General features: G+C 39.8%; 21 protein-coding genes and 5 long non-coding RNA genes across 28 annotated transcripts; 21 read left to right on the forward strand and 5 right to left on the reverse strand.

Moving 5' to 3' along the window:
* Positions 1-23496: 23496 nt before the first annotated feature.
* On the reverse strand, positions 23497-28702 carry LOC136179727 (macrophage mannose receptor 1-like). Its single transcript, XM_065957303.1, has 5 exons — positions 28477-28702; positions 27486-27696; positions 25873-26214; positions 25589-25683; positions 23497-24152 (listed from the first exon to the last, which is right to left on the reverse strand). Exons 1-5 carry the CDS (start codon positions 28534-28536, stop codon positions 23994-23996), a joined length of 867 nt encoding a protein of 288 aa, XP_065813375.1. The 5' UTR covers positions 28537-28702; the 3' UTR covers positions 23497-23993.
* A 9333-nt stretch (positions 28703-38035) lies between these two features.
* On the forward strand, positions 38036-48712 carry hmg20a (high mobility group 20A). Its single transcript, XM_020660946.3, has 9 exons — positions 38036-38155; positions 40219-40308; positions 40452-40661; positions 41721-41853; positions 42744-42781; positions 44423-44498; positions 44827-45042; positions 47791-47923; positions 48184-48712. Exons 2-9 carry the CDS (start codon positions 40243-40245, stop codon positions 48185-48187), a joined length of 876 nt encoding a protein of 291 aa, XP_020516602.1. The 5' UTR covers positions 38036-38155; positions 40219-40242; the 3' UTR covers positions 48188-48712.
* Positions 48713-54483: 5771 nt separating this feature from the next.
* peak1 (pseudopodium-enriched atypical kinase 1) lies at positions 54484-153968 on the forward strand. Its single transcript, XM_020660472.3, has 7 exons — positions 54484-54683; positions 73087-73190; positions 107664-107740; positions 129716-133255; positions 138966-139216; positions 145052-145872; positions 149691-153968. Exons 4-7 carry the CDS (start codon positions 129846-129848, stop codon positions 151071-151073), a joined length of 5865 nt encoding a protein of 1954 aa, XP_020516128.2. The 5' UTR covers positions 54484-54683; positions 73087-73190; positions 107664-107740; positions 129716-129845; the 3' UTR covers positions 151074-153968.
* Positions 153969-159134: 5166 nt separating this feature from the next.
* On the forward strand, positions 159135-185422 carry syt12 (synaptotagmin XII). The gene is made up of 8 exons (XM_020660947.3): positions 159135-159692; positions 173697-173757; positions 174465-174658; positions 174782-175186; positions 181120-181335; positions 181654-181774; positions 182161-182294; positions 183441-185422. Exons 2-8 carry the CDS (start codon positions 173712-173714, stop codon positions 183612-183614), a joined length of 1290 nt encoding a protein of 429 aa, XP_020516603.3. The 5' UTR covers positions 159135-159692; positions 173697-173711; the 3' UTR covers positions 183615-185422.
* A 502-nt stretch (positions 185423-185924) lies between these two features.
* On the forward strand, positions 185925-196414 carry cat (catalase). The gene is made up of 13 exons (XM_020660768.3): positions 185925-186109; positions 187245-187416; positions 188430-188540; positions 189129-189259; positions 189470-189574; positions 189710-189835; positions 189916-190107; positions 190777-190929; positions 191255-191393; positions 191972-192102; positions 192612-192719; positions 193689-193772; positions 195001-196414. Exons 1-13 carry the CDS (start codon positions 186044-186046, stop codon positions 195064-195066), a joined length of 1584 nt encoding a protein of 527 aa, XP_020516424.2. The 5' UTR covers positions 185925-186043; the 3' UTR covers positions 195067-196414.
* Positions 196415-197214: 800 nt separating this feature from the next.
* Positions 197215-198016, forward strand: LOC110005440 (dispanin subfamily A member 2b-like). Its single transcript, XM_020660796.3, has 2 exons — positions 197215-197424; positions 197867-198016. Exons 1-2 carry the CDS (start codon positions 197215-197217, stop codon positions 198014-198016), a joined length of 360 nt encoding a protein of 119 aa, XP_020516452.1.
* A 3772-nt stretch (positions 198017-201788) lies between these two features.
* On the forward strand, positions 201789-248073 carry LOC109975891 (catalase-like). The gene is made up of 7 exons (XM_065956980.1): positions 201789-201808; positions 241274-241426; positions 241752-241890; positions 242469-242599; positions 243065-243172; positions 245397-245480; positions 246658-248073. Exons 2-7 carry the CDS (start codon positions 241337-241339, stop codon positions 246721-246723), a joined length of 618 nt encoding a protein of 205 aa, XP_065813052.1. The 5' UTR covers positions 201789-201808; positions 241274-241336; the 3' UTR covers positions 246724-248073.
* On the forward strand, positions 210380-221757 carry LOC109979511 (catalase-like). The gene is made up of 7 exons (XM_065956555.1): positions 210380-210460; positions 215257-215469; positions 215795-215933; positions 216511-216641; positions 217107-217214; positions 219517-219600; positions 220744-221757. Exons 1-7 carry the CDS (start codon positions 210380-210382, stop codon positions 220807-220809), a joined length of 822 nt encoding a protein of 273 aa, XP_065812627.1. The 3' UTR covers positions 220810-221757.
* On the reverse strand, positions 232655-236955 carry LOC136179706 (uncharacterized). Its single transcript, XR_010666677.1, has 3 exons — positions 234147-236955; positions 233839-234017; positions 232655-233312 (listed from the first exon to the last, which is right to left on the reverse strand). It is a non-coding gene; the product is annotated as an uncharacterized lncRNA (long non-coding RNA).
* A 985-nt stretch (positions 248074-249058) lies between the features above and the next one.
* LOC109976710 (dispanin subfamily A member 2b-like) lies at positions 249059-249862 on the forward strand. Its single transcript, XM_029275946.2, has 2 exons — positions 249059-249277; positions 249722-249862. Exons 1-2 carry the CDS (start codon positions 249059-249061, stop codon positions 249860-249862), a joined length of 360 nt encoding a protein of 119 aa, XP_029131779.2.
* A 4284-nt stretch (positions 249863-254146) lies between these two features.
* On the forward strand, positions 254147-263788 carry LOC109975094 (catalase-like). The gene is made up of 8 exons (XM_065956637.1): positions 254147-254154; positions 254549-254579; positions 258149-258301; positions 258627-258765; positions 259344-259465; positions 259938-260045; positions 262285-262368; positions 263556-263788. The coding sequence occupies exons 1-8, from the start codon at positions 254147-254149 to the stop codon at positions 263619-263621; spliced, it is 711 nt and encodes a 236-aa protein (XP_065812709.1). The 3' UTR covers positions 263622-263788.
* A 5275-nt stretch (positions 263789-269063) lies between these two features.
* On the forward strand, positions 269064-278643 carry LOC110004912 (catalase-like). Its single transcript, XM_065956556.1, has 8 exons — positions 269064-269080; positions 270271-270301; positions 271839-271991; positions 272316-272454; positions 273033-273163; positions 273685-273792; positions 276014-276097; positions 277230-278643. The coding sequence occupies exons 1-8, from the start codon at positions 269064-269066 to the stop codon at positions 277293-277295; spliced, it is 729 nt and encodes a 242-aa protein (XP_065812628.1). The 3' UTR covers positions 277296-278643.
* A 632-nt stretch (positions 278644-279275) lies between these two features.
* LOC109975892 (uncharacterized) lies at positions 279276-280948 on the forward strand. Its single transcript, XR_010666678.1, has 2 exons — positions 279276-279837; positions 280281-280948. It is a non-coding gene; the product is annotated as an uncharacterized lncRNA (long non-coding RNA).
* Positions 280949-281617: 669 nt separating this feature from the next.
* LOC136179707 (uncharacterized) lies at positions 281618-284364 on the reverse strand. Its single transcript, XR_010666679.1, has 2 exons — positions 284229-284364; positions 281618-283438 (listed from the first exon to the last, which is right to left on the reverse strand). It is a non-coding gene; the product is annotated as an uncharacterized lncRNA (long non-coding RNA).
* LOC109975893 (catalase-like) lies at positions 284265-292207 on the forward strand. The gene is made up of 7 exons (XM_065956982.1): positions 284265-284734; positions 286570-286722; positions 287048-287186; positions 287765-287895; positions 288405-288512; positions 289482-289565; positions 290795-292207. Exons 2-7 carry the CDS (start codon positions 286633-286635, stop codon positions 290858-290860), a joined length of 618 nt encoding a protein of 205 aa, XP_065813054.1. The 5' UTR covers positions 284265-284734; positions 286570-286632; the 3' UTR covers positions 290861-292207.
* Positions 292208-297798: 5591 nt separating this feature from the next.
* Positions 297799-330776, forward strand: LOC109979187 (catalase-like). The gene is made up of 8 exons (XM_065956981.1): positions 297799-297823; positions 302838-302990; positions 303316-303454; positions 304033-304163; positions 323616-323723; positions 326028-326111; positions 327265-329693; positions 330136-330776. Exons 2-7 carry the CDS (start codon positions 302901-302903, stop codon positions 327328-327330), a joined length of 618 nt encoding a protein of 205 aa, XP_065813053.1. The 5' UTR covers positions 297799-297823; positions 302838-302900; the 3' UTR covers positions 327331-329693; positions 330136-330776.
* Positions 329484-345190, forward strand: LOC110004866 (catalase-like). Its single transcript, XM_065956638.1, has 8 exons — positions 329484-329693; positions 334062-334085; positions 338264-338416; positions 338742-338880; positions 339459-339589; positions 340110-340217; positions 342522-342605; positions 343783-345190. Exons 1-8 carry the CDS (start codon positions 329484-329486, stop codon positions 343846-343848), a joined length of 915 nt encoding a protein of 304 aa, XP_065812710.1. The 3' UTR covers positions 343849-345190.
* A 5420-nt stretch (positions 345191-350610) lies between these two features.
* On the forward strand, positions 350611-361452 carry LOC110004941 (catalase-like). Its single transcript, XM_065956983.1, has 7 exons — positions 350611-350634; positions 354599-354751; positions 355077-355215; positions 355794-355924; positions 356446-356553; positions 358775-358858; positions 360037-361452. Exons 2-7 carry the CDS (start codon positions 354662-354664, stop codon positions 360100-360102), a joined length of 618 nt encoding a protein of 205 aa, XP_065813055.1. The 5' UTR covers positions 350611-350634; positions 354599-354661; the 3' UTR covers positions 360103-361452.
* Positions 361453-362618: 1166 nt separating this feature from the next.
* Positions 362619-385826, reverse strand: LOC136179708 (uncharacterized). The gene is made up of 3 exons (XR_010666680.1): positions 385688-385826; positions 383272-384898; positions 362619-364404 (listed from the first exon to the last, which is right to left on the reverse strand). It is a non-coding gene; the product is annotated as an uncharacterized lncRNA (long non-coding RNA).
* Positions 365641-376386, forward strand: LOC109976711 (catalase-like). The gene is made up of 7 exons (XM_065956557.1): positions 365641-365657; positions 366847-366877; positions 373421-373573; positions 373899-374037; positions 374616-374746; positions 375268-375375; positions 376372-376386. The coding sequence occupies exons 1-7, from the start codon at positions 365641-365643 to the stop codon at positions 376384-376386; spliced, it is 594 nt and encodes a 197-aa protein (XP_065812629.1).
* On the forward strand, positions 377498-379433 carry LOC136179709 (uncharacterized). Its single transcript, XR_010666681.1, has 2 exons — positions 377498-377762; positions 378924-379433. It is a non-coding gene; the product is annotated as an uncharacterized lncRNA (long non-coding RNA).
* A 4072-nt stretch (positions 385827-389898) lies between the features above and the next one.
* On the forward strand, positions 389899-396440 carry LOC114917157 (catalase-like). Its single transcript, XM_065956639.1, has 6 exons — positions 389899-389904; positions 390069-390207; positions 390786-390916; positions 391382-391489; positions 393781-393864; positions 395038-396440. Exons 1-6 carry the CDS (start codon positions 389899-389901, stop codon positions 395101-395103), a joined length of 534 nt encoding a protein of 177 aa, XP_065812711.1. The 3' UTR covers positions 395104-396440.
* A 3714-nt stretch (positions 396441-400154) lies between these two features.
* Positions 400155-403352, reverse strand: LOC110005550 (mannose-binding protein C). 2 transcript variants are annotated; one of them, XM_020660896.3, is made up of 5 exons: positions 403205-403352; positions 402744-402924; positions 402495-402563; positions 401226-401291; positions 400155-401131 (listed from the first exon to the last, which is right to left on the reverse strand). In XM_020660896.3, exons 2-5 carry the CDS (start codon positions 402913-402915, stop codon positions 400755-400757), a joined length of 684 nt encoding a protein of 227 aa, XP_020516552.1. In that variant the 5' UTR covers positions 402916-402924; positions 403205-403352; the 3' UTR covers positions 400155-400754. The 2 variants fall into 2 exon arrangements, with proteins under 2 accessions (XP_020516552.1, XP_029138576.1); XM_029282743.2 differs by lacking the exon at positions 403205-403352 and having other exon boundaries at positions 402744-403198.
* Positions 403353-403642: 290 nt separating this feature from the next.
* On the forward strand, positions 403643-406587 carry LOC110005539 (mannose-binding protein C). Of its 2 annotated transcripts, none has more exons than XM_020660888.3 (5): positions 403643-403754; positions 404084-404249; positions 404499-404567; positions 405505-405570; positions 405821-406587. In XM_020660888.3, the coding sequence occupies exons 1-5, from the start codon at positions 403686-403688 to the stop codon at positions 406201-406203; spliced, it is 753 nt and encodes a 250-aa protein (XP_020516544.2). In that variant the 5' UTR covers positions 403643-403685; the 3' UTR covers positions 406204-406587. The 2 variants fall into 2 exon arrangements, with proteins under 2 accessions (XP_020516544.2, XP_029138563.2); XM_029282730.2 differs by having other exon boundaries at positions 403702-403754; positions 404081-404249.
* Positions 406588-407733: 1146 nt separating this feature from the next.
* LOC110004762 (interferon-induced transmembrane protein 5) lies at positions 407734-411962 on the forward strand. The gene is made up of 2 exons (XM_020660263.3): positions 407734-409523; positions 410923-411962. Exons 1-2 carry the CDS (start codon positions 409317-409319, stop codon positions 411142-411144), a joined length of 429 nt encoding a protein of 142 aa, XP_020515919.2. The 5' UTR covers positions 407734-409316; the 3' UTR covers positions 411145-411962.
* Positions 411963-416578: 4616 nt separating this feature from the next.
* On the forward strand, positions 416579-426413 carry LOC110005662 (uncharacterized oxidoreductase YjmC). Its single transcript, XM_020660949.3, has 11 exons — positions 416579-416737; positions 420289-420437; positions 421078-421266; positions 421826-421887; positions 422066-422119; positions 422208-422306; positions 422706-422841; positions 423483-423601; positions 424292-424387; positions 424479-424589; positions 425440-426413. The coding sequence occupies exons 1-11, from the start codon at positions 416730-416732 to the stop codon at positions 425503-425505; spliced, it is 1089 nt and encodes a 362-aa protein (XP_020516605.2). The 5' UTR covers positions 416579-416729; the 3' UTR covers positions 425506-426413.
* Positions 426414-535983: the final 109570 nt, after the last annotated feature.

Here is a 535983-nt window from a genome sequence, read left to right on the forward strand (position 1 = left end):
TCCAGAGGTTGGGGGCTGAGGCACTGAAGGCTCTGTCACCAAAAGATCGCAGTTTGGTGTGGGGGGGGGGGGGGTGGAGAGCAGGCCTGTGGCTGAGGACCGCAGCTGTTGGGACGGGGTGTAGGGATGGAGGAGGTCGGTGAGGTACGGTGGTGCTAGACCATGGAGAGATTTGTAGGTGAGTTGGAGGAGTTTATATTGAATGCGGGACTTGATCAGGAGCCAGTGGAGGTGAATGAGGGTGGGGGTAATGTGCAGGGCTTGGTGCGTGTAAGGACCCTGGCAGCGGAGTTCTGGACATATTGGAGTCTGTTCAGGGCAGTGTTTGGTAGCCCGAACAGAACCCCATTGCAGTAGTCCAGGCGTGAAGAGATGAAGGCGTGAATGAGGGTCTCTGCGACGGGGTCGGGGAGTGAGGGCCGGAGTCAAGAGATGTTTTTGAGGTGGAAGAAGGCGGAATTTGGTGATGGACTTGATGTGGGATTTATAAGAGAGGGTGGAGTCCAGGATGACGCCTATGGTTGCAGACCTCGGGTGAAGGGTGGATGGAGCAGTCGTCCACAGTGAGGAGGAGATCTCCAACCTTCCTGAGCAGGGCCTTGGGGGCCACAACCATGAGCTCAGTCTTGCTCACTATGTATCATTAAGCATAGTGAAAATCAACATAACTATTTCAAAACCTCATTCACAAAGAGCTTATGTTGCATCTCTTTTTATCATTTCTCAGGACTGTGTCGTCGTGGCAGCACACATATGCCAATCGAAATTCATCCCCCCATCATTGTGTATTGCAACCGTCCGACTTGCTGCTCAAAGCATCCTGGGATTTCTAGCCAGGCTAATGGAACAACAGCGCCACTTTTTAACATTTTTTCTCCCTCATTATTTCAAAATCATCCACAAAAAGAAAACTGTGACATGCTGTTTGGAAAATTGATTTTGTGGAGTGTTGATTTATTTTAATAGAAACTTAACATCAACACAATAAGTGACCGATGGAAGTGGGCGGCTCAACTCTAGGCGAACTGCTGGCTTTCAGTGGGCACACAAAGTATGTAAAGCTTGATTTAAATTGCACTTTTTATAGAAAAACAACATTAAGACATAGGCTTTTTTTTTAAAACGATAGACACAATCGTGCCTCTTCATAACTTTCCACAGACAATTTTTCTCACATTTATACAGAGCTTATAAACTACGAAAGCTTATTTTGTTCTGGACTCTCCATTCCTTTCAAATTCATTATGAATGTAAAATAGGTTGATGGGATTCTGATTTTCAAAGGTTGCTAATTATTAACTTACATTCATAAGATAAGATAAGGTAAAATAAACTTTTATTGACCCTCTATTGGGGGAAATGTGGTTGTTACAACAGCTCAGAAAAGAATCAACAAAAGATAAAAACAAACATATTTACAATAATTAAATAAAAGAGGAAATATATGGTAGTAATTAAATAATTCTAGAAATATACACTATGTACCCTTTCACCTGTGGAAAAAGTTATTTTCAAAACACAGCATGTAGCATATTGATTATGATGATCACTATGATAAAGTCAGTTAAACATTTCACACACAAAATAGTTTAAAGATGACATTTCACTCTATGGAAAAAGTATATGAGACTGTTCATCCAGTTATTGCAGGGATTGAATTAAGATGAAGCATTATCCTCAACCTCTTTTTTCATTGTGCTTTAAAATGCCAAGGCAAACCATTTGCTGTCAGGCCTCCACTAGCAGCTTTCTAACCTGCCAACACAAATGGCACAAAGTACCCTGGACAGCTCCAGGATCAGCACCATGGACAGCGGTCCTGAAAACATTTCAACTGCAAAATATAGTTGTTTTTTTAATGTCGTACTTTTATAATCATTATGGGCCACAGAATGTTTTTCTGTTGTGAACGATTTTTGCATAAACGCCCTGTTTACCAAAACTTCCAACACAGACATTTTTAAAGGGGCTCCAAGTATATACCAGTTGTAATCAACAGCTGACAGGATATTTCTGTGGACCCAAGCTGTTTCCTGCTGATGCGTTTCCAAGGAAAGCTCTATAAAGACTTTCTATATGTGCTAATATAAAGCACAAAGAGGGTTTGGAGCTTAATTTATTCAAATTTTGAAATAAACATGTTCATTTGCAGCATAATTCTGTCCCGCAGTCAACAGTTTCTGAAAATAATCCCATGCAGCAGGCAAGAGAATCATGCCTTAGGAAGGACACAGAGCTGCAAAATCACTGCAAACGGTATCTGCATGTTCGATTACCTTCTGTTCATCTCTGTGTGTTTCTATTTATTTATATTCCCCAGCACCGTTATTACTTTTTGCATTTGATGTCCCATTGTTTATAATGAGGATTCTCACATATTAACTGATCAGAGTGAACATTTTATGCGTGTGTGTGTGTGTGTGTGTGTGTGTGTGTGTGTGTGTGTGTGTGTGTGTGTGTGTGTGTGTGTGTGTGTGTGTGTGTGTGTGCACTTGCATGGCTGAGCGCGTGCTGTATCTTTCGAGAGATTCATTAACTTAGCTCAACTCATTAACTCCTGAATGGGTTTGCTTTATCAGGAGAGCTGTGCTCGTGATCCGTTCCATATATTGTATCCACACGCACTGATCCTTATGGAGCAACTCAACTAAAAGAATATCTAATTAAATAATCAGGTTTGCATTTCTAGACGTATTTGATGCCAAGTCATGCACACTGTTGGCGCTGGAAGGAGAGGATCTTGAGCACAGCAATAAAGAAAATATATGTGACGGTTTTCTTTTCATCTCCATTGCCTCTCTCTTTCTCTCTTTCTCTGTTTTTTAAAGTTGCTGTTTAAATGAAAATTACTTAAAGACCCAAACAAAGGCCCTCCACTCCCTGGGTCATTGTAAGAAATATGGACACTACACAGAATATCTACAGAGGCACATGTTGTGCTCCTATCACCTCTAATTATGCTGGAAAGAATTCAGTTCTCTGTCTCGTTGTCGCTGCTGTTTGTGTCACACCAGATGGAAAGCTAGAGCTTCCTTCTTTTTTTTTTTTGGGGGGGATTTGACCATAAAGAGAGGCTGTTCCTTCTTGTTGTGATTCACCCAGGCTGTAAAAATGTCTACATGATGTCCACTGTTGAAACCATTAAACAAGCAAAGATATCAGGGTTGCATGTTGTTTGTGAAAGATCTTCACTGCAAGGGCAGAAAGGGAATTATGGGGGTTCCTTTTGAATGTTCAGAGGTAGGAAGGTCTTTGAATATTTTATGTAAATCTCGATATGGAATTAATCTTTATTATTATAGGGCTAGAGAACTGTTTTTAAGTTGTTGGCCTTTTGACTTTATTCAATAGAACTGTGGGCTTGATATGCACCAAAGTGCTAGGTCACAGGAATTTGAAACCTGCAGCGGATGCATAGAGGACTCTGTGGAGCGCCTGTATAAACAACTAAGCTTAACCAGCACCCTGGAACTTTTTTTACATTTCTCGTTGGCAGTTGCGCTCAATGTTCGTCTTGTATGTGGTATTTAGATTGCTTTCAGACAACCCGTTTCAGATTAATCTAAGGTTTTATTATTTGATTTAATTTTTAGCAGTGATTGTTTGTCTTTACATGTGGCTGAAATAAAAACGTGAGACATGACGAAGAGCTGAATTTATAACATTAAACCAAAGACTAATAAAAAAGTACACTTAGCCACTGAGATATTTCTCAGTGGGTTGTGAATGCCCCTTTGTAAAACCTTGAGTTTGCAATTTTTGGAGTGACCACGTTTAGACAAGGGGGCGGATACACCGCAGACTGTATAAAACATGGCAGTAGTCTTAGAGACATTGCTTTAGGAAAAGTTGTTATAATGCCCAACAATGGTGGTTACCATATTGGAAATGCTCTTTTAACCTTTATTTCCATCAATCTATAAACAGGCAAAGAGGTGGAGACTAGATTGGCCTTGAGCCTCCTGGCAAACAGTTACAACTCATCCAACAGTCAGTATAATCAGCCACATCTCCAATTATGAAAACATTTGAATAGCTCATATGCTTCAAGAGATCGTTTTGTGTTTATTTCTGCTGTAAAAATTGCCATTTCTACATTGGAGTTGATGGGTATTGATTGGCTTTTGAATCCAGCCTCAAGTAGACACTTGAGAAACTAAGTTTAATTTTAATAGATTTCTATATTAACTTTGGTGTACCAAAGATACAAACACAAATTCCTTGAATGTGTAAAACTTCTTGGAAATTAAGTCTGATTCTGAATTAAATGAGTTGGGTCTTTTTTTTAAACAAACTGGCTTTTTTGTGCAACCACTGGAAGCTTTCTCTCCTGGCAATGCTGGTTTTTGAATTGACTTTATATAACAACAAAGAAACTGGCAGCACTGATTGTTACAAAAAAAATGTTTGCAATTGGGATCGCTATCTGACTTAGGTTGTATTAGCTTTCAACGGTTGTGAACACAAATACATTTTATCTTGGCTGGTATCCTCAACATGACAAACATTGTGTCTACTTTGGAAAATGAAAAAAGAAGTGCTGTGATTTAAACATATTTAGTAAATGACGAAAGCAGAGGAATTTGCTTCGAAGGAAAAGAGCAATCTGATTATGGTGGGAATGTGGACTCAGATCTAAATGTCAGGTCTAAAAGCTCATCCAGACACAATCCAGATAAGAGATGCATGAGGCGTACACACTGGTCACCCTGACAGCCACAACAATGGTCTGAGGCGATCAAACATGTGAGCAGGTGAACCACTGTAATTGCCTTGTGAGTAAGCCTGCCTGGGTATTGGAAACGTTGACTAGCACTCAGTAACCTTCAGGAGAAATCACTCACTCAGTGCTACAACAGGCTGACATTCAGACGCACCCTGTTGCTGCACAAATCTCATTACCACAGTTGGATTAGCTTTCTGTCTTCATATTATTGGATGTGAAAGTGTGTGGTGTTTTCTAATTTTGTCTCATGAAGCTGAATCCAGTTTTTTTTGTTTTAAGAAGAGAATCTTTATGAGTCAATGCTTCCATCCAAACTTAGGATAGCAAAGGTGTATTGGACTAGCATTACCTTAAGCATATCTTAGCTGCCCTTACTTCAACATTTATATCAGACAGTGTTATCTAAATTGTTGAATACGTACGTACGCTTTCATTCAACCAACAAAATGTCAATGCTGGACATGTTCGAGTGACGTTTTGAAAGCCTTAAAATGTGAGTCTCAAGTTTGATTTGATTTGTTTTTTGCAGAGTTATTTCCTCCTCTCTGTGTTTTCTTGTTTGTCCTGTATGTGTGTGTGTGTGTGAGTGTGTGTGTGTGTGTGTGTGTGTGTGTGTGTGTGTGTGTGTGTGTGTGTGTTTGTTTACCTGGAGCAGGGTGTGGATCATCACACCTTGCCATCAATCAAGCCTGCAAACCAGCTGCTCATCTGCAGTTCAACTACATTCACTCTCCATAGTATAAATACCGGTTCAGTTTTCCACTCAACAACAGAATGGGCTGTTTTGTAATCATTCTTCAAAAATTCAGGTGCGTTGTATTAATCTTGTCATTTCCTTTGTCCTGATTTCCAGGCTACAAGACTTCAATATTACAACACCCAGTTCCAAGACCTCACCTCTGCAACACTGCCCCTGACCCTGAAGACTGGAGAAACTGAAAAACCAGACTCCAGAGCCGTGCTTTTCATACCTCGGACCTCCCAGCAGTATCCAAATAACAGACATACGATAAATAACTGCTCAACTCCACTCCCAAACTGTTTGCATCCTTACTGTGGGTTTGTCTGCATTCTTTATAATAGTTTTAGGATATTTATATGGGGAAAACAATTGTTTAGTATTACAACTCTTTTGATGGAACTGAACCTCAGAGATGGAGAAGGACCAAAAAAACAACCTCAAGGCCAGTCCTCTTATTTCAGTTTAGGTCATGGGAGTCGTAAATGAAGCCATTTCTATTGGCACTATTAAGAGGAGTTAACGGTTTGCTATGGACTTGTACACTTAACATTTTCAAAAATGAAATGATTAAATTATCTGAAAAAGGTATGGATGGGTTAAAGCAGAAACATCACTTGTTTTGGATTTGAGGAAAATCACAGTGTTTCAGTTAAAGCAAGTACTTAGTTTGGTTTAAAAAAAAACGTCTTCATTTAGTTCATGGTGCTTGTGATTATCGTTCAGAGAAACCAACATTGACCGCCAGGGGAAAACTGAAAAAGCAAACAACTTTGTCCTGTGGAAGAGACGCATCTTGTGTTGACCCATTCGTCACCCGAACTCTCCCTGTGTGAACTTAGTCATGACTCTAAAATAAAAAAATAATAACCCTGCATTGTCCTTTTTAGATCATTAGTCTTCGTACTGTGACAGCGAGAGGTCAAATACATAAAGACACATTTCTTTTTGAGACATTTTCTCGGAAGGACACTCTTTTGATAAGTAAAGTATGAAGTTGAAACTGACTCTTTCAGATATGATTTATACATGATTGAGTGGTTTAATTTGGGAAAATCTGGTTAATTACACGGCAACATCCTGATGATGAAACACCTAGAAAGTTTTTATTACACTTCTAATTCTAATTGATGCATTTTTAATCATTCTTGGCCTACTGCTGTGTTACATGTTAATCTTATATAGGCTTTTCTATGCAAGAAACCTTTAAGACTCACTTTACTGTTGCATTATTATTTAACATTATTTCTACACCATGTTGTGCGCTACCGCATTGTTAATAATAACCTTTTATTGCTGAAAAAAGCACACTCTACTGATTGGGGAATGTCGGTACGGCTCCTAAAGGACCGTCTTGATCTTAACATCTGCCCTGGAGTGCAGATGTGAAACCAAGACCACTAACCACAGGGCCAAAGCTCCCTGCTCTGTCGACAAAACAAGGCAGCATTGGCCGATAGTGGGGGCAATAAATTATTTATGCCCTCATGCATGACTGTTATGTATATAACAGTCGAGGACAGGAGAGAACTCGATATAACCCTCCCAACATAAATAAAAGTGCCTCCGGCAGAAATACAACACTGGGGAAGGGTCCGTGTGCGGCGCTCCTCTCATCTGCATAAGTATCACAGATCTCCTCTCATCGTTCTGTGTGGAAAAGCATGCTGTCGCTGGAAGCCATGCCCACAGATGAGGTGTAACATTAACGCATGAGGAGGCCTATGTCAGTCCCATGTGATCCCGTATCATGCCGGGAGAGGAGACTCTTGATTGCTACACAAAGTGCAAGAAACAACACAAAGACACAGAGGTGCCTTTGAGTCTTGTGAATGTAGATGATCTGGATTAGGAGTGAACTTAAAAGTGGTAATTATTTCTCTTTGTAAAACAAGTGGCCCCTTAAACTCAGATCAGATGCTCATGGCTCTCTGCGGGTCATGCTTATTCTATCACATCTGAAGATTTGGATTTCCAGAGGCTACTTGTGAGGAGCGTTGTATTCACTCATCATTGTCTGTATAAAAAGATGAACGACACACCTCCACCTACTACTGTTGTACAAACATGAAGCCAAAATACCCCTGTGATGGGTGCTTGTATTGTGCTGGTGATGTCATTTGGAGCCAGACTTGCACAGTATAGGCTCTCCCCCCTCGATTTTGAAATCCACAGTCCACAGCAGAACAGATGATTGCGTGGGTTTGAAGCAGACATTCACAGTAATGGAAGGCTCAATGATTCTTGTGTTAGTGTTACGTTTCCTGTACTCTGCTAATCACGTGCACACAGCGCTAAAGGATCCGCAGCCCATTCCGAATACCCACAGTTCTATGCAGTGCATACTTTTCAGTAGGGAGTTTCAGTATACTGAACTTTCGTAGTCATTTAGTATGCATTTTTTGGGTCTACCTCAGTTTACTAAACATTTCAGTATGGATACTAACTTCCGGGTTTCATGCAGTATGGATCGGATGCATCCTTTCAGGAAATTAATTGTATTTTACCACCCACAGTGCTGTGCGAAATTAAACGTAAATCGTCACTTCACGTGCGCTTACAAATCAAAACAAACAAGCGTGGATTAATTGAATACATTTTGAATCTAGGGTTAAAGTCCCTAATGACCTTTCCCCCACTATTTAAATAATTATTTCACTATTTAAATGCATCTTTATTGGTTTATTTGACCTTACATTTCTGTATATTACTGTCTTTCATTTGTACTTTCCTTTATTTACTGTATGTTATTTTTGCTTCACTTTCAGGAAGCTGTAATGTCGGCCATTTTTTTATACAATCTACATCAATCATTTTAAATGACAAAACACAAAAAAGTTGTCTTGATACACTTCATAAAAAAGATCAGTTACCATACTTTTTTTAGTTTTGACAAAGCCAACATTAATCCATCATGAGCCAGAACTTTGGAAGAAAAACTTCCTCTAAACAGACAGAAAGCTCAGGGCCCAACCAGACTCATTGGTCAACAGCCATCTGCTTAAAGAAAATGTGATAGAGAAGGCCGGAAAGGAGAGGTAATATATCTTACAACAAAATGCATTAATGTTCAATTGTATGACAAGCGTGAGATAAAAGGAAGTTGCAGACCAGGACAATGATAACAATAAAATTTTAACAGGAAAAGGCCAGCATAAGCCTGGCTGTCCGCTTTATCAATGAATAATGTATGATACAAATGTACACTTCGGGGCCTTAGTATATATTTAGATTAAATGTATAAATGTTTCAGGAATGAGAATGAATTGGAGAAATACTACAGACATAAGTAACCGAAGTAATTGCCTTGAACATAAAAGAACCCTGTTGCTAAGCACCGTGTGTTGAATATTAAAGGTAAATATAGCAGAGTTATGGCAGTCTACCTTCATCAAGCGGCATTTCTACAAGACATAATTAAGGTATTTTGAAAGGTTTAAAACAGAACTAAATGATGAGAATACACCATGCAATTTGATTAAATGAAGGAGAGACTCAGGACAAAAAAGCACTAACAAGGGGTCAGCCAAGTTCAAAATTATTTATAGTTGTTCTGAATGGCTTCTCTCCAAGGCAGGGCAAAAAGTGAGGGACAGGATACGGAAAGCATACAACTGGGTCACACAAATAAAAACTCTCCTTGAAGGCATTTATGGGGTTGCGCTTGTTTATACAGGATGTTCTGTGCTTGTGTAATAAATTTGAAAACCGAATGAGAATTTTAAATCCGGCTTACTTTTTCAACTTTGTGAAAACCAGGCAATCGCTGCTGCCTGAAGTGTGTGTGCTTGATGGTTTTTTTTTTTGTTTGTTTTGCACACTTGCTGATATAGTCCCAAGCAGCTCCAGCTCTGATTCTGACATTGGTGTAGTTTCAGAAGCCGTTAGGTGGAGGGAAAGAATGAATTGGTTGGCTCATATGTTAAAGGGGAAATGAAAGGTGGATGGATTTAACTTCCACAATGGTCTGTGATCCAAATCTATTTTTTCCCTTGATTACTCTAAGAGTGCAATATGTTCTGCCTTAGACTGAACAAACCTAAAGGTTGAATAAAACATCCTTTTTGACCTCTTAGATTGACCTGAACACAATCTTCAAATGATCATTATGTCCTTTGAGTGGTATTCAATCTCTAACAAACCCTTTATTTGTCTGTGAGTTTAATATCTTCTTTAGAAGTGTCAATATTCATTTTCAGATGGACCTGGTGCCAATCTGTTCAGCACACAGTGTTTCAGCTCCCTGTTTGGTCTAAAGTGGTGGGAACAGATGATGACAGTTGGGTGCATTACACCGTGGGATGACTTTGGAAAAAGAGAGACAAAAAGTGACAAGACAACAGCTGACTCTAACATTTGTCCTCCGCAAATGTTAGACTCCCTCGCTGAAGCAAACAAGTCACTTTATTTCAACCTGTAATTGAAGCTCCAGTTATTGGTCAAACATTCACATTTAAATCCAGCTTGATAAACCCCCAGTCCCCAAAAGTTTCAAGAGGAGAATGAAGAGAGACGATGGATTGAGAGGAAGCAAAATCAATCAAATCCCAAATCATGATAACAAAAGCTGGAGGGTATCCCAACACAGAATCCAACGGACAAAGATCAATCGGGGTGAATATTCAAAAGTATTCAAAAGATTGAGATGGCAACTTAGTCAAATGTTGACGATTCGGCTCAGTTGGCAGAGTAAAACAGAGCCAATGAAAAAAGAATATAGGATGTTCAAAGTTGTGATGCTGGTAGTGGAGAAGACCAATGGATGCCAGAAACTCAGTCTCTTTGGGAGAATTTGGGTTCATGACAGAATCATACATTGTGTTAAGTTTTTAAAAAAAATACCTTTATACTCTGTCAACTTATTTGTTTAGTATAGTTTGCCACTAGCACATGGTCAAAGGTGGGATGTAACAAAGTATAAAGCATAAATACAATAAAAAAAGAAAACTCAACTGCGGACATGAGGGGCTGAGTGTCCATGTTCATGACCAACAAGCCAACATTGCTGATGACATGCACCATCCAACTGACGAGCAAATACTGTAGGAAAAGAGTCATTGTTGTTTTTCAGTGTGTTGCACATGTTTATAATATTGAATTGTGTACTTGAATTATTTATTTGTATTTGTCTGCAAAATGTGATGTGAGTTCTGCAGAAAATAGATTTTTCTAATTTTTCATATCATTTTTACTTTAATCACTTTAGGCTGTACTTTTTCGCTGTTATGGAATTAAATAAATTGAATGCATTATTTATTTACCATAGCCTTATTCAACACAAGTGTCTGTCATTTTACTAAAGCAATGGATGTAAATACCTCATTTAACTTCATCTTAACACTGAAATCCTTGTGTTTTCATTTTGGAATGAGTAACATGATTCATATAAAATTCACATTAACACTATGTAAAGGGGTTTCTGACCCAAATGAAGCAAACAAGAAAAATGGATTGTTGGTTAATGTCCTTTACTTAAACAGGCAGGTCAGTCCTCTGGCTAAGAGCAGATTGAGTCTCTGCACAGGACTGGAGGCTTGGGTTGGGTGAGCCAAACTGGGAGATAAATGAGTGTGGCAAGGTGGTGGCACAAACACACTCATGCAACAATATGGGCAACACTACCATAGAGGAACACAGGTTCCAAATCCAGGTGAGCACTCAGGTGGAGCCAACAACCAGCGTGGAGTGAGAAGATGTTAAGTCTGGTCCAAGCTAAAACTCTATGAGCCAGCAGGTAAGTGTCCACAGGGTGCTCCAACAGAGACAATTGTGGCATCACTGAGAGTCTCTGAGCCTCAGAAATCCCCAGGTAACAAAAAAAACAGGATAACTCACTTAGTAGTGAACGTTGAAATTTGAAGGTTGTGTTGGTGTCTGGGGTTACAACAAGACGTACAGGGTCGGTAACATGGAATCAGTCACATTTATACTTGCACAAAACTCCAGAAAACGTCCTGAATCAATATTTGTGTGTGGGGGTGTCTAACTATTGTATACCTATTTGTGTTACTTGTTTTGCCAACTTGCTAGGCATGCATGTGTCAATGTTTGTTCATTTGATTCCTTGTTTTGATTTTGAGTTGATCTGTGTTTTGGGCCTTACAGATGCATTTGATATTATAATCCTTACAATAGTGATTAATTGAAACACAGGGTTTAATTCTATTCTCTATTGGTCATTTTCTTGCAGTGTAAGTGTTTTTGTACTTTATTTGTATTGATACCAGCTTCTCTGTTTACTGTAAACTCTCCTGCGACTATATCAGAGTATGGAGTTACAACTAATGCGAAGTAAACATTTCCTGCTGCCACTGCTTTACATTTAAAACATTCAAGTCAAAGTAGAGCTGCAGGCAACAGGCTGCACACCTCCATCCTCTCAGCATGGCAAACATTTCCTGTTACTGGTATTATGCTTTGCTTCTGTGTTGAACACAAGCCGCGCTGTGCACAGTGTGAAATGCGATTGCAGTGGCAATTATATTGACTGGCTTCTTTATTTTTGCAATGTGAATTTCTGTTGTTGCGCTATGAACAGATATATCAGTTGGTCCTCTGTTGTATTTTATCAAAGTAGCTGCTGGAGGAGTGTTTGCCACAATATTAAACTAATTCTTCTGTAACCTAGGTAACCAAAGATTTTTCAAAATAAACATGTCTCAAAATGAAAGAACTTTCTATTGTGTCAATTTTGGCAGCCACTGTAGATATGGCTGTACTTCTATTATCTGATTCTGCACTCTTTGTGTCTAACATTCTGTAAAAAGAAAATACTGCTGATTGTATCAAGGTGTATCATGGTTAAATAAAATATGTGTACAAAATATGTGTGTAAAAAAGGGAAGTAAACATGTTATTAGTGGAAATTGTTACAGTGGCAAAGTCTTGAGCCCCATTCACATATGCACTGCACTCTTGGAAAGGCCAAATTTGTCGGGGTGAGCGTCATGTTTGAACACAAACGGCAGAAAGTACCTGACTTTACCTGGACCAGATGACCAGTAGGAACTTTGTGTACGTGATGAAGCTGCCTCATACTATTTTCTGTTAATAAGTCTAATTACACCTAGCATTAAAGGCAAAAACTGTCATCATAGTGTCATCCATCTTGGATATGTTGTAAACACATGCGTGAAAGGGCAACCGGGGAAAATGTTAAGGGCAGGATGTGGCAAAGTTTTCACACAACAAAAATTATAGTACTTGTGTAAAAGGGGTTTTAGAGTCCCTGAAACCAACACTAAAAATCCAATCTTAGCCCAAAAGTGCTGAGATACAAGACATCAGATAACTGATTGATGATGCATCTTCGTTTATGGAGGATAACTCTGACATTGTGAAACAAGTGAAGCGGATAGATTTACCAACAATCTTTTTTATAAAAACAAGAAATATCAGTTGTGCACTAATATGTTCTTCACACAAACCTTATGGCGCTTGTGTCGGCTGGAATGTAAAAATTATTAAACCTTTACTGGATTAAGGATTTTACCTTACTTACCTGAATATAATGTATATATTGTTCTTGTTATTGTCTGTTAGTCTGTCCTTACTGTGCTGTTCTTTCTGTTTTTTATTTTTTTTTAAATGTACAGTGTCTTGGAGTTTGGAAAAGCACGTATAAATAAAATGTATTATTATTATTATTAAAGCATATGGACAAAACTGAAAAGTTTAGTCCAGTAAATATTGGTTTCAGCTGTTGATTTATGTTTGCTACCTATAATCACCAAGTGGTTACCTGCTGCTGTTAAAAGAGCAGTAAGTTCCAGAGCTGACAACATGCACAAGCACTGTTGTTTGTTTATTGACATATTTTGAGTCATTCTTCCTGTCTCTAGAGTGCCTGGTGATGAGAAATATCTGTACGGAACAAAAATTCTAAAGTCAAACCATCTAGATTAACGTCAGTGTCATCCCTGCAAGGTCGGGTTTTGATGTTAGTTTATAATCTTTCACCAATGAGTGTACAAACATTGGGGTCATTTAGAGAAAAAAAAAACAGTTGCTTTCTACAGGGACAGCAGACATGAGCAATATGGAAACCATTCAAGGAATCTTACATAAAAACACAAACTCCCGGATGGGCGGCTGGGACGAGCACAGGGCAGGCCGGGTGTCACATTTCAGCTGGACACAAGCAGTTTTTGCTGTCGGGTATAGAGTGGGGCGAATGAGCTCAACAAATTCTTGTGCCACATTAAATGTCGCTTCTCGCCTTTGCCAGGGTGACCTCTGTGGCCAATTATAGGGGAGGCTAATGCTTTGGCTGACATATCTATTTGAATGGATGAGATGTTTTTCTCATTCGCTGACACAGGAGATCACACGCCTATTATCATCACAATGGCCGTATACACAAGCTTATGTAAATGGCTTCTCACGCAGTAGTGACTGTCAGGCCTGTCGCATATTAGCTTTGTGTTTGGAAGAATGGCGAGTGTGGAGAGAATAGGAGGGATAAATTCAGGGTTGCTCAGATATCACTGTCTGAGCTGTGAGGGCTTCGCACCCACAGATAACAAAGCCTTTTTTCCAGTTGTGTATCATATTATTTAATTAGTTCGTTTGAACTGATTTAGAGGGTGCATTGACTTGCTAGGGGCAATATAGCTCTCTAGGGCATTTGCTTTGACAGCGAAGTCACCAATTAAGTTGACATTTGTCACCAGAGTATCAAGAGATTTTAAGACCCTGAACTGATAATAAACTTCTGAAGAGCTAATACAATAATTCTACCTTGATCAAATCTATTTGCAAAGTCCAAAAGGCTGGCTGCCAACATATTACAAATGTCTTACATAAAGCAAGAGGCTGTCCTCCAGGCTTGCCCGTCCACTTTCAGCAGGCTGAGAGCACCTTGTGGAATGAAGTAGGGCAAGCATGAGGGCCTGAGGCAGAGAAAAGAAATGGAAAACAGCAGCCTGGCTGCATATTGGACGGGGCAAATAATACAGCCAGACTAGCGCTGACTCTCAAAGGAAACAACCCTTAATTAGGCCCCTCATGTTCATCTATGCCAGCACCTGAAGAAAAGGCAGGGAGGAAAAAGGCTCCAGTGGGGTTTTGGGGTGCTGGCAGAGATGTTATCTGTTGTACCATTCTGTGACTCCATTTCTGTTGGCTGGCAATATCCTCTGCTGCCTGCTTCATTGTTTACCCCCTGGATGAAGTGGACTTCCTCATCAGTCCCTAATTAGTCGCATGCATGGTGAAGGACTACATAGTCAGGAATGTTTGCGTGAGTGCGAGCACTGTGGGGTTGTTTTGTGTGTGTGTGTTTGTACTCAGGCAGTGAGCTGCTGTCAGTAGTCATCCCATCTGGGGGAAAAGTCAACTGATTTGCCTTCTGCTCTCCCATGTTTGATCCCACTGCTTGCTCAGCCGTGAGCTTGTTTAGTAACCTTTGACATGCAGATGATGGGACCATATTGATGAGCATGCACGCATGACAGGTGTTTACAGAATCTGGATGTAAACATCGCACCCAAACACACATACACCCTCATATTGTTTGTGGTGAAGGCTGCATATAATCAGAACACAGCATCTTCAGTTCATATCCGTCCAAACCTTTCTCTCCAGGCCACCACTTTGATTAGAGAGCAATCTAAGAGCATGTGGAGAGAGAGGGGGGGGGGGGGGGAGCGTAAAATGGGAGGCAGATGAGGGATGTCAAAATACTGACTGCTATGCTTGTACATACACACTGAGGCATCTGTCTTTCCGTCTTTCTGTTTGCCCTTAAAGAACCCTCGGTGTCCAAAGTGCACAAGTCCGGTCGTATTTGCCACCTTTCATTCTGTCAAGTGGCAGCCCCTCTTTTTTAATGACCCTCACGCTGTGCCACCACTTCTTTGAAAAGTTCAATCCGGCTCCCCTCACGCACTGTCGGCTCGTCTCTGGCTGTGATAATTGAAGCCCCTCATCTTTCGAGATAGGACTAATTTGCTGTCTTTGTGCCATTTGTTCTCCTTCCTTTTAAGGACATTATTCGCTCCACCTGTCATACTTCAGGACTCCTTGATGTCCTACAGACCGTGCTGCCCTTCATCTGGACAGCTCTGACAGTAACGTGCTGTCACTACTGTCAGCTACTGTCCTCTGCTGGTCTCATCAGGTATTGCATCAGTTTTAACATCTACAGAATGCAGTCCTTCTATGAGCATGAGTTTTAATGGAATATTGGATTTAGCAGTAATGGTTTGGTTTTTATTTGGTTCTAATCTCTAATGTTGCCTTCGTAAGATGTGGTCCTACTTTATTAGTGAATATTTTATAAGTAAACACAAAAAAGCAATAATTTGGAAGAACATCCTCAAGAGGCCAAAAGCATGTGATGAAGTCGATGTAATTTGCACACAGTGTGCTGCTGCTTATCATTCTGAATTGGCTCGTTTCTCTTCATATTGTCATACTCAGCAATATTCACCATACTCCCACATCGGCCATTTTCCTCCGTGTGGGAAGCTGAAACTGTGAAAATGTCAATGCTTCTCCATTTATCAGCAACTGGAAAGATAGTGGATAGTGAAAACCCAGAGGGACACGGGTGTATATTTCAAGGCAAAATAACGTATTTGATACGTACTTATGACAACAGTTAATGTTAGCATTTTAGCACTTCATAGCAAACAACTGTTAGATGTATTCATGAGAGCAACCCATCCAGGTACTTTGCCCAAACGATGCCGGCCACGCCCCTTTCTGGGTGAAATAATTCCATCTGAATGAATGGCGGTTGATGGAAAAGTTGGGCGAGCCGAAAGTGACGTTCGACTGTCCTTATGAATTGCACAAGAAAAATACAAGGACATTTTTGGTTCACAAAAATGACTAGCTAGCTGACTGTTAATATTTACGTAACCTAGGAATTGGTTGATTGCTAATGTTAGGTTTTCTAGATTAGCTGTTTTTCCCTATGGCAAGTGAATTTGTTGTATATCTGAAAATATGGCCGATTGTAGTTATGAGTTATGAGTGAAATGGCCACAATGCGGATATGTTGAATAGCCCAGGAACTTAAATAAAGAGGCATGGCTTGTGTCACCTCCAGATCTTGAACTCTGTATACTTAAGACTACAATTGAACATTGAAAAATTCACTCATTGAAAACCACATTGGTAAAATTGTTCACTCCAAGTTTGAAAATCCACTACGATAATTTTAGTATTGCCTGACAACGTTTTTGAAGACCCATGTCTTGTAGTTTTTTTGATAATTTTTGAGAATGTGCTGCAACAGTGTAGTCACTTGAGCACCTCCTGAGAAAGTTTGTGACCATATACCATCTTTAAACTCAAAGAAAACACACACATACACACACACTTGTCCTCACAACTTGGCAGGCCTGCCCAGAGACCTGGCCAGGGAATGCAGGCCAGAGAACGACTGTGCTTCTCTGTGTCAGCAATGGCCCCCCAGAACAGAGGTGTAGGATGAAGGAGGGGCTGCTTCTACCCTTTGCTTGAGTGCTACTAATAAGAACAGGAAGCCCAGATAAAGGGCTCTCTTTCATGCTGTACTCACAGCCATAATGAGGCCTGGCATCTGATGGATTACCCAGACTTATTTTGCAAAGGCTGCCTCATTTTTCCAGTTGCCCTCCGCTACACTCAGCTCTCCCCGTTGGTTAAACAAAGGCTGGTCTTTTTAGTGGCTTAATGCTTTCATAGAACCGCCATCAGGTGTGTCTGGACTTTGTATCTTCAGCTCATTAATTGTTCAGTGATAAGGCTGACACGATATTCTTAGAGCGACAGAAAAACCTGCAAATTCTTGGTGGTACTGGACATAACAGCCCTCTATAGTCAAAATAATGGTTAGCAAATCTTGTCATGTAAAGAAAAGGCTTTTCCATGAGAGATGTTTTAAACTGCCGCTTACCAAAGATGAGGAAAGAGATCTGGAGCCTTGAGGCCTTTATCCAACACAGACAATTGTTATTAACTTAAGAGGGCCCCCTCCATTCTTGCTACTGTTCAAACAGCAATCTGTGACCTGATGTAACCTCTCGTTAAGCATTGCTTTTTATCACTATTTCTGGAAAGATGAAACAGATTCCTGAGGCTTTGTAACCGACATTCCCATGAAATTTTCCCAGCACAGATCATCTGTTCTGAAGTCATCACAATGTTTCTTTCAAAGGCATAATGTCCAACAACACAATCTTCTAATGTCAACTTTCCATTTCCTAGTCAACAATCACTGCATTATAACAAAGAAAATGATGTTCATTTTTAGGCTTACCTTTCAATGTTTTTATGGTTTGTCAAAAGCAGGTGGGGTCGATTTGAGCTCTTTTGTCGAACCTTCCTGACATTGTTAAATATAGCTATGTTTGGCTATGTATGGTTTCAAGCCTGGATTTTTTCTTTGGGATACAGAACCTTCTTTTCCAGTCTGATACTCTAAGAGTTTTATTATATCCTGAGTGGCAACATACTTGCATTCATTGGGAGGATAACTGATTTTTGTCAGCTATTATGGGGAATATGAGTGTTGAACCCAACGTTAAGTCCTGGTCACCTTGTAAGTTGACATCAACATTTTTTGGTAGCAGTTGATCATTGCATTTACACAACAAGTGATTACAGAGCAACATTTTGGAACACGGGAATCCAATATTCATTCTGATATTCATTCTTATTTTAGCTCTGCTTTTGGTCTATAGCAATCTTTTGGTCTTCCAGCTCTTACTCCACTTTGTTCCCCTGGTAGCTAATTGTGTCAGACTTCCTTTTAGTGCTGAGAAGTGCTACTTAGCAAGAGCATCTTTCTGCTTAGTTTTAGCAAAACAGTTGACGGTAAAACCCTGGATAGCTAAGGGTAGCTGCAGATAGGTGAACATTCTCTGTTGGTTCATCTTTACAAGAATCCATTCACACTTCAGTATCGCGATCATTTATTTGTTGGACACTTCTACACAGAGAACCACCAGACTTCCACTGTATTACTTTGGGGTCTACATGAGTGTTAATACAGAATTCAAGAAACACATATTCAGAGGAAATAATATGATGTGCTGCTACATGGTGCAAAAAAAGAAGAGTGCTTACAACATGAGTCATCGTCATTACTAATTCACTTTAAAAGAAGGATTTAAAAAAGAAACAGTCATCCTCAAAGGAAATATTTGATGAATGAAAAAAAAAAAAGCCTGTGAAGGACTGCTCACCTCCGAAAGTCCTCTCTGATCAGCAGGAAGTGAAAAACCAAGGACAGACCAGCTGGGTCCTTGGACTTCTTTGGCAAACCATGTCTGTTGCACGTGTTAGCCCGCGAACGCATCTTTTTTGCATTTGTGTGTGTGGGCTTATTGAAGTCGACTCTGTGTTCTCTCCCTGGTGCTTCCTGGTCCTCTGCCAAAGCTAGAGCCCTGTAACAGGAGATAAAGCTCGTCTGTTATGAAGACAGGAGGAAATGGAGCTTGGCTCTTTTGAGAGGGCCACTCACAACTGTATTTACATCATTTTTGAGGGGAGCACGGCCACGTTCAAACTCGTGTGCACTCATCAGTGAAGTGTCGCGTCTGCACAGTGGTTTGTTTAGCGAGATCTCCCTATAGGCGTAAACAGAAAAGAGGGGCTGTCTTATAATTGCGGGGGGTAATTTATCGCCTGACTTGCTAATTAAATTGCGTTTTCCAACCAGCCTGCGTAACACAACGACTGCACAAAGCCAGGACTCGAGCGAGGCGTGGAGTGGAAGGACATTGCCGCAGGCGAGAGGAGACAGGGGGGAAGGAAAAAGAGAGAAGGGGTTAAGGGGGAAACAGGGTTGAGAAAGAGAGGAAAGGCAAGCCTGGCAGCGAGGTCAAACAAAGGAACGACAGGGAAAAAAGTGAGAGAAATGTTAAAGGGAGACCAAAACACATGCCCTACTGAATAACATCACTGAACCTACTGTTGTGCTGCCATGAGTTACAAAAGTGGTGGGTGTTCTCATGCACATGTAAGCTCCAATTATAGTTAAACATGGTTGGGAAAAAAAGGCACAGCAATGGGACATGTATTAAATCACTTTCTTACAAAGAAAAATGTAGTCTATTAAGACTTGCTTCAGGCAAGATATTTCTCTCTGCATTTATGGCTCTTGATAGTTTTCTGATTGCACAAATAAGTTATCTTTGAAACACACACGAGAGTAAAGTAACGTCACTGCAGTGTTTGTTCCAGAGTTAGCGATGCTGGTGCTGAACCTTGTGAACTACACTACTGTACACTTGTGTGCGTGTGCAGGGGTCAGTCTGTGTCGGTGCATTCGTTGCACTTCAAACAGTGTCACATGTATTTCAGTGTGTTTGTTGTGTGACCAGGTCAGGCAGTAAAAGGACACATCTTGCCGTCCCATGCCCATCACGTACATTAAAGGACATGATGGACAACTATTCCCCCAAGCCACAAGTATGTTTGCTTTTGGTGCGGGAGTACAAATGCATATAGCACAGCCAAGTGCAGATGCATGTACAACTGAAGTAGCTGCTGAAATCCCAACACATACAAGTCCCATCAGTTTCAAGGGAGAGGAGCGAGTGAGGACATCCTCATACACTTATTTTTGCGCGACTTCCATCACGCGGCGTGGAAAATTCCTTTGATGTGATTGCACGCCATCGTGGAATCAGGAACATACTCGACTGTCACACTTCAGGTTATGTTGTTGTTCAATGACAGGCGCACACAAATACACACTAATGAAAAAACACACTGTAAATGTAATCATGTATTTGATGCAACACGACATCCATGACTGGAATTTGTCACAGACACAATGAACAGCTTGTTGCTTCACAAACAACAAATGTGTTTCTCTAAGAATCTCTAAGATTTATTCAACTAAAACGGTTTCACGCTCGTCCATTTCTAAAAGAGGCTTGTGTGATTTACATGCAACACAATTATCAAAGGTTACTCATTGAATTTTAACAGTGGTATTATGTTCACTTATATTCTGCTCGTATTCATTTTATGGAAACAAAACCATTGTGACATGGCTTTTGTCAGCTCTTGATTTGTATGTATATCTCCAGCTCATCTCTTTTGTAACACAACATGGTGATCTAGAACAAAATGGAAGAGGGTCTTTCAAGAAACAATGTTATTAACACTACACTGCCTAGGTCCACACAGTGTGTTCATGTTGGGATTAAAGATAGAAACGTAGATATCTTTTTCTATCATTATTACTTACTTAAAAAAAAAACATTGAATTAAGTTGTCAAATTTACACCATTGAGGACCTGTTGTTGATTTGGGCATATAAAAATGACCATGGCCTCATCACATACAACCTATTATCTTGATGGGCCCCACTAAGGACAGTATGAGAATGTTTTCCATCTTTAAAATAAGATGTCTTATCCATACTGTATTTTATCACTTAGTTTCTCAGTGACGACGTTTTTATTCCCAGGTCTGTAGATATTCTAAAGTTTTCATTTATCCCCAAAAATGTTAATTGTTAAAATAAAGCAGGCTAGCTTTGAAGGGGAATTGCTCTGTATAACATAATTTTGTTTGTTATAGGTAAGCTATCTTAAAGCTGCTGGGAAAACTGATGTACAGTATGTAGGATCTCAGTGATACAGGTAATGGTAATTGAAGGCGTTGAAACTGATTGATCTATTTAGGTAATGTTATTTGTTCATCAAACCAAATCTACTGCCCTGTGCTTAAAATGACAGGTGTAGGAACAAAGCTAGCTTGATAGAAAGAAGTTGCCAGACATTAGTCCCTCAAAGAATGCTTGTAGGTTAAGCAATATACTAGCTGCAAATATACGTTAGGTTGATGTAGCAGGCTGTTAAGCAAACTAGATAAAGGTTTATTACCAAGTTGAGAAGGTGTAACCCCTTCTTCACCGTTAAATGTAATACTGGAGAAGCACCCTGCAAACCACTCAGTGCTTAACAATGTCTTAATCTGTCTCTTAATCTTAAAACGTCTCTTAATGGTCATCCGATTCAAAAGAATAATAAAACTGCAAGTGAAATTATATATTTTTTATAGGAAATATTTAGATGTTCTCAACTACAACAAAATGTCCACTACCAAGATAAGGATCAAATTCAAATTTTGACTTCCCTTATTTGAGGTTGTGTCTTGGTGACATGGCACATATTCCAAATTTGTTCCAAACTTCGTATACAGCATTACCAGCAATGACGTATGGCACACAATAAAAGAGGAGAACAAGGGAGGTGGTGATTAGGGGGGTGTTAGAGGTGCCAAGCAAGTTATTTTGCCCATGGCCAAAAAAGGGTGTTATTACGGCCATGGATCACTGAACGTCAATGTTATCATTTTCTGTTTGTTTGTCGTTCCAGTTACGTTGCTGCACTCATGGTCCCTCTATTGAGTCATTTATTGAAATGTGCATTAGTAAATTTTCTATCTTCCAAATTAGGCTACCTGATTGAAAAAATACAGCTTTGCAAAAGTAAAAGAATATTTTCCTTTCTACTCGATTTGTTTTCTTGTTGTTTGACCACAACCCAATGCAAATCACCGAATAAAACGCTTCATAAACCCTTTCAATAAGACCTATGACCATCTTCTGCAAAGTCAATACAGTGTGCATGGGAATGGAGTGCATTCATCAGTGCTTGTTGCCATCGCCTCGTGGTTCTTTCAGTAAGATTTTCTTACTTATTGATTCTCTTTTGTCCATTACCTGCTGGGCGCTGAAACCTAAATGATAAACGTGACATGGATGGGGACACCGTCATTGTGTATGAATTTAGATAAGACATTTAAATCTCAGTGCTGAGGGATCATACATCAAGTTATTATCCATTGTCACCTCCTCTCCCCTCTGTAGCCCTGTACAAAGGGCAGTCTTGTCGCTTGTGAGCAATCATTTGAAAATGGGTTTCCCGTACATTAAAGGTCTCATGTGGCTTATTTGATCTGCTTCTATTGTGACTGTCTGTGAAAGCATGTGCTGACGGAAAAATATCAGTTTTACAGTCTGTTAAGAGGCTGAACATGCTGTGATTGTTTCTATAAAATAGTGATTAGAATTGACCTCTGTTAATCATCAGAGCTGCAAGAAAATTCAACATGTATCATCTTCATATCTCAGATATCTTCTGTTTGTATTTTTAAGGCCTTGTATCTCATTAAATTTGACCTAAAAAACAAACAACACTTTTTCAAGTCTTGGCATTGCTTCTGAATTCTAAGGAGCTAACCATTACATTTCTTCACAACTGTTGTATAAAAAGAGCTCTTCCTAAGCAAAATCTCTATTAAACTTATGCACCCATTTCAAATGCTAATTTTATTCCTAGGGTGATTAGCAGGGCGTCTGCCTTTACTGAAGCTCCAGATTTAAATATTTTTGATTTATTGTCCTGTCCAGTGAACACAGAACAAGATGCAAATACAAGATCTTCAAAATATAATAATGGTGCATCATGCAGGTCCGTGAATAACAAAAAAAATTACATTTCAATCAATAGCGTTTTCACATTAAAGGTCAGATAACAGCAAGTAGTTGCAGACCCATATTGAGTACAGGTGATTGGTGCAACTTGTTATGAGTCTTGAGAAGGATTCACACAGGGTCGTCAACAGGCTGCTGGAAGGCCTTGATGAAGAAGATAAATGGTGTTTTCACCATTCAAATGATGCAAAACTGCTTAACATGTCACCAAACTATTTAGTAGTGAGCTGCTTGTACAAACAAAGACACATTTTTCACCATGGCTGTACCCTGACTTTTGTCTGCCAGCTCCCTAGTAAACATATCCTCATGAAGTCAGGGTGAGCTGTTGTGTGAACACAGCAGGTAAAGGTTTGGAAATTTCAAACAGGCAAGCTGGAGGGTGTAGCCGCTTTACATCATATCACGCCACAAGAGCAACCAGTGTTTCAGACATTCACATAACAAAACAACTTCACTGCTGTTGTGGATATTTCCAATTTATGAGCAGCCCTATTTTCAGCTTTGAGACTTTATTAATTTAACAATGACAAGACTTCATTGGACTTTATTATTATTTATTTCATACACTTTATAAAGACATCAAAGCTCTTCTGAATCAGAAAGAGGAAGGCTGGTGCTATTACTATACACACATGTTGGATAAAATGTCTTAACTATGCTTAAAATAATTTAAAATCCTTTTTTCTAATTATATGGATTTTCTACATTTTTCACATCATGAAAGCAAATCTCTAAATGGTATTTTTTTGTAATACCCCAAGTCTTATCTTAAATTAAAGCATTATATAGTATCTTGATTTATGTCAACTAATCTTATAGTATATAATATCATTCAGTCTTAACTCAGCACAAAATATTGAATCAATAAAATGTCAGAAAAAAGTGAACAATGCCTGTTACAGTTTCCACAACCAAAGCAGATACAATTAAATCAAGTTTATGGAAATACAAAACAAAGCCAGAATAATTCATATTCCCTTTTCTGATTTAAATAAAATTCAGCAATGCAGTGTCAAGTTATCAAGTCATTACTGGAGCTTTTTTCCAAACCATAATGCGAGGAGGACTTTTTTCCTTCAAGAAAACAAAGTACCCTTACATAGAGGCTCATCCTCCTTCTCGTTGGTCTTCTCCTTTTCCATCTTGTCCTTTTGGAAGACATTCCCATCAGGCTGCTTCCTCCAGCTCAATTGTATGTTTTCAGGCAGCCCCTTGTCCTTCAGCTTCTGTTTGACCTGGGATACAAAAAAAAGCCCACCAACAACATAAACAATATTCAGAGATGCACTGTTATAATTTTAGATTCTTCATTACTTACCTTATCATTATGTGGAAGCTCTATTTAAGCAGCATTATGCTTGACTGTGTAGGTTCAGGCCTACAAAGTGTTTTTTCCTTAGAGGGTGTCGACCTGTTGAGTACTTTTCTTTATTTCTATTTTTTCTGCAAATCAATTATGCTACACAGTATCAGTATTTTTTATGCACACTGTGGCACTAAGCCTTCTGCCAAATGTTGGCTTTTGCTGTTTAGATCTGCTTTGGAAATTAAGCAAAAAATTGCAAAATTGACTAAAATATACAGAAACATGGCAGGCACAAGTTAAGTTTGAGCATTTGAAAGAAAAACTTTAATTTTTAATTTTTAAAAGGTCCAAAGGTTTTGAAAAATGGAGAAAGGTTAGAAGACAGAAAGGTTTACAAACCAATGCAGAGCTGGCTAAACACTGAAGCTTCAGTGTCTGTGACATGGTAACCAGTGCGCGCCTCGACTCTAGGGAGGAGGGGTCGATGGGGGAAAGCTCTCTTCAGTGTTTTGAACTGGGACTGCAGTACCTATTTTAAACGCTAGGTGTCAGAGTTACATATATGTGTGTGTGTGTGTGTGTGTGTGTGTGTGTGTGTGTGTGTGTGTGTGTGTGTTTTTACTCACATATGGTAAAAAATAATAATATGGAATTGGATCTGTTTGTTGTTTTTGTGCAGGTTAACCTGAATTATTTAGATGAGTCATTTATTAACAATAATTATGTTAAGGAATCAGGTAAATCATTATTTTAGTGGTTTTAGGATATGTTCTGAAGGAGCAAAATGTTTGCTACTAATACTGTCATCAGCTATCAACATGAAGTTAAGACAGTCTGGTCAATCACATACAACTCCTGTGACTCAGGATATGTGACCATCTGAGGAGTAGATGGGTAAAGCATTATTACAAGCCTGTGACAGCTGCAGATTCAGTGTTATTTTGTTTTTGTTTTTCTAGAGTATTTGACCTACTGATGGTTGTCACTATGAATAGAATTTCAACAAATATAACACCAAAAAGCATCTAAAATAAACTTTCTAACCGACCATCAAACAACACAGCCTGCCGTGTCTTTAGTTACACTTCCTAAACAATTCTCTAGTTGTGTCATTCATAAAATAATTGTAGTGTATTCAAAAAAACAACCTCTAAAGAATGATTTAACTCCATGTTTTTGTTTTGCTGTATTCATCATTTCAAATCCCTCTGTTTGTTTCCTAGCTCTCCAGGCTGTTTCCTGTGCTGCTTGTCATTTGAATTTATCTTCAGGGGACAAATTCAAATTTGATTTTCATTTTAAATTTGCTTTTGAGAGTCATTTGGTTGTTTTTGCATAAAATCAGAAAGGTCATCCATGTTTTACCTGCTCTAAGATGTCGTCCAAGGTAGCAGAGTCGTTTAGATCCAGAGAGGGGTTCTTCTTCTGCACACTCAGTCTGAACACTTGTTGTGTTATCCCTGTTAAAAAAAAACACATAATCACCTAATCCTGTAATTTCATTGGTTTCAATGGTAAAGTTATATCCTCTCTTATATATTTCATGCACTCAGTCAACAAGCCATAGTGAAACAATTAAATTCAAATGATTAACACCAGCTTAATCGGAACCCAATCTGAAGCCATCTGAATCATTAGACATCACTCACCCGAAGTGTAACAGATGTATGATCTCTCCCAGTGACAGGGCCAGTCCTCCCATCTCCCGCCTGCTTTAAAGTTTGCTGCAACACAAGACTCCTCTGACAAAAACCTATTAGGTTCTCCCCAGTTCCAGTAAGGAAATGTTAAGTCACTCCCGTCCGACCACTTCCAGGACTCTCTGGAAAGGCCGAGCCAGGCACTCTGTAGAAAAGGTATCAGACGCTTTATCTTCTGGTTCTCTTCCATGTTTCTCACACTGGCCAGGTCGGTGTAGAATTCTCTGCAGTAGCCCTGGGCATCAGTCCATGTCAGCGAGGTGGAGATGAGGACAAATGTCACATTAGTCCCTGAAAAAAGACCAGTGAGATATCAAAATGTAGAGCTGATGAGCAATACTGATTCTGTGGCAGTACTTATGCCATTATTAATCCACTCCTGGTGAATGATTTAAACATTTTTTAAAGACATAATCAGTTAAATAAATGTTATAGAAATACAGAAACATGTCTACAAATCTGTGAACATGCAAGGTTTTTGTTTTTTATGAATTAAAATACTTAACCAAACAATTTCTAAAACACAAGATCCAGCTACGGCCTGGACTAGAAAATAAATAAAGCCAACACCAATGTGTCAAAAACAACAGTTCCTCTTGTGTCCACTTGAAGCTGTCTCCTGCAGTGAGTCAATCAACAATATGTTTACAGCCTGGTTAAAAAAACAAACAGTGATGGGCTCTATAGCTCATTCATTATCTATTCATAACAACTGTACAGGCTTATACATCTTACCTGTTCAAATTATGATAAGGCTTTAAAGTATGAATAATTAGGGGCGTGGCCTCTTTGAGTGGCAGGTGGATGCGTCTATAGTATCTGCTAGTTGTCACTTCAGCTTACTGAACAACAGATACTGAACTAACTAATAACCTCTGGGCTTTGTTTGGGCTGTTGGAGCCTTTCGGAGATTTGTTCATGTAAATATCAACTGTTGATAATGCTAACCGCCCACCCTTACTGAAAGACTGTTCAACAAGTCTGAGCCCCAGTCAAAGTCGGATAATATTTTAGTTAAATGTTAGCACTAACTAGCAGTTATATGTGTTTGTCATTAATGTATTTGTGGCAGCCAGTTGAAATATACCAGTTCTGGCAGCAACCACTGATTTTGGGTTCAAACAGGCTGAAAGGTCAAATTAGCAGATAGAAGCAGCAAAGACTTTAACAGTCCTGGTTTTATAGTGTTTGTGAAATACTTTCAACTTTCTTTCCAGGGGAGGATGTCAAACTAGCGAGAATGTAAGTCTCTGTGGAGAAGTGCCCCTCGGAGCATTGATCCAGTCTTTAAAAAGGCTCATTCAAGCTCTTTGAGGGGACCTTTTTTGCACCATTTTCGGACTGAGAAAGTGCTGTAAGATAAACCTGAATTCATGGTCAGGCTGAGGGTAAACTCTAGTGTTTCATAGTTAACAACATGTAATTAAATCGGCAGTTTAAATATGTTTTGTAGTTGCTTGCTGGTGTTGTCTAGAATTCCATGTGATTTAAATGGTTAAAATGCCGATAAGAAGTTAAAAATAAATCAAACTGATGTGTTCATACGTTTCTTTTATCCTCACCTGTGACATTACTGCAGACTGGCTTGAATTGTTTTGAACAGCTTTCATCATTCCATTTGCCATACGTATTCATGGCTGCGCACAGTTTTCCACTGTTTGGTTTTAAATTAGCCCACCTTCTGAACTCGGTCTCTCCGAGTCCGTAGAAATCTGGGTCTGAAAGTGACCACCTCCAGCTGTCCACGTCGTCGTACAGACCTATCCAGGCTCGCTGAAAGCAACATCTGATTGTTATATTCAAAGACTTAACACCTAAATTATCTTGAAAAGCAACTCAATAATATATTTTCAATCCTCATTGATATTCATTATTCTTGTAAGTCTGACACTCTAAAAACTCCCATCCATGTCCAGATGGGTGGCCAAGGGTGGCATGGGCTCCCCTAGAAATAAGATTGGCCATCCTAGGTACCACACCAAAATTCCTAAACTTTTATTGGCTTTTTGGCCGTTTTTTTCCCAAAGGCTGCTAGTATTTTTCTTTACATATCAATATCTATTTAATGAGACAGGTGCTAGAGAAAGTAATGCACTCTGTCTTGTTTCCAATTAACTAACTGGTAATGTATTTTAATTAATGTTATAGCATTTAATTAATGAATTTTTGCAAGTTAGACTGTGCAGGAGTTTGCATGCAAATCTAAATTCCGACTTTAACATGCATGTTCTTTTTGTGTCATTAAAAATTAAGATAATGTATCCATTAACTTGTGTTATAGATGTGATTGGTGAAGTTAGAAAGGGAAGGAATATTTGATATTAATTTGTGTGTGTTTCTACCGCACATCACTCTTCAGGCCGCCCCTGCAAAAGTCAGTGCCCAAGTTGGGCCACCCCAGTCAAAGAAGTCTGGACACACCCCTGAGTACAAGTTCCTCAAAATACCAAGTCATCTACTTGCTTTACAGCACTACGGGTATAACTTAAATCTGAGAGTCACTACATTTTTTTGGTTCAAATGCATGGAAATAAGAGAAATAATACAACTTACAGATGGCCATAAAAGGTTCCACATCCTCCCATGATCTGCCATGCTCTTCAGGGTGTTCATGTTCTCTACGCTGTCTATGGCGGCCAGGTCTGTGTGTTTTGCTCTGCAGTAGTCAACGGCTCCAGAATTGTTCTTGTGGTCATAATAAAAAAAGTACTGGCGTTTCACATGGGATGAGACAGCACACAGTCCTGTAATGACATTGCAGGGGTCTTAATCCCTTGTATTGACCCCATGTATAGACTTATTCAAATGAATCATCAATACCCCTAGGCTGGCAATCTGATGGACGCTAAACCGCCGCAGAGTGTCAGAACTAGCACTGTGAAATAACCCTCAAACCAAACACGCACTGTGATTGTACATATTATTTAAACGTATCAATCTATGCACACTAAAAACTGTAAAGACTCTCTACCTCATGTAAATTAACTCATCTCTACCATAATTACACGTTTTATTATCATGTTAATTTCAATATTTTTGCACTACTCACCACTGCATGATTCTCTTATTTTGTGTGTGTGTGTGTGTGTGTGTGTGTGTGTGTGTGTGTGTGTGTGTGTGTGTGTGTGTGAGCAGCAAATAAATCTGATTCTAATATTTAGTTTCCATTAGTTTGTACTTTAGCTTTAATGTCACTAAAGTACACCATTATTGTACCCAGGTAATTACACAAATGTACTGTAAAAAGAATATCAACATGTAAAAAAAAACATAAAATCATTTTTAAAATACTCGCCTAATGAAGCAATGATGAGCAGAAGAAGTGTGTCCATCTTTGTCCGACCTCTGTTTGTTCCCATGTGAGACTTCAGACTCACAGCTGTTGAACTTGCTTCTTATGTGTCACATAAACAGCATACAGAACCTCATCATTTGATCTCATGTGACTTGATGAGACAAAAATGATTTGAATATTTGCATATTAGGCAAATCGCTTTTTAAAAAACATGTCTGATATAATTTTACTGGACAGCAGCACCAGACAGTGACCACAATTTGTTTGTACTCTAGTCAGGGCTTTTCCTGGTTCAGAATGGGCCTTTGGGGGGTGACTATACGCGCTGTAGTAAACGTTCGACCCGCGTATAACAGTATAGTCTACGAGTCTGTGATACCTTATTTGACAGAAATCTGTGCATTTCCTGTTATTTCTGACCATTTTATAAATAATATTATCATTATGCTTAAGTTACTGAAACTCCAATTAAATGTGGTAAAGATTTTTTTTATCGCAACAGTGAAACAGGGGAGGAGAGGGATTTTGAGGGAAAGGGGTGTAATGAGATTGGGAGAGGGGAGGTCACATCCTGTCAGTGCATTTCACCCTCTTTCTATGATGGCTGCTCTTTTCCTTTACATTGTGTTTTCGTTTTACATACACATTTGTTTAAGTACATTTATTTGAGTTACTTAGGTATTATGTGAAATAATCACAGATTTAAGTCACAGATAATTTGGATCATTTGATCAGATCAGGAAATTGAGAAATTATAAAAATATATCTGCTGGCTATAACGCAGCGCTGTTTGACAATCTGTGTGGAGAAGTTCACAGACTACAGCTGGCTGAAGTTACGATTATTAAGTTATTGATTGTTGATAAAAGCAGACACGTTGGAAGTGGACGGAGAAAAGTTGAACGTGCGTTCCAGAGTCTGACTCGGTCCATAACCGTGTTCCGTTGCACAGTTGCACAACAAGTAAACAGGTGCGGCCGGTGGTTGGCGTTCCGGTGTGTGTGCGTTTGCAGCAATGTACATCATACGCAGTTAAGTGTAGTTTTAACATGACTGTTGGGAAAAATATTTACCGCCATGAAGTGTATTGCTCTTTAAAATTAACTCGCCAAACGCACAATCAACCTGCATTTAGCGTTTGTGGGTGTCAGCGGAGCGTCCGGAACCAGTCAAAAGAAACAAACAGTCAATCAGCTGACTATCCAGTCATATCAATCATATTAACAAGTTTCTTCTACAATGGTTGAACATTTTCATGCTTGAAATTGTTTAAAATAATGAATTCCAAGATGCAGGAATGAAACAAAAACATATACCAGTCGAAAACGTTTCAGCTGCTGGCTTTGAGATTAGTTCAGTCATTTCAATATCAGTGTGCGTCTCAGCGGCTTTAGACCTGCCAGACACAACAGATAAAACAAATGAGCCTCCAGCTAACACTCGTGCTGTTTGTGCAAATTGTGTGCTGTCCCTTTAGAGAATAAACAATGAATACAATGAACCTTTCATTAAAGTCCTTTCACACAGGGCTACAGAGAATTTGCACCTGTTGGAATTTACAACAGGCTGTCTCCTTGTTGCCGCTGATGTGTAAAATGTGAAAAGCATAGATTGAACCCATTCCTTCATTAAGATATATTTCACTAGCAAGGACCATGCCACAACCAAATATGTTTTAGATATTTAATGATAGATCGTATGAATTTGCAACAGATGAAGATATGCTAAGGTAATGATTATGATGGAGGAGGATGTTGTCAGTTGGCTGATCTGGAAGGTTGGACGGACTGCAGGCAGAGCGAGACTCAGGATGGGGGTTCCGTCTCAAGCGTAATTGTGCCCAAGCTGATCACGTCCCAGACTGTGCCTAGAATTAGACAAAAGAGATGGATGAGGAAGGAGGTTGAGTGGATGAGAGGAAGGGAAGGGAGGGTGGGTCGTTGAAGAACTGAGACAAACTGTGTGGAGTGGGATGGCTCAGTATAAGTAGGCTTGTCAGGTGATTGGAGGTGTGGCTTGGGTGTAGTCCTGCTCCCGAACCTGAGTTAATACATTAACTCCATTAAAGAAGGATGACCTTCTGTGTCGTTTTGACTAGGACTGTCCCATTCTCAAGCTTTGTGTCCCAAGTCCCGACAAATACCTTTAAAACCCTAATATGTCCCGGTTTTGAGCAGTCCCTGTCCCGGTTTTAACCAATTGAAATACTGAAACGGTACACCATGCTTGCAACACTGATTTGTCTGTATATATGTCAATGTCATTGCCAAGGATGTTGTTGTTTTACCCAACAGGAAAACTGCACTAATACACTGCGAGTCAAAGCTCAATTGCCTACTGATTTGTCTGTGCATGTTTCAATCAGCTCAGGGTTGCAGTTGTTGCTTCGATAGCCTAGCTTATCATACTAACAGCCCGACCAGCTGTGTAACGACAGGAAGCGAGCCATCATACCGAATATAAATCAGCATTTTCCAAAGAGCTCCAGGAGAGTCACAGTTTCCTTCAAAAAGTACCTGGCAATGAATATGCTCCATGCACATAAGACAAGTGTCCATTTTCAGTCGCCCACAGTTGACGTATAATTAGACATATTTTTCAAAAATGTTAAAGCACTCCTCAAACAGTATTCCAAAAAGAAAAGATGTTACCTTTTACTCCTTGGGAAATGTGGTACTCTAGCTGTGTTTTTCCATTCATGAAATTGGTTCTCGTCCTTTAAAAGAATGTTCATGATCTGATCTGGTATATCAGCCAGCATTCATACGGAATGTAAACATCAAATCTGGAGTTATTGTTCATCTGAGTGAAAAGAAACTTTTCTTTCATTTTTTCTTAAACCTATACAAGCTGAAAGAGGGATAAAACTATCCCAATGAAACAAATCAGCGACGACAATAATGATGGTTTAAAGCTCTTTTAGCATCACCCATTGTGGTCTTGATTACATTTGACATTTTTTGGGGGGGGGGGGGTCTGGACCTATCTCAGGGTATTTTCACTGATTAGCTTCAACCAAAGAACAGGTGCTAATCACTGAAATCACCTGCTGGGTTTGATTGGTGTGAAATCTTGCCCTCTCTGCTGCCTAACGCTTCCCATCCCTCACCCTCTCCACAGCTTTTGTAAAAGACGAGAAAACTTTTCCTACTGTTACCCACATCCATCCATTCTTCTTTATCCCCATTCTCATTATCCACACCGTACCCCTTTGATTCCTCAGGTTGGTTACCTTAGAATAATTTGAAAGTTGCATAGCAACAAGGTGATGTAACAGACCCTGCGCCCTTTGAGCACTCGTCCTCTGTGGCATTGGCAACACTCACAGCTGTGCCTTGTGTTTGTGCACGAGAACAAACAGGCACTCGAGCTACCTGATATCCTGCCTGATCACCATCATACACTGAACCTTTACCAGTTATGCTGATGAGGTCATTAACTAAGCTAATGAATGTATTATGTACCATATGATGGCATGCTTGTTTTCAAACAACACAAGCTGGTATTAATATTAATATCCTTTCTTTAAGCACAGGGGCATGGAGGAGCTGCAGTAAATGTATTTTCATCAATATCCTAATGTATGCAGCAAGATTCTGAAAAATCTAAGCCAATTATGGACTCTACAGGGATTTGCTGCAGTGCAGGTATGACCTTTCTCACTTGATGTTTGTGTTACTTAATGAACATGCCACCTGTGCGTCTACATACAACAACCCATGCATGCATATCAAATTTGTGATATTATATATGCAAATTTATCCGGTCTTAGACTCACATATGCTTGTTGGAGCTTGATGTTTTCTTTCCAATGTACAGTGTGTTAACTGTTTTATAATCCAATGAGGCTATTTTTTAGGATGAAAAATTAACTCATCATTAAAGGGATACTTTATCCATTTGCATTAAGCTTTGTATCATTAGAAACCTGGTAGTATATTTGAATGGCCGTGCATCCCACCCTCATTTTCCCCCTGAGATGGGAAATCTTTGTATTTCTAAGTCTGAAAAGGAGCTTCCGATGACGCAAAAATCGTAATTTTGGGTCATCGGAAGCTTGTTGCAGTTAGGTGAAACAACAATGCTAGTTCCTCATATTTTATTTAGTTACAGACCAATCACAGATCAGAGGGTCGAAAGAATCGAAACTTATAGTCCGCCATATTGCTTGGAAGCTATGCTAACAGCAACAAAGAGACATTTAAAATGCTTATAAGGTGAAGGACTGTCTAAGAAGAAAGACAATAAAAAGGACAGTGTAATTCAAGGAAACTGAATTGAAAGGGATTCAAAATGAGGTTTAAATGAATTTAATAGAAATAAAGAACCCCCAAATACATTAACAATTTAACAGCAACAATGCAGTTACAGCTTAGAATAGATAGCTTTAATTGAATAAAGGGAAACAGCAGTGCAATAAAAAAGCAAACACAATGTTAAACCAAGTGTATTACTGGTGGATATGTGGCATTCAATGGAAATACTTAAATGAAGTACAAGCAGGGGCGTGTCCAGATGGGTGACCAAGGGTGGCATGGGCCCCCCTAGAAATCTGACTGGCCATAACAAAAATCCTAAACTGTCACTGCCTTTTTGCCCTGTCATCAATCACCATCAATGTTTTGTTTGTACTATTAGAGATTTTGTCTCCACTATCACTGGAGACATATTAGAAGCTGATGATGTGCCGGTTTCTGCCGATAAAACTGCCATTGAAGTTGTTGGGGTTTTTTTATGCAATTATCAAGGACTTTTTTTTACACTAAGGACACTGTCGTAGGGCACTCACAGCAGCTAAAACCTGTGTATTGTGTTTGAATCAGTGAAAATAAACAGTGCTATGCTCTCAATTTTCAGTGTAAATCATACTAATTTACTCTATAGCATCTTTGTCAGTGATCTAAACCACTGCTTCACTCACTTGACTGTCTATTCTCAGCCTTACTGGCACATCTTGTGGCATTACCACCCTTGATGTCCTGAGGCATGTGGACAGTTTGATGCCTGCAGTTTTGCCACTTCCCAGGCCACCCAAGCTGACTGGCAAGGACATATGGTTGACCCGCAGAGGGCCAGTGGCTGCAAAAGCTTTCCTCTGCACTAAACTTCTCAGGCTGACACCAGATGATTCGACACGGCGTGACAGGTGGAGAACGGTACAGGGGACAGCTGGATGCTGTGCCCCACAGGCCTGCAGGGATCTAAAAAGACTCCAGTCCAAAGCTGACTGACCCTGGCTTCCAAGGCTTTGTTGTTTGCTGTGACACTACCTACTAGCCTCCATCCACTGACCGATAATACTGAATGGTTTGACCAACAAACAAAAAAAGCTACAAACCGAGCCAGCCTTGCTTCTGCTGGGAGTTGAACAGTTGGCCTGCATCATTTCTGTGAGCCAATTAGTGACAAACCAGATTCCACAAGCAAAGCTACCTCTCATTAATTCATGACTGTTGGAGTGCTGGAATATGAGGTGTCTGCTGGTAGGGATTACCATATTATTGGCAGATGCTTTTTGTGCTCGCTTCAGCTAAAATTAACCACAGCTAATTGATGTACCTGTTGTTGTAATTGTTAGCAAATTACCTCAGGAAAGATGTGTACAGCTTTATAGAAAACCTTGAGAAAAACAACTTTGAGTTGCATTACAGTAAGTGTGTCATATTAATCTTTTAAAAAGTTAAACGGTATGTCTTCAATTCAGTTTCGAGCAGAATTCCTTCCAGCAAACATCAAAACCAAATGTCAAGCTTTGGTGTGAGTCCACCGGACTCGTTATTTTTTCTTTCATGTTCAGTGATGTCTTGCAGGGAGAATTGCATTGTAGAAAAACCAAAGATGTCAGGTTTTTTTTCCCACTGACAGCCGCCTCTGAATGCAACACAGCTACAAGACATTTGAAAAAGGGCCTTTATACTGAGCTTTTAATCCGATGGGAAAAACATACTTTTTTACCTGTACAGTATCACCTCCAGCACAGACAGGTACAGTATAATGAATGCAGGTTCAGAGGAATTCTTGGGGAATTATTTGAAAAGCAGAAATGTAGGACATCTGGGCGCCAGGGAGAAGCGGACAAAACAGCTTATGTGAAGAGTAGTGTTTGGATATTTGGCAGATGTTTACTTTTTAGGGCAAATCATTACAAATCTATACTGTGCCACCAAAAATTACTCAAAACTTTCCAAAAAGATAAAGGCTATGACTGAATTTTATGTAAATGTCTATTAAACTATTACAAAACATTTCAAATACATATTACAAAACATTTCAAATACATAGCATTTGATGGAAATGTCTGACCATAACAACATCCAACTCTTCCAACAATATCAAACAATATGGATTATTATTTCCCTTGCTGTAAATACTTAGGAGGCAGAGAGAAAACTGGAGGTTAAAGGTCCCATATTATGCTTTTTCTGGTTTTATATGCTCTTTAGTGTGTTTTCCAATTGCCCTGTGCATGTTTAGGCACATCTATGTGCAAAAATTCAAACCTACCTCCTCCTGTTAGCTGTAGCATTAGCTGCAAGTAACGCTCGGTTCTAGCCCCCCTCAATAAAATTGTGTCAGTCCGACGTCATTGTCAGTGTGAGATCACTGATCTAAGTCCATTGGCTCGTTGTGGCAAGCCCAGCAGCTCATGTTGCAGGCCCGTTAACTTCTGTGGCACGCCCACGATATGCCGTAGCCTGCAGTAGCACAGTAGTGCTAAGGTGCTAATGTTTATGCTCCCCTCGGACGGAGCCAGTGGCTGCATTCCCAATATGGTAAAAGAGGCGGGACATTTCCGAGAACCGCGCTGAGCGACTGACCAATAACGACAGAGCGGATCGGCAGACCAATCAGAGCAGACTTGGCCCACGTGGGGTCTAACAGTGTGGGCTCAGCAGAGCGTAGCTGACAGACTCAGAGCGTAGAGGGAGCAAGGAGGAGCAGTACATGAAAACAGACACTTTTTTCGGTATTGTGAACATACAAAAGTAGGTACATAGATTAAATATACAAACCCCAAAAAGGGCATAATATGGGCTCTTTAAGAATTTAGTTACATAAACAGAGACATCTTCAGACCTGAAATGTTGATACTGAAAGGTTTTCTTTCTATGTGCCTTTTTTAGAGAAAATGTGTTGGACCATTAATCCCCACACTGTGGTACGAGTACTTCTGGTGGTACGCAGGATCCCTCTTGTGGTACTCTGGGAGTCTCAGATTTTTTTTTTGATAAAGCTGTACAAATCTAATGGTTGACAAGCTAAGCTGTGATGACAAGCGGAGGAAGCAAATATGACATTTGAAATGTTTTACATTTATGGCTCCAAATGAGAAATATTAGAAAGAAAAGTGCGGCGGACACGTCGAGCAGCACAGCAGGAACTGAAGTCGGTGAACGCAGCATAAGTGCAAGTTAGGCTTTAAGAATTGGAAAATCTGAGGACAATCAGGGTTCAATGTCCTGATTTTGTCTGTGACTTTTTCTCTAAACTCTCCATGTACCAGACCTGTGTGTAATGAGCCTGAGAATTGGGTCGGATTAACTCTGGATAATTACGATGAGATTGCAATCAAAGTTTCAATTAGACTGCAGCTACAGTTAGGTTACTCCCACCAGAGTGTTGATTTGCAATCTGTTAATTTGGAATTAAAGTATTAGTCTTCTCACACGCTCTCACTGTCTGTCTCTAAAGTTAGACAAGTTCTTCAGGGCTGGGAGCTTCATTATTAATCTGGTGTTTCCCGTCACCAAAAGGACAGTAATGTGATAGTGAATTTTCTGTTTGGACAGACCATATTAGCCAACAGAGACAAGGCTGTAGAGAGGGACACTTTCCAAAGGCATTAAAGCAGAGTTTGTGCATTTTTCTCATAAGAATAAAATTATTTACCAATGTTTTGGGGATACTCAGAGCAATATGAGGATCTGATTGCTTGCAGAAGTTGATTGTACCCCTGGGTTTCCAGCAGCACTATTGCTGTTGTGTATGTGTGTGTGTGTGTGTGTGTGTGTGTGTGTGTGTGTGTGTGTGTGTGTGTGTGTGTGTGTGTGTGTGTGTGTGTGTGTGTGTGTGTGGAACTTGCAGAACTTAAACACTCACTCTAAAGTTACAAAGAGAGGAGGACAGGGAAATAAGAAGTGATGACAGAATTACAAGTTGAAACAGCTAAGGAATTAAAGAATGCCTTACAAACTACAAAGAACCCTGAAAGCTTACCAGCTCTGCTTATTGCATTGTTGTGCCTGAGTGACCTACAAAAGTCAAAGCTGATGAAATATTTCCTCATCCATTCTTTCACAGCGTGGTGCTTAACCTTCTATGTCTGATAATTAAAGCAGGAAATGTCTCAAGAGGGTTATTGTAAAAAAAAAATCCAAATGAATGTAGGTATTGTTATACCTAACATGAACAGTAGGGGGAATCAGCACCCTTAAAGACACTGGTATAAACACACACGAAGAAAACAGTGACTAAGATGGGTCACAGAATCAGATGATGTAGATCGTGTCAATAGTACTGGGCATTCAATTACTGCTTTCTTTGTATTGGTTTCTCAGTAGTTTTGAAAGAACATACTGTGTTGTTTGCTTCTATACTATTCTGCATGTAGTTTGAATACAATATCGGCTAAATATATCCAGTTACAATCAATAAATAATATTTAATTTTGTATAATGAATATTTGTGATTTTTGTTTTTGAATACTTTCATCACTGTTCATACGTGACAAAAAAAAAAAAAAAAAAAAAAAGCAAAACACGACTCCAATAATATATTTAAAGAAATAACAGGCGGTATTAGACTTGTTTTTGCACGGAAAGGCATAGCATTGCGTGTCTATGTGGTGTGATTCTATGACTGGCCGCTGCATTGTTTTGATTGGGGAAATATCCTTTTGGATAGGCAGATAAAAGCAACGGATTACGTTTGTCGAAGGTTAGTTTACACCGGACTGTTGCATGTTGCTTACCTTTAACACGTTATTTACTTATTTATGATCAGACATATCTTACTAAGTAGATACATTTAAAGAAGAAGGTCTCGCTGGAAACGTCTTCTAGCTAACATCCAGTTGAGTGCTAACGTTAGCCGAGCGGTCTGATGCTACCTTTGTTTCTGATCATGATAAAAAAATAAATATGACCTTTTGTTATTTTGTTTTAGTTATCGTTCGTCGACAAACACATCAGCCACTTAATGGTCGTAACAGCAATAGATGGATATGCTGGGAAAAAAACACACAACAGCATCCTGTTGGGAGTGCAATTAGCATATCATCCACAAAAGCTGTGGTTCACCTGATGGCCGAGCCCATTTAACACCTTTCGTCAACATCTCTGTTTAGCAGGACTATCATTCACACTCCACGTTTGCACAACTTGATGATATGCAAACACTTAACGTTGTGAACCAATAGGCTTTGTGTCATCAACACAGCTTGACGGTGACACGCTTTCTTCACTGTGCACACACAGAAGCATCATGTAATATCGTGTTAACAATGTAAAGACAATGCTAAGTCATGTCACTGTTGTGCTATTGTGCTGTATGTTACATTTAGACATTTGTTTGCGTTGCACATGTTGGAATTAGCTGCACCGTTTCTATGTTGGCCTTATGTGTCATTTAGCGTTGCTAGTTTTCTTACACATTGGCCATTTAGTATCCAACATGCATAAATAAACAGGACATCTCAAAGTGTTTCAGATTTTACACCTGGGTCACACTTCATGAAACGTTTATACTGTGGTAGAATAGAAGGAAAATAAACCTTCATATCATGGATTTACCTACTGTGTGCTTTTATCCAGCAGGGGGCGCTACCGCATAGGTTTTAATTTTTTCAGCTTCGGGTAGAAGAACACTAAGAATACAGCACTTTTCTTTTTTTAAATGCTTTTTGATGATGTCTTATGTGACGTTCACAGCCCAGCTTCAGCATCTTTAAAGTCCTATCTGCAAGTGAAGTACTTTCACACAGTTGATGACACTTGAGGGGGGGGGGGGCTCCTCATGTTTGACTAAGTGTTAGGAGAAAGTGAGTCCATGCACTGTCCAGGATGACAACTCCTTGCTTGCTCTAACTGTTTGCAGTTGGGGCGGGGCGGGGGATTTTCCCTGCATACCCTCTTGTCGGTTTTTTGGTTGTTGACTGGTTTATTCCTCCGACTTTTCCCACAGTGTTTAGTGTCAGGGGGGGCTGAAGCCACATCCAGGATACAGAGGCTCACTTCCCACACAGTAATTCAGAGGAGGTCAGAGTTGACACAAAATGACATTGTTCCTATTTTTAGAGTTTAACCTGGATTATGTCCTCCCCCCCCCCCCCCCCCCCCACAAGAACTCTTAACCACCATATGTTTTTGTAAAATGTTCTCTCAATTAATGAAGACATTTTTCCCCCCCCACAAATATATTTGTTTTATTGTTTTAAGAGTCAAAACTATTGCAAGAATGTAACACTTGTAAACTTTTTTTTGTTTTGCTAACAGTGAAGTGTGGACCTAAAAGGCTCTTCATAGAAGAGATCAGAAGTTCAGCAAGAGGACAAATTATTTATTGAAGAGTTTTTTTGTTTGTTTTTTTAGCATGTAGGCGTTTTCTTATCTCTAATAATGAGGCAGTACCACAGCATGACTTCTTCCTGTTGAAAATAGGCAACATTTGCGTCTCCGTGGCCGGGGGTTGTTCGATTTTTTTTTTTTTTCACTTCCTTTCTCAAAAGGTGATTGATCGCAGTAACATTTCTATTAGAGGAAATGTGGTTGGCCAAGAGGAGGTTAGGGCCAAGACAGGGAGGAGTTTAGACAGGAAAAAAAGGAAAATAAAGTTGCAGAAAGAATATCTGGTGTTTATTTTCTGGCCTCGGCTGTGTACCTTGTGATAATGCTCCATGCCTTAGTCGGAGCCGGTCTCCAAATGCTCATATAGGCAGCACCCAGCTAGGTTTGTTGCTTTTACTGTTTCCTGTTCTAACATCTCCCCCTGTTTCCCTCTAGATCTCACAGGTTGTCGAAGAAGACATGGATGAGCAGACTGGCTCTCCTGCAGCAAACACTGACAACAACGGCCAGAGGAACGGAGATGAGGTCAATCTTCAGCAAACTGATATCAAATAACACCTTTTTCAGTTTTTCCTATTCAAACCCCCAAAAGAATATCCTGTCAGTGTGCATAATGAAGGATGGCTACCTAACTCTTCAAAACTCATCTGTTTTTGTTCTCTTTGCAGAAGCCCCGACGTGGTAGCTGGACCAAGGGGAGGAAGAGGAAGAAGCCGATGAAGGACAGCAACGCACCCAAAGCCCCGCTTACAGGCTACGTTCGCTTCATGAACGACAGACGGGAGCAGCTACGCGCAGAGCGTCCAGACGTGCCCTTCCCGGAGATTACCAGGATGCTGGGCAACGAGTGGAGCAAGCTGCCCCCCGACGAGAAGCAGGTCAGTGAGGAAGGTCCAGACAAGTAAGAGTCCAGCATTGTGTTTCCTTAGCACTAAGTGTTGCTATGCATTGCAAGTGTTCATATTCAATGATCCAGGTTTTATAGCATTAGACAAAAAAAGGCTAGCAACGGAGAGGCAGGCAGCAACATCTGTTTTGGTTCTTGATTAAGAAGGTGAAGTATTTTGATTTGTAATTTTTTTTTCAGTAATTGCACCAAAGGTGTCCCAAAGGACTGGACTAAAATATTCATCTGCAACATGCCAACACTTAAGACTATCCCTAGCCAGATTTTAACACTCCCTCAAACCAGCAGAGACTTAGAGCTAATTTTATATTGAGCCCGACAGGAGAGTAGGAACAAAAGCCTGCAGAGTCAGTTACCTCTTCTTCATTTGTTTAAGTTAACATGAACTTGCTTAAGATGCAAGAATAGCAGAAAGATGTAAACATGTATCAAACTGCTGGCTTGTAGTGATTGAAAGAACCGAATATATTTAAATAATGAGCATAATCATAACCTTATTCCACTTATATGCATCCCAGTGTCATATGTCTGTCTGAAAGGAATCACATGTGCAGTATCATGATGTTAAAATCTTGTTTTTTGACTTTACATTAAATGCCAGCATGAAGGTTTGACATGTCATTTGTTATTCAGCCTTACATGTCATGCTTAAGTTCTAGGCTATGCGTGAAAAGCTCACTAAATGAATGCCAGCCTCGCTAGTCAGAATAACTAGTGAGCTAGACAAATTATGAATATTTTTTCTTAATTTAAACAAGTCAAATGTTGAGTGTAAGATGTAATTTGCTTCAATGTAGGCTAATAATTTTGGAAATTAGCGATCATTGTCTTTAGAAAGTAACTAATCATGGTTCTAATCCTGATTAGGAATGATTACTCCCAATACTTCAACCCACTTCATCCTGATTTGACCAAATTTCATTTCCCCCCTTATTTGTTGCCTGAGTCCTCACAGCTCTTCTCACCCCTCTCTCTCTCTCTCTCTCTCTCTCTCTCTCTCTCTCTCTCTCTCTCCTTCTTCTCCCTGAAGCGATATTTGGACGAGGCAGAGAAAGATAAGGAGCGCTACATGCGGGAGCTGGAGAAGTACCAGAAGACGGAGGCCTACAAACACTTCACCAGGAAGGTCCAGGAGAAGCAGAAGGGCAAGCGGCACAGAGGAGGTGAGATATGGTTAAAAATAAAAGGAACAGGATGGACAACCTCTGCAACCAGCTACTTTAGCTGTTGGGCCTGTATTAGGCAAGGCAGACATTTTTTACTTGTTTGTTAGCAAATATCTAAACAGAGAGGTTGAACACCTTACAAGCATGGAAGTCCTAAAGAACTGGACTTTCTGGAAAAATTGTTTATTTTTTTACCACAAAGATGCCAACGAGCACACCACCAGAGCACACCCTGATCTAGAATATCTGGTTCATGACTTAAAGCAGAAGAAATTGGTCTTGTTGAGACTTTAATTTTCATTGAGTCTTAAAGGAAATCAGCTGCAACGCATAAAGGACATTATACAGCATCTTAGAAACTGGCTGCTCTTTCACCTTCAAAGGTTTGCAAATTCTGAATTCATCATTTACATAAACTCCATCATGCGGTGTAGGATCTCAGAACTCATTATTTGCTTTGCTCAGTCAATGGAACTGTGACAAGGAAATTGGATACTTGAAAAATTGAAGTTGTAGTAGTAGTTGAGGTTATGAGTTCACCTTGAGGCCAAGGAGCTGTTACCGTGCCAACTCGACACATGGTCTCTGTTATATGTTCCTATTGTGTTACAGTGGCGAAATCTCTGTTTAAATATGAAAAATGTTGACGACATAAACGGCTCTGCCTCTGAAAAAATGATCAGAGAAACATGAAACTGCTGTCCTGAAGTGGATATTTGCCACATTTAAGCTGATTCACTGTAAGGAGTGCTGACATCAGATGTGTTTTTATGTTTCTTTTCTGTGATTCATTCTATCACTTCATGATGTAGCAAAAGGCACGCTGCATCAGGGAGAGACATGAATCATCTGCTGTGCTCATTTTTTATTCTTTCCTTCCTTTCCAGATGTTGGGCACCAGGTAGCAAACGAGGCTCTGCACGAGGTCAGTAACGCTTCCCTGCCCGACCACACTTAAAATCACTTTGCTCAAGAAGTCAATATCACGTTTACAAGATGTCCTATCTTTGTACCAGAGTTCCTGACAGTCACAAAAAGGCCTTTTCACACACCTGAAATGTCTTTATATTTCTGGTTTAGGAGCATGTGTTTATGCAAATAGCTGAATTTGTTCATCATGACTGACTTTACCCAGAACTTTTCTGCCAGGCCCCTTAGTTAAAGGTCTTCTTGACTTTTCGCCTAACTTGTGTGTATTACGTTTTCTAATCCTATGTTTGTAATGTAGAGACGTCCTTAAACAGGCTGTATCGATATTGACCCAGAAACAGTCACCATTACGGTGGACTTTTTTATTTATTTGTGAAAGCATGTCCGACAGGAATGGTCTTTTCACAAATGCACAAAACTCCTGAGTGCATGTGTTAGGGCTTTCACACTTGCAGGAATCTCCTGACAAACTCCTGATATAACCAGGAGGAGCTGTATGTGTTAACACAAACAAACACATTTTTCCGCTCTGACTTACACCTAGAGTTTCTCCTGCCAGACTCCTAGTATTTTTTTCCGCAGCAAGTCTGAGTGAGCTGATGTGAGAATGCAGCAGGATATTATCTGGAGAATTCACCTCGGGCCAATAGGAGGGGGGAGCGACATTTTTATACTGTTACTGCTGCACGGTGCATAGAATGTTTACATGTGATCGCTACGATCTCCATGCACTATTAAAATGAATTATTTCATTCAACGGCTGCATTACGTTTTCTGTTCTTCAGTATGTTGTTCTTGTTACATATATGTTAGGACAAATATTCTCACTATAGCGTCGGATAGCGGACTGTGTTGTTCTGTCTGCCAGAACATATGTGAACAGCCAGGTCGGGAGAATATCCGGAGCACTCTTCATAAAGTTAACTAGATATTTTCAGGAGTGCAGATGTGAAAACGTCTTTATTGCATTCATGTAAGTTTGTGCAGCCGTGGTCAGAACACCTTAAATCTGTTGAGTTTTTGCCCTCCCTCAGCTCTACACTAGTGCTTACTGTTGCATCAGTAAAGCTGGTTTAATCCTCTTTGCTGCTGCGTTTGGGTTTGTGATCCAAACACTTCGGCTTTTGCCAAGTGTGTAATTCATGCTTATTAAATTCTGCATGTAATTAAGAGGTTTCCTTTGTACGTTAGTCTTGAAGCTGAATGGCTGTGGCCAAGGTGACTTTGTTGGAGTCAGCGATCCTGTAGCGGCGTCAGTGTTTCCAGTCTAGCTTTTCAAAGGCGAGGAAATCATCATAAAGAAATGAGGGCGGATCTTTCAGAGGAAGGAAGTAAACAATTATAACCTGCGTTGTGAGATGTGCTGCTGTGGTGAATATTTATTTATTGCAAACCTTTTCTCCGCCTTTGATTTCAGTTTATTTTCAGTTTCACTGTTGATGAAATTACTTTTCCTTCCTCATTTCTTAAACTGTATCACTGTATTTCCCCCATGGCCAGGTATGAAATCAATTAACCACCCACCCTCAGCCCGACTAGATAAATGACCACCTCTCGCTGTCAGTGTGTGTGGCCAAATGTTTCCCCGGCTCAGCTTATCTCCTGCTGCCTCCTAACTGTTTCTTGCATCCAACAGAAAGATGCAGAAGGGAAGGACAGAACTGTGTTTGACATACCAATCTTCACCGAGGAGTTTCTCAACCACAGCAAAGGTAAAAAGCTCGACCACAGCCAGCTGTCTTCTTGAGAAAAACTTTGTAGTTGGTGTGCTGAGACTTTTTTTTGAAACCTCCATTTGTTTAAGTGTTTCTAAACACATTTCTCTGCTACCTCAAGAGAACTTAGTGCTCCGATGTCCTAGAATAGTTTAAGAGTCTCCAGAACTCAGAACCTTTAAAAAAAAAAAAAAAAAAAACACCTCTTTAGCGAATAAATAATTGATTATGGCACCAACTGCTGCCGTTGGCTGTTTCTTTCTTCTCTCTGTCCATGCACTATTGTCTCAGTCTCTCTTTCTTGTGTTCCTGTTTTCGTCTCTAGCACGTGAGGCTGAGATGAGGCAGCTGCGTAAGACCAACATGGAGTACGAGGAGCGGAACGCAGCGCTGCAGAAACACGTGGAGAGCATGCGCGGGGCGGTGGATAGGCTGGAGGGGGACGTGATGCAAGAGAGGGGACGCAACGGACTCCTCCATCAGCACCTGGAGACCCTGCGCCAGGCGCTCGCCTCCAGCTTCTCCTCCGTACCCCTGCCAGGTGAGAATGAATATATGGTTCTTCACTTGTAATTCTACTCCCAAAGACCTCACAAAATGTCCATTAAACAAGCAAATTAGCCTTGAAATCTTGTTCTCCTCTGTGAATTTTGTAAGGCCGGTTTCACCCGTTGATATACTAATACTGATTGTTCCACTGGTGCTCATTTTACCTCATAGAATTATCTTGAGCTTGTTTTAGATAAATTATTCAACTCTTGTCTCATCAAGCCTGGCGCACACTAAATATTAGATTTTACAAACCTTAACAATTGTTGAAAATGCGAGATAACTAACTCATGATGACAGATTGAACTGTTTTGGAGAGCAAAGATATGACCAACCAAAACAGCGTGGGGGCATTCCTGACTTGAGGCTGCTCAGAACAGATTATCACCTCAGATTATTTTGTTGTGTGAGCGGTATAAAGATCCAATATTAACTTCCCCGATCTGCTCAGAGAGCATCAGGGCCGCTCCGATTAGTATCACACATGTTTGATGTTTAGGATTTAATACCTTGACGATTACGTCATGAAAGGATCTGAAGGAAGTCAATAACTGTGAGACACAAGGGAGGATAGTAGTAATGTCCTGTCATAAATCATCAACAACAAGGCGATGAAAAAGGGCAATAGGAGTTAGTTAAAACATCTACTGTCAGATACACCCACCTCCAGATCATTAAGAAGACCTTTAAAGTAATCCAAGGAAACCAGCTCCTGAAGATCTAAAGTATCTTGCTCCCGATTCCAAGAAGAGGGCGCAGCATACTTGAACGCCTTATTTCCTAATTCTGTACGTCTACATGAGGTCACGTAAGATCGTCTTAATAAAATCCTCTAGTATGTGAGGTGCCATTATTTTCATATCATGTACTGTGTGCATGCTTCAGATTATAGAGAAGAGTATCTGTTAAGATTCTTCCTATGTGCGGGGATGCTAACCGATTTCAAAATCAGTTAGGATTTTAAATCTGACCTGTAGTCTGAGCCAAACTTTACAGCACAGGAAAATCTGGCAAGATAATCTTTAGAAACATCAAAAAATCAGGACTTAGTTTAGGATTGTAGGGAGGGGAGAATCAGGCCCAAAAACCGGCCTGATTATCTTGTAGCATGTACCCAGCTTCAGCTACGACAAGATAGACTTAGAAACTTTTGGAAGAGTCAAAAAAATAAGTCCTCTCTTTTTGTAATCATCATTGTGCTGTAGAGAGAATAGAAATGCTCTCCTGTCAGTTCTTAAAGTCTGTAATTTAACTCTCAGAGTTCAAGTTGGCTCTTATTGATCGTTGCACATTACAAACTGCTGTTGACTTGATATCCCATAGCAGTAATCCATCCCCAGACACCAACACTGTAGTAGGATATTAGCTCCACAGTCACAGTTTACCTCATTGAGACATAAATAATAATGTAGGAGTGTTCGTGCTCCCACTGTGTGTTTACTGTGCTTTGAACTCCAGCGTCTCTCCTCCTGCAGAGATACACCCTTCAACCCTCGCTGTTCTTTGTAAGACTCCCCATGTAAGGCGGTGAATCCTTCTTAATTGATATCTATTCAATATTCAAATTTAAGGAATGCTGTCGTCTTTGTTCACACTTGTTTTATGCACACACACCAAAAAAATCAAACCCATGCTGAGCTGACACCCACACGTTCTCTCTTGCAATTTTCTCCACGCCTGTTTGAATTCCGTGCTCACACAGCAGAAACTCCGACTCTGCGAGCTGCACAAATATATATATTTATACATAGATATACACAGCAGCACTGGAATGATTTTGTAAGAGCTTGACAATGAAACGTGATTGCAAAATCCACTTAGACCGGGGCCTCGGGGGAGCTCTGTTGCACATTCTTCTTTAGGAGAGAAAGTGTCCAGAAACATCAAAGCATGTGAGCACATTTAACCCTGATTTGATCGGTGCTTCAATTTTCATTCAAACTCACTCTATGTTGGTTCATTACAACCTGAGATATATTTTTCTGTTTTGTATGCTATCTTTGAGTCTTGAAATGTAGCCTTGCTGCTTGTGTTGACAATGTCTTGACGCACACTTGAACTATGACAAAGCAGAAATATCCTGTCAGGCTGATGATAGCTGTTTCCTTCTGCCTGTTGGACCCAGTGACCCAGTCTGGGGACATCCTTTGATGCCGCTCGCAGCAAAAAAAAAACAACAGCATGACAAGTAGTGGCTTGTGCTGTTGTGCCTTTCTTGATTGGGGTTGTCATCTAGTGATTTCTGCCCTTCAGTGGTCAAAAACCTAGAAACCTCTTGGTTCATGTCACGACGTCGATGTTAAGACTTTTGTAGACTATGTGAGAAGTAGTTAAAATAACAACAACTTTACACCATGCTATTATTATTTGCTGAATGGTTAAAGAGGCATATAACGTTCATGATAATCTATTTAAAGCTCTAGTGAGGAACTTTTTTTTTTCGATTTTGGCGCCTCCTGTGGGAAAAAGGTGGCATGTCTTAATAATGTCCTGCTTTCTTTTAACAATCAAATGTATTCTTTGAAGTGCTGTAAATCCTCAGGCCTGACACCTACTTTGCTTTTACATGCATTAAAAGATAGAATATGCAAATACTAAATCTTATTGGCCTTATTGGCTTTAGTTGGTCATGAAGTGGCTTCACGATTGTTATCAGTCATTTTCACAAGTGGTTAAAAACTCCTCACAGGGGCTTTAAGAAACACTCCAGAGCTAACAGCACGTTACTTATGTCATCCAGGTAGTGGAGAGACGCCCTCACTTGACACCATCGACTCCTACATGAAGAAGCTCCACAGCATCATTGTCAGCAGCCCCCAGGACAACGAGAATCTCATCAACACTGTGAGGGACGTGGTCAACCGTTTGGACAGGTAAGGGCTCATTTCTTTGGATGCAGGACCATTTATCACATATTTAATTATCAATGATGGCAACTACCAATCACAAGTTAACAGGGCCTTAAAGGAGGCCTTAATGTGTCTTCATCACTCTGACTCACATTTTCAACATTTAAAGAAAAATCTATCCAACTTATTGACAACTTCACCCTAAGGTCTTTTCATTCAAGAGCATGTTTAAATGATCCATCAGTGGACTAACTATGGGTGTTTTTTTCTGTTCTTTCACCTAGATAATTGGACCAGGTCCAGCTGATTTGATGGATTGAGATTCACAGTGACGCTCAGTGGAGGTTGCTTCTTGGCGGCGAGTCTTTGTGTCGATCTGTCGTCCAAAATTGATTTTAAATGATCTTTTATCACTCTTCTAAACTGCCGTAGGTGAAGGTGATGTAGCGTATGTTATTTATTATTTTTTTTACATCTTTTTAAACACTTGATTAAAAAATAGCCGTAGTTTGTTTTATAAAAAAAAACAAAAAAAAAAACACAATGATGAGATGACATGAAACTGTTCCTGTCACTCCTCGCTCCTGTTCTGTCTTCAACGTCCATTTTTAGCAAATGCTTCCACAGCGACATCCGAAACATAATCAAACAAGTTCACACAAGTGTGTCAGTAGGGTTTGTATTTACCATATCCAAGAGAGATTGTTTCTGTTTTTTCATGCTCTGTTGAAGAAAAAAAACATGTGCCATTTCTTTTCTTTTTTTTCTGTGTGGAAAAAGTGTTTGTGTTTTCAATAAACGTATTTACTTCAAGCTGTCAGTTTGTTTCGCTTGGGTTCATGGGGAATATGTTTGCACTGAAAAGAAAATCAAAGTTTGATACCCTGGGAACCAGATCCTTTTATTTCCTTATTTCATCTAATTTAGAAAGCCTTTCAAAGTAAGATTAGTTTACATTAGAGAAGCTGTTTAGTGCTTTAATGAACTCCTGTGGAGGGCGTGTCTTAACTTTGCCATTTGTCACACTAATAGGAACTGTTAACTTAAACAGCCCAGCTTTAAAGGCGGTCCACTTTAATAAGTTGAGGTTTGTGGCTAATCTGTTGTAATACTTCACTCTTTGTAGCTGTGCTCAGTCTAAGCTCATTCACTAATGGTAGATGTGGAGTTAATACACTTTGGATTGGTTAAGTTCATTGAGCCACTCTGCTGTAATTTACAGAAATGTGGAGAAAGAGACATAATTAACTTTGCGGCTCATTCAGAGCCTCTGAGCTGCACACAGCTTTGAGAAACAATAACCTACTGTATTATGTTTGAAGACGGTCCCACTCATGGTCTTGTTAGTCCGGAGGAGACTGAATAAGAAACAGAAGTTCTGAAGAAGTCTCTTTTTCAATCAGATTTATGTTGAGATCGGTATGGAGAGTTGAACATGGGAGCAAACTATAATGGTGCTAGCATAGCAGTGTATTACCCTATGAGCCTTTCCTGTTTCCATTCACTGATGCCTGTTTCCTCTCTGCCAGCTGAGCCTTCCTGTCCACAATGGTCCCCCGCATGTGTCGGTTATGCATCCAAAAATGTCACTAACAGATGTTCTGTTCCCACAGGACAGTGTGTCGGTTTGTTTAAGCCTTAGATAAGTTACACAGCAATTGCTGAGTTATGATACTGATTAGTTTGCTAAAGATGTAACATGCTAAAGTCCAGCTCTTCAAAGCCATGTGATGCAATGAAGAGAAGACTTAACAGCTCACTTTGAAAGTTTGACATTTTACAACACAAAATCAGATTAAATAATAGTTTTTTGGGGGGGTTAGTAATTTTATTATATTGCAACAGGAACACGAGCAATAGATTTGCTCATCTAAGAGAGTTTGTCCAAAATGCATTTTACATCAGTATGTCTTTGAAGCTAACTTAGCCACAGAGATGCTTTGAGCTAAATGCTAACTAAAATTACCGTAAAATACATGTTCATGGTGACAAAAGAAACACGATGATGTTAAATGGTTAATGGACTTGAGCTAGTCTGACTACTCAAAGTGCTTTTACACTGCAGGTCACACCTATCCATTCACACACTGATGGCAGAGGCTGCTATGTCGTGACCATCAGAAGTAACTAATCTCATTCACACATTTATATGACTCTGACGAAGCAGCGGGGGCAACTTAGGGGACATTAGACATGTGGCTGGAGTGGCTGGGGATCGAGCCCCCCACCTTCCGGTTGAGAGACGACCGACTCTACCAACTGAGCCACAGATGCACCCCAGTGTTGTTTTGCAGAAATCCTATTTACTGTGTTTGCTTGTTCAAAATTTGGTTGAAGTGTTTTAGCTTGTTGATATTTGTTGGTAGTTTGTAACACAGTATCAACAATTCACATTATTTAGCTGATCGTGTTGCTAGATCAATAATAATAATTAAGAGGTCACCACAGTTATTTAACTTTATCCAGATGCATTTCATGCTCATCCATCCTTAAGTTGTTGAGACATTTCAATCAAAATCCAAACATGTAACTTCGGAAAATGGAAACATCAGGGAACACCCAAGTTTGTACGATTCATCTTCTGGCAAGAATGTATGTGCATTACTACGTGTTTATCAAGTTGATGTTGAGCCATTTTAAATGAAGAGTGCAAACTTTGACCTACAGGTTTTAAGAGAAGAAGAAAGGATCACAAAGCCGTTTGTTTATCCTCTTGGACACTATTGGATACCATGCAAATTTGCTTAAATGTTCAAGCAATAATTATTAAGGCACCATAAAACACAGAAATAAAAAACCTTCACATGGAGTTGACAAAATGGTTTCCTCAGTTGACCATGAATGTCTGTACACAATTTCAGTCAAGTCATCCAAAGAGCTGATTTAGTCCGGACCCATGTTGTTGACCTATGCACATTTCCATCCCCAGAGCCATGCTGCTGGCGTTACTAAAAATAAAATATATGAAGAAACTCGAGCTCTCCAGTTTGTTGGATTAACTTTGAGACATAAAACACATCCGGCTGAGCTCCTGTGACCAGAGAGACACTCGTACCTTATTAGGGTTGTTTACCTTTGAACTTCTGGGATCATCTTTCACATGCTCAGTGCTCGAGGTGTGCAGGAGGCACCACAGCTCATTTGTATAACGAGCTTAGGAAGAGCTTTCTTTTGCTTTGATGTTGGCCCTAACCAATAAAAACAACAGAAAAAAAGGGGCAAACGCATGAACAGTCGTGGGCTCATGCCTTGTTATTACAGTTTACCTTCGGTTTAAGTTCAAACATTGACCTCTCTCAACCGATTCCAAGCAACCAATCTGTCTCCTGAAATCTGTTTTCAGACTCCACTAATTTGTTGGATTGAAAAAGCAGACTGACTTGGCTCCATTCCTTTAACTTGCCCACTACTTGCCACACCGTCATCACACCCAGTCTTTGTCTTCACAAAGACAGGCTTGTTGGAATAAAATCGGCCTCTTCTTCCTCAGTATGGCCATGTCTGCGTCCTCGTCTGGCTTCTTGCCGGTGGCGCGTCGGGGTTGACATTAGGAGCGAGGAGCCAGGTCCAGCAGAGAGCCACAGATCCTGGACCATGAGGAGGGGAGGGAGTGACTCAGAGCAGAGCGGATGAGTCAGGCGTCATGTGCTGAATTGGCACTCAGTGGTCCCAATGTCCCGAATGGTTTCTGTTAGCACCATTATAGTCAATATGAGCTATCTTCTCTTTAGTGTACTGAGGCAAAGCAGTTGGCAGTGAGGCTTTGCCTTGATTATGCTTTCCAAATAGCAATCATGGAAATCTTTTTTTTTTACCATCCACAGCAAAATGCATGTTATCTAACATGGTTTCTAACAGCACAAAATACTTCCAATCAATAACGTATTCAGTTCAATGAATCGTTGCTGAAGGCCACTACTGACCTCAGTATCTGGGGTCAGAGGTGACTGTGACTTCTTCATGTCGTTTTTTTCAAGGTATACCCATATTATATTATTCAAGCCCTGTCTGGATGATTTCAAGTAATTCATACTACATCAAGGGGAAGTTATAGCCTGCCTTCCAGACAGGCCTTAAGGAGAAACAGAGATTCAGTGCAATTGTTTTTGAGATTCTTTGTTGTATTTCCAAACAGAGCATTAAGGTCTGACATTGCAGTCAGCTGCAGAACAGCTTCTCTGCAGATGTTGTCTTGGTTTTCTTCAATGGATGACTTAAGATATACTGAACACCCCAAACGCTTAAGTGCATGCTGTAATGGATTTCTATGAAAGCAAAGGGATTTGACTAGAAACACAATCAGAGTAAAGTAAATGTTCTGTAATATGCAGTAACGATGTGACGCACAGAATAGTGAGGTCTGTGAGCTTCTTCTTCATCAATAATGATGAGAACTAACATTCATTGTTTGCTGACAAACCTATTCCTTAATTTCACATGGGACAATATTCCTTTAGTCAACACCATTGCTGAGTGTTAGTCAGCCCAGACTTCACTGATTCTGCACCATCTGGCCCTGACTCATGCTGCCCTGCCACTCACTCACCCTCTCAAACTTGGGTAACAGAAGTCCACCTAAGAAGTGCACCAGTTTTTTGTTGTTGTAATAAAGTGTGCTCTTGTAATAAAAGCATAAAAAGTAGTGGCAAATTTGTGTGGTGTTATATCATGAATTAGCTTACATCAACACCCTTTTCAAAACAGTTCTCCACAACACTTCAGGCTCAAATTTCAGAACACTTCTGCCTGAGTTTCTGAACTGTTTATTTTATAAAGGGCTGCCACATTTTTGTTTATAAAATCTTTTTCCTTCATGGCAGTCATAGAGGAAAAACTTGACATATTGCATGCACTCCACGAAAGGAAAGTATTGCTTCATGCATTATGCTTATTTACTAACTCGTTACTACCACACTTAAGGAACTTGGGTACTTTAGGAAACCCACTGAATACATATAGTATCACAAAATGCTTGTTTGTGATTATTCCAGGAAATCTAAAGGCATGCCTGAAAAAACTATGATGACAATTTATCCACATGAAAAAGGTCTATTTGATCAGCATTTTGTTGTAAATTGTTGTGTGCAAGTGTTTTACTTTTTTTAACTTCTTTTTTCATCTTACAAGTGAAGTTAGGTTTTACCTTCTCTAACTTTGTCTACTAATCCCTTCTTATCGCAACCACTCCCAAGTCAACCATAGCACTCCCATGCAGGTGAGGGATGCAGGCAATTATAGCATATTCAGAGAGAAAGCTCAGAACTTTACGATAATGCCCCTCTGACTCATATTTATTCAGCTGGAGAAAGGGGGAATATTTCTCTTAAAAAGGTTGAAAGAGGAAAAAGCGAGTCATCCTTCCTCTTCCTTAGATCCATCATCCGCTCCCATCTCCCCACAGCCCTGGAAAATCCTTGGCCTGAGTGCCCGGGACTGGTGCAGGGAGGAGGAGGAGGAGGAGGAGGAGGAGGAAACAATGCTTGGAATGTGTAAAAAAACTTGAGTCATTCCCACACGTCAACCTCCGCCTCAGCTCCTCCTCCTGCTCTTCTTCCTTAATGCACGGTGCCTTCAGGTTCTCCTCATAAGCTCTTTTATCAAAGTCTTAGAGCTGAACTGTCACATGTCTAAACAGAATATTGTTGCTGTTGCATGGACTTTCAATCTTGTAAAATACTCCAGACAAGCACATGTTAAAGCTTGCAGAAAGAGGGTGCAATCCAAATGGTCTTACATCATATTAAATGTTTGATGCATAACATGCAAGTATTGTAACCTAAATATCTTCAACATGAAGGTAAAACGTAATTGTATAGTTTCCCTACCACTTCTCCTTTTTTCCAAGTCAATAGCTTTTCAAAATTAGAAGAATATTTTTTTCCAACAGCACATGAAGGCATCAGGAGAGCAGGGGATTTCCTGTCCTGAATTCATTATCCCTTATGAGAGGAATCATGTCATTAAAAGACAAACTCGCTGCTCTCAACGCTTTTCAATAACGACATGCACACACTCACTGTGGCTTTGTGCTGCACATCTGGTAGCCTCCTCCTGATGCCAGCTGTGTATTCCATACAAACATGGTTTACAGTAATGAGATTGATTTGGTTTTTTGGAATGGGGACTCATCATCAAATGATTAGGCCTACTGAAATAAAACATGTATTTCAGTAATAGCACATGTGACCTATGAAAAGATTAAAAGCTAAATAAAGCAGATTTTCTTCAATGCATTAATAAAACAAGACATTTAAAGTGTGTTGCTTTTAAAATTGTAGTTTCAGAAAACCAAAGTCAACTTTCTCGCTACAAAGATTCCTTATTAATAATTTACCGGTATCATCAAAAAATGTTAAAGGTGGCATTTTTTGTCATGTAATCTCCTCTTGTAGAAAGTTCGGTAAGATAAAGTTTTTAGTGCAAACTTCTTCTAAATTCCTGGTAATATTTCTGTGAATTTGTACAGACTGCTTTGAGCGCCTTGTAAATTGCGCGTTCACGCGGTTCCTCTGGCCTGCCCAGTCTCCCAGTGCGCGCGTTCCCGCCGAAGGCTTGTGGAAAAAACTGCAGCGGCTGTTACCGGAGCCACGCAGAGAGAGAGAAAGAGAGAGAGAGAGAGAGAGAGGGGAGCTGAGTGCGAAAAATCACTGTGCTCTGGCAAGAGTTAGAGCCGTACACACTTGGATTTTCGTTATTCCTTCCGAGGACGACCTTGTTCAAGACCGGGATTCACGGCAGCCAAGAAGTGGTAGTGTCGACGGGGAGATTCTCGGCGTCTCAAAAGGTATGGAAAAGTTAGCTAAGGGGTTCCTTTTTCCCCCAAATTTAAAGTGTCTCAGCCACAAGTCTCGTCAGTTTCCTTCGGCTGCCAACTTCCAGTTAGTACAGCAGGGGAATGTCGTGTCTTTACGGGTTAGGCTAACCAGCTCTTTTTCCTAGTCAACGTTACCGCTTAATGTAAAATGTACGCAGTTACCGTTCACTGATGCGGAGACAGCGGGGAAGTTTGCTAGCAGTTCTTTCGTTTTAACCGAATTGCTTTAAAAGCTAATTCTTTACCATCTGCGCGTTGACTTCATATCGTTGCAACGTAACTAGCCGCCGCTGCTGTCATAACTTGAGTGAGGGCTAACGTTTACTGGGCGACTGCTCGGCTTGGTTGAGACTTTCGGTACTGCTTGTGTTTTGTTTGGCTCGAAAAGTTAGTTTAGCGTACACCTGGGCTTGAAAAGTAGCTTTTCCTAGAGTCAACTTCTCAATGTTTACAACACGGCATACTTTACCTGCTGGAGCGCAAAGCAGGGGGTCCACGAGACCACCGGCGGAACCAGTAGGAGCCGGTTTCACTTTAGATATATTAAACCACCTTTAATTGCACATGTAATAAAGGTAATAAACAGAGACAAGTAGGACGAGATGACGGCTTTTAACTGATGCCAGCACTGTTACCCTCCTACCTGCAGTACAGACATTTACTGCTGTGCCATAGTCATATACAACAACAATAAAGTTATTAAAAAGGGATTTCTTTCATCACACGGTCACCACACGGGACTCTTTGATGTAACAGTGCCCTTTAGAGCATTGCAGATTTAAGCAATACATAACAAAATCCCCTATTTGTTGTTAAACTATTAGGGAGTTAGTGTAACACCCCCCCCCCTCACACACTCTCAATTTTAACAGGTGTATTGGATATTTTTTATTTTTCTTGTTTTCTATCAAATCCACTGCTTCCTCGCATTAGGCTTAGCTGTGAGAGATACTTTCTTGACGAAAAAGGATCACCTATGTTTTCCTGCAAACAAGCAATTCACACAAAGCATGGTATGTTTTAGTTTACAACATACATGAGCTGTGGCTGTCTATGTAACACCAGGAATTCATACCAGTAATCATTTAATCAGATTTGCATATTCGTCTCTCTCAGCCTCTGTAAATCAAAAGGAGACTTAAATTATAGCCTGAGGCACTATAATGCTGGCACATATAATTTTCAATAACAAATTCCTCCTCTGGATTAATGCCTGTACCCATGGTCTAATAATGGACTGAGCGCTTCAGCTCTCACAAGTGATGAAGGGCATTTATACTTTGAATACTGGATTGTTAATGAGCAAATTTTAGGTTGTCGGATGAGAGTTGACTTTTTTTTTCTTAAAGGTCATAACTTCACCTGTCAACATCTGTGCTCTCAGGTGTGTGCTGAGCTGTCGACTACATGCTTGATCTGACAGTGAGCTGCAAAAGGTTCAGGAATAAATGTGTCAGTTTAATGATCAGGCTTTGTGTCATTTAAAATGTTGTTTTGACAGTCATTATTCAGATGTCGTAACCAGGCTGCATTTGGGATTAGAATTGAAATGAATGCTGTAAGGAGCAAAATAGAAAAAAGGTTGATCTCTGTGGAGATGTTTTAGACATGTCTTTAGAAAAAAATGTTCAGCCTATAGTCCCATGACCCACTTGTTTTTTTGTCATAGTTTGAAGAAAGCACCAAATTCCTACATTTATAAACCTTGGACTGAATTATTTTCTGCTCATTTTGACATTCTATACAACATCATGTGTGAGTCAGGCTCAGATCTAAAGGTGCATTGGCTGTGAAAGTCCCTTGAAAATAGCACGTGCGTAAGAGGATTGATACAATATACATTTCATTGGAAAGTCCTCTTTATAATGCTAAAAATAAAAAAACGGTAATCTAAGTTGTATTTCTCCTTAAAGTCTCTTATCATTTACTCCTCTGGAGCAATTAATGAGCGTTCTTTGTATGTGAACAAGGTGTTGGTGAAAGTGAAACATTCTACAGTTTCAGTGTCACAAGTTCAGGCCAGTGAAAGTTGAAGCAAGTTAAAAACCAAACCTCAACCCATTCAATACAGAAGCAGGGCTTTAGATAAATGAGGTCTTCTTTGTATGTTCACGTGAGACCATAGGTGTCAGTTCTTGTTTTTACTCGCTCTGTTCTTTTATTTTGATTACCGCACAGGAGTTGACAATGTAAACAAAGGCAGGCGTCTGACATTGTTACTTCTTCACCTGTTTTTAAGCAGACGGGGAGGCGGATTTGCCGAGATGTCAGATTTTTCTAACGATAAATGCCCTGCGGATGTCTCTACCCAAAGAATGTGGGACAAATATTTGTTGAATTGTTTCCTACGTTTCTGAATCGGGAACATACCTGACATTCTTTTTTTGGGGGGGGGGGCAGGAAGAGTTTGTGTTGACGTTGATCTTTCTATATCTTCAGGGCTACAAGAAGTTCAGTGTCTTTGAATGGTGGAGATAAAGGCTGACAGTTGTTGGTTGTACGCCTAAATAAACAGACTATTTGTTGACATTTGTTTTTGCATGGCATCTGCTCAACACTCTGAAGTATTGTTTGTGGGTCTTAATCATTAAGTTGTGGTGTTGTGACATAAAAGCCTTCTTTGCATCACAATTGACGACTCACTCAGCTTGAGGCATATCGTGAAATCGAGTTGCAGTGGCTTGTATAAAAAAAAAGAAATCTGAATCATTACATTGGTTGGTTTGTGTTTTCCAGCAGTATCAATGACCCAGAGCTAATATGAAAATGAGGCTAGTCAGTATTTGTCCATCAAATAGATAGCCATGCTGGTTTAGGAAACAGATCCTAGACCCTGTTATTGATAGAGAATAAATATAAATCTTTGGCTTTTGAATGATTAAGCAGAAGCTCAATGTGCATTTGTCTCATTCAAACAAAAACAAACAAAATGTTCAAGAACTCAACGATGCTTAACAAGTGTGAACATTTTTATTTCATAACAAATCATCTTGAAAGCTTTGAACATTTCAGACACATTTTCTTGTATTGAAACAAAGCATGTTGCTGGTTGATTTTGAGATAATAAGCTCTGGATGTAATGAGATTCAGCTCACATTATGATACGATTTGCCATGTTTGGTTCACAAACGCTATTTTGTTCACAATTTTTGTAGGTTGTTAGTAACCCAGTAACAAACCCAGTTTATTTTGCGCATATGTGTGTGACAAGCATTTCTCTCAATAACACAGTGTAAACCCAAATTTTCCTCAAGGTTTTATAAAGTATGTAAAAATACAAATAAACATAATTTTTCTATTTTGAATCGTCCCTATGTGGACAGATTTTCACCTGTCTAGTTATAATGACCACTTTTAAGACTAGTGTGCACTCCACAATCATGCTTTGAATGATTATTTCTTCATAGACCAACTCTTGAATTTCAACGAACATGTTTCTTTTGTCCCGAGGCATAAAAGTATTTGGGGACTCTGAATTATGTATGAGTGAACACTTAAGTCATTTCAAAGATGAAAAATTATTCAGTCCTTCCAACTGTAATTGCTCCAAACCTCACCTGAATGCCAATGTTTTTTAATTGTGATTGTGAGAAGAAAAAGTTTTGATGTTTGCAATTACTATGTGTTACCCAAGAACTACAGATGGAAATTATGCACTGTCCCTATTTTAAATCTAAATAAAATAAACTTATAAACAATTCCAAACAATTTTGCTGACAAATATCAACCTCACACACTTGTTTGGAGGAGGTAAAGTGACATAAATAATGGGTAATTTCTTGGTTGACAGAATGCGTGTGTATGTGGGGGCTCAGAAACAGGTCTGTGAATGAAGTTTCATTTGACACCATGACCTTTAACCTCTCCCCCTTGACCTGAGCTGGAGCTTGAGCTAGGTAACAGGTGTGACCCAGAGGTTAAGGAGCGAACACACACACAGACACACGCACACACAATCGCACACACACACATGGTGGGGGCTAAATGTAATAGAACAATATTCTTACACAAATCTTGCAAAGCTTTTATAAATATTTTTACAGTGACTTTTTTTTAACAAACATTTGACTCCGGCCTATGACTTACCAATAACATTTTTGTTTGAACTGTCTCTTTGTTATACCATTTAAAATACTGTCTTATAATTCAGATTGATGCTTGTCAGAAGTGTCTTTGCAAAAGCCTTGAATTCATCGTCACTCCAGGACAGCTTTTCTTTACCTATACGCTTGGTCTGAGTTAGAATTCACCCTTGGAAATTGTAAGCTCAGTAATTTAAAATAGTTAATTTTTAATCTATTAGGTGTCAAATTCACATTTTAGTTTTTAATACTCTTGGTGAGGGTAGAGCACTATTTTTCAATATCCTCTCTCAGTTACGCATGAATAAATGATCAATATGAGCCGAACTGACCTGAAAATGATGCCCTCTTTAAATGCTTGTTTTTTTTTAATAAACCCACATTTTCAAGTTTTTGCGTAATTCACCAGCTTAAGCTTGACTCTGAAAATACAGGTCTTCAACTCCACTCCCCCTTCTTTTTTTTCTTTCCAAATGTCACACTCTTTGTGATAAACAACATTGTTCTTGTCTCACCCCATCCCAACTTTTCCATGTATTCACCCCTTAAACAAAACACTCCAGGTTTTAGAAGGTCAGTGGAGCCTGATAAAGTGCAGTTTGGGCTGGAAGCCATGTCTACTAACTTTGGCTCTGCCTAGATTCAAGGCAGAGCTGGAGCCCAGTTTTGTTTTGGATCTGTGGTCTTGATATAATTCATGTTGGCAGCTCCCGGTTGTTGCTTATGTCTAGTACATTTTGAAGCTATCAGGCAAAAACATTGCACCTTCCAAAAGTCAGTGTAATGTCATCTGAATCATCCAGGTAAGGAGATGCCAAAACAAATTAAAGTGAGAGAGTAAAGTCACTCAGATAAAGGCTGATTCATTTCTTAGTTCAACAAGTTGACTTTATGAAAGGTACGTCATAATAAAGCGATTTTAGATGAATTAAAAGCTTTACTGTGTAGTTGAAGTGCATTCCTTTATGAAATCACACATTACTGATTTGGTTTGCTTTTGTTTTATCATCAGAAAAAAATTAAATCTTCTCAATTGAAGATAGAAATCACAATTTTCCGACAATTACTTCCAACTTGCTGCATGTGACATGACAAATACCAGGTGGCATTAATGTTATAAGTCATCACTGTATCAGTTTTCTGTCTTCTATTCCTTGTTGTAAGATGTTGGATCATAAAGGAGCAAACCACAGTGACAGTGTGATATCACAGCTAGGAGGCAGATCTACTCCTGTCCTGTATTTGATCTGTAAGCTAGTCACTGTCATCACTGTCTCCCCAGCATTCTTGTCTGCTGTGCTCTTGCTTGTTATCTCTGTGGGGACATGTCACACACATGTTCTAGTTGTGTGGTTAAACATGTGTTAGTCTGAAGCAGCAAAGTGGTATCAGAGCTTTCTGCAAAGATTTGTTTCTGTAATTGTCATGTTCCCTAACTAGCAGTTTGATATGTAACTAATGCATTCAAAAAATAGATATGTTCATGTTAAGATTTACGTGTTAGGTTTTCAGGATTAGACTTTTGTCACCTGAATATTCAGGATTTTTTATGCTGAATATTTTTTTTTCTAAGATTTTATTTTTGGGCTTTTCGTGCCTTTAATGCAGAGAGAGGACAGTGGATAGAGTCGGAAACCAGGGAGAGAGAGCGGGCAGTGATGGTGGAGGCGAACCCGGGCTTACCGCTCGAGACGAGAGTCTCAATACATGGGACGCGCGCCCTAACCATTGCGCCACCAGTGTGCCCCTATGCTGAATATTTTAAGAGGCTTCTCATCCTTACAACATTGACTTTGGTTTTGATATCACTGTTGACGTTTGTTTACTGTTGCAAGAGAGCGTACACATTTGAAACAGTTTGAAATACTTCTGTCTGACCTTTTTAAGGAATGTTGATTTTTTAAACATCTGTGATTATCTGTGAAACTCAAGGCTATGGCTTTGCTCATAGGCTATCAGCAAGAATGTTGACCTTGAAAATGCAACTCTAATGAGTTATTACCCGAGTTGAGGCTACACCACTGCATATGAAAACTGTTGAATTACTTAACCAATGAACCAATCAGCCTCTAATTAGGGTACTTTTATCTAGCCTTTTAGTTATTTAAAAAGTAGATGTACCCTGATAGCAAATATATATTGCAGTTTTAATTAATATGTTGAATTGCCTTAGTCCTCTGTGCTGGCTGCTTTACATACATATGAGGACAATTAGCTTAAATTGTGACCCGAATGACTTGACTCTGCCGGAAAGCTGTGGGCTGCTGCGCACCCTTTGTTAAACTTTGTCCTTTCACCAAAGCGTGTGATTAAAAGTATGTCCCCTCCTTACAGGGCAGACAGAGTTCAGCTATTCAACATTTTCCAAACTGTCTTAATGGGCTAAAGCTGTAGAACTAGTGATTTAATGGTGTCAGTTCTCTTCCTTTTGAACTGAATAGTTGGCGTAGGATAGTCTGCTCCTAATATCCTCATCCTCCTGTGGTGGTCCATAAAACAAAGTCTGATCCAGAGCCAGTCGTGATGTAAGGCCTTTTCATTGTTGACATCTTCCAGATCTCTCACCTGTCCCCTACTTGTAAAAAGCACCAATATGTATCATTAATGTCTGTTTAATGGCTGAGTGATGTGGGTCATGTCAGACATTGCATTGCTTTTGACCCTCAATGGAAGCTTAACGAATAGCTTGGTAGAATGCAGAATAAATTATCTATCATCAAGTCACGTTGTAAAACCACTTAGAGGGGTTCAGTTTGAATATTTTTGTCAAAGTTCTCATAATAGAAACACTGATAAGAGCCTTCACAAATTTGCTTTCTTTGTGCACAGCATTCCCACAATGTACACTCTGGTCTCTAGTAGACTCGGTGACCCTGAAACCGAAGGCTTCATTTGGAGATTCTTTCAAGGGTCCGCTCCAGCTGCATGCGTTCCAAGCATGATATGATCTGTTATTTCTCAGGCTCCCTCTTTCTAACACAGCAGAAGACAAAGTGATAAGTGAAACTAATAAGTGATGCTGTGGCTGTAGCCCATCATCAGATTAAAAACACAAAATACAAATAACTTATTGCACTTCCATTGGTTAAAGAAGAACCAATCAAAGCTGTTACTGGGACATTAACAAGTTGTCAGAAGGAATTTTAGAAAATCTGTCATGAAATTAAGTAGTGTTGTTGAATAAATCTTTGCTGACAAATGACTAAATGACATGTAGCCGTAGCACCGTAGAAGAAGAAAATACAAAAAAAGAAAACACTAGCTAGATTGAGCAGACACAAACAAATGCCTAGCATTGCTTGATTGTAATGATTAAGGCTGTGTTCACACTTGACTTCATTTTTTAACTGCCTGCACCTTTTTTACATACAAGCCTATGGAAAAAGAATGACGCCTTTTTAAAAAGCTGACACCTTTTTACGGGTTCGTGCACCCTCATCTGTCAACACCCACCGGCTGCGTTCTCAGTCGACAGCATGGAGAGCACAGCTGGACAGCTGGAGTACGGAGACAAAGGAATTTTCGCGGTAATGTTACAGATTCACTCACGACAGCACGAGATAATACAATGTTCGTGGTATAAAACTCAATACAAACCTTATAAACATGTAAACAAACACACACGGCCGTTTTTCTGAACCTTCAAAACAGAGAGTTTTATTCTGAAAATAAACCGGATGTTTTAATGTTGTTTCGGTGTCTGACTTCCCGTCCCGTTTGTTCTTTTTTGTGCTAAATTGATGAGTTGTGCCCCGGTCGGCTCCGGCACGGTTGCACCGTAGGCTGGATCCTGTTAAGGTTACAGAACACTCGCGCATAAGCGCTCAAAAGGTGCTGAAAGCAGCGCTTTTTTCTGAAAAAATAAGTCCTGTGTGAACACGGCCTAAGGCCTCATTGTCTTCATCATCAGCAGCATCAAAATCTTCCAATAAACATAGACGACATCATCAATCAAATACATGTTGAAATAGTGCCTGAATGAAATATTCTTTCCCAGTGTGTTGCAATCCCAGCTCCAAATACCTCTCTCAGTCGGAGAACTAACACAGCATAGATGCTGCCGGAGGCTGCAATGAGAGATGGCCAATAAAGATCTAACAATATGTGGTGGGAGATCAAATCCCAGGCTGAATCCGGTTTCCAATTTCATTTAGAAGTAAAAATGTCTTTAGGCTCAGTCCCACAGTTCTGCATTTTTTGCTGATTAAATCTGGCTGTGTGATTGATATGGGGTAAAGCAAATAACTCTGAGATACAAATAAAAGTCACTGGTGACACTGTAAAGAAAGGGACACAGTCACATGCAATGAGACCACCAAGCAGTATTTTCAATACCACCATGATGCCTCTTTAGAGCTGCTGCAAGACTACATAAATACAGTTTTCCAGTATTTCATATAGAAGAGTGTTGGCACCAGTCTGACCTTTTGGCTGCTGTTATAAGGTATTCTCTCAGAATTATAATCTGCGTGTCAAAATCCTGACTGGTTTACACTTAACACCAGACAAATGTCCCCACACATAATCTCCTGACAAAACCCGCCTCTCTTTACAATCTTTAGTATGTTTTTGAGAGAAAAAAAAAATATTTGTGCTTCAGTTGTTTTTGTTTTCAATTTTGGATTAAGCTTCAAGCCGTGCAAAAGGGAAAAAAAACTGTGTGACCTGATCCCTAACTTTTTACTGCCTAGATCCTGTGTTGTAGTCCATATATGGAATGATAATCCTCCCTCTCAGGATCTGTGGTGATCTATCTACACAAGTATTTGTTTGAGTTAGACAAAGCCTTCATGTGACTGGCTGTTGCCCTGGCTGGACCAAAACAATTCTGTCTTACCCTGATTTGTTGAGAGCCCAGTGGGGTACTTGCATTTGGCCAAGTTTTGACCTCACTTACTCTGCTGGACTCAGCCTGCATCTTAAAATAACACGCTACGTGTTGTGCTGAAATCTCTTGGACATAGCTAGCTGCAGCTGGACTTGTTTACAGAGGTGAACCTGGGTTCTGCTTGCCGTCAGAGATTACAGTAGTGGATGGGGGCCACTTGAATGCCTGAATACTATCTGGTACATCAATCTGAAACTTTCCAGAATGAAGTATGGTAGGTTTTTTGGAGTCGGGTTGTGTACATTTGTGTTTCTCATTTATCAGACTGTCAGTTCTGCCTGCAAATGGATTTTGGAACTGGGTTTTCAATAGTTGTGTGAATAGTCTACTTTGTACAGGGTCTAAATATTCCATACAGCTCTTAATTTGCATCTCAACAAAGCTCAGAGAAATAGAGAAGACTCATTAATTACAGATGAGATGGATGGGGGTGGCGGATGTTGCCCTTTTTTGTGCAAATCTACACTTATTAATGGATCTTCCTGAAACTGGAAATGTAAAAAACAAAAACTTTCTTCACAGTTCTGAATGCTAAAGTAGGCCATTGTGACTCACTTATTTCCATCCATAAAGAAAATCTTCCCGTCTTATCTTCTGTTATTACAATAAGACCCTATGTCTTTTTTTTATGACATCCTCTAATCTTTTTTTTTTTTTTTTTTTTTACTAATTCTATGATGGACTGGGATAACAGATAGGGACAACTTAGATATCTCTGTACCTCAGCTTTGGCTGATGTGAGCTATTGAGAAGAACCTTGTTTTAAGTGTTGTTTTGAGCCTTTGCTAGCTGACAGAAATATATGCTTCCAGTGTGGCTTAGCTTTTTATTTCCAGATCACAATGCATGGACCATCAAGCACAATGTAATGACATGAATCCAATTTCTACTTTACATTAACTGTAGGCCAATGACAGCCATCCTAAAACATTGTCAGGAAGAGTAATCCTTCATTTGTATTTAGACAATACACTAATTAGGTCATCAGAAGCAATAGCAGAAGAGGAAGCGTTGCCAATATCTCAGTTTAATGAGAATTTTAATTAGTATCATTATATATGAAGAAACATATTTATTTTTGTATAAGACGCAAAACTAAAGCTGGATCAGCTCCTGACACAAGGGTTTTACACATGTCAAATGTTGATACCTACTTTCTGAACGCAACACAAGGCTGATGTGTTGTTCATGATCAGACCAAATTCCGGTTTAACAAAGTGCGTTTACACTGTTTAATTTACTTTGTGATGTTGGAGGAGAGTTTTCAGTTTTCCTTGTCACTTCATTTAACAAAAAGCGTATAACTTGCAGTGATGATATTCTTTATTGTTACACTGCGATAAGAGCAGCTCTCTTGTGCATTTAAGAAACAAACGTGGGAATTAAATAGTATTTTATCATCACAACAAACACTCATGCTGTCTGCATGTCAGAGCGGCTCGGGGACGCACTGACACACACCAACATACACTGATGTAAATACATACACAGGAACGCCAGCCATCACAAACACATGTTTACTTTGAGTGCAACGGAAGTGGAAACCAGTCCATTATCTGTTCTGACCAAGTTTTTATGGTTGGGAATGTATGATTAAAACATCAGAACAGAACATTACAACATTTAGAACAGGCCCTGCACTAGTTCATATCAAAACAGGGACATATTGGGAAAATTGAATTAGTCGAAGGAAAGGAACAATCCTTCCAAACAGCATGTGTCATTTGGTATTCCAAGCTGGAGTGGTGAAGACATTATGCAACATTCAAAGTGCAAAAATGCATCCCAGCATTCACTGCCTCCCTTCTTGTAAACAAACATTTGCTGTCTGACCTTGCATGACAGAGCAAGACTCTTTGCTGCAAATAATCCTGTTGGTGCTGCTCAAATTAATTTTGCAGACTCACCAAATTTTCAAGTCAGCCAGCTGAATGAGGGTACATCTCAAATTACCTGTTTAACCCTTCTAGTAAGATGCTGCCTCATATACACACATTAATACACATTTGAATCCTCCACACTGTGATTTTATTAGCAATATTAGTGCATGACATGTTTGATTCCCCCCCCCCACCCCCCCAGGTTGTGAAAGTGTTTGTTGTTTTGTGCGTGACATGATCTGTATCACATGAAGATCAAAATGGCAAGAAAACAAACAGTCTCATTCCTTCAGACTGGCCCACACCCGGGGCCCATACCACAGCTATATCAGGCTGGCAGGCTGACGAGGGGCTCGTTTGTAGGGGATGAGACAAATGTGACGTGTCTGTCTGAGAATGGTGTCAAAGAGAGCATGTAGCCCTTGGAGGAAAGAAGGAACGGAAGTCTATATTCAGACATGCAAGTTTGAGGATTTGGTGTTTAATCTGACTGCTTGCATGTGAAACTTCTGTTTGCGTGAGTGTGTCATTGTGATAGCAAGTTGGTGTCCTGCCCAGATATTGGCATTTAGCCACCAGATCTGGGCCATGGAAGGAGGAAGAGGAGGAGTTGGACGTGCTATGATCCAGAGGACTGTTGACTGACAGGAACAGTGGCTGTGCACAAACTAGCCAATGATCTTGAGGCTGGAAAACAAGACCACAGCAAAACAAGCTCCAGTATTCAGATCATTTTGTAAGTCTGGACTCAGTTGTTGGACATTGAATTGCATGAACTAAATGAAAATGAGATATTTAAAAATACGGATTGCCTTCTCTGACAGTGATATTGCATGTTAAGGAGGAGTTTCATCAAGTCTGAAATGTTGAAAGTGTGTTTATTGTCTTTGCAGAAGAAGAAAGGGTTGTAGATGGATATACTTATATTTATTCTGGCATGCATATTTCTCCCCAGTGCCAGCACTTCTTCCCCCTGGGCGAGTGCTCGAGTATGATAACACCTGATCCGATGCATGATGGGGACTTGGTGTAAATCAGAATAAACCCTTTCTGTTTGTTTCTTTTAGTGGCAGAAAAAGCAGGGTGAGTTAGGGCCAATATGAAAGACCATACAGTTTGTTACAATGTGAAATGTCCCTGCTTGTGCTATCATCTCTGCTTAATGTGCCAGTGAAATTGTGGAATGGCTCATTCTCTTGTAAAGTGTAAACAATACTTATCTAGTGGAAGAGGCAGTTTTTTTTTACTCCGTGTCATAAAGAACTGCTCTTTGGCTAGCTTTTTTTTTTTTTTTTTTCGGACAAACATACCTGTCTCATTTGGACAAGTGTTTAAACTGGCCAGCATTCGTAATCCTGTCCTGAATGTAGGATCACACTCATCTCAGAATTTTGTCATTCAAAATCAGATTTTGCTTCAACAAAATGCCTCATATATTTGTTTGTTTGGTTTTAGTTTAGTGCCACACTCCTGTATCAGACTATGTGACTCTCATGGTTTCACTGCAAACAAAGGTTTCTCAGATTTGTCTATGTGTCATGGCTGTTGACAGCAGGAGGAGACGTGTGCAGGTGATTTCGGCTTTCACGCAGAACTTGACAGTTAATTTTCAGATTTTTTCTTACAGTTTACAGCTTGTCATGCATTTGGTTCTTAATGATGGTGCAAAAGACAGATTTAGAGATTAAACAGGCAAAATGTTTGTTAACCCTGGTTGGTCTCTCTGCTGATGATTCAAACTATCTTTTTATGGGCAGCCCTTCAGGGGTGTAAAGAACACATCAGAAATGTTTAACATACTAATATTTTCATTCATCAAACAATCGTGTTGTTAACCAGATCTAAAATCATTTAATAGATATATTCAAATAGATGAATATGTTTTAAAGTTATTGTCGGACACAAATTATTTTCTCCAAGCGCTGTTAACTTAATGTAATTAATCATTTAATATGAATGTAAATATAAAATATTTACACAAATGTTTGACCTTCCCTTACAAGAAAGTTGCTCATATAAATCGTTAGAATAAAACATTTTTTTTAGGAGTTCGAAATTTGCTGATTATGTTGATTTCTCGCACACTCTACTTTGATATAACTCGTGCTTAACCCACATCTTATCTTTTCCTTTTGTGTTTTAATTAGAAGCTATCTATTTTGAACATGTGCTCATGAGTCCCTCTTTACATCTCAGCTAGTTAAGCAAGAGAAGTTAATTTACTTGTACTGTGTAAGCAAGAATTAGTCCTGTGTGAAAGCATGACAGAAAGGAGGACATGTATAATTATCTGGCTGACTTCATCCAGGGTTTTAATTAAGCAGTTTTGTCACAGTTGTTTAATTAAACAGCAAAGGACATAAACTGCTTGTTTTGTCCATAGGTTTAGTCATGTGTGGTAAATGTTTGTCGTTATATTTTGGCCCCAACAGTAGTTCAGCACTACCTCAAAATAAATTGAATTACTCGTTTTACAATTATTATTATTCACATTATTTCTTGTGAAGAAAAGGTACACCAATTGTAGGTGAAGATTTATCATTTGTTGCATCTTTCACGATCCTTTCTTATGTTATGAAGTGTACTGCCCCTGATAAACATTGACAATGGTTATGGTATCTACTGGTTGGCATTCAGCCAGAAGTAAATTGGCAGGTAGTTGGCATTACATAATACAAACGCTCAGAGCAAAAAGGAAAGTGAAACATACCTTGATGTTTAATGAAGAAGTGGGCTGCTCTGTTGGGATTCAGCATTCCTATGCGATACATTTTTAATGGATTGCATTTTGGTTTTCATCCATACTGTTTTGATTTCTGAATGTTAGGTTGACACCTGTAACACTTTTTATTTTTTTTATTTAGTATACAGACACCTATCAGCATAAAGCCATTATTCCTTTACATGCTTTAGAGCAAGTCCATGGGATTCCCATTATTTTTATGGTATCTAATAAACATATAGGACCTCTTCATCTTTGTGATCGTCAGTCAATGCTTCGTGGGAAATAGAAATTATACACCCACAGTTGTCAAGCTGCTGAATAGAAGTTGTAAACATGGGAGCATAAAACCAGGAGCCCAGACAGTAGGGAAGTATATAAAACACAAAGTGGATTCAAAATCTCATGCACCTTTTGTTAGGTGCTTGTACAACACCATAGCAGTGTTAGTTTTGTGTATATGTGTATAATGATTATCCTTGGATTCAAATCCAAACCCAAATCTTTGTAAAACCTGACATCCCCTGAAAATAGGACACTTTTTAGTAGCAGAATCCCACAACTATCAACTGTTTAAGGTGAGTCAAGAACAAACTAACCATTTCCTTCAGTCGTCACACTTTGGTTGATAGCTTTATTGTCATGTCATAAAGAGAAAACAATGAATCATTATAATTTCACCACTTCCTGTAGTCCCCCTGAAACAGAACTTCGAGGGTATCTAATGGCTGTGTTTGAAGTAGTTCCTGCGGAAACAGGATAGAACCAATCACAAGATAGAAGGTGGGACATAACGTTGGATGAATTTGGTTGGATCGGTAGCTTTGACAAAGATTTTTGATTGGTCGAAAAATTTGCCCCTGAATGCAGGGCGAGTCATCAGATATCTGAAATGTTTCACAGGAAGAGAAAATATTGTTTTTTTAATGTAAAAACTCTCAGACAATGCTTTTGAACAATATTTTACAGGTAATGACAGATAACAGAACATTAAACACAGGAACACTATAGATTAAAATGGGGAAAATTTATTTTTCATTTTATTGAGACTTTGAAACAACATAAATCATAACTTTCTAGCTACCAGCAGATCAAAGTTTATATTAGCATTCTTAGCTATCAATATGCTAAAAACTTGTCTGAATGCTTACATTGCTTGATAAGGCAGAAAGGGTATCAATTCAAATCCAACATGATTTTAAATAGAAATTGGTTGAATTTGCTTTCAATAGCTGTCACTAGCTTCTGAATATGCTGCCTTGTGCAGAAGATAAAGATCAAACACTTAAGTTTAAAAAAATGTTTTCAGCTGCTATGATTGTCAAGGAAGAAGAAACACTAGGAATAGGGTGGTTGTCTTGAATGAATAGCTTGACTACAGCCTTGAGTTGGATTTTATTCTACACATTCATACATACTCCATATGCTGACTACATCACTCCTCAGGGTAGCAATAAAACTTCAACAGCTTGCCCCTTGTAGAAGTTAATTGGCTTCCCTGGGGAGTGTGAGTCTGATCCTGAGTGATGTCTTTAAGCCACCCTATTGAGACACAAGGTCTCATGGCTTGATGCAAGTGGCGATGGTTTAAATGGTGGGTGCATGTTTTCTTTATTTTTTTTTGAAACCATTACTGTAGGTTTTTTCCCTGTCAACTGGAGTTTCTGGAGCTTGATGAATTTGACGATCTGTAATTAGTGCCAACCATAAACAACTGGATTCCCACTGAGCTCTGCCACGGGTGGCTGCCCTCACCACGACAATCTGGAGTTTCCCTTTTGTCCTCTGATGTTTCTGATGTAGAGCCAGCTGCCTGCCCTGGGAGTTGAGCAGTGGGACTGCAGTATGGATGAAGTGGAAGAGAAAGATGGAAAAGAAAAAAACTAACTTGTATCCAGGAGAGGTCAGAGCCCTTTCCTGTCATTCTACAGAATCATTTTCAAATATAGAAAGTGATGCTATCGAAATGCAATTTGAATCCTTGCCTCCTGGAACAGCTCAGATGCTTTTTCTGCCCTGGCTCTGAGATGCACAATAATAATGACATCATGGTTCATGTACCTCATGGTCGCTCTTCATTCCAGTCACTTGTCTAGTCGTTTGGATTACATGCAGATTCTAACACAAACATTATATCCACTCACTTGTCAGAGGCTACCCAGGGTGCAATTTTATTGAGATGCTTGAATCATGACATAATAATTTTCTATGTAGTCAGACTGGCTGGCTTATGTTGGGTTATGTTGGAATAGACATCTTTGAGTAGTTGTTGATTGTCTTTTTTGGCACTTTTTTGGGATGGTGAGCCAGTTTATATGAATCAAATTGGATAAATACAACTAATAGACACTGAAGACACTTTCTAAGCCCATATCCTTATCTGGAATGGCCAACTTTCCAGGCTGGTTTAAAGGTCATGGTGAACTCTTGGTTGTTGTTGTCTTGGGAACAGGGTCTGGGCCTGAAGACATGCTCCATGGACCATTGCAAACAGTCGTCTGCCCCTCCTTTTGCCCCGGCCAACTAATTCAGCACACACAACCAATGCAGGCACATGGCTCTGAGGAGGAAACATCTGTGCGTTGCATGCAGACACCACAAGGAAGGAGTGCACTGTTCCTGTCTGTCAGTGTTATTTGAATTCCGAGCAGATGCTGCATTCTGCCTGACGCAAAAGCTAAAAAAAAATGTTATCTTGTAAAACTGTTTTTGTCCCTAAAACTTTTTACATAAAGAAGTAAATCATTTTTTAAACAATTCCGTTTTTTAAAAGCCATTTTTTTACCATCTTTTTAACTGTACTCTCTTTTAGCTTTGTGCATTTGCTGTGATCCCTCTGGCATAAACACAAATATATGAGCTGACATAATATCCATGTCTTTGAAACTTTCTCTTGCGCTTCACATTTCCTGCCAAGAGCAACAATGTCATATGTGGTTTGAGGGCCGATGTCATGCATGCAAAGTCTTTGATTCAGGTTGTGTTGAGCTTGGCATGTTTCCCTCCCATTGGGACCTCTTAGTCTTACTTTGAGTCAAAGATGAAAGACTCAAGGCATCTTTATATTTAAGATCTTTCACTCTTGACTGAAGTATCACAGCAGGTTGACTCACACACTTGGTTGTGGTCTCATAGTTATCATTTCCAAAGCTTAATCAATGAAACTTGTGCTTTAAAAACAGCAGATTGTAAATCAATTATGCCTGTGGATTCATTAGCAGTGCAGTAGTACTTTTTGGATGCAATAAAACACTTTGCATCACAGTTGCAGTAGTGATGTGCTCAGCTCTATATCAGTCCAGATTGCCATTGCTTAACTCTCATTAAGGGACCTACGGAGCTGTTTAGCTATAAGCCTTGTTGGAAATACTGTAGAGCAATGTCAATTAGATTCAGAGGAAGGAAGTGGTCATGGACAAAATGAGAATTTAATATACAAGCCCTGGGGAGAATTGGCCAGACTCTTCTCTTATTTTGCATCTCTTTTTAAGTCAGGACACTGCAGTTGATACTTGATCATGTTCTTACTCTGATGGGAATGTATGCTTTGTTTAGCTCCTGTTATGTCTTCTACTTAATCATTGTCAGTCTCAGTGTGTGTGCTTGGTCTTTGCCTACAAGCTACTAGTGCTAAAACTCATACAAATGCAAAATTATTTATATTGCAGCAAGCTTTATTGATTTTTGCAGAACATTTTAAATGTGTATACATTCACAGAATGAATGGGTACATGCATCCAAATATGGCCATGTTCACAACTCTCACACCCGCATATGTTCACACAAACATTCACCCCCTGCCTTTCCTCTACCCGCTGGCAGTCAATATTAGTGTTGGATTACACCTTAAAGCTTGAGTCATGTTTAGAAAGTGGACCCTCTTAAAACAAAAAAATAAAAAGGCTTTCAGTGTAAACAGACTCCCAACCTCTAAACCCTTGGCTCTTAATAGTTTAGAGCCACAACACTAACGATTCCTTATATAGTTTGGTTTCTTGCCTGAGCACACTGTCGTATAGAGAGGGCAAAAGCAGAATGCCATGCCTGCAGGGATGAATTTAGGGCAAGGGAGTGGTTATGACTAATTTCTGTTGACTCATGGCTCTAATGAGAATTGGGACGTGACAGTGTGGCAGAGTTTGAACTGGTTCATTAGTCTGTTGACATTATTAATGCACACAGAGTGGCTTTTTCGATTTATGATGTGAAAGTTTATTAAGATTATCCCACATCAAGTGGGAACAGGTTCTTTTTTGTAGTCACAGCTTGAAGTTGCTGCAGACAATCATTTATTTTTAACTTTGTCTTACTTCTGCACCAATTCTTAGAAACTTTAAACGTGATGTTTTCTGTTTAAATTGGGGATTTCTCTCTTTTGTTCCACTTTTATCACTCGGTCAAAGTTTTTGGTCAAAAACATTTGCTTTTTTCTGTTGATTAGTGACAGGTGCTTGTTGTTGAGTTGTTTATCATTTTAATTTGCTTGTTATAGCAACCTCCTGGTAATTAACCTGCCAATCTTTTGCCACTGCTCAAACATATGACAATGTTGTGTGCTCGTTTATATGCAGAACATGTTTTTTTGTTATTCACTGCTATAAAAAGTTCATAGGCCAATAGGTCAGTGAATAACTTAATTGAAGTGTGAATACAGGAAACAATTGTAATTTCTAAATTAATCAAATCAGTTAATTCTGATTAACTTGTATCTTTGACTTCTCATGAACACTGACACCAGGAGCAGTTGTTTGTGAAATTAAGCTGACATCTAACCTCTCGTCTCTTGTTCTATTGTCCACAGGGAAATTTGCCCAAGCCCTCGGATGACCAGTGTTTGAATCATCAAGTTCTGGTGCTTTCACACCTATAAAACTCAAGACAAGAGGGGGCAGCATATCCTGGCTGGTAAGCAGAGTCCACATTTCTGTTCTCTTTTATGACATTTTTTTTTTAGGACTGCACAGTTCACCATATTAAAATAGCTGTTTCCATTTGGAGATCTATATCTACATGAAAATTGTTCTATTCAATTTGAATTTGCTATATGATCCATTTTTTTTAACTTACATCCAAAAAAATGAGACTTATGTGTTGAGGGATTTTTCCCCTTTCTTCTTCTTTAAGAACTTGGCTGGGTTGGGTGGTGTTCCTGTCCCTAATGTGGGCCAGTAAAAGCCACTGATACATGAGTTACATTGGATTGTACAAATGATTTTCTTCCCCACAGGGTAACATAACACTTATACATCAAAAGAATAAAATCACCTGCAACATCACCACAATGAGGCAAAGAAAAAGCCACTGGCTCACTGCTTTTAATGCATTATTCATTCTTAACTTGACTTTAGTCATTTCTGAAGTAGACTCAGGGTTAGTCATCCCTGCACAGGGAAGACCGAGTGGTCATATTCTGTCTCTTGATTGCTGCCCTTGCTGCCTAGGCTAATGTTTGTTAGTTATTTGTATAAGTGCCTGCCCAGCTATAAATATTTCTTTTTATAACCAGTATTCTCATGCTTTGGCACAGAAGGAATACTACAAAGCAGTCAAATTTGTCAAAGTACTCAGCAACCCCACCCTGTTAATACTTTGTGGGTTGGATGTATCTTAGAGTAGGTTTATCCAAAACATGTTTGTGTATGATTAGTACCCAAGACCAAGGGGAAACAAAGGTCATAAACATGTCAAGGTTTTTTTCCCAGCATTCCTGTTTCCCACAGTGATGTTAATTTTTTTTAGTTATATTTAACTAACGTTCAAATGATTCACTAGGAATGCTATGTCTGTTCTATGATACACTCATCGTGTCTTGCTGGGAAATGATTTCATCCCTCCTGACTTCATGAAAAGGGTATTTCAAAAGTGTAGCTTCATGCCACCTTCAGAGCTCAGCAGCTATTTTTGGCCATGTTTTGTTTTTTGTTCTGTTTTGATGTTTATTACCTTGTGTACTCTCAAATGTGAGACTGCATAGTTGTGCTGTCCCAGCAAGTCCCGCTGTATTTAACATGGTTGTCATTGCAGTTCTATTTAATATTCAACCCACATATTTCTATTTCTTTCTCTCTTCCCCCTGACACATTTAATCTGTTACTTGTGTGCAGTTGTGTCTTGCAAACATTTTGTGCTGTTTTTGCTATAGTTGTCCACAGTTTGAACTGGGTATATGTGTACTGTGAGGAAGTTTAATCAGCAATATGTCTTTAGCATAATTGGACTGGCCAACCCTGGCCGAGGCCAGACCGGCCACAACAGAATGCTCTGTGTTCAAAGGCTCTGACCAACAGACTCCGCACCATCCCGTTTTAGATAGGGTGAGGGGGGATCTTTAGGGGATGTGATTTGAGAGAGTTCTTTCTTGACATAATTATCTTTTAAATGCTGATTCACTGATAGTGGAGTCATTAGCTTGAATGTGCTCATGAGGGTGCAAGAATGCGACATCCATATCTCCTGATTTCCTTAGGGGCACTCTTAATTATTGGGATGGGTGGGGGGGCATCTCAGGGAAAAATTAGCAGTAAATATATGATGCAACAGTGGTAAAGTCAGAGCTTTATTACTTCTCTCAAAGTCAAAACTTGGAAACAACAATGTTAATGTTAATATTTATTCTATTTCATGGAATAGTAGAAAAAGTAACATCCCGTATTTCAATTGTAAAAAGTTACTGAATTATTTATGATGCTGATATGTTATGTTAATGTCATCTGTATCTGCTTGAGGAGTTGTTAATGTTTACTTGCCGATGGCTTCCCTAAAGAGTTCAAGTGTAGTGGTTCAGTCCCCTTATAGTGTCCGACCACTCTAAAAGCCCATGTGTATTAACTCTCTGTATATAAGTATAGATCCATCAAGATTACACATTGTTGACTTGTGGAAGCTCTTTAAGTTACTCTCTTTATTGACTGCTGCATTTCCCCGCAGTGATTGTCCTTGATAAATAGATTAGGATGTTCCCTGTGCTCTATACCTCTTACCACTTATACAGTGCTCACTAAAAGTGTCCTTGCTATCTTGCTCCAACAGTAAACAATGTAAAGTTTTCCCATTAGGACCCCATAGATAAGGTTTAAATCAATTAGGCTACAGAATGTATCTAACTTCCAGGAATTGCAGTGTGAAAGTGGGGAATGATGAACCTTGGGTGCTCGTCCGTCATTCAAGCCCATCATGTCAATGGAGCCAAGGTCAGAGAAGATCAATAACTGAGTGTGTGTCGGGCACATGTATTCCCATCACACTCCTGCTCCAACGCACCCCCTCTCAATACCAGACTTTCCCTGAAGGCCCCACTAAGTGGACTGTGGAAACCAGCAGCTGTCGGAGTTCTCATCAGAGAGAGAGAGAGAGAGAGAGTGAGTGAATTTCACTGAGGGAGTCACGGAAGTCTGAAATATCAATATCAAATGATCCATGGGTCAGCTCTCCACTGCATTTCTTTAACCATTAGTTAGAGGGAACCTCAGAGACATTGAGTCACACATCACAACTCATGAGCTCATTGGATTGACCCATTTTTATTACTAATGTATAATTGCTCTATTCTTTATGTTTTACATATCTAACGTTATCAGGTGTAAGGAAATATTAAATTAAAATTTTAACAAATCTAATCTGTATAATCCAAAAAAGAACAACAACAATCACTCAAACTCACAAAGGCATGTTTCACAACTGTTCCTTGTATAGATGTATACACATTTTTAAAATAGAAGATGCAGGCTGAAGACCCTAAATAAGAAACAAAAGACAACTTTTTACATAAAAGCAGTGACTTTAGTATGTTTAAAGTAAGAATATGCAACTTTTTGATCCAGTAGATGTCGGCATTGAGCACCAGCATGAAACCAACATAACTCGCGCTACATTGTTGTGTTAGCATGCTAATGCCAGCGCTCTTTATTTTGCTCGTATCTTCACAGTGCATGTAAATTTACACAAAATGACCGTAATCTAAAAACGCTTACGTGACATTCAAATCAGCAGTGATTAACTAAAACATACATGCAAACTCCTGCATACTGTCCCCTGTAAAAATGCACAAATATGTTGCACAAAGTATTACACAAGAACGTTCCATCGTATTCCTGAAATGTATACTGCCCTCTCTCTCTCTATTGTGGATACTTTTTGTTTGAAATATTACTTAAGATCCTAAGTTATACGATAGCTTTGGTACTTTTTGATAGCATTGATCATTCAAATAATGGAGATGGTATTATTTTCATACTTGTGCTATATTGAGAAGTATTGGATTATATTTTGACAACCTCAGTTCACTTGGCACATATTAGATTTAACTGTTAAACATTTGAATGTCATTTGATAACATCAAGAGCTTATCGTTTAAAAAATATTTCCTCGGGCCTACACCCCAAAAACCCTGACCACATGTTAAATGATTGTCTTGCTTTCCCTTGCCATCACCTGCTAATGGAACAAAGGTGAAGAGGTGAAATGAAATCAGTTTGACATCCTAGCCTAGTTTTGGTCGACTTGGGAAGCCTTTTTCAAAATGATTTTGAGAGGGGTGGGTGGCAGTCTCCCCTAAATTCCACCAAGCTGTGACCTCCGTTCCCTCCACGCTGCTTGCTATAGTTATCCCAGGCCTGTTTCTGCTTAGTTATGGCAGGAATGTGCCATAGCATGAGAAGAGGTCATCGTTCCTCATGACCTGCCATGGCTCTTCCCGAGTCCTTAGTCAACGCTGCCAAGATATGGACATGCTTTCCCACGCATGCAGCTACCCTCCCATTCATCAAAGAAGAACGTTGATATTTATTATGCAGGGAGCTTTGCTTTTCACAGGCTATTTAGAGGAAGTATCTGTTTTGTATTTTTCTTTGAAGCTCTTCTTACCCATACAGTCTGCTTTCTAAATAAATCCATTCTCAAGTTTATGTTGTCATAAGTTGAAGAATGGCTTCGCTTTGAATCAGCCTCAAATTCCCAGTGTCCAAGTTGTGTTATTGAATATGATTTTTTAAGATTTTGTTTTCCTTTGCAATGCCAGTGTAATGATTTGATGGACTGTTATATCTGTCAGTCTGTCCACCAATCTTGACATAACTACTTAATGACTTGCCATGAAACTTTAATGTTTTGATGTTCCCCCACAGGATGAAACCTTTAGACTTTGGTAAAAACCTGAATTTCTTATACCACCAACTTGAGATTGGCATTTGAGTGTTAAACAGCTTTAGAAATATCAGACAGATGGGGATTGCCATGCAATTTCAACAAATTGGTACCAAGAAGATACATCATTACGTCGTTGGTGATCCGCTGACTATTATTCTGTTGCAACCATGAGGTAATACCGGTACCGATAACAAAGTTCCTGACACACAATGAGCAGGGGATCCACAGATTTTTCCTCCAGTGCCTCAATGAAGTTAACATTTGATTTCTTATTGCCAATAACTATTAGGGGATTCATTATAAAAACCTTAGTCCAATACTTCACTTTTTGGCTGAACCTACACAGTGACCACAAGTGCTATAAAATATCATTGTTAGTATGCAAGTATGCTGATGAGAGCATTAAGCTTCATAAAGCCTTACAAGTCTATGCATAACTGTACACTCTTAAACCATATTTTATGAGTTTCTTTGTGGCTCTCAGACCCCTACAGAGGCTGCTCCTACAAGATGTGAATCATCCATCCACAGTGTATTGCACTGTAACCACAAAAACCTCATTTAAGCTTCTTTCCCACATGCATCTTAACCCATAAATGCGCTGGCAAGTTTCTGTGTCTCCCATCAAGTGGGATTAGGAGCTGGAGTCGATTTTCTTTTTGAGATGCTCTGAGTAATTATCCAGCTCATGACATTCATATTTGCCCTGCTAAGAACGAAAGCAACAACACTCGTCTTAGAAGCATGTGAAGGTCAATGCCATTTTTGCATGTGTGACTATGGTGGTCTTTTTGAAGTAGGGATATCAGTTTTTATAGTTTAATAATTACCTTGAGATTACACTGCACAAGACATTTTGTGATTTTACTAATTTCATGTTACCTTGGTAACTGTATGTTTCTGTTTCCTGACTTAAGTTTGGAGCTGGTCAATTATCATTAGTTGCTTATGCACTCTTCCAGTAGAATTAATGGTGGCTGCTATTGATTGGTTGAATATGGGCTGCTGAAAGGGCCCATTTCTCTGACCACAAGACCATTTTTCAGAAAATATTCTTTAGATAATTTTGCAGTGTTTTCGTCACATGGAGAGCAGATAAATTAAATTAAAACTAACAGTGATACTAATGCATTATCGACAATGCTTGCATTGCTGTATTTGCCAAACTTGAAAGAGCACTCAAGGGCAAGGGTAGAGTGGGAAGTCCCTACTTTTGAAAATAGATCTAGTTTCTTCATATGCTGTCACTTAATCTGTGCGTTAGATTTATTGGCCACCAGTCTGCCCAAAGACTTTCAACTTGATCTGCGACAAGCCCTTTAGTCTGACCACCTATTGTTTCACTGTTTAGTCAACCTTGTCGTGCTAGTCTCTTCAAACAAGCTGAAGTTTCAGCTGTTTCAGCCTCTGCCCCCTGGATGTTTTCTGCTTTGAAGATCAAATGATAAATGGGATTTCATGCTTTGTAGTTGATATTAAAGTAAAAATTGGAACATTTCTAAAACAAGTATCAGTGTTTTCTTAATGAGATGCCTCAGGCTATCTTACTGAATTACACAGAGCTCGGCAGTGTAGTAATGGTTCCTTCTTTCAAGTCATCTGACCTTTAAAACATAACTTGTTTTAAGTCTGTACAGCCAACATGGGGTCTAATAGATACACAGTTGATCACTGCATGAGTATCATTTATTTTTTTATTTTTAAAAGTCTGAAAAATGGTTGTCCAAATCGGACCTCAGCTTTCCCTGGTTTGCACTGTTCAGTAGTGTTCCAAAATGACTCCACCTGCAGAGTTGAATCCAACAGATTCAAGATCTCGGTCTTATACGCCTGGACCCTTTGAGACGCATATTGTTATTACCTTTGGCAAAATTACGGCAGACTACCACTGAGAAACTTTGAAGTATTCGATGGAAAAGAAGAGTTAAAGTTCTGTAAAAGTTCTGTAAAAGTTGTTGAACAGACAGATCAGCAGGGCCTTACTTTTATTACAGATCATGTGTGCACACAGGCACCCACACGCAGACTGATTGACGTCACTCTGTATTGGAGTTGATGTGCAAGGCTAGATAAAGAAGTGATAAAACGTTGCCTGCAAGGGATTTATCATCCTGTCAATTTTAAAGGGATTTAGCTGCCATTAGAATCACAGTATATCTGAAAGTAGAACCTAAACATGTATTATGCGTCAGCAGGTTTATTGACAACCTAGGAGTTACTCCACTGAATGCAACTGCTGGAAATGCATGATTATGCTTCATTGGAGGGAAGAAGGTTTGAGGGAGCGCTAAAAAATGCTTCATATTAACTACTTTGCCTCCTAGAAAAGAACTGCTATGTTCTTCAGTATTTTTTAGAAGGTAGGTCAAGGAAAAATGGTTTCCTGCCCTCCGAGTCTAAGATTTATTACATAACCCATCCGTGACAATCTTATTAAGCCTTTATCATTTGGAAAGACTGGCTCAGAACAGTGCAACTTCTGACCATTGTCATCTGGGTGGATGTTATGGGTGAGGAGAGTTGAGTTTCTCTGCTCAGTATAATGTTATCGTGCCTTGTTGTGACTCCTCCACACCCGGCCGGACCCTCTTCCTCCCACCCTCTATAGCATGTTTTGTCAGCTGTGTTTACATGCCAGCTCTCTGAAACTTGAAGGGTGGAGTGAATGCCTTCCTCTGTACCAGACCTCTGACATCTGTCTGGATTTAACATCATTCATATTTTTCTATTGGTGTTACATGACACATAATTGCTAGGTCAGAGTCTGTGTACATATTGCAAACCCTTTCATGTTAAAGAAAAATATAGTTTTCATTTTACTTCTCCTGCTTATAGTGCTTATGTCAAATAAACTTCTTACCTTTAGAAGTAGCTGAATACTATACATACTATTAACTTTAAAATTGAGACCAATATTACCAGGATAAATGCCTTCCTGACTGTTTAACACTAGCTTAGAGAATTTAGGTTAACTTGCATGGTAAATGTAAATTGTTTAATCACAATCTTTGTAGTTTCACCTTTTGCAGGACTTAAATCTAAAATAGCAACTTAAATAGTTTTTTGTCGAGCCAATCAAATTTGAAAGATGTACCTCGTTATTTCAGACGTTTTTCTTGACATTAATATATTGACCTGCACAGTATACAATGACTGTTTTCAGTTCATGAAATAAGTTTGGTTGGTAAAGGAAGGTCGGAACTGCACTCAAGGGTATACTTTTAACTTTGACCTTCCACTTCCCCTAAGAACATATTTCCTTTATGGAAAATAATGCAAACCAATCAGTCATTTAGCTGGAAAGAAAGCATATATACCACATACATTATTGATGAGCACTATGAAAATCGAGCTCTGAGCTAATAGGCAATCTTTCATCTGTGGTATACAGAACATTAGGTACCCCGGATCATTGAGAGTCCAATCCCTGACCCTCTCTCAACACTCCTACTCTGTTATTGATCATTTGCGCTCTAATTCAGCCCATTTCATTCAGAATAATATGCAATATAGATGCTTCTAGTGCACAAGACCAAATGCCTGGGAATAAGAGATCAAGGCAATAAGGTTTTGGAATTACCCCAAGTAGATATCAGCAAAGTCGCCTTCTTTCTTTCAATTTTGTTTCAACCATATAGTCCCCATACACAATGATAGACTGATGACAAACACGTTTACATAATAAATACCATTCAATTCAACATAAACCAAGTTATTTTTATGTGTTCTGTTCCTTTTTATTGTTTTTTTTTATTTGCAATTCAAGCAATCATTGCAGTTAATTAAAGGGGAAAAGATGCAACAATCAATTTGGCATTTTCTTTGGTTTGGACTCAGCTTCACATGCACTGTGATTTGTTCAAGAATGAGAATTGACTAGATTGTTAAAGGCCTGGTCTCAACCATATATTGATTACCAGCACTGAAGTAACTGAGGATATCTCTGGAGTATTAAGTGAATTAATGGCAACGCATGAGTTAAGTCTTTTATGAAATTGTTTAATCATATTATTGTTAAGGTATCAAGTTAAACACAGTACCTGATCAGTATTACCGTAAGTACAGCAAAAACACAAGTTATTTCTTTTCAGCAATCATATTTTCATACTGCAGTGAAGTTCAAGCAATCATGACAAGACTGGCTTTAAATAGCGTTAAAAAATGAGTGTGCCTCTGACAAAGGCAGAAACCAGATGGGGACCTGAACTGCTAATGCCATTCAGATGTTAACACTGAAGCTATGTCACTGAGGAAAAATGAGAAATGATTAAGACAGCATGATTACCCAGGAAGCTTTTAAGGGGACATGTACTTTCTTTCTATTCTTGTACAATGAGGACAACCCTCTACAATCAAGTTATTGTTTTTACTTACCTGTCACTCAAAAGAAGATTCTCTGTTGCCAGTATTTCTTTCATAACTTCATCGCAGCTCAGTAAGTTTGTGTCTTTTCCAACTATCACAAAGTAGTGAGCCGTTGCAGCATTTAGTGGAAATAATATGCATGTTATTGAATGCAGTAGATCTTGTCCAGTTAAGAGAATAGCCAGAGGCAGACTAAAGTATCTAAATGGAATGTATTTTTAACTTGTGTCAGTTTGTGACGATAAAAACAAAGAAAAAGGCTACAGCACTTTGTCACATATCCCCAATAAACCTTGAGATAACGCCTGAATCAAAGAACGCTTTTGTTTCTGGAGGGATGAGGACTTGTCTTTGAAAATGTTATATAAACTACCATGTTGAGACTCCGAATTTAAAGCAAAGATTCGGATTGTTTCTTCCAGTGTTTCAAGGTAATTACTTTATATCCACGGATTGATAGTCTGTCTTTTTTCTTTGGAAACTTTTCATGTCACCTCCTGCCAGAAGGCTCACTGAGCCAGATCTGTCTTCAGAAGCCAAACGGCTGAAGTGAAATTAGATTTTAGGGAACTCGGCAGGGGATGTGAAAAAAGTAGAAACTATTTTAAGCAGGGTAGAGTGGGACAGGGTCAAAAAATGACCAGAAATATAACATCTTTTTCAATATCCCGTCAAGGTGAGAAAGAGACTCAGTGCAAAGTAAGATGAATCTCTAATGAAGAATAATATCCAGTGTGGGAGTTTCTCATTGTGCTGCAGCTGTGCAGGAAAGTGCAAATATGTTTTTAGACTAACTAAGACATAATGTAATTAGAACAAGACAAATTATGACAGTAATAAGCACTTATAAAAAAATAAAAAACAGGTTTACAGTTTGTTCAATAGATGCTACTGTTTTACTTGTATACATCTTATACTGCAGTCTTCTTTATGGATAATTATAACCATGTCAAACACATGACTCCTGTGGAAAAACAACAACAACAGATAATATGACTGACTGACATCGCCATCCTTTTATTGTGTGACTTCTTGAAATGGCAGTTCATATATCACCATTGCCCTTTGTTCATCTTTTTCCAGAGATACAGACTATTGCATCTTACTACTTACTGTGATATTTTTCCCCTCCTCATGGAAGTTAAATCTGTTCAAGGATCATTAGCTGAAATTCTGTGCTGCAGGGTGCAGCAGCAGCAGCAGCCTCGTTGGCAGCCTTGTTTCTTCATCTAGTGTCACACAAAATCATTAGGTTGTTATATAACATTGCTTGCCATGAGGTTTTTTTGTATACAAGCACTGAACATTTAGTCTAAACCTTAACATACCTATGTCTTAAAACCTGACGATCCCTAAAACCACTCCTAGAATCTAATGTATTCCCTGTTTAAAAAGTCAAATTCACATTCCAAAAGAGGTTGGATTCATGTAACATGGCAGACTGCACTTTCGAAAGCTCATCATGATGTTTGAAAGAGTGAAATACACAGCAGTCCAGAGCTACATTGTTATAAATCCCCGAACGCTGTCAGGTTGCAACGTGATACAACTCTTAAAGCCTTCATCGCCTCATTCATGGTCGTGGCTGTGTTGTGGCGTCCTGTTGGTGCATGTCTCTCACAAGCTCAGCTGTTGGTGGAATGCAAGGCTGGTAGAGTTTGAATATTTCTTGGCCGGCTGGCACAGATGTGTGAGCATCACAATGCATCTCTTCAGGCCCGAGCAAAGCCACTAAACATTCCTACGAAATCTTTCACAGGTTATCTGAAAACAAAAACAGAACGTACGCAGAGCAATAGGTTGCGGTTACAGTTGGAAATGCTTCAGGTTCATACAGGGAGGATTCACACAATAATTGTAAATTTGAATCTTTGGTTTTTTTTATCTCATGAGTCAATTTGAATCTTTGTGTGATGATGACATTTGAAACAGTTTTCCATTCAAAATAACTCTTGATTCAATTATGAGCAAGAGGACCCATTTGGTGCCTTTACTTCAGTGCAAACAATGGAGTTGTATACTTTGCCAACAGATTAGCAAATAAGACAAACTTGAAAATGGTGGGTTCAGTTTTAGGTGAACTGTTTTGATGTTTTGAAAAACATAAAAAATGGTGTGTGAGAATGTGTGCAATGCATGACTTGTAATTGATTGATAGACAATCTTAAATGAACTATAACTGAGCTTTTTGTTTCAGTAGAAAACTCTGACCTCTGACATTTGTATAACTTAGACTAACATAACACTCTTTAGCTACAGAATGATTTTTAGTTTCATTAAATATATTATCTGAAAATGCAGTTGATTTTTGGGGATTCATTGGTTATGGTAGTGGGTGAGCATTGATTGTCATACTCGCCCATAATTCCCTTTTCTGGAGTGTGGTGCTTTGCTCCCATAGTGTTAGTCTGTAGGTGGTAGAGAAACTTGAAGGTATCTCTGTTTTTGCCCTTAAGCTGTTCCTAAAACTAATGAGTGTTGAAACATTATCTTTTCATCAAAGACTTGCCTGTTATTTTAGTGTAGAAATGTGAATTCTTAGATCTCTAGATCCTCTTACAGACCTGAGGCAAACACATACAGTATGCAAGAGAATCTGGCAACATCTCCTTTTGCAAACTCGCTTTTAGTGAGACCTAAAACTCTAAAACCTGTTTAAATTTTCCTCACTGCCCTTTGGAATTCTATTCATATTGCTGCTCGGATCAATGATCCTGCTTTCATGGTGATCCACAGCGTAGCTACCAGTGACTCCCCTCATTATTTGGTATCCAGTTTATATTCTGAATAATACTTCAAAGGGCTAATTTGGGCCTAGCATCCTAAAAATAGAACTCTGTGACACAAGGCTGTTCAACTCAGCAGGAACGCTTTCGCTCACTGTTCTAATGACTTCATTTCTATGCATCGGGAGCGGCGCTGATGGATTTTGAAGTCTCGCTGCGTTTTTTGATGACTCAGTCATCACATCCATAATACTTATCATGATGGTCTAAGAATGCAGCTTGAAGACAGCTCTGTGACTTTGGCTTGCTTTAAGCAGTCTTCAGAAAGTGACAGTGAATATAAAATGCAGTCTCATTTTACCTCATTACCTGTCTTTCTATCCACTTATTGAATAACTTTCCATTGCTGTTCTAATGTAGTGACAGCTTTCTGACATACTGCCTGCTCAGAATTCATGTTGATGACACAGATTGTACAGGAATCTCTCTTTAAAAATCAAAACTGTAGACTTATCACTATTTGGTCAAATGTTTTTTTGTGAATGAAAAGTTAGGACCTGACTGAAACATGTAGATCACATGGCGTGTGACACCACTTCAAACACGTGCACGGTTCCGATTTTTTCCATAAAAACTGCAGGACATATTGATATGTTTAAAGCATAATTCTTTAGTGCTGTCCTTTTTTCCAGGATTGACCCATACAACATCTACTGGAAGTCAGTGAGTACGATGACACAGACCACCACCTTAGAATCATCCTCAGGGATGAGGATTGTTAATATTTTTCGCTATTGATACTATTGTCAAGACTCCTTAACAATCCGAGTCTTTATCAATACCACCATCGATCATTTTCCATTATTTGGTGGAGGAAGAGATTATTTATTTTGAACAGAACTTGTATATCTATTCTATATTGCTTGGAAAACAAACAACTTTGTATAACAAACAACTGTTTATTGATTTTTTTTTGTTTTTTTTTGTTGCCAAAACCAAACTTATTTTTCCTGACCTTACATTTGAACATTTCTTGCAGGCATTTTATTTTGTCTAATAGCCTTTTTACTGACCCGACTTTGAGTACATTATAATCTTACCTTATGTCATGTCATTTAGTTAGTTAACTTGCTTTTTCCTCTTGATTTCATAATGGATTTCAACATGGGATGACTATTTTGAACTAACTGGACTTGCTTACACAGTTAGGGTGCACTTACTGTGACTGCTTTGAGTGGAGGATGACAGTCCTTCAGCAGCAGCAGTCTATATTCTGTGTCTGAAGGTTACTGGCAGGTGCAGCCAGAGTTGACTGTTGAGTTTTTTCAACCCAAATAAAGTCAAAGGTTCTTCTTTTTGGTTTATTTTGATTCACAATGTGCTCGTTGGCTGGCAGTTTAATTTTGTTCAAAATCTTGCATATTTTGTGCATCGTGAGATTGTGAAAAATTGGCAAGAACAAGCCATTATGTTACATGCAAAGAAATAGAGGGCACAAAGCCTAAGGTACTCTGTGTCTTTCTGCCAAGTCATTCTATCTTACATTTTTTGCATAAGAAATGTGGTAAAGATTTCAATGATAAATGCCTTATTCTAATTCTTGTTTCAGTAATATAACCCTCTCCATCAAAGGCTGGTACAGCCTGGTATTATTTCATCCTCTTGTTTATAATAATTGGAGCACCATACTTTACATTAAGGTTTTTAAATTTCCCTCAACTTGGAAGTCTTACTTCCAGCAATCTATTGTGGAGCAAACAGATGGGAGAGACAGTTGCTTCTTTCCCTTGTGGTCACTTCTTTGTATTCTTCCAGTGTCTTACATCTTTACTTCTGCCTCTTTGTCTTTACCTCTTTTCATTTCCCTCTTGTCTCTCTCTTTCTTTCTTTCTTAGAGGGTCCTTCACAGGTTCTTATCACGTAGTTAGTCTTAGAAAGACCCTCAGAGACCTCCTGCAATCAGATTGGAGCAGGAAGCCAACACCAGCAGGCTTTGCAGAGGGGATAATTCTGTACTTCACAATCATGATCCTCTTCTCTCTTTCCTGCTCATCTCGTTCAACTGTTAATGACAGGAACTATAATTCTTGTTTTTAGAATGTTATTAAAGTGTATCTATGGTGAGGAATCAAATCTTGTGAATACAGTTCCAGTCCAGATTTCTTTAAAATGTTTACAGTTGTAGAAAACAGAGTGCTCAGCTAATGTGCAGAAATTAGATTTTCTGTGGTGGGAGGAAAACCGTCACATAATGGCAGTTATATTTTAAACACAAGGCGGATGTGGTGCATAGATTACAAGTTAGGAATGAGCTTCTAAAAGCAAGTATATGTAGACTTAATGTCCACCAAATGGTATATGTTCATAGTCTGTTGTTTTAACTATTTTTGTGCTCTAAGTATATATCTCTGCTATATGCTTGTCATGCCTCATTCTCTGGCCTACTTAAATCGTTTTTATACTTTGGGTGGCTTGTTTACCCAGTTTTAATTTTGAGATCTTTATTACGGGGCAGCTCAGACTCAGTTGGTAGAGTTGGTCATCTCCTAAACGGAAGGTCAGGGTTTCGATCCCCAGCTCCTGCTGGTACATGTTTGTTGTGTCCTTGTGCAAGACATTTATTTCAAATTTTTTCTCCCGCTGCTTCGTCTGCGTTCTATGAATGGGGATTAGTTACTTCTGATGGTCACATACATAGAAACCACCACCATCAGTGTGTGAATGGTTAGGTGTGACATGCGGTGTAAAAGCGCTTTGAGTAGTCAGAAGACTAGAAAAGAACTATACAATGTCAAGTCCATTAACCCTTTACCATTATGTTGATGAATATACTGTGTCGTTAATGTTGGTGTAAGTTCAACATTTTTGCATATTCACTCCCGGGTCTGTTTAAAATCACTCCTACAAATAATGTCATTATGAATAAAGACTCTAACAATAAAACTTCCAGTTTGTATTTATGTAATATTTAAATTGTAAGTCTGATATCATATACAGTATATTTCATATACTGTTGGTTATGCAAAGTAGAATGTGTTTGAAAAGGACACCAGTGGATTACTGTGCATCATAATGTATAGTGATGTAAAACATAATGTAGCAGCATTGACTTGTAGCTGATTAGTAACTGACAGGCTGCTGGCCTGGTGACAATTTGAAGGCTTGTTAAATCAGCCCTTACAAGCTGTTAACAGATTACAGAGCAAATCTGGATCTGTATGCAGGAATCAGAACTGGAGCGTGGCAACGACTGATAATACTGATTTCTCATGCTTGTGTTCTGTGTGTAGAATTCATTACAAGGTTCTGTAAAAGACTTGGTGATTTTTCCTTTACAACTCTAAGACTCTGTTGACATTCAGCATTTGTGATGCCAGATATTTTTGCAATATATTTGCATTTTTTTTGTGAGTCATTTCGTTATTGTAATATTAAATCTCTTTGTAAATGAATAGGAGCATCACATTAGCCGCTTGTAACCAAACTGATTAAGCATGTTGATCCTGTATGTACATGACTGTTTGTTTCTTAGTGGAGATGATCAGGCTGGACAATGAATAACTAAAATACAATGCAGACAACTGTGAGATGTGAACTTTATCACATCTTTGAAAGTCTTAATGTTTCCCAAAAACATGGGATTTCTAATGTTCTGCATCTATCAGTGGCTTTGTTTGTCTAAGAGTCAGCTTAGTGACAAATCGCTGCCTGAGGAAGTTTTCTCCATATTGAATAACTAACCGACAGACTCGATTTCACACTTTGGTAAATTTGTGACCGTGTGATTTTCAAAGGGATTTACAAATGTGTTGATGTCGGCTAACACTTTATTAAAAAAAAAGTAACCACACCCTCTATTATATTAATATAAATGAGTAGAAATGGGTCTCGCTGACATCCACAGTGCCTAATACCAAGCGATTCACAACAAAATAAAAAAAGGTCTTCCTATTGTCACATGAATTGATGGTTACACTTTGTATGTCACTTGTTCCAAAGGTAACTGTTGCTTTGTGCTCTCTCTCTCTTTAGCTAGTCACTTGTGTTTCTCACTGCATTGTCTTGTCCTGTTCCTTTGTTTGTGTGTGTAATCATCCTTATATGCCTAAAATGGATTGGGCAATAAAAAAATGCCTATTCATTTTGTCATTTTGCTGTTTATCTTCAGAGTTAGGGGAAGTTGTTGCAAATGTTTCTGAAATTACAAACCTCCACAAAGACATGCTTTTTGATATTTCTTTCCCCAACAACCCTGCTGTTAAGTTGTTTAATTTATGGTTATTCAAATGCCTATTGTAGCTTATAATGTGGAAAGGAGCATAGATAGGTGGAAACATGCATAATATCACATGTAAACTATTCTTACTCTTTCTCTTCCCCCTTGATCTCTTTGAACTTGCTCTGGACCCTTCAGAGTTCCCTGATTTCCTCCACTGGTTGGTTGATTGGGTTCTCATGGGGCTGCCATATTAGATAATGGGCTTGAGAGCCTTTCCACATGTAAGCATGCACTGTAATGACTCAGTTTTTTATGGTCACAGACAGATATTGCACCATTTCATCACTTGTGACTTTATGTTCTCGACACGGGTTAGGCTATCAAATATCATTCCCGCCTGAATATTTTATGACATGACGCCTTCCTCTTGCTTGTATGTGTCAAATCTAATCTGTCATGTCTGCTCTCTATTGCTGGCCTTTGTCCTTTATCGCAGATGTAATGGCTTTTTGTCACTATTACTGTTTAATCACGCTAAACTGCCGTGTGACATTTAAAATCATTGCTATGCTCTGGAGATGTAAAAGACACAGGGCCTTGTGTAGCCTTATATTACCTTGTAATTTATGTATGGTGGCGAAAAACTGGAAATGTGATACAAAATCCATCTCAAGCTCAGTGGGGGAAAAAAAGAACATTTATCCCATATGCATCTCATCAGCAGGGTTTTTCCTGCATAGAGGATTCTTTGGCACCCCCCAAAGAGGTTTTACCCAGCGCCAAAGGAAAATCACCAGCGCCAAAAGAAACAAAAAGACGATTCAAATTGCAAATCAAATCCTCTCTGAATGTCTGTTAAAAATATCAATACATCAAACGACTGTTGAACAAGCAGAACATAAACTTAAATACGACGTCTTTGACTTCGAGCAGTCACCTCCCCTCTCATCTGTTTACACGTGCGGCTTGCGCTGGATAGCCAGCTGATTGACTGTTCGTGTCTTTTGACTGGTTCCGGACGCTCCGCTGACACCCACAAGCGCTAAATGCAGGTTGATTGTCCGTTTCTAATTAATTAATTAATTAATTAATTAATTAATGAATTTCAAAGAGCAATACACTTCATGGCGGTAAATATTTATCCCAACAGTCATGTTAAAACTACACTTAACCGCGTATGATGTAGCTGCGGCTACTTGTCCCTGCTCCTCTGCTGTCTGCAGACATCGCTGGGGCACGCTGAGACGCGACACACCAACATGCATTGCTGCAAACGCACGCGCACCGGAACGCCAACCACTGGCCGCACCTGTTTACTTGTAGTGCAACACAAGAAAAATGATAAAGTAGAACAGTAGCAAGATAAATCCCACCTAAGGAGATGCTGTATAGCTTAGGTTTATCTAAGGTGCTAACACTAGCAAGCAGACCCCGAAAAATAAAAGTCCCAGTCCGGCTCTGCGGATCAAATACCAAATTGAACCTTATCGGACCATCAGCAATTCCGATTGTAGTTTATCAGTCAAGATTTGAATCTGATGATCTTGAAGAGATTTAGCTCAAAACCGTTTCACATCACTTGGACAAATTTTGTCTGCACAGCCTGTAGCTACCATCTACATCTCTTCATCATCTTTGTTTGCTTTTGGTCCAGTTCTAATTTTGGCTTTCCATTCAGTCTGAAGAAAACACTACAAAGTATGCTTAGGCGACCTGAGGGACGATGTGTCAGATTTCTGTTAAAGTTAAGGACATTAATAATAACAACACATCAAGTTATACGAAGTTGCTTGTGTGTATTGTTATTTCAGAGTTTCCTGATTTTGAACAGACCTTCCTGAAATTCACAATGAAGTCAGGGTGTGCTTTATGGTTCACTTACAGTTTGAGGTCGCCTCTGTGATTATTGCAACCTATACTTAAAAAATAGTGTTGATTGAAACTTTGGAGCAAAGGGGATTGAACTCCTTACATGAGTGATTTTACAGTACTGTAGGGGTTTTTCTCATCTCCTTAAAGAGTGTTCAAGCACACCTCTGAAACCCCTCTCAGATACTGTCATGTCCTGCTTGACACGGGAATAAAGGCACAGTCTACATTTTATTCAAAGACTGTCACTCAAGCACTCTACTCTATCTTCTCTTGTGTTCTTATCCTGGAATGCATTTAATCAGTCTCCTCTTGGTTTTACACACAAGTCATCCACTGAGTGGCCTGCATCTTGTCAGTTTGTCACTCTGATGTACTGTATGTGAGCACAAGACTGTGGGCTCGCATGTCGACAACCTTTTAGCTTGATTGCTTGACCCTTAAGCACATAAGAATCCAAGCTCACTACTTACAGGGGATACATAGTGTACATCCCATTTAGTGCCTGTTTTTGCCTGACGAGCAACACAATGTCCAACCTGGTGGAGCACACGGCCACATTTCTGCTTGGGTTATTTTAACCATTGTACACTGTTCTTCTACAGCTTATATAGCTGCACATTCATTGAGGATAATCTAAGAGCGGGTAGTAGTGAACAGTAAGGCATGGAATGAGCTAGATTAAAATATGGCTTGAGAAAATCCTTTAAAAGAATGTACGACTGATATTTCGGTTTTTTTTGTCTTTCTCATTGATAGTTTAAGTTTTCGTCATTTTTATATAGCCTATCTTCAGTAATGTTTCTGTTTTCACTTTAATAATTTGATGAATTTGGCACAGCTAGGGGATATGTCTTGAACATAGACGTAATCATCCGCAAGCTTCTAATTGCTTCAAATGCACTAAAGCGAAAAATGAATTTTATTAAGTAAAGGCTCAAGCAGCAACACTAGCAGAAAACGATTCACCCCAGAATAATTTAAACTGTTTCGCTATTCAATCAGTCTTAACTGCCGAGCTCAGATACTCCAGCGCTGCATAAAGAGAGGGCAAAAACAATTCAGTGCATTGCTATTATCACTTTTGGTCACCCGGCTCCCCAAGCTCAACCTCACTGACGCAGAAGCCCTTTCATATGCTTTGATCTTGTGAATAATTATTTTCCATGCAGCTGAAGAAGGAGGGCAGATTGAAAAAGCAATAGAATGCTTTGCACTGATAGTGGCTTGAGAGAGACTGGGGGAGGGGGAGACTTCAAATATTTCTAGTGAGGGAGTTTCAAGAACCCTGTGTTGTCCTCAGATATTTCAACTAAATATGAACAAGCAAAGATTGGCCTTCAGGCTTCATTTTAAACTGTCTTTATCAACCAAAGGAAAAAACAACCTGCCCTCAATAGAAAAAAGTTTAATTCAAAATCTGTTTCCCTCTCCCCACAATAAACTTTTGAATTAAAAAAACAGATGTTACTCATGTTATGTTAGAATTCATCATTATTTCCCTCTATTGCTTTAAAGAAATAATCATTCTTAGTGTCTTATCTCATCCCCACCATCCTCTGCTGTTGGAAATGGTTCCCCGCCTGGACCGGCTCCTTATCTAGAGTCGCTCTGAATGGGCTCAGAACGGAACTGGAATCAACATCCCCGCTGGTCTGCTGGCAAGGTCAAAAAAAGGAAAGAGATGGCTGGGGGCGAAAGCGAGCCAAGAAGCTCTACTGTTTCTTCATCCCCCTCTCTCCACTGGGGTTGGAGATAGATTACCATGACATTCTTACATTTCTCCATAGAAACTGTAACTGGCACCCGCCACTTGTTATGTAATTTCTACTTGGGTCGTGATCAGAATTTACAAATCCTGGTTGTTTTATCAGAAAGGAAGCTTTTTATGCTGTAATTGCTTGGAGAAACAGTGTAGAGTATTGCTACTATTGCATAACTTAATTAACCCTACAATGAGGACTTACAAGTGGTTAAGAAACACTCATTTAATTTAACCGACAGAAGCAAACCAGACTATCAGCAGGAAGATCTGCTTGTGAACAGGCCATTGTTAATGCCATAACCCTGATACCAGTTCAAATTACAGTGAAGCGGTTAACAGAGCCGAAGAGCATAATTTTCCCTAACTATGACAAGCTGTGAATTAAATTTTATGTTGCTTGTAAAAAAACTCCAAAACACATATACGGTAGCATCAGAAAATAAAATGAGTAAATAAAAAATCTAAATTGTCAGTGATAGAGAAGAGTAGGTAACCCATTCACAGTCAGTGGACACATTGACACAGGGGCATCCACAGTCATAGCTTTCTTCTGCTGATAGGTATATGTTTGTATTATTTTTAAAATACATTCAGAGATGTGACTGTGCACATCCATAGAAGTCAGCGGATGCACAAAATATGTTAATACTCAGAATACCGTTGGACAGGGTGGCAAAACATCATGCAACATGGCTGCCTTCAGTAGGGGAAATGACGAAATGGGAGTGAAACAGACAAATATCTGCTTTAATTAAGGACATTTGGACTCAATAGAGAAGTTGGTTTAACCAGGTTAGCTTTTTACAGTAAACTAGCATGGTGCAACCCTAGCAACCCCCCTTACTCCTGCCTACTTTGACGTCTTGTCCATAATCTCATTATCATTATCATTGCTACTGAGCCCATTAAAAATCTGGGAATATTAGTCATTCTAGCTTTACCAACAAAACTACCAAGCAGTCGATTCTATAAACTGTAGAATAAGCACAGAGCACAAAGTATAAAAAGTATGGAATTTTCAGCTTAGCCAGGATAAATATCTGGATCCCCAAATCCCATCAAATCATAACTCTGAAATGGGCTATGGTGTAGGTTTTGGAGCAAAGCTATAGTCTTTTTGGAAAGCCTTTAATCCCTTTGGTTCACTTATAAACCCCGCTCCACCTCCTCTTTCCTTCTCATTTCATGAGTCATTGAAATCAATGCTAGATAGCCATCATTTTTATTCTACATAATGAAGTTGAATTGACTTGTATGAGTCGCACCAAGTAAAAGGGAAAAGGTGTATTCAGGTTCTATATTAATTCCAATTGATGAAGAAGAATTGGTCATGGCCTAAATCCCTCACTTTATCGCTGCAGAGTCAACATGGAAAAGGAAGTCATTAAAGTGACATAGCTGCGATCTCCTGAGTCCTACCATGGGCAGGTTGGACAGCTGAGTGTGAAGGACAAAGGGATTGATGATCCTGTTATGCTGCCTGTCACGAACAGTTGAGAAAATAAAAAATGGGAGTGAGGAATAGTCCCCCTTATAGGCAGAGGGATTCATGAGGCTGAAAGAGTGGGAGATGTGCCAACATATGTGTGAGGCTGGTGATGAAAAACAGCTGTTAGGGGAGGATACAGTGGTGTTTGTGTGTGCGTGTGCGTGAATGCACACATGACAGCAATATTTATGCAAGGAGTAGCGCCTCACATACAAACACGCAGCACACACATATACTGATGAAAGGGGGTAAGCCTTAATGGCAGGTTGGTCATACATAATGGTGTCTAACCACAGGCATTTTTTCTTGGAAGCTGACTGGCATTACGTGTGGTCACAGAGTGTTCGCAACAGTTGACTCATGGGATTTAAAGTCACTGAAGATTCAGAGCACATAGGAATACCTGGCCTGATAACTTGGAAATCATTCTAGATTAAACATTTAAATCTTCATTTTATTAAATCTTTATGTTGCAAGATATGTTTTCCCACCTGCTTTGTAACAGAGGGATAAAGAGAGAGGTAAGACAATGTTAAGGCATTGTAAGAGATTCTGCCTTCTAATAGGTTCAAATAAATCCATATTTTTTATACATTTGATCAATCTTTAGGAGTTTTAATTTACTCCCTAAAATTGCAATTAAGTGGAAATGTCTTTTGTGTCCTTTCAAAATATCAGCATGCATGTAATCAAAACAGGAAATAAAGTAACCTGGGAGTAAAAAGGCAAAATAAAAGCATTACAAATATCAGGCTTGAATATAAACTGGGTTAGTTACACGCTTTCAAAAAATTGTGACAAAATAAAAAAAAATCTTGTATCCTGAACCTAGCATCATGACTAGTATTGTATAGTTGGTGAATTGTTCCATACGTTATAGCACATTTTTTCTTTATGTGCTTACAGAACCATAATTAGATATATTTTTTACTGCAGAATTGTTTTCTCTTTTTTTTGTGTGCTCTAACCAAAAATTGAGAGAAAACAAATCACCTCTTTCAGGTGAGTTGGTTCATTTATTTTTAGCACATTTGGTTTGAGCTAGAGTCCTTCTTCATCTCCCTTCTTTAAAGGCAGTTTTCTGGCTACTAGCAAATCATACAGGTCTGCTGACTTGCTTACTAGAGCAGTATTAACCCAATATAAGCAGATTTCACTGTGATTTAATAATGAATACATAGCACAAAGTTGCTGAAATAACTACATCATGATGTAGATTTTAGATAACAAAGAAATGTTTCATATGGTTAGAGGAAAAGCAAAAAGCTTAGCTTAGAAAATGCTCTTCGGTATTTTTTAAAAGAAAATCGATTTACAATTTCTAAAAGTATCTCAGGATGTCAGGAACATTTGAATGCCATTAGACTTTTACTTGACACAGCATTTTGCAAATGACTTGCTCAAGTATTATGTATGAATTCAAGAATGATGCAAATTTGGAAGGCTTTCTATTCAAACACTTAGTGCAAAAGTTTTACTTGCTTTTGGTCTTAACAAAAACCCTTGCAAGCCGATGTGTTGAAGTTGTTATCTACAGGACAGCAGTCCCACATTTTGCTGTATGAAGAAAATAGGATTCTTCCTCGAGCAAAACACAATATAATCACGGTGTCCCACTGTCACGTGGAGTGATCAGATCAGTAATATTTTCATGGAGCTCTGCTTATCTGATCTCTGAGATAGAGGAGCATCAGCGACCGCAAAGGCTTCCAGTTTTAATTTTATCCATCTCCTAGGAATCTCCTGCTTATGTCAGCTTTCTTCTTTTTTGGGGGAGGACATTCAGATGGCTAATTACTGGCAACCCTCTGGCTTTACTTCATCCCATCCCCCTTTCTTTACTTTTATCCCCCTGGCTTCCCTTCCTTTGCCTACATTTCCTTCTCCTTCCTCTTCCTCATTCTCTGCACCATCCCTCCAGAGATCATCCTCACTGACAAACTAATGGTCTAAGAAATAGCATACGGTGGTTTGCTGTTTTCCCTGTTTCAGTTTTCATTTTCACTCCTATTCTCATGGTTATAGCATATTCCTGTCATGATGAAGTGCATACAACAAAGTGCATTTTTCATGATAACCTAGTTCTCACACACATTGAAGCCCTGTAGTTAAAAAATCTCACAGTTGAGCTGCATGCTTGTTTTTAAATAAACTACCTCGTTGCCCTTTTCTCTCTTTACAACCAATACCCTTGTGGCTCCTTGGACATTTTCCACCCCAGTGTGCCCTGCTTTAACTCCAACTGGACCCTGGCCCTTTATTGTTGAAGACATATGGTCCAGATGTCAGCACAGATGATGGGGCCACATAGGCCTCACAACATTATCTGCCAACTGCACAGACATCTGCATGCATAGTACCTCTGTGGTCAATAGGAAATGGCCTCTTTAAGCTAATTTAGTACCGCTGTGCTACTGAGACTAAACACTGGAAAAAGCTGGTGGTCATCAACTGCCTCAGCCCTCATCATTTCAAATGCTTCATAAAATGTGAGAATGCTGCAGGGAGAATGCTTCTGATTTGTTTAAGTTGTAAATCCGTCACTCATAATGCACAACTTATGATAACACACCATGCAAGTCTATAAAGAGTGAGTAACTAGGCAGCCCAGGAAAGTAAGCGTTTCAGATGTGGAAACTCTGATGGGATTTGTTTAAGTTGGGCTGTTTTAGACAGGCTCTGGAGCCGCACACATGAAAAAAATCACCATCCTCTTGAAGATGTTTGACTTGGCAGGAATTGTTCAAGTAATTACAACTGATTGCCTTGGCATAGATGTCACTCAAACTGTTAAAATAAAGTTGATATTGAGGTTTTTGCTGTATTGAATTTACTTATGCTGTATCCTCTTAAGAGACTGTCTTTTGCTGCAATTCCTGCAATGTTTGTTTTATTACAAAATTATTTGTAAGTACATCTTGTACCACTAAGCGTTCCTTTCTATACAACTATTTCATCTTTGCTTTGCAAACTTGGTAGACTTAGTTTTATTAGTAACTTGTAGATTGAAACTTGTCGACTGATTATTCACACCAGAGCTGTTCCTCTCAAACCAGAGCAAGTGTTTGCAGAATCACATTTTCATGACCTCGAAATTACATTTCCAAAAGTCTGTTTTTTCTCACAGGCACACAGAGTTAGTGGGTCATGAACTTTGAAGAAATGGCCAGGGACAGTGACGTCAGTGTACTAGATGTTTGGCTACAGCAAGGAAATAAGTTGATGTTCGACTCTTAACCTATTTCTCAGGGAGTTTTCAACCTGTTATGAAACGGTCTCAATTGAAAACTGCTGGCTGTATTTGACTTATAAGAGCAAACTAGACCATCGTCTCAATAGAATGAATATTCCTGTGCAATGAATGTGACCAGAAAGAGCCTTTGTCTACATTTTCCTAGCAATGAATCACACCTACCAGTAGGTCAGCCAGTTAGAGAGAAACGGGAGCAGATCAGAGAGCATTTCACAGACACGAGAGAGGATCAGCAAAGAGATGTAATGCTTTGTCCCAAGGGGCTGACAAACCAACACAAAATAAAACTTCCTCGTAGCTGCTTTATAAAACAATATGCTATCTTAGTCCAACATAAGTTGTGTAACTGTATCTCAGACAGGAGGCTATCCTCAGCAGAGGATGTAGCTATTAATTAAATTTTGGCACGCCATGGTTGAGGAAGCACAGGGGTCAATTGTAATCGTTTGAAATTACTGCATTCCATTTCGATGACATAGGTTTGGGGTCCCGGCGTTGTGCATGCTGGTTCTAAAGGTCTGACTTACTGAGACATTTAATGAAACAGAACTCCTGTAAACAACATTAGTTTCACTTTGCATTTTCCTCAAAAAGCTGATGCTCAAGGGAGATTTACATTCAAATAAAGTAGCATAGTATATGGTCAGTTAAAAAGACAGAATGAAGAGGAAGAAAGGAGAAAAGATGGTCAAGTATGGTGGTTAATCATATCCTGGAAATAGAAAATAAAGGCTGATATACAGTCAGGCATCAGCCAGTATCTTCACTATTCATATTGATGATCACGTTTATTCATACATTAGTTGTATTTTATATTATAACAAAGCCCTAATATAGGAGCATTCAGAGACACACGGCTGTAGAGAGAGTTTCTGTATGCGGGAGAACACATGTTCAAATACAGCTTTACAAATCCACAGGAAAAAAAAAATCTTCCCCTTCTGGCCTCTGGTTCACTTCACTTAATCTTTTTTCTCTGACAGTACTTTTTTTTTTTTTTTAAATGAGAGGGGGATCACTTTCTCTGTCTAGACTTTGAAAAAAAGAAAGAGCATTAGTCCTTTAAAACATCTCGTAAAATTGTCCAAAGTAGACCGGACGTTACGTTTGCTAAGGACCATATCTAAGAGAGGCTGACAGCTGCTCGACCCCGGCACTGCCTGCAAAGTATACCATTAAGAGGCTTCATGAAACTGATAGGTCTCTCTGGGAATTCAGTCCTTTTGGGGGAATTTCAGCCCAGCCTCATTCTCTCGTTTCTTCTCTCTTTCGTTCTCTTGATGTACATGATTACAGTTCTTAATGGGGCCTGGGTGACGTGACTGTTGTATTGAGCTGGTCAAACTTTGCTACTGCTTAACAGAATGGGAGGCAGGGTCTATGTCTTTTTCTGTCACTCATCCAATTTTCTCACTCGCCATTTAGGTTTTTCCTCTTCCTTTCTCCCGCTCTCTACTTGAGATGTAAAATGCCAAGTTGATTGGATTTGTACCCTTTTGTACTTGACCTAGCTCCTTTCTCCCTAGCACCCTCTGTCTCTCCGCCTCTTTTCTATGATGTTTTAGCTCCCTCATCATGAACCACTCTCCCCCCTCCTACCTCACAGAGCACTCAAGCTCTTCCTCCCTCCCTCCCTCTCGGTCTCTCATTCATGCACCAGCTCCACATCGACTACGTTTGTCATGTGGCTCTCACTCCCATACGTCTGCCGGGCCACTCATCGGATACAAGCCACTGCTTTGTAAGTAGCTAGCCACGTTTGTTTTTTCTGTTTTTTTTTTTTTTTTAACCCGTCACCTCCCTCCTCTTCCAGTTTCTCAAAGCTCCAACAACTGTTGCTGTCTGCTCAGTATGGCAGAGACTTGCTAGCATGCTGACCGGCTCAGAGACACAGATGGAGAGGATGATCACACAGGACTTAAGAGATCCACAGAAAAAAAAAGGTTGGCATAGGGGACAGATTAGATGAAGTGAGAAGCCGAGGAGAGGGAGTCACAAGCCGATCTATCCATCATTATTATCTTCTCTTGTCTCGGGTGTCAAGTGTTGGGAGAGGGGACTTTCAGCACTGACGGGACACCCTCTCATTAAGCAGGATGTGGACACGCTTACATTGAAATGAGAACTTGTAGAGCAGATTAACTGCTGCTTTCTTAGTGTAAATTCAGTGTTTGGGACGCTAATGGAGGAGTGTCATTCTTCTGAAAGACTTGTTCACAAACTACCTTTCATCTGTTTTTACGCAACCTTTTTCGAGTCCATGTTTATATTTTCTTGTTCTGTTTTGTTCCATTCTTTACATGGTAATGTAGCAATGCATGTGAGTATGGAATATGTGTGCTTGCTGAGTTGAAATTTCAGCATATATATATATATATATATATATATATATCTATATCTTTACAGGATTGTAATGATGTAAAAGCATGTAGACAATGAAATTTGAGAAAGACTGATTTGGTATCTCTTCTCTTATTTGCTCAAATGCGATACCAGCAAAGTTATACCAACTTGATTTATGGTTTAGCTATGACAATTTTTTCTATATGTACATGGGATAATCCCACCCCTCTTCCAACACATTTCTTTCCAAACATGAAAGACACAATAAACCCACATGTGCGTGTTAGCTAATACTTTAAGGTCTGAACAGAGAGAGTGTGATTTGATCAGTTAGTTTTGTTGTTGTTTTTTGTCCAGTTAGTGTATATCTGAATAGTGACTCAATTCCGTCTTCTTTCAGTCCATCTTCCAAATAAAAGAACAATTAGATTCTGGCAAAATCTACAGAAAAAAAAAAATGTTATCATTTTGAGAATTTAGACTTTCTCAAAGGTAGATGATCTCAGGACCCCTGTCTGAAGGGTTGATTGTCTGAAATGTGATTGATTTGTGATGGCCAGCAGGGGGCAACTACACTGGTGACTATTTTTTTTTTTATTGTAATGAAATTAATGAGTTAATGACTGCTGAAGTTAATTAATCACTTCAGTAATCACTTTTTGGTCTTAATCACTAGTTTCAAGTCTTTAAAACAACATGGTGTTCTTGTTTAAAATTCATCATGGTCTCATTTAATATAGAAAAAAATAGAGTTTATTAGAGTAAAATAGACAAGATTTGGTTTCGAGTTGGGCTACTTCGGATCCCAGAAAAAACAAGACGGTTAAGTGCGAAAATGTTAATCACCATGCTTCAGAAGGATAATCAATACACAAGTGTCACATCAGAATCCACCTATACAGTCAATGATTGTGACCAAGAGCTGAAGCAGTTAAGGTTGGCCTCATGTTACCTCTGTGTCCTTTTACGCAGCCTTGCACCTTCTTTTAATCTGATGTCACACCCGTTAGGGAACAAATTGCCCACAAAGCACATGGGGTGGAAGCTAACAATATCCAAAGTTTTTTAATCTTACAAGTGACTCTGCAAATTGGTCAATTATAGTGTCTCAAAAGTATGCTAACATGTTTTCCGGCAGCTGTCAGTGCTACCTGTGCTACCTGTCCCTTAAGTAAAGAGTAACAATGGAGGTTGTCACTCTCCAGCAGCAGCCGCAGACAGTAGTTTGGAAATTGGAGTTTGAAGGTTGTTTTGGAGACAAGGACAAGGCAGTGCAGAATGACAGGAAGCAATGATAAAGATGAGATGGAGAACCAAGCATGACAACAGTTCTGATGACTGGGAGGGCTTTTTATTTGCATATTATTCATGGAGTTGAAATACGATGGTTCTGGGTGTTTAGTGTAAATCACAGCTTGTAGTGAAAATGTTTTTGTTTTTGCGTTGTTGACTCTGCCGCTAAGCTGAGGATTTGAAGTGGTGATTTGTCTGTGGTTTTCCACTGAGCCCTCTTGTTGTGTAAAAACTTCCTGTGTGTCTCTGTACAGTCGACCACAGACTTACACTACATCCAACACACCATATTTGAGAAAAACACAAGTCTTACATTAAGACAGACTTGCATTGCAGTCCCTTACATTTATCAGAGTATGGCGGTCAAAACAGTGAGAAAAGTATAATTTCTTTGGTATGTGTTCTCTTCTACAAAAATAGCTATTTTACAAAATTACAGAAAAGTTAAGTAGATACTTTATAGAGTAACCTCCGACCAACACATGCAATCTTTGTCAAAGCCTTGTGATTGTGGCCACTTTGTATGTTATGCTTGACAGCCGTTCATGTGATTGTTGGATTCAAGAGTCCTTGTATCTTAATCTTGATTTGAAGTCGGTGTCATAAAGTTTAAATTGTTTGTACGAAGTATAGTTTGAAGCAACAGAAATTCTCATTTTGATTCTGGTGTGTGTCTGGTTCCTGTTTCTTTCATTTTTTTTTTTTATGAATGTCCTGCAAGGGCTTCAGAGGTTCCAGTGTAAAACAATTAGCTCGACCTCTCTGCGGCAAGTGTTAATGACAGTGAGTCAGCAAATTATTCCTTCTGAAAGAGGTTAAGACCAAGCAAAGTGAAGATGGTTAAGCAGTAAGGTAAAAAGCCCCTCTAAAATAACTGTTAGAGTGGCAGAAAATCTGTGCTAATTATTGTCATAGTGAACGGTGTAAAAAAAAAATGTGCAGGAATTAAAAGAAATATGGCCCACACATAATAATAAATATAACTTTATTTATATAGCAGCTTTAAGAAACAGTGGTTTAAACAGCAATAATGGTAACCCCAAAGGGACCAGAGCAGCATATCAACCCATGTCAAATAAAATCCAACCAACATAAACGACCCAAACTTAATTAGAACCCAGGAGACAAAGAGGACCTGAGACGTGAGATGCCTCAGACGAAACAAAATCTTAAACCAATGGAAGTTGATAATTCCTCTACCAACAAAAGTTCAGCATCTCTTTCATCATGTTGATGTTGATAGAGACTTGTCTTGCCTTTTTATTAAATCATTTGACCAGAACTTACTCCCATGCTTTCCACCCAGTAGTGACACCACAAAGAAACTAATACTTTGAATTTCTGTCATGAAAAATCAAGAGGAAACTTGAGTCACCCACATAGTCTGTGAATATTCCAACAGAACTTTTAACAAACAACAGCCATTGCTGCAAACACTGCATTTATTTTGAAGCCACCCCTAGTCATGCTTTGAAAAAAAAAAAGCCCTCAGACAGTCAATTAAAAGCCTGTTTACCGCCGAGTGTGCCGGTCGAAAATTCAAACTGTTATTACAACGTGGAGGCAGCAACAGACACTCACAGTGTGCACCTCTCGGAGCAGACAAACCAATAGTAAAGTAGAGCTGTGAGTCCTGTGGTGGGGAATTTACAGGTAGCAGATGGACTACTGGAACCAGCTGTTGTTTACTAGGTAGGAGGGAGGGATTGTGGTAAATTGAGTTCACAGAGGCAGGGACATGCGTGCGACGACACCTGCACATGCCACACTTTAATTTTCAGTCTGTTGAAATGAGCAAACAAACAGTGCTGGACTGATACTGTACTTGCCCCTGATGAATGCCACAGCACAAGAGTGGTGGTTAGAAAATAGTTTGATTATACTGCACGGTGGCTGGTTTCATAGTATAATTCTTGGCAGAGGACAGAATAAAAACCACCACATATTCAGTTACTGTTATACTGTTTTCTCTGTGTCTTTCCATTGAGCCACTTAGTTGGGAACTGCTCCAGCTGACCTGCTTAGATCAACTGGAGGTGGTTTTATTGGGCAGTTCTACCAGTGTGTGGGATGTCAGTGCTGGGTAGATCGAGTGTTACTCCACAGTACTTTCATAACACTGCAAAATCACCGGAGCAGTGTGTGTAAATGAGACAGTCCTCGGCTTAAAAATGCTCTTCTTCCTTCTGACCTTTTCTTTCATAAAAATCATATAAAAGCTGTCAGGGGTTGTGCCTTTTGATCCTTCAGTTGTTCTATGCGGCACTTAACACACAAGGTCGCTATTACAGTACCTGGGTACTTATCCAGGACCTCAATTTATCCTGTAGATAAAAGACTTAAATCTCCAGCCCTTCAATGTTAAAAAAAGATCAACATTTAACACACAACTGATTTAAGCTTCTCTGCTGCATTCATATGCAACACTTTGCAACAGACATTCGAAATTCACACACTTCTTCCTGTGGGTCAATTTACAACTATGGTTTTGAGCTATACTCCGCCTTTGAATGTAACTTTTTTATTGTATTGTCACCATAATGTATTCTGTTTGTGCATATTTATTATGTTTTGTTGTACTCTCGACACTTGACTTCATTTTGCTCAATTTAACACAGCGTTTTAAGGCAGGATTAGGAGTAGTCCGTTCGTGTGTTCCCTGAAGGGACAGCGGAGCGTCTACCAGCATTAACCCACATGTTACCCCTCTCTGGATTTTCTTTCTGAGATGTGATTCTGGAAAAGTGTCCCAGGCTCATCTCCTCGTCGTTAATTGCATTCAATTGAACAACAACTTTCTTTCGTTTATCAAAAAAAAGTTTGAAATAAACACAAGATGCCTATGCCCTAATGAAAGGTTAAGTGCTCAGTGAAGACACCCCTTGCTCCAGTAATGCCCCCATATCCTATTGATAAGTTACATAACCTACCCTTCGTCCATTAGTTGCCAATGCAACCAAGACAGCATTCAGCCACCTTCACCAGACCTGGGCTCCCTACAAGCTCCAGGTAATGACAATGCTGGTACTTCCTACCCTACCACATGGCCCCTCTTGGCCCCCACAAGTCAACCCTGTAGGCCGAAGAGCAGCAAGAGTTAAGATAAATACTTGTTAAAACATGTAGGTGGTGCCATCGTGACTACACATATTGTGAACAACCCCCCCCCCCTGTTTTTGTTACTGTTTGTAAATGCTTGGAATTAGTGTGTATTTTATATCTTCTACAGAGGTAGCCCTGGCTCGTAGAAGAAGCAGACATAGGTGATAACTCTGATAAATCTAGTTGATAATTGAGTCATAATTGTTGCCTTTTGTTTACTTTCTCTCCAAAGTACTTGTGTTGATGCCCTTGAATGGACTCTGTTGTAGCAAAAGGACTGTATTCACATCTCAGCAATTTACTTGATGAGATAAATTGGATCGAAATAATGGCCAGAATAAAAATAGAACATCCAGCTTGGGCCCGAGAGTTGGCAGAACTGTTCATTAGTTGTCATCAAAGCTGTGGGGGCTGGATGATAATGCACTGCGTAGAAATGAAGGTTACATAAGACACTGTGGGGGGTGGGGAGGGTGGGATCATCACATAAATTTGTTCCATTATAATCCAATGCAATTGTGTTACCATGATTGTCAAACAATTGTGTGCATTCATACTCAGAGTTAAGTGGAAACCTGCACTCAACTGATGCTCTTAGATAAAATAAGCCCAAAACAAATGCATCAACATAACCATAAAAAGCACACACACACACTCACATAACCACACACACTATACAAATTGAAGCTTAATTAGTCATTTTAAAATCGAGTGTCAAACAACCAATTTCAGTAATATCTAAAGATATGTCCATACTGTAAATCACAACATGTGAAGAGTGGAACATAACACACAAATGAGCAGCAACATTTCACAACCAAATTGCATTTATAATAAGGCTTATTAACTCATCTCCAACCATTTTTTTTTTCAGTGCAGAACTTTCAAGGTTTTTCTCTCCTAATTCCTATTTCAACAGAGCTTTTTTTTTTTTTTTTTTTTTTGCATTCTGATGCAATACATAAGCTCATAAAACAATTGAAGGCTCCTGAGACGACTGTGGTTATTTTTACCTACTGACTAGATGCTTCATCTACAGATAAATCAAAGCAAAAAAAATTATAAGATACAATCTCTACACATAGGGGGTGGAGGGTTTCTGTTACTTTCCTCACTTTGGCAGCAACACTTTGGAGCCACCTATCTCTGAATACAAGACCTCTGAGAGAGATCTGAAGGAGCACAACGATGTCAGATTACGTGAATGGGTCGAGCCAATTCCATTGCACTGACAGAAAATATGTCCTCTCCCTTCACAGTTGGCATTAAATCCACCAACTGGATTAGGAGAACTGTTAGTGTTGAAGTTATTTTTAGCACACAGGATACCAGAAGAAGATAGATGATTGCATGCTGCTCAGTAGAGCATGCTGTTTATATTTAAGAATGTCGAACATGGCACATAGTTGCCAGAGAATTAAGCCTTTGGAAAAAGGGTAAGGCCCCCTTTTACATGGCTGTAGAATGACCAGCAACAACTTTTTAACATTGAGTATTTAGTATGATTTGTCTGGACATCAAATTTAAATTAGAAAATTCATAAAATGTCAACATTTCCACTTACACTCAGTTTTCAAAGAAGCTGTCTTTTTCTACAGAAATTTGCCACCAATTTGCCAACTTTGCTTGTTTATTTTGTCAACAACACAAACTAAATACTCGTTTGTAGAATAACTACAGTGCAGAGTGATTACTGACAGAATCCATTGTGTTCACACTAGCCGTTTTCACATATGCACTCTGAATAATATCTAGATATTTACAGGAGGACTTTTCCGGAGATTCTCCCGAACTAGCCGTTCACATATGCTCCTCACAGCGGGGGACTATCCCTGTCAGAGGGGAGGGGGGGGCGGGGGATTTCCTGAGGTAAGATGTGACGTAAATAAACAACGCGGAAATAGCGGCCGAAGCAACAGAGTCCGCTACACAACGCTATAATGAGAATATTTTCCTTTATATCAATGCTATGTGTAGTCCAATGGAATGACAACATCCACAAAAGAGAGGAGAACAACATACTGACGAACAGAAAACATCATGCAGCCTTTTAATTACGTGCACGGAGATTGTAGTGATCACGTTCAGACATCAGCTCAACTCTGACTTTCTGCGGAAGAAATACTAGGGGTCTGGCCGGAGAAACTCCGGGTAAAGTCTGCGTGAAAAATGCGGCTGTTTGCGTTCACATATAGCCTAAAGCCCCTCCGGGTAGCCAAATCTCCGGAGTTTTTCAAGAGATTTTTGTTTGTGTGAAAATGGTTCTTGTTTACCTTGATGAAATTGCATACAAATAACCCCAGGCTGATACAGAGTAATCCCTCAAACATCAGTGTGGTCGACTTTTATTCAGTGATATGCCTGTGTGTGCGAAAGACATCGGATTATTGGAGTTCATTAATCCTGTGTGTTAAAGCCTCCTTTCCAATTTGTTAAATCAATTTCTGTTGAACTGATATTGTCATGTTTGAAGTGCTTCACCAAAATGCTTTTTTTAGATAATAAGCTTCAATCATCTCTGGACTAATACATAGTTTAAGTATCCACACTAACTTCCTTTCACTTCTGTGTGAAACCTGCACTAAAGTTGCCGGAGTTTCTGGTAATTCATTAGACACAACGTGGTACTACGTGGTTGAAAATTATAGAATTCTGTTTTTTATTTATGATCAATAGTATTGCAAAGTGCTGAAGCATTAAAATAACTACAGTTCTTCAGTCATATTTTAACCAACAGAGAGAGCTTGTGAGATTGAGATAGGGCAGTAAGACTCATGTGTGCCTCGGTAAAAAAAACCACCTAGGGTTAGTGCAAGATGAAATAACTCGCCTTGTGTTGTGTTTTTGGTTCTCCCGCACAGAGAAGATGAATACAAATTTCCTTGGGTGCTAAATGTACCACTAAATCAGATTTTTGTTTAATGATGCTGCCTTCTCCATTTCTGCGCCTACCCTCTGGAAGTCACTCCCAAAAAGCATCAGAGACTTCCTCTCACTCTTCGCCTTCAAGAAATCCCTAAAAACTAACCTCTTCAACGTTGCCTACAACCAGAAACAAACTCTGTTCTCATCCTCCTTCTCTGCTTTCTTGCCCTTCTCGTGGATGATTTCATCTTTCTTTTGTGTTCTTTTTTGTGTTGCTTTGTTGTTCTTAGTTAAGCATCTTTGAGTATGCAGAATTTATGCCAAATTATTATTTATCTGTATTATTCATAATTTCAAACAAATATACTTGCAGAAGTTCACCCTGAAAAATAACACTGAAGGATAATGTACATGATGCATATCAATGCCTACATAATAATACACACTTATTAATTAACACTAAACAAACTATATTTAATCCCAAATGAAACATTTAAGACATTGTTATCTTCTCTCTTCTCACTCACAAATAACTTTATTTATAAACTAGTATTTAAAATCAGTTGGTTGTCCTTGTGAGGATCAGAGAAGCACCAACCTCAGGGCCACTTCACTCCTGAATGGATATTGACCTCCAGGATACCTAAGCATCTCTACTTGAAAGATGAATTTTCCTTTGTTTTTAATGTTCCAATAAATCTAATATCTGTTCTGTAAAGCTATGCCAGAAAAATGACTTGCTTTGAAAATGAGCCATAATGTTTAGAGACGTGCCTCAGGCAAACACACAAAATGTGTTTTCTTTTTCTTCTTCTCTCCCTCTTCTATTTTACTTTCTCCCTTTTTGTTCCATCACCCTCCCAACTGTTTTTTCCCTCTCAAACTTTCTTACATTATGTTAATGATTTTTAATGTCTCTCTCTGCTTGTTTCTGTCTTTGTTTAGGTGCCTGAAGTAGGTGCTCTGTACTTCACCAAGTGGGACTCCATGGCTGCTAGCACTGCTGCTTGATCCATAGCACTGTAAGTCCACTTCAGTTTTATATGTGTGTGTTGGTCCATCTGTGGTTTTTTTTTATCAGGTCCTCATTGGCTTCTTTTAGTTGTTTTGTCTGTGAGTTAAGTATGCCGACTGACACTGACGATATACCTAACCTTGTAGTAGCTTCCTCTTTATTTCCGGGTACTGTTTTGAATAGTGAAGATACACTTTTCTTAGTCTTAAAGTTGATGTCAAGAAGAGAGTCTGCTTAGTCCCCATGGACCAGAGTCGTGCTGTGATTAGTCTCTCTCTCTCGTGTCATGCTCATTATTCTGCTGATTCTTCTCTCTGCACAGCTCTTGCACAGTCTGGCATTTATTTGGCATTATGGGCTTTTTCTCCAAAACAACGGCTGCATGCATGAAGCAAATGTTCTAAACCTAATGTCTAACAGGGTGTTATTTTTATTCCTGCTCAAAACGACTTAGACAGTCAGTCAATATTTGAGATAATATATATAACAGATTTATACGAGCTGGTTTCATATGGTTTCAACAGATTCTCGATTTGCATTGCACACAATGTTGAAAGAGCTGGATGACCAGAATGCAATGCAGCTGATGCTTTGCAAGGGAACACTTTGAAAATATTGAAAACGTTATATTCTGTGTGAGTATTGGTCTGTTTGCTAATTTATATTTTTGATTTAAAGCAAGGGCTCTGCTCACAATAATGATGGTGTTTTAATAAAGTAAAATCTGGCCCTTTTAGTCATCGTTTTGTTCAGATGGGGAGGGGCCGAGGGGGCGTGGACTTTTTTAAAGACGGTGCAAAGTAAAGTTTAGAGGTCACTCCCCTGTGGAAAAAATCAAACTTGAAACAACCTTACATGGTGTTAAACGATTCTACATAGTGGAATAGGCCTGAGATAAAATTGTAAAACTGAGCGTCAAAATGTGTTTTGGTTCTTTTTGCCCTCAACATACGTCTCCCAGAAACTGCTCAGCGAGATGCTCAACTTGACTCATCAGCTAGTCCCTAATGATTTTCAGTTTGCGCTACAGATGGTTTATCACTGCCTGCTGACGGCTCTTTTAGAGAACAAAAAGCTAGTGATAGCAGTGATACAAAACCAAACAGTCAAGTTCTGCGCAATAAAGCCAAAAAAAAGTGAGCCAAAAGACACCCACATTTTTGCAGACTCCTCCTGACTTCGTTAAGACGTTTAAGATGTTTATTCACTATTACGACCCCTTTATCACAACGCTCATAGTCATTGGATCAACTTTTAGTTAAATAAAAAAACACATTGAAAATGCAGCTTTGAAGCTGCATCATTCAGTCATTATCTGATTGAACGGTGAATTTTAATCCAGATGTTTTTTTCTTGTCTTCAGGATTTAGTTATTAGCATACCGTTTCTAACATTGTCTTGCAGTCACAGTTTTGCTAATGATCTCTGTTTGCAAATGCCTCAGTGCCAGCTGGGTAAAAGACAGCTATCTGTATTGTAGTGTGTGTGTGTGTGTGTGTGTGTGTGTGTGTGTGTGTGTGTGTGTGTGTGTGTGTGTGTGTGTGTGTGTGTGTGTGTGTGTGTGTGTGTGTGTGTGTGTGTGTGTGTGTGTGTGTGTGTGTGTGTGTGTGTGTGTGTGTGTGTGTGTGTGTGTGTGTGCTGCATCGAAAACCATTACCATTATCGATCTTAAAACTGGCATATAACTCAGCTATAACTGAGCTGTGTCTCTCCCTGGTACTGTAGTTGTGAGTGATGGCTGGTCTCAGTCATGAGCGGTATCAACTGTTGTTAATGCTTATTGGTGTTTAAAAGTCCAGGCCCTGAATATATGACCATCACACTTTTCTCAGATGTATTTCAAGGGGGGAAAAACATCATGTATTTGGACCAATAAGGTAATACAACAATGCATATTTGCTACGGTAACACTGCATGTCTTCAGACAGAGTACCTTTAATTATACATTTGTATTTATTTAATCAGTCTTGCTGAAACTCCAGCTTCCCTCACACATCCATTGTCCTCAAATTGCGAATGAAAGTAAAAAAAAAAAAAGAAGCTAAATCTATCATCTATAAAAAGTACTGTTACTTTGGATAAACTTAGCAAAGATGTTATTTTATCCAATAACTTTCCTAATATTACATAATTTAACTCTGAGTAAGTATCATAGTAGTTTCCAGATGGCCCATATTTATTTTTAAAAATTACAACTTTGCATGTGCACCTCTGAGGAGTCTTTTGTGTGTGTGTGTGTGTGTGTGTGTGTGTGTGTGTGTGTGTGTGTGTGTGTGTGTGTGTGTGTGTGTGAGTAATGACAACAGATACTTTATGTGCTGTACTTGACCTTTCACAGACTCCTATCTTCCCTTTAGTTTAGTCTGGCACACTTGATGCTTTTTGACACACTGAATTTAGACCTTGAAGATCCACATACACATAAGCTGAACTTTAATGGAAAAAATTTGCTGTATAAATCTGAGCACTTCATATGGAAGGATCTCTAGGGTGGAGATGACTGCTGGGGGGAGGGGGGGGAGTCTTTACCATAGTTACAAGGCTATTGTGGCTCTTGCAGTTTGGCCTTTTTCGGGAGCATTTTCAAACAAACTGCAATTTCTCATAAATATTGAGGAGAGAAGCTTAAATTTGATGATTCTCAAATTCTTCAAGTGCCAGTTGATTGCATGTGTCCACATTGATATTAATGCTGAACTTACATTTTTCCATCTTTCCAACGTGTCAAAAAAACACAACATTTAGTAAGCAGCAAACAGTTTCTGGCAGCAAAACTCCCCCTCACTACCACAATGTTTGAAAGTCTTATTTTTGAAATGTCTCTCTTTTAATGAGACCCGTCAGGTTCGATTTCACACACGTACCAACTCTGATGGGGTTTCGGTGCTGGTGTGAGAGAGTGAGGAGGATTAAATGCTTGTTCTGGGAAAGGCAGAGCTGCTGTAGTGATTTTGAGCTTCTGTGCAAAGGCATACATGGACTCTCTGTTTCAAAGCGTTTGATCCACAGGTAGCTGCTGGCCTTGCTCTCTCTGTGCATTTCCCCTAGAAGCGTCTTAGTGTAGGACGGCATTAGCGCTCTCCCACTGCCTCTACATTCTGCAGCATTCTTCCATTTCTGATGCCGCGTTTCCGGTTTGCGTTGCACTTGGCAGTTAAGAGCAGGGAGGTGTTGTGTTCAGTGTAATTGGATGACGTGGCATCGCTTTCCAGGCTCTTGGTGCCAGCGGTCGTTTTTGGCCCACGCCTCTTATCACCTTCTTCAGTGCAACATATATTAGCTGAAGCTGAAATGTGCCCATCCAAAACAATTGGCTATAAAACACTGTAAACACAAACCAATGGTCAGGGCTTTGTTGTTGTTTTTCTTTTGACTACTATAAAACATTTGTGCTTGCTGCCAGAAGGGAGGCCTCTTCTTATGTCACCTGTCTTAAAATGTATTTCAAGTGCTGAAGCAGGTCGAGCCCAAATACATGTTATTGTTCTTCCACAAGTCAAGTGCAAAGTATATACCGGTATTTCTTTTCTTTAATCATTGTTCAATTGTGTTCCTATACTGTCAATATTTACATTCCTTTTAAATGTGGCTTAATATATTAAACTCTTGTTTGATATCAAAGTCCAGAGACTCATTACAAAACACATCCGCAAAAATTTGAGCGAAAATAAATACCAAAAGTTGTTCAGGAACTTTAATCTTTTTTAATAAACTCAAACTCATTGAAAAGAAGATGATTGCAGTATCCCCTTTACCTTCCAGCATTCAGTTCTTTCATCCAAGCCTGTCACATTTTGGGATAAAACTCCAGATTTCATAGAACACAAAAAGACAGCTGTGAATGTTTTTCAAACTGGAGCCAGATTTTTGGATTAGCACAACCATTCTCCAGAGAGCACTGTTATCAGGCAGAGAAACAGACAAAGCTTCAGTTAGATCATTAGTGAAATAAACCAGTCCTCTCATTACCGTCAGCCTAAAACACTCCAACACAGTCGTGAGAAAAGAGGAGACGAATTTTACACTCTTGCAAACCCGGTTTCTTTTCATTGTTGGTAATTGGGAACTGTTATCAAATCTGTTCCCCTGGTTTCATATCTCCACTCCAGCAGGGTGTAGCAGAGAGAGGCGGCTGTTATTCCAAGAAAGTAGGACGACTTTCTCCGGCTGCTTCAGCTTTTGTCTTGGGGCTGTTTCTTCCTTCAGTGGCTTCCTATATATTCTGCCTATATATTCTGTTTGTCGTGCTCGTGTTCTAGGAATACTCATAAACGGCTGGATATGCTTGTGTGGAATGTTAAAGAGTTGAGATTTTAAAGAGTAATCGTTCTTTGTCAAAATTAGAGAGCAGAATTGTGTCTGAATTACATCTTTAATTGTATGTGAGCTCTTGAAATATCCTGACCCCGTTCTAAAACTGTAATCTGTTAAAATATGACAGCTTTATTTTATTTTTTTGTATTGATCTTTTTAAACAGGGACCACACATTGCATAGCAACTGTTTTGAAAACCAGAACGTACACAAAAAAGGGATTCCGGATTTAAAAAAATCAACAAAACTTAATAAAACAATTTCCCTTTTTTTTTTTTTTTTTTTTTTAAGTCTCTGGTCCTCAGTGATAAAGGAATAGAATCAGGGAGGGTTGTTAGTCGTGGGGGACAAAACCTTCATGAGCTCTCCACAGTCATCACCAACCCAGGCTCCATCACCAACCCAGGCTAATCAGCGTGTCAGTTTTACACCAGAGAGTGAGAGCGAGTGAAACGGAGAGTGAATGAGCATATGCAAGTGTGTGAAAAGAGATAGTGTGTAAGTGACGGTGTGGCAGAGTGGGTGAGAGACGGGAGACGAGAGAAAACTGCAAGAGAGGGAAAAACAAATCTCACCATGACATGCTTGTTATTTATAGCCCCACAGTCGGATTGTGCTTGAAAATAGAACGGCTACAGAGCTGCATTTGTGAGCGAGTAATGCAAGGTTTGAATGTATAAGATGTACATATATACGTACATGATATGTATTTACTTGAGTTGAATGTGTCCAAATATCCTCCTTTCCCATGAATGAAACATTAACACAGCTCTGACTGAGCATGTTCCATTTTTACCTTTTTACCATCACAACTTCTTGTTGCTCCCCTTGCAAAATTCTGCAGCACCTCAACAGATTTACTGAACAGCAGTATTGTTACTGAAGATCGCCTGATGAGATACACTAGCTTTATGCACGTGTTTGCCGATTTCTCCTGCAAGAAAATCTGAAGCTTGAAGTCTTAGTCTTCTCCTGATGCTGACGTTTTCATTGCTTTGATTCTCACTTCTTTAATCCCTCGTCTGCTGAATTGCTGCTCTTCTTCAACCACAAACACATAATCTTGATATTTAACTTCAGTATGGAAACTTGCTTTTACAGCAACTAATACTGATAATGTCATTATCAAAAATACATTCACATTTTTTTTTTTTTTTTACCAAAGTCATTATTGCATTATTTTAGGAGTCATGCCTAGATTATATATTTTAAAGTTGAGCAGAAAAAACTATCGAAAGAACCCCCTGCAGTTCTCCAAAGTACCCCTGAGGGTACTGCTGTTTGAGAAACACTAAGTTATTAAACATTCCTGTAGAAGAGAAGTGCATGTTTGACCATGCAGGGCAAGCAGAAGCGCCTGTGGGTTTCCCGCCGAGCAGACTCCAGATCTGTTTTACCAACCTCCTCTTGACTGTTTTCTTTGTGGTTTATATTAAACCTTCTTTTTGTGCTCTCTATAGTTACGCCACCACTGGGGATTTCTACAGTATAACTTGTGTTTCTAAAGGGAAAACATACCATAACATGGAATTTGCACATGACTTTGGACAGATGAGATGTTTTTCCTTATTTCAAATGGCTTTCTGAAAGCAAAACAGAGCAGGGCCAAGTCTCTAATCTGTGATCATATCAGGTTGCACTTTTGAGACCTGCTCCAGTGACAAGGACTCTGTGAACACTGAGGCAGCACATGTTGTGATTTTCCCAGAAAACCAGGAACACGTTGTTTCTGTTCTGAATTTATATGATCAGGTAGAAGTTATGTACATTTAAATGAGTGAGCAGTCCGGTAGCTTTACTTTTTGTACCTAATTTTCTGACATCACTCACATATTTCTTCACTGCTTAACAGTTGTTTAATGACTTTGCTGCATCGAAAACCATTACCATTATCTATCTTAAAACTGGCATATAACTCAGCTATAACTGAGCTGTGTCTCTCCCTGGTACTGTAGTTGTGAGTGATGGCTGGTCTCAGTCATGAGCGGTATCAACTGTTGTTAATGCTTATTGGTGTTTAAAAGTCCAGGCCCTGAATATATGACCATCACACTTTTCTCAGATGTATTTCAAGGGGGGAAAGACATCATGTATTTGGACCAATAAGGTAATACAACACTGCATATTTGCTACGGTAACACTGCATGTCTTCAGACAGAGTACCTTTAATTATACATTTGTATTGATTTAATCAGTCTTGCTGAAACTCCAGCTTCCCTCACACATCCATTGTCCTCAAATTGCGAATGAAAGTAAAAAAAAGAAAAGAAAAAAAAGCTAAATCTATCATCTATAAAAAGTACTGTTACTTTGGATAAACTTAGCAAAGGTGTTATTTTATCCAATAACTTTCCTAATATTACATAATTTAATTCTGAGTAAGTATCATAGTAGTTTCCAGATGGCCCATATTTATTTTTAAAAATTACAACTTTGCATGTGCATCTCTGAGGAGTCTTTTGTGTGTGTGTGTGTGTGTGTGTGTGTGTGTGTGTGTGTGTTTGTGTGTGTGTGTGTGTGTGTGTGTGTGTGTGTGTGTGTGTGTGTGTGTGGCTGTGTGTGGCTGTGTGTGGCTGTGTGTGGCTGTGTGTGTGTGTGTGGCTGTGTCGGCTCTGCAGCTTTGCTGGTGTTTGTCTGCAGGCCAGCAGGTCGGTCTCCTCTGAGACCTGCACTGGCTCTTTCCCAGGCTAGTCTGCAATGACTCTCAGTTTGCACAATACCAAACACTGCGCTGGAATGTTGTTGCCTTTTTTTCTTTTCTTTTTCTTTATACACTTCTTTCCCTCATTACTAAGTTTATCTCTTGTGGTTCCTGCCATGCCCTGTCTCTCTCTTTACCTTTGTCACTTGAATACCTGAGTTATACTTCTCACCCCAACTGACCCACTTGGTGCTTTGACCCAACTTCTGTTCATAGTGTAATTAATGCATTTATTCAAATGTAAACCCATCTCATATGCATTGGGCATGTTGAGTAGCTGCATACTTAGCCTTCAGGCTGCAGAGAAGTTCATAACCTCAAAAGCCTCAACACAGTGGGTTTTACTGAGAGCAGTCACTCTAACAGGGACATGTCAGATTTGTGTTTACTAAGCTTAAAGGTAAAAGAAAAAGACATGAGCAAAATTAGATGTCCTACTGAAACAGTTGTTTGAATCACAAATATTTTGCTTTTATGGTAGAAATGGAAACCTAATATGTGCAGCTTACTTATAACTCAAAGTATCAAAAGTTCAAATTTATGATTCACAGCAGCTCTATTTAAACTAAGCTGTATTCCACTGATATGTTGGATTGCTCAAAAAAACAACAATTTCAGACTGACTGCTGGGACTGTGAAGTGCTAATGAGTGAACCTTAATACTGCAGTGAGGACATTGTTTTGACAGTATCATCTGTTTTATTCATTGGCTGTTCCAAGTCAAATCTTGCAGTGAATCAGCCATGAGAGGTAAGCTTATAATGAGGTCGTTTGGCTGTCACATCACTCGTTTGCTGTCTGTCAACAGCACCACTGAAAGGGCTCGTACAGTCCATGTTTTTAGCTTGTTTACTTAAGGAAGACTTGATGCTAAAAGGACCTTAAGAGGAGGGACTGAAAAAGTTGTGGTCAAAATGTGTGCACAGATTGCAAGCGACTGAATTCACCCACTCCATGTCCTTATTGATTTCATTTGGCAAAGAAAATGCTAGTAATAGCAGAAAGAGGAGTTTTGGATGTGCAATTGCAAGTTTTCTTTCTGCAATCTGTAAACTAAAAAGTACTTTTTGAGCAGCAAAATGTTTCACTTTACGGAAGAATCCCTACATTTCATCTAAAGGTTTAGCTGACACAAGGTAAAACCTCTGACAAGTCCAAGAACTGTCTGTTATCCAAAAACAAGATTAACAAATGATGTTTCCCTGGACAGGAACTATTGCAGGTACAAGCTCATCATCTGTAAGCAAAGACTTGTGCGTTCCCTGTTGATGTCATCCAAAAGGGTGGATTACAGGCTTGCATATCACTCATGACAATCTCTAATCTCCTCCTTCTCCCAAGTACAGGAATGTCAAGAACAGGATTTAGAAATGCAGTTTATCTTCATACATACCATCAGTTATTCTGTCATATTTCTATGGTTCACTGTCAGTGAACTTACTTCATTTATATTTACAGCAATATACAAAAGAAGAAACTAACACAATAGCTGCCATAATCTGAGCACACACAGTCCTCTACCCTCTATTGACACACACACACACACACACACACACACACACACACACACACACACACACACACACACACACACTAACCCTAACCCTAACACAGAGGCAGCCATCTAAGCACTTAGTTCATCACAGTAGATTCAGTCCATTACGCTCAGTCCTTCCTGTGTTTCATAAATATGGATGAGCCCTTGATGCACCATGAACACTGTAAAGGCCTAGCCACAGTGGGATATTTCTCCAGCATTTTTAAGACCTTCCTATGGATCATTAGATGATAAGTAGTTCCTGAATATTACTGTGTAATGCTAAGTAATCAACGTCAGTAGCTGAAGGTGAGAGGCGTACAGACTTTATGAAGCGACTAAAGATTTGGGGGCGGGGGATGTAGAAGCGAGTTGCGAGTACATAACGGACAAGAATCTTGCAAATATCGCAAGGTACCGATGAACTACATAAATAGCACAACCAACATGATGCAGCAAATAAGAGTGGAGAAGCTGGAAACACCAATACCATAATAATAACATAGGCTAGGAAGTAGATTTGAGAAGCCGCTCGCCCATAAAAGTGCAAGATCCACAGAGGTCAGTATGTGTGGTGATGGTTTTAAGACTTTGGGCTGATGATTGACATGTCCATTGGAATTACCCAACTTCATAAAAACTCGAATGAAGACTTGAATCAAGTGATATAAAGTTTGTTGTTGAGAAAATCCAGTGTCTTTCGAAAGCCTTTTGGGCATCAATGCCAGAAACACAGACTGCACCTCTGTTAATTGTTCTATATGTATTTATTAAAAGCCAATGTTTTTTGGTTCTGGCAGTTACTTTTTCTTTTTTTTTTTAGATTTCTTTATTGTAGGGATAAGGTAGGGCAGTGGATAGAGATGGAAATAAGGGAGAGAGAGAGTGGGGATTGACATTTTGGAAAGGAGCCACATGTCGGATTAAAACCAGGGTCGCCTGATTGGAGGACAACAGCCTTTGTACCCCACGCACTAACCACTATGCTACCAGCGCCCAGGTAGTTACCGTTATAAAAGTGGGTCCCCTTGTATTGACACGCAAGTGGTGACATATATACGTTTTAAAATCAAGATTGATCTTTTCCCTCCCATCTCTAGTTTAAGTGTGGTAAGATTTGTACCTAATTGATTCATTAATGATTTCAACTATACACCAGGTTTTTTTTACTTTAGGTAAAGCAAAAGTACATCAAGTCAGACATTGGCTTTACAGACCTTTCCACAGTGTTCTTATAGCTGGCTGTGAGAGTGTGACAGAGCTGAAATGATGTGGATAAACTCAGTGCCTCCTCTCACCTCCTTCCTCCTGTCTGGCTTCTTTGGTGGTCTGTGTGTTGTCAGCTCAGTGACTTGTTTAGATTGTGAAAGTAACTCTCGGTGGAAACTCTGTAGATTACATAGCCTGTCACTCACTACTACACATTTCTGGGTACATAACTCTGTTGTTGGAGCTTTGTTTTACTCCTCCGTCTCAGACTAGTGTTTGTTCTCTTCCAGACTATTTTTCTCTTCACAGCATTTTGTGAAGATCAAGTTAGCTTTAATGGTTTGATTTAAACATCAGTATGTAACTATGTTAGTGAACTCAAACACATGAATCTTTTCAGCGTACACATCTTAATTGCTAACTTGGTTTGCCATTCATCTGCTCTGTGGAGCTTTTATCTTTTTGAACGTCTCCCTGTGAGAATCCATCTTTATTCCACAGGCCTTGGTTCAATCAATACTTTTAAATACTGGCATCTCTCTCATACAGATCCAAAAACAAGCCCAGCTGACTTTAATTGAGCATGCCACTATGGAGCTCCTCAGTTTGCCAAAACCTAGAGGTTCGTGTTTGAAGAGTGTGTGTTTAACTCAGTTATCACAGCCAAAAAAGATTTATTTTCAGACATTCTCAATGACTTTCAATACGCTAACATCCTGATGTTGCATCAGAAATGGTCGATCTGAGTGCCTTTCAAAAACCAAACATTTATATAATCTTCTTGTAGACAGACCTGACAGTGCAGAAAATCAGACTTTAAAATCTGCTTCATGATGTTTTTTCTTCTGCTTTCATTCATCCAATTATTTTGATACATCCCTACAAAAAGATATTTACTTAGTGTTCAACACACTAGTACCTGTCAAAAAAACGCTTGGCACCAATTTTATATAACAGGTCAAAAATGTTGTCAACCCTCAAACAGCTGCAGGTCACAGTAAACTTTATCCAGACTCAGTTCATGAATTTGTTTTTCCTTTGCTTTTGGACTGATCACAGCATTCATGTTCCAACTAGTACAATTCATTTTTATTTATAAAAGCTCAGATACATTTCTACATCTCTGTCTAAATAAAGAAACAGTTTATTCGAGAGAACTTCTCATGTATCCTTTAAAGACAGTTTTTCTGTCCATTGAATTCCTACTCTCATAAATGAGGGAACACGCATTACGTCAGATGGAAGTACGTTTAGTACTTTACACATCAGTACGTTTAGTTGAGCAGCTAATGAAAGTCATACGCGCAGAAAAGCTCTTTTAAACTGGAGTGACATGCAGTGAAATCATTTTGGCTGAGTCTATGGACGGAAGCAGACATTTGGTAGAAATTGAGAATTTTGTGTAACAAGTCAGCTGTGACAGAGCAGCTTTGCTACTGAAATTAAAAGCTGGTTGGCATGTGCCAACAGTCATCTCTTTATATACACACTCGAGCACACACACACACACACACACACACACACACACACATCATGGCTCAGGGAGCTTTAGAAGAACCTGCCATTGTCACACAGGTAGTGTCGCTTCACATTACTTGCCCTGTACTGCGCTCTGACTTTCAACCAGAGATGGTTTAAGCTGAAAGAGACTTGTTACGCATCATCAGCACCCATGACTAAGTGAGGAGATTAGTCACTGGCACCACTAACTGTATTCTAAGGTGGGAATGTTTGAATAGCTGGGGGAGATGTTTGAAGGTCATTACTTTAAATCCCCGGATGAGCAGAGAGAATCTGAGGGAAGGAGGTGCAGCCCGCACTTAATTAACTGCAGTCAGACTGTCCTTCAGCAAGGTGCTGCTCAGAACCTTTAACTGTTTTGAGTGAGTTATCCCAACTGACCCTGTTTATGATGCCCCCTGCAATGACTGTGAAAATGATTTATCGATACTTAAGGCTTTTAAGGGATTTAGCAGTGATTAAAAATAGAGCCAAAAATTAATTTAATAATTAATAATTTTCAGTCTGCAGAAACATTTGTGTTGGTGTAGAAGAATTCAAATATTATTATTTTTTTTAATAAGTTTACTTCCATGAATTTATTTTATTTTCATTAAATTCACCCAACAAACCCTTTACCAAAAGCAGCTTACTTTGTTTTCCCGTCTCACTCACACACACAAACATTTGGGAGCAGTTCTGGTTTCAGTGTCCATGCTGGCTCATGACACGTAAACATGAGGCCAGAAGAGGATGAGGATGAAGCCAACAACCTACGCTAAGATTGCTAAAATTTCTAAGCTTGCCAATGTATATTTGAAGCCAACTTTTTAGTTTAATTTTTTTATGAACATAAAATGTGAAATTTTTATTTGAAAATGTTTTTGTTTCTCAAAATAAATTCCATGCTAACAGTAAAGTATTTTAGAACGAAGACATTGGAAAAAAAAAAAGAAGTTTCATCCATAACAAAGTACACACTGGTGTAAGAAAACTTTCAGGAAAGGTTTCTTTAAGCTTCACCTTTTAGTCAGGAAAAAGAGCAAGATGCAAAATTACACTTGGGTACTAATTCATGATGCAAAGGTTAGCCGATAAATATCAGGTCCCTATAGCCATAATTCAAATGATGTTTTAATCATGATTTAAAAAGTGACTGCAGCATCACAGAGAATGTAGCTCTTGCTCCACTTTGCTCTTACTTAACAAAAAATCATCTTGAAGGCTTTTGATGTAACACTGCAAGAATAAGTGATGGAGCTTTCTCCTTTAAAGAACGTTTGGTGAAAGACACTGTTGCATTAACAAAGCAACAGCCCACAACTTTCTCCTACCGCCCAGTCCTCTGCCTACAGCTCCGTTCAGCTCCTGTCTCATATCTGCTCTGCTCTCGTCTGTCCCACTGCTACAGCTGTCTTATCAGTTGAGCCCTCTACCATAAAGCAGCTGAAAATCCCATCTCCCCCTCTCCTCATGGCATCAGCTTTCTGCCTCAGTTATTCCTCTATTATGTACTCAGCAAGCTCTTACTCCGTCTTCATAAACGTGCTCCGGGTGGGTAATGAGCTCCTGTCCTCATCATACTGACTTTTCTCAGGGGAAAAACATTGCCTCTCTGTGGAGAGGTGGGTGTGGTAGAACTGGATCAGAAAACTCAACGGGAGATTTCTTTGTTTGGTCTTGATGCTTTGCTTCTTTATATCTCAAAGTCGTATTCTCTTTATCTTTCAGTAGTCATCATTTTCTTCTGCATCTTTTTTTCGATCTTTCACAGCCTGTTCCTTATTCACACAATGTATCTCTCAGCAACCCGGAACCATGAGCTGAATAGTTCTTATGTGCAAATATTGTCCTTAAAAAGGTTCCCATGCTTTGTATACAGATGAGATGTGTCACCTAAGTATACCTTTAATTGTCGAAGGTGACACCTGCTATCTTTTGTGAAATCTGATTTTTTTTTTTCTGAGGATTACAGACAACAACAAAAAAACAGGAAATAATAAAAAGAAACCATGTGTGATTTCCTGTACAGTCACATTATTCTATCTGTTGACTATCTATTCTCTCCCAGGGCGTTGAAATTGAAGTTATTGGTGATTTTGTGGGAATTGTTGTACTTTATACTTCCAAAGTTACAAAACAAAGCTATAATGGCCATCCAAGAACATGACTTTTTTTTTTATTGTTTTTAAAAAGGTGGCAGACAAAAACACATATAACGACATCATCATTGTTTGCCCTTCTCTCCATCCTGCCAGTCTGACTCAAGATCAATTTAACCCGGTGGAAAGGGGGACACAGATGAGGTCTGGGTGCTGATGCTCTCCTCTGGCTGTGATTTACCGGTTGCAAAACGCACAGTGACATCCTTGCAGTCTGATTCTGACAGACTCCAAATGCTTTGTCTCCATCATAGTGAGCATTTCTCTGGTATGTCAGTTCACTGAGCTAAACCTGATGGGGGAGGTGAGGAGGAAGGCCTCTGGTGTATAGGACCCTTATGAAAGATGAAAGCATGTTTTAAGTATGGAAGGTGAAAATATGCTTTTGATATTCAGAAACTTCTCTTTGTGTAACAGTGTGTAACTATTGCAATGGAGGCACTTGATGCTTTATTGTCTTGTATGTCAATATAAGCTGCTGAATATTCAATGAGAAATGTGATTTGCTGAAGTAAATTCTCAGTAAGCACTTATTTTTCATTGTCATTGCCAGATTCAGATTTCAACATTATTCAAGTGCTGACCTGCTGATTCAGATTGTCTTTATTTAAAAACTGTAACTGACAGATTATTAAACATATTTGAAAATTGAAAATTCACTTTTATGTTCATAAAACTCTGACTAGGCTATCTAATACAAAACTGCACCAGTTTACAATGACCATCTCTCATTCTCATATAAAGTAAAACCTGCTTCAGCCTCTTCATCTGCATTCTCCCTAACTCCTGAAGGATCCATGAATTATCCATTAACTTATTATGCTAACTAATTGGCAAATATTTTATTATGCCATTTCATACAGTCTCTTACCTGTCTGCCTCTCTCTTTCTATCTGCTTTGGTGAAAGGTATTTATGGATACAAAAACTTTTGACCATGTTTTGTATCCATTGTTTTGGGAAACTGTATTTTGTTTTTATGTGAAAGCTTCTTTGCCTCTGCTGATTGTCCTCACTGCCGACATGTTCGCTTTCATGCCATGTGTAAATTTGAGATCGGCACAGAATTGGGTGTATGTGTGTGTACGGGTGAGAGGGCTGACCAATCACCAATCACAGCCCATCATGCTGAAAATCGTCTGATTCCGGTCACCAGAAATTTGATTGGTGCACCTCTTAATGAAATGCCAAACATTGGCATTGTATTTTGTCTTTGCTGGAGTCTGTCCGGGTTAAAATGTTAAAAACCAAGCGCTGTCTTCCCCTTCTGTTCTCCTATTGCACAGTGATTTCATACACCTTACAGCTAAGATAAGGGCTGGTTCAGTGCACACTAAAACTTGTTCTTGAACTATTTCTTCTTCTTATTTAAAAGTGGCACACTGAAGGAAATGTTTTATGCAAAAGTTTCTAGCTTTCAGTAAATGCAGTTGTATCCCACAACTTGCACAGGAGGAGTTATTCTTATCTCAGTACAAGTCTATGGCTCACTCAGTGGTCCCATGGAGCTTGTGTCTTGGTGGTTGTAGCAGGAGGTGTGTGATATCTGGCACTATTTCAGACAGTAGTTGTTGCTTTCAGACCAGAAGCAGATGGTCACATATTGAGGACTGCTGCTGAATCTCATCTGGACACCTTTCTTTGCCCCAGCGAGTGCAGTCACACACAAAACAAACAGCAACAAACTCACTCTGGAACTTTCCATCATTTTTCACTGTCTTTGTTTTTAACAAGGGAGAGCTTTGTTGTTTTGTGCTTTGTTTGTCGTGTGTGTGGAGGTGTTGTTGATTTCAGTTTGTTGTAATTGAGAGAAAACCACAAGTCACACAGCTGGATTTTCTGCATTTTAGAGGGAATATGATATTGACTCGACATGCAGGCGTGACTCTTTGTCCATGCATGTGTGTTTTTTTGTGTGTGAACGCTCGGCATGCCGTGGTTATCTTCACACAGCTGTGAGATTGCTTTGTATCTTTCTGGGGCCTTTCCCTCAAATCAAACTCTCAGACAGCACAGATGGGAACTCTCATTCAACTGAAAACAAAGAAAAATAAATTGTAGGGTGGACACTACAATATCCCAAGTTGAAGGTGTCATTTGAAAGGAACTGAATGTAGAGGGGGAAAGCACCATTTGGCTGAATGAAAATCAATGATGATGAGTAAATGTCATGTTTGACATGATGATTGATATTGAAATGAATTGTTAGCTGCAACCTTAATTAAATTATGTAATTTTCTTCCACATAAGGAAATGTCTCATAGGAGCAGTCGGCTTAAAAACATGTAACATGTAATGACATCACTGTGTTGTTTTACCCCGATTCCAGTTTCACAATGTCAGGTGAGCTGTGTAAGGGGGTGGCAGGTTATTAATGTTTATTGTATTTGAACTTTGTAAACACACATGGTATTAGATGACATCCGGAGCACCTACAGGCTTTTAAGCAGCAACCAATCAGGTGTCCTATAAACATGAGAGATTGCACCACAGCCAACATATTTATAAGAATGTATCCACATCTCTCTCTCTCTCTCTCTCTCTCTCTCTCTCTCTCTCTCTGCAGAGCAAGTGCAGAATAATTGCCAATGCGAATGTATCCTGGACCACATTCATTTATCCACATTATCCAAAGAATGTTTCTGTTTGCATCTCTTTTATCCAGTCACACACACTCTAAAAACCAATCACATCAACTTCTAGGTTGTGTTAAGATGTTTGCCTAACCATCACTAGCATTTTAATTGTAATACTTACTGTTATATAATTTGGGCTAATTCATTATTTACTTGATTTTTCATATTTTATGTATTTGTGGTTGTTTTCCAACTCTGGTTAGGTTTTTATTTAGAGGAAACTCATGGATGCTCTATCTGGGCAGCCCTTGTGGACAAGCAGCCTTCCATTGTCCATAGTAGAGGGTTTTCTGGTCAGGGCTTTTCAATTAACTTCTTCGTTCACTTTGTTTGAGTGTTTCTTTAAGCTGGGGATCATTCCTCCATGTACTATATGAAGCAAAATGGGACTGAGGGAAGGCAGATTTACATATCTCAGAGGACAGAGCAAAAGTGAGAAAAAAAGTCTGAAGAAAAACAGCCTGAATCAAAACTGAGTGGGAAGGAACAAGGAGACGGAGCAAGGAGAGAGTGGGAAATTTAGAGCCAGAGGGAAAAACACAAACAACAAAGAAAATGTTTGAAGGAAGGAGAGTAGAGTGGGACGAAACCGAGATGAGGAGAGGAGAGGAGAGGAGAGGAGAGGAGAGGAGAGGAGAGGAGAGGAGAGGAGAGGAGAGGAGAGGAGAGGAGAGGAGTCTCTGCAATGAGGCATCTGTAAACTGACCATTCAGCTTTTACATCTATACCTGCTCCAGAGAGAAAACTTAGTGTATCTGCAAAAAGGTTCTTGCCTTCACCAGTTACACACAGACAGTGCATCAATGCAGTTTTTATCATACAAACCCATATATACTTGGAAACATACTTTTTCTGTTTGCATGCTATAATCCATGATACTGCTTTTGAAAAATGTGTTGTCACGCCAGGAGAGAGACAGCTAATGTCTCTCAATTGATCACTCCAATAATTCATCCACTCTAAATCTTGGATAGTGTGTGCAGTAAGTGCCTCATAATGAGGTTTTCATTTAATTTGTTAAGTAAGAATTAGATTTGAAGATTTGAGATTAAAGGGGGTTGTGTCTCTCTTTCCCAAACACAATTAGCAGCAAAGACCAAAACTGTAGCTTAAAGAATGCATTTGGCAAAAAAAATTTATGATTGAAAAACTTTTCAACTCTTTTGTTGGTATGTTAATCATCGACTTTGTTGGATATGTTCAACCACCAGGATGTATTTTCCCAAGGCAACGACAACCACCGAAAACGTTTGGATTCAACTGTTAGATTTGTACAGTACTGGCAGCTCCTTGCTGAATTTCTATGATTATGATTTTCCAGAAAGATCCAAAAAAATCTTTCTGTATATCTCATCAGTGTGCCTCATTGAAACTGGCAGGATAATTAAACTGTTCTCGTCCCCTACAGGCAAATTGAATCTTTTAAATGGGCAATAAAATGCTTAGATCAAAAAGTTTATACATTAGAAAAACACAAGCGGAAACATGTGAATTACAATTTGCAAAACAATTGCAGAGGGACACAGCATTACTCTGTGTGAACAAATTCTATAGACATTAGCTATATGCTATACAGTAAAAGGCTGTAGGATTGGCTTGTTCCCAAACTCACACACTGTGCTGATCCATAACAGAGGAGCAAGTCTCCTGTCCCTTTCTTCAATCACACAGAGGACCAACCTGAGACCAAATTTGCATCTTAAAACAAGTCCTGTCACAACTCTTTCTGCTACAAAAATCAGAATATATTAGAAACATTAAGTTAATTTGCCTGACACATAGATGTCTCTTCTTCATGCACATTGTTGTCTTTCATCATTCTGAGCACACATTAACCTCGTCTTACAAACCCCACTTCTACCTTTGACGGAGAGCTGTGATCTCTCAGCTCAGAGCCACATTTCACATTTTATATGAACTACATCGATGCTTTGGCCTCATCAAACATGCATGATCAGGAACACAGTGGTAAACATAAACAAGACGGAAAGGAATAACTAAGCAGACAGCAATGAGAATGTTTTTTTCTTTTTCTTAAAGAGATAATATGCAATATGTCATCATGGTTGAGTCCAGTGTTGGAAGTACTTTGCTATAACTCTTCATGAGATAGGTACAGTAAGGAACAGGCAGAAATCTGGAGGAAGAGAGAAAATATGTGCAACTACTGCACCCTGTTTTTCCAATAATTGCCTGGCTTGCTTCTTAGTGCTGCTTCATATCTCTACAATCAAAGATGCTGCACCACTACTGACACACACACACACACACACACACACACACGCACAATGACTGGATCAATTACACACCATTAATATAATAGAACAATCCAAAACACCTAAGAATGAAAAAAAAAACAACATTATAGTATTGTGCGAGTGTGTTAGCTGACACATTTTCTTTATGCAACACATCCTGTGTGTTGTACTGATTTCCTGTATTGTTATTCATCACTTTTCAGTGGTGTTGTGTAATATCTATTACATAATGAAAATAAAACAAAAATAGCAGGCAATTATCTGAAACACTTGTGTTGCAATGAGTATAACTACACAGAGAATCTTCATCATGTGCAAACAGAAATGACAAAGACGATTACATAAGAGAATTGTTTGTTTCAGGCTTCCCCCCTCCTCTTTGTGGTGTCATATTTTAATGAAGTGTCCCACATTGTGAGCTGTGTGACCTCAAAACACTGGACTGCATGGTTCATAAAAGGATTGTCAGGCAGATGGGATTGTAGGTGTCCCCAAGGTTTAACCGTCATCCCACATTAAATGTTGTTGGGTCTCGTCAGTAACAAGATGGCACTTTTTTTTTCTTTTTTTTTTTGTTGCCTCTAGCCTAACAAGTAACCAAAATACAAGTTAGGATTGCTGGAGCAGTTTAAAATCTGCCATGACTGTGCAGGGAAGAAAAATTAAATCAAAACAACAACAGAATATTAATGTGGGCTGAGAAAGAAATGAGAAAACTTTTTTTTATTTTTTTTAAAGGTTTGGGCTCTCTATGCTATTATTCAGAGACAGGACAGTTGATAGAGTCAGAATTCTGGGAGAGGGAGTGAGTGTGGAATGGCAAGCAGGGGAAGGAGCCACAGGCCGGATTCAAACCCCAGGCTGCCCGCTTGGAAGACTGTGGCCTCCGTACATGGGTTACCACAAGTTTTGTTTGTAAAAAGATCTATGTGATTTATATTTGTTTATTGTTTTTTATTATTACAAATGTGATCATAACACCACAGCATTAAAAGCAGAATCACTTGAATTCACTCTGGGGGCTGCTTTTCATTCTTCTATCTATGTATCTGAATTTGTGAACGTAAACACAATGAGGACGCTTAACTTGATTTTTATTGGAAACTTTTCACTCTTCCACCCTTCCCACTGTCTGTCTGGGAGGAAGTTAGTTAAAATGAGATTCTGTCTCATGCAGATGCCATAAAAGAAAGTCATCTTTTTCCCAATGTGTAAATCAATTATTGAAATATTCATGTTACTGCCTCTTATGGATGCCTTTCTCTGCTTTCTCTTATTTTAGCTCATGTGGAAAACACTTTAGTAACAGCTGCATTACAGCTGTGCAAAACAAAGTCTTAAATTTGTCTTGTTGTGTTTCAAAGCGGTTAGGGGACATTATGCTTGAATTGTAAATGGGAAAGTATTTTGCTTCATCTAGGGAGTGTCCTTTATGGAGAAAGAAGTCCATAAAGTGTTGAAAATCTACCTCATTATGTTTCCGCACTCACTTGTCACATCACTGACGGTTTTTGATAAATATTGTGTGAATTACAGTCCGAGTTTCCCGTGAGGATGTGGCGTGCATGTTGTAGTAGGATAAATCTTCCACCACCCATCATGACTTGGTCAGCAAATTTTGATTCAACAGTTCCTGCTTTATTGTTTCTGGCCCTGGGCAGGTACAGGGTGTTGTCATGGTAACATCCTTCTGTACAGGATCTGACACCCCTGACCTTGTTAGATGGATGAGAAGACTGATTTACCCGTCCCTGTTGATATCAGCCCAACCATGAGTCATGCCTCTACCTTTTTTTGATGAAACGCAGGGTTGGGTCACCCATAAAAAGACAACATTATTCCACAAACCTTTGCTCACAGCAGCATTTAATCCTAACAGAAGTGCAGAAACTGTTGCCTAGTTTTTTTTGTGTGTTTGGCTACTAAGTAATTAATTGTACACTTTTTTGTTGTCATAATTTGTTAATTTTTATTTATCCTCATCCTAAGTCTGAGTCGGCTCAGAAGTACATTTTATCCATTTCCACGATCAGGGTTTTAGGATGTTTCCTCACACTTTTATGTTTTAGTCTGATAAAATTATACCACCATTGAAAGACCTTCACACAACAGGCTTCAGTTGTAGTAATAATGTGATCACTGTAAAAGGTTATGTAACATTCAGATTCCTGTGTGATGTAAAACACAAGTCCATGCATCGAGCAATCCTCCACTTGTTATCCTTTGATCTGATGTGAATTTGGTTTTTAACAGCTTACCATGAGAAAGGTGACTGGTCAGACTGGATAACAGATTTAAACACTAATGGATTACCACCTACACTAGATTCATGACAGAGTTAACAAATGTTCCACAAAAGGTTTAATCCCCTGTTTCCCATCGATGATGAAGCAACTGGAACACCAAATAACTGTTGAACCCAGCCGTACTTTTTTGTCAGAGGGCTCCTGGTGTGTGTGATATATTGGGAAAGAACTTCTGCACTGTGTAATTAAAAAAACTAGAAGATGTTTTCCCTTTGCCACTTAAGTTACTGGGCGAGGCGGGAAAACAGGATGTGTCTTAATATGTACGTGCTGGAGCTGATAACCTGAAGCCATGCTTGTGCTGAAGTTTTAAAGGTTAAATGACAGTCTTTGTTTTCTTTCTTCGTTGAATTATGTGATTGTTTTTGCAAATTATTTCTGTAATGTGCTGGTCGGTTCACCAAAACAAGAGAGAGCACATGAAATATGAAACTTGCTTTTAAAACAAGTTATTGCCTACATATAGTACAGTAGAGTGAATGTTTAGTTCTTCTTTCGCAATGTACTTGTGTATTTGTATACATTCACAAAAGAGTGTGCAAATTGTAGCCGCTTAAGGATATCCCTTTGTCTGGCATTACACTTTTTGCTTAGCCCATATGCATAGTTGATAAATACCACATCTATTTTAGTGCAATGCAAAACCAAAACTACCAAAAAGGTGTTGCTATTTTTGTACTTTAGGACTTGACTTTGAATTTGTGGGCCTGAAAAACTGCTTTCATGCCATTTGTCAGACTTCAGTGCGTGTGAACTCAGATGAAGCACTTTTGATTTCCATTTTCCATGTAAGTGATCTAGACCCAAGGATTTGGGACACTGAGGTTTTGATTCAATGATAATATCAGTACCTTTATCTCACCTAAGCCTGGTTTAAACAGTCAACAACAACAACACAGAACAGCAATTCAGAAATAAGCTCTCCTAATCCTCTTCACTTCTGCCCCTCTGATTCCCAAGCCTTAAATGTCCAGCTGAGGGTGAGGAGTAAACAGTTGACTGCCCACTAGGAAAGATTGCTGCTGAGTAGAGAAAGTTTGCCACCTAATGGAGATATTTTAGCACTACCCTTCTATTTTATTTTCTCTCTTAAACAGCTTGTGTCTCCCAGTTTCTGCTCCAATGTATCAGTTATACTTTAGTACTGTGTACTGTCATCAAGTTATTTCGCAACTAAATCATTTTCTGTCAGGGAAAGCATTTTGTTCCTGCATGGGCATAACTTTCATGCTACTATACAGTTTGCGTTGCTGAAGGTTTTGTTTATATCAATACATAAATCAAGTAAATGTTTTGATTGAAATGATTTTTTTTTTTTTTTTTAAGTTTAATTTACCCTTTTCTCCTCTTCTCTTTTTCAGGTCCAGTTTCCCGAAGATTAGAGGCTTGTAGTGTTCGTCACCGTTACACTACAGTTGGTTCCTGTAGCTGGCTTCATGGAGGGGTTTCCTGTCCACTGATTTAACAGGCTGCCTTACTGGACCAGCGGCCATGTCCGCCTGCAGCACCTTTACCGAGCACGTGTGGAAGCCAGGCGAGTGCAAGAACTGTTTTAAACCAAAAAGTCTGCACTGTCTGGCTCAGAGTAGTGGAAGAAAGCCTCCGTCTGAGCAGAGGCCTCAAACAACTCAGCAACAGAATCCACCCCCTGGAGGTGCAAGAGCCAACCCTAACCTTACCAACAACTCCCAGAGGGTTAGCACTGGGTCTGCACGCTCAGGACACTTTCGTCCACCTGTGGCTAAAAAGCCAACTATTGCTGTTAAACCCACTATGATGTTGCCCTGCTCCTCCGCAGGACTGGATTCAGATGGCAACTTACAACGACCACCAAATACGATAGAACCAGGCAAAACATCAGCTTTTACAGTCTGGAATCGCAATGGACTGAATCGTAAGAGACCAGGGGGGCCCAGCAACAACAATGAAGGAGAGGATGGCAGTGAAGAGATTGAGGGTTATGGGCAACTAAGCCCCAGGACCCCTACTGGAAATAACAACAGCAGTGGACTGACAGATGTCTTGAAAGAGATTGCTGGGTTAGGCCCTAGCCTTAGCCCCACACCCTTTTCTGGTTCAAAGGACTTGTTTTGGGGACGAATCAGTAGTTCATACCAACGGTCCTTGGAAAGAGGCCTTCCACCCTCAAGCTGTCTGGCAATGGGAAGTGATAGTATAGGTAGTGGTGGCACTGCTCAAAAACGGGTATCCCTAAGCGATAGCACCGAGATCATCAGCAAAGAGGGTGGTCGCTTTTGCTACCCAGAGTTTTCCAGTGAAGGCGAAGATGATGAAGAAGATGAGGATGAAGAGACCGAACGGGATGATGATGATGATGATGATGATGATGATGATGATGAACATGAGAGCTGGGATGAAAGTGATGAAGAGTTACTTGCCATGGAGATACGTATGCGAGGCCAACCTCGATTTGCACATTTTCGTGCTGCTACATTGTCACCGGTTCCATTTGCTGCTGGGAAAAAGTGGAATACTGTGCCGCTTCGCAATCGCTCACTACAGCGGATTTGTGCAGTGGACTATGATGATAGTTATGATGAAATCTTGAATGGATACCCCTCCATGGACTCTAATGGAGCACTTCTTCCCTATGGGCCCCATGACATGCAAGGCAGTGGCTTCATATCAAATTCAGAGTCTACAACATCTCCAGAATCCTCTTCATCTCTACCTGAAGATTCCAGAACAACTTCAAGCAGTGGGAGCAGTGCCCCATGTGCTTTTCGAAATGGCTTACATTCACCAATATCTTCTAAGACATCAGTCCCCTGCACTTCCCCTCCAAACAAGGAGCCTGTCCACAGAGCACTGAGTCCGCTCAAGGTGACTGAAACACACAAAGCTGTCCTTGCCATTAGATTGGAGGATCAAGATGGCAGAGAAGGGATGCCAATGCCCCAGGCTCTCCCAGGTCAACCAGTCACTATCAGTTTTAGTCCCACAGAGGAACAAGCTAAACCATACCGTGTTGTGAATTTGGAAAAATCACTGATCTGTAAGCCTTACACTGTAGTGGATGTGTCGGCTTCCATGGCCAGCAAAGAGGAACCAATCCCAGACTCCACTGCAAAACCCAAAAACCTGTCAATGCCTTCAAGCCCTACATCATTCTGTAGCACTCCTTTAATTCAACCCCTTTCTCCAACCTCCCCTGTTTCTTTAGCCTCCCCTGTGTCTCCATCCTCCACTGTAATGCCAACATCACCAACATCTGTGGCTCTTCCAATTAACTCCCGAAAAAAATCTGGTAACATACGCTACCAGGAAGTGTGGACTTCAAGCACAAGCCCTCGCCAAAAGATTCCTAAAGTGGAACTAGGGGTTGGGAGTAATCATGGACCCACCTTCCCTACTCAACACTGCAGTCACAAGTCAGCTCCCACTTCTCCCATTGCTGGGCTGTCTTCCTCCCGAACCGTACCTGTGAAATCCCCCAACTTGTCGGAGATCAAGTTTAACAGTTTCAATAATGCAGGCATGCCGCCTTTTCCTATTATTATTCGAGATGAGCCTGCCTATGCCCGGAGCTCCAAAAATGCAGTTAAAGTACCTATTGTTATCAATCCAAGTGCTTATGACAACCTGGCTGTTTACAAGAGCTTCTTGGGACTCAGTGGGGAACTACCACAACAAAAAGGTGTCGGTAGTAGGGTCACCAGCCATACTTATGAAGAGATTGGATCCTCTGAGAGTGTTCAGTCCTCCTCAACAGAGAAAACAATGTCTGGTAAAGGCACATCAGAGAGAGCCTCTTATGATGAGATAAAAGCTTTACCTGAAATAGTGCTAAAAGCCCCAAATGTACAGCCTAGAACCACTACAGACTCTAGCACTGTGACCAGCACTGTGATGAGCTCCACAGTTGGGGCTCTCTCTCCTACTACAACAACAAATTCCCATGCCATTACTGCAAACCTTCCCAAAACCAGCCCCGCTGCCAATGCTGTTACACGCACTTGCAAGACAAGTGAAGACGCTTCTAGCAGTAACAATAATTCTGATTTAGCTTTGCCCTCTGGGACAGTGGGAAGCCATAGAGAGGAAGCCAGTGCTGTGCTTTTGCAGATTGTGGCCTCCATCCAGCCCCCTCTTTCTCCTCCAGATACACCTTCAGCACAATCCAAAACCCTTAGTTCTGAGGAGCTTTATGCTCTTCCACCTGATGCTATGAAGGAGACCCTCACCAGACCCAAATCTATCTTTTCTGCAACTGACGGCTCGAAGCCAAAGAAAGAAACACCTTCTAAAGTTTTGTCTAAATCTCAAAGCGCCTCTGCGGCTGTCCCACTCTCAAGCCCGCGTTCAGAACCCAATGCCCCCTTCCCCCCTCCTAGGTCAACGTCTTCCCCCTACCATGCTACCAACATCCTCCAGAAACATTTTGGCAACTGGACCAAGAGTTCTGCCTCCAGTTCTCCTGTACGGCCGAATGAAGGAGAAGTAAGTCCAGGTGGAGAGGGGAGACGTATGTCATCAGATAACTCTAAACCCAAACGCTGGATCTCCTTCAAGAGCTTTTTTCGTCGACGGAAAGATGAGGATGAGCAGAGAGAGAGGACAGAGAAAGAGAAGGAGAAAGGGAAGTTGGTCGGGCTCGACGGAACAGTAATTCACATGCTTCCACCACCACCGGTCCAACATCATCACTGGTTCACCGAGGCCAAACCAGAGGATCCCACCCAGAAACCAACTATCATCTTCACCTACAAACCGGAAAGTGGCAGCAGCCCTGGTGATGGAGAAGGAGAACTACGAGTAGAGGAGTGCAAAGAAAGCAGAGAACTCACACCGGATGAGAGCAAAGAACCCAGACGTCTGAGCCCAGGGCAGACCCCATCCACACACCCCCCCGGATGTGATATCATCAGCAGTGACTTCAGGTACGTGTCCCAGATTTGCTGAGTTTTTATTCCATTTTCAATGTAAAAAAAATTTCAACACTTTTCAAATAAACAAAAGTTAAAATATTCACGATCTTATTGATGAGACAAGTCAAGAAGACAAAATACAACAAACACATGTCATGATTTCTTAACAGAATAAAGCATCAACCTCTGTATTTTATATTGCTTTTACACACATACTCTTTTTATATCCTTTTGACTTAAAGTCCTGAAGTGGATTTTTTTAATAAGCCTACATAATTTGCACCTTCTTTCTACATCTCCTCTTGCTGATGCGATGCTTATTTTACACGCAATGCTGCATTACTATGAACCACGAGCATTCATGCGACCCACTTTGAATTAAGACTCTAAACCTTTGCCTTCTGCTCCTTGAAATCTCCAGGGATGCTTCTCCAACTATCATACACATTACTAATCACAGATTCTAGAGGTGTTTGATCTTAATTTGGCATGTCTGCTAGCCCACTTGCCCAGCCGTCTGAGTAGGCTGTACAGTCTATGTGGTCTCTTTGCTAATGTCATCTATTACTTGAACAGCAGGCTCTGTCTCAGCAGTCCTCCCTTCAGGAGGGGACCCCAATGTGTTACAAGTCATCCAACAGCAGTACATCCAACTTTTACTCCATTAATTACGCCTCAGATGGCCTATTCCTGCCTCAGTCTCAAACACACACACACACACACACACGGCAGTGTAGTATCCCTGCATATTAATTTCATTATTTGTCATTTCAAGGCTATTGCCCTTTCTGTTGAATTTCTTGCTGCAAGTTTCCTGCAGAGTGAGTAAAAGTGGCAGGCAGAGATAACCTAGATGTGACTTATACTCTGTATTTTCTGCATTTAATCATAAGCACATCGGTGCTGAATGTGACTTCTTTTCTAACAAACCTAAGTGCCCAGTAGTGCTTTATGATGGTAATCATTTAGATGGATGTTGCAGTGGCCAAACAAAAGCTAATTCTTCAGGAAAGCCATGTACTGAAGGTGCTGTTACTCATGTGGGCTACAAATCTTTACCTAGCTAGATAAATATATAAGCTGAAAACATTCCTGTTCCTTTAGTAAGCCACTCAAATAACTATTAGCCATAGCTCCTAAAATCTGTTTGCTTAGCATCTCATCTCCCATACAGTTGACCTTTAGTGCACCTTTTTTATTTATTTATTTTTCACACCTGATCTATTAGACTTCCATCTTACCCTCTCCTTTCTCATCTTGTTGTATCCCTCCCACCATTTATATCATCTGGATTGGTTTGAAAGCTCTTGGCTTTACACAATCACATCCACTTTGTCAGGTAACTTTTTTCTCCTCTTCAACTCCTTCCACCATTCGAGCCTGAAGCGCTAAGATTTCTTGACTATTTTTCTCCTTCATCCTGTCAAGAGCTTGGCCTCATTCTGTCTCTTTTCTAGTTTCCCTGCTTATTTTCACCTCCTCAAGTTTCAGCTCTAGTCATCTTCTCTTTCTTTCAGACGTTCCCGCTCTCCATTCTCTTGGTAACTAGCTAACTTGGTAAAGTAATCAACTAGGCTCTGTTTTTTTTATAAATTCAGGATGTTTTTGCTTAAATTGAGTATATAATGGTTTACTATTTATATCATGGTTTGTTACTCAAACTTTTTCTGATACTTACAGGTCTAAAGACAGAGAGAAGTTGGTGTCCTCACCTTATTCACCCAGATAATGGATTACTCATATTAACAAAGTAGAGTTTTATCTACATCCTCTAATCTAAACTGATTAGGTTGATTCAAATCACAATATAGCTTTACAATATGTTTACTATTCAGAGCTGATTTCAGCAATTAGAATGAGCTGAGGCAATATTCCTCTTACTAAATGTTTCTCCATCGAGCAATGAATCAGGAACATATCCATTTAAAAATGTAAACACTTGTGGAAGTTTCATATTAAAAAAGATAACCTTATTCATTGTTTAAGCTGTTACTAAAATATTGTCAGTAGTTTTAGGAAACTACAGTAAATAACTAATCAGCCTATGAGGAATCCTACTTTCCACTGACCAAGTTTCATAGGTCACAATTAGACACTAAAAAGCATTTGATCTTTGGTCTTCCCTGCCTTATTGTCCTTCCACCCGTCTCTCACAAACATCCTTTTGTGGCCCTGCTCTTACCTGAGAGATTGTCAATAAGTAACTAGTTAAGTCCCTCAATGAATTGGCAGTAGTTCACAGTGTTACTCCACTGTCTATGTACTGCTTATCTCCTATCTCGTATTGAAATGTGTGCTGTTGGTGTGTGCATGAATGCCTGACAGACAGTACTATAATAATGAATGTGTAACAGCTAGGAAGCCTTATTTACTAAATTAACTAGTCTGATTGTTATTGTCATTACAACAGTCGTGAACACTGTAGATCAGTGGTAGTGTCTTAAACCACAAGGTCGCAGGTTAGATCCCCAGCTCCTGCAGCCACATGTCCGATGTGTCCAGAGTTATGGAGATACAAGTTATTTAAAAAATATATAAATATATTTTATATATTTTTTTCTATTGCTGGCAGATGGGAGTTTTTGTATGAAGCCTAACACATTTTCTTCAATTGTCTTTTGCAGTAAGTGAGGTTACTTTCATGTTACAAAAGGCTTCTTAGAAACCTAAATCGTCCTTGGGTAAACAGACTTGTGGGTCAGTGGTTACACGTAAAGTAACCTGCCACTCAGGTCATTCTACCTACCTTTTGTTTTGATCGGCAGGTGAGGAGTTAACCCTGCAGGCTTTTCTTTAAAACTGGAAGCAGTTTTATTGGCTAACAGTGGGCGTGCTCTCCAGCGCCTGGCAAACACACATTAACCTTAGACAGGTAAGAACACTCAAAAGAGTGAGGTAGACGGGGAAAGAATTTACGCAGCAAAAGACTTTGATTCTCCACAACTGTTCAGCCTGGATTTCCTGCTCTACCTAGAATGTGAATTCACCTTTACTTTGTGTTCAAGCTTTCCAGATGGGAAGCTGTGTGAGCAATAACAGTGGGTAAGAACTGAAATCATTTTCTGCCATTTGCTTCAGTATATACCTGTGACCTCCAGGCCATTTAAAGTCTTACTGATGAAGAATGGAGGAGATGTTTGTTTAGGTGTAGTTATTGGTTTTTGGTTCACAGCTTGCTCATTGCATACAGCAGAGTTTTTTGAGAAACAGTGAAATGCAATTGAGCAGCTTCATGCTGTTAGAACAAGTCAGGTCCTGACATTGAAACATGTGACAGCCATAAAGGTATTTATTGTGTCAAGGGCCGTTCAAGGAGTGAATGTACACTGATATTTTGTTCATACGGGATTAAGTGCTGGAGATAATCTACTTTTTGATTTGGTGCCATTTTAGGCAGTTTTAGATAACAGTTAATTTATTGATAGTGTGGTTTTCTGTTTGAGTGTTAGTGTTAATTATGTGTCAGATGAAGTATGGTGTTTCCAAAATAAAGGAGGAAACATAGTGAAAATGCACTAGTCAGAATGTCAGTATTATTTCTTTTGTCAGCATTTCATTCTTAAACATTGTTATGTGTGCTTTATTAGTGTGACTTCATGCCTTTAGATTTCACAATGTACTTCCTCTTTGTTCTGTAATTGACTTGAAACAACAATGTTTCTTGTTTTAATCAACTGTCAACTCCAAGTGCTAAAGTAATGCACTGAGGCGACTCCAAGGCTATTGATGAGCTCTCTTTTAAAGAGACACGTTTAAAGAGGGTCTCTGCTCTACAAAGACGGATCATAAACATGTCAGATCTGATGCTCGGCTCAGACACGCTGCCCCAGGGCAGAGACAGACATGAGCTGCTCTGTTTTCTTTAAGAACTCTTTTTCTTTCAAGTCTTGATTTATAGTTCGATGATCTTACACTGGAAATAGAAACCATTTCAGATAAATATTCCAGAGGTACCTTTGCTATGTACAAAGTTTGGATTTATATTTTTCATTTTAAAATCTTATAGTCTTCTTTTGGATTCAAATATAGATTTCTATTGTGAAATGTTGTTAATATTCTTTCTGCATCACCATTTCAACACCTCATATTTTTTATCTAGACATATACCTCTCATGGTGTATTCATTCTGATTATGTAAATGGCTGCAAGAAACTTTCCATCTTGTTAGTGCTTCATGGATTTCTGCTTATTATACTGTTGATCTAGAATGAAAGAGCTACAGACATGCAGTAGATGGACACAGATCTCAATCAGCTGTTTCACAACAGGGACTTTTACCAGTAATCACATAAGTTAGTGATATTAGCAACATGTGTAATCAGAATTACTGTCAAAGGAAGTGACACACAAGTATTAAATTCAGTATAATACAAACATCACTGTCAACCTGCCCCACCCACAACAACACCTGCGGCTATATGAAACCATCCCTGTGAACTTTTTATGGCCTCTTTTATTTTACTTTGAGTTCATTTTCAAGAACTGGAAAGATAAATAGATAAGAATATTTAAAGGCAAAATGGCAGAATTGTAAACACTATTTATTAATCGTTATTAATAATTTAAAAGCCTTTGAAAAATGTTAACTAGATTTCCTTCCTGAAATAACATTTGCAAATAGTCTTTTAAAGCATTTTAAAAGCTGCATTGTGAACCTCTGTAATTACTTGTAAGCAATCCTCTTCCCTTGAGCCTTTGCTGGCACATCACTGGCCCTACATGCAGCTCAAGTGGTGAAAATCTTCACACGGTAACTCTAAATACAGACTGGTTTTCAACAGACATGTCAGAACATATTTATTTCTGCTCTACATTGCAATAAAAGTACGATGAGTTCAAGACCTCATGGCCAGTTGTGATCATGTCACTTCCTTAGTGAGACACATACAGTATGTGGCAGATTGCCTCTACAACTCACCACATCTCTGGCAGCAATGAGCCACAGTGTTTGACAAGTCTGTTCATAGCTTCCCCGGGGCTTTCACACTGTGATTGGAGTCACTGTGCAATCTCAAGTCTGCAGTGTTAACACACTCTGAGTAACTGTTAGATATGACCCAGATTTCTAGTGCCCACAACTCATTTCAGGCCCCTGTCATTTCCTAATGAAGTTTATGACATCCAGTCGTAATATAGAGCATTGTACATTCATCAACTCTTAGTCCTTTTGAGCAGCAGTGTTTCAACACAGACATAAAACTCATTAAAACACTAAGAGGACTGGCATCAGTCAATCTCCATAATGCTCTAATTCATCCCGATGAGGGAGGGAACAAAGGTGAGCTGATGGAGAGATTTAGACTGAATTGAATTATTGACAAAACTTACCAGAAAGGATACGTTTCTGTATGTTATTGACACCCTGTGATAAAATCTACCTGTCATCCACATAATGAACAACCACCAATTGAAGCTCTGTTCAATAGCAACTCGTTTATCTGTCTTTGCAATAGACCTCACCATTAGTTTACTGCTCTGTTGTGACTTGTTTTGCAGAATTTGGCCTTGGCATCAACAGATTAAAGAGCCAACTGAAAAAAGTGGAGAGTTTTCAAAGGCAGAAAAGAGACGAGCAATTTAAACAGACTGTTAATGGAGAAATCCCTCGACATTTTCATTACTAATTAAGGCACTCCTCTCTCTCTCTCTCTCTCTCTCTCTCTCTCTCTCTCTCTCTCTCTCTCTCTCTTTCTCTCTCTCTCTCTCTCTCTCTCATCTGCAGCCAGGTACCAGTCAGTGCTAGCCATGCCAGGGTTCGAGAGCTGCCCGGTGCTGCCTCCCTTCCTGCCAAAGTGAATCTGGGCCTGGTGCTTGGGGAGGGCGAGGAGGGCCATGCGAACCAGGGTACGACACCGGCCTCAGCCAGCGAAGGCAGTGCCAGCCTCGGAGAGCCAGAGGAAGAGGATGGGAATAACTCCCATCACTCCCACTCTACCGCTTCCAGCCAATGCAGTGCCACGTACAGCAACCTGGGTAAGAAAGAGACACGTGCAAGAGCGTTTCTTTGTTTTCCTTTGGTGTGTTTTTGTGCTCAAGGCCACTTGAATATGGCTTCAAAAATGTACCTTAAAATTACTTTACTGTACTGTGTATCAAAGTACAGTTACCAGAAAGTCTCCTACACTATAGTACACTATGACCTCCACTACCTTATACATGAACTGGTCTTTAGAGATTTTCATATCACCCAATTAAAAGTAGCGGTGCGAAATCAGATGGCTAAATAAAAATTTATAAATATAGCTCTACATGGCTAACAACTCCACCATGTCGGGCTGCAAATTGTATTTTTTGCATCCATTTTATTGAATCTATTAGAGTAAAATCCGGTGAATAAAAGGTTTTCCCTCTAAATAGTGCACTGGGTCTTATTCACCAGTGTGACCAATATACCAGAATGAAATGCAGACAAACATGTTGTCATTATCATGAGTGCAGCCGCCATGATCACCTACTTAACGCAACCTGGTCCAATTGAAAATTCCTCCCCTTTCATTGTGTATTGCAAACTGATTGCACACTGTGCTGGGATACATAACGGCACAGACCTAGCTGGCCGCGCTACTTTTTAACATATTTCCCCCCTCACAAGTTCATAATCATGCATTCTGTGGGTCTAAGCTTCACAACTTTCACTGTAGGATAAGATCTCAACTACCGTATTGTAGCTAGTAGGAGTGCAAACTCCACAAAGTGAAAACAGGTGGTACTAAAAGAGCCACACAGCTGCACAGAAACTGCATGTTGTTTACTTTGCTGAACAATAGAATCGCCCCGCTGGAAAACCACCCAAAAACAGACTGCATCTTAAATACCTGTGGAACTAATATTCAGAATTTTACGGTATTTAAAACTAAACATGTATTTAAATTGAGTTTATTGATGTATCATCTGCCTGTAAAAAGAATACAGTACTGAATGTCATAGATGAACATTTCCAGTCTGACTGTTTTTAGATTTCACTTTTCCCTAACATCAGCACACCTTCACATGTGACAACAAGGTATAATTTATTCTCTGCTAAAAACAGCCAGACCTTTATTCTCAACACATCCTGTCCCCCACAGCCCACAACTTGGAATCTAGAATAACTTAATAACATGTTATTTCAGCAAGAGGTAGAAACCTTTGCCTTGAGGTGGTTTGTTCTCTTATATGTGGAGCTACTTCTGTCGCTGTTGGGCTGTGACCATTTCTCATCAGGACCATTTGCTCTGGAAGATTCATTGGATTTCAGAATAATATAATGATCACTCGCTTACATTAATCAACAGAGGAACCGTCTTCTAAATTCTGTTTGTATTGTTCTGTCTCATTACCTTTGCTGCCTTTGGAAAACCATATTTGAGATGTTGAGAGGAGCAGAGCCACGTTAATGGACAAATTACAAGAACATGTACCACACAACTGACCGCAGTGTTGCTATAAATGATCATAAAAGCTTTTATCTTCTTAATGTATCTGACACTAATTATGACCCTTTGTCTCTGGTCTCTAAATGGTCCAAATGTTCTGACACTGCTTTGTGCAAGTCAGGTTTGCAAAAAGGCATGAAGATCTTTGGAACCTATTAATAAATATTTCAAGCCTTGACGCATTCTCTCACACGACTCCTCTGCACAATTCTAATCTTTTGTAATAAATAAAAACAGCTTCTTATTAGAACAAAATCTGTTTTTCCAGCATAAATACCTGGTCCAGGTATACCTGGAGAAGCTATTTAGAAAGTAGAATCATGCACATTTGTGTTGTGATTGTACATTCCTGTTTTTGTTATCTATTTCCTGCTGACTTTAAATCATTGGAAGGTGGAGAATGATGTATTTATAACGGATATAATGTCTTATGTACCGGTATTTCAAATTGAAGAATTCCTTCACAGGAGCTTTAATTCCTGAAGAGGTTTTCCCAGCAGAGAGAGTATCTAATGAATAACAAACAGGCCTAAATACCCTCTCTCTGGTTAATAACACCACTACAGACTGCAACATCACTCTTCTAGACTTATAATGCTCCTCTGTTGGCAGTAGAGTTTTTCAGCAGCTCAGGTTTACATGTTTGGTGATGATGGAAGGATGAGCACATCAGTGAGAGCAGAAAGTGAGAGGCAAGCACATCTGTCAAACATAGCTGGCCACTTAAAACATGAAGCCCTGTGTGTGTGGTGGGGGGGGGGGGGGGGGGTGAATCTCACTCTGGTACAGTGGAAAGGTTGACATCGTGGGTTTGTGGAGCAGATGCAGCAGTGTGTTAACACATTATAACAGGTGTGTAGGTGGGTTAAGGATTCATCAGAGGCAGCGTTGTTTTAGGTTTGGAAGTCATTCTTAAACTAACAAGGTTGTTTTCAGGTTTATTGGCTTACTATATCCTGTTTATAGTTGATTTTGAAGCTGAGGATGCACACTGGCTCTGTACACACTGAGCTTTAACCCATTTTGAATGGGTTAAAGCTCCCTTAATGACGCATGAGGAGCTTCCTGCATTTTTTTTGTTCCATACTAACAATGATGTAAGGCCGGAGAGTATATTGGTGTCTACGTCATGTTTCTTTGGGGGAATGTTTTGGTCTTAATGTTTAATATCACAGCCGCTGAGCGTGTTGTCTACTTATTGTCTTCTCTGTATCTTGTCTACTCTACATGTTGGAGTTACACAAATAGAACTGCTCTGCCTCGGCTCTCTCTGCTGTCCACTTTCAGCTCCAGTATTACTCCCTGTTCTCACATTATAAACGAGAATCCTGTTCACTTAGCAAGCATAAGTGTTTCTCTCTCTCTCTCGCTCTCTCTCACTGGCTGTATATACAGTTAACACACACACACACTTGTGTGTTAATCAGAACATCAGCATGCAGTAGGAGGCAGAACACTCCCTGCCTCACTCACTGAAAAATCTCCAGTATTGGTGGAGCGTTGAGTCTGCCTGTTGGCACCAGCAGCTCCGTGCAGACTCTCAGAGATGGAAGCACAGCAAAGCATTTCTCTCTGCCTCCCTGCGCAGCTGCTGCACTGCGTTTACCTGAAAACTTTGAGGCATTAGTGGAATTGAGGTAGGCTCTTTTTTCCTTATTTTTCCTCACATCTCTCAATATTTGTCTCTTTCATCACATTGTCCCTTGTTTACCTCTCCTGCTCACCTTCTCACCTCTTAGTATTTTTCTTTCTTTGTTTATTCCCTCACTTTTTCCCACCCACACCTCTGCTCTCGCTTCATTCCTCTCCTCTGTTTCTCTTTATTCTACCCACCTCCTCCATCGCCTCCTCTTTTTACAGTTAGTTTGGGTGCAGCACGAGGACTGAACTGTAATCACTCATCTTTGGCCACAAGTTTCTTCATCTTCTTTCAAACAAATTCTGTGATACACTACACTATGAAGTTGTGAAAGATAGCCTTGATGTTGTTTTATTTAATACATATCGAGGGTATCAAATAATACATTTTATTTCTGTCACTTTTTAATTGAATTTGAAAGAGTTAAAGCTGAATAATCTTCCATCTAAGAGAAGACACCGACTCTTCTCGTGTGTTGTGTAATGTGACAGTGTTCATGTGTTGATACTCGGATTTGGATTAAGGAAAAAAATAGCAGAAAACAAGTAGTTGTATAAGAAACATGAGGTTTTTTGGTTTAAAGGAGATTAGAGGGGGCGTCGGTAGCATAGTGGCTATAGTCTATAGTCCTCCAAGCGGGTGGCCCGGGTTTGATTCCGACCTCTGGCTCCTTTCCGGTCATGTCATTCCCCATCTCTCTCACTCTACAATAAAGAAAAGCCCAAAAATAGCTCTTAAAAAAAGGAGATGAGAGAGATGTGTGCCTGTTAATTAAATCACACACAAATTAAAATATGTAATCTTGAAAAACAGATAATTTTACACTTTTTTTCGATAACAGTTATCTGCAACTTTTTTTTTTATCTGTCAAAAGAAGATGGAAGATGTCAACTTTTCCAGCGTCTCCCTGTATTTTACGCAGTCCTCAGATTCAATATTTCATAGGTTTATAATCGTGTAGAATTTGAAATGAAAATCAGACTGATTCGGTGTTATGTAATCAAGTTAAATCACAGCCACATTGCTGCAACAGAAGCTCCCTGCGACTGGACGAGCGAGACGCTTGTTTTCCTGGATGGATTACTGCAGATTGGAGGAGGAACACATTAAATACAGCCGTTCCAGGGAGGATTATGGAGACTCATTTACTTTATCCAGACTGCTCTTTCTTAAGGCTGCTTCTGCTTTCCTAAGACGACGGCAGCGTGACACACGCATAAGGGGTTACTCTTAATGTGTACCTAGAATTTGTAAGAAGAAGCATTTGAACTGTGCAAAGAGAAACGGTTTGGTTAAGCAGATGGATTTACCACAGGGAGGAATTGGAGAAAGAAGGCAAAAGGGCATCTTTTAACACTCAGGAGCCTCTCATTGGTATCCTCAAAGAAATTGGGGTGTTCCCTAATGAGTTAAAAGCTGTGTGGTAGGGAATGTCTTTGACCTTGTTCACCCACTTAAATACATTTCTAAGACTGTTTCATTCCCACTGTGTGAGCTACAAGACACCTTTGCTCCTTTCATGTTATCAGACACGTGTTTGTGTCCCGTCTGCCTCTGTGGTCCTCAACTCCAGAGAACATCCAGGGAGTCCAATCAACCCCTCTGTCATTCAATTCCCTCCCATCGCCATCCCAGGAAAATAAGGTCACTTGGAGCTGCTGATAATAGTGCTCTCCATGCTGCCTCTTAAAGCCTCGCCGCAGAAGAGGGTTGCAGATTGAGCCGGGCAGCTGGATGGTTAAGGGGAAAACTTGTGCCCAGCTGTCCTGCTTTCTGGATTGAATTCTCCTCAGGGCCACCAGCTCCTGCACGTGCTGCAGCACTCAACCTCGTGTCGGCCTCTCGACTTTATGAGATGGAGCGAGCCAGTGGGCGGCTGGAAATGACATGCGGGAGTCTCAAGAAGCCTTAATGATGCTGTTGATGAAAGATTGGTGGAAAGATTTCTGATTTATGCTCCTACATCTTCTGATTCGTCTTTTATTTCCTCAGATAACTATATTTAATTTAGTGCTTTCTTTTACAAATTCCTTTTTATCTGACTATTGTAATCAGTCTTGAAAGCTTTAATACAAGCTTTAATTAAATGAAGTACTTTTTAAGCACTCAATTTCACTTAATTTCTCTGTTCTTGATATGTTTTTTGCAATGCTTTTTCCTTCCACATCAAATCAATCAAAGAATAAAACCCAAAAATAAAATGCTAAACAGTCCTCTTGGCAGCAACAAGTGGCTAGTCCTCAGTGAACTCACCAACTTCAGGTGTGTGCTTTGTTTCATTTTCTGTTCATAAATTAAGGAGAGTGCTGGCTCCTCTGACAACAATGCATCAGCCAGTATGTCTTCCTTCTAAGTATTGATTCCAGTCCTGAATGGTCGGTTTTTGTCTTGACCAGAGAAGTATGCAGTTTTAAGGCACCCCCACACAGCCGTTTCTCACACCCTTTGGTTTGCCAGGCAACAACAAAACATAGGCTGTTGCAGCGATGGAAGCGGGCAAGCGAACTGGTTCAGCTATAACTAATTCTACCTGACCTAAAAAGCCTCTTCATTCTTCTAATAAGCTCCACGACCAGAAACATGGTGAAACTAGGATAATTATTGGAGATCCTTTTGAAAAATTTAGAAATCTTGGTAGCTTTCTAACTTTCATGTGTGTATCAATCTGTTCGTCAGAACACAATATGTTTAAGTGGGTAAAGCAGTTCAATTTGAATGATTCTAATCGATGCTGTGTTATCTTTCTTTCTCCAGGTCAATCAAGAGCCAACATGATCCCGCTCAAACAGCCGCGGAACATCAAAGCATCCAACGACACACTGGCCTCCATCGACCTTGACGGCCTCACTGAGCAGCCTCCCCCGAAAGCAACACCACCACCACTGCCTAAAAAAAATGTGCCTCGCTCCAATACTGAACCTAGCCTGGTGGGTAGAGAACCAGTCCCGGGAGCCATGCGACCTCGGGCTGAGGCTAAACCTGGGGGCACCAACCTGAGTGTAGCTAACCCTCTGTACGACTTGGACTGGGAGACGGCTAGTCAGAGTTCCTCTCTGAGCTCAGAGGCTCACCGAGCCCACGACCATGAGAGTGGGGACTCCCTAGAGAGACCATCAGCCACCACAGCTGCCAGCAAGGGCCGCCCAACTAACAGCCTGTCTTCTCTGGTTTCACAACCTGCATCCACTACATCCAGTGCCACCACTGGCAGAGAGAGGAGGGTCTTTCCAAGCACAGAGTCTTTGGCTGGACGGGGTCGAACAACAGGTCGAGGAGCTGCTGCTGCTGCAGGAGGAGGAGGCTCCAAAGCCCAGAGACCTGCTCTGTACAGGGGGTTAGACAGCTGGGATGAGGTGGTGGGAAGGATCCGGGGACTTCACACTGACACACTGCGGAAGCTCGCAACAAAGTGCGAAGACCGTTTCATGGCAGGTCAGAAGGATCACTTAAGATTCGGCACTGACAGCTGGTCCCACTTCAGGCTGACCACTGGGAAACCCTGCTGTGAGGCGGGTGATGCTGTTTACTACACTGCCTCCTACGCCAAGGACCCACTGGTGAACTACGCCATCAAGGTGAGAGATGTGTTGGTTTGTTTATAGTTCACTTTGTTCTGACAAGTTTCAACATTTGAACATGCAGCCGCCACAGGCCTGTAATGATTGCCATCCATTAATTTTATCCAGACTAATGAGATGATTGGGTGGTTCATCCACCCGTCTGTCTTCCTACCTGTGCATGTGAATCCCTGGTTACCCTAAGATCAATTGTGGAAGAAGTTCTAAACCTACTGTAATTCACAAATTTCCATTGATGGTGAAGGAAGGGACTCTTAATTCTTACTCAACAAAAGCAAAAAGGTAGACGCCACAGTTTGTGTTACCCAAGTGAAAGTAAGCCTCAATAAGATAAGCCATTATTGCAATATGACATTGTAGATGATTGATGAAGGTCTGTGGTTAGTTTGTAGCCCATTTACAGAACCAGAGCTGTTATTTATTTTCAGTTCAGACAGAATGGACAGTTCCTGGATTGTGAGTTATTTGCTGAATTCTGCAAAAGATAATTATCAAATTAGAATTGCCAACCTAGTTTTTAAACTTAAAACTTGCGGCCTCTACCAAAGGGTCCCTGAAAGTAATTAAAGTCCATAACGATAGGACATTTACCAAGTTCAACCATCTTCCATATAAGGCTCGCATATCCAATCAAAGTTTTTCACCCACATTCAGCTGCTCACTTTATGCCTGACTACAGGGAGCAGCTGTATGTGGGCACAGGTTGTACTGTGTGCCTGAACAAAAAGCATCTTTCAAGTTTAATTCATTAGTTTGTGTTTGTGTGTTTTGAGATGGAATTTTAGATACATTTGTCTGAGTGTAGTAGCTGCTGTCCTTGAAGAAGATCTTTAAATTATTGTATTTTGTTTGTTCATGTTGAGGAATCTCCTCCCACTCTCTTAGCCGAGGTGAAGAGAGGTGCGCGGAAGTATTAGCACTTAAACTTTGAGCCTTGAGGGCATGACTTTGTGCAATAAAACCTGTGTGTGCATGTTTTTTGTTTTGCTTCTCATACATCATTATGTGAGGCTTCTTGCCCTTGTGTATGTGTGCGGTAGAGAGTTGGTATGCAAAGGCTTAGAGGAGAGAGTTGGTGGTTAGGGGCAGAGCTTTGTGGACCACTTCTGAAGTTAATCACAAAGAAGGTATGGATGAAGATTGCATTATTCACAGGATATGAAAGTGTCAGCACTTCAAAGCTTTGCCTTCACATTAGCAACGGGCTCAAGAGAAAGTCTGTGTTTTTTTATCATTTCATCCATAAATAAAACAACCAGGAGCAGAAGAGCACACACAGGCTCCAACATCCCAATTAAACTTTCCTCAACCCCCCACTTAAAAGTTGTTCTGCTGCTCCTCTTAACCCCGTAAGTGTAGTTGACGCTCCTGCAAATGAGATTTTTCACACTGTGATGTTTTTAATGCAGTGCTAATTATTCATAATCCAACTTTAGCATGTATGTGTGAAGTCTTGACTCTCAGGGGGAATTCAAATGAGAGAGCTGGTGTGCCTTAACACTTTTAAGTGCCTCTCTTTGATATCAGCATTAGGGAAACTAGGGAACATTGACATTTGCTTGTTAACCTGAAGCTTTGTGTCACAACCAGCAATGTAGCTTACACAGTGTGGCTTGTAAAAGTGACACCTAAAATAAGGAAGTGCAGTAGGCAGTTGAAGTTTAAGACCCAACATGTCTAAACAAACATTCAGTGAACATTCCTGAGGAGTAACAGAATGTAGATTTCTTCAATGCCACATCACAATCTAATAACCTCTACATAAACTGTAAATCATGGAGCTGTAAATAAAAATAATGGAACAAGAGGGTTGTCAAGTCCAAAAGCCAGGTGTGGAGAGGTGCCAGTTCACTTCCTGAACACTGCCAAGGTGTCCCTGAGCAAGGCATCAAACCCCAATATGCTTGGGGTGCCTCTATGTGTGCAGTTCCCTCACTCTGAGATCTCTCCATTAAAGCCTGTCCATAGGATCCTGTTTGTGTGTGTGATTTAGCTTAAGCATGTTTGTAATAACAGAGAGTGGGGGGGAGGATATCGAAGGGGGAAGTATTTACAGTAGAGGAAGTTCTTAAATAGATTTTCTGGTCTATAAAGTATAACTCATAAACTTCCACCATTTCTACAAGAAAAAACATAAAGTGTTTTTCAACCAAAAACATCACAGTAATATGATGTGATTTTTTCCCCCCCATTTGTTTTTATTTAAGTGAAAGTTTCGTCTGCAGGGTGCGACTTCATCCTTTAGTTGGCCTCTTTTCTCTTAACCGTGATCAAAGTGTAGAAACAGCGAGTGCTGAAGAGGCTGTCGCTGTGGGTTAGCAGACAAACTCAGTGCTGTCTCTGACTGCAGAGAGTCCTGCTCTCCTCCTCTGTTGTCTAAAATCTTTGACGCCTTGAGCTGCAAAATATTTTCGAGAAACCGAATGACACCTAAGAGTTCAGAAAAAATCTTTGATCGTAGAGATATTGTATTGATTCTCTGCCTAAACTGTGTGTTTTATTTTAGATGTAGCACAATGTGGCTCTCTCCCACGGTAGTCAACAGGTTTGAGTTTATATACAGTTTTAAACTAAAATTAATTTCCCTCTCCAAACATCAAACAATGGATCGCCTAAAGGAATAACAGAAGTTTGGTCTTGGCTGAGAAATGTCAAAATGAACAAAGGCACTTACATCAGTTCTCATTATTTAAAAGTTTCCACCATTATAAAGAATAAAACTGTTGTTAAGTAACATTTTATTTTTGTCCAAAAATCCCTTGAAAAGATGAGAACAATCTGTTAATAGGCCATTATCTTTCATCAGAAGTACTTCTGTGATGTTGGATGCTGTGTCTGACCTTTCTTGTAACTCTCTTAAACAGATGATACTTGACATTCACAAGCACTTCACATCATGATTAGCTTTAGCTGTGCAGGTTTGAGCATCTCTTTAAAGCTGTTTTTCATCATTACATAACGACCTTTCTGTCATTTTTCATCTGAGCAATCAAGTGCAACATTAAGACTGTTCTCAGGAGAGACTGTTTGGCCCCCTTTTTTTTAAGTGCATATCCAAAGTTCTGATAGTGTCCCTAACTTTAGACTGTCCATCAGCACCTCTGGTTTCACTTCCCTGTCACAAACCCACACAACCCATCACCCCAACTTAAGATAAGGAGAAACTTGAGAAAGGAGAACTTGAGTAAAAGTGCTCTTCTTGGCGACTACTTTGGTAAACTTTTAGTGCTCCAATGATGATTTCTTGCAAAAGGTCAGTGTTAAGGTGACTCACTCAGATAAAGCACAGTATCCTAATTCATAAGGCACATGACAGCCTTCAGTAAATGTGGCTTGTTAGTTGTTTATCTCCAGCATCGGCCAGCTTAGAGGGGATTTTTGTGTACAGGCCTACGTGTGTGTATCCGTCCACAGCAATAAAATAAGATGAATAAATCCTGTGTCTCGTTATCTTCCCTTCCCTATTGACTGTAAGGGAGCCTTGAGGGACGTTGGAGCAGGATTCACTTTTTGTTCAAGAGGGGACAAGAAGGTAGACTTTGCTGTTCACCACCCAAAGTGCCTCCAGAAACACATGACAGAGATGTGAACTCTACTGAGTGCACTTTTTCACTTTGAAATAGTTACTTTGCAACAATGGAGCCCCTATACCATGTATAAAACTTATGATACACACATAATTCTTTTTTCTTTTGATGTTTTTTTTTAACCAAAACAAAAACATTAAGTATCACTAGCCTTCAGCTGTCTGTTAGCTCAATATCAGACCTCACATTGATGTTAACATTCTCTTTCTTCTCTCTGTTTTTCTCCAGATCTGTCGCAGCAAAGTGAAGGAGACCCAGCAGCAGTTTTTCCACAGCCTCGCAGTGAGGCAGAGCCTGGCGGTGAACTTCAACATCCAACAAGACTGTGGACATTTTCTGGCTGATGTCCCCACCCGCCTTCTGCCCTGGGAAGAGGAAGAAGAAGATGAAGAGGAGGAGGACGACGAGGAAGAGGAGAAGGAAGATGTGAGCGGGCTGAAGGAGAAAGAGATTAAGACCGAAACAAAGACGGCAGACTCCAAAGCTCCAAATGGTAAATTAGATGAAACACAAACAGAAAGTCACATGAATACTGCCGGCCGTTTGAAGAGCAGGGTGGTTGTCATCACACGTGAGGTGCCCTTTCAAACTGTGGCTGATTTTGTCCGAGAAGGCGTCCAGAGACACACTCATAACCCTGAGCTGTATGAGCGTCAGGTGTGTCTCCTGCTGCTGCAGCTGTGCTCCGGCCTAGAGCACATGAAACCTTATCATGTTACCCATTGCGACTTGCGCCTGGAAAATCTGCTAATGGTCCACTGCCAACCTGGCATCCCCTGGAATCTAGACGTTCTCGAGCCGAACAACAACAGCAACAGCAGCAGCAACAGTTCTGGTGCAACGTCTGCCAGTGCTGCTGCTGCAGCTGCCAACGCCACCTGCCCCGCCCGCCTTATCATCAGCAACTTCTCCCAAGCAAAGCAGAAGAGCACTCTCATGGCCGCCGACCCTGGTACGCTGCGAGATCAATCACGTCTTGCACCTGAAATTGTCACAGCGACTCAGTACCGCAAGTGTGACGAGTTCCAGACTGGAATTCTCATCTATGAGATGCTGCACAGGCCCAACCCCTTCGAGGAGACACCGGAGCTAAAGGAGAGGGAGTACACGTGGGCGGACCTGCCCCCACTTCCGGTCAGATCTCTCTACTCACAGGGTTTGCAGCAGCTGGCAAGGTTACTTCTCACTGTCAACCCCTCTGAAAGGATCCGCATGTCCGAGGCCCGGGCCTGCCTGCAGTGCCTGCTGTGGGGCCCGCGGGAGGACTTGTTTCAGGCGCTTGGCTGCAGCAGCACGGGCCCCATGTCCGGGGCCACTGCCAGCCAGCGAGAGGCCACCCTCCAGAACTGGCTGGACCTGAAGCGGACTCTGATGATGATCAAATTTGCAGAGCGCTCTCTGGACTCGGCTTGCGGCGTGAGTCTGGAGGACTGGCTTTGCTGCCAGTACCTGGCGTTCGCCACCACAGACACCCTAAGCAGGGTGGTGCACATCCTGCAGCAGCCCCAGCCTCATCCGAAGTCCCAGAACCAGAGCCAGCCAGCACACACAGCACAGAACCAAACACATCAAGCACACACCATCCACCTGACTCAGTCACAGCCACTCTGAGATCCTTTGACCAGCTGTTACCATGGCAACAGATCCAACTTCCCCAATGTGGTCCCTCTGCTCACGCTAATGTGTGATTTAAGCTAATAGTCAGCTTTGTTGTTGCAGCAGCTCCAATCCTCAGCTAAAGCTAAACAGCTAGTTGTTTAAAATCTGTGTTTTCTTCATGGACAAATCAAAGCATGGAGTGAGAGACGGTGCTCCCATCAGACAGGAAGGGCTTCATGTTTAGGGTAAGTGTTAGCACCATTTACAACAGCAGGATGCTTAGGAGTCAAGGTAGGGGAAGTGGCTGTCTGACATTGTTCTAAAACCCAGTCCTGGACAGTTTTTAATGTTATATTCTAGAAAAGAAAAGTCATAATGGCTCCTCCCCCTGACTTTCTTTAGCTGATCACATCTCTCATAGGTTATTACACTCCACTAGATTTAACAGATTGATGAGGGAATTTCAACATTTCTACGCTTTATCGCTGCCAAGTTCTTCCAAGACCACAGAAATGTGATCGCTTATATGATATTTAATTCGTATGGCAGCTGTCTCCTGGTTTTATTTGAGGTAGCGTCAAACAGAATAAATTTGAGCTTTCAAACATTTCATCAGACTTCTGACGACACACCACAGTTAGATTCCCTCAAATATCTCTGTTTCTGGAGAGACATCTTAAGGAAGCATAAGAAATGCAGGTTTTGCTCACATTAACTGCATTAATAATTATAACGTTATATTTTAAAAAACTTTCCATTCTTGGAACAACAAATATTTGAAATCCTCAAAGAACAGAAAAAGATAAAAGATGGCTGTCTGAAATGAAGGGGTTGATAGATGTGTCCTCCTCAGAACGAATTCTTACCAGGGTGAGGTTTAATTTCGACTGATGCAAAGTGGAATACTTTTAGCACTGAAGCCAAAGATCCGTTATATATTTGCATTATAAAGTTCAGAGATACTTCAACATTATTAAACAGAGATATTTATTTCAGTTTGTAATGAGATGCAGCCAGACTTGATTACAGTATCTAGGTTTACTCTACACCCCTCCAAAACCAGTCTAAAGGTATGTTTGAACATAACTTACACTCCTGTCTCCTGGGAGCATTTAGCAGGTTTTAGAGACTTTGGAGTTCAAATGGGACACAACTGCCACCGCCTTTGGTTTGGTTTCTTGTCGGAGTACGTGCAATTAATGTCTTTTGTTGTTGTTGTTGTTGTTGTTTTCTTTGGAGGTAACAGCGTGCGAACACTTTTCAGACATCATGAAGTCTTGTCCTACACTTCTCTTCAATTCATTTTCTGGCACATAAACTGATGCATTTCAGTTGAAACCTGCAACTTAGGAAACAAAGTTAAAGAACTACAGTGGAAAGGAGACGGATGTTTCGGAGACTGCAAAAAGCTTCTTTTTTTTTTTTTTTATTGTGTTGTTTTTGTCAAGTTGTTTTGGAACGGTTCTGCGTTACGGACGACATTTGCACATTTAGTGGAAACTCCTCGATGGAGGTCTGAGGACATGATGATGCAGGAGAGACTGAGAAAAGTTCCTGTGAATCGGAGGATCTGGATTTGTTTTGATTTGCAGCGTGTGGAATGTAAATGTTTGCCTGGACTGAAAACAGTTTTTTTGGACCTGCCGTCGTCTGCTCCAGAAACACAACCACCCTTTCAATAGAACCACTTTGTTTCACATCTCCACAGAAGAGAAACTTATTACTCAACCACTGAGAGTAATTCCTCCTGCCTCGTTTCCCGTCCGCTTTGTTGTTATTATCTAGCCAATCGGACAGCTTGCTGCTGGACTCACAACATATATGATTCTTCAGTAAAAGGAGGTCTGCGATATTGATCAGCAGCCTTCAAGTCTGTGATCGATGCTAGTAAAACAAGTTCAGAAGTTCAGTTTTCCCTCAAAAAACAACAAAGCCAAGCTTAAGGGTTTCTTAGTGATTGAGATGCTAAAACATCTTTAAAACACAAACATCTTTAACTTTGATCCAAACAACTCTAGCTGTACTTACTTACTTGCATAATGTTTCCTAGCCTGCATTCAGGTGTGCAATTACTTCAAATGGACACTAAAAAAAAAATAATCCTAAAGTTTACCTTCTTTGCTCTGTATACTGTATCACATCTTCTCTTCATATCTGATTACTGGAGCAGTTCCGTTTTCCACTCGGGATATAGTTCTTTTGGGATCAGGATCCTGTCCCTGCCGGTATACAGAACCAGAACTGAATGGTCCATTGAGCGAAATAAAGCAGGTGTGAGTGTGTTGCTGCATTTTACAGGTTTTGTTTTTCTGAGGAATGTGTGTGGACAGCACTGGTGGCTGTCCTTGTGTCTAAAGATTTAAGCCTTTATATAGTATATATAGTATAAATATATATAACCTTTATCTATTTTAACCCACACACACTATTTTGTCACGTACGGAGCACCTCTATTTCTGTCACTAGAGTCTAAATGTCATTTATTCATTTCTGAAGCTTAACTTTCTTCTACCTGCTCATAATCGAGAAGACAAAGGTGTGTGAGTAGTTATCACTGACCTTAACAAAGAATAAATATAGAATGATGTACAGTATTTTTACCCCTCTTGTAAAGTGATCTGTTTAGGAGATGAACCACTTCGAGAAGAGGCAGAAGGATGACTTTGAGCGCTCCATTGATGTCCAACATTCATCAGCTGTACGGCCCACAGCCAATATGGTCTATTATTTTCTCTCTCTTTGCTCTGATTTCTTCGTTGCATTGTTTATTGCCACTGAACAGAAAAACAGAAGCTCTCCGAGGCTCTCTATTAATGTGTACAGTATGTCTCCTGGCCTGCCGCCGTTTATTGTTGATGGAGTTAACCAACGGTAACAGAACAATAAATATATGTTTTTATAAATACACTTCTTGCCATCGTCTTATTGCTGTTATGATACGCTTGATTGTTTCCCTCCAGTAGAGAAAAAGAAGAATGAATCGATGCTGGACAGACTGTAAAACAAAGGAGCTTAGATGAAACGGTGAAAAGATGGAACTACTGTTACTCTAAAGTAAACCGTGTATTTCACACTCCTTATGTACAACCACAATTCCCAAAAAAAACCTTCTTGGAGTCCCAATTTGTCACTCTTAAAGCATCATGAAGTGTAAAATATAACTATGGATCATGTTTCAACATGTTGTTTTTGAACTGTTTTTTTCACTGAATTAAATCCAGTAAATTTAGTGAAACAATTTTTTCTACTCCTTTTCAAACTGAGCTTGCAATGCAGCGTCACTGAACCAAACTCAAGCCTCGGGCTGATAATGAACCTTTAAATTATTTACAGTGACCATGCTAAAACTGGGAACATATTCATCATTTCAGGAGGTTTGAACATCAACCAAATCCCTGTGACTGTTTTAATCTTTAAAGTCTGCAATCTTCAATCGTTCTTTTTTCTCTTTGTAAGTTTTGCAAGCCCTACAGTATGTTTCTTTGCTGATGTTTCTCAGGGTGTTTGATAGTAGTGGAGATAAAAAGATCCCTTCAATTTCTCTCAGAGTGAAGAGTTATTATAAGATATTGATTGAAGTCTAATGTTGCTTTAAGAATCAATCACAGAGATTTTTTCACAATATTAGATTGAAGGATTTAAAGACTCTCTCTGAATTAATTAAATTGCCTTCTGTCAACTTCTCCCAGCTCACTATTCACGAGCATCCTAAAGTAAATGGTATGAACCTCTTCTGAATGATCCATGTGAAGAAAATCGCTATTTATAAAACATTTCCCTGAATAATTCTCTACAATACTCTTCCTCTCGTAATTAAAAATGTCCTTGTTTCTGTCTTCTGTCTTTAAGAGAAAGTTACTGCATGAACTAACCAGGGGAAAAATTAAAATTTTGTAACATCTGTGAGTCATACACAGATAGCTAACATCAATACAGGAGTACCACCACCAGATGGAGACATTTCAAAAGGAAAAGTTAACCTAGTATGCATTATCCTCCTGCTGTGAAGCCACTTAAGCTGATTTTTATAGGCTTTGCTTTGACTTCAATTTATGCCAAATTTTCTTCAGTGTGACTAAAAGCTGAGAAAATATGCTGTGGGAATTTTGCAGGATGAACAGAAGGAAAAAATGTTCTTTAGAGGGTCTTACAAGGATTTGCCACTGATGAAACTGTCATACAGCTAAAGCAAAATTGGCAAGAGGATCCCGTCTAGACTGAGATTACTCTCTTATATTACATGATGTTTTTACTCATCATTTTGGCAACTGAATGTGCAGAAAGATTAAATTATTTCAATCCATCCTCATGTGTCATATTGTAAATGAAACTACATCAGATGTTTGTTTTTCAATTTATTCCATGTGATAAGTCCTTCAGGGTTCAGTTTACATCACATAGCACGAGTGCGGTTCCCTTTTAAAAGTGAAAAACAATTAGGACAGCACTCCAAATTTATATTTTTAATTGCCACAGGAGCGTTTCAAGCAGACGCTCTTCTTCAGCGTGTAACAGGCAATTTTCCTTGGAATTGTTTTCTTGTTTGAACATTTTTGGGGATTCAGCACCCAGTTGTTTTACATCAAAAGGGAGTTGATGTTTTCTCTATCATTATCCCTCTTAAAGGTAACAGAGGTTTGTTTGATGTGACTGCACTGCTGACGGTTTGTAACTGATCATCATGTTCTGATTGGTTGTCGGTCTTCAACCAGCATATGATGCCAACGCTGCAAACAAGAACATGGCCACCAAACAAGTCACAAAGATCCTCCATAGACAGGATTAGAGGTAAAAGCATAACATATCAAAGAATTACCAGAGCGCATCATATGCTGCAGTCTTCCTCTTAATCGCTTAATAAACCAGATATGAACATGTGTTTACGTCATGAAATATGTTTTTTCTACTCAATGAAAACTTATAACAATGAGCATTTACAGTTTAGCTGTGGCTCTCTTTCAGGACCTGCTGGAATTCTCTCTGCATTGGTTTGAAATCCGTTGCATTAAGCTGTGGTATAAGTACTCCATGCAGGCAATAACAATCCTATTCATCAGTCTGGATGCAGAGGGATGCTCCAGTGGGTTTATTACCTGTAATGTGAGTCATTGTTTAATCAATAATATGGTAGAGTGAAGTCAGAGAGAAGGCCACATTTGGTGTCAGGGCACATCACAACATACATACCAGGGGAGTGTAGGGGGTCCTCGGCGAGCAACAGGAAATAATAAAGAGCATTTGTCACTTTATTTAAAGTAAGACAGTAGATCTGCCCCATGAGAAATGCAAAGAAAGCAATATATCAGGAATCTACTGAAGGAGAATATCAATACTGAAAGCATAAAAACCACATTTTTTTTCTTTCTTGCAGGTTGTATTGCAGGTTCTTCTCTTTGAGGTTACAAAAGGAGGTAAATGCTGGACGGAATATAATTGAACCATCAATCAATCAATTTTAATTTGTTTAGTGTCAACTCATAACAAGTGTTATCTCGAGACACTTTACAAAAAGCAGGTAAAAGACCTTACTCTTTGTCTGTTAACATTACAAAAGAGCAGGTAAAAAGACCATACTCATTGTTATATTACAAAGACCCGGCCTATCCATCAACAAAACAATGGCGAGGTGAAGATAGTGTCTGCCTCAGACATAAAAAGTAATGCAATTTGAGGCCACCAAGCGACTCATGAGCATTGTTAGTGCTGCTTTGCCACCTTTAGAAAAATAAGTGTTTACAGGGCTGTACACACGATCTACTTCCTTGCATCGTGCGACAGGGTAGTGTTGTCTCACATGCAACACTTTTGACTTGCTCACAATGTTTGGCAGCTTTTTCTTCTTTTTTTATAGCCGACAAATGTCCTTAGAACAGATACATGTTTTAGACTCTATTATGGGACGTGTTGGCTTATGTACTGGATCAGATGTAAACAGGTTGGAAGGGATTAATTAAGATGAAGTCGATGTATTTGTTTTGTTTGTATTGATGTATTGTGTCTTGTGTTGTGGGCTCTGTGTTTGTATTGGTTGTACATCTTACCTCTTGGAGTGTTTGGGGAATGGTTCATGTCAATGGTGCTGCTGTGTTGTTGGCTAAATGACATGCTGGAACATTTGATTGACTCTCAGCTAATGTGTCAGAATAAGTTAATGTGGGATGGGTGTTGTATATGACCTGACATTTAAATAAAATCATTCATTCATTAATTTATGGCCAATATGTTGTCATGATTAGCTGTAGTTTCTTACTCACTTCCAGCTTGGCGTATCCTGTTGAATTTACTATCATTAAGTGGGTGAAAGACTCCACAGATGTCATATTGCAGGCTTGATACATGCACGTTAAGTATTGTCAGCATGGAGTTTGATATTAGAAACTATCTAAGCAAACTGAAAAGCTTTGTAAACATACATAAAGAGATTTATCCTTGAGCAGCTGTTAAGTGCTAACATTGAGCAATCAAATGGCAGAAATCCACTTCTGCACTTCCTGTTTAACTACAGTGACTTTCATTGAGTTAGCACTCTTACTCCAACAATGGTTATTTAAAAGTCAAAGCTCTATTTAAGTGTCAAAGGTTGCATTCTAGAGGACACACTTCTGTTTTTTTTTGTCTCAAAGTTGCTGCATGGTTATAAGGTTGTGACAGTTTTTTTCTGTCCAAAAATAATATCATATTTGCACCCTACATCGGACTACATCAAGTTTTCTCCACTCGAAAATATGTGTTATCGTGGACTTAATCATGTTTTCTCCACTGGAGGGGTTCAGTTGAGGTCACTGCATTTCATTTTTGTCCACTGGAAGTGCACGTTAGTGGTTAAGTGATTGTGTTTTCTCCACTGCAGGGCACCCTAGAGGGCACTGTATTATACTTCTATCCATGTATGGCATGGTAGATGGCACTAAATTGTGTTTTCTCCACTCAAAAAAACCAAAACACAATTTAACACTTAATCACTTTTCCTCACTGCAGTGACACCAAGCATGATATTTTCTGCACTGGAAGGTAATCCTTTATGGCACTGCATAACACTTTCTTCACTGATAGAGCACTGCTTTGTATTTTTTTTCTATTTCTTCTACATTGGGCCACTAGAAGGGGAAAATCATTGTGTTTTATTTACCATTGGAGCATGCGAGAGAAACATTTTTTATTGCAACTCAAGGAAACTTTCCACCATGAGTGAAAACTGTACTCAGCTAGGCAGCATAAGACGCCAAATAAAGGAAAAACTATTTTCATGAAATGTTTAAAACACGTCACAGACATTAGCCAGTTAAGATAAAGTGATGTAAAAATTGGTTCCAGCTTCCTTTATTAAATATTGATTATACATTTTAAATAATGGCTTTAATAATGGCCGATAAAACATTCGTTTACAGAGCAGTTATCATTATGAGAATGTTACCAAAGTTGTGAAATTAACTTCAGCCCACAACTTTATTTGATTGTACTGATCTAGAAAGTAATTTAGGAGTAATTTATGTAACCTTTCATTTGATGCCATATAGGAAATGTCAGGATGAATAAAGGTAAGTGTTTCTCTAACAGAGGTGTCATCACTTCACCCTGCCCACCTCCAGCAGACAGTTATGTAATTTCACACTGAATCATCCCCATGAGCTGAGATGATGGTAAAGAAGGGAGGAGGAGGAGGATAAAGAGGAGGAGGTGAGGTTTGTTCTTGGGACAGAAATCAGTCAGTTTGGGGGGTCAGGAGGGATTTGTGGGCGTCAGGCTGAGGATGGATGATGAGGAAGACTTGAAAAGTTTGCATGTCCCTGAAGTACACTGACACATCTTCCCATTCACAGTCTCCCCCCTGAGCATCCGTTGCATAACACCAGTCTCTCTCTCTCTCTCTCGCTCTCTCTCTCTCTCTCTCTGTGTGTGTGTGTGTGTGTGTGTGTGTGTGTGTGTGTGTGTGTGTGTGTGTGAGAGAGAGAGAGAGAGAGTGTGTGTGTGTGTGCGCGTGTGCGTGCGTGTGTGTGTGTGTGTGTGTGTGTGTGTGTGTGTGTGTGTGTGTGTGTGTGTATGTGAGAGAGAGAGAGAGAGAGAGAGAGTGTGTGTGTGCAGCAGGCAGGTCCTCCTCAGTGCTGCTGTGGAGCCTCGCAGGAGGAGGCGGTGGTCTTGTTATTGAGCGGCCCGGCGGTGGAAGTTTCACTGCAGGGGTGGGACTTTCTTTCTGCAGTCGGTGGAAGAAGGTTCATCTGCGGCTCTTACAGAAATGCCTCCTGCAGCAGGTTTCCAGACTCCAGCGAACAGCAGCACACAGAGACGGACACCTCCGAGTGCAACATAACCCACCCCCCCTCCTCCTATTGCTCTTCTTCTTCTTCTTCTTCTTCTTCACCCCTCTGCTCCTCATCCTCCTTCAGCTGGCCGCGTCTCAGAGCTTTCGGATGATTTGAATCGGGAGGAGTGTGAACGCCGTTGCTCTCCCCTCCTACACCCTCCCCTCCCGCCTCCCCCCCTCTCCCCCCCACCCCCGGTTACACAGACTGGACCGGCACCGGTGTCATTGGATGGAGAGAGGCGCCTGAAGAAGGGAGAGCGGTGGAGTTGCTCTACCCCCCACCCTCTCCTCCTCTTTCTTCCCTATACTGCACCAAAAGAAAAGTCCGGGTAAGAAATGCGTGCACACTCAGGCCATTTGGCCCCATTCGACCACCTGCGCTCCTGCACTCCTCTGTGCACAACACACAGCATACATCATGGCGAGACTCGGGACTTGCATGCGTCTTTTTTTCCCCCCCCTCTGCTTCTTTGTTTACAATGAGGGGATTATTTTAAAGCGTGTGAGGGTTTAGTGCGCTTGTGAATGCATCCCAGCAGGCGGGATGGCAGCCTGCTCTGGCACGGCATTTCCGCGACTCTGCTCTTTTCACTCAGTCGACCCAAATATTGATTCCCATTGCAAGCGGACTCGGAGTAGAAGCAGGTTATTGGCTGAGGTAGTGAGTCGATGCGCACGGCAGCCCTGAGCGGCTGCAGGGGTTAAAGGAGGGATAACAAATGGCACCCCGAGCAGCAGGAGCTGTCCGTTCAGTAACACACTGCTGAAGTGGAGTGCAACCCAAAACTGTAGCCTTGTGAAAAAAAACAAACAACTTATTGCAGGTTTGAGGAGCAGCATTCGGCATTTGTTGTACAGTGCAGAATAGTTAGTTAGAGTTTTTCAGTTTTTGTATGTTATATGCTTCACATGAGTTGTCTAAGGGCTGACAAGGCAAATCTTTGATTCCTTGGATTACATAACAGTTGATTTGATATGACTGTAATCTTCAATTTGCTTTCCAAAGTTTTGGTATTAATACCAAACTGATAGCATATTTATTTCCCCTGATACCTTCGTCTCACTATTTCACAGATTCAATTGGATCCAAACACAAATCTCTTTGAAAGACGTTCGCCTAAATGAAATTCAGTCATAAAGTGCAGTATGTTACGGAAGTTGAAAGAAGATTGAGATTATGAGCATGAAGTGTCATCTGTTGTCACTTGTGACAAAGTTCTTTAACTGCTCAGACAGTGCAAGTAGTCTGGAGCTTTTCTACTGTCACTGTCAATTTCGAAAAAAACAAAACAACGGGCTTTATGATCTCTTAAATCCACTTCAGGGTTTGTAACATCTAACTCAACAACTGATGGTTGCAGTTCTTTGTCATAGTGCTCTTACCGTTTTAGAAAATCATTGAAAGCATAACTTTCGCTCATGAAATAGTGGGCACTTTCAAGGCTTCAGGTGACTAAAATGTATTCAAATGAAAAAAATCTAAAAGATAACTTCACTCTTTGGTTGATTCCAACTCTCTTTCATGACGTCAAACAGTCACAAGATAGAGCAGCCTGGTCTCAGCCTCTCACTGAGAAGAGAATTAGGATGAGACAAATGTTTTTGATGTCCCTTTTAGCTCGTGTAAATACTTTTCAGTTATGTACGTTATAAGATCTGAGAGGAACTGATTGCTACTTCACGCTTCTTTGCCCCAATCCAGTCTTTGAATCTATCACTGGTTGTGCGTTACTTTTGGAGCTACAGCTGCTGTCTTATGTATTTTTACTGACATTGACAGATTGTCCCTCTGTTATTTCATGGCTCTACGGTCTTATGTTCCCCTCAGTCCACCCAAAATGTCATTTTTCTTTCTTGACTTCCTTTCTGTGCTCCTTCTTAAAACAGATGGAAAGCTTTTTGCATCAGTTAAAATGTAAAAGACACATTGGATTATTGGAAGACTCTTTTTTTTGGGGGGGGGGGAGGGGGCACATTTATGTTTCAAAAAGAGCCTTTACTAAAAACTCAGACACTGGAAATAAAGAGATTCAATCTTGTTAACATGATCTCACACTCGGAGTCCTCTCCAGCACTTGGAGTGTGTTCCCCGCAGCGCTGTAATAGTGCTGGAGGTTTGTGTGAAGAGGCTTTTCAGTAGAAGTGAAATAGGCTTCAATGTGTGTGTGTGCGGCCTGTGTGTGTGCGTGTGTATGTGTGTGTGTGTCACTTGGACTTTTGCCTCGGCAGGCTGAAATACGACCTGCTCAGAATTCAATCCCTGCACCAGCACTCGCAATCATCTCAGCCATTCGTTTAACTCCAACTCTCTTTCTCGCTCCCTGTCATGGGCTTTCCCCTGCTCCTGAACACACACACACACAAACACACACACACACCACCTTCCCCTCTTTGTGTCCCCGCTGAACTCCTCAGTAGAAAAGTGTTATTACATTAAGAAAACGGAGAGCACTTAGAGGAACACTGGACGACATGGTCTTCGCTATGCTGGCTAACACTTTAACGTATCACAGCTAATATTTCCAGCACAGATTGTGTAATGGATTGACTCATTTTATGATGAATGCAGGTGGTCCGTTCAGTTTGCTGCCAAATGTAGCTACAGCTCACTTATCTTGGGAGATGCCTCGAAATGCAGCAGGATGGAGAGAGAATCATAAAACTAAGTATCACAAAATGAATCAAGTTTATGAGATTGAGACCCAGAGAAGTTATCAGGCATTAAACTGTATCGACAACTTATAAAAGTGGTTGGCGTATTCAGGCGTATTTAAAGACACAGATTGATATTTTGGAACAAGATGCTTATTTTCTTTCTTGATAGCTATAGATTGAAGGGTTTGCTGTAAAGTCATGTCATGTGATATTGTAGCCAGATTTGGTTAGTTTATCTTAGCATAATGACTGGAAGAGGGGGAAACTAGCGTAGCTTTCCTAAAGGTATAACAACAAAGCTGATTCATTGACTTGTTATGTCTTGTTGGTTTAATACACACAATAATTTGCAACTTTTGCCGACATTTTCTTTTAATGCACAAGACTTCACCTCGTCTACATGGAGCTAACAGATAATAGTGGAGTGGTTATTGAGCTCTGGAGGTGTTGGTAGAGACATTTTGTCCTTTTTGTATTGTCATAAACTAGCTCGTGGGTAATGGCAAAAGACGAGAGGAGTCCGAATTTTACCAAAGAAAATGGAAAAATGTATTTGAAAACGAGTTATATAAGTTAATAATAGGAGATATGGGGTGTGTTAAATCTGTGTTGTAGAGTGCACTAACATAAGAACTTGGCGTATTCAGGCGTATTTAAAGACACAGATTGATATTTTGGATTCAATCTGTGTTGATATAACTTATAGAGTGCACTAACATAAGAACTAAAGCAACAATGGTGCAAAAGTCAGCCAGGCTTAGGAAGAGAGAGCGAGAGAGGCACAGGAAGTTTGGCTTTTATATCCAGGGTGGAGCAATGGGCCCAGGTGCTTCAGGTCTAGCAGGATATAACATCTCCATGGCAACTCAAATACAAAAAGACAAGACATGCACATGATCACACACATACAGTACATGCACACCCTCTAAGCAGGGGACGACAGTACGCATCAGGCTAGTTGCTTTATGCTACCATATGTTAGCCAGCTGCTGTCTACCGTTATATTGTAGCAAATTTCATAGCAGAGACACAAGAAGAAACAGGGGACACAACTATTTTGAAATGCAACTATTTAGTGTAGCTAGTTCCATGAAATGCAACAGTCTCTTTGGTTATGATCAGAACTAAAGAACAGATTTACATTCAGTGCATAAAACATCCTCAGAATACAGACTTTGACAACAGAAACAACAGGTTAATAGGTTTTATAAAATAAAAAACACATCTAGTCCAGCACAAAGCATTGTGGGAAACAGGTCGTGATATCCATATAAAATCTTATTTACCATACGGGCATTAGTGATGCTGATCCTCTTATCAAACTCTCTGCAAGGTATTTATAAGACGTGCATTCCCAAAATACCAGTTTCAATGCTCACCCTGAGTGGATGAATCACAGATTCTTTACATGGATATTATCTTCTACCAGCAGCAGGGCAACACAGAAACCCAAAAGTCCCAAAAGCCTTGAACAATGTAAATGTAAAAACATAGCTGCAGTCTCCATCAAGCGTATGTCCATTTGAACAAGAAAGGGAGAGAAATTTAACTCAAAGTGTGAGCTCAGGTTTACAACTCAAAGTATGATTAAACCTAAAAAGAAGCTGTGATGCTGATGAGTGAGTTACCATCCAGATACCTTTTGGATGTGACTGCAGTTGATTAATAGTTAATCAATAAAGTAGTTGGTTTCAAATCGATGCTCCGCCCCACTTTGGAGAATTAAGGATTTCATCCACTTTCCCATTCCTGAGACTGAATGAACCCTTTTCTAGCTTAGTAAAGGGGTCTTAAGGATATTTTTGCAGATCTCTCTCTCTGTCCTGTGTTAGTGTAAGTGTGAAGTTGTTGATCTAATGAGTAGTAGATGTAATAAGGGGGGGTTTGGGTGGTGGAGGAGGAAATAATCAAACAAGATGTACCTCTGGAGTAAGATTTAAAAAATGTGAAGTAATGAAAAACCAGCGACATGGAAAAGGTGCGTGCAGTTGTAAGAAAAAAAGAACGAAATCAGCACCTTTTTTTAATTACCCTGAAGACTGTGGTTGAATTGGGGTGCAGCCACATGTGAGTCTAGTTTAGTTCACACAGTTTAGCTCCCTCTCTATATTAGCCTTTTCAGTGTGGTTCAGAGTGAGCTCACTAGGCTTTCATAGTAATCTCATCACAAACCGGCGGAGAGTATTTCTCATTCTTTGGAAGAGACAAAGAGAGAAAATATTTAACCATCAGGTCTCTGAAGACAAATCAAATTCCAGTTAAGACAGTTGTTTGAATAGCTCTTGTGTGAACAATCAACCAGAGACAGAGCGCAAACATTTCTCCGCTTGCCGTTCCACTCAAAGTCATCTCTTCCATTTGTTCCATTTGGAGATAAACTGGCATTAACTTTTACAAAGTAGAGACATGTTTCTTCTCTGTTACAAAGTTAGGCCTCAAAGATTGATTGAAACCAAGCGACGACCTCCGCTCTTGAAAAATGAAGTTGATGTGGAAGTGCAAAATCCTGCAGATCGTAGAGAGTCCACTTGAGGCTGCCTCCAGGAGCTCCGGGAGTCACATAAACACCATAGCCCAAAAAAAGCAGTTTCTACAGCAGAAATTAACATGTTTACAGTCTGGTACAAAAAATGAAAGCATGGCGGCTGCTGCCGATGATCCTCCTGAGCCCCCTGCTGTAACAGAATGCTGACGTCACTCAGGCTTTGTCCATTTATATTTACACTCTATGATTGAAACTGAGCTTAAAATGACAATCCAAGATATTTATGTAGGTATTCATAATCTGCATCAAAATATGTGATTGGTAGTTCAAATGTTTCAGACATCAAGGTAGGAACGTACCTTCTGTAGCTGGAGTTAAAACGGTATCTTTAGACACATTATTGTCGTGTTATAAACGAATGTAGTTCCACCTCTCTGGTCCAGACTGAAGATATTAGATTAACTGTCAACAAGTCTTTAAAAATTCATGACCTTGCTGACTTGTTCATTTGCAGACTTAGCTTTAGACCAAACAAGAGGCAGACTTTTTTGGGGGGGATTTGAATGAAATGTTTTAAAACAGTCGCCTTGATTGCCTTTAAATGTTATGTGTACATTAATTTCCCCCTTGAGGATGATTTCATAAACTTGAATGATGACTTAATGTCTCATCAAGCACCATCATCTTCTAAACATTTCAATTTGTCTGCTTACTGAGGCTGCTAATGTTTCATCAGAATGAGTGAGTGAGACATGGCGACTTGTGGGTTCTCACTCACATCCACAGTTATACTTATTTAAAGCAAAGTATATTTTCCAGTCTTTTTTTTTAATGCAGAGTTTTGGTTCATATTTTTGTATCATATTCATGATTGTTGAGACAGCTATTTTGTCTCTCGTATTCCTGTTTTTTTATTTTTTTATTTAAATCTACAATGTAAAGCACATTGGGCTTACCTGTAATGAAATGTGCTTCATAAATAAACTTCTATTCTATTCTTTGTAAAAAGCTTTTTTTTCTTATTATATATCGTTTTTAAATGTACAGTTACTCTTATAGTTCACACTCCTCTTGTAATAATCTCACAGTCTTAATTAGTATGATTGCTTCCTCTAAATCCCGAGGACCTGAGTACCGGGTTTTGTTCCTTACTATGTACCACAGGCTCTGGAATGACAATTGACCTCCCGGAAGCCTTGATTTTGTGCAATATTTAAGGACAAGGTACAGATAACTTTGTCATCAGCCTCAGCTGTGCATGGTGTTTAGTGATTTTTAACCCATTCATCTAAACACACTTACATTGTTTTGGATCTTATTTTCTCATTCACCATGCACCTACTCTCTATCTATTGATATCCGTGTAAAGGGATATACATTTAACTGAACTGCAAAATAAAAATACAACTTTTGAACACTCGCCAAGTCCTTTTTTGCACCAATTACAATGTCTTTTTCTTTTTTTTTTGGTACAATACGATATGTTTTCATCGTGATGTAAAGTGCCAGATCAGTGTCCATTAAATACTACATTTAACAATGCATTGTGGGATACTATAAGTCAGCTTTACAGGGTATAATAATTCTCACTCAGAATCTGTACAGCACTACAAAATGGCAAACTCACTATGAAATGGACACCTAGTGAGTACTGAGTGGTTTTGGACACACACTACATCGTAAACATTATAGCCCATATTTCATTAGCCTGTTAGCATTGAGCATGCTAGCATATGTAATGTAAAGTCTTGATTTTTTTTTTTTTTCATCGTTTGCAGAGACTTCCTGTTTCCATATTCCAGCCCTTTGGAAGTGAAGTAGCCTCCCCGAGGAGAGTTAGAGTTCAGGGCCTGTTGTTCTAACTCTGACTGATTGATCTGATTGGCTGCAGCGTGCAGATTCTTTCTGCCTCGGCCGGCGCCTCCTTTGACATTTCAAACTGATGCTACTTTTACTTAAACCATGCACCAAATGAGCTGTCAAAACCAGAGAGTCAAAGTGTATGTGGCATGTAAACGGGCGTTCGTGAGGAGACATAAGACAGATGGAAAGAGAGAGAAAGGAGAGGGGGGGGGGAGATAAATTGCGTTGCTGCCTGCACACAGGCTGTTGTGCTGCGTTGCATCTGGAGAGGGAGTTAATTTGATTATGAGTCATTGGGAGAGATTAAAGGCAAAGTTGATTGATCAGTTATTGGGAGAGCGAGCGAGACTGAGTCAGAGGAGAGCAGCTGACAGGCCTGTGATCCCCCCCATCTTCTTCATCCAGCTGCTCTCTATTTCTTATTTATTTTTCAACAATGACTCTCCCTGCTTTTTCCTTCAACAATTCTTTCTATTATCTCATCTTGTCTTGCTTCTCTTAGAAAAAACACCTCTCCTTTCTGCTTCTCTTCCATCTCTTCATTAATTCTCTTCGTGTGTGGACATAAATCAGCATGTCTGCTCTTATTGATCAGACCCATTTTAACATGCAGCTCCAACAGAAGGGATCTCTTGTTTTCTTTCTTGCTGAATGCAAACAAGGGCAGCTGTGGCAAACGTACATCCAGTGTGTAGACACCCCCGCTCTTTGCACATGTGTGTTGGGTTTGCTCTTTTGTGCTTGAGCTGCTTTAGCTGTTGCATGATGACACATAGAGGTCTTATGGAGAGATAGAGATAGCAAGCTGGTCAGCTGATGTCATGCTTCTAAATGGTTCATTTATTATCTATTTTAATGTTCTAGACTCTGTAACTTTTACAGATCAACTTGTTTGTCAAATTTCACGATTGGAATCTGCTCACTTTATGCCGTTCCACACTTTTACCTTTTACCCAGATGTTTAAGTTGAATGTATTGTCTGTGCTTTTATTAAGTATTATGTGACTCCCCCTGCAACTACATTCTACCTACAGGTAATAATAAGGGAACCTGAACACTCGACGCGGCCTGGCAGTGTCTGTCTCCTCCCTCTGTAGTCACTTTGGTTTTTGTTGGCAGCGTTGCATAAGACCACAGAGATACCAAAGACAGAAAAAGCTTTTAACCCTCAGACACAAGGGGTTAGACTCTTATCTCAGATGAGTAAAAGGGTCAAATACAAAAAACAAACACCATTTTAGCCCAGCCGGAGTGGCGGTGACTAAAAATGCACTGATAGTATCACATGTCAAAATGAAAAAAACACCTTTGCACATTCGCTTCACAAGACAGATGCATAGGAGAGCAATGTGTCCATCAAAAACTGCACACTGTCTAACTTGCAAACAAACATTTATTGGCAACGAATCGGTATTAGACCTTCATCAGGCAGAAAAAATAAATAAATGATGATGGTCTATTACCGAAACGTTGCAAATAAATGTTTGTTTGCAAGTTAGACAGTGTGCAGGAGTTTATCTTTAAGTACCATCATTATGTGAAAGCAGTTGGAGGATTATAATCCAATGTTTGTTTTTGTAAATCATCACTTTTAACTAATTTTTTATAAATATTTATTGTTCATTAGCACACATAGATATGCTCAAGATACTTGATATTGGCAGCAAGCTCCATACTTAGAAAAAATGAAAAAAACAAATCAATAAAAGAATCACAATCTAAAGTCACCAGTCAATCAGTAAATCTCCACATGTCGTTGTTGTTGTTCTTTGCTATCACTAAGCCAAAGAAAAGAGACATTTTCTTACTCATGGACAAAAGAGAAGTAATCCAGTAATGACTTTGGGTGAAACAGGTTCCCAACATTTTCCAAAAACCTCAGGTAAACAGTGTTTCTTTACAGGATGGAGACATTTTACCACAGTGATGAGGTAAATATGTGATATAATAAAATAAAAATAAAAAACTGAAACTATGTGATTGTAGACACACGTCTTTACAGAGAGGGGACATATCAGTGAAGAAAGTACCTGTATGCATTTCCTTCCCTGCAGCATGCTGTTATTCTCCTCCTCTGACCCTGTCAGCACTAAAACACATTTTAAAAATCTTTATAGAGATAATCTAATAATCTCATATAGAGACTTCAGGATAAATTAGAGTCTGTTTCATAAGCAGGTAAAAACTTCTCACAGGGGTTTTAAACACAGAGAGGGAGAGAGGGGGGGGAATGGCATGCGGGAAAGAAGCCGCAGGTCAGCTTGAACCAAAAGCCCTCGCTCGAAGGACAGTATAGTATAGCCAGTATAGCCTTCGTATATGTGGTGCAACCTAACAGATAGGCCATTATTAATGTGTTACCAAGGTCTTAATCACAACGTACAGTACAGAAAGTTCTTGTACTTACATTAAGATTACATTTCTGAGTTTAAAGGCTTCATAGGCGAACAAGGTTAAAAACACGAGGTGGAAAGAAAAACTGTTCAAAGCCTCCATCTGCCAACTCCACGCATGAGTTGTTTTATCTCGTTTTTTCAGCCGCCTGAAGTAATCACAGAGCATTCTTTACAGAGATCAGAGGGTTGTTTCTAGTATTCAGTTCTGTTTTAATGACTGAGATACTGTGTCTGTGAAAGGAAAATATTGTTGGAGGGGATTCGATAAAGCAGTCTGGCTCAAACGCAATTCATCCTCATGTAATATGAAGGCAGGGATTTAGAGGAGACGACACATGGGAGCGTCTGACGTACAAACAAAAACACACAGTCTCACAGTCAAAACTGTTTTTTTTGGGAGAATTGATTTTTTTCCAGCAGTTTAGGGAAAGTAGTTTGACATAAAAACTTGACTATGTGACCCATAAAGCATTGGAAAGATATGTCAGTGTTCACAGGCATGCATGACTTTTCCTTGAGCTGTTTTTCCTTGAAAGCTTCCCTACAGCTCTGAAAACAGTATTTCACAAATTCCACGAGCGCTTTCCTGTGGTATTATTCAAATGCCACTTTACAGCTCATCATCGCTGCCTGTTTTCGTAAGCTGACAGTGTGAGAAGAGATTCACTTCACGCATATCTTGGTAATTAAAAATGTCCTCTGCACGACTGCTCCTCTGTGTGCGCTGGAGGAAGACAGTCTCTTTAGGCTTTATGAGGAATGTTATCAGACAGAATCCCCGCAGCAACCGTGAGATAAATCTCGAGAAGTGAGACAGCCGTGATCATGCAGGCATGAAGACGACACATCAGAGGAGAGGCTTTTTATGCAAATGTTCACCTTTCCTTTCACGGCACTGTGCTAATGAGCCCTCAGATGAAGGGAAATCTGAAAGAAAGATGAAAATAGACGTGATATAATTCACAGTCATGTGTTGATATCGTGGAAATAAGTCATCTGGTAAGGCAAATAGAAGCGCTCTTCTTTCTTTACTTCTATGGACGTCAGTTTCACTATCAGCAGCCGCAGGTCATTCTAAAACAAACAAGGACTTCTAAGGAAGTTCACATTATGTTTCGTCCCCTTAATGCTGCTCTCTTGTTGTCTTGTTTTCCATTCTCTCTCTGTCTCGGAGCAGACAAACTATGCTCCACCTCCTCACTCTGTCCTCCTTATCACTCCACTGGAGACACTTGTTTTCAGATTTTATGCGGCAGATGGTGACAGATAAAATGGGAAAGAGACAGAATAACAAGCAGTAAAGGTCACGGGCGTGATTGTGTTCTGTGTTGAAGGCAGCATGCAGGGGATCTTATAAGACTGCAAAATAGTACACTAGTCTGCACACATATGCACATGTGTCATATGTATTGATGTGATGTATTTTCCTTACTCATCTTTGCATGAATTATCATGTTATCATTTTCCATTTATACCCCCTGATCGGTTAGTCTGTGCCACCTATATGACAAATAATACCGTCCCTCGGTGGGATGTCATTTCTGCTTGAACGTAATTTCAAACTTTAAAATAAACTGTTGACTTATATATTCTAAGATTTATCTTGGGTTTTTAAATGACTTTTTTGTAGAGATAGGACAGTGGATAGAGTCAGATATCAGGGACAGAGAGAGTGGGGGATGACATGCGGGAAAGGAGCCAGAACACCCACTTTGAGGACTGCAGCCTCTGTACATGAGGTGCACGCCCTAACCACTCGGCCACCTACGGCCCAGACTAAAAACAGGTTGAGAACAATTGAAATAGTTGTTGGGCTGTAGAGCAGAACACATGTATCTTTTCACGTTGCATGTTCTGTCCTTCAGAAATACGGTGGGGAAAAAAACAAAAATTGCTAGACAAGACGTTTCATTTTGTGGTTGTTTTGGCGACGTCAGTATAGACAAAGCAGTATATCTTATGTCATTGCTGATCCTGTCCTGTAACAGCATGAGTATCACCCTGCTTTATGTTAAAGGTCAAAGTCTTTGGATAGAAAATACAAATAAAGGCTGTTTTTTGCAGTAAGCTTTAAATCACTTCATCTCTCTATTTCCCCGCTGATGGTCTTTTTTACAGGTCACAGAGACTTCAGTATAAATCTCAGTTAGTCTCATATCCAGCTGAAAACTTCGAACAGGAGCTCTAGATACACATTTGGAAGAAAATGCCAGTTTTTAGAGAAAGTAATATTTGAGATCTTTTGACAGGGCGGTGGATTTATTTCAGACTACAAATTGGGTAACACTTGACTAGCGGATACTCAGTCATTGAATCAATTTATTTTGTATAGCGACAGTTCATAGCTAATGTTATCTTAAGACACTTCACATCCATCATTGGATGCATTGGAGCAAACCACTTGGCATCATTTGGCAAGGAAGAACGTCCTTTGTAGAAACCTTGAGCAGAACCCGACTCAAACAAACGTCACCTTTCAATCATCTAATTCCTCCCAATAACTGTCGCTGGATTCAAATGAATAAACTTTACAAAGCTGCAGGTGAACGTGTGATTATGGGTCTTTATACAAAAAGAATCTTTTTCAGTCAACGTAGACATCATTGTTTTATCCTTCCGCCTTAGGCCCAGTGAGGCTACCAGAGCTCCCACGCTGCCTCATTGTTATTTACGAAATCCGTCTGATACAGTGTTATCCGGTCTCTCTTACTTCATCTCCCCCCCCCCACCCTCCCCCGAAGATGCCTCTGGACCTCTTCTACACTCATTTGTCACCTCAAGATGAGTTGATCTGAGCGATGCCGGGCTGAGTTAGAGGGAATAGTGGAGGAGGGGGAGGAGGAGGAGGAGGAGGAGGGAGGTGCTCGGTGCTCCCCTCTCTGCCAGAGATTCCCCATGCTTTGCTAATGGCACATCAGCAGCTGTCAGTGGGCCCTGCACTGCGTCAGCTACTTTAATTGGCTGCATGTCCGTGGTCTGCAAAGCGCTCAGCAGAATTGAGTCAACCCCCCAAACCCACCCCCCTTCCAGTCTTTTTCTATATCATTAGTGTAATGCTCCCGTTTCCCCCGAGCCGCTGAGATATGGGGAGATTCCAACAAGGAGGGGAGGAGGAGGAGGAAGAGGAGGAGAGGAATGAGTCACGCGTCAGCAACCACCTTTTATTTTTTGCAGTTTGCGTAGGAAGATAAGGTCGCAGAAAAATATTGTTTTATTTTGTTTCTTGAAAAACAGCCCCCGCTGCTATTTTTAAGACGGAACCATGAAAATGGTATTGATTTCCTTTTGTAAACTAAAGAAAGCTAATAACTGCATGCTGCCACAGTAAATATCCAATCAGAGAGTTAACCCAGAGGCCTTGTACTGAAAGCTGTGACTCTGAGCAGGTCTAAGGAAGTGATTATATTCAGTGTTTTTCACATTACAAAATAATATGTGTAGTACATCTCATCTGGGCTTTGTAACTGTAGACAGTTGAATTATAATCGTTGAATTTTTCTTTTTGCAAAGATACTGTAGGCCACAGAATCCAAAGTGTGTTTTTCACAGTCCTTGCTGTTAAATCACAGTTCATGTTGTAAGACAATCCAACACTTAAGACGATAAAGTGACTCTTAAACAGGTGGTATGTTACTGACGGGGTGTACTTATCAGAAAAACAGCAACACTTAAATGACAGCACCACTGACAGACCATCTGCTGTGGTTATGTGAATGACTTTTGTCTTTGAAGTAAAGGTGAAGCTGGTCGAGGTAAAGGTGGAAGTAGCGTGATGTCCCAGCACAACCAAAGCCTTTTTAAAGAAGTAAGTTGTGGTAAATGATGAGTTTAAAAACCGTCAGGCTCTGACACAAGACATGATACTCACCCTGTGTATAACGAATATAAGTTACTTTCTTTACGTCTCTTTACTGTTTTTTTTGCTACTGCTGCTACAGTTTTGAAGAAAATGAAATGAAGCTTGAGGGAACTGTGTGAACTTGCCTCAAGTGATGTCACCTGAGTCAGACTTAAGGTTTGTGCTTTGGTTTAAAAAATAAATAAAAAAATTGTGTTGATGATCAAAATCAACTATTGTATCCCTGGTACTCATGCTTGCTTGAAAGTTAAACACTTAAGGATAGATTACCAGCATAATATAAATGATTCTAGGACCAGTGAGTTGCATTGTGGGTAAAGCAGGTACCAGGTATTGAGGAGGAGGAAGAATGCTTGAATGCAAAGGATGCATATTAAGTCTATCTTCATCAGTTTTTATTGCATGAAGCAACCGTGAGGTATTTTGTGTTGAATTTGGCGCCCCCTGGAGACAAACTAGAACCTCTTAAATTTGTCAGATTTTGCCCTGTACAGGTGGAGGTAGTTTTTTTTCTCGTCCTGCATTTTGGACTTTTTAACAGTCCAACGAATCTCTTGTTGTGCATAATTACTGTGAAAAATGTGAAAACCAATGATGTCTCCGACGTGCTGTTAACTTTCTTATCTGACATCTACCCCCTTGCAGTGGTTACAGGCATTCAAATTTAGAATATAGAAATAATCAATCTTATCGCAGATGGTATCATTTGCTTCTATAGGTCATAAAAAGGGATCTCAATTCATTCCAATCAGTTTTCATGGCCAGGGGCTTTAGTCTGATTATGTAATGAAGTGTAATGTCCTGGCATGGTTTTGATGCAAAATTGCTGGAGCACTCTTTTAATTCTATTTCCAACATCTCTGATTGATGCGTGTTCCTCTCTACTTTAAGAAGTGCCTGTCAGAGTTTTTTTTAGTTGGTATGAAAACCTGCAGAGCTGGCTCTTTGTGTGAAGTTTGCTCTAAGACTGGCAACATCTTTGTGTGTCCGATTTTTCTCTGTCATGTTCTCTGACGTAGAGAGACAGAAGTAGAAAGAAGCCACTTAAACAGATCATTGTTTTCCTTTTCTTCAGGCTGGCTGCATCACCATGTCCTCGGATCAAAGTGGGGATATACCAGGATACCATCTGAGTGGTGAGTGGACAAGAATATTCCTGATCTGATGTTTTTTTTCTGCATGGGTTTCCTTGTTTGAATGAATGCTTGACAGCTGTGATTTAACCACTTTGTTGTAAATGTTTGTGACGATGTGAGTCAAACCAGGCTGTTTGTAGATTTTCATTGAGTGATGTACGTTTTTGTGTCCGTTCTCAGGTTTCCTTTGACAGCTTTAGACACCTTTATACACAAGCTTTACAACATCTACGCCTCATTCTGCTGCTGACGGCCATCAGTGTAACAAAAAAAAAAAAAACACCTGCCCTTTAATTGGCTTATTTCTTGTGTTAAAAAAAAAGCAGCGATAAAACTGTCAATATCCTTCCTCGGATGCAATTCATCTTCAGAAAGCCAGCTGGACTCAGGCTTGTAATCCTTCTCTGACATTTTATTCCAAGTGGCATTTCAATTTCAATTTGACAGTCACGTATTGCCAGAGTGTGTCCCTAACTATTATCTGATTCATATCAAACTTAATGCATCACACAGTCTCCTAAAGCCGTCTCAGTGCTCAGCGTTAAATGACAAGGCCTGAATCTGTGGCTCTGTTCTTCTTCCACCCGTGATCAAACTCATCAGACATACAACACGGACTGTTATGAGGCCAGACTTTATGCTACCTTTGATGAACTGGAACTTTAGATGGATTTAAGCACCTTTCATTTCTTGGGTTTCTGTCTCAGTGGTGCGTAACCCGCCCGGCTGGGAGGTTGGGATCTACCTGGTTGGCTTCTTTGTCCTGCTCGGCGTGGCCGGGCTCAACATCTGGAAGTTGTGGAAATCTGGAACCTTCCCTGCACCGTCCCCCTTCCCCAACTTTGACTATCGATATCTTCAAGAAAAATATGGAAACTCCTTCTCAGAAGTCAGACAAAAGGTAAAAAAAAAAAATTACCATACATTACTCACTGACTTTTAAGTTGCAAAAAGTTTGTTATGGTACAAACATTTTTTGGTTCATTAAAATGTTTTCGACCTCATGCCTGTGTCCTCCCCTAAGCGAGTGGCTGCCAACAACCACCGGCGGACCTCCACCACGTCCAGCCGCAAACCCAGCCTGGCTCTGGGCGACACCCCAGACGGTTTCAGGGACCTGGGTCACCTGGAGCTGATGAGCAGGGAGCTGGATCCGACCGGCATGGCCCAGATCAACCGGTCCATGTCCACCGACTCACTCAGCTCCATCTCCTCCATCGCCAACAACTTTGGCCATGACGTCACGGTCGGCCAGCTGGAGGTGACGCTCGAGTTTGAGCCGTCCAGGCAGCCGGGCCAGGGGACGGGACTGCTCCACATCTCTCTGCACCAGGGCAAAGACCTGCTGGAGAGGGAGGAGGGGGACTTCCCCGGCTGCTTCATCAGAGTCTCCCTGGGGCCAGAGGAGCTCAATGTGGGAGTCACAAGGGTAAGGAACCTGGAACCTGGAACCTTAAGACAATTTTTACACCATTATAACCCCACCAGATTTTCTATTTTTGCTTATTGTTATATTTAGATGTAAAAGACAGTTCACTCATTTGTTACTTCTTAATCTTGAGTTCAATCACCTCATAATTGACTAGCTTCTCTGGAACTTTCAGTCACATCTCATGGACTGATGATAAGGTTTGTAGACTGCTTGTTCAGATGCCAAACCTTTTGAGTTGCTGGTTGTCACATTATAGCGAGAAAGTTCTGGGTTTCAACCTTTAGTTAAAATACACCCAGGGCCTTTTTGGGGTTTCTATGTACTTAAGCTTCTTCAGTGGATAAGACAGGCAAAGGGTTTAAATGGTGACTATAAGTTGAGGATGTACCTCATCTTTCACCCAATGTCAGCTGGAATTTTCCGCAATAGGGGTGTTGCACCTGGTGGACAACGCTGTGTTTCTGTAAATGGTAAAGTTATTAGTATTGGGTTACGGGTGAGTTATGGATTGGATGTGGAGTTCACTTGTTTCATTATTACAAGTAGGTAAGTGCCCTGTTTACTTGATCCGTGCATGTTGCAGGAGGACACAGATGGTGACACGATGCAGATTCTTACCAACTGTGTCCAATGTTCCTCTTATATACAGTTGGTGGAAACACACCAGTTAATGCAGCAATGCACAAGGAAATGTTGTAAAAGAAGGCTAATAGCAACTAAACGTAGCAGTAATAAAATTCATGTCATCAAATATGGAAACATTGAGTAAAAACAGATCATGCAGATTTGAATTATTTGGTTTTAGAGACTGATTCCAGTGTGCAACCATACTCATAGTTATTGTTAATTTACCGTGAATACTTTTAAATACAATTAATAACCCAGGTTTTTATTTACTTCAATCTATGAAACTACTCCGCTTTTATTTGGGAAAGGCGTCAATATTAGACAAGCCTTTCAATATTTTCAAACAAAACGTACACATTGTAGCATTATTCTGTCTTTCCTGGATAGATGTTGAAGTTCAAATTTACTTTCTCTCCTTATTTATGATCCACAAGCTCTTTCAACACTCAATATAGTAGGGGCGTCTCATTGAGACCTGCTTTTGTTTGTCAAAACGTGCAGCAACACTTGGATAGAAAATGGGATCAGGCCTTAAGTTGGGATGGGCTTTTATTTGGAGTTTTACGGTAAAACAGAGTATCTTTATAGCCCTTCAAACATATGTTCCTTAAAGATGATCAGTTCCTCGTTAGCTGCCTTTATGGTATCAAAGAGGACGGAGGACTTTGAGTATAACTGCCACTAGACTAGTGAATATGTAGCAGAGATTTTAGTCTGAGGGAAAAAAAATGAAAGGCATATCCTCTCAGAAGGTAAATTAGCAGCTAAACTGTGATGACTCAACCTATGTGAAAGGCTGAACATAAAAGACTCTCCGATCCTTTTAAAGTTGCAGTTAGTCTGTAGCGTCTGAAGCTTTCCCGCTCAGGGGGCAGCTTTGGCTTGCTTGAACTGTGTTGAAGGTTTTAACCCTGGCTGAATTTTAGACAGAGACAGTGATACGTCCTCCGGGGTGATGGGTTTGATCCTGCAGCCTGACAGACCAATCCTTTCCTGTCAGTGAGGAGAGCCTGTTTCATTTGCTTGATTGTCGAGCCCTTTGAGAGCTGGCAGAAGTCAGGCAGGTGGATTTCACATCCTTCACGGTCATCAGGAGAGGATCTTATCGACTTCTCTCAGTGTGAAATCTAGTTTACCATGTATCCCTGCATTCTCGGTTACAATGATGATGATAAGTGGCATCGGGCATATCTTACAGTAAAGCTTACCGTGATGAGCAGTGATTACTTCAGAGTTCACTTAGTTAAGTATGGATAATGATACTCTAGTTGAAAATATATCAAAGATATGTTTGACATTTCAAACCATTACAGCCACCTATACTTCACACTATACTGCTTTATTTTGTCTCGGTATAAAATACTTCTGCAAATGAGTTAAGGGACATAATGAAACATTCAGTTCTTGTAATGTAAAAAAAAATGTAACGTTTTCCAGATAATTTTTTTCTCATTATTTGACTGTTTTTTACTCTTATTTTTATGGATTAATACACTGAAAATGTTTTATATAACAAATCACAGTATCAGATTTAACATGAATGATATACAGTTCCTGTTTACATATCCTATTTCTGATCAGAAAATGATACAATAAAAGGATGGAAGATAAAGGATAAAGATGAAATACAATCACTCCTTAAGACTGACTTATTTCTTCTCAATCTGCATTCGAATTTGAACATAACTTATTTGGTGCTTGTTTGTGTATTTTGCTCTTTGAATCTTTTGTTAAGGATTTTATTTAAGGTATTTTGAAACATGATCAATAATATTGAAGTAACTGTCTCATAACTGTGACGGACTTCAAACTATGAGATAAAAAAAAAAATACCCATCATAAAACACAAAGAAAACAATTTGACTTTCAGTTATGCATGATTTTATTGAGCATGAATGTGCTTTTCTTCTGTTAATTCCTCCCTTGAACAATTTCATAAAAAGCTTAAATGTAACGCGAAGGTGCTTTTTCTAACAGTAAAAGAAAAGTGTTTACATTCCTCCATCTGCTGCACCTGCCGCTCTCCTTCTGCTCCGAGCTCCACTGCCAGAACAAAAAAAAAAATCCTCTGATCCCTGCGTATGAGTCATCAGCACCGCTCCCCCTTGTGACTGTGGATTTGTACAGTTTGTTCAGGCGGACGAGGGATGACACTCAGACTCACCAGGGCTCCCCTCAATGGAGCATGTTGTATTAATGCATTCTGGGCTGTAATAATAATGGAGGCAGCCCCTTTATTGACTTCCTCTTTAATGTCAAGTAGTGGTGAGGACCAGAGCAAATGCTGACATCAGCTCCACTCACCCTGGCTTCTCTCTCTCTCTCTCTCTCTTTTTTTATTTTTTGCTTGCTGTCGCTCATTTTCTTACCTAGTATTTCTCTGTTGTTGCTGCATTTTTGCTCGTCCATCACTCACTTTTTCTTCCCCTTTATTTCTTTTTCTCCTCACTGCTTCTGTTTTGCTTGTAATAATGTGTTTCACACCCCTCTATCATTCTCTCTCTCTCTCTCTCTCTCTGTCTACATGCCTCTCTCTCAGCCTTTATTGCCTCATTTTCACCACACACATCACCTTTGTTATCCCCCAAGCAATAATCCTGACAGTGCAGGCAGACGGTCTCACATAGAGGAAGTCTGTGAGTGCATGTCTGCGTGTTTTCTGGGCTCTGGATGCTTTATACCTCTCTGTCCATGTTGACACAGCAGCAGCAGGACCTTCTCTACATTCTGTAGGTGTAAGATGTGTGATTGTGACGCTGTTCTGTTGCATGATATGAGGCACGATCCAAGGTCGCATCTCAACTCTGCACTCTGGCTGAACAGTTATTTGTCACACAGGGAGCTGTTGAGTTCAGCTTCTCTCAAATACACCTCACGCTGACCCTGCACAACACATGCTGTTGTTTAAGTCTATGAAACTGTTTTTGCTATTGGTTTCAGAGATATCCCTCATTGTATTTCACACCTTAAGAACCAACGGTGGTGTGAAAAAAGGGATATTATTAAATCCCTTCTGTTCTGTTCATGAACGAGTTGCCTGGTTACTTCCCTCTGCTTTATCAAGCCTTGTGTTTCCACAGTCTCTGAAATCAGCCGTATAAGCCATGAAGAAAATGTTTGTTATTTGGTCTGTGGTCGCTGTGACTCTTCCTTTGATGGAGAGTAGTTGTGCTGTTTTCTGCTGGCCAGGCCAAACTGCCTTCAGTCAGTGTTTTTTTTCTTTTTAAAAGCTGTGTTGGCTGCCAAGAAAAGAATTTCAGAGTAATCTGAATCACTTTGAGGCTGGTCAGAGAGGATCACACTAAAATGTTGTTGCAGATCTTTTCTTTGGGTGTTTCATTTTTGAATGAAAACATTCAAAGAAAAAAACAATTGAAGGTGTGTTTTAGGGAAATTGAGTATACACTATCTATGTATGCTTTTATTGTAGTGTAGGTTTGCAATGATGCAGACATTAAACATTATTTTTCAAGCTTGGCGCAGATGACTGTTCATCATGAGCCTGGTTTTGCCCAAGATTTCTGCCCATAAATGGATTTTTTTTCTTGCCACTTAAAATGTTGCTTAGTGCTGCGCACATGATGGATCAACATTCTGGGTCTTCGTAATATAGCATTAAGTAAGGTTGTTTACCTGCTTTTTCTGTAATGTAACAATGAGTAAGGTATTTTACCTGCTCTTTTGTAATGTAACAATGAGTCAGGTATTTTACCTCCTCTTTTGTAATGTAACAATGAGTCAGGTCTCAAGTGTCTTGAGATAATGTTTTTTTAAGAATTGGTGCTATACAAATAAAGATTGATTGAAGAATCATACTTCCTCATTAAAATGAGGTATTTTTTATCTACAGAACATCTACTGTGCTGTGTTGTTGTAATTCCTGATTCACAATTGTCTCTATATTTTATTATAGCAGGAGGCAGAAATGTTTTACAGGAGTGAAACAAATCTCACACACCGAAAGTAGTGGAGAGTTTTTCCCCCTTTGAGAGAAGTTAGCTGATCTTATATAGAGGGACTGAAGCATGTGCCATGTCTGTACCCTTATGATAAGAGGGGCTCATAGACTGTTGATATTAATGAAAGAAGCCTGAGTGACGTCACCCGTCTGTTACTGCGGGGGGGTTTTGAAGCCTCTTGGTGGCAGTCCCTATGCTGGAAATGCTATCTTTACAAAACTTTCAGTAAACCTTTTTAAACAGGCTAAGAGCTGGAGCTGAGTTTTAAGCCCCTTGACAAACCGCTTCATCGTGCCCATGTGTAACTGCATTTTTTTGCACTTCTGCATTTTTTTTTTTAACACCGGGGTTTGCCGCTTGGAGGAGACCCTGGAACTTTCTACACAGGGCGGGTGTTGTCAGCTACACCCTGTTGCGCTCTGACGTGTTAACATGACCAGGCAAAACTGAACTTAGTAAACCAGTGCAGTCTGATGTCTCATCACGACTAAGCAAAGATGAACTAAACTAAATCCACTCAACAATGCATATACATTCATCAGAACACAATATTGCTTTGACATATTATGCAACGCCATGAATAAACATGGTGTCAAAACTTCTGTATAACACTTATGATAAACTGACACAACATGCTGCACCTCCATGTAGCCGCTTTCTTCCATAGAGCTTGGACTCTGAGGTTTCAGGGAGCTGTTGTCAGTTGGTTGCAAATTTGCAGCTTAACTGCTCGATGTCAATATACTGTTAGTAGTAGTAATAGTTATTGGGATTATACTTTGTTGTCTTAACACAAAAATAAAAAGTAGACACAGAAACAAAGCCCGTAAATGAGAGATTTTCACAAAATAGAAAAAGCGTCATCTCTAAATGAATGCATGTCACTTTTAGATTCACACACAAACTGAACTGGGTCAACGATTTCAGGCTCATCCCATCCTAATACAGGAGATTCCATTTGTGGTGCTGAACTTTGAAAGTTGTTCTCAAAGAACGTCAGATCTTTTCAGAAACAATGTTCATATCACTTTTCATTTTCCAGAGCAGTTTTGGGTGCTAGTTCTTTATTTAAGAGAAGTTAAACTCCACATGTATAATAGACAAACCTCAGAGACTTGAAACTTAACACATTGGAAAAAGAAACCTATACCCTATAAAACATGGCTAGAAAAGCAGTACTAAAGTGTGGTTTGTGTTTATATTACCTCTCTGTTCATTGGAGCCATGAACTTACTTTAACTGTAATGACCTCAAATGACCAGTGTTGAATTATCTTTCAGTAAGTATTTTAGGAAAACAAGTAGCCTAATACTGAAATTTTACAAACTTTTCTGCTATTCACAGGTCCAAACGAACGCATTCACCGTGATCTTTGATGAGCGCTACTCCATCCCCGTGGACCTGTCCATGCTGGAGGAGTACAACCTGCGTTTCGCCGCTTTTGGTATTGATGCCGATGAGAGAAACATCAGCGCCGGTGTCGCAGATCTCAAGCTGTCAGACCTGGACCTGACCATCAGAACGTTCAACGCCTGGCTCTACCTTCAGGACGTCAATAAGGTGAGGTACAAGATGTAATGTGAGAGAACGCATTGTGGTGTTTGAGGACCCCTGTTGGACAAATAGCACAACTACAAACCATATGAAATATATTAAAGATATATAATGTAGTCAGATTTTATCAAACTATTGAGACTAGTGGTTCGTAATGCCACTTTATACATATCCACACTAAATAACTTAAAGCTGCATATCAGAAAAACAAACTTCCAAAAGGTGTTTTGCACATAGTTCTTATTAAGTTTTACAAGGTATGTCACATTCAGTAATCATGCTTCATGGGACAACTTCATTGATGAGATGGATTTACCATTCCAGGCTGTGGATGCAGTCGGCGAGATCCTGTTGTCTCTGAGTTATTTGCCGACTGCAGAGCGCCTCACGGTGGTGGTGGCAAAGTGTAAGAGCCTGGTGTGGACCAACAGTAAGAACACTGCAGGTCAGTGACATTCGTTTGTTTGCTTTTTGTGTGTTTGTCTTTTTCAAATATGAAACACTCTGCCTGTCTCTGTGGGAACCTGTAATCCCTCTACAATTTATCAAAATCACAAATACAAAGGCAGGACAGAAATCTATTACCATAGTCTAAATGTGAACTCGTGTCCTCATATGGACCTGTTCTTCATGTTAAATGTCCAGATGAATGTCACACCAATGTTTTACTGTAAAAAGGTCAAAGAAACACTGTTATTATCATGCACAGAGGTGATAGCGTGAACAGGACAGTGCTTCTATTTCTTCACACTTTATTGCATGCGCTACAAACTGTGTGTGTGTGTGTGCCTGCATGGATGTGGTTCTAATCGCATTTCTGTGCATTATCAGATCCGTTCGTCAAAGTTTATCTCCTGCAAGACGGGAGGAAGATCAGCAAGAAGAAGACGTCCACCAAAAGAGACGACACAAACCCCATCTTCAACGAGGCCATGATCTTCTCTGTGCCGTCCATAGTTCTGCAGGTGACACTTTAGACTGTGACCCACACTGGTCTCTGCATGATGAAATCACAAGATTATACTTCATTCAATCCATTCAGGTCAGGGTAAAAGATAAGAACTATAAAATGTGATAACAAAAAAGATTGAACAATAAACTAGTGTTGCCATCAGTAAATCCCAACACAACAGTACATGAGATTATAAAGCCAGAAGAGAACAGATGTGCAAAGCTGTGGACTATATGGAATTAAATGTTTTGCGTAGATATAACTTACAATACAAAGTCTTTCTCTGCCCAGTCTCCCTGCACGGTTTCCTTCTTGTTATAAAGGAAAATATTGGATTCAATTTCTTGAACATTAAAAAAAAAAAAAAAATCAATAAGATTTAATTGTTAATAGGGGATAAATTAGCAAATTGAGATACAATATAACTATGTAAACACAAAATGAGTATGGATATGGAAGTGTAAGCATGACTGACAGTCATTATGCTAACATGCTCGAAATTTATAATGCTGACAAGTTGATTTTTGTACGTGTAATGTTTTTGTTCTTTATCTTAGTTTAGCGTGTTCGCATTTTTGGTCATAATTGTTTGACTTTATCCGAAACGAAACGTGTATTTTTGCATATCATTCCTGTTGACATTTCGCTACAAGACACACATTTAAACTGTATGGTGACTCAGCAGGATACTTGATGACGTTTACATTTCACAACATCTTATCAGTAGTCTTCAGAAATGAAACAAGCACATGCAACAGACAGATCCCAGGACTAAAATTGTCAAACCTAGATTAATGCTGCCCAGCAACTTAAAATATTAACAAATACACAACTGCGACCACATCATTACAATCTTACTGTCGTTCAAAGGTTAAAAAAATTGCCTTTCAAATGAATAGATGAATCTATAACACCTCTTGAAAATCCAAACATGTAATTTCCCTGACACCTCTGGCTTTTTGCAAAATTAGCCAAACTGTAATTCAATTAAATGTAAGTAAAAAGATTAAAATGTCAAATAGAGTTAAAAATGACAAATGTTGTTTCTACACGTTTAATTTGACTAATCCCGTAGAGATTAGGATAAAGTCATGCTGTGAAGAAGAGGCTGAGTCATGCTCACACAGCAGGTTGTGTAACTGTGCTGTGCTGTTTGCAGGAGCTCTCCCTGAGGGTGACGGTAGCCGAGGCAACAGACGACGGCCGGGGTGAGAACCTGGGTCATGTTATCATTGGGCCCGAGGCCAGCGGCATGGGGATCACCCACTGGAACCAGATGCTCGCCACTCTGAGGAAACCTGTGTCCATGTGGCACCCTCTGCGCAGGATCTAGTCCTCTCCAACCGTATACACATATGACCTGAGTCAAGTAAAACGATCCCCTCTTCACCTAACTTTCAGCTCTGCTCCTTCTGTGGTGCCACGCTCTGATCTCATCGTAGACAAGTTAGAGTTTAGGGCTCACAGGACGAATCCTTTTTGTGTTCTGACAGTGAGATGCAAAATAAAGTAAACCTCTATCTTCATGTACGGAGAGGAAATTAAAAAAAAAGTGTTTGACATTAAAAATATATTTTCAATAATCTCTCAATTAATAGTTTCTTTAAATTTGATCTAAAGTCTTAAGTACTTCGCTTCCTTCTGGCTTGGATGCTTGGATTATGGGCAGTGGTGGCATTTGGGAGGGAGCAGAGCATATCCCAAAATTCCGAGATTATACACTGAAATACATTTTCAAATTGTGTCTTTACCTTGTCCTCCTGTGTTGAGAACCAGGCTGAAATGAAAAATATATAGATAGCTTCCCCTTGAAAAGGTCTTGATCAGAAATGTCCCTTTGTACTTTGAGGTGAGTTTTAATTCCCAAAGAGGAGCCCACCCTTTGCAGGCTTGACCCCCCCCCCCCCCCCCCCCCTCCCCCCCCTCCCCCTCCCCCTGCATGGTGCCTACTCTGGTTGTAGCCTGTTATAACTCTCTAAAGAACGACTGACTGGATGGAGGTTTGAAGTCACTTCTCTTTCAGGAAAACTCTTCTTCTTTTGTCTTTTCAAACAGGTCGTTGATTGCGCCTACTCGACTGATTTCCTAGCTCTGTTGGATCTGCTTGTGCGATTAGTTAACAGCAGGATCGAGGAAGTGTAGAGGTTTTGATCCGTTCAGTATTTATTGTGCTTTTGAGAAAAAAAAAATCCAGGTACTCTTATCCAGGTGAATTAATTGTAATTTGTAGCAGTTGTTACAGGGTGGCCAAATCAGATGTAACTATCATATAAGCATTGTATAACGTTGTTCTATTTTTACCATGGTTAATGCAATACAAGTTGCATAAGCATATTTGACAGTGTAAATAATTCTTCTCCTTGCAAATTATGTTTTTCATATATTACACTTAATCAAACGTTAAATTCCAACTTCATTTATACACTATATTACCACAATTCTTGTTGCTGATCGATGGATTATTACAAAAACACCTCTGGGAATTTAGCATATATGTAAAGAATACAAACCCTTTCAAATGGGGTTACACTTATTTTATGTTAAAGGAAACACCTTGACATTCTGAATTGATCTATAGTTGTGTTTTACCAGGAGCTTGTCACATTTGTTCTTTTAAGGGTCCTGCAGACTTAATTATATTGAGTTTTTTTTTGCGGTTTAAAGGAAGATAATGTGACAGGGGCCTCGTAAATATCAAAATGTCAAGGTGGCTTTTTCATCCGTCTGAGATATTCTCTGCAACACTGTGCAATAGTGCTGTTTTGTTGTAACTTTTGAATGTGAATTATCATGTGAAATACTTGCTCTAACTCTAAAAGCATCATCAGCCTTACGCATTGTTGTGGTTTTTATTTCAAGCCGAGCCTTTTTGACATCAGGTTCTTACTGCATTTGTCACCTCACTTTGAAAAGTCAATCTGAACAACAACACACCTGCTGTCACACTATAGACAATGTTTCCTACTGTGCCAAATAACAAAGCAATATTTTCATTTACAATCAACATCTGCGTTCAGTTCATCCAAGCTGTAGCTATACATTTCACCATGCATGAAGTTATTTAGCACTTGATGTGAATGTGCCTCAAGAATACAGTGTATTGTGTGAATGCTGTTTGAAATAAAAGCAATTCAACAGTAACAGTCTGTGAAGAGAGTTTAACTTGTGACACAATGTGGCCAGTTCTTCATTCTGGATGCCAAAAAGAGGTAAAAGGGAACTGCATACAATTCTGTGAAACAGCACCAGAGAGATGAACAATTATTTAGATACTTAAAGGTAAAAAAACAAACAACAAAATACAGTTGGTAAAAAGTGTGTAAATGATAAAAAAAAGTTGCTGACCAGGGACTCTCAAACTCCAGGAACCATATGCCATATGCAGTAACTAAAAACGACTTATTTTGTGCCAGAAAAGGGATAAAAAGCTGCAGGCCAAATATAATTTTTCTTTTCTTTATCAGCTACAGTTACTACAAAGTATGTAGTAACACATTTTACTTCCTTTATTGCTCGGTAATACGCATAGACTGTAAATATTACCGTAATACGTAAGCACAGCATTAAAGTCAGGCCCAGTCTTCTCCTCTCAACCAATAGGAAAAGAGGGGCACAGAAGGGGGCGGTGCCATTGAGCAAAGTCCAGGAAGACATTTCAAGGCTCTGGGATAAAACAGAAAACGCTTTCGTCCACAACATCCTCTGGAGAGTTTGTTTCTTTTTTTTTGTCGCCTGAACGTCTGCAAGTGCTAACCTGTCGAGATGGCTGACAGCAGGGATAAAGCTACCGACCAAATGAAGCTCTGGAAGGAGAGCAGAGGCGTGCAGGTCTGTGAACACGCTGCATTTTACATCAAGTGTGTTGTTGTTGTTGTTGTTTTTTTTGCGCAGCTAAAATTGGGTGAGAGGTCGTTTAAGGTAACCACCAGCTAACGTTAGTGATCAAACACCTAAAGCTAGGTAGCTTGTGGGACGAGCTATCATTGCATTTGAAGATGCATTTTTCATGTTGTGCCGTAAAGTGTTTGGAGATATTGTCGTCATTGTCTGCAGGTTTTATGTTAGCAGTCACATGCTAATGTTACATGCTAAAGTGCCCACTGTTGGGTAACCAACCAACCATTTCAGCCACACACTACACAGCTTTAATGCCCATAAAGAAACAGTGCAAAGATAAGAAGTAGGCCGTCGTCCAGAGGCTGCTGAACTTCAACCTGGTGAGTTATATAACCAGAGCAGAGCAAACAGCCTTCATCACCTTGGTTTTTTTTTTTTGTTTTTTTTTTACAAACCACGACCTGCATAATAGCTGCTCATTTTCATGTAAATGACACACAGCTGTGGACATACTGAAACGGGATTTGTCCAATTAGATAATGTTGTTCATTTGATGGACCCACTTTTGACCTCAACGCAGTTATCAGGACTGTGTCAGCTGCAGAAATATGTAGTTTAGTTTATTTGAATCAGGGACAGTGTTCAAAGTGACATCAGTCTCAGGAGAGAAGAGATACTTTGCACCACATTTAGTTAACAAGCTACTTTGCATCCGTTGTCCCTAGGCAGAAATGTGAATAAAGCTTTTATTTCAACATGACCAAAGTTACAGTTTACTCCTTTTTTTTAAAATGCAATTTGAATTGTTTCAGTGACAAGTTTAATTTCGGCGCGATGTGCAAACGAATCAGCAACTTGCGTCAAGATGGGTTTCAAAATATGGGCTACTTCTGGCTTCTCAGATGACATTGTTTCTGTGTATTCTTTTAGATAGGATTTGTTTTTTTTTTGTTTCACACTAAACAAGATCTTTTAAGTTGCACCTTTTTGGGCCCCTAACCCTTTCAATGGTCAATCTGTACTTAGCCGCAGTTCAAAGTTAAGAAAGTGAAACATTTTGAAGCGCTTCATTTAAAAAGGTTGCGTAACAATGTGTTTGTCCCCATTTGGATTCCGTTGTCAACAGAGGCCGGACACACTGACCACAGGGGCGGGCCATCCGATCGGAGACAAGCTCAACGAGCAGACTGCAGGACCCAGGGGCCCTCTGCTGGTTCAGGATGTGGTCTTCACAGATGAGATGGCCCACTTTGACCGAGAACGAATCCCGGAGAGAGTGGTGCATGCCAAAGGGGCGGGTTAGTGTTGGGAAGTAATCAGTCATACCTTCTGTGTTGTCTGTATCAGGTTGATGTTACACAATGAAGCTGGGGCTGTTTTTTTCTTCCTCCCCTCTAAAAACAGAGAGTTGGGTATCCTTTGTGTCCTTGTTCAACTTCCTCCTTCTGCAAACATTGTGTCTTTACTTGAACATGATCTGTAAACATAAACTAGAATACACAGTCAGTTTAGATTGTGTGATGCTGGTGTGTTAAATACTATTACTAGGTTTGTCTGTAGAACATGCACAGTCAGGTTACCATAGTTTAATACCAAAACAATACTTTTACAATAACGTACGTCAAGGACCAGTCGAAGCTAATAATGTGAAATGTTTCATTGTGCAAATGTACAAGACCTGTACATGTTGTGTTCATACATAGGTTTGGTTACAGTGCATGAACTAGTTTTAGCTAGCTATATGAAAATGCTAGCATGCACCATAATGCAATTGAGTCATAATTTATTGCAATTTTTGGATTTTTCCAAATATTTTGCTTTGTAGTTCATTTACAATCTAGCGATCAATTTTTGAGACAAACATCAATTTAATTGAGGGTCCACTTTTAAGCTTTCATTCAACTATAAACACATGACATAGTTAAGATTATTTCCAAGTTAATATGATTAGAGGGAATATCGTAGTTATTTTCATCATAATATTCAACATTTATAGCATTTAAAACAGTCTTTGTTAAATAATAGCGCACTGACATCAAAAGTAAATGTAACTGAAGGTTTCTGGATTATCTTCAGACGGACGTTAATCTCTGCGAGCTTTTCAGATCAAGGCCTGAGACTTTGGATAGATATTAAACAATTCATGTTGGGTTTTGTTCTGTCTGGAAAGAGCTGCGTTCTTTGAAGTGCATGGTGAAATACCAATGAACCAGACTAAGCAGTCATCTACAAATCGTTTGTGCTAGGCATGTTTGAGCTTGTATGTGAACTAAACAAAGCCCTCTCTTATTGTTCTTTCCTGATAACACAGGGGCGTTTGGCTACTTTGAGGTGACTCATGACATCAGTCGCTACACCAAGGCTAAAGTGTTTGAACATGTTGGCAAGACAACACCTATTGCAATCCGCTTCTCCACTGTGGGTGAGATTAACTTTGTAAAATGTCAAGTAACAGCAGGGCTCTTTACAGATTCCCCATTGAAATAGTGAAAATATATTTGAGGGACGATGGGATGAAATTGTTTTTTTTCTCCGTTCTCCAAACATCCATTTCTATTGTCACGTTACCTGATCCTCAAGTCTGCTGGAAACAAAGATCCGCCTTATAATGATAGAGATAAAAATAATCCAGACATTTTGAATTGTGGTATTTCTAAAAGCTGTGATTTGCAAACATGCAAATCGTTGGTTTCTTATCCTTTTATAAGCATGCATATATTATTTGTGAATGAAAAAAAAATCTCCTTTCATGTATGTGAGGTTTGGAGAGAATCACAATGTTTGGTTATAATATTATGTGATTACAGTATATGTACTTTACAAGACTGTTTAGAGGTATGATTTTTAAATCTTAAAAGTTTTGTATCACCTGTAAAGGTTTTTGAAGCGCGCAGGAGTTCTTCTCCTTTCAGCACTGCTGTTACATTCTTCAACACATCTACACCTGAGATGTTTGGGTGTTCTAGTAAGATAGAAATACTTTTGAACTCATATTGGGGTCATTTTACAGCTGGTGAGTCAGGATCAGCAGACACGGTGCGAGACCCCCGAGGCTTTGCTGTCAAGTTTTACACTGAGGAGGGCAACTGGGACCTGACTGGCAACAACACCCCCATTTTCTTCATCAGGGACGCCCTGCTGGTGAGTGGAGGATGTCAATGTAATAGATTCTTCTTTAAAGCATGCAACAACAAAAAACACAGCAGTTTAAAGTATTCCTTCAACAACAACAACAAAAAAACATTCTTTTTATACTGCAGCCAAAACACGATCAGAGCGACATTTATTGAGATTATTGTCAACACGAATTAGTGAAAATCTCACCACACTTGCATTCTTTATATTGTGCAGTTCCCGTCCTTCATCCACTCCCAGAAGCGCAATCCTCAGACTCACATGAAAGACCCCGACATGGTGTGGGACTTCTGGAGCCTGAGGCCTGAGAGTCTGCATCAGGTTCGTAAAGTAGGCTGGCGGTGTACCATACCGCTTGTTCTACTTCATATACTACTTCAAACAAAGTCATGGTTTTTGTGGATGACGTCAAAGTTGGCCTGTCTCGTGTCTCCCCCCCCCCCCCCCCCCCCGCAGGTGACTTTCTTGTTCAGTGATCGAGGTTTGCCTGATGGCTACCGTCACATGAACGGCTACGGCTCTCACACCTTCAAACTGGTGAACGCTAATGGAGAGGGCTTCTACTGCAAGTTCCACTTCAAGGTTTGTTTGAGTCTTTAGTTCTATCTTACCCCCTCCTGGGATTTTGGCATTTCTCAGATGTCCTATGTTCGGTTTGTCAGACTGATCAAGGAATAAAGAATCTGCCAGTGGAGGAGGCAGAGCGCCTGGCCTCAACCAACCCAGATTATGCCATTGGAGACTTGTTCAACGCCATTGCCAATGGAAACTACCCATCCTGGACTTTTCACATCCAGGTCATGACCTTTGAGGAGGCAGAGAAGTTCCAGTTTAACCCCTTCGATCTTACCAAGGTACCACGTCTTTCTACAGCAGTTGTACCAAAAGGCTAAGATGCACTCACAGTCTGAGCTGTTGTAGGAGACTTCAAGTATCTGTTTGTGGATAGCATTGTTCGTTATTAAACATAGTATGACTAAGAGGAATAATGATTTTAAGGGTTATGAAATTATTAATCTGCTTATTGCTCTAAGTTAATACAGTTATCCCCTCAGGAGGAGACAAATAACTAATCAATAAAAAATGTAATGTTGATAAAAACACTTTTACCTGATTAAGTCTAAAATGAAAGAGAAGCTCCACAAATGAAGGACACACTTTAGAAAAGTTTCTATTGCTCTGTTGCATATTCCTGCTAAAGATGTCAGAAATTACAAAAAGTTCAAGGCACACACTGTTCAGACATCAAGATGTCCATGAGCAATATGTCTTAGTGTTTCTGCCTCCCTTTTTGTTAGCATTTTAAACATCTGATAACTGAAATCAGTGTTTGTGTCAAAGTAACAGTGGCTCTGTATCCTATGTCTAGTTTTAAATGTTTACATGAATTTGAGCTGAAGTGCTCATCAATAGTAAAGTCTATGAATACAAAAACTTCTCTGTGCGTGTTGTACCCATCCTACAGTCGGATGGTAGTGGTACCATCTTTTCTTCTTCTAATGGAGCTACTGTATCTCATTCAGGTTTGGTCTCACAAAGAGTACCCTCTGATCCCTGTGGGCAAACTGGTGCTCAATAGGAACCCAATGAACTACTTTGCTGAGGTGGAGCAACTCGCCTTCGATCCCAGCAACATGCCACCAGGCATCGAGGCCAGCCCAGACAAGATGCTGCAGGTAAACACAACTTTCTTTCTTTTCATTTGTTATTCTTGACACATTTTCCAGTAATACTGAATCTAAAAAAAGTTATTTCAGCTAAACTGTTCCTGTAACTTCAAATAATAACTGTCTCTATGGTGTCCTGTTTAAGTGCATGTTCAGGCATCTTAATGAGGGTATTTGGTGACCCCCAAGACTTTATTGTCTCCCAGCAGGTCTTAGTCTGGACCCTAATCTTTTGAATAAATGACCAACGAGAAATCTTGTTTTGTTTTTTTAAAGACAGACCCTTCAGTTAAGCGATGCCCTGTTGATGTTCATCTCCTTTATCTTTGTCTAGGGCCGTCTCTTCTCCTACCCAGACACGCATCGACACCGGCTGGGAGCTAACTACCTGCAGCTCCCTGTCAACTGTCCATTCAGGACCCGTGTGACCAACTACCAGCGCGATGGTCCGATGTGCATGTTTGACAACCAAGGTGAGTCATAGTCCAACCTGTGTGTGACGCAATAACAGAGACAGACTCAAAGGCTTTACTGTTGAAGCTTTGTATGTAGCACAAAAAATAAATCTTGTATAATCTACCTAATCTATCTTTTAGTCTGTATATATCAAAGGAGCATTGTAGTATTTGCAGCGATTGGGTTACTCACAGTGTGTCCAGGAAAGATGAGCCACCTTGTCTGAGACAAAGCACACCACGACAAACATCAAACCTGAGTGATGAAGTTAGAGTGAATTCAGTCTATAAAACACATCAGTTTAATACATTTGATCTCCCACTCACATCCAGTCATACAAATATTTAGTTTTCTGAACAGACTTGGTAAAATACAACAGGGCAAGACCAAGAGTTGCCCAACAGATGTCGCCATTGAGACTGTATGAAATGCAATAGGACTCATACTAATAGGAGGGTGTTTAAGAAGAATTGTAAGTTGCTCATCTAATTCAAACTGAGTTTAAAACTAACCTCAGTCATCCATGCACACAGTCAATAAAGTTCTTTATTCTATTCAGATTTTAACATAGCAGTTTGTTCTGTCCGGTTTCTAGGTGGAGCCCCAAACTACTATCCCAACAGCTTCAGTGCTCCTGACACCCAGCCTCAGTTTGTGGAGTCCAAGTTCAAGGTGTCTCCAGATGTGAGCCGTTACAACAGTGCAGATGAGGACAATGTCACACAGGTGAAGAAAACATCCCGATATTACAAGCACGTTTTCTTGGGCAATGCTTTCAGTTGTCAGGATTTCCGGTTTACACAACTGACTGGTGCCATTTCACCACAGGGTGGTTCTTTTTCTTTCCTAATTTCCTGTGCGCTTCCTGCCCTGTACCAAACAAACAGACACAGCTAACCGCTTCAGAGCCCAACATAATAAATCAGTGTTATGTCTAACAGGTTCCTCCTCTTTCACAAGTCACCATGGACATAAGTCAATATGGTTTTCAAATAAAGACTGAAATGAAAATCAAGAATAATGAATCATTGTAGAGCAAAACAAGTGAACTAATCTACACATGAACTGTATGTGTGTTACTACTCTAAGGTAACCAGGATCGTGACAAGGCTAGAGATGATTGGCTTTATTTTAGAAGCTATCCTGTCTGTATGAAGTGGACTGAAATGGATATCATTTTGATTCAATCTACTCTTACCAGGTTTTTAATGTGTGTTTTCAAATTTGAATTGCAGGTTCGGACCTTCTACACCGAGGTGTTGAATGAGGAGGAGCGGGAGAGGCTTTGCAGTAACATGGCTGGTGCCCTGAAAGGAGCCCAGCTCTTCATCCAAAAGCGCATGGTGAGTCCTCACTGCATTATTATCCACACAGTCTCTGTCACCTGGACATGCTTGATGCTGTCATGCTTGGTTATTAAACTGGTGAATGCACTGACTTGTTTTTTTAACAAGTTGTCAGGGAGAAGTGATTTGTACTGATCCTGACTTCTACTATGATTGCAGAATGATATGAATGAGTCTGAGGGCTTCTTAATGGTTGATTTGCTAACTTTTACATAAAGACTTTTAAGTCATCTTTTTTGTGCACACATTTTCTCAGTGATGTCAGATACCATGGATTATTCAGGTTCATTAAGAATCTGAAGGCCCTTACTCATCACTGCACCTGGCACTATATGCTTGTGTCAGCTTCCCTGCATTGTCATGTTGACTAAATCACTGGCATTTCCTGGTTTATGAGCTATTTCTTAACTTTCTTCCTTCTTATGTATGTCATTTTGTTCATTTGAATAATGCTGGAAGCTACACTCCTCACCCTGTTTTTCATATCTGTCTCCAAAGTGCCTCTTTACATGAGAATACAGGAGTTATAGGTAGGCTGCCCTATTTGGCTTAGGGCGCACTCACACGAGCAAAGTTGTCCCGTACTGTGCTTAAGCACGGTTGCCCCCCCTCCCCATTACCCCGCTGGCCTGCTCTCACACTGCTCCAGGACTAACCGGGCCCGAGCACGGCTACCTCTTGCACATAAGGTCGTAATACAACACATGCATGGCTTTACTTAATAATGAAGCGTGCTCAGGGTACAAGACAGGCTTAATTTTAATTAATTAATATTTATAATAATAAACATGAATAAATAAATAAATAATTAAATAAGTCAAATCACAATAAGGTATTCTATCTTCCAAAAGAATCATCATATCTGGACCGTTTGACAAAAGACATTTGATCAGACTCTGATTGTTAGAAGTATAAAGAACATCTTTTTCAGGGCCTGAATATCATATTATCTGTTTTCTCCTGCAGGTTGAGAACTTGAAGGCTGTCCATCCAGACTATGGAAACCGGGTTCAGAATCTTCTCAACAAGTTCAATGATGAGGCCCAGAAGGTAAATAGTAACTGTCTGATTGATTCTTGGCGAGTAGTTTTGATATGTTTATAAAACTTGAAGCAAACATTCAGGCAGGAATCTGAATGACTGAGGGGATTCCCTGGGCGCTGTTTCTTAAGTGTCATCATGACTTTGACATTTTGGACTTCCCAGAGGAAGACTAAAACTTTTGGAAGTGTCCTGACTATTGTTTTCAGCTATTCTAGCAGGTCCACATTTAAATTTAATGGTTTTCCTCAACAGCTGTTCAGTGGGGAGCAAATGTTTGCATATGAATGGATTTTTTTACTTCATTTTATCAGAGCAGTTGATGAATTATTTACTGTCGGCATAGAAAATTAAAACATTGCATAGAAAAAAAAAAGGTTTCTGACATGAATGATCTACCCTAGCTTAAAATATCAAGGCAACTATCGTAGGGCTGCTTGATTATGGCAAAAATCATAATCACGATAAATAAATAAAAAATAATGATAATAAAAAAAAAAAATATATATATATATATATATATATATATATATATATATAAAATTTGTGATTCTGATTCAGTGTTAAGGCCAGCAGAGAAGGCCTTACTGTCACTGACTGCCATCCTCTGACAAGGACTGACATGGGGCGGCTGTGGCTCAGATGTAGAGTTGGCCGTCTCTCAACTGGAAGGTTGAGGGTTCGATCCCCAGCTCCTGCAGAAACATCTCTGATGTGTCCTTGGGCAGGACACTTAACCCTTAATTGCTCCTGCTGCTTCGTGTGTGGTGTATGAATGTGTGTGAATGGGATTAGGTACTTCTGATGATCACTTGACATAGCAGCCTCTGACATCAGTGTGTGAATGTGTGGGTGTGACATGTAGTGTAAAAGCACTTTGTGTAGTCAGAAGACTAGAAAAAAGTGCTATACAAGTCAATTTACCATTTTCAGTCTTCAGTATTTGAGCTCATATTGTATACAGATGTTTATAGATCAAGGATAACATTCAGCCTGCTCACGAGGACAAGGATGTTAAACAGAAATGAAAGTTATTCCATGACAGACATTGGGCACATTAATTGTCGGAACATTTGGATATACTGTATATATTTTTTTGTGTGTCTGGTGGCAACATTTCGTAATGCAGATTTATTAATGTTGTCGTAAACAGTTGTCTGCAGATAACGTTTTCTGCATCTGTGTGTACAGTTGTACCAACTCTCTCTCTCTCTCTCTTTCACTTCCACTCTCTTAGAACACACCCGTGCATGTCTACAGCCGTCCAGGAGTCTCGGCCGTCGCCGCATCCTCCAAGATGTAATGCCTTAAATTTCCAGAAGGGGCAGCACCCTCATGTATCACAGAGCAAATGCACTTCTTGATTAACAACTGCTACTAAGAGTAACGAGATTGGACTAAACAATTAGTATAATGACGAGACTGAAACACCGACTTGTAATGTGAGGGTTGTGTTTTTTTTTGTTTTTTTTCATTCAGTCCATCCAAACAGTTGATTTTCCTCAAAATCCTCAAAGCTTTCAATATTCAGCAGATTCTTTATCTCTGTCATTTGTCTTGATTGAACACTAATTTAAAAAACAGATGAAGTTGTTTAGTTGTTATTTTCTTTACAGACTGAAACAAAGACCACTATGGCAACTAATGTTAACTAGATCGAGTACAGCATGACGAAATGGAGGGCTTGCCTTTGACCAAATATGGCCTCAATGCTAATGTTTGTTTGTTTTTAAATATAGGTGTGATTGGAGTTTCAAGTTCAACCTCAGCTTCTTCCATGTACCAGGATGAGTGATTATTTCTTAGGTTATGTTTGTATGTTGGATTGATTCATCTCTCTCCAAAAAAAAATCCAAATCAGCTATTCTGTTAGTCTTCTTTTAACATTCACATGTGATTCAATGTGTGACATATTCAGCATTAATCTCCGATCAGGTTGTAAAATACATTGATTTTTTTATGTAGTGTTGGCACTACTTCTTTGCAAGAAGCAGTATTTTTGTTTTTCACTGCAGGCAATCATAAGCGTTGGCTTGTTTTCCTCACGATTGACTGAACCTCAAAAATCATTGCGTTCTTCATGAGAAGAACTTTCAAACTGAAATGATTTTTCAGTTTGATCTGGAGGTGTTTGTGGGCGCGTGCATGTCAGTAATGCAGTTTACAAAAAGGACACAATTACTTTCACTTCATCAAAAAGTCAATAGTGCCTTTTTGTACTAAATACAAATATAAATAAATTAACCTGAAACTCAAAAATCATTGATTAACTTCTCTTTAGTGGAAAAGAGAAACTTTGTTGATTTATATCGTGGTCTATCAGTTAACGTAGGGTTAATGTGGCTAAGTAGCATTAAAAAAACAGCAACTACATCCTCATCCGAATCAAAAAACACGACCACTAATTCCCTCCTATTCTGGTTTTCTTTCAGACTGACTAGAAATGTAGTTTAGGGCTTTCATGTTTGTCCATTCTATGCAGAGAAAAAGAGCCTCGACTAAATGCACAGTTTATTGTGTCACTGTGTAATATACACTGTATGACCTGTTGTGTGTTTGCTAACTCTTCAAAGTGTAAAAAATATATTTTATATGAATGTTTAAGATCAGATTTGTATTTAGTGCCTGTATTAAATCGAAGCTTAACAGCAGCTTTCATGTCTCGTTCTTTTGTTTGAAGACATCTTTGTTTTCTTCAACGCTGTATGAGAAGAGAAAACTAAAATGCCAGTTAATCTCATCTAGCTCATCTATAGTAAGTTACCATTTCAGTTTTTAAAGTTGCTTAGAGTTCTCTCAATGCCAACCAAAACACAAATTAATAAACCATAAGACCTTATTTAGTTCTGATATTTAAGGGATTACGGAGTTGACGTGTTATGGTTGAGACACCTGATAGCATCACTTAATGAATTTCTAAAAAAAATAGAAAGCTTAACGATACTTAAATGTCATCCCCCTTTACACCCGTTGTATCAGTAGGTTTTGTAGTTTTAAGATTTTGTATGATTTTGACACATTTTTAAATAGTTTAAAGTTTTCAATTTTTGTCTTGGACAAGGGTGTTTTCTGTCAAAGGGCAGGTTTAGAATTAAAAAGAAAAGAAATCAGAACCAAAATTAGGTATTTCAAATTGGTTTATATAAAAATCTCTAAAAAATAGATTTTCATAATAAGTGTATTTGTAAGTGATAATTTTAATCTTGTTTTCCTGGGACATGATTTTTCCCAATTCTCAAGAATGGGTGTTATTCAAAGTTTAAGAAGAAGCTAATCTTGCATACCCATTGTGGTCAGGTTGGTTTTACCTCATTGGCTGGTATCAGGTAGAAAAGCAGCCTGTGCTGTGCTTACCCTCAAAGGAGCACACCAACACTCACAGCGACACGATCATAGTGTGTGTACACCCTCCTGCAGCCTGCACTCCAAACCTACAGATAAGACGACTGAGATGAATCCTGAAGATCCTCTACTGCAGGGAAGAGGATATGAAGGATATCCAGGACAGCCTAGATATCCAGGACAGCCTTTAGTGGTTCAGTCCACCACTGTGAACATCGTCACTGAGCCCCCCGAAGACTACATCATCTGGTCCTTCTTCTCCTTCGTCTACTCGAACCCCTTCTGCCTCGGACTGGTGGCTCTCATCTACTCCATCAAGGTCAGTTTAAAAACATCAGTTAAGACTCACTGATGAACAAAATAACTCGGTCTTTGACATTGAAAAAGCATAAAATGTTCATGAACAATACCAGGAGAAGAATTTTCCTGTGGTTTTTGCAGAAAACTTGAGTGAAGTTCTTAAATTTCAAAAACATGTAAAAGTATTGTTAAAAGCTTCGCTTTGTTTGAAGGGTCTTTTTGGAGATTTTTTCAATTTGAAATTCCAAACTATCAGTGAGTAAGAAAAAAAAGACTCATCATTGAAAGGATGACAGGTTTGAGATGAAGACCATTTTCGCTTCATTATACAATCATTCAATCATCCGTAAATATTTGCATTATCTTGACAAAGATGTAAAAAATAAACGTGTTCAACTTTGTTTTTTTCTTGAAGATAAACAATTTACTGAACATAATGAGAGGTGCTTCTGTCATTTCAGTCCAGAGATCGGAAGATGGTTGGTGATCTGGAGGGGGCTCGACATTATGGAGGAACCGCCCGCACCTTCAACATTATATCTTCTATTCTGATTGGCATAGGGGTCCTAATCTCCATTACTTTGATCATTGTGATCATTGTGAACAGATAATCTTCATTCTCATTATGGTTATGGTTATTATGGAAACTGATGGAAAATGAACTGTAAAATCATTTTGGTTGACTGAAACTAAAACTACAAAAAAACTATAACTTGCCTACCTTTTAACCACTTATGAACCAATACGCAGTCTGCGATCCTCTGGCAGAGCCCTACCGGCTGTTCCAGGCTAAAAACTAAAGGGGACAGGGCCTTTGCTGTCAGAGCCCCCAGACTTTGGAACAGCCTGCCAGAGGAGATCAGACTTGCAGAGTCAGTCCCTTGTTTTACATCTCTACTCAAGACATTCTTTTATAAAAATGCTTTTACTCTGTGATATCGTTAATTGTTTTTATTTTTCATTTTATTAGTCTGATTTTGTTGTCTGCTTGTTTACGCTCTGCCTGTTGCTTTAATTGTCTCTGCTTTTATTTTCTGTTGCAAAGCACTTTGCTACTTGTATAGAAAAGTGCTATACAAATAAAGTATTATTATTATTATTACCTGAATCTGTATCGTGTGTTTACAAAACTAAATAAAAATTACATTATAGACAAAGTGTCCTTTGTCTTTGTGTTTGACACGAGCATACTGACTGATATGCCGTTTATGTTTTGTCTCAGGCGTGTCTGGATGAGCATGTTCATGCAGAAGTTAAAACGGTTTTCCATATTTTTTTTTAAGATATATTATATCCTTTAGACTCTAAAGGATATGTCAAAGTCAAAGTCCTATTGGGTCGGGGGCCGGATTTGTCCAAATGAGACCTCAAGTGGGCCGGACTCATTTTGCCGACATCACTATAACTCAACACATGGATATATAGGCTAATGTATGATTGTATAGAAAACTTTAACATTAACATTAAGCAGAGGGGTTAACTCTGTCATTGCAAACTGCATGTTGGCACATGGAAATATTTAAATGTACCACATTACAGAAGAAAACATCAATAATTATGTTTTGATTGAGATTATTATATTATGTTTAAATATTGCTATTCAAGGTTATAGACACTTTGACACCTTATTCTACCTGCCCTGGGCTCAGTGCATTAGAGAGAGAGAGAGAGAGAGAGAGAGAGAGAGAGAGAGAGAGACTTTAGATCAGTGTGTGTCAGGCCACAGCACAGTTTGCACTCGTTAAGGTTCATTACAGATAAAACCTGCTCACGTGAATTGTTGTCACAAACAAACAGAGTGTCTTTGATGCATCTTCGGGTCTTTAAGTATGAGGCATTATAAAATGATAACATGTTTCCAAACAAACTGACTTGAATTGATCCTTCAGCATTGCGCACTGCAGTCTGATCAGCTCCGTGTGGAGTGCACGTTCTTCAACTAAGTAGACTCAGTTAAACGACTTTTCATGAGTCTGGCAGTCCGTTCTTCTACGTGTCCGCAATATCGTGATCTAACTCTGTCACTGACTTTTTATGCTCCATGAATCTCTGCCATCTCCGTGCGCAATTCAAGGAAGAATTTTAGCGCTGCTCCATGATTAAACCAGCGGACCTCTGTATGATCGGGCAGCCTGTGCGTGATATCGTCTTTGTATAAGAATGAAATGTTCAGTAATAGTTACATATTTACGGTCTGATGAAAGCTGGTGATAAAGGCGCAACAGCAGGCTACTGCATTTAGAAGTGATTTCGCACTGAAACTTTTAGGTGATCAACACAACACGTTCACCTCTGGGTGCAGGGGCGGACTGGCCATCTGTGTGTTCTGGAGAATCACAGAACGGCCGGTACTCCAGGATGGCCGGCGGCCGCCACGCAGTCATCACCAGTTTTTTTTTTTCCTGCTAATTTACTGTTTCACACTCCAGTCCGGTAGGTGGAAACAATGCGTCTTAAAGTTGGATGCCAGCCGGCAGCTGCCTGTGCCCACCAGCTATAATCTAAAAGAGGTAGAAGTAGTTGTAGAAGCTAGTGATGTGAAAAGCAGTTATTTTCAGTGTACTGAATCATTAGAATCAGTTCAGTAAAGTGATTCGTTCAAAAGATTCGTTCACCGAATCGTTCAGTACTTCTCTGCAGCTCTGTCTGAGAATCAGAATTTCATAAGCTGAAATACGACCGAACGTTTAGTTCTGCTCGCGATCGTACTGAGAACAGCAGGTGGTGAATAATAAACTAATGAGCTGAGAATTTAGTTGGATAAAGTTACAGTTTGCAAACTGAAAGCTGCTAAAACAATCACATTTATTTTCCCCGACCATTCTGTTCAGTACGTTCAGTACACAAATCACTCACTGACTGACTGACTGAGAGGAAGAGAGTGACTCGGAGGCGGTGCTCTCGTTCAGTTCGTTCAGTGAACGTGAACAAGCGAGACTGCGAGTCACCAGCCTCAGTCACACACACACACACACACACAATGTACTGACTGAAACACGATTGTTAGTGGATGTTAAAAAAGTCTCCCGACCGACTCCGTCCTGTTGGTTCAGTCAGTATGTATCACGGACATGAAAGGGAGAGGGAGGGCGGGCTTTGAGCGACTCTTACGGTCTAGAGAGAGATACGAGACGGGAGAGAGGAGAGCGCAACTGAAGTTGAGAAATGAACGACTCTTTTCAGTAAGTGATTCAGTTCAGTTCGTTCACCTAGAAGATTCGTTCTTTTTGAACGAATCGTTCATGACCGACACATCACTAGTAGCAGCGAAGACGATCTTTGGTAGTAGTAGTGAAGCACAAAAATATGGATAATGTCGGTAAAAAAACACAAAGAAAAGGGTGGGGCTGAGAAGGCGAGGGAAAAAAAATGCGACATTTAGAAAGTGAAGCCGCTAAATGTCGCAAGCTCACTGAAATGTTCAGCAGCATAGCCGGCAGCAGCACTGAGGCACAAGTTGACGTTAGCAGCAGCATCCAAGAAGTTAGCAGCATGAGTGAAGAAGAGAGAGTTGAGGCGAGCCGGACAGTTGTGCAGCCTCAGCATGGTAGGGTCACATGTGATGATGAGGGACAGAGAGATGAGCTGGTGGAAGTTCAGGGCTGGAACTTGACATGAGAGAGGGAGAAAGAGAGTTACTTGCTGGTTGATGTTAGCAAATGTTATTCAGGTGTTGCTACATTTTTATCTATACCCAGTTTGTGTTGCTCAGTACAATGCAAAAAATTAAATGAAATAAAATAAAGTGAAATAATGATTATAGTAGTTAAAACAGCTCCACTTTAAACATTTTAGGTGTAAAATGCCACATGCAGTAATATTAAGAAATAGGCTACATACTGTATATATAAAAAAAAACTGTTGTGCTTTTACTTTTTAAAGTTTTGGTAACGTTACAGTTTTCTGATAATACTTACAAACTTTGAAGACTTTGAATACAGAAGTTACATTTGTAGTGATGTATTTTCATTATTATTTGTGCAGTAAGTTAATTACTGCATAATTTAATTAAGATTATTGAGTAATAAAGTAATCATAAGATTGCGTGGAATAGATGATGTTATAATCAACACCAGTGCTATTGCTGTAATTTGGATGGTATAGTGTAATGAGTCATGATTCAAGTATTGTGACACCTGCCCATTGTAAACTTATATAATCTCTGTCCTGGTTACATCAGACACTTCAGTATGCCTATCACAAATAAAAAAAGAAGACAAAAAAACAGTAGAATCCATATAACGTATACTAGTTTGTTATATGGATTCGACTGTTTTTCTAAAAAGTCACAAAAAAACAGTTTTAAAAGATGTCTAAAAAAATTGAAAAAAAGTCACAAAGAAAGTCACAAAAAACTCTCAGAAAAGTGAAGTTGTGAGTTTAACCCCTTCGATCTTACCAAGGTACCACATCTTTCTGAGCATGGCTCAGGGTGGCGCTGCCCTGCGGCGACACGGACACCAGTGAGCTGTTGTAGAAGTTTGTATTTTGTATGTGATCATTTTGGACTACCGTTCTGTGAGAATGGATGAATGAAGACCAAAAGGAGAATGAACATGCCGTGCTTTTGGACTCTTTTAGTGGCAATCACGATCCTCGTTGAACTTTTTAACAGCTGCCGAGCAACCGGAGTAAATCCGGTGATACAATACACACGAGAGCTGCTACTGTCTCTTCGCAATGATGCAAATCCACAGAGATTGATGACAGAAGACCTGCCTCAGGAGATACGATCATCACACCGACAGAGAGCGAGAAAAAGAGGCCGGAGAGGAGGCGTCCGACAGCGGCTGAGAAGGAGAGGAAGCCGGCCGCCACTACCATCTATGATCCTGTGCAATGCCAGATCGCTGAGAAACAAATTGGACGAACTCCGACTACTGTCAAAAGCCTGCTTTGAATACCGTGAGTCCTGCATAATGACTATTACTGAAACGTGGCTAACATCAGATGTACCAGAGCCTTTGGTCGAAATTGAAGGTTTCAGCCATATCCGCGCTGACAGAACTGAGGACTCCGGGAAGAGCAAAGGAGGCGGGCTCTGAGTGTATGTCAATGACAAGTGGTGCAGGCAGTACACAGTTCAGGGAACTGTCTGCAACAAGGACGTTGAACTACTGTGTGTTAGCCTAAGACCTTTCTACCTGCCCCGGGAGTTTGGAAATATTCTGATATGTTCAGTTTATGTTCCCCTGACGGTAACGCATCCAGGGCAGCTTCTGAAGTGGCGGACTGTGTACAAGAGCAGCTTCAACGCACACCAAACGCCCCCATCTTTATTATGGGAGATTTTAAACACTGTAATCTGAACACTGGACTTTTATATATATTGAACAATATATAAAATGCGACACCAGGAAGAGAAAAACATTGGACAAATGTTATGGAAATATCAAGGGTGCATATTCAGCTTCCGCAAAACCCCCTTTGGCAAATTCTGACCACAACACTATCCATCTGATCCCCACTTACAAAACAGCTCTTAAGAGCAGCAAGCCTCTTGTTAAATCTGTCAATGTATGGACTAAAGAGAGTATTGACACATTGAAAGGCTGCTTCTTATGCACAGAATGGGACACTTTTTCTGAGGAGAATGATGTAGACCAGGGGTGCCCAAACAGTCGATCGCGATCGACAGGTAGATCGCTGACTGATTCTCAGTCGATCGCGAGATGTTTAGTCAATATAAAATACAATTGTAAAATAGAAAAGTGATTTCAATTTCATCTCATTGCACTGTTTCCCACACACGATACCTGTGTGGGGAGCCCAAGTATACTTCCGACCTGTTTGTATTTAATTTTTCATTTATTCATGAAATTGCTGCGTGCACGAGAGAGCGAGCGAGAGAGAGAGAGAGAGAGAGAGAGCGCGCAAGAGAGAGAGTGCAGGCATGCGCAAGGACGTGCAGGTAAAACCGGGGGGGGTAAATGTTTTACCAAAAAGTCATATATAGAAACTATGCAACGAGTATTAAGCGCATTTGATGAAGCTGCAGCTACTTTTCTCTGCTCCTCTCTGCTGTCATGACTGTGAGCATCGCGGGGCACGAGACACACCAACATACAGCGCAAAACGTAATATTAAAATGTAGCCTACCCTAAAATAAGAGTTTAAAAAAATTGCATTATTTTTTACAGAACTCTCATTTATTATTTTCTGTTTGTTGTGTGAGTATTAAATGCGTTTGTAGGCTGTTGGTAAAGGCTATGGCTCACTATGTGGACTGGTAGATCTCGGCAGACTGGTAACTTTAAAAGTAGATCTTGGTTCAAAAAAGGTTGGGTACCCCTGCATTAGTGCATAACTCAACATTGTTCAGTTAAGTATAACACGTAAAGCTCACTTTTTCAGTTCATTCCCCGTCCACGAATCCCTCGAATTCTTCTTCTTCAGTGTCCGAATTGAACAGTTGGGCGAGTACGGCATCCAACATGCCCGGCTCCCTCTCGTCATTATCCGAGTCAGTGTCGCTGAGCGCCGTGTACAACCAGTATGGATCAACCAATTAACCAATTGATCCATATATAAGGCGCTCCGGATTATAAGGCGCACTGTTGTTTTTTGAGAAAATTAAAGGCTTTTAAGTGCGCCTTATAGTGCGGAAAATACGGTACATGAATTTGAGCTGAAGTGCTCATCAATAGTAAAGTCTATGAATACAAAAACTTCTCTGTGCGTGTTGTACCCATCCTACAGTCGGATGGTAGTGGTACCATCTTTTCTTCTTCTAATGGAGCTACTGTATCTCATTCAGGTTTGGTCTTGAAGTGTCTGATGTAACCAGGACAGAGATAATATAAGTTTACAATGGGTGCGTCTGGAGATAGTATCTGAAGGAGATTTAGGAGTCCCCTTAGGTGGAATGTTTAAACTGAGGTGTTGTATAGGAGTATTGCCATATATGGTTGTGTAACTTGATGTTTTTATGACCCATGACGGGAAAACAGATGTTTAGATGCATATAAGCAATTGTCTCTGTGTGTTCGACAGAGATCATTATTGGCTTCTTGATCCTCCTGGTCAGACGTGACCAGTGATTCTGTTTCTTGCTTAAATGAAATTATACTCTTTGAAAGCAAGTCAGTCTCAACGGCGAATTTCTTCATCATCAAACATATCAACAACAAGGAAATCCACATCATTTTTGGCGTCACGGAACAGGATCAGTTGGGGCCTTCTGCAGGGGACCACAGCTTGTTTATTATTTCCATCACTTCGTAAGTGTTTCTTTCTTTTTTGCTGCACATATTGCGGAGCTGTTTCTGTCGTCTATCGGCAATTTTGGCCGCACTGTCAAAGAACTGAAGTGCAATGATGTGTTGATGTTGGAGTAATTCTCCGTCTAAATTGGGGTTTATTGAGTTAAAAAGTATATAAATAAAGGGGAATAAAATAAAGAAGAGATAAATAAGAGAAGAAGAGATGAAAAAAGTTGAAAGGTAATGATAGCATAAGCGCAACTAGTAACGAGACCAGTTAGCTAAATAACCATGCAAGTTTAACAAGGACAGGGCCCGTATCCTCTTAACAGTAAGTCATGTGTAAATTAGACACTGAAGTGAAAGTTGGCTTTAAGAAGTAGTCAAATTTGAGTAAAAATAAAACAAAGGGGATCCCTGGCCAGGGTATTTGAATAGATGATAAACGTATAATGTAGGTAAATAAAAGAGAAGAAATAAAAGAGAAGAAATAAAGATGAGAAGTGTAAAGATGAGAAGTAAAAAGATGAAAAGTGAAGATAAGGAATAAAGATAAGAGTTTTGAGAAAAGTGGGAAAAAGCGCTAAGTAAAGGAAAAAGTGTGCATTGAAGCATGCAGTGTGAAGTAGTTTGTTAAAAGACAATTTGTTAAAAGTTTGGCCAAAGTAAAAGATTGGATAGAGGAAAATTATAAATGAGTCGACTTCAAAATCTGAACTGAAATGTGTGTGCGCTCGCTGAGGCGCAGCTGTTCTTGGAATGTGTGTGCGTTCAAGCTCTATACAGCCTGAAGTGTTTGTGTGGCTGCTGAAAGGCTCTGTCTCTGTCTGTGTCTTGTCTCTTGTGTTGTGATTTGGATGGTTTTGAGAGGTCTGTGTGGTGTGGAGATGTGTATTTGATCCGGAAATGTTCTTGTATATGTGTGATTGATAAATAGAATAGATGTATTATTAAATAGGCATATATAGCAGGTGATTGGTTAAAAGGCGATTTAGTAACTTATAAGAGGGGACATTTTTGCTTCATCAGTGTTAAAACTCTATGAGCCCTTTGTCTAAGGGGACGTTTATATATCCGATTTGATAAAAAATATGAGCCTTTGTTTCAGAGGACTTTTACTTATCTGATCTTCATCAGTGTTAAAAACCTATGAGCCCTTTGTTTCAGGGGACTTTATATATTCAATTTGATAAAAATCTATGAGCCCCTCAGAGGATGTTTGTTTAATCTGATAAATACACATGAGCCTAATAAAGGACGTTTATACATAGCATAAGTGTATATAGTATCTGTTTTTAACAGAAGTGGAGAGACCAGCGAGGATAGTCTGTACCCATTCAGGTAGCAAGTTTCGAGAAAAGAACAGAAAAATTCCTGATAAAGTTTAGAACTGCCGGCTGATTGGAGTGTGAACTTCTCTTTCTGTTTGTTTGAGCGTATGTGTGTGACCACATTATGCTGCGAATTTTGTCTGTTCAAAAAGAACATATAGTTTGGTTTAAAATAGGTGAAGAAGTTGGTTTTGACTATTAGAGAATACATTTTTCTATTTGGCTGTTGACTGGGAGGATACTGTGCTGATTTCTGTGTGTGCGTAGACTCTGTGCACAGGGGTGGAGCAGTGATCTTAAAAGTGTGTGTGTTCTGTGCTAGTATATTACCACCCTCTAGGAAATCAACACATTCTGTTTCATTTAATGTCCAATAACTAAGTTTAGCTGAAACATCATATAACAAGACAAAGTTACAAAAGATAATTAGACACTAACTTTATGAACATCCATTGTGAGTAACCGAGTTAGCTCTAGAAATCAGATTCAAAACGGTTCTTTGTGATGCCATTATTTTGCTTTTCTTATTGCCTTACGCCTCAGTCTCTTTATTTCCGGTCTTCACATAAAATGTGCTTTTATTTAGAAAAACTGCAAAGGGGACTTCTGCTACATTGTAAAGTTATGGGAGTAAATACATACAGCTAAAATAACAACCAAGAGGAGAAAATGTTACACTTATGCTGTTTTGTGAGGTGGATTTATCTTAAAAACCTCTGTTTGGGTGACTTACTCTCTTTCAGAAGGATGCTACATGCAGCATGTTTCCATGTGTGAGCTCTGAGCTCTGACTCAGTGATGAGTGACAGGAGGATTAAATGCAAATGTAACCTTACTGTGCTTCAACTGTAATCAAATAGATATGATTGGCTTAGTTGTCACTTAATAAATCTTACTTGACCGATAAGTTTCCTTTTAATGACTCCACTAGTAAAAAGTGTACATTTTAGTGAAAGTAGGGGTGTCACAGCACCCACGGGTGAGATGTGCCTGTCTGTGCATTAAATGCACTAGGTTTGGACCATAGGGTTTGGAGACGATGTTAACCCTTTGACAGCCAGGTTAGACTGGAAGCCCTTGCTAAAATTAGGAGGCGGGTCCAAGAGGCGTTGCCTCACATAGAAAGCCAATTAGATTACTCCTTTTGAAGAGGAGTGGAGAGAGAGCCCTTCCTCCTCCTTCTTCTCTCTGTGGGACATAGAGGGAAGGAAAACACACCCCCAGTAGGGAGACAGCCTTTGCAATAAAAAAAAAAATATATATATAGATAAAGATTACAGATAATGTGTGCATATTTCACTGAATTGTTATTGCATTGTCTATATGGATTCAGAGTGATTAAACTTTTGTTTTGTTTTCTTTCTGTTTTCTCTGTTTCTCTCTACTATGCTGTGTGAGAGCTAAAGGGAAGACAGACAGATGGATTGTGTCTGAACTGGATCAGTCCAAAAAGGCAGATGAGGATACCTGGGGGTACTTCACAAGCACTGGAAGCTTGCGGATGACAGCATGTAGGGATCCTGAATCCAGCTTGATCAAGGCCAGTGCGGTTTTATCCACAAACTCTTTCAACAAACACCTGAACTTTTCTATCTGTGTATACTCATTTTTTATAGTCAACATCTTTGATACATGCTTAGTCTGTTTTCGCATAGAGGTTTACATTGTTTCTTCTATGTATCACATTACAATTATATAGGAGGAAGTCTTGGCAACAGACTGACTAATTGAAGCATTTGGTCAATAATGGAGTATTTTTGATTTGATTGATCATTTATGGAAAAGTTGATTTGATTCAAATGCAGTTGAGTGCTGTGAATGCTGGTTTCATTGTCTGAGTATGGTCTAGCTTGACCTGGGCTATTTTGAGATGGAACATTGACATTATTTCCATAATTTTAAAGATAAATAAGTGTGATAAGTTGCATTAGGTGATAAAGAAGTGCTTTTGCTTTTATAGTAAGAAGGCTTTGGTCTCCTTTGGGGTTGGCAAATTCATTCACTTTAAAGTGTGGTAACAGTACTTTCTAAATAGTTTGACTTACAATACGAGGAACTAAGAGGGTCATTGTAATGTCAAAGATGGACACCAAAATTACAATATCAATCACTCCTGTTGATGTAGTACAGAAGACTAATCCTCTTGTTAAAGATATTCCAAAAATATCAGAAAAATGGAGTAAGCGTTGGCCTGACATTGACCAGCCTTGGCCAGTAGAGGGGACTTTGAACCCGGATGTGATCAAAACAATACAGGTACTTGTGTCTATATACAAGGTAAAGCAGAAGAAGGGGAAAAAGGGAAAAAGGCGTATGGAGAAAAGACAAACTGAGCTTGGAGTTTTGCAGTTGTTTGAAAATGAAGGACAGAAACTGTTAGAAGCTGCAAATGAAAAAAGAGGCCGCGGTATGCAAGAAATACAGAAAAATGATAAGGCAGTGGGTAAGTTAATGGAGAAGGTTAACACACCCTTCTCACATACTGCCTTAGTAAAGAAGCCCCCGCCTTATGAGAAGGAAGTGAAGTTTACTGATGTTTACCCCCAGCTCCCAGTGATTATACAGAAGGGCAACTATCACATCACAGACGAGGATGAACAAATAATCGAGAAGGGAAAGGCTACAACGACCATAGAAATGTACCCAAGCTCCGACAGCAAAAACAAAAAGACCCGTTTGAGAAGTTGGAGCGGTCAGCAGTTCAGACGACTGGACATAGAGGATGACAGTGAGAGTGATTCGGATGAAGCTGTTGGTGGATATGACCCAGCAGTAAGACGGATGTTGGCTAAAGCGGAGAAAAAAGGAGACAAGCCAATAAGAAGAGTGGATCCAGGAAAGGACGACACAGATGTGAGCAATGATGATGAAGACTCAGAGAGAGAAGGTCCTTCATATCTTCACCCATTAGCAGCCGGTTTAGGGGTGGAAGATGATGGATGCAGCGCTTTAAGAGAGGTGGAGAGAACTATAGATAGATGCCTTGTGAAAATGAATGAATCTACCTGTCCAGCAACCCAGCATGTCTTGGAAAGGCAACTAGAGGAACTGAAAAAAACACGGAAGAAAATACAGAAGAAGTCTCAAAGGTCTGACACTTTGGGGTATGAATTACGTCCAAGAAAAGAAAAGAGATTCAATAAAATGTGTCCAGTAATTGTGCGAGGTCAAAATTTAGAGTATAAACCTTGGCAAAGTACAGACATGTCAAACATACTTGAAAAGTTACCCACTCTTCAAGATGGAGCGCATCCTTGGATTTCGAAGTTGGAAGAGGTTTTGGTGGGAACACAGCCTGCCATGGGAGACATTAAGAGACTCTTGGCTAGCCTCATTGGGGTCCCAGCGATGGAGGAAATCCTGCAGGCGGCAGGCCTTAATAGATATGTGGCAACTGCAGTATATGATCCGGAATTGTTGGCTGCCAGTAGAGGTCGGATGTGGAGAGCATTGAGAGATACATTTCCAACCAACGTACACCCTGATAATATTCTCATTGAACCATTGGGCCCACAGGAAAACCCAAGAGCTTATGTGTCAAGGGCTCATCAAGTGTGGAGAAATGTCACAGGAAATGACCCAGATTTGAATCAAATGGAGCAATCAATTTTGAGAGCTAAGATACAGAAGGGATTGCCCCTACCAGTGCGGAGCAAGCTGGCGGAGGTGGTTGGTCTTGGAAGCATGGCAAAAGGTGTGTATACAGATCACATAGCACATCAAGTTGATCTGTATCGGAAAAAAGAGCATGACCAGAAGGAACAGGACCAGGAAACTCTTAGAAAGCTTAACCAATTACAGCTGGTGGATAATAAGAAGAAGGAGAAGAAACAAGCTGTGGTTATGCAGAGTCAGCCTCAATCAACTCAATTACCACCACAACCGCAGCATGACCAGATCCAGTATCAGCCACCCCAGCCGTTATCCATGATCCCCAATGCTCCTTTTCCGCAACCAGGGTTTGGCCAACCACAGATATGGAGAGGAAGAGGTCAAGGAAGTTTAGGAAGAGGCAGAGGAGGAAATTTCCAACAGTCTTCAGGAGTGTGTCATAATTGTGGACAGCTAAGCCACTTTGCTTGTGAATGTTACAGAACAGAGGAGATTTCAGAGGAGTATGGTGAATGTTGAGGTTGGAGAGGACTTTTCTGTTGTTTACAGGAAAGGTCAAGGAGTTAGATTTATGTTGAAGGAATTGTAAGGTAGAATAGTGAAGGTTCAGGAAGTAGAGAGATAAGTGAATGCTCAGTGAAGGAAATTGTTAGACCTGCTGGGTCTGATGATCCAGGAGGCACATGGTTTAGCCCATGTTGCAAGGGGGGAGGTTAGGAGAAAGATCACGAAAGAACATGGTTTTTGGGCACCGTACTTGCTTGAACAGATTGATTATGTCATAGGCAGGTGTACTATCTGTCTAAAAAATAACGTTCGTAGGGGTGTGATGGTTCCTCCCGGTTACATTCCAACGCCAACAGGTCCTATGCGTGAGTTAGTTGTGGATTTTGTTGACATGATACGACCGGTAGGAGGTAAAAGATACATGTTAGTTGTTGTGGATAGATTTTCAAGGTGGCCCGAGGCCTGTCCAACTAAGCGGAAAGATGCTCAGTCTGTTGCCAAGTTTTTGAGTTCGTGGATAAAACAGTAAGACTAATTCTGCAAAAATTGGGAATTAAACAACGTTTAGGAGCTGTTTATCATCCGCAAAGCCAAGGTGTTTGTGAAAAAATGAATGGTGTGTTAAAAAACCGCATTGTTAAAATCTGCCAACACACAGGTTTGAATTGGGTGGAAGCGCTTCCACTGGCGTTAATGGTGTGTCGTTCAAGTGGGCTCCGTGATTTGCGCATGACACCCCATGAGTTGGCAATGGGCAGACGGATGCCGACACCTTGTTTGCGTACAAGTGGCAAGGGTCCAAGTTTAGCCCTTTTAGAAGATGAAATGCGAGTGTATGTTAATTACATGGCTGCTTTACATAAGAGAATATACACATATGTCTCTGACAGGCAAAAACGAGAGGAGGTGCAAGAGAGACTCGATGAGCAAAAGACAAATGCAGTGCAACCTGGAGACAAGGTATTCGTGAAGGTGTTTAGGAGGAAGTGGTTTAATGAACGCCGCGAAGGACCATTTGAAGTAGTCCGCAGTACGGGAACTGCGGTCCAGGTTAAAGGGTCTCCTACCTGGTATCATTTATCACATTGTGTTAAAGCGCCAACAGAAGAGGTTCCACGATCACAGAACCGAGATGTTGAAAGCGCAAGAGAGCCAACAGAAGCTGCAGAAGCAGCAGAGGTTCATGCAGACCCCCAAGGTCACGATCCGGAAGAAGGGATTGACCATGTTGGGGCTATGCATGATGATTTTGATTACACTTTTGATGATGTCAGGGATGACTTGTCAGTCCATGAGCAAGAAAGACGATTTGGTGACATTGATTTACAACATGTCCCAGAAACAACAGAGTCTATTTCTCAAGAGCATGAGTCAAAGACTCCAGAGGGCTGTGATGCCTCTACAGGAAAATTCACAGACCCAGTTGGACCAAGGAGTCCAAGGCCAACCCGAAGAAAGGTTAGACCAAAACGTTACGAGGACTAGAGTAGAAGTGATTTTGGGAAAGTCAGTTCAGCTCCCATGTCAGTGTACAAAGGAAAATAATGGGAAAGGGAAATTCCGAGTCAAGTGGGAAGATAGCCATGGTAAGGTTATTGATTTATTGGGGACATCACCACTAGAAAAGTATGTGTTGCTTAATGATCGAAGAAGGTCAAAGATTGAGGGAGACTGTAGTCTTTATTTACGTAGATCTCAGATTGAAGATCAAGGTGACTATAAGTGTACATATTATGACCCAAAATTAGTAAATATGGGAGAGCATAGTGTCCAATTGGGGTTAGGTTACAGAAACAGTATTGTGACTTTAGTGGTACTAAATGAAACTAGAATTGCAAAACCCCTGGTTGTTGAAGTAGGAAAACTGTCAACTACCATATCAACTCTCCCGCTGATTGAGAAAATAAAGCAGACATCCACCTTTTCAAAACTGAAGGTTACTGACGTCACAGAGATATTGCGTCTAAATACAGCTGAGCCTCAGATGATTTCTACAACTCAAATTCCTGTAAACATTGTGATTAAAGCTACGTTAGGGAATTCAGCACGCCTTCCATGTAAATGTGGAAAATGGAATAATGATGATAATAATCCCCCTAATTTGGAAAAATGCTCGTGGTGAAGAAATAGTGCTAACAGGACCTGAAATTAATAGTGTGCCTCGTGATCAAAGAAAGTATATTTTGTATAATCACATAAGGTTGTTTAGGGTTGAAGACGACTGTACACTTGTCCTAATCAATGTAACAAGGGAAGATCAGGGAGAATATACATGCACTTATTTGGATCCAGAGTTTAAATTTGTACCATATCACAATTATTGGGTAAAAGGGTATAGAACTCGTAAGATAATGCTTGTGGTAGAAGGCCTAGATCCTATTGAAGTAGTTACGGTGGCTAAAGAGGGTCAAAAGCAACTAGTCACTCCAAGGGTGACTGATGAACAGATGATGTCTACTACTGTAGCTCAGAGAATAACTAGTAGTATTAACGTATCAACTTTGGTTACTACTCTAGCTGCGAGTAATTTTACAAGTGAGGTTGTAAAGATGGGATTTACTATCAACGAAACAATGATGAGTTCTTCGGTGTCTACAAAGTCTGTAGGTATGATGTTGACATCTGTTGCTACATCTACATTAGTTAAGGCAGCTGAAACAATTCAGATGACTATGTCGAATCTGATTGGTGATTTTGTAGATGCTGACGGAACATCAGAAGTCATGACTAAACATCTTCATGCATTAGAGAAGCGTGAAACCCAATGGAAAGCTTATGGGTTTGATTCCTCGGTGTTGCAAATTGCAGACCCGTGGGCAAGTAGAAATATGTGGTACCAACAGTTGACTCACTCTGTTAGATTGGCTAGTAATTTGAGTGGTCCATGTGTTGTGAGAGTTCCAGCACCAGGCACATGGCCTTCAATTCTAGAGACGGTACCAGAACCTTTAACTTCTAAATGTCAAAATAATGCGCTATCGTGGTTGGTATTTAAGCAACAAGCACCATATGATTATTGGATGGCCGTGTCGGTGCATCTATTTACACCTCAACGGAATTGTGCTTGGTTGAAGAACTTATCATATATAAATCTCCTTTATCAGTATGAAGATATTACAGGGTAATTTTACCATAGGAACATTTAAAGACATCTGGTGGATTTGTGGTGATAAGGCATACTTATTTTTACCTTATGGTTGGATTGGATGTTGTTATATGGCACAGTTGAAACTTCCGTATGATGTTTTTGTTATTCAGAAGGGACAAGGGTCTGATGAGGATAACTCTACGACACTCTCTAGCAGTAGAAAGAAAAGAGATTTGGCACAATTTCACAACTTGGAGTCTTATCATTGGAGGATAAGTTTGGGAGAGAAATGGGGAATAGGATTGTTTCCATGGTATGGTGTTACATACTTAGCTGATCATATTGATAATATTACATATACCCTGCAAGGTTTTGCAAACGAGACCATAAAAGGTTTTGAATATTTGTCAAATACTCAGAGCAGTCATCGATTGACGTTGCTGAAACATGACATGGCTCTTGATTACATTTTGGCCAAACAAGGTGGCCTCTGTGTAGCTTTGAATCTAACTGGAGAAGCCTGTTACACTTTGATTCCTGATGCTACTGACAATATGACTAGTGTCATAGATGCTTTGAAACTAATTAGGGATTCATTTGGTCCATCAGAAAGAGCGGGATGGTCTGCGAATACTTGGTTACAAGACCAATTAGGACCAGTAGGAGCTATAGTGGTTCAGATTTTGGTGGCTACCCTTCTATCACTGTGTGTGATGTTTTGTTTTTGTACGCTGTTGTTGACCTTTGCTAAGGCTATGATATTGAGATGGGTAGGAGTTGTGATGCCAGGAGAAAACATTCAGATGCCGCTACTGAGTGGTAATGACCTAAGTGAAGGTGAGGAGGTCATAGAGATTGGAGAGAAATATCCATTTTTGAATATCTGAATTCAACATTGACTCACTATTATTTTGAACTGGAAGTGAATTGATAAAAGGGGGGAATTGAATATTTTAATCATGTATATTAATCATGTATATGTTAATCATGTAGTGGAATAATGTGAAAGTATGATACAAAAATGAATATCTTTGATGGTTTTGTATGTACAAAGATACTGGTTGTTGATTTTTCTTCCCAGGATGATATTTGGGAGACCAATGTGAGGGTGGCTGATTGTCCAGAGATTCTTCCAGATTAATGGAGTTGAAACAACCAAACTTAAGAAAATGGAGGATGGAAATGGACAACGGAAACCTGAATGAAGACATCATGATGAGGGGTTTCGATTGAAAAATCATTGAAGGTTTATTACAATGTAACTTGTATTGTTGATAAATATTTTTGTATGTTTTACTTTATAGTAGATATTTTTAGCAAGACATATTTTTCTGGAACTGTATGAGATGCATATATTGGGACCTCAGGTGTTTTCTTTCTTTATCGATCCTTAGGGAAAGTGGTGTTAGGTAGGGAGAGGTCCATTGGAAGGTGCGATGGGTCGACCAGCCTGACTTTGGACAATTTTTAGATTTTATTTCTGAGGTTTTAAATGTGTGCATTTATATATCATCCTGAAAAGTTTTCATAACCCTTTTTCTTTTTAATTGGTTTGGAGTACTATAGGTGGTTGCCTGGGGCAAAGGAACCGTGAGAGAGTTTTCCTGTCTAGATTGTTTGATGGATAATAAAGAAAGATAGCTGCCTGATGGGTTTTTCGCTCTCACACTCCACAAATAAAATTTTACTATATTACTAAGGTTAAGCATGAACAGAAGTGATTCGTATGAGGCTAATTAACATCATAATTGTATAATTTATCTCGTTTGCGAGACTATAGTCTCGCTAGGGGGGACTATGAAGTGTCTGATGTAACCAGGACAGAGATAATATAAGTTTACAATGGGTGCGTCTGGAGATAGTATCTGAAGGAGATTTAGGAGTCCCCTTAGGTGGAATGTTTAAACTGAGGTGTTGTATAGGAGTATTGCCATATATGGTTGTGTAACTTGATGTTTTTATGACCCATGACGGGAAAACAGATGTTTAGATGCATATAAGCAATTGTCTCTGTGTGTTCGACAGAGATCATTATTGGCTTCTTGATCCTCCTGGTCAGACGTGACCAGTGATTCTGTTTCTTGCTTAAATAAAATTATACTCTTTGAAAGCAAGTCAGTCTCAACGGCGAATTTCTTCATCATCAAACATATCAACAACAAGGAAATCCACATCAGTCTCACAAAGAGTACCCTCTGATCCCTGTGGGCAAACAGGTGCTCAATAGGAACCCAATGAACTACTTTGCTGAGGTGGAGCAACTCGCCTTCAATCCCAGCAACATGCCACCAGGTATCGAGGCCAGCCCAGACAAGATGCTGCAGGTAAACACAACTTTCTTTCTTTTCATTTGTTATTCTTGACACATTTTCCAGTAATACTGAATCTAAAAAAAGTTTTTTCAGCTAAACTGTTCCTGTAACTTCAAATAATAACTGTCTCTATGGTGTCCTGTTTAAGTGCATGTTCAGGCATCTTAATGAGGGTATTGGGTGACCCCCAAGACTTTATTGTCTCCCAGCAGGTCTTAGTCTGGACCCTAATCTTTTGAATAAATGACCAACGAGAAATCTTGTTTTGTTTTTTTAAAGACAGACCCTTCAGTTAAGCGATGCCCTGTTGATGTTCATCTCCTTTATCTTTGTCTAGGGCCGTCTCTTCTCCTACCCAGACACGCATCGACACCGGCTGGGAGCTAACAACCTGCAGCTCCCTGTCAACTGTCCATTCAGGAGCCGTGTGACCAACTACCAGCGCGATGGTCCGATGTGCATGTTTGACAACCAAGGTGAGTCATAGTCCAACCTGTGTGTGACGCAATAACAGAGACAGACTCAAAGGCTTTACTGTTGAAGCTTTGTATGTAGTGCAAAAAATAAATCTTGTATAATCTACCTAATCTATCTTTAGTCTGTATATATCAAAGGAGCATTGTAGTATTTGCAGCGATTGGGTTACTCACAGTGTGTCCAGGAAAGATGAGCCACCATGTCTGAGACAAAGCACACTACGACAAACATCAAACCTGAGTGATGAAGTTAGAGTGAATTCAGTCTATAAAACACATCAGTTTAATACATTTGATCTCCCACTAACATCCAGACATACAAATTTTTAGTTTTTTGAAAAGACTTGGTAAAATACAACAGGGCAAGACCAAGAGTTGCCCAACAGATGTCGCCATTGAGACTGTATGAAATGCAATAGGACTCATACTAATAGGAGGGTGTTTAAGAAGAATTGTAAGTTGCTCATCTAATTCAAACTGAGTTTAAAACTAACCACAGCCATCCATGCACACAGTCAATAAAGTTCTTTATTCTGTTCAGATTTTAACATAGCAGTTTGTTCTGTCCGGCTTCTAGGTGGAGCCCCAAACTACTATCCCAACAGCTTCAGTGCTCCTGACACCCAGCCTCAGTTTGTGGAGTCCAAGTTCAAGGTGTCTCCAGATGTGAGCCGTTACAACAGTAGAGATGAGGACAATGTCGCACAGGTGAAGAAAACATCCCGATATAACAAGCACCAGCCGGTTTACACAAACCGATTTCACCACCAGGATGGTTCTTCTTCTCTGCTAATTTCCTGTGCGCTTCCTGCCCTGTACCAAACAGACACAGCTAACAGCTTCAGAGCCCAACATAATAAGTCAGTGTTATGTCTAACAGGTTCCTCCTCTTTCACAAGTCACCATGGACATAAGTCAATATGGTTTTCAAATAAAGACTGAAATGAAAATCAATAATAATGAATCATTGTAGAGCAAAACAAGTGAACTAATCTACACATGAACTGTATGTGTGTTACTACTCTAAGGTAACCAGGATCGTGACAAGGCTAGAGATGATTGGCTTTATTTTGAAGCTATCCTGTCTGTATGAAGTGGACTGAAATGGATATCATTTTGATTCAATCTACTCTTACCAGGTATTTAATGTGTGTTTTCAAATTTGAATTGCAGGTTCGGACCTTCTACACCGAGGTGTTGAATGAGGAGGAGCGGGAGAGGCTTTGCAGTAACATGGCTGGTGCCCTGAAAGGAGCCCAGCTCTTCATCCAAAAGCGCATGGTGAGTCCTCACTGCATTATTATCCACACAGTCTCTGTCACCTGGACATGCTTGATGCTGTCATGCTTCTACTAAGAGTTGTCCAAACATAATACTTCCACTGTTTAAATCAAATGACATGTTCTTTAACATGTTTATTGCCCCGTAGCAGGAAACATTTAAAAAATAAAATACTGATGGCTTTATGAACGAGCGTGCTAAAACCACAGGATGTGGCTCTCTGGAAACCAAACACTGTGCTCATGAAGCTTGGTGTCTGTATCTGGGTTTAGGCAGAGGCGATTAAATTGAAATCTCCCAATTCATGCACCAGGCAGTTCTAAAGTGTTCTTCAAACAATCAAAGAAAATGTGATCATGTATACAGTGTGAAATGAAACAGAACAGAAATGTTACTTAAATCTTGCTCAAAGGGAACAGTTACTAAAGAAGACTTAAGAGGTCCGGTTAGTAGTTTATTTTGGGATTAAGCATTTATTGTTTAAAAAAAGGCATAAGATTTGGACGAGTTTATAATGGTAACTTTAGTTGTTTTCCTATTACCTTGGACGACATAGGTCGTCATGGTTATTAAACTGGTAAATGCACTGACTTGTTTTTTTAACAAGTTGTCAGGGAACAGTGATTTGTACTGATCCTGACTTCTACTATGATTGCAGAATGATATGAATGAGTCTGAGGGCTTCTTAATGGTTGATTTGCTAACTTTTACATAAAGACTTTGAAGTCATCTTTTTTGTGCATACATTTTCTCAGTGATGTCAGATACCATGGATTATTCAGGTTCATTAAGAATCTGAAGGCCCTTACTCATCACTGCACCTGGCACTATATGCTTGTGTCAGCTTCCCTGCATTGTCATGTTGACTAAATCACTGGCATTTCCTGGTTTATGAGCTATTTCTTAACTTTCTTCCTTCTTATGTACGTCATTTTGTTCATTTGAATAATGCTGGAAGCTACACTCCTCACCCTGTTTTTCATATCTGTCTCCAAAGTGCCTCTTTACATGAGAATACAGGAGTTATAGGTAGGCTGCCCTATTTGGCTTAGGGCGCACTCACACTAGCAAAGTTGTCCCGTACTGTGCTTAAGCACGGTTGCCCCCCCTCCCCATTACCCCGCTGGCCTGCTCTCACACTGCTCCAGGACTAACCGGGCCCGAGCACGGCTACCTCTTGCACATAAGGTCGTAATACAACACATGCATGGCTTTACTTAATAATGAAGCGTGCTCAGTTTACAAGACAGGCTTACTCGAGGAAATAAATAAAGACACATGGTCGATTCTGCGTCCATACATCGGGGAACTTTAGCGGTGAAGCGTGCTTGGGCACGGCACAGATTGCCTAGTGTGAGTGCGCCCTTAGAATCTGCTACAGGAGGATTTGGATGTGGGGGACCTTGTTCCTTCAGACCTTTGAAAAAGGAGTTTGAAGGCGTTGGAGGAAGTTGCATCAGGTTATAGACACTTTGAAATGGCTAAATTCAATAGCTAATCAACTTGAATCACATTTTTATGTTTGAAATGTCTTTATTGAGCATTTCAAAACTGTATTTGTCGTACTTTCATATTTATAAATATACTTCTATGTTGTACTGTTTAAGCTCTTGTGCTTTACTTCCTGTTTGAAAGAGAAATCCTGCCTTTATTTTCGAAGAAAACCGTGAGAAAAGGAAGTGTTTGATGTGACACAGTGGACATTAAATGTAAATCGTTAACTGTAGTGACTTATCTATGGTACGCTGAAAGGGACATAGAACTGCACACAATTAATGCTATTAAACTAATATAAGCGTTCATTTGGGATCTTAATGTCATCGTGTTTAATGTGGAAGTGCTCAACAACAATGTAACAATGATGTTATATTAAGGGGTGAAATAACAGAACTAGCAATTGACCTGATTTAATTTCCGTCATGCGTCACCCACCCTCAACTGTCAACAGGTGACCACAACACTGTGGCTTCTGGTCACACTGTGGAAATCTTTCACAGAGAAGAACACGCTCTCTGTTTTACTGTGGTCAGGTCTGGTTTCATGTTTCCAAGCAAGATTGCAACTCTAAACCTTTGAGAAACCAAAATTGATCACTGCATCTGCCATCTTCCTCTCAGTGTTTATTAATAAACATAAATAAATAATTGAGTAAGTCAAATCACAATAAGGTATTCTATCTTCCAAAAGAATCATCATATCTGGACCGTTTGACAAAAGACATTTGATCAGACTCTGATTGTTAGAAGTATAAAGAACATCTTTTTCAGGGCCTTAATATCATATTATCTGTTTTCTCCTGCAGATTGAGAACTTGAAGGCTGTCCATCCAGACTATGGAAACCGGGTTCAGAATCTTCTCAACAAGTTCAATAATGAGGCCCAGCAGGTAAATAGTAACTGTCTGATTGATTCTTGGCGAGTAGTTTTGATATGTTTATAAAACTTGAAGCAAACATTCAGGCAGGAATCTGAATGACTGAGGGGATTCCCTGGGCGCTGTTTCTTTAGTGTCATCATGACTTTGACATTTTGGAAGTGTCCTGACTATTGTTTTCAGCTATTCTAGCAGGTCCACATTTAAATTTCATGGTTTTCCTCAACAGCTGTTCTGTGGGGAGCAAATGTTTGCATATGAATGGATTTCTTTACTTCATTTTATCAGAGCAGTTGATGAATTATTTACTGTCTGCATACAAAAAAAAAATTTCATAGAAAATAAAAAAGTTTCTGACATGAATGATCTACCCTAGCTTAAAATATCAAGGCAACTATCGTAGGGCTGCTTGATTATGGCAAAAATCATAATCACGATAAATAAATAAAATAAAAAATTACATATAAAAGTTTGTGATTCTGATTCAGTGTTAAGGCCAGCAGAGAAGGCCTTACTGGCACTGACTGCCAACCTCTGACAAGGGCTGACATGAGGCGGCTCAGATGTAGAGTCGGCCGTCTCTCAACTGGAAGGTTGAGGGTTCGATCCCCAGCTCCTGCAGCAACATGTCTGATGTGTCCTTGGGCAGGAATGAATTGCTCCCGCTGCTTCGTGTGTGGCGTATGAATGTGTGTGAATGGGATTAGGTACTTCTGATGGACACTTGACATAGCAGCCTCTGACATCAGTGTGTGAATGTGTGGGTGTGACATACAGTGTAAAAGCACTTTGTGTAGTCAGAAGACTAGAAAAAAGCGCTATACAAGTGAATTTACCATTTTCAGTCTTCAGTATTTGAGCTCATATTGTATACAGATGTTTATAGATCAAGGATAACATTCAGCCTGCTCACGAGGACAAGGATGTTAAACAGAAATGAAAGTTATTCCATGACAGACATTGGGCACATTAATTGTCGGAACATTTGGATATACTGTATATATTTTTTTGTGTGTCTGGTGGCAACATTTCATAATGCAGATTTATTAATGTTGTCGTAAACAGTTGTCTGCAGGTAACGTTTTCTAAGATGTGCATCTGGTATACAGTTGTACCAACTCTCTCTCTCTCTCTCTTTCACTTCCACTCTCTTAGAACACACCCGTGCATGTCTACAGCCGTCCAGGAGTCTCGGCCGTCGCCGCATTCTCCAAGATGTGATGCCTTAAATTTCCAGAAGGGGCAGCACCCTCATGTATCGCAGAGCAAATGCACTTCTTGATTAACAACTGCTACTAAGAGTAACGAGATTGGACTAAACAATTAGTATAATGACGAGACTGAAACACCGACTTGTAATGTGAGGGTTGTGTTTTTTTTTTTTTTTTCATTCAGTCCATCCAAACAGTTGATTTTCCTCAAAATCCTCAAAGCTTTCAATATTCAGCAGATTCTTTATCTCTGTCATTTGTCTTGATTGAACACTAATTTCAAAAACAGATGAAGTTGTTTAGTTGTTATTTTTTTTACAGACTGAAACAAAGACCACTATGGCAACTAATGTTAACTAGATCGAGTACAGTATGACGAAATGGAGGGCTTGCCTTTGACCAAATATGGCCTCAATACTAATGTTTGTTTGTTTGTTTTTAAATATAGGTGTGATTGGAGTTTCAAGTTCAACCTCAGCTTCTTCCATGTACCAGGATGAGTGATTATTTCTTAGCTTATGTTTGTATGTTGGATTGATTCATCTCTCTCCAAAAAAAGATCCAAATCAGCTATTCTGTTAGTCTTCTTTTAACATTCACATGTGATTCAATGTGTGACATATTCAGCATTAATCTCCGATCAGGTTGTAAAATACATTGATTTTTTTATGTAGTGTTGGCACATGCCAACTGCAAGAAGCAGTATTTTTATTTTTCACTGCAGGCAATCATAAGCGTTGGCTTGTTTTCCTCACGATTGACTGAACCTCAAAAATCATTGCATTCTTCATGAGAAGAACTTTCAAACTGAAATGATTTTTCAGTTTGATCTGGGGGTGTTTGTGGGCGGATGCATATCCTGTCAGTAATGCAGTTTACAAAAAGGACACAATTACTTTCACTTCATCAAAAAGTCAATAGTGCCTTTTTGTACTAAATACAAATATAAATAAATTAACCTGAAACTCAAAAATCATTGATTAACTTCTCTTTAGTGGAAAAGAGAAACTTTGTTGATTTATATCGTGGTCTATCAGTTAACGTAGGGTTAATGTGGCTAAGTAGCATTAAAAAAACAGCAACTACATCCTCATCCGAATCAAAAAACACAACCACTAATTCCCTCCTATTCTGGTTTTCTTTCAGACTGACTAGAAATGTAGTTTAGGGCTTTCATGTTTGTCCATTCTATGCAGAGAAAAAGACCCTCGACTAAATGCACAGTTTATTGTGTCACTGTGTAATATACACTGTATGACCTGTTGTGTGTTTGCTAACTCTTCAAAGTGTAAAAAATATATTTTATATGAATATTTAAAATCAGATTTTGTATTTAGTGCCTGTATTAAATCAAAGCTTAATAGCACCTTTCATGTCTCATTCTTTTGTTTGAAGACATCTTTGTTTTCTTCAACGCTGTATGAGAAGAGAAAACTAAAATGCCAGTTATCTCATCTAGCTCATCTATAGTAAGTTGCCATTTCAGTTTTTAAAGTTGCTTAGAGTTCCCTCAATGCCAACCAAAACACAGATTAATAAACCATAAGACCTTATTTAGTTGAGGAATGAAGACAGGGGTCCTTTGGTTATAGCTCACCTCTTTTTATGCCTGATTATTTTGTGTTTTTGTAAAAGTCTGACGGAGTTCACAAAAAACTGGGACACTTTTTAACGGGTCAAAATGATCATAAAAAATACATTTTAAAATGTAGATGACTATAATAGTCTTTTGTTTTTACACCCGTTGTATCAGTAGGTTTTGTAGTTTTAAGATTTTGTATGATTTTGACACATTTTTAAATAGTTTATAAATGTGTGTCTTGGACAAGGGTGCTTTCTGTCAAAGGTCAGGTTTAGACTTAAAAAGAAAATAAATCAGAACCAAAATTAGGTATTTCAAATTGGTTTCATATATAAAAATCTCTAAAAAAGAGATTTTCATAATAAGTGTATTTGTAAGTGATATTTTTAATCTTGTTTGCCAGGGACATGATTTTTCCCAATTCTCAAGAATGGGTGTTATTCAAAGTTTAAGAAGAAGCTAATCTTGCATACCCATTGTGGTCAGGTTGGTTTTAGCTCATTCGCTGGTATCAGGTAGAAAAGCAGCCTGTGCTGTGCTTACCCTCAAAGGAGCACACCAACACTCACAGCGACACGATCATAGTGTGTGTACACCCTCCTGCAGCCTGCACTCCAAACCTACAGATAAGACGACTGAGATGAATCCTGAAGGTGTTCCACTGCAGGGGAGGGGATATGAAGGATATCCAGGATATCCAGGACAGCCTGGATATCCAGGACAGCCTACAGTGGTTCATCCCACCACTGTGAACATCGTCACTGAGCCCCCCAAAGACCACATCATCTGGTCCCTCTGCTGCTTCGTCTACTCAAACCCCTTCTACCTCGGACTGTTGGCTCTCATCTACTCCATCAAGGTCAGTTTAAAAACATCAGTTAAGACTCGCTGATGAACAAAATAACTCGGTCTTTGACATTGAAAAAGCATAAAATGTTCATGAACAATACCAGGAGAAGAAGTTTCTTCTCCTGGTTTTTGCAGAAAACTTGAGTGAAGTTCTTAAATTTCAAAAACATGTAAAAGTATTGTTAAAAGCTTCGCTTTATTTGAAGGGTCTTTTTGGAGATTTTTTCAATTTGAAATTCCAATCTATCAGTGAGTAAGAAAAAAAAGACTCATCATTGAAAGGATGACAGGTTTGAGATGAAGACCATTTTCGCTTCATTATACAATCATTCAATCATCCGTAAATATTTACATTATCTTGACAAAGATGTAAAAAATAAACATGTTCAACTTCGTTTTTTTCTTGAAGATAAACAATTTACTGAACATAATGAGAGGTGCTTCTGTCGTTTCAGTCCAGAGATCGGAAGATGGTTGGTGATCTGGAGGGGGCTCGACAGTATGGAAGAACCGCCTGCACCTTCAACATTGTATCTTCTATTTTGATTGGCACAGGGGTCCTAATCTCCATTATTGTGTTCATTATGGAAAATCTGAAAAAATGAATATAATCGTTATGGTTATGGTTATTATAGAAACTGATAGAAAATGAACTGTAAAATCATTTTGGTTAACTGAAACTAAAATAAAAACAAGGCTTTGCAAAATAAAAACTATAACTTGCCTACCTTTTAACCACTTATGAACCAATATGCAGTCTGCGATCCTCTGGCAGAGCCCTACCGGCTGTTCCAGGCTAAAAACTAAAGGGGACAGGGCCTTTGCTGTCAGAGCCCCCAGACTTTGGGACAGCCTGCCAGAGGAGATCAGACTTGCAGATTCAGTCCCTTGTTTTATGTCTCTACTCAAGACATTCTTTTATAAAAATGCTTTTACTCTGTGATATCGTTAATTGTTTTTATTTTTCATTTTATTAGTCTGATTTCGTTGTCTGCTTGTTTACGCTCTGCCTGTTGCTTTAATTGTCTCTGCTTTTATTTTCTGTTGCAAAGCACTTTGCTACTTGTATAGAAAAGTGCTATACAAATAAAGTATTATTATTATTATTACCTGAATCTGTATCGTGTGTTTACAAAACTAAATAAAAATTACATTATAGACAAAGTGTCCTTTGTCTTTGTGTTTGACACGAGCATACTGACTGATATGCCGTTTATGTTTTGTCTCAGGCGTGTCTGGATGAGCATGTTCATGCAGAAGTTAAAACGGTTTTCCATATTTTTTTTTTAAGATATATTATATCCTTTAGACTCTAAAGGATATGTCAAAGTCAAAGTCCTATTGGGTCGGGGGCCGGATTTGTCCAAATGAGACCTCAAGTGGGCCGGACTCATTTTGCCGACATCACTATAACTCAACACATGGATATATAGGCTAATGTATGATTGTATAGAAAACTTTAACATTAACATTAAGCAGAGGGGTTAACTCTGTCATTGCAAACTGCATGTTGGCACATGGAAATATTTAAATGTACCACATTACAGAAGAAAACATCAATAATTATGTTTTGATTGAGATTATTATATTATGTTTAAATATTGCTGTTCAAGGTTATAGACACTTTGACACCTTATTCTACCTGCCCTGGTCTCAGTGCATTAGAGAGAGAGAGAGAGAGAGAGAGAGAGAGAGAGAGAGAGAGAACAGACAGAGACTTTAGATCTGTGTGTGTCAGGCCACAGCACAGTTTGCACTCGTTAAGGTTCATTACAGATAAAACCTGCTCACGTGAATAAGTTGTCACAAACAAACAGAGTGTCTTTGATGCATCTTCGGGTCTTTAAGTATGAGGCATTATAAAATGATAACATGTTTCCAAACGAACTGACTTGTGTGGAGTGTACGTTCTTCAACTAAGTAGACTCAGTTAAACGACTTTTCATGAGTCTGGCAGTCCGTTCTTCTACGTGTCCGCAATATCGTGATCTAACTATGTCACTGACTTTTTATGCTCCATGAATCTCTGCCATCTCCGTGCGCAATTCAAGGAAGAATTTTAGCGCTGCTCCATGATTAAACCAGCGGACCTCTGTATGATCGGGCAGCCTGTGCGTGATATCGTCTTTGTATAAGAATGAAATGTTCAGTAATAGTTACATATTTACGGTCTGATGAAAGCTGGTGATAAAGGCGCAGCAGCAGGCTACTGCATTTAGAAGTGATTTCGCACTGAAACTTTTAGGTGATCAACACAACACGTTCACCTCTGGGTGCAGGGGCGGACTGGCCATCTGTGTGTTCTGGAGAATCACAGAACGGCCGGTACTCCAGGATGGCCGGCGGCCGCCACGCAGTCATCACCAGTTTTTTTTTTTCCTGCTAATTTACTGTTTCACACTCCAGTCCGGTAGGTGGAAACAATGCGTCTTTAAGTTGGATGCCAGCCGGCAGCTGCCTGTGCCCACCAGCTATAATCTAAAAGAAGTAGTATATAAATGCCGATCAGTAAAAAGTCCACGATTCAGACTGATGTCCACAACAAGCTTTAATCGTCACAGAAGATACATCATGGAGACACCGTGAAAACTAGAACAGACAAGACAGTTTTTAGCCTTCAGCTAAAATCACTTCATATGTCAAAAGTAAATTAAACATTACAATGTAAAACAATATTTACCGTGTTCGCCTGCTGACCAACGGTTAGAAATGAAAAGGAACGGGATAGAAAAGTTCTCGGCAGAACCCGCGATTTCTCTCTCTCTCTCGCTGCTGCACATAGTCTAGCTTTCCGGTCATGTGTCACTATGGCAACCTATTCAACTTAAACAGCGCCAGTTACACTCCCACCAAATTACCTTTGATTATTACAAATGCATATGTTAACACATGTCAAATCTTTCATGGAAAATCAATGGTAATTTCAAACCACTTAAAGATCACTTGTGAAAACCTTGAACTGTGTGGTATAACAAATATTAACAAGTCTTCACTCAAACTGACTTGAAATATACCTTAACTCTCAGCTGATTCCTTTTTTTTTTCTTGATAAACAGGTCAAATAGTTACCTTCCTATATGAACGTGGGAAGTCTATAGCTTTAATGGCTGGCTATATCTTAGTGTAAGGCACATTTTATCTGCTTTCTACGAGTATAACTAACTTCTGAATGGGTCTTTCTACGATAGACGGCTTGCATAGGCGTTTACCACCTTTTCCCAACTTTCGCTCTCCCATCTTTAATGTTGCTCTTCGTACCAGTCCGTCATCATCTTCATGAACTCCAAGAACCCTGGCAAGTTTCCATTCATTACGATGGATCTCCTCTTCTTTGACAATAACAATGTCACCTACTTGCACATTTTGTCTTTGAACATGCCACTTTTGTCTCAGATTGATGTTTGCAAGATACTCTTTTCTCCATCTGCTCCAAAACTGCTCAGACAGATATTGCACTCTTCTCCAGCGCTTTCTAGCATACAAGTCCTCTTTGATGAATTCACGTGGGGGTGGCAGTGGGACAGAGGATTTCATCGTCAGTAGATGGTTAGGAGTCAACGGCTCTAGACTTTTGGGGTCGTTGATACTGTCCACTGTAAGTGGGCGGCTGTTCACAATGGACATAGCTTCATAGAAGTAGGTCCTTAAGGAAGCATCATCCAACCTTCCAGCACTGCAAGCAAGAACTGAACTGAGTACACTTCGTACTGTCCTGATCTGCCGCTCCCATAGTCCTCCGACATGGCTTGCGCTTGGAGCATTCATGCAGAAATCACACTGCCTGTCTGCCAGATAGGTAGCGATTTTGTCTTAGTCCATTTCTTTCAGAGCTTTTTCCATTTCGTTTCTTGCTCCAACAAAGTTGGTTCCCTGGTCCGATCTTATGTGTCTAACAGCTCCACGGATGGCTATGAAACAACGCAAGGCATTGATGAATGCGTCTGTCGTCATGTCTTCCAACATCTCTATGTGAACTGCTCTGGAGCATAGACACGTGAAAAGGAGACCATACCTTTTTTGCACTTTGCGACCTTGTTTTGTTTGAAAGGGGCCAAAACAGTCCATACCGCAGTATGTAAATGGAGGCGAGGGATCAACTCGATCAGAAGGCAGGTCTGCCATTTGTTGTTCCTTTGGTGGTCTGCGAGCTCTTCTGCAGTGGACACACTGTCTTATGTACTGGGCTACTGCCTTACTGCCTCCAACAATCCAGTAGCCATTGGCCCTCAGCTCATTCAAGGTTTGTCCTCTGCCTTGATGTTGTGTCTTTTCATGACAGTGTGCTAGGATAAGGCGTGTGACAGCACTGTCTCTTGGAAGGAGTATCGGATGTCTGACATCAAAAGGCGCAGTTGCATTTTTTAAGACGTCCTCCTACATCATCCTTGAGGTGTGGGTTGAGCTGGTAGAGTTTGTGGTTACAAGGTAACTTTCCTGTTTTCTTGCTCAGTATTTGTAACTCCTCTTTGAATGCATTCTGCTGAGCAAGCTTGATAAGAGTGAGTGAAGCTCTTCTTTTTTCCTCCACATTTAAGGGTTCTTTTTCCTTCATTTTCTTTACTAGTCTTTGAATCTGAGCAATTGCATTTACAGCATTGGTCCATTTTGAGAACCGTGACAGTCGCTCTTGGAAGTCAAAGTGCTCTGTAGCTTCAGTACTTAGTACTTGGGTTGCCTTAACCTCAGGATCTCCCACCAGCAGCTCTGAAGTTCCTTGGTTTGCCACTACTTCTCTCTCCCATAGGCACTTTGGTCCTGTGAGCCAGCTTGAGTTGACTAGCTCTGCCACTTTGAGGCCCGTTGAAGCGTGATCGGCCGGGTTTTCTTTTGTGTCAACATAGAACCACTGTCCTGGATCAGTGGTTTCTCGAATTGTTTGTACTCTGTTTGAGACGAAGACGTGAAACCATCTAGCTTCGTTATTGATATAACCGAGAACAACTTGTGAGTCCGTCCAAAAGTACTCTGTGTCAATCTTGAGCTCGAGCTCCTGCCTTAGCACATTGCTCACAGCTGCTGAGATCACTGCAGCAGTCAACTCTAATCTTGGTATGGTAACCACCTTTGTGGGCGCGACTCTTGATTTGCCCATGATTAGGGAGCAGTGCACCTTATCTTCACCAACCAATCTGATGTATGAGCACTGACCGTAGCCTTGACAGCTCGCATCTGAGAAGTGATGCAGTTCGACTTTCAGGACCTGTCCAAAGTTATTGGGTGTGAAGCATCTTGGGATCTGAATCTTTTCAAGATTTTTCAAATCATTTACCCAACTCTCCCACCTTGGCTCCAACTCTCTTGGTAACGGTTCATCCCAAGTCATGCCTTTCTGACACATCTCTTGAAGGACCCTCTTTCCTGTTAGGATGAATGGAGCCATGAATGGTGCCAGGAGAAGGTGCCATTCTCAGCATTCCACCTCACACCTAAAACTCTTTGCATTGGAAGGTCGTCATGAACAAGATCCACATTCTTCACCTCTGCAGCACGTTCAGTCACACAGATGGACTCTAGAACCTCTCGGTTGTTGGAGATGAATTTGTGAAGGTGTAGCTTTCCTTTAGCACACACAGCTTGGGTGTCTTTCACCAGCTCTATTGCTGCCTTAGCCGACTCCACACTTATGAGGCCATCATCTACGTAAAAATGCTTCCTGATGAAGCTAGCTGCAGAAGGATACTCATCTTCATTCTGGCTGGCAAGATATTTCAAGCCATAATTGGCGCAGCCTGGAGATGATGATGCGCCGAAGAGGTGCACTTTCATGCGATATTGTCTTGGTTCGGAATCAGTGTCTCCATTTGCTGACATGGAACCTGTGGAACATTTTTTCCACATCACACGTGACTGCAATGGGATGCTTGCGGAAACGACAGAGCACTCCTGTAAGCCCATTTGTCAGATCAGGCCCTGTTAGCAAATGGCCATTCAGGGAAGTGCCTTCATACTTTGTAGAGCAGTCAAAAACTACCCTGATCTTTTCTGGCTTCTTGGGGTGGTACACCCCTTGGTGCGGAATGTACCATGCACTTCCTCGTTCTGGATGCTTGTCTGCTCTCTCTGCATCGCCATCTTTAAAGACACCTTCCATAAACTTCACAGTCGTCCTTGAGCTTAGGATCTCTATCAAGCTTTCTTTGCAAGGGCTTTAACCTGATTAAAGCAAGCTTCTTGTTGTCAGGGAGGTGAGGGCGAACCTTAAAGGGCAGGGGCATCTCAAGGTGACCACACTCGTTCTCGTGGATTCTCCCCTTTAAGATCTGCAAAAACTGGATATCCTCCTGAGATATTGTGGAAGTTCTCTGACAGATACTCTATGACACAGACCAGTAACATCTTTGGAGTTAACTCTGTTTGGTGTGCTACCCACAATGCTCCAACCGAGGTCGGTCTTTATTCCGTAGGGCTCATAGTCACCTCCTGTAATGACCTTTCGTGGTGCAAGTGCTCTGGGGCAGTCATAGCCAATCAGAAGTCCTACTCCACAATCCATCAGCGTGGGCATTTCATGAGCTATGACCTGGAGATGTTTCCACTTCTTAGCTGTCGTGCAGGTAGGGATGTGTGCACGTTCAAGAGGGATGAAATCTCTGGTATAAGAAGGAGGAAGGTTGATAAAGCTCTCTGAGTTCAAACCTTTAACTTGAAGGCCACTAACTCTCTGACTCTTCACAAGTGAGTCCTTTGCCATCATAGTGGAAAGCTTCAGTTTCACTGGCTCAGTAGATGCATTTAACTTTTCACACACCTCTTTGTCAATAAATGTATGGCTGCTCTGACTGTCTAATAAGGCATACACCAAAATTTCAGAATCTGGGGCACTAGGTGCTGAAATCCAGACTGGAACAATCATAGATGTGCTCCCACCTTCATCTCCAGTCACACAGCACGATAATGACAATGTACTTTCTCCCGCTTGTGAGACACTTTGGGTAGGAGACTTGACTGCAGGAAGACGATCCTCATGCAGTGGAGTTGGATGGTGCCTTTAGCATATGCCACACATAGCTTTGTTTCTGCAGTCTTTAGAGTTGTGTCCTTTTCTCAGGCACGCAAAGCACAGCTTATTTTCTTGAACAAACTTCCTTTTCTCTTCTACAGATTTTTCCATAAGCCTCTGGAACTGAGTGATTTTCTCCACAACACATACATTTTATTTGGTTTGAATTGTTAGCTGATGGACTCCATTTCTCTCGTTTGTATGAATCTTTCAACTTGTTGTCGTCAATATCCATGGATTTGGTTGTGGGACTTGCATCTGAGGCTTCGTGGCAAAGGTGTTTGCTTTTGGACGTTTTATCTCCCTGAATACCTTTTCTTCAGATGGCTTTAATGCATACAAAGATGACACGGGATTGCACGCGATGCGTGCTTCCTTTGAGACGAAGGAAGCAAACTCTTTAAAGCTTGGGTAGTCTTTGGCATGATCCAGCTGTTCAGTGACATATCGATTCCATCTGGACGTTATCCAATCAGGAAGTTTGACTAACATCTTCTGGTTCTCTTTGCAGTCGTTCAGCACCTGAAGACCTTTAACATGAGGCATAGCATCACTGCATGTTTGGAGAAAATCACTGAACTCCCTTAGCTTGACATACTCTTTTGGAGCAATCCTTGGCCATTTGTTTAGCTTCTCTCTGTAGGCCCGCTGCACTACGAAGGAGTGACCATATCTGGCATTAAGCTTCCCCCATGCTTGTTGATAAGCTTCTTCGTCTTTTCTGTAGAAGCTGCCCTCCAGAACCGACCTTGCCTCTCCACTTATCGACTTTTGTAGGTAGAACAACCTATCAGCAGAATTTGAGCATCGTCTCTCTATGAGAGCCTTAAAGCTTGTGCTCCATTCTGTGAAATTAATTGGGTCACCAGAGAAGATAGATGGTTCTGGAACTGGTTGTCGAGTCAGTGCCATGGATTCCTGTAACGTCTGCAATAAGGTTGCTTCATTTTTTGTAACTTGTCCTTCCTGCTGTCCTGTGTAAGGATCAAGTGGACCAGGATCCCTTACTTCACTGCATGGAGAGCTGCATCTCTCACTCTTTACCTTTAACTCCTCATCATTGTACACTTTGAGCCTTGCTTCAATTACCTCAATGTCTCTCTGATTTTCTAGTTGTTTTAGCTGTTGGCGTTGTGCATCATTAGCAGCCTCCATTTCAATTTCAGCTTTCTTTGCCGCTAACTGTGCAGCTGTTTCTGCTCTCTTAGCTGGTATGCTTGGAGTCTCTGCGGAAAAGTTGGAGGTGCTGCTGCGTGCAGTGCTTTTGGAGATTGTTGATCCATATATAGACTTAGCATATTCATTGTCGAGCAGCATGCGTAATCTTGCCTTTTCGGCATCTGCATCAAAATCTTCTCCTTCTTCACTTAGGCGTACTCTCATTAACCCAAGAAGATCTGATGACACAGCCGTGCATGCGTCTATTTTTCTCCGAATTTCTTGGCTTGGTGTCATGTCAAGTCTAATGCTGTCATATAGTTCTTTCATTTCAGTCTCAAGTTTTTCAACTGCATCCATCATGTTGTACAAGTCACTGTCCGAGCACTCACACTTTAATTTTGAGCGAACTTCTCTGGCTTGAGTCTTCCATTTATCATACGCTGACCTGAACTTCTTTTCTGTTTTAGCTGATTCTTGCTGTTTTAGCTCGAGCATTTTAGGTGTTAAACGTCTTTCACGGGAAGATTTTCTGGTTTTATCTGCTTTTGTTTTGGATGACCCAGGCTCCCTAGGCACTGTCTCAGTCATATCAGTTTTAGGATGCTTATCTTTTTTGACACTCTGTGACTTCTCTGTTTCTTCTGAATCAGTATCAGAATCTAAAACTCTTTGCTCTTCAATAAGGGAATCTTTCTGCTCAGCTAACTCAACACACTGAGATAAATCTTTTTGAACTGACATTTTGCTTTAGCTCTTTAAAGGAAAAACAAGTTAATTTGTAATAATAATTGCAGCGTTTGACAATGAAACAAAACTCTCAAGTTAACATAAAATAAACCTTAACTTGTTAACTCGTCACAGAAGTGTATGAAATAGATGACAAATCTGAGCTTTAACTTTAGCAAGATCTAGTGATTTTAAATCTTGTTAACCTTGTAACAATTGGCTGATGAATTAAACATTTATCATCACATGCATTTATTTACCCCTTATTTAAAGCAGTCTCTCATTTATATGTTTCTGCTCCTTTAACTTTAAGAGGAGCAAATGTCACTTTCCTTTTACCTTAGTTGTGGAACCTTCCATCAATTACTGAAGGCAGGATTTCACTTTAGCACAGTCTGACCTGATGAAGCACACTTTAAGCTTTAAGCTGTATGCTAGCAGAGAAGTCCATTACGGGGGACGATTCACCGCCGATGGATGGAATTGGGCCACGTTTTCACTATAACTGCCGGTTAGTAAAAAGTCCACGATTCAGACTGATGTCCACAACAAGCTTTAATCTTCACAGAAGATACATCATGGAGACACCGTGAAAACTAGAACAGACAAGACAGTTTTTAAAATCACTTCATATGTCAAAGGTAAATTAAACATTACAATGTAAAACAATATTTACCGTGTTCGCTTGCTGACCAACGGTTAGAAATGAAAAGGAACGGGATAGAAAAGTTCTCGGCAGAACCCGCGATTTTTCTCTCTCTCTCGCTGCTGCACGTAGTCTAGCTTTCCGGTCATGTGTTGCTATGGCAACCTATTCAACTTAAACAGCGCCAGCTACATAGTAGTAGCAGCGAAGACTATCTTTGGTAGTAGTAGTGAAGCACAAAAATATGGATAATGTCGGTAAAAAAACACAAAGAAAAGGGTGGGGCTGAGAAGGCGAGGGAAAAAAAATGCGACATTTAGAAAGTGAAGCCGCTAAATGTCGCAAGCTCACTGAAGCACTGAAGCTGAGCACAGCCGGCAGCAGCACTGAGGCACAAGTTGACATTAGCAGCAGCATCCAAGAAGTTAGTAGCATGAGTGAAGAAGAGAGAGTTGAGGCGAGCCGGACAGTTGTGCAGCCTCAGCATGGTAGGGTCACATGTGATGATGAGGGACAGAGAGATGAGCTGGTGGAAGTTCAGGGCTGGAACTTGACATGAGAGAGGGAGAAAGAGAGTTACTTGCTGGTTGATGTTAGCAAATGTTATTCAGGTGTTGCTACATTTTTATCTATACCCAGTTTGTGTTGCTCAGTACAATGCAAAAAATGTAATGAAATAAAATAAAGTGAAATAATGATTATAGTAGTTAAAACAGCTCCACTTTAAACATTTTAGGTGTAAAATGCCACATGCAGTAATATTAAGAAATAGGCTATATACTGTATATATGAAAAAAAACTTGTGCTTTTACTTTTTAAAGTTTTAGTAACGTTACAGTTTTCTGATAATACTTACAAACTTTGAAGACTTTGAATACAGAAGTTACATTTGTAGTGATGTATTTTCATTATTATTTGTGCAGTAAGTTAATTACTGCATAATTTAATTAAGATTATTGAGTAATAAAGTAATCATAAGATTGCGTGGAATAGATGATGTTATAATCAACATCAGTGCTATTGCTGTAATTTGGATGGTATAGTGTAATGAGTCATGATTCAAGTATTGTGACACCTGTGCCAGGCGTTGATGACTTTCCGCGCATCGATTGTTGTGGGCCGGCCGAGTAAAAGTCCAGGGCTGTCTTGTAGTCCCAGTCCGTCCCTGGCTGCTTGGGAGGCATGTGGCAACAACTCCTCTCCCAGTTTTTTTTGGACATCCTCCTGCTGCCAAACAATTGGGTGTTCCTTTGCCTGTGAAGCAAAGCATAGGTCACAAAATGTCATTATTGTTAAAATTCACTGTCAACTTTAAAATAAAAATAAAAAGCTCACAAAAAAGGACTGGATTGTGTAATACATGTTTTTTTTTATTTAACTCACCTGGGATTCTGTCTGCATTTCATGCATGTACAGCTCTTGTTATGCCAACCTTTCACAGCTCAGCAGTAAGGTTAGATGTACAGTATCTAGTCACGTTGTCATCCATGTTGAGGACTTCCTGATCCAGCAGCTGTATGAGGGCCTCCTTCACTGGGTAATTTACCCGGTTATTTACCTCTACCCACATTCGCTCTACCGTATGATTCTGTAGACAAGAAAAGGGTAGATTTTTTTTATGAACTGAAAGGTAGATAATATAAAACCAATAGTCAATTCAAAGAATCCCCACTAAATTTAGTCTGCAAAATCAACATGGTGAAAGGAAACAGGATTATATCAGATGTAAAAAGTTTACAGACAGTATGAAGAGGTTTGATTAGGAGTCCAAGGAGCAGGACCATTGATGCATATGTACCTACAAGCATCCGGTTAAAGTGATATTTCGGTTTGCACAAAGTTGGGTCCTATCAGGTGATATGCTATAGATATTCAACTCACCACAGTGGTTTTTCGCCAGATCTCCTCATAGTTGTACCTCGGAGTACCCCTTGAGGTACACGGACCCCCATTTGAGAAACAATGGGTCAGTATTGATGTGGATTTCCTTTTTGTTGATATGTTTGATGATGAAGAAATTCGCCGTTGAGACTGACTTGCTTTCAAAGAGTATAATTTTTTTTAAGCAAGAAACAGAATCACTGGTCACGTCTGACCAGGAGGATCAAGAAGCCAATAATGATCTCTCCCGAACACACAGAGACAATTGCTTATATGCATCTAAACATCCGCTTTTCGTCATAAAAACATCAAGTAACACAACCATATATGGCAATACTCCTACACAACACCTCAATTTAAACATTCCACTTGAGGGGACTCCTAAATCTCCTTCAGATACTATCTCCAGACACGCCCATTGTAAACTTATATTATCTCCTTCCTGGTTACATCAGACACTTCAGTATGTGTAACGGATCTGGTCAGGGGAGTGAAGAGAACCAGACTTTGACTGTTTTCCAGCTTTTATTTCCCTCAGCAATGCAAAACGGCACTGTCTGAGCTCAAAACAAATTTATATTACATAGAAATATATTACAATCATCATTTCAATATTTTAACTATATGTAAATATTTATAACCAAAGCTGCTACAAATGGCTGAAAAACTTCGGTTTTACAGTGTATATTAACAATAAATCTCATTAAAAATACATGAGAAACAGTATACCAAATGGTAAAACAGTGACACCTAGTGGACAAAATAAACAAGATAAGATTGTGTGATACTTGTTTTTTTTTATTTAACTCACCTGGGATTCTGTGTGCATTCCATGCATGTACAGCTCTTGTTATGCTAATCTTTCGCAGCTCAGCAGTAAGGTTAGATGTACAGTATATAATAGATAATATAAAACCAATACTCAATTCAAAGAATCCCCACTAAATTTAGTCTGCAAAATCAACATGGTGACAGGAAACAGGATTATATCAGATGTAAAAAGTTTACAGACAGTTTGAAGAGGTTTGATTAGGAGTCCAAGGAGCAGGACCATTGATGCATATGTACCTACAAGCATCTGGTTAAAGTGATATTTCGGTTTGCACAAAGTTGGGTCCTATCAGGTGATATGCTATAGATATTCAACTCACCACAGTGGTTTTTCGCCAGATCTCCTCATAGTTGTACCTCAGAGTACCCCTTGGGGTACACGGACCCCCATTTGAGAAACAATGGGTCAGTATTGATGTGGATTTCCTTGTTGTTGATATGTTTGATGATGAAGAAATTCGCCGTTGAGACTGACTTGCTTTCAAAGAGTATAATTTTTTTTAAGCAAGAAACAGAATCACTGGTCACGTCTGACCAGGAGGATCAAGAAGCCAATAATGATCTTTCCCGAACACACAGAGACAATTGCTTATATGCATCTAAACCTCCGCTTTTCGTCATAAAAACATCAAGTAACACAACCATATATGGCAATACTCCTACACAACACCTCAATTTAAACATTCCACTTGAGGGGACTCCTAAATCTCCTTCAGATACTATCTCCAGACACGCCCATTGTAAACTTATATTATCTCTGTCCTGGTTACATCAGACACTTCAGTATGTGTAACGGATCTGGTCAGGGGAGTGAAGAGAACCAGACTTTGACTGTTTTCCAGCTTTTATTTCCCTCAGCAATGCAAAACGGCACTGTCTGAGCTCAAAACAAATTTATATTACATAGAAATATATTACAATCATCATTTCAATATTTTAACTATATGTAAATATTTATAACCAAAGCTGCTACAAATGGCTTAAAAACTTCGGTTTTACAGTGTATATTAACAATAAATCTCATTAAAAAAACATGAGAAACAGTATACCAAATGGTAAAACAGTGACACCTAGTGGACAAAATAAACAACAACATGCGGCTGTAAAACAAAACAGAAAGTATGAAAATACAAGGAAAAACATACCTGCAGAAGACAAAAGAACATTCAATGTGCCTTCTGGACATTTGTTTTCTGCACCTCTGCTCCTACACATGCAAAATAAATATTATTTTAACTGAGAATATCTGCGGCACTACGTCAATCACGTGACACAGGCGCTGTAGGATATTACACAATTCGCGCCAAAACCGCTACAAATTAAACAGTCTCCAAAGTGATATAAAACTCTCAAAACCTAAACAAAATGACTGATTAACATCGTATTACTATCATTTTATAAAATAAACTGAACATTACAACTTAAATCACTTATTTTCCACAGTAAATAAGGTAATGATGCAGCAACGTTTTTACATACAACTTACCCTCAGCAATGCAAAACGGCACTGTGAGGGACAGATGGAAGGAGCTACGGTAACCCAGGAGGTACAGAAGCCGCAAAGTGCCAAAAAGGTAATACTCAAAGGAAACATAAATTTGATAAAATAACAGTAAATATACATAACTCGTTAAGATAAAATACACAAATACTTAACAGAAATAAATTATAAATGAAATCTCAAGTATAAATTGTAAACTGTACTCAAAAATAAAGTGCATTTTAACTCCGTTACATATGCCTATCACAAATAAAAAAAGAAGACAAAAAAAACAGTAGAATCCATATAAAGTATAATAGTTTGTTATATGGATTCGACTGTTTTTCTAAAAAGTCACAAAAAACAGTTTTAAAAAATGTCTAAAAAAATTTAAAAAAGAAACCCCTTCGATCTTACCATGGTACCACATCTTTCTGAGCATGGCTCAGGGTGGCGCTAACACGGACACAGAAACAAATTGGACGAACTCCGACTACTGTCAAAAGCCTGCTTTGAATACCGTGAGTCCTGCATCATGACTATTACTGAAATGTGGCTAACATCAGATGTACCAGAGCCTTTGGTCGAAATTGAAGGTTTCAGCCATATCCGCGCTGACAGAACTGAGGACTCCGGGAAGAGCAAAGGAGGCGGGCTCTGAGTGTATGTCAATGACAAGTGGTGCAGGCAGTACACAGTTCAGGGAACTGTCTGCAACAAGGACGTTGAACTACTGTGTGTTAGCCTAAGACCTTTCTACCTGCCCCGGGAGTTTGGAAATATTCTGATATGTTCAGTTTATGTTCCCCTGACGGTAACGCATCCAGGGCAGCTTCTGAAGTGGCGGACTGTGTACAAGAGCAGCTTCAACGCACACCAAACGCCCCCATCTTTATTATGGGAGATTTTAAACACTGTAATCTGAACACTGCACTCCCAGGTTTTGAACAATATATAAAATGCGACACCAGGAAGAGAAAAACATTGGACAAATGTTATGGAAATATCAAGGGTGCATATTCAGCTTCCGCAAATTCTGACCACAACAATATCCATCTGATCGCTGCTTACAAAACAGCTCTTAAGAGCAGCAAGCCTCTTGTTAAATCTGCCAATGTATGGACTAAAGAGAGTATTGACACATTGAAAGGCTGTTTCTTATGCACAGAATGGGACACTTTTTCTGAGGAGAATGATGTAGACTGTGTTACAGAAGTCACCACAGACTATATTCATTTCTGCATTGATTCTGTGATCCTTAAAAAGACAATAAAAGTTTACCCTAACAGTAAACCTTACATCACAAAGGAGGTAAGAGACTGTATCAACGGGAAAAAACTTCATGCATTCAAGAATAAGGACCATCTACAACTAAGAGCAGTACAATCAGACTTAAACCAAAGACTGAGAGAGGCAAAACAACAACACAGGGCAACACTGGAGGATAATCTACAAAACATGAACAACAGGAAATTATGGGACTCTGTGAAAACTATGACCAACATGAAATCCACTAAAAAATCTTTATATGCTGGGGATGAATTATCCACAGCAAATGAACTGAACATTTTCTTCAAAAGGTTTGATAAACAAGATTTCTCAGCAGAGTGTAATAGTGTTTTGGAGAACATTCCCACTGTTGGGGCAGATAGGATTTTAATCGACCCTGAGGATGTGGAAAATGTTTTTAAAAGTGTCACTGTCAACAAGGCCACAGGGCCAGACGGCATTTCTGCTTTCTTATTAAAGATGTGTGCAGAGGAACTAACACCTGCTTGGTGCCCCATCTTTCAGAGGTCAGTAGATACAAACACTGTACCAGCAATGTGGAAAAAGGCAGTCATCACACCTATCCCAAAAATTCCATGTCCTTAAGACTGTAATGATTTTAGACCAGTGGCTTTAACTCCTGTTGTAATGAAATGTATGGAAAAACTTATGGTGAGCAGGCTGAAGGCGGAGGTAGGCCCACAGCTAGACCCATACCAATTTGCATACAGACAGCATAGAGGTACTGATGACGCTATCAATAGCTTAGTGCACATGGTCACTAAACATCTGGAGAATCCCAAGGCCTATGCTAGATTACTGTTTGTTGATTTTAGTTCAGCGTTTAACACCTTGCAGCCTCACATTCTACTGAACACACTAAATCAGCTTAGGGTCATGATCCATTCATCATTAAATGGTATCATTCATTTCTCACTAACCGCACCCAGCAAGTCAGAGTGAGCAGAACTGTGTCAGAGCTCACAACCATCAGCACCGGAGTGCCCCAGGGGTGTGTTAGCTCACAAGTGCTGTTCACTCTCTACACAAATCAGTGTACCAGCAACAGTGGAAACGTACATGTTGTTACATTTTCCGATGACACGGCCATCCTGGGCCTTCTGCAAACAGACTCGGACATTCACACATATACATCAACAACCAACAACTTTGTGCAGTGGTGTGACGAACACCATCTCCTCCTCAACACAAAAAAAACAAATGAGATGGTGTTCGACCCTCGGTCTCTTGGCGACCACTCACCAGTGGTCATCCATGATCACACCATAACACAAGTAGAGTCCTACAAATATCTTGGCATCCACATAGACAATAAACTAGTGTGGAAGTCCCAGGTGGAAGCTGTCTGCTCCAGAGTGCAGCAGAGGCTTCACTTTCTGAGAAGACTCAGGACCTTTGGTGTGTCCCGGGAAGTGCAGCTTCTCTTCTACCATGCAGTAGTAGAGAGCCTCCTACGATATGGTATCTCTGCATGGTTTGGAAATTTGATCGTTCAGTCAAAGGCCCAAATCAACAGACTCACAAAGACAGCCATGAAAATCATGGGAGTTCATCAGCACCCCAGCCTCCAAGACATCTTTCAACAAACCATAATCAGACAGGCACAAAAAATAATCTCAGACCCATCTCATGTTCTTCACCCTGAGTACCAGCTCCTCCCCTCAGGCCGACGATACAGAGTACCCCGAGGGAGGAACAACCATTTCAGAAATACCTTTGTTCCCTTGTCCATCAAAGCCCTCAACAGTACCTAAGCTGTAATGTGTGTGTATACGTGTGCATGTATGAGGTGGTGAGTGTGTGTGAAGATGTGTAGATGTACCTGCACTGTTATCACTTTTCATAACTATTACATATTTATGGTTTTAGTAATTCACTCGTATGGCATTTTATGATTATTTAACTGACATGTTTTACCGACGAATGAATGTATTTTGTTATTTTTTGCTACTGCATCAGAGCTCTGTGAAGTCCAAGACAAATTTCCCACTGGGACAATAAAGTTAATCTTAATCTTTCTACAGCAGTTGTACCTAAAGGCTAAAATGCACTCACAACCTAAGCTGTTGTAGGAGACTTCAAGTGTCTGTTTGTGGATAGCAATCTGTATATTATTAGTATAGCATGCTCACTGCATCTTAATCTGTATATTATAATCCTAAGAACACACTTATTTTGTAGCGTTACTTATTTATAGCATTTATTTATATTTATAGCATCCCATTAATCCAGCCATCCAGATTTACCTAATAATTCACTTTTTTTGTCTACATCTGTAAATTTTTTGCAATTACTGTACATAGCACAGACTCTTGCACTCAATTACTGTACATAGCACAGACTCTTGCACTTTCTGCTTATTTGCACTTCTGGTGAGATGCCAAACCTCATTTCGTTACTCTATACTTGTATATGTGTAATGACAATAAAGTTGAATCTCATCTCATCTCATATCATTGTTCGTTATTAAGCATAGTATGACTAAGAGGAATAATGATTTTAAGGGTTATGAAATTATTAACCTGCTTACTGCTCTAAGTTAATACAGTTATCCCCTCAGGAGGAGACAAATAACTAATCAATAAAAAATGTAATGTTGATAAAAACACTTTTACCTGATTAAGTCTAAAATGAAAGAGAAGCTCCACAAATGAAGGACACACTTTAGAAAAGTTTCTATTGCTCTGTTGCATATTCCTGCTAAAGATGTCAGAAATCACAAAAAGTTCAAGGCACACACTGTTCAGACATCAAGATGTCCACGAGCAATATGTCTTAGTGTTTCTGCCTCCCTTTTTGTTAGCATTTTAAACATCTGATAACTGAAATCAGTGTTTGTGTCAAAGTAACAGTGGCTCTGTATCCTATGTCTAGTTTTAAATGTTTACATGAATTTGAGCTGAAGTGCTCATCAATAGTAAAGTCTATGAATACAAAAACTTCTCTGTGCGTGTTGTACCCATCCTACAGTCGGATGGTAGTGGTACCATCTTTTCTTCTTCTAATGGAGCTACTGTATCTCATTCAGGTTTGGTCTCACAAAGAGTACCCTCTGATCCCTGTGGGCAAACTGGTGCTCAATAGGAACCCAATGAACTACTTTGCTGAGGTGGAGCAACTCGCCTTCGATCCCAGCAACATGCCACCAGGCATCGAGGCCAGCCCAGACAAGATGCTGCAGGTAAACACAACTTTCTTTCTTTTCATTTGTTATTCTTGACACATTTTCCAGTAATACTGAATCTAAAAAAAGTTATTTCAGCTAAACTGTTCCTGTAACTTCAAATAATAACTGTCTCTATGGTGTCCTGTTTAAGTGCATGTTCAGGCATCTTAATGAGGGCATTTGGTGACCCCCAAGACTTTATTGTCTCCCAGCAGGTCTTAGTCTGGACCCTAATCTTTTGAATAAATGACCAACGAGAAATCTTGTTTTGTTTTTTTAAAGACAGACCCTTCAGTTAAGCGATGCCCTGTTGATGTTCATCTCCTTTATCTTTGTCTAGGGCCGTCTCTTCTCCTACCCAGACACGCATCGACACCGGCTGGGAGCTAACTACCTGCAGCTCCCTGTCAACTGTCCATTCAGGAGCCGTGTGACCAACTACCAGCGCGATGGTCCGATGTGCATGTTTGACAACCAAGGTGAGTCATAGTCCAACCTGTGTGTGACGCAATAACAGAGACAGACTCAAAGGCTTTACCGTTGAAGCTTTGTATGTAGCGCAAAAAATAAATCTTGTATAATCTACCTAATCTATCTTTTAGTCTGTATATATCAAAGGAGCATTGTAGTATTTGCAGCGATTGGGTTACTCACAGTGTGTCCAGGAAAGATGAGCCACCTGATCTGAGACAAAGCACACCACGACAAACATCAAACCTGAGTGATGAAGTTAGAGTGAATTCAGTCTATAAAACACATCAGTTTAATACATTTGATCTCCCACTCACATCCAGTCATACAAATATTTAGTTTTCTGAAAAGACTTGGTAAAATACAACAGTGCAAGACCAAGAGTTGCCCAACAGATGTCGCCATTGAGACTGTATGAAATGCAATAGGACTCATACTAATAGGAGGGTGTTTAAGAAGAATTGTAAGTTGCTCATCTAATTCAAACTGAGTTTAAAACTAACCTCAGTCATCCATGCACACAGTCAATAAAGTTCTTTATTCTGTTCAGATTTTAACATAGCAGTTTGTTCTGTCCGGCTTCTAGGTGGAGCCCCAAACTACTATCCCAACAGCTTCAGTGCTCCTGACACCCAGCCTCAGTTTGTGGAGTCCAAGTTCAAGGTGTCTCCAGATGTGAGCCGTTACAACAGTGCAGATGAGGACAATGTCGCACAGGTGAAGAAAACATCCCGATATTACAAGCACCAGCCGGTTTACACAAACCGATTTCACCACCAGGATGGTTCTTCTTCTCTCCTAATTTCCTGTGCGCTTCCTGCCCTGTACCAAACAGACACAGCTAACAGCTTCAGAGCCCAACATAATAAATCAGTGTTATGTCTAACAGGTTCCTCCTCTTCCACAAGTCACCATGGACATAAGTCAATATGGTTTTCAAATAAAGACTGAAATGAAAATCAATAATAATGAATCATTGTAGAACAAAACAAGTGAACTAATCTACACATGAACTGTATGTGTGTTACTACTCTAAGGTAACCAGGATCGTGACAAGGCTAGAGATGATTGGCTTTATTTTGAAGCTATCCTGTCTGTATGAAGTGGACTGAAATGGATATCATTTTGATTCAATCTACTCTTACCAGGTATTTAATGTGTGTTTTCAAATTTGAATTGCAGGTTCGGACCTTCTACACCGAGGTGTTGAATGAGGAGGAGCGGGAGAGGCTTTGCAGTAACATGGCTGGTGCCCTGAAAGGAGCCCAGCTCTTCATCCAAAAGCGCATGGTGAGTCCTCACTGCATTTTTATCCACACAGTCTCTGTCACCTGGACATGCTTGATGCTGTCATGCTTCTACTAAGAGTTGTCCAAACATAATACTTCCACTGTTTAAATCAAATGACATGTTCTTTAACATGTTTATTGCCCCGTAGCAGGAAACATTTAAAAAATAAAATACTGATGGCTTTATGAACGAGCGTGCTTAAACCACAGGATGTAGCTCTCTGGAAACCAAACACTGTGCTCATGAAGCTTGGTGTCTGTATGTGGGTTTAGGCAGAGGCGATGAAATTAAAATCTCACAATTCATGCACCAGGCAGTTCTAAAGTGTTCTTCAAACAATCAAAGAAAATGTGATCATGTATACAGTGTGAAATGAAACAGAACAGAAATGTTACTTAAATCTTGCTCAAAGGGAACAGTTACTAAAGAAGACTTAAGAGGTCCGGTTAGTAGTTTATTTTGGGATTAAGCATTTATTGTTTAAAAAAAGGAGTAAGATTTGGACGAGTTTATAATGGTAACTTTAGTTGTTTTCCTATTACCTTGGACGACATAGGTCGTCATGGTTATTAAACTGGTGAATGCACTGACTTGTTTTTTTAACAAGTTGTCAGGGAACAGTGATTTGTACTGATCCTGACTTCTACTATGATTGCAGAATGATATGAATGAGTCTGAGGGCTTCTTAATGGTTGATTTGCTAACTTTTACAGAAAGACTTTTCAGTCATCTTTTTTTTGTGCATACATTTTCTCAGTGATGTCAGATACAAATGGATTATTCAGGTTCATTAAGAATCTGAAGGCCCTTACTCATCACTGCACCTGGCACTATATGCTTGTGTCAGCTTCCCTGCATTGTCATGTTGACTAAATCACTGGCATTTCCTGGTTTATGAGCTATTTCTGAACTTTCTTCCTTCTTATGTATGTCATTTTGTTCATTTGAATAATGCTGGAAGCTACACTCCTCACCCTGTTTTTCATATCTGTCTCCAAAGTGCCGCTTTACATGAGAATACAGGAGTTATAGGTAGGCTGCCCTATTTGGCTTAGGGCGCACTCACACTAGCAAAGTTGTCCCGTACTGTGCTTAAGCACGGTTGCCCCCCCTCCCCATTACCCCGCTGGCCTGCTCTCACACTGCTCCAGGACTAACCGGGCCCGAGCACGGCTACCTCTTGCACATAAGGTCGTAATACAACACATGCATGGCTTTACTTAATAATGAAGCGTGCTCAGTTTACAAGACAGGATTACTCAAGGAAATAAACAAAGACACATGGTCGATTCTGCGTCCATACATCGGGGAACTTTAGCGGTGAAGCGTGCTTGGGCACGGCACAGATTGCCTAGTGTGAGTGCGCCCTTAGAATCTGCTACAGGAGGATTTGGATGTGGGGGACCTTGTCCCTTTAGACCTTTGAAAAAGGAGTTTGAAGGCGTTGGAGGAAGTTGCATCAGGTTATAGACACTTTGAAATGGCTAAATTCAATAGCTAATCAACTTGAATCACATTTTTATGTTTGAAATGTCTTTATTTAGCATTTCAAAACCGTATTTGTCATACTTTCATTTTTATAAATATACTTTTATGTTGTACTGTTTAAGCTCTTGTGCTTTACTTCCTGTTTGAAAGTGAAATCCTGCCTTTAATTTAGAAGAAAACCGTAACAAAAGGAAGTGTTTGATGTGACACAGTGGACATTAAATGTGAATCGTTAACTGTAGTGACTTATCTATGGTACGCTGAAAGAGACATAAAACTGCAAACAAATTAATGCTATTAAACCAATATAAGCGTTCATTTTGACCTCGCAATTGACCTGGTTTCATTTCCGTCATGCGTCACCCACCCTCAACTGTCAACAAGTGACCACAAAACTGTGACTTCTGGTCATACTGTGGAAATCTTTCACAGAGAAGAACACGCTCTCTGTTTTACTGTGGTCAGGTCTGGTTCATGTTTCCAAGCAAGATTGCAACTCTAAAACTTTGAGAAACCAAAATTGATCACTGCATCTGCCATCTTCCTCTCAGTGTTTTTTAATAAACATAAATAAATAATTGAGTAAGTCAAATCACAATAAGGTATTCTATCTTCCAAAAGAATCATCATATCTGGACTGTTTGACAAAAGACATTTGATCAGACTCTGATTGTTAGAAGTAGAAAGAAAATCTTTTTCAGGGCCTTAATATCATATTATCTGTTTTCTCCTGCAGGTTGAGAACTTGAAGGCTGTCCATCCAGACTATGGAAACCGGGTTCAGAATCTTCTCAACAAGTTCAATGATGAGGCCCAGCAGGTAAATAGTAACTGTCTGATTGATTCTTGGCAAGTAGTTTTGATATGTTTATAAAACTTGAAGCAAACATTCAGGCAGGAATCTGAATGACTGAGGGGATTCACTGGGCGCTGTTTCTTTAGTGTCACGACTTTGACATTTTAGACTTCCCAGAGGAAGACTAAAACTTTTAGAAGTGTCCTGACTATTGTTTTCAGCTATTCTAGCAGGTCCACATTTAAATTTCATGGTTTTCCTTAACAGCTGTTCTGTGGGGAGCAAATGTTTGCATATGAATGGATTTCTTTACTTCATTTTATCAGAGCAGTTGATGAATTATTTACTGTCTGCATACAAAAAAAAAATTTCATAGAAAAAAAAAAGTTTCTGACATGAATGATCTACCCTAGCTTAAAATATCAAGGCAACTATCGTAGGGCTGCTTGATTATGGCAAAAATCATAATCACGATAAATAAAATAAAATAAAAAAATATATATAAATTTGTGATTCTGATTCAGTGTTAAGGCCAGCAGAGAAGGCCTTACTGGCACTGACTGTCAACCTCTGACAAGGGCTGACATGGGGCGGCTGTGGCTCAGATGTAGAGTCGGCCGTCTCTCAACTGGAAGGTTGAGGGTTCAATCCCCAGCTCCTGCAGCAACATGTCTGATGTGTCCTTGGGCAGGAATGAATTGCTCCCGCTGCTTCGTGTGCGGTGTATGAATGTGTGTGAATGGGATTAGGTACTTCTGATGGACACTTGACATAGCAGCCTCTGACATCAGTGTGTGAATGTGTGGGTGTGACATGCAGTGTAAAAGCACTTTGTGTAGTCAGAAGACTAGAAAAAAGCGCTATACAAGTGAATTTACCATTTTCAGTGTTCAGTATTTGAGCTCATATTGTATACAGATGTTTATAGATCAAGGATAACATTCAGCCTGCTCACGAGGACAAGGATGTTAAACAGAAATGAAAGTTATTCCATGACAGACATTGGGCACATTAATTGTCGGAACATTTGGATATACTGTATATATTTTTTTGTGTGTCTGGTGGCAACATTTCATAATGCAGATTTATTAATGTTGTCGTAAACAGTTGTCTGCAGGTAACGTTTTCTAAGATGTGCATCTGGTATACAGTTGTACCAACTCTCTCTCTCTCTCTCTCTCTTTCACTTCCACTCTCTTAGAACACACCCGTGCATGTCTACAGCCGTCCAGGAGTCTCGGCCGTCGCCGCATCCTCCAAGATGTGATGCCTTAAATTTCCAGAAGGGGCAGCACCCTCATGTATCGCAGAGCAAATGCACTTCTTGATTAACAACTGCTACTAAGAGTAACGAGATTGGACTAAACAATTAGTATAATGACGAGACTGAAACACCGACTTGTAATGTGAGGGTTGTGTTTTTTCGTTTTTTTTTCATTCAGTCCATCCAAACAGTTGATTTTCCTCAAAATCCTCAAAGCTTTCAATATTCAGCAGATTCTTTATCTCTGTCATTTGTCTTGATTGAACACTAATTTAAAAAACAGATGAAGTTGTTTAGTTGTTATTTTTTTACAGACTGAAACAAAGACCACTATGGTAACTAATGTTAACTAGATCGAGTACAGCATGCCGAAATGGAGGGCTTGCCTTTGACCAAATATGGCCTCAATGCTAATGTTTGTTTATTTGTTTTTAAATATAGGTGTGATTGGAGTTTCAAGTTCAACCTCAGCTTCTTCCATGTACCAGGATGAGTGATTATTTCTTAGGTTATGTTTGTATGTTGGATTGATTCATCTCTCTCCAAAAAAAAATCCAAATCAGCTATTCTGTTAGTCTTCTTTTAACATTCACATGTGATTCAATGTGTGACATATTCAGCATTAATCTCCGATCAGGTTGTAAAATACATTGATTTTTTTATGTAGTGTTGGCACATGCCAACTGCAAGAAGCAGTATTTTTATTTTTCACTGCAGGCAATCATAAGCGTTGGCTTGTTTTCCTCACGATTGACTGAACCTCAAAAATCATTGCGTTCTTCATGAGAAGAACTTTCAAACTGAAATGATTTTTCAGTTTGATCTGGAGGTGTTTGTGGGCGCGTGCATGTCAGTAATGCAGTTCACAAAAAGGACACAATTACTTTCACTTCATCAAAAAGTCAATAGTGCCTTTTTGTACTAAATACAAATATAAATAAATTAACCTGAAACTCAAAAATCATTGATTAACTTCTCTTTAGTGGAAAAGAGAAACTTTGTTGATTTATATCGTGGTCTATCAGTTAACGTAGGGTTAGTGTGGCTAAGTAGCATTAAAAAAACAGAGACTACATCCTCATCCTAATCAAAAAACACAACCACTAATTCCCTCCTATTCTGGTTTTCTTTCAGACTGACTAGAAATGTAGTTTAGGGCTTTCATGTTTGTCCATTCTATGCAGAGAAAAAGACCCTCGACTAAATGCACAGTTTATTGTGTCACTGTGTAATATACACTGTATGACCTGTTGTGTGTTTGCTAACTCTTCAAAGTGTAAAAAATATATTTTATATGAATGTTTATGATCAGATTTGTATTTAGTGCCTGTATTAAATCGAAGCTTAACAGCAGCTTTCATGTCTCGTTCTTTTGTTTGAAGACATCTTTGTTTTCTTCAACGCTGTATGAGAAGAGGAAACTAAAATGCCAGTTATCTCATCTAGCTCATCTATAATAAGTTGCCATTTCAGTTTTTAAAGTTGCTTAGAGTTCTCTCAATGCCAACCAAAACACAGATTAATAAACCATAAGACCTTATTTAGTTCTGATATTTAAGGGATTACGGAGTTGACGTGTTATGGTTGAGACACCTGATAGCGCCATTTAAGAAATTTCTAAAAAAAAATAGAAAGCTTAACGATATTTAAATGTCATCCCCCCTTTTTGAAATCAGGAATGAAGACAGGGGTCCTTTGGTTATAGCTCACCTCTTTTTATGCCTGATTATTTTGTGTTTTTGTAAAAGTATGACGGAGTTCACAAAAAACTGGGACACATTTTAACGACTCAAAATGTTCACAGAAAAATACATTTTAAAATGTAGATGACTATAATAGTCTTTTTTTACACCCGTTGTATCAGTAGGTTTTGTAGTTTTAAGATTTTGTATGATTTTGACACATTTTTAAATAATTTAAAGTTTTAAATGTGTGTCTTGGACAAGGGTGCTTTCTGTCAAAGGTCAGGTTTAGACTTAAAAAGAAAATAAATCAGAACCAAAATTAGGTATTTCAAATTGGTTTCATATCTAAAAATCTTTAAAAAAGAGATTTTCATAATAAGTGTATTTGTAAGTGATATTTTTAATCTTGTTTGCCTGGGACATGATTTTTCCCAATTCTCAAGAATGGGTGTTATTCAAATTTAAGAAGAAGCTAATCTTGCATACCCATTGTGGTCAGGTTGGTTTTGCCTCATTGGCTGGTATCAGGTAGAAAAGCAGCCTGTGCTGTGCTTACCCTCAAAGGAGCACACCAACACTCACAGCGACACGATCATAGTGTGTGTACACCCTCCTGCAGCCTGCACTCCAAACCTACAGATAAGACGACTGAGATGAATCCTGAAGGTGTTCCACTGCAGGGGAGGGGATATGAAGGCTATCCAGGATATCCAGGACAGCCTAGATATCCAGGACAGCCTACAGTGGTTCAGTCCACCATTGTGAACATCGTCACTGAGCCCCCCAAAGACCACATCATCTGGTCCCTCTGCTGCTTCGTCTACTCGAACCCCTTCTGCCTCGGACTGGTGGCTCTCATCTACTCCATCAAGGTCAGTTTAAAAACATCAGTTAAGACTCGCTGATGAACAAAATAACTCGGTCTTTGACATTCAAAAATCATAAAATGTTCATGAACAATACCAGGAGAAGAATTTTCCTGTGGTTTTTGCAGAAAACTTGAGTGAAGTTCTTAAATTTCAAAAATATGTAAAAGTATTGTTAAAAGCTTCGCTTTGTTTGAAGGGTCTTTTTGGAGATTTTTTCAATTTGAAATTCCAAACTATCAGTGAGTAAGAAAAAAAAGACTCATCATTGAAAGGATGACAGGTTTGAGATGAAGACCATTTTCGCTTCATTATACAATCATTCAATCATCCGTAAATATTTGCATTATCTTGACAAAGATGTAAAAAATAAACGTGTTCAACTTTGTTTTTTTCTTAAAAAGATAAATAATTTCCTGAACATAATGAGAAGTGCTTCTGTCGTTTCAGTCCAGAGATCGGAAGATGGTTGGTGATCTGGAGGGGGCTCGACATTATGGAGGAACCGCCCGCACCTTCAACATTGTATCTTCTATTTTGATTGGCATAGTGATCCTTAGCTTCATTATTGTCATCAATGTGGGCAGATAATCCTCATTCTCATTATGGTTATGGTTATTATGGAAACTGATGGAAAATGAACTGTAAAATCATTTTGGTTAACTGAAACTAAAATAAAAACAAGGCTTTGCAAAATAAAAACTATAACTTGCCTACCTTTTAACCACTTATGAACCAATACGCAGTCTGCGATCCTCTGGCAGAGCCCTACCGGCTGTTCCAGGCTAAAAACTAAAGGGGACAGGGCCTTTGCTGTCAGAGCCCCCAGACTTTGGAACAGCCTGCCAGAGGAGATCAGACTTGCAGAGTCAGTCCCTTGTTTTACATCTCTACTCAAGACATTCTTTTATAAAAATGCTTTTACTCTGTGATATCGTTAATTGTTTTTATTTTTCATTTTATTAGTCTGATTTCGTTGTCTGCTTGTTTACGCTCTGCCTGTTGCTTTAATTGTCTCTGCTTTTATTTTCTGTTGCAAAGCACTTTGCTACTTGTATAGAAAAGTGCTATACAAATAAAGTATTATTATTATTATTACCTGAATCTGTATCGTGTGTTTACAAAACTAAATAAAAATTACATTATAGACAAAGTGTCCTTTGTCTTTGTGTTTGACACGAGCATACTGACTGATATGCCGTTTATGTTTTGTCTCAGGCGTGTCTGGATGAGCATGTTCATGCAGAAGTTAAAACGGTTTTCCATATTTTTTTTTAAGATATATTATATTCTTTAGACTCTAAAGGATATGTCAAAGTCAAAGTCCTATTGGGTCGGGGGCCGGATTTGTCCAAATGAGACCTCAAGTGGGCCGGACTCATTTTGCCGACATCACTATAACTCAACACATGGATATATAGGCTAATGTATGATTGTATAGAAAACTTTAACATTAACATTAAGCAGAGGGGTTAACTCTGTCATTGCAAACTGCATGTTGGCACATGGAAATATTTAAATGTACCACATTACAGAAGAAAACATCAGTAATTATGTTTTGATTGAGATTATTATATTATGTTTAAATATTGCTATTCAAGGTTATAGACACTTTGACACCTTATTCTACCTGCCCTGGGCTCAGTGCATTAGAGAGAGAGAGAGAGAGAGAGAGACAGATAGAGACTTTAGATGTGTCAGGCCACAGCACAGTTTGCACTCGTTAAGGTTCATTACAGATAAAACCTGCTCACGTGAATAAGTTGTCACAAACAAACAGAGTGTCTTTGATGCATCTTCGGGTCTTTAAGTATGAGGCATTATAAAATGATAACATGTTTCCAAACGAACTGACTTGAATTGATCCTTCAGCTTTGCGCACTGCAGTCTGATCAGCTCCGTGTGGAGTGCACGTTCTTCAACTAAGTAGACTCAGTTAAACGACTTTTCATATGAGTCTGGCAGTCCGTTCTTCTACGTGTCCGCAATATCGTGATCTAACTCTGTCACTGACTTTTTATGCTCCATGAATCTCTGCCATCTCCGTGCGCAATTCAAGGAAGAATTTTAGCGCTGCTCCATGGTTAAACCAGCGGACCTCTGTATGATCGGGCAGCCTGGTCGTGATATCGTCTTTGTATAAGAATGAAATGTTCAGTAATAGTTACATATTTACGGTCTGATGAAAGCTGGTGATAAAGGCGCAGCAGCAGGCTACTGCATTTAGAAGTGATTTCGCACTGAAACTTTTAGGTGATCAACACAACACGTTCACCTCTGGGTGCAGGGGCGGACTGGCCATCTGTGTGTTCTGGAGAATCACAGAACGGCCGGTACTCCAGGATGGCCGGCGGCCGCCACGCAGTCATCACCAGTTTTTTTTTTTCCTGCTAATTTACTGTTTCACACTCCAGTCCGGTAGGTGGAAACAATGCGTCTTAAAGTTGGATGCCAGCCGGCAGCTGCCTGTGCCCACCAGCTATAATCTAAAAGAGGTAGAAGTAGTAGTAGTAGCAGCTAGTGATGTGAAAAGCAGTTCTTTTCAGTGTACTGAATCATTAGAATCAGTTCAGTAAAGTGATTCGTTCAAAAGATTCGTTCACCGAATCGTTCAGTACTTCTCTGCAGCTCTGTCTGAGAATCAGAATTTAATAAGCTGAAATACGACCGAACGTTTAGTTCTGCTCGCGATCGTACTGAGAACAGCAGGTGGTGAATAATAAACTAATGAGCTGAGAATTTAGTTGGATAAAGTTACAGTTTGCAAACTGAAAGCTGCTAAAACAATCACATTTATTTTCCCCGACCATTCTGTTCAGTACGTTCAGTACACAAATCACTCACTGACTGACTGACTGAGAGGAAGAGAGTGACTCGGAGGCGGCGGTTTCGTTCAGTTCCTTCACTGACTGAGAGCTCCGCTCCTCCTCTCAGTTCGTTCAGTGATTCACGTCGGAGCTCTCGTTCAGTTCGTTCAGTGAACGTGAACGAGCGAGACTGCGAGTCACCAGCCTCAGTCACACACACACACACACACACACACACACAATGTACTGACTGAAACACGATTGTTAGTGGATGTTAAAAAAGTCTCCCGACCGACTCCGTCCTGTTGGTTCAGTCAGTATGTATCACGGACATGAAAGGGAGAGGGAGGGCGGGCTTTGAGCGACTCTCTTACGGTCTAGAGAGAGATACGAGACGGGAGAGAGGAGAGCGCAACTGAAGTTGAGAAATGAACGACTCTTTTCAGTAAGTGATTCAGTTCAGTTCATTCACCTAGAAGATTCGTTCTTTTTGAACGAATCGTTCATGACCGACACATCACTAGTAGCAGCGAAGACGATCTTTGGTAGTAGTAGTGAAGCACACAAATATGGATAACGTTTGTCAAAAAAACACAAAGAAAAGGGTGGGGCTGAGAAGGCGAGGGAAAAAAAATGCGACATTTAGAAAGTGAAGCCGCTAAATGTCGCAAGCTCACTGAAATGTTCAGCAGCACAGCCGGCAGCAGCACTGAGGCACAAGTTGACGTTAGCAGCAGCATCCAAGAAGTTAGCAGCATGAGTGAAGAAGAGAGAGTTGAGGCGAGCCGGACAGTTGTGCAGCCTCAGCATGGTAGGGTCACATGTGATGATGAGGGACAGAGAGATGAGCTGGTGGAAGTTCAGGGCTGGAACTTGACATGAGAGAGGGAGAAAGAGAGTTACTTGCTGGTTGATGTTAGCAAATGTTATTCAGGTGTTGCTACATTTTTATCTATACCCAGTTTGTGTTGCTCAGTACAATGCAAAAAATTAAATGAAATAAAATAAAGTGAAATAATGATTATAGTAGTTAAAACAGCTCCACTTTAAACATTTTAGGTGTAAAATGCCACATGCAGTAATATTAAGAAATAGGCTATATACTGTATATATGAAAAAAAACTTGTGCTTTTACTTTTTAAAGTTTTGGTAACGTTACAGTTTTCTGATAATACTTACAAACTTTGAAGACTTTGAATACAGAAGTTACATTTGTAGTGATGTATTTTCATTATTATTTGTGCAGTAAGTTAATTACTGCATAATTTAATTAAGATTATTGAGTAATAAAGTAATCATAAGATTGCATGGAATAGATGATGTTATAATCAACATCAGTGCTATTGCTGTAATTTGGATGGTATAGTGTAATGAGTCATGATTCAAGTATTGTGACACCTGTGCCAGGCGTTGATGACTTTCCGCGCATCGATTGCTGTGGGCCGGCCGAGTAAAAGTCCAGGGCTGTTTTGTAGTCCCAGTCCGTCCCTGGCTGCTTGGGAGGCATGTGGCAACAACTCCTCTCCCAGTTTTTTTTGGACATCCTCCTGCTGCCAAACAATTGGGTGTTCCTTTGCCTGTGAAGCAAAGCATAGGTCACAAAATGTCATTATTGTTAAAATTCACTGTCAACTTTAAAATAAAAATAAAAAGCTCACAAAAAAGGACTGGATTGTGTAATACATGTTTTTTTTTATTTAACTCACCTGGGATTCTGTCTGCATTTCATGCATGTACAGCTCTTGTTATGCCAACCTTTCACAGCTCAGCAGTAAGGTTAGATGTACAGTATCTAGTCACGTTGTCATCCATGTTGAGGACTTCCTGATCCAGCAGCTGTATGAGGGCCTCCTTCACTGGGTAATTTACCCGGTTATTTACCTCTACCCACATTCGCTCTACCGTATGATTCTGTAGACAAGAAAAGGGTAGATTTTTTTTATGCACTGAAAGGTAGATAATATAAAACCAATAGTCAATTCAAAGAATCCCCACTAAATTTAGTCTGCAAAATCAACATGGTGAGAGGAAACAGGATTATATCAGATGTAAAAAGTTTACAGACAGTATGAAGAGGTTTGATTAGGAGTCCAAGGAGCAGGACCATTAATGCATATGTACCTACAAGCATCTGGTTAAAGTGATATTTCGGTTTGCACAAAGTTGGGTCCTATCAGGTGATATGCTATAGATATTCAACTCACCACAGTGGTTTTTCGCCAGATCTCCTCGTAGTTGTACCTCAGAGTACCCCTTGGGGTACACGGACCCCCATTTGAGAAACAATGGGTCGGAATGCCTATCAAAAATAAAAAACACAAAAACAGTAGAATCCATCTAAACGTATAATAGTTTGTTATATGGATTCGACTGTTTTTCTAAAAAGTCACAAAAAACAGTTTTAAAAAATGTCAATTTTTTTTTTTAAAAGTCACAAAGAAAGTCACAAAAAACTCGCAGAAAAGTGAAGTTGTGAGTTTAACCCCTTCGATCTTACCAAGGTACCAGATCTTTCTGAGCATGGCTCAGGGTGGCGCTGCCCTGCGGCGACACGGACACCAGTGAGCTGTTGTAGAAGTTTGTATTTTGTATGTGATCATTTTGGACTACCGTTCTGTGAGAATGGATGAATGAAGACCAAAAGGAGAATGAACATGCCGTGCTTTTGGACTCTTTTAGTGGCAATCACGATCCTCGTTGAACTTTTTAACAGCTGCCGAGCAACCGGAGTAAATCCGGTGATACAATACACACGAGAGCTGCTACTGTCTCTTCGCAATGATGCAAATCCACAGAGATTGATGACAGAAGACCTGCCTCAGGAGATACGATCATCACACCGACAGAGAGCGAGAAAAAGAGGCCGGAGAGGAGGCGTCCGACAGCGGCTGAGAAGGAGAGGAAGCCGGCCGCCACTACCATCTATGATCCTGTGCAATGCCAGATCGCTGAGAAACAAATTGGACGAACTCCGACTACTGTCAAAAGCCTGCTTTGAATACCGTGAGTCCTGCATAATGACTATTACTGAAACGTGGCTAACATCAGATGTACCAGAGCCTTTGGTCGAAATTGAAGGTTTCAGCCATATCTGCGCTGACAGAACTGAGGACTCCGGGAAGAGCAAAGGAGGCGGGCTCTGAGTGTATGTCAATGACAAGTGGTGCAGGCAGTACACAGTTCAGGGAACTGTCTGCAACAAGGACGTTGAACTACTGTGTGTTAGCCTAAGACCTTTCTACCTGCCCCGGGAGTTTGGAAATATTCTGATATGTTCAGTTTATGTTCCCCTGACGGTAACGCATCCAGGGCAGCTTCTCAAGTGGCGGACTGTGTACAAGAGCAGCTTCAACGCACACCAAACGCATTGATTCTGTGATCCCTAAAAAGACAATAAAAGTTTACCCTAACAGTAAACCTTACATCACAAAGGAGGTAAGAGACTGTATCAACGGGAAAAAACTTGCATTCAAGAATAAGGACCATCTACAACTAAGAGCTGTACAATCAGACTTAAACCAAAGACTGAGAGAGGCAAAACAACAACACAGGGCAACACTGGAGGATAATCTACAAAACATGAACAACAGGAAATTATGGGACTCTGTGAAAACTATGACCAACATGAAATCCACTAGAAAATCTTTATATGCTGGGGATGAATTATCCACAGCAAATGAACTGAACATTTTCTTCAAAAGGTTTGATAACCAAGATTTCTCAGCAGAGTGTAGTAATGTTTTGGAGAACATTCCCACTGTCGGGGCAGATAGGATTTTAATTGACCCCGAGGATGTGGAAAATGTTTTTAAAAGTGTCACTGTCAACAAGGCCACAGGGCCAGACGGCATTTCTGCTTTCTTATTAAAGATGTGTGCAGAGGAACTAACACCTGCTTGGTGCCCCATCTTTCAGAGGTCAGTAGATACAAACACTGTACCAGCAATGTGGAAAAAGGCAGTCATCACACCTATCCCAAAAATTCCATGTCCTTAAGACTGTAATGATTTTAGACCAGTGGCTTTAACTCCTGTTGTAATGAAATGTATGGAAAAACTTATGGTGAGCAGGCTGAAGTCGGAGGTAGGCCCACAGCTAGACCCATACCAATTTGCATACAGACAGCATAGAGGTACTGATGACGCTATCAATAGCTTAGTGCACATGGTCACTAAACATCTGGAGAATCCCAAGACCTATGCTAGATTACTGTTTGTTGATTTTAGTTCAGCGTTTAACACCTTGCAGCCTCACATTCTACTTAACACACTAAATCAGCTTAGGGTCAATCCATTCATCATTAAATGGTATCATTCATTTCTCACTAACCGCACCCAGCAAGTCAGAGTGAGCAGAACTGTGTCAGAGCTCACAACCATCAGCACCGGAGCGCCCCAGGGGTGTGTTAGCTCACCAGTGCTGTTCACTCTCTACACAAATCAGTGTACCAGCAACAGTGGAAACGTACATGTTGTTAAATTTTCCGATGACACGGCCATCCTGGGCCTTCTGCAAACAGACTCGGACATTCACACATATACATCAACAACCAGCAACTTTGTGCAGTGGTGTGACGAACACCATCTCCTCCTCAACACAAAAAAAACAAATGAGATGGTGTTCGACCCTCGGTCTCTTGGCGACCACTCACCAGTGGTCATCCATGATCACACCATAACACAAGTAGAGTCCTACAAATATCTTGGCATCCACATAGACAATAAACTAGTGTGGAAGTCCCAGGTGGAAGCTGTCTGCTCCAGAGTGCAGCAGAGGCTTCACTTTCTGAGAAGACTCAGGACCTTTGGTGTGTCCCGGGAAGTGCAGCTTCTCTTCTACCATGCAGTAGTAGAGAGCCTCCTACGATATGGTATCTCTGCATGGTTTGGAAATTTGATCGTTCAGTCAAAGGCCCAAATCAACAGACTCACAAAGACAGCCATGAAAATCATGGGAGTTCATCAGCACCCCAGCCTCCAAGACATCTTTCAACAAACCATAATCAGACAGGCACAAAAAATAATCTCAGACCCATCTCATGTTCTTCACCCTGAGTACCAGCTCCTCCCCTCAGGCCGACGATACAGAGTACCCCGAGGGAGGAACAACCATTTCAGAAATACCTTTGTTCCCTTGTCCATCAAAGCCCTCAACAGTACCTAAGCTGTAATGTGTGTGTATACGTGTGCATGTATGAGGTGGTGAAGATGTGTAGATGCACCTGCACTGTTATCACTTTTCATAACTATTACATATTTATGGTTTTAGTAATTCACTCGTATGGCATTTTATGATTATTTAACTGACATGTTTTACCGACGAATGAATGTATTTTGTTATTTTTTGTTACTGCATCAGAGCTCTGTGAAGTCCAAGACAAATTTCCCACTGGGACAATGAAGTTAATCTTAATCTTTCTACAGCAGTTGTACCAAAAGGCTAAAATGCACTCACAACCTAAGCTGTTGTAGGAGACTTCAAGTGTCTGTTTGTGGATAGCATTGTTCGTTATTAAACATAGTATGACTAAGAGGAATAATTTTAAGGGTTATGAAATTATTAATCTGCTTACTGCTCTAAGTTAATACAGTTATCCCCTCAGGAGGAGACAAATAACTAATCAATAAAAAATGTAATGTTGATAAAAACACTTTTACCTGATTAAGTCTAAAATGAAAGAGAAGCTCCACAAATGAAGGACACACTTTAGAAAAGTTTCTATTGCTCTGTTGCATATTCCTGCTAAAGATGTCAGCAATTACAAAAAGTTCAAGGCACACACTGTTCAGACATCAAGATGTCCATGAGCAATATGTCTTAGTGTTTCTGCCTCCCTTTTTGTTAGCATTTTAAACATCTGATAACTGAAATCAGTGTTTGTGTCAAAGTAACAGTGGCTCTGTATCCTATGTCTAGTTTTAAATGTTTACATGAATTTGAGCTGAAGTGCTCATCAATAGTAAAGTCTATGAATACAAAAACTTCTCTGTGCGTGTTGTACCCATCCTACAGTCGGATGGTAGTGGTACCATCTTTTCTTCTTCTAATGGAGCTACTGTATCTCATTCAGGTTTGGTCTCACAAAGAGTACCCTCTGATCCCTGTGGGCAAACTGGTGCTCAATAGGAACCCAATGAACTACTTTGCTGAGGTGGAGCAACTCGCCTTCGATCCCAGCAACATGCCACCAGGCATCGAGGCCAGCCCAGACAAGATGCTGCAGGTAAACACAACTTTCTTTCTTTTCATTTGTTATTCTTGACACATTTTCCAGTAATACTGAATCTAAAAAAAGTTATTTCAGCTAAACTGTTCCTGTAACTTAAAATAATAACTGTCTCTATGGTGTCCTGTTTAAGTGTATGTTCAGGCATCTTAATGAGGGTATTTGGTGACCCCCAAGACTTTATTGTCTCCCAGCAGGTCTTAGTCTGGACCCTAATCTTTTGAATAAATGACCAACGAGAAATCTTGTTTTGTTTTTTTAAAGACAGACCCTTCAGTTAAGCGATGCCCTGTTGATGTTCATCTCCTTTATCTTTGTCTAGGGCCGTCTCTTCTCCTACCCAGACACGCATCGACACCGGCTGGGAGCTAACTACCTGCAGCTCCCTGTCAACTGTCCATTCAGGACCCGTGTGACCAACTACCAGCGCGATGGTCCGATGTGCATGTTTGACAACCAAGGTGAGTCATAGTCCAACCTGTGTGTGACGCAATAACAGAGACAGACTCAAAGGCTTTACCGTTGAAGCTTTGTATGTAGCACAAAAAATAAATCTTGTATAATCTACCTAATCTATCTTTTAGTCTGTATATATCAAAGGAGCATTGTAGTATTTGCAGCGATTGGGTTACTCACATTGTGTCCAGGAAAGATGAGCCACCTTGTCTGAGACAAAGCACACCACGACAAACATCAAACCTGAGTGATGAAGTTAGAGTGAATTCAGTCTATAAAACACATCAGTTTAATACATTTGATCTCCCACTCACATCCAGTCATACAAATATTTAGTTTTCTGAAAAGACTTGGTAAAATACAACAGGGCAAGACCAAGAGTTGCCCAACAGATGTCGCCATTGAGACTGTATGAAATGCAATAGGACTCATACTAATAGGAGGGTGTTTAAGAAGAACTGTAAGTTGCTCATCTAATTCAAACTGAGTTTAAAACTAACCACAGTCATCCATGCACACAGTCAATAAAGTTCTTTATTCTGTTCAGATTTTAACATAGCAGTTTGTTCTGTCCGGCTTCTAGGTGGAGCCCCAAACTACTATCCCAACAGCTTCAGTGCTCCTGACACCCAGCCTCAGTTTGTGGAGTCCAAGTTCAAGGTGTCTCCAGATGTGAGCCGTTACAACAGTAGAGATGAGGACAATGTCGCAGGTGAAGAAAACATCCCGATATTACAAGCACCAGCCGGTTTACACAAACCGATTTCACCACCAGGATGGTTCTTCTTCTCTCCTAATTTCCTGTGCGCTTCCTGCCCTGTATCAAATAGACACAGCTAACAGCTTCAGAGCCCAACATAATAAGTCAGTGTTATGTCTAACAGGTTCCTCCTCTTTCACAAGTCACCATGGACATAAGTCAATATGGTTTTCAAATAAAGACTGAAATGAAAATCAATAATAATGAATCATTGTAGAGCAAAACAAGTGAACTAATCTACACATGAACTGTATGTGTGTTACTACTCTAAGGTAACCAGGATCGTGACAAGGCTAGAGATGATTGGCTTTATTTTGAAGCTATCCTGTCTGTATGAAGTGGACTGAAATGGATATCATTTTGATTCAATCTACTCTTACCAGGTATTTAATGTGTGTTTTCAAATTTGAATTGCAGGTTCGGACCTTCTACACCGAGGTGTTAAATGAGGAGGAGCGGGAGAGGCTTTGCAGTAACATGGCTGGTGCCCTGAAAGGAGCCCAGCTCTTCATCCAAAAGCGCATGGTGAGTCCTCACTGCATTATTATCCACACAGTCTCTGTCACCTGGACATGCTTGATGCTGTCATGCTTCTACTAAGAGTTGTCCAAACATAATACTTCCACTGTTTAAATCAAAGGACATGTTCTTTAACATGTTTATTGCCCCGTAGCAGGAAACATTTAAAAAATAAAATACTGATGGCTTTATGAACGAGCGTGCTAAAACCACAGGATGTGGCTCTCTGGAAACCAAACACTGTGCTCATGAAGCTTGGTGTCTGTATGTGGGTTTAGGCAGAGGCAATTAAATTGAAATCTCCCAATTCATGCACCAGGCAGTTCTAAAGTGTTCTTCAAACAATCAAAGAAAATGTGATCATGTATACAGTGTGAAATGAAACAGAACAGAAATGTTACTTAAATCTTGCTCAAAGGGAACAGTTACTAAAGAAGACTTAAGAGGTCCGGTTAGTAGTTTATTTTGGGATTAAGCATTTATTGTTTAAAAAAAGGCGTAAGATTTGGACGAGTTTATAATGGTAACTTTAGTTGTTTTCCTATTACCTTGGACGACATAGGTCGTCATGGTTATTAAACTGGTGAATGCACTGACTTGTTTTTTTAACAAGTTGTCAGGGAACAGTGATTTGTACTGATCCTGACTTCTACTATGATTGCAGAATGATATGAATGAGTCTGTTTTCACTTATAAATTCCAGGGCTTCTTAATGGTTGATTTGCTAACTTTTACATAAAGACTTTTAAGTCATCTTTTTTGTGCATACATTTTCTCAGTGATGTCAGATACCATGGATTATTCAGGTTCATTAAGAATCTGAAGGCCCTTGCTCATCACTGCACCTGGCACTATATGCTTGTGTCAGCTTCCCTGCATTGTCATGTTGACTAAATCACTGGCATTTCCTGGTTTATGAGCTATTTCTTAACTTTCTTCCTTCTTATGTATGTCATTTTGTTCATTTGAATAATGCTGGAAGCTACACTCCTCACCCTGTTTTTCATATCTGTCTCCAAAGTGCCTCTTTACATGAGAATACAGGAGTTATAGGTAGGCTGCCCTATTTGGCTTAGGGCGCACTCACACTAGCAAAGTTGTCCCGTACTGTGCTTAAGCACGGTTGCCCCCCCTCCCCATTACCCCGCTGGCCTGCTCTCACACTGCTCCAGGACTAACCGGGCCCGAGCACGGCTACCTCTTGCACATAAGGTCGTAATACAACAAATGCATGGCTTTACTTAATAATGAAGCGTGCTCAGTTTACAAGACAGGCTTACTCGAGGAAATAAATAAAGACACATGGTCGATTCTGCGTCCATACATCGGGGAACTTTAGCGGTGAAGCGTGCTTGGGCACGGCACAGATTGCCTAGTGTGAGTGCGCCCTTAGAATCTGCTACAGGAGGATTTGGATGTGGGGGACCTTGTTCCTTCAGACCTTTGAAAAAGGAGTTTGAAGGCGTTGGAGGAAGTTGCATCAGGTTATAGACACTTTGAAATGGCTAAATACAATAGCTAATCAACTTGAATCACATTTTTATGTTTGAAATGTCTTTATTGAGCATTTCAAAACCGTATTCGTCATACTTTCATTTTTATAAATATACTTTTATGTTGTTCTGTTTAAGCTCTTGTGCTGTACTTCCTATTTGAAAGAGAAATCCTGCTTTTATTTTAGAAGAAAACCGTAACAAAAGGAAGTGTTTGATGTGACACAGTGGACATTAAATGTGAATCGTTAACTGTAGTGACTTATCTATGGTACGCTGAAAGGGACATAAAACTGCAAACAAATTAATGCTATTAAACCAATATAAGCGTTCATTTTGATCTCGCAATTGACCTGGTTTCATTTCCGTCATGCGTCACCCACCCTCAACTGTCAACAGGTGACCACAACACTGTGGCTTCTGGTCATACTGTGGAAATATTTCACAGAGAAGAACACGCTCTCTGTTTTACTGTGGTCAGGTCTGGTTCATGTTTCCAAGCAAGATTGCAACTCTAAAACTTTGAGAAACCAAAACTGATCACTGCACTTGCCATCTTCCTCTCAGTGTTTTTTAATAAACATAAATAAATAATTGAGTAAGTCAAATCACAATAAGGTATTCTATCTTCCAAAAGAATCATCATATCTGGACCGTTTGACAAAAGACATTTGATCAGACTCTGATTGTTAGAAGTATAAAGAACATCTTTTTCAGGGCCTTAATATCATATTATCTGTTTTCTCCTGCAGGTTGAGAACTTGAAGGCTGTCCATCCAGACTATGGAAACCGGGTTCAGAATCTTCTCAACAAGTTCAATGATGAGGCCCAGCAGGTAAATAGTAACTGTCTGATTGATTCTTGGCGAGTAGTTTTGATATGTTTATAAAACTTGAAGCAAACATTCAGGCAGGAATCTGAATGACTGAGGGGATTCCCTGGGCGCTGTTTCTTAAGTGTCAACATGACTTTGACATTTTGGACTTCCCAGAGGAAGACTAAAACTTTTGGAAGTGTCCTGACTATTGTTTTCAGCTATTCCAGCAGGTCCACATTTAAATTTCATGGTTTTCCTCAACAGCTGTTCTGTGGGGAGCAAATGTTTGCATATGAATGGATTTTTTTTACTTCATTTTATCAGAGCAGTTGATGAATTATTTACTGTCTGCATACAAAAAAAAAAATTCATAGAAAAAAAAAGGTTTCTGACATGAATGATCTACCCTAGCTTAAAATATCAAGGCAACTATCGTAGGGCTGCTTGATTATGGCAAAAATCATAATCACGATAAATAAATGAAATAAAAAAATACATATATAAGTTTGTGATTCTGATTCAGTGTTAAGGCCAGCAGAGAAGGCTTTACTGTCACTGACTGCCAACCTCTGACAAGGACTGACATGGGGCGGCTGTGGCTCAGATGTAGAGTCGGCCGTCTCTCAACTGGAAGGTTGAGGGTTCAATCCCCAGCTCCTGCAGCAACATCTCTGATGTGTCCTTGGGCAGGACACTTAACCCTGAATTGCTCCTGCTGCTTCGTGTGCAGCGTATGAATGTGTGTGAATGGGATTAGGTACTTCTGATGGATACTTGACATAGCAGCCTGTGACATCAGTGTGTGAATGTGTGGGTGTGACATGCAGTGTAAAAGCACTTTGTGTAGTCAGAAGACTAGAAAAAAGCGCTATACAAGTGAATTTACCATTTTCAGTCTTCAGTATTTGAGCTCATATTGTATACAGATGTTTATAGATCAAGGATAACATTCAGCCTGCTCACGAGGACAAGGATGTTAAACAGAAATGAAAGTTATTCCATGACAGACATTGGGCACATTAATTGTCGGAACATTTGGATATACTGTATATATTTTTTTGTGTGTCTGGTGGCAACATTTCATAATGCAGATTTATTAATGTTGTCGTAAACAGTTGTCTGCAGGTAACGTTTTCTAAGATGTGCATCTGGTATACAGTTGTACCAACTCTCTCTCTTGCTCTCTTTCACTTCCACTCTCTTAGAACACACCCGTGCATGTCTACAGCCGTCCAGGAGTCTCGGCTGTCGCCGCATCCTCCAAGATGTGATGCCTTAAATTTCCAGAAGGGGCAGCACCCTCATGTATCGCAGAGCAAATGCACTTCTTGATTAACAACTGCTACTAAGAGTAACGAGATTGGACTAAACAATTAGTAGAATGACGAGACTGAAACACCGACTTGTAATGTGAGGGTTGTGTTTTTTTTTTGTTTTTTTTCCTCAAAATCCTCAAAGCTTTCAATATTCAGCAGATTCTTTATCTCTGTCATTTGTCTTGATTGAACACTAATTTAAAAAACAGATGAAGTTGTTTAGTTGTTATTTTCTTTACAGACTGAAACAAAGACCACTATGGTAACTAATGTTAACTAGATCGAGTACAGCATGACGAAATGGAGGGCTTGCCTTTGACCAAATATGGCCTCAATGCTAATGTTTGTTTGTTTGTTTTTAAATATAGGTGTGATTGGAGTTTCAAGTTCAACCTCAGCTTCTTCCATGTACCAGGATGAGTGATTATTTCTTAGGTTATGTTTGTATGTTGGATTGATTCATCTCTCTCCAAAAATAAATCCAAATCAGCTATTCTGTTAGTCTTCTTTTAACATTCACATGTGATTCAATGTGTGACATATTCAGCATTAATCTCCGATCAGGTTGTAAAATACATTGATTTTTTTATGTAGTGTTGGCACTACTTCTTTGCAAGACGCAGTATTTTTGTTTTTCACTGCAGGCAATCATAAGCGTTGGCTTGTTTTCCTCACGATTGACTGAACCTCAAAAATCATTGCGTTCTTCATGAGAAGAACTTTCAAACTGAAATGATTTTTCAGTTTGATCTGGAGGTGTTTGTGGGCGCGTGCATGTCAGTAATGCAGTTCACAAAAAGGACACAATTACTTTCACTTCATCAAAAAGTCAATAGTGCCTTTTTGTACTAAATACAAATATAAATAAATTAACCTGAAACTCAAAAATCATTGATTAACTTCTCTTTAGTGGAAAAGAGAAACTTTGTTGATTTATATCGTGGTCTATCAGTTAACGTAGGGTTAATGTGGCTAAGTAGCATTAAAAAAACAGAGACTACATCCTCATCCGAATCAAAAAACACAACCACTAATTCCCTCCTATTCTGGTTTTCTTTCAGACTGACTAGAAATGTAGTTTAGGGCTTTCATGTTTGTCCATTCTATGCAGAGAAAAAGAGCCTCGACTAAATGCAGTTTATTGTGTCACTGTGTAATATACACTGTATGACCTGTTGTGTGTTTGCTAACTCTTCAAAGTGTAAAAAATATATTTTATATGAATGTTTAAGATCAGATTTGTATTTAGTGCCTGTATTAAATCGAAGCTTAACAGCAGCTTTCATGTCTCGTTCTTTTGTTTGAAGACATCTTTGTTTTCTTCAACGCTGTATGAGAAGAGGAAACTAAAATGCCAGTTATCTCATCTAGCTCATCTATAGTAAGTTGCCATTTCAGTTTTTAAAGTTGCTTAGAGTTCTCTCAATGCCAACCAAAACACAGATTAATAAACCATAAGACCTTATTTAGTTCTGATATTTAAGGGATTACGGAGTTGACGTGTTATGGTTGAGACACCTGATAGCATCACTTAATGAATTTCTAAAAAAAATAGAAAGCTTAACGATACTTAAATGTCATCCCCCCTTTTCCCTTCAGGAATGAAGACAGGGGTCCTTTGGTTATAGCTCACCTCTTTTTATGCCTGATTATTTTGTGTTTTTGTAAAAGTCTGACGGAGTTCACAAAAAACTGGGACACTTTTTAACGGGTCAAAATGATCATAAAAAATACATTTTAAAATGTAGATGACTATAATAGTCTTTTGTTTTTACACCCGTTGTATCAGTAGGTTACATTGTGGTCAGGTTGGTTTTACCTCATTGGCTGGTATCAGGTAGAAAAGCAGCCTGTGCTGTGCTTACCCTCAAAGGAGCACACCAACACTCACAGCGACACGATCATAGTGTGTGTACACCCTCCTGCAGCCTGCACTCCAAACCTACAGATAAGACGACTGAGATGAATCCTGAAGGTGTTCCACTGCAGGGATATCCAGGACAGCCTAGATATCCAGGACAGCCTGGATATCCAGGACAGCCTGGATATCCAGGACAGCCTTTAGTGGTTCAGTCCACCACTGTGAACATCATCACTGAGCCCCCCAAAGACTACATCATCTGGTCCTTCTTCTCCTTCGTCTACTCGAACCCCTTCTGCCTCGGACTGGTGGCTCTCATCTACTCCATCAAGGTCAGTTTAAAAACATCAGTTAAGACTCACTGATGAACAAAATAACTCGGTCTTTGACATTGAAAAAGCGTAAAATGTTCATGAACAATACCAGGAGAAGAATTTTCCTGTGGTTTTTGCAGAAAACTTGAGTGAAGTTCTTAAATTTCAAAAACATGTAAAAGTATTGTTAAAAGCTTCGCTTTATTTGAAGGGTCTTTTTGGATATTTTTTCAATTTGAAATTCCAAACTATCAGTGAGTAAGAAAAAAAAGACTCATCATTGAAAGGATGACAGGTTTGAGATGAAGACCATTTTCGCTTCATTATACAATCATTCAATCATCCGTAAATATTTACATTATCTTGACAAAGATGTAAAAAATAAACGTGTTCAACTTTGTTTTTTTTCTTGAAGATAAACAATTTACTGAACATAATGAGAAGTGCTTCTGTCGTTTCAGTCCAGAGATCGGAAGATGGTTGGTGATCTGGAGGGGGCTCGACATCATGGAGGAACCGCCCGCACCTTCAACATTATATCTTCTGTTTTGTTTGGCATAGGGGTCCTAATCTCCATTATTATGTTCATTGTGATCATGGTGAGACTTCAGGAAAATTCATATAATCATTATGATTATGGTTATTATAGAAACGGATAGAAAATGAACTGTAAAATCATTTTGGTTAACTGAAACTAAAATAAAAACAAGGCTTTGCAAAATAAAAACTATAACTTGCCTACCTTTTAACCACTTATGAACCAATACGCAGTCTGCGATCCTCTGGCAGAGCCCTACCGGCTGTTCCAGGCTAAAAACTAAAGGGGACAGGGCCTTTGCTGTCAGAGCCCCCAGACTTTGGAACAGCCTGCCAGAGGAGATCAGACTTGCAGAGTCAGTCCCTTGTTTTACATCTCTACTCAAGACATTCTTTTATAAAAATGCTTTTACTCTGTGATATCGTTAATTGTTTTTATTTTTCATTTTATTAGTCTGATTTTGTTGTCTGCTTGTTTACGCTCTGCCTGTTGCTTTAATTGTCTCTGCTTTTATTTTCTGTTGCAAAGCACTTTGCTAATTGTATAGAAAAGTGCTATACAAATAAAGTATTATTATTATTATTACCTGAATCTGTATCGTGTGTTTACAAAACTAAATAAAAATTACATTATAGACAAAGTGTCCTTTGTCTTTGTGTTTGACACGAGCATACTGACTGATATGCCGTTTATGTTTTGTCTCAGGCGTGTCTGGATGAGCATGTTCATGCAGAAGGTAAAACGGTTTTCCATATTTTTTTTTAAGATATATTATATTCTTTAGACTCTAAAGGATATGTCAAAGTCAAAGTCCTATTGGGTCGGGGGCCGGATTTGTCCAAATGAGACCTCAAGTGGGCCGGACTAATTTTGCCGACATCACTATAACTCAACACATGGATATATAGGCTAATGTATGATTGTATAGAAAACTTTAACATTAACATTAAGCAGAGGGGTTAACTCTGTCATTGCAAACTGCATGTTGGCACATGGAAATATTTAAATGTACCACATTACAGAAGAAAACATCAGTAATTATGTTTTGATTGAGATTATTATATTATGTTTAAATATTGCTATTCAAGGTTATAGACACTTTGACACCTTATTCTACCTGCCCTGGGCTCAGTGCATTAGAGAGAGAGAGAGAGAGAGAGAGAGAGAGGGAGAGAGAGAGAGAGAGCGAGAGAGAGAGAGACGGAGACTTTAGATCTGTGTGTGTCAGGCCACAGCACAGTTTGCACTCGTTAAGGTTCATTACAGATAAAACCTGCTCACGTGAATAAGTTGTCACAAACAAACAGAGTGTCTTTGATGCATCTTCGGGTCTTTAAGTATGAGGCATTATAAAATGATAACATGTTTCCAAACAAACTGACTTGAATTGATCCTTCAGCATTGCGCACTGCAGTCTGATCAGCTCCGTGTGGAGTGCACATTCTTCAACTAAGTAGACTCAGTTAAACGACTTTTCATATGAGTCTGGCAGTCCGTTCTTCTACGTGTCCGCAATATCGTGATCTAACTCTGTCACTGACTTTTTATGCTCCATGAATCTCTGCCATCTCCGTGCGCAATTCAAGGAAGAATTTTAGCGCTGCTCCATGGTTAAACCAGCGGACCTCTGTATGATCGGGCAGCCTGTGCGTGATATCGTCTTTGTATAAGAATGAAATGTTCAGTAATAGTTACATATTTACGGTCTGATGAAAGCTGGTGATAAAGGCGCAACAGCAGGCTACTGCATTTAGAAGTGATTTCGCACTGAAACTTTTAGGTGATCAACACAACACGTTCACCTCTGGGTGCAGGGGCGGACTGGCCATCTGTGTGTTCTGGAGAATCACAGAACGGCCGGTACTCCAGGATGGCCGGCGGCCGCCACGCAGTCATCACCAGTTTTTTTTTTTTTCCTGCTAATTTACTGTTTCACACTCCAGTCCGGTAGGTGGAAACAATGCGTCTTAAAGTTGGATGCCAGCCGGCAGCTGCCTGTGCCCACCAGCTATAATCTAAAAGAAGAAGTAGTAGTAGAAGCTAGTGATGTGAAAAGCAGTTCTTTTCAGTGTACTGAATCATTAGAATCAGTTCAGTAAAGTGATTCGTTCAAAAGATTCGTTCACCGAATCGTTCAGTACTTCTCTGCAGCTCTGTCTGAGAATCAGAATTTAATAAGCTGAAATACGACCGAACGTTTAGTTCTGCTCGCGATCGTACTGAGAACAGCAGGTGGTGAATAATAAACTAATGAGCTGAGAATTTAGTTGGATAAAGTTACAGTTTGCAAACTGAAAGCTGCTAAAACAATCACATTTATTTTCCCCGACCGTTCTGTTCAGTACGTTCAGTACACAAATCACTCACTGACTGACTGACTGAGAGGAAGAGAGTGACTCGGAGGCGGTGCTCTCGTTCAGTTCGTTCAGTGAACGTGAACGAGCGAGACTGCGAGTCACCAGCCTCAGTCACACACACACACACACACACACACACAATGTACTGACTGAAACACGATTGTTAGTGGATGTTAAAAAAGTCTCCCGACCGACTCCGTCCTGTTGGTTCAGTCAGTATGTATCACGGACATGAAAGGGAGAGGGAGGGCGGGCTTTGAGCGACTCTCTTACGGTCTAGAGAGAGATACGAGACGGGAGAGAGGAGAGCGCAACTGAAGTTGAGAAATGAACGACTCTTTTCAGTAAGTGATTCAGTTCAGTTCGTTCACCTAGAAGATTCGTTCTTTTTGAACGAATCGTTCATGACCGACACATCACTAGTAGCAGCGAAGACGATCTTTGGTAGTAGTAGTGAAGCACAAAAATATGGATAACGTTTGTCAAAAAAACACAAAGAAAAGGGTGGGGCTGAGAAGGCGAGGGAAAAAAAATGCGACATTTAGAAAGTGAAGCCGCTAAATGTCGCAAGCTCACTGAAATGTTCAGCAGCACAGCCGGCAGCAGCACTGAGGCACAAGTTGACGTTAGCAGCAGCATCCAAGAAGTTAGCAGCATGAGTGAAGAAGAGAGAGTTGAGGCGAGCCGGACAGTTGTGCAGCCTCAGCATGGTAGGGTCACATGTGATGATGAGGGACAGAGAGATGAGCTGGTGGAAGTTCAGGGCTGGAACTTGACATGAGAGAGGGAGAAAGAGAGTTACTTGCTGGTTGATGTTAGCAAATGTTATTCAGGTGTTGCTACATTTTTATCTATACCCAGTTTGTGTTGCTCAGTACAATGCAAAAAATTAAATGAAATAAAATAAAGTGAAATAATGATTATAGTAGTTAAAACAGCTCCACTTTAAACATTTTAGGTGTAAAATGCCCCATGCAGTAATATTAAGAAATAGGCTACATACTGTATATATAAAAATAACTGTTGTGCTTTTACTTTTTAAAGTTTTGGTAACGTTACAGTTTTCTGATAATACTTACAAACTTTGAAGACTTTGAATACAGAAGTTACATTTGTAGTGATGTATTTTCATTATTATTTGTGCAGTAAGTTAATTACTGCATAATTTAATTAAGATTATTGAGTAATAAAGTAATCATAAGATTGCGTGGAATAGATGATGTTATAATCAACACCAGTGCTATTGCTGTAATTTGGATGGTATAGTGTAATGAGTCATGATTCAAGTATTGTGACACCTGCCCATTGTAAACTTATATTATCTCTGTCCTGGTTACATCAGACACTTCAGTATGCCTATCACAAATAAAAAAAGAAGACAAAAAAACAGTAGAATCCATATAACGTATAATAGTTTGTTATATGGATTCGACTGTTTTTCTAAAAAGTCACAAAAAAACAGTTTTAAAAGATGTCTAAAAAAATTGAAAAAAAGTCACAAAGAAAGTCACAAAAAACTCGCAGAAAAGTGAAGTTGTGAGTTTAACCCCTTCGATCTTACCAAGGTACCAGATCTTTCTGAGCATGGCTCAGGGTGGCGCTGCCCTGCGGCGACACGGACACCAGTGAGCTGTTGTAGAAGTTTGTATTTTGTATGTGATCATTTTGGACTACCGTTCTGTGAGAATGGATGAATGAAGACCAAAAGGAGAATGAACATGCCGTGCTTTTGGACTCTTTTAGTGGCAATCACGATCCTCGTTGAACTTTTTAACAGCTGCCGAGCAACCGGAGTAAATCCGGTGATACAATACACACGAGAGCTGCTACTGTCTCTTCGCAATGATGCAAATCCACAGAGATTGATGACAGAAGACCTGCCTCAGGAGATACGATCATCACACCGACAGAGAGCGAGAAAAAGAGGCCGGAGAGGAGGCGTCCGACAGCGGCTGAGAAGGAGAGGAAGCCGGCCGCCACTACCATCTATGATCCTGTGCAATGCCAGATCGCTGAGAAACAAATTGGACGAACTCCGACTACTGTCAAAAGCCTGCTTTGAATACCGTGAGTCCTGCATAATGACTATTACTGAAACGTGGCTAACATCAGATGTACCAGAGCCTTTGGTCGAAATTGAAGGTTTCAGCCATATCCGCGCTGACAGAACTGAGGACTCCAGGAAGAGCAAAGGAGGCGGGCTCTGAGTGTATGTCAATGACAAGTGGTGCAGGCAGTACACAGTTCAGGGAACTGTCTGCAACAAGGACGTTGAACTACTGTGAGTTAGCCTAAGACCTTTCTACCTGCCCCGGGAGTTTGGAAATATTCTGACATGTTCAGTTTATGTTCCCCTGACGGTAACGCATCCAGGGCAGCTTCTCAAGTGGCGGACTGTGTACAAGAGCAGCTTCAACGCACACCAAACGCCCCCATCTTTATTATAGGAGATTTTAAACACTGTAATCTGAACACTGCACTCCCAGGTTTTGAACAATATATAAAATGCGACACCAGGAAGAGAAAGACATTGGACAAATGTTATGGAAATATCAAGGGTGCATATTCAGCTTCCGCAAAACCCCCTTTGGCAAATTCTGACCACAACACTATCCATCTGATCCCCACTTACAAAACAGCTCTTAAGAGCAGTAAGCCTCTTGTTAAATCTGCCAATGTATGGACTAAAGAGAGTATTGACACATTGAAAGGCTGCTTCTTATGCACAGAATGGGACACTTTTTCTGAGGAGAATGATGTAGACTGTAACTGTGTTACAGATGTCAGAAATTACAAAAAGTTCAAGGCACACACTGTTCAGACATCAAGATGTCCATGAGCAATATGTCTTAGTGTTTCTGCCTCCCTTTTTGTTAGCATTTTAAACATCTGATAACTGAAATCAGTGTTTATGCCAAAGTAACAGTGGCTCTGTATCCTATGTCTAGTTTTAAATGTTTACATGAATTTGAGCTGAAGTGCTCATCAATAGTAAAGTCTATGAATACAAAAACTTCTCTGTGCGTGTTGTACCCATCCTACAGTCGGATGGTAGTGGTACCATCTTTTCTTCTTCTAATGGAGCTACTGTATCTCATTCAGGTTTGGTCTCACAAAGAGTACCCTCTGATCCCTGTGGGCAAACTGGTGCTCAATAGGAACCCAATGAACTACTTTGCTGAGGTGGAGCAACTCGCCTTCGATCCCAGCAACATGCCACCAGGCATCGAGGCCAGCCCAGACAAGATGCTGCAGGTAAACACAACTTTCTTTCTTTTCATTTGTTATTCTTGACACATTTTCCAGTAATACTGAATCTAAAAAAAGTTATTTCAGCTAAACTGTTCCTGTAACTTCAAATAATAACTGTCTCTATGGTGTCCTGTTTAAGTGCATGTTCAGGCATCTTAATGAGGGCATTTGGTGACCCCCAAGACTTTAGTGTCTCCCAGCAGGTCTTAGTCTGGACCCTAATCTTTTGAATAGATGACCAACGAGAAATCTTGTTTTTTTTTTTAAAGACAGACCCTTCAGTTAAGTGATGCCCTGTTGATGTTCATCTCCTTTATCTTTGTCTAGGGCCGTCTCTTCTCCTACCCAGACACGCATCGACACCGGCTGGGAGCTAACAACCTGCAGCTCCCTGTCAACTGTCCATTCAGGACCCGTGTGACCAACTACCAGCGCGATGGTCCGATGTGCATGTTTGACAACCAAGGTGAGTCATAGTCCAACCTGTGTGTGACGCAATAACAGAGACAGACTCAAAGGCTTTACCGTTGAAGCTTTGTATGTAGCACAAAAAATAAATCTTGTATAATCTACCTAATCTATCTTTTAGTCTGTATATATCAAAGGAGCATTGTAGTATTTGCAGCGATTGGGTTACTCACAGTGTGTCCAGGAAAGATGAGCCACCATGTCTGAGACAAAGCACACCACGACAAACATCAAACCTGAGTGATGAAGTTCGAATTAATTCAGTCTATAAAACACATCAGTTTAATACATTTGATCTCCCACTCACATCCAGTCATACAAATATTTAGTTTTTTGAAAAGACTTGGTAAAATACAACAGGGCAAGACCAAGAGTTGCCCAACAGATGTCGCCATTGAGACTGTATGAAATGCAATAGGACTCATACTAATAGGAGGGTGTTTAAGAAGAATTGTAAGTTGCTCATCTAATTCAAACTGAGTTTAAAACTAACCACAGTCATCCATGCACACAGTCAATAAAGTTCTTTATTCTGTTCAGATTTTAACATAGCAGTTTGTTCTGTCCGGCTTCTAGGTGGAGCCCCAAACTACTATCCCAACAGCTTCAGTGCTCCTGACATCCAGCCTCAGTTTGTGGAGTCCAAGTTCAAGGTGTCTCCAGATGTGAGCCGTTACAACAGTGCAGATGAGGACAATGTCGCACAGGTGAAGAAAACATCCCGATATTACAAGCACGTTTTCTTGGGCAATGCTTTCAGTTGTCAAGATTCCCGGTTTACACAACCGACACCAGTCGGTTTACACAAACTGATTTCACCACCAGGATGGTTCTTCTTCTCTCCTAATTTCCTGTGCGCTTCCTGCCCTGTACCAAACAGACACAGCTAACAGCTTCAGAGCCCAACATAATAAATCAGTGTTATGTCTAACAGGTTCCTCCTCTTCCACAAGTCACCATGGACATAAGTCTATATGGTTTTCAAATAAAGACTGAAATGAAAATCAATAATAATGAATCATTGTAGAGCAAAACAAGTGAACTAATCTACACATGAACTGTATGTGTGTTACTACTCTAAGGTAACCAGGATCGTGACAAGGCTAGAGATGATTGGCTTTTTTTTAGAAGCTATCCTGTCTGTATGAAGTGGACTGAAATGGATATCATTTTGATTCAATCTACTCTTACCAGGTTTTTAATGTGTGTTTTCAAATTTGAATTGCAGGTTCGGACCTTCTACACCGAGGTGTTAAATGAGGAGGAGCGGGAGAGGCTTTGCAGTAACATGGCTGGTGCCCTGAAAGGAGCCCAGCTCTTCATCCAAAAGCGCATGGTGAGTCCTCACTGCATTATTATCCACACAGTCTCTGTCACCTGGACATGCTTGATGCTGTCATGCTTCTACTAAGAGTTGTCCAAACATAATACTTCCACTGTTTAAATCAAATGACATGTTCTTTAACATGTTTATTGCCCCGTAGCAGGAAACATTTAAAAAATAAAATACTGATGGCTTTATGAACGAGCGTGCTAAAACCACAGGATGTGGCTCTCTGGAAACCAAACACTGTGCTCATGAAGCTTGGTGTCTGTATGTGGGTTTAGGCAGAGGCGATGAAATTGAAATCTCACAATTCATGCACCAGGCAGTTCTAAAGTGTTCTTCAAACAATCAAAGAAAATGTGATCATGTATACAGTGTGAAATGAAACAGAACAGAAATGTTACTTAAATCTCGCTCAAAGGGAACAGTTACTGAAGAAGACTTAAGAGGTCCGGTTAGTAGTTTATTTTGGGATTAAGCATTTATTGTTTTAAAAAGGAGTAAGATTTGGACGAGTTTATAATGGTAACTTTAGTTGTTTTCCTATTACCTTGGACGACATAGGTCGTCATGGTTATTAAACTGGTAAATGCACTGACTTGTTTTTTTAACAAGTTGTCAGGGAACAGTGATTTGTACTGATCCTGACTTCTACTATGATTGCAGAATGATATGAATGAGTCTGAGGGCTTCTTAATGGTTGATTTGCTAACTTTTACATAAAGACTTTTAAGTCATCTTTTTTGTGCATACATTTTCTCAGTGATGTCAGATACCATGGATTATTCAGGTTCATTAAGAATCTGAAGGCCCTTACTCATCACTGCACCTGGCACTATATGCTTGTGTCAGCTTCCCTGCATTGTCATGTTGACTAAATCACTGGCATTTCCTGGTTTATGAGCTATTTCTTAACTTTCTTCCTTCTTATGTATGTCATTTTGTTCATTTGAATAATGCTGGAAGCTACACTCCTCACCCTGTTTTTCATATCTGTCTCCAAAGTGCCTCTTTACATGAGAATACAGGAGTTATAGGTAGGCTGCCCTATTTGGCTTAGGGCGCACTCACACGAGCAAAGTTGTCCCGTACTGTGCTTAAGCACGGTTGCCCCCCCTCCCCATTACCCCGCTGGCCTGCTCTCACACTGCTCCAGGACTAACCGGGCCTGAGCACGGCTACCTCTTGCACATAAGGTCGTAATACAACACATGCATGGCTTTACTTAATAATGAAGCGTGCTCAGTTTACAAGACAGGCTTACTCGAGGAAATAAATAAAGACACATGGTCGATTCTGCGTCCATACATCGGGGAACTTTAGCGGTGAAGCGTGCTTGGGCACGGCACAGATTGCCTAGTGTGAGTGCGCCCTTAGAATCTGCTACAGGAGGATTTGGATGTGGGGGACCTTGTCCCTTCAGACCTTTGAAAAAGGAGTTTGAAGGCGTTGGAGGAAGTTGCATCAGGTTATAGACACTTTGAAATGGCTAAATACAATAGCTAATCAACTTGAATCACATTTTTATGTTTGAAATGTCTTTATTGAGCATTTCAAAACCGTATTTGTCATACTTTCATTTTTATAAATATACTTTTATGTTGTTCTGTTTAAGCTCTTGTGCTTTACTTCCTGTTTGAAAGAGAAATCCTGCTTTTATTTTAGAAGAAAACCGTAACAAAAGGAAGTGTTTGATGTGACACAGTGGACATTAAATGTGAATCGTTAACTGTAGTGACTTATCTATGGTACGCTGAAAGGGACATAAAACTGCAAACAAATTAATGCTATTAAACCAATATAAGCGTTCATTTTGATCTCACAATTGACCTGGTTTCATTTCCGTCATGCGTCACCCACCCTCAACTGCCAACAGGTGACCACAACACTGTGGCTTCTGGTCATACTGTGGAAATATTTCACAGAGAAGAGCACGCTCTCTGTTTCACCGTGGTCAGGTCTGGTTTCATGTTTCCAAGCAAGATTGCAACTCTAAAACTTTGAGAAACCAAAACTGATCACTGCACTTGCCATCTTCCTCTCAGTGTTTTTTAATAAACATAAATAAATAATTGAGTAAGTCAAATCACAATAAGGTATTCTATCTTCCAAAAGAATCATCATATCTGGACCGTTTGACAAAAGACATTTGATCAGACTCTGATTGTTAGAAGTATAAAGAACATCTTTTTCAGGGCCTTAATATCATATTATCTGTTTTCTCTTGCAGGTTGAGAACTTGAAGGCTGTCCATCCAGACTATGGAAACCGGGTTCAGAATCTTCTCAACAAGTTCAATAATGAGGCCCAGCAGGTAAATAGTACCTGTCTGATTGATTCTTGGCGAGTAGTTTTGATATGTTTATAAAACTTGAAGCAAACATTCAGGCAGGAATCTGAATGACTGAGGGGATTCCCTGGGCGCTGTTTCTTTAGTGTCATCATGACTTTGACATTTTGGACTTCCCAGAGGAAGACTAAAACTTTTGGAAGTGTCCTGACTATTGTTTTCAGCTATTCCAGCAGGTCCACATTTAAATTTCATGGTTTTCCTCAACAGCTGTTCTGTGGGGAGCAAATGTTTGCATATGAATGGATTTTTTTTACTTCATTTTATCAGAACAGTTGATGAATTATTTACTGTCTGCATACAAAAAAAAATTCATCAAGGCAACTATCATAGGGCTGCTTGATTATGGCAAAAATCATAATCACGATAAATAAATAAAATAAAAAAATATATATATATAAATTTGTGATTCTGATTCAGTGTTAAGGCCAGCAGAGAAGGCTTTACTGTCACTGACTGCCAACCTCTGACAAGGACTGACATGGGGCGGCTCAGATGTAGAGTTGGCCGTTTCTTAACTGGAAGGTTGAGGGTTCGATCCCCAGCTCCTGCAGCAACATGTCTGATGTGTCCTTGGGCAGGACACTTAACCCTGAATTGCTCCCGCTGCTTCGTGTGCGGCGTATGAATGTGTGTGAATGGGATTAGGTACTTCTGATGGTCACTTGACATAGCAGCCTCTGACATCAGTGTGTGAATGTGTGGGTGTGACATGCAGTGTAAAAGCACTTTGTGTAGTCAGAAGACTAGAAAAAAGCGCTATACAAGTGAATTTACCATTTTCAGTCTTCAGTATTTGAGCTCATATTGTATACAGATGTTTATAGATCAAGGATAACATTCAGCCTGCTCACGAGGACAAGGATGTTAAACAGAAATGAAAGTTATTCCATGACAGACATTGGGCACATTAATTGTCGGAACATTTGGATATACTGTATATATTTTTTTGTGTGTCTGGTGGCAACATTTCATAAAGCAGATTTATTAATGTTGTCGTAAACAGTTGTCTGCAGGTAACGTTTTCTAAGATGTGCATCTGGTATACAGTTGTACCAACTCTCTCTCTCTCTCTCTTTCACTTCCACTCTCTTAGAACACACCCGTGCATGTCTACAGCCGACCAGGAGTCTCGGCCGTCGCCGCATCCTCCAAGATGTGATGCCTTAAGTTTCCAGAAGGGGCAGCACCCTCATGTATCGCAGAGCAAATGCACTTCTTGATTAACAACTGCTACTAAGAGTAACGAGATTGGACTAAACAATTAATATAATGACAAGACTGAAACACCGACTTGTAATGTGAGGGTTGTGTTTTTTTTTTGTTTTTTTTCATTCAGTCCATCCAAACAGTTGATTTTCCTCAAAATCCTCAAAGCTTTCAATATTCAGCAGATTCTTTATCTCTGTCATTTGTCTTGATTGAACACTAATTTCAAAAACAGATGAAGTTGTTTTGTTGTTGTTTTTTTTACAGACTGAAACAAAGACCACTATGGCAACTAATGTTAACTAGATCGAGTACAGCATGACGAAATGGAGGGCTTGCCTTTGACCAAATATGGCCTCAATGCTAATGTTTGTTTGTTTTTAAATATAGGTGTGATTGGAGTTTCAAGTTTAACCTCAGCTTCTTCCATGTACCAGGATGAGTGATTATTTCTTAGGTTATGTTTGTATGTTGGATTGATTCAAATCTCTCCAAAAAAAATCCAAATCAGCTATTCTGTTAGTCTTCTTTTAACATTCACATGTGATTCAATGTGTGACATATTCAGCATTAATCTCCGATCAGGTTGTAAAATACATTGATTTTTTTATGTAGTGTTGGCACTACTTCTTTGCAAGAAGCAGTATTTTTGTTTTTCACTGCAGGCAATCATAAGCGTTGGCTTGTTTTCCTCACGATTGACTGAACCTCAAAAATCATTGCGTTCTTCATGAGAAGAACTTTCAAACTGAAATGATTTTTCAGTTTGATCTGGGGGTGTTTGTGGGCGCATGCATGTCAGTAATGCAGTTCACAAAAAGGACACAATTACTTTCACTTCATCAAAAAGTCAATAGTGCCTTTTTGTACTAAATACAAATATAAATAAATTAACCTGAAACTCAAAAATCATTGATTAACTTCTCTTTAGTGGAAAAGAGAAACTTTGTTGATTTATATCGTGGTCTATCAGTTAACGTAGGGTTAATGTGGCTAAGTAGCATTAAAAAAACAGAGACTACATCCTCATCCGAATCAAAAAACACAACCACTAATTCCCTCCTATTCTGGTTTTCTTTCAGACTGACTAGAAATGTAGTTTAGGGCTTTCATGTTTGTCCATTCTATGCAGAGAAAAAGAGCCTCGACTAAATGCACAGTTTATTGTGTCACTGTGTAATATACACTGTATGACCTGTTGTGTGTTTGCTAACTCTTCAAAGTGTAAAAAATATATTTTATATGAATGTTTAAGATCAGATTTGTATTTAGTGCCTGTATTAAATCGAAGCTTAACAGCAGCTTTCATGTCTCGTTCTTTTGTTTGAAGACATCTTTGTTTTCTTCAACGCTGTATGAGAAGAGAAAACTAAAATGCCAGTTAATCTCATCTAGCTCATCTATAGTAAGTTGCCATTTCAGTTTTTAAAGTTGCTTAGAGTTCTCTCAATGCCAACCAAAACACAGATTAATAAACCATAAGACCTTATTTAGTTCTGATATTTAAGGGATTACGGAGTTGACGTGTTATGGTTGAGACACCTGATAGCATCACTTAATGAATTTCTAAAAAAAATAGAAAGCTTAACGATATTTAAATGTCATCTCCCCTTTTCCCTTCAGGAATGAAGACAGGGGTCCTTTGGTTATAGCTCACTTCTTTTTATGCCTGATTATTTTGTGTTTTTGTAAAAGGCTGACGGAGTTTACAAAAAACTGGGACACTTTTTAACGGGTGAAAATGTTCATAAAAAATACATTTTAAAATGTAGATGACTATAATAATCTTTTTTTTTTACACCCGTTGTATCAGTAGGTTTTGTAGTTTTAAGATTTTGTATGATTTTGACACATTTTTAAATAGTTGAAAGTTTTAAATGTGTGTCTTGGACAAGGGTGCTTTCTGTCAAAGGTCAGGTTTAGACTTAAAAAGAAAATAAATCAGAACCAAAATTAGGTATTTCAAATTGGTTTCATATATAAAAATCTTTAAAAAAGATTTTCATAATAAGTGTATTTGTAAGTGATATTTTTAATCTTGTTTGCCTGGGACATGATTTTTCCCAATTCTCAATAATGGGTGTTATTCAAATTTAAGAAGAAGCTAATCTTGCATACCCATTGTGGTCAGGTTGGTTTTGCCTCATTGGCTGGTATCAGGTAGAAAAGCAGCCTGTGCTGTGCTTACCCTCAAAGGAGCACACCAACACTCACAGCGACACGATCATAGTGTGTGTACACCCTCCTGCAGCCTGTACTCCAAACCTACAGATAAGACGACTGAGATGAATCCTGAAGGTGTTCCACTGCAGGGAAGAGGATATGAAGGATATCCAGGACAGCCTAGATATCCAGGACAGCCTACAGTGGTTCAGTCCACCACTGTGAACATCGTCACTGAGCCCCCCAAAGACTACATCATCTGGTCCTTCTTCTCCTTCGTCTACTCGAACCCCTTCTGCCTTGGACTGGTGGCTCTCATCTACTCCATCAAGGTCAGTTTAAAAACATCAGTTAAGACTCACTGATGAACAAAATAACTCGGTCTTTGACATTGAAAAAGCGTAAAATGTTCATGAACAATACCAGGAGAAGAATTTTCCTGTGGTTTTTGCAGAAAACTTGAGTGAAGTTCTTAAATTTCAAAAACATGTAAAAGTATTGTTAAAAGCTTTGCTTTATTTGAAGGGTCTTTTTGGATATTTTTTCAATTTGAAATTCCAAACTATCAGTGAGTAAGAAAAAAAAGACTCATCATTGAAAGGATGACAGGTTTGAGATGAAGACCATTTTCGCTTCATTATACAATCATTCAATCACCCGTAAATATTTACATTATCTTGACAAAGATGTAAAAAATAAACGTGTTCAACTTTGTTTTTTTTCTTGAAGATAAACAATTTACTGAACATAATGAGAGGTGCTTCTGTCATTTCAGTCCAGAGATCGGAAGATGGTTGGTGATCTGGAGGGGGCTCGACATTATGGAGGAACCGCCCGCACCTTCAACATTATATCATCTGTTTTGTTTGGCATAGGGATCCTAATCTCCATTATTTTGATCATTGTGAACATTGTGAGACTTCAGGCAATTTTATATAATCTTTATGGTTATGTTTATTATAGAAACGGATAGAAAATGAACTGTAAAATCATTTTGGTTAACTGAAACTAAAATAAAAACAAGGCTTTGCAAAATAAAAACTATAACTTGCCTACCTTTTAACCACTTATGAACCAATACGCAGTCTGCGATCCTCTGGCAGAGCCCTACCGGCTGTTCCAGGCTAAAAACTAAAGGGGACAGGGCCTTTGCTGTCAGAGCCCCCAGACTTTGGAACAGCCTGCCAGAGGAGATCAGACTTGCAGAGTCAGTCCCTTGTTTTACATCTCTACTCAAGACATTCTTTTATAAAAATGCTTTTACTCTGTGATATCGTTAATTGTTTTTATTTTTCATTTTATTAGTCTGATTTTGTTGTCTGCTTGTTTACGCTCTGCCTGTTGCTTTAATTGTCTCTGCTTTTATTTTCTGTTGCAAAGCACTTTGCTACTTGTATAGAAAAGTGCTATACAAATAAAGTGTTATTATTATTATCACCTGAATCTGTTTTGTGTATTTCCAAAACTAAATAAAAATTACATTATAGACAAAGTGTCCTTTGTCTTTGTGTTTGACACGAGCATACTGACTGATATGCCGTTTATGTTTTGTCTCAGGCGTGTCTGGATGAGCATGTTCATGCAGAAGTTAAAACGGTTTTCCATATTTTTTTTAAGATATATTATATTCTTTAGACTCTAAAGGATATGTCAAAGTCAAAGTCCTATTGGGTCGGGGGCCGGATTTGTCCAAATGAGACCTCAAGTGGGCCGGACTCATTTTGCCGACATCACTATAACTCAACACATGGATATATAGGCTAATGTATGATTGTATATAAAACTTTAACATTAACATTAAGCAGAGGGGTTAACTCTGTCATTGCAAACTGCATGTTGGCACATGGGAATATTTAAATGTACCACATTACAGAAGAAAACATCAATAATTATGTTTTGATTGAGATTATTATATTATGTTTAAATATTGCTGTTCAAGGTTATAGACACTTTGACACCTTATTCTACCTGCCCTGGGCTCAGTGCATTAGAGAGAGAGAGAGAGACAGATAGAGACTTTAGATGTGTCAGGCCACAGCACAGTTTGCACTCGTTAAGGGTCATTACAGATAAAACCTGCTCACGTGAATAAGTTGTCACAAACAAACAGAGTGTCTTTGATGCATCTTCGGGTCTTTAAGTATGAGGCATTATAAAATGATAACATGTTTCCAAACGAACTGACTTGAATTGATCCTTCAGCTTTGCGCAGTGCAGTCTGATCAGCTCCGTGTGGAGTGCACGTTCTTCAACTAAGTAGACTCAGTTAAACGACTTTTCATGAGTCTGGCAGTCCGTTCTTCTACGTGTCCGCAATATCGTGATCTAACTCTGTCACTGACTTTTTATGCTCCATGAATCTCTGCCATCTCCGTGCGCAATTCAAGGAAGAATTTTAGCGCTGCTCCATGATTAAACCAGCGGACCTCTGTATGATCGGGCAGCCTGTGCGTGATATCGTCTTTGTATAAGAATGAAATGTTCAGTAATAGTTACATATTTACGGTCTGATGAAAGCTGGTGATAAAGGCGCAACAGCAGGCTACTGCATTTAGAAGTGATTTCGCACTGAAACTTTTAGGTGATCAACACAACACGTTCACCTCTGGGTGCAGGGGCGGACTGGCCATCTGTGTGTTCTGGAGAATCACAGAACGGCCGGTACTCCAGGATGGCCGGCGGCCGCCACGCAGTCATCACCAGTTTTTTTTTTTTTCCTGCTAATTTACTGTTTCACACTCCAGTCCGGTAGGTGGAAACAATGCGTCATAAAGCTGGATGCCAGCCGGCAGCTGCCTGTGCCCACCAGCTATAATCTAAAAGAGGTAGAAGTAGTAGTAGAAGCTAGTGATGTGAAAAGCAGTTCTTTTCAGTGTACTGAATCATTAGAATCAGTTCAGTAAAGTGATTCGTTCAAAAGATTCGTTCACCGAATCGTTCAGTACTTCTCTGCAGCTCTGTCTGAGAATCAGAATTTAATAAGCTGAAATACGACCGAACGTTTAGTTCTGCTCGCGATCGTACTGAGAACAGCAGGTGGTGAATAATAAACTAATGAGCTGAGAATTTAGTTGGATAAAGTTACAGTTTGCAAACTGAAAGCTGCTAAAACAATCACATTTATTTTCCCCGACCGTTCTGTTCAGTACGTTCAGTACACAAATCACTCACTGACTGACTGACTGAGAGGAAGAGAGTGACTCGGAGGCGGTGCTCTCGTTCAGTTCGTTCAGTGAACGTGAACGAGCGAGACTGCGAGTCACCAGCCTCAGTCACACACACACACACACACACACACACACACAATGTACTGACTGAAACACAATTGTTAGTGGATGTTAAAAAAGTCTCCCGACCGACTCCGTCCTGTTGGTTCAGTCAGTATGTATCACGGACATGAAAGGGAGAGGGAGGGCGGGCTTTGAGCGACTCTCTTACGTTCTAAAGAGATACGACACGGGAGAGAGGAGAGCGCAACTGAAGTTGAGAAATGAACGACTCTTTTCAGTAAGTGATTCAGTTCAGTTCGTTCACCTAGAAGATTCGTTCTTTTTGAACGAATCGTTCATGACCGACACATCACTAGTAGCAGCGAAGACTATCTTTGGTAGTAGTAGTGAAGCACAAAAATATGGATAATGTCGGTAAAAAAACACAAAGAAAAGGGTGGGGCTGAGAAGGCGAGGGAAAAAAAATGCGACATTTAGAAAGTGAAGCCGCTAAATGTCGCAAGCTCACTGAAATGTTCAGCAGCACAGCCGGCAGCAGCACTGAGGCACAAGTTGACGTTAGCAGCAGCATCCAAGAAGTTAGCAGCATGAGTGAAGAAGAGAGAGTTGAGGCGAGCCGGACAGTTGTGCAGCCTCAGCATGGTAGGGTCACATGTGATGATGAGGGACAGAGAGATGAGCTGGTGGAAGTTCAGGGCTGGAACTTGACATGAGAGAGGGAGAAAGAGAGTTACTTGCTGGTTGATGTTAGCAAATGTTATTCAGGTGTTGCTACATTTTTATCTATACCCAGTTTGTGTTGCTCAGTACAATGCAAAAAATTAAATGAAATAAAATAAAGTGAAATAATGATTATAGTAGTTAAAACAGCTCCACTTTAAACATTTTAGGTGTAAAATGCCACATGCAGTAATATTAAGAAATAGGCTACATACTGTATATATAAAAAAAACTGTTGTGCTTTTACTTTTTAAAGTTTTGGTAACGTTACAGTTTTCTGATAATACTTACAAACTTTGAAGACTTTGAATACAGAAGTTACATTTGTAGTGATGTATTTTCATTATTATTTGTGCAGTAAGTTAATTACTGCATAATTTAATTAAGATTATTGAGTAATAAAGTAATCATAAGATTGCGTGGAATAGATGATGTTATAATCAACACCAGTGCTATTGCTGTAATTTGGATGGTATAGTGTAATGAGTCATGATTCAAGTATTGTGACACCTGCCCATTGTAAACTTATATTATCTCTGTCCTGGTTACATCAGACACTTCAGTATGCCTATCACAAATAAAAAAAGAAGACAAAAAAACAGTAGAATCCATATAACGTATAATAGTTTGTTATATGGATTCGACTGTTTTTCTAAAAAGTCACAAAAAAACAGTTTTAAAAGATGTCTAAAAAAATTGAAAAAAAGTCACAAAGAAAGTCACAAAAAACTCGCAGAAAAGTGAAGTTGTGAGTTTAACCCCTTCGATCTTACCAAGGTACCAGATCTTTCTGAGCATGGCTCAGGGTGGCGCTGCCCTGCGGCGACACGGACACCAGTGAGCTGTTGTAGAAGTTTGTATTTTGTATGTGATCATTTTGGACTACCGTTCTGTGAGAATGGATGAATGAAGACCAAAAGGAGAATGAACATGCCGTGCTTTTGGACTCTTTTAGTGGCAATCACGATCCTCGTTGAACTTTTTAACAGCTGCCGAGCAACCGGAGTAAATCCGGTGATACAATACACACGAGAGCTGCTACTGTCTCTTCGCAATGATGCAAATCCACAGAGATTGATGACAGAAGACCTGCCTCAGGAGATACGATCATCACACCGACAGAGAGCGAGAAAAAGAGGCCGGAGAGGAGGCGTCCGACAGCGGCTGAGAAGGAGAGGAAGCCGGCCGCCACTACCATCTATGATCCTGTGCAATGCCAGATCGCTGAGAAACAAATTGGACGAACTCCGACTACTGTCAAAAGCCTGCTTTGAATACCGTGAGTCCTGCATAATGACTATTACTGAAACGTGGCTAACATCAGATGTACCAGAGCCTTTGGTCGAAATTGAAGGTTTCAGCCATATCCGCGCTGACAGAACTGAGGACTCCAGGAAGAGCAAAGGAGGCGGGCTCTGAGTGTATGTCAATGACAAGTGGTGCAGGCAGTACACAGTTCAGTGAACTGTCTGCAACAAGGACGTTGAACTACTGTGTGTTAGCCTAAGACCTTTCTACCTGCCCCGGGAGTTTGGAAATATTCTGATATGTTCAGTTTATGTTCCCCTGACGGTAACGCATCCAGGGCAGCTTCTGAAGTGGCGGACTGTGTACAAGAGCAGCTTCAACGCACATCAAACGCCCCCATCTTTATTATGGGAGATTTTAAACACTGTAATCTGAACACTGCACTTTTATATATATTGAACAATATATAAAATGCGACACCAGGAAGAGAAAAACATTGGACAAATGTTATGGAAATATCAAGGGTGCATATTCAGCTTCCGCAACACCCCCTTTGGCAAATTCTGACCACAACACTATCCATCTGATCCCCACTTACAAAACAGCTCTTAAGAGCAGCAAGCCTCTTGTTAAATCTGTCAATGTATGGACTAAAGAGAGTATTGACACATTGAAAGGCTGCTTCTTATGCACAGAATGGGACACTTTTTCTGAGGAGAATGATGTAGACCAGGGGTGCCCAAACAGTCGATCGCGATCGACAGGTAGATCGCTGACTGATTCTCAGTCGATCGCGAGATGTTTAGTCAATATAAAATACAATTGTAAAATAGAAAAGTGATTTCAATTTCATCTCATTGCACTGTTTCCCACACACGATACCTGTGTGGGGAGCCCAAGTATACTTCCGACCTGTTTGTATTTAATTTTTCATTTATTCATGAAATTGCTGCGTGCACGAGAGAGCGAGCGAGAGAGAGAGAGAGAGAGAGAGCGCGCAAGAGAGAGAGAGTGCAGGCATGCGCAAGGACGTGCAGGTAAAACCGGGGGGGTAAATGTTTTACCAAAAAGTCATATATAGAAACTATGCAACGAGTATTAAGCGCATTTGATGAAGCTGCAGCTACTTTTCTCTGTTCCTCTCTGCTGTCATGACTGTGAGCATCGCGGGGCACGAGACACACCAACATACAGCGCAAAACGTAATATTAAAATGTAGCCTACCCTAAAATAAGAGTTTAAAAAAATTGCATTATTTTTTACAGAACTCTCATTTATTATTTTCTGTTTGTTGTGTGAGTATTAAATGCGTTTGTAGGCTGTTGGTAAAGGCTATGGCTCACTATGTGGACTGGTAGATCTCGGCAGACTGGTAACTTTAAAAGTAGATCTTGGTTCAAAAAAGGTTGGGTACCCCTGCATTAGTGCATAACTCAACATTGTTCAGTTAAGTATAACACGTAAAGCTCACTTTTTCAGTTCATTCCCCGTCCACGAATCCCTCGAATTCTTCTTCTTCAGTGTCCGAATTGAACAGTTGGGCGAGTACGGCATCCAACATGCCCGGCTCCCTCTCGTCATTATCCGAGTCAGTGTCGCTGAGCGCCGTGTACAACCAGTATGGATCAACCAATTAACCAATTGATCCATATATAAGGCGCTCCGGATTATAAGGCGCACTGTTGTTTTTTGAGAAAATTAAAGGCTTTTAAGTGCGCCTTATAGTGCGGAAAATACGGTACATGAATTTGAGCTGAAAAGTCTATGAATACAAAAACTTCTCTGTGCGTGTTGTACCCATCCTACAGTCGGATGGTAGTGGTACCATCTTTTCTTCTTCTAATGGAGCTACTGTATCTCATTCAGGTTTGGTCTCACAAAGAGTACCCTCTGATCCCTGTGGGCAAACTGGTGCTCAATAGGAACCCAATGGACTACTTTGCTGAGGTGGAGCAACTCGCCTTCGATCCCAGCAACATGCCACCAGGTATCGAGGCCAGCCCAGACAAGATGCTGCAGGTAAACACAAGTTTCTTTCTTTTCATTTGTTATTCTTGACACATTTTCCAGTAATACTGAATCTAAAAAAAGTTATTTCAGCTAAACTGTTCCTGTAACTTCAAATAATAACTGTCTCTATGGTGTCCTGTTTAAGTGCATGTTCAGGCATCTTAATGAGGGTATTGGGTGACCCCCAAGACTTTATTGTCTCCCAGCAGGTCTTAGTCTGGACCCTAATCTTTTGAATAAATGACCAACGAGAAATCTTGTTTTGTTTTTTTAAAGACAGACCCTTCAGTTAAGCGATGCCCTGTTGATGTTCATCTCCTTTATCTTTGTCTAGGGCCGTCTCTTCTCCTACCCAGACACGCATCGACACCGGCTGGGAGCTAACAACCTGCAGCTCCCTGTCAACTGTCCATTCAGGAGCCGTGTGACCAACTACCAGCGCGATGGTCCGATGTGCATGTTTGACAACCAAGGTGAGTCATAGTCCAACCTGTGTGTGACGCAATAACAGAGACAGACTCAAAGGCTTTACTGTTGAAGCTTTGTATGTAGCGCAAAAAATAAATCTTGTATAATCTACCTAATCTATCTTTTAGTCTGTATATATCAAAGGAGCATTGTAGTATTTGCAGCGATTGGGTTACTCACAGTGTGTCCAGGAAAGATGAGCCACCATGTCTGAGACAAAGCACACTACGACAAACATCAAACCTGAGTGATGAAGTTAGAGTGAATTCAGTCTATAAAACACATCAGTTTAATACATTTGATCTCCCACTAACATCCAGTCATACAAATATTTAGTTTTTTGAAAAGACTTGGTAAAATACAACAGGGCAAGACCAAGAGTTGCCCAACAGATGTCGCCATTGAGACTGTATGAAATGCAATAGGACTCATACTAATAGGAGGGTGTTTAAGAAGAATTGTAAGTTGCTCATCTAATTCAAACTGAGTTTAAAACTAACCACAGTCATCCATGCACACAGTCAATAAAGTTCTTTATTCTGTTCAGATTTTAACATAGCAGTTTGTTCTGTCCGGCTTCTAGGTGGAGCCCCAAACTACTATCCCAACAGCTTCAGTGCTCCTGACATCCAGCCTCAGTTTGTGGAGTCCAAGTTCAAGGTGTCTCCAGATGTGAGCCGTTACAACAGTGCAGATGAGGACAATGTCACACAGGTGAAGAAAACATCCCGATATTACAAGCACGTTTTCTTGGGCAATGCTTTCAGTTGTCAGGATTTCCGGTTTACACAACTGACTGGTGCCATTTCACCACAGGGTGGTTCTTTTTCTTTCCTAATTTCCTGTGCGCTTCCTGCCCTGTACCAAACAAACAGACACAGCTAACCGCTTCATAGCCCAACATAATAAATCAGTGTTATGTCTAACAGGTTCCTCCTCTTTCACAAGTCACCATGGACATAAGTCAATATGGTTTTCAAATAAAGACTGAAATGAAAATCAATAATAATGAATCATTGTAGAGCAAAACAAGTGAACTAATCTACACATGAACTGTATGTGTGTTACTACTCTAAGGTAACCAGGATCGTGACAAGGCTAGAGATGATTGGCTTTATTTTAGAAGCTATCCTGTCTGTATGAAGTGGACTGAAATGGATATCATTTTGATTCAATCTACTCTTACCAGGTTTTTAATGTGTGTTTTCAAATTTGAATTGCAGGTTTGGACCTTCTACACCGAGGTGTTGAATGAGGAGGAGCGGGAGAGGCTTTGCAGTAACATGGCTGGTGCCCTGAAAAGAGCCCAGCTCTTCATCCAAAAGCGCATGGTGAGTCCTCACTGCATTTTTATCCACACAGTCTCTGTCACCTGGACATGCTTGATGCTGTCATGCTTGGTTATTAAACTGGTGAATGCACTGACTTGTTTTTTTAACAAGTTGTCAGGGAGAAGTGATTTGTACTGATCCTGACTTCTACTATGATTGCAGAATGATATGAATGAGTCTGAGGGCTTCTTAATGGTTGATTTGCTAACTTTTACATAAAGACTTTTAAGTCATCTTTTTTGTGCATACATTTTCTCAGTGATGTCAGATACCATGGATTATTCAGGTTCATTAAGAATCTGAAGGCCCTTACTCATCACTGCACCTGGCACTATATGCTTGTGTCAGCTTCCCTGCATTGTCATGTTGACTAAATCACTGGCATTTCCTGGTTTATGAGCTATTTCTTAACTTTCTTCCTTCTTATGTATGTCATTTTGTTCATTTGAATAATACTGGAAGCTACACTCCTCACCCTGATTTTCATATCTGTCTCCAAAGTGCCTCTTTACATGAGAATACAGGAGTTATAGGTAGGCTGCCCTATTTGGCTTAGGGCGCACTCACACGAGCAAAGTTGTCCCGTACTGTGCTTAAGCACGGTTGCCCCCCCTCCCCATTACCCCGCTGGCCTGCTCTCACACTGCTCCAGGACTAACCGGGCCCGAGCACGGCTACCTCTTGCACATAAGGTCGTAATACAACACATGCATGGCTTTACTTAATAATGAAGCGTGCTTAGGGTACAAGACAGGCTTAATTTTAATTAATTAATATTTATAATAATAAACATGAATAAATAAATAAATAATTAAATAAGTCAAATCACAATAAGGTATTCTATCTTCCAAAAGAATCATCATATCTGGACCGTTTGACAAAAGACATTTGATCAGACTCTGATTGTTAGAAGTATAAAGAACATCTTTTTCAGGGCCTTAATATCATATTATCTGTTTTCTCTTGCAGGTTGAGAACTTGAAGGCTGTCCATCCAGATTATGGAAACCGGGTTCAGAATCTTCTCAACAAGTTCAATAATGAGGCCCAGCAGGTAAATAGTAACTGTCTGATTGATTCTTGGCGAGTAGTTTTGATATGTTTATAAAACTTGAAGCAAACATTCAGGCAGGAATCTGAATGACTGAGGGGATTCCCTGGGCGCTGTTTCTTAAGTGTCATCATGACTTTGACATTTTGGACTTTCCAGAGGAAGACTAAAACTTTTGGAAGTGTCCTGACTATTGTTTTCAGCTATTTCAGCAGGTCCACATTTAAATTTAATGGTTTTCCTCAACAGCTGTTCAGTGGGGAGCAAATGTTTGCATATGAATGGATTTTTTTACTTCATTTTATCAGAGCAGTTGATGAATTATTTACTGTCGGCATAGAAAATTAAAACATTGCATAGAAAAAAAAAAGGTTTCTGACATGAATGATCTACCCTAGCTTAAAATATCAAGGCAACTATCGTAGGGCTGCTTGATTATGGCAAAAATCATAATCACGATAAATAAAAAAAAAATAATAATAATGAAATAAAAATAAAATAAATATATATATATATATATATATAAAATTTGTGATTCTGATTCAGTGTTAAGGCCAGCAGAGAAGGCCTTACTGTCACTGACTGCCAACCTCTGACAAGGGCTGACATGGGGCGGCTCAGATGTAGAGTTGGCCGTCTCTCAACTGGAAGGTTGAGGGTTCGATCCCCAGCTCCTGCAGAAACATGTCTGATGTGTCCTTGGGCAGGAATGAATTGCTCCTGCTGCTTCGTGTGCGGTGTATGAATGTGTGTGAATGGGATTAGGTAGTTCTGATGATCACTTGACATAGCAGCCTCTGACATCAGTGTGTGAATGTGTGGGTGTGACATGCAGTGTAAAAGCACTTTGTGTAGTCAGAAGACTAGAAAAAAGCGCTATACAAGTCAATTTACCATTTTCAGTCTTCAGTATTTGAGCTCATATTGTATACAGATGTTTATAGATCAAGGATAACATTCAGCCTGCTCACGAGGACAAGGATGTTAAACAGAAATGAAAGTTATTCCATGACAGACATTGGGCACATTAATTGTCAGAACATTTGGATATACTGTATATATTTTTTTGTGTGTCTGGTGGCAACATTTCGTAATGCAGATTTATTAGTGTTGAGTCGTAAACAGCTGTCTGCAGGTAACGTTTTCTAAGATGTGCATCTGGTATACAGTTGTAAAAAAGCTTAATACCAACTCTCTCTCTCGCTCTCTCTCTTTCACTTCCACTCTCTTAGAACACACCCGTGCATGTCTACAGCCGTCCAGGAGTCTCGGCCGTCGCCGCATCCTCCAAGATGTGATGCCTTAAATTTCCAGAAGGGGCAGCACCCTCATGTATCGCAGAGCAAATGCACTTCTTGATTAACAACTGCTACTAAGAGTAACGAGATTGGACTAAACAATTAGTAGAATGACGAGACTGAAACACCGACTTGTAATGTGAGGGTTGTGTTTTTTTTTTGTTTTTTTTCATTCAGTCCATCCAAACAGTTGATTTTCCTCAAAATCCTCAAAGCTTTCAATATTCAGCAGATTCTTTATCTCTGTCATTTGTCTTGATTGAACACTAATTTCAAAAACAGATGAAGTTGTTTAGTTGTTATTTTTTACAGACTGAAACAAAGACCACTATGGTAACTAATGTTAACTAGATCGAGTACAGCATGACGAAATGGAGGGCTTGCCTTTGACCAAATATGGCCTCAATGCTAATGTTTGTTTGTTTTTAAATATAGGTGTGATTGGAGTTTCAAGTTCAACCTCAGCTTCTTCCATGTACCAGGATGAGTGATTATTTCTTAGGTTATGTTTGTATGTTGGATTGATTCATCTCTCTCCAAAAAAAAATCCAAATCAGCTATTCTGTTAGTCTTCTTTTAACATTCACATGTGATTCAATGTGTGACATATTCAGCATTAATCTCCGATCAGGTTGTAAAATACATTGATTTTTTTATGTAGTGTTGGCACATGCCAACTGCAAGAAGCAGTATTTTTATTTTTCACTGCAGGCAATCATAAGCGTTGGCTTGTTTTCCTCACGATTGACTGAACCTCAAAAATCATTGCATTCTTCATGAGAAGAACTTTCAAACTGAAATGATTTTTCAGTTTGATCTGGAGGTGTTTGTGGGCGCGTGCATGTCAGTAATGCAGTTCACAAAAAGGACACAATTACTTTCACTTCATCAAAAAGTCAATAGTGCCTTTTTGTACTAAATACAAATATAAATAAATTAACCTGAAACTCAAAAATCATTGATTAACTTCTCTTTAGTGGAAAAGAGAAACTTTGTTGATTTATATCGTGGTCTATCAGTTAACGTAGGGTTAATGTGGCTAAGTAGCATTAAAAAAACAGAGACTACATCCTCATCCGAATCAAAAAACACAACCACTAATTCCCTCCTATTCTGGTTTTCTTTCAGACTGACTAGAAATGTAGTTTAGGGCTTTCATGTTTGTCCATTCTATGCAGAGAAAAAGACCCTCGACTAAATGCACAGTTTATTGTGTCACTGTGTAATATACACTGTATGACCTGTTGTGTGTTTGCTAACTCTTCAAAGTGTAAAAAATATATTTTATATGAATGTTTAAAATCAGATTTGTATTTAGTGCCTGTATTAAATCGAAGCTTAACAGCAGCTTTCATGTCTCGTTCTTTTGTTTGAAGACATCTTTGTTTTCTTCAACGCTGTATGAGAAGAGAAAACTAAAATGCCAGTTATCTCATCTAGCTCATCTATAGTAAGTTGCCATTTCAGTTTTTAAAGTTGCTTAGAGTTCTCTCAATGCCAACCAAAACACAGATTAATAAACCATAAGACCTTATTTAGTTCTGATATTTAAGGGATTATGGAGTTGACGTGTTATGGTTGAGACACCTGATAGCATCATTTAATGAATTTCTAAAAAAAATAGAAAGCTTAACGATATTTAAATGTCATCCCCCCTTTTCCCTTCAGGAATGAAGACAGGGGTCCTTTGGTTATAGCTCACCTCTTTTTATGCCTGATTATTTTGTGTTTTTGTAAAAGGCTGACGGAGTTTACAAAAAACTGGGACACATTTTAACAACTCAAAATGTTCACAAAAAAAAAACATTTTAAAATGTAGATGACTATAATAATCTTATTTTTTTACACCCGTTGTATCAGTAGGTTTTGTAGTTTTAAGATTTTGTATGATTTTGACACATTTTTAAATAGTTTAAAGTTTTAAATGTGTGTCTTGGACAAGGGTGCTTTCTGTCAAAGGGCAGGTTTAGACTTAAAAAGAAAATAAATCAGAACCAAAATTAGGTATTTCAAATTGGTTTCATATATAAAAATCTTTTTAAAAGATTTTCATAAGTGTATTTGTAAGTGATATTTTTAATCTTGTTTGCCTGGGACATGATTTTTCCCAATTCTCAAGAATGGGTGTTATTCAAATTTAAGAAGAAGCTAATCTTGCATACCCATTGTGGTCAGGTTGGTTTTACCTCATTGGCTGGTATCAGGTAGAAAAGCAGCCTGTGCTGTGCTTACCCTCAAAGGAGCACACCAACACTCACAGCGACACGATCATAGTGTGTGTACACCCTCCTGCAGCCTGCACTCCAAACCTACAGATAAGATGACTGAGATGAATCCTGAAGGTGTTCCACTGCAGGGAAGAGGATATGAAGGATATCCAGGATATCCAGGATATCCAGGACAGCCTGGATATCCAGGACAGCCTACAGTGCTTCAGTCCACCACTGTGAACATCGTCACTGAGCCCCCCAAAGACCACATCATCTGGTCCCTCTTCTCCTTCGTCTACTCGAACCATTTCTGCCTTGGACTGGTGGCTCTCATCTACTCCATCAAGGTCAGTTTAAAAACATCAGTTAAGACTCACTGATGAACAAAATAACTCGGTCTTTGACATTGAAAAAGCATAAAATGTTCATGAACAATACCAGGAGAAGAATTTTCCTGTGGTTTTTGCAGAAAACTTGAGTGAAGTTCTTAAATTTCAAAAACATGTAAAAGTATTGTTAAAAGCTTCACTTTATTTGAAGGGTCTTTTTGGATATTTTTTCAATTTGAAATTCCAAACTATCAGTGAGTAAGAAAAAAAAGACTCATCATTGAAAGGATGACAGGTTTGAGATGAAGACCATTTTCGCTTCATTATACAATCATTCAATCACCCGTAAATATTTGCATTATCTTGACAAAGATGTAAAAAATAAACGTGTTCAACTTTGTTTTTTTTCTTGAAGATAAACAATTTACTGAACATAATGAGAAGTGCTTCTGTCGTTTCAGTCCAGAGATCGCAAGATGGTTGGTGATCTGGAGGGGGCTCGACATTATGGAGGAACCGCCCGCACCTTCAACATTATATCTTCTGTTTTGTTTGGCATAGGGGTCCTAATCGCCATTATTATATTCTTTGTGATCATTGTGAGACTTCAGGCAATTTTATATAATCATTATGATTATGGTTATTATAGAAACGGATAGAAAATGAACTGTAAAATCATTTTGGTTAACTGAAACTAAAATAAAAACAAGGCTTTGCAAAATAAAAACTATAACTTGCCTACCTTTTAACCACTTATGAACCAATACGCAGTCTGCGATCCTCTGGCAGAGCCCTACCGGCTGTTCCAGGCTAAAAACTAAAGGGGACAGGGCCTTTGCTGTCAGAGCCCCCAGACTTTGGAACAGCCTGCCAGAGGAGATCAGACTTGCAGAGTCAGTCCCTTGTTTTACATCTCTACTCAAGACATTCTTTTATAAAAATGCTTTTACTCTGTGATATCGTTAATTGTTTTTATTTTTCATTTTATTAGTCTGATTTCGTTGTCTGCTTGTTTACGCTCTGCCTGTTGCTTTAATTGTCTCTGCTTTTATTTTCTGTTGCAAAGCACTTTGCTACTTGTATAGAAAAGTGCTATACAAATAAAGTATTATTATTATTATTACCTGAATCTGTATCGTGTGTTTACAAAACTAAATAAAAATTACATTATAGACAAAGTGTCCTTTGTCTTTGTGTTTGACACGAGCATACTGACTGATATGCCGTTTATGTTTTGTCTCAGGCGTGTCTGGATGAGCATGTTCATGCAGAAGTTAAAACGGTTTTCCATATTTTTTTTAAGATATATATTATATTCTTTAGACTCTAAAGGATATGTCAAAGTCAAAGTCCTATTGGGTCGGGGGCCGGATTTGTCCAAATGAGACCTCAAGTGGGCCGGACTCATTTTGCCGACATCACTATAACTCAACACATGGATATATAGGCTAATGTATGATTGTATAGAAAACTTTAACATTAACATTAAGCAGAGGGGTTAACTCTGTCATTGCAAACTGCATGTTGGCACATGGAAATATTTAAATGTACCACATTACAGAAGAAAACATCAGTAATTATGTTTTGATTGAGATTATTATATTATGTTTAAATATTGCTATTCAAGGTTATAGACACTTTGACACCTTATTCTACCTGCCCTGGGCTCAGTGCATTAGAGAGAGAGAGAGAGAGAGAGAGAGAGAGAGAGAGAGAGAGAGACTTTAGATCTGTGTGTGTCAGGCCACAGCACAGTTTGCACTCGTTAAGGTTCATTACAGATAAAACCTGCTCACGTGAATAAGTTGTCACAAACAAACAGAGTGTCTTTGATGCATCTTCGGGTCTTTAAGTATGAGGCATTATAAAATGATAACATGTTTCCAAACGAACTGACTTGAATTGATCCTTCAGCTTTGCGCACTGCAGTCTGATCAGCTCCGTGTGGAGTGCACGTTCTTCAACTAAGTAGACTCAGTTAAACGACTTTTCATATGAGTCTGGCAGTCCGTTCTTCTACGTGTCCGCAATATCGTGATCTAACTCTGTCACTGACTTTTTATGCTCCATGAATCTCTGCCATCTCCGTGCGCAATTCAAGGAAGAATTTTAGCGCTGCTCCATGGTTAAACCAGCGGACCTCTGTATGATCGGGCAGCCTGTGCGTGATATCGTCTTTGTATAAGAATGAAATGTTCAGTAATAGTTACATATTTACGGTCTGATGAAAGCTGGTGATAAAGGCGCAACAGCAGGCTACTGCATTTAGAAGTGATTTCGCACTGAAACTTTTAGGTGATCAACACAACACGTTCACCTCTGGGTGCAGGGGCGGACTGGCCATCTGTGTGTTCTGGAGAATCACAGAACGGCCGGTACTCCAGGATGGCCGGCGGCCGCCACGCAGTCATCACCAGTTTTTTTTTTTTCCTGCTAATTTACTGTTTCACACTCCAGTCCGGTAGGTGGAAACAATGCGTCTTAAAGTTGGATGCCAGCCGGCAGCTGCCTGTGCCCACCAGCTATAATCTAAAAGAGGTAGAAGTAGTAGTAGTAGAAGCTAGTGATGTGAAAAGCAGTTCTTTTCAGTGTACTGAATCATTAGAATCAGTTCAGTAAAGTGATTCGTTCAAAAGATTCGTTCACCGAATCGTTCAGTACTTCTCTGCAGCTCTGTCTGAGAATCAGAATTTAATAAGCTGAAATACGACCGAACGTTTAGTTCTGCTCGCGATCGTACTGAGAACAGCAGGTGGTGAATAATAAACTAATGAGCTGAGAATTTAGTTGGATAAAGTTACAGTTTGCAAACTGAAAGCTGCTAAAACAATCACATTTATTTTCCCCGACCGTTCTGTTCAGTACATTCAGTACACAAATCACTCACTGACTGACTGACTGAGAGGAAGAGAGTGACTCGGAGGCGGTGCTCTCGTTCAGTTCGTTCAGTGAACGTGAACAAGCGAGACTGCGAGTCACCAGCCTCAGTCACACACACACACAATGTACTGACTGAAACACGATTGTTAGTGGATGTTAAAAAAGTCTCCCGACCGACTCCGTCCTGTTGGTTCAGTCAGTATGTGTCATGGACATGAAAGGGAGAGGGAGGGCGGGCTTTGAGCGACTCTTATGGCCTAGAGAGAGATACGACACGGGAGAGAGGAGAGCGCAACTGAAGTTGAGAAATGAACGACTCTTTTCAGTAAGTGATTCAGTTCAGTTCGTTCACCTAGAAGATTCGTTCTTTTTGAACGAATCGTTCATGACCGACACATCAATAGTAGCAGCGAAGACGATCTTTGGTAGTAGTAGTGAAGCACAAAAATATGGATAACGTTTGTAAAAAAAACAAAGAAAAGGGTGGGGCTGAGAAGGCGAGGGAAAAAAAATGCGACATTTAGAAAGTGAAGCCGCTAAATGTCGCAAGCTCACTGAAATGTTCAGCAGCATAGCCGGCAGCAGCACTGAGGCACAAGTTGACGTTAGCAGCAGCATCCAAGAAGTTAGCAGCATGAGTGAAGAAGAGAGAGTTGAGGCGAGCCGGACAGTTGTGCAGCCTCAGCATGGTAGGGTCACATGTGATGATGAGGGACAGAGAGATGAGCTGGTGGAAGTTCAGGGCTGGAACTTGACATGAGAGAGGGAGAAAGAGAGTTACTTGCTGGTTGATGTTAGCAAATGTTATTCAGGTGTTGCTACATTTTTATCTATACCCAGTTTGTGTTGCTCAGTACAATGCAAAAAATTAAATGAAATAAAATAAAGTGAAATAATGATTATAGTAGTTAAAACAGCTCCACTTTAAACATTTTAGGTGTAAAATGCCCCATGCAGTAATATTAAGAAATAGGCTATATACTGTATATATAAAAAAAACTGTTGTGCTTTTACTTTTTAAAGTTTTGGTAACGTTACAGTTTTCTGATAATACTTACAAACTTTGAAGACTTTGAATACAGAAGTTACATTTGTAGTGGTGTATTTTCATTATTATTTGTGCAGTAAGTTAATTACTGCATAATTTAATTAAGATTATTGAGTAATAAAGTAATCATAAGATTGCGTGGACTAGATGATGTTATAATCAACACCAGTGCTATTGCTGTAATTTGGATGGTATAGTGTAATGAGTCATGATTCAAGTATTGTGACACCTGCCCATTGTAAACTTATATTATCTCTGTCCTGGTTACATCAGACACTTCAGTATGCCTATCACAAATAAAAAAAGAAGACAAAAAAACAGTAGAATCCATATAACGTATAATAGTTTGTTATATGTATTCGACTGTTTTTCTAAAAAGTCACAAAAAAACAATTTTAAAAGATGTCTAAAAAAATTGAAAAAAAGTCACAAAGAAAGTCACAAAAAACTCGCAGAAAAGTGAAGTTGTGAGTTTAACCCCTTCGATCTTACCAAGGTACCACATCTTTCTGAGCATGGCTCAGGGTGGCGCTGCCCTGCGGCGACACGGACACCAGTGAGCTGTTGTAGAAGTTTGTATTTTGTATGTGATCATTTTGGACTACCGTTCTGTGAGAATGGATGAATGAAGACCAAAAGGAGAATGAACATGCCGTGCTTTTGGACTCTTTTAGTGGCAATCACGATCCTCGTTGAACTTTTTAACAGCTGCCGAGCAACCGGAGTAAATCCGGTGATACAATACACACGAGAGCTGCTACTGTCTCTTCGCAATGATGCAAATCCACAGAGATTGATGACAGAAGACCTGCCTCAGGAGATACGATCATCACACCGACAGAGAGCGAGAAAAAGAGGCCGGAGAGGAGGCGTCCGACAGCGGCTGAGAAGGAGAGGAAGCCGACCGCCACTACCATCTATGATCCTGTGCAATGCCAGATCGCTGAGAAACAAATTGGACGAACTCCGACTACTGTCAAAAGCCTGCTTTGAATACCGTGAGTCCTGCATAATGACTATTACTGAAACGTGGCTAACATCAGATGTACCAGAGCCTTTGGTCGAAATTGAAGGTTTCAGCCATATCCGCGCTGACAGAACTGAGGACTCCGGGAAGAGCAAAGGAGGCGGGCTCTGAGTGTATGTCAATGACAAGTGGTGCAGGCAGTACACAGTTCAGGGAACTGTCTGCAACAAGGACGTTGAACTACTGTGTGTTAGCCTAAGACCTTTCTACCTGCCCCGGGAGTTTGGAAATATTCTGATATGTTCAGTTTATGTTCCCCTGACGGTAACGCATCCAGGGCAGCTTCTGAAGTGGCGGACTGTGTACAAGAGCAGCTTCAACGCACACCAAACGCCCCCATCTTTATTATGGGAGATTTTAAACACTGTAATCTGAACACTGCACTTTTATATATATTGAACAATATATAAAATGCGACACCAGGAAGAGAAAAACATTGGACAAATGTTATGGAAATATCAAGGGTGCATATTCAGCTTCCGCAAAACCCCCTTTGGCAAATTCTGACCACAACACTATCCATCTGATCCACACTTACAAAACAGCTCTTAAGAGCAGTAAGCCTCTTGTTAAATCTGCCAATGTATGGACTAAAGAGAGTATTGACACATTGAAAGGCTGCTTCTTATGCACAGAATGGGACACTTTTTCTGAGGAGAATGATGTAGACCAGGGGTGCCCAACCTTTTTTGAACCAAGATCTACTTTTAAAGTTGCCAGTCTGCCGAGATCTACCAGTCCACATAGTGAGCCGTAGCCTTTACCGACAGCCTACAAACGCATTTAATACTCAAACAACAAACATAAAATAATATCAGATATAATAAATGAGAGTTCCGTAAAAAATAATGCAATATCGACATACTTTTTTTTTTGTAAAACTCTTGTTTTAGGGTAGGCTACATTTTAATATTACGTTTGTATTTATATCACATATGTTTTTCCCTTAATTTTGTTTACAACAAACAACTTTAATCTGTGTGGAGATGTTCACAGACTACAGCAGGCTGCTGTGAGATGATGTTGCTTTTGTTAAATTAGCTGCAGACACGGTGAGAGTGAACGGAGTAAAGTCCATCCGACCGTTTGACCGGGTCACGTGTGTTCCCGCCTCGGTCCGTAAAGATCACGGATCAACTGTGTGCTGTAGCACTAAAAGTAAAAAGTAAAAAAGTTCGCGGGGTGGCTGGCGCTCCAGTGCAAGTGTGTGTGTGTGTGTGTGTGTGTGTGCGTTTGCGCTGTATGTTGGTGTGTCTCGTGCCCCGCGATGCTCACAGTCATGACAGCAGAGAGGAGCAGAGAAAAGTAGCTGCAGCTTCATCAAATGCGCTTAATACTCGTAGCATAGTTTCTATATATGACTTTTTTGGTAAAACATTTACCTCCCCGGTTTTACCTGCACGTCCTTGCGCATGCCTGCACTCTCTCTCTTGCGCGCGCTCTCTCTCTCTCGCTCCCCCGCTCGCTCTCTCGCTCGCTCTCTCGTGCACGCAGCAAATTCATGAATAAATGAAAAATTAAATACAAACAGGTCGGAAGTATACTTAGGCTCCCAACACAGGTATCGTGTGTGGGAAACAGTGCAATGAGATGAAATTGAAATCACTTTTCTATTTTACAATTGTATTTTATATTGACTAAACATCTCGCGATCGACTGAGAATCAGTCAGCGATCTACCTGTCGATCGCGATTGACTGTTTGGGCACCCCTGATAGACTGTGTTACAGAAGTCACCACAGACTACATTAATTTCTGCATTGATTCTGTGATCCTAAAAAGACAATAAAAGTTTACCCTAGCAGTAAACCTTACATCACAAAGGAGGTAAGAGACTGTATCAACGGGAAAAAACTTGCATTCAAGAATAAGGACCATCTACAACTAAGAGCAGTACAATCAGACTTAAACCAAAGACTGAGAGAGGCAAAACAACAACACAGGGCAACACTGGAGGACAATCTACAAAACATGAAAAACAGGAAATTATGGGACTCTGTGAAAACTATGACCAACATGAAATCCACTAAAAAATCTTTATATGCTGGGGATGAATTATCCACAGCAAATGAACTGAACATTTTCTTCAAAAGGTTTGATAAACAAGATTTCTCAGCAGAGTGTAGTAGTGTTTTGGAGAACATTCCCACTGCCGGGGCAGATTTTCAATTCGATTTTAATCGACCCCGAGGATGTGGAAAATGGTTTTAAAAGTGTCACTGTCAACAAGGCCACAGGGCCAGATGGCATTTCTGCTTTCTTATTAAAGATGTGTGCAGAGGAACTAACACCTGCTTGGTGCCCCATCTTTCAGAGGTCAGTAGATACAAACACTGTACCAGCAATGTGGAAAAAGGCAGTCATCACACCTATCCCAAAAATTCCATGTCCTTAAGACTGTAATGATTTTAGACCAGTGGCTTTAACTCCTGTTGTAATGAAATGTATGGAAAAACTTATGGTGAGCAGGCTGAAGGCGGAGGTAGGCCCACAGCTAGACCCATACCAATTTGCATACAGACAGCATAGAGGTACTGATGACGCTCTCAATAGCTTAGTGCACATGGTCACCAAACATCTGGAGAATCCCAAGGCCTATGCTAGATTACTGTTTGTTGATTTTAGTTCAGCGTTTAACACCTTGCAGCCTCACATTCTACTTAACACACTAAATCAGCTTAGGGTCATGATCCATTCATCATTAAATGGTATCATTCATTTCTCACTAACCGCACCCAGCAAGTCAGAGTGAGCAGAACTGTGTCAGAGCTCACAACCATCAGCACCGGAGCGCCCCAGGGGTGTGTTAGCTCACGAGTGCTGTTCACTCTCTACACAAATCAGTGTACCAGCAACAGTGGAAACGTACATGTTGTTAAATTTTCCGATGACACGGCCATCCTGGGCCTTCTGCAAACAGACTCGGACATTCACACATATACATCAACAACCAGCAACTTTGTGCAGTGGTGTGACGAACACCATCTCCTCCTCAACACAAAAAAAACAAATGAGATGGTGTTCGACCCTCGGTCTCTTGGCGACCACTCACCAGTGGTCATCCATGATCACACCATAACACAAGTAGAGTCCTACAAATATCTTGGCATCCACATAGACAATAAACTAGTGTGGAAGTCCCAGGTGGAAGCTGTCTGCTCCAGAGTGCAGCAGAGGCTTCACTTTCTGAGAAGACTCAGGACCTTTGGTGTGTCCCGGGAAGTGCAGCTTCTCTTCTACCATGCAGCAGTAGAGAGCCTCCTACGATATGGTATCTCTGCATGGTTTGGAAATTTGATCGTTCAGTCAAAGGCCCAAATCAACAGACTCACAAAGACAGCCATGAAAATCATGGGAGTTCATCAGCACCCCAGCCTCCAAGACATCTTTCAACAAACCATAATCAGACAGGCACAAAAAATAATCTCAGACCCATCTCATGTTCTTCACCCTGAGTACCATCTCCTCCCCTCAGGCCGACGATACAGAGTACTCCGAGGGAGGAACAACCATTTCAGAAATACCTTTGTTCCCTTGTCCATCAAAGCCCTCAACAGTACCTAAGCTGTAATGTGTGTGTATACGTGTGCATGTATGAGGTGGTGAGTGTGTGTGAAGATGTGTAGATGTACCTGCACTGTTATCACTTTTCATAACTATTACATATTTATGGTTTTAGTAATTCACTCGTATGGCATTTTATGATTATTTAACTGACATGTTTTACCAACGAATGAATGTATTTTGTTATTTTTTGCTACTGCATCAGAGCTCTGTGAAGTCCAAGACAAATTTCCCACTGGGACAATAAAGTTAATCTTAATCTTTCTACAGCAGTTGTACCTAAAGGCTAAAATGCACTCACAACCTAAGCTGTTGTAGGAGACTTCAAGTGTCTGTTTGTGGATAGCATTGTTCGTTATTAAGCATAGTATGACTAAGAGGAATAATGATTTTAAGGGTTATGAAATTATTAATCTGCTTACTGCTCTAAGTTAATACAGTTATCCCCTCAGGAGGAGACAAATAACTAATCAATAAAAAATGTAATGTTGATAAAAACACTTTTACCTGATTAAGTCTAAAATGAAAGAGAAGCTCCACAAATGAAGGACACACTTTAGAAAAGTTTCTATTGCTCTGTTGCATATTCCTGCTAAAGATGTCAGCAATTACAAAAAGTTCAAGGCACACACTGTTCAGACATCAAGATGTCCATGAGCAATATGTCTTAGTGTTTCTGCCTCCCTTTTTGTTAGCATTTTAAACATCTGATAACTGAAATCAGTGTTTGTGTCAAAGTAACAGTGGCTCTGTATCCTATGTCTAGTTTTAAATGTTTACATGAATTTGAGCTGAAGTCCTCATCAATAGTAAAGTCTATGAATTCAAAAACTTCTCTGTGCGTGTTGTACCCATCCTACAGTCGGATGGTAGTGGTACCATCTTTTCTTCTTCTAATGGAGCTACTGTATCTCATTCAGGTTTGGTCTCACAAAGAGTACCCTCTGATCCCTGTGGGCAAACTGGTGCTCAATAGGAACCCAATGAACTACTTTGCTGAGGTGGAGCAACTCGCCTTCGATCCCAGCAACATGCCACCAGGCATCGAGGCCAGCCCAGACAAGATGCTGCAGGTAAACACAACTTTCTTTCTTTTCATTTGTTATTCTTGACACATTTTCCAGTAATACTGAATCTAAAAAAAGTTATTTCAGCTAAACTGTTCCTGTAACTTCAAATAATAACTGTCTCTATGGTGTCCTGTTTAAGTGCATGTTCAGGCATCTTAATGAGGGCATTTGGTGACCCCCAAGACTTTATTGTCTCCCAGCAGGTCTTAGTCTGGACCCTAATCTTTTGAATAAATGACCAACGAGAAATCTTGTTTTGTTTTTTTAAAGACAGACCCTTCAGTTAAGTGATGCCCTGTTGATGTTCATCTCCTTTATCTTTGTCTAGGGCCGTCTCTTCTCCTACCCAGACACGCATCGACACCGGCTGGGAGCTAACTACCTGCAGCTCCCTGTCAACTGTCCATTCAGGACCCGTGTGACCAACTACCAGCGCGATGGTCCGATGTGCATGTTTGACAACCAAGGTGAGTCATAGTCCAACCTGTGTGTGACGCAATAACAGAGACAGACTCAAAGGCTTTACTGTTGAAGCTTTGTATGTAGCGCAAAAAATAAATCTTGTATAATCTACCTAATCTATCTTTTAGTCTGTATATATCAAAGGAGCATTGTAGTATTTGCAGCGATTGGGTTACTCACAGTGTGTCCAGGAAAGATGAGCCACCTTGTCTGAGACAAAGCACACCACGACAAACATCAAACCCGAGTGATGAAGTTAGAGTGAATTCAGTCTATAAAACACATCAGTTTAATACATTTGATCTCCCACTCACATCCAGTCATACAAATATTTAGTTTTCTGAAAAGACTTGGTAAAATACAACAGGGCAAGACCAAGAGTTGCCCAACAGATGTCGCCATTGAGACTGTATGAAATGCAATAGGACTCATACTAATAGGAGGGTGTTTAAGAAGAATTGTAAGTTGCTCATCTAATTCAAACTGAGTTTAAAACTAACCACAGTCATCCATGCACACAGTCAATAAAGTTCTTTATTCTGTTCAGATTTTAACATAGCAGTTTGTTCTGTCTGGCTTCTAGGTGGAGCCCCAAACTACTATCCCAACAGCTTCAGTGCTCCTGACATCCAGCCTCAGTTTGTGGAGTCCAAGTTCAAGGTGTCTCCAGATGTGGGCCGTTACAACAGTGCAGATGAGGACAATGTCACACAGGTGGAGAAAACATCCTGATATTACAAGCACCAGCCGGTTTACACAAACTGATTTCACCACCAGGATGGTTCTTCTTCTCTCCTAATTTCCTTTGCGCTTCCTGCCCTGTACCAAACAGACACAGCTAACAGCTTCAGAGCCCAACATAATAAGTCAGTGTTATGTCTAACAGGTTCCTCCTCTTCCACAAGTCACCATGGACATAAGTCAATATGGTTTTCAAATAAAGACTGAAATGAAAATCAATAATAATGAATCATTGTAGAGCAAAACAAGTGAACTAATCTACACATGAACTGTATGTGTGTTACTACTCTAAGGTAACCAGGATCGTGACAAGGCTAGAGATGATTGGCTTTATTTTGAAGCTATCCTGTCTGTATGAAGTGGACTGAAATGGATATCATTTTGATTCAATCTACTCTTACCAGGTTTTTAATGTGTGTTTTCAAATTTGAATTGCAGGTTCGGACCTTCTACACCGAGGTGTTAAATGAGGAGGAGCGGGAGAGGCTTTGCAGTAACATGGCTGGTGCCCTGAAAAGAGCCCAGCTCTTCATCCAAAAGCGCATGGTGAGTCCTCACTGCATTATTATCCACACAGTCTCTGTCACCTGGACATGCTTGATGCTGTCATGCTTCTACTAAGAGTTGTTCAAATATAATACTTCCACTGTTTAAATCAAATGACATGTTCTTTAACATGTTTATTGCCCCGTAGCAGGAAACATTTAAAAAATAAAATACTGATGGCTTTATGAACGAGCGTGCTTAAACCACAGGATGTGGCTCTCTGGAAACCAAACACTGTGCTCATGAAGCTTGGTGTCTGTATGTGGGTTTAGGCAGAGGCGATGAAATTAAAATCTCACAATTCATGCACCAGGCAGTTCTAAAGTGTTCTTCAAACAATCAAAGAAAATGTGATCATGTATACAGTGTGAAATGAAACAGAACAGAAATGTTACTTAAATCTTGCTCAAAGGGAACAGTTACTAAAGAAGACTTAAGAGGTCCGGTTAGTAGTTTATTTTGGGATTAAGCATTTATTGTTTAAAAAAAGGCGTAAGATTTGGACGAGTTTATAATGGTAACTTTAGTTGTTTTCCTATTACCTTGGACGACATAGGTCGTCATGGTTATTAAACTGGTGAATGCACTGACTTGTTTTTTTAACAAGTTGTCAGGGAACAGTGATTTGTACTGATCCTGACTTCTACAATGATTGCATAATGATATGAATGAGTCTGAGGGCTTCTTAATGGTTGATTTGCTAACTTTTACATAAAGACTTTTAAGTCATCTTTTTTTTGTTCATACATTTTCTCAGTGATGTCAGATACCATGGATTATTCAGGTTCATTAAGAATCTGAAGGCCCTTACTCATCACTGCACCTGGCACTATATGCTTGTGTCAGCTTCCCTGCATTGTCATGTTGACTAAATCACTGGCATTTCCTGGTTTATGAGCTATTTCTTAACTTTCTTCCTTCTTATGTATGTCATTTTGTTCATTTGAATAATGCTGGAAGCTACACTCCTCACCCTGTTTTTCATATCTGTCTCCAAAGTGCCTCTTTACATGAGAATACAGGAGTTATAGGTAGGCTGCCCTATTTGGCTTAGGGCGCACTCACACGAGCAAAGTTGTCCCGTACTGTGCTTAAGCACGGTTGCCCCCCCTCCCCATTACCCCGCTGGCCTGCTCTCACACTGCTCCAGGACTAACCGGGCCCGAGCACGGCTACCTCTTGCACATAAGGTCGTAATACAACACATGCATGGCTTTACTTAATAATGAAGCGTGCTCAGTTTACAAGACAGGCTTACTCGAGGAAATAAATAAAGACACATGGTCGATTCTGCGTCCATACATCGGGGAACTTTAGCGGTGAAGCGTGCTTGGGCACGGCACAGATTGCCTAGTGTGAGTGCGCCCTTAGAATCTGCTACAGGAGGATTTGGATGTGGGGGACCTTGTCCCTTCAGACCTTTGAAAAAGGAGTTTGAAGGCGTTGGAGGAAGTTGCATCAGGTTATAGACACTTTGAAATGGCTAAATTCAATAGCTAATCAACTTGAATCACATTTTTATGTTTGAAATGTCTTTATTTAGCGATTCAAAACCGTATTTGTCATACTTTCATTTTTATAAATAGACTTTTATGTTGTACTGTTTAAGCTCTTGTGCTGTACTTCCTGTTTGAAAGAGAAATCCTGCTTTTATTTGAGAAGAAAACCGTAACAAAAGGAAGTGTTTGATGTGACACAGTGGACATTAAATGTGAATCGTTAACTGTAGTGACTTATCTATGGTACGCTGAAAGGGACATAAAACTGCAAACAAATTAATGCTATTAAACCAATATAAGCGTTCATTTTGACCTCGCAATTGACCTGGTTTCATTTCCGGGCGTCACCCATCCTCAACTGTCAACAAGTGACCACAAAACTGTGGCTTCTGGTCACACTGTGGAAATCTTTCACAGAGAAGAACACGCTCTCTGTTTTACTGTGGTCAGGTCTGGTTTCATGTTTCCAAGCAAGATTGCAACTCTAAAACTTTGAGAAACCAAAACTGATCACTGCATCTGCCATCTTCCTCTCAGTGTTTTTTAATAAACATAAATAAATAATTGAGTAAGTCAAATCACAATAAGGTATTCTATCTTCCAAAAGAATCATCATATCTGGACTGTTTGACAAAAGACATTTGATCAGACTCTGATTGTTAAAAGTATAAAGAAAATCTTTTCAGGGCCTTAATATCATATTATCTGTTTTCTCCTGCAGGTTGAGAACTTGAAGGCTGTCCATCCAGATTATGGAAACCGGGTTCAGAATCTTCTCAACAAGTTCAATAATGAGGCCCAGCAGGTAAATAGTACCTGTCTGATTGATTCTTGGCGAGTAGTTTTGATATGTTTATAAAACTTGAAGCAAACATTCAGGCAGGAATCTGAATGACTGAGGGGATTCCCTGGGCGCTGTTTCTTTAGTGTCATCATGACTTTGACATTTTGGAAGTGTCCTGACTATTGTTTTCAGCTATTCCAGCAGGTCCACATTTAAATTTCATGGTTTTCCTCAACAGCTGTTCTGTGGGGAGCAAATGTTTGCATATGAATGGATTTCTTTACTTCATTTTATCAGAGCAGTTGATGAATTATTTACTGTCTGCATACAAAAAAAAAGAATTGCGTAGAAAGTTTCTGACATGAATGATCTACCCTAGCTTAAAATATCAAGGCAACTATCGTAGGGCTGCTTGATTATGGCAAAAATCATAATCACGATAAAAAAAAAATATATAGATATATATATATATGAATTTGTGATTCTATATATATATATATATATATATATGAATTTGTGATTCTGATTCAGTGTTAAGGCCAGCAGAGAAGGCCTTACTGGCACTGACTGCCAACCTCTGACAAGGGCTGACATGAGGCGGCTCAGATGTAGAGTCGGCCGTCTCTCAACTGGAAGGTTGAGGGTTCAATCCCCAGCTCCTGCAGAAACATGTCTGATGTGTCCTTGGGCAGGAATGAATTGCTCCCGCTGCTTCATGTGTGGCGTATGAATGTGTGTGAATGGGATTAGGTACTTCTGATGGACACTTGACATAGCAGCCTCTGACATCAGTGTGTGAATGTGTGGGTGTGACATGCAGTGTAAAAGCACTTTGTGTAGTCAGAAGACTAGAAAAAAGCATTATACAAGTGAATTTACCATTTTCAGTCTTCAGTATTTGAGCTCATATTGTATACAGATGTTTATAGATCAAGGATAACATTCAGCCTGCTCACGAGGACAAGGATGTTAAACAGAAATGAAAGTTATTCCATGACAGACATTGGGCACATTAATTGTCAGAACATTTGGATATACTGTATATATTTTTTTGTGTGTCTGGTGGCAACATTTCGTAATGCAGATTTATTAATGTTGTCGTAAACAGCTGTCTGCAGATAACGTTTTCTAAGATGTGCATCTGGTATACAGTTGTAAAAAAGCTTAATACCAACTCTCTCTCTCTCTCTCTCTCTCTTTCACTTCCACTCTCTTAGAACACACCCGTGCATGTCTACAGCCGTCCAGGAGTCTCGGCCGTCGCCGCATCCTCCAAGATGTGATGCCTTAAGTTTCCAGAAGGGGCAGCACCCTCATGTATCGCAGAGCAAATGCACTTCTTGATTAACAACTGCTACTAAGAGTAACGAGATTGGACTAAACAATTAGTATAATGACGAGACTGAAACACCGACTTGTAATGTGAGGGTTGTGTTTTTTTTTTGTTTTTTTTCATTCAGTCCATCCAAACAGTTGATTTTCCTCAAAATCCTCAAAGCTTTCAATATTCAGCAGATTCTTTATCTCTGTCATTTGTCTTGATTGAACACTAATTTCAAAAACAGATGAAGTTGTTTAGTTGTTATTTTTTTACAGACTGAAACAAAGACCACTATGGCAACTAATGTTAACTAGATCGAGTACTGCATGCCGAAATGGAGGGCTTGCCTTTGACCAAATATGGCCTCAATGCTAATGTTTGTTTGTTTGTTTTTAAATATAGGTGTGATTGGAGTTTCAAGTTCAACCTCAGCTTCTTCCATGTACCAGGATGAGTGATTATTTCTTAGGTTATGTTTGTATGTTGGATTGATTCATCTCTCTCCCAAAAAAATCCAAATCAGCTATTCTGTTAGTCTTCTTTTAACATTCACATGTGATTCAATGTGTGACATATTCAGCATTAATCTCCGATCAGGTTGTAAAATACATTGATTTTTTTATGTAGTGTTGGCACATGCCAACTGCAAGAAGCAGTATTTTTGTTTTTCACTGCAGGCAATCATAAGCGTTGGCTTGTTTTCCTCATGATTGACTGAACCTCAAAAATCATTGCGTTCTTCATGAGAAGAACTTTCAAACTGAAATGATTTTTCAGTTTGATCTGGGGGTGTTTGTGGGCTGATGCATATCCTGTCAGTAATGCAGTTCACAAAAAGGTCACAATTACTTTCACTTCATCAAAAAGTCGATAGTGCCTTTTTGTACTAAATACAAATATAAATAAATTAACCTGAAACTCAAAAATCATTGATTAACTTCTCTTTAGTGGAAAAAATAAACTTTGTTGATTTATATCGTGGTCTATCAGTTAACGTAGGGTTAATGTGGCTAAGTAGCATTAAAAAAACAGAGACTACATCCTCATCCGAATCAAAAAACACGACCACTAATTCCCTCCTATTCTGGTTTTCTTTCAGACTGACTAGAAATGTAAAGTGTAAAAAATATATTTTATATGAATGTTTATGATCAGATTTGTATTTAGTGCCTGTATTAAATCGAAGTTTAACAGCAGCTTTCATGTCTCGTTCTTTTGTTTGAAGACATCTTTGTTTTCTTCAATGCTGTATGAGAAGAGGAAACTAAAATGCCAGTTAATCTCATCTAGCTTAGATGCTTAGAGTTCTCTCAATGCCAACCAAAACACAAATTAATAAACCATAAGACCTTATTTAGTTCTGATATTTAAGGGATTACGGAGTTGACTGTTATGGTTGAGACACCTGATAGCATCACTAGAAAGCTTAACGATGCTTAAATGTCATCCCCCCTTTTTGAAATCAGGAATGAAGACGGGGTCCTTTGGTTATAGCTCACCTCTTTTTATGCCTGATTATTTTGTGTTTTTGTAAAAGTCTGACGGAGTTCACAAAAAACTGGGACACTTTTTAACGGGTCAAAATGATCATAAAAAATACATTTTAAAATGTAGATGACTATAATAGTCTTTTTTTTTTACACCCGTTGTATCAGTAGGTTTTGTAGTTTTAAGACTTTGTATGATTTTGACACATTTTTAAATAGTTTAAAGTTTTAAATGTGTGTCTTGGACAAGGGTGCTTTCTGTCAAAGGGCAGGTTTAGACTTAAAAAGAAAATAAATCAGAACCAAAATTAGGTATTTCAAATTGGTTTCATATATAAAAATCTCTAAAAAAGAGATTTTCATAATAAGTGTATTTGTAAGTGATATTTTTAATCTTGTTTGCCTGGGACAGGATTTTTCCCAATTCTCAAGAATGGGTGTTATTCAAAGTTTAAGAAGAAGCTAATCTTGCATACCCATTGTGGTCAGGTTGATTTTACCTCATTGGCTGGTATCAGGTAGAAAAGCAGCCTGTGCTGTGCTTACCCTCAAAGGAGCACACCAACACTCACAGCGACACGATCATAGTGTGTGTACACCCTCCTGCAGCCTGCACTCCAAACCTACAGATAAGACGACTGAGATGAATCCTGAAGGTGTTCCACTGCAGGGGAGAGGATATGAAGGATATCCAGGATATCCAGGACAGCCTGGATATCCAGGACAACCTACAGTGGTTCAGTCCACCACTGTGAACATCGTCACTGAGCCCCCCAAAGACCACATCATCTGGTCCCTCTGCTGCTTCGTCTACTTAAACCCTTTCTGCCTCGGACTGGTGGCTCTCATCTACTCCATCAAGGTCAGTTTAAAAACATCAGTTAAGACTCACTGATGAACAAAATAACTCGGTCTTTGACATTGAAAAAGCATAAAATGTTCATGAACAATACCAGGAGAAGAATTTTCCTGTGGTTTTTGCAGAAAACTTGAGTGAAGTTCTTAAATTTCAAAAACATGTAAAAGTATTGTTAAAAGCTTCGCTTTATTTGAAGGGTCTTTTTGGAGATTTTTTCAATTTGAAATTCCAAACTATCAGTGAGTAAGAAAAAAAAGACTCATCATTGAAAGAATGACAGGTTTGAGATGAAGACCATTTTCGCTTCATTATACAATCATTCAATCACCCGTAAATATTTGCATTATCTTGACAAAGATGTAAAAAATAAACGTGTTCAACTTTGTTTTTTTTCTTGAAGATAAACAATTTACTGAACATAATGAGAGGTGCTTCTGTCGTTTCAGTCCAGAGATCGGAAGATGGTTGGTGATCTGGAGGGGGCTCGACATCATGGAGGAACCGCCCGCACCTTCAACATTATATCTTCTGTTTTGTTTGGCATAGGAATCTCTACCTTCATTATTGTCATCATTGTGGTCATTGTGAGAATTCAGGAAAATTCATATAATCGTTATGGTTATGGTTATTATAGAAACTGACAGAAAATGAACTGTAAAATCATTTTGGTTTACTGAAACTAAAATAAAAACAAGGCTTTGCAAAATAAAAACTATAACTTGCCTACCTTTTAACCACTTATGAACCAATACGCAGTCTGCGATCCTCTGGCAGAGCCCTACCGGCTGTTCCAGGCTAAAAACTAAAGGGGACAGGGCCTTTGCTGTCAGAGCCCCCAGACTTTGGAACAGCCTGCCAGAGGAGATCAGACTTGCAGAGTCAGTCCCTTGTTTTACATCTCTACTCAAGACATTCTTTTATAAAAATGCTTTTACTCTGTGATATCGTTAATTGTTTTTATTTTTCATTTTATTAGTCTGATTTTGTTGTCTGCTTGTTTACGCTCTGCCTGTTGCTTTAATTGTCTCTGCTTTTATTTTCTGTTGCAAAGCACTTTGCTACTTGTATAGAAAAGTGCTATACAAATAAAGTATTATTATTATTATTACCTGAATCTGTATCGTGTGTTTACAAAACTAAATAAAAATTACATTATAGACAAAGTGTCCTTTGTCTTTGTGTTTGACACGAGCATACTGACTGATATGCCGTTTATGTTTTGTCTCAGGCGTGTCTGGATGAGCATGTTCATGCAGAAGTTAAAACGGTTTTCCTTATTTTTTTTTAAGATATATTATAGTCTTTAGACTCTAAAGGATATGTCAAAGTCAAAGTCCTATTGGGTCGGGGGCCGGATTTGTCCAAATGAGACCTCAAGTGGGCCGGACTCATTTTGCCGACATCACTATAACTCAACACATGGATATATAGGCTAATGTATGATTGTATAGAAAACTTTAACATTAACATTAAGCAGAGGGGTTAACTCTGTCATTGCAAACTGCATGTTGGCACATGGAAATATTTAAATGTATCACATTACAGAAGAAAACATCAGTAATTATGTTTTGATTGAGATTATTATATTATGTTTAAATATTGCTGTTCAAGGTTATAGACACTTTGACACCTTATTCTACCTGCCCTGGGCTCAGTGCATTAGAGAGAGAGAGAGAGAGAGAGAGAGAGAGAGAGAGAGAGAGAGAGAGAGAGAGAGACTTTAGATCTGTGTGTGTCAGGCCACAGCACAGTTTGCACTCGTTAAGGTTCATTATAGATAAAACCTGCTCACGTGAATAAGTTGTCACAAACAAACAGAGTGTCTTTGATGCATCTTCGGGTCTTTAAGTATGAGGCATTATAAAATGATAACATGTTTCCAAACGAACTGACTTGAATTGATCCTTCAGCATTGCGCACTGCAGTCTGATCAGCTCCGTGTGGAGTGCACGTTCTTCAACTAAGTAGACTCAGTTAAACGACTTTTCATGAGTCTGGCAGTCCGTTCTTCTACGTGTCCGCAATATCGTGATCTAACTCTGTCACTGACTTTTTATGCTCCATGAATCTCTGCCATCTCCGTGCGCAATTCAAGGAAGAATTTTAGCGCTGCTCCATGGTTAAACCAGCGGACCTCTGTATGATCGGGCAGCCTGTGCGTGATATCGTCTTTGTATAAGAATGAAATGTTCAGTAATAGTTACATATTTACGGTCTGATGAAAGCTGGTGATAAAGGCGCAACAGCAGGCTACTGCATTTAGAAGTGATTTCGCACTGAAACTTTTAGGTGATCAACACAACACGTTCACCTCTGGGTGCAGGGGCGGACTGGCCATCTGTGTGTTCTGGAGAATCACAGAACGGCCGGTACTCCAGGATGGCCGGCGGCCGCCACGCAGTCATCACCAGTTTTTTTTTTTCCTGCTAATTTACTGTTTCACACTCCAGTCCGGTAGGTGGAAACAATGCGTCTTAAAGTTGGATGCCAGCCGGCAGCTGCCTGTGCCCACCAGCTATAATCTAAAAGAGGTAGAAGTAGTAGTAGAAGCTAGTGATGTGAAAAGCAGTTCTTTTCAGTGTACTGAATCATTAGAATCAGTTCAGTAAAGTGATTCGTTCAAAAGATTCGTTCACCGAATCGTTCAGTACTTCTCTGCAGCTCTGTCTGAGAATCAGAATTTAATAAGCTGAAATACGACCGAATGTTTAGTTCTGCTCGCGATCGTACTGAGAACAGCCGGTGGTGAATAATAAACTAATGAGCTGAGAATTTAGTTGGATAAAGTTACAGTTTGCAAACTGAAAGCTGCTAAAACAATCACATTTATTTTCCCCGACCATTCTGTTCAGTACGTTCAGTACACAAATCACTCACTGACTGACTGAGAGGAAGAGAGAGACTCGGAGGCGCAGTAAGTGATTCAGTTCAGTTCGTTCACCCAGAAGATTCGTTCGTTTTGAACGAATCGTTCATGACGACACATCACTAGTAGCAGCGAAGACGATCTTTGGTAGTAGTAGTGAAGAACAAAAATATGGATAACGTTTGTAAAAAAAACACAAAGAAAAGGGTGGGGCTGAGAAGGCGAGGGAAAAAAAATGCGACATTTAGAAAGTGAAGCCGCTAAATGTCGCAAGCTCACTGAAATGTTCAGCAGCACAGCCGGCAGCAGCACTGAGGCACAAGTTGACGTTAGCAGCAGCATCCAAGAAGTTAGCAGCATGAGTGAAGAAGAGAGAGTTGAGGCGAGCCGGACAGTTGTGCAGCCTCAGCATGGTAGGGTCACATGTGATGATGAGGGACAGAGAGATGAGCTGGTGGAAGTTCAGGGCTGGAACTTGACATGAGAGAGGGAGAAAGAGAGTTACTTGCTGGTTGATGTTAGCAAATGTTATTCAGGTGTTGCTACATTTTTATCTATACCCAGTTTGTGTTGCTCAGTACAATGCAAAAAAAATAAATGAAATAAAATAAAGTGAAATAATGATTATAGTAGTTAAAACAGCTCCACTTTAAACATTTTAGGTGTAAAATGCCCCATGCAGTAATATTAAGAAATAGGCTATATACTGTATATATATAAAAAAAACTGTTGTGCTTTTACTTTTTAAAGTTTTGGTAACGTTACAGTTTTCTGATAATACTTACAAACTTTAAAGACTTTGAATACAGAAGTTACATTTGTAGTGATGTATTTTCATTATTATTTGTGCAGTAAGTTAATTACTGCATAATTTAATTCAGATTATTGAGTAATAAAGTAATCATAAGATTGCGTGGAATAGATTATGTTATAATCAACATCAGTGCTATTGCTGTAATTTGGATGGTATAGTGTAATGAGTCATGATTCAAGTATTGTGACACCTGTGCCAGGCGTTGATGACTTTCCGCGTATCGATTGTTGTGGGCCGGCCGAGTAAAAGTCCAGGGCTGTTTTGTAGTCCCAGTCCGTCCCTGGCTGCTTGGGAGGCATGTGGCAACAACTCCTCTCCCAGTTTTTTTTGGACATCCTCCTGCTGCCAAACAATTGGGTTTTCCTTTGCCTGTGAAGCAAAGCATAGGTCACAAAATGTCATTATTGTTATTAAATTCACTGTCAACTTTAAAATAAAAATAAAAAGCTCACAAAAAAGGACTGGATTGTGTGATACTTGTTTTTTTTTATTTAACTCACCTGGGATTCTGTGTGCATTCCATGCATGTACAGCTCTTGTTATGCCAACCTTTCACAGCTCAGCAGTAAGGTTAGATGTACAGTATATAATAGATAATATAAAACCAATACTCAATTAAAAGAATCCCCACTAAATTTAGTCTGCAAAATCAACATGGTGAGAGGAAACAGGATTATATCAGATGTAAAAAGTTTACAGACAGTATGAAGAGGTTTGATTAGGAGTCCAAGGAGCAGGACCATTGATGCATATGTACCTACAAGCATCCGGTTAAAGTGATATTTCGGTTTGCACAAAGTTGGGTCCTATCAGGTGATATGCTATAGATATTCAACTCACCACAGTGGTTTTTCGCCAGATCTCCTCGTAGTTGTACCTCAGAGTACCCCTTGGGGTACACGGACCCCCATTTGAGAAACAATGGGTCAGTATTGATGTGGATTTCCTTGTTGTTGATATGTTTGATGATGAAGAAATTCGCCGTTGAGACTGACTTGCTTTCAAAGAGTATAATTTTTTTTAAGCAAGAAACAGAATCACTGCTCACGTCTGACCAGGAGGATCAAGAAGCCAATAATGATCTCTCCCGAACACACAGAGACAATTGCTTATATGCATCTAAACATCCGCTTTTCGTCACACAGTAAGTAACACAACCATATATGGCAATACTCCTACACAACACCTCAATTTAAACATTCCACTTGAGGGGACTCCTAAATCTCCTTCAGATACTATCTCCAGACGCGCCCATTGTAAACTTATATTATCTCCTTCCTGGTTACATCAGACACTTCAGTATGTGTAACGGATCTGGTCAGGGGAGTGAAGAGAACCAGACTTTGACTGTTTTCCAGCTTTTATTTCCCTCAGCAATGCAAAACGGCACTGTCTGAGCTCAAAACAAATTTATATTATATAGAAATATATTACAATCATCATTTCAATATTTTAACTATATGTAAATATTTATAACCAAAGCTGCTACAAATGGCTGAAAAACTTCGGTTTTACAGTGTATATTAACAATAAATCTCATTAAAAAAACATGAGAAACAGTATACCAAATGGTAAAACAGTGACACCTAGTGGACAAAATAAACAACAACATGCGGCTGTAAAACAAAACAGAAAGTATGAAAATACAAGGAAAAACATACCTGCAGAAGACAAAAGAACATTCAATGTGCCTTCTGGACATTTGTTTTCTGCACCTCTGCTCCTACACATGCAAAATAAATATTATTTTAACTGAGAATATCTGCGGCACTACGTCAATCACGTGACACAGGCGCTGTAGGATATTACACAATTCTCGCCAAAACCGCTACAAATTAAACAGTCTCCAAAGTGATATAAAACTCTCAAAACCTAAACAAAATGACTGATTAACATCGTATTACTATCAGTTTATAAAATAAACTGAACATTACAACTTAAATCACTTATTTTCCACAGTAAATAAGGTAATGATGCAGCAACGTTTCTACATACAACTTACCCTCAGCAATGCAAAACGGCACTGTGAGGGACAGATGGAAGGAGCTACGGTAACCCAGGAGGTACAGAAGCCGCAAAGTGCCAAAAAGGTAATACTCAAAGGAAACATAAATTTGATAAAATAACAGTAAATATACATAACTCGTTAAGGTAAAATTCACAAATACATAACAGAAATAATTTATAAATGAAATCTCAAGTATAAATTGTAAACTGTACTCAAAAATAAAGTGCATTTTAACTCCGTTACATATGCCTATCACAAATAAAAAAAGAAGACAAAAAAAACAGTAGAATCCATATAAAGTATAATAGTTTGTTATATGGATTCGACTGTTTTTCTAAAAAGTCACAAAAAACAGTTTTAAAAAATGTCTAAAAAAATTTAAAAAAGTCACAAAGAAAGTCACAAAAAACTCGCAGAAAAGTGAAGTTGTGAGTTTAACCCCTTCGATCTTACCAAGGTACCACATCTTTCTGAGCATGGCTCAGGGTGGCGCTGACCTGCGGCGACACGGACACCAGTGAGCTGTTGTAGAAGTTTGTATTTTGTATGTGATCATTTTGGACTACCGTTCTGTGAGAATGGATGAATGAAGACCAAAAGGAGAATGAACATGCCGTGCTTTTGGACTCTTTTAGTGGCAATCACGATCCTCGTTGAACTTTTTAACAGCTGCCGAGCAACCGGAGTAAATCCGGTGATACAATACACACGAGAGCTGCTACTGTCTCTTCGCAATGATGCAAATCCACAGAGATTGATGACAGAAGACCTGCCTCAGGAGATACGATCATCACACCGACAGAGAGCGAGAAAAAGAGTCCGGAGAGGAGGCGTCCGACAGCGGCTGAGAAGGAGAGGAAGCCGGCCGCCACTACCATCTATGATCCTGTGCAATGCCAGATCGCTGAGAAACAAATTGGACGAACTCCGACTACTGTCAAAAGCCTGCTTTGAATACCGTGAGTCCTGCATAATGACTATTACTGAAACGTGGCTAACATCAGATGTACCAGAGCCTTTGGTCGAAATTGAAGGTTTCAGCCATATCCGCGCTGACAGAACTGAGGACTCCGGGAAGAGCAAAGGAGGCGGGCTCTGAGTGTATGTCAATGACAAGTGGTGCAGGCAGTACACAGTTCAGGGAACTGTCTGCAACAAGGACGTTGAACTACTGTGTGTTAGCCTAAGACCTTTCTACCTGCCCCGTGAGTTTGGAAATATTCTGATATGTTCAGTTTATGTTCCCCTGACGGTAACGCATCCAGGGCAGCTTCTGAAGTGGCGGACTGTGTACAAGAGCAGCTTCAACGCACACCAAACGCCCCCATCTTTATTATAGGAGATTTTAAACACTGTAATCTGAACACTGCACTCCCAGGTTTTGAACAATATATAAAATGCGACACCAGGAAGAGAAAAACATTGGACAAATGTTATGGAAATATCAAGGGTGAATATTCAGCTTCCGCAAAACCCCCTTTGGCAAATTCTGACCACAACACTATCCATCTGATCCCCACTTACAAAACAGCTCTTAAGAGCAGCAAGCCTCTTGTTAAATCTGCCAATGTATGGACTAAAGAGAGTATTGACGCATTGAAAGGCTGCTTCTTATGCACAGAATGGGACACTTTTTCTGAGGAGAATGATGTAGACCAGGGGTGCCCAACCTTTTTTGAACCAAGATCTACTTTTAAAGTTGCCAGTCTGCCGAGATCTACCAGTCCACATAGTGAGCCATAGCCTTTACCGACAGCCTACAAACGCATTTAATACTCAAACAACAAACATAAAATAATATCAGATATAATAAATGAGAGTTCCGTAAAAAATAATGCAATATCGACATACTTTTTTTTTTGTAAAACTCTTGTTTTAGGGTAGGCTACATTTTAATATTACGTTTGTATTTATATCACATATGTTTTCCCCTTAATTTAGTTTACAACAAACAACTTTAATCTGTGTGGAGATGTTCACAGACTACAGCAGGCTGCTGTGAGATGATGTTGCTTTTGTTAAATTAGCTGCAGACACGGTGAGAGTGAACGGAGTAAAGTCCATCCGACCGTTTGACCGGGTCACGTGTGTTCCCGCCTCGGTCCGTAAAGATCACGGATCAACTGTGTGCTGTAGCACTAAAAGTAAAAAGTAAAAAAGTTCGCGGGGTGGCTGGCGCTCCAGTGCAAGTGTGTGTGTGTGTGTGTGTGCGTTTGCGCTGTATGTTGGTGTGTCTCGTGCCCCGCGATGCTCACAGTCATGACAGCAGAGAGGAGCAGAGAAAAGTAGCTGCAGCTTCATCAAATGCGCTTAATACTCGTAGCATAGTTTCTATATATGACTTTTTGGTAAAACATTTACCCCCCCGGTTTTACCTGCACGTCCTTGCGCATGCCTGCACTCTCTCTCTTGCGCGCGCTCTCTCTCGCTCTCTCTCTCTCTCGCTCCCCCGCTCGCTCTCTCGTGCACGCAGCAATTTCATGAATAAATGAAAAATTAAATACAAACAGGTCGGAAGTATACTTGGGCTCCCAACACAGGTATCGTGTGTGGGAAACAGTGCAATGAGATGAAATTGAAATCACTTTTCTATTTTACAATTGTATTTTATATTGACTAAACATCTCGCGATCGACTGAGAATCAGTCAGCGATCTACCTGTCGATCGCGATCGACTGTTTGGGGACCCCTGATAGACTGTGTTACAGAAGTCACCACAGACTACATTAATTTCTGCATTGATTCTGTGATCCCTAAAAAGACAATAAAAGTTTACCCTAACAGTAAACCTTACATCACAAAGGAGGTAAGAGACTGTATCAACGGGAAAAAACTTGCATTCAAGAATAAGGACCATCTACAACTAAGAGCAGTACAATCAGACTTAAACCAAAGACTGAGAGAGGCAAAACAACAACACAGGGCAACACTGGAGGATAATCTACAAAACATGAACAGCAGGAAATTATGGGACTCTGTGAAAACTATGACCAACATGAAATCCACTAAAAAATCTTTATATGCTGGGGATGAATTATCCACAGCAAATGAACTGAACATTTTCTTCAAAAGGTTTGATAACCTTTTGATAAAGATTTCTCAGCAGAGTGTAATAGTGTTTTGGAGAACATTCCCACTGTCGGGGCAGATAGGATTTTAATCGACCCCGAGGATGTGGAAAATGTTTTTAAAAGTGTCACTGTCAACAAGGCCACAGGGCCAGACGGCATTTCTGCTTTCTTATTAAAGATGTGTGCAGAGGAACTAACACCTGCTTGGTGCCCCATCTTTCAGAGGTCAGTAGATACAAACACTGTACCAGCAATGTGGAAAAAGGCAGTCATCACACCTATCCCAAAAATTCCATGTCCTTAAGACTGTAATGATTTTAGACCAGTGGCTTTAACTCCTGTTGTAATGAAATGTATGGAAAAACTTATGGTGAGCAGGCTGAAGTCGGAGGTAGGCCCACAGCTAGACCCATACCAATTTGCATACAGACAGCATAGAGGTACTGATGACGCTATCAATAGCTTAGTGCACATGGTCACTAAACATCTGGAGAATCCCAAGGCCTATGCTAGATTACTGTTTGTTGATTTTAGTTCAGCGTTTAACACCTTGCAGCCTCACATTCTACTTAACACACTAAATCAGCTTAGGGTCAATCCATTCATCATTAAATGGTATCATTCATTTCTCACTAACCGCACCCAGCAAGTCAGAGTGAGCAGAACTGTGTCAGAGCTCACAACCATCAGCACCGGAGCGCCCCAGGGGTGTGTTAGCTCACAAGTGCTGTTCACTCTCTACACAAATCAGTGTACCAGCAACAGTGGAAACGTACATGTTGTTAAATTTTCCGATGACACGGCCATCCTGGGCCTTCTGCAAACAGACTCGGACATTCACACATATACATCAACAACCAGCAACTTTGTGCAGTGGTGTGACGAACACCATCTCCTCCTCAACACAAAAAAAACAAATGAGATGGTGTTCGACCCTCGGTCTCTTGGCGACCACTCACCAGTGGTCATCCATGATCACACCATAACACAAGTAGAGTCCTACAAATATCTTGGCATCCACATAGACAATAAACTAGTGTGGAAGTCCCAGGTGGAAGCTGTCTGCTCCAGAGTGCAGCAGAGGCTTCACTTTCTGAGAAGACTCAGGACCTTTGGTGTGTCCCGGGAAGTGCAGCTTCTCTTCTACCATGCAGTAGTAGAGAGCCTCCTACGATATGGTATCTCTGCATGGTTTGGAAATTTGATCGTTCAGTCAAAGGCCCAAATCAACAGACTCACAAAGACAGCCATGAAAATCATGGGAGTTCATCAGCACCCCAGCCTCCAAGACATCTTTCAACAAACCATAATCAGACAGGCACAAAAAATAATCTCAGACCCATCTCATGTTCTTCACCCTGAGTACCAGCTCCTCCCCTCAGGCCGACGATACAGAGTACCCCGAGGGAGGAACAACCATTTCAGAAATACCTTTGTTCCCTTGTCCATCAAAGCCCTCAACAGTACCTAAGCTGTAATGTGTGTGTATACGTGTGCATGTATGAGGTGGTGAGTGTGTGTGAAGATGTGTAGATGTACCTGCACTGTTATCACTTTTCATAACTATTACATATTTATGGTTTTAGTAATTCACTCGTATGGCATTTTATGATTATTTAACTGACATGTTTTACCGACGAATGAATGTATTTTGTTATTTTTTGCTACTGCATCAGAGCTCTGTGAAGTCCAATACAAATTTCCCACTGGGACAATAAAGTTAATCTTAATCTTTCTACAGCAGTTGTACCTAAAGGCTAAAATGCACTCACAACCTAAGCTGTTGTAGGAGACTTCAAGTGTCTGTTTGTGGATAGCAATCTGTATATTATTAGTATAGCATGCTCACTGCATCTTAATCTGTATATTATAATCCTAAGAACACACTTATTTTGTAGCATTACTTATTTATAGCATTTATTTATATTTATAGCATCCCATTAATCCAGCCATCCAGATTTACCTAATAATTCACTTTTTTTGTCTACATCTGTAAATTTTGCAATTACTGTACATAGCACAGACTCTTGCACTCAATTACTGTACATAGCACAGACTCTTGCACTCAATTACTGTACATAGCACAGACTCTTGCACTTTCTGCTTATTTGCACTTCTGGTGAGATGCCAAACCTCATTTCGTTACTCTATACTTGTACATGTGTAATGACAATAAAGTTGAATCTCATTTCATCTCATCTCATTGTTCGTTATTAAGCATAGTATGACTAAGAGGAATAATGATTTTAAGGGTTATGAAATTATTAACCTGCTTACTGCTCTAAGTTAATACAGTTATCCCCTCAGGAGGAGACAAATAACTAATCAATAAAAAATGTAATGTTGATAAAAACACTTTTACCTGATTAAGTCTAAAATGAAAGAGAAGCTCCACAAATGAAGGACACACTTTAGAAAAGTTTCTATTGCTCTGTTGCATATTCCTGCTAAAGATGTCAGAAATCACAAAAAGTTCAAGGCACACACTGTTCAGACATCAAGATGTCCACGAGCAATATGTCTTAGTGTTTCTGCCTCCCTTTTTGTTAGCATTTTAAACATCTGATAACTGAAATCAGTGTTTGTGTCAAAGTAACAGTGGCTCTGTATCCTATGTCTAGTTTTAGATGTTTACATGAATTTGAGCTGAAGTGCTCATCAATAGTATCCCAGCAGGTCTTAGTCTGGACCCTAATCTTTTGAATAAATGGCCAACGAGAAATCTTGTTTTGCTTTTTTAAAGACAGACCCTTCAGTTAAGCGATGCCCCGTTGATGTTCATCTCCTTTATCTTTGTCTAGGGCCGTCTCTTCTCCTACCCAGACACGCATCGACACCGGCTGGGAGCTAACTACCTGCAGCTCCCTGTCAACTGTCCATTCAGGACCCGTGTGACCAACTACCAGCGCGATGGTCCGATGTGCATGTTTGACAACCAAGGTGAGTCATAGTCCAACCTGTGTGTGACGCAATAACAGAGACAGACTCAAAGGCTTTACTGTTGAAGCTTTGTATGTAGCGCAAAAAATAAATCTTGTATAATCTACCTAATCTATCTTTTAGTCTGTATATATCAAAGGAGCATTGTAGTATTTGCAGCGATTGGGTTACTCACAGTGTGTCCAGGAAAGATGAGCCACCATGTCTGAGACAAAGCACACCACGACAAACATCAAACCTGAGTGATGAAGTTAGAGTGAATTCAGTCTATAAAACACATCAGTTTAATACATTTGATCTCCCACTCACATCCAGTCATACAAATATTTAGTTTTCTGAAAAGACTTGGTAAAATACAACAGGGCAAGACCAAGAGTTGCCCAACAGATGTCGCCATTGAGACTGTATGAAATGCAATAGGACTCATACTAATGGGAGGGTGTTTAAGAAGAATTGTAAGTTGCTCATCTAATTCAAAATGAGTTTAAAACTAACCACAGTCATCCATGCACACAGTCAATAAAGTTCTTTATTCTGTTCAGATTTTAACATAGCAGTTTGTTCTGTCCGGCTTCTAGGTGGAGCCCCAAACTACTATCCCAACAGCTTCAGTGCTCCTGACATCCAGCCTCAGTTTGTGGAGTCCAAGTTCAAGGTGTCTCCAGATGTGAGCCGTTACAACAGTGCAGATGAGGACAATGTCGCACAGGTGAAGAAAACATCCCGATATTATAAGCACGTTTTCTTGGGCAATGCTTTCAGTCGTCAAGATTCCCGGTTTACACAACCGACACCAGTCGGTTTACACAAACTGATTTCACCACCAGGATGGTTCTTCTTCTCTCCTAATTTCCTGTGCGCTTCCTGCCCTGTACCAAACAGACACAGCTAACAGCTTCAGAGCCCAACATAATAAATCAGTGTTATGTCTAACAGGTTCCTCCTCTTCCACAAGTCACCATGGACATAAGTCAATATGGTTTTCAAATAAAGACTGAAATGAAAATCAATAATAATGAATCATTGTAGAGCAAAACAAGTGAACTAATCTACACATGAACTGTATGTGTGTTACTACTCTAAGGTAACCAGGATCGTGACAAGGCTAGAGATGATTGGCTTTTTTTTAGAAGCTATCCTGTCTGTATGAAGTGGACTGAAATGGATATCATTTTGATTCAATCTACTCTTACCAGGTTTTTAATGTGTGTTTTCAAATTTGAATTGCAGGTTCGGACCTTCTACACCGAGGTGTTGAATGAGGAGGAGCGGGAGAGGCTTTGCAGTAACATGGCTGGTGCCCTGAAAGGAGCCCAGCTCTTCATCCAAAAGCGCATGGTGAGTCCTCACTGCATTATTATCCACACAGTCTCTGTCACCTGGACATGCTTGATGCTGTCATGCTTCTACTAAGAGTTGTCCAAACATAATACTTCCACTGTTTAAATCAAATGACATGTTCTTTAACATGTTTATTGCCCCGTAGCAGGAAACATTTAAAAAATAAAATACTGATGGCTTTATGAACGAGCGTGCTAACACCACAGGATGTGGCTCTCTGGAAACCAAACACTGTGCTCATGAAGCTTGGTGTCTGTATGTGGGTTTAGGCAGAGGCGATGAAATTGAAATCTCACAATTCATGCACCAGGCAGTTCTAAAGTGTTCTTCAAACAATCAAAGAAAATGTGATCATGTATACAATGTGAAATGAAACAGAACAGAAATGTTACTTAAATCTCGCTCAAAGGGAACAGTTACTGAAGAAGACTTAAGAGGTCCGGTTAGTAGTTTATTTTGGGATTAAGCATTTATTGTTTAACAAAAGGAGTAAGATTTGGACCAGTTTATAATGGTAACTTTAGTTGTTTTCCTATTACCTTGGACGACATAGGTCGTCATGGTTATTAAACTGGTGAATGCACTGACTTGTTTTTTTAACAAGTTGTCAGGGAACAGTGATTTGTACTGATCCTGACTTCTACTATGATTGCAGAATGATATGAATGAGTCTGAGGGCTTCTTAATGGTTGATTTGCTAACTTTTACATAAAGACTTTGAAGTCATCTTTTTTGTGCATACATTTTCTCAGTGATGTCAGATACCATGGATTATTCAGGTTCATTAAGAATCTGAAGGCCCTTACTCATCACTGCACCTGGCACTATATGCTTGTGTCAGCTTCCCTGCATTGTCATGTTGACTAAATCACTGGCATTTCCTGGTTTATGAGCTATTTCTTAACTTTCTTCCTTCTCATGTATGTCATTTTGTTCATTTGAATAATGCTGGAAGCTACACTCCTCACCCTGTTTTTCATATCTGTCTCCAAAGTGCCTCTTTACATGAGAATACAGGAGTTATAGGTAGGCTGCCCTATTTGGCTTAGGGCGCACTCACACGAGCAAAGTTGTCCCGTACTGTGCTTAAGCACGGTTGCCCCCCCTCCCCATTACCCCGCTGGCCTGCTCTCACACTGCTCCAGGACTAACCGGGCCTGAGCACGGCTACCTCTTGCACATAAGGTCGTAATACAACACGTGCATGGCTTTACTTAATAATGAAGCGTGCTCAGTTTACAAGACAGGCTTACTCGAGGAAATAAATAAAGACACATGGTCGATTCTGCGTCCATACATCGGGGAACTTTAGCGGTGAAGCGTGCTTGGGCACGGCACAGATTGCCTAGTGTGAGTGCGCCCTTAGAATCTGCTACAGGAGGATTTGGATGTGGGGGACCTTGTCCCTTCAGACCTTTGAAAAAGGAGTTTGAAGGCGTTGGAGGAAGTTGCATCAGGTTATAGACACTTTGAAATGGCTAAATACAATAGCTAATCAACTTGAATCACATTTTTATGTTTGAAATGTCTTTATTGAGCATTTCAAAACCGTATTTGTCATACTTTCATTTTTATAAATAGACTTTCATGTTGTACTATTTAAGCTCTTGTGCTTTACTTCCTGTTTGAAAGAGAAATCCTGCCTTTATTTTAGAAGAAAACCGTAACAAAAGGAAGTGTTTGATGTGACACAGTGGACATTAAATGTGAATCGTTAACTGTAGTGACTTATCTATGGTACACTGAAAGGGACATAAAACTGCAAACAAATTAATGCTATTAAACTAATATAAGCGTTCATTTGGGATCTTAATGTCATCGTGTTTAACGTGGAAAGTGCTCAACAACAATGTAACAATGATGTTATATTAAGGGGTGAAATAACAGAACTAGCAATTGACCTGGTTTCATTTCCGTCATGCGTCACCCACCCTCAACTGCCAACAGGTGACCACAACACTGTGGCTTCTGGTCATACTGTGGAAATATTTCACAGAGAAGAGCACGCTCTCTGTTTCACCGTGGTCAGGTCTGGTTTCATGTTTCCAAGCAAGATTGCAACTCTAAAACTTTGAGAAACCAAAACTGACCACTGCACTTGCCATCTTCCTCTCAGTGTTTTTTAATAAACATAAATAAATAATTGAGTAAGTCAAATCACAATAAGGTATTCTATCTTCCAAAAGAATCATCATATCTGGACCGTTTGACAAAAGACATTTGATCAGACTCTGATTGTTAGAAGTATAAAGAACATCTTTTTCAGGGCCTTAATATCATATTATCTGTTTTCTCTTGCAGGTTGAGAACTTGAAGGCTGTCCATCCAGACTATGGAAACCGGGTTCAGAATCTTCTCAACAAGTTCAATAATGAGGCCCAGCAGGTAAATAGTACCTGTCTGATTGATTCTTGGCGAGTAGTTTTGATATGTTTATAAAACTTGAAGCAAACATTCAGGCAGGAATCTGAATGACTGAGGGGATTCCCTGGGCACTGTTTCTTTAGTGTCATCATGACTTTGACATTTTGGAAGTGTCCTGACTATTGTTTTCAGCTATTCCAGCAGGTCCACATTTAAATTTCATGGTTTTCCTCAACAGCTGTCCTGTGGGGAGCAAATGTTTGCATATGAATGGATTTTTTTTATTTCATTTTATCAGAGCAGTTGATGAATTATTTACTGTCTGCATACAAAAAAGAAATTTCATAGAAAAAAAAAAAGTTTCTGACATGAATGATCTACCCTAGCTTAAAATATCAAGGCAACTATCGTAGGGCTGCTTGATTATGGCAAAAATCATAATCACGATAAATAAATGAAATAAAAAAATACATATATAAGTTTGTGATTCTGATTCAGTGTTAAGGCCAGCAGAGAAGGCCTTACTGTCACTGACTGCCAACCTCTGACAAGGACTGACATGGGGCGGCTCAGATGTAGAGTCGGCCGTCTCTCAACTGGAAGGTTGAGGGTTCGATCCCCAGCTCCTGCAGCAACATGTCTGATGTGTCCTTGGGCAGGACACTTAACCCTGAATTGCTCCTGCTGCTTCGTGTGCAGCGTATAAATGTGTGTGAATGGGATTAGGTACTTCTGATGGACACTTGACATAGCAGCCTCTGACATCAGTGTGTGAATGTGTGGGTGTGACATGCAGTGTAAAAGCACTTTGTGTAGTCAGAAGACTAGAAAAAAGCGCTATACAAGTCAATTTACCATTTTCAGTCTTCAGTATTTGAGCTCATATTGTATACAGATGTTTATAGATCAAGGATAACATTCAGCCTGCTCACGAGGACAAGGATGTTAAACAGAAATGAAAGTTATTCCATGACAGACATTGGGCACATTAATTGTCGGAACATTTGGATATACTGTATATATTTTTTTGTGTGTCTGGTGGCAACATTTCATAATGCAGATTTATTAATGTTGTCGTAAACAGTTGTCTGCAGGTAACGTTTTCTAAGATGTGCATCTGGTATACAGTTGTACCAACTCTCTCTCTTTCTCTCTTTCACTTCCACTCTCTTAGAACACACCCGTGCATGTCTACAGCCGTCCAGGAGTCTCGGCCGTCGCCGCATCCTCCAAGATGTAATGCCTTAAATTTCCAGAAGGGGCAGCACCCTCATGTATCGCAGAGCAAATGCACTTCTTGATTAACAACTGCTACTAAGAGTAACGAGATTGGACTAAACAATTAGTAGAATGACGAGACTGAAACACCGACTTGTAATGTGAGGGTTGTGTTTTTTCGTTTTTTTTTCATTCAGTCCATCCAAACAGTTGATTTTCCTCAAAATCCTCAAAGCTTTCAATATTCAGCAGATTCTTTATCTCTGTCATTTGTCTTGATTGAACACTAATTTAAAAAACAGATGAAGTTGTTTAGTTGTTATTTTCTTTACAGACTGAAACAAAGACCACTATGGCAACTAATGTTAACTAGATCGAGTACAGCATGACGAAATGGAGGGCTTGCCTTTGACCAAATATGGCCTCAATGCTAATGTTTGTTTGTTTGTTTTTAAATATAGGTGTGATTGGAGTTTCAAGTTCAACCTCAGCTTCTTCCATGTACCAGGATGAGTGATTATTTCTTAGGTTATGTTTGTATGTTGGATTGATTCATCTCTCTCCAAAAATAAATCCAAATCAGCTATTCTGTTAGTCTTCTTTTAACATTCACATGTGATTCAATGTGTGACATATTCAGCATTAATCTCCGATCAGGTTGTAAAATACATTGATTTTTTTATGTAGTGTTGGCACTACTTCTTTGCAAGAAGCAGTATTTTTGTTTTTCACTGCAGGCAATCATAAGCGTTGGCTTGTTTTCCTCACGATTGACTGAACCTCAAAAATCATTGCATTCTTCATGAGAAGAACTTTCAAACTGAAATGATTTTTCAGTTTGATCTGGAGGTGTTTGTGGGCGCATGCATGTCAGTAATGCAGTTTACAAAAAGGACACAATTACTTTCACTTCATCAAAAAGTCGATAGTGCCTTTTTGTACTAAATACAAATATAAATAAATTAACCTGAAACTCAAAAATCATTGATTAACTTCTCTTTAGTGGAGAAGAGAAACTTTGTTGATTTATATCGTGGTCTATCAGTTAACGTAGGGTTAATGTGGCTAAGTAGCATTAAAAAAACAGCAACTACATCCTCATCCGAATCAAAAAACACGACCACTAATTCCCTCCTATTCTGGTTTTCTTTCAGACTGACTAGAAATGTAGTTTAGGGCTTTCATGTTTGTCCATTCTATGCAGAGAAAAAGACCCTCGACTAAATGCACAGTTTATTGTGTCACTGTGTAATATACACTGTATGACCTGTTGTGTGTTTGCTAACTCTTCAAAGTGTAAAAAATATATTTTATATGAATGTTTATGATCAGATTTGTATTTAGTGCCTGTATTAAATCGAAGTTTAACAGCAGCTTTCATGTCTCGTTCTTTTGTTTGAAGACATCTTTGTTTTCTTCAACGCTGTATGAGAAGAGAAAACTAAAATGCCAGTTATCTCATCTAGCTCATCTATAGTAAGTTGCCATTTCAGTTTTTAAAGTTGCTTAGAGTTCTCTCAATGCCAACCAAAACACAGATTAATAAACCATAAGACCTTATTTAGTTCTGATATTTAAGGGATTACGGAGTTGACGTGTTATGGTTGAGACACCTGATAGCATCACTTAATGAATTTCTAAAAAAAATAGAAAGCTTAACGATACTTAAATGTCATCCCCCTTTACACCCGTTGTATCAGTAGGTTTTGTAGTTTTAAGATTTTGTATGATTTTGACACATTTTTAAATAGTTTAAAGTTTTCAATTTTTGTCTTGGACAAGGGTGTTTTCTGTCAAAGGGCAGGTTTAGACTTAAAAAGAAAAGAAATCAGAACCAAAATTAGGTATTTCAAATTGGTTTCATATATAAAAATCTCTAAAAAATAGATTTTCATAATAAGTGTATTTGTAAGTGATAATTTTAATCTTGTTTTCCTGGGACAGGATTTTTCCCAATTCTCAAGAATGGGTGTTATTCAAAGTTTAAGAAGAAGCTAATCTTGCATACCCATTGTGGTCAGGTTGGTTTTACCTCATTGGCTGGTATCAGGTAGAAAAGCAGCCTGTGCTGTGCTTACCCTCAAAGCAGCACACCAACACTCACAGCGACACGATCATAGTGTGTGTACACCCTCCTGCAGCCTGCACTCCAAACCTACAGATAAGACGACTGAGATGAATCCTGAAGGTGTTCCACTGCAGGGGAGGGGATCTGAAGGATATTCAGGACAGCCTAGATATCCAGGACAGCCTACAGTGGTTCAGTCCACCATTGTGAACATCGTCACTGAGCCCCCCAAAGACCACATCATCTGGTCCCTCTGCTGCTTCATCTACTCAAACCCCTTCTGCCTCGGACTGTTGGCTCTCATCTACTCCATCAAGGTCAGTTTAAAAACATCAGTTAAGACTCACTGATGAACAAAATAACTCAGTCTTTGACATTGAAAAAGCGTAAAATGTTCATGAACAATACCAGGAGAAGAATTTTCCTGTGGTTTTTGCAGAAAACTTGAGTGAAGTTCTTAAATTTCAAAAACATGTAAACGTATTGTTAAAAGCTTCGCTTTATTTGAAGGGTCTTTTTGGATATTTTTTCAATTTGAAATTCCAAACTATCAGTGAGTAAGAAAAAAAAGACTCATCATTGAAAGGATGACAGGTTTGAGATGAAGACCATTTTCGCTTCATTATACAATCATTCAATCATGTGTAAATATTTACATTATCTTGACAAAGATGTAAAAAATAAACGTGTTCAACTTTGTTTTTTTCTTGAAGATAAACAATTTACTGAACATAATGAGAAGTGCTTCTGTCGTTTCAGTCCAGAGATCGGAAGATGGTTGGTGATCTGGAGGGGGCTCGACATTATGGAGGAACCGCCCGCACCTTCAACATTATATCTTCTATTTTGATTGGCACAGGGGTCCTAATCTCCATTACTTTGATCATTGTGATCATTGTGAACAGATAATCTTCATTCTCATTATGGTTATGGTTATTATGGAAACTGATGGAAAATGAACTGTAAAATCATTTTGGTTGACTGAAACTAAAACTACAAAAAAACTATAACTTGCCTACCTTTTAACCACTTATGAACCAATACGCAGTCTGCGATCCTCTGGCAGAGCCCTACCGGCTGTTCCAGGCTACAAACTAAAGGGGACAGGGCCTTTGCTGTCAGAGCCCCCAGACTTTGGAACAGCCTGCCAGAGGAGATCAGACTTGTAGATTCAGTCCCTTGTTTTACATCTCTACTCAAGACATTCTTTTATAAAAATGCTTTTACTCTGTGATATCGTTAATTGTTTTTATTTTTCATTTTATTAGTCTGATTTCGTTGTCTGCTTGTTTACGCTCTGCCTGTTGCTTTAATTGTCTCTGCTTTTATTTTCTGTTGCAAAGCACTTTGCTACTTGTATAGAAAAGTGCTATACAAATAAAGTATTATTATTATTATTACCTGAATCTGTTTTGTGTATTTCCAAAACTAAATAAAAATTACATTATAGACAAAGTGTCCTTTGTCTTTGTGTTTGACACGAGCATACTGACTGATATGCCGTTTATGTTTTGTCTCAGGCGTGTCTGGATGAGCATGTTCATGCAGAAGTTAAAACGGTTTTCCATATTTTTTTTAAGATATATTATATTCTTTAGACTCTAAAGGATATGTCAAAGTCAAAGTCCTATTGGGTCGGGGGCCGGATTTGTCCAAATGAGACCTCAAGTGGGCCGGACTCATTTTGCCGACATCACTATAACTCAACACATGGATATATAGGCTAATGTATGATTGTATAGAAAACTTTAACATTAACATTAAGCAGAGGGGTTAACTCTGTCATTGCAAACTGCATGTTGGCACATGGAAATATTTAAATGTACCACATTACAGAAGAAAACATCAGTAATTATGTTTTGATTGAGATTATTATCTTATGTTTAAATATTGCTGTTCAAGGTTATAGACACTTTGACACCTTATTCTACCTGCCCTGGGCTCAGTGCATTAGAGAGAGAGAGAGAGAGAGAGAGAGAGAGAGAGAGAGAGAGACTTTAGATCTGTGTGTGTCAGGCCACAGCACAGTTTGCACTCGTTAAGGTTCATTACAGATAAAACCTGCTCACGTGAATAAGTTGTCACAAACAAACAGAGTGTCTTTGATGCATCTTCGGGTCTTTAAGTATGAGGCATTATAAAATGATAACATGTTTCCAAACGAACTGACTTGAATTGATCCTTCAGCATTGCGCACTGCAGTCTGATCAGCTCCGTGTGGAGTGCACGTTCTTCAACTAAGTAGACTCAGTTAAACGACTTTTCATGAGTCTGGCAGTCCGTTCTTCTACGTGTCCGCAATATCGTGATCTAACTATGTCACTGACTTTTTATGCTCCATGAATCTCTGCCATCTCCGTGCGCAATTCAAGGAAGAATTTTAGCGCTGCTCCATGGTTAAACCAGCGGACCTCTGTATGATCGGGCAGCCTGTGCGTGATATCGTCTTTGTATAAGAATGAAATGTTCAGTAATAGTTACATATTTACGGTCTGATGAAAGCTGGTGATAAAGGCGCAACAGCAGGCTACTGCATTTAGAAGTGATTTCGCACTGAAACTTTTAGGTGATCAACACAACACGTTCACCTCTGGGTGCAGGGGCGGACTGGCCATCTGTGTGTTCTGGAGAATCACAGAACGGCCGGTACTCCAGGATGGCCGGCGGCCGCCACGCAGTCATCACCAGTTTTTTTTTTTTTCCTGCTAATTTACTGTTTCACACTCCAGTCCGGTAGGTGGAAACAATGCGTCTTAAAGCTGGATGCCAGCCGGCAGCTGCCTGTGCCCACCAGCTGTAATCTAAAAGAGGTAGAAGTAGTAGTAGAAGCTAGTGATGTGAAAAGCAGTTCTTTTCAGTGTACTGAATCATTAGAATCAGTTCAGTAAAGTGATTCGTTCAAAAGATTCGTTCACCGAATCGTTCACCGAATCGTTCAGTACTTCTCTGCAGCTCTGTCTGAGAATCAGAATTTAATAAGCTGAAATACGACCGAACGTTTAGTTCTGCTCGCGATCGTACTGAGAACAGCAGGTGGTGAATAATAAACTTATGAGCTGAGAATTTAGTTGGATAAAGTTACAGTTTGCAAACTGAAAGCTGCTAAAACAATCACATTTATTTTCCCCGACCATTCTGTTCAGTACGTTCAGTACACAAATCACTCACTGACTGACTGACTGAGAGGAAGAGAGTGACTCGGAGGCGGTGCTCTCGTTCAGTTCGTTCAGTGAACGTGAACAAGCGAGACTGCGAGTCACCAGCCTCAGTCACACACACACACAATGTACTGACTGAAACACGATTGTTAGTGGATGTTAAAAAAGTCTCCCGACCGACTCCGTCCTGTTGGTTCAGTCAGTATGTGTCACGGACATGAAAAGGAGAGGGAGGGCGGGCTTTGAGCGACTCTCTTACGGTCTAGAGAGAGATACGAGACGGGAGAGAGGAGAACGCAACTGAAGTTGAGAAATGAACGACTCTTTTCAGTAAGTGATTCAGTTCAGTTCGTTCACCTAGAAGATTCGTTCTTTTTGAACGAATCGTTCATGTCCGACACATCACTAGTAGCAGCGAAGACGATCTTTGGTAGTAGTAGTGAAGCACAAAAATATGGATAACGTTTGTAAAAAAAAACAAAGAAAAGGGTGGGGCTGAGAAGGCGAGGGAAAAAAAATGCGACATTTAGAAAGTGAAGCCGCTAAATGTCGCAAGCTCACTGAAATGTTCAGCAGCATAGCCGGCAGCAGCACTGAGGCACAAGTTGACGTTAGCAGCAGCATCCAAGAAGTTAGCAGCATGAGTGAAGAAGAGAGAGTTGAGGCGAGCCGGACAGTTGTGCAGCCTCAGCATGGTAGGGTCACATGTGATGATGAGGGACAGAGAGATGAGCTGGTGGAAGTTCAGGGCTGGAACTTGACATGAGAGAGGGAGAAAGAGAGTTACTTGCTGGTTGATGTTAGCAAATGTTATTCAGGTGTTGCTACATTTTTATCTATACCCAGTTTGTGTTGCTCAGTACAATGCAAAAAATTAAATGAAATAAAATAAAGTGAAATAATGATTATAGTAGTTAAAACAGCTCCACTTTAAACATTTTAGGTGTAAAATGCCCCATGCAGTAATATTAAGAAATAGGCTACATACTGTATATATAAAAAAAACTGTTGTGCTTTTACTTTTTAAAGTTTTGGTAACGTTACAGTTTTCTGATAATACTTACAAACTTTGAAGACTTTGAATACAGAAGTTACATTTGTAGTGATGTATTTTCATTATTATTTGTGCAGTAAGTTAATTACTGCATAATTTAATTAAGATTATTGAGTAATAAAGTAATCATAAGATTGCGTGGAATAGATGATGTTATAATCAACACCAGTGCTATTGCTGTAATTTGGATGGTATAGTGTAATGAGTCATGATTCAAGTATTGTGACACCTGCCCATTGTAAACTTATATTATCTCTGTCCTGGTTACATCAGACACTTCAGTATGCCTATCACAAATAAAAAAAGAAGACAAAAAAACAGTAGAATCCATATAACGTATAATAGTTTGTTATATGGATTCGACTGTTTTTCTAAAAAGTCACAAAAAAACAGTTTTAAAAGATGTCTAAAAAAATTGAAAAAAAAGTCACAAAGAAAGTCACAAAAAACTCGCAGAAAAGTGAAGTTGTGAGTTTAACCCCTTCGATCTTACCAAGGTACCACATCTTTCTGAGCATGGCTCAGGGTGGCGCTGCCCTGCGGCGACACGGACACCAGTGAGCTGTTGTAGAAGTTTGTATTTTGTATGTGATCATTTTGGACTACCGTTCTGTGAGAATGGATGAATGAAGACCAAAAGGAGAATGAACATGCCGTGCTTTTGGACTCTTTTAGTGGCAATCACGATCCTCGTTGAACTTTTTAACAGCTGCCGAGCAACCGGAGTAAATCCGGTGATACAATACACACGAGAGCTGCTACTGTCTCTTCGCAATGATGCAAATCCACAGAGATTGATGACAGAAGACCTGCCTCAGGAGATACGATCATCACACCGACAGAGAGCGAGAAAAAGAGGCCGGAGAGGAGGCGTCCGACAGCGGCTGAGAAGGAGAGGAAGCCGGCCGCCACTACCATCTATGATCCTGTGCAATGCCAGATCGCTGAGAAACAAATTGGACGAACTCCGACTACTGTCAAAAGCCTGCTTTGAATACCGTGAGTCCTGCATAATGACTATTACTGAAACGTGGCTAACATCAGATGTACCAGAGCCTTTGGTCGAAATTGAAGGTTTCAGCCATATCCGCGCTGACAGAACTGAGGACTCCGGGAAGAGCAAAGGAGGCGGGCTCTGAGTGTATGTCAATGACAAGTGGTGCAGGCAGTACACAGTTCAGGGAACTGTCTGCAACAAGGACGTTGAACTACTGTGTGTTAGCCTAAGACCTTTCTACCTGCCCCGGGAGTTTGGAAATATTCTGACATGTTCAGTTTATGTTCCCCTGACGGTAACGCATCCAGGACAGCTTCTGAAGTGGCGGACTGTGTACAAGAGCAGCTTCAACGCACACCAAACGCCCCCATCTTTATTATGGGAGATTTTAAACACTGTAATCTGAACACTGCACTTTTATATATATTGAACAATATATAAAATGCGACACCAGGAAGAGAAAAACATTGGACAAATGTTATGGAACTATCAAGGGTGCATATTCAGCTTCCGCAAAACCCCCTTTGGCAAATTCTGACCACAACACTATCCATCTGATCCACACTTACAAAACAGTCCTTAAGAGCAGTAAGCCTCTTGTTAAATCTGCCAATGTATGGACTAAAGAGAGTATTGACACATTGAAAGGCTGCTTCTTATGCACAGAATGGGACACTTTTTCTGAGGAGAATGATGTAGACCAGGGGTGCCCAAACAGTCGATCGCGATCGACAGGTAGATCGCTGACTGATTCTCAGTCGATCGAGATGTTTAGTCAATATAAAATACAATTGTAAAATAGAAAAGTGATTTCAATTTCATCTCATTGCACTGTTTCCCACACACGATACCTGTGTGGGGAGCCCAAGTATACTTCCGACCTGTTTGTATTTAATTTTTCATTTATTCATGAAATTGCTGCGTGCACGAGAGAGCGAGCGGGGGAGCGAGAGAGAGAGAGCATAATCAGACAGGCACAAAAAATAATCTCAGACCCATCTCATGTTCTTCACCCTGAGTACCAGCTCCTCCCCTCAGGCCGACGATACAGAGTACCCTGAGGGAGGAACAACCATTTCAGAAATACCTTTGTTCCCTTGTCCATCAAAGCCCTCAACAGTACCTAAGCTGTAATGTGTGTGTATACGTGTGCATGTATGAGGTGGTGAGTGTGTGTGAAGATGTGTAGATGTACCTGCACTGTTATCACTTTTCATAACTATTACATATTTATGGTTTTAGTAATTCACTCGTATGGCATTTTGTGATTATTTAACTGACATGTTTTACCGACGAATGAATGTATTTTGTTATTTTTTGCTACTGCATCAGAGCTCTGTGAAGTCCAAGACAAATTTCCCACTGGGACAATAAAGTTAATCTTAATCTTTCTACAGCAGTTGTACCTAAAGGCTAAAATGCACTCACAACCTAAGCTGTTGTAGGAGACTTCAAGTGTCTGTTTGTGGATAGCATTGTTCGTTATTAAACATAGTATGACTAAGAGGAATAATGATTTTAAGGGTTATGAAATTATTAATCTGCTTATTGCTCTAAGTTAATACAGTTATCCCCTCAGGAGGAGACAAATAACTAATCAATAAAAAATGTAATGTTGATAAAAACACTTTTACCTGATTAAGTCTAAAATGAAAGAGAAACTCCACAAATGAAGGACACACTTTAGAAAAGTTTCTATTCCTCTGTTGCATATTCCTGCTAAAGATGTCAGAAATCACAAAAAGTTCAAGGCACACACTGTTCAGACATCAAGATGTCCATGAGCAATATGTCTTAGTGTTTCTGCCTCCCTTTTTGTTAGCATTTTAAACATCTGATAACTGAAATCAGTGTTTGTGTCAAAGTAACAGTGGCTCTGTATCCTATGTCTAGTTTTAAATGTTTACCGTATTTTCCGCACTATAAGGCGCACCGGATTATAAGGCGCACCTTCAATGAATGGCCTATTTTAGAACTGTTTTCATATATAGGGCGCACCGGATTATAAGGCGCATAGAATAGAACGTGTTTACAACTGAACAAGGCTGGGAGATATTGTGAATATATAAATATAAATACGTATAAAACGTAACGTATAAAACTACAAAAACAAAAGTACATAAGACGATTTCCCCAAATAATAAATTATTTCTTTGACGTTTCTCTTAACTCTCAAAACGTAGTTTTATACGTAGTGCATTCACAATAACTCAACGTTGTTCAAACGTTAATGTGCATATTCACAATATCTCCCAGCCTTGTTCAGTTGTAAACACGTAAAAGAAACACAGTCTGATACCGCTAATTCAAACGTTAGTGCAGGGGTGCCCAAACAGTCGATCGCGATCGACAGGTAGATCGCTGACTGATTCTCAGTCGATCCCGAGATGTTTTGTCAATATAAAATACAATTGTAAAATAGAAAAGTGATTTCAATTTCATCTCATTGCACTGTTTCCCACACACGATACCTGTGTTGGGAGCCCAAGTATACTTCCGACCTGTGTTTATTTAATTTTTCATTTAGTCATGAAATTGCTGCGTGCATGAGAGAGCGAGCGAGAGAGCGAGAGAGAGAGAGAGCGCAAGAGAGAGAGTGCAGGTAAAACCGGGGGGTAAATGTTTTACCAAAAAGTCATATATAGAAACTATGCTACGAGTATTAAGCGCATTTGATGAAGCTGCAGCTACTTTTCTCTGTTCCTCTCTGCTGTCATGACTGTGAGCATCGCGGGGGACGAGACACACCAACAAACAGCGCAAACGCACACGCACACGCACACGCACGCACGCACACACACACACACACACACACACACACACACACACACACACGCACACACGCACACACACACGCACACACACACACACACACACACACACACACACACACACACACACACACACTTGCATTGGAGCGCCAGCCACCACGCGAACCTTTTTACTTTTTACTTTTAGTGCTACAGCACACAGTTGATCCGTGATCTTTACGGACCGAGGTGGGAACACACGTGACCCGGTCAAACAGTCGGTTGGACTTTACTCCGTTCACTCTCACCGTGTCTGCAGCTAATTTAACAAAAGCAAAATCATCTCACAGCAGCCTGCTGTAGTCTGTAGTCTGCATTATTTTTTACAGAACTCTCATTTATTATTTTCTGTTTGTTGTGTGAGTATTAAATGCGTTTGTAGGCTGTTGGTAAAGGCTATGGCTCACTATGTGGACTGGTAGATCTCGGCAGACTGGTAACTTTAAAAGTAGATCTTGGTTCAAAAAAGGTTGGGCACCCCTGCGTTAGTGCATAACTCAACATTGTTCAGTTATGTATAACACGTAAAGCTCACTTTTTCAGTTCATTCCCCGTCCACGAATCCCTCGAATTCTTCTTCTTCAGTGTCCGAATTGAACAGTTGGGCGAGTACGGCATCCAACATGCCCGGCTCCCTCTCGTCATTATCCGAGTCAGTGTCGCTGAGCGCCGTGTACAACCAGTATGGATCAACCAATTAACCAATTGATCCATATATAAGGCGCTCCGGATTATAAGGCGCACTGTCGTGCGCCTTATAAAGTCTATGAATACAAAAACTTCTCTGTGCGTGTTGTACCCATCCTACAGTCGGATGGTAGTGGTACCATCTTTTCTTCTTCTAATGGAGCTACTGTATCTCATTCAGGTTTGGTCTCACAAAGAGTACCCTCTGATCCCTGTGGGCAAACTGGTGCTCAATAGGAACCCAATGAACTACTTTGCTGAGGTGGAGCAACTCGCCTTCGATCCCAGCAACATGCCACCAGGCATCGAGGCCAGCCCAGACAAGATGCTGCAGGTAAACACAACTTTCTTTCTTTTCATTTGTTATTCTTGACACATTTTCCAGTAATACTGAATCTAAAAAAAGTTATTTCAGCTAAACTGTTCCTGTAACTTCAAATAATAACTGTCTCTATGGTGTCCTGTTTAAGTGCATGTTCAGGCATCTTAATGAGGGTATTGGGTGACCCCCAAGACTTTATTGTCTCCCAGCAGGTCTTAGTCTGGACCCTAATCTTTTGAATAAATGACCAACGAGAAATCTTGTTTTGTTTTTTTAAAGACAGACCCTTCAGTTAAGCGATGCCCTGTTGATGTTCATCTCCTTTATCTTTGTCTAGGGCCGTCTCTTCTCCTACCCAGACACGCATCGACACCGGCTGGGAGCTAACAACCTGCAGCTCCCTGTCAACTGTCCATTCAGGAGCCGTGTGACCAACTACCAGCGCGATGGTCCGATGTGCATGTTTGACAACCAAGGTGAGTCATAGTCCAACCTGTGTGTGACGCAATAACAGAGACAGACTCAAAGGCTTTACTGTTGAAGCTTTGTATGTAGCGCAAAAAATAAATCTTGTATAATCTACCTAATCTATCTTTTAGTCTGTATATATCAAAGGAGCATTGTAGTATTTGCAGCAATTGGGTTACTCAGAGTGTGTCCAGGAAAGATGAGCCACCTTATCTGAGACAAAGCACACCACGACAAACATCAAACCTGAGTGATGAATTTAGAGTTAATTCAGTCTATAAAACACATCAGTTTAATACATTTGATCTCCCACTCACATCCAGACATACAAATTTTTAGTTTTTTGAAAAGACTTGGTAAAATACAACAGGGCAAGACCAAGAGTTGCCCAACAGATGTCGCCATTGAGACTGTATGAAATGCAATAGGACTCATACTAATAGGAGGGTGTTTAAGAAGAATTGTAAGTTGCTCATCTAATTCAAACTGAGTTTAAAACTAACCACAGTCATCCATGCACACAGTCAATAAAGTTCTTTATTCTGTTCAGATTTTAACATAGCAGTTTGTTCTGTCCGGCTTCTAGGTGGAGCCCCAAACTACTATCCCAACAGCTTCAGTGCTCCTGACACCCAGCCTCAGTTTGTGGAGTCCAAGTTCAAGGTGTCTCCAGATGTGGGCCGTTACAACAGTGCAGATGAGGACAATGTCACACAGGTGAAGAAAACATCCCGATATTAAAAGCATGTTTTCTTGGGCAATGCTTTCAGTCGTCAACATTCCCGGTTGTGTAAACCAACACCAGTCGGTTTACACAAACTGATTTCACCACCAGGATGGTTCTTCTTCTCTCCTAATTTCCTGTGCGCTTCCTGCCCTGTACCAAACAGACACAGCTAACAGCTTCAGAGCCCAACATAATAAATCAGTGTTATGTCTAACAGGTTCCTCCTCTTCCACAAGTCACCATGGACATAAGTCAATATGGTTTTCAAATAAAGACTGAAATGAAAATCAAGAATAATGAATCATTGTAGAGCAAAACAAGTGAACTAATCTACACATGAACTGTATGTGTGTTACTACTCTAAGGTAACCAGGATCGTGACAAGGCTAGAGATGATTGGCTTTATTTTGAAGCTATCCTGTCTGTATGAAGTGGACTGAAATGGATATCATTTTGATTCAATCTACTCTTACCAGGTATTTAATGTGTGTTTTCAAATTTGAATTGCAGGTTCGGACCTTCTACACCGAGGTGTTGAATGAGGAGGAGCGGGAGAGGCTTTGCAGTAACATGGCTGGTGCCCTGAAAAGAGCCCAGCTCTTCATCCAAAAGCGCATGGTGAGTCCTCACTGCATTATTATCCACACAGTCTCTGTCACCTGGACATGCTTGATGCTGTCATGCTTCTACTAAGAGTTGTTTAAATATAATACTTCCACTGTTTAAATGAAATGACATGTTCTTTAACATGTTTATTGCCCCGTAGCAGGAAACATTTAAAAAATAAAATACTGATGGCTTTATGAACGAGCGTGCTTAAACCACAGGATGTGGCTCTCTGGAAACCAAACACTGTGCTCATGAAGCTTGGTGTCTGTATGTGGGTTTAGGCAGAGGCGATTAAATTGAAATCTCCCAATTCATGCACCAGGCAGTTCTAAAGTGTTCTTCAAACAATCAAAGAAAATGTGATCATGTATACAGTGTGAAATGAAACAGAACAGAAATGTTACTTAAATCTTGCTCAAAGGGAACAGTTACTAAAGAAGACTTAAGAGGTCCGGTTAGTAGTTTATTTTGGGATTAAGCATTTATTGTTTAAAAAATGGCGTAAGATTTGGACCAGTTTATAATGGTAACTTTAGTTGTTTTCCTATTACCTTGGACGACATAGGTCGTCATGGTTATTAAACTGGTAAATGCACTGACTTGTTTTTTTAACAAGTTGTCAGGGAACAGTGATTTGTACTGATCCTGACTTCTACTATGATTGCAGAATGATATGAATGAGTCTGAGGGCTTCTTAATGGTTGATTTGCTAACTTTTACATAAAGACTTTTAAGTCATCTCTTTTGTGCATACATTTTCTCAGTGATGTCAGATACCATGGATTATTCAGGTTCATTAAGAATCTGAAGGCCCTTACTCATCACTGCACCTGGCACTATATGCTTGTGTCAGCTTCCCTGCATTGTCATGTTGACGAAATCACTGGCATTTCCTGGTTTATGAGCTATTTCTTAACTTTCTTCCTTCTTATGTATGTCATTTTGTTCATTTAAATAATACTGGAAGCTACACTCCTCACCCTGTTTTTCATATCTGTCTCCAAAGTGCCTCTTTACATGAGAATACAGGAGTTATAGGTAGGCTGCCCTATTTGGCTTAGGGCGCACTCACACTAGCAAAGTTGTCCCGTACTGTGCTTAAGCACGGTTGCCCCCCCTCCCCATTACCCCGCTGGCCTGCTCTCACACTGCTCCAGGACTAACCGGGCCCGAGCATGGCTACCTCTTGCACATAAGGTCGTAATACAACACGTGCATGGCTTTACTTAATAATGAAGCATGCTCAGTTTACAAGACAGGCTTACTCGAGGAAATAAATAAAGACACATGGTCGATTCTGCGTCCATACATCGGGGAACTTTAGCGGTGAAGCGTGCTTGGGCACGGCACAGATTGCCTAGTGTGAGTGCGCCCTTAGAATCTGCTACAGGAGGATTTGGATGTGGGGGACCTTGTTCCTTCAGACCTTTGAAAAAGGAGTTTGAAGGCGTTGGAGGAAGTTGCATCAGGTTATAGACACTTTGAAATGGCTAAATTCAATAGCTAATCAACTTGAATCACATTTTTATGTTTGAAATGTCTTTATTGAGCATTTCAAAACTGTATTTGTCGTACTTTCATTTTTATAAATATACTTTTATGTTGTACTGTTTAAGCTCTTGTGCTTTACTTCCTGTTTGAAAGAGAAATCCTGCCTTTATTTTAGAAGAAAACCGTAACAAAAGGAAGTGTTTGATGTGACACAGTGGACATTAAATGTGAATCGTTAACTGTGGTGACTTATCTATGGTACACTGAAAGGGACATAAAACTGCAAAGAAATTAATGCTATTAAACTAATATAAGCGTTCATTTGGGATCTTAATGTCATCGTGTTTAACGTGGAAAGTGCTCAACAACAATGTAACAATGATGTTATATTAAGGGGTGAAATAACAGAACTAGCAATTGACCTGGTTTCATTTCCGTCATGTGTCACCCACCCTCAACTGTCAACAGGTGACCACAACACTGTGGCTCCTGGTCATACTGTGGAAATCTTTCACAGAGAAGAACACGCTCTCTGTTTTACTGTGGTCAGGTCTGGTTTCATGTTTCCAAGCAAGATTGCAACTCTAAACTTTTGAGAAACCAAAACTGATCACTGCATCGGCCATCTTCCTCTCAGTGTTTATTAATAAACATAAATAAATAATTGAGTAAGTCAAATCACAATAAGGTATTCTATCTTCCAAAAGAATCATCATATCTGGACCGTTTGACAAAAGACATTTGATCAGACTCTGATTGTTAGAAGTATAAAGAACATCTTTTTCAGGGCCTTAATATCATATTATCTGTTTTCTCCTGCAGGTTGAGAACTTGAAGGCTGTCCATCCAGACAATGGAAACCGGGTTCAGAATCTTCTCAACAAGTTCAATGATGAGGCCCAGCAGGTAAATAGTAACTGTCTGATTGATTCTTGGCGAGTAGTTTTGATATGTTTATAAAACTTGAAGCAAACATTCAGGCAGGAATCTGAATGACTGAGGGGATTCCCTGGGCGCTGTTTCTTTAGTGTCATCATGACTTTGACATTTTGGACTTCACAGAGGAAGACTAAAACTTTTGGAAGTGTCCTGACTATTGTTTTCAGCTATTCTAGCAGGTCCACATTTAAATTTCATGGTTTTCCTCAACAGCTGTTCTGTGGGGAGCAAATGTTTGCATATGAATGGATTTTTTTTTTACTTCATTTTATCAGAGCAGTTGATGAATTATTTACTGTCTGCATACAAAAAAAAAATTTCATAGAAAAAAAAAAAGTTTCTGACATGAATGATCTACCCTAGCTTAAAATATCAAGGCAACTATCGTAGGGCTGCTTGATTATGGCAAAAATCATAATCACGATAAATAAATGAAATAAAAAAATATATATATAAATTTGTGATTCTGATTCAGTGTTAAGGCCAGCAGAGAAGGCCTTACTGGCACTGACTGCCAACCTCTGACAAGGGCTGACATGGGGCGGCTCAGATGTAGAGTCGGCCGTCTCTCAACTGGAAGGTTGAGGGTTCGATCCCCAGCTCCTGCAGTAACATGTCTGATGTGTCCTTGGGCAGGAATGAATTGCTCCCGCTGCTTCGTGTGTGGCGTATGAATGTGTGTGAATGGGATTAGGTACTTCTGATGGACACTTGACATAGCAGCCTGTGACATCAGTGTGTGAATGTGTGGGTGTGACATGCAGTGTAAAAGCACTTTGAGTAGTCAGAAGACTAGAAAAAAGCGCTATACAAGTGAATTTACCATTTTCAGTCTTCAGTATTTGAGCTCATATTGGATACAGATGTTTATAGATCAAGGATAACATTCAGCCTGCTCACGAGGACAAGGATGTTAAACAGAATTGAAAGTTATTCCATGACAGACATTGGGCACATTAATTGTCGGAACATTTGGATATACTGTATATATTTTTTTGTGTGTCTGGTGGCAACATTTCGTAATGCAGATTTATTAATGTTGATTCGTAAACAGCTGTCTGCAGATAACGTTTTCTAAGATGTGCATCTGGTATACAGTTGTACCAACTCTCTCTCTCGCTCTCTTTCACTTCCACTCTCTTAGAACACACCCGTGCATGTCTACAGCCGTCCAGGAGTCTCGGCCGTCGCCGCATTCTCCAAGATGTGATGCCTTAAATTTCCAGAAGGGGCAGCACCCTCATGTATCGCAGAGCAAATGCACTTCTTGATTAACAACTGCTACTAAGAGTAACGAGATTGGACTAAAAAATTAGTATAATGACGAGACTGAAACACCGACTTGTAATGTGAGGGTTGTGTTTTTTTTTTTTTTTCATTCAGTCCATCCAAACAGTTGATTTTCCTCAAAATCCTCAAAGCTTTCAATATTCAGCAGATTCTTTATCTCTGTCATTTGTCTTGATTGAACACTAATTTAAAAAACAGATGAAATTGTTTAGTTGTTATTTTCTTTACAGACTGAAACAAAGACCACTATGGCAACTAATGTTAACTAGATCGAGTACAGCATGACGAAATGGAGGGCTTGCCTTTGACCAAATATGGCCTCAATGCTAATGTTTGTTTGTTTTTAAATATAGGTGTGATTGAAGTTTCAAGTTCAACCTCAGCTTCTTCCATGTACCAGGATGAGTGATTATTTCTTAGGTTATGTTTGTATGTTGGATTGATTTATCTTTCTCCAAAAAAAAATCCAAATCAGCTATTCTGTTAGTCTTCTTTTAACATTCACATGTGATTCAATGTGTGACATATTCAGCATTAATCTCCGATCAGGTTGTAAAATACATTGATTTTTTTATGTAGTGTTGGCACTACTTCTTTGCAAGAAGCAGTATTTTTGTTTTTCACTGCAGGCAATCATAAGCGTTGGCTTGTTTTCCTCACGATTGACTGAACCTCAAAAATCATTGCGTTCTTCATGAGAAGAACTTTCAAACTGAAATGATTTTTCAGTTTGATCTGGGGGTGTTTGTGGGCGCGTGCATGTCAGTAATGCATTTTACAAAAAGGACACAATTACTTTCACTTCATCAAAAAGTCAATAGTGCCTTTTTGTACTAAATACAAATATAAATAAATTAACCTGAAACTCAAAAATCATTGATTAACTTCTCTTTAGTGGAAAAGAGAAACTTTGTTGATTTATATCGTGGTCTATCAGTTAACGTAGGGTTAGTGTGGCTAAGTAGCATTAAAAAAACAGAGACTACATCCTCATCCGAATCAAAAAACACAACCACTAATTCCCTCCTATTCTGGTTTTCTTTTAGACTGACTAGAAATGTAGTTTAGGGCTTTCATGTTTGTCCATTCTATGCAGAGAAAAAGACCCTCGACTAAATGCAGTTTATTGTGTCACTGTGTAATATACACTGTATGACCTGTTGTGTGTTTGCTAACTCTTCAAAGTGTAAAAAATATATTTTATATGAATGTTTAAAATCAGATTTGTATTTAGTGCCTCTCATTCTTTTGTTTGAAGACATCTTTGTTTTCTTCAACGCTGTATGAGAAGAGGAAACTAAAATGCCAGTTATCTCATCTAGCTCATCTATAGTAAGTTGCCATTTCAGTTTTTAAAGTTGCTTAGAGTTCTCTCAATGCCAACCAAAACACAGATTAATAAACCATAAAACCTTATGTAGTTGAGGAATGAAGACAGGGGTCCTTTGGTTATAGCTCACCTCTTTTTATGCCTTATTATTTTGTGTTTTTGTAAAAGTATGACGGAGTTCACAAAATGTTCATAAAAAATACATTTTAAAATGTAGATGACTATAATAGTCTTTTTTTTTTTTACACCCGTTGTATCAGTAGGTTTTGTAGTTTTAAGATTTTGTATGATTTTGACACAGTTTTAAATAGTTTAAAGTTTTAAATGTGTGTCTTGGACAAGGGTGCTTTCTGTCATAGGGCAGGTTTAGACTTAAAAAGAAAATAAATCAGAACCAAAATTAGGTATTTCAAATTGGTTTCATATATAAAAATCTCTAAAAAATAGATTTTCATAATAAGTGTATTTGTAAGTGATATTTTTAATCTTGTTTGTCTGGGACATGATTTTTCCCAATTCTCAAGAATGGGTGTTATTCAAAGTTTAAGAAGAAGCTAATCTTGCATACCCATTGTGGTCAGGTTGGTTTTGCCTCATTGGCTGGTATCAGGTGGAAAAGCAGCCTGTGCTGTGCTTACCCTCAAAGGAGCACACCAACACTCACAGCGACACGATCATAGTGTGTGTACACCCTCCTGCAGCCTGTACTCCAAACCTACAGATAAGACGACTGAGATGAATCCTGAAGGTGTTCCACTGCAGGGGAGAGGATATGAAGGATATCCAGGATATCCAGGACAGCCTGGATATCCAGGACAGCCTGGATATCCAGGACAGCCTACAGTGGTTCAGTCCACCATTGTGAACATCGTCACTGAGCCCCCCAAAGACCACATCATCTGGTCCCTCTGCTGCTTCATCTACTCAAACCCTTTCTGCCTCGGACTGTTGGCTCTCATCTACTCCATCAAGGTCAGTTTAAAAACATCAGTTAAGACTCACTGATGAACAAAATAACTCAGTCTTTGACATTGAAAAAGCGTAAAATGTTCATGAACAATACCAGGAGAAGAATTTTCCTGTGGTTTTTGCAGAAAACTTGAGTGAAGTTCTTAAATTTCAAAAACATGTAAAAGTATTGTTAAAAGCTTCGCTTTATTTGAAGGGTCTTTTTGGAGATTTTTTCAATTTGAAATTCCAAACTATCAGTGAGTAAGAAAAAAAAGACTCATCATTGAAAGGATGACAGGTTTGAGATGAAGACCATTTTTGCTTCATTATACAATCATTCAATCACCCGTAAATATTTGCATTATCTTGACAAAGACGTAAAAAATAAACGTGTTCAACTTTGTTTTTTTCTTGAAGATAAACAATTTACTGAACATAATGAGAGGTGCTTCTGTCATTTCAGTCCAGAGATCGGAAGATGGTTGGTGATCTGGAGGGGGCTCGACATCATGGAGGAACCGCCTTCTACATCAACATTTTCTCTTCTGTTTTGTTTGGCATAGGAATCTCTACCTTCATTATTGTCATCATTGTGATCATTGTGAGAAATCAGGAAAATTCATATAATCGTTATGGTTATGGTTATTATAGAAACTGATAGAAAATGAACTGTAAAATCATTTTGGTTAACTGAAACTAAAATAAAAACAAGGCTTTGCAAAATAAAAACTATAACTTGCCTACCTTTTAACCACTTATGAACCAATACGCAGTCTGCGATCCTCTGGCAGAGCCCTACCGGCTGTTCCAGGCTAAAAACTAAAGGGGACAGGGCCTTTGCTGTCAGAGCCCCCAGACTTTGGAACAGCCTGCCAGAGGAGATCAGACTTGCAGAGTCAGTCCCTTGTTTTACATCTCTACTCAAGACATTCTTTTATAAAAATGCTTTTACTCTGTGATATCGTTAATTGTTTTTATTTTTCATTTTATTAGTCTGATTTTGTTGTCTGCTTGTTTACGCTCTGCCTGTTGCTTTAATTGTCTCTGCTTTTATTTTCTGTTGCAAAGCACTTTGCTACTTGTATAGAAAAGTGCTATACAAATAAAGTATTATTATTATTATTACCTGAATCTGTATCGTGTGTTTACAAAACTAAGTAAAAATTACATTATAGACAAAGTGTCCTTTGTCTTTGTGTTTGACACGAGCATACTGACTGATATGCCGTTTATGTTTTGTCTCAGGCGTGTCTGGATGAGCATGTTCATGCAGAAGTTAAAACGGTTTTCCATATTTTTTTAAGATATATTATATTCTTTAGACTCTAAAGGATATGTCAAAGTCAAAGTCCTATTGGGTCGGGGGCCGGATTTGTCCAAATGAGACCTCAAGTGGGCCGGACTAATTTTGCCGACATCACTATAACTCAACACATGGATATATAGGCTAATGTATGATTGTATAGAAAACTTTAACATTAACATTAAGCAGAGGGGTTAACTCTGTCATTGCAAACTGCATGTTGGCACATGGAAATATTTAAATGTACCACATTACAGAAGAAAACATCAATAATTATGTTTTGATTGAGATTATTATATTATGTTTAAATATTGCTATTCAAGGTTATAGACCCTTTGACACCTTATTCTACCTGCCCTGGGCTCAGTGCATTAGAGAGAGAGAGAGAGAGAGAGAGAGACAGATAGAGACTTTAGACCTGTGTGTGTCAGGCCACAGCACAGTTTGCACTCGTTAAGGTTCATTACAGATAAAACCTGCTCACGTGAATAAGTTGTCACAAACAAACAGAGTGTCTTTGATGCATCTTCGGGTCTTTAAGTATGAGGCATTATAAAATGATAACATGTTTCCAAACAAACTGACTTGAATTGATCCTTCAGCTTTGCGCACTGCAGTCTGATCAGCTCCGTGTGGAGTGCACGTTCTTCAACTAAGTAGACTCAGTTAAACGACTTTTCATGAGTCTGGCAGTCCGTTCTTCTACGTGTCCGCAATATCGTGATCTAACTATGTCACTGACTTTTTATGCTCCATGAATCTCTGCCATCTCCGTGCGCAATTCAAGGAAGAATTTTAGCGCTGCTCCATGGTTAAACCAGCGGACCTCTGTATGATCGGGCAGCCTGTGCGTGATATCGTCTTTGTATAAGAATGAAATGTTCAGTAATAGTTACATATTTACGGTCTGATGAAAGCTGGTGATAAAGGCGCAGCAGCAGGCTACTGCATTTAGAAGTGATTTCGCACTGAAACTTTTAGGTGATCAACACAACACGTTCACCTCTGGGTGCAGGGGCGGACTGGCCATCTGTGTGTTCTGGAGAATCACAGAACGGCCGGTACTCCAGGATGGCCGGCGGCCGCCACGCAGTCATCACCAGTTTTTTTTTTTCCTGCTAATTTACTGTTTCACACTCCAGTCCGGTAGGTGGAAACAATGCGTCTTAAAGTTGGATGCCAGCCGGCAGCTGCCTGTGCCCACCAGCTATAATCTAAAAGAGGTAGAAGTAGTAGTAGCAGCTAGTGATGTGAAAAGCAGTTCTTTTCAGTGTACTGAATCATTAGAATCAGTTCAGTAAAGTGATTAGTTCAAAAGATTCGTTCACCGAATCGTTCAGTACTTCTCTGCAGCTCTGTCTGTGAATCAGAATTTAATAAGCTGAAATACGACCGAACGTTTAGTTCTGCTCGCGATCGTACTGAGAACAGCAGGTGGTGAATAATAAACTAATGAGCTGAGAATTTAGTTGGATAAAGTTACAGTTTGCAAACTGAAAGCTGCTAAAACAATCACATTTATTTTCCCCGACCGTTCTGTTCAGTACGTTCAGTACACAAATCACTCACTGACTGACTGACTGAGAGGAAGAGAGTGACTCGGAGGCGGTGCTCTCGTTCAGTTCGTTCAGTGAACGTGAACAAGCGAGACTGCGAGTCACCAGCCTCAGTCACACACACACACACACACACACACAATGTACTGACTGAAACACGATTGTTAGTGGATGTTAAAAAAGTCTCCCGACCGACTCCGTCCTGTTGGTTCAGTCAGTATGTATCACGGACATGAAAGGGAGAGGGAGGGCGGGTTTTGAGCGACTCTCTTACTGTCTAGAGAGAGATACGACACGGGAGAGAGGAGAGCGCAACTGAAGTTGAGAAATGAACGACTCTTTTCAGTAAGTGATTCAGTTCAGTTCGTTCACCTAGAAGATTCGTTCTTTTTGAACGAATCGTTCATGACCGACACATCACTAGTAGCAGCGAAGACGATCTTTGGTAGTAGTAGTGAAGCACAAAAATATGGATAACGTTTGTAAAAAAACACAAAGAAAAGGGTGGGGCTGAGAAGGCGAGGGAAAAAAAATGCGACATTTAGAAAGTGAAGCCGCTAAATGTCGCAAGCTCACTGAAATGTTCAGCAGCACAGCCGGCAGCAGCACTGAGGCACAAGTTGACGTTAGCAGCAGCATCCAAGAAGTTAGCAGCATGAGTGAAGAAGAGAGAGTTGAGGCGAGCCGGACAGTTGTGCAGCCTCAGCATGGTAGGGTCACATGTGATGATGAGGGACAGAGAGATGAGCTGGTGGAAGTTCAGGGCTGGAACTTGACATGAGAGAGGGAGAAAGAGAGTTACTTGCTGGTTGATGTTAGCAAATGTTATTCAGGTGTTGCTACATTTTTATCTATACCCAGTTTGTGTTGCTCAGTACAATGCAAAAAATTAAATGAAATAAAATAAAGTGAAATAATGATTATAGTAGTTAAAACAGCTCCACTTTAAACATTTTAGGTGTAAAATGCCACATGCAGTAATATTAAGAAATAGGCTACATACTGTATATATAAAAAAAACTGTTGTGCTTTTACTTTTTAAAGTTTTGGTAACGTTACAGTTTTCTGATAATACTTACAAACTTTGAAGACTTTGAATACAGAAGTTACATTTGTAGTGATGTATTTTCATTATTATTTGTGCAGTAAGTTAATTACTGCATAATTTAATTAAGATTATTGAGTAATAAAGTAATCATAAGATTGCGTGGAATAGATGATGTTATAATCAACACCAGTGCTATTGCTGTAATTTGGATGGTATAGTGTAATGAGTCATGATTCAAGTATTGTGACACCTGCCCATTGTAAACTTATATTATCTCTGTCCTGGTTACATCAGACACTTCAGTATGCCTATCACAAATAAAAAAAGAAGACAAAAAAACAGTAGAATCCATCTAAACGTATAATAGTTTGTTATATGGATTCGACTGTTTTTCTAAAAAGTCACAAAAAAACAGTTTTAAAAGATGTCTAAAAAAATTGAAAAAAAGTCACAAAGAAAGTCACAAAAAACTCGCAGAAAAGTGAAGTTGTGAGTTTAACCCCTTCGATCTTACCAAGGTACCAGATCTTTCTGAGCATGGCTCAGGGTGGCGCTGCCCTGCGGCGACACGGACACCAGTGAGCTGTTGTAGAAGTTTGTATTTTGTATGTGATCATTTTGGACTACCGTTCTGTGAGAATGGATGAATGAAGACCAAAAGGAGAATGAACATGCCGTGCTTTTGGACTCTTTTAGTGGCAATCACGATCCTCGTTGAACTTTTTAACAGCTGCCGAGCAACCGGAGTAAATCCGGTGATACAATACACACGAGAGCTGCTACTGTCTCTTCGCAATGATGCAAATCCACAGAGATTGATGACAGAAGACCTGCCTCAGGAGATACGATCATCACACCGACAGAGAGCGAGAAAAAGAGGCCTGAGAGGAGGTGTCCGACAGCGGCTGAGAAGGAGAGGAAGCCGGCCGCCACTACCATCTATGATCCTGTGCAATGCCAGATCGCTGAGAAACAAATTGGACGAACTCCGACTACTGTCAAAAGCCTGCTTTGAATACCGTGAGTCCTGCATAATGACTATTACTGAAACGTGGCTAACATCAGATGTACCAGAGCCTTTGGTCGAAATTGAAGGTTTCAGCCATATCCGCGCTGACAGAACTGAGGACTCCGGGAAGAGCAAAGGAGGCGGGCTCTGAGTGTATGTCAATGACAAGTGGTGCAGGCAGTACACAGTTCAGGGAACTGTCTGCAACAAGGACGTTGAACTACTGTGTGTTAGCCTAAGACCTTTCTACCTGCCCCGGGAGTTTGGAAATATTCTGATATGTTCAGTTTATGTTCCCCTGACGGTAACGCATCCAGGGCAGCTTCTGAAGTGGCGGACTGTGTACAAGAGCAGCTTCAACGCACACCAAACGCCCCCATCTTTATTATGGGAGATTTTAAACACTGTAATCTGAACACTGCACTCCCAGGTTTTGAACAATATATAAAATGCGACACCAGGAAGAGAAAAACATTAGACAAATGTTATGGAAATATCAAGGGTGCATATTCAGCTTCCGCAAATTCTGACCACAACACTATCCATCTGATCCCCACTTACAAAACAGCCCTTAAGAGCAGCAAGCCTCTTGTTAAATCTGTCAATGTATGGACTAAAGAGAGTATTGACACATTGAAAGGCTGCTTCTTATGCACAGAATGGGACACTTTTTCTGAGGAGAATGATGTAGACCAGGGGTACCCAACCTTTTTTGAACCAAGATCTACTTTTAAAGTTGCCAGTCTGCCGAGATCTACCAGTCCACATAGTGAGCCATAGCCTTTACCGACAGCCTACAAATGCATTTAATACTCAAACAACAAACAGAAAATAATATCAGATATAATAAATGAGAGTTCCGTAAAAAATAATGCAATATCGACATACTTTTTTTTTTGTAAAACTCTTGTTTTAGGGTAGGCTACATTTTAATATTACGTTTGTATTTATATCACATATGTTTTCCCCTTAATTTAGTTTACAACAAACAACTTTAATCTGTGTGGAGATGTTCACAGACTACAGCAGGCTGCTGTGAGATGATGTTGCTTTTGTTAAATTAGCTGCAGACACGGTGAGAGTGAACGGAGTAAAGTCCATCCGACCGTTTGACCGGGTCACGTGTGTTCCCGCCTCGGTCCGTAAAGATCACGGATCAACTGTGTGCTGTAGCACTAAAAGTAAAAAGTAAAAAAGTTCGCGGGGTGGCTGGCGCTCCAGTGCAAGTGTGTGTGTGTGTGTGTGTGTGTGTGCGTTTGCGCTGTATGTTGGTGTGTCTCGTGCCCCGCGATGCTCACAGTCATGACAGCAGAGAGGAGCAGAGAAAAGTAGCTGCAGCTACATCAAATGCGTTTAATACTCGTAGCATAGTTTCTATATATGACTTTTTTGGTAAAACATTTACCCCCCCCGGTTTTACCTGCACGTCCTTGCGCATGCCTGCACTCTCTCTCTCTCTTGCGCGCTCTCTCTCTCTCGCTCCCCCGCTCGCTCTCTCGCTCGCTCTCTCGTGCACGCAGCAAATTCATGAATAAATGAAAAATTAAATACAAACAGGTCGGAAGTATACTTGGCTCCCCACACAGGTATCGTGTGTGGGAAACAGTGCAATGAGATGAAATTGAAATCACTTTTCTATTTTACAATTGTATTTTATATTGACTAAACATCTCGCGATCGACTGAGAATCAGTCAGCGATCTACCTGTCGATCGCGATCGACTGTTTGGGCACCCCTGATAGACTGTGTTACAGAAGTCACCACAGACTACATTAATTTCTGCATTGATTCTGTGATCCCTAAAAAGACAATAAAAGTTTACCCTAACAGTAAACCTTACATCACAAAGGAGGTAAGAGACTGTATCAACGGGAAAAAACTTGCATTCAAGAATAAGGACTATCTACAACTAAGAGCAGTACAATCAGACTTAAACCAAAGACTGAGAGAGGCAAAACAACAACACAGGGCAACACTGGAGGATAATCTACAAAACATGAACAACAGGAAATTATGGGACTCTGTGAAAACTATGACCAACATGAAATCCACTAAAAAATCTTTATATGCTGGGGATGAATTATCCACAGCAAATGAACTGAACATTTTCTTCAAAAGGTTTGATAAACAAGATTTCTCAGCAGAGTGTAGTAGTGTTTTGGAGAACATTCCCACTGCCGTGGGATGTGGAAAATGTTTTTACAGGTGTCACTGTCAACAAGGCCACAGGGCCAGATGGCATTTCTGCTTTCTTATTAAAGATGTGTGCAGAGGAACTAACACCTGCTTGGTGCCCCATCTTTCAGAGGTCAGTAGATACAAACACTGTACCAGCAATGTGGAAAAAGGCAGTCATCACACCTATCCCAAAAATTCCGTGTCCTTAAGACTGTAATGATTTTAGACCAGTGGCTTTAACTCCTGTTGTAATGAAATGTATGGAAAAACTTATGGTGAGCAGGCTGAAGTCGGAGGTAGGCCCACAGCTAGACCCATACCAATTTGCATACAGACAGCATAGAGGTACTGATGACGCTATCAATAGCTTAGTGCACATGGTCACTAAACATCTGGAGAATCCCAAGGCCTATGCTAGATTACTGTTTGTTGATTTTAGTTCAGCGTTTAACACCTTGCAGCCTCACATTCTACTTAACACATTAAATCAGCTTAGGGTCAATCCATTCATCATTAAATGGTATCATTCATTTCTCACTAACCGCACCCAGCAAGTCAGAGTGAGCAGAACTGTGTCAGAGCTCACAACCATCAGCACCGGAGCGCCCCAGGGGTGTGTTAGCTCACGAGTGCTGTTCACTCTCTACACAAATCAGTGTACCAGCAACAGTGGAAACGTACATGTTGTTAAATTTTCCGATGACACGGCCATCCTGGGCCTTCTGCAAACAGACTCGGACATTCACACATATACATCAACAACCAGCAACTTTGTGCAGTAGTGTGACGAACACCATCTCCTCCTCAACACAAAAAAAACAAATGAGATGGTGTTCGACCCTCGGTCTCTTGGCGACCACTCACCAGTGGTCATCCATGATCACACCATAACACAAGTAGAGTCCTACAAATATCTTGGCATCCACATAGACAAGAAAAGTTTCTATTGCTCTGTTGCATATTCCTGCTAAAGATGTCATCAATTACAAAAAGTTCAAGGCACACACTGTTCAGACATCAAGATGTCCATGAGCAATATGTCTTAGTGTTTCTGCCTCCCTTTTTGTTAGCATTTTAAACATCTGATAACTGAAATCAGTGTTTGTGTCAAAGTAACAGTGGCTCTGTATCCTATGTCTAGTTTTAAATGTTTACATGAATTTGAGCTGAAGTGCTCATCAATAGTAAAGTCTATGAATACAAAAACTTCTCTGTGCGTGTTGTACCCATCCTACAGTCGGATGGTAGTGGTACCATCTTTTCTTCTTTTAATGGAGCTACTGTATCTCATTCAGGTTTGGTCTCACAAAGAGTACCCTCTGATCCCTGTGGGCAAACTGGTGCTCAATAGGAACCCAATGAACTACTTTGCTGAGGTGGAGCAACTCGCCTTCGATCCCAGCAACATGCCACCAGGCATCGAGGCCAGCCCAGACAAGATGCTGCAGGTAAACACAACTTTCTTTCTTTTCTTTTGTTATTCTTGACACATTTTCCAGTAATACTGAATCTAAAAAAAGTTATTTCAGCTAAACTGTTCCTGTAACTTCAAATAATAACTGTCTCTATGGTGTCCTGTTTAAGTGCATGTTCAGGCATCTTAATGAGGGTATTTGGTGACCCCCAAGACTTTATTGTCTCCCAGCAGGTCTTAGTCTGGACCCTAATCTTTTGAATAAATGACCAACGAGAAATCTTGTTTTGTTTTTTTAAAGACAGACCCTTCAGTTAAGCGATGCCCTGTTGATGTTCATCTCCTTTATCTTTGTCTAGGGCCGTCTCTTCTCCTACCCAGACACGCATCGACACCGGCTGGGAGCTAACTACCTGCAGCTCCCTGTCAACTGTCCATTCAGGACCCGTGTGACCAACTACCAGCGCGATGGTCCGATGTGCATGTTTGACAACCAAGGTGAGTCATAGTCCAACCTGTGTGTGACGCAATAACAGAGACAGACTCAAAGGCTTTACTGTTGAAGCTTTGTATGTAGCACAAAAAATAAATCTTGTATAATCTACCTAATCTATCTTTTAGTCTGTATATATCAAAGGAGCATTGTAGTATTTGCAGCGATTGGGTTACTCACAGTGTGTCCAGGAAAGATGAGCCACCATGTCTGAGACAAAGCACACCACGACAAACATCAAACCTGAGTGATGAAGTTAGAGTGAATTCAGTCTATAAAACACATCAGTTTAATACATTTGATCTCCCACTCACATCCAGTCATACAAATATTTAGTTTTCTGAAAAGACTTGGTAAAATACAACAGGGCAAGACCAAGAGTTGCCCAACAGATGTCGCCATTGAGACTGTATGAAATGCAATAGGACTCATACTAATGGGAGGGTGTTTAAGAAGAATTGTAAGTTGCTCATCTAATTCAAACTGAGTTTAAAACTAACCACAGTCATCCATGCACACAGTCAATAAAGTTCTTTATTCTGTTCAGATTTTAACATAGCAGTTTGTTCTGTCCGGCTTCTAGGTGGAGCCCCAAACTACTATCCCAACAGCTTCAGTGCTCCTGACATCCAGCCTCAGTTTGTGGAGTCCAAGTTCAAGGTGTCTCCAGATGTGAGCCGTTACAACAGTGCAGATGAGGACAATGTCGCACAGGTGAAGAAAACATCCCGATATTACAAGCACGTTTTCTTGGGCAATGCTTTCAGTCGTCAAGATTCCCGGTTTACACAACCGACACCAGTCGGTTTACACAAACTGATTTCACCACCAGGATGGTTCTTCTTCTCTCCTAATTTCCTGTGCGCTTCCTGCCCTGTACCAAACAGACACAGCTAACAGCTTCAGAGCCCAACATAATAAGTCAGTGTTATGTCTAACAGGTTCCTCCTCTTCCACAAGTCACCATGGACATAAGTCAATATGGTTTTCAAATAAAGACTGAAATGAAAATCAAGAATAATGAATCATTGTAGAGCAAAACAAGTGAACTAATCTACACATGAACTGTATGTGTGTTACTACTCTAAGGTAACCAGGATCGTGACAAGGCTAGAGATGATTGGCTTTTTTTTAGAAGCTATCCTGTCTGTATGAAGTGGACTGAAATGGATATCATTTTGATTCAATCTACTCTTACCAGGTTTTTAATGTGTGTTTTCAAATTTGAATTGCAGGTTCGGACCTTCTACACCGAGGTGTTAAATGAGGAGGAGCGGGAGAGGCTTTGCAGTAACATGGCTGGTGCCCTGAAAGGAGCCCAGCTCTTCATCCAAAAGCGCATGGTGAGTCCTCACTGCATTATTATCCACACAGTCTCTGTCACCTGGACATGCTTGATGCTGTCATGCTTCTACTAAGAGTTGTCCAAACATAATACTTCCACTGTTTAAATCAAATGACATGTTCTTTAACATGTTTATTGCCCCGTAGCAGGAAACATTTAAAAAATAAAATACTGATGGCTTTATGAACGAGCGTGCTAACACCACAGGATGTGGCTCTCTGGAAACCTAACACTGTGCTCATGAAGCTTGGTGTCTGTATGTGGGTTTAGGCAGAGGCGATGAAATTGAAATCTCACAATTCATGCACCAGGCAGTTCTAAAGTGTTCTTCAAACAATCAAAGAAAATGTGATCATGTATACAGTGTGAAATGAAACAGAACAGAAATGTTACTTAAATCTTGCTCAAAGGGAACAGTTACTGAAGAAGACTTAAGAGGTCCGGTTAGTAGTTTATTTTGGGATTAAGCATTTATTGTTTAACAAAAGGAGTAAGATTTGGACGAGTTTATAATGGTAACTTTAGTTGTTTTCCTATTACCTTGGACGACATAGGTCGTCATGGTTATTAAACTGGTGAATGCACTGACTTGTTTTTTTAACAAGTTGTCAGGGAACAGTGATTTGTACTGATCCTGACTTCTACTATGATTGCAGAATGATATGAATGAGTCTGAGGGCTTCTTAATGGTTGATTTGCTAACTTTTACATAAAGACTTTTAAGTCATCTTTTTTGTGCATACATTTTCTCAGTGATGTCAGATACCATGGATTATTCAGGTTCATTAAGAATCTGAAGGCCCTTACTCATCACTGCACCTGGCACTATATGCTTGTGTCAGCTTCCCTGCATTGTCATGTTGACTAAATCACTGGCATTTCCTGGTTTATGAGCTATTTCTTAACTTTCTTCCTTCTTATGTATGTCATTTTGTTCATTTGAATAATGCTGGAAGCTACACTCCTCACCCTGTTTTTCATATCTGTCTCCAAAGTGCCTCTTTACATGAGAATACAGGAGTTATAGGTAGGCTGCCCTATTTGGCTTAGGGCGCACTCACACGAGCAAAGTTGTCCCGTACTGTGCTTAAGCACGGTTGCCCCCCCTCCCCATTACCCCGCTGGCCTGCTCTCACACTGCTCCAGGACTAACCGGGCCTGAGCACGGCTACCTCTTGCACATAAGGTCGTAATACAACACGTGCATGGCTTTACTTAATAATGAAGCGTGCTCAGTTTACAAGACAGGCTTACTCGAGGAAATAAATAAAGACACATGGTCGATTCTGCGTCCATACATCAGAGAACTTTAGTGGTGAAGCGTGCTTGGACACGGCACAGATTGCCTAGTGTGAGTGCGCCCTTAGAATCTGCTACAGGAGGATTTGGATGTGGGGGACCTTGTTCCTTCAGACCTTTGAAAAAGGAGTTTGAAGGCGTTGGAGGAAGTTGCATCAGGTTATAGACACTTTGAAATGGCTAAATACAATAGCTAATCAACTTGAATCACATTTTTATGTTTGAAATGTCTTTTTTGAGCATTTCAAAACTGTATTTGTCATCCTTTCATTTTTATAATATACTTTTATGTTGTTCTGTTTAAGCTCTTGTGCTTTACTTCCTGTTTGAAAGAGAAATCCTGCTTTTATTTTAGAAGAAAACCGTAACAAAAGGAAGTGTTTGATGTGACACAGTGGACATTAAATGTGAATCGTTAACTGTAGTGACTTATCTATGGTACGCTGAAAGGGACATAAAACTGCAAACAAATTAATGCTATTAAACCAATATAAGCGTTCATTTTGATCTCACAATTGACCTGGTTTCATTTCCGTCATGCGTCACCCACCCTCAACTGTCAACAAGTGACCACAACACTGTGGCTTCTGGTCATACTGTGGAAATATTTCACAGAGAAGAGCACGCTCTCTGTTTCACCGTGGTCAGGTCTGGTTTCATGTTTCCAAGCAAGATTGCAACTCTAAAACTTTGAGAAACCAAAACTGATCACTGCACTTGCCATCTTCCTCTCAGTGTTTTTTAATAAACATAAATAAATAATTGAGTAAGTCAAATCACAATAAGGTATTCTATCTTCCAAAAGAATCATCATATCTGGACTGTTTGACAAAAGACATTTGATCAGACTCTGATTGTTAGAAGTATAAAGAACATTTTTTTCAGGGCCTTAATATCATATTATCTGTTTTCTCCTGCAGGTTGAGAACTTGAAGGCTGTCCATCCAGACTATGGAAACCGGGTTCAGAATCTTCTCAACAAGTTCAATGATGAGGCCCAGCAGGTAAATAGTACCTGTCTGATTGATTCTTGGCGAGTAGTTTTGATATGTTTATAAAACTTGAAGCAAACATTCAGGCAGGAATCTGAATGACTGAGGGGATTCCCTGGGCACTGTTTCTTTAGTGTCACGACTTTGACATTTTGGACTTCACAGAGGAAGACTAAAACTTTTGGAAGTGTCCTGACTATTGTTTTCAGCTATTCCAGCAGGTCCACATTTAAATTTCATGGTTTTCCTCAACAGCTGTTCTGTGGGGAGCAAATGTTTGCATATGAATGGATTTTTTTTATTTCATTTTATCAGAGCAGTTGATGAATTATTTACTGTCTGCATACAAAAAAAAAATTTCATAGAAAAAAAAAAAGTTTCTGACATGAATGATCTACCCTAGCTTAAAATATCAAGGCAACTATCGTAGGGCTGCTTGATTATGGCAAAAATCATAATCACGATAAATAAATGAAATAAAAAAATACATATATAAGTTTGTGATTCTGATTCAGTGTTAAGGCCAGCAGAGAAGGCCTTACTGTCACTGACTGCCAACCTCTGACAAGGACTGACATGGGGCGGCTCAGATGTAGAGTCGGCTGTCTCTCAACTGGAAGGTTGAGGGTTCGATCCCCAGCTCCTGCAGCAATATCTCTGATGTGTCCTTGGGCAGGACACTTAACCCTGAATTGCTCCTGCTGCTTCGTGTGCAGCGTATGAATTTGTGTGAATGGGATTAGGTACTTCTGATGGACACTTGACATAGCAGCCTCTGACATCAGTGTGTGAATGTGTGGGTGTGACATGCAGTGTAAAAGCACTTTGTGTAGTCAGAAGACTAGAAAAAAGCGCTATACAAGTAAATTTACCATTTTCAGTCTTCAGTATTTGAGCTCATATTGTATACAGATGTTTATAGATCAAGGATAACATTCAGCCTGCTCACGAGGACAAGGATGTTAAACAGAAATGAAAGTTATTCCTCAGACATTGGGCACATTAATTGTCGGAACATTTGGATATACTGTATATATTTTTTTGTGTGTCTGGTGGCAACATTTCGTAATGCAGATTTATTAATGTTGATTCGTAAACAGCTGTCTGCAGGTAACGTTTTCTAAGATGTGCATCTGGTATACAGTTGTACCAACTCTCTCTCTCGCTCTCTTTCACTTCCACTCTCTTAGAACACACCCGTGCATGTCTACAGCCGTCCAGGAGTCTCGGCCGTCGCCGCATCCTCCAAGATGTAATGCCTTAAATTTCCAGAAGGGGCAGCACCCTCATGTATCGCAGAGCAAATGCACTTCTTGATTAACAACTGCTACTAAGAGTAACGAGATTGGACTAAACAATTAGTAGAATGACGAGACTGAAACACCGACTTGTAATGTGAGGGTTGTGTTTTTTTTTTGTTTTTTTTCATTCAGTCCATCCAAACAGTTGATTTTCCTCAAAATCCTCAAAGCTTTCAATATTCAGCAGATTCTTTATCTCTGTCATTTGTCTTGATTGAACACTAATTTAAAAAACAGATGAAGTTGTTTAGTTGTTATTTTCTTTACAGACTGAAACAAAGACCACTATGGCAACTAATGTTAACTAGATCGAGTACTGCATGCCGAAATGGAGGGCTTGCCTTTGACCAAATATGGCCTCAATGCTAATGTTTGTTTGTTTGTTTTTAAATATAGGTGTGATTGGAGTTTCAAGTTCAACCTCAGCTTCTTCCATGTACCAGGATGAGTGATTATTTCTTTATTATTATTGATTATTATTGATTCATCTCTCTCCAAAAAAAAATCCAAATCAGCTATTCTGTTAGTCTTCTTTTAACATTCACATGTGATTCAATGTGTGACATATTCAGCATTAATCTCCGATCAGGTTGTAAAATACATTGATTTTTTTATGTAGTGTTGGCACTACTTCTTTGCAAGAAGCAGTATTTTTGTTTTTCACTGCAGGCAATCATAAGCGTTGGCTTGTTTTCCTCACGATTGACTGAACCTCAAAAATCATTGCGTTCTTCATGAGAAGAACTTTCAAACTGAAATGATTTTTCAGTTTGATCTGGGGGTGTTTGTGGGCGCGTGCATGTCAGTAATGCAGTTTACAAAAAGGACACAATTACTTTCACTTCATCAAAAAGTCGATAGTGCCTTTTTGTACTAAATACAAATATAAATAAATTAACCTGAAACTCAAAAATCATTGATTAACTTCTCTTTAGTGGAAAAGAGAAACTTTGTTGATTTATATCGTGGTCTATCAGTTAACGCAGGGTTAATGTGGCTAAGTAGCATTAAAAAAACAGAGACTACATCCTCATCCGAATCAAAAAACACGACCACTAATTCCCTCCTATTCTGGTTTTCTTTCAGACTGACTAGAAATGTAGTTTAGGGCTTTCATGTTTGTCCATTCTATGCAGAGAAAAAGACCCTCGACTAAATGCACAGTTTATTGTGTCACTGTGTAATATACACTGTATGACCTGTTGTGTGTTTGCTAACTCTTCAAAGTGTAAAAAATATATTTTATATGAATGTTTAAGATCAGATTTGTATTTAGTGCCTGTATTAAATCGAAGTTTAACAGCAGCTTTCATGTCTCGTTCTTTTGTTTGAAGACATCTTTGTTTTCTTCAACGCTGTATGAGAAGAGAAAACTAAAATGCCAGTTATCTCATCTAGCTCATCTATAGTAAGTTGCCATTTCAGTTTTTAAAGTTGCTTAGAGTTCTCTCAATGCCAACCAAAACACAGATTAATAAACCATAAGACCTTATTTAGTTCTGATATTTAAGGGATTACGGAGTTGACGTGTTATGGTTGAGACACCTGATAGCATCACTTAATGAATTTCTAAAAAAAATAGAAAGCTTAACGATACTTAAATGTCATCCCCCTTTACACCCGTTGTATCAGTAGGTTTTGTAGTTTTAAGATTTTGACACATTTTTAAATAGTTTAAAGTTTTCAATTTTTGTCTTGGACAAGGGTGTTTTCTGTCAAAGGGCAGGTTTAGAATTAAAAAGAAAAGAAATCAGAACCAAAATTAGGTATTTCAAATTCGTTTCATATATAAAAATCTCTAAAAAATAGATTTTCATAATAAGTGTATTTGTAAGTGATAATTTTAATCTTGTTTTCCTGGGACAGGATTTTTCCCAATTCTCAAGAATGGGTGTTATTCAAAGTTTAAGAAGAAGCTAATCTTGCATACCCATTGTGGTCAGGTTGGTTTTAGCTCATTCGCTGGTATCAGGTAGAAAAGCAGCCTGTGCTGTGCTTACCCTCAAAGGAGCAAACCAACACTCACAGCGACACGATCATAGTGTGTGTACACCCTCCTGCAGCCTGCACTCCAAACCTACAGATAAGACGACTGAGATGAATCCTGAAGGTGTTCCACTGCAGGGGAGGGGATCTGAAGGATATTCAGGACAGCCTAGATATCCAGGACAGCCTTTAGTGGTTCAGTCCACCACTGTGAACATCGTCACTGAGCCCCCCAAAGACCACATCATCTGGTCCCTCTGCTGCTTCGTCTACTCGAACCCCTTCTGCCTCGGACTGGTGGCTCTCATCTACTCCATCAAGGTCAGTTTAAAAACATCAGTTAAGACTCACTGATGAACAAAATAACTCGGTCTTTGACATTGAAAAAGCATAAAATGTTCATGAACAATACCAGGAGAAGAATTTTCCTGTGGTTTTTGCAGAAAACTTGAGTGAAGTTCTTAAATTTCAAAAACATGTAAAAGTATTGTTAAAAGCTTCGTTTTATTTGAAGGGTCTTTTTGGAGATTTTTTCAGTTTGAAATTCCAAACTATCAGTGAGTAAGAAAAAAAAGACTCATCATTGAAAGGATGACAGGTTTGAGATGAAGACCATTTTTGCTTCATTATACAATCATTCAATCACCCGTAAATATTTGCATTATCTTGACAAAGATGTAAAAAATAAACGTGTTCAACTTTGTTTTTTTCTTGAAGATAAACAATTTACTGAACATAATGAGAGGTGCTTCTGTCATTTCAGTCCAGAGATCGGAAGATGGTTGGTGATCTGGAGGGGGCTCGACATCATGGAGGAACCGCCTTCTACATCAACATTATATCTTCTGTTTTGTTTGGCACAGGGATCCTTATCTCCATTATTATGTTCATTGTGATCATTGTGAGAAATCAGGAAAATTCATATAATCGTTATGGTTATGGTTATTATAGAAACTGATAGAAAATGAACTGTAAAATCATTTTGGTTAACTGAAACTAAAATAAAAACAAGGCTTTGCAAAATAAAAACTATAACTTGCCTACCTTTTAACCACTTATGAACCAATACGCAGTCTGCGATCCTCTGGCAGAGCCCTACCGGCTGTTCCAGGCTAAAAACTAAAAGGGATGGGGCCTTTGCTGTCAGAGCCCCCAGACTTTGGAACAGCCTGCCAGAGGAGATCAGACTTGCAGAGTCAGTCCCTTGTTTTACATCTCTACTCAAGACATTCTTTTATAAAAATGCTTTTACTCTGTGATATCGTTAATTGTTTTTATTTTTCATTTTATTAGTCTGATTTTGTTGTCTGCTTGTTTACGCTCTGCCTGTTGCTTTAATTGTCTCTGCTTTTATTTTCTGTTGCAAAGCACTTTGCTACTTGTATAGAAAAGTGCTATACAAATAAAGTATTATTATTATTATTACCTGAATCTGTATCGTGTGTTTACAAAACTAAATAAAAATTACATTATAGACAAAGTGTCCTTTGTCTTTGTGTTTGACACGAGCATACTGACTGATATGCCGTTTATGTTTTGTCTCAGGCGTGTCTGGATGAGCATGTTCATGCAGAAGTTAAAACGGTTTTCCATATGTTTTTTTAAGATATATTATATTCTTTAGACTCTAAAGGATATGTCAAAGTCTAAGTCCTATTGGGTCGGGGGCCGGATTTGTCCAAATGAGACCTCAAGTGGGCCGGACTAATTTTGCCGACATCACTATAACTCAACACATGGATATATAGGCTAATGTATGATTGTATAGAAAACTTTAACATTAACATTAAGCAGAGGGGTTAACTCTGTCATTGCAAACTGCATGTTGGCACATGGAAATATTTAAATGTACCACATTACAGAAGAAAACATCAATAATTATGTTTTGATTGAGATTATTATATTATGTTTAAATATTGCTGTTCAAGGTTATAGACCCTTTGACACCTTATTCTACCTGCCCTGGTCTCAGTGCATTAGAGAGAGAGAGAGAGAGAGAGAGAGAGAGAGAGAGAGAGAGAGAGAGAGACTTTAGATCTGTGTGTGTCAGGCCACAGCACAGTTTGCACTCGTTAAGGTTCATTACAGATAAAACCTGCTCACGTGAATAAGTTGTCACAAACAAACAGAGTGTCTTTGATGCATCTTCGGGTCTTTAAGTATGAGGCATTATAAAATGATAACATGTTTCCAAACGAACTGACTTGAATTGATCCTTCAGCTTTGCGCACTGCAGTCTGATCAGCTCCGTGTGGAGTGCACGTTCTTCAACTAAGTAGACTCAGTTAAACGACTTTTCATATGAGTCTGGCAGTCCGTTCTTCTACGTGTCCGCAATATCGTGATCTAACTCTGTCACTGACTTTTTATGCTCCATGAATCTCTGCCATCTCCGTGCGCAATTCAAGGAAGAATTTTAGCGCTGCTCCATGGTTAAACCAGCTGACCTCTGTATGATCGGGCAGCCTGTGCATGATATCGTCTTTGTATAAGAATGAAATGTTCAGTAATAGTTACATATTTACGGTCTGATGAAAGCTGGTGATAAAGGCGCAACAGCAGGCTACTGCATTTAGAAGTGATTTCGCACTGAAACTTTTAGGTGATCAACACAACACGTTCACCTCTGGGTGCAGGGGCGGACTGGCCATCTGTGTGTTCTGGAGAATCACAGAACGGCCGGTACTCCAGGATGGCCGGCGGCCGCCACGCAGTCATCACCAGTTTTTTTTTTTCCTGCTAATTTACTGTTTCACACTCCAGTCCGGTAGGTGGAAACAATGCGTCTTAAAGCTGGATGCCAGCCGGCAGCTGCCTGTGCCGACCAGCTATAATCTAAAAGAAGTAGTAGTAGTAGTAGAAGCTAGTGATGTGAAAAGCAGTTCTTTTCAGTGTACTGAATCATTAGAATCAGTTCAGTAAAGTGATTAGTTCAAAAGATTCGTTCACCGAATCGTTCAGTACTTCTCTGCAGCTCTGTCTGAGAATCAGAATTTAATAAGCTGAAATACGACCGAACGTTTAATTCTGCTCGCGATCGTACTGAGAACAGCAGGTGGTGAATAATAAACTAATGAGCTGAGAATTTAGTTGGATAAAGTTACAGTTTGCAAACTGAAAGCTGCTAAAACAATCACATTTATTTTCCCCGACCGTTCTGTTCAGTACGTTCAGTACACAAATCACTCACTGACTGACTGACTGAGAGGAAGAGAGTGACTCGGAGGCGGTGCTCTCGTTCAGTTCGTTCAGTGAACGTGAACGAGCGAGACTGCGAGTCACCAGCCTCAGTCACACACACACACACACACACACACACAATGTACTGACTGAAACACGATTGTTAGTGGATGTTAAAAAAGTCTCCCGACCGACTCCGTCCTGTTGGTTCAGTCAGTATGTGTCACGGACATGAAAGGGAGAGGGAGGGCGGGCTTTGAGCGACTCTCTTACGGTCTAAAGAGAGATACGAGACGGGAGAGAGGAGAGCGCAACTGAAGTTGAGAAATGAACGACTCTTTTCAGTAAGTGATTCAGTTCAGTTCGTTCACCTAGAAGATTCGTTCTTTTTGAACGAATCGTTCATGACCGACACATCACTAGTAGCAGCGAAGACGATCTTTGGTAGTAGTAGTGAAGCACAAAAATATGGATAACGTTTGTCAAAAAAACACAAAGAAAAGGGTGGGGCTGAGAAGGCGAGGGAAAAAAAATGCGACATTTAGAAAGTGAAGCCGCTAAATGTCGCAAGCTCACTGAAATGTTCAGCAGCACAGCCGGCAGCAGCACTGAGGCACAAGTTGACGTTAGCAGCAGCATCCAAGAAGTTAGCAGCATGAGTGAAGAAGAGAGAGTTGAGGCGAGCCGGACAGTTGTGCAGCCTCAGCATGGTAGGGTCACATGTGATGATGAGGGACAGAGAGATGAGCTGGTGGAAGTTCAGGGCTGGAACTTGACATGAGAGAGGGAGAAAGAGAGTTACTTGCTGGTTGATGTTAGCAAATGTTATTCAGGTGTTGCTACATTTTTATCTATACCCAGTTTGTGTTGCTCAGTACAATGCAAAAAATTAAATGAAATAAAATAAAGTGAAATAATGATTATAGTAGTTAAAACAGCTCCACTTTAAACATTTTAGGTGTAAAATGCCACATGCAGTAATATTAAGAAATAGGCTACATACTGTATATATAAAAAAAACTGTTGTGCTTTTACTTTTTAAAGTTTTGGTAACGTTACAGTTTTCTGATAATACTTACAAACTCTGAAGACTTTGAATACAGAAGTTACATTTGTAGTGATGTATTTTCATTATTATTTGTGCAGTAAGTTAATTACTGCATAATTTAATTAAGATTATTGAGTAATAAAGTAATCATAAGATTGCGTGGAATAGATGATGTTATAATCAACACCAGTGCTATTGCTGTAATTTGGATGGTATAGTGTAATGAGTCATGATTCAAGTATTGTGACACCTGCCCATTGTAAACTTATATTATCTCTGTCCTGGTTACATCAGACACTTCAGTATGCCTATCACAAATAAAAAAAGAAGACAAAAAAACAGTAGAATCCATATAACGTATAATAGTTTGTTATATGGATTCGACTGTTTTTCTAAAAAGTCACAAAAAACAGTTTTAAAAGATGTCTAAAAAAATTGAAAAAAAGTCACAAAGAAAGTCACAAAAAACTCGAAGAAAAGTGAAGTTGTGAGTTTAACCCCTTCGATCTTACCAAGGTACCACATCTTTCTGAGCATGGCTCAGGGTGGCGCTGCCCTGCGGCGACACGGACACCAGTGAGCTGTTGTAGAAGTTTGTATTTTGTATGTGATCATTTTGGACTACCGTTCTGTGAGAATGGATGAATGAAGACCAAAAGGAGAATGAACATGCCGTGCTTTTGGACTCTTTTAGTGGCAATCACGATCCTCGTTGAACTTTTTAACAGCTGCCGAGCAACCGGAGTAAATCCGGTGATACAATACACACGAGAGCTGCTACTGTCTCTTCGCAATGATGCAAATCCACAGAGATTGATGACAGAAGACCTGCCTCAGGAGATACGATCATCACACCGACAGAGAGCGAGAAAAAGAGGCCTGAGAGGAGGTGTCCGACAGCGGCTGAGAAGGAGAGGAAGCCGACCGCCACTACCATCTATGATCCTGTGCAATGCCAGATCGCTGAGAAACAAATTGGACGAACTCCGACTACTGTCAAAAGCCTGCTTTGAATACCGTGAGTCCTGCATAATGACTATTACTGAAACGTGGCTAACATCAGATGTACCAGAGCCTTTGGTCGAAATTGAAGGTTTCAGCCATATCCGCGCTGACAGAACTGAGGACTCCGGGAAGAGCAAAGGAGGCGGGCTCTGAGTGTATGTCAATGACAAGTGGTGCAGGCAGTACACAGTTCAGGGAACTGTCTGCAACAAGGACGTTGAACTACTGTGTGTTAGCCTAAGACCTTTCTACCTGCCCCGGGAGTTTGGAAATATTCTGATATGTTCAGTTTATGTTCCCCTGACGGTAACGCATCCAGGACAGCTTCTGAAGTGGCGGACTGTGTACAAGAGCAGCTTCAACGCACATCAAACGCCCCCATCTTTATTATGGGAGATTTTAAACACTGTAATCTGAACACTGCACTTTTATATATATTGAACAATATATAAAATGCGACACCAGGAAGAGAAAAACATTGGACAAATGTTATGGAACTATCAAGGGTGCATATTCAGCTTCCGCAAAACCCCCTTTGGCAAATTCTGACCACAACACTATCCATCTGATCCACACTTACAAAACAGCCCTTAAGAGCAGTAAGAGACTAAAGAGAGTATTGACACATTGAAAGGCTGCTTCTTATGCACAGAATGGGACACTTTTTCTGAGGAGAATGATGTAGACCAGGGGTGCCCAAACAGTCGATCGCGATCGACAGGTAGATCGCTGACTGATTCTCAGTCGATCGAGATGTTTAGTCAATATAAAATACAATTGTAAAATAGAAAAGTGATTTCAATTTCATCTCATTGCACTGTTTCCCACACACGATACCTGTGTGGGGAGCCCAAGTATACTTCCGACCTGTTTGTATTTAATTTTTCATTTATTCATGAAATTGCTGCGTGCACGAGAGAGCGAGCGAGAGAGAGAGAGAGAGAGAGCGCGCAAGAGAGAGAGAGTGCAGGCATGCGCAAGGACGTGCAGGTAAAACCGGGGGGGGTAAATGTTTTACTAAAAAAGTCATAGATAGAAACTATGCAACGAGTATTAAGCGCATTTGATGAAGCTGCAGCTACTTTTCTCTGCTCCTCTCTGCTGTCATGACTGTGAGCATCGCGGGGCACGAGACACACCAACATACAGCGCAAACGCACACACACACACACACACACACACACACTTGCATTGGAGCGCCAGCCACCCCGCGAACTTTTTTACTTTTTACTTTTAGTGCTACAGCACACAGTTGATCCGTGATCTTTACGGACCGAGGCGGGAACACACGTGACCCGGTCAAACAGTCGGTTGGACTTTACTCCGTTCACTCTCACCGTGTCTGCAGCTAATTTAACAAAAGCAACATCATCTCACAGCAGCCTGCTGTAGTCTGTGAACATCTCCACACAGATTAAAGTTGTTTGTTGTAAACTAAATTAAGGGAAAAACATATGTGATATAAATACAAAGCCTACCCTAAAATAAGAGTTTAAAAAAATTGCATTATTTTTTACAGAACTCTCATTTATTATATCTGAAATTATTTTCTGTTTGTTGTGTGAGTATTAAATGCATTTGGAGGCTGTCGGTAAAGTCTACGGCTCACTATGTGGACTGGTAGATCTCTGCAGACTGGCAACTTTAAAAGTAGATCTTGGTTTAAAAAAGGTTGGGCACCCGTGATGTAGACTGTGTTACAGAAGTCACCACAGACTACATTCATTTCTGCATTGATTCTGTGATCCCTAAAAAGACAATAAAAGTTTACCCTAACAGTAAACCTTACATCACAAAGGAGGTAAGAGACTGTATCAACGGGAAAAAAATTGCATTCAAGAATAAGGACCATCTACAACTAAGAGCAGTACAATCAGACTTAAACCAAAGACTGAGAGAGGCAAAACAACAACACAGGGCAACACTGGAGGATAATCTACAAAACATGAACAACAGGAAATTATGGGACTCTGTGAAAACTATGACCAACATGAAATCCACTAAAAAATCTTTATATGCTGGGGATGAATTATCCACAGCAAATGAACTGAACATTTTCTTCAAAAGGTTTGATAAACAAGATTTCTCAGCAGAGTGTAGTAGTGTTTTGGAGAACATTCCCACTGCCGGGGCAGATAGGATTTTAATCAACCCCGAGGATGTGGAAAATGTTTTTAAAAGTGTCACTGTCAACAAGGCCACAGGGCCAGACGGCATTTCTGCTTTCTTATTAAAGATGTGTGCAGAGGAACTAACACCTGCTTGGTGCCCCATCTTTCAGAGGTCAGTAGATACAAACACTGTACCAGCAATGTGGAAAAAGGCAGTCATCACACCTATCCCAAAAATTCCATGTCCTTAAGACTGTAATGATTTTAGACCAGTGGCTTTAACTCCTGTTGTAATGAAATGTATGGAAAAACTTATGGTGAGCAGGCTGAAGTCGGAGGTAGGCCCACAGCTAGACCCATACCAATTTGCATACAGACAGCATAGAGGTACTGATGACGCTATCAATAGCTTAGTGCACATGGTCACTAAACATCTGGAGAATCCCAAGGCCTATGCTAGATTACTGTTTGTTGATTTTAGTTCAGCGTTTAACACCTTGCAGCCTCACATTCTACTGAACACACTAAATCAGCTTAGGGTCATGATCCATTCATCATTAAATGGTATCATTCATTTCTCACTAACCGCACCCAGCAAGTCAGAGTGAGCAGAACTGTGTCAGAGCTCACAACCATCAGCACCGGAGCGCCCCAGGGGTGTGTTAGCTCACCAGTGCTGTTCACTCTCTACACAAATCAGTGTACCAGCAACAGTGGAAACGTACATGTTGTTACATTTTCCGATGACACGGCCATCCTGGGCCTTCTGCAAACAGACTCGGACATTCACACATATACATCAACAACCAGCAACTTTGTGCAGTAGTGTGACGAACACCATCTCCTCCTCAACACAAAAAAAACAAATTAGATGGTGTTCGACCCTCCTTCTCTTGGCGACCACTCACCAGTGGTCATCCATGATCACACCATAACACAAGTAGAGTCCTACAAATATCTTGGCATCCACATAGACAATAAACTAGTGTGGAAGTCCCAGGTGGAAGCTGTCTGCTCCAGAGTGCAGCAGAGGCTTCACTTTCTGAGAAGACTCAGGACCTTTGGTGTGTCCCGGGAAGTGCAGCTTCTCTTCTACCATGCAGCAGTAGAGAGCCTCCTACGATATGGTATCTCTGCATGGTTTGGAAATTTGATCGTTCAGTCAAAGGCCCAAATCAACAGACTCACAAAGACAGCCATGAAAATCATGGGAGTTCATCAGCACCCCAGCCTCCAAGACATCTTTCAACAAACCATAATCAGACAGGCACAAAAAATAATCTCAGACCCATCTCATGTTCTTCACCCTGAGTACCAGCTCCTCCCCTCAGGCCGACGATACAGAGTACCCCGAGGGAGGAACAACCATTTCAGAAATACCTTTGTTCCCTTGTCCATCAAAGCCCTCAACAGTACCTAAGCTGTAATGTGTGTGTATACGTGTGCATGTATGAGGTGGTGAGTGTGTGTGAAGATGTGTAGATGTACCTGCACTGTTATCACTTTTCATAACTATTACATATTTATGGTTTTAGTAATTCACTCGTATGGCATTTTGTGATTATTTAACTGACATGTTTTACCGACGAATGAATGTATTTTGTTATTTTTTGCTACTGCATCAGAGCTCTGTGAAGTCCAAGACAAATTTCCCACTGGGACAATAAAGTTAATCTTAATCTTTCTACAGCAGTTGTACCTAAAGGCTAAAATGCACTCACAACCTAAGCTGTTGTAGGAGACTTCAAGTGTCTGTTTGTGGATAGCATTGTTCGTTATTAAACATAGTATGACTAAGAGGAATAATGATTTTAAGGGTTATGAAATTATTAATCTGCTTATTGCTCTAAGTTAATACAGTTATCCCCTCAGGAGGAGACAAATAACTAATCAATAAAAAATGTAATGTTGATAAAAACACTTTTACCTGATTAAGTCTAAAATGAAAGAGAAACTCCACAAATGAAGGACACACTTTAGAAAAGTTTCTATTGCTCTGTTGCATATTCCTGCTAAAGATGTCAGAAATCACAAAAAGTTCAAGGCACACACTGTTCAGACATCAAGATGTCCACGAGCAATATGTCTTAGTGTTTCTGCCTCCCTTTTTGTTAGCATTTTAAACATCTTATAACTGAAATCAGTGTTTGTGTCAAAGTAACAGTGGCTCTGTATCCTATGTCTAGTTTTAAATGTTTACCGTATTTTCCGCACTATAGGGCGCACCGGATTATAAGGCGCATAGAATAGAACGTGTTTACAACTGAACAAGGCTGGGAGATATTGTGAATATATAAATATAAATACGTATAAAACGTAACGTATAAAACTACAAAAACAAAAGTACATAAGACGATTTCCCCAAATAATAAATTATTTCTTTGACGTTTCTCTTATCTCTCAAAACGTAGTTTTATACGTAGTGCATTCACAATAACTCAACGTTGTTCAAACGTTAATGTGCATATTCACAATATCTCCCAGCCTTGTTCAGTTGTAAACACGTAAAAGAAACACAGTCTGATACCGCTAATTCAAACGTTAGTGCAGGGGTGCCCAAACAGTCGATCGCGATCGACAGGTAGATCGCTGACTGATTCTCAGTCGATCGCGAGATGTTTTGTCAATATAAAATACAATTGTAAAATAGAAAAGTGATTTCAATTTCATCTCATTGCACTGTTTCCCACACACGATACCTGTGTTGGGAGCCCAAGTATACTTCCGACCTGTGTTTATTTAATTTTTCATTTAGTCATGAAATTGCTGCGTGCATGAGAGAGCGAGCGAGAGAGCGAGAGAGAGAGAGAGCGAGCGGCGGAGATAGAGAGAGAGCGCAAGAGAGAGAGTGCAGGTAAAACCGGGGGGGTAAATGTTTTACCAAAAAGTCATATATAGAAACTATGCTACGAGTATTAAGCGCATTTGATGAAGCTGCAGCTACTTTTCTCTGTTCCTCTCTGCTGTCATGACTGTGAGCATCGCGGGGGACGAGACACACCAACAAACAGCGCAAACGCACACGCACACGCACACGCACGCACACACACACACACACACACACACACACACACACACACACACACACACACACTTGCATTGGAGCGCCAGCCACCACGCGAACCTTTTAACTTTTTACTTTTAGTGCTACAGCACACAGTTGATCCGTGATCCGTACGGACCGAGGTGGGAACACACGTGACCCGGTCAAACAGTCGGTTGGACTTTACTCCGTTCACTCTCACCGTGTCTGCAGCTAATTTAACAAAAGCAAAATCATCTCACAGCAGCCTGCTGTAGTCTGTAGTCTGCATTATTTTTTACAGAACTCTCATTTATTATTTTCTGTTTGTTGTGTGAGTATTAAATGCGTTTGTAGGCTGTTGGTAAAGGCTATGGCTCACTATGTGGACTGGTAGATCTCGGCAGACTGGTAACTTTAAAAGTAGATCTTGGTTCAAAAAAGGTTGGGCACCCCTGCGTTAGTGCATAACTCAACATTGTTCAGTTATGTATAACACGTAAAGCTCACTTTTTCAGTTCATTCCCCGTCCACGAATCCCTCGAATTCTTCTTCTTCAGTGTCCGAATTGAACAGTTGGGCGAGTACGGCATCCAACATGCCCGGCTCCCTCTCGTCATTATCCGAGTCAGTGTCACTGAGCGCCGTGTACAACCAGTATGGATCAACCAATTAACCAATTGATCCATATATAAGGCGCTCCGGATTATAAGGCGCACTGTCGTTTTTTGAGAAAATTAAAGGCTTTTAAGTGCGCCTTATAGTGCGGAAAATATGGTACATGAATTTGAGCTGAAGTGCTCATCAATAGTAAAGTCTATGAATACAAAAACTTCTCTGTGCGTGTTGTACCCATCCTACAGTCGGATGGTAGTGGTACCATCTTTTCTTCTTCTAATGGAGCTACTGTATCTCATTCAGGTTTGGTCTCACAAAGAGTACCCTCTGATCCCTGTGGGCAAACTGGTGCTCAATAGGAACCCAATGAACTACTTTGCTGAGGTGGAGCAACTCGCCTTCGATCCCAGCAACATGCCACCAGGCATCGAGGCCAGCCCAGACAAGATGCTGCAGGTAAACACAACTTTCTTTCTTTTCATTTGTTATTCTTGACACATTTTCCAGTAATACTGAATCTAAAAAAAGTTATTTCAGCTAAACTGTTCCTGTAACTTCAAATAATAACTGTCTCTATGGTGTCCTGTTTAAGTGCATGTTCAGGCATCTTAATGAGGGTATTTGGTGACCCCCAAGACTTTATTGTCTCCCAGCAGGTCTTAGTCTGGACCCTAATCTTTTGAATAAATGACCAACGAGAAATCTTGTTTTGTTTTTTTAAAGACAGACCCTTCAGTTAAGCGATGCCCTGTTGATGTTCATCTCCTTTATCTTTGTCTAGGGCCGTCTCTTCTCCTACCCAGACACGCATCGACACCGGCTGGGAGCTAACAACCTGCAGCTCCCTGTCAACTGTCCATTCAGGACCCGTGTGACCAACTACCAGCGCGATGGTCCGATGTGCATGTTTGACAACCAAGGTGAGTCATAGTCCAACCTGTGTGTGACGCAATAACAGAGACAGACTCAAAGGCTTTACTGTTGAAGCTTTGTATGTAGCGCAAAAAATAAATCTTGTATAATCTACCTAATCTATCTTTTAGTCTGTATATATCAAAGGAGCATTGTAGTATTTGCAGCGATTGGGTTACTCAGAGTGTGTCCAGGAAAGATGAGCCACCTTATCTGAGACAAAGCACACCACGACAAACATCAAACCTGAGTGATGAATTTAGAGTTAATTCAGTCTATAAAACACATCAGTTTAATACATTTGATCTCCCACTCACATCCAGACATACAAATTTTTAGTTTTTTGAAAAGACTTGGTAAAATACAACAGGGCAAGACCAAGAGTTGCCCAACAGATGTCGCCATTGAGACTGTATGAAATGCAATAGGACTCATACTAATAGGAGGGTGTTTAAGAAGAATTGTAAGTTGCTCATCTAATTCAAACTGAGTTTAAAACTAACCACAGTCATCCATGCACACAGTCAATAAAGTTCTTTATTCTGTTCAGATTTTAACATAGCAGTTTGTTCTGTCCGGCTTCTAGGTGGAGCCCCAAACTACTATCCCAACAGCTTCAGTGCTCCTGACACCCAGCCTCAGTTTGTGGAGTCCAAGTTCAAGGTGTCTCCAGATGTGGGCCGTTACAACAGTGCAGATGAGGACAATGTCACACAGGTGAAGAAAACATCCCGATATTAAAAGCATGTTTTCTTGGGCAATGCTTTCAGTCGTCAACATTCCCGGTTGTGTAAACCAACACCAGTCGGTTTACACAAACTGATTTCACCACCAGGATGGTTCTTCTTCTCTCCTAATTTCCTGTGCGCTTCCTGCCCTGTACCAAACAGACACCGCTAACAGCTTCAGAGCCCAACATAATAAATCAGTGTTATGTCTAACAGGTTCCTCCTCTTCCACAAGTCACCATGGACATAAGTCAATATGGTTTTCAAATAAAGACTGAAATGAAAATCAATAATAATGAATCATTGTAGAGCAAAACAAGTGAACTAATCTACACATGAACTGTATGTGTGTTACTACTCTAAGGTAACCAGGATCGTGACAAGGCTAGAGATGATTGGCTTTATTTTTGAAGCTATCCTGTCTGTATGAAGTGGACTGAAATGGATATCATTTTGATTCAATCTACTCTTACCAGGTATTTAATGTGTGTTTTCAAATTTGAATTGCAGGTTCGGACCTTCTACACCGAGGTGTTGAATGAGGAGGAGCGGGAGAGGCTTTGCAGTAACATGGCTGGTGCCCTGAAAAGAGCCCAGCTCTTCATCCAAAAGCGCATGGTGAGTCCTCACTGCATTATTATCCACACAGTCTCTGTCACCTGGACATGCTTGATGCTGTCATGCTTCTACTAAGAGTTGTTCAAATATAATACTTCCACTGTTTAAATCAAATGACATGTTCTTTAACATGTTTATTGCCCCGTAGCAGGAAACATTTAAAAAATAAAATACTGATGGCTTTATGAACGAGCGTGCTTAAACCACAGGATGTGGCTCTCTGGAAACCAAACACTGTGCTCATGAAGCTTGGTGTCTGTATGTGGGTTTAGGCAGAGGCAATTAAATTGAAATCTCCCAATTCATGCACCAGGCAGTTCTAAAGTGTTCTTCAAACAATCAAAGAAAATGTGATCATGTATACAGTGTGAAATGAAACAGAACAGAAATGTTACTTAAATCTTGCTCAAAGGGAACAGTTACTGAAGAAGACTTAAGAGGTCCGGTTAGTAGTTTATTTTGGGATTAAGCATTTATTGTTTAAAAAAAGGCATAAGATTTGGACGAGTTTATAATGGTAACTTTAGTTGTTTTCCTATTACCTTGGACGACATAGGTCGTCATGGTTATAAACTGGTGAATGCACTGACTTGTTTTTTTAACAAGTTGTCAGGGAACAGTGATTTGTACTGATCCTGACTTCTACTATGATTGCAGAATGATATGAATGAGTCTGAGGGCTTCTTAATGGTTGATTTGCTAACTTTTACATAAAGACTTTTAAGTCATCTCTTTTGTGCATACATTTTCTCAGTGATGTCAGATTCCATGGATTATTCAGGTTCATTAAGAATCTGAAGGCCCTTACTCATCACTGCACCTGGCACTATATGCTTGTGTCAGCTTCCCTGCATTGTCATGTTGACTAAATCACTGGCATTTCCTGGTTTATGAGCTATTTCTTAACTTTCTTCCTTCTTATGTATGTCATTTTGTTCATTTAAATAATACTGGAAGCTACACTCCTCACCCTGTTTTTCATATCTGTCTCCAAAGTGCCTCTTTACATGAGAATACAGGAGTTATAGGTAGGCTGCCCTATTTGGCTTAGGGCGCACTCACACTAGCAAAGTTGTCCCGTACTGTGCTTAAGCACGGTTGCCCCCCCTCCCCATTACCCCGCTGGCCTGCTCTCACACTGCTCCAGGACTAACCGGGCCCGAGCACGGCTACCTCTTGCACATAAGGTCGTAATACAACACGTGCATGGCTTTACTTAATAATGAAGCATGCTCAGTTTACAAGACAGGCTTACTCGAGGAAATAAATAAAGACACATGGTCGATTCTGCGTCCATACATCGGGGAACTTTAGCGGTGAAGCGTGCTTGGGCACGGCACAGATTGCCTAGTGTGAGTGCGCCCTTAGAATCTGCTACAGGAGGATTTGGATGTGGGGGACCTTGTTCCTTCAGACCTTTGAAAAAGGAGTTTGAAGGCGTTGGAGGAAGTTGCATCAGGTTATAGACACTTTGAAATGGCTAAATTCAATAGCTAATCAACTTGAATCACATTTTTATGTTTGAAATGTCTTTATTGAGCATTTCAAAACTGTATTTGTCGTACTTTCATTTTTATAAATATACTTTTATGTTGTACTGTTTAAGCTCTTGTGCTTTACTTCCTGTTTGAAAGAGAAATCCTGCCTTTATTTTAGAAGAAAACCGTAACAAAAGGAAGTGTTTGATGTGACACAGTGGACATTAAATGTGAATCGTTAACTGTGGTGACTTATCTATGGTACACTGAAAGGGACATAAAACTGCAAACAAATTAATGCTATTAAACTAATATAAGCGTTCATTTGGGATCTTAATGTCATCGTGTTTAACGTGGAAAGTGCTCAACAACAATGTAACAATGATGTTATATTAAGGGGTGAAATAACAGAACTAGCAATTGACCTGGTTTCATTTCCGTCATGTGTCACCCACCCTCAACTGTCAACAGGTGACCACAACACTGTGGCTCCTGGTCATACTGTGGAAATCTTTCACAGAGAAGAACACGCTCTCTGTTTTACTGTGGTCAGGTCTGGTTTCATGTTTCCAAGCAAGATTGCAACTCTAAACTTTTGAGAAACCAAAACTGATCACTGCATCTGCCATCTTCCTCTCAGTGTTTATTAATAAACATAAATAAATAATTGAGTAAGTCAAATCACAATAAGGTATTCTATCTTCCAAAAGAATCATCATATCTGGACCGTTTGACAAAAGACATTTGATCAGACTCTGATTGTTAGAAGTATAAAGAACATCTTTTTCAGGGCCTTAATATCATATTATCTGTTTTCTCCTGCAGGTTGAGAACTTGAGGGCTGTCCATCCAGACTATGGAAACCGGGTTCAGAATCTTCTCAACAAGTTCAATAATGAGGCCCAGCAGGTAAATAGTAACTGTCTGATTGATTCTTGGCGAGTAGTTTTGATATGTTTATAAAACTTGAAGCAAACATTCAGGCAGGAATCTGAATGACTGAGGCTGTTTCTTAAGTGTCATCATGACTTTGACATTTTGGACTTCCCAGAGGAAGACTAAAACTTTTGGAAGTGTCCTGACTTTTGTTTTCAGCTATTCTAGCAGGTCCACATTTAAATTTCATGGTTTTCCTCAACAGCTGTTCTGTGGGGAGCAAATGTTTGCATATGAATGGATTTTTTTTTACTTCATTTTATCAGAGCAGTTGATGAATTATTTACTGTCTGCATACAAAAAAAAAATTTCATAGAAAAAAAAAAAGTTTCTGACATGAATGATCTACCCTAGCTTAAAATATCAAGGCAACTATCGTAGGGCTGCTTGATTATGGCAAAAATCATAATCACGATAAATAAAATAAAATAAAAATATATATATAAATTTGTGATTCTGATTCAGTGTTAAGGCCAGCAGAGAAGGCCTTACTGGCACTGACTGCCAACCTCTGACAAGGGCTGACATGGGGCGGCTCAGATGTAGAGTCGGCCGTCTCTCAACTGGAAGGTTGAGGGTTCGATCCCCAGCTCCTGCAGTAACATGTCTGATGTGTCCTTGGGCAGGAATGAATTGCTCCCGCTGCTTCGTGTGTGGCGTATGAATGTGTGTGAATGGGATTAGGTGCTTCTGACGGACACTTGACATAGCAGCCTCTGACATCAGTGTGTGAATGTGTGGGTGTGACATGCAGTGTAAAAGCACTTTGAGGAGTCAGAAGACTAGAAAAAAGCGCTATACAAGTGAATTTACCATTTTCAGTCTTCAGTATTTGAGCTCATATTGGATACAGATGTTTATAGATCAAGGATAACATTCAGCCTGCTCACGAGGACAAGGATGTTAAACAGAAATTAAAGTTATTCCATGACAGACATTGGGCACATTAATTGTCGGAACATTTGGATATACTGTATATATTTTTTTGTGTGTCTGGTGGCAACATTTCGTAATGCAGATTTATTAATGTTGAATCGTAAACAGCTGTCTGCAGATAACGTTTTCTAAGATGTGCATCTGGTATACAGTTGTACCAACTCTCTCTCTCGCTCTCTTTCACTTCCACTCTCTTAGAACACACCCGTGCATGTCTACAGCCGTCCAGGAGTCTCGGCCGTCGCCGCATTCTCCAAGATGTGATGCCTTAAATTTCCAGAAGGGGCAGCACCCTCATGTATCGCAGAGCAAATGCACTTCTTGATTAACAACTGCTACTAAGAGTAACGAGATTGGACTAAAAAATTAGTATAATGACGAGACTGAAACACCGACTTGTAATGTGAGGGTTGTGTTTTTTTTTTTTTTTCATTCAGTCCATCCAAACAGTTGATTTTCCTCAAAATCCTCAAAGCTTTCAATATTCAGCAGATTCTTTATCTCTGTCATTTGTCTTGATTGAACACTAATTTAAAAAACAGATGAAGTTGTTTAGTTGTTATTTTCTTTACAGACTGAAACAAAGACCACTATGGCAACTAATGTTAACTAGATCGAGTACAGCATGACGAAATGGAGGGCTTGCCTTTGACCAAATATGGCCTCAATGCTAATGTTTGTTTGTTTTTAAATATAGGTGTGATTGAAGTTTCAAGTTCAACCTCAGCTTCTTCCATGTACCAGGATGAGTGATTATTTCTTAGGTTATGTTTGTATGTTGGATTGATTTATCTTTCTCCAAAAAAAAATCCAAATCAGCTATTCTGTTAGTCTTCTTTTAACATTCACATGTGATTCAATGTGTGACATATTCAGCATTAATCTCCGATCAGGTTGTAAAATACATTGATTTTTTTATGTAGTGTTGGCACATGCCAACTGCAAGAAGCAGTATTTTTGTTTTTCACTGCAGGCAATCATAAGCGTTGGCTTGTTTTCCTCACGATTGACTGAACCTCAAAAATCATTGCATTCTTCATGAGAAGAACTTTCAAACTGAAATGATTTTTCAGTTTGATCTGGGGGTGTTTGTGGGCGCGTGCATGTCAGTAATGCAGTTTACAAAAAGGACACAATTACTTTCACTTCATCAAAAAGTCAATAGTGCCTTTTTGTACTAAATACAAATATAAATAAATTAACCTGAAACTCAAAAATCATTGATTAACTTCTCTTTAGTGGAAAAGAGAAACTTTGTTGATTTATATCGTGGTCTATCAGTTAACGCAGGGTTAGTGTGGCTAAGTAGCATTAAAAAAACAGAGACTACATCCTCATCCGAATCAAAAAACACAACCACTAATTCCCTCCTATTCTGGTTTTCTTTTAGACTGACTAGAAATGTAGTTTAGGGCTTTCATGTTTGTCCATTCTATGCAGAGAAAAAGACCCTCGACTAAATGCAGTTTATTGTGTCACTGTGTAATATACACTGTATGACCTGTTGTGTGTTTGCTAACTCTTCAAAGTGTAAAAAATATATTTTATATGAATGTTTAAAATCAGATTTGTATTTAGTGCCTCTCATTCTTTTGTTTGAAGACATCTTTGTTTTCTTCAACGCTGTATGAGAAGAGGAAACTAAAATGCCAGTTATTTCATCTAGCTCATCTATAGTAAGTTGCCATTTCAGTTTTTAAAGTTGCTTAGAGTTCTCTCAATGCCAACCAAAACACAGATTAATAAACCATAAAACCTTATTTAGTTGAGGAATGAAGACAGGGGTCCTTTGGTTATAGCTCACCTCTTTTTATGCCTTATTATTTTGTGTTTTTGTAAAAGTATGACGGAGTTCACAAAATGTTCATAAAAAATACATTTTAAAATGTAGATGACTATAATAGTCTTTTTTTTTTTACACCCGTTGTATCAGTAGGTTTTGTAGTTTTAAGATTTTGTATGATTTTGACACATTTTTAAATAGTTTAAAGTTTTAAATGTGTGTCTTGGACAAGGGTGCTTTCTGTCAAAGGGCAGGTTTAGACTTAAAAAGAAAATAAATCAGAACCAAAATTAGGTATTTCAAATTGGTTTCATATATAAAAATCTCTAAAAAATAGATTTTCATAATAACTGTATTTGTAAGTGATATTTTTAATCTTGTTTGTCTGGGACATGATTTTTCCCAATTCTCAAGAATGGGTGTTATTCAAAGTTTAAGAAGAAGCTAATCTTGCATACCCATTGTGGTCAGGTTGGTTTTACCTCATTGGCTGGTATCAGGTGGAAAAGCAGCCTGTGCTGTGCTTACCCTCAAAGGAGCACACCAACACTCACAGCGACACGATCATAGTGTGTGTACACCCTTCTGCAGCCTGCACTCCAAACCTACAGATAAGACGACTGAGATGAATCCTGAAGGTGTTCCACTGCAGGGGAGGGGATCTGAAGGATATTCAGGACAGCCTAGATATCCAGGACAGCCTACAGTGGTTCAGTCCACCATTGTGAACATCGTCACTGAGCCCCCCAAAGACCACATCATCTGGTCCCTCTGCTGCTTCATCTACTCAAACCCTTTCTGCCTCGGACTGTTGGCTCTCATCTACTCCATCAAGGTCAGTTTAAAAACATCAGTTAAGACTCACTGATGAACAAAATAACTCGGTCTTTGACATTGAAAAAGCGTAAAATGTTCATGAACAATACCAGGAGAAGAATTTTCCTGTGGTTTTTGCAGAAAACTTGAGTGAAGTTCTTAAATTTCAAAAACATGTAAAAGTATTGTTAAAAGCTTCGCTTTATTTGAAGGGTCTTTTTGGAGATTTTTTCAATTTGAAATTCCAAACTATCAGTGAGTAAGAAAAAAAAGACTCATCATTGAAAGGATGACAGGTTTGAGATGAAGACCATTTTTGCTTCATTATACAATCATTCAATCACCCGTAAATATTTGCATTATCTTGACAAAGATGTAAAAAATAAACGTGTTCAACTTTGTTTTTTTCTTGAAGATAAACAATTTACTGAACATAATGAGAGGTGCTTCTGTCATTTCAGTCCAGAGATCGGAAGATGGTTGGTGATCTGGAGGGGGCTCGACATCATGGAGGAACCGCCTTCTACATCAACATTTTCTCTTCTGTTTTGTTTGGCACAGGGATCCTTATCTCCATTATTGTCATCATTGTGATCATTGTGAAAAATCAGGAAAATTCATATAATCGTTATGGTTATGGTTATTATAGAAACTGATAGAAAATGAACTGTAAAATCATTTTGGTTAACTGAAACTAAAATAAAAACAAGGCTTTGCAAAATAAAAACTATAACTTGCCTACCTTTTAACCACTTATGAACCAATACGCAGTCTGCGATCCTCTGGCAGAGCCCTACCGGCTGTTCCAGGCTAAAAACTAAAGGGGACAGGGCCTTTGCTGTCAGAGCCCCCAGACTTTGGAACAGCCTGCCAGAGGAGATCAGACTTGCAGAGTCAGTCCCTTGTTTTACATCTCTACTCAAGACATTCTTTTATAAAAATGCTTTTACTCTGTGATATCGTTAATTGTTTTTATTTTTCATTTTATTAGTCTGATTTTGTTGTCTGCTTGTTTACGCTCTGCCTGTTGCTTTAATTGTCTCTGCTTTTATTTTCTGTTGCAAAGCACTTTGCTACTTGTATAGAAAAGTGCTATACAAATAAAGTATTATTATTATTATTACCTGAATCTGTATCGTGTGTTTACAAAACTAAGTAAAAATTACATTATAGACAAAGTGTCCTTTGTCTTTGTGTTTGACACGAGCATACTGACTGATATGCCGTTTATGTTTTGTCTCAGGCGTGTCTGGATGAGCATGTTCATGCAGAAGTTAAAACGGTTTTCCATATTTTTTTAAGATATATTATATTCTTTAGACTCTAAAGGATATGTCAAAGTCAAAGTCCTATTGGGTCGGGGGCCGGATTTGTCCAAATGAGACCTCAAGTGGGCCGGACTAATTTTGCCGACATCACTATAACTCAACACATGGATATATAGGCTAATGTATGATTGTATAGAAAACTTTAACATTAACATTAAGCAGAGGGGTTAACTCTGTCATTGCAAACTGCATGTTGGCACATGGAAATATTTAAATGTACCACATTACAGAAGAAAACATCAATAATTATGTTTTGATTGAGATTATTATATTATGTTTAAATATTGCTATTCAAGGTTATAGACACTTTGACACCTTATTCTACCTGCCCTGGGCTCAGTGCATTAGAGAGAGAGAGAGAGACAGATAGAGACTTTAGATGTGTCAGGCCACAGCACAGTTTGCACTCGTTAAGGTTCATTACAGATAAAACCTGCTCACGTGAATAAGTTGTCACAAACAAACAGAGTGTCTTTGATGCATCTTCGGGTCTTTAAGTATGAGGCATTATAAAATGATAACATGTTTCCAAACGAACTGACTTGAATTGATCCTTCAGCTTTGCGCACTGCAGTCTGATCAGCTCCGTGTGGAGTGCACGTTCTTCAACTAAGTAGACTCAGTTAAACGACTTTTCATGAGTCTGGCAGTCCGTTCTTCTACGTGTCCGCAATATCGTGATCTAACTATGTCACTGACTTTTTATGCTCCATGAATCTCTGCCATCTCCGTGCGCAATTCAAGGAAGAATTTTAGCGCTGCTCCATGGTTAAACCAGCGGACCTCTGTATGATCGGGCAGCCTGTGCGTGATATCGTCTTTGTATAAGAATGAAATGTTCAGTAATAGTTACATATTTACGGTCTGATGAAAGCTGGTGATAAAGGCGCAGCAGCAGGCTACTGCATTTAGAAGTGATTTCGCACTGAAACTTTTAGGTGATCAACACAACACGTTCACCTCTGGGTGCAGGGGCGGACTGGCCATCTGTGTGTTCTGGAGAATCACAGAACGGCCGGTACTCCAGGATGGCCGGCGGCCGCCACGCAGTCATCACCAGTTTTTTTTTTTTCCTGCTAATTTACTGTTTCACACTCCAGTCCGGTAGGTGGAAACAATGCGTCTTAAAGTTGGATGCCAGCTATAATCTAAAAGAGGTAGAAGTAGTAGTAGAAGCTAGTGATGTGAAAAGCAGTTATTTTCAGTGTACTGAATCATTAGAATGAGTTCAGTAAAGTGATTCGTTCAAAAGATTCGTTCACCGAATCGTTCAGTACTTCTCTGCAGCTCTGTCTGTGAATCAGAATTTAATAAGCTGAAATACGACCGAACGTTTAGTTCTGCTCGCGATCGTACTGAGAATAGCCGGTGGTGAATAATAAACTAATGAGCTGAGAATTTAGTTGGATAAAGTTACAGTTTGCAAACTGAAAGCTGCTAAAACAATCACATTTATTTTCCCCGACCGTTCTGTTCAGTACGTTCAGTACACAAATCACTCACTGACTGACTGACTGAGAGGAAGAGAGAGACTCGGAGGCGGTGCTCTCGTTCAGTTCGTTCAGTGAACGTGAACAAGCGAGACTGCGAGTCACCAGCCTCAGTCACACACACACACAATGTACTGACTGAAACACGATTGTTAGTGGATGTTAAAAAAGTCTCCCGACCGACTCCGTCCTGTTGGTTCAGTCAGTATGTGTCACGGACATGAAAGGGAGAGGGAGGGCGGGCTTTGAGCGACTCTTATGGCCTAGAGAGAGATACGACACGGGAGAGAGGAGAGCGCAACTGAAGTTGAGAAATGAACGACTTTTTTCAGTAAGTGATTCAGTTCAGTTCGTTCACCTAGAAGATTCGTTCTTTTTGAACGAATCGTTCATTACCGACACATCACTAGTAGCAGCGAAGACGATCTTTGGTAGTAGTAGTGAAGCACAAAAATATGGATAACGTTTGTAAAAAAAACAAAGAAAAGGGTGGGGCTGAGAAGGCGAGGGAAAAAAAATGCGACATTTAGAAAGTGAAGCCGCTAAATGTCGCAAGCTCACTGAAATGTTCAGCAGCATAGCCGGCAGCAGCACTGAGGCACAAGTTGACGTTAGCAGCAGCATCCAAGAAGTTAGCAGCATGAGTGAAGAAGAGAGAGTTGAGGCGAGCCGGACAGTTGTGCAGCCTCAGCATGGTAGGGTCACATGTGATGATGAGGGACAGAGAGATGAGCTGGTGGAAGTTCAGGGCTGGAACTTGACATCAGAGAGGGAGAAAGAGAGTTACTTGCTGGTTGATGTTAGCAAATGTTATTCAGGTGTTGCTACATTTTTATCTATACCCAGTTTGTGTTGCTCAGTACAATGCAAAAAATTAAATGAAATAAAATAAAGTGAAATAATGATTATAGTAGTTAAAACAGCTCCACTTTAAACATTTTAGGTGTAAAATGCCCCATGCAGTAATATTAAGAAATAGGCTACATACTGTATATATAAAAAAAACTGTTGTGCTTTTACTTTTAAAGTTTTGGTAACGTTACAGTTTTCTGATAATACTTACAAACTTTGAAGACTTTGAATACAGAAGTTACATTTGTAGTGGTGTATTTTCAATATTATTTGTGCAGTAAGTTAATTACTGCATAATTTAATTAAGATTATTGAGTAATAAAGTAATCATAAGATTGCGTGGAATAGATGATGTTATAATCAACACCAGTGCTATTGCTGTAATTTGGATGGTATAGTGTAATGAGTCATGATTCAAGTATTGTGACACCTGCCCATTGTAAACTTATATTATCTCTGTCCTGGTTACATCAGACACTTCAGTATGCCTATCACAAATAAAAAAAGAAGACAAAAAAACAGTAGAATCCATATAACGTATAATAGTTTGTTATATGGATTCGACTGTTTTTCTAAAAAGTCACAAAAAAACAGTTTTAAAAGATGTCTAAAAAAATTGAAAAAAAGTCACAAAGAAAGTCACAAAAAACTCGCAGAAAAGTGAAGTTGTGAGTTTAACCCCTTCGATCTTACCAAGGTACCACATCTTTCTGAGCATGGCTCAGGGTGGCGCTGCCCTGCGGCGACACGGACACCAGTGAGCTGTTGTAGAAGTTTGTATTTTGTATGTGATCATTTTGGACTACCGTTCTGTGAGAATGGATGAATGAAGACCAAAAGGAGAATGAACATGCCGTGCTTTTGGACTCTTTTAGTGGCAATCACGATCCTCGTTGAACTTTTTAACAGCTGCCGAGCAACCGGAGTAAATCCGGTGATACAATACACACGAGAGCTGCTACTGTCTCTTCGCAATGATGCAAATCCACAGAGATTGATGACAGAAGACCTGCCTCAGGAGATACGATCATCACACCGACAGAGAGCGAGAAAAAGAGGCCTGAGAGGAGGTGTCCGACAGCGGCTGAGAAGGAGAGGAAGCCGGCCGCCACTACCATCTATGATCCTGTGCAATGCCAGATCGCTGAGAAACAAATTGGACGAACTCCGACTACTGTCAAAAGCCTGCTTTGAATACCGTGAGTCCTGCATAATGACTATTACTGAAACGTGGCTAACATCAGATGTACCAGAGCCTTTGGTCGAAATTGAAGGTTTCAGCCATATCCGCGCTGACAGAACTGAGGACTCCGGGAAGAGCAAAGGAGGCGGGCTCTGAGTGTATGTCAATGACAAGTGGTGCAGGCAGTACACAGTTCAGGGAACTGTCTGCAACAAGGACGTTGAACTACTGTGAGTTAGCCTAAGACCTTTCTACCTGCCCCGGGAGTTTGGAAATATTCTGATATGTTCAGTTTATGTTCCCCTGACGGTAACGCATCCAGGGCAGCTTCTGAAGTGGCGGACTGTGTACAAGAGCAGCTTCAACGCACACCAAACGCCCCCATCTTTATTATGGGAGATTTTAAACACTGTAATCTGAACACTGCACTCCCAGGTTTTGAACAATATATAAAATGCGACACCAGGAAGAGAAAAACATTGGACAAATGTTATGGAAATATCAAGGGTGCATATTCAGCTTCCGCAAATTCTGACCACAACACTATCCATCTGATCCCCACTTACAAAACAGCTCTTAAGAGCAGCAAGCCTCTTGTTAAATCTGTCAATGTATGGACTAAAGAGAGTATTGACGCATTGAAAGGCTGCTTCTTATGCACAGAATGGGACACTTTTTCTGAGGAGAATGATGTAGACCAGGGGTGCCCAACCTTTTTTGAACCAAGATCTACTTTTAAAGTTGCCAGTCTGCCGAGATCTACCAGTCCACATAGTGAGCCAAAGCCTTTACCGACAGCCTACAAATGCATTTAATACTCAAACAACAAACAGAAAAAAATATCAGATATAATAAATGAGAGTTCCGTAAAAAATAATGCAATATCGACATAATTTTTTTTTTTTAAAACTCTTGTTTTAGGGTAGGCTACATTTTAATATTACGTTTGTATTTATATCACATATGTTTTCCCCTTAATTTAGTTTACAACAAACAACTTTAATCTGTGTGGAGATGTTCACAGACTACAGCAGGCTGCTGTGAGATGATGTTGCTTTTGTTAAATTAGCTGCAGACACGGTGAGAGTGAACGGAGTAAAGTCCAACCGACCGTTTGACCGGGTCACGTGTGTTCCCGCCTCGGTCCGTAAAGATCACGGATCAACTGTGTGCTGTAGCACTAAAAGTAAAAAGTAAAAAAGTTCGCGGGGTGGCTGGCGCTCCAGTGCAAGTGTGTGTGTGTGTGTGTGTGCGTGTGCGTTTGCGCTGTATGTTGGTGTGTCTCGTGCCCCGCGATGCTCACAGTCATGACAGCAGAGAGGAGCAGAGAAAAGTAGCTGCAGCTTCATCAAATGCGCTTAATACTCGTAGCATAGTTTCTATATATGACTTTTTTGGTAAAACATTTACCCCCCCGGTTTTACCTGCACGTCCTTGCGCATGCCTGCACTCTCTCTCTTGCGCGCTCTCTCTCTCTCTCTCTCTCGCTCGCTCTCTCGTGCACGCAGCAAATTCATGAATAAATGAAAAATTAAATACAAACAGGTCGGAAGTATACTTGGGCTCCCAACACAGGTATCGTGTGTGGGAAACAGTGCAATGAGATGAAATTGAAATCACTTTTCTATTTTACAATTGTATTTTATATTGACTAAACATCTCGCGATCGACTGAGAATCAGTCAGCGATCTACCTGTCGATCGCGATCGACTGTTTGGGCACCCCTGATAGACTGTGTTACAGAAGTCACCACAGACTACATTAATTTCTGCATTGATTCTGTGATCCCTAAAAAGACAATAAAAGTTTACCCTAACAGTAAACCTTACATCACAAAGGAGGTAAAAGACTGTATCAACGGGAAAAAACTTGCATTCAAGAATAAGGACCATCTACAACTAAGAGCAGTACAATCAGACTTAAACCAAAGACTGAGAGAGGCAAAACAACAACACAGGGCAACACTGGAGGATAATCTACAAAACATGAACAGCAGGAAATTATGGGACTCTGTGAAAACTATGACCAACATGAAATCCACTAAAAAATCTTTATATGCTGGGGATGAATTATCCACAGCAAATGAACTGAACATTTTCTTCAAAAGGTTTGATAAACAAGATTTCTCAGCAGAGTGTAGTAGTGTTTTGGAGAACATTCCCACTGCCGTGGGATGTGGAAAATGTTTTTACAGGTGTCACTGTCAACAAGGCCACAGGGCCAGACGGCATTTCTGCTTTCTTATTAAAGATGTGTGCAGAGGAACTAACACCTGCTTGGTGCCCCATCTTTCAGAGGTCAGTAGATACAAACACTGTACCAGCAATGTGGAAAAAGGCAGTCATCACACCTATCCCAAAAATTCCATGTCCTTAAGACTGTAATGATTTTAGACCAGTGGCTTTAACTCCTGTTGTAATGAAATGTATGGAAAAACTTATGGTGAGCAGGCTGAAGTCGGAGGTAGGCCCACAGCTAGACCCATACCAATTTGCATACAGACAGCATAGAGGTACTGATGACGCTATCAATAGCTTAGTGCACATGGTCACTAAACATCTGGAGAATCCCAAGGCCTATGCTAGATTACTGTTTGTTGATTTTAGTTCAGCGTTTAACACCTTGCAGCCTCACATTCTACTGAACACACTAAATCAGCTTAGGGTCATGATCCATTCATCATTAAATGGTATCATTCATTTCTCACTAACCGCACCCAGCAAGTCAGAGTGAGCAGAACTGTGTCAGAGCTCACAACCATCAGCACCGGAGCGCCCCAGGGGTGTGTTAGCTCACCAGTGCTGTTCACTCTCTACACAAATCAGTGTACCAGCAACAGTGGAAACGTACATGTTGTTAAATTTTCCGATGACACGGCCATCCTGGGCCTTCTGCAAACAGACTCGGACATTCACACATATACATCAACAACCAGCAACTTTGTGCAGTAGTGTGACGAACACCGTCTCCTCCTCAACACAAAAAAACCAAATGAGATGGTGTTCGACCCTCCTTCTCTTGGCGACCACTCACCAGTGGTCATCCATGATCACACCATAACACAAGTAGAGTCCTACAAATATCTTGGCATCCACATAGACAAGAAAAGTTTCTATTGCTCTGTTGCATATTCCTGCTAAAGATGTCATCAATTACAAAAAGTTCAAGGCACATACTGTTCAGACATCAAGATGTCCACGAGCAATATGTCTTAGTGTTTCTGCCTCCCTTTTTGTTAGCATTTTAAACATCTGATAACTGAAATCAGTGTTTGTGTCAAAGTAACAGTGGCTCTGTATCCTATGTCTAATTTTAAATGTTTACATGAATTTGAGCTGAAGTGCTCATCAATAGTAAAGTCTATGAATACAAAAACTTCTCTGTGCGTGTTGTACCCATCCTACAGTCGGATGGTAGTGGTACCATCTTTTCTTCTTCTAATGGAGCTACTGTATCTCATTCAGGTTTGGTCTCACAAAGAGTACCCTCTGATCCCTGTGGGCAAACTGGTGCTCAATAGGAACCCAATGAACTACCTTGCTGAGGTGGAGCAACTCGCCTTCGATCCCAGCAACATGCCACCAGGCATCGAGGCCAGCCCAGACAAGATGCTGCAGGTAAACACAACTTTCTTTCTTTTCATTTGTTATTCTTGACACATTTTCTAGTAATACTGAATCTAAAAATGGTGTCCTGTTTAAGTGCATGTTCAGGCATCTTAATGAGAGTATTTGGTGACCCCCAAGACTTTATTGTCTCCCAGCAGATCTTAGTCTGGACCCTAATCTTTTGAATAAATGACCAACGAGAAATCTTGTTTTGCTTTTTTAAAGACAGACCCTTCAGTTAAGTGATGCCCTGTTGATGTTCATCTCCTTTATCTTTGTCTAGGGCCATCTCTTCTCCTACCCAGACACGCATCGACACCGGTTGGGAGCTAACTACCTGCAGCTCCCTGTCAACTGTCCATTCAGGAGCCGTGTGACCAACTACCAGCGCGATGGTCCGATGTGCATGTTTGACAACCAAGGTGAGTCATAGTCCAACCTGTGTGTGACGCAATAACAGAGACAGACTCAAAGGCTTTACTGTTGAAGCTTTGTATGTAGCGCAAAAAATAAATCTTGTATAATCTACCTAATCTATCTTTTAGTCTGTATATATCAAAGGAGCATTGTAGTATTTGCAGCGATTGGGTTACTCACAGTGTGTCCAGGAAAGATGAGCCACCATGTCTGAGACAAAGCACACCACGACAAACATCAAACCTGAGTGATGAAGTTAGAGTGAATTCAGTCTATAAAACACATCAGTTTAATACATTTGATCTCCCACTCACATCCAGTCATACAAATTTTTAGTTTTTTGAAAAGACTTGGTAAAATACAACAGGGCAAGACCAAGAGTTGCCCAACAGATGTCGCCATTGAGACTGTATGAAATGCAATAGGACTCATACTAATAGGATGGTGTTTAAGAAGAATTGTAAGTTGCTCATCTAATTCAAACTGAGTTTAAAACTAACCACAGTCATCCATGCACACAGTCAATAAAGTTCTTTATTCTGTTCAGATTTTAACATAGCAGTTTGTTCTGTCCGGCTTCTAGGTGGAGCCCCAAACTACTATCCCAACAGCTTCAGTGCTCCTGACACCCAGCCTCAGTTTGTGGAGTCCAAGTTCAAGGTGTCTCCAGATGTGAGCCGTTACAACAGTGCAGATGAGGACAATGTCACACAGGTGAAGAAAACATCCCGATATTACAAGCACCAGCCGGTTTACACAAACCGATTTCACCACCAGGATGGTTCTTCTTCTCTCCTAATTTCCTGTGCGCTTCCTGCCCTGTACCAAACAGACACAGCTAACAGCTTCAGAGCCCAACATAATAAGTCAGTGTTATGTCTAACAGGTTCCTCCTCTTCCACAAGTGACCATGGACATAAGTCTATAGGGTTTTCAAATAAAGACTGAAATGAAAATCAATAATAATGAATCATTGTAGAGCAAAACAAGTGAACTAATCTACACATGAACTGTATGTGTGTTACTACTCTAAGGTAACCAGGATCGTGACAAGGCTAGAGATGATTGGCTTTATTTTGAAGCTATCCTGTCTGTATGAAGTGGACTGAAATGGATATCATTTTGATTCAATCTACTCTTACCAGGTATTTAATGTGTGTTTTCAAATTTGAATTGCAGGTTCGGACCTTCTACACCGAGGTGTTGAATGAGGAGGAGCGGGAGAGGCTTTGCAGTAACATGGCTGGTGCCCTGAAAAGAGCCCAGCTCTTCATCCAAAAGCGCATGGTGAGTCCTCACTGCATTATTATCCACACAGTCTCTGTCACCTGGACATGCTTGATGCTGTCATGCTTCTACTAAGAGTTGTCCAAACATAATACTTCCACTGTTTAAATCAAATGACATGTTCTTTAACATGTTTATTGCCCCGTAGCAGGAAACATTTAAAAAATAAAATACTGATGGCTTTATGAACGAGCGTGCTAAAACCACAGGATGTGGCTCTCTGGAAACCAAACACTGTGCTCATGAAGCTTGGTGTCTGTATGTGGGTTTAGGCAGAGGCGATGAAATTGAAATCTCACAATTCATGCACCAGGCAGTTCTAAAGTGTTCTTCAAACAATCAAAGAAAATGTGATCATGTATACAGTGTGAAATGAAACAGAACAGAAATGTTACTTAAATCTTGCTCAAAGGGAACAGTTACTAAAGAAGACTTAAGAGGTCCGGTTAGTAGTTTTTTTTGGGATTAAGCATTTATTGTTTAAAAAAAGGCGTAAGATTTGGACGAGTTTATAATGGTAACTTTAGTTGTTTTCCTATTACCTTGGACGACATAGGTCGTCATGGTTATTAAACTGGTGAATGCACTGACTTGTTTTTTTAACAAGTTGTCAGGGATCAGTGATTTGTACTGATCCTGACTTCTACTATGATTGCAGAATGATATGAATGAGTCTGTTTTCACTTATAAATTCCAGGGCTTCTTAATGGTTGATTCGCTAACTTTTACATAAAGACTTTGAAGTCATCTTTTTTGTGCATACATTTTCTCAGTGATGTCAGATACCATGGATTATTCAGGTTCATTAAGAATCTGAAGGCCCTTACTCATCACTGCACCTGGCACTATATGCTTGTGTCAGCTTCCCTGCATTGTCATGTTGACTAAATCACTGGCATTTCCTGGTTTATGAGATATTTCTTAACTTTCTTCCTTCTTATGTATGTCATTTTGTTCATTTGAATAATACTGGAAGCTACACTCCTCACCCTGTTTTTCATATCTGTCTCCAAAGTGCCTCTTTACATGAGAATATAGGAGTTATAAGTAGGCTGCCCTATTTGGCTTAGGGCGCACTCACACTAGCAAAGTTGTCCCGTACTGTGCTTAAGCACGGTTGCCCCCCCTCCCCATTACCCCGCTGGCCTGCTCTCACACTGCTCCAGGACTAACCGGGCCCGAGCACGGCTACCTCTTGCACATAAGTTCGTAATACAACACATGCATGGCTTTACTTAATAATGAAGCGTGCTCAGTTTACAAGACAGGCTTACTCGAGGAAATAAATAAAGACACATGGTCGATTCTGCGTCCATACATCGGGGAACTTTAGCGGTGAAGCGTGCTTGGGCACGGCACAGATTGCCTAGTGTGAGTGCGCCCTTAGAATCTGCTACAGGAGGATTTGGATGTAGGGGACCTTGTTCCTTCAGACCTTTGAAAAAGGAGTTTGAAGGCGTTGGAGGAAGTTGCATCAGGTTATAGACACTTTGAAATGGCTAAATTCAATAGCTAATCAACTTGAATCACATTTTTGTGTTTGAAATGTCTTCATTTAGCGATTCAAAACTGTATTTGTCATACTTTCATTTTTATAAATAGACTTTCATGTTGTACTATTTAAGCTCTTGTGCTTTACTTCCTGTTTGAAAGAGAAATCCTGCTTTTATTTTAGAAGAAAACCGTAACAAAAGGAAGTGTTTGATGTGACACAGTGGACATTAAATGTGAATCGTTAACTGTAGTGACTTATCTATGGTACGCTGAAAGGGACATAAAACTGCAAACAAATTAATGCTATTAAACTAATATAAGCGTTCATTTGGGATCTTAATGTCATCGTGTTTAACGTGGAAAGTGCTCAACAACAATGTAACAATGATGTTATATAAGGGGGTGAAATAACAGAACTAGCAATTGACCTGGTTTCATTTCCGTCATGCGTCACCCTCAACTGTCAACAGGTGACCACAACGTTGTGACTTCTGGTCATACTGTGGAAATCTTTCACAGAGAAGAACACGCTCTCTGTTTTACTGTGGTCAGGTCTGGTTTCATGTTTCCAAGCAAGATTGCAACTCTAAACCACCTCCATCTTCCTCTCAGTGTTTTTTAATAAACATAAATAAATAATTGAGTAAGTCAAATCACAATAAGGTATTCTATCTTCCAAAAGAATCATCATATCTGGACTGTTTGACAAAAGACATTTGATCAGACTCTGATTGTTAGAAGTATAAAGAACATCTTTTTCAGGGCCTTAATATCATATTATCTGTTTTCTCCTGCAGGTTGAGAACTTGAAGGCTGTCCATCCAGACTATGGAAACCGGGTTCAGAATCTTCTCAACAAGTTCAATAATGAGGCCCAGAAGGTAAATAGTAACTGTCTGATTGATTCTTGGCGAGTAGTTTTGATATGTTTATAAAACTTGAAGCAAACATTCAGGCAGGAATCTAAATGACTGAGGGGATTCCCTGGGCACTGTTTCTTTAGTGTCATCATGACTTTGACGTTTTGGACTTCCCAGAGGAAGACTAAAACTTTTAGAAGTGTCCTGACTATTGTTTTCAGCTATTTCAGCAGGTCCACATTTAAACTTCATGGTTTTCCTCAACAGCTGTTCTGTGGGGAGCAAATGTTTGCATATGAATGGATTTTTTTACTTAATGTTATCAGAGCAGTTGATGAATTATTTACTGTCTGCATACAAAAAAAAAAAGTTTCTGACATGAATGATCTACCCTAGCTTAAAATATCAAGGCAAATATCGTAGGGCTGCTTGATTATGGCAAAAATCATAATCAAGATAAATAAATGAAATAAAAATATATATATATAAATTTGTGATTCTGATTCAGTGTTTAGGCCAGCAGAGAAGGCCTTACTGTCACTGACTGCCAACCTCTGACAAGGACTGACATGGGGCGGCTCAGATGTAGAGTCGGCCGTCTCTCAACTGGAAGGTTGAGGGTTCGATCCCCAGCTCCTGCAGTAACATGTCTGATGTGTCCTTGGGCAGGAATGAATTGCTCCTGCTGCTTCGTGTGCAGTGTATGAATGTGTGTGAATGGGATTAGGTACTTCTGATGATCACTTGACATAGCAGCCTCTGACATCAGTGTGTGAATGTGTGGGTGTGACATGCAGTGTAAAAGCACTTTGTGTAGTCAGAAGACTAGAAAAAAGCGCTATACAAGTCAATTTACCATTTTCAGTCTTCAGTATTTGAGCTCATATTGTATACAGATGTTTATAGATCAAGGATAACATTCAGCCTGCTCACGAGGACAAGGATGTTAAACAGAAATGAAAGTTATTCCATGACAGACATTGGGCACATTAATTGTCAGAACATTTGGATATACTGTATATATTTTTGTGTGTGTCTGGTGGCAACATTTCGTAATGCAGATTTATTAGTGTTGAGTCGTAAACAGCTGTCTGCAGATAACGTTTTCTAAGATGTGCATCTGGTATACAGTTGTAAAAAAGCTTAATACCAACTCTCTCTCTCGCTCTCTCTCTTTCACTTCCACTCTCTTAGAACACACCCGTGCATGTCTACAGCCGTCCAGGAGTCTCGGCCGTCGCCGCATCCTCCAAGATGTGATGCCTTAAATTTCCAGAAGGGGCAGCACCCTCATGTATCGCAGAGCAAATGCACTTCTTGATTAACAACTGCTACTAAGAGTAACGAGATTGGACTAAACAATTAGTAGAATGACGAGACTGAAACACCGACTTGTAATGTGAGGGTTGTGTTTTTTCGTTTTTTTTTCATTCAGTCCATCCAAACAGTTGATTTTCCTCAAAATCCTCAAAGCTTTCAATATTCAGCAGATTCTTTATCTCTGTCATTTGTCTTGATTGAACACTAATTTCAAAAACAGATGAAGTTGTTATTTTTTACAGACTGAAACAAAGACCACTATGGTAACTAATGTTAACTAGATCGAGTACTGCATGACGAAATGGAGGGCTTGCCTTTGACCAAATATGGCCTCAATGCTAATGTTTGTTTGTTTTTAAATATAGGTGTGATTGGAGTTTCAAGTTCAACCTCAGCTTCTTCCATGTACCAGGATGAGTGATTATTTCTTAGGTTATGTTTGTATGTTGGATTGATTCATCTCTCTCCAAAAATAAATCCAAATCAGCTATTCTGTTAGTCTTCTTTTAACATTCACATGTGATTCAATGTGTGACATATTCAGCATTAATCTCCAATCAGGTTGTAAAATACATTGATTTTTTTATGTAGTGTTGGCACATGCCAACTGCAAGAAGCAGTATTTTTATTTTTCACTGCAGGCAATCATAAGCGTTGGCTTGTTTTCCTCACGATTGACTGAACCTCAAAAATCATTGCATTCTTCATGAGAAGAACTTTCAAACTGAAATGATTTTTCTGTTTGATCTGGGGGTGTTTGTGGGCGCATGCATGTCAGTAATGCAGTTCACAAAAAGGACACAATTACTTTCACTTCATCAAAAAGTCGATAGTGCCTTTTTGTACTAAATACAAATATAAATAAATTAACCTGAAACTCAAAAATCATTGATTAACTTCTCTTTAGTGGAAAAGAGAAACTTTGTTGATTTATATCGTGGTCTATCAGTTAACGTAGGGTTAATGTGGCTAAGTAGCATTAAAAAAACAGCAACTACATCCTCATCCGAATCAAAAAACACAACCACTAATTCCCTCCTATTCTGGTTTTCTTTCAGACTGACTAGAAATGTAGTTTAGGGCTTTCATGTTTGTCCATTCTATGCAGAGAAAAAGACCCTCGACTAAATGCACAGTTTATTGTGTCACTGTGTAATATACACTGTATGACCTGTTGTGTGTTTGCTAACTCTTCAAAGTGTAAAAAATATATTTTATATGAATGTTTAAGATCAGATTTGTATTTAGTGCCTGTATTAAATCGAAGTTTAACAGCAGCTTTCATGTCTCGTTCTTTTGTTTGAAGACATCTTTGTTTTCTTCAATGCTGTATGAGAAGAGGAAACTAAAATGCCAGTTAATCTCATCTAGCTCATCTATAGTAAGTTGCCATTTCAGTTTTTAAAGTTGCTTAGAGTTCTCTCAATGCCAACCAAAACACAGATTAATAAACCATAAGACCTTATTTAGTTCTGATATTTAAGGGATTACGGAGTTGACGTGTTATGGTTGAGACACCTGATAGCATCACTTAATGAATTTCTAAAAAAAATAGAAAGCTTAACGATACTTAAATGTCATCCCCCTTTACACCCGTTGTATCAGTAGGTTTTGTAGTTTTAAGATTTTGTATGATTTTGACACATTTTTAAATAATTTAAAGTTTTAGATTTTTGTCTTGGACAAGGGTGCTTTCTGTCAAAGGGCAGGTTTAGACTTAAAAAGAAAATAAATCAGAACCAAAATTAGGTATTTCAAATTGGTTTCATATATAAAAATCTTTAAAAAAGAGATTTTCATAATAAGTGTATTTGTAAGTTTTGTTTAAGCTTGTTTGCCTGGGACATGATTTTTCCCAATTCTCAAGAATGGGTGTTATTCGTTAGTTTAAGAAGAAGCTAATCTTGCATACCCATTGTGGTCAGGTTGGTTTTACCTCATTTGCTGGTATCAGGTGGAAAAGCAGCTTGTGCTGTGCTTACCCTCAAAGGAGCACACCAACACTCACAGCGACACGATCATAGTGTGTGTACACCCTCCTGCAGCCTGCACTCCAAACCTACAGATAAGACGACTGAGATGAATCCTGAAGGTGTTCCACTGCAGGGGAGGGGATATGAAGGATATCCAGGATATCCAGGACAGCCTGGATATCCAGGACAGCCTGGATATCCAGGACAGCCTACAGTGGTTCAGTCCACCACTGTGAACATCATCACTGAGCCCCCCAAAGACCACATCATCTGGTCCCTCTGCTGCTTCGTCTACTCGAACCCCCTCTGCCTCGGGCTGGTGGCTCTCATCTACTCCATCAAGGTCAGTTTAAAAACATCAGTTAAGACTCGCTGATGAACAAAATAACTCAGTCTTTGACATTGAAAAAGCATAAAATGTTCATGAACAATACCAGGAGAAGAATTTTCCTGTGGTTTTTGCAGAAAACTTGAGTGAAGTTCTTAAATTTCAAAAATATGTAAAAGTATTGTTAAAAGCTTCGCTTTATTTGAAGGGTCTTTTTGGAGATTTTTTCAATTTGAAATTCCAAACTATCAGTGAGTAAGAAAAAAAAGACTCATCATTGAAAGGATGACAGGTTTGAGATGAAGACCATTTTCGCTTCATTATACAATCATTCAATCATGTGTAAATATTTGCATTATCTTGACAAAGATGTTGTGGGAAAAAATAAACGTGTTCAACTTTGTTTTTTTCTTGACGATAAACAATTTACTGAACATAATGAGAGGTGCTTCTGTCGTTTCAGTCCAGAGATCGGAAGATGGTTGGTGATCTGGAGGGGGCTCGACATTATGGAGGAACCGCCCGCACCTTCAACATTATATCTTCTGTTTTGTTTGGCATAGGGATCTCTATCTTCATTATTGTCATCATCACTTTCCACATTTCGGCAAATAATGCATACAATTATCGTTATCGTTATCGGTAATAACTGACAAAAACTGAACTGTAAAATCATTTTGGTTAACTGAAACTAAAATAAAAAATAAGGCTTTACTAGATTAAAAACTAGCTATAACTTGCCTACCTGAATCTGTATCGTGTGTTTACAAAACGAAATAAAAATTACATTTTAGGCAAAGTGTCCTTTGTCTTTGTGTTTGACACGAGCATACTGACTGATATTTAGTTTATGGTTTATCTCAGGCATGTCTGGATGAGCATGTTCATGCAGAAGTTAAAACGGTTTTCTTTAGGCCAATATTTACGATATAGACTACTATCCTATATTCTTTAGAGTTCTTTTCAGAACTTGCTTGATCTCTTTCTCTAAAACATATAAGCCTACCAAAACAGCATTTTATTTCCCCCTTAGACCATAAATAGCCTATTTAATTGACACACTGCTGTTTCATAGTGTACAAGCCTTAAGGATCTCTTTCTTAAATGTGTGATAGTAACCTATTTAAAAAAAAAAGATGTAAAACACAGTGATAGGCTATATATTTTTAGATCACCAAGACCAAGGAAGAGCCATAGACTCAGTGTCAAACATTTAATACGCTAACAAATGACATTTTAAAGCCATGAATCCAATGTCCACAAGTTATACTTCACCTGCAATTCAAATCTCTATTAGCAAAGGGAAAGTTACAGCTTAATAGGCTAGTAATTAAAATTAAATCAATCAATCAAGTCCCTCACTTTAAATCAGATAACACATCAAATCAAATCAAATGGATTAAAAAACAAATTCATTCAAATCATTTACACTCAGGATACTAATTCTAAAGTAACTGTAAAAAAAACTTGAGATAGAGAGAGGACAGACACATGGCCCATACACCTGATCCTTTTGCTGCTTGTTCAGGAAAAAAGATCCAAAACTTTGTCCAAAATCTCCAGATCTCCAGAAGTCCTGACTCCATAATGTAGACTCCGTGATCAGATTTGTGATTCACAGTCGAGGAGAAGACGGCTTCCCCCTTGTCCTCTGTGAGAGCGGTGAATAATTTGAAGGGCCTTTTTTAATGTTGCAGTTGCTCAAAACTCCTCTTCCTGAGTTAGACTTCAGGTATAAAAGATGCTCAGTAACTTGTTGTGAGAGGTTGAATCTGAGGATGGGGAAAAAGCAGCACATGATCTGTACCCCTTTCCCTACCACACACACTCACATGCTTTGCAAGCTGCACATCGCCCTTGTACAACACTTAATTTGATCCGTCGCTGTCGTCGTCTGTGTCTTCATCCTCCTCCAAGTCCATCGGCAGTTGAACGTCTTCATCCATCTCCTCTTCCCTTGCATCGATGTCCATGATGTGTTGGATGGGGTCATCAAAGTCATCCTCCACGTCAGAGATCGGGGGACATACTACACCTTCGCCTGCAAAAAGAACCCCATACTATCTGTTGTCCATCAGCGAAGAAGACCATCAGGAGAGAGTGACCCTGGTCGGCGTCGACGACCCTGAAGATTACATTGATCTTCTAACATAAAAAAAATATATATCAACTTAGTACACTAATAATCTATTAACACAGGAATTCCCAAAGGACCCACATACAGCAATAACCTCAGGCAGGTACTCCCTCTTGCAACATTTCTTAGATTCCTACTGTCATTGCAAAATGTACACATTCACACTGCTTTGGTTGAAGTCTGTGAGCCCTCAAGGCCCCCTATTGGTCTGGGCCAGTTGCTTGCCGGCTTTTCACTGGGCTTTAGATGAAATATCCAAAAGGTTTGTTGAAGTTTTGTTCTCTTAAGCGCTTTTAAAAGTAAGTTTCCCAGCAGGATTTGCAGCAAAATATATAAACTGTAAAAGATTGCCTATAGAAGAGGATATATGTCTTTCTCATTGCAGTGTAATCTGAATGCTTGATTTGACACGTTCTATAACAATTTAAAAAGTGAAATATTAATTTTGGGGTAAAATATACATTTTTGAGGCTCGATTGTAACCATAAAACATATTAAAAAAAATTGCAATTTCCTATAAGGTGCTTAAAAAATGGTCCAACTGCTGCAAGGATGGATTTGTTACATGGTTTCATTTATTGAAATTATTGTAAAGAGAACATTTGTGAGTCAGTTACAGACAAGTTATGCATAGAGTGTAAAGCAGTTAATAACTGTATTTTATTGCAACATAATAAGAGTATGAGTACTTCTCTACATCTCCCACATACATGACTTTTTTGAATGTTTGTTAAATATATGAGATGTTACTGAGGAAATATGCTTTCTTTCTATCTAGTGATTATTTAACTCAAATCTTCAGAATGTTACATACCAATATGGTTATTCAAAACTTGAATGGGTGTGCGTAATGGAGATGTGGTTATAATGATTGTGCAGGGTTTGCTGTGGTGTATTTTCATGGGGCCCAGAATCCACCCAGAATCGGAGCGATTCTGGGCCGCCCCCGGCAGCACCATCAGCAGCAGACTGTGATTGTAACGGGACGTAGTTCTGTAACTGGTTTAGAAATCATTTCTACCCTTGTCATGCACAGTGAACGCAATACCATATTTATACCCTTTTAAAAAATGACTAAGTCCCCCTACATCAGGTACTTTATATGGAAACATTTGTTAAGCCTCACATTACAGTGGGACAAGAGTTTGGGACTTTATATCTGACAAATGATGTAATTATTGAGGAAGTATTCCCGTGTTACACTCCAGAAACCGTTTTCTAACAGCATGGTGCAGCCGGTGTCCTGGATAGATCTGTCTAGCTGTCTTGCTCCCCATTTGGTAAAGATCAGAGGTCGGTTTTTCATATCAGCCCCAAAATTCCCTTTTTTATTGTTGACACCAATCCAGGCAATATTGTAATTGTCCCCAAAGAACTGAGTGATCATGTTGTTCTCCTCCTCGTTCTGAGGCAATGCCAGCTCTAAGCCTCGCTGGGAGCAGAACTTGACGGCTTCGGAGAAGGAGTCTCTCTGTTTGTTGGACACAAAGTATTTCTGACCAACTCTCCGGACAAAGTCGTAGTTTATAGCTGAAAGGATTACAAATAATGCAGGAAATTGACAAGCAAAAGAAAAAAGTAACGGTGGTCTTTGATTACAAGAGAATTTCATGATAAAACTTACCCAGTTGTAACTTAGCAACTCTCGCTTTTAAGGCTTCGGAGTCCACGCAACTGGAATCAGTGTCATCTGGAGCAAACAGAGCAGAGTAAATCAACATACTTTGTGACTTTGTATTAAGATGGCGGCCATTTTCCTTCGCAGTCATGCTTAAGTTGGGAAGTTAAAATTATGCTTTGATGTCATACGGCTTTCTTCCAGGCAAGCGAAGAAGTACAAAAACCTGCAATTCCACATGTGTCCACTTGGGGCTGGCTGCAAAGACCCCGGATGTCACATACACACCCATTCAAAACTGCCAATTTTACAGCAGAAATAAAAATGTTTACAGCCTGCATAGATACAAAAATTTGGTCAGAATAGCTCATTTCTTTATCGGCACAAACTGTATTGGGGTTGACTGGCTGTTATAGGTTGACCAAAAGTTAGTTTGAGACAGTAGCCCCAGTTTGGCGACCGCCTTGTGGATAGAGCCATATAGCTAAAGGTAAACAACATGTATGAAAACATACAATAACTACTAATATAAGCTTTAGCTAGGACTTTAAATCTTTCTAATTGTATCATATAACACATTCCTATCAAAAATAACATTGGCACTCAGTCACTCCCTCAAAAATGTAGTAGCCCTATATAAAGAGTGCAATTCTGCAACAGCGAATATTGATTCCACAGTGATGTAACATTGGTGTCCGTGTCTGCAAATTCACATAGCGTTACAGCAAGAGGAAAATTGCCGCCTTGTGAAAATAGTCAGGATGTTTTTTGCCTTTTTTCTAAAAAAAAAAAGTAAATCTTCAGATCATGAGAAAAGGTATGTTTGAGTAATCCCAGGAAAAGTCTGCAGAACACCTAAGCAGCTTGTTCTGTAAATGAAGCCATAGTTCTCTGATATGAAACAAAGAATTTCACGAGATGGTTTCAAGCCTCTACGCAAGCTCAGGAAAGCACTTTAGGCTCTTCTCCCAGCTCTGAGGAGTAGCCCTCCCCCTGGCAGCCCTGCAGCATTTTGCCCTCAGAAGCCTTCCAGAGAGCTGGCCAATCAGAAGAAAGTATGAATTTGAGGACTGGGGCCTTAAAGAATCAGTAACTAAAACGAACCTCTTCAGGCAGAGGCTGCAATGTTTTGTGTTTTTACAGATGCCAGTATAATATAAATAAGGATTTTAGCTGCAAATCATGCACAGCTACCAAATAAGTTTCACAGACGGACAACATGAAAGGTGAAATAAATGTTAAATGGGATCTTCAACAAACTCCATTTCGTATTACCTTGTGTACACAACGTTCGGGGTCCAGGAAATCCGGGAACTCCTGCCGACCCTTTTTCTCCAGAATCCCCTCAAGCGGAATGAAACAGACAATAAACAAATCTATAACAATTGTCATGTCATCTCAGAAGATTCAAAGAGCAAAGTGAAGAAAGATTTTAGGAAAGTAACATGGGAGGATGAAGAATTTTGCAGATTTTTTCATTCTGGCTACAAAACAAACCCTAACCCATGAATTCATTATACCAACCTTGAGGGCCTGGTTTACCATCATATCCAGGTATACCATCTCTACCGGGACGACCTGGTAACCCAGGAGGTCCTCTATTACCAATGGGACCTTGAAGTTGACTGAAACCAATAGGAGCCATCCGGCAGATAGTACAGAAAACAACACAGAAACGAAACAGCCACATCTCCATAATGCAAAACTGCAGAACACAATTAGAAAAAATAATATCACACGTGTGTTTTTACATCAGGAGAGGAAGAAATAAATGTGCATGGCTCCAGTAGTTCTCTAGTAGCTTCCATTTACACAGATATACAGTATATGTATGGGTGCAGAATATGCATAAATACATTTGTTTTATTACTCCTTCAACTTGAATGTATTTCACAGCACTAAACAGACAATCAGCATATCACACAACCACTTAAAAACAAATTAAAAGCATGAAATGATGGGTAAAGAAAGCAGAGCGGACTTACTGTATGAAGGGAGACGGCTCTGTTGGTTGTGCTTCTGCTTCACTTCTTCATAAGTAAACTCACTTGAAATATTATGTTAGACTCAGGAAAAAGGAATTTCAGCCCAGAATAAACAACAGATGCCAAATCTCCTTTGGGATACATAGCATAGAGTAGAAGATCATCGAGGGGCCAACACCCTCCCCTCGTCTTCAACCAGCAATGGCAGATCATAGTGAAAACCCAAATATCTTCACCACACATTAAAATGTCTTCTTTGTATAAAACAAACTTGATTGATTTGGATGGATGGATGGTTGGTAGATAGATAGATAGATAGATAGATACATTTGGCATATTTAAACATAGATTTGTTTTCTCTATAATCCCTGTGATCGCTGGTAAAAAGGTCATGTGATCTTCTTCTCCAAATCCCAAAAGATACATTACATCTGTTGTTTACTGTGGAGCAATTTTTTTTTTTTTTCATGATGTTAAGCTAATGTCTCAGTCAGTTTTCTCAGTCAGGATTACAAGAAGAAGTACTCCGAGCAGATCCTTTTTTGATACGGTGAGTTGTTGGTTTTATCTCCTTACCTTTGTTTGCACAAGATTTAATGTTTTGTGGGTTTTTTGCAGTGCTTTACAGAGGAGGAATTTTGGTTTAATGCTGTGAGATGCATCAAAGATAAAGTATTTATGGCAATAACTTTTCTGCTCATCCTGTTTGCCTTGATCTTGAAGTACAGTTATTTCTGCAAACTTGCACATCCATTCAGACTGCATTATTATAGTCCATGAATCTGTAAATGAACACCTTCGAGTCCATAGTCCAGATATCTCTGATGCCACTTGAAATGCTCATCTACATTTTTGATATTTTACATCTTCATTGAGGAGATGAGGCTGTGTCTATTATCCTACATCGTCTGCTTGATGGCTCCTGTTTGCCTCAGTCAACTTCAAGGTTGTCCTGGACCCAAAGGTGAAAGAGGGTTCCCAGGTCTTCCAGGAGTTAATGGGAGACCTGGTTCACCTGGATTAAGTGGGATACCTGGGTTAAAAGGTATTTTTTAGATTATTAACTTCACAACAATATATTTTCTCAATATATTATTCCTAACCAAACTTGAGACATTTTTTGTCGGACCGACTGTTTGTTGAATTCTCACACTTGAGCCTACCTCCAACTTCTCAAAATCAAACTTTGACCTAATCCTTCTATATTTTCTTCATATGTTTATGTGTGTGTGTCTGCTAAGAAGAGTGGACATTTGCTAATGTCTTGTTTACTGTCACTTTCTCTCCTCTTCAGGGGACAAAGGATACAGTGGACTGCCTGGGGAGCCTGGAAGACCTGGATGTAGTGGGATATGTTTACAAGGTAAGGTATTTCAAGTTTTCAAGTTAAATTTGAGCACATTTCTGTTCTTCATTATACTGAACAGTGAAATATCAGCTATGGCATAGTTGTTAGACAATGGGCAGACACAGGAAGATAAATGCCCATTTTAAAAGGATGAACTTTGTCTTTGCTTTCCCCCTAATCTTAGTTAAAGACACATGACTATTATTTTGTGGCATCCAAGCTAATGTAGTTATAGTTCAGTCTGATTTTACCATGATTTATTATATATTATCATGGTTTATATTGTCCAAATGATTTCCATTCAGAGAAATAGATGAAGTTCAGAAACAAGGCAAATTCAAAAACACAAAGTTCACAAGAAATGCAACAACAGATACAGACTTCTTAAAAAAAGAACATACTGCAAAAAGACAAAACAACTGCATTAATAGAAAATGCACCGCAAATGCAATAAACAATGCAAAATCAAACAGGCTGCAGCGTGATTACAATTGTCAGCCTATGTAATAATATGGGAAAAATGAAACCTGTTGCACTCATACTAGTATGAATTTGCTGGGGAGTTGGACACGTCTTGTATTGTTTAACTTTTAACTTTTTTAATCTCACAGTTGGGGAAGGAGTAGCCTATACTTGATTTTAAGCAAGTTATTAAGTTTAATTGTTTCCAGTCAATTGAATTAGAGATAGGACAGTGCATAGAGTCAGAAATTGGGGGGAGAGAAAGAGTGGGGAATGATATGCAGGAAGGGAGCCACAGGTCGGATTCAATTCCCAGGCCACCAGCTTGGTTGACTACAGCCTCCGTACATGGGGCGTGCGTACCAACCACTAAGCTACCGGGACCCCCCAGTTTTAGATCATTAATATTATCAAGGACCTTGTTGGCATAAGATAAGATATTAAACAATGGACAAAGTTTGGTGATTAAACTTCTTTCTGTTTGATCCAGATATCGTTGCTTCCAGCTGCCCGGACCTCAAAGCCTTAGAGAAAAGTGTTGTTGAGTTAGAGTTGAGTAAGTATTATGATAAACTAAAACAAGAATGATAATCACGCTCTGTTCAAAGCCAACATATTTAAATATCAAAACTGACATCATCTTAAACTTCATTGTCATTTTGTTCACACATTTGACTCAGTTTGGTAAATTTGTTGCATTTGCTTGTATTTCAGTCGCACAGGGCTATTTACGATTTAATAACCAGTTTATTTAAAAAGTGTTTGCTCATTGATTTGTGGTTTTCTGCATTTTCTCTCCTTTTCAGCTATAAACTACGACTTTGTCCGGAGAGTTGGTCAGAAGTACTTTGTGTCCAACAAACAGAGAGACTCCTTCTCCGAAGCCGTCAAGTTCTGCTCCCAGCAAGGCTTAGAGCTGGCTTTGCCTCAGAACGAGGAGGAGAACAACATGATCACTCAGTTCTTTGGGGATGTTTACAAAATGGCCTGGATCGGTGTCAACAATAAAAAAGCAGAGGGGAATTTTGGGGCTGATATGAAAAACCGACTTCTGAGCTTTACCAAGTGGGGAGCAGGACAGCCAGACAGATCTATCTTGGACACCGGCTGCACCATGCTGTTAGAAAACGGTGTCTGGAGTGTAACACATGAATGCTTCCTGAATGGTTTCATCATTTGTCAGATATAGAAGGTTTCAATCACTTGCAAGTTGTGTTTTAATTCAATGCATGCCAAAGTATACATATAAAGCACTTAATAGAAAGTTGTTGGTTTCCAGCTGAAGTGTTAAGTTTAGTACTACGGTATTATTCCATTAAAATGGGATTTTTCAAACCTGGGACCTGTTTAAGATGTACAATCGACCAGCGGGTTCAAATTGTTGTGTACTTGCTCAATGAAATCCTTTTGGTGGACTTTCTTGAGGAAAGAAATGGCACACTATTTCATGATGATGATATTTGTAATTCATGTGATAGTTTATTTTTCACTTTTCTCCAATGGTTCTTAATCTGTCCTGACAAAATATGATTGTTATTTAGTTGAATTTTCTAATAAAGTTAGTTTGACTAGGTCTGAGTCTCTCTTTTCATTTGCCGCAATCAAGACACACAATGTATTTTGTAGAGCAGAGAGGGGCCCCCCCTCCACTGCCAAGGGGGTTCTCAACTTCGGCAGCAAACATCACCAGCGGGGTGCTGTGGCCTGTTTGTAATGTCATTGATTCCACCTCTTAGCAACCCCCTTGGCTGGGCCCCCCGCTGCAAACCTAGTCGTCTGTCTGCTTTATCTCTGTTTACCTCGCAGTTTTTCGTAACATTAAAAGTGTAAAAAACTAAATAAAAAATGTTTTCTCATTGACAACTCAACCTGACAAGTCTCCCCCCGTTGCTAGCTCCACTAACGTAAACACTACTAACCAAGCAAATAAACATGTTAGAGAGGAGCACCCAGCTAGCTGCAGGAAAGCAACAGTGCTGATGAAAACTTAACTGATAAATTGTTTCATCATTATTTGTGATTACGCTTCGATGCTGGTCTTTTGTTTGTGGGTGCATGTGTTGTAGACCGCCGTGTCTGCTTGGTTATCGTACTGTATGAACGGCAGGCCATTGCTGTCACACTGTTTAGAAAGTTTGTTGTCGTGCTTGGGTTGATAATGTGGGTTTTATTGTATTGTCTGTGTGGCTGGATGAGCGTCCAACTTCACAGCATGTCAAACTGTAGTTGCCTTCTATCTTTGGTTTCCCGTCCCGTCTGCTTTACTTGTTTAATCGGTGGAATATGCGCACAGACATATCGGCACTTGTTCTGCTTAAACATCAGCAGGTCACTCACTGATAAGTCCCTGTCACTGTAATAGCACCCTTTGTAATCTGCAGCGGCATTTCTCTTCGTCCCGCCCCGTCTTGTATCTCCATACAGCCGATACTTAATTTGACCCATTTCTACTGATTGTGAAGGTTAAAACATTGTGTTCGTCTAAATATTGTTATCATCAGAGACTCTGCATTAAAGTTGACGCTTTTGTTTCGGAAAAACATGGATGTTGACATCGCCTCCAGACTTAGATAGCTTAAATGTGTTTTAAACAACTATTAACTCGCTTTTATTTCCGTAGCAGAGTGGCGCAGCGGAAGCGTGCTGGGCCCATAACCCAGAGGTCGATGGATCGAAACCATCCTCTGCTAAGTGTTTTTTTTATTTTTTTTTTTATTATAATCCCCTGCTATTTCCTGTGTGCTTTATATCGTGAGAAAATGTTTCTCTGTTGGTCCCAGAGAAGTGACTTTGCAGAGAAAGCGTTCACCTTTTAAAATACAATGCTCTCAGTCGCGTATCAAAAGGTATCGACAATAGACTATTTAATGTGATTCTTTGACATAGTAGGTACGTTTTATAATCGCTGCTGCAGCGCTATTTTAGATTACTAAATTCATGGACTTTTAAAAGTTTTAACTCACTGAAGCCACAAAACAAACACTTTTCCGTGATACGCTGTTGCTTGGCATTGTCTCAAAAGTAAATTTCCATGACTTGTAGCCTACAAATGCCGCAACGTTGCATATAGTTTTACTTTTTCAACATTAGATATCCTAACATTCAGCAGCTGTTACAGTCGGCATGAGTTCAGTATTTATGTTTGATCCAATTGAGAATAACAGCTCGGCCAGTAAGATTACTTTGGATGCTTAGCGCCCTATGCTGCAGACGTGCCAGCAGAGGGCAGTGTTGTTCCAAATGTCAACATGTAAACGTCTCCAACTGTACAAATTCTCCTTAAAATTTGTTCAAAACCTTAATATATTTTTTTTTCTTCCTGTGTACAGCTACACCTGTGAGATTAATCTCATTAGACCCTCTTCAGTCTCAGAAACGACGTCAAACATCACCAAGAAAAACATTTTGAAATCTCTAACAATATTTCTGTGAATGCACTGACTGGAGAAATCTATAAAAGATATCTCATCTCTGCAGTGGCCAAAAGGTCTGACTTGACTTAGAGCATTCATTTTGCTAATAATTGCTAAAATCATATTCTAAAAAAGCCATCCTTAATGAAATTTTTTTTCTTACAATTAACTTTTTCCATCATAAAATATTAGTCATCTCTGTCATCAATTTAATAAAAAAAAAAAGGCTAAAAATTTGTTTTAATTAAATACATTTTCAGTTTAGATGGTTTCTGGACTAAATTTTTATTCCAGGTCTTATAACTTTGAGATCAAAAATCCTAAGGGAACTTTCCAACAATTTTTCCAAATGTGTGATTAATCATGACCTTTTTGTACCCTCTCAGTTCTCTACTTCACAGACCTGTCCCTGGAGGCCTCTGGCAGACAGCTCTTCAGATGAACTCCTCCTCCCCATCACTTCAAGGGATTTTGCTCATCACAGCCCTGCCTCCACTGTCCTCTGCTTCCACCGCCCACCACACCCACCACACCCACCTGAATCACACCAATACAACCTCTGAGAAACCTGAAGTGATGGGTGTTTTTCTGCTAGATACAGCACTGCTCCCATGCATCGTTTGCTGTCTCTTTCCCTGCCTTCTCTCTCATGCAGCTTTCTGCCTCTCTGCATCTCTATTTCAGTCTCGCTCAGGCCTGACCACATAATGACAGACCATGCTGTATATTAAAGGACCCTGCCCATGTGTCCTGTCCCGGTCACCTCCCTTTCCATGGGCCTTTATAAGCCTCTCACTCAAGGGGGGGGGGGGCACTACTCTCCACAGACACATTGGTATCTGGAAGGCTCGCAAGAAGACAACAACATCTACCTGTCCAAACGCTAACCATGGATAACCATTCGTACAACTTCCCCTCAGACTGCACCCCGCTCACCAACTGTAAGTCTGCCCGTAAGCCAGCTGGATCCACTGTCGTCAACATGGGCAACACCGGCAAGAACCCTCCCAAGGACTATCTAGTCTGGTCGCTGTGCAACACTTTGTACGTTAACTTCTGCTGCCTGGGGTTCATGGCACTCATCTACTCCATTAAGGTCAGAACTTGCACTTTTATTTTACTTTAATCAACTTCTTTGATGTTCTATGTTTCATTAAAGTGGTACAAACAAGTGTCCAAAAAACACGATGAGTTTATTCTGTTAAAAGAAGACCAAGAAATGGTAATCTCTCTTCTACAGCGTCATCTTTTCAAATCTGTTTTTAGGCGTTTATCATTTTTTACAACTACAAATCTGTTACATTTACTAATAATGAATTATTATTTTAGCACACGGCAGAGGTAGAAACACTGGAGAATACTTGGTCATAACAGAGAGCAATTTAGAAATGATCAATGTGCAGTAAAGCGTTACATTTTATTAGTACAAGTAATGCGCAAACTAAACTGTAAACAGCAACACTATGAAGATTTAAATAATTTGTCTAATTTTGACAGAAATACACAAGAAGTGAGCCCAGCTGACAAAGAAAGCCACATATATGCCACATTGGGTTAGGGTTAGGGTCGGTCTAAAAGACCACCAAGGCCATGCTGTGAGATCAGAGTATTTAGCTTTGCCAGATTTCGATTGCTGCCCTTCAAAAATGTATCTTGTGTATCAAGCAAGGAAGATTTCTGTTCTAAAATGAAAAGCCAAACATTCAAATCATCATAGGACTTGTTATTCTCCCTAGTAGGATGGCACAAACACAGGAGAAAGTTGGTGCGCCCTTCACCGCAGGAATGGGGCTGTGTAGAAAACAGGAACGCAGACCAAAACAAAACCTTTTCTCATGTTAAGACGACTCAAAATGCCTTGTACAGAGCTGGACTGGACAAGCTGTGCTACTACCTGGACAAAAACCTCACCACCAAAAGGGCGTGGATACATCTTTTTTTTTTTTTGATCTTTCATGTGTCTGCATTGGGTAAAACTCTGAATCACAGACCTAGTATTGGCTCAGAAGTCAAATTAAAGGCAGCCACTGGATGCTCGTCTGAGGAGTTTAAAAAAGGCATAATTGGCATCCTCCTAATGGGCAAGTGCTCATGGGAAATTAGAGAGGGCGAGGAAAAGACTCAGCCTGGGCTTTTCCAAAGTATACAGATAGGAGTTGCTCAAGGATTTAACATCACTCCTCCCTTCCACAACCTTGAGTCTGCACACTAAGAGGAACAAGTGGGCAGTATGTGACGATTAGAGAACATGTTTTAAACAACCCCCTGTCAAACATTATAATAAGCCTTTGTTTGCCCTCCCACCTTCACCATTTAAAGTGTAACTGGGTGTAGACGCTAACTCAGCACACTGGCTCATACATACAGAGCTGGGGTTAGGGTTAAACAAGGATTTTTTTTTCCCCCCCTGTCTTTATTTATGCTTTAGTAAATATTGGCTTAAATGTTTGTAGATAATAATGTGAATGTCTGTGTGTGTCTTTGTGTCTTTGTAGGCCAGGGACCAGAAGACTCAGGGAAATCTGCTTCTGGCCCAGGAGTGTTCGGACAAAGCCAAGTGGTACAACATCCTGGCAGCCGGCTGGAACCTGCTGATTCCACTTCTGGCCGTCGTCCTGCTCGTCCTCCTGCTCGTCCACCTGGGAACGTCCCAGGGCTCCTTCGACTTCTTAGGAGAGGACGGATTCCAAAACTTCATGAAACTGTTCAGCTGGTAGATGCTGGTAGAAAAAAATAGTCTCAAAGACAACACATTCACACTAATAAGGAGAGTGATTTTGATTGGATTCAGCAGATGAAGGCTGACTTAAAAAAAAAAAACTTGTTTAAATGTCTTCTAGTTTAAGCAAAGCAAGTCATCTCTGAGGTGAACATATATAAATGTTAGCATCACATATTCGGCCAACTAAAGAATAAAACCGGTCATTTGACAAGAACATTGAAGCTAACATAAAATATAAAACATACTTCTTTGAGGGGATCATGAGTGTATGGCTTTTAGTATTTTTGCATCTCTAATGGTACCATCAGTATTATAACCAGTAAGTCTCCAAGACACGGTCAGTTTAAATGTGAAGTCAAAGACTGAGGAGCCTAAAAAATAAAAAATAAAATAAAATAAAAAAAGACGAGTATGGAACGGAAAGACTATAGGAGCTGAAAACCAGGCTGAGAGCTATACTCGGGGTCATTTCTGACGTATTTATTGTTGTATTTATGTTGAAAGGAAAATCTTAAGACAGCTGTAATGATCTCTGGTTCAGGTTAGACAGAGGAGAGAGGAGAAAAGAAGTGAAAGTCTGAATGTTAGGATGATGAAAAGCCACTTGACAAAGGACATCAACCTTCACCTCTCATTGATAGTCACTTATTCTGTTCCTTCCACAGGTTTTAGATCATATTTCTGTTTTCATATACATCTATGTTTTATCATTATTCATGTTTTTTATTCAAGTATTTTATTGTGGTACATAATCGTATTACTGACATCTTGTGAGTGAGCTTAATAAACCAGATACAGTGTTTCATTGAAAAACACTCCAGTCTTAATTTTTTCAACATATAAATCTTGAACATCTGAACATTTTCAGGCCTTTCCCCTCTCCACCACTGAATGAGGGATTTCCTTTAAATAGGTCCTGCGCCTCTGCTGCTGCACCTGCACCCATTCCTGATTATTAGGGGTGTCGCTGGTTTGATCCTGGGCCGAATCTGAGGGAAAGGGCAAGGCACGGTTGTTTTAAACCCAGCTGTGCGCCTGCTGCTGTACCGACTATAAACAGATCATCCTTTTTAGACTATGTGCCCTCAGCGGGGAGGCATGGCTGCTCAGACCACTACAGAGGAGACAGCAGCAATGTGGAGGCCTGCTGCTTATTTCCAATCTGCTCGCAGGTTTTAGGTTTTTTTTACAGTTTGAATGCTGCATGTTGTAGAAAGATATGCACGTTTTATATTAACCCTTTGATGAAACAGATGAAAGGATATTTTTAATGATCAGAAACAGAATTGGGCCTCGATGGTTTAAACATTTGTGTTAGCATTTTGGTGCATTTCAATAAACTTAGAAATAGAACAAACAGTAGGAACAAAGTGGACAGCAGTACTTCTAGAGCCAAGTAAAAAATTAATACAACAAAGTAAACAATATAAATGTAAAAGTTTAGGATAACTCATTTGTCTCAGTTCCTCCCTCTGACAGTATTTGTACATCAAAACAACACTTGGATTGAGTGTGCAGTGTGTTGCCAAGGGAGCAAAAGTTGACTTTATGAAGTACAGAGACAGAGTGAGTTGTACAGAGATGATAATCTACTTAATGTGCATTATTACAACATATAGTGAGATATGAAGGCTCAACGAGGTGTGACATTAAGTTGTCTGTTTCGCTTTCATGTTTGGTACAACCCTTAAAGCTCGCCAGTACAGATTTAGGTTGGGAGGGAAAGTTACAATGCAGAAGTTTAGCTTTCTAAAGGCACACGTTTGGAATGATAAATCCCGTAGAAATACGAATAAAATAAGACACCAGACAAGGAAAATATTTTCATTTGATGTAACACTGGGATGGATTCACATTTTTGCTAAATTATGGAGAAGAACATGGAGCTACAGACAGAACATTTATAGGTTTAAAAAAAAAAAGGGCTTCTGTAAAAGCGCCTGCCAACTGTGTTTCTGTGTGGTTGCTGTTCCTTCCAGGACTGACAGACTTAGCCTCGAAGTAGAAACAAAATCCTATTGGATGATTTCAGAGTTGAACAACGAACACATTTTTTATTTTTTTGCATTAGTTACAGACAGGCGGTTGGCTTACATAAAGTTTTTACTTGCATTGAGCATTTTAAACACACAAATACAGAGACTAAATCTGAATGTCCCTCAGAGGCTCCCTCCTCGTCTCTTGTCTGAAGACCTGCTCCTACAGACCTCCCACCATCCAGACTCCCATCATATTAGAAGCCTCTCCTTTGCTCGCAACTTTATTTATACACACGCAAATCACAGCCTTCAGCTACAAACTTTCTATTTTCCCCCCGGTGGTCAGAGAGCAGAGCTTACAGATGTCTGCACCGTGGAGAATTACAGGGTAGAAGCCGGCAGTGCGCAGGGAGGGGGCGCTAACATGGCAGCTCTTCCTGGAAGCTGTTGGCTAAAGCTGAGGCCTGGAGAGGACTGAGGAAGAGACGCAGAGAAGATGCATACATTTACTGATGTTTATTTAAACTTCAAACACTCTTTACAATCACTCTTTACTTTGTGACCTGAAACCTATATTTGTATCTTCATCTTAAAGCACCGGTGAGGAGTTTTTAACTGGTTTTAAGACTGACTGAAATTAATTGCCATGTTTGCCAAATCTTTTGCACCAGAGTGAGCAGAGTACAGCGAAGGACAGAGCTTACTCCTATTATTTTAAGTCTTTCCCATTTTAGATTAGATTCAGCGAACGGTATCTGCAAAGCTCACATTGCACACTAGATGGTGCAGTGGTACAAGAGGAAAGCTCATGCAGTTTAAAGAGAAGAAATCAATGGGAAACTGTTAATGTGTAGGTTTCATGGCCTACTACGTATTAGATATTGACATTTCCTACCAAAAAGAAAAAGGGAAATGTTATCCTCAATGTTGCATTGACACAAGGTTTGGATCTCTACGTATGAACACAAGGAACATCTAAAGAAGAATCTCAAGGCAATGATCATTCTTGGACAAAAAACACTGTTGACACAGTAAGAGATAAATTTGCAAAGTAATATGTATGCACACACACAGACCTTCTGATACTTGAGTACACCGAGGACATAATATACAAACACACACACCCAATGACAGACAGAGACGATGTAATGCTGACTGACACATTAATTGCAGGATTTTTAATCTTAGTTTGAACAGTCGCTGTTCAGACATGCAGATATTACAACAGTAGATTATTTGTTTATATGCATGAATGTAACACAGTTTAGTTTAGTGCTACCTTTGATGTATTTCATTTTTTAGATAACGCTGACACAAGTGAAGGCTTACCATCCTCAACAACCCGGGTACACAGAACCCCTTGGGGCTTTTCATGTTCAAACTCATCCATTTTTATTGCACTATCATTTTGCAAGTTGTCTCTTGTGACATTTGACCGACATTTAAATAGAGAGGGGCGATTACAGCTCCACAATCCATATGGACAAAGTATTCCCAATGGGGCGTTGATTTCTCAATCTTCTGTCAGATGGTTGAACACACATTGCTTCATAATACTACCTTGGGAAAAAAAAAAAATCTCCTGAGGGATTTGAATTATTCTGATCCTAAGTATGTGGTTTGGAATAGTTAAACTGGTTTCCACGCCCTTTGTTCTCATACTTTTTGCCCCTGTTCCAAAGTTTAACTCAAGTGAACACATGATCACAAGCAGGCCTACATTCAAACACAACATGCTCCACTGTCCCTGCAAACTTTTCTTGCCTTTGTTGATAGTGAAACTTTTTACAAGCAGTATTTGTGTGTCTGCACACTGTTCCCTAACCCCTAATTGCAACCCTTTGAAATCTATGGGAAAAAAACACAAGGCTTAAGTATCCCATTAGCGTCTTCCTCTTATATATTTCAAGATTAGAAACACATCTGAGCCAAACGTAGAGTCGGCTCATTCTCTTTAAAACACTTATAGCTGCTTCAGGGCCAAATGTGAAAGACTTTATTAAGTCATATTCATTATGTTTGTTTATACTCTTGTGTTCTTAACCATGTGGAGAAAATGTTGGCAGATCAGTGGTAAAGGAAAAACTATTCTTTTACCTAACTTTCAATATGTGTATGACCTCATATTGGTCTGAGCAACCGATATATATATCCTGCCGAGATGGCCGTGAGCAAGGAACCAAATCCCCAATAGCGCTGGTTTGCTCCCTGGGTTTAATAAAGTACGCTAATTAAAAAAACAAAAACAGGGTCACCTTACATTAAATAATCTAATTTCTATTAAATACTAAGGATTGTTTGACCAGTGAATGCACACGTTCTCTTGTTTAATTCTGCTGATTCATTGTTTGGTTTCCTCGTGTTATTGTCTGCTGTGGATTCTTTTATGTGACATGCTGACTCCCACCTTTTCACTTGGAATATCCCACCTTAAAATAATGGTAAAAAAAGAAAAAATAAAGAAAAAATACTAATAACACAATGTAGAAAGCAAAGTACAACGCTAAGGTCCCCTATCCAGGATGAAATACCTATTAAACTTAAAGAATATTTAATCTATCGAATGAACCCATCAATGACCAATTAAAAAAAAAAGTATACTGCACTGTAATTCTACATTACATTATTGATGCATTAATGTTAACTTAAATGTTGTAGCTCCTAAAGGTGGAGCTCATACTTGTACACTGCTAGCTCGTCTGTAATACTACTGGTTACACAGTGTAGTATTGCTGCGAGATCTGAGAACTTCTTCCACTACAGGTCTGCACACTTCTGTCCCTCTCTGTACCCTTTAACAGCATGTGCCGTGCAGAGCAGACACCCGGCATAATTAAGAAAATAAGATAAAGCTAGAAAATCTGTTTGTGTTAAACACCAAGGAACACACATCCCTCTGTTTCCAGTTTTATGTACCTTTCCTGCTGCCAATTTCAGAAACAAAGGAACATGTTAGGGCAATAATAATAAGCAACTCCCGCACAGACGTACAGAACATGAAATTAAAGGCAGAAGTGCACCGCTGGAGGGAGCAATGTATCATTTGTTCCCAGAGATTAGTGTTTTTCTCCCTCTGGTGACACTGAATCCCTAAAGCATCATGTTACCATGCGGCAAAGACAACCATAAACAGAGGCATGATTTTTGGGGACAGAGAAAAATGGGTAGCCAACTGTACAATGATTTAAGGAGGTCATGTTTAGGCGGTTACAGTGTACACCCCAAGATAAGAAAAGTAGAGCAAGTGGACCAAACAAATATTTGTTAATAAGCTGCAGTAACCTAAAGGTAATCAATAGCAGAAGTCCAAATATGATTAATACAGTCAAGGCTAAGTTTGCATAATGTGTGACCCTAAACCTTACCAAGCCAGAACAGGCCCTGTGTGATGATCCCTCCCCACTAGAGAGTCTCCTCCTGCAGCCAGCCCACAGACACACAGGATACCTGGCTGATTTCAACACTAGGCGTTTCCAAACATTGCTCATCTTGAAGAGCAAGTTGCCCGAGAGGATCACAGACACTTCGGCAGGTCACTGGCACCGAGAGCAAAGAGCAACTACACCATCAAGCTGAAGGAGAAAAGACCAGGACAGTCAAGATGAGCAGGTAAGAGTCTGACCTGGTCTCCAGTTAAAGGAGATGTGGGGCAATAGAGTCAATTGGCGTCTGAATGAGCAGCATGGTCAGACTGGTTACTGGATCTGAAACCTTTTCTTGATTTTAAGAATGATAAGACTCAGAAACTGCCAGTAAGAAAAAATACTTTTAAAATGTTGAACTTCGGGTACAACCCTGTAGTGTTTCCCTTTTATACTTTTACACCAATATATTTGATCATATTTTAATATACAGTATTAAACTAAATGCAGTGAATTAATGACTTGCTTCTGCTCCATATGTAGTCAATTTTGAAAGGAAAATTCAATGACTGAGCTTTGGTAATTTAATTCTCACTTTTCATTAATGAGATGTGTGAGGATTTAAATGGTTCATATTACAGAACAGGAATGAAGGAAGTCCCACTGAAAAGCTTAGACTGGGAATAATGTGTGATTCTGGACACCTACCTGCTGTTAGAAATGTGATAGACTCATTATTCTTTTCACAACAAACAAACAATGTGAGAGCATGACCATTGCATGGGGGGAAATCTCCATAGTACGGGTTGACCTGCATTCCTTTACACTTCAATTACAAAGACATCGTTGAAGATTTCGTCTATTCATGACTATTATCTGATTTGTCTGCCATGCACAGAAAATGTAACCATCAGGTTTTAAGTGTAGTAGTTAGGTTAAAGCTATAGGTTAAAGGTCTATAAGTTTAAAATTAGCATTTGACATGGACCACCAAAAGTTTGGGTTTCTGGAACATCATTTTGAACTATGAATGCATAAATAAAGACATGCTTAGCGAAACCCAGGTTAAGGTGTTATTGCTTTATGTAATCCACTAGTCATTTGGGAAATCACACCCTTTTCTTAGTTGATAAGAGATGATTGATACCACTCATAGATATGTATGTTAAAGTATGCATCTAGAACCAGCTTAGTTTGGCATGAAAGCAGGAGGTATTAAGTTGCAGCCTGGCAGGGAGGCAGGGGAACAACAAATTAGCTTACAGGCATCTTTGATAGCAATGTGATATAACTGGCATTATATGTGTTACCACTGATTTAAACAAACTGGGAGTTTAAATAAAATGTATTTGAGCACCAAATTAGCATTTTGGTGCTGGATAGTCCATGATCTATTGACAATGCAAGTATTTGAACCTGTTTTCAGTTGTTATGCAAAGTTATGCTACTGGCTGCTAGCTGCAGCTACACATCTCTTCTACAGAAAGTGAAAAAGCTTATCTGTGATTGTTCAAAATGCGAAGACGCATTAACACGCACAGATGAACTTGTTTTACAGGATTTAAACTGAAGATGATAGAGTTGTGGGAGGGGTTGGGTAGTGACTGTCTGTGGTCTGTGGGTGAACATGGTGTCCCTTTTGAGCTTGTTTGTTTCAACTTGTTATTACATACAAAAAAAATGTCATTAAATCAGACGAAGAGCAGATTTCACATAGTTTAGCAAAAATATGCTCAGCTAAAGGTTGATGTGGTTTTTGTCATGAACAAGCAACAATGCATCAGCATTTCATGAATTTGACAAGTTGTCTAAAATGAGCAAATCTGTCCAAGAATTCAAATGTTTCACTCACTAGAGCTCACAGATTTAGGACAAAATGTGTGTGCATGACATGCATGTTGTCTCAGTCACAGATCTGATATTGATTTCTTCGTTTGTGCAATCACAACTGTTCTAGTGACATTCATTGACTGGCATCAGTTAAGCGGTTTGTACAGAACATTATGTGATATTGGAACAGAGCTGAGACTCAACCAATTAGCAGGCAGAGCCAGCTCGCCTACAGCCCGCATCTGTACACAATTATGGTAAATTCCAGAGTTTACAAGTTATTTGTTCCCTCTTTTCAACCAACAAAAATGAAGTAAACGTGGGAAGAATGAGAGAAGAGGCGGAGGCGAGGAAGTAGAACGCGATGCATTCAGTATTATGGACTAGAAAACGCTAATAGATTCAATCCAATTTAATAAAATACCTCTGGGAAAAGTTCTCTTTGAAAGTATTTGTCAGACAAAGGAATAAATATTGATGTATTTCTATAAAAAATTATATAGATTTGATGATGTGACTTCTGTCATTGTTTGTTGAAGTGACAAGTTCACAACCATCCTTACTTTGCCTCGTTGGTAACGAAACTTCTCATCTGGTGCTGAGTGAAAGAACATGTTCTTCTTGTTTTGTCATATGTTGTAGGTTAAGAAATAGAAGATGTAGCTTAACAAGTATCTTTCCAAACTTGTGGGAAATTGTTATATTAATGGGAAAGGAACAATTTCTGTACTACATTATAGCAGTACACTGTAAAATATACTGGGTTGTCGATGCATCAAAGGAAGCACCAGACATTCTCAGAAACAGATCAGCACAAGTAAGACTATACGAAATTGACAAACAACATCGACTGGTGCATGATGTCCGGCACGTCACTATGTTCACCAACATCTCTTCTCTGTTAATTGCGACAGAGATGGTGACGTTTTATTCTCATGGTTATCAATCACTGATTCAATGATGGACTTCAAACTTTGAATGAGCATCGAGCTGCCTGATCTGTCAAAGCAGTGCAGGCAGAGATTGAATACTTTGCGACTGTATTTTAGTAGTTTCAGATATCTGTGCCTTACTTGACCCATTATTTTTAACAAAATGTTTTCTGTTTTCCTCCTCAAACTGGTCTCAAATATATTTGCTTTCTACAGCTTACACTTTCAAAATAGACTCGTCGTTTTTGTTAAATACATTTGAAGTGACTGGTGTTTCAGATCTTTGTGCAGCATCTCTCCAATATCATCATCCCCCATAAAAACAAACACAGAAAAGATTCTTTCTGGGCATACCCACATCTTATCTTATGATAAGAAAGACATATTTAAGATACAGCGACACTATGTGATTATGATACTATTACAAAAGACAATTTAGGTCTAAACAGAAAAGATGTCAGACTTATTTGGGAAGCAATTCAATAGATTAACGTTACCTTTGCTATTTAGGTCAAAAGTCAGAACACCTATTTGGGTCAAAAGTCAGAACACCTATTTGGGTCAAAAGTCAGAACACCTATTTGGGTCAAAAGTCAGAACACCTATTTGGGTCAAAAGTCAGAACTACTCAACTGTTCTTGTTTTAGAAAAGGACACATCAGCCAAACATGACTTTGTTGACTTAATAAAAATTTTTTTGGGGGGGGGGGATTCTTTCAGATCCAGAAGTCAAATTTGTTTTGAAACTCTGTAAAGTTTGAGGCATTAAACAAACATTAAATGCTTCATGTCTGTTACAATGAAACATGTGTTAACCAGCTTGAACAATATGTGTCTTCACCTCTATACGTGTTACTGAACAGCACTCACACAGCTTAAGCAAACAACATTATTTACATAGCAAGAACACCTCAATAGTATATAGACATTGTAGACTACACTAACCTGGGGTATTTGACTTATATTTTGGCACCTAAAGTGGAAGGAGAGAGTGTTTGAAAGAATTCATCAGATAACAAATGTTTCCTCTCTGCAGATGTCTGATCAAGAAGGAGGAGGTGCAGAGCTTCATCGAGAGGTGTATGATGGCTGTGGGCACGCAGCTGCATCACGCCCGCAGCCTGGCTGAGGTGCTGGTGGAGGGAGACCACAGGGGACACTTCAGCCATGGACTCAACAGGATGGGTGAGTTGGGCAAAGGAACCTGTTTAAATGCATGTGTAATGTTTTTGTGATATAATTGTAAGGCGGAAAATGTATCTCTTGTTGCTTCAAAGCTCCTGTTGGAAACTTTTATGGAAACGCTGGCACCCCCTGTCTTATCTCTGTGCTCATGTTGTCCTTTACACATGTAAATATATATTTTTAACCTTGTTCTGCTTTCTTTTAACAGTCAAACTTTACCAAACATAATGATGAAAAGTACATTTAAAAAAAGGCTTTTCCTTCAGCTTGTTCATCTGATCATACCTAGAGGCAGTGGTTACACACCTTAAAAATCACAATAAAGAAAGAAATAATCTTTGTGCTGATGGTGTTGTCTGCTTTTGTAGAACTCTTAGAGGCATCAGTATACATTTCAGTCTTTCTCATAACCAACTAAGTTCTCCTCACTGTAGCTTTAACCAGCAATATTTCCTTGAAGATCATTGTGAGACTAATGACAAACAGTAGCATTTAAAGTGTTCACATGTTATCACAACCCTCCCTTTCATCAGTTAGCCTTCAACTCCTTTACAGGACGATGTTGTGTCTGTAGGTTTATATGGTTGTTGTTGTTGTTGTTGTTGTTGTTAGTGCTCACTGTCTCTTTACTTTTCAACAGACATGTATGTAAAGGACATCAAATCAGGAATCTGTGCCAAAGATGGCGATCCTGTGTTGGAGAAGGAGAGTGCAGCCACAGCGCTGGTGGATGGGAGGAACCTCCTGGGTCCTGTGGTGGGAAACTTCTGCATGAATCTGGCCATGAAGAAGGCCAAAGAGGCCGGCATCGGCTGGGTTGTGGCACACGGTGAGGACGATCTTCTTCAAATCCCGAATCTCGTACTGAAGCACAGGTTCTTAAACCTTTAAAACATCTGCCAAAGACGTATGATACAGGCCTGTGTGCATTTGTCCGTTTTCCTGCCTGTGATGTAACACCTAAATGTCCATCAACATATGTTAAACTTTGACGGAGGAATAAAACATGTTCACATCTCGCTGCTGTCTTCAACAAATCAGATTAAAACATTTTTGTCATCATGATAAATTTGCTGTAATTTTTAGCGTATGATACAACAGAACAACTAAAATCTAGAAATGCATGAAATCATTTCAAAGGAGTTCTCTCCAATGTTTTGAATTTGGACTGCAGTACCCGTTTTAAACACAACATGTCAGACTTACATATTTCTTCTTTAAGATATTTAACTTGCATATTTTATAACATTGAATTTTGTTTAGGGCCACAGCCACACTTATGTGTTTCACAAACTTCATTTTTGCATGTTTGTAAAGTGGTCATCTTAAAGAAAAAGACATTGTCATCAGTATTTAGACATGAACGGTCTGTCACTTTTCTTTCACAGGTTCTAATCATTATGGTATCGCTGGATATTACGCTATGCAAGCTCTGAAGGAAAACATGATAGTGAGTGAAAGGTTCATCTGCAACTCATCTGATTTAGTAGTACTATATAACTTTTTTTTTGTATATCCAGTTCAACTTTTGAAGTTTACTTTACCAATAAGTTCATTTCACATTACTGAATGTTCTGTTTTCCTAAATGCTTTTCTTTCTTTCTTCTTCTGATAACTTTCTACCACAGGGCATGTCGTTCACCAACACTTCCCCTCTGGTCGTCCCCACACGTGGTAAAGAGGTACATTTATTATTTGTTCTACAAAATTGTCTCTGCCATAAACAACTTCTCTTGTGTGATTCACACATTGTGCATGTGCTGTTTGCAGTGCACTCTGGGTACTAACCCCATCAGTGTGGCGGCTCCTGCTAACGACGGAGACAGCTTCGTTCTGGACATGGCCACATCGGCAGTAGCACTTGGAAAGGTAACATTATGTTCCTACTCATAAGCCATCAGGGATGACTTACATTCACAACACAACTTCCTTAATGCCACCATGCGCGATTTGTACCAATTGAGTTGGACCCTGGGTGTTTCTTGAGAGCCATGTTTGTAGTGACATTTCTCACATGAAAACTGATGTTCAAAAGTCATGCACTTGCATTGGCAGGGAGAGGTTGATTTTGCCATTTCCAGTAATTCTGATTTCAGTAACAGACGCAAAATCTCTGTCACCATGGAAACAAAATCACTTAAGAGGTCACTAAGAGTTGTAATAATTAGTGAATTTAAAAAAACAAAACATTTTTAGTTTTTATCGTGTACACTTGTTAATTGGTTTGAAAAACAACAAGAAGTTAAGGTCGACTTACTTACTGTACAGGTGGAGCTCCATGATCGCCGTGGGGACCCTATACCTGAGGGCTGGGGCTGTGATGCTCAGGGGAAGCTGACCTCTGACCCAAAGAAAGTCCTGAATGGAGGAGGACTGGTGCCCATCGGCGGCAGCGAAGCAACAGGTCAGACAGCAGCTGAGAGGGTCATGGTGTGGTATATGATGTCATATTGGAGTTAAAATGTTTTGTGTTGGGCTACCTTTTTTAGACATTTTTCTTACATTTAGATAATGTGCCATGGCATTTAACTTATCGTAACATTTGTTTATCATCAGGGAGAAATTTCACAGTTTCAGGTAAACATCGCTTGAGGTTTATGCAGCACTTACAGAAAGGGACATAAACACTCTTAAATTCAATATTTTTTCCCCAGAACTTTTGTCAGAGCTGTTTTGTTTTTACAGAGCTCTTCTTGCTTCCTTTCAGTGAACTTATTTGTGCTCTCAATTTTGGTATCCATCCCTTTATTTTGTGCTTGTTTCTCTTCCACATAACAGCAGTAGTGGGTAACAATATGTAGGATTCAAGGATCCAAAAAGAAAGTAGCTACTTATTTACTACAACTTACCATTTTATTTGCAATAAATGGAGAAAATAAAAGTGAGAGCAGTTTTGAAAAAGGTAGGAGGATGCTTAGTTTGGAAGGTTTCCTTTTTATTTCCCTGGTTAGACACTGATTATATATTATATATATTGAAGTAAACATGTTGCATCCATCCTGTCTTTACAAAGCAGCTGAAGTTTGTCTGTGTTGTCGCCCTCAGGAGGATACAAAGGCTACGGTCTGGGGATGATGGTGGAAGTGTTCTGTGGCATCTTGGCTGGAGCCAAATATAGCGAACACGTTCGCACATGGAAAGTAACAGACCGTGTTGCTGACCTGGTATGATTTTTGTCATTGTCTTTTTTTCCTATACATGTTTTTATATGTTGTGTTTCTAAGAGGACATTCATACTAATATGTTTAAAGATGTGTCTTTAAGGTAGCTTTTACATGGTGGTCGCCTCTTCCCCAAAAGTGGATGTATAGTTTCTGTTAATTCCCTGAATGAAAAACAGTTTTAATTGTAACTTTTTACTCCTAAACACTTATTTTCTACAACTGAAAATACATCTTGAAAATCTATTGAAGTCCTCAACTCACTTGCTTGCATACTTAAAATGTAGTGAGGATCAGTTTTACTGTAATGTGGACAGAAGCTTTTTTACTTTGCGGTTGCACATCTTGAATTATTAGGATGTGGATATTTGCCGCAAGTACCAGCTAGAAATCACACAGCTTGTGTAATAATGTTGATATGTCACGTTCCTCTTGCAAAGTGGCTGAAACATTAAGTTTGACCTAAACAAAAAGCTGTCTGTTGGATTTTCCATGTTTTCTATCTGGTCAAAAAAAAGAAAGAAAAAAAAAAGAAACCTGACAGGTGAGGGGAGCCAAGTATGACGTGTTGAAACACGGTCTTTGTCGAATAGATAAGAACAATCAATAAGTCTGACGTCATGTCACTGCTCTGTTTACTGTTTGTTTTGGATCAGCTCACAGTGTTGACATCACCCTGCTTTGTATTTTCAGGGTCAGTGTTTTGTGGCCATAAACCCAGAAAACTTTGCTCCAGGGTTCAGTGACAGGATGTCAGACCTGCTGTCCATCCAGAGAGGATTGGACCCTGTGAGTAAACCCTACTGAAGTGCTCAGATGGAAAGAATAATGCTGTGACTGAAGCCATCCGGTCTTTAATGTCTGCTGCTCTTCTCTGTAGGCTGATCCTCATACTCCTGTTTTGGCGGCTGGAGATCCAGAGAGGATGAACATGAAGAAGTGTGACGAGATGGGTGGGATCCCATATCACATTAATGTTGTCAACCACATGGTAAGCACTTACAATTAAATAAATACATTAGTGGTCTAGACATCTGCAAAACTGAGTGGTTTTTAGCTCTGTGACGCAGTAGATGTTGTATTAAATACTATTATTTTTAAAGTGACATTTTTTTTGTTGATAAACTAGATTTCACTTAGTATTTTTAAACACTTTACATTTTTATTAAATGCACTCATTCAATTGTGTACTGATAGTAAAATGACAAGATTTAATACAACATTGCCTGTTTCCTAAATATGATGCTCCAACTAACTGCTTGCTAGACTAGCACAGTGGAAAACAGCTAGCTTATCTCTCTGTCCACAGTCATTCAAATTAGCCTGATAGCTTCTAAATCTATCTCAATCCTGAATTATATCTCCTTTTTATATCTGCTTTTTGTTATAATACTTGAACAAAACAGAAACGGTCTCTGGTTTTATAGGTTTTTTTTTTGTGCCAAACGGTTTGTTGGTTGTATCCAGTTAATTCTTATCTGGCAAAATCACAGGGCCAACAAGTCTTCAAAAACGTTTTGCACTTCAGGTTTCAACAGTCTTACTTAAGGACTTTTTTCCTTTCAGTAGTGAGCTGTCAAAGTGTCTTTGGGACCTTTTTGTTATGTATCAGCAGAGCCAGGCTAGCTGTTTCCATCTGTTTTCAGTTCTTATGCTAAGCTAAGCTAATTTAATGCCAAGGGAATACTTTCATTCACTGTACAGATATGAGAGTGCTATTCATCTCCTTATATAACTTATCAGATAGAAAGCTGAGGATTTTATTATAAATTACTACTTTCAGGATAAAGGTGTTAAGATTGAGTTACCTTGACTCCATTGTTTGCTTTTTATTTCTGCAGAACGAATGTGCGAAGACAATCGGTGTCAGCAAGCTGCTGCCGTGTGACAATCTCATCTCCAATTAGATCGTTCAGTCAAGATTCTCAACGTCTGCTCATGTTGACGCTCACATTGAGTGACCCGGGAATGCAACTCTGTTTTATTCTCATTTTACATGATAGATAGATGGATACTTTATTGATCCCGAGGGAAATTCAAAGCATCCAGTAGCAGGTTACAAAGACGTACATGACATGAAAAATGTGTTACAAATTAAACCGCAAAACCGATGCCCCCCTCCTATACATATATATTAACCTGAAAAAAGATTTAAAGAATACCCCTAGATAAAACAAACTTAAACTGTGCAATTAAAAATATACTAGATTTATACAAGAAATTTACATAACCCGTGCAGGAATAAAAATATATGTGTAATTTAAAGTAAGAACCTATAAACAGTTGAGGGAAAAAATTCTGTAGTTAGACCTGAATATAAATTCAAAAAAAAAAGAAAATGATGACAATCGTATTTTAAAAGTTTGACCAGCACTTGTCAGGTGCTTTTAGTATTTAATCTAAGTTTTGTTTCAAATTGACCTTCTATGAATCATGTTCCTTTGTGTGGGACCCCTCAAAATATTTTAAAGTATGTATTTTTTGTGTTTTAAGATACTTCCTCCATATAGTAATACAAATATAGATTTTTAGATTTCTGTATCTCTGTAGAAAATAAATCCATTCTCTGTTGAATGCTGAAGGATGTGAATGAGTTAATGTTTGTGTGTTTTAAAATAAGTTGGCGTGAAGTGACGCCACATTATGACATAACATTATGACGCACAAAGATGTCTTTTTTACACTTAGAAGCTTTTAAAAGTGACCATGAGATATGTCTTGTTGCCTTTATTGAGTTTAGATTGTCTTTAAACTTGAAGGTCCTCTAAAAAAATGTTTGTATCAGTGTTGTTCAATAAAAACCTTAAAAGCAAAACTTGTATTTCAGGGTTTTTTTTCTAAGATTGTTTTGTTTTGTTGTCTGTTGTCTTCATTGATAGGACCGCTCAAGAGAGACAGAACATATATTAAGATTTATGTAATAATCCTTTATTATGCCTTAGTGTTTTGCTCTGATTTTCATGGCTATGTTTCATCTTTACGTACTACATCAGGTCGTGACGCTGTTTAAACATCAAACAGACCACTTCTTATTCAGAGGAGATCTTACTTACTTCAAAAAGACAACACAAAAACCACATTCTGTGGTACAGCAGCATGGTACAGTAGTAAAAGAGTCCAGGGCATCTGGCCTTACTTTAGTCCAATTTGTGGAAATGTTTGGGGCATTATGAAAAGAAGACACTGAACTGCTGAACATCTTAAATCCCATATATCACGTGATAAAACATTACACTTAAAAATGACAGAAACTGGTCTCCTCAGCCCACAATTGCAGACAAAGTTTTGTTAATAGTAAAAGTGATAATTCAGAGAAGTAAACATGACCACGTACCAATCTGTTTTCAAACAAATAGCTGCCTTTAAATCCAAAATGAGCATACATGTAGTTTTCCAGATGTAATTTTTGTGCAATTTGCAAATACATTTTGTTTTTCAGTGGTTGGCAAATCATCATATTCTGTCTTTATGTACACTTTAAACGTCCTTACTTTTTAAGAGTTGGGACTGTAGATTTGAAGATTCCTATTTCAATATATTTAACCTTTATTTAATTTTTAACCACCAGATGGCGTAAGTGTAAATGTTTTTAGTCCAATTTCACTTGCGACTGTTCACGGAGTTTTAAAAATCTAATTGGAAACAACACGTCAGCAGCTTTATGAAACTTTGCACCACATTAAGAAGTGAGAGAAACAGTAAAGCTAAGAAGTAGCTTAACGGCAAATATCTAAACAATGTTATGATACCTACTTGGGGGGAAAACCTCTAGTCTAGAGTCTTAACATCAGTGAATCATCAAATCATTTTACAGATTTAAATGTTTGTTATGACATCATTGGCAAATATTATTCACATAAGCAAGGCACAATAATGAGAGAGAGAGAGAGAGAGAGAGAGAGAGAGAGAGTGTGAGTTTCTGTTTTAATAACCATATCTTGCATGTAAGGTTTTCACCACTAGATGGAGACAAAGTTCATATAAACTGCTGTCTAGATTTTTCTAAACATTTCATGGGTTCTCTGATTTTTGTTCGTCAGGTAAGTTATTGTTGTTAGTTTATTTTCACTTTAACAACATTATTTTATGAAAAAATATATTGTGCAATTTATATATTTCAATTAACTAGTGCTTTTATGTGCTTTACAAATTCTAACATTAATGTGGATGCATTATTTATTTGCAAAGCATAACTGTAGGCCCAGAAACACATCCCCCCCCCCACCCCACCCCCTCTTTTCATTAAATAGAAATATATTGGTAGATACTTCATATTTGTCCTAAATGTGGATCAGACTTGTTTAAAAAGGGTTGGTGGGCCCTGGGGTATTTTTAGATATCAGATTGAGCTGCAGCATTTTAGAGTTTGGGAATCCTTGACTTTTCCTGTTTTTGCGGGATTGACACCTGATGACATATCTATAAATAAAACAAACAAAAACAAGAAAAAAAATGAAAATTCAAGCAAGGTTACCTTCACAGGTGAATTCACAACTTGGAACTTGTTGTCTTGTAAACTGTATTTAGTATAATAAAGACAATAATAAGCAAATACAAGTATCCATTCAATTGTAGCTTTGAGATAGTCATTATTATTTCAACAAATTCAGCATTAATAATGTAACAGTAAAATAATTTATTTTAAATATATATTTCTCTTATCATTACATAAGACAAACTGATATCTTCATGCAACATTGACACTCTTTATGTGCACTGCCTGTATTATTATTTTATTACAGTTTGGAAAGCTACTCGCTGAAATATTCTGCAGTGTGTACATGAATATACCTATAGCAGAAATCTGTTTTTGTGTGTCCACAGGTGTTAGATCATATTATAGTCAAACTATTTGGAATAATAATTTTTCAAAAAACTTTCGCCTTCTATTTCTTTGTAAAGTTGTCTCTTTCTGGTTACATTTATTTAGCATCTAAAGCATGACATATACACTAAAAATGACTGAAGATGAGGCCCAGAGGTACAAGGGAGAAGGGGGACCGGGCAGTGACAGATGCCCAGATCAGGACCTTAATCTCCCATGCCAAAAGTCCTGGCACTGGGCCCTGGATCCTGGATGTCCCGTTAACACTCGGCCGGCCGCAGACAAAAGGAGAAATCAACAAATCAATGGGCTTTCAGCTCTAACGGGGGAGGGGAAAGGAGGTGCTGGTGTTGAGGATGGCGGGTGGGTGGTGGTGGGGTGGGGTGGGGTGTGGGGGGGGATGCAAGAGAGGCTGTGCGCTGGGCGGAGGGCTCCTCCGAGTCCGAGGATTAAGGGGCCGATTCAAGCACTCGTTATAGGGGGCAGACTTGGAGGTGCATGTGCATGGATGGATAGATGGATTTTAAAGGTCTAATCTGTCCTGGCCTTGGCCTGGTGCCCTTTTGCAGATTAGGCAGGGCCCCTAGAAGCCCCAAGAGCTGGGGCCGCTGGCTAGGATTAAGGAGATTCTAACAGGTGTTTTCTTTTGTGGAGCCGAGGGGGGGATCTGTCCGTCACTCACTGAACGACCAAATCATGAAGTGAGCGGCTATTACTGATGAGGCCAGTGATGCTAAAGGGCGTGACATGTGTGTGCGTGGGTCAGTGTTTGTTTATGGACTTGTGGACTCTACTTACTGCTGAGTGTTGAAAGTGTTGTGGTGTCATTTCTAAAAAAAACATCAGGGCCATTTAAAAAGGAAAGGAGTCAGATGAAGGGAGAAGGAGATATATTGCATTTAAACTATAGTGCTAAAATGTGTTAGAAACAAACTTTTTTTAAGTTTACATCCTGGTGCATCTGATCAGTCAGCTGGGCTGCAGGGATCCACTGTGGGGGAGATTAGTGGTGATGCTGGAGAGCTCTGCAGAACACTTTCACAACATGAGGAGGATCAGATCAGAAGAGCTTAGAAGTCACAGAGCTTCAGCTGAGAAACAGAAATAAACACATTGACACAACAAACAGAATAGTATACGGTTGATTGTTGATTTGATACAACTTGGATACTATTCAACATTTCAGACGGCGCTAGAGTTTGTACACAAACATGAGGTCACTTATGACGCCGTCTGAATCAATAAAGTGTTATTTATATCAAACTGTTCTCTCAGGACCTTTTAATTAAATTATGTGGAGAGATCCGACAATAATACAATCTGAGCAGTTGGCAAAATCAGCAATGAAAAACTCTCTTTTAACAGACAGAAAAATCAAGCAGAACCAGACTATTACGGGGAGAGCTGTTGAAACTGATGTGCAGCACAGAGAGTTTATAGCCTTTGCAATTTCCAAACTCTTGTCCCTAGTTGAGAATCTGGGCAAAGAAAACAGAATAAACTGTTCAACATTAGATCACATAAAACCACTCAACACTTTGTGGTTAATCTGTCGGAAAACATGATTCACAAACTTAAAGCGTCATGGTAGAATAGGTGTGCTGTGGCAAAATCGGTTTTCTATCATGTAGTATTAAACAGTTATCGAGGACATAACTTTAATCAATAGTGTATGAGTCTATTATAAACCTTGATAATCTTCATCTCAGCAGTCTAAAATATGAACCATTAAGAGCTATGAGACAGAAGAAACTAAAACAAGGACATCAGGCAGGGGTTTTTTTGACAATAAGGATGAAAATGACATTACAAAAACTACAGTTAAAGTGGGAATGGGCTCTCTGTATTTTCAGATAATACCAGTAAGTGACACAGCAGAAAGAGGGGATGTATTATGAATGTCCTGACAGACTGGAGGGAGGAGTGGAGTGATAAGAGAGAGTGGGAGGAGAGCTAGGAAAGCTCCTCTGGTCTCCTGCTGGGGATTTAATGAAGTGGAGCGACTTCCTGGTTTGTTCTTCCCAGCTGTTGCCCCTTCAAAGCCAACATATCTGACCTTGGCTCTTTGTCCTGCTCGGGCTACCATACCTCCAAATGATCAAGCGGACACGTAAAAAAAAAAAAAAAAAAAAAAAAAGCATCTGCTGTCTTAAACTCTCCAACTGTTTGGGAATGCAAACGTCGCTCCATCTGTTGAAGATCTTACTAATGTTTTGGCTTCATGTTGATGAAACTGGCCAAAAAATCTAAATGCCATCAAGATTTTAAGACACTCGAGAACATAAATAGTTCATTATTTACTTGCCCTCCCTGTGACTTGATTTTGTAAGGCTACACCAGGTTTTTGGTTTCTTTATGTAATCATATTTTAATTTCGTCATATCATATATAATTGGAGATGAGATTTAAAAAAAAAAAAGACCTCAAATCTTAACATTCAACCCTTTTATATCACTCACAAGCTGAAAAAGAAAGTGATAACTAAAAAGAAATGTTACACAATGTAGAAAAAAATATATTTCACTGGGGTGTTATTACACAATATATATTAAAACTATTATAAATATGGAATCAGAAAAATGTGTAAACACTTGTATCCAATACAAGTTCCCCTAAAGGGGTGCCAATAAAGTGGATCATGATCATCTTGTATGTTATTGTCTTTTATTGTTTTGTAGTTAAAAAAAAAAAACAGTAGGTATTGTTCAGGAATTGTGTTGGTACAAAAATTATCACATGAAAAGTTCACTGTATCTTGTCATATTATATCGTACCTTTTCCTTTTATTCTTTCTTACCATTTTGTTCATTTCCATTTCATACTGTATCATACTGTATCGTATTGTAGTGTACGCCATTTTATCATAATCTTTGGTATTCTAACCTATCATATTGTATCATACCATGTCATATCATTGCGACGCCACTGCTGGTTTCTTGTTTTGCTGGTTGGCAGTTTGTGTGTTTCAGGTAGCAGTGGGTGTGTTAGAGCAGGCCCCACTTCCTTGTTGTGGGAGACAATGTAGGGAGAAAGAAACAGAGAGAGGCTGCTCCCCAATGCTCCTTTTTCCTTTTGTTAAATTGACTTATTTTCTTATGTGTAAATAAATGTAAACCTAATTATTATGTCTCCTCCACTCATTAGTCACTGGCTTTGAAGTGGCTATGACATCATTTTATAGAGTACTGCATCGTACCGTATTGTATTGTATCTTATAGTATTGTATCATATTGTATTCTAACCAATCCTATTTTATCATATTATTATATAATTTATTCCATCGCATTGAATAGTTATGTCTTGTATCGTATTGCATCGTATCCTATCGTCTTATTGCATTTTCTATCACACCTTTTTTAAAGTTGTAGTAAAAACAGTAGATATTTTTCAGGAATTATCTTCTCTGTACAAAATGAATTATTTGAAAATGGCATAAAATCACCATATACTGTTTTAACTGATTCTCTGACAGTTATTCCTGTACAGCTAGACTTTAAACAAGTGTGATGATTTATCTCTCTCAGTCTGCAGTTGCTGGCAGTTTTGGAACAAAAACAGACTTGTTAAATCTGAGTTTAATAAATGTTCTTATCAGATCATATTTTAGAAAATGAAAGGGGCAAAGTTCCTTGTAATGAGGAACTGTAATGATGATTACATGCACAATGTAAACAAAAACCCAGACGGACCCATGTGGTGAATTACACTCAAAACATTCAGATGACCTTCACCAACTGGAAAGAAAGGTTGGAAAGAAAGAAAAATATCCCCATATTTCAAAACAACAAAAAAGTGACATCATCTGTTGTCAGCAGTGACAGCAACATCTGGTTTTGTTGTCCTCTTCTCACTTATCTGTTACACAGCAACAGTCTGAAGAAGAGGAAGCTAGGTTCACTGCCGGAAAACAGCCAGTCTGACCTCAATGTGTGAAGCCAGCTTCTCTCCGTCAGCTTGTAACCCAGGTGGTCCATGTGGTGCTGTTTTTTTTTTGTTGGTCAAACTGATTTGAGACAACAACGAAATCAGACAGGAGGACGTTTTCTAACACTCATCTTTTCCTCCTTTCTTCTCACATCTGGGTCTCTGTGTGCAGAAGTGGATTTGTCCTCACCTCTTGATGTCACCACTTTCACACCCACACGTCAACAGACAGCTGAGGTGTTTAAGGCCTTTGTGTGCATCTGAGCTCCTAATGACACTTTGCCGTAACTGTTGTTCTCATGTGTTTTCCATTTAGGATAATCCCGGCTCCATTTAATCCATCACTTTCTCTTTATTTCCTGTCAGCACCTCCATTTAGTCGTTTCATTTCTTCTTCTAGCAACTTTTTTTCGGAAAGAGGAATTTGATTCCTCCTTTTGTCTTCCTTAACAAAAATGAAGGTTGTGTTTTCTGTCCTTTTGTTGTGTACATGTTGCCTTTTTAACCTCGACACATTATTATCACTTTAATTACAAGGCATTAGCTTTATTTCACAAAGTAAACAAGACTGTGAAATAGAGGAATGACAGTCTAACAGGCCTTAAAAGGTAGTATAATGATAAGTGTATAACAGCTTATGAGTAGGATGAATCACAACTGAAACATTTGACTTCAAAGTGGTTAATAGGGCCTGGAACACTCAAGAAGAAATACAGCAACAGTGAAAAGGAAAGATCAGAGAGAAGTTTAAAGCTACATCCCTTTCACAACAAGACGCATGAAAATTAGGAACAACCTGTGATGCATGCAAATGTTTCTAAAGGCAGCTTGTGCCCACTATGACAATTACGGCTCAGGTGTGCAAACTCACATTTAATCTATAGCCGCTTTCACACATGTGCTGCACTCCTCAAAATGTCCAAACATTGTCCAGGATGGGTGCATGTGTGAACGCAGACCTGACACCCGGACTTCCTAAGACTTTTTTTCTGCTTGCTCCTTCTTAAAAAACCTATACAACAAAAGTGAACACATGCAGCAGGTAATAGACTTCGGCGGGGTGATGATGAGTTTTTCTGCTTTTTACTGCTTTTTACTGCTTGCCTCAGTTGTCTTTATTATGCTTTTTACTATTGCATTTGCATTGCAGAGGCGACCTTTTACATGTTGAAAAGGGACATCAACTTAGACACTGTCACAACTACTGAGGTTTATTTTGAGTTGTGAGAGTCTGTCTGACGCAGTCTGTTTTCAAATATGTGGGACATTTGTAAAAGGCAACCTCAGTAGCCTGAAATTGTCTAGAAAATGGTACGAGCTCCCGTGTGAAAGGGGCTCTTGTTTGTACAATTTGTACAGTTTGTTGGTGCTCAGATTTTCAGTTTAAAAAACATGGGTGTGGGGCGCGGATGGCCTAGCGGTTAGGTTGTGCCCTATGTACGGAGGCCATAGTCCACAGGCGGCGGGCCAGGTTCCAATTACCTTGCATGCAAAAATGGAACTGAACAGGCACTCAGTGTATGACAGAGGTGTCATGTACTGCTGTAAAAACAGGTGGCTTGCTCTCCTCACTCTTCCTGCATTTGCTCAGTTTTTGTGTAGAGGCAGAGTTCAATACTTCATCTGACACTTCCTGTCAACTCTTAGCGCCTGTGATACGTGGAAATTTTGTCACTCTCAGGCGCTAAAGCCAGCTCCAATCTCTTCCACAACCACAGGAAGTAACAAAGAAGCGCAACAGAGCTATTATGAGGTGACAGGTAAGACACAAGCCAACAAAGAGTCATAATCTGACCACTTTGAACGTAATTAGTGCTCAGAAAATGTCCTGACACCACCAGCAGCAGCCTTGACTGAGCTGTGCAGGTGGTGGGAGTAAGACAGAGGTGAGAAGTGAGGAGAGAACAGAAGCATAGAGGAGAGGAGTTGAGAAGAGAATCGGCCATTTGCTGACCAGCTGCTAATCAATTGTTCATACTCTTAAGGCCAATATAAGATCAATTGCGTCAATAGTTTGTCTTTAAGTCCAATCCTGTGCCCTGCAAACCACACAATAATGACTTACAATAATCTATTAAGCTCCCTACCTCAATTTATCCCTAAACTGCAAGAGCTGTTCAAGCTGTGTAGAATTTGATAATGATAAGCGCTGCGCCCCCAAGTGGCTGAATCCAAACACCAACAGGGATATACGCAGCAGAAAGAATACACCACTGCCTTGTTGGAACTATTTTTCTGTAAATAAAAATGTATGTCATATGAACAACTTCAGAGCCGTCAACCATTACTCATCAACTCTCACACAGATCTCTCCTGGTGTCTCAAACCCGTTAACACCTGGTTTTAAAATACAAACTACTACCAAGCTTTGTTTTCTTGGTAACAAGCAATTTGATCACGCCTTTGCACTCACGGCAGAACTTTTTAGAGTGTTCTCAATATCCTAATTCAGATATAATCTCTATTCTCCAGACAACAACCTGCAGTCAAAGGTCAGAAGATGATGATGATAAAAAAAAATAATGTATAAAAAAATGATGGATGACAGCACAGCTCCCCAAAAGCAAAGCCAAACATTCAAAGCTCCCCCTAATGCTGGCTGCAGTAAGATGATTTATGTCCAAGTGTACATTTTTTTGTGTAGTTTTTTAAAATTTGTATTAGTTATTTAGTGGTATGGAGAGGTGTAAACGTCATGATTGACAGCTCTGTCGACAAATGCAGCTCCTGTGTGAAGTGGATTAGCAGAGAAGTGAGAATGTAACAAACACTAACATAAGAGTCATTGAACTTGTCATAAATGTGAGAATCACAATAATCTGTTTCTCTGTGGACTGAACTGACCTGAGGGATATGTGTCACTTTATCTGTGAGTTAAATGTGTGTGGTTTTTTTAGTGGAGCGGCAAGATGTTGAATCACGAATTCAAAGAGGTGTCCAAAGTTAGATGCTGTGAAGTTGCATTATGGGAAATCTAAGATCCTGTGTGTTTGGAGAATGATATGTACAAGAGACAGAACACAAGATCTCTGGTGCTCAAATTTAGATCTAATTTGAATGTCTCTCTCTCTCTCTCTCTACTGAGTCTTCTCATGAAATGAAAATAAGATGAATCATAGGACCACATCTTTAGAATCTAAAACATGATGGTCCTATCTTGTATCTTGGTTTGTATCCAATATATGTTTTTTTTTAAAGTGCAATACTGATTAAATATGCTTTAATGTTGTTCTTAAATTATTCATGATTTTCTGTATTGGCTTTTATTGTGAAATACACACCACAACACTTTTTTTCATCATTAAATTAGTTTTGAATTCTCCCAAATTCACAACAATAGCAAATGAATAGAGTAAAGGAAAACTTATACAATACTGTTCACATGAAATAAATACCAGAATGAGTTAGTGGAATATCTTCAAAGCATGAGAAGCTTTTGATCATTTACCCTGACAGAAACAAAGAGTCATATTTCTGCCCCTTCCACTTTTTTTCCTTTTCGTTTTCGCTTTGAGGCCTGCAAACCTCCTCTTTCCTCTGAGATAAAGGAGCAGCTTTGTGATTTGGTTTATTTTCCCCCCTCTGGCTAAAAGAAGTCTTCTTTTACCATAGAAAAGGATTAGTCTCCGGATTCAGGCAACAATCAAACCCCAAACACACTTTAAGAGGCAACACCCCCAGCCCTGCTGTTACTGTGATCATTCAGGAGTCAGGGGGCTGCTGGTGTGTGACAACAGTAACAGGTGACAGGTGACAGAGTGCAGGAGGAGGGACAGGAGCTCACCTTTCTTTGCGGTCGGTCACCCTGTGTGGGTTTAGGGACTCCCAGTCCGGGGCCTGGGGCCTGACTGATGGATGGGTACAGCTGAGGCCGTCCTTGGTAAGGGGGGGAAACTGATCTAATAAGGACGGAGAGGGGGCACAACCTGACCCTGAGGACACCCCGACAGCCTCCTATGAATCCTCAATATGTTGTATTTACTCCCTGAAAACTAGACTTTTTATTAGATATCAGGTCTCAGCAGGTCAGTGTTTGCTGCCTCTGATGTGACAGAGGCAGCAGACTGTGAAAACAGCAGTGAAATGTGATCGAACCTTTACCTTGTTATGGTTCTCTGATTTTATTTTCATAGAATTCGATCCAGTTTGACACAAGCCGCAGTTTCTCTGCTTCCATATCTCTGAATTGCCTTTCACATTTCAAATATTTTTTGGGAGATCAGAGCTAAGTAAATGAAACTATAAAGTTACTCCAAATTAAATGGGTGGAAAAAGTCTGATGGGATGTAAAGCCCCTTTTTGTACAATTACTCCTGACAATTTACGGAAATATTCAGGACAAGCTGCAGTTCCCTTTTCACAATTGTCCTTCACAGCAGGAGATTTTCCCTGTCAGATGAAGCGAGGGGGAAGTGGGGGGGGGGGGGGGGGGGAGACAGGACATGATGTACAAAGGTTGCTGCAGAAGTGTTTAATGTTTACAGCATGTCCATTATGGCAGATGTATTAACAGGGTCATTCACCTCGATAACGGGGTTATTTGCTTGTCTAAAAATGCAAGTAGACTGACAAATTTACATGATCACAGAATGATGGGAAAAGATCATTCTGGTCAGCAGAAGCAATCATGCATCCACACTACACACATCCTGAAGAAAGCTGGATGCCAAATCGTGTCTCATCATGCTCTACTCATAGGACTTGAATTGAATAAAGGTCTTTTTACCTTTCTATACAAGACAAGTGCCTTGGTTTTTTCCTGTCATTTATCAAGACTGTCCCACTTTTTGTTGATGTTTTTATTCGTCGAGTTGAGTGTTGCTCTTCTGATTTTTTACTGGTTATATGATGTAGAAGTCATCATCTCTGCTGCTTGCTCCTGCTTTCCACTTCTTTTGGAAATGTTCCTAGGTGGCTGGTAAGAGAAAGAGAAAGTGGAAATAATATCTAGTGGGGAGGAAGGGAGATTACCGGTAATTCACTCATGCAAAACACCCGGAGCATAATGAGAAATATTTAGGACTGCAGTGCATGTCTGAGCAGGGCTTATAAGAGTTTCTTTCTTATTCTGATACCAATATCTGTTTGCCTCTGGGTCTATCACAGGTGGTGTGCCATTCACTGCACCAGTCTGGTAAACAATTTAGCCCCCAATCAAATAATGGGGAAAATCCTGATTTGAAAGAAAGGGTCTGCTTCTCTATAACACTTATTGGTTTAAACTAGATCATGGATTAGGTTAGGAGAAGTCACCTTTAAAGTGCAGAAGCAGGGGACAACTTTGGAGCAAAAGCCACAAACAGCTTCTTCTTCTTACCTTTCTTGTTTTTGCTGTATTGTTCTTTAAGAGTTAACTTCACATTTATAGAGACCAAATGGACTCTGGGGTAATGATATTAGACAGAAAATGAAATTACCTTCTACTTTTTCTAATGCACATTTTCATTAGATTGAACCAGACTGTCATTTCATTTACAGTTTCATTACATGACATTAGACAGTAATTTCATTTTAGTGTCAGCTGGATGGGCGGTACTGTCAGCAGCTCTGACCCGCAGTCCTCCAACAGAGGCATGACTTCCCATCCATTATCCATCTGGGGCCCCCACACACTCCGTCTCTTTCTCACACACTCACTCACACACACACACTCCTCTATGCTTGGTCATCCAATTACTCCCTCCTCCTCTCCTCACACAGAAACACGCACATGAAGAAGCACCAACACGGAATCTACCAATTACATCATCCAAGCACGGATATTTATTTTTTTCAGATATCTTTTAACATCTTTTGTTTTTGATGATTGCCCTCAGCACAGTAAATGTATTTCTCATGTAAAAGCTTTTGTTGGTACCTTTAATACTCAGTTTTATGACTATATCTGGAAAAAAGCATGCAAAACATTTGTAGCCTACAGACAGTGCCTAAAGTAACATCAAATAAACTGAAATGTAATCCTGCACTCCAATGTATCATTTTCTTTCTGAGATTTAGTGACACCTTAATGTTTATTTGGATCAAGATTCAAGATTCAAGATTAACTTTATAGTCTCACAAAGTGAGAAATTTGTCTTGGGCTCTTTACCCGTGCTGCAGCCATAAAAAAAGACAACAGTATCATTCACATCAAACATAAAATGATAAACATGGGGGAATATTTAATGTATTACTTGTGTCATTTATTCTGCCTCTTTGTAAAAACAGATCCTTATCAGAGGTCATCGTCCAACATTGGACCCATACGTACAAAGGGTTTGTGGTTTGCCAGTAACACCTGAAAAAGGATGTAAACATTGGGTGTTCAGAGATGCATCACCTCTCTGAACACTAAAATGTGTCTCTTGTTACTTCAGGGCTGCTTATCCAGCTGTGCTCATGGACTCATGTAGTGTAAATAAAGTGGACATGACTAAGGCCAAAGGTCAGGCTGGGAACGTGTAACTCCTTTTAAAGACTTTCCTCCAAACATTGTGTGATGTCTTTATTTCCCTGGAAATCAAAGCCGAGATAGCAAACTTTAAATCTAAAAATCTCAAATGATATGTTTGATAGATTCTTTGATTACTTAATGTAGATCCAATATTGTAATGTGGGTGGTGCCAGTTGTCTGTTCTTAATGTGGCTTTAGAGGAAGAAGTGTTTCAGCACATATATACCCACATGAAGCTAAAGTATACCTTACACTAACTTTAACTCTGAATGAAAACTGACAGCATAAACAAATATACTTATCTCACACTGATACAACTTTATGTGCAACATGGGTTCAGGGAGTTGCAATTTTTCAGCTTTAAACGACTACAAACCCCGTAAGTCGTTGTCATAGTTCCACTCTTAAAACCCAATTGTAGTTCAAAGCTATCAAAATATCTCAGCTGAAAATCACAAGGTATATTTGTGTTTTCCAGCAAAGTAAAAGACCCAGATATTTCTGAAATAGACAGAAAATGTTAAGTATCAACTTACTTTTTGTTAGAACGGATGATGTTTGAAGCCCAGACCGACCAAAGCTAATGGAGAAGAGGCCAACTGAGAATGACACAGAACTACATATAACCTCTGTGCCACAATATGCTGCCAAGAAACTAACAACCTGCCTTTATGCCCATTCAAAACATTTACATATCAAATGAAATAGTTGGAAAACACCTCAGACAAACGCCTCTCTTAGGTATGTTTCGGCTCTAATGTCCAGCTTTATTGTCCAATATCTAATTTACATTTAAAATGAATGTGAGCCTTGTGTTTACCGTTGTGTGCAAGCCAGAGGTCAGAGGGGGGCTTGTGCATTTCAAGGCATGTTTTGTCTGGGATAGTTTTGGTCAATGGTAGTGGCTTGTTCTGGTTGGGGGTGTTAAGACCTGTCAGCTGGTCCACACAGTGTAACTACACTCCACTACCTCCACTGGTCTCTCAGTGACGACGTTCCCTCCCATCTCCTGTTTGCTGCGATCATCAGGACAGCTGGTGACGGGGGCAGCTGCACGGCTGCGGGGTGGCTGGGAAAGAGCCCGTCCCCGGCGAACCCAGGAGGGGCTTCTGCATCTGCTCAGCTGTCGACCCACCCACCCCCACCCCTCTTCCTTCTTTTCCTTCTTCCTTCCCCCAGTACTCCATCAGCTGAGAGCAGCAGGGGAGACAGCTGGTCGGTGTTGCTGGGGAGAGAGGAGGGTCCGGGTGTGTGTGTGTTGAATTGGGTGGGTGGGTGGGGGTGACCAAGCAGCGATGACATCACTGCCCAAGTGATGCATTTAAACACATGTGCATGTATACAAACACTGTTTTGGTTCAGTTATTTGGTTTAGTGTTGTTGTTTTTGCATCTTTCTGGTAGGCCTATATGAAATGGTTTCTGGTCTTTAATTGTACTAAATTAGAAATTCAGATTTATCTAAATAAACTTCCATGCATCCTTGCATTCATATTGTCCTGCTTTGAATACTGAAAGTCATTATACTTTGTTATCACACGGTCCTGTTTATCCCACCTTCAACTGAATTCATCTTAAAATCCTGTTGCAGTAATGGTTCGGCCCCCCCTTACACCACAGACCTCCTTTCCCCCTATCACACCGTCTGAGAACTAAGGTCGTCTGACCAAACACTCCACTCTGTCCACAGATCAGGACAAAGTGAGGGGGCAGGACAGTGGATGGAGTCAGAAATCGGGGAGAGAGACAGAGTGGAAAGGAGTCACGGGTTAGGTTTGAACCTGGGCCGTCCACTTGGAGGACTCCAGCCTCCGTACATGGAACCACACTAGGCTCCATCGATTCTCCCAAACTAATGAGATCTTTACGAGCCTGTTGTTGTTGTCAGTGCTATTGTGATTCTCAATCTTATTTGAACCCTCTTTATTTCTTCTTTTCATCGTGTTTTCCTTCTCTGTGTCTGCTGTAAAGCGCCTTGGATTAACTGTGTTGTGTGTTGTGTGCTATATGCGAACATTTGATTGTATTTCATGTTGTAGATCATGTGAAAGTTTAAAATACAAAACTGCTTGTATGATAGCAATGTTTTCATTTTGACTCCGTCCTTTATTATCCTGTACTGTTGGTAGACAACATTTCAGTGGAAGTTTTGGCATCCTCATCTTTTTGGCCCCATGCCAATTCAGGGCAGGAATCATCACATTGACTAAAATGAGCAGGCTGTGGGGAGGGGGGGGGGGGGGGGGTTGAGGCTGTGGATGTTGTGTTGTCGTGTGATTTTGGGGGGGGGGGGAGTTTAAATGAGTGAAGTCGAGGAGGAGGAGAAGGAGAAGGAGGAGGGAGCTGGAAGTACTGGAAAGCAGTGGTCCTTTGTCCTCATAAAGCCTGAACACTCAGAGATCAGGAGTGCACCCTGGATCAAAACAGAAGCAAAGAATGGAAGAGCATTTCTGTTACTGTTTATTGTTATTACTGTAAAAATTACCATTAGAGCTTTACAATTGTGCTAAGGGGCCTTTACAATGTTTGGAAATATACACAGGTACTACAGATATGGATTTACAGTCTATTAAGTACAGCCAGTTGTAGGTAAACAGATCAATAGTACATCTCCTTAAATTAAATCAAAACAGTATTTCATGCTTTATACAATCTTTAAGTCCTCTATAATGATAAGGTAAATCATTTATTATATAAACTGATGATGTATTGTGAAAAAAACAGATGATTAAGTTAGATTGGAAAGATGATTTGATAAGATGAAAATATTTTAATTTATTTAAATAGTCAATGAACCTTTTGTATCACATTCTAACAAACTCAGAGAATAGTATCAGCTGCTTAAAGTTCGATTTACCACGTTTCTTTGTTTTGTGTTTGTGAAAACATTATATATCTATGCATATTTGATTGTTTTTTGCATCAGAATCAGAATTAAAAATACTTAATCAATCACAATATATCAGTACAAATATATTTATATAAAATCAAAATATAAATGAAATAGGAATGTAAGTAAGATATGAAGCAATATGTACAAGAAATAGTTACAAGAATAAGAGTAAAAATAAAAATAAAGCTAAGTTTCAAGAGCATCTTAAAAATAAATTAGCTAGTGCTGTACAAAACGTGCAGAGTATGAGGACAATATATATATACATTGTCATTAGTGCACAATTTGTTTCAGTTACTAGAAAGTAAGAAAACGAACAGGAGCGACTGCAACAGGCAGCTTGCATGGTCGACGCATGCACACTATTGTTCAGAAGAAAATAAGTTACTCAAGGCATTTTTGACATTTCATATATAATACCAATAAATTGAGCAAATCATATCCAGTTTAATTATTCTTAGTCTAATTATCCAGGATAATTAAGAGTTGCAGAACAAACAAAAAAAATATCTTTGTGAGCGCTATTCTAAAATCTAAGCCTAACCCTAATAACGTGCCATGAACTGGGAGAAACCGGAGATTAGGCAGTAAACTTCACTGTATCCTCAGGGTTTAAAAATAAAACCTTTGGCTTTGAGGGGGAGAGTTGAGGATGAGGAGGGAGGATGGGGGGTGAGGGGGGGGCATACATATCCATCTGTCTGCTTAATAAAACACGATCAGTTCATCTCCACTGTCATCCAGCTATGGTTTCCTCTAAGTGGCTACAGCCCATCTGCCATGTGCATGAGAGGTCGCTGCTGATCATTGATCCCTTATTGATTCCATGAATTGTTTAATGACCACCGAGGTCAATTCATTAACCATTTGCTGGGTGTTTTAATTGCCCTGGGCTAATTTAAGCCTGCTGATTAATTATGGGTCCCCGGCGGTGGAAATGGACCTCACTGTCAATGGTGGGATTAAGAGCACAACAATGGATGACAGATGACTGACAGCAAACTGAGTGGCTTTGGAAAGCTGTGCTGATGTTTGTGTTGTAAATCTGAATGAGCATATTGTGTTATTGGACTCGCTGAACCGACCATATTGGCATAATTTATTCCAGGCTACCATATTGTACAATTTATTGTTATTTTTGTGAAGTCAACCTTTTCAAAGAACAAAGACCAAGAGGTTGTGAGGTTTTAATCTTCATATCATAGAGATGTGAGATTAAAATGAAATGTTAGGACACACCGTATGTAAATCAGGACATCTGAAGGTTTGAGGATATAAGTCATAAACACATTTTGGGCTCTGTTTTCACGCCTTTGGCAATAGCTGAACATATTGCTACACTGAAATTGGAAAATGCAATCAACTTGATCAAAATATCAAACGAATGGAAAAAGTGAAAAAGTGAAATAAGTCCAGAGAAATTATGTGCATTATTGACCTTAGTGAAATTCTATTTATTCCCAAAGATCTTAATTAAAAACAATGTTGCAACAAATACAGAGCTTTCTATAACATGAAGAGGACCTTTAAGCCTCTCTGATGTTTGTTGCTTTGGATGAAAGTTTCTGCTAAATGAATTGTAGACACGAAGAGGACATTAAGACAAAAAACAGCCCTGTATTAAATTTATTTAAGGGGCTATAGGGACTTGTTAGTTCAGCTGACACTGAGATTAAGTAATGCCATAGAGAAAGGCTTATTTGAGTGAAGGATCAATTAGTTGAGCGAATAAATGAAATGAAATAAATGAAATGCATCAGAATTATACGTCACAACTCAATGATCAATAATCTGAATTATCTTAATGATGATTAAACTGTTTAAATTCAGATTAAGTCAATCTACAAGGAAATGTGTGATAGTAGATATGATGCTGTTTTTGCTTCTGGCAACAACTGTTGTTGTTGTTGTTGTTTTTTTGACATCCCTTCTCTTTTTTGCGATCTGTGTTGCTAACCTTGGACAAAAGCATCTGCAAAATAAAGTTGAGTAACCTGCTGTACTGACATGCATTATCATGAGGGGGCTGCAAATCTAAAACAAGGAATGAGTCTTAAATAATAATGCTGATTTCTTTCAAACACATTGTTTGTCTTTGGCTGCATCTGGTTTGTAAAACCCTGTTTTTTTTCCCTGCTTTATCTGACTTGATCTGAGCGATGTGGTCGGGTTCTGAGATCTTCAGATTTCACATTCACCGTTACTGCTAGGACTGAAGAAGTTGTTACTACTCTGTAGTATGCTTTGGATATATTTTGAAACATACTTGTAACATATTGGTTCACAAAGGGTCAGCAGAATAACCTGTGAATTCAGCACAGCTGCATACTGCATGACTTTCTTTAGGTTAACAAGTTAAAGCAATGAGCTGAGAGCTTGTGACACAGTCAAGCTGAGGCGTCTCGTTTAGTGTCTTTAAGATGATGATGATGATGATGATGATATAATCCCCTGCACCTGTGTAATGTATTTTACAACTGTGTTTAATGTAACTGTTGGATCTTTTTAATCCTCACAGTGAGAAAATCACAAATGAGAGGCAAGGTGAATCTTATTAAATGCAAACACACACACACACACACACACACACACACACACACACACACAGAGAAGCTCATCCTCATCCCGCCTCCTCAATCTCTCCCCCTTCTGTGTTTGTGTGTCAGGTGTCGCTGCTGCCCGCCGTTTAATCTCAGTGTTTGGTGACGTTGGAGTCACTTTATGTTTGTTATCAAATACAGGCGTCCTCTCTATCAGCCCTCCTGAGCTGCGAGAAAGTCCCTCTGTCTATGCCTGAGTGTTTGAGATCGTATGAAGCTGTGTGTGTTTCAGTCTATCTTGAAGCCGAGCTGATGGCTTATCAGGGTTTCCTGTGTTTGATTAAAGACAGATTCTGTTTTATGTCTAAAAGCTGCAGAGAGTGTACTCTATCTATTTTTGGAAACATTTCATTACAACTCATTAAGCTCCAATCAAAACATCTATTATTCTCCATTAGGGCTATTTCCTCTCTTGTAAATCACAATACAAGAACATAGATTTTTTTTTTTTATACTTGGTATATGAGGTTTGAAGTGAACATAAGTATACAATACTTTTGTTGTTATTCAATTATTTTCTCATCAAAAAGTCTCTTAAACTTAATCTTAAAGGTAATAGGGATTAAAATGGATTTTACTCAAACTGTAATCTACTTGTAGCTGTTCAGTTTCTAGTATTATTACTGAGACTGTGATCTGAGTTGGAAAAGAAAGCTTTTAGGTTTTCTGCTCCTTTAGCTTGGATCAACTTGCTGTCTGATTTTAAACTGCAGCACTGAGTTACCCTGAATGTTTTTAAAAAATCATATGTGAGAAGTCTTGAATCCAAACTTTCTGTATTCAACTGTTTTGACTGATCATTTGTCTTATTAAGTAATGCGTACTGTATGAGTTAGAGTGTTTCTGTTGCTATAACTGTGTGTTAATGCTACTCTTATTTCACTCTTGAAAAGGAGAGTCAATGGGACAGACCTGGATAAAGAAAGGTTCAATAAACAAGTCAATGAATTGGTTTAGCGTCCAAGCCTCTATAATATACAGCACAATTAAATAGTGCAAATAGTGATAATAATGCAACTGGTATGTCAGGTTGTTAATGCTGTTTTAGTGTAATTCTTGTTCATTGTTAATCATTAGTTTGAGATCTTGTTTTTTTCTCCTTTCTGTCTGTAATGAAATTATAGCCTGTAGCCTGAAGGTTTGTAAATCTGAAGTACATCTGTAATAACAGTTGATATAATGTGTTTTTTCTAGATAAAGATTTTGGATTTAGATTTCACAATTTTTATATCGACTTGGTTTCATTTATTTGTGATATACAATCTTTGTGTGTATTTACAAACATTTCTACGTTAGTTACATTTTCTTTTTATCTTCCTCAGTTTACTTCACTTTTATTCATCACCATTGCAGATAAAGAATACTCTCTCTGTGGGATCATTGATTATAATACTACAGATTTGTTTTTAAAATGAATACCTGCTGTCAAACTGGCCCTGAGAGCTTGTGTCTTGTGTCCCTCAACAGGGCACAGACTTCTAAAAATCACAGATTACACATTTTTTGTGACATTTAGTTTGCATGCATTACCAGCAGGAGGCGCTGTTACACAACAGGATGCTGACTCTTAATTTCCCCCTGCACTCAATGTGACTGTCTGCGAAGTGTTCTGGCCTATATCTAATTGTGGAGAAGTCGTCCAAGTGCAATTTAACTTGAACTTTTTTTAGTTCTTCAGCATCCAGAAGGGAATAAGGCCACAATCCATGTTTGTCTGTGTAAACACAGCTTAAATGTGGAATCATTTAACAATATTTCCTGAGGGATGTAAGTGTTGCTGTTTGTTTTAGGTCTTTAATGACGTCACATTTTCAGAGTACTTTTTACAGTTTGTCATTTCTATAGTACATTTTAACCAGCCTCTATTCATATTGCAACATCAAAAGAGCAAGCTGGACATATTTGGAAAGCTCCATCCTAGTGCCCTGTGATGTCTCTACATCATTTTCCCTCTACGTATAGTGTGAACATGTGTGAGCAGGATGCACACATATATACATACACACCCTGAGACACAGTCCCACCTCAGTCTAGCAGCCCACCTCTGCTCAGCCACACCCTTGTTGGAGAGAACTGCCTCTTTGTCTGAGTGTGTGTGCGTGTGTCTCTGTGTGTGCGTATTTAAGTGTGTATCTCAGTGTGTATATGTGCATGCATATACTTGTGTGGATGGTGTTGGTGAAAGGCCACTCTGTGTAAAAGGGTGACCGTGCTGTTTTGGTAGCACTTTTCATACTCCATGTGAAGGTAATGGGGTTAATTTCCTGAAGCGTGTGTGTGTGTGTGTGTGTGTGTGTGTGTGTGTGTGTGTGTGTGTGTGTGTGTGTGTGTGTGTGTGTGTGTGTGTGTGTGTGTGTGTGTGTCACTTTAAATACAAGATTTAGTGAATGGTTCTAGGCAGCTCAGAGATTGGGGATCAATATGTGTGCATTTGAGTGTTCGTGTGTGTGTGTGTGTGTGTGTGTGTGTGTGTGTGTGAGGGGGGAGGGGCTTTCTAGCTATCTTCCAAAAAATTCTAAAGCTCATTTTAAGTTTTATTTACTTAATTTTATATGATAAAAAATGTCTTCAAACTTGATTTTGAGGTCTTTGACTTTAATCCAGACTAAAGGTCAGATTTAGATTGTGTTGGTTTAAGGTCTGAATTAGGATAGAGGCAGTTATTATTTGTTCAAAGTCTAATTGTTTTTTAAATCCATGCTTGTGCTCTACTTACTCTGTGATCTACGAAGCCAATGATAAAAGTGTCTCCTCAGTGAATTGTAGAATTGTAATGAAGAATGTTTCCGAAAATCCCAGTCATATCATTTTACAGAAAGAAAAAGTAAAAATCAGGCACCGGAAAGCGTAGTGGTTATGTTACCCGCCCCGCATGTACAGAGCTTATAGTCCGAATTGCAGAGACTGGGTTTGAATCCGACCTCTGCCTTTTTCTGCATGTCATCCGCCACTCTCTCCTCTTGACATTTACTGTCTCTCTTCCATTGCCCTGTCAAATTACATAGCAAAAAATTGTAAGGCTCTAATCAAAGGGAATACATTTGTTTTTTTTACTTCGTGTAATAACTGCATCATAAACTCAAGCATTTATGATTTAATTTAACATAAAACATTTGTTTTATTGTATCAGATCCACTGGCAGAGATTAAAAACCTATTAAAGCTGCAAAAGGGGAAAAAAGTTAATTTTATACCCTTATTTAAACAGACAACCAGAAGGGGGCGATAGAGGTCTATTTCCTCAATGTCTTGGAGCAAGGAGGTGAGTTCATTTCACTCTCTCTGACACACGCACACACACACACACACACACACACACACACACACACACACACACACACACACACACATACAGAGGATGTACTAATGGCATAAGGGCGAGAGAGAGACAACACTGGCTGAGGGAGAGACATTGTGTGACAGAAAAATCTCTGAAATCCCATCACATCTGTGTGTCACTACGACCCAGGAGGTCACAGTGGGTGTGGATGTCATAACTAATTTAGGAAGGTTAAAGTAAAACCGAGGCTTGGGGCGGTGATGGTCTCTAAGTTCTTCCAGCTATTGTTCTCTTCTGAGTTAAAACAAACAAATAAACAATTATGGAGCTAACGGACTGCGGCCAAGGACAATGTCAGAATGAATGATATGGTTTTTGTGTTTGTGTGTTTGTACACTTGTGTGTGTGCACCAGATGTAGGTTCCTGGATGAGCTGCTGCTTCACAGGTTTGTGAACTTTCCCCAGAATGAGTCAAAGGTCAAACGCTTCCTCATATTGTGTCACAGCTGCACAAATGGCATGCTCCAGCAGAAACACACGCTCCAACGTGCGTTTCAGTGTGTGTGTGTGTGTGTGTGTGTGTGTATACATGCATGTGTGTGTATGTGTGAACGGAGGAAGATAAAAGGCAGTGTGGGTTTGTAAAGGAAAAACAAAGGGTTAAAACAGGGCAAAAACAAGAAGTGAGTAAAAGTTGAGAGTGAAAGCGCCCCTCAGGCAGCCATTATTCAAGAGAATGATGAATACGTTTTGAAATTTCTGGGCGGGGCCAAGTGTTGAACGATCCGACCTGAGGCCAATAATGATGAGCGATAAGACTAAGAGGCTATTTACATGTGAACAAGCATTTGAAATATGTCGCTTTTCTAGAAAAACAGAAATCTGTTAGAGAAATTGAGGGAAACCACACACACACACACACACACACACACACACACACACAGATGTCCATTTAATGACCTCTTTGACCTTCAACTCATAAAGCACACCTGTAGGTAGAACAGTGTCCAGAGAAGTTTTTGTCAGAAATTCTTTTTTTGTTTAGATCCTAAAACTGAAAAGACTTCTTTTTTTTTTTTTTTACTGAGAGCAGAGAGCTGTGGTACTTTTCCCCTGAAATTTCCACATAGTCCGTGCGCGCTGCGTTACGTCGTGACGTTAGCGCAGCCATGAGCAGCCGTACACACGGGTTCACAAGATCTCAGGAGAACTACAAGATCATGCAGGAATTGAAATAAAAAGCTGCAAACAACATGTTGCTTTGTGTTTCTGAGGTTGATCTGCAGTTCATTCTGTGCATGGTTTGACGTAAAGTTGATAAAGTGATAGAATGTATGATTGGAAGTCTGATTATTTTGTTTTATTTTATAGTTTACCTGATGCTCTGTGCGTTCGATTGTCTGACTTCCTGTCTGGGATCGATCTATTCTGTTTGCAGCGGGCTCCTCTGAAACAGACTCTGTGCATATTTGAAACGGAGCAGAGCGGGATGTCTGTCGAGCTATCTCCTGTAGACTCTGCCTATTCACGCACTAGATGTTAGTAGAGTCTTCCACAAGCTCAAACTGTACAGAGGGTTCCTATCACACACTTGTCAACATTGCTTTGGTAGTGTAAACACTTGTGTGTCCTGGGCAGCATTCAGGACTTGCCCCCCCGAACTGGGAGAACAATGCTGCCCCCCGCTGAGTATAATCGATACAGGTGCTTATTTGCATTTGAGGCTTATCAGATCACCCAGGACAGATGTTAATGCCGCTCATGCAGACTTGCGCTGCAAAGTTAAGCGAGTCCACGTCGTGTGTTTTGGTCTATAGTAGCCGTTTGAAGCTCCAGGCTGATGTATTTTAGTATTTTATATATTAGTATAAGACCCTTGAGATGTAGCTTCTCCTTTTTCAAGGGGGTCCTTACAACATGTTACGTAGTGTGTGTTAAGTTAACAGTAATGTCTTACCATTATAATGCAGATTCACAGGAGGCAAATTACGCTTACAGATTACACACATAATGCAGGATATTTACAGCCGATACTCCTCCCCTGCAGTGAGTTTCACATGAAGGCAGAATGGTGGGGAGAAGCCGTCCTGTCGTTAGTGACTTATAGGCACAGTAGGGGGGGGACGCTGGCAATGTGTAACGTCGGAGCCAGTGAGGCTGAACAGCGCTGTGTGTGTGTGTGTGTGTGTGCATGACTGAGTGTTTATGTTAAGCTCCTGCTGTCTGTTTACACACTTTGTCTCTCCCGCTTGCCCAACACCAACGTGATGTGTGAATTCCACACACTTGGACACCAATACTACATACATAGTTGCACATGCAATGTAACAGTACAAAGGTGTAATGACCATGTAACCTAATTGCTGTAATAAATACATTTTGAAACTGTAAAGAAAGAAGAAGATTAAATCAGATAAAAGTTTCGTCAGCCTTGAAATCCACAGTATCATTGAGCAAGACATCAGAGTATCTGCACCAGACAGATGCAGCAGCATAGTTTGAACATGTGATTCAGGGGTTTTGTGCTAAGAAAAAAAACTGTAAACACCCTCATGAGGATTCTGTGTAAAAAAAAAACCCAACATATCTTATCAATGAGTGGAACGTCCCTCCCTCTATAAATAACATGATGAAGTGTCAGTGTGGGATTCACACACCATCTGATTTCAACCAGAATGTCTGGGGAGCAGACGGATCCTGACAGCTTTGCATTGCTGCACTGATTTGCAGTTACATGTGATTCCATACAACAGTTATAATTTGGCTCTAATTACAGATGAACTATATTGTAGAAGAGTCACATTTACATTGTGTGGTGCTGAAGTGATTTACAGCTGCTTTTTGTTACGATATGGGAAAACTGTTGATTGAACTCAATTTTAGTTGCTGGTGTTTGCAATGATGTGGTTTGTATCCTTACAATTCACTGCTTTTTCATTAAAATGTAAATTTTCATACCAACTATTGGAAATAACATCACAAGTAAATTATGGCATTTTAAAATGGAGCATTTTATTATTATTATTATTATTTTGAGGTGTTAATAATTAATTGTAAAAAAATATATATATATTAAAAGAATAGTGTCAGCAGATAACTTAAGCCTGCAGCCACAATATGGGCCACAATAACTACAACATAATCTTTCAGGCAAGTAAGACTGATAGAGGGTTCCCCCAGGAAGGGTTTTGTTTCTGTTAAGATGTTGATATTTTTTGGGAGCACCAACTGAAATCGTACCTACTTTAAGCAGCCTTGGTTTACTTCCCCTGAACGGTACAAAAACACACTACTTTGGGTACAATATACCCTTTCTGCCAAGCACACAGAAGTACAGCTTGTACTGTATATAAAACTGAAATATGCCCCCTGTCCCTGGCGCCTCCTGCCAAACTCTCGCTGTTATCGTGTGTGTCTTGGGGACACTTGTGTTGACATCAAACTACATCCTGATCCCTGGCCTCCCTGCTGCCTGAAACCCTGCAAAAATCATGACCTCCTGCTACATCCACAACGGGCCCAGTGCCACTCTGCCAATGCTCCGTCTCTCTGAATGTCCCGCTCTATGAACATGCTTTCATGTCTAGTGGGCCATGTTATGAGTTTAGCTATGAGTTCACTTCCCAGGCCGGGGTCCAGGGGATGTTTAATTTGGCCCCCGGGTTCTAATCATGTCACTAAAGTGGAGGTGACGGAGAAGTGTTTATACACTGCTCATTTCAAGGAAGTGTGTGGACTCTAAATTCATAGTAATTAGTGTATGGATGTTATTTGATTTGAGGAGTTTCTAAACTTGAATATCCCGCAGTGAGAGGTGTATTTTGGTTGTGTGTTTATGTGTGAAAGAAACGGGGGGTTGGGGCTTTAAGTTTCTTTTATTGTAAATACTGGGATTGTGTCCAATCAGACTTATAGAGTGATGTAATGTGCATGTGCGCAACTGCGTAAAGGCAGGGTGCAAAGGTTGTGTTTTGAGCCTTGCAAACACACAAAAAACAGACTTAATTTTCCCTCAAATTTCCCCTTCCCTGCCGCCCCTTGTCCTATTCTGTTGGAATGATTCAGAGGGGATTAGTCATTGATAAGTGACATCAGGCTCCAAAATGCAAACCTTGACCTCACGTGTCAACACACACACACACACACACACACACACACACACACACACACACACACACACACACACACACACACACACACACACACACACACACACACACACACACACACACACAGAATGTTGAGTCATGCTTGTTTGGTATTGCCACAGAGGCAAAGAGAGATGACATCATCTCAAAGTGCGTCTGCAGGAGAGGTCAGCTACACGGGGTGCAGCTTTTGTGTTGTGTGAGTGTGTATGCTGCTAAGGTAAGGGTGGGGGTGGGGTGTATCTTAGAATAAGTATGTGTGTGTGTGTGTGTGTGTGTGTGTGTGTGTGTGTGTGTACATTCCTTATTATCAGCGCTCCGTGCTTGAGTGTGAGCATTTGAGAGTGATTCACAGCCAGCTGTGGCAGACTCTGACTCACTGTCTGCAAGAGATGACTGTCCAGGTCTGTCTCCGTTTTTTCCCGCCAAAAATCTCCCCCTCTGTTTGTTCCTACTCCCCCCACCCTCTCCTCGAGTCTTCATTCAATCGGTTCTGACCTTTGACCTTATAGCCCTGTTGACTCAAGAGGCCAGCAGAAGCCACTGAGAGCTCTTCATGCCTCTGGCCAGAAATAGAGCTCCTAGAAACTCTCGGTGTATGTGTGTTTATTAGCTTGTTTGTGTGTGTGTTGGGGGTGTTTATGACACTTTTCTGCCATAACTGTGTCTAATTTATTCAAAGAACATGGACCCTGAAACTGAACAATCATAGTGAGACACATTTGAGGGTCCACTCCAATAGGACCTTGGAATGAGACAACTGTAAGAAATAAAATGAATCTCACTAAAGCTCACACAAGGTTCACTGTGACGCTGAACCACGTGTATTTCTTAAGATTGTCTTTAAGATAAATGAGAAATGGACAAATCTTCTTTTGGTCTTGACTAGTGATCACTTTTGTCAAGGAGACATCAATGAGGACAAGGACAAATCTAACCCCAATTTGTCCTTGCTTCGGGTATTTTCATCTGAATTTCATTTCCATGGAGAAAAAATAAATTAATTTAATTAAATTAGGGGTGTCAAATGATTATTTTAATTGTGATAAACAGCTGAATTTCAAGTGGATTTTTATTTTTAAATGTACTCTTTGAACCTGATTTTTTGAACTTCAATAAGTTAATTTAAGTTTGATTTAAAAAAAAAAAAAAAAAAGAAGCTTACCGGGAACAGTAAAAAAAAGTGGTGGACATTACTTTTAACTCATCAACTGAGCTGCCAAGAGTTTTTTTTTTTTTAAATGAGCGGTTCAGAGGCGCAGGATGTAAGTGTTTTCCATCACTGTGACTACAGGGAGAGTGGCTTTACCTACGGTGGGCCTAAAGGGACAAAATAACATGAGATGATGTCAAACCTTGATCGCATTGCAACTAACTAATTAACACTGACAGCCCTAATAACAGCCTGAAGGAAATCCAAGTCCAGTAATCAGTCATTGCATAATTATGACTTATTTTGAACACTTCTTCCTTGGCTGATGAATGGACTGAGATTGCAGCTCTGGTGAGTGATGAAATGAGGTAAAGATGGAGAAGGGAAACCAACATTTAAAACAAAGACAAGTGTCCCATTCAGAAAAGTTGGTGTACTCTTCTTTTGTAATTGTTTGACTTCACACCTTCTCGTGGTAAACAACAGCACAGTGTTGTGTTTCTAAGTGTTTGTTTTTCTTCATCATATACGTTTCATTTATGCATAACATACATAACATAAACACAGTCAGACAAAAGCTGAGGTTGCTAAGTCAACTCCAAGATTCTAATGTCAAAACATGTGACGTAATATGACTCATTTTATTTCTCCTTTTTAACCTTTACTTTTTTTAATGATGTAATAATTATGTGTTGGACGTTAAGGACTTGAAATGCATTTTTTACATGATTTTGGCTGTATAGCGTTTATCATCAGTTTAGGCTTATAAATATATATTTACAGGGGAACTATAACCACGTATCAAAGAATTAATTGGAAGAATAAGTTTGAATATGAAAATCTCTGGCTTTGAGTATATCTGACCTCCTCCACCGGTACACACAATAACTACTTAAAAGTCATAATTTTGAGTGACAAAAGGCTCTTTTTTTTCAAATAATATTTTGAATTAAAACATGAAAATCTAATTGGTATAAGACAGATAAAATCATGTCAAGCGCGCACACACACATTTGCATTCTGCAACATTTCTGTCCTGGCACACACACTCGCTGACTCATTCAATGAGACATAGACCACATATACACACAGAGAGCGGCGCCTCTCAGAGCAAACATGCATAATTGTCTGAGCCTTTTGCTCTTAAACACTTACTCTACTCTTGTTTGAAAGTCACTGAATAATCTTGACCTCCTCGGTTCACGAAAGACGCACAAGAGCCAGTCTCATGATGTCATCGGGGTCAAAGGGCGAGATTGTGATGCCTACACAGCCAGAGTGGCTGTAGTGTTTGAAAACAAACCCCGACTTTATTCCTACTGACCTACTGGTCCAGTTATAAGACTGTAGAAGAGAAACAACGATGCTAAAGCCAGAAGCCCAAAATGGATTGATTTATACTCAAGTTAAGTTTCATTTTAAGGTTCAACCAACAAGTTAACTGTCAAACTTATACTATTCACATGCATTTAATGAATAGCTGCCAAGTGTTTTTAAAGTTATGTGTCTTTTCCAACCAGGAAAGAGCAAAGAAACAGAAAACAAGAACAAAAGTTACAGACATAAAGACAGCGTCACACGAAAGAAGGATAGAAGCAAACAAACCTAAACTCTAAGGGCCTGTGTCAATAACTTTACTAAAACGTGCTGGCCCATTTTAAATACAAAACCAAGTAGTCCAGGGTCTTCGGCGTCCTGAGCGCAACAACGTCCTTGGCGTCGACTGTTTTTTGTCACTCTGTTCACAGCACTCTGAATTGAAAATAATTAAACTTCTTCAACAGCACGGCACTCGTCAATGTCACTTCTCTCTCACTGACCAATCAAAATCAAGAAGGAGCGGGACTTCTTATATCTGATTTGTCAACAACAATGGCGAGGAGACAGTAGTCCGCCTTGTCTTTTTCGGAGGTACAATCTACAGGCCTATAGCTGCTGCTAATACAAGGACATGACTTCTTGACATTGTTTTCATGCGTTTTTTGCAAGCGGCAACCTCCGATCTTGAAAAACGAAACCAATGCGGAAGTGCAAAATCGTGCGGTTTGTCGAGGGTCAGCTAAAGGCTTTCTCAAGGGACACCGGAACCCAAATACACACCACAGCCAAAAATGCAGTTTTTATGTGTTTTTGCATCACTGGCACACACTTTAAGGGGGGTGAATTAAAAAAAAAAAAAAGACTCAGAATTAATTTTATGAACAGTACGTGTTATCCATTGTTAGGTACGTCGCTGACATGATTGACAGGTGGGCTGGATGTAACGGTTTGTTACAGCTTTAAACCCGCCTCAGCTCCAGTGTTTAGCCTGTCGTTAGGTTGACTGAAAGTTAGGCTGAGACAGGATTTCCAGCATGGCGGCTGCTGCTGATGAGCCTTCACAGATGGCTTTTTCCATTAATATTTCCAGTCTATTGTTCTTGTTAACAGAAGTTAACTTACTGGTAACCTAGCAACAATAAGTGCGGTTGGTGAACCATGAGAAGTAAAACTGTGAAAAGTGAACTTCACAGTACAGCCAAAAAGGAAGACAGTCTTTTATGAGTGATTAGGCTGGTAAGCTTCTTAGCCATCAAGTTGCCACCACAGTAGCAACTGACCAACTAGTCCAGTTGGTAAGTTTTCTAATATTTTCTCCTTTCTCAGTCAGTGTTGTGTTTTGGTCTTACTAAAAAAAAAAACTGACCCAATTACCATAAATGGTGATGTGAAAACATTTTTAAAAATCATTTTAATGGAAAATAAAAGTGCAGAGAAAGCCGAGCAACAGTGACACTTAAGAAGAAGTGATACAGGAGGAGGGTGTGTCTCTCTCCTCACACAAAGTGCCTTTGTCCTCTCAGCCCTGCACACGTCAACAATGGCTTTGAGTGACAGACGGCTCCCAAAAAACCTCAGGGTCCGCAATGGCACCTTTGTTTCCACAACTCACATTGTGGCGGACAAAGAGTGCACTGCAACTGGCAGAGTGGGGGGAGGCTACGCTGAGAGTGTAAGTTTACATGCTGACACTTCACAGTGGAAGCAGTCGGTCAACATTGGGCGAAAAAAAACATGTGCAAAAGTTGGGCTGTTTGATGACACACCGAGGATGGGGATTATGATTAAGACAAAATGGGGACAATTTAAATGGTTTGTATTTTCAGCGACCTGTTCTGGAAGCTGTGGTGGAATGTAACTACAAGCACTTTTACTGGGTTGATGTGAAAAATTCAACACATTTGCCTTTATTTTTACATTTTATGCAATCACTATATTGACAAAAAAATTTCTTCAGATTTGGTACTTTTAATTTTTGTGATAGACTTCAATGTTGTGGGTTAGAAAAATGTATCTTCTTGAACAATTGACAGGGAAAACTTGAAAATGCCAAATTGAAAAAAAGTCTGTTTTTCTGACCTCTTGAAAAGTGAACAAATACCCCTGAATGCAGCAGTAATACTTGAGAGTCTTACACAGATATAGATCATTTTAACTCGTGTTGTTATACATCAGGGTTCAAATGATAGACTAAAACAAGTGGATTATTTTCTGCTGTGTGTTAATGTCACTAGGATAAATCCAAAGAAGTTGAATACGCCTGGTACCACTTCTTGAAATATACAGAAAATGTATCAGAATCTTTGCTTTTACATTTTTTAAATTCTACTTTTTAATTCATTTTGAATATCTAGTAATTTACCCTCAGATCTGAACAGCTTCACCTTCGCTCAGCATTCAAAACATATCCAATTTAATCTAATAACCGGCGCATAATCTGTTAAACATGTATTTTTATATCTTCAACCACATCAGTCTCTCTAAGTAATGTTGAGCAGTACTTATGAAAACTCTGACATCAACCTGGCAGACAGTACAGTCTGTAAAATGATTGCTGTCTGGAAGAAGTGTCCATGCAGAGTATTTATTGGAGACTAGACTCGACTTGATTCACAGAGAACAGCTTTGTGGAGCCTCTGCTTACGCATGATTAACTCACACAGGTGTTTTCACTTTTCAGCCTGCATGATTAATCCTCAGTGAGTGGGTGTGTACTGATCTGACTGATATCTCCGTTAACGCTCCTGTTAGTATGGTTGCACCTGTTTGGGCAGGGCAATTTACATCTTTATCATCCTGATCAACCGAAATGACTGAAAGCACTACTGTGTATGTGTCTCTGCTACTGGATTTTAAATCTCATCTGAAGAAGGAATTTTGTTTTGAAGAAGCAGAGTAGGTATTTTTGTATAAACGAATCCTGCTCCTAAGGTGCACCCGTAGGCTGGGAAAAGTCTAAAAGGAAGTTAAAAACTGAATCGATAATTGTAAGATAAAATCAATATTATTGTGACCAAGTGGCCTTCATTTGGGTTTTAATACTCCCTGTATTGTCTGGGACATTGATATAGATTTAAAAATTCTTAAAGAAATAGAAGACTTCTTATCATTTACTGTTTATACCAACACATAGTTGGCAGCCACAATCCATTATTGAAAAAGAAGAAAATAATGAATTGTTGTAAGATGCCACCAACTGCTCAGGTAACATGGAGACTGATGTTCTTGATCAGACAGGTACTGCTTGACAAACCTGATGAACCAAAGTGGAGGCCGCATGTCCAAACATTTAATGTGTTACCTGTTACACTGCAATTCTGATCAAAATATATATATATAAATAGACAATAAAAAGTCACTTCTAGCTATCATACTTTTGGGAACAGGTTTTCATTGGAGCCCAAAAGTGGGGAACAACTGACATGCATTCAGTCATGACAAAACCAGCACTGCACCCTATAGCGCCAAACAAAAATGGTGATGCGTTGACCTACATGACGCTCAATATGTCTTGGTCATAATAAAAGTTAGTGTTAATAGAGTAAAGCTTCTAACAGGTAGCCTTATGTTTTATGCAGTTAATCATGTGATTTATAATGAAGTCACACCGTACATTTACATGCAGTTACAAAAAGTAAACTTATTGTGTTAGTACGACTAAAACTGGACTGACTTTTTAAAATACAGGTAAACATGTTAATATGAATTCGATGGCAAAGTTGAATTTTCTTAACATTGTACCGTCACAACCCGATAACGCTGTTGGGGATTGATTTACTCTTGCATGGTTATGCACCAATTGTAACCAAACTGGCCTACAGTACATGTTCTGTGTATGCTCCACACTTCCTATGCCAGGACTTTGACCCAGAAGAGCTTGGTCAAAGAGCTGTAAAGCTGTCCATGTTTCCACCTTTCGAAATTCAAAATAGAAAACAACTTTTGCACATCCATTTCATAAGCCATGTGCGTAGGAGAGCAATGGGTCCATCAAAACCGAAAGGTAAACTGCCGCACAGTCTTACTTGCAAAGATTTATGGCAATGTCTGGTACTAGACCTTTATCAGGCAAACAGCTTGATAAAAAGGGGTTTGACATCTTAAATAGGAAAATGCTGAAATGCCTGCAACCAATCATTATTATAATGTCAGCTCTTCTTAAATAAATTAAATAAATAAACATCAGCTTCCTGATTGAGAGCACACATGACAAAACGACTACCAAAACCCTAAGAGGCAATTCCAAATAACAGTGAAATTTAAAAAAAATGTTTAGGAGACACTAAAGCTTCCAAAAGGTAAATTATAATCCAAACACACTTGACATTCAACCAGTTTGCCACTTGCTAACTTGTCATCTAGAAGAAGGTCCAATACTAGCTGAAAGGGAGCGTATCACCCCCTTCCACAGTGGAGTTGTACTTCCGTTAATAAACAGATTCCCCCTTGTGCTTGTATACCTGAACAAGCCTAATCAAGCTGTAGCTTCAGCTCTACTTTACCTTGCATGTAAACGTTTTGAGTGTGAGGACAGATGAGATGACTTGCTCAAAGATTTTTACAAAATCCAAGTCATACTCAGGAGGAGGAGTGTCCGGCCTGTGAGGAAACAAATTTGTAGGAAGCATCTGTTAAAGGGTGTGGGTTATTGTGTGTGTGCACTGAACACCTTCACACACACACACACACACACACACACACACACACACAGTGACAAAATGTGCATGAGAGAAACCTCAGAGGAGATGTATGTGTTAGAACGTGGGGGACAACCTGGTTACTCCAGAGCTCGCCTTTTGATAGCAGTTACTTAAGCATGACACAGCTGGCCTACGAAATCCTCTCCCCTTTCTCCCCCTATCCCCCTCCTCCTCTGCCTCCCCACAATCCTCTGGACCTTGCCTGGGCAAAGTCTCCCTGTCAGATGTGGCCCAGCCGAGTGTGGTGGAGCTTGCCTAGTTTAGCGCAGCAGGGACCAACGTCGGCTATTGTGCGTGATCTTGCAGCGCAGCAGGTAGCCGGCAGAAGCCGCATGGTGGAAGCCTTTGAAGAGGAGCCAACAGGGGCCAAGTTTGTGGGGAAAGTCGGTGTGTATGGAGGAGAAACGGAGAAGGCAGAGGGGGTGAGGGGGAGCCCCCAAAGCAGCAGTTTAATAAAGATATTCAATACCTCAGAGAGGCCCCGCTTTGACTCTTTGAAGGAACATGAGGATGAGGAAAGGGGGCCAGACAGCTGATTGTACACCACAAACCAAGAGGAAGGGGGAGGAAAAGGAGGAGGGGAGAGTGAGTGAAGAAGGAAGGGAGACAGGAAATGTTAGCAAAATGACTGAAACATATCGGCCAGTGTAGTTCATTTACATGTACCAGGAAACCACATTTACATAGGAAACCACTGTGCGCCCTTTTTCCTACATGCACTGTTGAAATAGTGTACATCCATCAATAAACACAGCATCTTATTAATGAGACTTTCATCCTGAGAATATATTGAAGCACAACATTTTAAGGAGCAATAACACCTCAAAAGTCCTAAAAAAATTCCTGAAGTTTTCAGGGTGAACTGCATGTGTGAATGCCAACAGTCAAAATCTTCATTCTGACTTCATGGAGTATCTCCTGCAAGCCCCCTAGTATTTTTTTGCTGGAAGTCCGAGTATGCTGATACAACCAGGATATAATCAGAATGATTTACCTCGAGCAGGTGGGAAACGGTGGTGATGTTTATTCACTGCAATCGTAGCATGACAATAGACTGTATGCATCGATCTCTGTGCAAGAGATTAAACTGCTGCATTACGTTTTCTGTTTGCCAATGTCTTCTTCGCCGCTCTTTTGTTGAGATTGTGATTCTCTCAAATTTCACATTGCATTGATATAAATATATAAATATTCTCATTATAGCGTTGCTTAGCAGACTGTGGCTTTGTCCTCAAATACCGTGTCATTCATTTAACTTCATGTCTTGCCTGAGGAGACTCCACTTTCCACCCAACCAGGATAGTTTTCTGCTGTGAGGTGAATGTGTGAACAAACAGATCAGGAGGATTTCAGGGGCAGTCCTCCTGAATTTCTCTAGAAATTTTCAGGAGTGCATGTGAAAACGGCTTATGGGAAACATATATCCTGAGTAGCAAAACTGGCCCATAAATCCTTGAGATGTAATCAGTTTATTGCAATTTAAATGTTGGTTGAAATGACACAAAACCAACGTTTGACTTGCTAAGAGAGGTGAACACGTAATATTTCAGAATTATGCTTCTAAGGCAGAATCAGTCCCACCAGCTGAAAGAGCCTTGTTGTCTCGTGAAGTGACCGTGGGCAGAATTTTCAATCCATGACCAGGCTCGATGCTGAGTCTCAAACAGGAGCAGGGCATTGTGCCCCGAGTGCCAGCCCTCCTCCATATTCATACAACCAGGGTGGAATCTAATAAACGTGGGCTTAAGGGGAACGTATTGTTTCCCATGGGAGAAGCAGATAATTGTCCAGCGTCACAGGCAAAAAATGCATCAGCTATGAGAGCGTGGAAACGCACTGTTGTGATTCTGTGAGTGATGTGTTCACTGCTGAGATTGTAAAACACGCAGACGAGGGTGGATATATCCGTGTGAACATGCGTGTAGGCTGAGCAGTGCCTGAAGGCAGACATTTCTACATCTTCAAATATTTCTGTTCTCACAGAGCCCTTTGCCAACCTTTGCTGATATTTTGAAAATAATTCTGATGAATTCAAAATGACATCCACTTTTCCCAAATATATTTATTTATGCATGTATGAACAACCACATGACGATGAAAAAACAAAGACACATTCGTCATAACCCTGTGATTGTACTGCGGCATTCACAGGCCCCTCCTCCTGAAGGAAGGAAGTATATCGTGTCTAATCGCCCGAAGTAGTCAGTTTCCGTCCCTCAAGTTTTTACCAATACAGAGTTTTGTTTCTGGCCCTCGAGCACAAGAGTGACTGATTTTGTTCTGCGGGTTTTTGAGGTGGACATTTCTTTTTTTTTTTTTTTTAAGGGCATTGATTTCAAACTGTTTCAAAGGTGTTGTAATTGACATGAGTTTTTTCTTCCATTTTCTACATCTTTCTGCCTTTATAACTTAGAGAAACGTTACTTTAACTTCTCTACATAAATTGTTCATTTGCTTTTACTCACTGAGTTCAAGCTCTTGTGGGGGGCAACGCCTGAAAGCACGACTGGAGGACTCAACCTTGGAGACAAACACCCTGGTGAAGGTTGTGAAAGGATGATGTGGGGTCGCATTATGGAATTTGTCTGCAACATAAATATAAGAGCATCATCGTCATTTAATACACCTAACTCTCTGTAAAGTGCTGACCATAACACAAAGCCATAAAGATGAGAAATATGATGCAGTGAGACATAAAATTGTTACACCACCAAGTTTACAGCATCTCCCTTACAAGTGTCAGCTCACTAAAGTCAGCCCTGTGTGTCAGGAACAACTTATTTATCACCTTGAGGATCTAAATGGCCTAGTTAACTGAGGATCCCATTACCGCTGAAACTCTCACTTTCCTCCCCTGTCCAGCCTTGATTTGTTACCAGGTCGTCAGTCTCCCCGAGGCGACATTCCCTCTGTATCATTACGCCTGTGGTATTTAACAATATATGCATGTTTACAGAGTTACAGTCTGCTTCTTGTTGTTATCTGTATCAGAACACAGAGAATAACCCCAGAATTATAAATATGTTTAAAAAAAAAACAGGCCAAATACAGTTTACTTTTAGATTTTTCATGCTTTTTTTTTTTTTTTTTTTTTTACAGTACAGTGGATAGGGGAAATTAGGGAAAGAGAGTAAGCAATGACCAAGCGACAACCTCTGGTGTTGAAAAAAGCCAATGCAGAAGTGCAAAACAACCTGCATTTCCTTGAGTGTCCACTTGGGGTTGGCTCCAAAAGCCCTCACAGCCACATACACACCCATTTTAAAAATGCCCATTTTGACAGCAGAAATAAAAAATGTTTACAGCCTGGTACAAAAAAATATATAATTTAGTCTGAATAGACTGGGAGGTGAATATTTTTTTTTTACAACTAATCTGTTTTGATTTGATATAGGATAACAGTTGTACATAATAAGGGGCATGACTGATATAACTGCAAGCTGGCACGTTGTCGCTGTTTGCACAGAGGCTAAAGGCGGCCCTCAGCTCCACCTCTTTGCCTGACTGCCATTGTTGGGCTTCAAAACTCCCATATAACCAATGGATGATGTATTTGGTACTACGTCCATGTTTCATACAATCTATGGGAATGACATGGAGGATAGGCGCCACAGGTCCAACTCAAACACACACTTACACATGGAGGACTAAAGCCCTAAATCCTGCAGGGGGCTGCATGAATTTGGTTTGTGCATGAGCGTTACAAAGTAATGTTTAACTACGCATGATTTCCTTTGGTTATCTAAATACTGTCAAAAACATACTACACATTGAAGGACCTGGTTTGCATTAAATGGTACAAAAAAGGCAGAACCACTGGTCTCATCTACAAAACTTGAATACACCCACACTTACAGAGAGCCCTGCTTACAAAGTGTGCATTTTCAGTCATAGCAGCACAACAAACAGGTAGAAGGGCTCTTACATAAAATGTCCTGATTTCACCAAAACATCTCCCTGTGACTCCTCAAGATGCAGCACAAATATACAACCTGAAAGGCCCTGTGTCCATTGTGATTTTGGCTGCTGAATTCTCTCATTGTGGACCTAATGGAAGAAGAGATAAGACTTTTTTTTTGGTGCTGTTTAACACCGCAGTCCCCCTGGCTCCAGCACTTGTGGCTGGCCAATGGGCTGTCTGGCTGCAGGCAGGGAGGTGTAGGGTTACGAGACGTCGAGAACAATGGGCCGAGTGCCTGAGTCAGCATTATCTCCCTGCTTCACTCTCCCTGCTACTCGCTCTTTTTTTCCCTCCAACAGATCGGGCCAACCAATGGCAGCTTTGTGTTGTGGAGGGAGAATAAACACACACATGCACACACAAGGACACACACACACCCACACACACACACACACACACACACACACACACACACACACACACACACACCCACACATACACACAAAGAGGAGGAAGTCAGTGGGGGTTGGGAGGATCGTGAGTCTGAAAATAAAGGCAATGCATCCACTATTGTCTGTACAGATGTGAGATGGCCAAATGTTGCACTGTAGCTAACTGCTTTGAAAGTTTGTTCAAACCCCAAACCTGCTCTTTGCTTTCCGCCTTGTGGAATTAATAAGAAACAACTCTGTAAAACGTAAGTTTGACAGATAAAGAGTTTTGTGTAATGTGTCATTTTTAGCTCTTAAAACTGAATGATGCACCTCAGGTTTCCTGTCAAAACTTACTGAGACTTTCTTTCAGCTCAGTTAAAGTTATAGAAAAATATGTAATTCACACAAGTCTAAAGATCTCTCATGTTGTTTATCCTACAATATTATAGCACATAATAGCTCTTGCAGGAATTCAATCTTTACAGTGTAACTGATTGTAAGGTTCAAGTTTGGTCTGTGTTCACACTAGGACATTTACAAATGGACCAGATGTGTGATGTGCAAGCAAAATGCTCTTTAATTGGTCAGAATTTTGTTGGGTAGAAATCCTGGAAGTAAACAAAAGACTAGTTGACTCCTGCCCGCCTGTGGCTACTCCAAAGTCACTATCAAATTTCAAAATGGACAAACAACTACTTATTATGATGTTGGCTCTGGTTGTCTGTTTTTATATGGTTGGCATTTATCACTGTATAGGCAAATGATAAAGTTTGAACATGAGGTGCAACTGTGGCTCGAAAAAATAATATGTTGATGCATTAGTTGCCGAAGGCGCTTATTAAGACAGTTCAGGAGAAGGCACATTCTTAATCCTCCTGAACCATGACCTGCTCATCCACCAAGATAGTTTCCAAAGAGCCTTCAGGTATGTCTGTGCTCTTAACCGCATTTTCAGCAATAATGAAGAGAAAGGGCCAATGGTGGTTTGCTTACTGCAGTTGGGTCTGCTTGAAGTGGGTTCATGTTCTTACTAACAAACCACTCCAGAGTCTAAAATAACACCTACAGAGACGCATCTTTATCTGTCTCGATATGGTTGTTTGGTCTGCATCAGGGTTTGATTTACAGCTTTCACACCAGAGCAAACGAACAGCACTAACTTGGCAAACACACTCAAAATCATTTTAACCAGGTCATGTGTGAAAACGCCCTAAATGTTGTCCATTCTGGCTCAAAAAAATCAAAATGGAGATAGCTAATACGGCAAACTCAGGGGCCCCAGAACCATCCAAAGGTTGACTTAAAGATGAGTCCACTTACTTTGTCATCTTTTTGGGTATGTACAGAACAAAGTTCCAGTGTTGACAACAATTGCTAAACTAACTTTTTTTTTACTCTAAGGCACTGAAAAAGAATCGTAAGATACTGTAACTGGAGAACAACAAGAGGTGATGGTGTGCAGCGTGATTTGCCTGTTACGATAAAAACTGGTATAAACCCTTCATGTAAACTCCATTTGACAAAAGGCAGGAACACAAGTACAACTAAGGGTTCAGAAGTGGCAGGTTACAAGTGAGCAGAGTGATCTTATTATCAGGTGGAGTAAGGTTTAGAAAAAGGTCAGACGTATTTGAGGTATAAGTGGTGTTCTAGGATTACATTGACACAAAGAACTGTAAAGCTGAACGTGAACACATCCCGACATAACGTTGGTTACAGACAATAGTACAAGCTTTCATCGTATGGCGGTTAAACTGGAACAATCTGCCTGTCAGGAGCTTCAGATGCAGCACCTGACCGGAATCAGGTTGTGTTGCTGAGGTAAAGACATCCACTGTGTCCTGGGATAACAATACCAGGCCGCTTTGAACAGATCACTGCTGATATTTCAACGCTCAACAGATTTAACAGAGATTTTGAAACCGTATCCGTGTCATCATGTGGATTTGCTGCATAAGGTTACATGTTTAAAGGCATCTCCTGTGCATACCATCTGCTACTAAACCAAAGCCTGATACATATTGAATATCCTAACCAGGAAAGACAATCCAGCAAAGGTTAACAAAACAAATATGAACTGTCTCGCCACAAAAGATTGTTATACTATAAATATAAATAATTTGTCAGCTCGTGTTCATTTTTCCAGCGCTGTGTTAATAACAAAAGATGGAACTTGTTACACAAAAGAGTAGACTATTAAACGGACATAAAATATAAAAACATAAAGTATGAAGGGAATAAGGGTTTAATGCAACACGAACGGTGCCTAAAATAGAATAACAATAAGTCCAATAAGTTAACAAAAGTTAGCTAATTTGAAACGTTATGGTACCATATTGACAGTAGAATTCGGATCCAGCTTGATCACAGGACCATATCTAATCATATAAATCCGCAAAAAGAAGTCCAGTACACTTAACAACAGCCAGATCTTTGTAATGTGTTTAAGGGCCTGAACTCGTAGCCAACATGACAAGCAGGAAGTCATAAAATCTCCAAAAGGAAGAGGAAGACAAAGGAAGAGTATGAAACACAAACAGTTCTTAAAGACTGATTTAACATTGGTGTTCTGCCTCACACTGTCAGGCTTTCTTTCCACCTGTTCACTGTATTTATCCCATAAGCAATTTTGGCAATACGGCCAGTGTGACTTGTAGCCTTTTCATATATGCACAAAAACATTACCAGGGTGTGCTGCATGTGTGAACGCAAAACAGCTCAATATTTCATCCCGACTTTCATCAAGATTGTTTTTCTTGCCAGACTTTAAGTAGATTTCTGCAAAAGTCGAGATGAGCCGGGGTGTGAATGCAACAGATTATATTCAGTAACACTCAACATGAGCACGAACAGGGAGTGATGATGATTTTGTCCTGCAAACACTGTGCGACCAGCGTGATCTTTGTGCCTGTAATGAAGCTGCTTCCTTGTTTTCTGCTCACCACTGTGGTCTTTTACACTCCTGAGTTAACTGTAAATATGAAAAAATCACACAAAGGCTAAATCTGTCATCACAGCTTCTGACTCTGTTGCTTCATCCACCCTTCAGCAGCGTCCTTTTAACATCATGTCATGTCTGTCGACAGCAAGGGACGTGTGAGAGAGCCGCTCTGGGAAATATCAGCGCCAAGCTGTCCTGAAATTTTCTAGGAATTGTCAGACATGGAAGCATTAAAGGTGTCAAAATTACTTAAAGATTAAGTCATTGTAAGAACATATTTGTATTGTTTTGTAATTACCATAAATTGAATACATACAGTAGTATACTGATGGATGCACATTCTGTACTCAATGATGTTATACATTAATTCACTAATATACGACATCTGGGCTTGACCTCTGACTGGTTTCCTGTAGTGTGTCCCCCCCCCCCCCCCCCCCCCCCCCCCCACCTCGACAAATGTTCCCTGCTGAGTGTGTAACAAATTTACAGCAACTCTTCCTTCCTTATCAGGGAGCGACTGCTGTGTTGTCTGCGAGTGTGTGGAGGAATCTAACCTTTCAACATTAATAATTAAACTCCTCTTCTTTGTTGAAAGATAACAGGGTGACAATTTGACTTTCCTCCTTTCTCCTGAACTGTCAAAGATAAAGTTCCCTAAATTAAAGGTTTTCTCAGTCGTGCAATAAGTGAAACCATAATTTAACAAAATAATTCTCTTTTCTTCGTTCTCTTTGGACGTATAGACCATACCTTTGTATTGCAGTATGTTTACAGGGAACAGTAAATCACATCACAATGGGATATCGTTTACGTAATCTCTACGTTTATCTCTTCCCACCAGAAACTTGAAACTTAACTTTTAAACAGGAAGCTTCGAGTTGAAGCAAGAGCAGAATAGTTGACAAATTGGCTCATTCACTGAAATCATCCTTGAATGATTTTGTAATCTGTATTTTTAACAAATCAGTCGGTATGCAATGTGTGGAAATCAAAGAGATGGTTTAAGGAAAAGATCCAATACTGAGCTTTGTCTGAACGGAGAGATTACACTTTGCTGTTTCAAATGCAGTTTGTGATTTGATTTTGTTAAGTTTCAGAAAGCACATCAGGATTTATTTTAGATTTGCAGGATCATATCAATATATATATTTTTTTGTACATTTATTTCACAAATTCATCACTGAGTGATTTTCTTTGATCATAGCACAAAACTTCAGTCTGCTCTTTTTGTTTAACTTCTTTTTTCTCTTAGATCTCTGTAAGATTATTATTAACTGTCATGTATCCGTCTGTCTGTCTGTTTTTCTGCCTGTCTGCCTGTCTGCCTGTCTGTCTGAGGCACTCATTAGTTGATGGTTAGCTAGCTGTGGAGCCAGCTGGATTCCAGCACTGGTCTACACTCATTGCTTCCAGCCCTAAATCAGCTCTTACACACACACACACACACACACACACACACACACACACACACACACACACACACACACACACACACACACACACACACACAAACACAAACAAACACACATGAACACACAGACGTCTCATACACACACATGAACACACAGACGTCTCACACACACAAACACTCACACTCATCACACACACAATAATCACACACTTTTCTCTGGCTGCCTGCGGTCCAAAATGAGCACCATAAAGCAGAGAGGGGGTCGGCTCCAGCCCTCCCAGAGGGCCACTGTTGCCTCCCGATACAGATTGTTGCCTCACCCTGACTAAGAATGCCTTGTTCAAACGTTGTGCGTTTATGGCAGGTGATACCGAGGGGAAAGGTCGGAGGCCCGGTCAGAGGCAGAGATTGTGTTGGTCAGTAGGAAGTAAAAGGCCGACGGTGGGTAAATACTGAGAGATGGATGTGAAGGCTTGTATGTGCGTAAATAAACCTCCTCGTATTTACGGTTGTGTTTAGGTGTCAGTAAGGATGCTTACAGTTTGGTCAGAGCTTAAAGTTTTGAATTCTGTAGATTAGGATGGAAATAACTGTTATTTAATGAACTAACCAAAGAAAATGACTGAAAAATGTCTGAAACAGCCAATCCCTGCAAAGGCTTTGTGATCCATAACATGTACAACCGTGGATAAAAGTTCAGTTACTCATTTATTAGAAAAGCATGACTTGATAAGATAGAGTTCATTCATGTCCATTAAAATACACGGGGGGGGAACATGCAAACTCCTCACAGAGGGGCTCTGTCCAACGGGGATTCAAACCAGGATCCTTCCTGCTGTGAGGCAACAGCGCTAACCACTTCACCACCATGCAGCCAAATAATGATAATAGACGAGAAATCCATTATGGTTATTAATGGACTTTTACATTACATTATGGACTCTTTCTTTGTCATTAATCTTGTTTAGTTCCGAAAGGTTTTTCTTATCAGTGAGTTATGCGTGAGGTTGGTCAGATTCATTTTGGTATAAAATAACAAAGAAACAGTGAAAGTTGTTATGTGGCTTGGAGGGTTACTGGTGGTGTGCCAGGAATTCACTGTAAATTAATAAATAGACACACATTCTGTACATGTCAGGTAATATCTCATGATCTGTGCACACTGTCCTGTAGACAGGAGTAATGGGACACTGGAAAGCGCTTTAACCCCATGAGTTAACTTTGCCAAGGTTTATACATAACTTGTAAAAACACATAAAAGGGGATTTGCTTTATATTGATTTGAAAGTGTATGAGATGTCTTCATAATCAACCTGACATAACTACAAAGCAGTAAGTAGGGATCGTTTAGCAAATGACAGCTGGCTCAATGTGGGCATTAAAAAATCCTGAGATTCGTGTAATTATTTTTAACAAGTATTTTCATGTTAAAATATAGACAAAACTGACAAGTGTCTATGTGTATTATGTACTGTATTTGTGTATGTGTGTGTTGCGCTGCGTATTGTGTTTGCAAATGGTGTGTCGTGTCACCTGTGTGGTGTGGACTGATGTCGAGTTGATGCCGAGCGAGATGTCATCCGTAACACAAGGCTTCAGTTTAGTTTTTCACGGCTTGAGACGTTTGCTTAGAGACGTGTAAACAGTGGAGGTGGTGTTTGTGTGTGATCATCTGTGTGTGTGTGTGTGTGTGTGTGTGTGTCAAGGATCACCCTGCTCTTTCCTTTCCCTCCAAGCTGCCCAGCTGTGTGGATCCAACGACACTTTGTTTAATTATTGTGTGCTTTTCATTGTTTTGTGAACAGTGTAGGACTTTTAGACTGTTTTACATATAGCAGGAGGCTGTGAAGTCAGTGTGGTTTGAAGTGTTATTTCCCTGACATTTACTCATCTCTGCATGTGTTCAACCCCCAAGTCCAATTTGATCTTTCCATTTAATCAATCATCAAAAAGGCTCAAATTCTTCATATTATTATCTTTTTACTGTATGTGTAAATAACATTGAGATCGTTTCTTTTGCTACTACACTCAGTTCAAAAATTGTTTAGGTGCTTTCACACTTTCGACTCCTCGATATGTTTTATCATGAAACATCAATGCCTGTGTGTATATGTGCCAGTGTGTGTTTGTGTTGTCTGCATGCCAGTCCCACAGCACTGAAGCATTACACTTGGGTACACGCTGACCAAGTGCCCAGCAGCCAACGCCCTGGAGAACAGACTGGGCAGTGTATGAAAGCCCCACAGGAAACGTGTGTGTGTGTGTTTGTGTGTGTGCGTGTGTTAAAGAGAGGAAGTCAGACAGAGAGTTTGCACAGGTGTGTGAGGCGAGTGTGTGTGAGAGAGTGCGTTTGAGGTCTTGCACTTTGAAACTCCATGTAATGCTCCTTCTCCTTCCATCTTTGAACATATCCTGAGATGGGGATCAGTGTGTTGAATGTAAAGTTACAAAGAAGGGACTCTTTGTATGTTTCAGCAGCTGCAGGAGACTCTGAGTACGCTAGTTACTACAAGACTGTTGTGTTTGAGCAAAAAAATAAAGGTGAGGGTCGGTGACATGAAATACTCTCACTGGGCCTGTAGGTGTACTTTAAATGCAATGGCTCAAAATCTGTCTTTTTTTGTTGATGTTTCTAAACATGTCGACATTATTAAATTGTTGAGGATACCTTTTTTTCAATCTAACTTTACATTTGTAATTTTCCTGTTACAAAATATGTAATCTTTCACTTTAAAGCCCCTGTGAGTGGCTTTTTGCTGGTTATCAAACAGACTGATATTAACGCTGATGCTTCTTTATGACCTAAAAAAAAAATAATAAATCCACATTGAAGATGTACAGTTTATAATACATTTGATGGTTGAAACACAACAAGAGGAGAATGTATTAATAAAAAAACATAACTCACATGTACAGGACAAGATCACCACAGGGGGCGCCAAAATCAACACAAACCAAAGGTCCCTCACAGGAGTTTTAATATAAAATGACATAATCCACCAACTTTAAGCTATGTAAGGAATAATGTACAATGAGCTGGTTGTGTAAGAAGATTGGAAGTTAACGCCTCCATCCATCAAGTTACTGCTTGCAAAACACACAGAGTTTATTCTCAACCCCTCACCCCTCAAAAGTCTATTTTGCACTGTGAGCTGCAATAGCACCTTAATGAACCTCCATACTTTTACACTGAATCCACAGCAGCATAATATTGTTGTCCCAGAGTCTTATTTTTTAAAATTGTTTTACAGCATTGTTGAGGCATGTGTTTCAAACAAGTGGGTATGTGGGAGTTTCACATGCACACACATAGAATGAGACATGCACATACACACACCGGTCCTGCCAGCTCCAACGTTTTACAGTGACTAATGTGAATTCCAATTTAAAAAACCCATTTCACCTTAACATTGTCAATGACAAGTCCCGCCTTGAACAGGCGATGTAAAAGGGGCTACAAAGTCCTGCTCACCCTGTTGGGGGTCCTCTGCTATAACAAGCTGCTAACTGAACATTTTCCTCCTTTTTACACCAACGTGAAATAAATCAATATTTTGACACGTTTAGCTTGAAAATGGTTTTATATAGTTAGAAAGGGTTTTGTATCCTCCTAATCATGTAGTCCTGTTCATTCATGTTTACCTTTGCCTAGTTGTTTTATGGCAAAGGTAAACTCAGGAGCCTTACTCACACTAAAATAAACATATCCACTGATAATGAATGAAGACAAAATGAAGCTTGTGTATGCGGCCCCTGCTTGAGGTTTTATTCCTCACTACAATAAAAGGCAGTTGATCTTTCCTTTTCCATTCACTGGCAGTGTATCTCATATTATACTCTGTTGGGGTTTACTTCTTGGTCCTTCCTTATATTTGACAAGTTCTCTGTTGTAACCTACAGATTTTAGTATTCTAAACTCTTGCTGTTTTTTTCCCCCCTTTTTTTCTTCTCCCACAATGTCGAGTTTGCGAGTTTGTCCTCCAGTTCCTGTGATTAGAGCTGTGTCCTAACACAGAATTTCCCCTGGGGTTAATATAGTATTTCTGATTCTTTTATAGCAGTCTCGTAAGCAGACATTAAAATGCTGTGATAAACCAATCAGAATTGAGCATTAGACACAGCTGTGTGATAAGAAACAGAGAATGTACTGTGAGCAGGATGTTATACTACAATTAACCCCTTCAGGGTGTCGTGAAGAACAACACTTGAACCAACGTAAGGGGTGTTTGGGTTCTCCAGAGTCGCAGATGGGCCAGTTGGAGGGCAAATAGGCAGACCAGAGAGCATGGACTGAAAGACGGAGTCTGTAGGCCAACCAGAGGGCATGTGGGCCCCTCGAGTGCCCCTCTGGTCGGTCATTATGGGAAAAATTAAGCAAGGAAGAGTCACATAAGGGCACAGACATGACCTGATTACGTCTAATAAAAGGGCAAGGGTGGTTGCCATTGCAACATTCCCATTTCGTCATCCAATATTTAAAATATATATTTCAGCTATTCCTCTGGTGAAAGATTTTTAACAACTTTTTTCTTTCATTCTGAGAGAAGTGCGTTACCATGGTGACATAATACACTTCTTTCTTTCCCTTCTGGGAGGGATTGTTGTCTTAGCAATATAAATGGACAGGCTGGAGTGGATAGATAACACAAAACACAATGCAAGTGTGAGGGCCACACACACACGCACACACACACGCGCACACACACACACACACACACACACACACACACACACACACACACACACACACACACACACACACACACACACACACACACACACACACACACACAGGACTGAACATCTGGGTGGTCTCTCTAGAGCTACAAGGGTTAATGACAGCCCTGTTTGGAGGGATTGACTACTAAACCGCAAACACACACACACACACACACACACCATGATTAACAAAAACAGTGACATAAAGTCATGCGGTTGGTCAATCTGCGCCTGCAGATGACTGTGATGTGACTATGACTTGGTCTTTGGTTCATTTGTTTGTTTTTTGTTGTTGTTAGTGCATGTAAATGATTTGTTTACAGTCGACATCTAATTTTCTCACACACACACACACACACACACACACACACAACAAACACACACGCACACACACACTTTGTGCTTTTTGGTGTTTTTCTTGCAAACGAGTCAACTATCAGACGTTAGCCCAATGACACAGCAGATCTTAGATGGGAAAGAATGATTTTACTTTTTTTGAGAAGAAAGTAGAAAGCTCTTCTACTTGAATGAACATCAGACAATGAAAGTGATCTTATTCACATGTGAAGGGTCTGTGGAGTTAATCTGAATACAAACTGCATGTAAACTGGGAGTTAAGGGGTTTAACCAGTATAAGATTATCTGTACTAACCAGATTACTCCTCAGTCATCACAGCTCAGTGATTGTCCACATTAAGCCGTCCAAAACTGGAAAAATGCATCTTTTCATCTTGGTTTAACTCTCCGACCACACTTAAACAGATGGGTTTTTTTTTATTATTATTTCAGAGCATTCTAACCTTGAAATGCTTGTGTTTGATATGAACAGAGGATATGAGGATGCAAAATAATGCAGAGTGATGTTTGTCATGTGACGTTAGGACGACAGCCTTTTCATTTATTCAGTAATTACATGCCACATTTCAAGACAGCTGATGATGCAGCCTTTTTAAATTTTGTTACATAATCAAACATACAAGAAGATCAATCATCCAATCATCGGTCATTTCACATCAGAAAGTTATTTTTACAGTTTGGCAGTATCTTACAGAGACAAGCTAACCTTTAGCAATGGAGAGAGATTTCCTGTCCCGTACTCACTGTCAGGTCAGTGAGTCAAGGATCCATCTAAATGGTCAAAGTTTCAGCGGCCCGGACATCTCTGTATACCTTGTGGAGAAACCCAGCGTCAATACGAACTCAAGGCATACAAATCTTTTGACGTATGCATCAATCTTGTACTTTGCATGTCCAGGAAATTGAATTCAGAGTTTTGTCAGACAGTTTATGTGAATTAAGGATCGACGTACTGCCTATAGCCAGTGGCAAGGACATGAAATGCAGCTATACAGGATGTTGTACAGATGTCTGCTTTTTGCTTCAAAGGGCGTCTTTGATGACGGTATTCTACACAAATGGAGGTCATGTTGTGTCACGTTCACATTTTGACATCCAGTGGCACAACAAGACATTTATTCCCTTATACCGAGATCTGGCCCACTCATCCAGGTTTCTCTCCGCTTGCGTCCGTTGATCTTCTGCCACTGTGTTGCGCGGTATACTGCTGGGACGTGATCATAACATCTACTCCAAACTGGCCAACACAAAAATAAAAGTAAATGACATTAAATCAAAATAAACTTAGTCCATGTGATTTGATCTATATTTAGAGTACAGCTGAACATGAATAAATCAGAACATCAGATATGTGCCTGCTGGCTTGTCCTTTGTACTTGCATCTGTAACTTTGAGTTTTTCTATCATGTGTTTTTATTTAAGTGTTCTTTTTATAATTGTAAAAAAAAAAAAAAATGACTGTAACATGCCGTGGTTTGTTCCACAAGCTGCTGGAGTTGTTGTTGAAGAAGCAGCAGCGTTATGTTCACCTTAAATCCCTGGAACATACATGTTCATGAGCGTCTGATGAGCGATGTTTTCAGTTGTCATGTTAGCCAAGTAATCTGATTGGTCACAGATGCCGTACCAGCTGTAAACCTCATCACACTGTGCTTCAGTGTTTGTTCTATTTTCTCCTCCCTGTTACGCATGCACAATAAAATAGATTACGATCTCAGTGTGTAGGCGTTATTTTAGAGCCCTGATGACCTTGGCTAAAAAAAGTTATTGCTGTGTTTTTTCTGTCAAAAATGTGCTAATTCTTTAAGTTCTTCTCATTTGTAAGAGAAAAGAAAAGGCCAACGGATGAGAGGGGACGGTCAAAGATGACAACAGATGAATGGGTTTGTGTGTTGGCTTGTAAAAACAGCTGCTGGTTTTGTTTTGGGAACCAACATGGCCCCCAACACACACACTCTCCAACATATATACACCCGTGCGCTAACACAACGTCTGAGCCAAGTCACCCAAAAGGAGAGAAAACGCGCCTGTCACACACCTTCCCCTCCCACTCCTTGCAAAAACAAAAGCCCATCACTTTGGGTTTGCATTCACACCGAGGTACAGAGACGCACACACACAAACACAGAAAATACTTAGGGCCCTCTTGTCCTTCCACTCAAACACTAAGACATATTCTTTGTTTTTCATACAAACTCAAGAACCCCCCCCCTCCTACAAACACACACAAGAACATCCACAAATAAACACTCTTGTCCTCCCACTCACTCACTGACTCATTTCAAATAAAAGCCACAAACACAGTAGGAAACTCTAACTATACAAACCCACTCAGTTGCACCACATTTAACCCATTTACATAAGCATGTTTAATTGTGTTGAATTTCATTTTATTGCTCTTAATGTATTTATTTGTCTGCCCTGGGTTGCACATCTGCTTTCTTTGCAAAGTAACAATTTCTTACACATGCGATGCCTTGTGTGCGTCTGTGCGTGTGTGTAGGTGCCAAGGGCAGGACCGGGGCTCGGTGCCAGCGTGGATAAAGAGCAGATGGCGACCCTGACAGGGCAGAAAACCTCCAGTTTTCCCACATTCTCCTGTTCTATTCAGCCTTCACTCCTACACTTCCCCCTGGCAGCAGGTTAGCTTAGCATTAGACTGAATGCACAGTCGTTTATAAGAAAAAAAAGAAAAGAGGGAACAAAAAACGTCTGCTTTCTTGTGTATACTATTTCTTTTCATGGGGTAATCATTCAAGTTATGGGAACGAGGCAATTGTGCCAGAACAGATACTGAAAAAAAAAAAATCTGGAGCCTGGAATGACACCTGGTCATGATAACAGTCAGAAGTCATACGTGTTGTATAGTTCAAATAGCCAATTATTTTAGAAATAGGAAAATATTTCAACTTTTTTTTTGCTTACAGTGCAACTTAACTAAGCAGTATTCCCATTTTTTCTTTTTTTCTTTGGCTTTATTTCAAGATTTCTTACCTGGGGGGGTTCTGTCTTAAACAGAACATAATGGTGCTCTCACACATGAACAAAACTCCTGACAATTTTGCTGAAATTTTCCAGGTGAGCTGCATGTGTGCAAGTAAAAACCCTTGTTTTTCACCTTTGCTTTACCTGGACTTTTTCCTGCCAGCCCCTCAGGTGGCCTGATGTGTGAACGCAGCTTAGTCAGTAAAATTCATGATCTTTATATAAAGTCACTGGTGCTCGACTGGTGTGATCTTCATGCACATAGTGAAGCTGCTTCTTACTCTTTTTTTCTTCTTCTCCCCACCCCAGAATGTTCTTTTCCACTCATTTGTTGTCCAATCAAACATAGCGCTGATATGAAGGCATCAAACTGTCACTTTAGTGCCAGACTCTGTTGCTTCTTCAACAACTGTGGATGTCATGTTCGGCCTCCTTTGTTCCTCTATACTGTGTGACAGGTTTAAGATTCACACTTAAGCATCTTTAAAACACAGGAGACGACTTGAAGTACAACAGCTGATAAAATGATTCACTATAGGAACTGGATCATCTTTAATTCCCCAAATATGCAGCCACTATGAGACTATGCGAACATGTTTTATTCATGCGAAAGTTCATCTCCCTGATCCACAAACATCTCTTCACATCCTGTTTCATTCTAAAGAGGAGGGGGATTACTGAGTCAGACGGCGAGGGGGACATGAGAGAGACGAGAGAGGAAATAAGGGATGGGTCCTCTGATGTGTCAGTGGACAAAAACAAAGAGCAGATCGACTGAAGAAGAAGTGAATCGTGAAAGAACCTTCTGCTGATTTGCTCTGGTGGATTCCCCGGGCCAGAGGGCAACTTCTGTTTATTCTCCTCTCAGACAAACCCTGTGACTACCTGACCAGCCTGAGTCACTCTTATTGATTCAAAAGTTCAGCAGTGATGGGGTTTTTTTTTAGCTGCTGATGAAGTATTGAATGATGGTAAAAGATCGGAGTGAGAACTGATTCATTCTCTGAGGTGGCAAAATATTCCCTTAAGCAGTCAGGGGATGTTGAAATTTACATTTGAACTTTTAAATGTTAAATTGCTCAGAGCTAATCTCTGGGTCAAAACCAAAACAAACTAGAGCCGTTTGGAGAAGCTTCAAAACACAGCTGGTGTTGACAATTGGCCAGAATTAAAACAACTGCAAATCACACATGACAGTAGTTAAGGCTACCTTAACTACCGTATATAGTGGTGTTACAAACAGCTGTTGTAACACCACTTCTTCTCACTAACATGCTTTGTAATAGAAACTTGAAGTAAGGTTTATATATAATGCAGAATGCAGAATGAGACCGTTTAATTTGTTAAATATTTGATTGTATAACAACAATGCCAGCAGTTATTAGCAAAGAAAAACAACCCTTTTACTCTCCAGACATCCCAAACAGACATAGTTCTCTTTAACACCTGTATTAAGGTAACAATAACATCCATCTTTATGACATCACATTACAAGTTCATAACCACTCAACCCATCAAGCATGTGGGAAGTTAGCTTATGTGTTAAAAAAAGGTGTGAAGTGTGAAGGGCAGTTGTAGGGGTTTTAAATCATGTTTAATATATTAATTAATTAGTTAAATTATATTAAATATATATATATTTTTTTTTTAAATATGTGCATAAATATGTTCACATTTTTAAATCTCTCTAAAGCTGACTCATGGTCACGTTGTTTTAACTGGTGAGGTCATTCTTGAAAAAACAGCAAACTTAATAACTTCTGTTCTTCGCCTACAAAAGCAGACACTTCCTGTGTGATGATGTCATAGAATATCCCATAAAAAAGATTTAAGAAACCCTTTTAATTGACTTTTCACCGGAATCACTTCTACGTACAGCGTTGACATTTGCTGTAGAACCACTATACTCTGACAGCTTGAAACAATAAAAGTGTTTGTAAGACAATATCACAATAAATGACTTCATCGTCCATGTGTGTATCAAATACCAAAAGCGATAAAGAGACAAAAAGAGATTAAAAGCAGTGAGACAGATGGCCGTGTACTGTATTACACACACACTGATTAACAATAAAACCATAGGCTCCTGGCATCAGGCATACCTAAAGATTTTGATTTGATTCCCCTGCTCAGGTCGGCATTTGGTTCCTCCCTCCACCCTTTGCTCCCCATCTGGCCTCCATTGTCTGGTCGCCCTGAGCGACAGGTGGTATTGTTCCCACAGAGACAGTTGCCGTGGTGGCACACTCCTAAGGGTGTAACCTGTCCACACACACACATGCACACACACACACACCAGACACTTTTCTAACCTGCTTCCTGTGTGTGTTCCTGTCAGACAGGCGGGTTGTCGCGCCAGGAAGTGCGCCGTCTCATCAGGTCAGGTTGCTGCTCTGCAGGCTGGCAGGTGTCTCAAGCACCAAGTTTCCCATGTGAAGCAGACGTGGGTGGATGTAGGGCAGTCTGTATTCACCGGTTTCCTGCAAATATCATCAAACTTTAAAATGTATTTTGTGTTTTTTTCTCCTGCAACTCGAAATTTTTATCAAATCGATTTGAGAAGTAGGAGGAAGGAAAGACCACAACCTCTCAGTTTCATTTTTGGGCGAATGTCAAGACTACAAGGTAAACCAAGTCTTCAACAAAATGCAAAGAAGGAAGAGATCATCTCAAAATTTTAACTGTATAAGCAAATGAATTGTGTATTTCAGATTAATCAAGTTGGATAATTCAATTTCATCTCGAATTTTAAGAGCATCACAACCAGTAAAGTGATAACATGCCCCTCACAAAGGTTTCAAGGCTAGTCACGACCTTTTATTTGTCCAAATAGTCCTCAAGTGTGTGGTGTCAATACAATTATGTTACTGCTCCCGATCCAGTCGAAGCCTCACTGACCGATCTCAAATTGTAAATGTCAAGCGTTTGATAGATACGATTCCAGAATTGGGTCGCCTCCAAAAGAATTCCCGCACTACAGCCAATGAGAGCAAGCAGACTGGGAAGCGTCACCAACAGGATTTTGCTTACTTTTACAGCTCACAAATATGGCAGTGAACATAAAAACAGCTGTTCCCTGAGCTAAATGGAAGACTCATGCAAGACAGACCACAATAAGGCAGACAAGGAAACTGTGTGGGCAGAAAGTGTGACAGCCACTGTGAAATAGTTTCTACAAACGGCAGGTGCGTTCAGATGATTATAATGCAAAAGCTGTCTTTATGTCTGTGGTCTCCCACTTTTTTAAAAAATCGTTTAAGATTATAAAATTTGCCGAGTGTGTAGTCAGCATAACGCACTGTGATAATGCAGGTGAGGAAGGATTTTCTCTTGCTTCTTTACACACACCCATAACACCCAAACTGGCCGAGGCGTTCTGTGCAAGCTCCACATTTCCAGCGTCATTCTCCCACCCCAAAGTCAAAAATCATGAATGCATAAGAGAAAGCCGGGAAGAAAACAAGATGAAGGTATCCCCATGGCGGGTGAACCACACATTTTTTTTGCCAAAGAAACATAGTTTAAATTGCGTCAGCTGAAGGAGCGAAACATTTTTTAAGTTTAAGGATAGAAGGAAAACGAAGACTTGATTTTCATTTGTTAGGTATTTGACAGCCTACAGTAATAGGTCAACCAGAAAAAGGTCAAATAGTAACCAGCTGAAAGGGGGCATTTCACCAGCTAGCAGAGACAGACCTATTTCCATCAATACATTCTCCCTCAGTGCTTGTATACTGGGACAAGGACAAAATGGCATAATCATAGCGGCCACTAGACTTAACTGTGCATGTTAACGTGCTGACTGTAAAAGAAGATACACTCCTCTGAAAGTGAAGTATGGGACCAGTAGAGGGGATGCTCACGTTATCAAGGGAATAAATACAAATCTTAAATGGTGAAGTCAGTTACTGTGATTCATTCAGTGAATCATAATAAGAATTTAATCTCACCGATAAGGCTAAAGAATCATACCCAAGAGTTGAAGTGTGTGGCTGTGTGTGTGTACATGTGTGCCAGACTGACTTTATGCTGTCAGGGCTCATTAGGATAATGACTGTGGGACCTGGCAGGTGTCCAAACTTTGAGAGAGGGATGGTTGGAGGAGGGAGGGAGACTGCAAGAAAAAAGAGAGTTATAATGGCCTTGGGGGAGGGGGGAGCAGTTTAATGGGCTCACATTTCATCCACTCGCACTCCCTCACACACACAAACACACACACACACACATGCACACACACACACTGACATATCCCTCCTCTGTTTTTTTTTCTGTTATAAACAGACAAAGACATTGACAAACATTTATGCTCCGGCTAACGCAGATCAGCATAAATTGTGGAGCAGAAAAAGCCAAACACAGCGTAAAATTTAGGAGTCGTTTTCCGCCTCCTTATATCATCTGAGAAGCAACAGACACATGCTTTATGTTATTTATTTTACAATTCCATACATGTGAGCCATGGGGGTTTTGAAAGATTGCCCATGGGAACTGTTTCTGAACTCTGTCTGAAGTTTAAACTGCAGCCAAAAACTTTAACATGTATGAATTCTTCTCCCACACATGACATCTTGTTGTGTTTTAATCTGAGAGTTACTGTAAGAAAAAAAAAAACTTAGATATACTGTATATAAATAGGGTTTTTTGTTCTCCTAACAGGATTTGTAGGATAATTTGAAAAGAGAATTTCTGTTACTGTTGGGACAGACAATAATGAATGAATGAATAATGATATCAAAAATGCTAGTTTAATATTTTTGGGAAATTATGGGTTGGAACCTATTTGGAGAAAGAAAAGGATCTTGAAACTTAAAGTAGTTTTCAATGCCACATCAGGGGTGAAATCTTTGACCTTTCAGTTTTGTGTGAAGCTCTTTTACTGATAGCCTCACACTTTATTTATTGTATTTATTTTGAAGCTTTAAGCTATTCAAATGCTGAACACTGGTACTATAGGGATCGGTCTTGACACACACACAGTCACACACACATAAGCTGTCCTGCTCAAATATATTTAAACACAGACATACAACTGCTGGGCTGAAGTCCAAACAAGACGCACAAATGTGAAACTCCCACATCCCTTTGAAGCGGCTGTGTAGAGTCAGACACCACTGAGAGGCAACGTGTTTGTCAGAAGATCCCTCAAGCAGGCAGATCAAGGGCCTCGTCACACTCGCAAACATCGCACATGTCCGAGGACAAAGGAATTATCTGATCAAACTGAAAGGTCAGAGTGAGGGAGCAGCTCTGATCGATAAAAAAAAGGGGGATGGATCCGGAATAGAGATTTACAAATTTGTTCGCAAAGGTATCCTGTATTGTTACAGGAACAATCATGGCTTTGCCATTCATCTGCAATTATACTATTCACTTAACAGACGCTTTTATCCAAAGCGACGTACATCAGAGAGTAAGTACAACACAAGCAAAGATCTAGAAAAGAGAACAATGTCAGTAAATGCGAAACGAACAGCCTTTAGTCCGATCGGACACACAGGTGCTGACGGGTTTTGCACAGAGGCAAAGCACAACATTGACGGCAGTTCTTGAGAGCTCTAATCAGTATAAAAAAAACTATCTTAAAAACGTCGTTATCAAACAAAACCATCGTCATTAGCTGAACATTAACTTATTTCATTCCAAGACTATATAAAAAACACACATTTTAGGAGTTATGTGATTAAATCAAAGCCTCATTTGCACAGCATGACAATGCTTAACTATTTCCCTCACTTCAAACTGTTTTTCTTTGAGCTCCAATTGAGAAGCTGTGAATTTTCGCTGCTTTTATCAGCTTGGCAGATGTAGCAGGCCAGCATAGCCCATACACCTATACTACTGTGTTTAGATAAAAAAAAACAGCATTTCAAAAGGAAAAGAAGAATTAGGGAATAACAGGTGATGACAGATAAAAACCAATCTGATGAAACTTCCAGAAAGTTCTTGTTCAGACATTTTGCTGACCTGAAGGTCTTTCACATGTTTTAAATATGCAGCAGGGTAATATGGGAACATGTAGAGTGATGCTATGCAAACCACAGCTGCTGTTCCATTGTGAGACCACAGGCATCCCTCCATACTACACAATGTATATGAAAGGTTGTGCACCTATTTGTGGACATTTTGACGGGTGTGTGAGGGAACGCAGCTCGCCTGCTGTTCTCCAATGGAGCACGAGGAAAGTGATCTGTGCCTCGAAACAAAGAGGAGAGAGCAGAGGGGGTCAATCCATTAGCAGGTTAATGCAGTGTGTATGTAAGAGAGAGGGATGGTGTACGTTTTGTGCACATTGCACGCAGATTTGGAGGTTATGGATGGGAGCCTTTTCTTCACTCCGAACCCAAGTAAAAAACGTCTTTTCTAGCACGCCTCGTTCTGAGTGAATAGTGAAGCGGTTTCCCAGGAGAGCTGACCTCTCTCTGCTGGTGGGAACCTATTTGTCTCCTTCCCCTCTTTCTTCGCCAGGCTCTGAAAGGAGGATGCTTTAACCTACACAACACTAACTAGAGATCGTATTAAGTTTCACCTTTTACCAGAGTCCCAGGAGGATACGCTCGACTTTCTCAGGTTGAGGAGAACATGACAACCTTTGCTAAACAGAATGGGACGAACAGAAAGGACTCTGACATGTGTTAGAAAGAGAGTAAAATCCTCATTTACTCATGTTGAGATTAAATTCAACACACACATAGCTGAGGTACAGAATTGCACACATATCTGTTAATAGCCAAAAACTTGATAGAAATTAGAAACTGCATGGTGATTTGACTTGAAAAAAACTGTCAATTATCCATCACAGACTACGTTTTAAAAAAATATAATTTTAGAGGAAATTCAATTGAGAAACATGCTGCTCACTCACATAAGCCGAAAATACAAACATGCACAAACAGGGTCCTTTGGAGATTGGATTGGGGTTCAGTGCCTTGCTCAAGGGCACTTTGGCAGTACTTTGGGATAGGATTTGGCAGCTGTCCAGGATCGATACCAATTTCCATATTAGGTCCATAGTGGGACTTGAACGGGAAACTCTCTGGTTCCCACTACAAGTTGCTATGGACTGAGCTCCTGCAGCCCATGTATGTAATGTATCATCTGCAAACATTCATTTCTGTGGACTACTCTACAGGTGTTCCTTTCATCTAGCTCCATTTATGACCTTTATTTTAGCTTTTATCATGGAAAAAAAGTTACTCCTGCTTTTCTCCGAGAGTTTGCAAAGGAAAAACTAGTCTAAGTATCATTTTTCACATATGCACTCCTGAAAGTCTATAGATAGATAGACTCTTTATTGTCATTGTGTAAAAGAACACAACGAAACTCTGTTAGCAGCAATCCTGTACAGCAGCGTTTACAAAATCAGGTTCACATATACAATTATTATAATAATTAATAATTCTAATTATAGAAATATATGATAGATGAGGCAGGAGTTTTTTTTTTCAGTTTTGTGCTTGTGTAAAAGCATCAATACAGTGACATATGGAGAGCTATAAGGCCACAAAAAGGACAATCTTCTATCTAAAATGTGATACATGCGCCTGCACCTCAGTGTACCGCAGTGCATCTGATTTATTGTTCAGTGTCTGATTTCAGCCTGACACAACCACAGCTCTACATTGTTATGTTTTTTTTTGTATTTTTTAAAGGAGAGCTTTAATATATTTGTGTTTGTCTTGACTTTATACGTAGAATCATATCCTTATGCTTGATTGAAGAGCTTTGGATTTAACAAAATGTCACTATTTTTAGCCTAAAATTGCAGTAATTACAACTGTGTTTCTGTTCCGAGCTGCAGTGGTGAGATAGTGACTCAGGATTACCAGTTGATTTGACCAACTCAACATCCTGAACCCTCAAAGCTGCATTTAGGAGTTGGAGATACATTTGAGGTTGGTGGGGCACTTTAGAGCTTGGATGGAAAGGAGGGATTATAAAAAAAAGAACATTCAATGATGTACAAAAAGTACAGCTATGTGACAAGTGAAAATGAAAGATAACTACAAAACATGTTTGCTCAGTTGTACTTTAAAGCATTTGTGTAAACATACCGCTGTTCAGACTTTAATAAGGAGCAATACAGCTAAGAAGGTTAGAGGCAGGCTGAAAAGGAGAAATCAGTATCTAGTATTCCCAGTGCTCTTCAGGATGAATTTGTGACCACAGAGCATTAACTTGTTCAACTTTTGTCCTCATAAGCTTCAGAACTTTCAAGTATTCCACCAAGGGGCTATTGATGCTTTTAACTGGGATGGATACATCTTGATTTTTTTTTTTTCATATTCAAAACATAGGAAACTTAAAAAACACCCATAATTCAGTTATATTAATAAATTATGAAAAGTTTAACAAGTTTCAACATTTGGCCTTATTCTACCACATATACAAACACACACACGCACACACACACACACACACACACACACACACACACACACATACACACACACACACAAACACAACTACACATCTTGTTGTTAAAAAAACACAAGAAGAAAGGACAGGGAAACTAAAGAGCAGGACGATTGTCCCGGTGTCCCCTAGGAGCTCCCGCAGTCACATCCCTGCCTCAGACAGGAAGTCACACATGGTGTTGGCCAAACTGAAAGGTACAAGGGCTTCCCTGAAGGAAACCTGACACGGCAGGACACCGGATCACTGAGGGGGCCCGGGCCTCCTTCTCTATATCTGCAGGTACAATAGAACCTGCTGCACTAAGTACTATTCACTGCAGGTAAGGGATATAGGGCCACCATGTATGGTGAATAAAGTAGGCAGGTAAGTATCCGCTGCTCTTTATTCAGAAGGGATTATGTAATGTAGCACAGGAAGAAAAGGAGGAGATCACAAAAACAACAGTGTCACTTTCACCTGCAGGTGACATCATTGAGCAACGGAGGGTCTAACTCTTCCCAAGGCTTTTGGCAGTCTTATATACTGCACTTAAATAAAAGGGGAACAATAGTTCTGAAGTTCTGATTTAAAGAACAAACAAGGGCCGGAGCTGAGAGTCTTCAGGTTTTAAGGGATGAGATTAATCTCCGGTCTCAAAAGACCCAAATCAAACTTAGCTCAGTCCAAGTCTGGAAAACTTTTCATACAAAGTATCCACACCAATACATTTTCCTTCACAAATGGATACCTTTTTATACATTGATGCCTAGCATTTTAAACTACAGCTGACCCCTCTTTTAGTTGAAAACTTCTGGGATATCATATAGTGTGAACACAAAGCACAAAGCATTGATTCAAAGGCAAAAAAGCTGTCATCGTAGTGTCTGATTCTGACCCTTCACCTGCTCTCTGGGATTTCCAAAGCTTCTTTTCTTTACACCGTGTGTCCCTCCTGAGACCCACCGACAGGGAAAACTCATCATTTAAAAATCTCAATGTGATTTATTTCAAACGTTTAATCTCAATTTATGACATTTTGACATGGGAAAACTTTAAAAGGCTTTTCCTGCAGAGTGCAGTTAAATTCTCGTCTGACTCCCCCGTGCCCACACCCTTAGCAGGGGGGTGGTATATAGAATGACAATACGGAAATAATTGATCTTCTTTCTGATGTACTTGTTTACTCTTGTACGTCACTTGGAGGCATCAGTATAATTATTGGTCTTCATTCATCTTGTAACCAGCTAAAACTCAACCACTAACTGTGGGTTTTAGCATTTCATTAAACTGTGCATTACAGTACACATTACATTCACATTGAAAAATAAATATATACAGTCCCTCTCCCATTTCTGGAATCAGCTCATTTGACTAAGACTTGCCCCTTAAACAGCTGAGTACTCGAGCCAAACATCACGTCAGTGAAACGTCAACACCTTGGGCTTCTTCTGACAGCTCTCAGAATTATTTTGCCATCATCCAGCTAAACTCTTGCCATCCTCGGCAATGATTAAGATGTGAAAGTTGTCGTCTGGATGATGTCAGCAAAGTTTCAGTCCATACATTTCTCCACCCAAGTTGTCTCCTCTCACAATAGTGCCAAACAAACGAGACAATCAACTTCCCCTTTTGTCTTAGTGGTGTAAAGTCCTCTCGTCTGTCACATCTTCACATTCTTGCATAGATAAAGAAATCAGATGCATGTCTGACAAAGGTCTGGAGAACTAATTAGGCTCGACTTATCACAGCTAAATAAGTACCCTATTGTGATGTAGAAAAAGGCATCAGGCTCGGCCATTGTCATTAAGTGCCACTAAGGACACAAAACTGTGTGTAATAACTACAAACCCCTACAAGAAAGTGGTGAGCTGTAAAGTCAGATGTAATCTGTATGGTTATCTGTAACTGCTCTCAATATAAAGACATGTAATAAAGGCATGAGAGTCCATTAAACAACACTGGGGAGTTTTTTTTTATTATCTACAAGTCATGTCATTTTATTTATAAGTTGGGGAATTTGGCAGATCATTAAGACAAATCAAAATGAACTTTATTAAAATTTAAGATATTTATCTCCCCTGCGTAAATGTTGCCGCTGTGAGAGAGCTTAAAACAGTCGATCATATTTTCTGGACATCAGATTGTTGGAAGCTGTTTGTTTCGTGCTTGTTTCCATAACTGAAGAAATAAATGCATCTTGTAAATTTCATCATGTTTTACATGAGCTGTCTGTAGCAACATTTGTCCTGGAGACGTCTACGACACAAAGAGGGAGGAATGCACTCAAACTGAAAGAAGCCTTGGCCAACCAGTATGTATGTACGTATGTATGTATGTATATTTATGAGTAATGGGTGTGGCTGTCCGGTCTCTTCACTGGAAAAACCTGCTATTTCAGATTTACTGCTCTTTCATAAACATTAATAGCATTTCTCTGTTGGTTCTCACTGACTTCAGGCATGTCCAGACATGTTCTGTAGCGTTCAAATAGCTCAAAGAATAATTAGCGAGATAGCATATAGTGAGCGGGTTGTTAATATGGAGGAACTTTTACAGTGTGAGCTCCACAGTGCTCAACATATCGGGGTTCGATTCTGCTCGATGTGCATTCACTCCTACCTGAATCATGATTTCAGACTTAGAAAATGTAAGGATTATGTTCCTAGCGGTCTGGTTAGTGTTTAAGATGTAGTAGATCATTAAACAGGCATCAGGTGAGTCTCTGTGATATATCAGAAGTTGAAAGACACTTGTCCTGTATGTCCTGTTGTTGCGCAAAGAGACTTGATTCCTGTTGTCTGACTCAGACGTGATTACTACTCATATCAGTATGAGGAGATTGAAAATTGACAAAGAAAAGGGGGTTTCCTTGCATGTCACAACACACTTTCTTTATTAGTCACTCCTTATCCGGGAAAAGCCACATTGTGTTTTCAACTTTGTGTAGGTACATTTGTTGAACTGGAAATAAACTTTTCTTCTGTTGTTGGCTGAAGGAAGAATACGAGTGACTAGTTCAATGTCACTGTGACAAAGCAAAAAATGCCCTGTTACAGAACTTGATTTCCAACATCTTAGTTGCATCTTCTTGTCATTTAATCAGATGATTTATTAATGTATATATTTCCTTATCATATTGTCTCTGGAATCAAACACAATCTCTTTCTTCATTCCTGAATTCTTTAATTCCCCAGTGGACTGCTCTCATCTAACCTTCTTATCCCATCATGATATCTGCTTCCTCCAGCTTAACCCTCCTCTTTTATTTCTCTTAAACTCTTTCCATCCATGACTCAGAGGACACCAAAGATTTGACAGGACAATATCAACTTTCCCAAGAGTAAATTTACATACCACCAAAAATTCTCCTGGTGAGTGAACTATCAGCCAGCTTGAGTCATCATCAATTAACTAAAGCCAGTATCTTTCAAATACGACTCATGATGCTGTTTGATCTCATTTTGTCATTATGTTACATATTGCAAAGTTATCTTACCAATGTAGCTACTTAAGCTAAATGCTAAGGGCTAATTTCTTGGTGAGGCGTAATAAAGAGTTTAAGTTTTAAACAATACTCAGATCGAGTTTATACAGAACATATCCACAACAAAAGTGATTCAGTATTTGGAGATTAGTGCCACTGTTTGCTTGCTTAAGTACATTTTGAGTCTCTAGCCCCTTTCACATTGCCTGTTCAAGATGAGACTGTTATCTAACATAACATTAGAGTCAATGTGAATGTTTGTGTATGGATTACATGTGTGTGTGTGTGTGTGTGTGTGTGTGTGTGTGTGTGTGTGTGTGTGTGTGTGTGTGTGTGTGTGTGTGTGTTTCTTGTGTATGCTCTTCAGCAGACACTGCCAATATCATCACTTGCACGGTTATAAGTCCATGCTAAAATCTGATAGCATGAAAAACTGTTTATGTTTGATGAAGTCACAAATCTGCCAATATTAAACTCCTCCATAATGTTTACTCTCTCAGGCTTCTGAGGTAGCAGGTGACCTGATGTACTTTTTGTGGTATTTTGACTCACTGACTAAACTACTGAATGATTAAGTGTTCAAACTATGTTTAAAAATTGTATGTTGGGTCAACATATATGAACTATTCCTCATTAAAAACAGTGAATCATAGAGAACTTCAATTAGACTCTGGAGCACAAGTCAGGTAATAATGCAGAACTTTCTTCCCTCCATCCAAATATATGGCACCATAAATCTTTCGTATATCTGCTTAATTAAAAAAAGCCCAAACACTGTAATGTATAGTTTGTTATAAACCACATGTTTTGTGTCATTAGACTATGCGTTGAGTTGCCTCTGTTAAGACATCTACTTCCATTCAAATAAACATAGTATGAAGAGTCTTATCTTTATCTGTCTCCTCTCTTTCACCGCTCTTTTACTTCTGTCGCTCTCTTCTCTCACTTTTCGGTATATCCATCCGTACTTTCTTCTCCTCCAAGTTGCTCCCTGTGCATTTTGGATGTGATTCAATATCCTGGAGTCAGCAGGAGACTGGGACTGTGTTTGTTCTTGTCAGGGCCGGAGGTGATGCAGCTGCTCTTTATATGAACTTAGAGGTTTGGAACAAGGTGCATCAGGTTAGGTTCCCAAACTTTACAGATCGTGATGTACAAAAAAAAATGTCCAAAATAAAATGATTGTTTTCCACTTTAGATACCAAGAATGTTTTGACAAAAGAAGTGACTTGTTGCTTACACAGTAGCACAGATCACAGCAATGGCAAAAATCCAAACAGTCCGCTGACCTCAATGACTATAAGCAAAGACTTTCTCCTCCAGCCTGAAAACGGCCAAGACAACATTTTATCAGAACAAGATATGCAATGTCATAGATACAAGAAAAATGTTTTCTGCTTTTAACTCACTGCTTCAACCACCTCCTCCTCCACCCTCCGATCTGTTCACACCAGACATGTTTGCCTCGTATTTTACTGAAAAGGTTGCAACCATCAGCAACCAGTTTTCTGAGGCACCAACCAAAAGTGCCTCACTCAACTTATTCTCCTCTCTGACTGAGGATGAAGTCTCTAAGCTTGTGCTAGACTCTCGGCCCACCACCTGTCCTCTGGACCCAATACCATCAAGCTTCCTGCAGACCATTTCCTCTCTGCTTAATGCTGCACTTAAGCATATCATCAACTCCTCTCTGTCAACGGGTGTGTTCCACACTGCATTCAAGCAAGCTCGGGTCACCCCTCTGCTCAAAAAACTCACACTAAACTCAGCCCAGTTTGAAAACTACAGACCGGTTTCTCTTCTGCCCTTTCTGTCAAAAATACTTGAATGCACAGTCTTTAAGCAAGTCTCTGAGTTCCTGTCCAGAAATGATCTGTTTGACCCAAATCAGTCAGGCTTTAAGCGGGGCCACTCTACTGAAACTGCACTACTGTCAGTAACAGAATCGCTACGAGCTGCCAGAGCTGCGGGTCAATCCTCAGTTCTATTACTGCTAGACCTGTCTGCTGCCTTTGACACAGTCAACCATCAAATCCTCCTATCCACGCTCTCTGAACTTGGCATCTCAGGATCTGCCCTCTGCTGGTTCGTGTCCTACCTCTCTGGGCGATCCTTTAGAGTGTCATGGAAGGGAGAAGTGTCCAAAGCGCACAGCTTATCCACAAGGGTACCTCAAGGGTCAGTGCTTGGTCCCCTTCTCTTCTCCATATACACAAGCTAACTTGGTTCAATAATCCGCTCCTATGGCTTCTCATACCACTGCTATGCTGACGATACCCAGCTCTTCCTGTCATTCCTGCCGGACGATGTTACAGTCCCTGCAAGGATCTCATCATGCCTTGCTGATATCTCTAAATGGATGAATGAACGGCACCTTCAACTCAATCTTTCAAAGACTGAGCTCCTTCTCATCCCATCCAGTCCCTCTATGCAACCACAGATCAATGTCCAGCTTGGAACAACCCAACTCAAGCCCACAAAGTCTGCCCGGAACCTGGGTGTCATGATTGATGACCAGCTAACTTTTAAGGTTCAAGTAGCCTTGATTGCCCGGTCATGTCGATTTGCCCTGTACAACATCAGGAAGATCAGACCTTACCTGTCAGAACACGCTATACAGCTCCTGGTACAGGCTCTTGTGATATCACGCATCGATTATTGCAACTCTCTACTGGCAGGTCTTCCTACATGCACTATCAAACCTCTGCAAATGATACAAAATGCAGCAGCACGACTGGTCTTCAACCGTCCTAAAAGAGCACATCTCCTTACGCTGGCTCCCAGTTACTGCTCGCATCAAATTTGAAACTCTGCTGCTTGCTTAAAAAACAGCGACAAAAACGGCTCCTCCTTACTTTAACTCTCTCATCCAGGTCTACACTCCCTCCCGCCCACTACGCTCTGCCAATGAAATGCGTCTGATCCAACCTTCACAACAGGGTCCTAAGTTTCTGACTAGACTCTTCTCCTCTGTTGCCCCCCGGTGGTGGAATGAACTTCCAAACTCCATCCGATCTGCAGAGTCCCTCTGCATCTTTAAGAAAAAGCTAAAGACCCATCTCTTTCATGAATACCTACTAACTTAATGATGATGGTTTCGGTATCATTGATGATGATGATGGTTGTGAGGATTGTTTTTGTTTGATAACGATGACTTATAAGATGGTTTCTATACTGATTAGAGCTCTCAAGAACTGCCGTCAATGTCGTGCTTTGCCTCTGTGCAATGCCTGTCAGCATCTGTGTGTCCAATCGGACTCAAAGCTGATCGTTTGCTCTTAGTGAAATGTTCCCTTTTTTCTAGATCCTTGCTTGTGTTGTACTTACTCTCTGATGTACGTTGCTTTGGATAAAAGCGTCTGCTAAGTGAATTGTAGAATTGTAGAATTGTAGAATTGTAACAATGATAAATCCATCTCTGTGCTGCTACATGTAGCCTAAATAAGTGAAATGTGCATGTGTGAACAACCAACTTGACAAGATTTCATATGCAACCTGCCTAAAATTTTCAAGAAATGTTCAGGGTTGCTTAGAAACGGTAACACAGACACACATTTGGTTTTAAAAATGTAGGAAAAGTTCTATTTTTGTCTTTTCTCTCAACAATTTACCACCAAAGGTTCAACAATAATCCTCAATTCAAAAAGTTAGTGATATAGGGCTTTCACACTTGTAAAAAACTCATGACATTTGCAGGAGAATTTGTATGTATGAACCCAAACAGCCACATTTTCACTTAGACTTAAAGCGCAGATTCTCCTGCCAGACCCCTGAGTGGGCTGAAGTGAAAACGCAACAGGATATTATCTGGAGAATTCATGTTGAGTGAGTGGGAGGGGGTGCAATACAACTGCTGCATTACGCTTTCTGTTAGCCAGTATGTTGTTCTCCGCTCTTTTGCTGATAGTGTGATTCAGTTGAACTACACGTAGCATTGATATAAAGGCAAATATTGTCATGATAGCATCGTATAGCTGATTCTCTTGCTTTGTCTGACACTTCTGCATTGTTTTCATCACGTCACTTCTTGCCTCGAGAGACCCCCACCAACCTTCCCTTCTGAAAGGGATAGCCTCCCGCTGTGAGGTGCATTATGTGAACAGCATGTCAGAAGCAGTCCTCCTGAAATGATCTAGATAGTTTTAGAAGTGCATATGTGTATTTAACATGTACAAACCCATTTCTTTCAATTGACTTTTGAGTAGAAAGAGTAGCAGACACAGTTGAAACAAGGTATTTAGTACAGCCTACGGCTAAATGTAACTGCTGAATCAGGTGCTTCTCAGTGAAAGACCCGCAAGCTTTCCATGTTATGAAACAGACTGGAGGTTTAAGAATAATTTTCATCTTTGGAAAGTAGAAATAGAGGTTTCTAAACTACTGGGTTTTTGTCAGGGTAAATAGAATCGAGAATTGGACACATGTTGGTCGATTCAAGCTAACTGGTAATGTGCAAGCAACCAACATTTTCATTGCAGAGAACTTAGCAACAGAAGACCGGATCCCAGAGATACAGAGGTTAATTTATGGAGTGTTTAATATTCAAACCAGAGGCTGAACCTGAGAGAAACTGTCAGGAGTCACTTCAGTCAAACAGATAATCAATTTAACTACATTAAACTTGAAGAGAGATGCCACATCTTCCTTTTTTATTCCTTCATTATAAATGCCAAAAGTGCACATGTCCTTATTATGGATTTGCAATTTAGGTTATGAAAATATAGTTGCTTATGGAATAGAAAAACCGCCTGAAGCTGTGACTCACAGGTCGTCTGCAGGTGGAGAGAAGAGAAGAAGATCAAGCTTCTGCAGAAGGTTCTCATCAAAATGCATTATTCATATGTCTCCTGATGTTTGTCACATGAGAACGCAGGTGTTTGAAGGACATATAAAGTCATCAACGACGTATATTAACACATACTCTTTGAGTGAATACACACACACCCGCACACACCCATACACAGATCTGGAAAATCCCTCGCATAGCCCCCACCTCTCCTCGTAACTCTAATTGAAGCCTCATGCCAGCAATTGCTGCATTTGCTTTTACAGCCCAAATTCAGCAAATGATTTTAATGAGAGGGTGAAAGAGGTTGAGTGATGCTAGCAGATTTAAACTACTGTTTCAGTGGCCACTTGATTTAAAACAAATGTTTTTACTTAGCTTTTCACTGAGCACACAGAACTCTCTTCAGTTAAATATGACAACTGAAGTACAGGGATATAAGAGCTTTAAGTTTAAAGGATGACTCAGGAAAAGTCTTGGAAAGAAATATTTGCAACACGCTTTTTTTCTATTCTTTAACCTATTAAAAAATCATTACATGTAGTTTTTTATTTTTATATCATGACATATTAAGAGATCTTTATTGCCATCATGGCTCTGACAAAAAAGTTCTAAGCAAATGAAGAGTTCCTTTGATACTTCATGACCAATGTCTGTTAAGTCAGTTTTCCGATGCGACCTCAAAGAAGCTAAATTACGGCTTTTTTGGAGTCTGCTGGAACATGAGGCTCATTTGCCCGGGGGCAGTGTGTGTGTCTGGGGAGGGCTGCACTCCGGCTCCAGTGGTCTACAGTTAGACGGGGAGTCTTCAGACTGATGTGGCGAGCTGCATGTGATCAGTGCCACTATAATTTTAGTCTAGTCATCATGTGGTGGCGAACAACATGAATGATGCCAGACTGGCAGGAGGAACATGGACGGAAGAGACCTGCTTCGTCTCCGCTATCCTCTCTCTATTCTGCCTTTAAGAATGATTATGTTTGACTTCTGATGTGTTTGCAAATTAAGTTTGATCACATGCAATTGCGATTGATCAATAGGGATAGGAATACATGTTGAAAGTCCTGTGCAAAGCATTGTACGAGCATTTTACATTCCTGTACAGTCAAATATATGTACGTATGTTTTCTTTAAAACTCATCAGTCTGTGATATATTAGTTTTGAAATAGTGGATTTTCCCTTGCAGTCTGACTTGATTCTGGAAGCTCTTTCATATTGGTTCTTTGATTCTGAGGTTAAGACTTCTTCAAAGACAACAATTTTCTTTGCTTGTCTCACACTCAATCTGCACTGTCAGAATCACAGATTTCTTTCAACCAGCCAAGCCTCATGGAGGGAATTTTCCCTCTAAGAAGTAGTTTGACACTTTGGATGCAGATTGTATTTTGGGCAGAAGGAGGTTTAAGGGTGGCTTTCTGGGCTTAAATACCAAATGTTTTCAGCTTCACCGTTTTTTAACAAACCCAAATCATAGATGTGAAGGAACAGATGCTTTAAAACACAATTACCACACTGTTGCCCAGTCTCTTTTTCGCTGGCTGAATGATCTCATAACCCACTTCTTCTACACTATAATGCTTTTACACATACACTTCTTCCACAGCCCTGGTATTCTTTTAGGAACTGCCTTTCTATGACAAGTCTTTGAGGGAGTAACCCCATCAGGGGCATCTCCAGGCTTTTTTGACTGGGTGAAGGGTGAAGGTGGGGGGGCACTGAGGGGTTGCATGACCTATATGTGAGCAAACTCATATTAATAGCATCATATCATTTCTATGTCCACTGATCTCATTGAATTTAACTAACAATAAACATTGCATTATTCTATATGGACTTACAAAGTGCATGTGTTAAAGAGGTGAAAAATGTAAAGACTAAGCTCCAGATCACAAATGACCCTAGTAGCACCCCTGGCTCAGCATAAACACTAGAAGCAGAGTTTAACAGCTGCTCTGACTATGAGCAGTTAAAGAAACGGCCTACTTAGATGTACGAAAAGAAAATGAGTAACTGCACTGTAATAATGATAAAAGTTCATCCATGTACCTGCCCGTCACTCTGTGTTCGTGCAAAGCAAAAAAAAAACAAATGAGTGTATTTTTAAAAATGTCACACTACTCAATTTCCCCCTCGCCCACCTTCCTTCCGCCTTCAGGAAGACATTGGCTGAGGAGTGTCGGAGACAGAGTGTGGGTGCCTTTGACCCAGAGTGATAGTTGCTTCCATAATGACTGGGCCCAGTACACGGTGAGTGGGAGGGCAGCAGTTGACCATGAAGCAGCACGGTCAGGGTCAGCCTATAATTAGCACCTTTAGTCAGGTCAAAGTAGAGTGTGGACGGAAATTTAGATGAAGTCTAATCAGCTTTACATCAGGGAGTAGGAGGTGGACAGTATATATGGAAGGTTCAATAACAAACTGCCGTTACATACATCACATAGACACGTATACAGTTTCCAGCAGGTTGTGAACACCTCATGAGAAACATGGCTAACTGTTTTACCTATCAGAGTTTAACTGGATCTATTCTGGAGTAGAGTTATGTTGGTATAATTCTTAGTTAAGCCCAGACTGAAATAATTTCGTAGCCCTAAAAGTGACAGAAATGGTTGATCGTTCCAGTGAAATTATGGATAGAGAACCAACAACAGGCTTTTCATGTCCTCATGAAACATTTTCCACTTGTATCCCGATTCAAAATATATTTACAATCACCTCATGCTACTTGAAAATGTGTCAAAGAAATTAGTTTTAGTCATTATATTTCATCATTGCTATCGTTTCAAATTTCTTGTACTTAGAACGTTTGGTGGAGGAGTCATAAAAATTTGATCATTTATTTGCTTCTTTGATGAATATACTAATAGTATAGTTAATGACAGAAATAATGACTGACAGACATTGAGAATCAAAGACAGTTCTTTATTGTGATGTAGCAACCTGTCGTCTTTTATCCGTCAAACTTTCCGATTAATGAGCTTCTTCTTCAGTGGTTTGACGCACAGGTAAAACAAATATATACACAAATAAATTTGACTTTTCCTATAAAAATGTTCACACGAAACAGAGAAGACTTTAAGAAGGCCAAGTTGACTTTGAATTTGAACAAAAGGAAATTAAGGTTACACAAGAGAAGAGAACGACTTGTTCTCATCTGAGAAATACCTGGCGAGCTGGCCAGCACACGTCTCATTTCTTCAGTGTGGTATGGCTGGAAATGACTGAATTTGCTTGGATGAAAAACTTTGGGAATTTCCAATTTTGAAACTTGTGGACAGTTTCCAATGCCTGTTTTTGTTTTAGTTTGCCAAAGAAACCAGGCGAACTGAGACAATACTATAGCCAATAGCAGTGTGGAAAAACAGCAATAAAAAAAAAAGAGAGAAACCTGAAAAAAAACTGCATAAAATGGTATGTAAAGTCTCACATGTAAGGAATTTTGAGCAGTGCAACAGTTGATCACAGACAAAGTGACTGGAATAGTTTGTCAAGCAACGTAAACAGAAACCTAAAGGGTAAAGGTCAAGTTATTTTCTTAGCTCCGACATAATATCCTGTTGTGAGGTCAATTGTGAAAGCGCTTCCTAAAAAGTTTCAGGAAGTGTACGTCCCGAAATGGTCTAGAACATGTCAGGAGTTTATGTGAGAAGGATCCAAAGCAAGTGTGTAAGACAGCCATTACTTTGAATTACAAAGTTAAGAGAGGAAGGTTCTAAAACACTGCATTCCCAACAAGTACAGGTTCAACTGGTGGATTGATGGATATATCTTCAATTTAAATAAAAAGGTTCAACTTTCACCCTGTGTCATGTGTTAAATGTAAGCTTTTACTTCTCATCCTGAGCCTCAAACATGGCAGTATAACTGCAGCAAACTACACATTTCAGTCAAATCTACACAATGTTGTCGCCTTGTTTATGGCTGAAGATCGTAATCACCACTAAATGTGTTTGTTCAACGTGTAATCTGCATGTTGTGTTTATTTCTGTTACTTGTAAGAAGACTGTTTTGGTGCCATACATTGAAAAAATAAATAAATAACTTTATCTTTCCTCTCCCACCATCATATCTGTCCTTGGCTCTCACTCTCTCTCTGTATCTGTTACAAATAATCCTCTCTTAAACTCTATCTCCCCCCTCCCACACGCCCCCCCCCCCCCCCTCCTCTCCCTGGTCAGTGTCGTGATTGAGGTTATCTGGGCTTTAGCAGCCAAAGTGCTGCAGAAGTTACAGCGTGCACAAAAGGTTTGCTTGGCGCACTGCCCTAAAACCAGAACAGAGCTGCAAGCGTGATTACAACACCCCGGCCCTGTGTGTTTGTGTGTGTGTGTGTTTTAAGGATAGTATAGACAGTGTGTATGTGTGTGTGAGAGAGAATGTGTGTAACGGAGGCCGATTGCAGGAACTGTCTTCTTAATGTTTGCTTGGAGCTGTTGGACATCAGCCAGGTGCCTTAACGTTTAGGATTACTGTAGAGCACCGTGACACATAGATAGTGTGTGTGTGTGTGTGTGTGTGTGTGTGTGTGTGTGTGTGTGTGTGTGTGTGTGTGTGTGTGTGTGTGTGTGTGTGTGTGTGTGTTTGCATCAGGTAGCATGAAAAGTGTTAAGAAATTCACTGCATGTAAAAGCAGTTAAATGAGACGATACCCCGTCAACATTCAGCCCTGTAGGTTGTTTGTGGCAGCATGTTATTTTGAATAATATATATGTTCAATTCTGGGTAACAACTTGCAGAGACTGAGGTAAATAAGATGAGTAAAGAACAGGAAGTCAGTGAGTCACAACGCTGGAGACTGTGTAGGGACCCATAACAAACCACAGCTCAGCATTATGTAACTGTAAACAAGATAACTTCTACTTAATTTACATACATATTAAACTTACACATCCTACATGTTTTGAACCAAACAACTGTCCTTTCAAACACAGCTGTATGATAACATTTGGGCTTCCCACTCTGAGCGTGACGTCACAGGAAGATAACCCCCGTGGGAATATGAGTGATATGAATGGTGATTTAGGAAACAGTCTAGGAAACAGTCTTATTAGAGATTTTTTTTTTTAAATGCTATATTTGAATGAGTATCGGTTTGGAAAAAGTTTTGAGTCATACCAAAAACAATTCAGTCAGTAAGATTTTTTTTATTTAACCCAGCCATGGTTAGAAAATGGCACAAATAATTTAATTCATTTGTGAAGTCAAAAACCTCATCTTTGTCTCTTTGTATTAGAAAATAGGGCTAAAATGTACTGTGCAGGGGCAAAAGTGGAATGACCTCCAGATTAAGTCTTAGTATCCAAGTTTATTTAAAATGTATCCATAGAAATGTATTTACTGTCTTGCCTTACAGTCCTCTAAAAAACTGTAAAAGCAAGATATAGCGGACAACGGAATCAAACATTATTGTAAAGAAAAGAAAATATACTGACTCAGCGCTGACACAGTTTTTCACAGCGTACCAGCTACTGACTGACACAGAAGCTATCTCTTAAATCCTCCCACTCGCACACCTGCAGACTGACTCCCACAGTAAGACACACACACACACACACACACACACACACACACACACACACACACACACACACACACACACACACACACACACACACACACACACACACACACGTACACACGTACAGACACTCATACTCCCACGAAGACACACCAAGGTCCCAGCCTATCCTACCCCTTCATCAGCAGGCTGACCCTTGCCCTCAAGGCCTGTGGGGATGCAGAGCAACAGGGGCATGTCTGGATGTCTGGATACAGCGTGATTCACTCATAAAGCTCCTGAAGGGGAAAAGAAACACTGAGCTGACTGTGCTCTGATGTCACCCACAGTTTAGTTTTGAAAGCTTTTGTTTGTGTATCTGAACACAGCAGCAGATGATAGAAATACCAAGGTAACGTTAAGATTTTAAAAATATTAAATACTTTGTTTATAGCCAGAAATTGTGTTTATATATTTTATTCTTTATGGTTGAGTATAGTTGCAGCGACAGAGTGCATCAAGGGTATATGCAGTGAATGATTTTGAATGGAAATCAAGATTTTCTTTCTCAATATCCCCTTATTTAAAAGAAGTGTCCTTGTGCTTTATAAATACCGATATATTGTATATTCTGTTAAGAGGGATGTGTAGTTACATGAATGCACTTTGTTGTGTTGGGAGACAGTTCAGTAGGTTTTCTACATTTCAAAGCAGATGATTAACTAGCAGAAAAAAATAAAGGGACAATAAGCAAAATATATATGCATGGTGTAAATACAATAATGACACACACACATATGGAAGTAACACCCATTTCAATAGAACGTCTATTAATTTGTCAATTCCGAGATGTGTGGCCGTAACTGATGTATGAAACCCATCCAGGCCATAACTCAGTAAATATGTCCGTTGGTACACAAAGTTGTAGGGTAATTTATTCCACAACATATATTTCAATAATTATGTCCTCCTAGTCCAAAAAGTTAGAGGTCTGCGCCGAATTATACGCTTAACTTGTGCTGCACTGGAGATGGGTTTAGGCGGGGTAAGACAACCTAGTTCTTTCATAATTAAAACAACTTCAATGTGCATTTGTTGAAGCAGAACACTAACATGTTTGCTTAAAATTAAATAAATATTCAGTCTAGTTTATAGCTTACAGAACACAGACATGAAAAGCCTTGGTGAAAATTACATATTTTGTGTGGCAGCATGTTTCAGATCAGTAGTTCACAGCCTTTTTTGGCTTCTGACCCTTTGAAATGTTCAAAGTCTTCTTGTGACCCCTGATCACAGGCTATGGCCTCAGTGTGGACAATGGCTCTAGGTGTGTGCAGGGATTATATCTCTTAAGGTCTGTGTTGTTTTGAAGGATTTGCAGGGGCCGAACCGTAACCCCTCACCTCTTTTTGGTTTAAAGGCCAGTTGATGTGAGTCTATATTTTACAGGGATTAATCCATGTTAGAGAAATAGTGTGTTCATTGGAGAACCTGTTTTCCATATTCTTCTGAACCAGACATTGCATAGGAACATCAGTTCTATACATTTAAAAATATTTTTTGATACACCAGAGGAGGGGAAGTTGTGGTTTTGTAGACCCATCAGGATCCTACAGGAGCCTCTGGTTTACTGAAAACTTCTCATTAACCCGATACTAATCACATGGCTGTTTTTTCTCTAGACTGGGGTAGGGGTAGGGGGGGTTGTATGTATGTGTTTATATGAATCTACAGATTATGGAACAGCAGCTGCCCCGTGGCTAGATGTCTGCCCACCCGCGGTCGTCTAAGTGCTACTATTCAGGGGTCTCCTGTCTGCCTTGGGATGTTATTACCATGGAAGTGGGGTCGGGCTGGAGCTGGGGGCGTGATGCCAGATAATTGAGGTCCTTGTTGGGGTGGTCACATTTAACTGAGTAGGTTTTAAATTGCAGACCCTGTGTATTTAAAAAAAAAACTGTGGTAGAAAGGAGGCTGTGATTGTAATTATTTAATAGTCCACTAATTTAGCAGAGTTACAGTCCTCTGTGGTGTTGTAACCTCTGATCCACGGCTGCTCTGGAGCACAGCGTCTCATTTGTTTTCATTGTCGTCTGGGGTCATGACATTATTAATGATGCTTGCAGGCCTTTAAGAGACATGGGCTGTGTTATGGATTTGCAGTGTTGAAAAGAAAAAAGGTTCCTCTGTGTATAGAACCAGTGCTAATGAAAAATAAATCACTCACTGCTTAATAGGGCCACATTTTAAGTTCAGATTGTTATCAGATATAAATACGAAACAAGCACAAGTCACATTTGTGTTGTCAAATGCCTCACATAAATAAATGAATTTATTGACACAGTGCTGCTGTAATTCATTGTCAGCAAGGTTAAGCGAAAAGTAATGATATTGTGTAACTAACACTAATGTGCTGCACTGTTGATACTTTTTCCAGTAACAAGTAGCCTAGTGTACAGCCTAAAATGTTAAAACCAAGATAAAGTTACTCATAATATCACACAATTTTAATATGTTTTGCCTTTGCTATCTTACCAGGAAATTGATAAAGTTGACTGTTTTGTGTTCTTGTGTTCTGTTATCAGACTGATGTACAGTATGTCTACATTTCAGGACAAAAGAAAATGATTTGCTCATGAGACGCATTTTTTTTGCAATTTCAGAAATTAGCTTAAATCATATTAATAATCCTTAAAACCGCTATTACGAAACCATTAAGGTAGACTGGAGATGCATGTGCTGGTTTAAACAGGAGGATGTTTGTCTACTCTGCAGAAGGTTGCTTTGTTGCAGAAAATACCATGAAGAGCAACAGCAAAATGTAAGAGCAGTGATTTTGTTGTGTGATGACGAGGCCGAGTTTGATGGTGGACACAGAAGAAAACTTCAAATGATAAAAAAACATTTAGGAAGCTAAGAAGGGACTAGGTGGCTGTTTCTATTTTCTGAGGTATCCAAAATCAAAGTTATGGATGGTGATATTGAAATGCATTGATGAAGACATAGCCTTGGCTTAGCCTGGTGGTAGTAAGCTTGGGGAGTTGTTTAGCATCAACTTGAACAGGAATTGCCACACTCAACTTGTTCTATTTACAGATGGTCTAAGCCTGTTAGGTAGTATGTTCGTTGGATGTCCACACTCAAGAATCACCTGAATTTGCTCAGTGCTGTGGGACCATAGAATGTATAAAACATGGATGCTGTCACCCATTTGTTTTGGAAAAGGCATTATAAAGCCCAGTGATGGCAGTGGCCATATTGGAAATGCCATCTCATTCTAACTTTTGATTAATCTACAAACAGGCAAAGAGGTAAGCTGACATGGGTCTTAGCCTCCTGACAAACAGCTACAACAAATCTGCCCATCAGATTTGTTGTAACAGATTTCAGGCAGCCTCAAGTGGACACTCAAGGAACTTCTGTTTTTTGCACTTCAAAATTGGCTTTATTTTTCAACGTCAGAGGTATCCACTTGGAGCAGACGTTTGAACCCTGCAGCTTCACACCTTGTTAAAACTAAGTATATGATATGTGTTAGTAGGGTTGGAATTTAAAATTCGAACTTTAACAGGCTTGTTGTATAATTACTATAGAAGAAATGTTACCTTTTCAATGGCTATTGTGTAATGAGATACTAATTACACTGGTTAAGTTTTCAACACTAGATGTCAGTCAGTCTCATTGTCGGTTCTTCTGCTCACGCCAGATTTCTCAGCCTATCAAAATAAAGCACTGAAGCTCCTGAGAGAGTCTCTTGTAGCTCCTGCTCTGGTATTTAAGGGTCCTAAAAGCACCGTTGAGCTCAGGTAAAGCAAAAAAAAATGGGCTGTTGACATGGTTATTCTTGGTCACCAGGTGTTTATCAAGTGTAAATTTGTGTGTGTGTTTACTGTGGGATACTACGTCCGCCTGATGTCTGCTTCTGGGTTTGTGTATTTACATTTTGTACGTGTGTCTGTGTCTATTCAGCCTTCTTTGTGGGCAGCACTTACTTTACTGGGATCTCAAAATAGCTCTGGCCCTAGTGTGATTGTGTGTTTATGTGTGACGGACACTTCTAAAAGCGGGGGGGGAAGCAAGCCTGGCAGCTCAAGCTGTCTCGGAGCCAAACCCCCAGCTCAGTGTGTGGTTAGCCTGCACGACTATACTTAGCGGACGGTGCCGTGTGTAGCTTTGAGTGTTTAGCTGGGGGGTCTGCCAGAAAGAGACAAGGGGGTGCCTGTGTCCACACCTACCTATTAATTCACCTGGGGTGGGGGCTGCGGCTAACGGTTAAAGCTAACCACAGCTAAATTGAGCTGTTGGTAAATTAAGGCATAGAACGTATGAGTGGAATATATGTGTGTTAACCTGTCAGTGTAGTTCAGAACTCTGTCATAGTTGTACAATGTGTGTGTGTGTGTGGGGGTGTGTGTGTGTGTAAGTAAGGGGAGACTAGAATTGGAATGCACTGTGTTTGTATACGGGTCTATATTTACAACCCATTGGGGGAAAGCAGAATATGGGATGAAGGAGCAGTGAAAGAGACTTTAAAGGAAACAAACAGCAGCACAAGATGGATGAGGGATGCAAAATGTCTACCTCGTTGAAAGCTGCACATTCTGTCATCAAATGTATATGTCTTGGAGCAGCATCAAAGGCGTTTAAAAAACCTCCATTTACTTTACTTTAAAGGATTCAAGCCCTTTGATCAGCATACTTGCTATTTGAAAGAGAGCAGACATATTGGATTAAATGAAATCAAACATTGTAAACCAAAAGGGTTCAAAAAGGACCAAAGGCATAGAAATATTTGGTGGGATTGCCTACGAGACTAAGCAACATGTCTTACGGGAGTCAAGAAGATTTCGGGTTTTTGATAAAAGTCCACCATGTTTGAGTTGTAACCTAAAGCTTCTGGAAAATTTGGCTTTAAAAAAGTTAAAATGCATACCAGTATGTGTAAAAAGTGTAGTTTTCTTATCATCCCAAAAAGTATATTTGGAAATAAAAATTCATTAATATTTAAAAGCCAGATCATTTACTGTTTGACTATTTCTCAGTACTGTGTGGGTTTGGTGTTTTGATTGTTCTGCTGGATTTCACATCACGGGGCATGACATTTGGGAATCATCATATTACATATACCTAAACCTATTTGAGTTTAAACTGAGTCAGAATAGTCAGAATTCCTGCCATTTGAAAATAATTTGTTTTAAAGGTCCCATATTATGCTTTTTCTGGTTTTATATGCCCTTTAGTGTGTTTTCCATGTGTCCTGTGCATGTTTAGGAACATCTATGTGCAAAAATTCAAAGTCCGCGGAAATGCGGCTTCTCCTACGTCCTCCTGTTAGCTGTAGCATTAGCTGTATGTAACACTCGGTTCTAGCCCCCCTCGAAAAAAAATTGTCAGTGTGACGTCACTGTCAGTGTGAGATCACCAATCTAAACCCATTGGCTCGTTGTGGCAAGCCCTGCAGCTCATGTTGCATGCCCGTTAACTTCTGTGGCACGCCCACGATATGCCGTAGCCTGCGGTAGCACAGTAGTGCTAAGGTGCTAATGTTTTTGCTCCCTGGCCCTCGGAGCTAGAGTGGCAGAGCGACTGACCAATTACGGCAGCGCCAACAGGCCAACCAATCAGATCAGACTTGGCACACGTGGGGACTCTGAACGTGGGCACTTCAGAGCCTTAGAGAGAGAGTCAGAAGCGAGCCGGTGCGTGGAGCGGCAGTACATGAAAACAGACACTTTTTTCGAAATTTAGCTATTGTGAACATACTTTAGTAGGTACATAGATTAAATATACGAACCCCAAAAAGGGCATAATATGGGTTCTTTAACTCATCAACACAAAAATGGTTAGCTGATTGCACGTTCAGCTGGGGGGTAAGAGAGCTCCTAAAGTTAAGATCTCAGGATGAAGCGTTTCTCACAGAGAAGAAAGAAGGAGAGAAAAGTGATCATTACAATTCCAGCTCTATCACAGCCTCATATTAATATCACATTAAGTAGACTCTTAACAGCATGGTGAATAAATATGAGCACATAAATATAAGAAAAATAGAAAATATTTGATATAATTAGAGCTCAATTAATTAAAAAAAAGTTCTTATTTACTTTTGCATCAGAATGGTTCAAGAGTAGCCTAAATTGGTGACTGTTATTTTTCGAATCAAAAGTAACGTTCTTGCGCCAGAGGTTACAATGGTTGGGCCAGTGATCTTTGAAATCTAGTGGCCCGGAGGATCACTGGCAAATTTAACTTCATGTCAACCCCTGTAAGAGTGCAAAATGTTGTATTTGAAGAATTGTCTGATGTTGTTTTATTACAGAACTAAACTCCCTCTCCTCAACCCACTCATCAACTGTCTCCATGAACTTTGGCAGACGAAATCAGACAACCCACGCAAAGCAGATAACTATCACTTGTAGACTATGCTAACGCTAGGTGTTAGCAGCCAAATAGCTGCCACGTAACTTGGGAGGCCTATACTTCAAATGTATTGCATTTTTTTTTTTTTACAATGAATTTCCAAGCTTTACCATGCCCAATTAAAATCCAGTATCCTAAAAGTTTGAATTAATGTTTTAACATTTTTAGATGCTTACTATTATGTACACAAGAGCCTTAATTACTCATTCAAGAGGCTGTTGTGAAGTCAGGTTTCCAGAAGCTTCAAGGATTAGTACTCAGAGAAACCAGGTTGCACAGGTAACTGAAAAATCCATTTCATGGTCTTATGTGACAAGCACCTGAAACTTAAAACCTTTGTGTTGCAGCAGTGCCGTAATCAGGTTTGTCCCAGACCTGAATTCAAACACAAGGTATCCATAGAGCTGTATGAGTATAATGTGGGTTTTATCTTTAATTCTCTGCACAAAAGACGCTGCAATGACCGTTAATCCTGAACCTGAAATTTTCCATTCTTCAGTAGCCTATCTACAACAACATTCAACTTTGTGCGATTTGCTTTGGAAAGCACACAAAGAAACCTTATTTCCCCAAAGGGATAAATAAAGTGTCTGATTTTTTGATTTTCTTGACAAAATACAGCAAGCTTTAAAAGCTCCAATCTGACCGTCTTTTCCTTTGGCATTCAATTCAACGAAAATAGCTTTATTGGAATAAATGTAGAATTGAAATTGTTGCCTAAATGTGCTTGTAAAGATTTACCAAAGAAAACTATTAGTACACAACAAATATTTAATTGAGCACCCAAGGTCAGGGGTTTTAGATTGCTTTGAATGGGGGGGGCAGTATGTTGGAGGTCACCAACAACTAAAGTTAATGAGTTTTATTTACGACTGTAAACTACAATTTAGAGTGTTTTATGTTTTTATCTAAAGCTAAAGTAAACCAAAGTAATTAATGCATAACTTTTATACTTGCGCCTGTAGTTTATTTCATTTTAAAAGGCTATGGCACCATAGGCTCTCGTTTTGGGTTTATACTTAGGTTCATTTAAGGGCTAAGGCCATTAACAAGTGTTCGTGTCTCCATGTGAGTGCATGAGGACAATGGCTGTTGCCTGAATGCATGCACTATGGTACAAAATGTTCTGGGTCAGGAGAGCTGGCACTACATCAAGTCCCTGGACTGGAGTAACCTCAGTCTCACTCCTCTGTAACTCCCTCTCTGTCTCTCTCTCTTTTTCCTGGCTTACATTAACTCACAGCCCGAGCTTAACCCCCACAGAGTTACACAAGAACACACTGTAATGCATACAACCTTGACTCATGGTATAAGGTAGTTTTCTTCTGTCATGTTCTTTCTGATGACACAATAACACAGTTAAGGAACAGACCGTCAACATCTACTGCATATCTTTTAATGTTCATGTGAATAAATCAGTTTGGTAACGGGGACCAACTCCTTGGTATTCACACCTTTTCTTGGCTATGAGCATTTGTTTACTTTCTCTTGAACACTCATTTGGTCTCAGGAGAACACAGGCGACAGCTTACCTCTAACCGCTTGTATTGCTGCTGAGCGAGGATGTGAATGTTATTGCTTCGTCTCACTTATTGTCCAGTCATTTTTAAACCCAAACAATGGAGGGATACCCTTTCAGTGGCAATGAAAAAAAGCTGTTCTAGCATTGTGTTTGACTTTGGCCAAGAATAATATAAACCTAACTTAAGGAAATTATTGTTATGTTAGCAATAAAAAGACTGAGATGATTTTTAGGATAATGAATCTGTAACATAAGAGAACCTAAAGCCAAATATCATAACTCTTTTTTGTAAAGTAATGGAAGTGTAGAATCTGAAAAAAATTATAGTAGCTAATATAAGTTCAATAAGTTGATTTTGCTAAAAACAAAGCCCTTTGTAAACAACATCAAGTCAAGACAAATATTAAGACAGCTCCAAATATTTGGCCATTCTTTAACCCTCACCTTGCTTAGGTATGAGCTGCCATCTTTTGTAACAGCTAACAGGTGCCAAATGTTTTTAAGCAATCACAGTATTATGGTACCGATTCCGCTCCACCAGTTGGCATCGTGCAGTGAAAACTGTTAAAATGAAAAAATGTCTTGGACCAATGGATGTGAGTGTAGTTGAACAATAAATTACGTCTTCTTTCAAAACAGTTACTTCAGACTGAGTAATTTAATCCGACAAGAAGTTTTCTTTGAGTGCTGAGCTAAAGTATTAACAACACTGGGAACTTTTTGCTACTAAATGTCAATGTAGAAATGATATATTAAAGCTGTATCACACTCAAGGTCATGCCACTGTTCTGAATATCAGCACCACTGTTAGTATCTTTTGTACATCACATGGCCTCGTGCTGATAATGAGTAACAGCACTCCATCACGAGTGATATTGTTTGAATATGATGATAAAAATTAAGCATGGCCACTGAAGTTTAGATGCTCTGCTTGTAAAGAAATCTTGTATCAGACTTTTCCAAACATAGAAAGAACCCCTCTTTCATGTGGTGGATTGTGTCTTTTTTTTAACACCAGCAGCTACCTACAGTGAGTAGGACATTAAGAAACACTTTTCTACTTTTTACCTTGAGGTTTGGACTGTTGCTATTCAGCTTTGTGAAGCCCTTTCTAATTTCTGGGACATCTTGGTTTAAAGCAGGCATGGGTTACTTCACAAGACATGGGTGTACTACAAATCTAAAATTATATATGTTTAAGACTCGGTTGGCATCTCAGGGAGATTTGTGACTCCTGCAGTTACTGTGTGGGGTCGACACGAACAGGGGAAGGCTTGTGGAGCAGCAGAGGTGTATTTAATAATCACCAATTTTACACCGGTGGGGTTTTGGGTGATCATTTTATAACGTTATGATTGGCAGCCTGAGTTGTGGAATTTGTGAATGTTCCTCTTGTTTCAGGCAGAGGCGAGGTAGAGAGGGTAGAGTTTGACTGCTGTGATGGATGTCGAGGGTCCTGCGGTCCAAGTTATACCTCTTCCCCTTCCTCTTTCGCTTTTTAACTCGAGTTGTAAAAAAAGGGTTTGGTGCATTCTTTGGGCTGAAGAAAGTTCGCTCACAGGAAGCCAGAGCGCCTTCTTAGTCTGTGCGGTTCTTACTTATTGTCTCAAGCAGCAGGAAAGCACTGATTTTCACAGCTGAACTGTTTTCACTTCATCTGCTGCTTTCCTCTTGCACCCACAGGGTGACTGTGGTTGTGTGCATGTCAGTGGCTTGATAATTGTCTGTGTTTTGTGCACGGGAGTGTATGTGTGTGTGTGTAACTCTGGCTGACTGTGGTATTGCTGCAAAGTTGTGGGCAGATGTATGTAGGAGAAGATATTCTATCCAAAAAAAGAAATGTAATTGTCAAGCAATGAGAAATCCACAAGAGGTCTACACTGTGTGGGTTTTGAAATAAAACTAGTTTTACGTTTAATTTCTTGTTACCATCTTTGATGCTTTTATTTAGTAGTATGACTTCATGATGCATTACACCAAAGTGCACATTTAGACTTTGATGTTTAGGTTTTCTGCCATCACGCAGTTGTGGTATGAGGTGCAACAGTCAGAAAGATCCAGTTTCTAAAGGTTCAATCAATTTTTTCAATGTGATTGGATGTAACAAGTCAGCTGGTGAAGCAGAAGAATCCATAAACCAATCATACCGAGCTTGAATAAAACAGCTGATGCATTGCTCACCTCCCACTGCAGAACTGAGAGTGTACGTTTACTGCCTGTAGCTACACTGCGAGCTACCTGAGAATATCACATTTGTTGTAATGGAAAAGCTGATAATTCAACAAGCTAGCACAAGCTAACTGCTGCTGTTTGGCACCTGCCTGTCCAACAGAAAGCCAGCCAACTCCGTGTCCGCGGGTGAAAGCTAACCCAAAGCTCACCCTCGTTTTGGAACAAGCTTTATCCGTGTGGCATTTCGCCTCACTATGATTATATTTTCTTTTCTTTGCCGCTATGTCCCCGTCTGCAATATGCGCTGGTTTGAAACATGTCCAATGCCTGAATTGTATCCAATCCCAAACTCACTTGTGTGCTGTCATTGGCTTTGGGAAACAAATCTTATACTAACCCAGAACCTTCCCAAGACAACCAAAACACCAAAATACAGACAGAGGACAGGGTCTCTGCAGGCACAGTCACCACACGTATGGAGGCCCATGATGCAGCTGCATTACTTTTGTATAAGTCTATACTTTATTTTTAAAGGAAAAAACTACTGACTCCATCTTTAGATAAATAGAAACAGTTCTGGTATGAGGTGCCACACTCAGAAGGGTCCAGTTTTTAAAGGCCTCCTGTCTAAATTTTGGAAATGTGTTTGGATATAATAAATCAGCTGGGGAAGCAGAAGCATCAATAACCCAAATATACTGAGCATGAATAAAACACCAAACTTGTATAGTGGGATTCTTTGTCTACAATTAAGTTGAACTGATCAACTTAATTGTTATATTTATTTGAATTCATCTGTTGCATTGGTAGCTTCATATAAAGATGTTTGCACACAGTGCACTTTCACTTTTTCTCTTGTTGAATTAATAACTGAAACACAGCTGCTGCTAGATTATTGTCCACTGACATGCTGCACTAAAGTCTTTTATTACTGTTTTTGTCTATTCTGTGTTGTTTGTTATTTTTCTTTTACCCAGAGGTCTGAGAAAAGATCGTTTTGAGACTCTCTATGTCCCTTAACAAATAGCAGTGAAATCAGTTTACTCATCCTAGTCTATCTTTGGTGAATATTTTTTTAATTTTGTACGAAAAAATTGGATTTTATTGGTTAGGATCACAAGACCATCAAAAAATTAACAAAATCCCTCCAAAGGGACCTCTTGGTTCAAATGTAAGATGATGCAATATTCTTTCTTTCCAAAATACAACATTTACTGTCTTTCTGAATTGAACTATGAAAATATGTCATCACTATTGAAGGAACAAGAAGGGTATTAACAAAGAACAATCATCAACATTTAAGTCTAGCGTCAAATTTGAATTTCTTATATTTTTTAATGGAAGGATAATCGGTAGTTATTTAACCTGAATGCTGCTCCAGTTTCATGCACTGATGTCTGTTTATGTTTCCCTCCTGACAGCATCCATACAGGCAGAGGGAGGGATCACAGATGTTTTTATCACAGATGGTAAAACGTTAACTGTTCATCACTGAGGATTTCTGCCTGCACTCTGCCAGTGCTGCAGCCAGGTGGGACGCTTGCCTCTGCAGACCGTCTTGTGCAGACGCAGCGCTGCTCAGCCTCCTGTGCCGCACCAGGCTGCTGGGGAATTTTCATTATTTTCAAAGAGGCTCCTTCTTGGGTGGTCTTTGCCATGTGTCGGCCCCCAGCATGTGTAAATATGTGTGTATCTGAGTGTGTAAGTGTTAGAGAGTCTGCGTCTTGTTGCTTGCACGCTTTGTGAATAAATTTTGCCCGTGTGGCTTTGCAAGTGAGCATTTTTGCCCCAAAACAGCACAAGTCACGGATTTCCTTCCCACGTAATTAGCCATGGCTGCATTTTACGAGGGTGATAATCTAAACTGGGCAGCAGCCAAGTGGTTAGGACACAGCTAAATACAGCTGCTGTCCACAGCTCTTTCACTAGAAGCTTAAGTATTTGATACATTCTGGTTAAAATGGCATCTGTTTTCATTGCAGATAATACAAATAATAATACAAACAAATAGAACAGTGATAGTAGTGACTGATTGATTTCCTGTCTATAGATCTATGAGGGACCCGTTGCATCGTTGGCTAGAAGAGACTATTAATCCCCTACTGAAGTTTGTTTTTGGGTGCTCTGTAATTACTAAAACATGATTTGTGAAGGAGTACAGATTTCAAATGCATAAAATTATTTATGTTCATTTATTCCCTCAAATGCGGTTTTACTTAATGGATTATATGAAACACACAATTATGCCTTGTCCGAACATTTCATCAATTGGTGCACAGACTAAAAAGGTAAAAGACTAAGCTCTATGGCCCTAAGTTTTTTGTGGTCAGAATTGCTGCAGGTCTGGTTAGTACATTAGATTTGACTACAAAGTCCAGTTTAAGGTATTTTCAAAAATCCTAAAGAATCCAACCCAACTCTCCTAAATGAAAGCTTGATGTTTGTTTGACCCACATACAACCCCAAGAATAGTGTTCTTCATTCGTCACTTATTTAACAGCACATGAATCATGTACTGGTACTTGAGAAAAGTGTTCGGAAATTACGCCAGAGGGTTACCTACACCATATTTTCAAACAGTTCAGAAGGGATTTCTACACTCAGAAAAGTCTGAGCACCAATCATTATTTCCTCTGTGTCAACCATTAATGTACCAAGAGAGCTGGATGTGGTGTGTTGTGTTGAGTCATCCTTGCTTACAATTTGTCCCAGTGGCAAAATATTTTCCAATGTACCACCATTTAATGACATGTCAGTAACTGTTGAGACTGAAAAGCTAGTTTAATGTGCATGACATCATCTCAATGTAAAGTGTATGAGACAGATGTAACGGAAAGAGAAAATAATGCACTTGTGCAGTTGGACACTACCTGGACAAAACGGGAATAGAATAAAAAGCTAGGTAGGCAACCTACATTGACCTCTTTAGGTGCAGGCTGCATGTATCCTTCCCTTCATGTGCACAAGTCATACAAATCAAACTGTTTGCTGGATTTTGAGGGTTTAGTCCTGATTTTGCTGAATGCATGACCAATGTGCATGCAGCACAGAGAACCATGAAATACTGAAGTATTTGTGGTGGTTTTAGGCAGGGAGAGAGACATTTGACTCTTCTCCTGCAAAATGATTTTTCCATTGTTTTGGCCAATTCCACATTACAGGGAAATGAGCCAAGAGCTGAGCCAAAAGAGCCAACTGTTCATCCCAGCGAGGCTGCAAATGTTTTTTAGAGTAGCCTACAACCCAGCTGTACGGGCTATCATGCCATTATCTAAATACCAGCGTAGCACAATAATCACACAGAGAAACCGCAACCAATTTTCTTGTCGTGTCTTGAAGCGTCGCCAAGTTACCAAAAATATAGCACATTCAAGTTTGGGAGTAATTCAGTATAAGGCCCATTGTGGAAGCGGGAGAGTACTTTAGAAGTCAATTACAAGTATTATGTTTTCCAAAATGTAATTACTGCAAAGGTATTATGTATCTCCCACATCATCCACAAAAGCTTGAAGTGAGAATGGCATCTACATATCTGCCATGCAGCATCCTCACTCACCTTCTATGCCGTTCATATTTTATCTTCACTTAGACGTTAAAATAAAGCCAACCTTGTTGTAGGTATTCTTAATGATTCTTTGTATTTTTGTTTTTTCTTAATACTACTGTGAATGGATGTAAATGTTTGCAGCATTCAAGTCTGAGACGAATTTCCCTCCAGGGACATAAAGTGCATTGAATCATTTCACTGTTGTACCATGGCATAATGTACTGTATCCCATCCTACCATTGTGTTTTATTATAGAGTTTGGTAACAAAGTTAATATGAACTATTGGGTTCCAAAAAACCCTAATCAATATCAACGTCAAGTCCTCCATAGCTTTTTATTTTTACCTGAAAAATTGCTAATACCCTGAATCAAACAGCCCTAGCCCTTTCATGGGAACCTTGAATGATATCTTTTATACGGCATCCAGAGAGCACTTGGCTCCAAGAATGCACAAAGAAAAGGTCATTATAGTCTGAGACGATTAAAGCAGGAATAAACAACATGATAAATCCACCATTGAGAAATTAAGGAAAACATGTGACTCAAAGATGTTCCAGATGAAACTTCTGCAAACGAAAGTTTAAAATCAGAAGGGATCCATAGACAGAGTCTTTTATTCATTATGAGTTTACCAAGTTGTACATGAGCGTACAATGTTAAAAAACAAAAACTTGCCAAGGCAATTAAACATCTTTTTGTTGCCATCTCTTAACTTGAACTTGGATTATATCTGTGGCAACAGAGCTAATGTGTTGGTGCCTTACTTGGGTAGTGACAGTATGATGTCATAGGAGATGATCCCTGTCGGACAGGGGGAGTGGTCTCTGGAGGCAGCACATGGCGTTATAAGAGCAACATCGAAGCAGCCTCAAAGAGTCCAATGCTAAGATGAGAGTTGTTGCTTTAATATCCAAGTACATAATTGTTTCATGTAGTTTGACATATTGACATAAAACATGACTAAACAGTTTCATTGTGTGCATGGAGAATGTAACATACACGTGATAAATTCTATGGTTGTGCCCCAGGGCATAAACATCATCACCTTCTCCCACTCCCTGGTGATGAATTTTTCTCAATACTACCTGCTGTGTTCTTAAATCGGCTCACCAAGACTTCACACAGAAAATGTACAAGTCAGCTGGCAGGTTTGCGGGTGAAGTGGAGGGAAGTATTTGGCTGCGTTCACAAATGCCAGCCAGAAAATTTGTTGTATTTGTTTTCTATATCTTAGTCAATTTTTTTTTTTTTTTTTCAAAACTAGCAATCTAGGTCCAACTTCATATAAACCTTCAATATGTATTAATAACTATTTATACTGACAGCAACACAACTGGAGTACTACAAAGAGGCTGGTGGGATTTAGAAAGAGTAAAAAAAAAAAAAAAAAAAGTGACGACATCAGGCTCTGATGAAACCATATAGCTATGATTTCAATTTACATTATCAGTAGTATAAAGACTCATGCAGTTGAATGTGCAGGCTAAAAAAATCTTAGAATTTTTATATTTGAATGGTTCCAAGATAAAGAGTGTGCGCGCGCGTGTGTGTGTCAGTAAAGTAGTTTGTCCGTGTTTGTGTGAACATGCCTCTTTCTCATCCCCGCTGGCAGGAACAATAATCCTGTGGTGAAGTCCTGAGGAGCAGCCAAAGCCGGGAACAATGCGAGGGGCGTTGCGTGCCTCAGCAGGAGGTGGTTCATGCCCGGGTCCTCACCGAGGGAGGGGACGTCAAGAGTCAGCACCAGGACCAGGTGAAATGCCTGGCATGCCACAGTCCCATCTGGCTTCCTGCAATGGAAACCCAGAAAAGTAGAAAGTGGAGGATTATGTTCACCTTCCTGTGGGGAGGAATGTCGCGGCTGGAAAGGAAGGAGGCGGGATGCTGTTTGGACAAGAGTCGTCTGCGTTAAGTGACTAAAAGAACTTTATCTAGAGGGTGAATAAAAGGGCCAAGGTCAAAATATAAACTATCTCAGAACAATGTAGAACAATGTGTCCTCAAACATAATAATTAGTATGTGATGTTTGCTTTTTTCTACACTCATGGAAGTTTCCATATTCAATTATTCCATTTTTGCTTTCTGAGTCTGGCTTACACTAATTACACTGAATGAAAAATAAAATCCTAAAAATTACAATTTTAAATTTTCTCTTCCAATATTTGTGTTCATTTAACACAATCCATCGGTTGGTTATACAGGATAAGTTACACCCATATTTGACTTTTAGAAGGGTTTTCTTCCAGCATGCGTTTCAGTCAACCGGTTTTGCAAGCAATGTCTTCACTTTCATATAAAAAAAAGTGAGTTCATTGCCAGAAGCTGGTTATGGGGGAAATAGGAGGAAACATCAATGACTGATGTCAGAAACATAGTTTTCAAATACACAGTGGCATTGTAATATCTGCACCTGACTCCTTTCCCTTAAACCATCTGTTAACTCATTGCCCACCATGTCACTGAAGTTCCTTTCTAGACTAGACCTTGGATCCAATAAATCATCCAAATTAAATGACAAATAACACATTTTTATCCATGCCCTGCCCCTGCATGTCATTCCCCAATCTCTCTTCCAGGTTTCCTACTATATCCATTGTCCTATTGAATAAAGGCAAAAAGGCTCCAAAAAATGAATCTTAAAGGTCCCATATTATGCTTTTTCTGGTTTTATATGCTCCTTAGTGTATTTTCCAAGTGTCCTGTGCATGTTTAGGCACATCTATGTGCAAAAATTAAAAGTCTGCGGAAACGCGGCTTCTCCTACCTCCTCCTGTTAGCTGTAGCATTAGCTGCATGTAATGCTCGGTTCTAGCCCCCCTCGATAACAATTGTCAGTGCGGCGTCATTGTCAGTGTGAGATCACTGATCTAAGCCCATTGGCTCATTGAAATTTCCGAGAAGCGTGCTGAGCAACTGACCAATAACGACAGAGCGGATCGGCAGACCAATCAGAGCAGCCTTGTAACAGTGTGGGCTCAGCAGAGCGTAGCTGACGGACTCAGAGCGTAGAGGGAGCAAGGAGGAGCAGTACATGAAAACAGACACTTTTTTTTAACTTTAGCTATTGTGAACGTACAAAAGTAGGTACATAGATTAAATATACGAACCCTAAAAAGGGCATAATATGGGCTCTTTAACTTTCAGTCAATCTAGGAACAGGCAAAGAGGTGGAGCTGAGGCAGCCTTTAGCCTCCTGGCCAACACCTACAACCCACCCATCTTTCATCTCAGCCACACCCCTTAATTATTCCTATAGTTATACAAAAGTCTTACCCTCAATTAAATCAAAGTAGATTAGTTATTCAACGAAATTAACTCCCCAGTCTGAAAAGAATAAAGAAATGACCTACAGTTACCAAAATGGTTTTTAGAACAAGGATGTTACGTGTTTCTTTCTGCTGTAACAATTGGCATTTTAACATGGGACCTAGTGGGATTAGTTTTCACCACCGGAGGTTGCTGCTTGTCTGAGCCACGTACATTTTTACACAGATGCCATTTGCCTCTGTTTTTACCTCCATAACTGTCTCAACAAAGGAATTACTTTACCCTGACATTACAACTCTTACATTAAAGATGAGGTTCAGAAGAATTGTGATTTGAGCATAACCATGGATTTCAGGCTCTTCCTGAAAGGACTGATACTGCAAATTTTCTGTGAAGGCCATGTCTTTTCTGAAATCCCCATTTCATCAAACCCTCAAAGGTTAAAAGCAGGAAACAGTTTGCAAAATCCAAACAGATGCTAATACTTTATTTGTCAGTCAATTAATATTCTAATGTGTAGTTATCAAGGTGGATCTCGCCTGCTATGTGTCACATCTGTTTCTATTCCTCATGCTGTGGTGTATTACATGACCCGCTCCAGTCTCTCCTGATCTTGCTCTCTCCCTTACTTTTATTTACATTGCTTTATAATGGGAGAGGGAGGGCAGCACAATTTTACTGCTCACTTGTTTCACTGTAAACTTAAATGTATACATCCAAACAATCGTGTGTTGTTAATATACACATGCACACAGACTCAAGGCACACACACACACACACACACACACACACACACACACACACACACACACACACACACACACACGCATAAACATTAAACCTCACCCATCCCCCGTCCACCACTTTGCTGATTTGACACAAACAAGTCAGAGGGAGGCTGATGAAAAACAAGCCCGGACACAGCGCTCTGCTCACTTTAACTTTTTCTTTTTTAGTTCCGTTTCATGTCCCAGATCGTTCAATCATTCACACAGAGGGAGGACGTGGATGGCTTGACAAGAAGAGAGTCATTTTGTGTAACATTCTTTTACAGTTACCATCAGCCATGCAGTGTAAATCCTCTGACTTTTATGTACGTCCCTCTGTTTGGGAATTGCTCCAGCTTTGTTTCTTCTGTTCTTTCTTGCCCTCACTCTGTATCAGCCTTAGTGTTCTTCCCTGAGGTGTGAATTTGATCAAGACCACATGTTCTGCACCAGTCTTCAGAGGCAGCCAGCATTTTATTTCATATAATTCTTAATTCATAGTCCCTGCAGAGATGGAAAGAGCAAGACGGCAAAACACCTGGAATCACTCTGAGAGTTTTAAGATGGACAGGTTGGGCTTTCAGTAACAGTACTGTGTATGCAGGCATGTGTGCATGTTGTTTGTGCTTTAAGGGCTGCATATCTATATTTCCTTTGCACTGCCACCTAAATAAACTGTTATTTCAGTTCATCTAGTTAAACACAGCTTGTATGATGTGTTAATTCGAAGTAAAATTCATGTTTTGTTGGCGACACAATGCTGAATGTTAATATGGTGAAAGGTGGCTCTACAGGTTATTAGAAACAGATTGGCCAAACTTTTGTGGAAGACAAGACAAAGGTACATATGGAGAATCAGTATCCAGATGACCATTGTAGACCACAGTCATGGTTTGCATAGATTAAATACTTCCTGTTTTAACTGCTCTCTGAAGCTGTGCATTCAAAAGTTAGAGAGTTAAACTTAAGGAATTGAGATAATTTGTTTCTTGATCTGTTTGGTTTCTTTTTAGTAATGTGATTTTTTTTTGTAAATCTCAGGATTTGTTTTTAGCTAGCAATGTAGAAGCAATTGCAGAACATTAAAAATAAGACCCTCTTATTCAGAAAAAAGATGAAAGCTTTAAGTAGCTATTTCAAACATGTAATGTATTCATTTTTTGATTCTTGTATAGCTTTTATTCAGAATCACTTTGGTTACCAGTTTGAAGAAGAGACTTACAGCCAAACACACAAAAGTCAGAGACAGTGTGGATGGTGCTCCTTAGTTTACTCTGTGAAGGTTTCAACAAAGACTTTAATATTCTTCCTTCCCTATTAGTCTAAATGTTTTATACTACTGTAATTCTCCTGGTGGTCAGCTTTTGTTGTTTTCAAAAGTGCCTTATAAGTAAATTTGAATTGGATCGTATAAAAGACCGTGTCAGATTCAGAGTTGCTGAAAAAAACACAAAGGAAACATCTTTCTTTGCAGGATATTTTAACATTGATTATTGTTTGTAACGCCGATTCAGTGATTAAGGAAGTATTATTTTAAAGGTCAATCGTAAGGGCTTCGGTCAAACAGTCACATACAAATCAGATACTGAGGAACTTTGTTTTAATGTTGTTGAGTCAAAATGGTTGAAATGTAAATTTCAAAACATGGGGCTTAGGCGTGTTGACTTGCATAGAATAGAATCAATGTAGTAATTTGCATTAACAAAGCTTCAGTAAAATTAATCTGCATGTTATTGGCATCCTGCCTTTGAATCACAGCTACCGATTTGGTACAACAACCTCACTTTCACATCTGAGGTCACCAAAGCTGAGCGTGGATCGTAAGAGGTGTGTTGGGACATGTTTAACCCTTCTGTCTCAGCGTCACGGCGTCCTCTCCTTTGTGTCAAATTCCATTTAATCACTGTTATTGATTGCTTTTAATCACTGCATTTGGTTACATCTCGTTTGGTGACCTCTTGTGCAGTAATGATGATACGCCCATGTGCCATCTGTTCAGAGCGTGAGGCTGTTCTCGTTATCAGCCATGTGGCATCTATTCCCTGCAGACATGCCCATACAACGACCTGCTCATCCAGTATGGAGATGCTCCTACCCACCAGCCCATTACTCTGATTGCTTGCAAGATGAATTTGGGCAAATGTGTGTTCACTGGGGTAAGACAAACAGGGTGATGGGTGGGTGCTAATTTCTTGATTTGACCCCTCTTAATGGTGTGTTTTCATGTGAAATGTCTTTTTTTTATGCAGGGAAAACGCTTCAGAAGTGTGTCTGCATAATACACAGTTGACTGTGTTTCATTGATGTTTATCGTTCATTCTCTTGAGATGTCTTCTGGTTGGATTATGATGTCTCCAACTCATTTGCCATTAGATTGTTATGGCAAACCTTCGGCTCAAAGTGATAAAACACAGAGATTCAACATCCAAACCCAAGGGTAATTCTCGAACATCCTACAGCAAACGAGAGACAACGATCAAACAAAAACAAACAGTGGTGACGAGTGACTGAATTGCCATGGAGGGTGGGTGCTGCAGAGAGAGGACACTGGACTGATAATGATTGCTCTGTACCAGGCCATGATGGCCCACAAGCTTAACAGCCTTTTACTGTCTGGTAACTCAGCGCCAACAGATGTGTTTACTCAACCTTTATTACCTGTCATTAACAAGCTGTCAACATGTGTGTGTGGAAACAACTGAAGGTTTACCTCAAAGACATGTGCCTGAAAGGTGGATTAAACCTGAGGATTTAATCTTAAATGGCCACAAAATCAACATACTGGTACTTGGAGATTAAGTTGTCGTCTTTCCAGCCTCAGGTTAAGTTGCTGTGCGAAAGTCTTTTAATTCATTTTATGTCTATTCCCACAGCATAGATTGGCAGGAAATGATCAGGTGCACATTATTTCAGGTGAAAGTGTGCCAGAAGTGGTCAGGAGAGTTTTTTTAAGTCAGAAAATGGTGTAAAGATCCAGATAACATCCTTAGCTAGGAAGTGGCTAAAAAACTACAATACTGTTTGGTAGTTTTACAACATAAAGTATAGGAAAAACTTTAGTTTCTAGCTTTAGCTCGGAACAGGTAACCTGTTGATGTGCTAATATGGCCTAGCTTACGTTAACTTAGTGTAGGCCTTAGTGCTAAAAGGCTAGCAATAGCTAATGGGTTATAAGGGGTATTTAAAATGTGTTGTATGGCCACATTTCCCCTCCATATTGTCTTTTAAATTGCACTTTTATTGAGGGGGTAAAATTGCCAGCTATAGCCTACTTAATTGATATGGCTTAAAAACTGGAATACATCAGCAGCATATTATAACAGCTTTTGGGCTTAACAAGCTGACTGTAAGAGAAAAATGGTGGCCGTCTTTCTCAGCAAAAACAGACAATCCTTTGGGGGTAAATGACAAGAGAAGTCATGTAAGAAGACTAAAAGTGTCTGTTTATTTTCTGCCTTTCTACAGTTTGTTGATGTTTCTGCTTGGCTGCAGCATACGCTTTGGAAAGGCACAGCTGCAGGCTGTAGTGTACGGTACAGACCACTGCAATCATAGCGGAGCATGTCAGCCAAGCAAACAGCTTCAGTGGACACTCCGGGGAGTGTGTGTATCTGTTCTGTTACATTGTGTGTTTAGTTATGGACAGCTGCCAGTGGAAGGAGAGAGCAGTGAGGGGGGCTGGTTGTATATCGGTGTTTGCTCTGGAGCGCCGCCAAAAGAGTCCTCTGTTTTTCTCAGACATCGATAAAAAAATGGAGGAGAGAGAGAGTGAAACAAGTAGAGAAGAGGAGAGTTGCAGTTGAAAACGGACAAAAATAGAGATAAATGTGACGAACAGAGGAGAGAAATACGAAAAGGGTAAGGGGGAAAGTCAGTACTAATTAGTTGATTGTCCTTTTTTTCTAAGGGATTGGAACAACAGGAGGATGAGGAGGGAGTAAAGGAGTTTGACGAAGTGGAGGGAGGCAGAGGGACTGTCAGGACAATGGAGAAAAAAAGAAAGGAAGAGGAAAAGAAAGGACAGAGGGAACAATTAGGGGAAGGAACAGGAGGGAAAAAGAAGAACTGTGCTCTCTAGGTCCCTAACCTGATTTGAGGATAACACTGAGTTAATAGTAAGACATTTTAAAAAGGCACATTAGAGAGCTGACAGTGACTTAGCTTTTATTTAAAAAAAAGGCTGGATTTGGTAGGCAAATCCTGACACATTGTACTTTGTCTGTAGCTGACAATAGAGGCGACAAAAGATGTGAGGCAAAAGATGTGGAGAAACAACAGCCAACGACAATCGTAAATGCAGCATTTATGCTTCTACTTGCACCATTGATGCTCCAGTTTCTTTGTTAGGTCAAATTTGTTTTCGGTCAATTGGTATGTAGGCTCTAGCAGGTTTTGAGTTATTTGTTGCTGCCCTTGCATTGAGTTAGAAAATTATAATTATATATATATATATATATATATATACACACACACACACACACACACACACACACACACACACACACACACACACACACACACACACACACACACACTTATATTAAGTTACCTTGCTGTTTTGTTCACTGGACGCGTGCTCGGCCAACCCTAAATGTGGGAAAGCAAGCAGCAAGATTTAAAAAAAATAAAATCAGCTACCGTCATGGAATCTAATTCTGTGAGGAAGAGCAGTTCCCATTAACTGGATAGCTTTGATGGCTATGCATTTGCCTACTTGTTACTCTCTTCTTTCTTGTCAAAGTATGGTATATAAAGATGGAGACAGCAGCAATTCAAACGTTGAGGCTTCAAAACCAGCAGTCCACAAAACTATTGGTGCAGTCCTGAATGCTGCAGTGTTCAATGTTATACAAACTTTCGTCAAACCTCATGTTCAGGATATTTCCAATATATTGCAAACATGTGAACATGCAATGTTGGTCAAAGACGCACAGTCTCAACACACACACGGTGCGTCATTGGGAAGCACATTAGCGTCATGTTCGCTCATCAAACTGTACAGCGGTTACAATCATAAAGATTTACAACGACAGAACCCATGCATTACCTCCTCTCTCTTACTCACACACATTCACACACTAACACACCCATCATCCCCGCTCGTGACTTTGATCGCAGCGACCACAAATCCAGCTGAGCCGGTGTTTATAGTGTGTAGTTGTCGCCTCATGTGCAGCTTTTAGAGCGGAGAAGGTGGGCGTGGCACCGAGCGACAGGACTTCCAACTTCATAAAGAGCAGCAAAGCGCAATTAGTAGTGTTTTTACACTCTGGCCCTGTTATCCAGAAGCCCCTGGACATTTCCATCTGTCTCTGCTGTATATAAGGGGAAAATAGGGGGAGTGGTAGGCAATGAAGCAGCCACTCTAGCTAATTGGGAGCCACATCTGAGACAGGTCTCTGCACTGATGTCAGATCCAAGGCCAGATGTGACGTTGTGGGCAGATGAAAGAGTTTGAGCGACATGATTTTTTTTCTCCATCTGCAGCAACAAGGAGCGAGCGAGGGGTCTGATTCAATGACTGAAGGTTTGTTAGAAGATAAGATAAAAGATTTTAAAGAATAACGGTTTCAAAACATTGCACGTTGAAAGAGATTCAAAATCAAAGCAAAAAGCAGACAGGAGGGAGGAAGATAAAAGAGGCCCGCTCCAGCCGGCTTTTTCAAAATGTTTGTTGTTGTTCTTTTTTTGAAGTTTTCTGTTGACGATAAGAGCCCCTTCTGATCATAAGCTCGTGTTATTATAGCACTCAGAAGGCAGCTCATTACGGCCATCAGATAAAAGAAGAGCAAAACAAAAAGGCTGATTCGTGTTTTCATAACAAAAGATATACACACAACATCTAAGTCCCAGTGGCTTTGTTTGCTTACTTTGCCGGCCTCCCCTCCTGTTTGTGTTGCAAGTGTCTCTCGAGGCCGCGGCAGTGTCTTTTACTCACGGCTCGAAAATGTTAAAGCTCTCCTTCTTTGTGCGAATCAAAGGGGTGAAAATCCTCTTGGACGCAGAAGAAGCAGGGATTGGATCTGTTACTGAGACGGTCAACAAGCCACTCAGCTGCCAAAGAGCCAAACACTCCACAAGAAAACACGTATAATCCTCTGCTAGTTCACTAAGGGGAATACACACGGGCGTTCTGCAAGTGAAGATCTGCAGCTGCATGATGTTTCTCATCTCTTTGGTTAATATTCAGCTTTTATTACTCAGAAAAGCTTACTTAACCCATTGTGTTTTGATAACAGGTGTATAGATATGTTGTAGCAAACATAACGTCCAACATCTTTCAACACAGGAAAATTAGAGGTTTGTTAAACAAATTGACTTGACTTGAGCTTGTATAGCGCCTTTTTGTAGTCTTTTACACCACAGGTCACACCTAGCCATTCACACACTGATGGAAGAGGTTGCTATGTTAAGTGACCATCAGTGTTAATTAATCCCATTCATACACATTCATACACAGCAGATAAAGCAGAAGGAGCAACTTGGGGTTAAGTATCTTGCCAAAGGACACATCGGACATGTGGCTGCAGGAGCTGGGGATCGAACCCCTGTCTTTCCTGTTGAGAGACGACTACTCTACCAGCTAAGCGAGGGCCGCCCTAAAAACATTAAAATGTTCCTGTTCCAAACAACTGTTAATTCTTATGATGATTTACATCTACTGTCTTATGTCTGTAGTGGCCGTCATTATTACCGGTAACAATATTTGACAGTCAAAGTAAATTACTGTACTCGGAATTTGAATTGTAATTATAAAAATTGTAATTATAAAAATCAATTTTTATAATTAGAAGGTCAAGATTTCAGGAATACTAAGAATCAGATAAACACACTGGTTACAAAACACATTTAGGTTTATGGATGTATCTTTGCAGATTCTCCACCGTTTATCCCTGCTCCATATCCCATGTCAGTCTATCTTTGTCAATCTTTCTGTGTGTGTGTGTGTGTGTGTGTGTGTGTGTGTGTGTGTGTGTGTGTGTGTGTGTGTGTGTGTGTGTGTGTGTGTGTGTGTGTGTGTGTGTGTGTGTGTGTGTGTGGTTTCCTTCTTCTTTCTCTCTCTCAGTCTGCTCACCTGCCTCTCATCGGCAGTATATCTACGCAAAACCTTCATCCATTTTTCCCCAGATCATTGTCACAGTTCAAGGCCAACTTAGCTATACTCCTAGATTGCTTTTGTATCCATACATTTCATGTGCTAACCTGCTTCTCTTTTGTCCCAAAGCTGGCCGTTCTATCTCATGCTTGCCCACCTGCCTGCCTGCCTACCAGACGCTTCTAGCATCCAAACTTACACCTGCCAGCCACACTTTTCCCTATTCTTCTCCAGACAAGTCATTCACTTTACCGACTCCCTGTTCCCCACCATCGGCTTATCACAACTAGAATCACAGCTGGCATTCAAAGCTCTTCCTATCCACTCCACTCTGTCCTTGTTCTGCATTTGGGTCCTACCTGCTGAGCCTTTCACAGGACACAGCCATTATTTTCTGTATCACCTATTTAACAAGACAAGTTAAACTACAAAATCTAATTCAGCATATTAACACATCATCCATTTCCCCTTGCTGTTAAATGTGGTCTTGAAGTTTGTCAAAACTAAACGCAAGGAACTAAATCGATTCCATGTTTGATGTATGTATGTAGCAACAGAAGAAAATGGACAGTGACAATCTGGAGGGACATGAAGCCATATTTCAGGGTAAAATAACATTTTCTCTTTCTTTTATGTAAGACAACAGCTAACATTAGCGTTCAACTCGGAGGTAGATGGATCAGAAAGCTTGTTATGAAACTTACTGAAATAATACTGATGCCTCCTTACGACATTCAAAAGCAAAGAAGCCCAGCAATTTCATTTATTTCATGCCAAAGATTAATTGTGAGTTACATGTTAGACATTTAAAATAAAGAAGTAGGAAATTCTTCTTCAGAAAATACCACTTACACATGTCAACAAAGAGGGAGGATGTCCTTCTTCAACACAATATAAAGTTCCTATCAAAAGCTTAAATGTACTTGTCTGGTTTGGAGTGATGGATTTAATGAATTGGTGTTTTATGAGATGGTTTGAATCAGATAAAGAGAGCCAACATAGCCTGTCAAAGAAAAGACCTGTAACCAACACAGCCACATGATCAAATGTTAACACAATTTTTGCCAAAGTCAATACCAAAACACCAAACACCACTCTCTGTTGTTGCTAGTCAATCAATGGGATGAAGAACTAAAGCTCTTCGAGTACTATGACATTTCATTTTGGTCAGTCCGGTAATACAACACCTATATGTAATTTTTCAGACAGACAGTGTCAATGATGAATATTGTCAAAATCAGCATGTGTGTCTTAAAAACAAAAACATCCTTTTTCTCAACCTTCTACTTCTCACATTAGTCACATGGGGGCATACTTGAACCGACAGACTGCTCTGGCCTTTGGTGACGCACACAGACACAAATGTGCACACTCACAGACACATACACAAACACACGAGGCCTCACTCACAGAGGGCTCCGACATTCACTCTCACACAGGGAGACACCCCCTCTCTTTTGAAAATACACAATCACCATTCACTCTGCAAAATCCACACACACCACGATCTGTCTGCTTGGGTACACTTCATCACCACACACACGCTCCTGCACACGCACGCTCAAAAACACAAACACACACACACACACACACACACACAGACACACACACACACTTCACAGAGGGCCCCTCGCCTTATTGCCTCTCCATTTGGCTGGTGCCATTTGTTCCACACGTTTTGTCGGAGGCTGACGGAAAGCTGTACAGAGCTGGTGGTGCTGTGAGGCCGCATGATGGATGTGCTTGTCCTGACTTGTTGTATGTTTGTTTTTTGTTTTTTTACAGCGTTTACCCATTTTTCAATATAACAATGAAAAGCCTTGATTTACAGAAATTTGCTGTAACTTAAATTTGTACCCTTAAGGTTTCAGAGAAATAACATACTTCAAGATTCATATTAGATTAATAATTAGCAATTTTCAAAAGAAGAATCAAAGTATACTTTCTCAGAGATTTTTCCTGTTCATGATATATAGGAAACGCATGTAAAAAGTGTCAGGGCTTTACTAGTATTTGCACAAAAGTAATTATAAGTCAGGGTTAGAACATCACACCAGTATCTCAAATTTTCATTTTTCTCCAATGGTTTTATTCAGTATATTTAGTTCGTCGTGTTTTCTGTCACACTGTTGACAATGTGTAATCATATTCTGATACAAATGAATTTTGCTTCAGACTTTTTAAAAGTTTGGGATAAACCTATAATAGCTGAGCGTAAAAAGGCAACACACAGCACACACAGAGATAGTCAGCACAGACACATTTGACTAAAGGTTCTGGATGGTTTTATGAGCAACTTTTTGATTCCTTATTTTCTTCCTCGACAGCTTCCTGATTGTTGAGCTGACTTTTCAGGTCATCCAGCTCAGTCTGGTAACATTTTCTCCTTCTCTTAAGCAGTCTGCTGCAGGACACCAATCTCCTCCGTCGCCTTCTGACAGAGGGCCTCCTGTTTAGCTCTCAAGGCCCAAATCACCTGTTGGTCTCGGGGCACTTTTTCTGCGTGGGCCTGACTTTGCTTTTCAAGCTTATGCTGAAGGGTGTCCTCCTGCAACTTTGAGGCTGTCCTCATTCTAGTTATCTGCAGTGCTGACTAGTTCGACACCTTCAGCTAATCTCTTCTAGTGAGAGACTGCATAGTCACTCCTCTAAAAAAAGAATAAGAAAATAAGTACATTTTTGGGGTGTTTTTGCACATCAGCTTTGTCATTCAGCCTGTGTTTAAATAAAGTCAATGTATTCTCCTCTCTTCAATATGTAAAGACTTAATGTCAGATGTCGTACAATTAGCCCTTGCACTAGTAGCATTTGCACTATACAACATTGATGAACTGTTGAAATTTAACTAAAAGGCATTTCTATATTAAAGTACCCCACTTTGTTTTCGGTTGTTATGAGTGAAATTCCTTTGACTTTAAATGTGGTGGACAAACTCTTATGAGTACCCAGCAATAATCTGCAAACATTACATCTGAACCAGTATGACTTGTGTCACCCATTTGAAATCCCCACAGAATGCAGGTGTGGCATCAATGGTCACATAACATAAGTCAGTCTGGTTTAGTCTTTAATATCACCATTTCTTACTGAACAGTCTGAAAAAAGGTTTTAGACATCCTTTCAGCAAATACAAGGAGGGTCTGTGTGCCCACTAATGTTGCTCACACAAATGTCACACCCAGTTTAACCGTGTGCATCAATGCCTGACAGGAGGAGGTAAGATCAGTGAGAATTACATTGATTTAAATGACCAGGGACTGATAGATACACTCTCCATCTGTACCTGACATATGATAAAGAATGAATTTATCATGTACCTATGATAACTTAAACTGTCAAAGGAGAACATTAAAATTTCAGGGACTTTCCTATTTTCAAAACATGGCCTGGAAGCAAATATTTCTGTTATTTGGGAACACAGTCGTTTCTGTTTTCGCTTTTCTATCTTTGTCCGCCTACATGAACAAAGATGTTTTAAAACTATTAACAGTATACTTACTGGTTTTTTGTTTGTTTGCTTCAAGTACACCCCTGTTGCCTTATCTCTCTCTCTCTCTCCCTGTTACACACACTCTCACACACACATACACACACACACACTCGCACAGTTATCGTTCTCCTGCTGCTTGTGAAAAGCTACATTAATTGTTTTCTGTGTGCACATGCAGGCACGTACAAGACCAAGAAAACCCATCTGATTATGCTTACATGGACTGGGCGGACCACACACCAGCAGGCACATGTGGCAAACACACACACAAACTCTCTCACACACACACACACACACACACACACACACACACACACACACACACACACACCTGAGCCACACTTGACTCAGTGGGTGGTGGCGAGCTCACCAGATTTCTCCTCTTTAAACAAAGCAGCAAACTGCAACGAGGAGGAGAAGGGTGTTCTGTTTAATCAGGGGCTTAGAGAGTGAGAGTAGAGAGTTGGCATCAAGATGAAGGTAAACCACCTTCTTTTATGGTTTCATTTTTTTAAATGTCTCTTTTGCTTTTTTATTTGATTTCTTAGATCTCTGTTTCTTACATGTCTTTCCAGAAGCCAGAGTGGAAACTTGTAGCAACAAATGTCCATCACAATGAGTCGTGAAATCCTAAAATATCAGAAGCAACAGACTTGGAACTGACACTCAAAATGTAATACTTCTTGTCTCACACAAAATCTGTGCAACTTATCTGCAATATGCATAGCACTCGACTAATTCTCAAACATCAGAGAACTGCATAATTTATATCCAACACATTAATGTGGAGGTGAAGCAGGTGTAAATAACGGCTGTCCTGGAAAAGTCCCGGTCTGTAAACCATCAGGATAGAATGAGAAGACTCGTGAAAAGGAGTTGACTGAACCCACTGACCCCAAACTCCAACTTTCCCTGCTGCAGTCCCTCTTTGTCTCCGGGTTATGAGTTTCAAGACTGCCTTGTTCATGTCATGTTTGAACATTTTTGAAAGTAAAGGAACTTCTGTTTTTCAGTTGTTGTTTCATTCAAGACATGTTTTTAAAAAATGTGCACAATGAAGACTTCTACTGCTTGATGTTGAAGGTGTTATGAGAAGCCTTTAGCTAGGTCTAATACACATCCTATGAATTCTGTTGCCTTCTGTTTATTAGCTACAAAAGCAAATCAGACCAACAGCAACTCAAATGGCCAGAATTTGACTCAGTGAAATCTGGTATACAAAACTACTACCTCTACAGTCTTCTCTTTGTTTCACCCAAAAAATGCAGAAAACATTTAATCTCCTCTTGACCGCTGAAATCTTTCAATCGAAACAGTGGAAAAGGAAAGTCACTGGTAATGAGGGAATGCCAAATCGCATTGTTTCATCTGGAAAGAATGACAGATCGGCAGTACATTTCAAAATCACATTTTTTTCCTTCAAATCAGTAGTTATATATATTGTATTTGACTTGTTTTTTTTTGACAACTGGCAGGGAATCATACAATTGGTTGACAGAGAGTCAAAAGTCTCGTCGGTTTATACCCTGTGTCACAGCATTACATGACGACACAATTCAAGTGGATATATTACACTTAACCAATCCAACAATTCTGATGCTCCCAGGATTCCCTCACACATCCCTAGTGACTCTTCAATAATAGGTCAGGGATCATACAGCGTGTTTTGGGGGGGTAGTAGGTAAAAAAAAAAAAAAAAAGGGGGGGAGGGGGGTGATTTTGGGGATGGACAGGAAAGGGGGGTGTCCACAGTGTCTGTGAGCAGATGGTGTGCCTCTCCCTCTCTCTCTTTTTTGGTGACGTCCACTGGGAATTGGAGAGGCCTTTAAGCATTCCTTTAGAGGCCTGAGACAGATAAGTGAGTTATGCAGTTCACCACCATCTGGGCTCAGACAGCGACTGGCCTGCAGCTGACAAGTGCGTGCGTGTATGTGTATACTATAGTAATAGTGGTAGGGAGGGGACGGGGGTGTGTGTTTCCATAGTGATAGGTCCTATTCCTGGTGAGAGGTCCTTGCATACACTCGCCTGTGCCCTCCTACCCGCTGCCATATCGTCATTGTAAACTCTGATGCTGACTTTGACAACATTTTTTTTTGTTTCTTTCTTCTTTTTGTCCCTTTTTTTTGTCCCCGCTATTATTGTCAACAAATTTGGATCCTTTTTGGCGCAGCTGACAGTGTCTTCATGGAACATAGCATCTGTTGTGACACAGAGGGAGGGAGCGAGGGAGGATGGCAGGGGACCATGTTAGGTTTGCCAATTTCCCTATTCCCATCGTTCTGGGCTTTGTATGCTTTGTAAGGTGCAGCGCTGCGCTGCCAATTCTGATCTGCGCTTGACCTGCTGCATCTTTGCCTGTTGTTATGTGTGTTTAGCTCTTTTGTTTTACTCAGGGGTAACGCCGTCCACATGCATCTGTGTGTAGAATGCAGGGTCTTTACTCACATTATCAGAGAATCTTAATGTTGCAGTAAAAAAGTTACAAAAATGTTGCAATCACTATTACTTCTACAGCTTCTTCAGCTAATACACCACCAATCAGAAGCGTACTATTAATCAAACAGCAACAACTTGCATTGATTGCATTGACTTGAACATGAAAACCTTAAGATCTATGAAGCAAAAAAACACGGTGTGGAAAAGTTCTGATTAATCTGTTTTTCTCCTTTTGGTGAATGTTTAATGTAGTTTTAAATGAATAAAATAACACAAGTTGTTCATTCTAAACAGTTCATCTGTAAGAAGAAAGAAGTGGACAGAGGAGGCAAAGGTCACAAAATGATCAATTAACCTTAACTTTACCCTGAACTCGATTCATGGACATACAACATATTTTTTAAACATTTTTTTATGGGATCCTGTGCTTTTTTGTAATCTAGTCTTGGAAGACATACATTTGAAAATACATTTGATGTTCTGTGTTTGATTGTTAAACAGAATCTGTTTTGATTCAGGTAAGACAAGCAGGTGAATCATTGTCCGTCCGGAGGGTAAGACTCTATATTTAGTGACTTCAGAGCACTGTGACACTGGAAGCACGTCAGTGATCTCTCATAACTTGTTACAAAAAACCAGCACACAAGAGACAAAAATACATGTTTAATGTCTTTTGATCGTTTGATGACATATTTCTTTCTATGCTCTGAATGTTGTTAATTCTCTGTTTTAAAGCTCATTGAATTACTTAACAAATGAAAGTGCCTGCCTTGCCTTAATGGGAGGCTGATACACGCTCTCTTTGAAGTCTCTTTTAGGGTTTAAAATAAAATTTTAATCATGACTTTTTCAAAAGTAATCAGGCCTATGATGGTTGCCAAGTTCATCTCAATTCCTAAAAGAATCCACAAAAAAAGGTCTCCTCCGATCATCAATAACGGACAAAGTACATTGACTGCCAACTTCCATTGTATAGCCATTGAATCAGACTCTTACCACCAGTGCTGACGGAGCTTCTTTAAGACACTCTGAATCACACTTTGTGATGGATTTAAACTGGGTACATTTGGCTGTTTCATCTCTGTCAGGCTTTTGGATGGTCTGATGTGATACTGTGCCATCTCTGTGAAGATAAGCTGCAGCTCAGCCGCTCTGTACGTTGATTTCCATGTACACAATGTAGGCTGAATACCCACTGTGTAAGTACAAAACCCCAAAACACACACTGAGACTGTTTCCCTTTTTCTCTCTTTCTCTTTCACAAGTCTTCTTCAAAGCAGCCATACCGCCAAATCACCTGCTTCTCTTTCTCCTACCCTGCAGACTATTCATCTATCCATCTATCCCTCCACACATACGCAAGTGTGTGTGTCTGCACAAATGTATGCGTGTGTCTAAGCAGGCCTTTCCTGCTGTGTAATTGCAGTCTGCGTTTCAGCCCATTGCTGTTGCCCCTGTGTGGAGACGAAAAGATGTTGCTAATCTGCCAACAGAATACAGCAGGTCAAGCAGCCAGCGGCGGCTGAATTCAACCCCGGGACCACTGCCACAAATTAGGACACGCTGACAAGGCCCTGCAGCATTCTGGGTATTGTTGTGAGCTGCCAACGGGCCTCTAAAGCTGCTGGCCCCGAGTGAAGGAGCAGCCAAGGAAAGGTGAAGATTAATAGTGGCTTGGTGACCCGGGAGTACGGCTATAAATCTATATCGCCACCAGGCACTGCAGCTATAGTGCGCGTCTGTCATTTTGTCAGTTGCACACACACATACACACACAAACATCAATCAGCGCAACGAAAGATTTCAGATGTAAAACTTTTAGGAGAAAAAAGTAAGTTTTGTAGAAGTAGAACGTTTTGGCATTTCAGCTTCTCCTCGTCAATTTTCCCAACTTGCACTAAGCTTTCTTCTTTCAATAATAAAAACAAAATACTCAATCATAATGCTATAGCTAAGAGCTAACAGGACAAACCCAAACTCCTCTGCTTTCTGATGAATGACAGCTCTTTGTTGCGTGTCTCATAAAGCCTGCCACGGCCATCCTTTTTCTCCAGACCTGGCGAGCAAATGTGAGGCGTGAATAGCATTAGTCCGAGTCAGTGCACCCATAGCTGTGAAGCCAGCCCTGAAAACACAGCCTGCTAGCCCTCCTCCCCAAGTTTTATGAGCCAAGGTGATTGAAGGAGAAGACAAAACTGCTCTTCCAATAGGACGGGAGCGGGAGGAGAGGAGTGGAGCGAGGAGGAGGAGGAGAGGCGACGGAGATGGATGGATGGACAGATAAAACAGAGGCAGCAGCCGCTCAACAGAGGACTCACATCCCCGTGTTAGTAGGGATGTGAAGGGAAACAGGTTTGTTGCAGAGCGGCTGAAAAGCATCCGGACAAAGGCCAGCGAGGGGAAGAATGGAGGTGGAGGACTCTGGCTGTCAGGACTGGCGCTGGGATGGAGTTAGATCTCATTTCTCAAGTGTCATCGCACTATCTGTGTCTCCTCCTCTCTCCTCTCTGTCCAATTACTGCCACAATGTAGCCGGCCCCCTTCCTGCAGAGCTGCATATGGCTCTCTGGTTGTAAAGCCGTCCCTCCACAGTGAAGCTATGCAGTTATTGATGGGTACAGTATGTGTGGAGCCCAAAGGGGCCACAGTTGGCTGTTGTTTGACTGAGCGTGAGTGCACCGCTCTGACAGCTTGTCTCGACATGATTTCCTCTGAATGTCGACACGCCCGGTGTATCACGGACTATAAGCATCAGTGTAGGGTTAAATCATTTAATGTAACCGTGAGAAATTGGTTTTCTCCAATAAAAGAAAACAGGCTATAAAATTGTTTAAAATCAAACTTAGAGTGAAGAAAGTGACTTTTTAAAGAATGCCAAAAAAAATCTACAAAATGGCTTAGCTTGAGATTAAACAGAGTAAAGTATCTGATGTGGAAGCTGTTTCCATAGCGACACAAAGAAAACTGCTATCTAAGAATAAAGAGGAGATACGCACTTTATAAGGGACATGTTTTTAGATCACCAACATCCTTACATTTAAAAGACCTTAATCTCCAGATCTTAATTATTTTTTGTTAGGTTGTTTTTTAATTTGGTGATATTTTAGCATTATTTAAGTGGAGGCTTCAAATAAACTCTTTCTAAGAGTTTTCTGCCTGTTCCTGCACTGAATGTTGTCTATTTTGTTATTTGTTTAATATGTTTTTTCCCTTTTCCTTTACTGTGCAAATAAATAGATACATATTAAATATTAAATACTACATTGAAAGACCTTTCCTACATTTTTGTTGTTGTTTTTCTTTGTGAAATAATTATGATAATGCCTTTTCAAACACTGAATTTCTTCTGAGAACCTTGACTGATTTTTACATAGGCTATTAATGATTCCTTTCATGGTATATTATGTCCTTTAAAGTATTTATGTCCTATTTGTTTTTACCTTAACAGTTTGTATGCCTTTGTTCTGCTTAATGTGATGATTTTATGTCTTTTTTTTATTTTGCTGCCTTGCATATCTTAGTAACTTGGATTTGACAAAGTGCTCTTATAAGGTTATATTAAATATCACAACAGGACCAATTCCCCTGACATCTGTGAAGTGGAGGCATTCAATAATCACACAGCATCACTGTGTGCACTGGTGTGTGTCTTCTGTGAGAATGCAGCGCTCGTAAATCACACACACACACGCACACACGAACACACACACACACACACACAGACCCCCCCCCCACACACACACACACACACACACACACACACACACACACACACACACACAGAGCACTGTTTGCTCCTCGATCAATCAAACAGGAATCAGTGTCGTCCTCAAGGACGCTCTTCTCAACATGTTGAATGATCAGGTTCTTCAGCTCATGTTTGTTAAGTGACTAAATTAACGCTGACTTTTGCAAAAAAAATGTGGTAAGCTTACATTAATGCAGTTTGATTGTATTATGTTGAGCACACGCTGAGACAAAAAAATATGTTGTATAAGGCTTACTAATGCAAAAAGTAGTCCACTGCATAATATGACTCATTTAGTAAAATGATGACGTCATAAACTCATAAACATATGGATTGAATTTCCCCAAATCTCTCATCAGATGCAAAAAAATATTGTTGCACATGTGGTTATGAATTACTGCACAGAGAAAATAATAGAACAGATAATGTGTGTATATTAAGTTTTATAAAGTTGTTGTTTTATTTTATTTTTAAATAAAATAATAGTTTAAAACATCATCCTAAAGATCTTTTCAACATTTTGATTCACTGTGTCATGAGAAGCACATGCACACATTATTAATGGATGCATGCCATTTAGTTGCGTCAGTAAAAAAAAAAGTCCTTGTATCTATAGCCTATTGTTTTAATGTAATATGCGTTACAGATGTCACTGCTGTGTGGGTAAATTACAAAGTTTGAACATGTTTTTTATATATCTGAAAACGTTTTCAACATTTCCGTATGTTTTCTGCGTTGGAATGAGGATGTTGGAATTCACTGATGTTTGCAGCCAAATCAATAGTTTGACCTTTTCACCTTTGCAGGCGGGAAAACTGGCGGTCCTTTTAGAGAGTGACGTCCTATAATTGATGCTCCTTACACTGAAAGAAGTGTCCACCTAAAGTCAAATGGTACGCTGTTGTGTCTTACATTCTGTCTCCTTTTTCTAGCATTAGAAAAAAGGAGATCACTTCACAGACCATCCAAAAGCCTGACAGAGATCAGGTGAACACCCTTTAGGCCACATGGTCAAACATGATGACGTTGTTTTCACTGTGATTGATGTTTGAGCTGTTATCCAGGAAAAGTCTTTACACCCCTTTTCTATTGTAGCCTGAGCCTAAAAAGACATTCATTTATGTCATCAAGAGACATTTGTTTTAAGACTATATGTAGGTCCTTTTTTGCTATAAACTGTAGGCCTATAATTAAAATATTTCTGCAGCATGCATGAATGGATGACGCATCCATCGTGCAAGCTGTTTTGAAATCTTTCAATTTGGAGGCCTATAGGCTACTGACAGACAGTCAACTGTGGCCTTTTGTATTCATTCTGAAATAAAATGTAGTTTGGACAGACAACCACACACATAGATTTCTGCTTTCTTCTCATCTGTGTTTGCTGATGGCGGCTAATAATGAGGTCTTTATAGGGCCTACTTCTGGATTGAATTCTAGACGAACTAACTTTTCATACGTTTTTTTTCCACAGTGCTAGTTGTCCCCAGAAGATCAAAATGACAGCACAAAAGATCCCACCAGTTGTCTACAGTGTCCTGTGTATTCTCAGTAGCAGGTCAGAATTAGACATTAGCCGCTCGCTCCATCACGTTGTGAAACTTTGTAAAGGATCTGCTTTTCTTCCGCGCAGCGTTAAATCCGATCCCCTTGATGCGTGGGGAGAGCAAAGTGAATTTAGAGATTGAGGTGGGAGGCTGATCACCTCCGCCCCCCCCCCTCCTCCTCCTCCTCCTTCTCCCTCCTCCCCCTCTTCCAGCCGAGACCAAAGTCGAGATGCAAAGAAAATGAGAAGACAGAAAGAAGATATTTGAAAAGCTGCCACGAGTTCCCTGTCACACCGCCTCCTGCGTGGATTGAGCCGAGCTCTTTGTTATGCACACAGGCATGAATACTGAGTGGATGTAAAGAGAGAGAGAGAGAGAAAAAAAAAAAGCCAGGGCAGAAGGGGGGGGAAAAATAAAAACATTGGGTAACGTCTGCATCGAGAAAACCAGGACGAAAATAATTTGACCTACAAGATTTCCTTAACATTGGATCAAAGGGACCAACATCTAATTGATGTATTCCTTTACGACAGGGGCCTGAATGTACACAGAATTGTAACAGTATTATACCAATAATGGGAGTGCTTCAAGTTGTGAATTGTGATGTCTAACGTAGCCTAATATTTTGTGGATTTATTGAAACAAATCGCTCCATTTCAATTTTTAAGGCGCTTTGTTGGATTATTTGGCCGTTTCTTTTCGGAGGGATTACTGGTTTGCATAAATCTTCTTTTCAATAACAGGCTCTATGAGTTTGATTATGACGCACGTTATTAACCAAAAGGGCACCTGGGATTTTAGCGTGCAGGACTTTGCATGCGGCTGGTTCAACGCTTGTATACAGAACAGGAGAGAAAGAGAGAGAGAGAGAGAGAGAGAGAGAGAAAGGGAGGGAGAGAAAGAGCACAAACAACAGATCCCCTCCCCGGATACAATCACCTTTTTGCAAACACGTGGGTCTCTGTCTGCACACTTCAGTTGTAGAGTGAAGGGGGGGGGGGGGGTTACACAGGTGTCCAACAACCCACCCACCCCAACCCCCAAAACACCCTCACTGCAGGCACACAAGAAAAACACACACAGCAAGAGCATGCATGTATTTGACCGCACTATAGGAGAGAACAAAGCGGAAATATTGACATGTGTAATCATCAATAACTAAAAAATCCAAAATGATTTGTTAAAAAAAAAAAAAAAAAGTTCTTTGTGCTAGAGAGCGCTGAAGAAGGATAAACGAGGCATTATTTAGAGACGTTTGTACGTAAAGTTCAACAGGCCCGTTCTGGGTCATGGCTTGCCTCGGCCTGCGGTGAAATATATCAGCATAGACAACATTAATTCAGTGTTTGGATCTTTTATTTCATGTTGGGTTTTTTTTAATATCGAAGTCAGGGTAAATGCGTTTACTTCTTATGTCATCGTTTTATCTCAGAACTCACTCACTGGTGTGAATTTAATACTGAATGTGTCTTTCGATTTAGAGAAAATTCGTCTTCGATGAGACGAATCAAGTCAGCATTTCATTGTTTTTACCTCTTCAATAACTCTTGGATTGTTTTTGGTCCTCAGTCCCTAAACATAAACCCAGACCTGGATTTAAAGGCCTTGGATTTTTTTTTTTTTTTTTTAAGAAGTCTTTTTTTGGGGGGGAGGGGGGTAAAGGGGGTCAGGGAGCTTTAACTCGGTGACAAAGCCTCATTTGCAGGTCAATGCGATGGCACACTCGCCTCTCCTCTCCATCCAGCTCGCCTTTGTTCCCTGTCGCCTGCGCCGATGCCAGATGGTCATGGAAAATGCTAATTCCTCTTGGCTGATTTCCCTCCTTTCTATGTTTAATTGCAGCCTTTGCAGACTGTCCCGTTAATTGTGTGTTTGGAGAGGAAAATGCGATTAAAGTTTTCGTTTTCTGAAATTATATTTTTGTTGCAACATTTGCGCGACGCCTCAAAGCCACTCTTTTTTTTTTTTTTTTCCCCCAAGAAGCCTTTTTTTTTAAAGATTCGAAACTGAAGACCCATTTATGAGCAGAATTTGGAGAAACATGTGACACAGTTTACTCGGAACTGAAGAGATCAGCGGTTAGTGTGATTAAAAACTTAAAATGAAGTGTGAGCCTGCAGGGGTGCACAAAGAGGCCTTATTGTGTTCTATTTTTTGGATACATTTTTTAAAAACGAATACAT

The sequence above is a fragment of the Labrus bergylta genome, chromosome 7 (assembly GCF_963930695.1).
Source record: "Labrus bergylta chromosome 7, fLabBer1.1, whole genome shotgun sequence".
NCBI lineage: Eukaryota > Metazoa > Chordata > Actinopteri > Labriformes > Labridae > Labrus > Labrus bergylta.

What these genes read in the sequence shown, in the direction of transcription:
- LOC109979511 (XM_065956555.1), top strand. Translation starts at nt 210,380, where the DNA reads ATGGTTCCTCCCGGTTACATTCCAACGCCAACAGGTCCTATGCGTGAG. An exon ending in GCCCAGACAAGATGCTGCAG is followed by an intron (nt 215,470 to 215,794) that starts GTAAACACAACT and finishes ATCTTTGTCTAG; the next exon opens with GGCCGTCTCTTCTCCTACCC. An exon ending in TCTTCATCCAAAAGCGCATG is followed by an intron (nt 217,215 to 219,516) that starts GTGAGTCCTCAC and finishes TTTCTCCTGCAG; the next exon opens with ATTGAGAACTTGAAGGCTGT.
- LOC109979187 (XM_065956981.1), top strand. Translation starts at nt 302,901, where the DNA reads ATGAACTACTTTGCTGAGGTGGAGCAACTCGCCTTCGATCCCAGCAAC. An exon ending in GCCCAGACAAGATGCTGCAG is followed by an intron (nt 302,991 to 303,315) that starts GTAAACACAACT and finishes ATCTTTGTCTAG; the next exon opens with GGCCGTCTCTTCTCCTACCC. An exon ending in ATGAGGACAATGTCACACAG is followed by an intron (nt 304,164 to 323,615) that starts GTGGAGAAAACA and finishes TTTGAATTGCAG; the next exon opens with GTTCGGACCTTCTACACCGA.
- hmg20a (XM_020660946.3), top strand. Translation starts at nt 40,243, where the DNA reads ATGGATGAGCAGACTGGCTCTCCTGCAGCAAACACTGACAACAACGGC. An exon ending in GGGCAAGCGGCACAGAGGAG is followed by an intron (nt 41,854 to 42,743) that starts GTGAGATATGGT and finishes CTTCCTTTCCAG; the next exon opens with ATGTTGGGCACCAGGTAGCA. An exon ending in CAAACGAGGCTCTGCACGAG is followed by an intron (nt 42,782 to 44,422) that starts GTCAGTAACGCT and finishes TGCATCCAACAG; the next exon opens with AAAGATGCAGAAGGGAAGGA.
- LOC110004762 (XM_020660263.3), top strand. Translation starts at nt 409,317, where the DNA reads ATGGATAACCATTCGTACAACTTCCCCTCAGACTGCACCCCGCTCACC. An exon ending in CACTCATCTACTCCATTAAG is followed by an intron (nt 409,524 to 410,922) that starts GTCAGAACTTGC and finishes GTGTCTTTGTAG; the next exon opens with GCCAGGGACCAGAAGACTCA.
- cat (XM_020660768.3), top strand. Translation starts at nt 186,044, where the DNA reads ATGGCTGACAGCAGGGATAAAGCTACCGACCAAATGAAGCTCTGGAAG. An exon ending in TCATCAGGGACGCCCTGCTG is followed by an intron (nt 189,260 to 189,469) that starts GTGAGTGGAGGA and finishes TATATTGTGCAG; the next exon opens with TTCCCGTCCTTCATCCACTC. An exon ending in TCTTCATCCAAAAGCGCATG is followed by an intron (nt 192,720 to 193,688) that starts GTGAGTCCTCAC and finishes TTTCTCCTGCAG; the next exon opens with GTTGAGAACTTGAAGGCTGT.
- LOC110004912 (XM_065956556.1), top strand. An exon ending in ACCCCTTCGATCTTACCAAG is followed by an intron (nt 270,302 to 271,838) that starts GTACCAGATCTT and finishes TATCTCATTCAG; the next exon opens with GTTTGGTCTCACAAAGAGTA. An exon ending in GTGCATGTTTGACAACCAAG is followed by an intron (nt 272,455 to 273,032) that starts GTGAGTCATAGT and finishes TCCGGCTTCTAG; the next exon opens with GTGGAGCCCCAAACTACTAT.
- LOC109975094 (XM_065956637.1), top strand. An exon ending in ACCCCTTCGATCTTACCAAG is followed by an intron (nt 254,580 to 258,148) that starts GTACCAGATCTT and finishes TATCTCATTCAG; the next exon opens with GTTTGGTCTCACAAAGAGTA. An exon ending in TCTTCATCCAAAAGCGCATG is followed by an intron (nt 260,046 to 262,284) that starts GTGAGTCCTCAC and finishes TTTCTCCTGCAG; the next exon opens with GTTGAGAACTTGAAGGCTGT.
- LOC109976711 (XM_065956557.1), top strand. An exon ending in GTGCATGTTTGACAACCAAG is followed by an intron (nt 374,038 to 374,615) that starts GTGAGTCATAGT and finishes TCCGGCTTCTAG; the next exon opens with GTGGAGCCCCAAACTACTAT. An exon ending in ATGAGGACAATGTCACACAG is followed by an intron (nt 374,747 to 375,267) that starts GTGAAGAAAACA and finishes TTTGAATTGCAG; the next exon opens with GTTCGGACCTTCTACACCGA.
- LOC136179727 (XM_065957303.1), bottom strand. Translation starts at nt 28,536, where the DNA reads ATGAACACCCTGAAGAGCATGGCAGATCATGGGAGGATGTGGAACCTT. An exon ending in AGTCTGCAGTAATGTCACAG is followed by an intron (nt 26,215 to 27,485) that starts GTGAGGATAAAA and finishes GTCTTTTTTCAG; the next exon opens with GGACTAATGTGACATTTGTC. An exon ending in TGGACGACATCTTAGAGCAG is followed by an intron (nt 24,153 to 25,588) that starts GTAAAACATGGA and finishes TTTGTATCCCAG; the next exon opens with GTCAAACAGAAGCTGAAGGA.
- LOC110005662 (XM_020660949.3), top strand. An exon ending in CCATGGACTCAACAGGATGG is followed by an intron (nt 420,438 to 421,077) that starts GTGAGTTGGGCA and finishes ACTTTTCAACAG; the next exon opens with ACATGTATGTAAAGGACATC. An exon ending in CAGACCGTGTTGCTGACCTG is followed by an intron (nt 423,602 to 424,291) that starts GTATGATTTTTG and finishes TTGTATTTTCAG; the next exon opens with GGTCAGTGTTTTGTGGCCAT.
- LOC110005539 (XM_020660888.3), top strand. Translation starts at nt 403,686, where the DNA reads ATGTCTCAGTCAGTTTTCTCAGTCAGGATTACAAGAAGAAGTACTCCG. An exon ending in GCAGATCCTTTTTTGATACG is followed by an intron (nt 403,755 to 404,083) that starts GTGAGTTGTTGG and finishes TTCATTGAGGAG; the next exon opens with ATGAGGCTGTGTCTATTATC. An exon ending in TAGTGGGATATGTTTACAAG is followed by an intron (nt 404,568 to 405,504) that starts GTAAGGTATTTC and finishes TGTTTGATCCAG; the next exon opens with ATATCGTTGCTTCCAGCTGC.
- LOC110005440 (XM_020660796.3), top strand. Translation starts at nt 197,215, where the DNA reads ATGAATCCTGAAGATCCTCTACTGCAGGGAAGAGGATATGAAGGATAT. An exon ending in CTCTCATCTACTCCATCAAG is followed by an intron (nt 197,425 to 197,866) that starts GTCAGTTTAAAA and finishes CTGTCATTTCAG; the next exon opens with TCCAGAGATCGGAAGATGGT.
- LOC110004941 (XM_065956983.1), top strand. Translation starts at nt 354,662, where the DNA reads ATGAACTACTTTGCTGAGGTGGAGCAACTCGCCTTCGATCCCAGCAAC. An exon ending in ATGAGGACAATGTCGCACAG is followed by an intron (nt 355,925 to 356,445) that starts GTGAAGAAAACA and finishes TTTGAATTGCAG; the next exon opens with GTTCGGACCTTCTACACCGA. An exon ending in TCTTCATCCAAAAGCGCATG is followed by an intron (nt 356,554 to 358,774) that starts GTGAGTCCTCAC and finishes TTTCTCCTGCAG; the next exon opens with GTTGAGAACTTGAAGGCTGT.
- LOC109975891 (XM_065956980.1), top strand. Translation starts at nt 241,337, where the DNA reads ATGAACTACTTTGCTGAGGTGGAGCAACTCGCCTTCGATCCCAGCAAC. An exon ending in GCCCAGACAAGATGCTGCAG is followed by an intron (nt 241,427 to 241,751) that starts GTAAACACAACT and finishes ATCTTTGTCTAG; the next exon opens with GGCCGTCTCTTCTCCTACCC. An exon ending in ATGAGGACAATGTCGCACAG is followed by an intron (nt 242,600 to 243,064) that starts GTGAAGAAAACA and finishes TTTGAATTGCAG; the next exon opens with GTTCGGACCTTCTACACCGA.
- LOC114917157 (XM_065956639.1), top strand. An exon ending in TCTTCATCCAAAAGCGCATG is followed by an intron (nt 391,490 to 393,780) that starts GTGAGTCCTCAC and finishes TTTCTCCTGCAG; the next exon opens with GTTGAGAACTTGAAGGCTGT. An exon ending in TCAATAATGAGGCCCAGAAG is followed by an intron (nt 393,865 to 395,037) that starts GTAAATAGTAAC and finishes CCACTCTCTTAG; the next exon opens with AACACACCCGTGCATGTCTA.
- LOC109976710 (XM_029275946.2), top strand. Translation starts at nt 249,059, where the DNA reads ATGAATCCTGAAGGTGTTCCACTGCAGGGGAGGGGATATGAAGGCTAT. An exon ending in CTCTCATCTACTCCATCAAG is followed by an intron (nt 249,278 to 249,721) that starts GTCAGTTTAAAA and finishes CTGTCGTTTCAG; the next exon opens with TCCAGAGATCGGAAGATGGT.
- LOC110005550 (XM_020660896.3), bottom strand. Translation starts at nt 402,915, where the DNA reads ATGGAGATGTGGCTGTTTCGTTTCTGTGTTGTTTTCTGTACTATCTGC. An exon ending in TGGTAAACCAGGCCCTCAAG is followed by an intron (nt 402,564 to 402,743) that starts GTTGGTATAATG and finishes ATTCCGCTTGAG; the next exon opens with GGGATTCTGGAGAAAAAGGG. An exon ending in CCGAACGTTGTGTACACAAG is followed by an intron (nt 401,292 to 402,494) that starts GTAATACGAAAT and finishes TGTTTGCTCCAG; the next exon opens with ATGACACTGATTCCAGTTGC.
- LOC110004866 (XM_065956638.1), top strand. Translation starts at nt 329,484, where the DNA reads ATGAATCCTGAAGGTGTTCCACTGCAGGGGAGGGGATCTGAAGGATAT. An exon ending in GCCCAGACAAGATGCTGCAG is followed by an intron (nt 338,417 to 338,741) that starts GTAAACACAACT and finishes ATCTTTGTCTAG; the next exon opens with GGCCGTCTCTTCTCCTACCC. An exon ending in ATGAGGACAATGTCACACAG is followed by an intron (nt 339,590 to 340,109) that starts GTGAAGAAAACA and finishes TTTGAATTGCAG; the next exon opens with GTTCGGACCTTCTACACCGA.
- peak1 (XM_020660472.3), top strand. Translation starts at nt 129,846, where the DNA reads ATGTCCGCCTGCAGCACCTTTACCGAGCACGTGTGGAAGCCAGGCGAG. An exon ending in TGCCACGTACAGCAACCTGG is followed by an intron (nt 139,217 to 145,051) that starts GTAAGAAAGAGA and finishes TTCTTTCTCCAG; the next exon opens with GTCAATCAAGAGCCAACATG. An exon ending in TGGTGAACTACGCCATCAAG is followed by an intron (nt 145,873 to 149,690) that starts GTGAGAGATGTG and finishes GTTTTTCTCCAG; the next exon opens with ATCTGTCGCAGCAAAGTGAA.
- syt12 (XM_020660947.3), top strand. Translation starts at nt 173,712, where the DNA reads ATGTCCTCGGATCAAAGTGGGGATATACCAGGATACCATCTGAGTG. An exon ending in TCTCAGAAGTCAGACAAAAG is followed by an intron (nt 174,659 to 174,781) that starts GTAAAAAAAAAA and finishes TCCTCCCCTAAG; the next exon opens with CGAGTGGCTGCCAACAACCA. An exon ending in CAACAGTAAGAACACTGCAG is followed by an intron (nt 181,775 to 182,160) that starts GTCAGTGACATT and finishes GTGCATTATCAG; the next exon opens with ATCCGTTCGTCAAAGTTTAT.
- LOC109975893 (XM_065956982.1), top strand. Translation starts at nt 286,633, where the DNA reads ATGGACTACTTTGCTGAGGTGGAGCAACTCGCCTTCGATCCCAGCAAC. An exon ending in GTGCATGTTTGACAACCAAG is followed by an intron (nt 287,187 to 287,764) that starts GTGAGTCATAGT and finishes TCCGGCTTCTAG; the next exon opens with GTGGAGCCCCAAACTACTAT. An exon ending in ATGAGGACAATGTCACACAG is followed by an intron (nt 287,896 to 288,404) that starts GTGAAGAAAACA and finishes TTTGAATTGCAG; the next exon opens with GTTTGGACCTTCTACACCGA.